Raw genomic sequence first — 576716 nt, 5'->3', positions numbered from 1 at the left:
AGAGAGCAGGCAGAGAGAGAGAGCAGGCAGGGGTGGGGCGGGGGGAGCAGGCTCCCCACTGAGCAGAGAGCCCAATGTGGAGCTCGATCCCAGGACCCTGGGATCATGACCTGAGCCGAAGGCAGAGGCTTTAACCCACTGAGCCACCCAGGCACCCCTGAACCATGAATTCTATATACTATTTTCCCCTAGCACTGGAGTTCTGCAGTTTTCATTGATTGGTAAACTTGGCCTTGGCTAAATGTTCTTGCTGATCTGGGGGAAGGGCTTGTTGTATTGATTCTCAAGTGGCTTTGCTCAAGGTGGAGTCACACTGCCCTTGCCAGGGGCCAGGCTAAGTAAGCTGTTCCCAATTGCTCTCTGTAGGTTTCATTCCCTGAAGGATTTTCTGCACAGCTTTAGAAGATGAGAATGAAAATGGTGGTCTCCCAATCCTCAGCCCCAGAGCCAAAAGCTCAGGACCCCTCTCTTCAGTGTGTCCTCAGGGAAAAAGCAGTCAATCACTTCTATCTCCCTAGCCTCCATCCCCACTCCAGGGCTCACCCAGACTATAACCAACCATTTCTATCTCAGGTACATGACCTCGTTTCAAGTCTCTAAACCCACCAGAGCCCGGCAGTACATACCCATGCTATTCCTCCCAGGGAAGGAAGAGGGGTCTCAAGGAGGATCAGCCACTTGGTGGGCCCTTGCTTGGAAAGAAATCACCCAACTAAGCCATAGTTCATGGTTTATGGCAACCCCAAGCTGAGAGCCCACTCCTGGACTATCTGATGGCAGTCAACTTCCCAGCTCAGATGCCTGGAAGCTCTGCTATGCTCAGGCACCCCTGTTCTTCCTGTGACAGTGGGGATTCTGAGACCACACCATCCCAGCTAGGATTCTACCCCAATTAGCCACCTGAGTGCCTTCCAGGAAGGGACATCCCTCACCTGAGCAGACTTCTAAAAGTTCTGATTTTGCCTTCCACCTCTGTATCACTTTCTGGTAGCCTGCTTATGGAGGCTCCCTCCTCTTATGGAGGCTCCCTCCCCTTATGGTTTATCTTCCAATATAGCACCTCGGATTCCTTTCTCCATACCTCTTAACTTCTGGAAAGTGGTCACTTTCCTATTTGTGAGTTACAGTTATTGTTTTCTTAGATCTTCTATTGAGTTCACAGGTGTACAGAATGATTTAATAGCTATATTTGAATTCCTGGGACCAGACAAAACTGAGGTCTCCAAGTCCTCTGCCATCTTGGACTAGTTCTTGGAGAAAGAGAATCTTAAGTAGACTCCCCGCTATGCTTAGAGTTCTTGTTTTGTTTTGTTTTTTGATAGAGAGCATAAGTAGGCAGAGCGGCAAGCAGAGCGGAAGGTTGAGGGAGAGGGAGAAATAGGCTCCCCACTGAGCAGGAAGTCCAATCCCAGGACTCCAGGATCATGACCTGAGCCAAAGGCAGACGCTTAACTGACTGAGCCACTGAGGCTCCCCAGTAACTAGTGAAACTTCAAAGATGTCTAATGAAAACCCAGAAACTTGTCAAGGAACTTTCAAATGTTAATCAGAAAGGAAAAATCACAGTATTATGGAAAGAATTAAAAAATATGTATCGTTCGATTACACCATGACTCCAGTTTTCACATTTCCTTTTACCAGTTTATATTTTTCATTGTTAAAATTATAATAGATGTTAAAAGCATTTTTATAAATTAGTATTTGCTATCTTTTCTCAACACTTAGCCAGACATTTTCTGTAATTTTATGAAATGTTTATAATTACTTATAATATTTTTAATAATATTCCATTGTGTCAATGTAGCTGCCTTTATCCCCCTTAATATGAGACCTCTGGGGTTCCCCCCTGATGTTTTCTTATATTTGATTATAAATAAAGATAGACTGGATATCTCCATGGATATAGTTTTTTGCTTTTCCTAAATAATTTTATTGGGATAAATTCCTCGTAGTTTTATTGTTGTGTGAACTTATGTAAACAGTCATGAAATTGGCTGGAGAAATTCAAGAGTAAGAAGAATAAACCATTTAAGTGGATTCTCTTATTTATGTACAAATGAAGCAATATTTCCTACTCTTAGATAGTGGCTGACTGAAAGAAGACATCCAGCTGTTAACGTTAGCTGTTCTAGGCTTCTCTCAATTGTGAACCCTTAAACAAAATGTTCACTGTAAAAATGGTCTTGACAGAGCAGTTAATTATCTCCAGGAGAAAATAATAGCAATTTTTTTAATGTTTACTTCCTCCTTAATGAATGAATAGTATTTTGAGTGAAATAGATGCATTGTTCCTTGATTAAATCCATTTACAGACAGTAGAAGGCAACATTCTGTGATTATCAAGTAATATGATCATATTATTCACATGGAGGGAGCCCAGTTCAGTGACTAAGGCATACATTCTGGAGTTATACTGGCTGGGTTTGAATGCAAGCTCCACCATTTTCATACATTGTAAATTTACATGCATACATATATACAGTTAATATATTTTTCCTAATCTATAATATATAGATATGAAATCTTACTTCATATGTAAATACACACACACACAAATACACACACACACAAGAGGTATAACAAATTTTATGCTTTCCATCTACCTAAGGCCCTAAGAAACATTTGGTCTGACTCCTATTACCACAAGGAAAGCTTTTAACTCATTTATAACTAACAACCATATTCAGCAAGGTATCTTATCCAGTTACAGAGGAGTACACTTTGCAAGCAATTTATATTAGCCTGTTGTTCCAGGAAATTGCTTTGCTTAAAGCCGGACAACCTTTGGGTGATTAATTCAACTTCTCTTTTCTAATGTTCATGATAAGCTTTTGGCTACACCTGCTTTTAAAATGTTCACGTTAAACTTTTTAACATACTATGTGAAGTTACTTTTTAAATTTTATTTGAAACACACCCCAAATTATTTTCTGTAAACATTTTTATCTTACCTAAAGAATATACCCTGGGCTCATCTCTCAGCATATATGAAGTAGGTTTCTCACCAATTAGTTCTAAATCAGTACCTCAACTTTAATGAGAGGAAGTCATGCCTCCCATGGTGAGCTGACCCAGGGCATACATTTTCTTTCTTTAATGGACAGAGAGAATGTTTTCATGCTGTGAAGTGGATAGAGAGCATAACCCCAAAACTCATTATCATATATATTTTCAGAAAGCTCATTAAGAAAAAGATATTCATAATGGAAGACAGTCTCTTCATTTCTATGAATCAGCAGTTCTCAATTTTTTCTGAAGCAAATATTCTTCTGATAAAAAAATACAAATCCTGTCCTCAGAAAAATGCATCCATGTTCACAAATGTCTGTTAATCTATACAATTTGCAACATTCTTGGAACTCCTCCTTCAAAGTTTATCTGTCAACCCCCTTTGGGTTCTTGAAACTGGTTAACAAGGTCTGTTCAAAATACGTCAAAAATCTACACCCAGGCCTATGGAAGTGTTGTTTACCTTGAAGATACTGTGGCATTTGCCCCAGTATGTTTATTTCCATTAATTTTCTTTTGTCATGATGACAACTGCCTGAATTAAAACACATCCTCATAAAACCCCTTGCTTTAGCTATCCTAAGGCAATTACTTCAAGTTTTGTTCATTACATCATATAGGATCCTCTTCAGGATAAACTTCAAATGAATGGTTATTAGGAGTTAAAACCAGAAATTGCTTTGCTTCGCCTGGATGACTGATTTGCCTTTATCTTAGAAGCACTCTGAATAATACACCCATTCATGTTCCTTTTTAAAAATTTACAGCTTGAAAGCTGAGAGTCAGATCTGTGGCCCTTAGCTCTTCTGTGTTTGGACTGTAAGACTGTGTTTTTGAGCATTAATGTAATTACTGGATTCACTTTATTTCTTCTTAGTTTTATCATCTATTTCTTATTTTCATTTTCTTGTTTAGAAGTCCTTTAATAAGTACTAGATAACAATGCAAAGAGGGAGAACATAAAAGATAGGAAAAAGAAGGGAAAAAAAGTCTTTTAACTGTTATATTTCTATATATTCAAGTTCTTCCAAAGCAAGCAATTAATTCACTCTGATTTATAGTTTAAAGTTTTATAAGACTTTGGAAAATTTAGAATAAAACAGAAGCAAGTAAAAATACTTTTGTTAATCCACGTGTTCCATTGGTGTTGCTAAAGCTGAATGACCAAAACTTTATTTTCTTTTTTTTAGCTCCAAAACATTTTCAACATATTTGTTATTAAAACTTCCAAACAGGGACACTTGGGGTGGCTCAGTTGGTTAAACATTGAACACTTGGTTTCAGTTCAGGTCATGATCTCTTGGTTGTGGGATCAAGTCCGGCATCAAGCTCTGTACTGATCATAGAATCTACCTCAGATTCTCCTTCCCTCTTCCTTCTGCTCTCTTTCTCTCTCTCTCCCAAATAAATAAATAAACAAAATATTTTTAAAAAGAAAAAACGAAAGCAAAAAACAAAACAAAACAAAAACTTGCAAATATACAGACAGAGGTTGAGAAAATAACATCATGAACATTCATATGCTTATCACCTAGATTTTAAAGTTGTTAATATTGTGCTGTATTTGCTTCTTTAAATTTTTTTCTGCTAAAATATTTTAGAGTAAATAACAATTAACAATATCTCACCTCTATAGATTTTAACATGTGTCTCTGAAAAGTAAGGACCTATTTCTACATAATCACATAGTATTTTCACATCTAACAGAAGTAATAATCTCCCAATATCACCTAATACCTTATCTAGATTCAAATTCCCCAGTTATCCTCTTCCCAAAAACACTTTTTATAACTGCCAAAACTTCTTACCCACAGAAGGTGTGATGGAAACATACTCAAAGCTCCTCTTTCATCTGTGTTTAGCCACTTCCTTTACCTCTAAACACCAAGAAGCAAATGACAAATAGAAATGAAGTGATGGGATTGATCCCGCTGGGATTCCATTCAGTGTCAAAGGTTAACTCTATTTAGGTCATTAATAAAAATTACTTTCTAGGAAAATTTCAACTTTTGATCTTACTATAAATTAAGATACCACTTAATATAAAGTATTCAAAAATTCTATTAATTAAAATCAATAGAGAGGGAGAGAGAGCAAGCACAGGCAGAAAGAATGGCAGGCAGAGGCAGAGGGAGAAGCAGGCTCCCCAATGAGTAAGGAGCCCGATGCGGGACTCGATCCCAGGATGCTGGGATCATGACCTGAGCCGAAGGCAGCTGCTTAACCAACTGAGCCACCCAGGCATCCCAATAGACATTGATTTTTAATATAGGTTCACTCTATCACAAAGCTTACTTATTTACAATATTTATAACTTTGGGGAAAAAAAGCTTTTCTTCCAGTTCTTTTCAGCCATGTTAGACATTGTCACTCTTTTAACATTTGATTATTCTCTTGGTCTCCCTTAAAAAACAAATAAACAAAAAAAAACAAATACCACACTGGATCCTATCCTAATAATTTACACTATTCCTTGTATATTCCACTATTGAAGGTAGTATAATCCTGTTATGTGCTTTAGAAATAATTGATATAAATTTCTTTTTAAAAATTTTCTTTTGGGTGTATTACCTCATCATAAACATTGCCTAATTTTATAAAGCATCTGTAGATCAGGGATCTGGCATATGTTGTTTTATTTTTAAAAACAAATTTCCAGTAAATGTAGTTTTCAGTTTACACTTATGAAGTCAAAATGTCAAGATGACTCAAAACAATACATTAAATTACAAGTGAACTTTACAGATTTGATTTGGTAAAGATAGCACAAGATTCAATGAGACCGTGTGTCTCTGATAGGCCTGAGTGAGCAATCAGAGATCATTCAGGAAGATAACGTCAAAGGCCAGACCCACACCACTTATGTAAATACCTTAGGGTGAAATTAATCTAATAGGATGAAACATTTTCCTCCAAAGAAAAAAATGTCAAAGCATGTGGGAAATGTTACTGAAGTGTCTCCTCTAATGAAAATTTTAGTGAGGAACAAACTGTGGAAATGAATGCACTTAGGGGTAAGGCAGAGGCAAGTCAGTCAGTACACACAGGTCCCATTGCTTATTTCTACTGGGTTTCTTCCTGGCCAGGTGATTGGAAGTGTCTAAACACAAAGACTGAAATTACCTCAAGCAATATATTTGATCTTAATATTTACCACACACGAGCATCTCCTCATTGCAAGACCTTTCTAGAAGGGATTGGATCAATAAATTCTAAACTGTCCAGAAGGCATCGATTTAATAAAGGTGGAGATTTATTCTGGAGAATTCTGGAGGACGGAAAGCCTTGGAATGAGTGGTGCAGATTTTGAAATTGAGATATGATGTGGCAGTCTTCTGGCCATCAGTAGGCATCCCACATTTTGTTCCCCTTTACAAGAGATTCATGGTTGAAGGAAGGTATGCCATTAAAATCTATCAACTCCTTACAAAGGCTGGTCTTCATTCCCACCTGCTATTTCATTTCATAAGAAAAGCAGATCCTGGAGAAACCACTACAGTACTCTGGTGAAGGACTGGTGGGATCTGTTTCTCATTGTTAAGACCTAAGCCCTTGATACCAGTAGACTTTTATAAGAAGATGGTCTAAATACCAAGACGTTGATGAGCAGATGCCCTTCTGCAGTGCTAAGGGCCTCTGAAAATTTCCTCCTTTATAAAAACAGTGATAAAGCAGGCAAAAAATATAAATACATAAAACTTTTTCAGTCCTCTGGAAATTAAGCCAAGACTTGCGACAACTCAAGGAGCACTTATTCAAGATAAGCTGAATCTCGGTAAAACCTGTGTGGGCTGTGTGGCATTTTAACTTGCTTCTTCCCAGCTTGTTCTCTCCAGCTCCGTGGCAGTCTTGAGAATCAGCAGCCTTGCAGCCACAGTTTCTGTGAAAACCAACAGCCTAACTGTCACTGAAGAAGTCAAAACAGGTTTTGTCAAAGAAAAAATAGAGTGGGACAGCAGAGTGGTAAATCCACATACTGGGCAACAGGCAGCCCGTGAGTTTGCTTTGTGAAAGAAGAAAAACAAATGGGGGAGTCCTATAATCAAATTTTGGGGGAGGACACATTCCAGAGCAGAAAGAGGGATCCCAAGTAAAGCATACTCTTGGTAGGGAGTTAAGGAGAGTTCAGAGCTCAGAGTTCAGGGGGTTGATGTAACTACCCATTGCTATAGTTATAACACAGCAAGAACCAACCAGTTTCAAACATTTCTGACTTTGAGGAGAATTAAAATCAGAAAACATTACATGTTGATAAAACTGATTTCATAAAAATTAAGAACTTGTGTTCTTCAAAATACACGCTAAGAAGTGAAAAGGCAAGCCAAAGTTGGGAGAAAGCGTTTTCCAATATATGCATCTGATGAATGACTTTTGTCTAGATTACATGAAGAACTCCTAAATATTTATAATAGGAAGACAACCCAGCTTTTTTTAAAGTGACAAAATATTTGAGAAGATATGTCACAAAAAAAATAATGTGAGTAGCTAATAAGCACAAAGAAAGTTGCTCAGAGTCTTTAGCCTCAGAAAAATGTAAATTAAAACTATAATGAGATGCACTGTACACCTACTAGAATCAACAAAATGTTAAAAACCGTAGAAAATAACAAATATTGGTGAGGTATAGAATAAGAGAAAGTCTCATCCATTGCTAATGGAATTTTTTTTTTTTTACATCATAAAAAGAAAAAGAGATGCATAACATCTAGAACAAAGCAAACATAAGAGTGAGAGGGAAAGAGACTTGGCATTGGAATCCATGATTGCAGTTCATTTCCTTTGCTTTTAAAGCCTGGCTTTTTTCTGTTGGAGTTTCCTTGAGACAGTCCTGTAATCAATTCCTACAATCATATTCGAGAGCTGGCTCGAATGGATTACTGTTGAGAGCTAATATAGGGAAAGCTCTATCCAAATCTGCTATGTGCCCAGTTACCCTGTGTTAGGATCTCATGTGTCCCTTACTTCTCTACGTGGGGCCCCTTGACCTTTGCTGAGCACCTGAGACACAGAACAGAAGAGGCTGGTTTGAATATTCAGTATGCCAAGTAGATAAAGCAGCGGGATTCTGCAATCTTGAGTTTTGACTCTTCCGTTTCTCCCTTAATTTGTGAAATTTCCATCAACAGGGACTACTTCTATCATCTTAGAAGAGTCTCCTGCATTCTGAAGTAGACATACCTTGGATTTCAACTTAGTTCACTGCCTAATGTTTATCCATCTACTTAGTGACAAGACATTCATATTACAGGAAGATCCCTTAATTTCTGAAAGTTTTGATATGTGCGCATGTGTGTATGTGTGTTTGCGGTTTTGCTGTGTTTGTCCCCCCGCCAACAAAAGAAGCCTGGATTCTACAAAATCAAGCACTACAGATAATACTGCTTATAAATTAGATAAGATTGGGGACAAATCACTCGAAAGCCTCAAAGACCTGTGGAACTTTGTACCTAGAGCACTAGCATAAGCAATAATAACCCTTATAATATTATTATGGCAGTTTAATCTCTAAACAGTATTGGCACCTAGGATTAAAGTCAACCCATTATAGCCTTAAGCCTAAAGTTTACGCTTCTTCATTCAAGATATCATCTTGGAGGGCATTTAATTCTCTATTAAGAGACTATTTTCATATAAACTTAAAATCTGATCCAGGCAATAGTTGTCTCCCTTAACCATTGTTTTAGTATGGAGAAATATCTTTGCTTCTCCACCTAGAATCACAGAGTTGCCAGATACTTAACGTAGAAAACCCAGGGCTTTGTGATGCCAGTAAGTCAGCCACCACCCGCATTATATTTAGTGCACTTGTGTAGATTTTCAGTGTCTTTCTTATGGTTTTCAGGTGTTGCTAGAGCTCTTTTCCAAAAATTGAGAGTTTATTACTATTATGTCAAACCATGAACGTGTTGGGGAACAAGATCCCAAATGATCTTGTAGAACTTTCTACCAATATCATTCCACCTACCGATCATGTATGAGGTAATCACGTCAAAGTAGTAGAACAAATTTTATATAGATTTCTCTGAGGTTACAAAGAGTTTGTCTTTAGACTTCGAGAGTTCCTGATGGAAAGCCTGCTTAGAAAAAAACCAAAACCACAACCAAAACCAAAACAAGTACCCTGCTGGGTAGAGTCATTCCCTTGAGCTCTGTCCAATCACTTGACTGGCGCCGTTTGGAGCAAGGTGTGGTTCATCTTTCCAACCCCCCATTCACATCTCCAGTCATTGTCCGTCCAGACTCGGAGTCACACTTCCTGTTAGAATTCCCTCCATTTAGCTGATTCTCTATCATATCACACTGTGTCCCCGAGCTGGGAAGTGTGTCTTGTTCTTGGTATTCCTTGTCAATCTCAACTGACGTTTATTGTATCTTGTTGCTATTCTTTGCAGATTCTTTTTTTTTTTCTTAAGATTTTTTTATTTATTTGACAGAGATCACAAGTAGGCAGAGAGGCAGGCACAGAGAGAGGAGGAAGCAGGCTCCTTGAGGAGCAGAGAGCCCGATGCGGGGCTCGATCCCATGATCCCTGAGATCATGACCTGAGCTGAAGGCAGAGGCTTTCACCCACTGAGCCACCCAGGCGCCCCATTCTTTGCAGATTCTTAATAGGAGATTTTAGTTTCCCTTACTAGGGATGGAGTTTTGTTTTGTTTTGTTTTTAAGATTTTATTTATTCATTTTATCAGAGGGAGAGAGAGAGAACAAGCAGGGGGAGCCGCAGGCAGAGCGGGCAGAAGGAGAAGCAAGATCCCCACTGAGCAGGAAGCCCAATACAGGAATTTATCACAGGAGCCAGGGATCCTGACCTGAGCTGAAAGCAAATATTTAACTCACAGAGCCACCCGGGTGCCTCTGGAGTTTTTGTTTTCTATTCAGAATTTTTTATTTTCATTTTCACCCATGAATTTTCTAATTTTATCTCTTGTAGAGTTTTCCCATTGATCATATGAGTGCTTTATGTAAAGAGCATTAACTCATTGTTATGCATTTTGTCAATATTGTCTCTCAATTCGCTCTCTATTTTTGAACAAACATGTACCCTGGACACCTTTACTCTGGGATTCCCATCACCATTTGATTATTTGGCTTCTGCTGCTTACTAGCTGCCAGCCCTAGTTCCTCCTATTCTAATTGTAGCCAGTAACACAATTTAAGTTTCACCCTTTCCACTGCCTGCCTTTAGCTAAGCCAGGGCATACTTATAAGCCTGACTTTTTTTTTTTTTTAAAGATTTTATTTATTTATTTGACAGAGAGAGATCACAAGTAGATGGAGAGGCAGGCAGAGAGAGAGAGAAGGAAGCAGGATCTCTGCCGAGCAGAGAACCCGATGCGGGACTCGATCCCAGGACCCTGAGATCATGACCTGAGCCGAAGGCAGCGGCTTAACCCACTGAGCCACCCAGGCGCCCCCTGACTTTTTATTAGTAAAAACCCTCTTTAATCATAGAGTCTCCAGCATTCTGAAGTTCCCACAATTCGTAAACAGATCTATCTCTGCAGCTAGCTTTTAGTAGTCTCAAACTGAAGGCTGCGGGCAGCGGGGACTTTTGGCTGCCGAGATTCAGAGCATCCCTGGAGTCCTCTCTCCTCCTGGTCAATCACTTTGGAATGAGGAACTATGTTTTTCCACAACATAGCTTGCAAGGGCCACCATGTATGCTAGTGAACTTAAATGGCTCCTTTCTATTTTACCTAGACCATAAGACAGGCAGAGATCCGTTTTTCCTGCCTGACTTTACCCCTTGGAATCACTCTAAAGTTACAAGACTCAAAGCCCTTTAGTAACTATAATGTCTGAACCACAAGAGTCAGAAATGGTAGCCATATATCACCTGAAAGCTTGAACTGTTTACTTTCCAAATCAGATTAGGCAAATGTCTTATGTCGCCCTACATCATCTCAGCACAGGGATACATCTAGGATATATGAGGCTCTGGTTAATATTTTTCATGGGGTCCTACCCTATTTAAAAAAATTGATTTAAAATGTTGGCAGGAGCTCCCCTCTACTTGCTAGATAGAATGCCACCCCATTCATGAATTGCTTAATAAATCCAATTAGAAAAATATAAAAAGTGAAATGTTTTACAAAATTCATGGCCACATGTGAGGTATAGTGATCTTCCTATAAATATTTTAAATGTGTGTAGAAATAGCACTTAAATAGTAGTTTATTATCCTGTCGGTGCACATAGAAATTTTTCATTCTGAGTGAGTTACCCCAAATTAGCATGTTAGTACCATTCAGGTTATCCAATTTGAGATTCTACAAAAGAAACATGCCCCATTCAGCAGAAGTGATCTGGTTGCCAGGCTGCCTCCTGGAACTGGTACCCAACCGTAGGGACCCCTGAAGCCCCATAAATAAAAGCTGAGGAGCAGGGAGCATGTTTCTTTTATGTACTTATATATTTTTATATAAATAGTTGAGGGGCTCCTGGGACATCTGATCAACCCTACAATAAGCCAGAGAATCAAAGAACACTCCCAAAAAGAAGAAACAAGGGCCAAGATCCACATGGGTTCTAATGGAGGCTCAGGGCATCTTACCCAGGATAACATTGCCGGTAGGGGCCAGTCCTACGTGTGACTTAGAAAATTTCAAGAAGAGCAAGCCAAAGTGCGGAGTCTTATAAGACACATGGTCCAGAGTGATCTACCTGCCTGGGCCAAGGCAGAATTATCTCAGTAAAGACACGCTAAGGGTCTATTTCTCCTTGAACTGGTTTAGAGGTTAATATCTTTCAAGTTTGGGAATCATAAAAAACATATAAGTAACTTTAAGTAACAGGAGTTTATCAAAGGATGCTGCTGTGTTTTTGCCCCAGGTTTTTGCTATTCTAGTATCTCCTTCCCTTTTGAGGTGTTGCTGTTAGCAATTCTCCCACGCTCTCCCTTTATCCCAACCTTCTCAGCCCAAAGCGGGAAAGATCTAATTTGTTCAGTTACTCACCATCTGCTACAAGACGTTCTGGTTGAGTCACACGTGTCCAGAATGGCAAGACTGGTCTCCCTACAAGACCAGTGCCATCTTTCTCAAAGGAAACTGTGTACCTAGCAGACACTATGAGACTTCATGACCTGTCCAGTACAAGGTTTTAGATACATTTTACCAGACTGTCTTTTAAAAGAGTGTTCCCAATCTTCCTTGCTATCAGAAATGTGTGAGACCGCTTATTTCTTAGATTATCTGTCAACAGCGAGGAGATCCACTTTTATGAATGATTAGCTAAGATGGTAGACAAAAGGCTAGAATATCGTTTAAATATACAAAAGCAATTTCTTAGTAGTAATATTGGCTATTTCACCATATACTTGTTAATCAACTATATTTTCTTGATGAATAATCTCTCTGTTCCTTTACTCCTTTATCAATTTAGAACCGAATGTTTTCCATATCCATTTGTATGAGCTAATCATAACTTAAAGATAGTGACCATTTGTTTGCTATATGTAAGATGAATCTATCTTTCTCCTCTTTCTTATCCTTCTTCTTTTCCTCCTCCTCCTCCTCTTCCTCCTTCTTGCTTTTAAACTTTGGATAAATTTATCTTTTGATAAATACATAATTACAGAATTTTTCAGATAATCAAAGCTATTAATATTTTTCTTTGTAATTCATTCCATCCCTTTTGCGCATAAAAAGCATTCCTTTTCTGTTTCATGGATTTGCTAAACATTTTAAATTCCTCTTATTATAATATTCTCTGTATTTAAAATGTTTATTTAAAGTCATAGATACAGAGAGCATATTCGTGATTGCCAGAAGTGAAGGGATGGTGAAATGGGTGGTGGTCAAAAGATACAAACTTCCAGTTATAAAACAATGAGTTCTAGGGGTGTAGTGTACAGCATGGTGACTATGGTTGATAATACTGAATTTTATATTTGAAAATATACAATCTAAATTGATGTTTTCAACAAAAGCATACTCATCATCTATCTGCATTATTAATTAAAACATCTTATTCTATTTATTTATGGTGTTACTTGTTTTTAGTTACACATTTTTATATAAAATAAAATTTGTGTCTCAAGAGTAGATAAAGAATGGTCTAGGTTAGGCTAAAATACCAGAGTAAATATAAGATATTCACAGGTCACTCAATATATAAACTGTGAATCAAAACTGACATCAGTTTAATTTTATTTCATAATCAACTAAACATTTCAAATTAAACAGATACAACTTTAAAAGTCCCTAGTTTTTGTTTTAATTTTACATTTCATGAATTGCACAATATTTATAAGATATTCATTTTGACTGTTCCATAACTGGGGGAGAGGGGTGGCAACAATTCTGCCAGATGGTTAAATTCACCAGAAGATACTCCCATTTTCCTAATTTGAGAGATAGAAAGCAATTTTTATTCCCAGTATAAATTCTAGACAAAAACCATACATTTGGCTTACTTCTCATATTAAACATTAAGGATGACATGCAAGCAAAAGATAGCCTTGTTACTAAGTTAATGCTCTCCTGAAATCTTACATGGCTATATGACAATTGCTGAATTTGTTAAAAACCAACTTACAACAAATTGGTTATCTTGTAAACTGTTCTTTCTTTCTTTCTTTCTTTCTGTTACATTAGAGAGCATCAATCTATAGGCATCATTAGGAATACTTGTCCTTGAGGAACAATGGAAAATATATGCTAAATACAAATATTAAAGAAAATGCTATACACAATCTCTCACTACGTAGAAATTATTACATTCTTGAGCCATATATAGATGCAAGATCTGTGAGCACTGCATTACAGAAACCAAAATGAGAGTACATTTTTCTTCACTAGAAATTCCAATGTTCAGAGAAATAAACGAACAGCAAAATAAGCTAGCTAGTCACTACATCAGCTATGAACCACAGGCCTTTTGAATAATACTGCAGTGAATGCATGTCCTTAAGTGAAAAGGGGTAGCCACAGGCATTTGCCACTGAAGCTCTCTGGTACCCATATTTGGGAATGTACCTTTCTTTATGAGGGTGGCTTTCTGTGGAAGCAGACTCATTAAGTAACTGTCTGCACCAAGGACCATATGACATGATGTAATCATTGTACAAAGACTGTTCATAGGATCTGAGGTTGAAATTCATAAGAATGCACACAAGGGATGATGCCTGATGAGTCGATCCAGGAAGGAGAATTCTTCATGGCTATAACATGTATTTCATGACAGACTCTCTCCCTACAGACCATTATTTGTTTGCTTGTAAAGTTCCAGGAGAAAGTCCCTAGATAAAGTGCTTTCCCAATTGCTAGATTTAGATCTAAGAAATACAGTTTATCCCTTAGGAAAAATGTGAGCTCAGTGTTGAAGTTTGTTTTTAGGTCAATGAATTGGATTTGCTATTGTTTTCCTAACAACATAACTGCAACAGTGAAGAAAAGTTAACACCTTTCAGTAAACCCATGGATTTTGCCTCAGTGATGTAGGTAGCAATTCTTGGGAAAGGCACGAAGAGTCTGGGGGGAAAATAAGTGTCAAAACTGAAGTGTTCTGGGGCACCTGAGTGGCTCAGCAGGTTAAGCCTCTGCCTTCGGCTCAGGTCATGATCTCAGGGTCCTGGGACTGAGTCCCGCATCAGGCTCTCTGCTCAGCAGGGAGCCTGCTTCTCCCTCTCTCTGCCTGCCTCTCTGCCTGCTTGTGATCTCTCTCTCTCTGTCAAATTAAAAAACAAACAAACAAACAAGTGTTCTGTAACAGCCACAGAGATTCCCTTTCTTTGCTTGGTCCCCACACCTCTCAAAAACGAGTGCCATGAAGGAACTTTAAAATCTCTGTTTTGTCATTTTTATGCTCATATAATCCATTAAAAATCCAGGTTTGTCAGATGATTCATGTCATTCTAAAGACAGTAAAATTAGAATTCCTTAGGATAGGTTTATTTTTAAAAAGTGACATAGTGATTTTTTTCCCTTTATAGTCACATCGGGCAGTGAATGAGGATTGTAAACCACAAATATCTGGAAGTTTTAATTATTTTAGTCTAAAATATATATATGTGTGTGTATACACACATATATTCTGTATCACAGCTGAGTCTTAGGTAGGAATCACTGTCTTTAATAACCTTCGCGTTGAGTACAAAATACATAAATAGATAACTATTTGGAAAATATTACTATTTTGTGAGTCACAAGGAAGGAAAACACGTATTCAAAGAAACTATGATTTACATCGTAATGTCCAACTTATGGAGCATTAACTCAGCTTGGCAACTCCTTAGCTGTTTGGGCCACGCCCTCAAAATCCCGTTGAGCCTGGTTGTAATTTTGTGTCTGTAAAAGGCGAGTAAAGGAAGAAACAAACAAAAGCACGGTCCTCAGGAATCTGGGAACGCCTTTATAATTGACTCATAGGCAGGTGGAGGCGGGGTGGAAAAGCCCATCCGAAGACTGTGACTGGACCAGTGGAAATCAGGGCGGCCCAGACTGTGCGACGTGCTGAGGGCGGGAACCGTGCTGCGGGAGGGCAGAGTCATCAGCTGACTGTCCGTTTCCACTGGAAGTGGGGGACTTTGCAGAAAGGGATGGAAAGTGGAAGCCCGGAAGCTTGATTTTCTTGGAAAGGAATTTGCTTGTTCCAGGGAAGCTTGTCGCTGGAAGGTGAGACTGGCCAGGCTGAGGTTACTCCGCCGTTCACAGCCACTGTGACGGTAAAATCCGGTTCTGCTGAGGCCGTGGTGGTACGAAGACCTCGATCGCCGACTGGAGCTCCACTGTGAGATGGGGGCGCTGGCTCTTCTTCGAGACAAACAAACAAACAGAGCCCAGATAAATCCTGCGATGACGAGCACAATTGCAATGGACACTGTGAAGGACGTTATGACATCCTCTGAAACAAACAAGCAAAAAAAAAAAAAAATCAAATAGGTAATTTAATTTGTAAATAGGCATTCAATGAAAAACACAAGGCAAAACACAAATAGTAACTTTGGAACGTGTCATCAATGGAAACATTCTGAATTAGGGAAATAAAAGACAGTACTAGATGCATATGAATATCAGCTGATATGTTTTCATTTTTTAAAGCAAAATGATATAAAATGACATGTTTAGTAGTAGCATTCCCGTTGCTTATGCTATTTTCTCACCTAAAGAAATAAATAATAAAAATAGTCTTTTCTTTAAAGGCTGTTCTTTAGTTCATACATTTTTATAAGGCTGCAAATACAGTCCAAAGATTATTTCCTTTTGAGTTACAGCGGTAACAATGCGGCAGAAATTGATAAAGGATTTTGTAGTCAAATTGGACTTTGCTTTTTCCTGTCTGCTTTCATCGACCCCAGTGATGTCTTCCACCTGCGGGCTTCATGATGTCTCACTTCCTGTCCTCCTTCTGAGAAGGAAGTGATGAGCTAGAACCATCTGGTTGGCTGACTGATTTATGTTTGATTTCCTGAGCTCCGGGACTGTACCCTGTATCTCTGACTCACTGATGACATGTCCTATGCAGACTCCTGTGCTCTTTCTTGGACCACCAGTTCCAGGTCATGCTGCTGTCATGCTCTCATTGTGCTAACGAAATTTTTATCTCCTGAATCCATAGAATCTCTGGTATACATCAGTATCCTTCAATTCACAGAACTTGTACTTGTCCAGATTTCCTGTTCAGGGGCAGGGGAGTTGTTTTTCCAAAATGGAAATTCTACCTTACTGCTTCTTGTGAACTAAAAGCATATTTTTGAGAAAAGCTTCATAGCAGAGCCACTGCTCTGAATGTAAAGAAACTCTGGATGTTAGAAAACCCCTTCAGCCTTATCATTCACCACATTTCCCTACCCTCCACTCCATGATCTAACCCACTATCCCAAAGCCTGCCTTTTTCTCTGAAGTGCTGTCCTTTTCCACCTATTTTTCTTTCTACCTAGACACGAGTTTTAAATTTCTTTCTGAAGGGGTGACTGGGTGGCTCAGTAGGTTAAGCCTCTGCCATCAGCTCAGGTCATGATCCCAGGGTCCTGGGATCGAGTCCCGCATCGGGCTCTCTGCTCAGCAGGGAGCCTGTTTCCCCCTCTCTCTCCGCCTGCTTCTCTGCCTACTCGTGATCTCTCTCTCTCTCTTTCTGTCAAATAAATAAATAAAATCTTTAAAAATAAATAAATAAATAAATAAATAAATTTCTGAAAAACCTATTTTTCAAGATTCATTTCAAGTACTGCTTTTTGGATAAAGACTCAAGTTTCTGTCTTCTGTCTTCTAGTTACTGTTAAGAGGGAAGCTGTCTTATCTAATTGCTCATCTAGGGATTCTGCACGGAGATGACCATGGACTGGAAATTAGCTAAGCCGGGTTTTGAGAGTGTGAAAACAAGAGAAGGGATACAAGTGCTTTGAAGTTCCTCCCATCAGGAGGTAGAGTCTATTTCCTACCCCTCAAAGCTGGGCCAGCTTCACCTCTTGCTTTGGCCAGTAGGATGGGATGGACATGAAACTGCAAAATGAAGACTAAGCTTCAAGGGGTCTTTCAGCTTCTGTCCTTGATGCTCTTGGAAGCCCTGTAACTGCCAGACATCTGAACAAGCCCAGCCTACTGATGACGAGAGACACATTGGACCAGTTACCACTATTGCCCTGGCCAAGAGCCTGCTACCTCCAAACACATGAAGGGGTCATCCTAGATAACTCAGTTGTTAGTTAACCAAACAACTGACTGTGACCCATGAGGGAAAACCAGTAGAAAACCTATTAAGCTGATCCCAGTCCAAACTCCTGACCCACAGAATTGTGAACTAAATAAATGATATTTTTAAGCTACTATGTTTTGGGGTACATGGTTACCCAGAAAAAGCTAACAAATTCAGAGTTCTCAAGTCAGCTTTATCGCTAACATATAGTGTGATTTTAGGAAATTTGTTTGGACTCCTTAGTTTTTAAATGAGAAAGTTAGATTTTATGAGTACAAAGGGTTTTTTTTTTCAGTTTTTTGTTGTAATCTAGGGTAATATATAGAAAATCTGTAATACAGAAATAGCAAAACCAACCAATGTTAATAAATACATATCTTAGGGGAGGAAAAGTGAGCCATAATTTTACTTCATATAATTAGAGTATAATGTAATTTATGAGGCCAAACAATCATACATAAGAAAAATCATTGCTCCTTAATATTAGTATATATTTGGTGTTCTTACACTTTATATTGTCATGTTTATCTCCTGTGTCCAGACTATGTATGTTTTGTTCTACTTTCACAAATACTTATATCAAATTCCTCTGAAAAAGTTGGTTATATCAAATCTAAACAATAAATTTTTTACAATAGGGAGATGACTTCCTAATTACAAGATGACTTATAACAGCTCTCCTAAACCAATTACTGTCCTTCCAAAATGTGTCTCATAAAAATAATATTGACTCAGCCTTCAAATGCAACCTCTTGCAACAGGCTTTATCTGGAAAAAGCAAATAAAGAATAAATACAGTCAGAAACTAAAATCAGACTTATTGGTTACATAGTAACATTCAAATTTAACTTGTAACTGTCAGTGCTCCAAATATTTGGAAACTAAAAAGGAAGTTGTAGGAATTTTGGATTGCCAAGACAATGTCAACCATGTAAATCAGGATTTCCCAAAATTTCTTCTGAAAACAAGATGCACGAATAGAACTATACAAAACTCAGGTCTTCAGCATAATTAGAAGACAAAGAACATCCAAATTTCAAGTTACCTAGAAAGTAAACTGATAAAACAGGTACCAGTATATTCTCCCCCATGCTTCTACCTCAAGTATTCACTGAGAGGAATGACAATTTCAGAAAAAGTGTGAATATAATGAAAACATATTCTGTTCTCTGAAGGCAACAACTATAGTAAAGTGACTTATAGATGTACACAGGAACATGAGGAAGCAGGCTTGGAAAGTAATCCTTCCCTGAGGAAGAAGAGGATAAAGTGTGCAGTCAAAAGATTACATCATGTAGGATTCCATTTACAGGAAATGTCCAGAATGAGGAAAACTATGGCAAAAGCAGATTAGTGATTGCCTAGGGCAGGTGGGTGGGATGGAAGGGAATGGGAGGGGTTGCTAACAGCCAGAGGTTTCCTTTTGAAGGATAGAATGTTCTCAAATTAGATGGGTGTGATGGTCACATAACTCTGTGACTATAAAAAAAACATTTAATCATACCCTTTAAATGGGTGAATTACATAAGATGCGTGAATTATGTCTCAATAAAGGCGAATTATAATGTCTCAATAAAAATAAATTGTTTTTCTGTTAAAAACAGAAAAAGAAAAGGAGAGGTGCTTTTTGAAAACCACATAATGAAGAAGAGAAGAGGGGAACATGAAGGGAAAATTTAGGATCTTTCAAGATAAAAAAAAAAATTAGGAAAAAAGGACACATAATTCCTCCCCACCTCCATCCTTTAAAAATAAAAGTCCACTAATAAAAACATACCCTGCTGCACTGAGGAAAGAAGGAACCTGAATGATTCCTGGGACTTTGACATGGGCAGGCGAGAGTGGATACTAGTATCATTCATCCAAACCGGGAAGAAATGTCAGGTTATGGAACAAGGCGAAGTTGGTATTGGAAGATGCTAAACTTGAATGCCCTTGAGATACTCATTTGGAATTGGGGTTACATAAATATGGAGCTTAAAGAGAAGCAGAATTGGGACTCTCCGTGCTGCAGGAGACTTGCTGCCATCCATGGAAAGCACTTTGATGAGAAGTAAGAGTGCATTTATAGAAGTGAATTGAGAATAGACTTCCAGGAAAATCACAGTTTAACAGGTGGCAGAAGTAAAAAAGGAAACAAAGAAGGACAAATTTGGGAGGTTTGAGGACACAAAAAAATATACTAGCGCTGAATCAAAGAAGAGAATTTTAGGTCTAAGTAATTACTGGCTACATGCCCCGGAGACATTTATCTATTCATTTGTTTAACATATAAAGCACCCACTAGATACCAAGTAATGCTAAGTTTATAGGCAAGTCTTAGCTTTGGTGGAGTTTTCTACATTCTATAAGACTTCTGTATAGTCTTATATAGACTTATATAGATTAATCTGTAAGATAAGAAAAATGTCCTTGAAGCCTGAAGTGAGGGCGCTGTGGGCCACAATGCCCAGAGCAGATTGAGGTCAGATGATGGAAAGTCATGAGTGCCTCTCCAGAAAGTTCAGTCTCTCTACTCAGGCAAGACAAGCAAAAAAGAGGGTTAAATAAAGTGACCCATTAGGAAGGATAGAATATAGAGCTAGTAGCAATAAATGAGATAGACCCAGGCCCAGGGCAGGGTGAAAACAAGTCTGGACATGCCTGCCATGATTCAGATAGGCAATAGTGGTAATGACTTAGTCTGGGAAATGAGAGTAAGAATAGGAAGGGAAAAACTTGGTCATGAGAGACCCAAAGTCAAAAGAATCTAAAAATTATTCCAAAGTATTATACCCTCTAATGCACTAGAAATAAGACATGGTCGGGGGGAGTGGGGTTGTAAACTGAGGTATAGAGGATTTTGCTCCTAAGATCTCAATTATGATGTTATATTCTAGCAGTAATTTGATAATCAGATTAAATCATAATGTTTTAGGAAGGGTTAAGTATCTGCTCACTTTATGATATTTATATGCCTTTACTACTTTATGTAAGTTTATGAGAGAATAGATTTGCTCAAATTTTATTTGTATTGTGATCATTAACATTAAATTTCCATTAAGATTTGGTCACTTGTAATGGCTACAAAAATTCTATACTTCACTGAAAAATGTTTTAATTGCTATAGAAAATAAATAAAAATCATGAACTACTCAAATATTTCATAGAACTAAGTCCTTCGTCTTCTTTTCAAATGAGTCCAGGCAATTTACAAAATTTGGCACTTTGGTTTAAGAAAAGAAACTAATTTTACCTGACTTCGGTGAGTTTTTGGCAATCTTTGTTTCTGTGAGATATATTGCATATAATTTGAATAATTCCTCATTGTGTGTTTTTAAGTGATGAGTCATTCTTGGAAAAGTTTATTTATAATTTATACCTCAGAGAAACCATGAGTTAATGATGAGAAACACTTGAATCAAAGAGTCTGAACAAAATCACTCAGAAATGTTATCTTCCTATTTAGAATAATGAATGAATAATAAACTCCGGTTCATCTAGACGTTGTACTTTTGAATAGGAAAATAATGCATTAGGTAGAGACCTAGTAGGTAAACTACAAGTTCCTTCTAAATTTGGACCAAATTTAAAACTCCAGAAAGTTTGAATCAAAGCTTTAGGAAAATTTTGATATTTGGAAGAATATAATTTATATAAATATATATATAGTTATATATAATTTATATAAATATATATTATATATAACTATATAAATTATATAATTTATATAAATTATATATGGAGTTTTCTATATTCTATAAGAATTTAGAATTTAGAATTCTATATAATTTATATAAAAAATGCAGCCCCATTTTTATTTCATTATTTTGTAAAACACTGTAGTATGTTTGGGGTACCTGGGTGGCTCAGTGGGTTAAAGCCTCTGCCTTCAGGTCATGATCCCAGGGTCCTAGTAGGATCAAGCCCCCGCATCAGGCTTTCTGCTCAGCAGGGAGCCTGCTTCCTCCTCTCTAGCTGCCTACCTCTCTACCTACTTGTGATCTCTGTCTGTCAAATAAATAAATAAATTATCTTAATAAAAAATTTTAAAAAAACACTATAGTAGGTTTCTAATTTAATTAATTTATAGGTCCCAGGCACTATTTTTCATGTATTATGTCACATAATTCCCACGCAACCACATAATAGAAGTACTTTATTTCTTAAGCTCATTGTCAGAAATGTTCTAAAATGTTCTAAAATGAAAGTGAAGAATTTAAAATGCATTAAAAATATATCAATTTATACCAGTTTTTTTTTTTAAAGATTTTATTTATTTATTTATTTGAGAGAGAGCGAGCATGAGCAGGGGGAGGGACAGAGAGACAAACCCGTCCCTGCTGAGAGGGGACCCCAGCACAGGGCTTAATCCCAGGATCCTGAGATCGTGACCTGAGCCAGAAGTCTGAGGCTTAACTGACAGAGCCACCTAGGCACCCCAATTCAATACTAGATTTGGTAACCCGTTATAAACAGAAATATATGGGGAAATTGTGCTAAAGCAGTATTATGCATTCTATACATATATTCTCCAGGATCAACAGCCTCTACTGGAGAATTTTAAATATAAACTTCAGATACAGAATTACAGGTAAAGGTTTGCAACAAAAACTAACTCTTAGAAATGTCTTCGCTCTGAATCCCAATTTTAATGATATTGAAATAGTGTATAAGGTTTATGTGGTAGAACTAAGTTAGTTTATTTTAATAACTGAATACTGACAACTAGCACTGATCAGGGGACTATTGCTTTTACTTATGTATGTCGTAAAATAAGAAGACAAATACTCGTTTGCAAAGTATATGCCGCTGCTTTTATGTATAAAGCAATGTAAACACTAGAGTCTGATTGAGACTTCTAAATATCTCAGGATATAAGCAGACATAACATATGATATTAAAGAGATACATTCACTTCATTTCAACTAAATGGAAATAAAACTAGAATCTTGAAAGAGAAAATAGATTTAGTTATCCAGTAAAGAAGCATTTAAGGGTTCCAGGAGTTTCTATGCAAGGTCTCAGTGTTTGTACCCTTTGAGATTCTCTCTGTCTCTCTTAACAAATAAAATGTTCCTAACAGTTTCTCTTTACTGAAAAATAGCATAAGTTTCTGTTTCAAGAAAAAAAATTAGAAACTTTTAAAATGTAGATTCAAAGTAAAATAATGTCTTCTCTATTAAATTGAGAAAATTAGCAAAGACAACCAAAAAACATGGAGTAAGAAATAGATTTACGTGCCAGGTGACTGTTTGATTTCCAAAATACATTATTCTGACATAAGAAAACAAGAGTAACATTTAAACTCCAGTATACCAGTGGCTAAAGAATTTGTTCAACCATCAAAACCTTCTTAAGTGAAAAATTTCAGTTTTGTGAGTAAAAGGCTTATTTTGGTGACACACTAGAACTAGAACAGTATTTCTAAGAGAGCAATTTGACAAGAAATCTATTTTAAATGATGATTCTTTACGGCTTCATAATATTTATATATAGTATTATAATATTTATGATATTATAATACTAAATATAATATTTAACATGCTAGAGCTATCATCTGTGCCATCATATAGAGTATCACTAAATATATTTAATAAAATATTAAATATAGTATTTGACATGGTAGAGCTATATTATCTATAACATTCAAGATACTATAATATTAGATATAAGAAAGCAATCTAAATTTGGGGAAATGGTAGGCAGGATAGGTAATAATGACTCAAAATACCATATTGCTATTTTAAGTAGACTATCTAGAGTTATACAGATATCTGAAAAAGATTAAATAATAAATTTTAAATATACATGACAATCATGAGAACACTACATATACATCAATAATAAATGAGTTACATTTTCAATGAATATAAAATAAGATAAGATAGAGCTTACAGAACTTATAAAAATAACATTAAAAAAACCATACTCCTTTTGATATGGATTTGCTTAATTTTCATTGTTCAGTTGAGCGCATGTACTTCCTAAACCATAAAGTCGGTCAGATCTCTGTTTAGAAATTATCGTACTAATTCTCATGCCATTGCTCTATGTGCAGAATTTTTTAATAGTTACAAATGTTAATAATGACGTGAGTCTCTAAGACTTGCTGAACTACCGGTAAAAAGCTTGTCTTGTTAAGCTCCTTTAAATATCAAAACTGCAAAAACAAGTGTAGAAATACAGAAAAGCCATCAGAAAGAAATGGCAAGTCATGTGTTTTTTAAATTTTTTATTAACTTTAATTAACATACAGTGTTATATTAGTTTCAGGTGTACAGTGTAATGATTGAACAATTCTATACATTTCTCGGTCCTCATCAAGGTAAGTATCTTCTTAATACCTTTATCTATTCGAACCATAATTTTAGTATAGCCTGTTTCAGAACGGTCTTTCATAGGCATTTTTTAAAATTTAACTGGAGTTAATAATTTTTCTGAATAGAACTAGAATCCAGAAAATATATAATGAAAACAATCTATTGGCCCTCAGCTTTAAATTTTCATATATATAATTCCATTCTGGCAGATTTTGGTAATAAATTTTGGAAGTCTTTTTTTCTTTTTTTTTTTTAAGATTTTATTTATTTATCTGACAGACGGAGATCACAAGTAGGCAGAAAGGCAGGCAGAGAAAGAGAAAGGGAAGCAGGCTCCCTGATGAGCAGAGAGCCCAATGTGGGGCTTGATCCCAGGACCCTGAGATCATTATCTGAGCCCCAGGACCCTGAGATCATGATCTGAGCAGAAGGCAGAGGCTTTAACCCACTGAGCCACCCAGGCGCCCCTGGAAGACTTTTTTTCTAAAGGTACTATTAAAAAAATGTACCTGAAAAATACAATGGCTCAGATATTTTTCTTAAAGCACATTTTGTTTTCTTATTTATCAATAATCTTAGGGGAGGAAAAGTGAGCCATAATTTTACTTCTTATAACTACAATATAATGCAATTTATGAGACCAAAACAATTATGCTTAAAAATTCAGGTCTAAAAATTCAGGTCTTCCTTTGAAGGCAAAAGGAACAAATTTTAACATCAGTAAGGTAAGTCATATAAATTAGGTATCCTTATCCTGATTTGTAACGTGTGTCTATAGAAATAACAAAGGGCTGGTCCCTAAATCCTCAATGAATAATAACTCTTTCTACTAATAGTTGTATAACGTACTCAAGTCATTTGACCCTTCCTGACCTAATAATAATGGCCACTATAGCATCTTTCAATTCCAAGATTCTAATATTGAATCTGGCTTTCAGGACGTCAAACCAATGCTTCAGAGGCTGTTCATAGTATTAAAATTTAGTAGAGGTCACCATCTAGTGGTCTTTTATTGAACTGTTCCAGTATCTGAAAAGTGATTTTATCAGTATCAACAGAATGGAACACTGATCAGTTCATAAAACCTTTTGCAATTGTAAGAATTAGAAGCTCTGTTAATACTAAAGCAAGCTCTCCTGTTCTTGGTACTGTAGAGTAATAGGAGGATGGTTCATGCAATAAGAAGAATTTTACAAAAATATTTTAAAAGAGAATTACAATTTGACAATAATATTTTAGAGAATAACATAATAGAAAACTCAATTAATTATAATAAAGTAAACAAAGACTAAGTATTTTCTATGTGTAGCTTATCTGCCAGTAAATCCCATTTGGTTTTTTCCTACAAAATATGCAGTATTCAACTCCTCTTATCTACTCTGTTATCTCCCTAGTTCAAGTGACCACCACCTCTGAACTGAAATATTCAGACCGTCTATCTGGTCTTCCTGCTTTTATAATAGCCTTCAGCCCCCAGCAACACTCTATTCTTAATACAGTAGCCAGACTGAACCTTTGAAAATGTAAGTCAAATCACATCAGTTTTTTCTCCACTTCCAGGGCAAAAGCAAACTTCTAAAAATGTTCTTTAAGTTTGATTTGGACCTTTTCTCAATTATCTGTGCTCATTTTTTACTCTTCCTCTGTCTTTGCCCCATCCACACCATTCCTTAAATACACTGGATGTGTTCCTGACCTAAGGCTTTGACCAGTAGTAATCTATTCCTGAAATTCCCTGGCTATCTCCATGGCTAACTTCAAGTTTTCATTCAGGAGTTGCTTTCTTATTTAGGCCTACCCTGATCACCCTATTTAAAATTTCATCTTGTCCCACCTCTGATGCCTAATGTGCACTCTTGGCTTTCCTTTTCCTTCAAGATTAATAGAAACTAGACTCATATACTCTTTTTTAGAAGTAAATAAGATAGGTAAGTGTCATGGGCTATAAAAGTGTCATTACAAATGAAAGATAACATAACTTACATCGAGAATGGTTAGAAAAAGCTTGACGAAAGAAATGAGATTTGAGTTGTTTTTTGTGCATGACTGTGGGTCAAATAAACAAAAGAAGATTTGTAAGTGGTTTGATTAAGGGCATAGAGTATAAGCCATATTCGGAATATAATTAGTCAACACTGTTTATTAGAGTACAAAGTAAATTCAAAAGGAAGACTGTAGCATACCTTTTTTTATATATGATTTATATGATTAATTAATCTATAGAAAACACTGAGAATAGTTCAAAGATAAATATTAAAAATATATATTTTTAAAATCTGTTTGAAGCCCTCAAAGACCTGCCAAAACTGCTAACTCAAAAGAACAAATTCCAGGAGGAAAAAAAACTCATGTGACAATAATCTATAAAGAGAGGCAAAAAATCTAAGTAGAATTCTATGCAATTTAAGTAGATTTGGAAAACAAAAATTGAAGTTAAGAACTGCCAAGGAAGATGGACTCTGGGAACATTCCAGACACTGGATAGGGCCCCTGCAAAGCTACTCCCTAAGAGTGATAGCAAATAGGAGGAAGAGCAGACCTCACCAAGGTAGAAATGCAAGTACATATCAGATCAGATTAGAATAAAATGAAATGACCCCAACTAACTCCAGAAGAAAAATTAATTCCTTCTAGAAAAAGATAGTCTTATTCAGGGCCTTAAGTTGTTTCTACAATGCCCAAAACAATACTGAGCATAAATAACAAATTACAAGCATTCCAAGAGACCAGATCAAATAAACAAAAACTAAGAGAACAAGTATACTATAGAAAAATAACTATAAATTATCAAGATATTACAGTTATCAGACACAAATATTAAGATAACTGTGAGATAATATGTTAAAGAAAATATATAACAAGTTGAAAATTTTCAACAAATAATGGGAACCTATAAAAATAATCAAATAAAAATATCTGATGAAAGTCAGAAGATATTTTAACTGAATTATATTAAAAATATGAAATGTCAAAACATGTGAAATACACCAAAAGCTGTGTGTAGAGGAAAATGTGTAGCTTTAGAGGCATACACTTAAAAAGAAGAAAGGCTGAAAAATCAATGATATAAGCTTCTATACCAAGAAGCTAACAAAAACAGCTAAATCAAACACAAGTAAAATGGAATACAGTAAATAATTAAAAGAAAGCAGAATGTAATGACATAGAACAAAGGAAAAAGGAAAGAGACAAAGAGGCAGAATTATCAAAACCAAATGTGGTTTCCATGAAAAAGAAAATCTAATAAAAAATTGATTAACTGCTGGTAGGAATGATCAAGATAGGAAGCGGGGAGAAGGAGGGAGGGAGAGTGAATTACCAATATCAGAAATTAAGAAGATGGTATTAGAACAGATTATGTAGACAGTGAAAACACATGAAGAGAGGATTCCAAGTTGGCTTTTATGGACTGATTTTCCAGGTACAAGGACTAAGCACTGGAAACAACAATGTTTTCCTCCCCCTCAAAAAAAATTCTACCTAAAGGCAATGAATAACATAAGTAGCTTATAGAGAGAAGTTGACGCTTGAAAGACAAGAATACCAAGCAGTAGGCGAATTTCCTAGTTTTCAAAACTTCTAACTAAGGACGGTTTCCAATCTTAATTATGTCAGCAGGTAAAATACCAGTTGAAAACCTACAGTATTTCCAGTTTGGAGAAACAGAAGACAGAGATTGTGGCAACCAGAGCTGCTTAAATATGAGAGAGAAAAATCTTAGAAAAGAGAATGCCAAGCAGAGGATCTCAAAAGTTTATTGATAAACATTTCCCGTATTTACAGTTGACTCCAGAACCACATTGCATGTTTCAAATAGCACAGCTAGAGAACATAAAAAAATTAACTGTCCTAAACTGATACCTGAGTGGCTCTCTAAGAGACAGGCTTTATAGGTTTTTGTAGTTTGAGTTCTCAACAAAGTTATTTGCCTGTGAGAACAAACTGGGGGGGACAAAAAAACTCTTCAAGGTAATACAGCAGAATCCAAAGGCCCATTCAAAATGTCCATGATACAGTATAAAAGTACTTAACATATGGGGAAACAAGGAAATGTGACCCATTCTTGGGAGAGAAAGTAGTCAACAAAGACATAGCCTAAAAAGACCAGATGTTGGAGTTAACAGATAAAAATTCTAAACTTGTATATTTAGGATCAATGATATGAAGGAAAGCATTCATAATGAATGAAAAGTGGGAAATATTAGCAGAAAATACAAACTCTATAAATGAACCAATTGGAGATATTTGGGTGGCTCGGTTCATTAGGTATCGGCCTTTGGCTTGGGTCATGATCCCAGGGTTCTGGTATGGAGCTCCACATCAGGCTCCCTCTTCAATGGGGAGCCTGTTTCTCCCTCTCTATCTGCCTGCTGCTCTCCCTGCTTGCTCTCTCTCTCTCCCTCTTTCTCTGAAACAAATAATAAAATCTTTAAAAAAGACAAGAACTAAATGGAACTAAGAATATCAAAACTAAAAAAATTCACTCAATGAATCTAACATTGAATTTAAGATGACAGCGAGAAGAGGAGCACCTGGGTGGCTCAGTCAATCAAACGTCCAACTCTTGATTTCAGTTTGGGTCATGTTCTCAGGGTTATGATATAGAGCCCCAAGTTGGGCTCTGTGCTCAGCAGGGAATCTATCTACTTGAGATTCTCTCTGTCCCTCTCCTTCTGCCCCTCCCTCAATCATGTGTGCACGCATGAGTGCGCCCACTCTTTCTCTCAAAATAAATAAATAAAATCTTTTTAAAAAGATAACAGTGAAATGAGTCAGTAAACTTAAAGATAAAATAATAGAAATTATACAATTTGAAAAATAGAGAAAAAATAATTGGTGGGGGGAACAGAGTCTCAAAGAATTATGAAACAATATAAAAATATTTAATATATGTGTAATTATAGTACCAAAAGCAAAGAAAAGAGAGAATGAAGATAAAAACTATTCAAAGAAATAAGGCTGAATTTTTTCAAAATTAGTGAAAGAAATTAATTTATAGATTCAAGAGTCTTAGAAATACCAAGCAAGAAAAATATATATATATATACATTTATATATAGAACCATACATAGTCACGTCATAATCAAATAGCTGAAGATCAAAGGTAAACTGAAAGCACCCAAATTAAAAACAACAATGTAATAATGAAATATTACATTCATAAAAACTAATTATTGGCTAACTACTAATCTCTAGTAAGATACAATCATAATTCAAAAGAATTAAAAACTAATCAACCCAGAATTGTGTATTATGGAAATTATCCTTTAAGAATACTGGTGAAATAAAGAATCTTCCAGGTGTAGGAGAAAAATTCATCCTTAGCAGCTCTACATTAAAAGCTTTGTTCAAGGAAATCTTTAGCTTGAAGGGAAATAATACTAATAAAATAGTATCAGTGTAAATAGAAAAGACAATTTTCTTTTATTTTCTTTAAAATACACACACACACACACACACACACACACACACAGTAGATAGGTGACATCTAGGTAGATAGATTGGACTTGAAAAATTTTAAATCTGCTCAGCAAAAGACATGTAAGAAAATAAATAAGCAAGCCACAGACAGGTAGAAAACATTTATAAATATATATCTGACAACTGACTCGTAACCAGAATATGTGAAGGACTTTCACAGTCAGTAATAAAAAGACAAAAAACAAAACAAAATAAAACAAAACAAAAAAACAAAGAAAAGGTAAAGAAAGTAAAAATGGGTCAAAGAAACGAACAGACACTTCTTCAAAATAGATATTCAAAGATGAATAAGCACAAGAGAAGATGTTAAATGTCAAGAATCAACTTTTTTTTTTTCTGTGAAGACCCATGTAGCAAATATTTTAGGCTTTTCAGGTCATACATTATTGAAATTACTCAACTCTGTTGTAGCACAAAACAGCATAAACACATAAACAGATGTCCCAATAAAACTTTATTTATAAAATCAGACAATACATCATATTTGCCTGTAAGTCATACTTTGCCACCCCCTGCTCATCATCATTAGCCATCAGGGAAATACAAACTGAAACCACAGTAAGGTAAAACAAAATACTGACCAGAAAAGCTATAACCTAAAGGGTTAAGAATAAAGAAGAGCTATTGGAAAAGATATGAAAAACTGGAATCTTCATTCATTGTTGTAAAAAGTAAATTGCATAACCACTTTGGAAAAAAGGCTTGACAATTTCTTGTAAAATCAAACATACAGCAATGCAATGACCAGCATTTCCACTTCTAGGAAGTTATCAAGAATAATGAAAACATATATCAACAAGCAACTTTTACAGGAATATCTCTGTTACAGCTTTATTCTTAGTAGCCAAAAGGTTAAATACTGTATGATTTCATTTATATGAAGTTCTAGAAGAACACGCAAAACTAATCTGTTCTAAAAAAAAAACCCAAAATAATGGTTTCCTCTGGGGATGGTGTAGACAGGACTTGACCAGGATGTGAAATTAGGGAATTTTGGGGGTTGGTGATAATATTTACTATGATTGGGGTTTGGGTTACTCAGGTATGTACATGTTTGTCAAAATTCAGCAAATGTTCATTTATGATCTGTGCACTTCATTATTATTTATTTTATACATTTCATTGTAGGTAAATTTGACCTTAAAGAGAAAAAAAAACATAAAAGTATTGAATTCTGATAAATGATATACATGCTGATGTAATTAAGAGGAAATATATGGACATCTCCAATCTGCTTTGAAATATAAACTAATAGATTGGTGAATTAAAAAAGCATTGTAAAAATGCCAGTGATGGAACCTAAGTGGTAGACTTATGGGTATTCACTGCAAAAATCCCTTATGTGTTTCTATATATTTTAACATTTTCATAAGGAAATATTGGAAAAACATATGAGAGAATATCCTGAACAACTTTAAGGCAATATATTTGGAAATGTAAGTGGGAAAATTTTTTTTTAACATTAAAAAACCTTAATTTATTATTTATTTATTTATTTTTTAATCTATAAACATATATTTTTATCCCCAGGGGTACAGGTCTGCGAATCGCCAGGTTTACACACTTCACAGCACTCACCATAGCACATACCCTCCCCAATATCCATAACCCCACCCCCCCTCTCCCAACCCCCTCCCCCCATCAACCCTCAGTTTGTTTTGTGAGATTAAGAGTCACTTGTGGTTTGTCTCCCTCCCAATCCCATCTTGTTTCATTTACTCTTCTCCTACCCCCTTAACCCCCCATGTTGCATCTCCTCTCCCTCATATCAGGGAGATCATATGATAGTTGAGTAAATTTTTAGAAAATACAAATTCCACACCAAATAGAAGAATCAATAGAAAATCTGAGTAATCCACTATTGTTAAAGACAGTGACTCCATCATTTAAAATTTTCCTATTAAAAATGCTATGGATAATTACAATGGTGACTTTTCTAAAGCATTTAAACAAAAAACAATGCCAATCTTGCACAACCTATTCCAGATAATAGAAATATAGGAAACACTTCCTAACTTGTCTTTTGAGACCTGCATAGCTTTAATACCAAAATGTAACAAAGCTACCAAAAGAAAAGACTATTACAGACAAATTTCTCTTATGAATGTAGATGCAGGAACTCCAAAATCAGTGTCCTGTTACAGGCTTCTAGGCTCATCCTTACTGAATCATTAGCTCTGAGCATGAAGCCCAGTGAGAGATGCATTTTCAATTTTTTCTACATAACTCAGATGCACCAGTTTTATAGAGAAGCATTTATAAACACTTGTTTTTCAAGCTTTCTAGGTAACTGAGTTAAGGGAAATAATTGGTAGGCTGTTAATATGCAATGATGCATACATGTCCAAGAGTTTTAAAAACACAAATTAAAGGTATATATATGAAATATAATAGTATAGTAATATGCAATGATGCATACACATCCAAGAGTTTTAAAAACACAAATTAAAGGTATACATATGAAATATAATAGTAAATAATATGTTTAGGAGGAGGGAATAGAGAGGACACCATTGGGGTGTGTATGTCCAGTTCGTAAGCTCACTCTGTCCCCTGTTTCTCTGGAAACATCCTGCTCTCATCTGCTGGGGGTAGACTTTTAAAAGCCAGATTTTTATAGGCTAAGGAATAGAATTTTCAGCTACTAACCAAGGTTTTCTCCCCTTGACACTTGATTCCCCAAGAAATCAATTCACAACCTTTCATCTCTTTGATTACCTTGGAGAGGATCAGTACTGTTAGCAAGCATACAGAGAAAAAGAGAAAAACTAATGCTTAGAATTTCTAACTGGATTATTAAATATATAGAATAGAGGAATGTTGTTTTCCTGTAATTCACTAGATATTTTGAGAGAGATTAAGAGTGTTTTGTTTTGTTTGTTGGTTGGAGTTTGAAAATGTTGAGTCTAAAGGACTCAAAAATATATCTTTTTTTTTTTTAAATTGTAAAACTATTTATTTTTTGTGGAGCATAACAAAAATATATCTTTTTACCACAAAGTACAGTATTGGGAAAAATGAACCACAGTCTATGAGTCATGTCCTTGTCAGTACGGGCTGCCATACAAAATACCATAGTCTACATAGCTCAAGCAATAGACACTTGTTTCTCATTGTCCTGGGGACTTGGAAGTCCAAGATCAAGGTGCCAGCATGGTCTGGGGGCTGGTGAGAGCTTCCTAGCTTGCAGGTGACCCTCTCCTCAATTACCTTTTCCTCAGTGCACAATCGCAGAGACTGGGAGAGACAGCAATCTCTCTTCCTTTTTTTCCTCAGGCCACTAAACATATCAGGCAGCTCCCATGCTCATGACCTAATTTAAATCTAATTACCTCCCCATCTCCAAATACCATCTGTTGCACTGTCAGGGCTTCAACGTATGGATTTGAAGGGGAATGACACAAACATTCAGTGCATAACAAGCCAATTATCAGAAGCAGTGCAAAAAACTTCTGGAGAGACAAGGAGAAGGGCTATAAAGTATGTGACTAGTAAGGGTTTTGGAGAAGCCATCATCACTCTGTCTCTGCCCGTGATGGGTTACAGATTGATTTAGAGAATCGCAGAGAAGCTGGTATCCATTCTTAGCTTTCTGGGGTCCAAATGGGGAAGGTGACAGGCTCCTCTGAGAAACCCTGGGTATCTGATGCGCAAAGTAGAAGTGGGGATGGTAGACATCGGTACATCTGAGTCTAGGGCACCTGATAAACAGCCCAACCTCAAGAGGCTTTTACAACTTGAGGATTATGGGAGAGCATCCAATATTGTTCTGAACCATTGAGACAGATGGACAATTACCTGAATGAAAGGCAGTAGACCAGAGGGGACATAAAGAAAGGAAAAACCATTCCATTAACAAATGTTGCATGGACCACATGAGCCAGATTTTTATGGTAAGAGCCCTCAGCAGTGGAGACAAGGAGGGGAAGGGGGATGTCCTAAAAAAAGATGAGAACTATGCATCAGCAGATGTCAGCAAAGACCAGAACTTGATCAAGAATCAGAGGCCCTCTTCTTCCAATACCCTCCTTAGTATATAACCCCCATCCCCACCCTATGCCCTTTCCAACCTTAGAGAAAAGTCCTAAGGAAAAGGAAAACAGGGAGATCTGAAGTCACAAAATTTAAAATTATTTTGTCAAATCAGGTTAAACTTTTACACTGACATTCAAAACTTTACACAAATCTGCCTCAAGTCATCACCACCAGGAAGATGGTCTGTTTTTGCTTCTGCATATTGGCTGATAATATTTCTTCCGAAATCCCTGAAATTGTCCAACTATGCCTTACTTGTATCACTAACACCTAACCCACTGACTAATATATAGTGGGGGGGTCAGTCAGTGCTTCTGAGTAAACCGATGAGCTGGATCCATAGATAAGTGAATGAGTTAGTAAGTTAATGTAGGGAACATGAATGACTAAAATGCCCTTCCAAGGATTATCTCTCTCTTTCAACCTTATCTGACTTATAGGAACAGGTAAAGCCTCATTTTTTCTTCTAAGAAAGATTTTGGGACCATCTCAGCCATTTTTTTAAACACTCATAACAATTGTTGCCATTTTTGCATATATTGTCTTGCGTTACTCCATAATAAAGTAGGCATATATTTGTATACATATGGAGATAGAATCTCTAGGAGTGTGATATTCTTGAAGACAGACATAGTTTTGGTAAGAATTAAGTGAGGTGAATGAAGGCAAGCCCCTGAACCAATAATTCCCCCAATTTTTCACAGTGCAAGCCAAGAGAAAAAAAAAAAAAAAAAACAAACACATGGTGAGGCAGGAAATTCGACCAAAACTATGTTTTCTTTAGGACTCTAAGTATCAAAAAGATAACCAAGGTTAAGGATACATGTGTATCCTTATTATCTTGTTTCATGAAGGCAAGATGCAGCAAACTTTTATAGGTTTTGGTTCTTGCTGTTTCAGTGGCGAATGTTTATAGCGAAGGGAAATGCATTACAGAAAGCAAAAGTGGGAAACACAAGTGGTCTTCGGCTGGGTTGTCAGTCTCAAATCAATTTTTTTGCTCCCTCTTGCACTGATTACTCTAATGCTTGCACACCATTAAGTAAGTTTTAGTGGGTGATTACCGTGAAAATGCAAGCTATTATTATTGGTAATAACCTGGTATCATTATCTTATTTTTCAGCATTTATTAAAGTAAACCAAAAAAATGATCTTATCTGGAAAACTTTTTATACATCTTAAGTGTGTTAAGTTTGAGAAATTTATATGATTCAATGCACAAGTCTTACTTTTCTCAACTACTCTATCATTTTTCTCTAAAATTGAAATGTCAGTCAGACAATTGACTTGGGGTGCAATAAATAGCACATTGTACTCTATAAGGTTTTCAAAATAATGTATTTGTGGAGTCAGTGATCACAACAGATATCCATTTAGATACAAAAAATAAAAATATAAAAAGTCAGCATTTATAGCTTAGGAAATTTTTACATGTGGTATATTTACATTCAGATTTTTACATTTTACCCTTAATATTTTTTACCCCAGAAGAAATAATTAAATCTTTCATATTTTTCCCTAAATCATACCCAATATATCTGCTCAACATATTTGTATTGGTTTTGTTAATGCTTATCAATGTAACACTCCCCTTCCTGGTTTTCAGTATTTCCATCTATTTTCCATTGTATTCACATACTAAGACAAAGAAACAGTAGCAACTGTCTTTGGAACAGTGAGTTTTAATTCCTTCTCCAGCACAAATTTTTATATTTAAAAAGAATCTGTTTTCTAGGATTGGCAAATAGACTTCAATTAAGCATTCTCTTATTAATTCAGGTTCATTTTGTAATTATTACCCGTGTTTCAGTCAGTGGCTAATAATTCCTTTTACTCAAGTAAACTTGAAATTTAACCTCAAATGGTCTGAAAAAAAAACATATCTGGCTTTAACAGGTTAATTTCTACAGTAAGAACTACTTTACTTCTGACTAATTTATACAGTAAAATTTGTAATGATGAATATAGTGTAAACAGACTCTAGCTATGTTCAGTGTGTGTCTGATACATTCACTTTCTCTATAAATGAAGATGTATATGTATATCATATATATAAGGAAGACATACATATATATATATATGTATGTATCTATATATAAAACAAATATATAAGGAAGACTTCCATAATTCTAAGGCATATTGTGTGTTGGTATCTACCTGGAATTACTTATCACCAAAGCTATTCTTTACAATATGCAAACATAACTTACTTTCTTCCTATTTTTTTTAATAATTAGATTAGGATATTCACTAATATCCCTCCTTTCCAGGCCTGAAGCAAACACAAAGAGTTGATGGTTTAAAAAAAAAAAATGAATTCATTCCCTTCATGCACATTTGTATGATGGCGGACAGCTAGGTGGGGTTGTTAGGGACGGTCAACACTGCTGTTCACTTTCACTGATAGTTTCCAAAGCATCCTCACAAATCACAAAAGAAAGTATGAAATAGTTCCCTGAGGGAACTAAAAACTTGTTCTGGACTAATAACTAGGACTATCGATCTCTTCAGAAACTCCATTGTCTCCTTTAAAAAAATTTTTTTCCTAATTTAACTGAAATTTCTCCCTTTATTTTTAAAATTTCCCTGAATCCAAGGATAGTTACCAATTTTACATCTTAGCCCTTCTTCCCTAGCCTTTCCCTTCTTTAGCCTTGAAAAACTAGTTATTTCAACCTCAGCTTTACCTTGCTGTTGTTGATGCCTAACTAACTAGTAGCTGTGTCTGAACTCAGCCAAAAAAATACTTTTATATTGCTTCTTTTTCCCCCTATGATAGTTTTCCTTTTAATATTATACGTGATGTTGTTTCCAGTGAACTTTTTGAACTAAACTTTTTTCTTCGTCTAATTTTATAAGATTCCTTATTTTATCTGTGTCATCACACTCCTGAAGTATAGATTTTGCTATTTTGATTCACTTTGGAAATTAAAGAGTATAACATTGACAGTGTAAGCTAAAGTAACCTCTATTCTTGATTTCATTAATATAATACATATAATTTATAACCTTAAGACAAATAAAAATTAATTTTCCAGCAAAACCCGCATTATCATATTCTAAACAATTACTTCCATCTTTTATTTTTCTCATTTTTATTCTCAGTATTTCCTAATTATATTTTTAACACCAGCCAAAATCTGTACTTGTTGCCCAGATTCTTCTTGAGTGACTTCTTAACCCACTTTAAAGATATTTTACATGAATATACTTATTATAATAAACCTATGAAAACTTAAATAATCAGTTTATGGTAAACAAAATGTCTCAGAGATTTTCAATGTTTTAATAAATTATGCAGTATATTTTCTGCATCCTAACTTTAAATTAAAAACAGTTAAAGAAAATATCTTACCCCAAAAGTTTTCTGGCCATGGACTCCCTAAACTTGTTGTGTTATTAGCCATAATATCCACAAGAAATAGAAGAGACAGAAGAAAAAAAGAAAGAAAGAAAAGCCAGTATGTCCAAAAGAAGCGCTTTGATTCTATGTCTTTGTGGTTCAGCAAGAGAAAAATAATTTTCACACAACCCCTCATATACTTGTGTTTGCATAAAAGGAAACAAGTGTATCATGTTTCCTGCTTTTATACTCAAATTAGCAACTGTTTTTCTTATCTTGGAATTCCACATGGTTCCTGAAACAATTTCCTTCTCGTCATTTCCTCAACTAAATTACTAAGTTTCTTCCTCTGGGCCACCTCCAAACTGCTTTTGGGGTAAGAGGCTCCTTTTCTTGTTCCTTTTCTAACTCCCACTGACATACATAGGAAGATTCCAAACTCTTAGCTGCAGCACTCTGGGCTAAATTTATGTAGGATAGAGAAAGAGACCACTTCTAACACTTGACAAGTAGATTTGTACAGTAAGTTGAGAAGGGTGGGGTGGGATGTTCTGGAAATCCATATTCTATTCAAGTACAATTAATTAATTTAACTTAATACCCATTTTTATAAATCTCAGTTATTTATTAAAATTCTTAACATGCCTCTTTTTTTCCATTTGGCATGTTAATTTTGAAAAGTTATTCATGTCGTTTCTTAATATCTATCTAAAATGCAATTTATGTTTAATTTTTTTATGTTCAATTTTTAATAAAAATTAAATATGACAAAATACTCTTTCATTGGTATGTAAGTGTGAAAAGGATGATTTCCACACTGAAAGAGCCTGTTTAAAACCAAGCAAGGGAAACATGAATACCAACATTGATTGCAACAGAATGTTCAGTGCTGTAGGGAGAAGTACAAAGATCACAGTAATGGTTTTCATGGAGGTGTCTGAGAAAAGTGATGACTTTTGTCCTCCATGGAAAATTATGAAAATAATTATACCAAGGGGAGAGAAAAAAAGGTAGGACAGTCAATACGAATGAACATTGAATCAATAAGTCAATATGAATGAATCATTGCAATTCACACATGGAATATTGTGGGCGTGACTGTAGGAAAGAATGACATGAGACTTTTCAGAAGATGCAGATAAGTTAAAATTTCATGAGTCTTTCTTAGTTTTAGCTTTCTTAGTTTACACCAGATCCTCTGAGCACTGGGAATCCTTTGGAAGTACACGTAGCAATGGCAGGCTGCGCTTAACTGCACTAACCTACGTTCAGACCTGATTTGCTTTTCAACATTTGTTGAAAAATTTATAAAAATAGAAAATTAAAAGACCATCTTATTTCAAAAAATATGATCTCATGAAATTATATTGAAATACTTCTAAAATCTTACAAAAACAGAGCGGGATCCTTCAATTATTAGTTCTATTTTTCAGGACACATTTTATGTTAATATAGGGTGTCAGACTCAATAAATACTAATTTTAAAAAGGCATGCACTTTTATAAAGAGTTCTATAGAGCACATTTGCCCTAAAACAACAAGCCCTGTGAGTGGAACAGAGGAGTCTGGGTTTGTCGAAACTGCCTTGTGTGCAAGAAGCCGAGCTCACTCCATTTCAGGGCCAGGAGACAGGCTGAGACTTCCTTTCATTGTTTTGTGCTTAATCACCTAGATTTTCTTCTAGAAGTTTTCACTTTTGCAGATGGTCAGAAGCCAGTCAAAACCCTGAAGAAAATTTGATCTCTAGCAACTTATGACCTAGGCATATTTTTCTTCTCTGTTAACAGCTTGTTGGAAGCATGAGTTTTTATCTGTGTGTCTAACATGCTTGGTAAGGATTTGTACCTTGGCAGAGGTCCATATAAATGAGTGTTTACGTCTACAGGATTTTGGAGTCCATGACTTGTAATGCCAAAACAGGAAGTTGATTTTTATCTCTACAAAAATGTTAGGTCTGCTTTTCTACTGTTCATTATTTAACAAGTTGAGTCTTTAGTTCTGGATTCTCCAGTAGTCATAAAATACATTGGAGGTTTGCGCCTGGGTCAGATAATCACAGGACTTCTATCCCCCATTCAGGTGTCTGCTCAGGTCACCTCTTTGCAGGCGTTCATTAGTCACCTTGCTTTAAACGTCCCTATTCCAATGACTGTCCCCTGAGGCTGCATTATCATTTCCTTCAGAACACTTATCTCTCCCTGATATTATACTATACCTTCTTTAGCTTTTCTTTTCTTTTTGTCACCAGAAGTTGAATCCTAGAGGATATTGATTTGCTCCTATCTGTTTCTCCTGTGGCTAATAGAGTGCTCTTAATAACATTTATGAACATTATTAATAAACGATAAAATAACACAACAGGCTCTTAATAACAGGCTCTTAATAAATATTTATTAAATAAAGCAAAGAAATAATTCCAAGGGATCTGGAGATGAAAGTATTCTGGACATTCCAAGTCTGGTTAATAAAAAATGTCACCTACACTTAAAAGCAAAAGTTTAAAAACTTCTAGTAATAGGCATTTCAACAGTTTAAAAACTCGATAGATAACTTGAGACAGTCAAATGACACAAAAGAACATTGTCACACTTAAGGGAAGATGCATATTTGACTATTAACCTCCTTTTTTAGCTTTCTCTTTTAAAATTTTCATGGGTTTTGTCTTCCCCATGTGAAATTAATCCAAACAATTTAGTTAAACTGAGAGGATTCCCAGACCAGGTAAGAACTACCCACCAAAAAAAAAAAAAAAAAAAAAAAAAAAAAAAAAAAAAAAAAATTAAATCTATTAAAAAAAATCAAGTTTTTAAAAAGTCACATGGAGGATAAATTTAAGTGTAAACATATTATCTTAACATATTTATGCCCCCTTTTTTTCTTCTTGTTTACATGGCATGAAAGTTGGTCTTCTTTTTCCTTTCTCCTTAAATGCATTCTTGGGGCGCCTGGGTGGCTCAGTGGGTTAAGCCTCTGCCTTTGGCTCAGGTCATGATCTCAGGGTCCTGGGATTGAGCCCTGCATCAGGCTTTCTGCTCATCAGGGAGCCTGCTTCCTCCTTTCTCTCTGCCTGCCTCTCTGCCTACTTGTGATCTCTGTCAAATAAATAAATAAAATCTTAAAAAAAAAAAAAGCATTCCCTTTGGGAGAGGGATGACAATACAGCAAAAGACAAAAGTAGAGGTCAGGTTATGTGTCTGAAAATCTCACTGCTGGTGTTAGGGTTTTACAAATTACAGTGTAAATAAAGATAATTTTCTGGGACTGGGATAGGTTGGTATTTTTTCCTACATAAATATGTCTTCCTGAATGTCTGAGTGAAGTTACAGTAAGTGATGGTTGGAGAGAGGGAGGAGCTGATCCAGATGAACAGTGAGAAGCGGAGCTAGAGCCACAGGGTGGGACCCAGAGTTGATGTCCAGCCTGAGGAAGCTGTCAGCCCCTGCTGGTCAATGTAATGCAAATCAGAGAAGAAAAAAGAATTGTCCTGTAAAAAGATGCCCTTACCTTGCCTTGACTCAGGGAAATGGGAGGAGAAAATAAGGCTCCTCTGAAAATTCCTAATGAAAATCCTGTGCTTATAGGTGTTAAGGCCTAAATTCATAGTATGCTAAGACATCACATTGGAAATTTAAATTGTTTAGCTGTATTAGCAGTAACCTGCATGCTTTGAGAAGCACATTTTCTAAAGAAACACAGTTTAAACCAAAGTTTCAAAGGATGCCCAGAGATAAAGTTGTAAGAAGCAAGGGCTTATCATTTTAAAAAATATACATCAATAAGTCCATCTGGAAGACAGAACCCCCTTTCCTCCAAGATATCCATACCCCAATCCCTGGTATGTCATATCACATGGCATAAGGACTTTGCCCATGTAAGTAAGGGAGATTATCTTGGATCAATTTAGTGGGCCCAGTGTAATCACATAAAATCTTAAAAAAAGAACTTTCTCTGCTTGGAGTCAGAGAGATGTAGTAGAAGAGACACAAGAAGGACACAGCTAAGAATTCAGAGAGACCCCACTTGAAGCAGAATTAACATGCTTTTGCTGGCTCTGAGATATGGGGTCCATGTTCAAGGAGCAGTGGGAAGCTTCCAGGAGCCAAGGACAGCCCTCAGCTGGTTAATAGCCAGCAATGAAATGGGGATTCAGTCCTACAATTGCAAAGAACTGAATTTAATCAACAACTTGAACAAACTTGAAGCAGATTCTCCCTTACAGCCTCAAGCATTAAGGGATCCAGTTCTGCTAATGTCTTGATTCCAGTTTTAGGAGACCTGGAACAGAGAAATCAGCTGAACCGCACTGTGGCCAGACTGCTGGCCCACAGAAATAGATTATTTCCAAAGGAACTGAATTCCTCTAAGTGATGACTTGTAATGGTAACAATGGGAACCAGGAGAAAATGGAATAGTATCTTCAAAGTGCTGAGAAAAAAAAAATCGCCTAGGTAACTGAGTATTCAGTGAATTCTACTTTTTAAAGATAAAAGTGAAATACACTTTTGGGAAAACAAAAATTGAGTGAGTTTGTTATCCTAAGTTAATTACTAAAGAATTTCGTTAAGAAAGAAGGAAAATTATTCTAGAGAGAAAATGCAGTGTAAAAAAAACCCCAATAAAACCCTGATAAATATGCAAATAAATCCAAATGTTTATATTATGAAAATGGTAACAATAAATTCTAAGTTGTTAGAATAAAAAAAAAAAATCAAAACACAGCCAAAATCCTACAGGAGAATATGGATTATAAGTGAAAGGCACAAAAGACCTAAGGCATTCAGGGGCCTTCATTCTTTGGTGAGACAATAAAAATGCTGATGATTAATTACAGTCTGAAGAAAAGAATGGAACTTGCTTAACCTGAAATATATTATGCGTTAAAAACACTCAACAAGGGGCACCTGGGTGGCTCAGTGGGTTAAAGCCTCTGCCTTCAGCTCAGGTCATATCCCAGGGTCCTGGGATTGAGCCCCATATCCGGCTCTCTGCTCAGCAGGGAGCCTGCTTCCTCCTCTCTCTCTCTGCCTGCCTCTCTGCCTACTTGTGATTTCTGTCTGTCAAATAAATAAATAAAATCTTTAAAAAAAATACTCAACAAATATCATAATCACCAAAGAAATACTAAAATATTCCCTTGAAAGTTATTTTCAAATATTTCCTTTAGAAACAAGACAAATATGACCACTATCACTATTACTATTCAACATCAGACCAAACTATCTTGCTAGTACAATAAGAAAAATAAATAAATATATAATATAAAAGGATAGGAAAGATAGAAATAAAATGATAATTTGTTGTGTATTACATGATTATCTCCATTACCACAAAACCAAAAGTATAAAAGAAAGAAATCATTAATAGTAACAAATAAACAAACAAGAAAAAGACAATAAAAATTTGTAAGATTTATATGGAAAATTATTATATGTTATTGAAGGACATAAAAGGAAACTTTTATTTTATTTTTTTTAAAGATTTTATTTATTTATTTAACACAAAGAGAGAGAGAAAGAGATCACAAGTAGGCACAGAGGCAGGCAGAGAGAGAGGGGGAAGCAGGCTCCCTGCTGAGCAGAGAGCCTGATGCAGGGCTCTACCCCAGGACCCTGAGACCATGACCTGAGCCAAAGGCAGAGGCTTAACCCACTGAGCCACCCAGGCACCCTGAAAGGAAACTTTTAAAATGTAATGGTGTAATATGTTCACAGATGGGAACACTTGGTACAAAAAAGATATCAATACTCAACATACAAATTTCCTTTAATTCAAAAAAAAAAAATCCTACAAGCTTTCTTCAAGAAATTTGGCAAGCTGATTCTAAAATATATATGGAGGATTAAAGGGCCAAAAATAGCTAAGACACTTAAGAAAGAAAACTAAAGGGACTTAAAATATCATGACTTATTATACTGCTATAGTATTCAGTACAGTGTAGTTTTAATTCAGGGGTAGATAAGCAGATCAGTGATGCAGAACAAAGAATCCAGAAATGGATCCAGAATAAATGGAACCTTGATATACAACAGAGTAACAGGCTAATCTACGTAGAAAGATGATCTGTTCAGAAAACCACGCTGTTGTACAGCTGATTATCCAAATGGGACAAAAATAGGTCCCTAAATAGTACCATACAAAAATAAGAGTTCCAGATAGATACTTTTAGAAAGCAAAGTAGGGAAGGACCTGATAAACAAACACACCAAAAACATAGACCTAAAAGAAAAGATTGATTAAGGTAAATATATTAGAATAAAGAACTGATATCTCTCAAGAAACTTCAGAAAGAAAGTTAAAATACAAGCTGCAAACTGGTATAGAAATTTAATTGGCTTGGGGCGCCTGGGTGGCTCAGTGGGTTAAAGCCTCTGCCTTCGGCTCAATTCATGATCTCAGGGTCCTGAGATCGAGCCCCGCATCAGGTTCTCTGCTCAGCGGAGAGCCTGCTTCCCTCTCTCTCTCTCTCTGCCTGTCTCTCTGCCTACTTGTGATCTCTGTCTGTCAAATAAATAAATAAAATCTTTAAAAAAAAAAAAAGAAAAGAAATTTAATTGGCTTTGTATATTTATTTTACCTGCAACAAACTTTTGTAAGGCCCTTCTTATTTCTAATAATTAGCCAATAGATTCTTTGGAATTTGCATGTAGACAATTATTCCATCTGCAAATAACTATAGTTTATTTTTAGATTTCCAAAGACATTGTAGTATACAATGAAATGTCATAGGTCAGGCACAAAATGCAGTAACTCTTCCTTTACCTTGGAAGTCATAGGTCACTATGTGTGAAAATTAATGAAATTCCTGCTATGTACAGCTACTACGGAATTACACATTAAAATCCTCAAGGGGACCTGGACTCTGCTTTATTTGATAGACTCTGGGACTAAGACTAGGTCAAGTGTGGAAACCAGAGGAGGGATAATGATTTTTCAGTGGTAGATATCATCCAAGAGGTTTTAATGTTAAACCCTAGAAACAATAAGAGTGTTTGGTAATTTTACAAATAAAACACCAAAATCCTAAAAATCAGCAGTTTTCTTATATATCATAAATAACAAATAAAAAATGTAATAGAACATAGTCATCTTAATGAAAAAACAATATAAAAGAACACACTAGGATATACTAACAAGAATTCTACAATATCTTATGAAAATTCTAAAATTGAAGTTATTGATTAAAGAAAGAACAAATATTAGAAAGAAACATCACACTCCTAGAATAGGAAGACCATATAATATTAAAGATATCAGTTTCTCTTGATATATTCTACGTAATGTCAAAGATCAATGTATAATATCTATTTTAAAGGATCTTTAACAAGATTTATATTATTGGAGTTGATCAGCTGGTTGTAAAATTTTCAAGGAAGAACAAGTGTGCAAAAATGTATAAAGGAGTATATATTTAGACACATAAGCTTCTCCCTGAGGATTCATTTCATAGAAATATATCCATATTTCACTGCAGCATAGGTCATGATCACAAAATACAGTATTTTTGTGGAAAAACTGTTTGAATTAACATAAAAGTTGGGAACAGCCTAAATATCTTTAATAAGATCAATTAAAAATGTTCATGCATTGACTTATTAGATTTGGATAAATGTATATGAAATGAAATAAAACAATGTCTAAGAGAGAGAGCTGGATGAAAAAAATCAAACTACAAAAAAGGGTGGTAATATTTCAGTTTGGTTAACAAAAGAGGGCTAGATATAAATATGTGTAGCATATATTTAATTTACCTGGTAACGCATAGGAGAAAGAATCAATTGTTGGCAATGATTAAGTTTGTGGAGGGAAAGGGATATAGAGAAGAATGTTGAAGGACTTTTACTTTGCTCTATACTCAAGATTTTTATAAATAGATTTTAATGTGTGGGTTTTATAATTATCTCCAAAGGGAAAATGTAATGCACTAGTTAGAATTGCTTGCTGTCTCTCCAGTAAATATTCTCTTTTTCCTCAGAAAATGAATTTTTAACTCTCACATAGTGACCTAGCTAAAGCCTAAAAGCCCCAGTATCCTACTAACCGGTGTCCACAGGCAATCAAGTCCTGACCAATTAGATGTGAACAGAAGCAGAAGTGCCACTTCCTGACCCTGCCTTAGACTTAGGTTGAAGTGTTCTCTCTCCCCATTTCCCTGTCTTCTCAATGGCAAGCAGACAATGTGGAAGTTGCTAGAGCACCCACCTAGGATCAGGAGATAAAGGCTACAGTCAAGAGTGGTAGAACCTAAAAAGTATGAAATCTCGCCATTTGCAACATGCATGCACCTTGAGGGCATTATGCTAAGTGAATAAGTCAGACAGAGGAAGACATGATCTCACTTATATGTGGAAATAAATAAATGAAACCAAGATTATAAGTACAAAGAACAGATTGGTCATTGAACGGGGAGTAGGTGAAATGAGTGGAGGTTAAAATGTATAAACTTCCAGTTCTAAAATAAGTCATGAGGATGTAATTGGTGAGTATAGTTAGTAATACTGTATTGCTTATTTGAAGGTTGCTAAGAGAGAAGATTTTAAAAGTTATTATCATACACACAAATTTTGTTACTATATATGGTGATGGATGTTAGCTAGACTTATTGTGGTGATCATCTTGAAATGCATACAAATATTGAATCATTATGTTGTATACTTGATACTGGAAGTTATGTGTCAGCTATATCTCAATTTAAAAGAAAAAAGGAAGAATGGTAGGACCCCCAAAAAGGGCTTGAGTCCCTGATGATTGTAGCTACCATAAAGCTTGGATTGCCTACCAGCATTTTCACATAAACAACACATTAATTCTATTTATGCCTTCACATTCAGAACCAACCCAAAGGGGCCTGAATGATTCAGTCAGTACTCCTGAGAAGTCGGTGAAGTTTCACTGATTTTATGTCACCCATGAGAATAATTCACTGAGGTTGATATAACTTTTGTTTATAGTAAATGTCCTAAGGCCTCAGCATTTTTTTTTTATTTTTTTTAAAGATTTTATTTATTTATTTGACAGAGAGAGATCACAAGTAGATGGAAAGGCAGGCAGAGAGAGAGAGAGAGGGAAGCAGGCTCCCTGCTGAGCAGAGAGCCCGATGCGGGACTCCATCCCAGGACCCCGAGATCATGACCTGAGCCGAAGGCAGAGGTTTTTTTCCTATCATGATGCATGGTGTTTACCTCCTTCATTTTTTAAAATCTTATGCTATCTCTTTGGGTGTATTATAGTTACTTAATAACTGTTATATTTTCACAGAGTATTCAATGATCAATATGATGTATGACTTATTAACTATTTTAATATTAGATATTAGTTAACCTAATAAAATCCAGTTTCTATTTTAAAATAACACTAGTATTTTGCTATTATGAATTATCATAAATGTAACAAAATATTTCATGCATATTTAATAATGCACGATAAATGATGATTCTTAGGTATATTGATTTTATCCTTATTGATCATTTGAAGGCTTTTGAGTGAGATATTAGGGCAAACTTTGAAAATGTCTTGAACTTATAAACAAAAAATTTGTTAAAAATCATTTTATTTCACAATTTACTATATATATACTCCATACTTCCATAAATGGAATCCATCAGCTAAGAATTGTTTCTCTAGGTAATCACACATCTGTCAGGGAATGAGAACCAATAAAATAGTGGGTTGGTCTGATCATTCTAGGGATGTTGTTGTATTTTATTGCTTGGTGGGAAGGGTAGGGCTTAGGGGCAAAGGACTGTGTTGGCCATAGTCATCCATTCATGATACTCTTTCATCATTGGTCTACGCTTCATAACTTCATGTTGTGTTGCCCAGCCATTGTTTATTTGGATGGATCACAGTAAAACATATATTGTTTAAATATAAACATTTTTAATAAGAAGCATTGCGGTCTAGACCTCATTCTGTTTCTTATATTTTCATATGTAACACTTTTTTTTAAGTCCTATCCATCTTGCTGTGTGGACATCTGGTTTATTGTAAGTAGTCTGCATTTTCATGCTCTGTGGGGAGCACCGTTTTATACTCATTCATAAGAAACACATTTTAAAAATCTCCTTCATAGACACCCACTAGGTCATGTTTACAGTCATTTGTTCTTTCATTACTTAATATTTTGAATTGAATTGTATTAAGTCCAAGTTCTTAGGATGCAAATGTGGTTTTTTTCTTGTCTTAACTGGGGAGCAGTCATAGCTGTTTGTTTGCTCAAATTTGTTAATTTTTTTTAAAGATTTTATTTATTTATTTGTCAGAGAGAGAGGGAGAGAGAGCGAGCACAGGCAGACAGAATGGCAGGCAGAGGCAGAGGGAGAAGCAGGCTTCCTGATGAGCATGGAGCCCGATGTGGGACTCAATCCCAGGACGCTGGGATCATGACCTGAGCCGAAGGCAGCTGCTTAACCAACTGAGCCACCCAGGCGTCCCAAATTTGTTAATTTTTTTTTATTGTGAGTTTAAATTTGTCAGAAGATAATATATGGGAATTTTAAGAGGTGAGATTAAGCCTGCTTTCTTCTAGAATGTATTTGGGACTTTTGTTTTTGGGGGTGTTTTGTTTGTTTGTTTGTTGCTGGTCACTGGAGATAGGTCTAACCTAGGACTACATAAATTATCGCTGTATGCATTTCCCTTCAGGTACTGTAAATTTCAAACCCATACATACAGGAAGGTAGTCAGTGATTACAAATTCTCAGAAGAAACAATTCTCTCTCTTGAAATGTGGGAGCTTTGGTAAGGCAGACATTTTTCCTTCTTAATTCTCTTTGCCCATAGGCAGATTTCTTTTTTAACTAATGCTTTCATTAAAATGCAATCCTTTTTTAGAGTGGCAGTTTTATGCAAAGGTTTCAAGCTTATCTCCTCCTGTTAAATGGGCCCTAGGCTTAGTTTTCTTTTCTCTCCTTAGATCCCAAATTGGGAATTCCTGTTCAACCCTAACTTTATAGTTTTGGCCTCCATTCCCACTCACAATTCCATGGCGTTTATTTATTATGTTTGTGATTGCTACTTGTTTTTGTTTTTGCCTCTAGACATGTCTCTTACTTTCCAGTGAGCTCAGAAATTCATCTAAAAGTATTGATCTTTTTTTATGTGAAGAGAAATGTCTATTGATTTGGAGAAGTAAGGGAGTGAAAACAGTATGTGTGAGGAGAGAGGAAATAATTTCAGAGGAAAGAAAACCAGAAGAATATACTGTTATAAAAGCTAAGGAGAAAGTGTGTTTTCAAAAGAAACGGAAACTCAATATAATAAGAATGTCATTTCTCTCTAAAGTGAGCTATTAAGTTTCATAAAATTCTTATCAAAATCCCACAAGGTTTTTGATAAACATGGACAAGCTTATTTTACAAATTTAGAAAGTCAGACTATAGAAGAGCTCAAACAATCTTGGAAAAGAATAGAGTGGAAGGAAAGACTCTACTCATTTTTAAGGTTTACTGTACAGCTATAAGAATCAAGCTAATGTGGTATCAGTGAGGGACAGACACATAGATCAATAGAAAAGAAGTGAAAACCCAGAAATAGAAGCACAGAAATAAGCCCAACTAATTTTTCACAAAGATGCAAAAGCAATTCAGTAGAGGAAATACAGCTTTTTGAACAAAAGATACAGGAGCAATTCAATACTATAAACAAAATGAAACAAAAGAAGAAAGGAACTCAAATGAAATCCACACTTTATATGAAAAGAAACTGAAACTTATAGACCTTAATGTAAAATTATAAAAATGTAAAATTGATTGCTATAAAATGTAAAATTTTTGAAAAAAAACATAGGAAAAAACCTTGGGAATCTAGATGAGATGAGGAATTCTTTTTTTTTTTTTAAACATTTTATTTATTTATTTGAGAGAAGAGAGATACAGTGAGAGAGAGCATGAGCGAGGAGAAGGTCAGAGGGAGAAGCAGACTCCCCGTGGAGCTGGGAGCCTGATGTGGGACTCGATCCCGGGACTCCAGGATCATGACCTGAGCTGAAGGCAGTCGCTTAACCAACTGAGCCACCCAGGCGCCCGAGATGAGGAATTCTTAGATTAGACAACAAAAGCACAATACATAAAAGGAAAAGTTTGGAGGTGCTTTGGTGGCTCAGTCAGTTAAATGTCTTCCTTTGGCTCAGGTCATGATCTCAGGGTCCTGGGATGGAGTCCCTGACAATCAGGAAGCCTGCTTCTCCCTCTGCCACTGCCCCTTCTCACACACTGTCTCTCTCTCTTTCTCTCAAATAAATAAATGGGTGAGCCTAGTGGTGAGTATTAAGGAGGGCATGTATTGCATGAGCACTGGGTGTGGTGCATAAACAGTGAATCTTGGAACACTGAAAAAAAATAAAATAACATTAAAACAATGAAAAATAGTGACAGCACCAAGTGAATGTGAAAAAAAAAAAACTGGATTGCTGATATATGACTAGAAGAGATGTTTAATGGTACAGCTCTCTGGAACACAATTTGGCAATTTCTTACAAACTAAACATGTACTACTATATAACCCCACTCTTGTGTCTTTATCCCAGGTTATAAAAACATATGTCCACACAAAAAAACCTATATTAGAGTGTTTATAGCAGCTTTATCTATAATAGCCCCAAATGGAAACAACTCAAATGTTCTTCAACAGATAAATGATCAAACTGCGGTATCTCTATACTGTGGAATAGTATCCAGGAAAAAAAAGAAGAAGAAGAAGAACAAATCATTGTTACATGCAACAACTTAGATGAATCTCAACGGAATTATAGTGAGTGAAAAAGCCAATCCTAAAAGGTTGCATACGGTATGATTCCATTTGTAAAACCATTTTGAGATGACGAAATTCTAAATAGAACAGATTAGTGGTTGTCATGGGGTTAGGGATGGGGTTGGGAGTGGGTGGAAGTAGGTGTGTCTCTCTAAGTATGATAGGAGGTCTTTTTGTGGTGATGAAATTGTTCTGTTTCTTGACTGGTAGTAGATGAATGAATCTACATTTGTGATAAAATTGCAAAGAAATAAGCACACATACACACACACCCAAATTCATTAAAAGTGGAGCAATCAAAATAAAACCAATAGGTATACCAGTGTCATTATCCTGGGTGTGATGTTGTGCTATACTTTGGCAAGATGTTATAAAGGGAGATACCGGATAAAGCATACAAGAGATTCCTCTAAGGGAATGAGTAGGAAAAAAAGACATAGGAGATGGTCTCTAGGAACTGAGTCTCTCTGCCTTGACAAATTTCAGAGAATGTCTAGTTTGAGTGAAAGCCTAATTTGAACATGAAAATGCCTAGTTTGAATGAAAACACAAGAGATGTGGGAATAAAAATACAGAAATTAATGGTAAGTGTGTACATCATGCTGTTCACTGCCCTTTTCCCCCACAAGTCTCCAACCCAAGAACATCTGACAGATAGATAACCAGGCATTCCCCACACTACCTCCCACTCCCCATCTTCCATCACCACTCCTCACTCCTCCCTCCTGCAAATGGTGGTTTCCTTTTTGCAGAGGTGCATGAACTTTCTGGGGAAATGTAGGGCACTCTGGGGCCCTCGTTCCAAAACAAAGCTCCTGGACTCCTGCCTTTACAGGATTTCACAGAGCAAGATCCATCACCTCAACTACTTCTAGTCAAGCAAAAGCCTTATCTGAAAACTGGGAGCTCTAATATCTGATATGTAGGGTTGTAAACATAACTTTACAATATGTGATAGGCCATGCAAGGTTTGGTTAATAAATATCCAACAATAGTAATAGTGAGAAATCTGTTGAATTAATTAAACAAAGAGGCCTTTGGACTGCAGTGACTTTAATGTCATGATAATCCAAGCAAGCATACCAAAGTCTAAGCTCAAAATTCATAAGGTTAAGAAATCAAAACCCAAGGACAACCGGTCACAGAAAGCTAGCAAACATTTCCAAACAAGGCAAATACTTAAAATATTTGGTATAACCCATCGAATAATTTCCTTGCTTTGCTTCCAACCTTTTCCATAGAAAGAAGCTTTCCCTAGCTCCTGTAGGTGGGGCAGAGCTCTCTAACCATTTCCTGTTTGGTGCTGCCCCCATTGAAATTGGTTTTTGCTCAAATAAACTCCTAAGGTTTTCAATAGGAATGTGTGTGTGTGTGTTGGGAAGTGGGGGGGGGCTTGCTTTTGCAAATCTAAGGAGGAAAGAACAAAGGGGGGTTAGGGTTAAGGGTTGTGGGTGGGCAGGGTGGTGTCATGGCATAGTGATGAAGGCACTGCATACTGGACACTTCTCTTCTCAGCAAAGCACCCTGTGCTCTGCCTGCCCCTCTGCCTCGGTGCAGGTTTTCATTTGGCCTCATGGCACACCATAGTCTCACTTTCCACTGGGACTCACAGTCAGAACATCACTTGCTCAAGTTCTTTTGGTTCTCTGCCAAGACAGCAAGGCAATTGTTAAAATTTGAACCAGGAAGCTCATTCCTGCTCTCAAATAATTGGGGCATTGAAAATGACTCTAGGAGAGTCAGGAGGAAAGCATTCTCTTTGCTTTTCGCTTCCAAAATCTTCTCCTTTCAGACTTTTCTTGTCAACATTCAGGCACTAAAAAAGGTCTCTTTGTGACCTTGGGCAAGTCATCTAGCCACAATGATTTTTTTTCCTCACCTGTATCATGAAGTTCAACAACTTAACCTAGAGCCGGTATACCTAAACTCTGTTTGCCTTCAAAACTTATTTTACATGATGATCAGGTGACCAATGTCAAAAAGGTCCTACACAATGACATGTCTCTGGGAAACACAAGAGCTTCATTTTTATCTTTCAAATCATTTCTAATTTGATAGATTAGAAACTGTATTTCCTTTTAAATATCACAATTTGGTTATTAACTACAAGTTTGCATTCTTTCTTTAATATGTTTTCCAGTAGCCTGTAACTGTTTATTAATTTCCTGTTTGTATTCCTATCCCACTCACTGAGAGAGTTCTTTCCTGTGTTAGGACCTGGCATATGCCTTGCTCATCATTTCTTGTAGGTATTTACCTTGTTGGCTGTTTGCCAATTGGTTTCCTTCTTCCATTCATTCCACTCCGTCCTGTCTTTCTCTCTCTGAACTTAAACTTCTTCATGTGCTGGGGTGATAATAATATTCACCCCACCTAGCTGAGAAGTGATTTAATGGAAAGACTCCTGTAAAGCATTTAGACCCTGAGGTCAATATATAGTAACCATAATTACTCCCCACCTCTAGAAAGCCCTCTTACTAATGTCTTATGAAATGACTTGGATTAGGAAATCTCTAAGGGCTGTTCTACCTATTATTTTAATCTAATTTTATGGTGATTATTTCCTAATTATAATGAGTTCTTACATCATAGTGAGTTCTTATTTTTTTTAATGTCAGTTTATTAATCTGAGGCAATAATGAAATCAACTTAAAATGAAACAGTGGTAGTGGGCTTCAAAAGGGATGCAAATGGTTTTATTAAGGACCCAAACACAAATTTTGGTAGAAATTATATTTATATAAAATAACTTCAAAATTAAATGACTAATAGAAACAGAAAAAAGAAACAGCAAAACAAAGGTAGAAAATATTATTCAGTGAATATTAAATCTTGAACATAATGCTATTTCTTACACTGTGACAGTGGCATGCTTTTATAATTTTGAATAATTTAAAATAAATTTTACCTTGAAGAAATGTACTTAAACAATAAAAGGAGAAAGATAGTTTGTATTTTCCTATAGGTGGAAAAAAAATTTCTATCCCATCTACCTGTGTCGAGGCCATTCATGACTCATGGGAGCTTATGGCTAAGCTGTTCAAATAAACTGTCCAGAGAGAAAATATGCTTCGTTCTCTACCAAATGTACTTGTTGGTCACAAATAAAATGCCGTCTAAGATTTTAAATGCTCTTATTATACTAGGGGAAATAATAATACTCTAAGTAATTTTTTTTCTCCAACTTTTTCTTCCATTAACCTCTTACCCTGTCTCTTAAAGGTCGTTGGAATTTTGAAAACAAAAAGCAAGCTAATGCTGGAGTGGTTGTTTTTAAGCATTATTAAAGACTCATTTCCTCTTACTTGGTTCACACCCTAAGAGAAGAATTCCATGGGAGGAGACAGTAGAGAAATGTCCTTGAAAATCTACGTATAATCAGTAGAATTGTACTCCCTTGGGAGTAACTTTTTTTTTTATCATCACAGTTTACTTTAGTGAATAACAAAAGTCCATACACCCAAAACTCAATGTCCAAATGTTTCATCTTGTAGCTAAGATTGTGTTATAAACTTTAAAGTACAAACTTTTGCTTGAAACAACTCTTTTGTTACTATTGTAACCTGAATTTGATCTTATCAAAATAATTTTATATTTATCATCATTAGTCAATAGATGCATTTCTCAAAAGATAATTATAATATCTTTTTAATAAAACATTTGTGTTCATTATTTAAAGGAACCTTTAAGGGGTGCCTTGGTGGCTCGGTGGGTTAAGCCTTTGCCTTTGGCTCAGGTCATGATCCCAGGGTCCTGGGATTGAGCCCTGCACCGGGCTCTCTGCTCAGCGGGGAGCCTGCTTCCCCACCCGCCCCCCTCTCTCTGCCTACTTGTGATCTCTGTCTGTCAAATAAATTTAAAAATATTTTAAAAATAAATAAATAAATAAAGGAACCTCTAAGGTATTATTTTTGTTAAAGTAGTGATTCACTTTCTACTATAAAAAATCAAGTAAGTCATATTTTAAAAACAAGATAGACATTATTATATGGGTTCATATTATATCTTTACAAAATTGTAAGACTTTAGTTACTTTAAACAGATTTTATTGTATGTTTTAGCTTGGTTTGTTTGTTTGTTTGTTTAAAGATTTTATTTATTTATTTGACAGACAGAGATCACAAGTAGGCAGAGAGGCAGGCAGAGAGAGAGGAAGGGAAGCAGGCTCCCTGCTGAGCAGAGAGCCCAACACGGGGCTGGATCCCAGGACTCTGGGATGGTGACCTGAGCCGAAGGCAGAGGCTTAACCCACTGAGCCACCAAGGTGCCCCTGTATGTTTTAGCTTGTTAAACATACTTTATGAAGAACATCTTTTTATTATTATTTTTTAAAGATTTTATTTATTTATTTGAAAGAGAGAGTGAGAGAGCACAAGAGCAAGGTGAAGGGCAGGGGGAGAAGCAGGCTTCCCGCGGAGCAGGGAGCCTGATGTGGGACTCGATCCCAGGACCCTGAGATCACAACCTGAGCCAAAGGCAGATGCCCAACTGACTGAGCCACCCAGGTGTCTCGAGAACATATTTTTATTATTTTTTAATTTGTTTTATTTTTTAAAAATTTTTACATTTATTTTTTTTTACTTTAGTTTTTTACTTTAATTCCAGTATAACTAACATACAGTGAGTGATATATTATTTGCAGGGGTACAATATAATGATTCGTCACTTGCATACATCACCTAGTCCTCATCACAAGTGCAGTCCCTAATCTCCATCACCTATTTCAGCCATTCCCTCACCCTCCTCTCTTCTGGTAACCACCAGTTTGTTCTCTACAGTTAGAGTCTGTTTTTTGGTAAGTTTCTCTCTTTTTTTTCCTTTGCTTGTTTGTTGTTTCTTAAACTCCACATATGAGTGAAATCATATGGTATTTGTCTTTCTCTGACATTTTGCTTAGGATAATACTCCCTAGCTCCACCCACAACATCATTGCAAATGGTTTGGCTATTGTTGATAATGCTGCTATAAACACTAAGATGCGTGGAACCCTTCCAAACTATATTTCTGTATCCTTTGGGTAAATACCTAGTAGTACATATGCTGGATCATAGGGTAGTTGCATTTTTAAATTTTTGAGGAACATCCATACTCTTTTCCAGAATGGTTGCCCCACTCTGCATTCTTACCCATAGTGCATCATGGTTCCCCTTTCTCTATCCTCCCCAACATCTGTTGTTTGCTGTGTTGTTAATTTTAGCCATTCTGACTGGTGTGAGGTGGTATCACATTGTGGTTTTAATTTGTATTTCCCTGATGATAAGTGAAGTCGAGCATCTTTTCATGTGTCTGGTAGCCATCTGTATGTATTCTTTGAAAAAATGTCTATTCATGTCTTTTGCCCATTTCTTAACTGGATTATTTGTTTTGGGGGCATTGAGTTTGACAAGTTCTTTATAGATTTTGGATACTAACCATTTATCGGACTCGTCAGTTGCAAATATCTTCTCCCATTCTGTAGGCTGCCCTTCATTTCTGTTGATTGTTTCCTTCACTGTGCAGAAGCTTTTATCTTGATGAAGTCCCAATAGTTCATTTTTTATTTTGTTTCTCTTGCCTCTCATGACGTGTATAGTGAGAAGTTGCTACAGCCAAGGTCATAGAGGTTATTGCTTGTTTTCTCTTCTAGGATTTTGATTGTTTCCTGTCTCACATTTAAGTCTTTCATCCATTTTGAACTTATTTTTGTGTATGGTGTAAGAAAGTGGGCCAGTTCCACTCCTTAGCATGTCACTGTCCAGTTTTCCCAACACCATTTTTTGGAGAAACTGTCTTTTTTCCACTGGATGTTCTTTCCTGCTTTGTTGCAGATTAGTTGACCACAGAGTTGAGGGTCCATTTCTGGGTTCTCTTAAAGAACACCTCTTTAAAAATGTATATGAATAACAGCTTATCCTGAATTCATTTTGAGAGGTTATTTTTTATGTTTTGGTACATAAATTGTATATGATATAGAGATGATACCCCATAGTATAGCAGATATAACCTCAGCCTTTTTGCACCATGAACACTAAATACATGAGTACAGAGTATGAGGACAAAGGGCAAGAAATGAAGCCACGGAGCACAGATAAGAAGCTGTGAATTAGCAGTGTTAAATGAAAACATTTACATTACACATTAAAGATAATTAAGTCCTAATTAAGGACAAAACTGTTAAGTTTTTAACATTCATTGAAAAGAAGCTAAGCAAGAGTGAGGATATAATGTGATGTCATAATTCTTTTCTTAGAATTTAATATTTAAGAGTAATTTTCATGAATACCCATTACCAAAATTATAGTCGAGAACTCAAATTATTTCTTTTGCCCTTCTCACAGTGATTTCCAAGGGGCCAAATAATACAGAGGATTTAAAAGTGGGGGAAGGGGTGCTGTAGTGCTGGTACATTAGTGAACAATTGCAAGAAAGCTTGTATATTCTATAGCTTCTCTATCCAATATTGTAGCCTGTTTGGGCTACTTAAAATTAAATTTAAATTAATTAAGATTAAATTAAATTAGAAGTTCATTTTATCAGTCACACCAGACACATTTTATGTGCTCAATAGCTACTTGTGACTAGTGGCTGCCATACTGGGGCAATAGGCACAATTTCCATCACCATAGGAAGCTTTATTAGACAGTACTGTCCTATAATTGCCAGATTTGGAAAAGCATCCATGAAAATATGGATTATTTTTACATGCCTTTGGAGTTATTCAAATTTTATAGATTAGTGATGAGATAGTAGAGACATGCTTCTACAGTATTAAAAGGCTGTATAGTCTTAAGAACACAAAATTTGGCCTCAGATAATTCTGGATTCAAATCTTACCTCTGTTAAGTGACGTTGGACCTAGTACTTTTAGTTTCTGAGTAGTTCTCCCTTTATTTGCAAAATAGGGTAACATGATGCTTGCCTTGTAAGTTTATAAGTATTAGAAATTATGTGAGGAAGTACTTCTTATAGCAGAAGACACATAGTTATGGTAGTTATTGTTTTTATTAACAAATGGAAAACGAGCAATGTTATTGATCATACACAAAAATCATACTTTAGAACAAAGAGAGTCTATTTGCTAGGAATAGTATCTTATAAGGCCTCAGTTTCTTTCAGAAGATTTACACCAAAAATGTTTGTGACTGTGGTAATCACAGGAGAGGGAGGAACTAGCTAAGCCAGCACAAGACAATATACAACCTCAAAGACAAACAAATAAACAAACAAAAAACAGTGAATAAACTGGTATGAAAAGGAGAAGTGGGAGATGATTAAAAAAAAAAAAGAAGAAGTAGGTATAATCCAAGGGTAGAAAGGGGACAAGCTAATCTCAAATGAAGTTTCTCCTAGAAACATACCAGAAAAAAAGTATGAAGCATAATCACATAATCAAAGAGGGAAGGAAAAATCATTTCTCACTACAAGACTATGAGGATCCAGTTTTCTTTTTTTTCCTATTATTTATTTATTTTTTTCTCAACATACCACATACCCTCCCCAATGTCCATGACCCAGCTACTCATGCCTCTTACCCTCCTCCCCTCCAGCAACCCTCAGTTTGTTTCCTGAGCTTAAGAGTCTCTTATGGGGGCACCTGGGTGGCTCAGTCATTAAGGGTCTGCCTTCGGCTCAGGTCATGATCCTGGGGTCATGGGATAAAGCCCCACATCGGGCTCCCTGCTCAGTGAGAAGTCTGCTTCTGCCTCTCCACACCCCCCCCGCCCCCGATTGTGTTGCCTGTCTCCCTGTCTTTCTCTCTCTGCCAAATAAATAAATAAAATCTTAAAAAAAAAAAAGAAAAAGAGCCTCTTGTAGTTTGTCTTCCTTTCTGGTTTCATCTTGTTTCATTTTTCTCTCCCTTCCCCATGATCCTCTGTCTTTTTCCCAAATTCCTCATATCAGTGAGATCATAGGATAATTATCTTTCTCTGATCGACTTATTTCGCTCAGCATAATACCCTCTAATTCCATCCACATCGTTGCAAATGGCAAGATTTCATTTCTTTTGATGGCTGCATATTATTCCATTGTATATATATACCACATCTTCTCTATCCATTCATCTGTTGATGGACATCTAGTTTCTTTCCATAGTTTGGCTATTGTAGACATTGCTGCTATAAACATTTGGGTGCACGTGCCCCTTCAGATCACTACATTTGTATCTTTAGGATAAATATCCAGTAGTGCAATTGCTGGGTCATAGGGCAGCTCTATTTTCAACTTTTTGAGGAACCTCCATGCTGTTTTCCAAAGTGGCTGCACCAGCTTGCATTCCCACCAATAGGTAGGAGGAAGAACAAGTTTTTATAAAACTATTTTTCCGGTGCTAAAGAAGCAAATATATCTAAAAGATCCAGGAGAAAAAAGATGGCGGGGCGCCTGGGTGGCTCAGTGGGTTAAGCCTCTGCCTTCGGCTCGGGTCATGATCTCAGGGTCGTGGGATCGAGCCCCGCATCGGGCTATCTGCTCAGCAGTGAGCCTGCTTCCTCCTCTCTCTGCCTGCCTCTGCCTACTTGTGATCTCTCTCTCTCTGTCAAATAAATAAATAAAATCTTAAAAAAAAAAAAAAAGAAAAGAAAAAAGATGGCAAGACTGTTAAAAACATCTACCCATGGCATGCATTATAACTTTAAGCAAGTCACTCTAAATTGATGTGCCACTCTTTGTGATACACAAAATGCATGGGTTGAACCAGATGATGTTTAATCCCTCCAGATTCAGAAGTAAAACTTACAATAAGTAATTTGTATCTGAAATTAAAATTTGCATTTTCTGAGATCATTCCTCAGAAAGAGGCATCCCATGAAAGGCATTTGGCCCAGTTTCTAGGGGAACATACATAAAAGATAACACAAGACACATGTCACTATGGCCCAATCTTCCATAATTGAGAATAAAGGAGTCAAAGAGATAAAATTTCAGAGCTAGGGAGGGATCTCAGGTGTTGTCTGTATATTCCATGAAGAAAGCATCAGATGCCTGAAATTAACCTGGACACTGGAAAAGACAGGATGTTTGGAAGAAGAAGAAACTCACTCCTTTAGCAGGAGACTGGGGCTCTTTAACACCCAAAAGTAGCAGAAATATGTCGGATGAAACAAGAAACAAGGTGAAGAACTTAGAAAACTGCTGGGAGAGCCCAGAGACCTCAGACTCAGGAATCAATTTCCATTTAATTCTGAAAAATAAAGTCATGAACCATCCATGTCTGAAATCAAGTCACAATTTATATTGTTAGTTTAATAAACACAGACATTTGTTCTGATAAAAACATTAGTTTGGAAATCTTGGCCGTGTTAAGGGTCTGTTATTAAACCTCATCCCCCTTCCCCACCCTATGAGGCACTGGGGGGACGCTGATGAACTGACCAGAAGATGGCAATATGCAACTCCTTACTTCCTGCTGTCCAGGCTCCTGCAGCCAAAAAGTGACAGTGTATGTAGCCTGCAGCACAATACCTCCATTACAAGTGTGCATCATGCTTTCCATTGTCGTCCTTTGTAATAGGCATGCTGTGTATATTTTAATCACCAGGCAGTATAGGCATTGCCAGATTTATAGGTTTTATTGATGATGGCGTAGTTTAAAAGTGCAATGTTATAAAAATCTCAGATCTCCAGACCCATAGGAAGATATCCTTGGAATCTACTCAATTCTTCATCCTTTTCCTATTTTCAACAATGTGCATAGCAAATGTTAGGAACATGAAGTAGAATTCTCCTAAATCAGTTGCTTTTATTAACTAGAATTGCTAGCCTTAAAATAGATGTGTTTATTTATGTATTATAAAAATTCTCAATTATATTTTATTTTTCCTGGAAAAAAATTCAGGTTTTAACCATCATTAGTTACGCGAAATACTTCTCTAGTTGAAATTCAAGATAAAAATATTTCAAAATTGTTTGCTCTACTTTATTTTTTTTTAATAGATACAGCTAAACATTCAACTGCTCACTTTCAAATCAGTTGGGTTTACTTGACATAGATATAACACCAGTAATTTAAAATTATGAGTTGGTCAGTTACCTTCATAAAAATGTGGGAGAAACTTGTTATCTATTTAAGCAGAATAAGTACTACTTACTACTCGAATATTCTAAAAGCAATTGAAAAATAAAGATTTATGGATTTTTTAAAAGATTTTTTTAAAGACTTTATTTTTTTATTTGAGAGAAAGAGTAGGAGCAGGGGAAAGGGGCAGAGGGAGAGAGAGAAACGGGCTCCCCACTGAGCAGGGAGCCTGATGTGGGACTCAATCCCAGGATTCTGGGATCATGACCTGAACCAAAGGCAGATGCTTAACTGACTGAGCCACCCAGGCATCCCATGATTTATGTTTAATTCCAGTTGGTGCTGTGGTTGCTTAGAGTTAAAACTCCGGTAAAAAGAAAGACATAATAAAAAACTGTGGATGTTTGCTCTTTGTAGAAATGAAAAACACATTATACCTCCCAGGAGTAATAGGTCAAACACGGTGTTTGTCAAAGATCAATGCATTAATAATGTTCAGGTTTAAGAACTGAGAAAGGACCAGATAGTTAAGCAGAACCTGTTGTATTTTTTCCAAACTTAGCACTAAAAAAAATCAAAAGACTAAAAAAAGATAAAATTGTGAGACTGAAATTTAAGCAATTTCCAAAATCTAGGAGGAATTTCACTAACAGTAAAGGTGATGGAACTGGATAAGAAACGGAATCAGTGGTAAGCCTTGTTCTGCCACACTAAGTAAGAATAGAAAAAAACTTGTTCTTCCTCCTCTGCTAGCTCTCTCTCCCTTTGTGGAGAACCCAGAAATCCATCCATGCATTGATAATGGGAGTAGTAATAATAATGGGAAGAGAATTTTACAGGTTTGAAAAAAACTGGTATATCTAAAGTGTATATTTTTACAATTGTAGCCCAGATGTCCTGATTTTTAATAATGTTGTATATATTGTTGGTTCCTTAAGACTAGTATTCCATATCTTGAAGGTCTGCCAACACCACCTCTAATCAGCAAAAATCCCTAACTTTTTTTTTTTTTAAGATCTATTTATTTGTAGGGGGAGAGGCAGAGGATAGAAAAGAGGCAGACTTTCTGCTAAGCAAGGAGCCAGTGTCACGGCTCAGTTTCAGGACCCTGAGATCACGAACTGAGCCATCCTGAGATCATAACCTGAGCAGAAGGCAGATGCTTAACCAAATGAGCCACCCAGGTCCCCCTCCCTGACTCTTCCATGGTTTTCCCCACCACAAATATTTCTAGGAATTCTTTAAAACATTTTCAGTTATAATCTGAATTCATAAATCTTGGTGACTTTGATAAGCAGTCTCTATCAGCCTTTAAATAAGAGCTAATAATTCAAGAAATATAAGTTAATTAAATACATAAATATAAGCACTAAGAAAAAAAATACAGTTAAATAATGTTGATGATAGTAGGAAAAGTAAGGCAAGGAAGAAAGAGGAAGTATAGGATATATTAATTGCTCATATTTAAATGTCAATAAATACTGCCTAAATATATAGAAGAAGTGGAGACACTGAATTGAGTTAGAAATAGATATTGGTATGAAGGCAACCACTAAAATAAAAATACAAAACTGTCAAATTAGCAATTAATCACACATACATAAAAAATAAAAGAAAACCAAGCTGCATAATGAAATATATTAAAACACACACACAGAAAACAAGGAGCATAAGAAACTATGATGACAGAACTAACACTAAACATATCTATCATATTGAGAAACACAAATGGGCTAAACTCACCCATTAAGAAAAAAACACTTTCTGGGGCACCTGGGTGGCTCAGTGGGTTAAAGCCACTGCCTTCAGCTCAGGTCATGATCCCAGGGTCCTGGGATCGAGCCCTGCATCAGGATCTCTGCTCAGTGGGGAGCCTGCCTCCCCTTCTCTCTCTCTCTGCCTGCCTCTCTGCCTACTTGTGATCTCTGTCTGTTGAATAAATAAATAAAATCTTAAAAAAAAAGAAAGAAAAAAACACTTTCTGATTGTACCTCAAAGCTAACTGAAATCTCTGCTATGTACAAGAAATACATCTACAGTACCGATGGCTCTGAAAGTTTGAAATATTTTTAAATAGGATCTAAAAGTACCAAGCAAATAGCAAAAACCACAAAAGTAATAGGTCTCAGTCTCAGTATCAGATAAAAGCAAAAGAAGTCAAAAGCAAAAAAAGAGAAAGCATTTGAAAAGCATTAAACCGGGGCGCCTGGGTGGCTCAGTGGGTTAAGCCGCTGCCTTCGGCTCAGGTCATGATCTCAGGGTCCTGGGATCGAGTCCCGCATCGGGCTCTCTGCTCGACAGGGAGCCTGCTTCTCTCTCTCTCTCTCTCTCTCCGCCTGCCTGCCTCTCTGTCTACTTGTGATCTCTCTCTGTCAAAATAAATAATAAATAAAATCTTTAAAAAAAAAAGAAAAGCATTAAACCATTTAAAAATTATAGAGAATAAAATGCACAAGGACACTTTAAGAACTTGATACTTATCAACTCTCGTAACATAAAAATTCATTTACCAAAATGTAAATGAAAGGACATCCACTCTAATTTGCTTCAAATGTCAAGGCTATTGATACCCCCCACATACCAAAAAGGTATGAAAGCTTTATTACTTAAATAATGAGGTCTTCTAGATAGAGCAAAGATTCCAGGCATGTCTGAAAAAGGCTGTAGAGAGCAGACAAGAGACAGGCTTGGGGGCTTCACTGTGGCTAGAGGATGGAGTGGAACCAAGCTGTGGGTTCCCCGTAGGGGGATCTTGTGTGGTTTAAACTTCCCGCCAGAACCAAAGGAGGGAGCACTGACTCTCTTATCCGCTTGTCCAGATTCAAGCAGAAGGAGGAGAAATGACAAATATCAAAATGTACGGAGTCAAGCTCTTTACTGCAGTATTAAAGAACTGAACAGCCAAACGGAGCATCAGGGAATTATAAAAACAGTGATTTCAGGAAGCAGCTACCACCTCTACAGCCGGACACTGGAAAGGAAGAGGTTGTAATTATTAAACTTAGATGCTTCCAAGAAGAGCTCCATGGAGCTGAAACTCAAACTCTGAGTTGGGGCCTCTGCTTGACTGGTGCTGGTATTTCTCAGCTTGGAGATGCATCATGGGGATAGGACCAAGACCTCTAAAAAAGTAAAGAGGAATTTCTAGCTTTCAGCACCCTTGAATTTCTCTATTCTGATGGCATAATCCAAAGACGTATGGGGCTTACTATTGGAACAGCAAAAGGAAGTTGCAGTGGTTTCCACTTGAGTCCTTCTTCCATTTATCATCTGACCATGGCCCTCTTGCTGAAAGGTGAAGGAAAGTATTATTTTGAATTCTTAGATATTAACAATTTAGAGTTACTGTCTGATCATCCTTGACAGGCCAGAATATTTCCTTCTTCCCCAATACACAGTCACTCTAGCAAACGACTTGGGAAGAATCTACACTATAATCTTCTGTCACTTGTGCAGAATCCTTCCTTAGAAGGGTCCGATTTCCCCTTCTCAAAAGACTCTGAGTATGGTCATGGGCTAAGAACCAGATTTGAGGGCACCTGGGTGGCTCAGTGGGTTAAGCCACTGCCTTCGGCTCAGGGTCCGTGATCTCAGGGTCCTGGGATCGAGTCCCGCATCGGGCTCTCTGCTCGGCAGGGAGCCTGCTTCCCTCTCTCTCTCTCTCTCTCTCTGCCTGCCTCTCTGTCTACTTGTGATCTCTCTCTGTCAAATAAATAAATAAAATCTTAAAAAAAAAAAAAGAACCAGATTTGAAAATATTTTTCTGTTATTCAGATCCAAAATATTTAAGTAGACTGTCAGTCAATGTCAATCTCAAGGGCACTATGACCAAAAATCTACACCGAAGATCCCTTCGGGACAAAATATGCTGGAACTTTGAATCTATTAAGGTAAATGTGTCCATCCTATCTTTGGTGATTAGGAGCTGCCACAGCCTCTGCTACTCCATTGCCCACAGTGAAATGGATGAGCCAGCCTCTCGCCATCATATTCAGGTGGCAGAGAAGAGCTATCAGGCTTCTCAAGGCTGCTCCTGCTCCCCTCACCAATGTATTTCTCAATGCCTTAGTGAAGGTCCTCTTATATTATATCAGCGGCATTCGGGCAGCTCAACCTCCCTAATGTAAGCCACCGTTGAATCTAAATTTTAGTCAACCAACCAACTAAATCATTAGAGAAAAGTGGGTTACAGAGTTCATATGTTAAGCACTTCAAGGAACATTTAAGAACTTTCCAAATGCCTTCTTTAAAACACCACTAGGAGTTCAACTAGATCATTACCTGCCACAAAATATTTTGAAGATCTTATTTTTCCCCTTGTTCTGGTAATATGTTGAAGTCAAAGAGGAAATACTACACTTTGCTCACACATGATTACCTTCTTAATAATGAGTAACAACAACAAAACGTAGGCACTATCACAGAAACAATGTTCCTATGTTGCCTAAGATGTCCTAGATCGCAAATCTGAGAAGGGAATGGTATATGTGAAACTCAAATAGCTTATTAACTGGCAAGCCTATTGCAGTCCATGATAGATTATGTGGAAAAAACATAGTAAAGTATATTAGTTTCTTGGGGCTACTGTAACAAATTACCACGATCTGGGTGGCTTAAAACATGAAGAATTCCTTCATTTTCTCAAAGTTTTGGGGTCCAAAAGACCAAAATCAAGGTATCAGCAGTGTTACTTTCTTTCTTTTTTAAAATTTAAATTCAATTAGTCAACATACAGTACATCATTAGTTCTTGATGTAGTATTCAAAGTTTCATTAGTTGCATATAACAACCAATGCTCATCAGATCACATGCCCTCCTTAATACCCATCACCGAGTTACCCCTCATGCCCCTCCCTTCTGCAACCCTCAGTTTGTTTCCTGGAATCCAGAGTCTCTCATGGTTTGTCTCCCTCTCTGATAACTTCCCATTCAGTTTTCCCTCTCTTCCCCTAGGTCCTCTGTGCTATTCCTTATATTTCACATATAAGAGAAACCATATGACATTGTTGACATTGTCTTTCTCTGATTGACTTATTTCACTTAGTATCATACCCTTCAGTTCCAACCATGTCAATGTAAATGGTAGGTATTCATACTTTCTGATGGCTGAGTAATATTCCATTGTTTTTATGAATCACATCTTCTTTATCCATTCATCTGTTGAAGGACAGTTTGGCTATTGTGGACATTGTTGCTATGAACACTGGGGTGCATGTGCACCTTCTTTTCACTATGTCTATATCTTTGGGGTAAACACCCAGTAGTGCAATTGCTAGGTCATAGGGTAGCTCTATTTTTAAGTTCTTGAGGAACGTCCATACTGTTCAGAGTGTCTGCACTAGCTTTTATTCCCACCAACAGTGTAAGAGGGTTCCCCTTTCTCCATATCCTCGCAAACATTTGTTGTTCTCTGTCTTGTTAATTTTAGCCATTCTAAGCAGTGTTAGTTTCTTCTGAGATCTCTGAGGAAGAATCCATTCCATGCTTTTCTCTCAGTTTCCTGTAGCTGCCAGCAATCTGGCATTTTTGGCCTGCAGACACATTCCTCCAATCTCTGCCTCCATCTTCAATTACCTTCTTTTCAGTATCTCTGTGTGTCTTTTCCCCTTCTTCTTTTTTTAAGATTTTATTTATTTATTTGAGAGGGAGAGACAGAGATAGCAACAGAGATAGTGAGAGATGAGCAGAGAGGAGACCGAGAAGCAGGCTCCCCGCTGAACAGGGAGCCAGTCACAGGACTCAATCCCAGGCAGGGCTAGATCCCAGGACCCTGGGATCATGACCTAAGATGAAGGCAGACATTTAACTGAGCCACCCAGTCACCCCTCTTTTCCCTTTCTTATAAGAATTCTTGTCATTGGATTTAGGGCCCAAGTGGATACAGGATGATCTCATCCCCAGATCCTAATCTGTTACATCTGCAAACAAACTCACCCCCCCCCTTTTTTTTTCCAAATAAGGTCACATTCATAGGTGGAAGTAACATATTTTGGAGGAGGTTGAGGGTTACCATTCAACCATTACATAAGGAAAGTAGAGTTCTATATTTGGTCAAGTAAGTAACTCAGTAAGTTAAAGTAACTAGAAGTAGAACTAGTAATAGCCTCTTCTTAAATGAAATCATGCTAGTGTCACTACTGTTATGGAGATGTAGACTCTGCAGCCCATGCCTTCTGCTAATTACAATGAAAACTTTGGGTAAAACGCCTGTGCACTGCCCTCCCAAGCCAAAGCAACCTTCTAAGGACCATGAAAAATACTGAACAGAGAAATAAGAAACAGAGAGGAACAAGTAGAAAACAACAAAATAGCAGACTTAAATCCACCCATATAATTACATCAATTTAATCAATGTAAAAATTATAAATGAAATATATCACATTCTGTTTTGGGACTGTTTTTGAAATCCAGTATGTATTTTACACTGAAAGCTCCTGTCAATTCAGACGAGGCTCAGGAACTCCAGTGCTACAGGTAGCTAGCAGCTACTGTATGGGACAGCAAAGCTCTGAACCTATACACCAGTTAAAACTGAGATCTACAAAGGGGATTAAAAAAATACCTCATTGGTCTTTCAAAAGTTAAAAATATACCTACAATATGACCAAAAAAATCCCACTCCTAGGTGTTTACCAAGAGAAAAGGAAACATAAATCCACCCAGTCTCACACAAGAATAATCACAGCAGCTTTATTTGTAATTGCTCAAACTGGAAGCAACCCAAATGTCTATCAACTGGCGAAAGGATAAACAAGTTTTGATGTATTCATATAATAACATGCTGCTCAGCAATAAAGAAGAACAAACTATTGGTATGAACAATGTGAATGAATCTCAAAATCTCTACGCTATGTGAAAGAAGCCAGGCAATAAAGGGTATGTATCATATGATTAAATTCCTATCAAATTCTAGAAAATACAAACGAACTCCTAATGACTAAAAGTAGAGCAGTGATAGCTTGGGGAGGGAAGAGTGGATTACAAAGGTGCACTTGAAGAATCTTTTGGAAGTAATGGAGCTATTTTTTATTTTGATTGTTGTGAAGGTTTTACATATGCATTAGGCAAAAATGATCAAAAGGAACCCTATGATTATGTGACCTTTATCACATTTCAATTATACCCCAATGAAAATTATAAAAAATTAATCAATAGGAAATAAAACTGGAAATAAACAACACACCAGATAACGAAATACCCTACCATCTGACAATTTTATTACACTTTCAAACAATGATTGTGGGGCGCCTGGGTGGCCTGGTTGGTTAAGAGTTTAAGCCTCTGCCTTCAGCTCAGGTCATGATTTCAGGGTCCTGGGATCAAGCCTATTGCTTCCTGCTCAGCAAGGAGTCTGCTTCTTCTTCCTCTGTTCCTCCCCCTTTCTCATGCTTTCTCTCTCCCTCTCAAATAAATAAATAACTTTAAAAACAAAACAAAACAAACAAACAAAAAACAATGATTGTATCAGAGAAAAAAATCTACAGCGCAATTGAAGAAAGCTAAAGAATAATAATTGTTACAGAAACAATGACTACCACTGGACACTACTTACTCAGAACATTGGAAACTAAGAGGAAAGAAAAGTATTTATTTGGTTTTTCCTAAACAAACTATTTCTGGGTAAGTCTAGCTGAGGAAGCAAAGTTTTTTTTTACAGAATATTCCCACCTACTAAATGTAAAAGAAATGATAAAGTTTTTTTTTTAATCACCATTTCACAAAACCCAAAGAAATAATTAAGCAAAGGTCATCACAGAGTAGAACCATCCAAACATAGGTTAAAAGGGAACATTACAATAGAGTTATTGAGCTGTTAACACCCCAACCCACCAAGCAATTTTAGCATCACAGAAAGAACCACCAAACATGTGCCTCCTGATATATGGTATAATGTCAACCTCCCTACAGCACTAAGAACTCGTTTTTTTTCTTTATTTTTTTAAAAATTTTTTAAATTTATTTTCAGCGTAACAGTATTCATTGTTTTTGCACCACACCCAGTGCTCCATGCAATCTGTGCCCTCTCTAATACCCACCACCTGGTTCCCCCAATCTCCCACCCCCTGCTCCTTCAAAACCCTCAGATTGTTTTTCAGAGTCCATAGTCTCTCATGGTTCACCTCCCCTTCCAATTTCCCTCAACTCCCTTCTCCTCTCCATCTCCCCTTGTCCTCTATGCTATTTGTTATGCTCCACAAATCAGTGAAACCATATGATAATTGACTCTCTCTGCTTGACTTATTTCACTCAGCATAATATCTTCCAGTCCCGTCCATGTTGCTACAAAAGTTGGGTATTCATCATTTCTGATGGAGGCATAATACTCCATAGTGTATATGGACCACATCTTCCTTATCCATTCGTCCATTGAAAGGCATCTTGGTTCTTTCCACAGTTTGGCGACCGTGGCCATTGCTGCTATAAACATTGGGGTACAGATGGCCCTTCTTTTACTACATCTGTATCTTTGGGGTAAATACCCAGTAGTGCAATTACAGGATCATAGGGAAGCTCTCTTTTTAATTTCTTTAATTTCTTTAATTTCTATTTTAATCTCCACACTGTTCTCCAAAGTGGCTGCACCAACTTGCATTCCCACCAACAGTGTAAGAGGGTTCCCCTTTCTCCATATCCTCTCCAACACATGTTGTTTCCTGTCTTGCTAATTTTGGCCATTCTAACTGGTGTAAGGTGATATCTCAATGTGGTTTTTATTTGAATCTCCCTGATGGCTAGTGATGGTGAACATTTTTTCATGTGTCTGATAGCCATTTGTATGTCTTCATTGGAGAAGTGTCTGTTCATATCTTCTGCCCATTTTTTTATATGATTGTCTGTTTTGTGTGTGTTGAGTTTGAGGAGTTCTTTATAGATCCTGGATATCAACCTTTTGTCTGTAGTGTCATTTGCAAATATCTTCTCCCATTCTGTAGGTTGCCTCTTTGTTTTATCGGCTGTTTCCTTTGCTGTGCAGAAGCTTTTGATTTTGATGAAGTCCCAAAAGTTTATTTTCGCTTTTGTTTCCTTTGCCTTTGGAGACATATCTTGAAAGAAGTTGCTGTGGCTGATATCGAAGAGGTTACTGCCTATATTCTCCTCTAGGATTCTGATTGATTCCTGTCTCACATTGAGGTCTTTTATCCATTTTGAGTTTATTTTTGTGTACGGTGTACGAGAATGGTGGAGTTTCATTCTTCTACATATAGGTGTCCAGTTTTCCCAGCACCATTTATTGAAGAGACTGTCTTTTTTCTATTGTATATTTTTTCCTGTTTTGTCGAAGATTATTTGACCATAGAGTTGAGGGTCCATATCTGGGCTCTCTACTCTGTTCCACTGGTCTGTGTGTCTGTTTTTATGCCAGTACCATGCTGTCTTGGTGATCACAGCTTTGTAGTAAAGCTTGAAATCAGGTAATGTGATGCCGCCAGTTTTATTTTTGTTTTTCAATATTTCCTTAGCGATTCGGGGTCTCTTCTGATTCCATACAAATTTTAGGATTATTTGCTCCAGCTCTTTGAAAAATACTGGTGGAATTTTGATCGGAAAGGCATTAAAAGTATAGATTGCTCTAGGCAGTATAGACATCTTAACAATGTTTATTCTTCCAATCCAAGAGCATGGAATGGTCTTCCATCTTTTTGTGTCTTCTTCAATTTCTTTCATGAGTGTTCTGTAGTTCCTCGAGTACAGATCCTTTACCTCTTTGGTTAGGTTTATTCCCAGGTATCTTATGGTTCTTGGTGCTATAGTAAATGGAATCGATTCTCTAATTTCCCTTTCTGTATTTTCATTGTTAGTGTATAAGAAAGCCACTGATTTCTGTACATTGACTTTGTATCCTGCCACGTTGCTGAATTGTGGTATGAGTTCTAGTAGTTTGAGGGTGGAGTCTTTTGGGTTTTCCATATAAAGAATCATGTCATCCGTGAAGAGAGAGAGTTTGACTTCTTCATTGCCAATTTGGATACCTTTTATTTCTCTTTGTTGTCTGATTGCTGTTGCTAGGACTTCTAATACTATGTTGAACAAGATTGGTGAGAGTGGGCATCCTTGTTGTGTTCCTGATCTCAGTGGGAAGGCTGCAAGCTTTTTCCCATTGAGGATGATATTTGCTATGGGTCTTTCATAGATAGATTTTATGAAGTTCAGGAATGTTCCCTCTATCCCTATACTTATGTTCCCTCTATCCCTATACTTTGAAGCGTTTTAATCAGGAACGGATGCTGGATTTTGTCAAATGCTTTTTCTGCATCAATTGAGAGGACCATGTGGTTCTTCTCTCTTCTCTTATTAATTTGTTCTATCACATTGATTGATTTGCAAATGTTGAACCATCCTTGTAGCCCAGGAATGAATCCCACCTGGTCATGGTGGATAATCTTTTTAATGTGCTGTTGGATCCTGTTTGCTAGGATCTTGTTGAGAATCTTAGCATCTATATTCATCAGTGATATTGGTCTGAAATTCTCCTTTTTGGTAGGGTCTTTGCCTGGCTTGGGGACCAAGGTAATGCTGGCTTCATAGAAAGAGTCTAGAAATTTTCCTTCTGCTTCAATTTTTTGAAACAGCTTCAGGAGAATAGGTGTTATTTCTTCTTTGAAAGTTTGGTAGAATTCCCCAGGGAATCCATCAGGTCCTGGGCTCTTGTTTTTTGGGAGGTTTTTGATAACTGCTTCAATCTCGTTACTAGATATCAATCTATTCAGGTTGTCAGTTTCTTCCTGGTTCAATTTGGGAGTTTATAGTTTTCCAGGAATGCATCCATTTCATCTAGGTTGCTTAGCTTATTGGCATATAACTGTTGATAATAACTTCTGATGATTGTTTCTACTTCCTTGGTTTTAGTTGTGATCTCTCCCTTTTCATTCATAATTTTATTAATTTGGGCTTTCTCTCTTTTCTTTTGGATTAGTGTGGCCAATGGTTTATCGATCTTATTGATTCTTTCAAAAAAAGAGCTTCTAGTTTCATTGATACATTCTACTGTATCTCTGGTTTCTACCTCATTGATCTCAGCTCTAATCTTGATTATTTCCCTTCTTATGTGTGGAGTTGGTTTGATTTGTTGTTGATTCTCCTGTTCTTTAAGGTGTAGAGACAGCTGGTGTGTTCTGGATTTTTCAATTTTTTTGAGGGAGGCTTGGATGGCTATGTATTTCCCCCTTAGGACCGCCTTTGCTATATCCCATAGGTTTTGGACAGAAGTGTCTTCATTCTCATTGGTTTCCATGAATTGTTTCAGTTCTTCTTTGATCTCCTGATTGATCCAAGCATTCTTAAGCAAGGTGGTCTTTAGCTTCCAGATGTTTGAGTTCCTTCCGAACTTTTCCTTGTGATTGAGCTCCAGTTTCAAAGCATTGTGATCTGAGAATGTGCAAGGAATAATCTCAGTCTTTTGGTATCGGTTGAGTCCTGATTTGTGACCCAGTATGTGGTCTATTCTTGAGAAGGTTCCATGTGCACTTGAGAAGAATGAGTATTCTGTTGTTTTAGGGTAGAATGTTCTGTATATATCTATGAGGTCCATCTGGTCCAATGTGTCATTCAATGCTCTTGTTTCTTTATTGATTTTCTGCTTCGATGATCTGTCTATTTCTGAGAGAGGCGTGTTAAGATCTCCTACTATTAATGTATTCATATCAATATGACTCTTTATCTTGATTAACAGTTTTCTTATGTAATTGGCTGCTCCCATATTGGGGGCATAGATATTTACAATTGTTAGATCATCTTGGTGGATAGTCCCTTTAAGAATGATGTAGTGTAAGACAGCATGGTACTGGCACAAAAACAGACACATAGATCAATGGAACAGAATAGAGAGCCCAGAAATAGACCCTCAACTCTATGGTCAACTCATCTTCGACAAAGCAGGAAAGAATGTCCAATGGAACAAAGACAGCCTCTTCAATAAATGGTGTTGGGAAAATTGGACAGCCACATGCAGAAAAATGAAATTGGATCATTTCCTTACACCACACATGAAAATAGACTCAAAATGGATGAAGGATCTCAATGTGAGAAAGGAATCCATCAAAATCCTCGAGGAGAACACAGGCAGCAACCTCTTCGACGTCAGCCGCAGCAACATCTTCCTAGGAACATCACCAAAGGCAAGGGAAGCAAGGGCAAAAATGAACTTTTGGGATTTTATCAAGATCAAAAGCTTTTGCACAGCAAAGGAAACAGTGAACAAAACCAAAAGACAACTGACAGAATGGGAGAAGATATTTGCAAATGACATATCAGATAAAGGGCTAGTGTCCAAAATCTATAAAGAACTTAGCAAACTCAACACCCAAAGAACAAATAATCCGATCAAGAAATGGGCAGAGGACATGAACGGACATTTCTGCAAAGAAGACATCCAGATGGCCAACAGACACAAGAAAAAGTGCTCCATATCACTCGGCATCAGGGAAATACAAATCAAAACCACCATGAGATATCACCTCACACCAGTCAGAATGGCTCAAATTAACAAGTCAGGAAATGACAGATGCTGGCGAGGATGCGGAGAAAGGGGAACCCTCCTACACTGTTGGTGGGAATGCAAGCTGGTGCAACCACTCTGGAAAACAGCATGGAGGTTCCTCAAAATGTTGACAATAGAACTACCCTATGACCCAGCAATTGCACTGCTGGGTATTTACCCTAAAGATACAAACGTAGTGATCCGAAGGGGCACATGACCCGAATGTTTATAGCAGCAATGTCTACAATAGCCAAACTATGGAAAGAACCTAGATGTCCATCTACAGACGAATGGATAAAGAAGATGTGGTATATATACACAATGGAATACTATGTAGCCATCAAAAGAAATGAAATCTTGCCATTTGCGACGACGTGGATGGAACTAGAGGGTATCATGCTTAGCGAAATAAGTCAATCGGAGAAAGGCAACTATCATATGATCTCCCTGATATGAGGGAGAGGAGATGCAACATGGGGGGTTGAGGGGGTAGGAGAAGAGTAAATGAAACAAGATGGGATTGGGAGGGAGACAAACCATAAGTGACTCTTAATCTCACAAAACAAACTGAGGGTTGATGGGGGGAGGGGGTTGGGAGAGGGGGGTGGGGTTATGGATATTGGGGAGGGTATGTGCTATGGTGAGTGCGTGAAGTGTGTAAACCTGGCGATTCGCAGACCTGTACCCCTGGGGATAAAAATATATGTTTATAAAGCTGTAAAAAAAAAAAAAAAAAAAAAAAACAAAGAATGATGTAGTGTCCTTCTGTATCTCTGACTACAGTCTTTCGTTTAAAATCTAATTTGTCTGATATGAGAATCGCTACCCTGGCCTTCTTTTGAGGCCCATTGGCATGAAAGATGCTTCTCCATCCCTTCACTTTCAGTCTGGGTGTATCTTTAGGTTCAAAATGGGTCTCTTGTAGACAACATATGGATGGGTTCTGTTGTTTTATCCAATCTGCAACCCTGTGCATTTTATGGGCACATTTAGGCCATTCACATTGAGAGTGATTATTGATAGATACGTTTTTATTGACATCGTGTTACCTTTGAAGTCTTTCTTTCTGTAGATTGTCTCTATATTTCTGTTCAATGCTATTCTTAGGATTTTTCCTCTTTTATAGAACCCCCCTTAATATTTCCTGCAGTGTTGGCTTGGTGGTTGCATAGTCTTTTATGCCTTGCTGGTCTTGGAAACTCTTTATCTCTCCATCCATTTTGAATGTCAGTCTTGCTGGATAAAGTATTCTTGGCTGCATGTTCTTCTCATTTAGTGCCCTGAATATATCTTGCCAGCCCTTTTTGGCTTGCCAGGTCTCTGTGGAGAGGTCTGACGTTATTCTGATGAGCTTTCCTCTGTAAGTAAGGAGCCTCTTTGTCCTAGCGGCTTTCAAGAGATTATATCTACAATTATGATTCCTCAATTTGACTATCAGGTGCCTTGATGTTTTTCTGGAATCTATAATCTTGGGTGGAGACCGTTCGGCCTCTAGTACATGAACGCTGGTTCCATTAGTGAGATTGGGAAAATTTTCATGAAGAACTTGTTCCACTATATCTTCTAGAATTCTTTCTTTCTCCTCCCCTTCAGAGATTCCAATAATTCTGACGTTGGAACGTTTCATGGCATCATATATTTCCCTGATTCTGTTTTCATGGCTTCTAAGCTGTTTATTCCAGGCTTCCTCCTAATCCTTTCTCTCTATCTGTTTGTCTTTCAGATCACTAATTCTATCTTCTGTCTCAGTTACCCTAGCTTTGAGAGAATTTAGATTAGATTTGAACTCATTAAGAGCATTGTGAACCTCATCCCTGGTAGCTTTCAGCTCTGCCCTAACATTGTGAATATCAACTCTGGTCGCTTTCAGTTCAGCCCTAATCAATTCTGTTTGGTCATCCACGGCTTTCTCCAACCTAGCTATTGCCTGGATAATTGTTAGCCTGAATTCTCTTTCCAACATATTGTCTATGTTGATAGCCGTTAGCTCTGTTGCAGAAGGCCCATCCTCTGTATTTTTCTTCTGCTGGGCATTCCTCCTTCTAGTCATTTTGGTAAGAGATGGCTGAACGGATGTAGCTGGATGTATTGACCATGGTGCAGTCAAGGTGCACCCTGGAACGCTTCTGAGCAATCAGGATTCCCCACCCAAATGAGAGAAAAAAGAAAAGAAAAAGAAAAAGAGAGAGAGAGAAAGACAGGAAAGAAAGGGAAGATAAAAGAGAAGGTTCAGCCCAAATGGGCCCCAAGGTAAAGTTTATGAAGTATACAAACAAAAACAGACAAACAAAAAGACTGATAAAATATATGACAAGAGAAAAAAATATATATATATAAGCAAATAAAGGAAGAACCTTGTCAAAAAGAACCCCAAGTGTAAGATTTATATACTATCAGGACAAACACAAAAACACAGAAACACTGGTAGAAGAAAAAGATGGGAGAGTGGTTATAAATTCTCTGTGTGGGCGAGGAAGGTTGTTTTGATTCTTCCTGCATGTATCTTGATATCTTTGTTAAAGGACTCAACTTTCCTAAGATAAAGGGGGATTAAAAATTGGTTTACCTACAGGGGTAGCATTGATTGGGGAAAGGGGATTACCTTGAAGTTTAACTCTATATGAATATTAAAAAATAAAAGTAAAAAAGGAATAAACTAGATTAAACTAAACTAAAATTAAAAAAAAAGACATTTAAAAAATAGAAATGCAAAAGAAAATCACAGGTGTATGTATCAAAAACTTCAGGTTAGACAGTTATTATGGAATTTGATGTACTGGACATCTCATTGTGATGGCAAATAGGTTAAAAAATTATCTATATAAAAAAAATGAGCCAGAATAGTGGGAACGAATTAAAAATAAAAGTTGTCCTATGAAGTAGTGGTGGTTGTTCTCTTGTCGTCTCTCTCTCTTTTTTTTTTTTTTTTTCTTCCCTGGTTGGTTTTCTGGGGGAGAGGCCTGCCACGTGGGTTTTCAGTCAATGATGTTCCCTGAGTTAAGTCCTCCTGCCCCCCTCAAAGGGGTGGGCTCTGAGGAAACCGGTTTTTTCAGGCTTTTGTTCTCTGGAGGTTTTTATGTTTGTTCACTTTTTTTTTTCTCTCTCACCTTGACAGCTTTTGATGGTTTTTGTAGGTTTAGAGGAAAGCAAACTGCACCCTGACCTCCCTCTCAGAGAGAAGCCTCAGTTTGGCTGCAGGGCCCAAATAAATTCCCCCTTGGCCACTGGCAGAGCAGGTTCCAAGTCGCGGTCCCTGGGGACGCAGGGTTTTTTGCTTGTACCCAAAATCACGGCAGCGGCGGCCGTCTGGGCAGCTCCAGACTGCCAGAGAGGTCCCAAGCAGCGATCACACACTGAGATTTTTCCGCTGGCCCGGGCTGGGAGTGCCTGGTCTTTCGGGATCGAGAGCACTGGGCTGTCACCTGTGCGCACCTGTCTCAGGGGAGGGCGTGGGGCGCGACTCGGACTCTGATAGCACGGCAGGGCACTCTCGTGGGGAGTGCAAAAAGGAGGTGCTTCTGCCGGCTGGCGAGGCTCCCAGCCCCTCATGGGAGCCGGACCCCACGAGCTCTCAGGGAGAGCGGACCCCACGTGCTGGTGGCTCAGGGACCAAGACCTGGTTTCTCCGCTGCACTCTCTCTGGCTCTGTGCCAGGAGTGGCTGGGGACTTAAGCCCCTGTCCCTAGCCGCCCTGATTCCCACAATTGCCCCCCCACCCCCCACGATCCTTTGCTCTTTTTGAGTGCTTTCTACCAGACTGCAAATTAATGCTGGTCCCCAGACGCAGGGGACTCTTGTATTGGGATTTTAATTTCCAATGGATCTCCTCTGGTGGCTCCCTCCCCCTGTTGTTTATCTTCAGATATCAGTCCAACGTTCCCACTCTGCTTTACCTGCCCACTGGCGTCTTTTGCTCCTGTAGAGATCAAGATGTGTATAATTCTGATCTCAGGCTGATTTCGTGGGTGATCAGAGTTCTTTGGAAGGCAATCAGCTCACTTTAGGGTACAGGTTGAAAGGGCGCCTCCTCCTACTTCCCCATCTTGTCAGCACTAAGAATTCTTAACAAGAAAGTGTGCCTGAATTTAATCAAAACTTTAGGATGAATTCCCATTTATATGAAGTATGACACTGAAAAAGTGGAGAGATAAATCTGGAATGTCCGGTGTCTGTAAGACAGCTGGTTCCATTTCCGTAAGAAATCAATGGCAGGAGAAATGGGGGGGGGGGGGGTGGAGGAGGGCAACTGGTTTGGATATAAATATACTTAATAGATTTAACAATGAAATGCCAACTGTGGACCATGTTTGAATGCTCAGTTCAAGAAAGAAAGAAAGAAAGAGAGGGAGGGAGGGAGGCTGGGAGGGAAGATGGGAGGAGGGTAGGAGGGGAGAGGGAAAAACAGATAGAAAGAAAAAATATTGGGTGCCTAGGTGGTTCAGTCAGTAAAGCACTTGCCTTGGGTTCAAGTCATGATCCTGGAGTCCTGGGATACAACTCTGCATCAAGCTCCCTGGTCAGCGGGGAGTCTGCTGCTCCCTCTCCGCCTCCCCCTGCTCCCCCTGTTCATACTGTCTCTCTCTCTCTCTCTCTCAAAAATAAATTTTAAAAATGTCTTTGAAAAATACTGTAAGAAATCATTTTGAGGACAGTAGTAAACAGGTAAGTACAGATTGAATATAGATGCATCAAGGAACTATTATTGATTTTGTCACTGATAATGATATACTAGTTACGTAAGAAAATGTCATTTTTTTTAAAGTCTACTGAAGTTTGTAAGGATGAATTAACTTGACATCTAAGATTCGTTTTACAATACTTTATCAAAAAAATGTTTAAAATATTGGATAAAACAAATATAGCAAAATCTTAAAAGTAGATAAGATCACTTGATGGATATAAAATTAAGTGATGCATTTTATCTTCTGTATTTGTTTAAACTTTTTTCCATATGAAATGTAGAGTCCCAAATAATATCTCGATAATATAACAGAAAGTATCTAGTTCAAAGCAGCAAACAGTGCACTCATTTGTCTCCTACCCATGCTGACCCAGAGTGAAATAAAAGAATAAAATAAGCACAAAAGAAAGAACAGCTATAAAATGAGACAGATAATAGGAGGCAGTATCTTTAGTACAGGAAAGACTCCGACAGATTTCTGGAAGACTGAAGGATGTGTGTTGATGGATGAAACCAGCAAGGAAAACCACACCAAGAACACCCCATGTAGTTTCTGTAGAGCAAACGGGGTACTCCATGGGAATTCCTGCCTCCCAGTCAGAAAGGGAAGCAGAGTAGGAAAGAGGAGTAGTGCTGACAAGAAGAGGTTAATTAAAGATCTATATGAAAATGAAGACATCAGGTTACACTCCTTTGCCTTCTTCTCACCCCACTGAGCTCACATAGGTAGACTAACAAGCGTGACTATCTGTCCCAGTTTGCCTAGGACTGAAGGGAGGTGAGGAGAGGAGAGAAGAGAAACAAATTTTATGACTCTTCCTAAAGAATTTTAATTAAACTTCTGGAGGAAGCTATGGTTTCTGGTGTAAATGTTAGTGCCCAAGAGCAAAATTCTCCTCCATCTGGTGATTGAGGAACCTGCCCCTGGACAATCACTCAAAACAATGTGTGTTGAGTGACACACAGCCCACCCTTCTTCGCACACAGCTCTCAGTAAAAATTACTATTCAGGAAAAAGAGTAGCAAGAAAAAGGAGATTTATAACCAAAACCCACAGCAACTCTCCAGTCCTTTTTCTTCAATGTAAAGAAATACTTGAGAATTTCCAGCTGTAAGAATTGGCAGCATAAAGTAGAAATCCATCATAAGGACATAAACAAGCAAAAACTGGGCTCAGAGGTAACCAAGGTAATTCAGAAGGCCAGGTCAATATTCTGAGAGGGATTTAAGAAGTTACTAGAATATTACAAAAAGCATACTATAAGAAAGAAAACTTAAAACTTAAAATTATGATTGCTGAAATGAAAATTAAAGACCAAAAATAGTGTCAGGTAATCTTGTAGAATGTCTATTAAAGATATTAGAGAGAGAGAGAGAGAAAGGTAAGAGACACAGAGAACCAAGCAGAGGGTCCAACATTCAATAAATATTCTCCCAGAAAAGGAATAGAGATAAGGTAGATATGAGAGTTTTAAGTAAAAGGTAGATAAGAATGTCTCAGTAATAAGAAAGACACAGTTAATTAAAAAAGAAAAAAACCTAACCATAACTAGATATGTCATCCTATTGAACTTTCAAAAGGTTGAAGAAAAAAAAAAGATTTTAAATGTTATTTGAAAGAGGAAATAACTCCCACAAAGAGAAGAGGCTCAAACTAAGACTGGAGCCTTATCAGATTTTTCTTTTATGATACCAAAAATTTTAAAACAAGTGATTTTTCAAAATTTCATGGAAAAATTACACATGGAAGGAAAATTTTAGGTGTATTTGGCAGAAGCATAATGCAGTTGTCAAAGCGGGGATTCAGAGCTACTTAACTAATTCTCAAGTCTAAACCATTTTGCCAACTCCAAGTTTTTAAACTGAGAGAAAATGTGCGTTTCTTTGAATAAGGGCCTTATAAGTGAAAACTAGAATCTGAGGCTATTTACCCAGATTACTAGAGAAAGAGGGCGAGCCAGTCCTTCTAAAAGAGATTTGATTCTGTCCTGAATCTGCGGACCCCAAGACACCTGTCCATTATCACAGCAGGGATTTATGGAGTCAGTGACAGTCTTGTCCACGTCTGTCTTCTGGGGCATGATGGATATACGGCAATTTGCTCTATTTCTGTATATGTTCAAAAGTTTTCCTAATAATATATTTAAATATTATCCCAGTTCCAAAATGTCCATTCTGGGCAAAAAGGCAGATTGGAAACCCCTGGAGTTGAATTGCTCCCCCTACCCCCCATCCTTCTCCAAGATTGTGAACAATAAGCAATGACACATACCTGGAGAATTATCGAGGTCAGCACCACAATCAAAGACTTAAAGGGGGCAAAGCTAGAGATCCTACCATAACCTCTTCTAACAAATCTGATTTCGCTGAGCAAAAGCAAAATGGGTTACACAGAGTATCAGTAGGTTACGGCTATTTTAACTGAGTAGCAAAACCAATCACTGCTGCATTTCCAGATGTGGTATCTGCTAGAGCAAATAAAAACAACCCTTGGTATGAAGCTTCTGGCTTGGCAATTCTTCTCGTTCTCAACAGTAAGGATAATTAGAAGCAATTTGCATTTATACAGCAAAGGTCAAGTATACTTCAAATGGGTTTTATCTATTATTCTGCTATCACAATATATAGCTCAGGGGAAACTTGATTGTTTAGATATATAGAATACCACACTGATCCATTACATTGATGATGTTATTCTAATTGTACCTGGTGAACGGGAAGTAGCAAGCACCTTAAATTCCTTAGTAATACCTTTTTATTACCCTGAGATGGGAGATGAATGTTACTATAAGGTCCAGAGCCTCTCTTACTGGTTAAGATTCTATGGGTCCAGTGATATGAGGCATATCTTCTAGGGTGAGACAAATCATTCCTTGGTAAGAAGGCTGTACATTACACAGCCCACCATGAAGCAAGGAGTATAATATGGGTTAAGCCTTGGATTTTGGAGGTAGTATACATCACATTTGGTCAAGCCACTCCAGCCCATTTACTGTAAACTATAAAGTTGCTTGTTTGAGTAGGACTCAGAGGAAAAGAGAGTCTGCACAAAGTCCAGACCATGACAGATGCCCTGACCTGTGGGCTTCATGATAATAGAAGTATACAGGGTTGACGGAGATGCTATGTAGAGCCTCTGAAAAGTCCCAGTGAGGGACAGTGCAGACCCTTAGGATTTGGGAGTAAGATCATGCCTTCTTCTACCAACCACATTTCTTTTTTTTTTTTTTTAAGATTTTATGTATTTATTTGACAGAAAGAGATCACAAGTAGGCAAAGAGGCAGGCAGAGAGGAAGGGAAGCATGCTCTCTGCTAAGCAGAGAGCCCAATGCGGGGCTCGATCCCAGGACCCTGGGATCATGACCTGAGCCAAAGGCAGAGGCTTAACCCACTGAGCCCCCAACCACCATTCTTGATGGGAAAAGAGGGGTTTTATTGTTGTTGTTGTTATTGTTGTTTTAGCTCTGATAGAAACTGAACATCGTTACATGGGGCCAGATATGTACAGTGTTGAATAGTGTCCCCCCAAATCTATGTCCATCCTGAAACCTCAGAATATGACTTTATTTGGAAATAGAGTCATTGCTGATGTAATGTGTTAAGATGAGTTATACCGGAGCATGGTGGACCCCTAACCCAATATGACTGGTGTCCTTGTAAAAGGAAAAGAGACACAAGGACTGATGCATGGGGAGAATGTGACAACAGAGATAGAAACTAGATCATGCGTTTACAAGCCAAGGATTGTCGGCAACACCAGACACTAAGAAAAAGGCATAGAATACATTCTTCCTTAGTTTTCAGAGAGAACATGGCCCTACCAGCACCTCGATTTAGAACTGCTGACCTCCGGGCTCTGAGACAATAAATTTCTGTTGTAACTAGACCACCTAGTGTGTGGTGGTTTTTTTGTTTTGTTTTGTCTTGTTTTTACCACAGCTCTAAAAAACCAATACTACAGGCAACCGCACAATCTGTTACATACCTTGAACTGGGTATTATACGATCACCAAACCATAAACCTGAGCGTGAACAGCAACACGTCACTGTAAAATGGAACTGTTACCCGTGAGACACATCTGGCTCCGGCAGGTCTGGAGGACACCATAGAATGCATGTGTCTCAGGCTCTCATTCTATCGGCTCTCTGTGTGGTCTTTTCCTCGTCCTATACCTGCGACTTCATGGGAAATTTTCTGACTCATTAGAGGAAATACTTGAGCCTGGTGCAAAGATCAATTCCTGCTATGCCCACACACTTGGAAGGAACAGCTACTGTACTAAAGCCCACTCAGCAGTGAAGGAAAACCTTCCACTCTGCAGACTTTGGAGTGGTATATATGATTATTTGCTTTGTGTCAAAGGTCTGGGCTGCCGATCTAAGGTGATTTATGGACAAATAAACGGGTGGGTCAGTGGGAGCAAGACTGGCACAGAACAAAATTGGAAAATTGATTACAAGAAAATCTGGAGGAGCGCAACATAGATGGATTCTTTGGAAAAAGCAAGAGAGTGCAAATGTATTTGTTTTCCACCAAATGCCTACCAGAGGTCATAGCTGGTAGAGAAGGTTCTCAGTAGCCAAGTGGATAGGATTAGTTTTCCTGTGGAGCTAGTGAACCTCTTTCCCTTGCCATATGCTTGCTTAGTGATCTCTGTACAAAGTGATCAGGTTGCAGGAATGGAGGCTATGCAGGAATGTAACAGTGCGGGCTCCCCCCACTGAGGCTGGCCTTGTTGACCACAGCACTGAGTACCCAACCTGGAAACAGCAGCAGCCATCTCTGAGGTCCCGGATAGTTCTGCCGTAGCATCTCTGATTAGGGGACACAATTTTTAGCAAAGGAAATTGATAATCACTTCATACCCATGAAATCTGTTAGTCTTAAATGTGCTTCATAGCTGTCCCGACCAAACAGTGAGATGTAATGCTGAAGTCCCAGTACCCCATGAACTGGGAGACAACATCCTGAGACTGAAGGGTTGTCCTACAGAATGCGGTCTAAGCCTTAAGCCAGACAGAGACCAACAGATACTAATCTGTCCCCCAAGCACAACCATGATGCACAGGTCTGGGAATCATGGTTCATGATAGCAGCAGTTCTCCTTACTATCACGTCTAATTGCCAGTGAATGAATTTCTGCTGAAAGTCCTTACAGCCTTGGTCTCTGCAGGTTCAAAGGTCCATAGAAGAGGAGTGTGTCTACCACGTTGTGATACAATGAACTGGAAACTGATACTGGCCATTGTGGGCTCCTCATGCTTCTGTAAAAAAGGGGCAAAAAAGAGGGTTTCTCTAACTGAGTGTTGTGACTGTCCCAATTCCAGAGGGCATCTGCATTGTTATTATTCAATGGGTTGAGAAAAGTTATAATTGGAACCTAGGAGAGGCTATACTGGAATTCTTTAATATGTCCCCATTCAGTAGTCCTAAGTTGAGTACTACAGAAGGACAAGACAAGACCAAGTCCTCAGGTTCTTCAGGAATGAGGGTTTGGGTCACCTACCGGGAAAAATCCATTCAGCTGAGATGCTAGCAGAGGGAAAGAACTTAGGGCTTATGGCTATAGCAGTTGTGCGTCCTAAGATTTCTTCCCCCACTTGTGTCCTCCAGGTACTTTTTATGAAGAACACAAGCCTAGCTAACATTTTAGGTCTCAGAAGAGTCTTACTGAATGGACATCACCCCACATGCTCACAGTAGCTTGTGGGATACCGGATTCATTTGTCCATATTGAAAGGAGATTTAGACTACTGGGCAGGGAAATCTGCACGTTGAGGTTGTAAAATTCTCATTAAAAAACAAGCTAACATAATAACAAGGAAACCGCTAATTTCTGAGAAACCAAGGAATTGTATGGGGAATGATGGGCAATCACAGCGTAATCTATGTATGTTCCATTCACCTGGTTACAATAATGTAAATACTGGTATTGTCCAAACTAGAATTGGGACTATACTCCATTAGGAATAGGAGGTATATGTGAGTGTAAGAGAGGTGGAGAGAAGAACGAGAATAAAATTCAATGCTCATCGTCCATGGTGCCAAGTCTATAGACAATGCCCAAGATGGTGAAATCAGGAAATGTATTATTTAAAGATATGAAGGTAAATGTAAATTAAACATAGCTATATGTATTCCAGCTTGATACCTTTGGGGAGGAAGAATAACAAGAAATAATATTTCTGGAGATTTGAGTTTTCTTTTCATATTGCTTTAAAAAAACAAAGGACATCAAGGAGGAAATAAAGGTATCTTCAGATTGCAAGGTGATTTGGGTGGTTACCTGCATGTTCAATGAATCAGACATCCTGGATAAATCACACACAGTTGGAGCAACAGAGTGCATTTCATAGTAATCCTTTGGCTTACTCTTTACCAATTCCTGACACTTGCAAATTTTCAAGTTAGCCTAACAGTATTCATTTCCAAGATATCATTTTTAATTTGCTAAGTGTTAGTAGGTTGGCTTATATTTTCATATAATAATATAAGAGAAGTTAAAATTAATGGTAAGATATATTATCAATATTAATTTCTAACTGTAAATCCTTTTCAAATAAAGATCCAAGTGGTTAGATTATCTCAGACTTGAAGTTAAGACTTATTTATTAATTTTTATCTATAGTTTCTGACAAACAGTAGGTAAGCAAATAAGTATTTTTGTATGTCTACGGGGATCAGGATTTTCAGAATATAATGAGTAAGTATTTTTACTGATGTCCAGCAGTTTTAAATTTTTTGTTGTTTTATTTCTTTGGGGGTCTGGGTCTTGTCTTTAACTATTAGCATGACTTTTTTCCCCCTAAAACTACCTATAGATTGTCCCATTTCATCAACTTTGAGTAGCAAAATCAATAGAACATGTCATCTGCACTTTTTAAAAAAAAGATCTTTATTTATTTACTTGAGAGAGATAGAGAACCCGTGAGTTGGGGGAAGGACAAAGGGAGAAGGAGAGAGAGAGAATCTCTAGGAGACTCTGTGCTGAGCACTGAGCCCCATGTGGGGCTCAATCTCATGACCTTGAGATCATGACCTGAGCTGAAATTAAGAGTCAGACACTTAATTGACTGAGCCATCCAAGTGCCCCAATCTATTTATATTTTAGCATCATTTTAGGGAACTGTGTTCCAAAAGCTGCAGTTTTTAAAGTAGAACTTTTTAATTTCTGTTTCCCTCCTTCAAAATAAATGGTCTTTACAATGATTTCTTTACATGCAAGTTGTGATCAAGTAGTAACTCAGACACAATGATTCTCAATGGCAATAATTGAGACCCTATGTGAAAAGACACCAAAAATGAGAGAGGAGCAAGCTAACCAAGAAAAACAGACAAATAAACAAACAGATAAAAGCAATCAAAGCGAACCATTGCAATGCCCGAAAATACAGGAAGAGGGACAGAAAAGGGCTCAGTGGGAGTGACATGAGAGATTTGTTTCCTGGAATTGTCTTACAGAAGATTAACTTAGTGAAGAATGTCAGACTTTCTGCTGCAGTGGCAAATTGGAGGAGACGGGAAACAGAGAAAGAAATAGGAGTGGAGCCAGTGTCTGGACAAAATGAATGAAGGACAAAGTGAAAGAAATAAATACACATAGAAAAAGGTCCTATTTTTGTTTAAAGACAATATTGCTCTCCTTGTCACTCGGGCTGGATACTTGTGATTTATTGATTCCTCTCTCTCAGCCTCTGCATTCAATCAATTGCTTCGTCATTGTGGCTTTTACTTATAAAATGTCTTTCTTAATCCACTTCTTTTCCTTGCCCCTAAGATCATCTTAATGCAGATCTCAATTTCTTCGTACCTAGATCCTTACAATGATATTCTTGCTTTTGATTTCATACCCCTCTGCTATGGATAGACTAGTGTTTCCTCAAAATTCCTATGACGAAGCCCTAACTCCTGTGACCATATTTTGGAAATAAGACGTTTGAAGAGCAAATGAAGGTTAAATGAGATCATAAGGGGGGTGGGTCCCTAATCCAATAGGATTGGTGTCCTTATAAGAAGAGGAGGAAGGGCACCTGGGTGGACCTGTGTCTCCGTTTGTTCGGTTGAAGGTCTGCCTTTGGCTCAGGTCATGATCTCAAGGTCTGGGGATGGAGTCCTGCATGCAGGACCCCTTGCTCAGCGGGGTGTCTGCTTCTCCTCCTCCCTCTGCCCCTCCTTCCCCACTCATGCGCTCTCTCTCCAAATAATAAAATCTTAAAAAAAAAGAAGAAGAAGAAGAGGGGGAGGAGATGCCCAGCAGAGATGAGTGTGCATGTGAGGGTGCCCTGAGAAAGTAGCAGTTTGCGGGGTGAGGAAAGAGGTGTCAGTAGAAATCAATCTTGATCTTAGACTCCCAGACTCTAGAATTATGAGAAAATACATGTCTGTCATGTAAGGCACCCAGTCTGTGTTGTTTTGTTATGGCAGTTTTAGCAGACTAATATGTCCTCACAGTGAAGGTGGGAAAAAACCTTTTAAAATGCTACACTTACTGTTACTCTCCTCCTTGCAAATTGTTAATGACTCCCCATAAGGATGTCTCACCCTGGTCTTTAAGGGTATCCTTTTCGGATTTGTCTTTTGCCATTCCCAGGTATCCAAAAAAAATAAAAAGGACTCTTCATCATTTCTACACATCCCAAATAATGTCCTGTTTCTGTGACTTTCCTACTCGGTGCTTCTCTCTGGGAATGCACACCCTTTCTCTGACCTCAGTAACCATCAGGAGTAGCAGGAGCCTCATTGGAAGAAGTCCCAGGGAGCCACCTCCAGTATATTGACCCGAAAGAATACATCATCAGAAAGTCACTGGGACAGCCACATAAGCCACAGAAGCTGTGGAAGACACAGAAAGAAAAAAAATAACCTCTAATCTCTATTATTGACCTTCAGGTCCTGTTAGCATTTGAGTCTGTGAGAGAGATAAGGCTTTAGGTGCATTGTTTCAGGGTCTTAGCTGGATTCCAGCCACGTAAACTGCTCTACCCATCACTTGGGTTTCATGCAGCTTCCATCTCTGAGATCAGCTCTAACTTAAGAGAGGTTTTATGTCTCCCCAGCTTCAGTTTGGATATTTTAGTGATGTGTCAGTGCCTTGATTCTCTGTAACTAGATCCCTCTCCAAACCAGTAAGTTGCTGCCTTCTTCCACAATTATCAAATTACTGCCCCATACCAAACCCCACCAGAGTCCATATTGTCGTGATACATGCTTCTAGGTATCCCTAACGCCACTCTGCCTAGATCCGTGCTGATCATCTATTAGAGATCTGCTAGTCTTTGTTTCTCTGTCATCTTGCATCACCTTGGTTGACTCTGGATCTTATCCTGAGTTTAGGAACATTATTCTATCCAACTGGATTGGTCCATAATTTCACTTGTTATTTGTCCTGTGAGAATGACCCAGTTCCACTTTTAGACCTGTTGGAACTTGAATGCTGTTTTCATGGAATCCTTGAGAAACAACTCAGCCAATCTTCATGTCCTAATGATTTTTCTCTTTCTTATGTGTCCTATTCAGTCTGTCAATAAATCCTATAATCTTTCACTTCCAAATATATTCAGAATCTAATTACTCACTTCCAATTATATTCAGAATCCAAACCACTCACAGTCATTTCCCACTGGTGTTATTGCAATGACCTCCTGCTTTTCTTATTTCTGTCTTTGATAGTCAAGGCTACTATCAATGTATTAGTCAGAGTTTTCTTAAAATTCAAGTTATGTTGTATCATTTTTGTGCTCAGCACTCTCCAGTAGATTCCCATATCACCCAGATTAAGAGCAAAGTCGCTGCAGTGACCTGCTAAGACTAAAGGATCTGTCTTCCCCTACTAACGGCTGTTTTTCTGACCTCATCTCTTATGGTTATCCCCATCACTCACTGAGCTCTGGTTGCTCTAGCTTCCAGCTTCCTTCCTAGTTCTCAGATGAAACAGCAAGTTTTCAACCTCAGGGCCTTTGCATTTGCTCTTTGCTTTCCCCACAATACTTTCTCCCGATATGCTTACTGCTTCCTTATTTACTTCCTTCAGTACTTTTTGCAAAAGTTACGGTCTCAGTGCTATCTTCTCTGGCCACAGGATCTAATATTTCAGCCATTTACTGCACATATTTTTTGTCTTTTCTCCATTTAATTTTTTTTTCTCCTTAGCAGCTCTCAGTATCCACTGTAGTATATATTTGTAGGTGTATTATTTATTGTCTGCTTTCCTTTCTAGAAGATAAACTTCATGAATGCAAGAATGTTTTCTGTTTTGCTCACTGTTCTAATCAACACAAAGAATATTGTGTGGAGTAGGTATGCAGTAAACACCGAATAAATGAATAAATGAATGAATGTCTGCCCGGATTTTGAGTCCTGCCTTTTCTGATCTAGCCTGTCATTCCATGCTTGTGTCCTTGTCCTGACGTATGAAGGCTGGAGAAGACTCTGAGGACCTGGATGTTCAGTACGAGGCCTTGGTGATCTGAACCACTCTAAGCTCGCTCTAGATGAAGATGGAAACAGAGTTCACTGGCTCTATAACCACAACAGCAGTCACACTGCTAGTCATTCTAGGATACATTGCATCTCTGTGGTTGAAGAGGCAAAATCCATTTTTTATATCCACTTCAGGATCTGTTGGCTTCCATATTTATCTTAGAACATAGAAGAATCCCAAATCTGTGCTCCAAAACATTCAGCAGGGAAAATACTTGGGAGTTTAACATATCCTACTATCAAGAAATTCTTCTAGGGGCACTTGGGTGGCTCAGTCTGTTAAGCATCTGCCTTCTGCTCAGGTCATGATCCCAGGCTCCTGGGATAAGGCTATGAGTCAGGCTCCCTGCTCGGTGGGGAGCCTGCTTCTCCCTCTCCTACCTAATGGTGTTCTTTCTCACTATCTCTCTCTCAAATAAGTAAATAAGTAAAAAAATAAAACCTTAAAAAAATAAATTCTTCAAGTTAATCTAAATATCTTGTGTTAATAGTAAATTCATTTTCTCTTATTCTATGCTCAGGAAAATAGGAATAGGGAATAAGAGGTCTCTGTCATCCACATGATAAGTTTTTATGTGAAAAATATTTTTGTCTAGGGAGCATTCCTAGAAGTCAAGCAATTTGTCCCACCAATTAGCTAATACCCTATCTGTAGCTGTTAATATAGGTGATGACAACAAAGCTGGTTAATTAAAATAAAGGGTTGGTTCTTGCTTCTAGTCTTGGGGTAAGAAAATACTCATATATATCTATATAATGTGATATTGTAAGTATTTTTAAGAAGTTTTGTCTGCTTTTTGGAATACAAGGGGCTGCCCTAAGTATCTTAAGGATCCTTAGTAAAATTCATGAGTAAAATAATCCTGGTCTGTAGGAAACATTGACTGACTGTCTTCTCAGCATTTATTAGCCCTCTCCCATCTTCCTCACAGCACCCAAATTTTGATTCTGATACTGCGTCATTTGTATATGCCATTTGTCTTCACAGTTCTCTTCTCGGCCCTCTGCCCTGGAATGCTGACCAGTATGGACCATATCAACAGAGCTCTGGCATCTTCAGGTTTCTGGTTTGGTTTGAACAATGAGGAGCCACAATAAAACAGGAAAAAAGCAAGAACATATGATTATTGCCTCCACTAGCTCCTTCCCAATCTCCTCTGAAATTACTTGTGTTCCTAATGGGTCACTGCTCCTTTTAACATGCTATCCCCCACAGGAACTCCTCTTCCAGGTTTTAGTAATCTCTTCCTCCCCTTTCCCTTTGGGGCTGGGATTAGAATGCAAGTTGGTGCAGCCACTTTGGAAAACAGTGTGGAGATTCCTTAAGAAATTAAATATATGACCCTGCAGTTGACCTACTATGACCCTGCAACTGCACTACTGGGTGTTTACCCCAAAGATACAGATGTTGTGAAAAGAAGGGCCATCTGTACCCCAATGTTTATAGCAGCAATGGCCACAGTTGCCAAACTGTGGAAAAAACCAAGATGCCCTTCAACGGACGAATGGATAAGGAAGATGTGGTCCATATACACTATGGAGTATTATGCCTCCATCAGAAAGGATGAATACCCAACTTTTGTAGCAACATGGACGGGACTGAAAGAGATTATGCTGAGTGAAATAAGTCAAGCAGAAAGAGTCAATTATCATATGGTTTCACTTATTTGTGGAGCATAAGGAATAACATTGGGAGATGGAGAGGAGAAGCGATTTGGGGGAAATTGGAGGGGAAGATGAACAATGAGAGACTGTGGACTCTGAGAAACAAACTGAGGGTTTTGGAGGGGAGGAGGGTGGGAGGTTTGGTGAGCCTGGTGGTGGGTATTATGGAGGGCACGTATTGCATGGAGCACTTGGGTGTGGTGCATAAACAATGAATTCTGAAACACTGAAAAGAAATTTTTAAAAATAAATAAAAATTAAAAAAAAATTAAGAATATGACCTCACCAAGAAAAAAAAAAAAGGAAAGAAAGAAAGAAAAAAGAAAGATATGGCTCTGCTATTGCTTTCTCCAAGTTCCCATGCTACGCCTTATAATCCTACTATACCCCATTCACAACTTTGCAGTTTGGCCCTTTAAATAAAACAAAAACAAAGGCAAATACATCTCACCTCAAAGTATCCTAATTTAGTGTGTATGATTTCTGATTCTTTTGGGACTCTGACAAATACAGACATCTATAACTTGTTCATGTAGACTTATTTGCTTCGGGAAAATATTGTGTCAAATGTCATGCCAAGGATGGGTCCTGATTAGCTAAGGCCAATGAGAACATTTTATTCCACTTGGCATGGTTGGAAGAAGGGTATTAGGCACATAACCTAAGCTGATTCAATTGGAATAAATATTATAAATTTTGCCTGGAACTTTTAGACACAAGTACCTTCTTTCCCAATGGATAAACCAAGAAGTATGTAGACTATTATCTGCTAGCTATCCTACAACCATAGGGCAATCAACCTTAGAATAAAGCCAACATGTGGACTGCATAACGGTGAGTAGAAGATGAGAACCTTAACTGAAGGTTAAGGTTAACCTTAACTGAAGGTTAATGAAGATCCTTAACTGAAACTTTTGATACATCCTGAAATCTGTCCTTTCATACTTTCATTTGCTAATAAATCTTCTGTATTGTTTTTGCCAATTTCAGCTGGCTTTTCTGCAGCTTGCATCATAATGAGTCTGAACAAACACATGTTCACACAGAAACTTGATTCTGATGATTTACCACAAATTTTCCAGCTGGAAATAGGTATAGGTAGCAAAATAAACCAGCAGGAAGTAAGGATTTCTTTTCCTTTCTCAAGGGCTCCTTGAAGTATTTCCAAGTGTCTAATAAAACTGTGTGCACCAGTGAGCTCATCTAGCTACTCTGGAACACTCTTTGTAGGAATCCAATTAAGACATTCTTCAATCCACATGATCTTTTCCCATTGCAAACTCATCCACAACCTGATGTAATCACTGGCACAGTTATCTTGTCAACAAAAGCTCCGTTCGAAACAGTATTTAGCAAAATCGTTATACACAAGTAAGGCAGAATGGTAGTGGCCAAGGAAATTAATTTTTAAAGTAACCAGAAAATGTTAATGTCCTTTGAAAAAGAGAAATAAGAACAGAGAAAGTGTATATGATATTAATATATGATGAAGAACAAAGAAAAGACTCCAATATGCCTAGACTGTGACACAAACCCAAGGGAACTATGAAAAGAGCACAAAATCTCAGAAGTGAATTTATTAGGAGATTTCAGAGATCAGAAACTATTTCACGCCCCCCCAAAATTGTTTTCTACCACTTTACATCATGAAATGTGGGATTATCCTGTGCTGGTGACCCATTGAGAATCCAGATATCCGGGACACTTGGGTAACCAATTTCCACTGGCTTTGATTACAACATAACAGGTGTCATTGATGGTATGTAGCAATCCACAAGGTATAGTAAGACTGGTATATTATTCATTTATCTATTCAACAAATATTTATTTTGTACCTTTATGTGTCTGTTTTTATTTATTTTTTAAATATTTTTAAAATTTATTTATTATCTTAGAGGGAAAGAGAGAGAGAGCAGGGGGAGGGGCAGAGGAAGAGGGAGAATCTCCAGAAGACTCCCCACTGAGCAGGGATCCTGACACAGGACTTGATGTCTGGACCCTGAGTTCATGACCCTGAGACCATGACCTGAGCCAAAGTCAAGAGTTGGATGCTGGGGGCGCCTGGGTGGCTCAGTGGGTTAAGCCTCTGCCTTCGACTCAGGTCATGATCCCAGGGTCCTGGGATCAAGCCCCGCATCGGGCTCTCTGCTCAGCAGGAAGCCTGCTTCCCCTCCTCTCTCTCTCTCTCTGCCTGCCTCTCTGCCTACTTGTGATCTCTCTCTCTGTCGAATAAATAAATAAAATGTTAAAAAAAAAAAAAAGAGTTGGATGCTGAACTGAGCCACCCAGGCGACCCTATATGTCTGTTATTTTTATTAAAAAAAAGATTTTATTCATTTATTTGAGAGAGAGAGAGTAGAGTGTGTGTGAGAGAGAGAGAGCATGAGCAGGGGGGAGAGGCAGAGGAAGAGGGAGAAGCTGACTCTCTACTGAGTAGGGAACCCAATGCAGGGCTTGATCCAGGACCCTGAGATCATGACCTGAGCCGAGGGAAGATGCTTACCACTGAGCCACCTAGTCACTCCCGTGTGTTTGTTTTAAATGTTGAGAATATAAGAGTTAAGAAACACAAAACTATCTGCCCTCATGGAGCTTACATTCTGAGAGTAGACAGACAATAAACTAGAGAAGTAAGGAAAATATATACAATGTTGGTGCCAAATGTTCAAGAGAAAAAAATGGAGAAGGATAGAAAGCTCAAGGTAGAGTGGAGGTTATTTTAAAATTTTACATAGGGCATCCAAGAAAGATTTAGAAGAAGGTGACATTTAATAAAAGACCTGAAAGTGTTTAGGGAATAAACCCTCTGAATAATTTTCTGAGTTGTATTTCTTGGCAGAAGGGGTATAGCATGGTGAGGCCCTGCGGCAGGTGCTTGCGTGCTAGGTAGCATTCAGGAACTGTAAGAAGTAAATGTGGCCGACAGTACAGTGACTGAGGAAAGTATTGTAGTTGAGACTAGGCATCCAATGGGGAGGTAGGGGCAAATCATGTAGGCCCCTGAAGATCATAAAAGGACTAGAGTCTTCACGCTAAATAAGATGGCATACTTTTGAAAGGTTTTGAGCAAAGGGGGACAGCTGATTTGTGCTGTTGTAAAATTTATCAGGTCATTATATTAAGAATAGCCTGAAGTCAAGAGATGATGATCCATGGTGACGGTAGTAGAGCTAATGAGTAATGGATTTTAAATATGTTTTTAGTAATCAAGGGGAAAGTTTTAAGACTATAACATAGAACACCCATATAACTTTCAGCCAGGTACATCAATTGTTTGCCCCATTTACTTCCTCTAAATCTCCTCTTTCACCACACTTTATTCTGCATCACTTGAGAATATGTTGGGTCTACCAAGTATTACTACTAGTAAGTATTTCAGAGTTTGTTTCCTAAGAACAAGTATGTTCTATAGATTTTAAATTTTAATATTTTTAGAGATGGAATCGACATGATTTGCTGATTGACCAAAGGTGAGAAATGAAAAAAAGAACCGTTAAGTGTGACACTAAAGCTTTAGTTTTAGAGAAGGATGGCATTATCACTGACTGCTGTGAGGAAGGAAAAACAGGAGCAGGTCTGGAAGAGAAGGTTACAAATTTAGTTTTGGACATATTTCACTTGGGATACCTTTTTAAACTTCCCAGTGGAAATCCCAAGTAGAGGATTGGATATTCAAGTCTGGAATTCAGGACTGAGGTCTGGGCTAGTGACTTACATTTAGGAATTCATAACATATGCATGATATTTTAAAAATATAAGAAATAGGAGTTTCTTATGAAATTGCATAAACACCTTTAGGATTTAGTGTATCTGGAAGACAGAAAAGATCCAAAGATGGAGCTCTTGATCATTCAGAGTCTAGACATGGGGCGGATAAGAAGGAAGTAGCAAAGGAGACCAAGAAGAAGTAGCCAGAAGAAGCAATACAATGAGGACAGTGTGTGGTAGGTTCAGAAGGCAAGTGAGGAAAAACATTTTAAGGAGGAAAGAGGAAATAAGTCAAATGGTTCTGATAGGTCAAGATAGGGACAGAGACAAGAGCATTTAATTTAGCAAAGGAGTCAGTGGTAACTAGAAAAGGGGGTGCTGTGAGTTCAAGAGCAAGGGGCATGAGAGAAATGCCAACAGTGATTATAGACAACTCTGTCAGAGCTGGCTTAAAAATAAGAGGTGATATTTGGAATTCAGGTCAAGATCAAGGTTTGTTTTCTTTTTCATATGAGATGAATAACAGTATGTTTACATGCTTGTGAGAATAAACTAATAAGAGAGAAGAAATTAAAGGTTCTGAGAAGAAAGACAATATCATTGGCAGGAAGGATAGATTGAATATATAAGGGAGGAGTTCGTCTTAGCTGGGAGCTTGAGGAGTTCATTAGCGGCAATAAAAGACAAGTTTGCATATTATATATAGCACTGATGCAGATAGTGCAGATGGTGGTGGGAGAGTCTCAAAATCCTCTTTTGATTACTTAAAATGTTCAAGGAAAATAGAAAGAAAAATTAGCAGTTGAAAATTTAGAGGCAGGAAAGATGTTAGAAGTTTGAAGAAAAAAGAAAAAGTATGAAATTTGCTTAGGGAAGCGAAAGGGTGTATTAAAGTATTCCAGGGCATTGGATGGAGGGATTGTGAATGGGAAGTGCAGTTAGGGTGATGGGGTTTTTCTCCAGTCATGTTCAGCAGCGTGAACACAGGCACAACGTAGGTAGAGTTGAATTTAACAAGGTATGCGGTTTACCCAAGTGAGTAGGACAAAGTGAGAGGAAAAGTAGTTGAAGATAAATGCAAGGACATGAAGATAATGATTAAACATGGACTTTAAACCAGTTTAAGGGGGATAAACATAAAAGGGATGATGGGAATGAAAAACAATGGTAGGACCAATAGTCCCCGAGCTGCCATAGATGGTTAATGTAGGTTATGCACTATTTTCACCATAGATACCCCTTTCAAGTGGACTCCATTCATACCTGAAATTTCTGATTTGTATATTTATCATAATAATTTTCTGGAAGATGACACTCAAATGTCTTGTTTTATCCAAACGTGGTATTATATCAGTTTCCAAAAGATCGAAGTGAAGTGTATTGAAGACGAATTCTAAGCCATCATAGGGGCCAGCAGTGGCCCTAACAACGGATACGAGGTCCTGCTCAGTTGAAGGATTATTGGAAGTGGAGCACTAGAAGGCATGGACTGGAATCCAAAACGGAAGTGGTCAGAGAGTGGGGTGTTAACAGCTGAGATTATCGTTATGGAATAGTTGTCAGTATTGGTAATGACAAGGTCAAGACTATGATCATGGGAGTGGATGGCTAAAGGAGGGAATGACAACAGCAGTCTAAGAAGGACAACAGCTTCTGAAGGAACCATGGGGAGAAGGTGACAGTATCACACTGGAGAGTTAATGACTTATCTTAAAATGTATCAACAGATTAAATGTTTTTTTTTTAATAGTCTTAAAATCCTAACTTTTAGAATTCCTGAACAATATTAAATATGAGTTGAAATAGATGTAAAAATTCAATGTCTTAAGCTGCAATTTCTCTGAGTTTGATTTAAGTAAATATCTGCAAGATCCTGTTTACCCTAATTCTGTGCTCGTATTGAATCCTGTTTTGTTGGCAAATAACTTTCGTTCACAATCCATTCTATGTTCAGGGACTGGAAGTTTGGGAATTATATTTCTCAGGCTCTCTTTCCTCGGGGTTTTGGGTTAAATTTGCATTGGGCCAATGCTCTCACAAGAGATCTGAAAGCAAAGGGGACACAGAAAAATTCTCCCTCAGACCTCAACCGCATTATTTCTACAGTGGCCGATGGAATGCCAAGCTCCACCACCAGGGGAAGCCTCTGAACAGGGGCACTGTGGTACTGCTGGCCATTTGTTGCAGCATCTTGACCTCTAGGTGTCAGCAGTTAGCCGCTGAGTTCTGAAATTGGCCCTCCAATAGGGTTACCTGGAAGTTAAAGGCAGCCACACTAATGGTCACTTCCCTAGCTTTACCGACAACTTTTGAGCCCCTAAATCCCTGTATCAACTCTTGATATTGTTTTGATTTTTCATTAATGAATCCTGATTGGCACAATATTTCATGCTAAGACTATTCCAGAAAGATGGGAATCTCGTATTGGTTGGTTGATCTGATCGGGTTTGTATACAGTGATGATTTCATTCCAATGTAAAATAGAATTCTAAGGAGACAGGGCATGCAGTGGCTAGCATTTGCTTAAAGTAATACCTATGGATGCCTAAAATTAAGGGACTACTGAAGTCAAGAATTCAGGAACCCACATTGCCTATTGCTGTGGGATAGGAAAGAGAACTAGACAACTATGCGGCATGTCAGCTCCTTCAGACTATAATAGAGACCATACAAAAGAACATGATAAACCCAATAACTTTACAATTTTGGATCAAGGCATGGCCAAAGACCCAGAAATCTTCTAAGACCCTTATGCTTGCTGTATTGTTGATATATTGTTGATATAACCAAAAATCAGACCCAAGGTCTGTTGCTACAGCCTACAACTTTATAATGCAAGATGAATTCAAAGCCTTGCTAGGTCTCTTATGTGAAAGTCAGGCTTGTTACAGTAAAAAGTGGGCCCTGTGAATTGGGAAAAAGGACTTTTGGAGGATTTGGGTGAGCTTAGTACTTTGAACCCCAAATCTTTCTGAGGCTTCCTTGCTGGCAGAAGTGAGCCTTTCCTCCCTGGTTTGTCCTTTATCTCTTGTTAGCAGACTCCACCAGCAGAAATTACCTAGTAAGGGGCTGCCAATCTCTTAAAATACAACCAGACAGAACTGACTGCATTAAGACCTTGATTTGTTAAGTCTCTTGAACTTTAAGAAATAAGAGAGGTTTTTTTTTTTTGTTTTTTTTTTTGTATAGAGTTTCCCTGCTCTGTGAATAGAAGCGTGTTTTGAAGAAGCTGAAGACTAAAGGAGGGAGGTGGAAATGAAAATCCAGTTTTGGGTTGCACATGTGCTCTAGCCATAAGGATACACCTCTAGTAAGACCCTAAGGCTGATGCTTTTGATAAAGAACATATTTTAATTATGGCAAGTTTTTGCCTTAGTATTAATACGATTACATAAAAGAGAAAAGATAGAAAAAAATGATTATTTGCTGATTTTGAATGGGCACTAGAACTCTAAATTTACAAATCCTTAAGAGTACGGTGACGCAGGCATTGGGGTAAAGCTAAACTGAAACCAGTGTGGGAGTTTTTGCTGTTTGTTAGCCCTTCTGTTAATGGAGAAAGCTGCCATGCTGGATGAGAATGGGTCTCTATGTAAACTGAAAGAGTACGAAGAGAGGACAGATGAGAAGGACTGACCTTCGGCTTGGTGGAGGAGGAAAGTGGAAATTGCTACCCCAACAGTCTCTCAGCCCGTGATGGTCCTGTGGATATATTTTTCTGCTCTTAGGAACTGGTATCCTAACCCAATCAGCCTGTTGCAAAGTGGAGAGACTGTTTTCCCTTTATTTGCCAACTTCAGTATAGTTACTGTAACTATAATAGTGATGCATTATAATTACATTGCATTTTGTGGCCACATGCCAGGCACTGAAGTATGAAGTGCTTTCCAGGTGTCAGCCCATTTAGTCCTCACAATGGCCCTGTGAATGAGATATACGGTTATAACCCCCATTATAGGTTTATAAAATCTGAACTTGTGAGAGGTTAAATTTCTAGCTAAAAATCACATGAGTAGCTAATGATGGAGATTGATCCAGGCCCAGGGCTTTCTTGTACCAAATCCGAGACTGACCATTATACTATTCTGACTTCCTTCGGCCACACATGGCCTTATGTCCTGTAGATGTTATCCACTGACCTCCCCTCAAATCCATCCACCATTTCCACCACCATCTCTCTAATTATGAACACTATAATCCTCCTAAAGGATTACTGTAGTCGCTTCCTAAATGATCCACCTGTACCCATTTTGGTCCCATCTCTGATCTGTTTTCATATTGTAGCCAAAGGGAACATTTCAAAACATGAATCTGATCATGTTGCACCACCTACTAAAAATGCTTTCATGGCTTCATGTGAAGACTCATCGATTCAGGCTGGTCTTTGAGGCCTGCCTACTCTGTCCCTCATCCCTCTTGAGCCTCATGGGGCCCAATGTCCCCGACGCTGCATCCCTTCCCTTGCTGTCTCTTCTGCAGACGGACCTTCTTCCTTCCTCCAATGCACCATGTACTTTTCTTCCGTAGAGCCTTTGCTTATGCCCTTCCCTCTGTCTCGAGTGCTCGTCCACACTGCACCTTACATCTCCTGCCCTGCCTAGCAGTCTTTCTGGTCATTAAACTAGATTAATTTTATTAACTAATTCACCAAAGGCTCTCATAACATGTGTCTCTTCTTGGAGGTTGGGGTTTTATAATTATTTGTGTGGTTCTCTGATGAATGGCTATTCCCAATCATGAAGGCAGGAACTGGGGCAGGTTTTGCCTGCCCCTGTAGACACAGTACGTCTGGCATAGGGTGGGTGTTCAAACAACAGTTGTTGAATAATAGAGGCTACAACAAACCTCCCCTGAGATGGGGGATATGAGAAAGACAAGCCTTTTCCCAAAGTCTGTAACATGCTTAGGCCTTGTGCAGGGGATGGAGACGAGCTGAGAGTGGAAGGTCAGCTCTTCAGAGAACCAGGACTAGCATGACAGCCCAGCCTCCAGGCTCCTTCTGAGCCTAGGAGGACTGTGGCTAGGTCTCATAAGGGAGTTTCACTTGGTGGGAACAATGTTTCAGTCCTAGAATTTATAAGTATGGCCACTAAGAAAGCAACTGCTTGACACACAGAGCATTGAGTTTGTAAAATACCTTATTCTGTCTTCAAAAGCCTTCGGGGTGAATTGGCTTTATAAAGATGGAGACTGAGAGGGGGAATGGAGTCTGACTGATCCTTTCCTCTTGAGTGGCAGGCCTGGAAGTCTGGAACCCAGTTTCATGACCACACAGGAAGAGGGTGCTATCTGGAATGACTGGGATCTTCTCAGTTTTCTCCACAAAAAGCTCTGGGTATCCATTAAGTGTCACCCTGAGGCAGATGGAGGGTATAATACATTGAGAGTGAGTCCCCCAAACAGCGCCCTCTCCAGGCTCAACTTCCTGGTGTAACAAATTCAGCCATTAGAAAGTCATTCTTTGGTCTACAAAAAATGAAAATACAAGGAAAAAGAGCACATCGGATTGGTTTACCGGATTCCTTTCAGATATTGTTGTTTTGATGAGATCTGGAAGAAAAAGGAGTTTGAAGAAAATGCACAGCTAAATCATGGACTGTTGGCAGCAAGTGAGGGAAAGGCAGGAAGCAAAGACGGCGCCTACATTTAGCAAATTTAGAGAATAGAAAACTGTTTCGTCAGATTAAAAATTTGATTCTTGCATCACAGCTTTCATTATTTTGGTTGCCATAATCCTGTTCGACTTGCGCTGCTTTGTTGGGGAAGGGAGACTGTGTTTGACTTTGCTTGGAGACCATAAAACCACAACAAAATAGCTTCTGCTGAACGCTACTAGGCAACACCAGGATCTCCTCTCCACAAGGCGAAGGACTTGTGATAAAAGACAAACGGCCCCCAATGTGTTGCATGCGTACAGGGCGTCTTAAGAAACCGAAGGTGGTTCTAAAGCATCATCTTCATGAATAACTAGGAATAAATAGAACTAAGATGTCAAGTGACTTCTCAGGAAATCTGAGCTTTATAAACAACAACAAAGCCTATAGTCTGACCACTTTCCCCAAAATTGTTTGCAACTGATCTGACAGCCCAAAGGTCAGCTGTTAGGATCTTTTTGGAAGTTGATTTGAAAGGAGTGTGCTCAATGTCCTCGCTGAACTGCATCACTTCCTTCCTGGGACCATCAGGGAACCTCCCCAGCCTTTCAAGATAGGTTCTGCTTAGAAAGGTCAATCCGGCAGTGGGAACCCCGGTCAAAAGTTGGCGGCTAGCGCAGCGCATCTCTTCCCCCGCGTTCTCTGCCGTTCCTTCTCCTCCTCTCCCCACGGAGCTGGACCCCGTAGAAAGGTTGCGCCAGAGGGTGGGTCAGGGCTCAGGTTTGCAGCTGTGGAGAAGCGCCGGAGGCCGTGCATCTCCAAGAGGTAGGGAAAGCCTCCGAGAGAGCCTCCAGGCCCCCGCCCCCGGCTCTTCTAGGGACCCACGCGGGGCTCCCGAAGCGGGGCCGGGGAGGGGTGTGGCGGCGCAGGGGGTAGGACCCGCAGGCTGCCGGTGGGGGGGACGGGGGGGCTGAACCCGCCTGGCCGACCTCCGCAAAGAGCTTCAGTGCAGGGGGCGGGGGAGAGTGGAGGGAGGAGGCCTAAAACCTCAGGGTGCACACGAGGGGAGGACTGGATTGCAGAGGGAGGGCAGAGTCGCCGAGCAGCTGGGCGCAGGAGTGAGCGAGCGCGCGAGCGGCCCGGGGGAGCGCGGCTGCGGCTCTGCCGCGGGCAGGGAGCCGGCCGGCGCGTCGTACTCCGTAACCAGGGCGGCCCGGCTCCCCGCAGCCCTGCAAGTCGAGCCAGAGCTCCCGGAGCCCGCCGCCGGCCGTGCGCTCGCTTCGCTGCCGGGAACCTGGACGAGCCCGGGAGAGTGAAGGTAAAAGGAAAGAAGGAAGAGAGAGAGAGAGAGAGAGAGAGAGAGAGATGGAAGGAAGGAAGGAGGGAGAGAGCGAGAGCGAGAATATGAGTGTGGGTGCAAGCCGAACAAATTGCAAATTGTAAGCAAGTTTGTACTTGCATGTTGGGGTTGTGCGTGCTTAATGGAAGGGAGAGGGCGGTGATGGTGGTGGTGGTGGTGTGTGTACGTGTCTGATACTCAGGGATGAGGAGATAAGGAGGTGGAGAGCGTCCTCCCCGCATCTCGTACGTAGATATCCCTATTAATATCCCCCTCTCGGATTGTCATTTCCGCTTGTGGCACTTCTTTTGGGCTCCCGTGATGCAGAAGCAAAAGGCAGCCACCCTCTTGTGATGGTCGGTACTGTTGCTACTATCAGATGGGAGATACACGGCGTTGGACAAATTCTAGGAGCCTCCCTTCCTCCACTCTCGACTATTTTAGGAAGGGCTGTGGGGGAGGGGAAGCGGGTAGCACGGCCCAGGGCTTGACGACGGTGCGGAGGCCGGGGCTTCAGACTGCTGGGGTGTCGCCCTGCAATTGCTTCCAGGCGGAGCCTTCGCTAGAGGGCAAGATAACTTTGATCTCCTCTCTGGAAAGACAGGTTTCAGGCGGAGATTTTGCAGGGCTGCCTGAGGAGTTCTGTGAAATGGTGGTTCACAGGGCGGCAGGTGCATGGCAAAGGGCAGAAAAACAGTGAGAAATAAAGCAGTTCTCAGCCGCTAAGCAAAGAAAGCCCTTCTGGAAACCGGGTTGGGTGTGCTGCCCGGGGTGACAGAGCTTGGAGGCTGCAAGTTCAGGCCCAGCCTGCGGAGAAACATCAGCCTGAAACCAGGATTAGCATCCTGGAATGTTCATCTTTGAGCTTTTCAGTTTGGGGTGGAAAACCTGTATGTATCCGACAGTCTTCCGTGAATGTTCCAAGAAAGTTCTAAGCGAATTATTTCTCTCTTCTTGAGTGTCTATATTTTTGTCTCCATCTGAGCAAGCTTTTACTGAAGGAAGCACTTGTTTACAAAAGCCAGACTTGTGCAAGAGACAGTGTAGTAATTTTCACTTAAACAACAATTATTAATATGACCCACATCTGTACAAAATGCTGATCTAATTCTTAGTCATGAAGATTGTTCTTTCAGATGCTTGATGAAAAAGAAATAGTATGGCTAAAAAGTTCCTGATATTGCCTGAACAGGGTGATAAATACACATAGCTATTTCTGTTTCTTGTGTATTTGAGCCTGTTCCTTACTTTGTGGCAAATTTAGAACAAAATGTTCTAAATGCTAACTTAATCAATGCTAACTTAATACGTTTCAGTTGAAGATAAAGGCACAGCTTCAGACTGACTCAGATAGTCATATTGCTAGTTTTTGATAATATTCGCTATTATCATTATAGACTCATTTTTATCTCTCTTACCTAATGATTTTTTCAGAAACTGGCTTTTTCCTGTTCTCGCTGTCCCCATATAAAAATTCTTGTCACTTGATTCCTTCCTCTTGCAGGGGAGCAAGGGGTGGGAAAAGGCAGTTTATCGTTCAGACTCTTTCAAGAATGGCTTGTAGTTCAATGTGTAGGACAGGCTCTCTGAGAAGTCTGCAGCACACACAGCTTCTTGGAAATGAAAGGAGGTGTAACTGAACAGGATGTAGGAAGCCCTCGGCTAGGCAAGGTTGGTAACGTTTTCTCAGTTCTAGATGCTGCAGCCACACCCGTGGCCTGACTGTGACTGTCATGGGGGCCCGAGGGTCCCCTGGAAGGGAATCTGCACTTCTCCTCCTCTTAGATGTGTTGTAGGTGCCCTTCCTTGTGATCTAATCCAGACAGAGCTAGTGTTTGGCAGGCGGATATATATACTCTAGCGAAGTAGGGGAGGAAGGTAGCTGATACCTTGGGGTTTGATTTATCCTCCAGGCTTACCAAAAAGTGTTCAACCATGACACATCGTATCCATCACATTGATCAGCTCTGTACTTTATCTTTTGATTACTTGTTTACATTTTTGTTCTCCCAGAAAAAGGGCTGATTCTTACTTGTTACCTTGTACAGCTCATAATAATGAATAATTCACAGTACTGCTCACTGATAACCCATACACGTACCTTAGTCGTGTATTTATATAACTCCAAATGTCCATCTCCTTCCCTACTGCTTAGCCGTCTTAGTGTTTATTAATTAGTACCATTGCTAAAGGATGAATGCAGGAAAACAATAATTAAATTTAAAATTAGACACTTCATGTGACTCACTCTAGCAAAGAACTTAGATGTAAGGGGGTGGAGGTATATTTGTTGGCTTTTTAATTTTTGTTTAATAACGATTTTTAATAGGGGTCTTATCCTTATACATATTTAGACATCTATTTTAGTAATATTTATATTCTGTGCTGCTCTGAATCGGTTTGTGTTTTATGCTCTCAGCCCGTTGTTTTCAGGTAGAAATGAACCACATCATCTCTGGTGGTCACAGGATGTGCAATTTTCTGCTCTAGTTTCCCAATACCTAAAATTGTAGTTGCATTACTTTACCACGTGTTCTTGGGGCCTCACAGTGTTCTTCCCAGGGTTTTCTTCGCGCATTTCTTTTTAGGAACACAAACAAGAAACTGTTTTGGCGGCCTGTTGTCCATTTTGCTTAGAGACTAGAGACTGGAGTTGAGTTTTGATGATTTGCTGATTTGAGATCAGCAAATTTGATGATTTGAGATTTGATGATTTGCTCCTGTGCTTTCCACAGGTGCTGCTAGAAGAGCGTATGGTTCCGATAGGAGAACCCCCCGCCCCCAGCAGACAGCATCCATTCCCTCTGCTTTCTGCACAATCAGTGCAGCAGCAGTGGTCATCGATCGGGCATTCAGTTGGCTCACACAGTTCCATGGACAGAACTCACCCTACTTTGTTGTAGTATTATTGATAACATCTCCCCCTCTGATAGGTAAGCTGGAAGAAGGGCTTATCTATCTTGTTCATTGCTATTTCCTCAGTACCATTGTCCTTTATGAATAGTTTCTCCATACATTTTTGATGTGTGAAATAAGCATTGGGCTCTTAATTCTCTGCTAGCTGTCGTGGATGTACTTAGCTGCAGTGGGATCCTAGTTCCTTCTCCTGGAAGGATTTGGAGATCGTGCTGGGGACTGTTCATTGGTCACAATCTATCAATGTCTACCTGATCTTCCCTTTATGTCCCAGTAGAGGACCCGTCCCCACCTCACCACTGCCCACAATCTCCTGCACCTATGAAACACCTTTTAAATTTCCCTGAGAACGGTGAGCTCGTTGATGGTGCTGGGCCTTCCTCTGATGTTCTGGCTCTGTAGGTCCTGCCCACAACCAGAACACTTCTAGGTAATCTGTCACTTCCAGGAGTGAATTTCAAGCTCTTGTGACCTTGTACCAGTCATTATTTCAGCTGTCACCTATGCTGCCATTGGCTTTGCAACTGACAAGCACACTGGAGAGCGCCTCTCCATGTTGGACCCACTTCACATATTGCATATTGGAGAAACTGAGGCCAGGAGAAGGAAAATGGAAACCATATATTTGCTGGAACTCTGTTACAGGCCGAGTGATCTGCTAAGAATATTACATATTGATCTTTTTAAATCTAACTATACATGGTGCCTGGGTGGCTCGGTTGGTTAAGCAGCTGCCTTTGGCTCAGGTCACGATCCCAGCATCTTGGGATCGAGTCCTATATCAACGAGCTCCCTGCTTAGCAGGGAGTCTGCTTCTCCCTCTGCCCCCCTCCACCCCCCTCACCCCACTTGTGCTGGAGTATGTGCACTCTCTCTCTCATTCTTAAAAATAAATAAATAAAATCTTTAAAAAATTAAAAAATATATAACTTATGCAGGATAAAATCAAACTGAATTGGCAATAAAATAGCTCCACTTTACAGATTAAGAAACAAGTGTTCAGGAAAGTTAACTTTCCTTAAGATCATATGGACAAAATTTAGACTCTGTTCCAGATCTTTCTTAGTCCATAGTATGTGCATGTCCCATAGGTACCACATCACCTGTGATAGGCCATTGTTGAGGACCTCCACACACAGAATAAGCTCAAACTCACCCAGCTGATTGGAACAAAGCTAAACCCAGAACTCATATCTTCTAATCCCCAGTCTCCTTTTATATTTGTTTTATTAATTTGAAATTTCGTATATCATATGTCCCTGTAAGTGAAAGTATCAGTAAAAAACAAGATATCGTAATTTCACAATGGAGGAAATGTGTGTATACATGAATGATGAAAGCAAAATATTTTATCTATGTCTGAAAAAGGAAGGATATTGCATTAACTTCTTTTGCAGTGAGGAGGAAGAAGTTTCCTGGGGGTTCTCTCATCGAGGGAAAGTATTATGAAGTTGACTCTAAGACAAACGTATAGATCGAGGGCCTAGCACGTTCTCAGGGATGTACTTGGTATTGATGGGTGGGATGTTAAAACAAAGCGAGTTATAGACTCTATGCCTGCAGAATGCTCGCTGTCTACTTAGAGTTGAGGCTAACCACAGCGATAAGTAAAAGACAAATCATATTTATAATCGTATAGATTGTTAGTGCTGAGTCTATACTGGAGTGTTTAGGGACAGCTTCAAGCTGAGTGTGGGTCCTGGGTCAGGTGTTTAGGGATCCTTTGGGTCTGCTCAGCTGACAGTACCCCACACAGGGGTGGGGGAAAGTTGTTTAGCAAGGATAGGAATGTATAAGGTGAAGAGTGTTGGAAGTGAAACCCGCATAACCCTCCAGGCTGCTAAGCTCAGTTGATGGCACCATCGCCCACAGACCCTCAAGTCAGAATCCCAAGAGTCATCTAAAACACTTGGAGAACCCTACCAACTGCTTCCTAGCTGCCTTCCCTGATCAGTCACCAAGTCCTGCACATTTTGCCTCCTAAAGATTTTTAAGATTTTATCTTCTACTCACTCACTGTCTTGTTCCAGTCTGTCATCATCTCCTATCTTAACTCCTCAGATACTTTTCTAACTGAACTTTCTGAATTTTTCAGTCTTGTCTTCTTCAAACACAGCCTTAAAAACTGTATCTAGAATAATCTAAATTATACTTGGGTACTTTCAGCTTAAAATCCCTCAGTGGTTTGCTGTTGCCTTCCAGAGAATCAGGACCAAGCTTTTGAGCATAGCACATAGGGCCCTCAACCATCGGTGCTACCTCCTTCTCCAGCCTCAGCTCCAGAATGTCACCTGGTAGAGACCTTCATGATCTCACTATTGGTACTCCCACATAGAATCATGCCGTTTCTTGTGTCCATGACTTGGCTTGAGCTATTCACTCTGACTGGCCTGTACTTTCATATTTTTCTCCTGACTAGCTCCAACTTGTTTACCAGGACCCTCCCAAGACACTTTCCAGAATCTTCTTATTGGTTTAATGCCCATCCTTTGCATTTTTCACCTCTATATTTGCACTTGCTCATCACATTGTTCTATTGTTTTGTTCTATGTTGTATCTTCCACTATGTTCGAAGCTCCTCAAAAAATAGAATCCATGTCATACTCATCTTGGGACCACCAGCATTGAGCTCTGACATTCAGAATGCATTTGTTATACTGTAGAAGTAAGACTGGATACGTAACCTGCATTTGGAAATAAGCAAAGAAATTCTGAGTTCAAAAGATAGGTATATATATGATATATATATATCAAATATGTTTCAAATACTTGATATATGTATCTCATATATATGTACGAAAGAGGGGGAGAAAGAGAGTTAAAAATTAATCTATTGTGTAGTATGATTGTGAACTAGAAGAAGGAAGAAACATGGTGATCTGTAATACAGTGACTTAGAGAAATCCTTTTTAATTCCATAATTCTTGATTGATGGTAGGAGCCACATCTTTCATGAACTCCAGTGCTGGGCAGGAGCTGGCTTGGGATAGCTGAGTTAAAATGAATTTCTTCCCTCATCACTACTTAGTATATATATGTAGTTAGCTAGCTAGCTAGAGTTCAGAAAGTTATATTCTTGCATTTGGAGAACTTAACTTTCTATTAGTTTAAAGGAGCCATTTGTAAGATTTTAGGCACTTCCCACTATTTACTAGTCTCCAAATTATGGTGGATTTTGCATGGGGGCAAGTGGAATATTTTCCCCCAGGAGATGAAGGAGGCTAATGGGCACATAATTCCAGCAGGGCTAAAGGCCTTGATACATGATAGGCTAGCCATAAGTTATTATTTATCCTCTGAGAATCCCTTAGAAAGCTACCCCCTGTGAGGCACCTCTCTAGCCCAGAAACTCACAGGTCCTGGGTCCTCCTTCTACCAAATATCTTTTCAAGGAACCTAGAGAAGTCGGTCTGGGTCTTCTCGCCCATTAGGGCTGTTCACTACACCACTTCACCCTAACTTGCTCCGAGACCAGTACATTCTTTCTTGCTCCACTATACCTCTCTGATGGTTTTGCACACAAGGAAGCCGCCATATGCAATGTTTTGCATCCTTTTGGATATAGTATTCTAAAACAGGTAGTATCAGCTTTGCCTTCATGCATTCGAACCAGATGCCAATGTATACCAGTTTTAATCGTGCCATTTTAAAATCAATTATAGTTTGTAATTACATTTTGTTAGTAACCAATCTCTCATAAATAACATTGCTTGTATGACCATATGGTCAGGTTACAATATCGTTTTTGGTAACACTCCTAGACTCCTTTTGGTCTCTTTTTTTCCTTCTGGCAGGTGGATCATCCCACGTGTATGTGTTTTCTTTACAGATCTGCCTTTACCATCCTCCCCTGCCTCTGCCCCATCTTTTTTCTTTACCTTCATCCTCATAAAGCAGAGATGCAGTGTGAGTTGCATAAAGTGTCATCTCACATGGGCCACCTTAGTGTGGCCTCTTGGTTAAGCTTCTTTCCCTGGTCCCTATTTACCCTCCTCTCCTTTTTTCATTATTTATCCTCTCCATAGCAAAACCTTCTCTTCAACTAACACTAGGGTTAGGAAATCCTTATTAAGAGTAAATGTCTCTTAAACCATAAGAGACTCTTAATCTCACAAAACAAACTGAGGGTTGCCAGGGGGAGGGGAGGTATGGAGAGGGTGGTTGGATTATGGACATTGGGGAGGGTATGTGCTATGGTGAGTGCTGTGTAAGCCTGATGATTTATAGACCTGTACCCCTGGGGCAAATAATACATTATATGTTAATTTAAAAAAATTAAAAAAGAAAAAAAAGTAAATGTCTCTCAGTATGAAGTTTTCATCAACTACTCTCCTGTTTCTATTTCTCCTTGCTCAATCCAGAATGATGACTTAAACTTGACCAAAATAGGGAATTCAGGAAGTGGGTAGAAGGGATATGGCTTCTCTGTCTAGGCCACACCCACCCCCCAAAACCTTAGCCTTCAACCTACTTTAGAGTCTTTCTGTATAGGAAGAAAAGTAGCTAAATCAAATCCATTTTGACTCCTAAAAACAGAATATTTGAAACTGATGTTGTTAGAATGGTATGCTTTTACATTTTTACTCTTTTAATTCATCAAATTGTTATTAGAAGTTAAGATTTTCATGTTATTTTTATTTTTAAATTTTAATTCTAGGGTAGTTAACATACAGTGTTACATTGGTTTCAGGAGTGCAATATAATGATTCAGCAATTCTGTGCCTTACTCAGTGCTCACCTAGAAGCTAAGATTTAATCTCATTCCTGGAAAGTGTACAAATGAAACAGCAAAATAAATGTACAAAGCAGGCTGAAATAGCATCGATGAGAGAACTTGGGAATATTGAGAAACAGGACTCGCTGTTTTGACTTCATAATACATTCACTTTCATAGATCGATGGAGAAATTATAGTTTAAAAAGAAAACATGGAAGGGGCGCCTGCATGGCTCAGTCAGTTAAGCATTTGCCTTTGGCTCATGTCAGATCAGGTCATGATCTCAGAGTCCTGGGATCCAGCCCAAGGTCATGCTCCCAGCTCAGGAGGGAGTCTGCTTCTCCCTCTTCCTCTGCCATTCCCCCTACTCCTGCCCTCTGTCTCTCCTCAAATAAATAAATAAATAAATAAATAAATAAAATCTTAAAAAAAAAACATGTAATAAGGGAACATTTCTTTGTCAGTAACCATCTTTTTATATATGTCTCGTGTATTTTGTCAGGTCTAAAGACTCCTAGCATTTGCCAAGTACTTTATACATGTTTCACTTGGTAATAAATCATCTATTAAAACTGAAGAGAAATAGTTTTCTTTTTAACATTGGGGGATCTATGTAGATTTTTAATAAAATATCGTACCTTTTCTGTTTGTTTTCCAGGTACCTGAGTTCACTTAACAGAACAGTCTAAAAATAAAAGAAGGAAAAGAAAAGGGGGTCCAGTCTTTGGAAGTGCTGACCCCTCGCTCGCTGCTGCAAGTGCGTGGGATTCACGTGCAACCCTATAGATCCAGGGAGGCCGGGCATGTTTCCCTGAGTGGTGTGCTGCGCCTGCGCCCTGGGGGAAGAGTCTCTGGTCAGGGTTTCATGCTGCAGGAAGCACCATGGCAGCTTCTAGGACGGCCTCACGGTCTCCTCGGGACATTGCCAACGTGATGCAAAGACTGCAAGGTAAGGGGCAGAGCTGCCGAGACTGGTTTTGTATTTTTAAGTACATCTTAAAGTTTAAATACCAGCTTCACTCAAGGTCTTTTCAATTTGCTTGCACTTTATTTCCATTTTAGGAGACTGCAAGGAATCACAAGGTGATGTCTCTTTTCCTAGTGTTTTCAGACTAGTTCCTGCTCTTTTCAGGTGCTGTCTTTTTCATGTTGCAAAAAGACAAAAATCGAGCTCTCTGTTTAGCTTGGCGTCTGCATTAGTGTGACCTTGATGGTTAGTCAGTGCCCTGCTGGGAATTCAGTGATGGTCAAACTGCCCTTCAGTCACCAAGGACGATTCCACACTGTGACCATGCACAAGGTTATGATGATGGTGACAAAGATTGTACACTCTGGTCAAATAAGTCAACCAGTAGTTTACTTATCCCAGCTAGAAAGCCCTACGAGATCTAGAAAGTCTTTAAGGAAAATCAGGCAATGAGGCCCAGAGGGTTTATGACATGACAAGACTAACAGTGAGGGGCAGTGTGTGGATGGGAACCACCTTCCCCACCACTGTTTTTTCTCTAACAGCAAATGATGTTCTAGAAGAGAATTAGCCCTGAAATGTTCTGGCAGCTTATGGATTAATTCTGTAATGAATAAATTATGCAATTAATGACATCATTATGAATTAAACATGCATTTAAACATGTATATTCCTTAAACCATGGAAATAATCATCTGTCAGAGTATGAAAATATCGCTTCCTTGTTACCACCCTAATGCTGTCTCTCCCCAGCTTCAGAAGTATATTTTTAGAGGCAAAAATAGCCAGATTTAACAGGGTTCTTTTCTAGTCTTTGTCAAGAGAGCTTAAAAGTAATGCTACACTTGGCTTGTTGTTTTTCTAGTCTTTCCAGCAAGTGATCATTGTGGTTTGGCACCACAGCCATCATATTAATCTCTAACAGTCCCACTTTCTCGGCTTTACAATGTATTTGATGTGCATAGCGGTCATTTCCAGTGAAGGACTCTTGACTTTCAAATACAGATGAGACTGTGGATAGTCACAGCCCAGGGCGCGCTCTCAGCTATAGAAAGCCAGGGAATTTCTTCATGTCTGACCAGGGACCACTAATTTCACTGAAACTTCTGTAATCACAAGGATCCTGCTCATTTTGGTTGATTGTCTTGGGCTGATTTTTGATGCTTTAGTCCCAGTGGTGCTGTTTTCACATTTATTGTTGGAAGACCTCATTGTCATGCCAGAAAGAGCCTGGTGGGACGAAAGATCAGATCCTTGCTGAATATGTGGGCACAGACCTCCTCAGTAGGCTAAAAAACAAAAACAAAAGCAAAACAAAACAAAAAAACCCCTCTGATTGGGTCTACACAATGCCAAGGGTCTCCAACTGAAGTTGTACATCTTTATTTGGGGAGATCGAATGAATTCAGAACGTAGAGTTCCATTTTTCTGTCTGTGTCTATCTTTGCTGCTTCCTGGGCACAAACTCCTGAACCATTTTGTGCCTCAGTGACCTCATTTATGAAATGATAAGAAGGAGCCTAGCAAGTCCCTTACAAAACTGTGGGGGAGATAATTAGGTAATAAAACAGATTTTCCTTTGAGTCTATTAAATGTGAAAATTCTCTGGGTGACATATATATATAACACACACATACACACACAATAAAACAAAATTGTAGAGACTAAATTTGAAAAAATTCAGAATCAGATTATGATTCTATGAATAGCTTACTCTTCTTATTTTGATTTGAATGAAATTTTTTTTACTAAGGTAGTGGTTGGCATAAGAGGAGCGGGAAGAGGACTGATGCCTTAGTGTTTTATTATTTTCTGTAATGTATAGATAAGTGGTTTTTCTTGAAAGGTATGTGGAGTGGGGGAAAACACTGGAGCCCCACTCCCCTCCCAAATCTGGACTGTGACAGTGGATGTCCTATGTAACATCTGGGCATTTTGGGACCCTATTTTTAAAATGTGCTCTATTCTCACTCTGGATTGTTTCAAGATCAGTGAGATGATGATAAAAGGTCCTTTAAAAATCATAAATAGTGTCATCTGGTGAGGTGTTCAAATGGTCATGGAAGAAAAGCGGATTAGGAGGCATAAGCTTGATAATTTGTTGCAATTTTTTCTAGCCATGCAGACTTGAGAACAAATGTTAATGGTTTTATATATTACATGCCAACTAAAACTAGTAATTTTATTATATAATAAAGTGACTATACGCACTGTATTACTTTCCCCTTTCTAGTAAAAGAAAGAATTATAACATGTCAAAGGCTATCTGACTAACTAGAACAATAAACTTTAATCATTCAATAGAAGACAAAATTAATGAGCACTAGATATTTATCATTAGTTTTTAGCATCAGTTATTTTATATGTATATATATATGTTATATATATGTGTTATATATATAAGGCAACAGAGTATAAGGTCTGCACTGCCCTAAGATGCAATGGGTCTAGCCTACAGCGGTGGAAACACATCGTAGAAGTGAAAGAGATCTGGTGGCTCTATCTGTCGGCATATAGATCCGCTGGGTTGCTTGTGATGATTCAGCTGGCTAGGTCTGTGTCTCCCGTGCATCTCACTCCTCATTGTGTATCCTACTGATGCTTGGAGTCCAAACAAGAGTCAACCTCCCTGGACAGAAGAGACCTGTTTTCTGTCGAAAGTATTTAGTGATTCTTCTTGCCTGCTAGAACCTCCAAACCAGTGACCGTGGTGCTAATAAATGGAGGGCTGGCATTATTGCCCAGATAATTGTGACAAATGAGGGAATGTGTTTGAGGAAAAATCTGTTACCTTAAATAGAATCAGAGTTGCTGTTTGCAAAGTTCAAATCCATAAGAACATTCTTCTAGAATCCCCTTTTCTTTGCTTAGAGTGATAATCCAAGCAACTAATGTCCCCCCCACCCGCCTTGGGTTTTCTTGTCATAGCAGATCTGTGTATAATTAATAAAAATCATGTAGCTTTGAATAGCGGCAGCTTGGCTTTGCTCTCTTGCTTATTTGGTTTACAACCATAATTGTTGACTGTTTTTCTGCTTTTAATTTTTATTTCTGCTGCTAGGGAATTGAAGCACACACAGATTGCTTCATGATTTAGCTGCTACTGTAGCAGTTCAATATTTCACCTTTGCCAATATTTGTGCTTGTTTGAGCATAATGTTTTAGGCTGGGATTCTGAATTATGGATGAGCAGGCCGACTGCAATGCAGAGTTTCATTTGCTCTTAAGAATAATGAATGTTTCTGTAACTTTCATCAATTTAAATATAACCTTAAAAGCAAATACAAGGCAATAGAATAATACAGGGGTATTAAAATTTTAAATGCTCTTAAAGGCTACGAGGACCCATTTCATGGTGGCTTATGGAGTGCCTTTAGTTTTTAGTCATATCAGAAAAAAAATGAATGTCTGAACTCCTAAGATTATAAATTTCTTTAGGATACTGACAATAACTTTGTAAATTTTATCATGTTGCTGCATAACATCTGCTTATAAAATATTTGTTGAGTAGGTTTTGTCAAATAAATTTTCTTCATTTTTTTATTTGAAGATAATCTGTCAAAGTTTAAGGATTTTTAAATTAACATATTTAAATGTTTGTAAGATAGAGCAGTATCCATGCAGTCTTATAGAGTGAAAAGGTTCAAAATGGGCATACAACTGTGTCATATAGAGATTACTTGGATTAAAAAGGATTATTGACTATAAGTCGAGTTTTTATTTTTAAATCTGTGAATCAATTCAAAGAAAAAGAAATGAGAAAAGGGATGAATATGTACTGTTGGAGATATATCCAAGAAGTTTGCTAACTGCTCAGTAAAAGATAATCAGGGGCTCCTGGGTGGCTCAGTGGCTTAAAGCCACTGCCTTCAGCTCGGGTCATGATCCCAGGGTCCTGGGATTGAGCCCCGCATTGGGCTCTCTGCTCAGCAGGGAGCCTGATTCCTCCTCTCTCTCTCTCTGCCTGCCTCTCTGCCTACTTGTGATCTCTGTCTGTCAAATGAATAAATAAAATCTTTAAAAAAAAAAAAAAGTAAAAGATAATCATGGCCTCCCTCTAAAATTGCTTTTGTGACCAACTTTAAATTCTTTTGGTTAAATATAATATTTCCTATAAATCCATTATACTGTAAAAGAAAACCTCAGACTAACAGAAAGGCTAACTGAAAAGTAGAATCAGTAATAATAAATAGTGAGATATTTTTGGTATTTTAAATTTTTTAAATTTTAATTCAGTTTAGTTAACATATAGTGTAGTATTGGTTTTAGGAGTAGAATTTAATGACTCATCACTTACATACAACACCCAGTACTCATCCCACTAAGTACCCTCCTTAAAGCCCATCAACCATTTAGTGTATTCCCTACCTGCCTCCCCTCTCGCAGTCCTGTTTGTTCTTAATAATTAGGATCTTTTATGGTTTGCCTCCTTCTCTGTTTTTATCTAATTTTAATATTTTTCCTTCCCTTCCACTATGTTCCTCTGTTTTGTTTCTTAAATTCCACATATGAGTGAAATCATATGGTATTTGTCTTTCTCTGGCTGACTTAATTCACTTAGCATAATACTCTCTGTTCTGTCCAAATTGTCGCAAATGGAAAGATCTCATTCTTTTTTTGATGGCTGAGTAATATTCCACTATATCTGTCTGTCTATCTATCTGTCTATACTACATTTTCTTTATACATTCATCAGTCAATGGACATTTGATCTCTTTCCATAATTTGGCTGTGTTTGATAGTGCTGCTGTAAACACTGGGATGCATGTGTCCCTTTGAATCAGCATTTTTGTATGCTTTGGGTAATTATCTAGTAATGCATTTGCTGGGTCATAGGGTAGTTAAATTTTTAACTTTTTGAGGAAACTCTATACTGTTTTCCAGAGTGGTTGCACCAGTTTATGTTCCCAACAACAGAGCATGATGGTTTCCTTACCCCTGCATCCTTGCCAACATCTGTTGTTTCCTGACTTGTTAATTTTTGCCATTTTGATAGGTGAGAGGTGGTATCTCATTGTGGTTTTGATTTATATTTCCTGAATGCTGAGCGATGCTGAGCATATTTTCATATGTCTGTTGGCCATTTTTAAGTCTTCTTTGGAGAAATACCCGTTCATGTCTTTTGCCCATTTCTTAATTGGATTGTTTATTTTCAGTGTGTTGATTTTGACTAGTTCCTTATAGATTCTGGATATTAGCCCTTATTCAATATGTCATTTGCAAATATCTTCTTCCATTCCATAGGTTCCCTTTTAGTTCTGTTGATTGTTTCCTTCACTGTGCAGAAGCTTTTTATCTTGATGAGGTCCCAATAGTTCATTTTGCTTTTGTTTCCCCTGCCTCTAGAGACATGTCTGGTAATCAATCCCTGTGGCCAAGGTCAAAGAGGTTGCTCCCTGTGTTCTGCTCTAGTATTTTAATGGTTTCCTATCTTACATTTAGGTCTTTCATCCATTTTGAATTTATTTTTGTGTATGATGTAATACAGTGAGCCAGTTTTATTCTTTTGCATGTCACTGTCCAGTTTTTCTAACACCATTTGTTGGAGAAACTGTATTTTTTCCACTGGATGTTCTTTCCTGCTTTGTTGCAAATTAGTTGGTAATACAGTTGAGAGTCCATTTCTGAGTTCTCTGTCCTGTTCCATTGACCAATGTGTCTGTTTTTGGGCCAGTACCATACTATCTTGATGATTACAGCTTTGTAATACAGCTTGAAGTCTGGGACTGTGATGCCTCCCAGTTTGATTTTCTTTTTCAACATTACCTTGGCTATTCAGGGTCTTTTCTGGCTCCATACAAATTTTATGATTGTTCCAGTTCTGTGAAAAATGCTGGTGTTATTTTGACCAAGATTGCATTGAATGTGCAGATTGCTTTGGCCAGTTAGACATTTTAATAATATTTGCTCTTCAAATCTATGAGCATGGAATATTTTTCCATTTCCTTGTATCTTCTTCAGTTTCTTTCATAAGTGTTCTATTGTTTTCAGCATACAGAACTTTTACCTCTTTGTTAGGTTTATTCCTAGTTATCTTATGTTTTTTGGTGCAATTATAAATGAGATTGATTCCTTGATATCTCTTTCTGCTGCTTCATGATTAATGTATAGAAATGCAACAAATTTATTTATATTTATTTTGTATCTTGCAGTTTTTTTGAATTCATGTATGAGTTCTAGCAATTTTCTGGTGGAGTCTTTGGGTTTTCTACATAGAATGTCATTAATCTTCAAATAATGAAAGTTTGATTTCTTCCTTGCTGATTTGGATGACTTTATTTCTTTTCATTGTCTGATTTCTGAGGCTAGGACTTCCAGTACTATATTGAACAACAGTGGTGAGAGTGGACATCCCTGATATGTTCCTGACCTTAGGGGAAAACTGTGTTTTTCCCCTGTTGAGAATGATATTTACTATGGGATTTTCATATATAGCTTTTATGATATTGAGATATGTTTCCTCTATCCCTAACTTCTTTAGGGTGTTTACCAAGAGCGGATGCTGTATTTTGTCAAATGCTTTTTCTGCATCTACTGAGAGGATCATGTGGTTCTTTTCCTTTCTTTTATTAATGTGTTGTATCATGTTGATTTTCAGATAGTGAAAACCCCCTGCAACCCAGAAATGAATCCCACTTGATCGTGGTGAATAATCCTTTTAATGCACTGTTGGATTTGATTAACTAGTTAGTATCTTGTTGAGAATTTTTGCCTCCATGTTCATCAGGGATTTTAGCCCATAATTCTCCTTTTTAGTGGGGTCTTTGTCTGGTTTTGTAATCAAGGTAATGATGGGCACATAGAATAAGTTTAGAAGTTTTCTTTCCACTTCTATTTTTTTTGGAAGAGCTTCAGAAGAATACGTATTAATTCTTCTTTATATGTTTGGTAGAATTCCTCTGGGAAGCCATCCAGTGCTGGACTCTTGTTTGTTGGGAGACCATGATTACTGATTCAGTTTCTTTACTGGTTAGGGGGCTGCTCAAATTTTCTATTTCTTTGTGTTTTAGTTTTGGTGGTTTATATGCTCCTATATATGCATTTCTTCCAGATTACCCAATTTGTTGGCATGTAATTGCTCATAAAATTCTAATTGTTTGTATTTCTGCTGTGTTGATTACAATCTCTCCTCTTTCATTTGTGATTTTTATCTACTTGAGTCCTTTCTTTTTTCTTTTTGATAAGTCTGGCTGGGAGTATATCAGTTTTTTTAATTCTTTCAAAGAGCCAACTTTTAGTTTTGTTGATTTGTTCTACTGGGTTTTTTAAATCCCTGTCATTTATTTCTGCTCTAATCTTAATTATTTCTCTTCTTCTGATAGCTTTAGGCTTATTTGCTGTTCTTTTTCTAGTTTCTTTAGGTGTAACATTAAGTTGTGTATTTGAGACTTCTTCTTGAGGAAGGCCTATATTGTTATATACTTCCCTTAGGACCACCTTTACTGTGTCCCAAAGGTTTTGGACTATGGTGTGTTCATTTTCATTTGCTTTCATGTATTTTTTTAATTTTATCTTTAATTTTCTGGTTAACCCATTCATTTTTTATTGAATGTTCCTTTTTTTAAAAGATTTTATGTATTTATTTTACAGAGAGAGAGTGAGAGAGCACAAGCAGGGGGAGCATCAGAGGAGGAAAGAGAAGCAGACTCCCCACTGAGTAGGGACCCCCACAATGTGGGGATTGATCCCAGAACTCTGGGATCATGACCCGAGCTGAAGGCAGATACATAACTGGCTGAGCCACCCAGGTGCCCCTTTAGTAGGATATTCTTAAATCTCCATGTATTTGTGGTCTTTCCAAATTTTTTCTTGTGATTGACTTCACGTTTCATAGTGCTATGGTCTGAAAATATGCATGATATAGACTCAGTCTTTTTGTATTGGTTGTCCTGGTTTGTGACCCAGTGTGTGATGTATTCTGGACAGTGTTCCATGTGCACTTAAAAAGAATGTGTATTCTGCTGCTTTAGGATGTCCATCTGGTCCAGTGTGCCATTCAAAGCCATTATTTCTTTGTCAATCTTCTGCTTAGATGATCTGTACATTGCTGTGAGTGGGGTTGTTAAAGTCCCCCCCCCCATTATCATATAATCAATGAGTTTCTTTATGTTTGTTTTAATTGATTTATATATTTGGCTGCTCCAAGTTGGAGACATAAAAACTTACAATTGTTAAGATCTATTGGATAAACTCCTTTATTATCATATAGTGCTTATCTTCATCTCTTATTACAGTCTTTGGTTTAAAATCTAGTTTGTCTAATATAAGTATTGCTGCTCTAGCTTTCTTTTGATGTCCATTAGCATGATAGATAGTTCTCCACTCACTGAATTTCAATATGGAGTTGTCTTTGGGTCTAAAATGAGTCTCTTATAAGCATCATATTGCTGGGTCTTTTTTTTTTTTTAAACCCATTCTGATAACCCTGTGTCTTTTGATTGGAGTATTTAGTCCATTTACATTCAGAGTAATAATTGACAGATAGGAATTTAGTGCCATTATATTACCTGTAAAGTTGCTATTCCTATAGGTTGTCTCTGTTCCCTTCTCGTCTTTGTTGCTTTTGGTCTCTCCTGCTCAAAGGGTATCTTTTAATAAATCTTGCAGATCTGGTTTAGTGTTCACGAACTCCTTTAGTTTTTGCTTGTCTTGGAACCTCTTTATCTCTCCTTCTATTCTGAATCACATCTTTGTTGAATATAGTATTTTTGGCTGCATATTTTTCCAGTTCAACAAGTTGAATATATCATGCCACTCTCTTCCAGCCTGTAAGTTTCTGTGGACAGGTCTTTTGTCAACCTATGTGTCTAGCCTTGTAGATTAAGGGCTATGTGTCCCTACGTGTTTTGAGAATTTTCTCTTTATCTTTGTATTTTGTGAATTTTGCTATGCTGTGTCTTGGTGTTGATCTGTTTTTGTTGATTTTGAGGGGAATTCTCTGTGTCGTTTGGACTCGAATGACTGTTTCTTTCCCCATATTAGGGAAGTTTTCAGCTGTAATTTGTTCAAATAAACTTTTTGACTTTTTTTCCTGCTCTTCTTCTGGGACTCCTATGATACAGATATTATTGTGTTTTGTGGAATCACTGAGTCCCCTCAGTCTATATTTGTGATCTGAGTTTTCTTTCCCTCTTCTTTTCAGCTTTATTATTTTCCATAATTCTATCTTCTGTTTTACCTATTTGTTCCTCTGCTTCTTCCATCCTTGTTGTGATTACATCCAGTCAGTTTTGCATCTCAGTCATAGCATTTTTTTATTTTGGCCTGATTAGTTTTTAGGTCTTTTATCTCTGTAGCTAGGGTTTCTCTGGTGTCTTCTATTCTTCTTTCAAGCCTTGCTAGTATTCTTATGAATCTTGTTCTAAATTCCTGTTCATATATATTGCTTATATCTGTTTTATGCAAATCCCTAGCTGTGATTTCTTCTAGATCTTTCTTTTGTGGAGAATTCCTCCATCTTGTCATTATGTCTAGGTTTCTGTCTTTTGCATGTTATGGAAGCTTGTTATGTTTCCTGCTCCTGAGAATAATGCTATATTAAGGAGTCATACACTATCTAGGGCCTGGTGCTTCAGAAAGTGTTTCTGGTGGGTGCTGTGTGCTCACTGTTAATGTATTTTCACTGCTGTTTCCCAGAGGCAGTCCTCTGCAGAGTTCCTCCTTACTTACAATGGGGAACGTTTGGATCTTTAACTAGGTGTGCTTTGATTTGTTTGTTAAGGTAAGCCTGGAGGGAGAAAAAACCCAATCCAAGAGAGAAAAGGAACAGAAAAGCAAACAAACAGGCAAAACAGATAAACAAAAAACTGTAAGCCTGATTCCAAAGAAAAAAGAAATAAAATTAAATTTAAAAAATAATTACAAAAACAACAACAACAAAAAGCCTGGTCCTATTTCCACCAGAACCGAAGCTACTGGTTTGGAATACTCTGTGATCAGTAGACTTGGTACCTGTGGTGGGGCCTGTGATGGTCTTCTGAGGGAGAGGCCTGATGTGCTGGCTCACAGTCAGACCTGCCCTAGTAAAGATGCCCCTGCAGTGTGGAAGGAGGTGGAGTTTGGTGTAAAGGACCCCAGCCTCCACTGGAGGCACTGTGTTTCTCTCCGAAGTCTGACTATGCTGGTGGGCTTGGTGGAGGAAGGGGTGGAAGATGGTGTCACCTGGCATTCTCGTCCCAGTGGAGGGAAACTCACCCTGATGTTCAGGAGGCCCTCACAGAAAACCAAACATTCTCCCCTGCTGTGTCTCAGGCTTTCATTAGATCCATGCCCTCAACTTGTCTGTGCCCAGGCCATCTGGGGCCCAACTGGGGCCTGGTGTCACAGTTCTCCTGTGTTTTATCTCTGGCCAACCGCTGGGTTCAAAACTCCGAATCTTAAATAACCCAGGAAGGCATGGACCTTATTCCTTCCTTGAGAGAAGAGCCTCACAACACTGCGCCTGGCACCATTCTATCTCAGAAAAACAGTTGCATGACTGCGCAGGTACCTGAGGTCTACAGTGAAACATAGCAAAAAACTATAACCACGTTATCTGCCCTGTGCATGTACCTCTGTCCCCTTCTATTCTAGGGCTACACACTGGTGCCCAGTGGGCCTCTTGTCCTTAGAGAGGCAATACACCCTCTTCCAAGTGTGCTCCAGGATGGGGAGCATTCTCTCTCAGTACAACCCAGGGTAGCCCCACACTGTGGCATCTTGCTTGAACCCTACATGCTGATCTCTCTCCTGCTTCCTTTCTCTCTCCCTGACTTCTTTCCGTGAGAAGGGCTCCCTCTCCTCTGTGGCACCACAGCTTTTCTTGCCCCCAGTTTACATTTCTGAACCTCACATCTGTTATGTTCTTTTCCTCCAATTGTGCAGATTGCTTCCTTAATCCTCAGATCGATTTCTTCATTGTTCAAAATGATCTGATGTTCATCGAGTTATGTTTGAAGGGTGAGGCAGCGTCAGGGCCCCCAGCTGCTCTGGCATCTTAACTCCTCCCCTTTAATTTAACATGAAATAAGCATTGGGAAAAGAAAGGCTCACCCTTTATGATGATTCTGGGATTTTTTAAGAGTGCTTTGAGAGATTAAGTTCTAAATTTTATTGCTCTGACTTAATGACTCTTCTTATTAAACCTCAAAATATTGTAAAAAATCCATCTATTGTATTTAGACTGAAATTCTCTTTTTGCTTTAATCTTTCTTCCTGTAATGAATGTTGTATGCTAGTCCCTCAGGTTTAAATATTAAGCAAAACTCAGCACAAGACAATGATCATTTATTTATATTTTGGAATATCATGGTTAAATAATTATTTAATGAATAAATAGATAATTCATAATCCCTAAATTAATGAGTTGAAAATGAAATTAGTCAGGACACATGTAAAAGCAAAGGAAAAAAAAAAAACAAACTGAGTCCTACTTTACTTGCCCTCTTTAAAAGAAATTTTTTATCTGAGTTTTATTTTTAATTAAACTTGATTTCTGACCATAAAATCAGTGTAAGGACACATATAAAACCTGAACAGTTTCCCATGTTGACCTTTCAGATGTGTGTGTTTTTTTGCTTTGCTTTTTTCCTCATTTAATTTTATTAACATTTAAATAACATTTTTACCTTGTGGCTCCTGGGTAGCTCATCAGTTAAGTGTCTGACTCTTGATTTTGGCTCAAGTCATGATCTCAGGATCATGAGATCAAGCTTGGTGTTGAGCTCCGTGCTCAGTGGGGAGTCTACTTCAGATTCTATGTTTCCATCTTCTTCTCCCCCTCCTCCTGCTCACACACACTCTCTCTCTAAAAAATAAATTAAATAAGTCTTAAAAAAAAAAACAAAAAAAACTTTTTTATCTTACGTCTTCCATTTTTCGCTTATGTCAGTTCTAGGTTCCCATACCCTCCACTCATTTATCTGTTGTATTCCCTTTTTTCCCCTAGTTTTTGTTTAAATTCTAGTTAGTTGACATTTATGGTAAAATTGGTTTCAGGTATAGAATTTAGTGATTCATCACTTACATATAACAACTAGCTCTTATGGGGTGCCTGAGTGGCTCAGTCAGTTAAATGTCCGACTTTTGATTTTGGCTCAGGTCATGATCTCAGGGTTCTGGGATTAAGCCCTGCCTCAATGCAAAGTGGGGAGTTGGCTTGAGGATTTTCTCTCTCCCTGTCTCTTTGCCCCTCCCTTGGCTGAAATGTTCTCTCTCTCGCTAATAAATTAATTAATTAAAAGCAAAACAACCAGTGCTTATTATGTGTTGCTTTTTAATTTGAATGCTTTAAAAATATTTTTTCCTTCCTAATGGCATATTACATGTTCATATTACTTTTAAATGCATTGAAGTATTCACATTTGAATAATACCCTGTCCTTCAAGCCTTTCTATTTGCAGAGCCAGTTTATCTATCGCACATCATGGAGAAAGTGCCAGAGGCTTTCGGGATTTTCAAAGGCCTGCACAAGTATTAGCTCTCAGAAAAAGAAAACTGCTAAATCAAAATTAACAGAGGTTTACAAATTCTAAATTTATGTCAACTAGTCAAATGTAAATCAAGTTAATTCAAAAATTATGTATTATATGTGTAAATATATTTAAATATGCAGTGTGGGTGTACTTCATTGCTCTTGATATAGTGTGTAGCAGACGCCTAAATATAAGAGCATCTGAGGCCTACAGGTAGAACATAAAGCATTCCTACACATTGCTTTCAAATTAATTCTTCTTAAAATACCACTTAATTTTATTACTTCTGTGATGAAAATCTTCCTTCACTTCTTGACCTCCCTATTAATGTCCCAATTTCTTGACTTGGCTTCCTTATTCAAACTTCATCTTAACTGCACAACATTTGTCTCCCCTAGCTCCCCTACTTATCCCTAGATTGATGCCAAATTCCGTGACGTGAAATGCTCTCAAGATGCCCTGACTCTTCTCTGTCCTTCTGGGGCACTTCCAGAAATGAGCTCTGTTGATTGCTCCTAAAACTTGACTTACCTGCAAGGGTTGACTTAAATTCAGCCTCCAGGAAGGCTCTATTGCTGATATAATCAGAATTTCTGTCTAAATCCCTTTTGCACTTTGTAGCATTATTACTGAAATTATCTGGTATTGCTTCGCATTATGTTACATGTATGTGGCTAACCCACCCACTCAGAATATAATCACCTTGAAGGCAGAAATTGGGTCAAATTCAGATCAGTGCCCTACACATTGACTAGGCAGTGCATTTCAATGTGGATACTCCATAAGTACTTGTTGAGTGAATACAGTATAAATACGTAATCATATTGTTTTTCCGTGGTGGAGGCAGGGCGACCAGGAGGGGGATAATTTGGGTAAGTCACAAGAGAGATTAGAGTGGCGTGGACTAGATGTTAAACAGTGGATGGGGAGAGAAGCAGTAAAAATCTAGATATATTTTGAAAGTAAATCTGAAATAATGTGCTCCTGGATTGGAGGTGGTGTATGAGAGAGAGGAAAAAAGTTGGCCCCCTCATTTTTCATTTTGAAATGAGATGACAAATGACTGTTGGGAATAGGGTTGAGGAAAATCGAAAGCTTTTTTGGGGTGTGTTACATTTTAAAAGGCTGTCAGATAGCCCAGAAAGTAGCTGGGTATATATGACTGTAGAGATCAAGGGAGAGGACACAGCTGGAGAAAACATTTGGAGATCCTAAGCACACAGGCAGAATTTAAAGCTGTGCAGTTGATTGACACCACCCAGAGAACAAGGATGTGGGAAAAAAAGGTTTGGAAAACAAAGCATCAACCATTAGTGGTAAGGGAAGGAGGAGAGTCCCACATAAGAGACCAAGAAGCTGCAGCCTATGTGGTAAGAAAAAGAGGAGAGAAGGAAGATCTGGAAGCCAAGAGAAGAGTTCAAGGAGGGAGTGATCAAGTGTGTGTTAATGCTGTTAACATTCTTGATATGTTCCTGCTTCCAAATGTTTATGGTCTAAAAAAAGATTATGTGCTTATATATATAAATATCAGGGCTGAGTGAGCCAAGTACTTGTGCATATAGTTTCAAATTCATTTCTGAAGGAGTAAAATAATAGTCCTGTGCATTTCCCAGAAAGACTTGCAAAATTCTTGGAAGTTAATTGGATAGGAGCAATTCCTTAAGAATTTATTAAATAGAAGTCTGTACTTCATGTAGAGCCCAATCAGAAATGCATCCTAAGAATAAAATGTCTCTCCCTATGACCCTAATAAGTCCTCCATTCATATGGAGCAGGGGCCCTGCTGTGAACTGACAGATGGTCCTCATGAGAACAGTGCTTCCACTGATGCCATTTTATGTGTGAGTGTTGCATCTCAACGCCTTCCTTCCTTGTGTACTTCCTCCCCTCACAAATTTCCACCTGCACCCCTTGACATATTTTTCAAGGTTCTTTCCACATAATAAAATTAATAACATTCTTCTCGTGTTTTGGAGAAAATCTCTTGGAGTCAGTGTCATGTATTTTCATTGTTTTTGTTATTGTTTAATTAGTTTCTCCAGGGCATACTTTCTTGAAAAGAAACGAGAAAGCATGGCATTATAAGTGTTTGGATTTTCTGAAACATACTGAGGACTCAGATTTTCTCTCCATCAAGAGTAGAATGCTACCCTTCCCCAAAGTACTGTACCTGAATTTGGGAAAATTACATTTGTGTTGAGGGAAACTTGCAATACTGGTAGTTCTTTAACCCCACTTTTGTTGGATCCGACTGGGGCCTTGGGGTAACCTCTGGCAAGGATGAAGACCACACTGGTGCCCATGAACTTTAGTTCCATTAGTGTATATTTAGGGCGATAGTTACCCATAAAGGGAGAAAAATACTAGACTCTAAATTTCATGTGATGGGGCACCTGGGTGCCTCAGTTGGTTAAGCAGCTCCTCTAGCTCAGGTCCTGATCGAGCCTAGGATCAAGCCCCATATCAGGCTCCCTGCTCAACTGGAGTCTGCTTCTCCCTCTTCCTCTGCCCCTCCCCATGCTCACTCTCACCATCTCAACTAACTAAATAAAATCTTAAAAAAAATTTTCATGTGATAAATCCCTCCTATATCTTAAGAGCCTTACAAAAAACAGTTCATGTTCTAATTATTTTTTTCTTTTATTTTCTTTCTAATTGGTGCTGATGAGACTATTGATGCATTCTTTACATGGTATTCACCCTAAATACAGAGTTCCTGTTCAATGCATGACACTCTCTCATTTAATTAAGCAATTATTACTCACAGGTAGTCAGGAAACATGCACTTATTTGAACAAGTAAGAAGACACCATATAAGAATAGATGCAACTTTGTCATAATGCTGAGAATAAGCAAATCGTAACTTTTTGTTTGTTTCTATTTAAATAAATGAATGGAAATATCTGGGAGAAGGAAAATTTGGTGACTGCCTCAAATAGGGTCTAGTCCAAATGATTTATGTAAGATTTTGAATTCCTTAGATATAGTGAAGTTTGCTTCAGTATTTTTAAAATGGTTTCTATGGTAACTTATGTCTTTTTTTTTTCATTGTTCAGAATGACCTTTTGCATCAAAAACAAACAATTCCTTCCTTTACTGATATTAATCTTTCATGTTTAGTAAACTCTAGTCTCCACCCATGTTTAAAAAAATTATTTACCTTGAATTTCACAATTGTTCTCCATTCTTTTGCTTACTTTCTCCTCATGTGTCACCAACATTATTCACATGGCACTTTGAATCCCTTTTATCTGTTTATTCTTTATTGTACTACTGAGTTGTTTACTAATTTGGGAAGACGCTTTAGATTTCCAGGACCGATCTTGTGTCTTTGTTTTTGTTACTGTTATTATTATTTTATGAGCCACAGTGTTCATTTTGCCAAGAATTAAAATAGTTACATACTCACGGCCAATGTTTTCAGCTCCTTCACCTTTCTCAGAGTTCTCATAGGTTATCTTGTTTTACCCCGCCATGGTTGATAGGAGCATTCATTGCCTCAATAGTAAACAGCAAATGTAGACTTCTTACCCAGAAACTGTGTATTAAATTAGACTGTACCCTTGATATTGTAACAAGAGAGATCTTTCAAAATGTAACTCCGATTGTGTTCTTTTCCCTGTTTTTTTTTTTTTTTTAAGATTTTATTTATTTGACAGAGACCACAAGTAGGCAGAGAGGCAGGCAGAGAGAGAGGAGGAAGCAGGCTCCCCACGGAGCAGAGAGCCCGATGCGGGGCTTGATCCCAAGACCCGGGGATCATGATCTGAGCTGAAGGCAGAGGATTAACCCACTGAGCCACCCAGGCGGCCCCTTTTCCCTGTTTAAAAGCCTACAATGATTCATCAAAACCTTCAAGATAAATTCATCACTCAAAAAGGATCTCTATCATCTGGCTCCTTTTAGTCTTCTGTCTTCAGGATCATCCTCCACTGATAAAATCGTGGTGTCTCAGTCACTCTGAACCACTTCTAGTTCTGCTCAAGCTGACTCTGATTTCACTTCCATGTCTTTTCATGTCCTCCACAACAGCCTCTCTTTTCCTTTTTTACTTACCTGGGCTTTTACTCGGGCTTAAGACCCAGCTCAAACATTGCCACTGTGAAGCCTGCCCCAGCACCACCAGTCATATTAAAAGGATTTCTTCTTTGTGCTCTGAACATGCTTTTATAAAAGTATTGATTACATCAGCTGATGTTTTTTTTTTCTTTCTGTGTCCCATTTGATTATTAGAATCTTGAGGTAGAGGCTCTTGTCTTACTCGACTTTGGATACCCAGTACTGAACATGAAACCTTAACATTTAGTAGGTACTCCGTTCATTCAAGTGTACATTCGTGCATTTAACAAATGTGTTTTGAGTGTCTACTGTGTCCAAGTCCTCTGCCTACTGATGTGAGCATGTACAAAGTTCTTATCTTCATGGGGCTGTAGTCTTACTGGAGTGATGTGATAGTTAATGAAAAATTTATACACTAGGTGATAGATATGATGATAGTAAGTACATGTTTGATGAATAAATTAAATTTCCCCAAAAACATGGAGTTGGAATTAATTGACCAGGGTGGCAGACTGTTGAGTGGCCCAAATTATTTTCTTTTTTTCTTAAAGATTTTATTTATTTATTTGACAGACAGAGATCACAAGTAGGCAGAGAGGCAGAGAGGTGGTGGGGGGGGGGCGGGGCGGGGAGTGGATCCCTGCTGAGCAGAGGGCCTGATGTGGGGCTCCATTCCAGGACCCTGAGATCATGACCTGAGCCGAAGGCAGAGGCTTTAACCCACTGAGCCACCCAGATGCCCCATATTTTCATGTAATCTTTGACTCTGCCTTTGTTGAAAACACTTAGTTGTTTTTTTGTTTTGTTTTGTTTTGTTTTGTTTTGTGTTATATAGGGGAGTGTGGTTTAGATTGGAAAGGGACTTAGAGTGCATCATTTGATGTTCTTTATTTTGTAGATGAAGTAACAGAGTTCTAGAGCAGTAAAGTGACAAGCAAAAGTCATAAGTAGGTTTTTGAGGAATTCCGGTCTCTAACAGAATTGAGGGCTGACTCGACATTCATACATTACTGCATATTCCTTCAAGGTTATTCTTTTGCACAGTTGCTGGTGGTCACTGGATCATTGTGGAGAGGAGGCAAAAATGGCTACGTGATTTTTTTAAATTTTGGCCCAGCTTAAAATCTTAAAATAAAACTGTGTGGCCCCTTGTTCCACAGTTGTTAAGAATAATTAATAAGCAGCAGATCATTAAGCCATGTGTAGGGCCCATCTTAGCGCAGAGCCCTGTGCAGTAGTCAAGTCACACGCCAGTGAGGCTGGCACGAACAGATGAGACTTCGGAAACCTTGAGGCCCCAAGGATTTAGGGCTATCATGAAAGGGAAATTAAGAGGTGGAAAAGGATGAAGAGAGGAAGCAAATATCAGACAGCCCTCAGCTATCTCAAAATTGTATCAGGGATCAGTCATGTATAAAAGGCAGGAGGAAAGAAGAGGACTGTCTTTCATCCTCAGCTCAACACAAAGCTAGTCCTCAGGCACTACTGGTACTACCAGTCAACTGCTCCCTGGGTTAACACATTGGGGACCAGGGGACCTTTCTATCACTTACAACCTTATCTTTCTGGGTTCAAAATAACTTCTCACAAAAACAAATCCATGGCCTCTTAGTGAATTGAATTTGCTAATACATTGCACCAAAGAAAAGACCACTTTGAATATTAATTATTTTCATAGCCAGTTTTCTACCAAAAACACTTAGGTCATACTAAATAATCATCATGAGAAACTAGTAGTTATTTTTCTTATTTCTAGAAATATTCAAGCTAATTATATCTCTTTAATTTCTCTATCCTTATAAATAATAACACTATAGTCAAATTCATGAGAAATGTGATATATGGTATACAAAAAGATTTGGGGGAAATTTTTTGTCTTGACTTCATCTTATTCAGTGAAGTTGTGGAAAATCCTTAAAGAGGGCATTGCTCTTGTGTTTACAAGTCAAAAGGTGTTAAAACACTTGGCCGTGAAAGCATTGCCAAGTTCCTGGGTCTCCTACAGGAAGAGTCAGATATTTTGAGGTCATTTTGCATTCTAGTGTTATAATACTTTATGTAATTCTGGTACCTACACCAATGCATAATTAATGACTTAAGTAAATTAATACAAAGCATCTTTAAATTTGACTAGAAACCTGTATACAGCTAGCACCCTTTAACAGTTTCTGTTTGGTTTTATACTTGTTTTCTGTGAAATACATGTGTCTCACCTTTGAGATAAAATGGCTCCTTTTCAAAATAATAACTCTCACAAGCACAACAGTAATCAGATAAAAAAAGAAAGCTATTTCCGATGTATTTTTTTTTAAGATTTTATTTATTTACTTGACAGAAAGAGAAAACACAAGTGGGCAGAGAGGCAGAGAGAAAGGGGGAAGCAGGCTCTCTGCTGAGCAGACAGCCCGATGGAGGGGTTGGTCCCAGGACCCTGAGACCATGACCCGAGCTGAAGACAGAGGCTTAACCCACTGAGCCACCCAGGCAACCCCCACCGGCCCCGCTGATGTATTTTAAAGCTCTGTATAGTCTCTCCTTTTGATACTTTTTACTTTCAAAAAGAATAGTTTTATAAGAATATTGAGTCTTAAAGATACTTGTATGGGGATGCCTGGGTGGTTCAGTTGGTTAAGCATATGCTTTTGGCTCAGTCATGATCCCAGGGTCCAGGAATGGAGCCCTGCCTCAGCTCCCCACTAAGTGGAGAGTCTGCTTCTCCCTCTCCTCCCTGCTCATGCTCTTTCTCGCTATCTCTGTCACTCTCTCTGTCTCTCTCTCAAATAAAATCTTTAAAAAATATATACTTGTATGAGTTCAATATAATGATAGCAATGGTTGCATAAAACTTTATTAAATACCTATAAATATTTGGAAGATGGCAGTTATAGTAAAAATCCAACTTTGGCTATTTAACTATTGCCCATAAAAATATCTGTATTTTTTTAGATTTCCTAATTGATACTTAATGGTCAAAATCTAAGTGTTCTGGAAGACTTACAGAATCTCATAATTTTTGAGGAAAAAATCCCAAATGATCAACTTGTTTAATTCTAATTTTAAGGATAAATAATTGAGATTCCTAAAAATTAAATGACCTATGCAAAGTTGTGCATTTAGTTGAGGTAAAATAGGACCAGAACCTAGACTAACTGAATCTCTCCAGAGTTACGAAATTTTATGGAATTTTTCCCCTTGTGATAAAATTATATGGGTTTATTATTAAATATTGCCTTTTTGGCTCTGTTTTAAGTTGAAAAGCAAGATTTGTACTTAGTGTGTGCTTAGTTTATATAAAGTTATGTACTTTGTATTCACCTCTAATTAGAGCACTTATTACAAAGAGTTGGAGCTGTTGAGGGCATCGCCAATATCTTTTCAACTTTGCAAAATATGGTGAATGTTCACTAAATATTGTTGAATGGTGTTAGTCAATTCAGAGAGAAGGAGATTTGTGGGGAGGAAAAGAGGGATCTTTAGCTCATCAGTTTGTTTTTCAACTGCTTCAATGGGCTGTTGCAAAGATTTCTCTATAGGTACAACTTACTTGCTGTGGTCACTTCAACTAATCAATATTAACTGTTAGGCTGTAGATTAAAATATAATGCTGTTCTCAAGGATACTTTTTCTTCTAAAAAGCTGTTATGTGATTGATTCCTTTATTTGCATTTATGTCATCTTTTGTTGTGAAATGTGTTAATGGGTGACAATCTGGCAGATATTCCATTCCTACAGCAAATATAAATTGAACGCCTCCTGTGTTCTAGATACTGAGCTAAACATAAGGGATCTAACTCTAACAATGGTATTCTGGTCCTTTGGGACTTCCAAAACGAGTGACTAGGTTGTAGCCATGATTGAATTTTGCAGTGAGTCACCCTGGACAGGGCCAGAGGACCCGATGGAGGTTGGTTGAGGTGCCTCCCGCGCTAGTTCCAGACAGTCCCAGGAGCCTCCCTGGCTACCGCTGTGCTTGGGCTCCAGCTTGGGCACTGGCCCTTCCTCATGTTAATTCCCATGCCAGGTTTTCAGAACTAGGCCACATTCTGACAGAACTGCCAATGAGCTCCCCTTCTTGTCACACTCCAGATGGGCCATTAGGTCTTAGACAACAAACTGTGGTTCCTTCTCTCCAAGCACTGCCAAGCCACAGACTGTGAAGATGGAGGGTTAAAGGAGGTTCACTTTCTTCCCCACAGTGCATCCGTAATCTTAACCTATTCTTCATTATACCAAGGCAAGTGGGCTTTTGTTCCATGTCCAAGACACTTAGTAATAATAATTATCATTATTACTTTCCTGAACTTCATGTTTTAACTTTGGTTTGGGGAAGGTATGGACTGGTTGAATAGCACATGCTACCATGGCTTTATTTACAACAGGGCACTACTGTATGAATACACATAGCTCTAACAATAATTAAAACAAAGAACAACAACAACAAAAAAAAAACCTTTTTGAATTAGTAAAAGCCCTAAGCCTTAATCCCAACCATAAAAATATTTTCAAACATCTGCTTTTAGAAAAGTAAAATTGTTCCTGTGTTCAAACTATTTGGAGAGCCTTTCTTCCCAGAAAGCTCTGTGCAGTTTCAACCTAGAGCTGGTTTTAATTCGCTCAGTTACTGATGCCTCAAAAAGTGGGGTTTTAAAAGAGAAAAGTTGAATCAGACTTAAGTGTAGACCACTGAAATGAAGTGCTGTAATGCATTTGTTCTTGGCAAACTTGCTTTATATGTTTGATAAAGAAAACTATTTCCTGTTGTCCAAAATAGCTTCTAATGTGGGTCAGATTATTGATGCAGAACATTAGACACTCCCTTTACATTTCAAGGACAATCAGTGCTTTGAAGTACCAAGTGGCCTTTGTTTCTGGTTTAAGGAAGGAAACATGAGTCCAGTTCTTCATTGCTAGTAAGCTATTTAATAATTTAACATAGAAAATGTGATGCCTAGGAAATAGATTTTATCATTACTTTTTAGCCACATAGGCTAAAAGAGATGAATCCAATGGAAAACTAGTAAGATGTCTGTATTTAAGCGAAAATATTCTTCATGAACTGTAGTGATTGTTTTTCAGCATTCCGTGACATTAACCAAAGAATGTATTAGATAGGTTTCTGAATTTTTTTCCAAAGTTTAAATAGCTTCATTGTCCCAAATTATACAAATATATGTTTATTCAAATTCAACCAACATAGAAAAGTATAAAGAATAAAGTGGTAGTCTTTCCAATACCACTACATAGATGGAGAGACAGAGAGAGAAGAGATAATACATAGACAAATAGATGATAGGAAGGAAGGAAGGAAGGAAGGAAGGAAGGGAGGAAAAGAGGGAGGGAGGAAGGAATAAATATTTTGGTGGACATCCCCCCAAGTGTATGTTTTTCAGTGTATACACATACAAATGAAAGAAAGTGTTTTCACTATGAATGCTGTTCTATTCTGCTTTTTTTTTAATGGAGTGATATAAATGTGCACATCTTCACACATTAATAAATACAAATCTACATTGACATCGAATGGTTAAGTACCATTCTATTTTAGGTAAGCCCTGCTGTTGGTTTAACTAATCTACTGTATCTAGTTTTTCACTATTTTAGATAAGACTGAAAACCCCTTAAAACAGGATACTTTCTGCATTGAATTTTACTTTAAGAAACATTGACTGAATATGAGATAGTTTATGACCTTTAAGAATCAGGTTTATAATAATTTTCAACGAACAAGTTTCCCAAAAAAATGAGATTGTGAGACTCTAATAATCATTATCAGGGACTTAAAAGTTTGAACATAAGTTAGGATAAATTTCCCATTCCTTATGGAGTATTTTTTAAAAGATTTTATTTATTTATTTGATAGAGATTATAAGCAGGCAGAGAAGCAGGCGGGGCGGGGGGCGGGGGCGTGAGCAGGCTTCCCGCTGAGCAGAGAGCCCGATGCGGGGCTCGATCCCAGGACCCTGAGATCATGACCTGAGCCGAAGGCAGAGGCTTTAACCCACTGAGCCACCTAGGTGCCCCCCCCGCTTTTTAACTTATGGAGTATTTTTTTAATGAAGTCCCCAAACATTTTCTTCAGGTATAGTCAAACTACCTAACCTGGACCAAGTAGTGCTGCCATCTGCATCCCCTTTAAACAGGAACTTCTGAGAGGACATTTCTGTCAGGAGCTGATCCTTTCCTTCTATCGGACTGATTCGCATGTAGCTAAGGGCAGAGCCTTCAGCAGTGTGTCATTTAAAAGGGCGCAAACGCTTTTGCAAAAGAACACGACCTGTGTTGTAATAAAACTGAAGTCCGTCCTCATATGCCGAATGGCACGTTGAAATCAAGGATGGCCAAAAAAGTCTCCAACTCCAATGCAATCCATAGGCCATTGAGGTATTGGAGTTTTATTTTCTGTTTCCTTGAATCACCCAGACAACTGTCTGAGCTCTCCGTTTTAGGCTGTGAGTGGGAGTGAGAAGTTGTGAGAAGTCATGAAAATAGGCGCCAAGATGCTAACGTCTCGCCTCATCTTCCTGGCAATGATTGCTTCACCTGCAGGGTAGTTGCTCTGGTCTGAAACCCATGGCTCATCTTCCCTGTGGGCCCTGCTGCAGCACCACTGCATTCAGACCTGTGTCATATTTACTTGGATTTTGTTCCTGGGCTGCTGGTTAATGGCTGCAAAGGAGCGCCTCTCTCTCCAAGTGAGCTCCTACAGTAAGACTCTGTCCTCCCTCCCTCCCTCCCTTCCAAATATTACCTACTTCACACAGGACAGGTATTCACAAAAGAATAAAACAGCTCTAGGTCTAGTTTCAGATCATGAGGGATCTTTATTTATATCCTACTTGTTCCAGAAAGGATGGAAAATAACAAACATGCATATGACCAGATGTGATTTGTTTTTAAATGAGAAAGTGAGCAACTTGGGCCCATGGAAAGTACTAATTAACAGTGCCTTCATTCTTCGCTTAGTACAGATATGTCCGCATTTTTCTCAAGCTGAGGGTTGAGGGCGTTGGGCTGGTGGAGGAATGGAAAGTGGAGGCGAACCACTGAGTATCTTATTTCCAAGCTGCTGGCTGCCAACTTCGGCGTTGACTAAAATGAGTAGGAGTCAAAGGATAAGACAATCCAGGACAAATGCAAGTGGCCAGTGAGCCCTGGAGATGAATTTCCAAGGTATGAGTAGCTTGCTGCACACAGCCGGTGACTGATTATAAAGGGGCCAGTATGGAATCAGTAACCACACATGCACACTCCATTTTGAGATGTCCTCGCATTGCTTACTGCTTAGATCTCACTACATAGAACCATTTCTCTTAGCACTGTTTAAATTCCATTCCTACTGGAACTACTGCTAAGTTTAGTGACTCTCAAGTCATTTCAGGTCATGACTTCGGGTTAGTGTCCAAGGTGCCCCTCTGCTCATGGTTTGCAATTCATCTTCACTCTGGAGCTATTCAGCTGGACTGTATCTCTGGGTTCTTTGTGCTTTGGCAAAGGAAAGCATTTGTATCCTTACCCTGCTGTGGTTTTCCTACCTAGCTTAGGCTGCTGTCTTTCATTTCCTTTGGTTGCCCCTTCCAGAGATCTCAATGGCATTGGTTATGGAAATTCCATCTCAACCTATTCTCTTTTCTTTGGCTTGTCTAACCTGTGTTGACTAGCTCATGGTTAAGGATGAATACCCAGTTTGGTGAACCTGTTTCTTCAGTTAAGTTAAGCCTGTGCCTGGCTAGGTCTGCTGCTATTCATGGTCTTGAATGGGCACCATTATCCATAAATCCTGTCTCGTCATAATCAGCAAAGGCTTGTCTTCTTTCTATTTTTAGGCATTTAACTCTCTGTTGAACTTCTACCAACGTTCCTGTTTTTGGTATAAGTGAGAGCCCCCTAGCTTGGTATAAATTATTAGAATATACTCTATATATTAAATGAACAGTCAGGTGAACCACGCTTCCTCACCTTGGACAATCTCATACCAACAATATCATTCTAATTCACAAGTTCTCTTTGGTGTTTTAGATTTGGTAGGTGATCTTACCTTCCCAAATTATTTGGGTTTATGCTTGCAATTGTAAGACAACATAAATACATGGGAAGATTCATAGTAAGGTTTCTCTTAGGAGGGAAACTGTTCATACTCTCCCTGGGCATTGCATTCCTTACTGAATTATCATTTTTGCTTTACCATGGCTATATTTAAGTAAGAGCTTTTAGTTCATGGTGCATAAATTCTTACTCAGAATTTCTGAGAACTCTACAGATTACATTTTTTTTTCTTATGAAATAAAGAGCCATTTAGAGGAAAACTTTCCTCCAGTGATTCCAACCCCTTCCCCTCTCAATTTCTTAAAACATCAAGGAAAATTTAGACTGCCAGAGGGCAAAGCCAAGAAGAAAGAGGAAACTAATTATAAAGAATAGAGCTAAAAGATTGTCATTAGTTAAAAGAAAAATACAGTGGCAAACTTTCAGTAGATTCACTTGCTTCCTTTTTTTTTCAATCATTTGCCAGCCAGCAAGCACATCTCCCACAGGGGAGAAAGGTTACTTACTATAGCTTCTACTTGGTCATGTCTGATCCTAAAATTTTGCATTCAATTTTCCATGTAAGATAAAGGAGACACTAAAAAAAGATTTTTAGTTGTTTTTATTTTTGTGTTTTTAATTAGGAAACTTTTTTTTTTTTACACAATTATCCCCACTTACTAGCCATTGAAATAAAAGTTACTGCTTAGACGGTACGTTTTGTACTCTTGAGTCTTAAAGCTCTGCAAAGGTGAGGTTTGTTTGGACTATCCGTTCCTCCTCACATAGGTGGTAGCAGCTGTTCCTTGTTGCCTCTCGCCATCTGTTGTCTTGTTTTGTCACCTCTTCTAAGGTTTTTGCCACAACACATCTCTCCTGTTACTGTTGAACTGTTCGTCTTTGTTACTGTATGTGACATTTTGGGGCTTGTCAACTGCTACTACATTTAATATCTTGGTCAGTGCTGTCTAATACTACTGGCCTTTGCTGCTACTCAAGGAGAGACATTTCAAATCAATTTCTCAAGCCCCCAGTATTTTGGGATTCAACCCAACTAATACTTCCCATTATCCTATTGGTTCTTATGTCTGTACTTAATCTTCTGCTTTTTACCTACCAGTTATCATTCCCTGTGTTTAATGCTGATCTGTTGACCTATAATAGCTTATCAGAGTGCAAAATACACACTTGAATGCTTGCCATTGCTGTTTTGGGATAAGCAGACAATGGAAGACAGGGTAGTGTAAATAAAATAATAACCCTAAACACACTTGACTCAAATGAATCTGACCCATGGGTTTTAATTCTTGTCAGAGACAGGCAGTAGCAATTTAGTTATGTAAATTATCAGTATTGTGTTAAAGAATTTGGAGATTTTTACCAAAGCAAGTGACCAAGTCTTATGAAACATTTGTAGTTTATTCATCCTATCTGCAATTTGAAAGAAAAACACTGATTTATCTGGTTGTGGTACATAATGTCCAGAGCACTAATTCCAAGATGCATGTCTATGTGATGTTTAAAAATAAACTTGCCTCCAGGTGCTTAAAGGGAAAACATCACATTGTTTCCAAACTTAAATGTCTGTTGGTTTATTAAAACATCTAGAATTCCCAAGCATCCATTTCACATTCATTTTAATAAAAATCCTCCACATCTTATTCCTTTAGGAACCAAAGGTATTTTTAGTTCTTTGATCTGAAAGTGTCACCTGTGCAGAACTGCTCTAGAGAGGGAAGTGAGGGGAATTCTGGAAAGCATGTGGGTGTGTGATAACCTAATGCCATCAGATAAGTAGATCCAAATAAGACTGCGAAAACAAAACAAAACAAAAAACACCATCATTACTACCAACCCCTGCCCACCCCAAAATCCATTCTTCTTCTGTATTCCAAGCACTTACTAGAGTAAACCACAGTGATGTTTTCCTTGGCAGGCTTACAGAGCATTTATTAGCCCATGGGTTCTCCAGCCTAAAATTTATGGCAATTTGAGAGACTCACAAGGGTGTGGACTTAGTGCTTTAAAAAAATTCAGAGTGATAATTTTTGTCTCCTATGAATTTTCATTATTGAAATTATTAAACAAACAGTAAGCTTTCCTAGACTGCTTTGCTTATATATCTTATGTGAAGCTTGCAAATCAAATCCCTGTGTTTGTTCTCTTTTTATTTTTTGAATGTTGTGGAAGACTTGGAACACTCAGAAGAGACCTCTGATCTCTTACAAAAGAGTATGATATCACTTGAAATTACTAATTATTCTGCTTCTCTCTGTGACACAGATGAAACAACAGTAAAACATCTGGCTTAGTAGAGAACAGCTACATGAACAAAACCACTATTAATAATGTTGTAAAAGCTCTTGTTGGTCAGTGTATTATTTGTCAATATAGATCAGTTATTAAATATATATGTATCTATTACTGATGCTAGGTCTACCTGATTCTCTTATGCATGAAACAGCAAATTTACCCAGACTCTTACAAGCTGTTATTAGCTATCAACAGTGATGAGTAATTTACCACTTTGTCCCTTCCTCTTTTGTTCTATGAAGGATGAGCTTTCTTTTACCCTTATAAATTAAGAGTATACCATGTCCACATGATGCTATTTTGAAAATCTTCAATCTGAAACCATGTTTATTTTGGGAGATATTGCTAAGACACCATTGAGCTTGTGGAAAATTGATCAAAGTGATTAAATTATTTAAAGAAGAATAATCTTAATATTTTGATTCAGTTCCTGAATCTGAGCTCCCAACCTGAGCTTTTTCCTCCTCTCAGCCCCAGGAGATATCTTCTCTTTCTTACTTTGCTATATACTTTGTATAATAAAAGGACAGTGCATTTGTTACTACTTCATCAACTCAGTGATTCTACCGAGTTAGAGGGAGCTCATGGATTAAGTCTTAAGTCTCAGAAAAAAGAGAAGAAGAAATATGCACATAAAAGAATCATCTCCATATAAAGAGTAAATGATACCCAATACCATAGTTGCCATAGGAACTACGAAAGAAAAGAGAGGTTTTCTAATGGAGAAAACCTTTCCATTTAACTGTAAAGTATATTACATATTCAAGCATGTATTTTACTTTTTTCCCTTTGAATATATTCATAATAATTACAACAAAAGAAAGAATTCCTCACATGTGGCTACTTTCTCATTAGACATGTCCTGTACAATAGGATAATAGTGGACGTTGTGCCTCGAGCTTATATGCACTCATTCCGAGCAGAACAGCTATCTGAGCTACTGAGTTGAATGCAACTGAGGTATGTATCTTGTGCTCATTAAACCATATAAATTTCATAAGGGAGAAAATTTGAGGCAAAGAGGAAGATACTTCAGTGAGCTTGAGTTAATGTAAGATGAGTATCTGTTTGATGTTTAAAGATAAATTTGCCTACATATGCTTAATGGAAAAACATCATGTTGCTCAAAACTCTAATGTCTGTTCTTTATTAAAATATCTGAAGCTCTCCAGAGCAGTGCATGAAAATAAAATCCACCATTTCACATTTAATTTAAGAAAAAAATCATCATGTTGCTAAGATTTAATGAAAATGGTAAGAGTGGTTTTATTGAACATTATCTACCAATATGATATCTACATTTTCCGTAGACATATGGAAGCCCTCATGTTCCTGGCACAGAGGTCAGGCAGTTTTTGCCTGCGCCTTTGTCTGCACTTCTATAGAGAACTAGTTCTTTGTGCAATAAATCAGTGCTCCATTGAGTTAGAAAGCATATAATGCCAGATTTACTTAAGGCTGTCAAAGTCAACAGGAAGGAAAAATAATAGGAAGGGAGATCTCTTTTCAGTTAATTTTTTAAAAGCTTTGTCTTATGAGTTCCATAGTTAAGAAGATCTAAGTGAAACAGTCGTATAAAAATCATGCTTCTGTACCCTTTCCTTTCCCTCTTCTTGTATCTGACACTTACCATAAGCATAACCCAACTGTTAACATTTCAGGCACCATATGCAGTGAAGGCTTAAATTAATAAGAATATTAAGGGAGAATCAAGTTAAAAGTATAAATTATAACATTTTCAAATAAGAAAATAATCAAAAAATATCTCTGCACAAAGTTGGTCTTTAGGTATATATCGACAATTCTTTGTTTTTATTTTTTATTGAGATATAATTGACATACGTTATATCAGTTTCAGGTAACAGTATAAAGATCTGGTGTTTGTATATATTGTGAAATGATCACCACGATAAGCTTAGTTAATATCTGTTGTCATACAGAATTACAGAACTTTTTTCTTGTGATGAGAACTTTTAAGATATATATGCAAGTTTCATGTACACAATACAGTGTTATTAACTGTAGTCACGGTGCTGTACATTATATTCCCTGGACTTATTTATTTTATAACTGGCAGTGTACCTTTTGACTCCCTTTATCTATTTTGCTCACATCCCGACCCCTGCTTCTGTTCACTGCAACTACCAGTGTGGTTTTTTTTGGGGGGGGGGTATTTTTTAGATTTAACATGTAAGTGAAATCCTGTGGTATTTGTCTTTCTTTGTCTGACTTATTTCACTTAGCACAATATCCTTAAGTTCCATCTATGCTGTTGCAAAGGGCAAGATTTCTTTCTTTTTTATGGCTGAATAATATTCCATGATACGTATACCACATTTTTATTATCCATTTATCCATTGATGGATACTTACGTTATTTTTTTTTTAAGATTTTATTTATTTATTTGACAGAGATCACAAGTAGGCAGAGAATCAGACAGAGAGAGAGAGGGGGAAAGCAGACTCCCCGCTGAGCAGAGAGCCCGATGCAGGGGCTTGATCCCAGGACTCGGGGATCATGACCTGAGCCGAAGGCAGAGGCCTTAACCCACTGAGCCACCCAGGCGCCCCTACTTAGGTTATTCTTACCCTTTATTCTTACCTTGTCCTGGCTATTGCAAATAATCGATAATTATTTCTTCTCTATGGAAGGTCCAGCCAAGGCACACAGATCAGAGGGGCTTTTTAAATTTTTTTTTAAAGCTCTCCTTTTGCTCCATGTATACTTGGAAGAGAAGCACAAGAAATACTGAAGGAGCCTGTTGAATCAACCTCAACTCTTTACTTCTTTTGGCCATGAATAGACCAGCCAGCTCTGCCCCTCATCTCATACATATGGCAAAGTCCCCAGTTAATTACTTGGGATATAAAATACTTGAAACATAAAAGCATGGAGTTTCAGAACTAGATGGGACTGTAGAGGTCATCGCCCCAACAGTGGCATCTTACAGGTGAGGCAATTAGAGCCTTGAAGTTTCATGCGTTGTCAAAGCCTGAACTTTGGGTTAGCTGCTGATACCACATCCCCTTTATAAAGTTTCCAAAGTTCCCACTAGGGGCAGACGCAGAGCCAAGTACATTTTTCTGTAACAGCTCTGTTAACAGATTTCTGTTCTAGTGATTCCAAATTCAGGAAAGAATATATAGTTTCTGGCAAGGCAGTTTGGAATAGCTCATAGCAGCATTTTTAAGTATTATGATAAAAAGAGACCCATGATTGCTCATTTATTCATTCACTAACCATTTAATAAACTTCTGCAGTACTACTTGAGTTAAGGTTGTCGACAAAGGCTTGTGTCAGAGTTTGCATTTAATCAGAGAGCTGAACAAGAAGGATGGTCCTTGAAATGGTGTAGGACATTCCAACCTGTGTGAAAAACAAACATAAAGCTTTGTGGAACAAATTTTGCCAATATATCCGGGGGATGAGGCATGGGATTAACTGTTGTGCTTTAGAAATGTTCATGTTGAGATGTTAAGTATCCAGTGGCGATGTTGAAAAGCTATTTCATCAAACAGGCTGGAGTTCAGGGAAGAATTCAAGACTGGGGATAGATGTTCGTGGTTCAGGAGCCTAAAGATGACATTTCTCGGGATGAGATCTCCTGAAGAAAAATGGTTAGCAGAGAAAGAAGTGATCCTTGTTTACTTGGTCCTCACCAGTATTTGCAGTTTAGCAGAAGGACAAGAGGCAACAATGGAAACCAGAAAGGAGGTTAAGGAAAACAAAACAAAACAAAACAGGAGGAGAGATGGCTTGGATTCCATGTCAGTAGAGTTTCAAGAATGAGGGCATAACTAGCAACATTAGTGTGCTGAGAGGTCCTGTGACACAATACCTGTGAATTAAGCTTGAGATTTGGGAAGGTGTAGGTGTGGCCCTGACAAGAATGTTTCATGGTTCCTAGTGGGGATGAAAGTCTGACTGCTGTAGGGCTTAAGAGAGACTGGGAAGTAAGGAAATGTGAGTTGGTGTATTAGAAATTCCTTGGGATGTTTTTTTTATTACAAGAGAGTAGGGAAATTGATGGTAGCTGGAAGGAGACATGGGATCATGTCATGGGAGATATTTACTTAATGAACTAATTTTTGTTATTTTTAGAATAAATTTAATGCATGATTCAATAATTTAAAATAATTACTCTGTTTGCTATAACTGAGTCCCATGTATCCCGAAACACACACACACACAAAAAGTTTCGTGAAGATTGCATAGATTATATCAAGTTCAGAATAAATCCTGAAGGCAAGACAGTCTGACCTCTTCTTAGACCAACACGTCTGTCAGTGAGGCAGTGCTTCTATCTTTGGAGAGACTAAACAGTCAAAACCAAGTTCTTCATGTCTCCCCAGCAGAAATATCTTCTTGCAACTGCATTTAGGTGTCATTTTATCTCATTAGGCTGCACAGACATTGTTGGGCTCCTACTGCTCGTGAGGTGACCCTGGTCTCCTTGGTATTTCTTTTTTCCAGGCTGATGCTTCCATTCTCCCATCCGCTCCTTGTATGATATGGTTTCACATCCCTTTACCAGCAATTCCTTTCTAGAGGCCCATGTCCCACATAAGACAGTATCTCCTTTGTGACTTCAGCTCCTAAAAATGACTCCCTTATGTAGCCGCTTATGCCTCTCCAGCATTCAAGTGAATAGGAATTGAGCAGAATAGGGAAAAAAATGAGTATTTCCCTGATCTAAAATGTTCATAAAAAGAAGTTAATGAGAAGGTGGGTGGGTGCTTGTCAGTGATGAGTTTGGTACAAAAGAGCAGTCATTGTCTTCCCCTGACCCGACGGATTAAAGGACACCTTCATGAAATCCCACTTTACGTATATGCTGAGAGTACATTTAGATGCTCTGCTAAGTGATCTTATAAAACTTTCACATCATTTTAAGCAGATGTGTCTATCCTTATTTAGTAAATGAGAAAATATAGGTCCCCAGAACTCTAAATAAATAGTCCAAAGTCACATTGTTCGCAAATGGCCCCTTTGACATTAAACCCCAAACCTGTCTGACCTCAGAGGGTTTTTTTAGGCATGACCTGGGTACTTGTCAGTGTACTCAGATCACAGGCTGGGAGCACCTTGGGTGTTTTCCATGCTCTGTAGTTCTTTAAGATGTGTCATTTCTTAACACATTGCATTATATTATACTTTCCATTGTAGCATGATTTTTATTGTACTATACTCTTCAGATGTTTTGTTTTGTAAAATATTTTGTTATATTCTTCTATTGAGTATCTTCTCTGGTCTGGTACTATTCAAGGCTCTTTAGGAGAAACTAAGAGGGAAAAACTCAATCCCCGCCCCTAAGAACTTGATATTTCTGTAGAAAAGATAAACACAAAAATAATTACCAAATGTGAAATATGATGGATGATCTTGGAGAGAGGCACTAATAAATTCTCTGGCCTCTAGATCCACCATATGATGACTGGGAGGACATGATCAAGTGGATGATCTTGATATTCTCCACAAAAAAGTTAAATGTCAGATGAATTTTAAAGGATCAGTGACTAAGGCTGTCCACAGGCGGATATATTATACATGTAGTAAACAGCATAAACAGTGGGTTGAGGTAGGAAACCCTGAGATACTTCAGAGGACAGCTTGTTATTTAATTCAGCTGGAGGAAAGGATGCATATGGGACAGATCAATGGGAGAAAAGTGAGGAAAGTCAGGAGCATATTGACAAAAGTATGACTATTATTTTGTACCTGGCAACAGAGAGACATACTTTTTTTTTTAAAGAAATGTAATAATTTTGCTACACATAGGAGGCTCATTTTTTGGTGTGGGGGGTGGTTTTATTTTGGTAATTAAGAGAAATTACATTTGTAATTTTTTTTTAAAGATCTATTTATTTAAGAAAGAGAGAGAGCATGAACGGGGGTGGGGGAAGGGGGAGGAGGGGCAGAGGGAGAGGGAGAGAGAATCCCAAGCAAACTCCGTGCAGAGCATGGAGCCTGACTAGGGCTTGATCTCACCAACCTGAGATCATGACCTTAGCCGAAACCAAGAGTTGGTGGCTTAACCAACTGTGTCACCCAGGCATCCCTTGTAATTATTTTAAGAATAATTGTTTTTGCCTTTTCGACACTATGTAACATATAACAACCTATTTGGAATATGACCTATTTGTATTTGATGGATTTGTCCCATCACTTACTTTTAACAGTTTTTTTGTAAGTTGAGACATTGTTATATCTTCAGGGGATATTCCATAAGGTGAACACAATTTAAAAAATTCTTGGTAATAACAAATAAGTGAGATTTTAGAGGAAGTTAGTTCTAATTCCCCTATTGAGTGACATATGTTTTTATATATTGAGACTATAGAATGAAACCAACAAATAAATGAATTGGTGAAATATGAAAGACTGTATATAAGAAAAAATAATTGATTTAACAAAGATTTGCTAAATCCTTTATTTCATTTTGAATTAATATTCCAAGTGAATAATTATAATTTATATTTAGTTTAAAAAGCTCACAGTAGGTTGTCATACTGGTCCTTTGCTCTCCCCCCCGATGTCCCTCATGATTCTTGCTTGACTCAAAGCTGTCAAATAGTAATATTGATATAAATTGATGGATAAAATGCTGACTATAGACTTAGATGGAAAAGCCCCCATTCGGTTCTATTTCTGTACCTTTCAGATATCTGTTTAGATCCATTTATTACCCAGACTCATTTTTGTGATTGATTTTCTGGTAAGAGGATGAAATTTTTTTCAAGTTAATGGGTTTTTTACTTAAAGCCCATAAAAAATAAAAAATTAAAGTAAAACTAGATTTAATGTTAAATTTCCTAGTAGGAAATGGCTTTATGAGATTACTAGTAGCCTTTACTATGTAACCAAAACTATTAAAAGAATATTTCTTTATTACATATTTCTTCAATAAGCCCATGCTTACAAATGTCTAATAAATGCTCATGATTTTTTTAAAAGGAAAAATTGAAATATAAGCATTTAAAACTACTCTGAGCGTTTCGGGCACCTGGGTGATTTGGTTAAGCAACTGACTTTTGGTTCCCACTCAGGTCATGATTTCAGGGTCTGGGATTAAGCCCTTCCTGGAGCCCTGTGCTGGGCTCTCCGCTTGGCTCAGAGTCTGCTCCTACATTTCCCTGTGCTCCTCCCTACTCTTTCTCTCTCTCTCTCTCTCTCTCTCGGGTAGATAAATAAATAAAATCTAAAAAAAAAAAAAAAAGGAAACTCTGAGCTTTTCCCAGTTTTGCTTTCACAATCTACTAGCTGAGCGTCTCTTTTCCTATGTAGCTGTAAAGGGGTAAGCTGGCTGTCTCAGGCAAGTGCTGTTAGCTCTAGGTGCCCTTCCAAGGACCAGGCTGCATGAGTCCTTCCAGGACAGTTGTTCGCCCAGACCTCTGTGGATGCAGAATGGGGGGGGGGGGGGTTACCTAGGAAGCTTTTATAAAATGTGTGTGCACGTCTCCTCTTGTCCTTCCTTGAACTGCAAGGGGTGGAAGACAAGGCATGTGTGTTTCAAAAGAGCTTCTTCTTTTTTTTTTTTTTTTTTTAAGATTTTATTTATTTATTTGACAGACAGAGATCACAAGTAAGCAGAGAGACAGGGGAAACAGGCTCCCTGCTGAGCAGAGAGCCCGATGAGGGGCTGGATCCCAGGATGCTGGGATCATGACCTGAGCAGAAGGCAGAGGCTTTAACCCACTGAGCCACCCATACCCCCAAAAGAGCTTCTTTGATAGGTCTGATATAACTCATTTCTCCATCCTCCCCAGTCACTAGTATCCATAATGTAGGGGCAGCTTAGCCTTCTGGGAGGATTGTTTTTTCTTCTCCCAGTTCAACCTTGACCTTGCTTGTCTTAGAACCAAGTCAAACACTGGTCAGAGCTCTCCAATTTGTATCTATTCAGGGAATGAAACCATAAAACAAATGCAGCAAAAGAACATGAACAGTTCTTCCCTTTCTATATGATTCCATAATCACTGATCGTTTCAATCGTAGGATATTTTATACACTGAGTGGTGAACTGTACATAAATGACCTATTTAATACAGGACAGTGTGGGACTCTCCTAGGCATAGATTATATAATAAACTTATTTGTCCTTACTGCCTAGCACAAAGCCTCAAATTGGAATTTTTTTAAAAAGTTTCTGTGGTTCTTTTGTTGGCATCGATCTTATTTTAGTCCCTACTGTCTGCCTTTGTGCTCAGTCTAATTTGGGGAATCTATATCTGATGAGGTAGATGGGTGGTCTGTGTTGAAAAGTCTTGAGAGCCAACTGCACTGTTGAAGTCTATAGGTTCTTTCGGAAAAGGATAAATATGAAGACTTTTAAAAATATTGTGGCATCTATGTCTAAGACAGGTGGCCAATAAAATTCTGGTATCATTATTCTTAAACAAAACAACGTATACAAGCCTAAGATAGGAGCTTGCCTCTTTTATTCAGAGTGTCTGTCCATCTGACTGTATGTTGATGTACTATCTTCATAACCATAATTTATGCTAGCTGAATTCCATGTCATAAAATGAATTCCCTCCAGACAAGTCTGACCTAAAACACATGACTAATGACAGCCTTAGTATCTTAGCATCTCACATCTTGAGTGACAGAGGTGTTCTAATTTCCCACAACCGTATTGGCACAAGAGATTCTGTATGACAGAGGATGTGGGAAAGAAAAAGAGAAGAAGGTACAAAAGAAGAGGAACTTGCTAAACAGATTAAGTTCCCGTTATACTCCTTTCTGCCTGAGCAACTCACCCCATCAAAGTAGCACACCTTTTTCATTATTCTGCTACTCATTATTTTGTGCGATTGAACTGGATTTTCTCCAGTCCTGGTCTTTTTAAAAGTCTCTTCTTTTCAGTGATATTTATCACAGTGAAAATTTGGGGCAACCTAAGTATCTACAAGTAAGGAGATTGGTTAGGCAACCGACCACAGCCATACAGTGGGACAATAGACACAGCCGTTAAGAGTGATGGTGTAGGAGTTATGGTAAAAGATTGGGAGAAAGGTTATTTTTATTTCATATGTCTCCCTGAGATTTATCAAAAACAACAACAACAACAACAACAACAACAACAACAACAACAAAAAACCCACAGGAAAAATGGTGAGAAAAAAAATAGACTCTAGTAAACGTGAAAACAGTCATAGTCTAACTTCGCTCAACATCTCTGACAAATAATACCGACATTTGGATCAGCTCAAGTGGAGGGCATTGAGAATGGGTGCACACTTCTCCAAAGCTCAGGCAGAGCTGGGGACCCTCTGTTTTCACTTCCCTTGGGTGCCCCCAGGGCGCGGGGGTGGGGTCCGTGGCCTGCGCCGGTGCAGGGCGTCCTGGGAGCTTCCCGTGGCCGCCGTAGGCCGCTGGTGCTGCAGGCTCCTCTGTGGCCTCGGTGGCTTGTCCAAGTCCTACACAGGCTTTGGTGTTGCTTGGGAGCTCGTGTTTCCCCTAAAAACATGCGAGGGAACCAAAGCTCATGCGTCTGTGTAAAACGGCGCCCCCTTGGAAACCGCCAGGGTCCCCCTGGCTGGCTGGGCGGCCACCGTGCTCCCACACCCGCGTGCAAGCCGCCACACTGACACCCCGCCCTGTCGTGTTGTGGGGACCACGAGGCGCCAGCTCTGAAAGGGGGAGGGGTATGCCTCCCTTATCGACGGCACCCCGCTGCTTGGACAGCCACTGGAAGCGGTGACCCGAGGGGCTGCTGGGAATTGGAAAGGATGCCACTGCTCGGCCTCGGGCGCCTGAGGGACAACCTGGAGGCTCCAGGGGCACCATGGATGGCGGGCCAAGGCGCTGGCGCCAAAGCAGAGAAAGCTCAGCACCATGGTCCACCCCAACGTTGGGACACAGCCGACAGCTCAGTGACAGTGCGGCCTCAGAGGACCCCCAGTGGCCCACCCAGGAGGCCAAGGCCCTTGGGGCAAGTGGGGCCAGTCTGCAGCCGCACCTTCCATACACCGCCAGCTGGCCTGGACGAGGGACAGGCGGAGAGGAGCAGTCCCCTTGGCATGAATGTCCATCCCTGGTCTGTTTTAGCTTAGATCCCCCTGGAGAGACTGAAGTCACCACATTAAGGGCACAGGTCTCTCTAAAAGTAAGCATCACGGTCCAAAACGACCCTTTTCAAAGATTCCATGACTGAGGCTGTAACGAGTCATTGCAGACAGGTTTATACAGATGTGGTTTCCTCACTGAAGCACATTAGATCATCAGGACTGAAGAAAGAAACAGAGAGGTATGTTTAGTCTCTCTGATCTTGAATGGATAGAATGTAGCATTTATTAGAATAATAATACACCACCAAATGGGGTTTCTTTCATTAATGTGGGAATGATTCAATATCATGAATATTCTTAATATAGTAACTCAATGGAGAAAAACCATATAGTCACCCAAATGCAAATTAAGTTCTATGAACTTTACATTTAATTCTATTAAAATATCTTCTCAGCCAACATCAGGCTTAAGAAGTTTTAGAAACATCTCTACTGAAGTTAATAGTTACACACCAGCCAATGTAATCAGACAAGGATAAAAAAATATAAAGTTTTGAAGTGGTATGACAAAGATTATTAGTTACATTAATATGAATGCATGACTGGAAAACACAAAAGAATCACTTGAAAAATTGTTAAAAACAGAGAATTTAGTAAAGTGGCAGATTTCAAATGCGGAAGAATTATGTAAAGAAAAATTTGAACGCCCTTTTGAGGAATATACAAAGAGGATTTGATTAAATTGGAAGATATATGCTTTCTTAGGAAAACTCACTGTAAAGATGTCATATCTCCTTAAACTAATATTGCACTCTCAATCAAGATATTAGCAAGATTTTTTTAAAATTTAGATTAACCAAAATGATTATGTTGATTTAGAAAAATATGCATCATGTAATACACAGAAAAAGAAATCTGCAGAAGAATTATGAGAGAACATTGATTCCAGCAGACACTGGAATATATTTAACAACCACAGTGATTTAGACAGATCCATCCTTACAGCAGAATATGCAGTCCAAAATAGGCCCATAGATGTGGGAGAGGGATATTCACTAAATCATTTGGAGACAATTGGATGACCATGGGAACCCAGAGGGAACCCACTGATTTATTGCTGCATGTCCTTACATGTCACACATGCATAATTACACATTCTCTCTCTCTCTTTTACCCTTCTTCCTCTCTGTCCCTCTCCCTCCTCCCCCCTCCTCTCTCTCACCTAAGTTCAGCTGGACCAAGAATTAAATGTTTGTTTGAAGTTGACTTTTTGTAAGCTAATACCACTTGGTTATTAGTGATTTTACATAGTTTAATGCAAATTTTAAAACACAAAACCACAGAATTAAAAGAAATTACAGAGATCATTTTTTTCTCTTTTATAATCTGGTAGTGGAGAAATCCTTTCTTAGCATGTCAAAAACACAGAATTAAAAAGGAATTGATTTGTACATTTCAGTATGTAAAAATATCTGCACAACAAAATGTATAACTAAACAAAAAGCAAATGAAAAATTAGAGAAAAATATCTGTCACACATGTTACATTACATATGTAATGGACAAAGATCTTCATAAATCAGTAAGAAAAAGAAAATCGAACAGTAGAAAATGGGCAAAGGACATAAGAAAACATCTGCAGTTAGGCGACATTCCTCCAAGTGAAGATACATATAAATGTTCAGTCAACTACTTTGTATGTAGATTTTATCCTATGATCTATTTGTACTTGTATGCAAAACTAGATTACAAAGTTATTGATTGCAGCATTTTGGTAAAAAAAAAAAAAAATATATATATATATATACACACACATACACACACACACATATATATATATACATATATATATTTATATTTTAAACCTAGAAACATCCTAAGTTTCACAAATAGTAAAATGCATCCATATAGTGAAATATTATGGATCTATTTTAAAAAGTGAAGATTTATATGCAGTGTAATGTGAAGATGTGGAAGGATATGTAAATACTTCATCCTACAAGCAGTGTCTCTATATGTAAGAGTGTGTGATCATATGTAATATTAGCTCATTATATTAAACACTATATAGTAAAAACGTAAGGATAACCAAGAAGCTATTAAAATTTATTGACATCAAGAAAAATTAAGTAGAAAAAGTTAGATATAATATGACCCTGTCTGTGGTCTCATTTTTCTTCTTTCTCGCTTGCTTGCTTGCTATATTTATTAAAAATGTGTCAGGCACTATTGAAAGTGGTTTACATGGATCATCTAATTTATACCTCACAATAACCTTATAACTTCTATTATTATGTCCCCAGTTTAGCCAATGTGTATATTGACACGTAGAGCTTCATATTTTGCCAAAGATCACAGAGCTAGTGAATTCAAGAGCCAGGATTGGAAGCCAGGCAGTCTGTCCTCGGAGCTTATGTTCATAATCTTTAGTCAATAATGCTTTCCTGTACATAAATGCATAAAAATCCATCACAGAGTCACATAGAAAAAGAGTCTGGAAGATAAAGCTTTATAGTCACGGGGTAGGATAGTGTAAGCAATTGTTTTTCCTTATGATTTTTCTCTATATATTGTTCTATAACACAGGTGCATTTTTTACGTGACATTTTTTTTTTTTTAAAGATTTTATTTATTTATTTGTCATAGAGAGAGAAGCGAGAGTGAGCACAGGCAGACAGAGTGGCAGGCAGAGGCAGAGGGAGAAGCAGGCTCCCTGACAAGCAAGGAGCCCGATGTGGGACTCGATCCCAGGACGCTGGGATCATGACCTGAGCCGAAGGCAGCTGCTTAACCAACTGAGCCACCCAGGCGCCCCTTTACGTGACATTTTTAATAGGGTGTTTTTATTTAAATCATACTTCTGTATATAAATTATATATTCTGTGGCCAGGGTACAGTTTTACTATGCTACTACAGTTTTGTTTTGTAAATCAGGCAGGATATTCTAATATGTCCTGTAAAAAAAGCTCTAACACACCCAGGCCTGCCTTGTCCTCTAGTGGTGAAATCTAGCATGTTACCCAGCAGCTAGTTGTGGTATTTTAAATTTATACTTTCCACTGAGAAAGCAATCAGATCACCGCTTCCTTATGTTGGCATTCCCACGTACCTTTTATCAGTTTCTGTCTTGGAGAAAAGTTGCATAAAAGGCAACTATCTCTCTATTAAGAGTATCTGGGAACGTTTTTGTTGTTTCAGGCTGATTTTTATCCTTACTGAGTGTTTAAACAGTCTATGCCAGGGCGCCTGGGTGGCTCAGTTGTTAAGCGTCTGCCTTTGGCTCAGGTCATGATCCCAGAATCCTGGGATCAAGCCCCACATGGGGCTCCCTGCTCTGCGGGAAGCCTGCTTCTCCCTCTCCCACTCCTCCTGCTTATGTGCTCTCTCAGCTGTCTCTCTCTCTCTCTCTGTCAAATAAAATCTTTAAAAAAAAAAAGACTTTATAAACAGTCTATGCTAAGTGCAGTTTTCTCAATCAAGGTTTCTGCCTATAATCCATTTTTTTCTTTGCTTACTATTCCTGATTTGTCTAAAAATATTGATTTTAATTTTGAGACTCAGTGGAATAGTAGCATCTTGTCTTTGTTTCGTGTTCATACTGCGCTTTTCAAGGCTTGACGGCTGACCTATCTTGGTTCATCATTGTCAAAAATACGTTTATTGTGATTTGCTGTGACGATGTGTAGAATGTTATCTGAGGTAGCTGTATTTCATCATTTTGAAGTTACATTTCCAAGTTTCCTGGACTGTTTTACAGATGAACCACTGACTGTTTCTTGGGTACTCCTTACAGCCAAGCTGCTCCTTGGTTTTGCTCACACAGATCCTATGCAGAAGTCTTTCAAAATTTCTAAGCTTACAGGAAGTATTGTAGGAATTCATTAGCACGTAAAGTTCTTTTTTTATTCCAATGTGACTATTATGTAGTTATTTTTAGATGAATTTTTGACCTTTAAGTTGGTGCAGAGAGAGATGCTGAGTTTTTGCTTGTCATGGAATAAGTAAAGCTACTTTTTATCTGCCTCAAGTAACTTTCTTTTTCAAAATCTTATGCTTATGCCATAAAAGTTACTTGAAGGTGTGACTACATGGTTACAATCTAAAAGTCTTGTCCTGGCTACATACACATCGATAATGCTAACTCAGTGTTTGAGACAAAATCATTTTGCAACATAGGGCTAAAACAAAGTGTTTATTTACTTGGTTGACTGGTTGTGGGAATGGTCTAGCTAGCCAGAGCCATATATCCATAATAACATAATGTGTTTAATGTGTTTACTTTTTAAAAGCTTTCATGAATTCTTATATAGTTATATTACATTTTTGTTTATACCCCAGGAGGAACGAGAGGGAATCATAAATAGTATGCCACTGGTTGACAAAAATACACAAATACAGTAGTCTCTTTTCCACAATTTTGCTTTTTACAGTTACCCATAGTCAGCCACAGTCTAGAGCAGATGACCTACCTCCTGACATGGTCAGAGGCTCAATAATAGCCTAAAGCTTGATAACAGTGTCTCTGTTGTTCACTTCACTTCATCCCATCATGAAGGCCATTATCGTCTCACACCATCAGATGAGTGACTATAGTACAACAAGATATTTTGAGTGAGAGATAGAGACCACAATTACATAATTTTTATTACAGTATATTGTTATAATTCTTCTATTTTGTTATTAATTATTAATCCCTTACTGAGCCTAACTTATAAATTAAACTTTATTGTACATATGTGTGTATAATAAAAAACACAAGGTTTGGTTATATATAGTTTCGGTCATCCACTAGAGGTCTTGGAACATATCTCCCTTGGATAAGGAGAGGAACTACTATGGGTATTCTACTCCAGTCCCAAGAAAGGTTTTTTTTTTTTTTAATTAATTTTTAAAAATATTTTATTTATTTATTTGACAGAGAGAGCAAGAGAGTACAAGCAGGCAGAGTAGCAGAGGGAAAGGGAGAAGTAGGCTCCCCGCTGAGCAGTGACCTCAGTGTGAGACTCAATCCCAGGCCCCTGGGATCATGACCTGAGCAGAAGGCAGTCGCTTAACCCACTGAGCTACCCAGGCGCCCCCAAGGAAAATAAGTTTTAGATACAAAGTAACTAAATAGAGAAAAATAGGCAGCATACTTAGAGGGACACTTTATATCAATTTTAGTGAGTGAGAGAAGCTTAATAGGAAAATAAAATAAGTAACATGGATCAAATATACTAATATATCATTACTGTTTTGTTTTGGAATTTCTGTATTTCCTCAGAATTTGCAAGCCATGCTTCCATACTTTTCCTCCTGCCTTCTCTGTCTCCCCAGTATTATGGGGGTGGGATTAAGAATATAGGCTCTGTGGCCATCCTGCTGGATTATGACTCTCTCCTTTGCTACTTAGTTGCACAACTTTGGAGGAGTTGCTTATCCTCTCTCTACCTTTGTTTGGACATACATAACATGGGGGCTATGAAAAAGATAGACTTCCTGATTTGTTGTGAGGATTAAATGTTTATTCACATCCAGTGCCCAGAACCCATAAGCAGTGTGTTCCATAACTGATGCCAGTTTCATTATATTGATGTGAGTAAATTCAGCTGTATCCATTGAACAGGCAGTGATTGGAAGAAAGAGAAAAGACATTTATCCAGATGGTACAGTGTTCTGCATCTTCCTCTGATCCTGGAGCAAATTAGACAAGAATTTAGGTGGTAGTCTAGAGCCTACTCTTCCCTCAGTTGGTCTTAACACCTACCTGTCTCTCAACGCATGCGCCTCCCCTGCCTAAGTATGATTGATTCTAGGCTTAAAGTTAAGATTTTTGGGGTGGGGGGTTGGGTGAGCCTGGTGGCTGGTATTAAGGAGGTCACTGATTGCATGGAGCACTGGGTGTGGTGCATACACAATGAATCTTAGAACACCGAAAAAACAAAATAAAATTTAAAAAAAAGAAAAAAAAGATTTTCCTATGACGTGGCTAACACAAGCTAAGTATGTCATTCTATGAGATTGCCTTCATGTGACGGCTTTTGACCTACAAATTTCATGTGGTTCAACCTAGTACGTTATCGAGTGCTCAGGTGGTAGATTCTTGGGTTTCATTTGCCTTGTTTCAGAATTTAATTATTGAAAAAGATAAGATAGTATGTGCATTTTTTCCTTACTCCCATCCCGCCCCCAACCAGGGAGTATGTTTTCTGTTTTTCTCCTTCATTGTGTGGAATGTCTGTTTTTGAGGCAATTTTGAGTAGTAGAAATGTGTTTTTGACAACTCACTACCTCCAATCCATACCTGTTTCTTTCTGCTCTGCCTCAGGGCTCATGCATCACCCACTTCTGCTCTCTTAGGAAAACACCTAATAAATTCAGTCATGCAGAGGAACAAATGGCAATTAAGGCAAAGTGTTCTCCAAGAGGCATGCAGATTTCTATAACCATCATTCTCTTTAAGGAGGGCATGAACCACAAATTATGGACCGAAAGGCTTTACTTAGTCATTGGGAATTTTCATGGGGCTGGAGGCAGGCAGCAGGGATTTGATGTAGGAGAGTTCCTGAAACCTATAAAAACACATATAGCCCATTTCCCAGCTTCTGGAGGTACGAGCTTCCTTGTTTCTCCTTTTTTTTTTTTTTTTTTTTTTTTTTTTGATAAAGGCTTTAAGACCACACATTGAGATTGTGTAATAGATAACATTTATAGATTTCTTAATATCTTCTGTAAACCTCACAATATCCTTTGGTAGCTGGTAGACATTATCATGATCCCCATTTTAGAAATGAGGACATGGAGACTTATAGCAGTGAGGTAACCCGCTCAAGGCCAGTAAGCTAGTGACGAGATGTCACGCAAAGTGTAAAACTATGGGCTGGAGGTGTGAGAAAGAGAATGTTGATGGTGTTCCTTGATTTGAGGATGGGACCTTTGAGGCCAGTGTGTTCCAGAAGTCCCAGCTTGTAGCTGTCTTTAATGGCGGTCATTATTTAGAATCTGAATAAAGATAATTAATAACATATTTTCATATTATTTCATATTATTCATATATTCATATATCATATTATTCATATATTATTCATATATTACTATTCCCTTTAGTAAAAAATAACTTTTAGTTTGGCTAATACATTACCAGAGAGTAGCTCTGATAAGCTTTTTTCTGACCTGTAATATTTGTAGTAATTCAGAAGCTCTCTAATAAAAGCATTTATTTAGTTATAAGAGCACTCCACGATTTTATCCATATTTATAAACAAACAAATGCTTCATAAAATAATTTGATAAAAAACAATTTAAAGTACTGACTGAGTACAAGAAACTCGTGTAACACAATTGTGCTTAAAGGAAAGTATACACTCTGTGTGTGAGGCTATAAATAAATACTGATCCATTTATTTTGCCAAAAATAGAAGTATATTTTCTAGAAATTAATAAATAAAAGCCAGTTTCTTATTAGAGTGAGTGCAACCCTAAATTATATTTTGTGTTATATCATTTGTGAATTGAGATAGCCATTTACATTTCAAAAGCCTTTTGAAACTAGACATTAGTAGAATAAATTATCACAAGGTGATACAACATGATTTGTTTCTGAATTTCCTGCTGAGATTACTTCATGTTTGTAGCTGTCCAGGACTGCCACCATAAATTATACATTTGCTCTTTCTTTTTAAAGTTAACTCTGTGTGTATATGTGTCACACACACACACACATCCTTAAGCACTTTTAGGGCATGAAAGGGGAATAGAATTGACATTATTACTACAAGGAAGGATGTACTACTTGGTGCTGCTCTACATAGTAGGAGAACTACTTCAGAAGTGTTTAAAACAAGGTGCTACTAATTTTGAGAGGAGGAAAGGAGAACTTCCAGGTATGATGGTATCTTGGGAGAACTTGCTTTTGTACTAGGTGCTAAGGAGGAGGAGGATTTTTACCAGAAGCAATAGGAAAGCTGGAGGTGTCCAAGATGGGGCAGAGGCAGCTGGAGAGAGGAGCCCAGGCTGAGTTTACGAAGTGTGCAGAGGCTGTCGTTTGGTAAAAGCAAGCTGCAGTGCAATAGAACTCTCTATGTGGGTTATTGGTGACAGAACTAGAAAGTAGGTTGAGGCCAGGCTGGAAAAAGTTTTGAGTCCTGGGATCTGGAAAAAGAACCCTGCTAGGCAGTGGTAACCCATTTTAAGGTGGCAAGGGAATGATGTTATCAGAGTTATGCTCTGAAAAATTAATCTAGTGTTAGTGAGTCGTATGAACCAGGTGGCAGAGACTGGAGTCAGGGGAGGCTAGACAGATGCAGAACAATCAGCTGGAGCATTTACAAAAGTACCAAGCCCGGGGCCTACCAGTAGTGATTCTGCAGTCAAATGCTCTACCACCGAGCTATACCCCCATGCCCCAGGAGTGATTCTGATTCAGTGAGTCTGGAGCGGCCCAGAGGTCTGAAGTATCAACAAGGACCCCAGTGATTCTCTGGCTGGTAGAGCGCTGTATAGTCTTTAAGGACCACCGAGGAAGAGTTAAGAGTATTTAAATCGAAACTGGAGTGGGAGAGGCCTGGGGGTGACAGGCCTGACAACAATCAGCAATGACTTGACGTTGAGACTTGATGCAGGAGAGAGGCCCACCTGTGCTGAAGGGAACTGTTTACATGGCCATTTCCCTACCCAGAAGTCCCTGCTCAACAAGGACACAGTGGGCGCTTGGTGAATATTTGTGGAATGACACCACACTTTGCAGGCTCAGAAGCACCTGTACAAGATCTGGGCTCTTTCTCAGGAAACAGGTTGGTTGCTCAGTTTCAGGTTCTGGTTGCCTTTGTGGCTGAGAGAGCAGTCTGGAGCTCTCCCCTGTCCCTGTCCCTGCAGGCGTCACCTCACACCTAAGCGCAGGAAAATACTAGCCCACATCGGCCGTACATGGTTGAGCGTACTCTGGTTGGCCCAGAATTCAATTAGTTGCCGGTGCCATGTGGAGCGCAATTCTTTGCACACATCAGTTTACCCATCAGCGGTTCCTGAGGCCTCCTAGGAAAACTCTTGAAAAACTTTCATTGGCCATAGCCAGCTCTGCAAGGGTAGACTTTAGTAGAGTTTACCAAGTGGAGAAAAAACTGGTCAGTAGAGAAAGTAAGAAATTGTTTAAAAAGTCAGGAGAAGAGCAGTGCTGTAAGATGTTGGTGAATGTTCCCCGTAAGTGTCAAATAGGCCTTGTGTCCGTCCTCAAGTCTAAGTGCACATGTGTTCTGGTTAGCCACGTCTCTGTAACAAACTTGGTAGCCAAAAGCAATCTCTTAGATTATGCTCACACATTTAATGGATCAGGAATTTGGACCGGTGACAGGAGAGATTGCTTATCTCTGCTCCGTCATGTGTGGGTCCTCAGCTCAAAGACTGGCTTGCTGGGGGCAGGAATCATCTCTGAGCTCTCTTACCACATGTGGCAGTGGATGCAGGCTCTTGGCTGAGGCTTTTAGCTGGAGAACCTACATGTGGCTTCTGTGTGGCCTGATTGTCCTCCAGACATAGTGGCTGGGTTCCCAGGGCAAGTGACCCGAGAGAGCAAGGCAGAAGTCTTTTTGCCTGTAAGACCTAGCCTCAGAAGTCACCTAGCATCACTCTGACATGTTCTGCTTATCACAGCAGTGCGCAAAGCCCACCCAGTTTCAAGAGGACAGAAAACACTCTCCCCTCATGGAAAAGGTAGCAAGGTTCTAAAAGAGCATGTAGGACCAGAAATGGTGTGACTGTCTTTTTCAGAAAATGCAATCCTCCACAATATGATTTTAAAAAGTAAACCTCTCAATGTTACAAAATTTAAACCAGTGGAGTCTATTTAGTGAAATGCAGCTGGTAAAGTATTATTGTAATTATAAATTTATTTGGCTTGGTTATAGGCATATGAAGTCAAATCTCTTCTGAAACAAATTAGAATTTAAATTAGTATCTGTTACCAAAGACTTAATAGATTTTTTGGTGGATAACATGGAAATAAAATGTGACTCTTACTGTTAAAAAATGTTAATGAAATAAACAGAGAAGTGACAGTGATGTAAAAAAATTTTTAGATGAATTCATGGAAGAGATATATGCATAGTACTTAGAGGTCAAAATTCTTAATTACTAAAGTTAACAGGAAAGCAAGGCTATCACTGTCACTGGGTTAACTAGCCTGAGAGCCTCCAAAGTTGGGAAACTTAGAATCAAAGAATATTAGAATTAAAGAATATGAAATTTTAAGACTATACTTTCAGGATCATTTCTATATCCCATTGTTACTAGAGAAGTTTCTCTGAATGTGTAGAGTACCTAAAGAATATGAAATTTTGTATCTCATGAGTTTAACTCAAGAAAAATAGTTTGCTATTGTTTGGGGGCTGATAATTGGAAAAAAAACCGTTTCTTCTATCTAGATTTTAATGATTTAATAGATTTAATAGAATCAATAAAAAATTTAATGTTTTAATAGAAAAAATAGAAAAATAATAATACAGACATACACGCACACACCTATACACCCACACCCATGCAAATACTGTGTCACATTATAATATATGTACGACAGGGAAATGCAGGAAGTAAAGAAGATGTGGGGCTTGTTCCAAGAACCGTGTGTTTCTGATGTTTAGTTTCTGAGTGAGGCATATTAGATGCAGTAAGTCTTCTCATAAGTAGGTATGTTACAGTGTAATAAATAAGTAAATTATTTTATTGCCATATTGCTTGAAAAGCTAAAACAAAACAAAACAAAACAAAACCCAGTCAAGGCTACAATAGTGAGACCAGTAACTATAGCTCTTTACCCCAAATCTGATATGAAAAATTATCGTAATGATTAGAAACATGTCAAAGATTTTATTTATTTATTTGACAGACAGAGATCACAAGTAGGCAGAGAAGCAGGCAGAGAGAGAGGAGGAAGCAGGCTCCCTGCTGAACAGAGAGCCCAGTGTGGGGCTCCATCCCAGGACTCCGGGATCATGACCTGAGCCAAAGGCAAAGGCTTAACCCACCGAGCCACCAAGGCACCCCTAGAAACATTTCAGTGCTAGAAAATGTTTTTGATTTAAAATACCACAAATAGGTCAGTTTTAGATTCAGTTTTTTCCTAGGCTCTTAGTGAATTTTCTTTACCAGCAGCAGGATACACAGCCTCTTGCAAAGTATGTGTCAATATGTCTGTATTTCTGCCTATTAATATGGGCTTTGGCTTAGCTGGGTAACTTCTAAAGACCCTACATTAATTGTAGCTCCTAGTAAAATTCTTTCTATTACTGAACCATTTATAACAGGTTTTATTCTTGTTAAAGAAAAAAAAAAAAGAAACTTCATTAGCCCCAGTGATTGTAAGTAGCTTGATTTAATTTAAAGAAAAGACAAGAAGAATATCCCTTTTTAATGTAAGAACAATTATTATTGTCTAACATTTGAAAGCTGGCATGTTATGTATTCCTCCATTTCTTTTTTAAAAGCCCTTCTTGCATAAAATGATCAGTGTATTAACACATTTTTTCTTTGGCTCCCAATCTGTTTTCCGTAGATCTTTTGTTAATGTTCAATCACTAAGTTAAATCGTATCTCCATTTCCTCTGCTTGCTTTGAGGGTTATTTACTCTTCTTTAATCTAATAGGATTAGATTTGGGAAACACAGAGAAAAAGCTGGATTTTTCCACTGATTTTTGATAGCCAGATTTGGAATAATGTAAAATGGTTTCTGTACTTCCTCTAGCGAATTTTAATAGGAAGGTCAAGAATCTGGCTATTTATTCTTATACCTGCTGTGACCCAAAGTCTCCTGCCAAGGTTTTGAAATCCTTTTGGTCTATGTGTCATTGTCTCACTTGGAAATACCTGTGTCTTTTGGGGTGAGTCACCATTTCGTAGTAATGCTTCTTTAGCTACCTCTGACAAATTTAAAATAATAGTACTTAATATCTACTATTGTGTACTTTAGAAGTTTTTTTTGATGGAAAAAGGACTAGGTTTAGAGAAGTGAACACACCAAGTTGCAAATGATTAGTCATTCATCAAGAACCTGGAGTATAATGTACTCTCAAACACTGATGTATTGAAACAAAAATAACACTGTATAGGAGAGTGTTGTGAAGTTGGCATAGCAGGACTCAAAAATCAAGACTAGGGGCACCTGGGTGGCTCAGTGGGTTAAGCCTCTGCCTTCAGCTCAGGTCATGATCTCAGGGTCCTGGCATCGAGTCTCACATCCGGCTCTCTGCTCCGCAGGGAGCCTATTTCCTCCTCTCTCTCTCTCTGCTTGCCTCTCTGTCCACTTGTGATCTCTCTCTGTCAAATAAATAAAATCTTAAAAAAAAAAAAATCAAGACTAAACATGGGCTAGTATTTCTTCCCTATTTGCCTCCTAATCAGTTATCCCCAGTCTGTGCTGGTGAGCTGTGGCACAGTAATATCTTGCTTGCTCTGGACCACTTGAGAATCTGCTTATGCAGAACAGCCTTTATTTTCGATATATCCTATAGCTACTGAATGTGAATACATCCCAGTAACTGCCCGGGGCACACAGCTAATGCAGATTAGATTTAACATTAGTAAGCAAAGATGGCTTGCACATGTGAAAAAGGAAAAGAAAAGAAACCTCAGCAGGAACAATGTAATAGCTGGCTGCATGGCTACAAGAAAGGCATGCACAGGCACGTCTGAGGATTAGTCAAACTCCACTTTGTTTTAGTGGGCAGATTATGCAACAGTTGTTTCCCAGAACATTGCTGATAAGGCCGAGGAATTACAGGAGAAACTTTGTTTAAACTGAGCATTGTTAAAGAGAGTATATGTACATCAGGTTGCTAGAATGGAAGATAAGAAAGTTTACCATAGATTAAGTGCCTGTCATGTTCTGGGCATGTGCTCTGTGTTTTATACATACATTGCCCATTTAGCTTCCCAGCAGACCTGTGAGATAGTTGTTAATTTCTCCACTTTAGATTAGAGGAAATTGATGCTCAGATAGGTTAAGGCACTCGCTCAGTTTGGGAACTAGCTAGTAAGTGGTGGCGAACTTAGGTTATTCTGACTACAAGGATCACGTTTATTCTCATGATACCACGCTCTAAAAACAGAAAGACATCTTAGATGATTACCGAGCTATATATTGAAGTGTGGTATCACTGCTCCCTTGAATGTTACGGTAATTAACATAACTACATTATCATGCAGATATTTCAAAGATCTGGAGCACTGGTTTTTAAGCCTTAGTTTGGACAAGAAGTATATGAGGAGTGTGTCCAAAGAAGACCTCTAAGCCTTGTCTGAGATCCTCATTCAGAAGATCTGGTGCAGAACCCAGGAATCTCTAGCAAGCACCACATTCTGATGCCAGTGTCCATGAACAGCATTTGACAATAAAAATCTAAGGAGATGTAATTCAGCCCAAAGCATCAAGAAAAGCTTCTTTTAAAATTGTTCTGCTCAAAATAGTATTTCATTAGGAAAAACTTTAGCAAGTGGGTCTTCTTGAAATAGTGCTTCAGGAAGTTTATTACATTCCCAAATTGAAGACTACAATCTCGTACCCTGGGGCCAGAAATAACCTCATCATCTGGATATACTACCAGGTGTTTTTCAGAGATATAATTTATGCCTCAAATATAGGAACTCTTACATTTAAGGTTTTATATGTTCACTTATATTTATTTTTCTTAGAAGGGCATGATTCCAAGGGTTATTCTCTTGAAGCACTTACATGGTGGCTTAAAAGAACCTAAAACCATAGAGAAACAGAACAAAACAAAACAGAACAAACAGAAACCAGCTCTCAAAGTGAACTGAACTTCAACGCCCTCCCCTATAAGGACTTGAACAGGTGGAACCCAGCCAGAGTAATGCCCGGAATGCTGTCTTCTCAAGGAAACTGAAAGCATTTGTATTCCTGACAAAACCAGCAGTTGTGGGAGTGGGCGCCTGGGTGGTTCAGTGGGTTAAAACCTCTGCCTTAGGCTCAGGTCATGATCTCGGGGTCCTGGGATGGAGCCCTGCATCGGGCTCTCTGCTTAGCAGGAATCCTGCTTCCTCCCCTCTCTCTCTCTGCCTACTTGTGATCTGTCAAATAAAAAAAAAAAAAAAAGCAACAAAACAAAACAGCAGTTGGCTTACACATTGGGGCAAGTCACTTTGCCTCAAATATCTTGAATAATTGTTTAGCAACACAGTTAAACATCATACCTTCAGGTGATGTCCCGCTTGTACCACCTAAGAAACAACTTTGTGGCCGTTAAACAGCTTCAGTGTGGACTCCTCACCTGTCAAATTCATCCCCTTCTCTGCCCTCAAAGCTTCATTTAGTGCAGTTAATGAGAGGAGATTGGGACCAATGACCAGACCGTTCAAGCTAAATCAACTAACCAAGACTGGAAGAGAGAGCCTGGACAGCAGTGAGCGTGAGGGGAGGTAAAGGGCATCTGACTCTTTTGTCCAATTCAAGCAATTAGCAGCCAAAAGAGGAAGGACAGTTATAAAAACAAAGAGGAGATACCCATGCAGTATTGAGGGGGGGGGCTTTGCTAATACAAAGGTGTAGGCGCATATGGTAGACAGCTCTCCAAGAGTCCTCTGCAAGTATACACGTATACATATCTCCACACAGTAGGTTTTGTCTCTCTTTGTTCTTACCCCTGTTCTGAGGTTCAAGTTGTCATTACAGAACATTATCAGTGCCCATTTTCACAGGTTGGAATGAGGAGATTCTTGTTTGCCCAGGCCCTGTCATTTGTTTTTGAGAAGCTGTCACTGGTGAAGAGATGACTCAGAACTTGGATGAATGTCACTAAATTTTTTTTTTCTTTTTGGTAAAGTTAAAATATATTCTACGGTTCCAGCAGGTGGAATAGAGCTTGGGTGATAGTCTGCCCTGTTTGAAAATGAACCCATTCTGTTTCTTTGTCCTGGAAGTTTGCCTTCTCAGATAAATGTTATTCTAGGACAAGTTGATGATATTATCACAATTACTTTGATAATCAGTTTTTTAAAAAATGATTGACCTGATTTTTGAACATATATATGAGAGTACCCAAGTAGTGGACTTTTATACGGGAAATCTTGAGCAAATTCATAAGGAGGTTATAATTTGTGAGAGTCCTAAGGTTATGTGCTTAGCATTTCCTGAGGATGAGTTTTCTAAAAGTTTCTTGAGCATTTTTTCCTATATTCAAAATTGGAGAATAACAATTTGGGGCCATTGAAGGGAGGGGACAGTCGTGAGAAATGGAATTCAATCTACTTTTTCAGCCTTTCTCTCCAGTTTTTCTCTATGGAGACCTAAACCACCTCTCAGTGCCTCACCCTTAGAAAACTATTCCTTTCTCTTTTTTCACGTCTTAATTTTCATTGCCTGAGGCTATTCAGCGAGCAGTCCTCTAATTAGAGCAGTTGACAGTGAGGTGTGAATGACAAAAAGACCTACACTTCCCAGCAGGTGTTGACATTCCTGAAATGTTTATCGGACCAAAAGCAACTCCCTGCTTCAGAATTCACTCCTGGCTGAGATATTTTTTTATTCTGGGGTACTTTCCCCGCCTACCCTAGTAAGCCAAATGGCCAGGAAAACACATCAACACACATGAAAACACCAATGAACAAAATTCATGGGATCCATTTTATATTATAGTTTTTTGGCATTACATGACTTAATTTTCTTTACTTCTGTTCCCTCCCCTTCGAGGTGACTCCTCATCCCCTAGCAGCAAGTGAATCACCCTTAGAGAAAGACTTTTTCTGTAGCTCATCTTTCCAATTTCAGAAAAAAAAAAAAAAGAGCTTTTGGGTGTCTGACAGCAATAAGCATTGTTTCTGGCTTTCTGTGGCTAACTGATTTTATGACACTGGGCACATCACAGATTTGAACTACAGGTTTTTCTAACCTGTACAAAGTACTCTAATTCTAGAGTTCTGCTATCCTGCGAGTTCCCTTATTCTGTTTGTTTTGAAGCGCTTCCAATCTGAATAATTTCTCCATAAGGCATGTGAAAGGTGCAGTTTTACAAAAGCAAGACATCGACAGCTCAAGTGAATTGTTCCAACAGCTAACTTGATTTTGTGCATTTTGAATGTGTGTAATTAATGGACACCACCTTTAACAGGGGGTTGAGAAGAACTGAACATTAACAGAATTGGCAAAATATGAAAATACTTTGTAGAAACCTCAGTTTATGCAGATTGTAGTAAAAATTACCTTGCTTTGACTATAAAATGCTAAGTATTATGTAATGACAAAAGAAATATCACCCGGGCATTAAAGAATGTCATTAAAGATGTAGACATTTTATTTTTAAAAATATCGATTTCTGCTCACTTTCTAAAATGCTTAAGGCAAAAGGCCAGTCCAAGATTGTGGCTTTGAAGCTGCCGTGCCCATCCCTGCCTTATTCAGGAAGTGACAGAAAAGAAAATTGCCATTGCACCTAGAAACATGATAATCTCTTCTCAAGGGCATTGTGAAAATTTGTGATGATGCACAAACTACCATTACATTTTTTAAAAACCCATTAAAAATAACAATTTAGTTGCTCATAACAAGTGAGCAAGAAGCAATTTAAAAGTTGAGCCCCATGTTACTCTAAATATTTGAGAAAATAAAATTGTTTCTGATATTCTGATATAGAAACTGATATTGTTTCTAGCAAAGAAAATGCCCCTTCTGTCATAGTAATTGGTCCAATAAAAATATAGCTATAATTAGACAGTTTTGTTTCCATGACCAGTTTCTCTTCTTCCCTTCTTGTGGGCACTTTACAGTCACAGATTTGCAAACAAGTTAAATTGCACCATTTTTCATAAAAAGGTAGCATGCGTGCTCCCACCCCCACTCCCCGTTTTGGTTAGGGTAAAAAAGTGTGTGTGTGTGTGTGTGTGTGTGTGTATACATATATATTTTTAATTTTTATGTATATATATTTATATGTATGTTAAATATATATTCTCCCCTTCATCCTGCAGCTGTTACGAAATGCGTCCAAAGGACGGTACTTATGTAGTTCTAACTTCAGTGTGTACACACATACATATATGCTCCATTTTTTAAGGAATCTTTTGGATCTTTTTTGTTTCTAAACATTGTTTTTCTTTCTTCTCTTGATTTTCTTTTTTCTGAATACTCAGATTCAACAGAAGTGCCAGTTCTCACTTAGAACTCATTGCCAAGGCTGTTGTTTAAAAGAGCAAGTCTAGTCATGGGTACTTTGTTTCCTATTCTTAAGCATTCTCAAGACAAAAACAAAAACAAAACAAACGTCAAAACAGCATTGCCATTACATTGGGTGAAGAGGAATTTCAGAAGTTAACACATTGTAAGATAAAGTTTACTGGTTAAATTTATTGAAACTAGGTCACTGAGATAAATTGTTGTTTGAAAAATATCTGTGTATTCTTACCTCTGTCAAAAAGACCAGATTAACAATCAGATTGAAGAGGCAGTTTCATTTCTGACTCCAGTCCCTTCCCTTCTAGTTTTTCAACCAAAGGGATGAATCACCCCATGTCTATCCCTTCTTGAGACTGGGCAGAGGGGTGTCACTCAAATCCCTCCAGACCGGGGAGAGTCTTGGCAGATGCTCACCTACTGACAGTCTCCATACTGCTGTGAGTAGGAGTTTGGTTTTTCCCTTGTTGGTGATGTAGGCAACAAAGAAAAGATTTCTTGCCATGGTCCTAAGGTGTGAACCTTCCTAGATAGCACTTTATGAATTTGTAGGAGGAAAGGAATCCAGTCATGTCAATTACCTCTACTCGTGGGAGGTGGGAACAGATGGAGGACCACCCATCCTGTATTTGTTAAGGGTAAAGGATAGGAGGAACCCTGCATCATTCCTTGTACTGTGAGGAGACTAAAGATTCAAGATAGTCTCAGTGAGTCATGTCCCTAATGATGACAAGGCTGGGACTCACCAAAAGGTTAAAGTTGACTGCTTTGTTCTTCAATAACCTCTGTTCTTCGTGAGCCTCAGCGAATTCCCCATCTACCTGACCCCAAAGGCACAGGGAGCTCCCTCGTTACTCTGTTCACATGAGAGAAGCTGAAAATTATACAGAGATGGAAGGGCACATATTTGGAATGTGATAGAGCAAATGTTTTATGGACAGATATTCAAAAGATTTTAGAAAACATGACAAAAGATACCGTAATGTTTTAGACGATCAAATATCTACATGATATAGGGTAAGTGTTAGTACTTTTTAAGTTTTGTATTATCTTAGTCTTGAGCAAGAATGTTGATTGTGTTTTTCATTTATTTTGCTGTGACTTCATGATGATTTAGTTATTATTAACAGCTAAATAATTGAAGAATTCAGTGGAGTTGTCAGATAGGGTCTAGACAACACTGAAATAATTACTAGACTTGTACTTTTTGTTTTGAAATTATGTCAGTATTAAACTGTAAATCAGAGAAGTAACTATTAATAGACTGAAACCCCTGAGATCACATCTCCTTGACAGGCTAAGATCATACTTGGATCACTTATGAATTAATAAAGGGTTATTTATTATATCAAAATATGGGCTCAAGCCATGTTTCTACAACCAATTTATTAGCATAGAAAATCAAACAAACACATTTTTATCATCAAAGAGAGAAGTTTTAAATTCCCAAATTGTTTGAGACAGCGTAAGAATTCACACTTCAGGGTTCTCTCTCTGAATTACTTTTATGTGACTCTTGTCAGAGTACTTGGAATTATTTCGGATGCAACCTGTATATATTCCTTTGTCTTTCTCTCTCCTGTTCATCTCATCGTTCATGAGCTGTTTACTTATCTAGGATCCTATTTCAGATATGCAACTTGATTTATCATTTTAATAGTGTAATTATTGACTACTTAAAAACAACTTTTAATGTCGTCTTTTCCCTTTTTAAATAGAAAATTATTTGTTTTTTTATTTGTATTTAACAACAGGACTAAACTATATACTATGTACTATTTTGTATGCTTTCCAGATATTAGCTCAAGCTGTCTTCCTAACACCCTTGTGCGGGGTATGTGATTATTATCACCATTTTACAGATGAGGCAACTGAAAGACAGAGTCTGAATAATTTGCCCAAGAGTTGAAGCTGGAACTTAAACCAGGCATTTTGGACGCATGCTGTTTTACCACTGTGCTACAGCGTTTTATACAGTTTATGATTTGCACAGTGATCCCCATACTTGATTGTGCCTGAGAATCACCTGTCTTGTTAAAACAGATTACTGGTCTGATTCTGTAGGTGTGGGTTAGGCCTGGGGAATTGACATTTCTGGTACGTTCCTGGTGATGCTGATCCAGACATTCTGAGAACCATTGATCTCCCATAATATTGAGGTTATGGGAAATACATAGCTAACCTACCCATGTTGTTTAATCTTCATTATAATAATTGAAAATAAGAGCTTTTTGTGGCTCAGAATGTCTTTTTTTTTTTTTAATAAACATATAATGTATTTTTATCCCCAGGGGTACAGGTCTGTGAATTGCCAGGTTTACACATTTCACAGTACTCATCATAGCATATACCCTCCCCAATGTCCATATCCCCACCACCCTCTTCCGTCCCCCCTCCCCACAGCAACCCTCAGTCTGTTTTTTGAGATTGAGTCTTTTATGGTTTGTCTCCCTCCTGATCCCATCTTCTTTCATTTTTTCTTTTCCTACCCCCAATTTTTTTTTTTAATTACCCCTGGATTGGGGCCCCTAGATAGCTCAGCGCTGGTCATGATCTCAGGAGACTGAGTCCTATACCAGGTTCTATGCTAGACAGGGGGCCTGCTTAAGATTCTCTCTTTCCCTCTCTGCCTTTTCCCACCCTCTCTCTCTTTCAAAAGAAAAAAACAGTACCCCCAGATTTTATGCTTATCTTATTGTTTTAATATCCATTTTTATTGAAATAATTCCAAAACTTATCTCACATATTTTAAAAGCCCATTTTGTGAGTTGCTTGTTCATACCTTTGTTTAACAATGCAATATATCTTGAAGTTTTTATCATTGATTTTATTTAAAATTTTAACTCTATTATATTATTGGCAAATATTTTACCCATATCCTCTTTGTCTTTAATTATGTTTAAAATTTGCCGGGTGTGCACTTTTTATTATTTATTTATTTTAATTTTTAAAAATTTTTTATTTTTTCAGTGTAATAGTATTCATTATTTTTTGCACCACACCCAGGGCTCCATGCTTTCCTTGCCCTCTACAATACCCACCACCTTTTTATTTTTATGCAATGAAATCTATGTATCTTCTGTTACTTTTAGGCCATGATTGTGCTTCTTCATTCAGTAAACATAGGTATTTACATTATTTTCAAGTACTTGTTACAGTTACTTTAATTCCTTAAACTGTTTGGAATGTATTTCGGTGTGAAGTGAGTCTCTAAACTGATTTTTCTATCGTAATTTGCCTTCTAGTTTTGCCTAAGCCATTCACTAGATAATCTTTTTCATTTAAAAAAAATTATTTATTTGAGAGAGAGAGAGAGCGTGTGATCCCAACTGAGCATAAGTAGGGGACTGGGCAGTGGGAGAGGGAGAGAGGGGCAAAGAAGCAGACTCCGTGCTGAACATGGAGCCCCACATGGGTCTCAGTTCCGGGACCCTGACATCATGACCTGAGTCCAGACCAAGAGTCAGAGGTTTAAACTACTGAGCCACCCAGGTGTCCTTCTTTCTCATTTTTATTTTCATAGACTGGGGTTTCTTTCTGAACTATGTTTTCCATTCCACTCTTGGCTTGTTGCTTACCCGTTACCACACTGCTCAACTCACTTAGCCTTTCCTTGTATTTGAATGTTTGGTAGAGTAGGGTACAAATATTTGCTGTATTTGAATATTTTGTTATATTTGAATCTGCTCCCCTCATTGTTATGTTTCTTTTATAGAACTAAGATTATCTTCATAAAGAATCAGACCTCTCTCATTTTTTTTTTAAAGAAAGCATTTAAGAAACTTTTTTGGACAACTTAACAAAGGTCACTATTTTCTTGGATTTTTTCAGAAAAATCTATAAATTCAAAGTTACTCTTAACAATAATTCTTTGGCACTGGGACAGCTGGAGAATTTCAGACTAAAGGCATCATGATAAAAGAAAAGTTTCCGAGAATGGTATAAGGACTCATTGTCTCCAAAAAATGGAGACAAATAATTTAATAGAGGCATCAGAATAATTATAGATATATATTAGATTATATAAATATACATATATTTGCAAATATATATATATATATTTCAATATAATCTTGCAGTACCATCCACCGATAAAGACCTTTCTAAAGTAAGGAAAATGTTTCATTGTTGAGTGCTACCATGATTTGGTTAATGTTTAAAATAATATGTCAGCAACCAAAGGCTGCTTTACAGGCCACAAAAACACGAGTTTGTGGGTTGTGTTTCTCCAGCCTTGAGATGACACCCTGAAATGGTGAGAGTCCCTCTTGTCACTGCACTTGTTTGTGAAATTAAAATTGGAGTCAGGCCAAGCTCTCCATGGAGTGATCCTGTAAGGACACCTTGCTGAAAGCGAACCTTTGGTTTCTCTTCCTGCCTGGTGTCCATCTGGCAGCCACACTCTCGATAATTCCACTGAGCCTTATCCTAGAGTACCATGAACTTGAGATTTACTGACAAAGGGCTATTTTAACCGTGCTCTTAGTACAACTTGAACAGCGGTGGGTTGGACTAAAATTGTCTCTAATGAGACATTTTACTGCTCTTGCTTCTTCCTGTACTTCTTTTGCACATCCTTCCTATCACTATCCCTTCTTTGTTGTTGCTATTTTTTAAGCCAGATTTTTTTTTTCTTTATGTTGGTATTATTGTCTCTTCCTGAAAAGAAACAAGATTGCCCTGGACAAAACTGGAAAGGGAAGGTCATGCTGTCTCCATGCTCTAGCTTGAGAAGAGAGAACATATTATTGGTAAACAAGCCAACATCTTCTTGCCCAAGTCAGTGCTTCCTTGTTGACCATTTTCTCTGATCTGAACACGATGAGGTGCTTCACTCTGGGCTCCCACATGCACCACAGGCTCAAATTTTGGGAGCAATAAAATCAAAATGAGGCTATTATATTTGCTTCTTCGCCTGACACACACATAGTGCTGTGCTCTTGTAGGGAGAAAAAAATACAGAGATATGGAGGTACCAAGTTCTCAAAGAGGCTAGGTTTAGGATCTGTATCTTCTTTTTTTTAACCCTTGTCCACTTTGACCTCCCCCCAAATCATCAGTATACCCAGTTTGTATCTTGCACATAATTTGTGTGCAGTAAATCTTGCTTAAAGCCAGTTAAGAAATTTGGTCTTCCTGGAGGACTACAAACCCTCTTTAACTTGTCGTCTCCACATTTCCTTGCCCTTAGTGATTAATAGCTGCTTAGCGAGTAGAAATAAGACTGAAATGAGAAATTTGAGAAATAAGGCATCATATTTGTAAATCCATGGTAAACCATTTCTGTCTTCTTTTCCTCTGTGTTTCTTAAAAATAATGCCCTTTTTTAGAGGACCCTTTTAAATTTTCCCCTTTTTCAGCAACAGAATTATCTGAATAAGTGGAAAATTTGAAGTGGTAAGTTTAGTAAACTTTGACTCTTTTGGTCTTGAGTGAATACGAGTGAAAATTTCAAGAATAATAAGGGTGAAAATTCAGTGTTGAATATATTGGGATTGGGTGAGAAGGGATAGCCTCCCCACCCAGTAAATGATAAAACAAAAGCGCCAGTAAACACAAAGAATACTGTTAAGTCCACACCTTCTGTTGACTTTTCATTATAGCACTTGCCATATACTGGAGGACAAACCCTTATAGGAGGAGTGGTAAGCCCTGATCTCAAGGCTGGAGGATTACTTTATTCCTAGTAGTTAAATAAATTAATCACTAGCCCTAAACATATCAAGATAAATCAGACTTCATGGCTCAGATTTGTTCAGTAAACCTATGTTGGAATGTCTTGCCCTTCACATGAAGCTCTGATTCTTAGTATTTGGAAGCAAATAAAGATAAAAGACATAAAAAAAAATCAAGTTTCTCCTGTCTTATAGAAATTTCTTAATTTTCCTGCTTTTGTTAAATATATTCTAGTAGTAAAACCAAAGCAAGCAATAGTCAGTTCTTTTTGCTTAACACAAACTTTTATTATCATATTTAAATTAATGAGCGAAAACAAATGTAACAAAACCCAACCTTTATTGATGATAAATACTATGTGGAAAGCTTTGGACCAAACATTTATGTAAGTTACCAAATTTAACCTTTACAGAAATTTTGTGGGGATTGTGTTATTTGCATCTGCCTTGTGCAAATGAGTCAACTGAGGCATAAAATGGCTGAGTCACCCCTTTAAGGTCTCACAGTAAATGCTAACGCTGGGGATCCCAAATTAGGTCTCTTGCCTTCCCAGAGCTAAACATTTACTTCTGAGGAAATTAATCATTCCATTTCTGCCTCTACTAAGTGGTAGTTTTGTGGTTGTTTTCTGTAAGTCATGGTAATAGCTAACATTTTTCATAAACATACTTTATAATCAAATTTGGTATCACAGTAAACATCCCTTACTCTAAATGGGACAGAGAAATGAAAACAGTTCCATTACTAATTTCATTATAGTGTCATTTTAACAGGCATGAATATGGCTAAAACTGATTTCTATTTTACCCTGAAATCCCAGGTCAAGAAATTATTGTATTCTAGCCTGGAGAGACACACAAATCTCAACCCACCAAAAAAAGTAAGCATTTTTACTTGGGGATCTAGTCTTAAGTTGTTTTAGGAAGCGTTAACAGGGAATTTTTAAAATAGTCTTTGTGGATTCTTTTTTTTTTTTTAAAGATTTTATTTATTTATTTGACAAAGAGAGATCACAAGTAGGCAGAGAGGCAGGCAGAGAGAGAGGAGGAAGCAGGCTCCCCGCTGAGCAGAAAGCCCGATGCGGGGCTCGAACCCAGGACCTGGGATCATGACCTGAGCCGAAGGCAGCGGCCCAACCCACTGAGCCACCCAGGCGCCCCGTCTTTGTGGATTCTTGTGCCTATTTTTTTTCTTTTGTATAGCTTTTTCTTTAATACTTTATGTATTTAAATAATGTAAAAACTCTTTAATATTGTTTATACACACATACAAACTATGTGTGTGTGTCTGTGTGATTCCCTTGGTAACTTGCTATAATTATAATGTATATCTCTAATGTGGTAATTATAATTCTTAACTTGATGTGTCACAATATTAGATATTTGGATAAAATTCCAGCAAGTTCAAAGAACAAACTAGAAATAAGTAAGATTAAGAGAAGATAAAGAAATTAAGTAAGAAAATAAGAAAATTAAGAAATAAGATGATCTTTTATATAAAAATCAACATGAGAAATTAAATGTTAATGTAATATTTCCTATAAAGGATTCATTTCGTTCTTTCTCCAGGATTCTAAAAACTTTACATATACATCTAAGGTTATAATTTGGGACTTTTAATAATTTGAGTGATTTCTTTTTAAGCAAAAAAAAAAAAATCTTATAAACTTTTAAGACTTTGACATAATAAGCCTGAATTCCTAAGTATAGGCAGAAAAAGGTGTTATTTTTTTCCCCTGAAATGCATCTGAAGCACTTTTTATAAATCGATAGAAAAACCGTCTTTGTAGAAATGCTGGCATTGGAGAGTGGTGCATTTGGTCAGTAAGCAGGGGGTAAGGCTAAAGAATGAGAGAATAATATGCTATTATAGAGGCGTTGCTATAGGGATACTTTAGGGAGAACGCTGCTAGCTGAGTTGGAAGTTCCCTTGGTGAAAGCTGTGTTTGATGTTGATACTGACTGAATTAGGACAAGTTCCAAAAGTAACTATAATAGGTGGGATATGATAAAAACAAACTTCAAGACTCCTGGTGCGATAAAAGGTACTTTTGTTATTGTTGTCTGTGTGTGTGTGTATCTGTGTGCATGTGTGTTTGTGCACTTTTTCTTTTAATATAATTGTATGTGTTACTTTTTCTTTTAATATAATTCCAGTCTGAATCCCTGGCACAGAAACATTAAGATTGTATAAAATAAATTTTAAAGCAGCTCTAAGTTGAAAATTTTATCTTCTTATTTTATCTGAGTTGAACACTAATAGGAGTGAAATGAATAGTTCTGGTCTATGTTTGTGATTCTGGAAAACCTAAAACCAGTATTTACAGTGTAAGCCTGAACAGTAAAAGTTTACCAGGAGTGCTAAGATAAGATAAGAGCCAACTTTCAGTGTAAGAATTTATATGATTGATACTTATATGTTCTAAAGAAGAGGTCTCTGAAACCTAAGACTTATCCATGCATCAGCGTCTACCATTTATAACAGAACTTAGTATCTCCTCAAGCTAATAAACAAAAATACTCTTGAAACCCAAATCTCCAGTCAAGAATTTGTCATAGTCTGTTAATGGCTTAATTTTCTTTTTACTTCCAGTACTATTGTTTTAAAATTCTAATTTTTAAAGTACATTTACTTATTTCATATCCTCATCTGAATGTAATGAAATTATTTCATCTAATTTTCAGACCTTTATAAAATGTAAGGATGAAAAGAAAAATAAAATAAAATAGAATAAAATAAAATAAAATGTGAGGATGACTTACTTCTATGCTTACATAGAAGATGGTACCCAAATACATTCCAGTTTGCCTGTGGGGTCACGACAACTTTTTTTTTTTAGTGATGAGATCTCCAAACATAATTGGCTAAGAAATTTTTCTTACTAAGAAGCAATCATAGATACAATAGCAAGTCTTATGCTAATGTTTGGCTGCATGGAATATCCTGATGACAACAAGTTTGTTCTTAACCTAGACTCCGTGATTCCCAAAGTTTTATATAAAGGGTACCATGTATTCTTATAGCTCATTGGTATTTGGAATCTGGTGTTTGGTTATATATGAAAACACCAAAATCTTATGTTTATTTATATACATTTATCAAACTGTGTTTCCTTGATTTAAATCTTTACATAATTACAAGTAATGTTTAAGTAATTCTGATTTTTCTGAGTTTCCATGAAATATTTTAGTAGAAATAATGTACTTACCTACATTTACACCAATTTAAAATACTGGGAGGTGGGGGTAGAGAAAGGGAACAGAAAACCTCTTCTACTCTTCTCAAGGATATAACAGAAAAAACCATATAACAACCATATAATATAATATTTTGTAATTAATATAATTATTATAACATATATTAATGTAACATATTACATAGTATATTATACATTATTATATATGATATAATCTATATAGTTTATGTATTATATATTCTTTCTCTAAGGATATGATTAAAATAGTTATGTTAATATTTAGAATAGCTTCTTTTTAAATTAGGAGAGTCTTTATTCTGCTTATTACCACTTCCTAAGATTTCTCATCATATTGTCCCCTTACTTGCTTCCAACCTGGGCATATATGGAAGTCAAGTCTTCCTTTTTTTTCTATGTCTTAAAGTCAGTTACCTTCAGGTAATCCGAGAAGTAACTGGTCTAAGAAAATTGAGTAAAACTGAGAAATGTTAAGTCTCACTGAAAAACATGCTAGTTAAAACATTTTCTTAGAACATTGGTTAAAGAGAACACATTTTGGGCCCAGGTCCTGCCTATAGGTCAGTGTTGGACCCTCCATTTCTTATTTGCATAGGCTCCTGGTCCTGCCTACAGGTCAGTGTTGGACACTCCATTGCTTATTTGCATAGTTTCCTGGCTGAGCTGGGAGGAGCTAGAAGAGCAGCATCACCTACGGGGGAAAGAATCTGACAGGATGGATGGTAATATGGAGGCCAGACAGAGGGTAGGACTAGCCGGTGGTTGCTGGAGATGTCTGGTTGGAGAAGTAGAAGGGTACCTCAGATAGGAAGGCCCAGAAGGCCAAAAGGCAGGGCCAAGCTCAGTTGGCTGGATTGAGAAAGTATATGAATTAGTGAGAAAGCATTCAAACTGGTAGGACTAGATCATCTGGATGATTTGGAGAACCTGTCTAATGACTTTCTCATCAGAGGTGTGACCCTGCCCCTTTCTTTGCAACATCCTCTTTGTGGTGGATGTAGCTCAAGCTGTGGGGTACAGTGCAAGTCCCGTCCTTCAGTCCTGGGGCTTTCATTCTCCCAGCCACCCAGATTGTTGCCTGCTGGAGGCTCACCACTAAACACTCCCAGGATATGTCCTCAGCTCAAGGGATCTGCCTCATCCTAGTTATACCCCTCCCCAGGTCAGCCCATATCCAGTGAGGGGTCAGTGCCTAGGTATAAAGCCCTGGCTCCTTGCCTTGATTTAGGACATCTCTGAAGAGATCCCAGCTTCAGAGACATAACTGCATCTCAGTTCAACATCTCTGTCTGCCCAATGCTGCTTCCCTCACACCCTTAAAAATATTGTTTCTGAGAGCACATGCCCGAACAACCTCCTGCTAACAGAATTTCTTCACTTGATCTTAGCCAAAAGGCCGAGAAGTAGTGTTAACAAAATTTCTTCTAGAGTTGGTTTCCCTGTTGGCCTGACCTGTGACACCTGATAATACCAAGGCAGATACAAATATAAAGATGAAGAATAAAGGGGTGGGAAAGGTTGGAGAACTGAAGATAACAGGTCATGGTATCACTGGGGAGAAGCAGCCCTTATAGCTTGTAGCTCAGGAAGATGGTATATGACCTAGCTTGGAGGCGCTCTATTGTCTAGATTCTAGTGAATTAGTTGCTAATATGGTGCAGGGGGACAAGGATTCAGACTAACTTGTTTGGCTTAGACACTCATTTGCTGAGACAATTTATTTATGAAACTTGGTTGTTTTATCTTGAGTTGGGTAGAGTATCACTGTTGAGTATCTCTAGGGTTTGGTAACTATCAGGTGGTATAAATAAAACTATTCTAGAAACCCCAATGGGCAATTGGAGGTGCAAATAGAGTGAAGTGATTGAAGCCACAGGCTTTGGAAAGACATAGAGCCATGCTATGCCACTGAGTGTCTTTGTCACTGGAAGCAAGTTGATGAACCTTGTTAGCCCATTTTTTGCAGGTAAAATCCAGGTGAGGGGATATTTTCTCTCAGGGTTGTTGCCAAGTTTAAATTAGATAATATATATAATAAACATACATACCATTATGCCTGCCACGTGATACTTTCTAAATAGATGATAGCTGTTATTATTATTATTTTAAAAGCTTAAGATACTATATTACGTATAAGTGCGTGCACATACATTACACATAAGCTTGACCACGTGAGGAAGTTCCTTTGTGACACTCACAGCTATTTTCTCATGTGGAAGCCTCTGCAGTTGGCACAGTGGTCATAGCTTCTATGATCCAGCAGATTGTCGTTTATGACCAAGGTCACTGCTGTCACTCCACTCCTGAAGCAACCAAAAACCGAATACCGTCTGGGACTCTGTTTGAGACTGCACACAGAATGCAGGTTTTCCAAGTGGCTAACTGAACATTATGAGCCAGGGTTGACTATGTTTGAGACTGGAATTTCCAGCATCTCCTCCTCAAACTTTGTGATCTGATTTTTTTTTCACTTTTACTGTTTTCAGCTTTTATTATTTTTTTAAGATTTTATTTATTTATTTGACAGAGAGAGGGATCACAAATAGGCAGAGAGGCAGGGAAGGATGGGGAAGCAGGCCCCCACTGAGCAGAAAGCCCAATGCGGGGCTCGATCTCGGGACCCTGAGATCATGACCTGAGCCAAAGGCAGAGGCTTAACCTACTGAGCCACCCAGGCACCCCTCAGCTTTTATTATTTTGCCTTCTTTTCAAATTCAGGAATTTCTCTGTTAGAACTATAGCTCTCTTTCCTTCTGAAGAGGACATACAGTATAAAACAGAAGTGAAATTGTGTCAAATTATTGTATTTTGTGTTCAGATATTGATCAAAGTAATGAAGAGGGAGAAAAAGAAATCACAGGTCGAGACTAAGAAATAATATTAGCAGTAATTTAAAATACAAAATCCCCAAAGGTGGGATTGTAATTCTAAACCTGCTTAAGACAAAGGGTAGTAATTTAGTGAGAAAAACAAAACACCACAACTGAACTCTGAAGGTCATAGCTAGAAAAAGTCATATTTATTTGAAAGAACTATATGTTTGTCGGGTATTTTTGTTTTTGTTTTTATTTATTTGTCAGAGAGAAAGAGAGAATAGGCAAGAGGAGCAGTAGGCAAAGGAAGAAGCAGGCTTCCTGTTCATGGGAGCCCTATGCAGGACTGTGATCCCAGGACCGGGACTCAATTCCAGCACCATGGGATCATGACCTGAGCCAAAGACAGATGGTTAGCCGACTGAGCCACCCAGGTACCCCTGAAAGAGCTATTTTTTAAAAAAATTGCATCTAAATATCAAACATAAAATATGTGAACACTGTGATCAACTACTCTCTGCTCTCCCTCCCTACCCAAAATAAAACACTGTATTTTGATTGATTGAAATTCTAGTGTTGAAGTTAACAATTGTTAACAAACTTCAAAAAAGTTAACAATTGTTGAAGAAACAATTTAATGTTTAAATAAAATGGTTGTATGAAGATGGTATTTTACGACATTTTCTAATACTTACTTTCCTTCTGCTGCACTCGTATTGCTAAGCACTCACAACAGGAAAAGATTTCCACATTGTGGTCCTTTCCTTGCAAAATCAGGAGATGTGCCACTTTTTACAATTATGGAGCTATGTGTGGCTAAGTACATCCAGCACCAGTTTGAAACTTTTCTAAAGGTTTCTGTGCTAATTCGAAGTAATCCTTTTAGGAGATCAGGTCTTCTCACTTTTTTATATATCAAGTGACTTTATTAAAAAAAAAATTAGTTGCAAAAGCAGCATTTTCCACATAGCTCCTATGCAAGCAAACAGTAGGGGTTCACTTTCACTTTTTCTACTGTTCAAGTTGCTTTTAATTTCATAGCTGTGGTCTCTTTTTCTTTATTCCACTCACATATTCCAAGTTATTGTCCTTTGTGCTGCATGCACAGAACCTGGGCCGTGGTGCTTCTTAATGAGTCCTGTTCTCCCTTCTGGAGTGTAAGAAGCCACACCAGCCTCTCAGAGTGTGTCCACAGCCAGCCAGAGTAGGGCGTCCTCTCACAGTAGGGACACAATGGTATTCATTAAATAAGTGATTCAAATAGCAAGTGAATTTGGTGGTAATTAGGTTAGACTAAGACTCAGATTCTTAGTGAGATGTTACTAAATTTTGCAAGAGTAACTTTAATGAAACAGGGCTTTTTAAATCTGGTCATTGGTTTCACTTAATAAAGAAATGCAATTCCAGTTCTAAAAATCTTAAAAGCAATATGTCTTTACTGACATTTGCTTACAAAAAATTGAAGCAATGATCAGAGCACTCAACAGAGGCAAACTCCCTAAAAATTCTCTTTACTCCATCTTTTTCCTCAAGCCAACTCCTCTGATAGCTGTTGATCTTCTCCTCTCCTCTTCCCCTTTGTCCTCCCCAGTTAATCTATGCTTAAACATATGGAGAATAACTTTGGGTGTCCTTGTTCCTTAACACACTTTTCTCCTTGACTCATCTGATCAGAACATCAAAGGTCCAGGAAATGGACCCAACCAAGCAAGCCAAGAAACCTATTGCAGAAGACAGGGTAATGGGGAAGGAAAAGAAGGATTACTTGTGCGTCTATCATAAAAGTAAATGCATTTGTTGTAGTTAGCTATCGCTGTGTAACAAACCACTCCAAACTTAAAATAATCATAATTCATCATTTTTCATAATCTGTGGGTTAGTTCACTAGTTCACAGTTAAATATGGATGGTTTCCTAAGGACATATATATAAGACAATGTGCCAGGCAGTGACTTAGTCTCTAGGGATAGAATGATGGAGAAAGTGCTTTCTTGCCATGAGGCATTTGTGATTATGTATGTATGGGGGTGTGGGAGAGAAGAGGTAAGAGATGCATCAACCCTGAATCCTTAGGTCTCAGTTTTCAGGCTTCATCTGGGATGAGTTTATTTGCAGGCTTGGCTGAACTAGGTCCTAAATAACCTCACCCATGTATCTGGCAGTTGGCTCTGGCTATATGATAAGGCATCTCAGCTCTTCTCCACATGGACTCTTGTCCTCCCATATAGACTGCTTTCCTTACATGATAGTTTTAAGACAGAAATCCAAAACAGCCAAAATAGAAAGTACAAAACTTCTTAAGGCCTAGAATCAGATGCCATAAAGTCATTTCTGCTGTGTTGTTGATCAAAGCAAGGATAATACAAGATCAGATTCAAGGAGGGGGGAATCAGTTCTACCCTTTGGTGAGAGAAAGAACAAAGTCACATTGCAAAAGAGGATGGGACCAGAGAATTTTGTGGCCATAATTTAAAATCTGTCCTCTGGTCACTAATATTTCTATTCTTTCTACATCCAAATACATTTACCTCCTCACAAGACATTGGAAATCTCATCCAATAATGTCGACAAGCTCCAAATCCAGTGTCATGTGATCTACATTTGGTCCACATACAAATGAGCCTCCTCAGGTATAATTCTTCCTAATATGCAGGCCTATAAACTAAAAAGAGAAGTGGGTGCATCCTCTTCATCCAATATGCAATGATGACATGGGCCAGCACCATTGCACTAGATGCCTCTGTTCAAAGGATGGAAAAGAGATAATAGACACCGTCTGAAATAGTTCTGAAATCCAGCTAGGCACATGTGGCTAGTCCTTTTAATCTGGGGGCCAGAGGTATTCCTGTCTTTTTGATAAGAAGTGGCTTGTGTTATGGCTGATAGTTTTCTCAGCCATCTTCCTAATCATATAAAGTTGTGGTTCCAAAGTCTTGTCTTCATTTTGAACTGTCCTCTCCCCTTAGTGCAAAGTGGTGGTGTTTTACTTAAAAGATTTGTTGATGTGGGGTGCCTGGGTCACTCAGTTGGTTGAACATTTGACTCTTTATTTCGGCTCAGGTCATGATCTCAGCGTTGTGAGATGGAGCCTGCATTGTGCCCTGTGCTTAGCATGGAGCCTGCCTGTCTCTCCCCCTCCCTCCTCTTACACTCGCTTTCTCTCTGTCTCTCAAATATGTGAAGTCTAACAGATTTGTTGACTTTCTAAAAACTTGCTTAAAGCTCATTCTGCATCACTCAAATCCAAAATTCATTTAAAAAAAAAAAGATTTGTTTATGTATTTATTTGAGAGAGAGCGTGTGTGTGCAATCAGGAGAGAGCTAGGCAGAAGGAGAGGGAGCTGAAATCAAGAGTCTAGCGCTTAACTGACCCAGCCACCCAAGAGCCCCTCAAATCCAAAATTTAAAAAACATTTTGGATCACAGGTGAGGCTGCTGTGGGCAGTGCCCTATGATTCTTGGAAGTTGGCTTATCTAGTTGAGAAGGTCAAGTCCATGCTACCTTTAATCTTTCTGAGTTCTTAAAAATGGGTCTTACATTAAAACCTGATTGATAAGAATGTGAATTGATTTAACCTCTGAGAAAGGTAATTTAGTAAAGTTGGTCAAAATTTAAAATGTACATATTTTTTAACTCAACAATTAACGTTCTAGTGATTTATCCTGAAAAAAAAAAAATGGGTCTTAACAGTCGCACTCTTGATTTATTGTTACGCTGAAGCTACTTTTTACTTTGCATATATTTTTCCAGGAAAGACTGGGGATGGCAATTTTGTAATCCAACACAAATGAGAAAATGCCTTCTCTGGTTCATCTTTCTATCTTCCAGTACCTCATAAGAAGGCAGTTGATGCTTTCAGCCTCCTCTCTAGCCAAATGCACAAGGTCAAGTTACTGCAGATGACAGGATATATAATACATAAAATATTTGTGGCTCTCCTGATCTCCCAGAGCAGTGTGCCACCATCCTTTTGGTCTCTACCAACAGTCTGTGTCCTTCCAGCCTCCTTCCTACCTCTTTCCAAAGCAATACCACATGTTGTAGATTTTTGCTAAAGCACCACTATATTCCCAATAGCAGTTTCTGTTTCCCTTAGTTTTTGCTAAACCACCACTAAAACTTAGTGGCTTAAAGCAGTAACACATTATGATTTCTCATGTTCTGTGGGTGGGCTGGGTGTTTCCTCTGTTGGCTATGCCTGATCTCATTTACAGGATCAGCAGGACTATTAGGTCCACTGACTTGGAGGTCTGACAGTTGGTGCTGGCTGTCACCTGCCTCAGTTCTCTTCAATGTGTCTTTTTCCCTCTAGGATGCTGGCTTAGCTTCCTTGTGTGAAGTCTCAGGGAAGAGTTCTGAGAGAGCCAAAATGGAGCCTCAAGGCTTTTCAAGGACCAGCCTCAGAAGTCATATAAAATCATGTCAGTCACATTATTGGTCAAAGCAAATCTTAAGGCCAATGTAGATTCAAGGGGTGGGGATCCATTCTAGGTGTTGATAGGAGGCTCAACAAAATCAGATTGCAAAGGGTGTCATGACCAGTATAAGAGGAATTTCTGTACATTATTTCAAAACCAGCCACAGCCAGGTTTTGAAATTTTTTTTATTTACATTTTTAACTTATAGATTTAAACATTGGATAATTATAAACTCTATTTCATTATGTTGAAATAGTCAATATACTGTAGACCCTACCCATGTATGACAAAGTTAGTGATGATTTTAGTAACCATAGATCTACAATTGCAACCATATAATTCTGAACCCAAAACCAATAATTTGATGGAGCCCATCTCATCTCATTGTGGCTGTTATTCAGTTAATAATGATTACATTGTCACCCTATGTTTTTGTTGTCTTTTCCTTCGTAGCCATGTTATTTGGTTGTGTCAAAAAGTTCAATTTATGTTGTACATTAAAATTTCTTTCCAACTTTTTACTGAGGTGAATTCATCTGCTTTGGAAATAATGAGGAAAATTTATTAAATATAACTAGGAAATTATGATCTTAAACCTTGGTTTTAAATTAGCATTTATATTTCAGGTAACTAAAATCTGTAAGACTTTTATTTAAACCATCATTGTCATTAAAGCACCTAAAGAATAAAATGATAATCTGCACACACAAAACATGTTAATCATAACCTATTGCAAGTTACCAATGTATCAATATGTGATACACAAATATTTTTATAAAAGAGAGCAATTTCAGACTTAACAATTATATTTACTTATTTAAACAATCTTTCTTGTTAGTATTTTTATATTAATGTGACATTGATTAAGGATGGGTATACCCAGGAATTCAGTATTTTGATCTTTATGATTATTCATGACTCTGAAAAAAACATACAACTTTATGTGCATACCCATTTGTGAAGTGCTCTAGCTCTCAGAAATAAGTTCTTATAGAAGATTTGTTAAATATATTGAAATATGTCAACTTCAATTATTGTTAGTATTTTTAAAAACACCATCTGTTATGGGGCACCTGGGTGGCTCCATTTGTTAAGCTTTTGCCTTCAGCTCAGGTCATGATCCTGGGGCTGGGGCCCTACGTTGGCCTCCTTGCTCTCCTTCTGCCCTCCCCCAACACTTGTGCTCGCTCGCTCTCTCTCTCTCTCTCTCTCAAATAAATAAATGAAATCTTTGACACAAACAAACAAAAACCCACCATCTGTGAGAAGGACATTGGCATGTATTTTAACTTTTTAAAATTTAGTAATGCTATTTAAAAGCTAATGAACATAGGGCTCACTTTCACAGTTTTATGTATTACATATGGTAAAATGAAAATACAGTTAACACGTTTGTAGGCAGCAAAATTTTCATGATTGATTGCAAAGGCTCAAAATAATCTGGGCTGCTTTTTACTGGTCTCTTTGCTTGCAGGTATATATGTAAGTCACTTGGGCAAAATCAGCAAGTCACTGTTACATGACTCATCAGGAGGAAAACTGTTGACTCTAGTCAGGTGTGACAGCTTGTTAATGGTCAGATTTAATCACTGTTGCTAATAAACTGGGCTTCATTTTTGCATGTGTCGTGATCTTATCCTGAAATAGCAAAATACTTTAAAAATATATACCAGGACAAAGAAATAAAGAAATTGAATGTCAGAGCCAGCTCCCTTCATCTTTCACTCATTTCTAGAGAGGGATAGTGCCTAGGAATTTGGGGATTATTTCTTAAGACAACATTACCCAGGGCCGTGCTTGTACAATAGCCTTCCTATATAGACCTCTCTTAAGACTTAATGACTTCCAGCTCCTGAGGTCTGTTGGACCAACTGTCTTTGAGATGGAACCAGTGATGGAGACAAGGGTGAAGGACTTAATTTCCATGACTAGTTTTGTTGTTTCTTGTTGTTTTTGTTATTGTTGTTGTTTGCTTTTTTGTTTCTTGTTTTTTACTCACACAGTCTGGCCTTTAGAAAGAAATCAAGATTCAAGTTTAGAGGGGAGGAGAGTTTGAGCTGCTTATGCCTGGTAATAACTGGATCAAAACCTGGCCTTAAGTTGGAGTCTATTACAGGTTCTTATCTGTGGAGCACCCACCTCCTAATCCAGCTTCTGAATTCTCAGCTCTCCTCTGCGCTGACGCTACCGTCTTACCCAGAAGTTTCATGATGCATCTGCAATGCATCTGGAGCCTGTTGCTTTTCTTTCCTTCTTTGATGAGTGACATAATTATGCAGTTACCTGTGATAAAAATCTAGAAGGCACCCTTAGCTCTTGTCTGTCTACTTCTAATAGTTACTGTGCAGCCATCTCATGCACCTCGTCCCTCTTGGCACATTTCGAGAACAGAATACATCACCTTTAACATGTGTTCTGCTAGTGAATTCCCAAATATCCTACCTGCTCCCAGCTTCCTCTCCCTTCAGTTAAGCCTCTACACTGCCATTGTAGTATGTATTTCTGTGTCTCACGTCTCATATGATCATTTCCAAAACTGTTGATGGCTTCCCATTATCCATAGATAAAGACCAAACTCTGGCATGCTATTCAAAGACTTTAATAACCCGATTGTTACCTGTTTTCCAGGCTTACTTACTTGTTTACTCTTCTTAAACCCACTCCACTTTATAATCCAGCTGTAATAGATTTTTACTGTCACTTAATGTATAATGCCATACTTTTAAAAGACTCCCTCTTTCTCCTAAAAGTTTCTCTACCTGCAAATTTCCACTTATCTGCTGATGTGTGATGTAATGGCATCTCTTTTTTTAGCTTCTCTGAATCTTCCAGCCTGTTCCATTGCCCTATAAAAATTACTTGCTTGTGTATTTATAGTCCCTCAACATTTTATATGTTCCTCTGTTACAGTAGCTGACACATTGCTTTGAGACATTGTTTACATACTTGTCCCTTCCGTATAGTACCAGTTCCTTAGAACAGCACTTGTTTTCTAGTCTTTAGCACTTCCTTAGCAAATGCATCCATTCATTTCTTCAGTAAGCATTTCCTAAGCAATAATGACTAAGGCGGTGATGGTAAGTCAGAAGCTGTCCATGCCGTCTCATCTAAAACAGATTCTAGTGGGGGAAATGAACAGGCATCCAAAAGATGATGGTTTCTTCACTAGATATGATCTTGAATGAGATGAGATATTTGGGAAATAAACCCAACAACAATTCCTTATGAATTTGTTGTGCAGGATGAGGATAAGTAAAGATCCAAGAACGACTTCCATCTGACTGGCTTAAGAAGTAGGTGGATTTTAGTTTGCATTAATAGAAATTACAGATTAAGATTTATAAACAGGATTAACTTCTTATTCTCTGTGATTCCTAGACCTGGGGATTTAAATTTACGTGTATGATGTAGACAGACCTCTGTGTTTACAACTAACATATATGTTCAGCTAAATGTCTTAATAAATTATTTTTTTTATAATTTTAGTGGAACTATTTAGCATGCATACGTATGAACACTTGATAAGAACATATCATGTTGTTCTGAAAAGTGGAAGATAGAAAAATCATAAGATTAACAGTTAGATACACTTACTAATGCTTCATCAAGTATAACTCTGTATTCACAAGAACTGTAAACCTATATTATGGAGGTTAGGTTAGTTCTTCATCAACAGCTTTATAAGGCAGTGCTATTTATTGTTCATAATGATTTAATGCAATGTGGTAGACATTCATTTCATGTTTTATATTACTTCCATGACTTAAACATTTTATGTCATTGAAATCAGATTTAATTTTCAAATTCCTGGCTAAATTATTTAGAATTTTGTATCAAAAAATAAATATTTGCTGACACGATGTTTTAGGAATTTTTCTTTATTGGGAGAATATAGTAAGTAAAATAAGAAAGTGTTTACTTAAAATTCCGTTGGCTGTGTCTAATTATATAAAAAGTAGATTGCTAGGATTTATAAACTCTGCTTTTGTAGAGTGAAAGGAAACATGTAGAAAATTTGACACTTAGATATATACAATGAACACTACAAAAAAAATCCATAATTTGAACTTTTTAAAAAAATGCCTTTAACAAAGTTTAAATATAAACTCAAAGAGGGAAGAGGAGTCAAGATGGTAGAGAAGTAGCAGGCTGAGACTACTTCAGGTAGCGGGAGATCAGCTAGACAGCTTATCTAAAGATTGCAAACACCTACAAATCCAACGGGAGATTGAAGAGAAGAAGAACAGCAATTCTAGAAACAGAAAATCAACCACTATCTGAAAGGTAGGACCGGCGGAGAAGTGAATCCAAAGCGACTGGAAGACAGACCGCAGGGGGAGGGACCGGCTCCTGGCGAGCGGCGGAGCAATGGAGCACAAAATCGGGACTTTTGAAAGTCTGTTCCGCTGAGGGACATCGCTCCAGAGGCTTAACTGGGGTGAAGCCCAGGCGGGGTCAGCACGGCCTCAGGTCCCGCAGGGTCGCAGAAGGATCAGGGGTGTCTGAGTGTCGCAGAGCTCACAGGTATTAGAACGGGGAAGCCGGCTACAGAGACAGAGCCGAGGAGTAAGCTCTAAGCTCGGGGTTACCTTGAACCGGTCGCAGGCTCTGTCAGCTCAGAGCGCGGCCGGAGGCCAGGGTGACGGGAGTCATTGGGCGCTGTTTTCTGAGGGTGCACTGAGGAGTGGGGCCCCGGGCTCTCGGCTCCTCCGGGCCGGAGACCGGGAGGCCGCCATCTTCATTCCCGTCTTCCAGAACTCTATGGAAAGCGCTCAGGGAACAAAAGCTCCCGAAAGCAAACCCAGCAAACCAAGCAAACCAGAGCGGATTACTCAGCCCGGCCCCGGGTAAGGGCGGTGCAACTCCGCCTGGGGCAAAGACGCTTGAGAATCACTATAACAGGCCCCTCCCCCAGAAGATCAACGGGAAACCCAGCCAGGACCAAGTTCACCTACCAAGGAGTTCAGTTTCAATACCAAGGAGAGCAGCGGAATTCCAGAGGAGAAGAAAGCAAAGCATGGAACTCATGGCTTTCTCCCCATGATTCTTTAGCCTTGCAGTTAATTTAATTTTTTTTTCTTTTTAAATTTTTTTTTCTCTTCTTCTGCTAAATTTTTTTAACTTTTACCGTTTTCTTTTTTAATGCTTTTTAAATAGTTTATCTAATATATATATATTTTTTCCTTTTTATATTTTTTATCGGCTTTCTTGTTTTAATAGTTTCTTTTTTTTTTTTCTTTCTGAACCCCTTTTTATCCCCTTTCTCCCCCCTCACGATTTGGGATCTCTTCTGATTTGGCTAAAGCATATTTTCCTGGGGTTGTTGCCACCCTTTTAGTATTTTACTTGCTCCTTCATATACTCTTATCTGGACAAAATGACAAGACGGAAAAATTCACAACAAAAAAAAGAACAAGAAGCAGTACCAAAGGCTAGGGACCTAATCAATACAGACATTGGTAATATGTCAGATATCGAGTTCAGAATGACGATTCTCAAGGTTCTAGCCGGGCTTGAAAAAGGCATGGAAGATATTAAAGCAACCCTCTCGGGAGATATAAAAGCCCTTTCTGGAGAAATAAAAGAACTAAAATCTAACCAAGTTGAAATCAAAAAAGCTATTAATGAGGTGCAATCAAAAATGGAGGCTCTCACTGCTAGGATAAATGAGGCAGAAGAAAGAATTAGCGATATAGAAGACCAAATGACAGAGAATAAAGAAGCTGAGCAAAAGAGGGACAAACAGCTACTGGATCATGAGGGGAGAATTCGAGAGATAAGTGACACCATAAGACCAAACAACATTAGAATAATTGGGATTCCAGAAGAAGAGGAAACAGAGAGGGGAGCAGAAGGTATGTTGGAGAGAATTATTGGAGAGAATTTCCCCAATATGGCAAAGGGAACAAGCATCAAAATCCAGGAGGTTCAGAGAACCCCCCTCAAAATCAATAAGAATAGGTCCACACCCCATCACCTAATAGTAAAATTTACAAGTCTTAGTGACAAAGAAAAGATCCTGAATGCAGCCCGGGAAAAGAAGTCTGTAACGTACAATGGTAAAAATATTAGATTGGCAGCAGACTTATCCACAGAGACCTGGCAGGCCAGAAAGAGCTGGCATGATATATTCAGAGCACTAAACGAGAAAAACATGCAGCCAAGAATGCTATATCCAGCTAGGCTATCATTGAAAATAGAAGGAGAGATTAAAAGCTTCCAGGACAAACAAAAACTGAAAGAATTTGCAAATACCAAACCAGCTCTACAGGAAATATTGAAAGGGGTCCTCTAAGCAAAGAGAGACCCTAAAAGTAGTAGATCAGAAAGAAACAGAGACAATATACAATAACAGTCACCTTACAGGCAATACAATGGCACTAAATTCATATCTCTCAATACTTACTCTGAATGTTAATGGGCTAAATGCCCCAATCAAAAGACACAGGGTATCAGAATGGATAAAAACACAAAACCCATCTATATGTTGCCTACAAGAAACTCATCTTAAACCCGAAGACACCTCCAGGTTTAAAGTGAGGGGGTGGAAAAGAATTTACCATGCTAATGGACATCAGAAGAAAGCAGGAGTGGCAATCCTTATATCAGATCAATTAGATTTTAAGCCAAAGACTATAATAAGAGATGAGGAAGGACACTATATCATACTCAAAGGAACTGTCCAACAAGAAGATCTAACAATTTTAAATATCTATGCCCCTATTGTGGGAGCAGCCAACTATATAAACCAATTAATAACAAAATCAAAAAAACACATAGACAATAATACAATAATAGTAGGGGATTTTAACACTCCCCTCACTGAAATGGACAGATCATCCAAGCAAAAGATCAACAAGGAAATCAAGGCCTTAAATGACACACTGGACCAGATGAACATCACAGATATATTCAGAACATTCCATCCCAAAGCAACAGAATACACATTCTTCTCTAGTGCACATGGAACATTCTCCAGAATAGATCACATTCTTGGTCCTAAATCAAGTCTCAACCGGTATCAAAAGATTGGAATCATTCCCTGCATATTTTCAGACCACAATGCTCTAAAGCTAGAACTCAATCACAAGAGGAAATTTGGAAAGAACCCAAATACATGGAGACTAAACAACATCCTTCTAAAGAATGAATGGGTCAACCAGGAAATTAAAGAAGAATTGAAAAAATTTATGGAAACAAATGATAATGAAAACACAACGGTTCAGAATCTGTGGGACACAACAAAGGCAGTCCTGAGAGGAAAATATATAGCGGTACAAGCCTTTCTCAAGAAACAAGAAAGGTCTCAGGTACACAACCTAACCCTACACCTAAAGGAGCTGGAGAAAGAACAAGAAAGAAACCCTAAACCCAGCAGGAGAAGAGAAATCATAAAGATCAGAGCAGAAATCAATGAAATAGAAACCAAAAAAACAATAGAACAAATCAACGAAACTAGGAGCTGGTTCTTTGAAAGAATTAATAAGATTGATAAACCCCTGGCCAGACTTATCAAAAAGAAAAGAGAAAGGACCCAAATCAATAAAATCATGAATGAAAGAGGAGAGATCACAACGAACACCAAAGAAATACAGACAATTATAAGAACATACTATGAGCAACTCTACGCCAACAAATTTGACAATCTGGAAGAAATGGATGCATTCCTAGAGACATATAAACTACCACAACTGAACCAGGAAGAAATGGAAAGCCTGAACAGACCCATAACCAGTAAGGAGATTGAAACAGTCATCAAAAATCTCCAAACAAACAAAAGCCCAGGGCCAGATGGCTTCCCAGGGGAATTCTACCAAATATTTAAAGAAGAACTAATTCCTATTCTCCTGAAACTGTTCCAAAAAATAGAAATAGAAGGAAAACTTCCAAACTCATTTTATGAGGCCAGCATCACCTTGATCCCAAAACCAGACAAGGATCCCATCAAAAAAGAGAACTACAGACCAATATCCTTGATGAACACAGATGCAAAAATTCTCGCCAAAATACTAGCCAATAGGATTCAACAGTACATTAAAAGGATTATTCATCACGACCAAGTGGGATTTATTCCAGGGCTGCAAGGTTGGTTCAACATCCGCAAATCAATCAATGTGATACAACACATTAATAAAAGAAAGAACAAGAATCATATGATACTCTCCATAGATGCTGAAAAAGCATTTGACAAAGTACAGCATCCCTTCCTGATCAAAACTCTTCAAAGTGTAGCGATAGATGGCACATACCTCGATATTATCAAAGCCATCTATGAAAAACCCACGGCAAATATCATTCTCAATGGAGAAAAACTGAAAGCTTTTCCGCTAAGGTCAGGAACATGGCAAGGATGTCCGTTATCACCACTGCTATTCAACATAGTACTAGAAGTCCTAGCCTCAGCAATCAGACAACAAAAGGAAATTAAAGGCATCCAAATCGGCAAAGAAGAAGTCAAACTATCACTCTTTGCAGATGATATGATACTATATGTGGAAAACCCAAAAGACTCCACTCCAAAACTGCTAGAACTTGTACAGGAATTCAGTAAAGTGTCAGGATATAAAATCAGTGCACAGAAATCAGTTGCATTTCTCTACACCAACAAGACAGAAGAAAGAGAATTTAAGGAGTCCATCCCATTTACAATTGCACCCAAAACTATAAGATACCTAGGAATAAACCTAACCAAAGAGACTAAGAATCTATACACAGAAAACTATAAAGTACTCATGAAAGAAATGGAGGAAGACACAAAGAAATGGAAAAATGTTCCATGCTCCTGGATTGGAAGAATAAATATTGTGAAAATGTCTATGCTACCTAAAGCAATCTACACATTTAATGCAATTCCTATCAAAGTACCATCCATTTTTTTCAAAGAAATGGAACACATAATCCTACAATTTATATGGAACCAGAAAAGACCTCGAATAGCCAAAGGAATATTGAAAAAGAAAGCCAAAGTTGGTGGCATCACAATTCCGGACTTCAAGCTCTATTACAAAGCTGTCATCATCAAGACAGCATGGTACTGGCACAAAAACAGACACATAGATCAATGGAACAGAATAGAGAGCCCAGAAATAGACCCTCGACTCTATGGTCAACTCATCTTCGACAAAGCAGGAAAGAATGTCCAATGGAACAAAGACAGCCTCTTCAATAAATGGTGTTGGGAAAATTGGACAGCCACGTGCAGAAAAATGAAATTGGATCATTTCCTTACACCACACACAAAAATAGACTCAAAATGGATGAAGGATCTCAATGTGAGAAAGGAATCCATCAAAATCCTTGAGGAGAACACAGGTAGCAACCTCTTGGACCTCAGCCGCAGCAACATCTTCCTAGGAACATCACCAAAGGCAAGGGAAGCAAGGGCAAAAATGAACTATTGGGATTTTATCAAGATCAAAAGCTTTTGCACAGCAAAGGAAACAGTGAACAAAACCAAAAGACAACTGACAGAATGGGAGAAGATATTTGCAAATGACATATCAGATAAAGGGCTAGTGTCCAAAATCTATAAAGAACTTAGCAAACTCAACACCCAAAGAACAAATAATCCAATCAAGAAATGGGCAGAGGACATGAACAGACATTTCTGCAAAGAAGACATCCAGATGGCCAACAGACACATGAAAAAGTGCTCCATATCACTCGGCATCAGGGAAATACAAATCAAAACCACCATGAGATATCACCTCACACCAGTCAGAATGGCTAAAATTAACAAGTCAGGAAATGACAGATGCTGGCGAGGATGCGGAGAAAGGGGAACCCTCCTACACTGTTGGTGGGAATGCAAGCTGGTGCAACCACTCTGGAAAACAGCATGGAGGTTCCTCAAAATGTTGAAAATAGAACTACCCTATGACTCAGCAATTGCACTGCTGGGTATTTACCCTAAAGATACAAACGTAATGATCCGAAGGGGCACGTGCACCAGAATGTGTATAGCAGCAATGTCTACAATAGCCAAACTATGGAAAGAACCTAGATGTCCATCAACAGACAAATGGATAAAGAAGAGGTGGTATATATACACAATGGAATACTATGCAGCCATCAAAAGAAATGAAATCTTGCCATTTGCGACGACGTGGATGGAACTAGAGGGTTATCATGCTTAGCGAAATAAGTCAATCGGAGAAAGACAACTATCATATGATCTCCCTGATATGAGGGAGATGAGATGCAACATGGGGGGGTTAAGGGGATAGGAGAAGAGTAAATGAAACAAGATGGGATTGGGAGGGAGACAAACCATAAGTGACTCTTAATCTCACAAAACAAACTGAGGGTTGATGGGGGGAGGAGGGTTGGGAGACGGGGGGTGGGGTTATGGATATTGGGGAGGGTATGTGCTATGGTGAGAGCTGTGAAGTGTGTAAACCTGGCGATTCGCAGACCTGTACCCCTGGGGATAAAAATATATGTTTATAAAAAATAAAATTAAAAAAAAAACTCAAAGATTTGCCATCAGATAAAACTTTTATAATAGCAGTATTATTCCTTTAAAGGTGGGAGTAGTAAAAATATCACAATCTGATATCAGGAAGTAATATCAATATAGATTATTACCTAAATTTATGACTTCTACACTAACACTATGCTAATTTAAAATTTTAAAACATTGATATCTTATAGCATTAATAAAACTTGCATGATCTCAACTTGAGTTTAAGCTTTTATATATATTCTAGCTGTACCTATAGTCTATTTTAAGTTTAAAATTGGACTTTATATTTTATAGAAGTTCCGAATTCTCTCAAATCTAGCTTGACTAGTGAAGATTATTCTGCTGCTAAATGACTTTATTTATAGAACCTAAGGATTTTAAGGTCAAACTCCAATTGATTTAACTATGAATTTATCAATTTAACATGATTAATATTTGATATGACTAATTTAGTAATTTCTGTGCATCCTCGGGCAGTAGTATAATGGTGTAAGAACCTGACTTGTGGAGGTAAACTTGTGGGTTTGGTAAAAATGCTTAACTTCTATGTATGTGCCTTGGTTTTCTTATTTGTAAAATGGCATAATAGTTTGGGGCACCTGGGTGGCTCAGTGGGTCAAAGCCTCTGCCTTCGGCTCAGGTCATGATCTCAGGGTCCTGGATTCGAGCCCCACATCAGGCTCTCTGCTCAGTGGGGAGCCTGCTTCCCTGCCTCTCTGCCTACTTGTGATCTGTCTGTCAAATACATAAATAAAATCTTTTAAAAAAAATGGCATAATATTTATTGCTTGAAGATTTGTTACAAGAAGTATATGAGTTTATAAGTATATATTACATATGATAGGTAATAATTGGTTTAATTAAAATATAATAGGATCTATATGGAGACATAGAGATAGACATATCCATGCCTGAGTATACCTGAAGCTAATATAACACTATATGTTAATTATACTAGAACTAGAATTAAATAAATAAATAAATAAATAAATAAATAAATAAAATAAGATAAAGAATGGTTCAGAAGAACAAACAGAAACAGAACCCTGAATGCGCTTGTGCCTTAGGCAGTTAAATGTCTACCTTCTGCTCAGGTCATGATCCCAGGATCCTGGGATTGAGTCCCACACTGGGCTCCCTGCTCAGTGGGGAGTCTGCTTCTCCCTCTACCCCTCCCTCCACCCCTCCCTCCTGTCTGTGATCTCTCCCTCTCTCAAATAAGTAAATAAATCTTAAAAAAAAAAAAAAAGAGAAAAGAATAAAGAATACATTTACTTTGCCAGGAATATTTCTGTAGGGAAGGAAGACAGTAATAATTTTGATGAGGGATGATTGCATACACATAGATTCATCCAGAGTATTTGTTTGCTGAGTCATTTCAAACTGACCAGTCAATAATTACTTTGATTCGCTGGGGAAATAACACTACTAGAAATAATTAAATGCATTTGGAACCAGAAGTTAAATGTGCATTATCACTTCCCCGTACTGCAATACTGCAAATAAAAAGGCTTGAAAACATTATGAGTCATATTATGTGAGACCACAGAATTTCTATATTATAGGTGACGGTAAGCTGCTTTGTGCTTAATTGTTTCACTTAGCATTTGCCAAAATGATCACATTTTTGATATAATAAATTTTTTCTTCATTTTTCTCCTTTATAGCCTTCTTTGGTCATAAAAACATACAAAATGGAGTGATATTTTTAAAATTTGTAACCAAAGCATATCATTTTAGTATTTTAAAACTTATTGTCTGTAATTTCTAATAAACTACATATTTTCCTCTATATTTAGTTGTCATCTAATCCTCAATGTAACAGGGCATTCATATCATGAAAGGTCTAAAAATAAATATTTTGGTTACTGTCAGTCATATCAGATAACTCAAAGGAAGATATGTAATCCAAAAAAATTAATAGAACAAATTAAATTATTAGAATTTAGCTTTCAACAAAGTTTGACACAACATTGTCAGGCGTCTATCCCATTCCATTACCTATTTTCTTTTTCTGAGAACACACAAAGGGTATATTTCCAGCTTCTTTTGTAGTTCAATTTGGTATTTTATCTGGGTTTTCCAAAAAGATATACATAGAAATCTATCTGCTTTCAAACTCAGCCCTTCACACATCCCATATAATTCTTAAATTCTTTGAAAATAAAAAAAAAAGAACAAAATAAATATCTGTGCCTAGTACATTGCCTTTTAGTATACTGGTTTGTTTTTGTATGTACTTGAAAGTTTAAAAGCATATGCTTAAAGTAGATTAGAAGTAATGGCATTCTGTAAATTCTATGGGTATATCCAAAATTTCTCTAAATTAAAATGTTTTGTTATTAAGTTTCCTAATTCCTTCATTGAACAGTATTTTTTTGGTCATAATTGTAGGCGTTGGGAAAAAGGTACTGTCCTCATAGGGCTCATATTGTCACAGGCAGTCAGATGTTCTCCGCTGAAGCCCAGAGGTCAGCTCTGGGGATGTAGATCTGAGCACCATCCCTGAAAGGGTGAGGAATTGAAATGATGTCTTCATTCAACTGTGGTCCTCACAGCATCTGGTCTTGTGTTTTACAGACAGTTGATACTTGGTATATGCTGGTAGAATTAACAGAACTCATCTTTTCTTCAAAGATGTTAAACTGTCCCCTTGCTCTCTGGACTTCCTTTCTTTAATGCCTCTGATTAAAGCCTTTCTGGACCCTATCTCCTCCCTCCCCACCATATTAGTTTTCTCTTGTTTCATAAGAAATTACAACAAACTTAACAAGTTAAAATAATTTTCAGGGGTGCCTGGGTGGCTCAGTTGGTTAAGCAGCAAACTCTTGCTTTCAGCTCAGCTCATGATCTCAGGGTTGTAAGATTGAGCCCCGAGTTGGGCACCACGTTGGGTGTGGAGCCTGCTTAAAGATTCTCTCTCCCTATCTGCACCGCCCTACCACGTTATCTCCCCATCTCAAAAAAAAAAAAAAAGAAACCAACCAAAACACAAAACAAAACAAAAAAAACCCCAAACCCCCAAAAAACAAAAAAACAGTTTTCATTGTTATCCTCACACTTTTGTGGGTCAGGAGACAATGTTTAACTTAGATGGATTCTCTGCTCAGGGTCACACAAGTCTGCAATTAAGTAGACAAGCCCATAATATCAGCTGCATTACATTTTTATCCAGAGGCTGAAACAGGGAAGAATGCACTTTCGAACTCCTTTGGGTTGTTCACAGATTTCGTTTCCTTGTGGTTTTATGACTAAGGGCCCCAGCTTCTTTCTGGCTTTTGGCTGGAGACCACCCTACTCTAAAAGCATCTCCTCTTCCTTGCCATGTGACCCACTCCATGGGCAGTTTACAACATGGCTATTTGTTTCTTCAAAGCCGGAAGGAGAATCTCTCACTCTGGTCAGCTAAGATGGAATCTAATGTAAAGTTAACACCGTTATAGGTAGGACATCCCATCCTCTTTGCCAGTCTGTTGATCAGAAACAAATCACAGGTACTACCGGTAGTCTGCTTACACAAAGGTGTGGACTTCAAGAGGTGGTGGGATCTTTGGAGGTCATGCAATCTGGGTGAAGTCCCTGTAATGCCTCACATACACAGCTCTATCTTATTACATTACTGTATAATCCTCTACTATACATATGCCCTTGCTTGTCTGTCTCTACTTCTAGATTTTTCATGGCAAAGACATAGCCCTATTGTTTTCTATCTATTTCTGCACCTAACGTAAAACTTGGCACTTAGTTGGTCTCAGTGAACTTTTTCCAAACAGCTTTATTGAGGTATAATTGTATATGCACTTTTAATAAGTGAGTGAAGGTTAACATACGGCTAATATATTGAAAATTTTGAAGCATTTTCTGATAATGTTTAAAGAAGTAGTCAAATTGGAGTTTGTACTGGCACTTCCTTTAAGACAACAATTGGCAAAATGGTTTCGAAGATAAAATAATATTATGATTACTTCTAGACTGTGTAACCCAATGTTTCTTAGGATACAACTTTATGATATACTGTGTCATCTAACTACATTCTTTTTTTTTTTTCCTTCTAGATGAGCAAGAGATAGTACAAAAACGTACTTTCACAAAATGGATCAATTCTCATCTGGCCAAGGTAAAGGAAACTACCTAGCCTTCTATATTTTCTTCTTTGGAGCCAATAAATCATTAAATGCCAAGTGTAATAAAGGAACACTGTTGGCACTCTTGTCACTAATACTAATCAATGATATTGGAAGTTCTATCAGTTTAACCGTTGCCTGTCTGTGACATTTGCTAACAATGTCTTTGAGAGGAAATGAATGGATAGCTAGAGTCAAGAGCAGTGACTTCATGTCAATTCTGTGAATTCTGATCAAAATAGTTTGTTCAGTCATTTCTTCTGTACTAATGTGTATGTCAAGTGGAAAGGAGAAATCGTGCTCAATTTTTTTTTAATGCACTTGTTTCTATTTGGGACAGAAAGAAGCAAGGAGTGATCTGTTTTGAGCAAAGAATTCAGTCTGAGTAGATCATGACAGCATCTGGGCTCCCCTCTTACATGCTTTGATAGCAAAGTGACCATGGTGGCAGGACACTAAAGAGATTAATCATTCCAAGATTATCCACACTGACATTAGGTTGTATCAGGTGACTGTGTATTTGTACATTGTAATGACTTTGAATATAAATGCTTCAATAAAACAAATCCCAGTATGGCAATATTACAATCAAATTAGTCTCATAAATATGCAGATGAAAAAAATATGTGAACCAAAAACCATTGCATTTGTAAAAATAAAAATAGACAACAGGACAGTTGTCTGAATTCAGTTAACGGATCTTTTTGCTGGGAGTGGTGCTTACAGTGTGCCAGACATAACCCTATGAGCAGTTTTTTATCAGGGACTTCCCCAAAGCCTCTTTTATAGTTCAGAAGCAAACAAAGCATGGCGATTTATTACAGTCCCATTGTATGAATTAACTGCTCACTGCATGTCTAAGTGAAGCTTTGGAGACAGGAAAATGTTGGTAAGACACTTTCCCAGGCTTGAGAAGCTCACAGTCCAGTAAAGACAGCAGACTAAAAGATGCGTCTAGATACAGGATAAACTGGGATTATCTCCTCTATAATCTCTTTCCAAAAGCCCCTTGATGAGAAGGGAATTCTCTCATACAGTGGTTGTCCCCAGAATCTGCCCTGTGACAAGGCAGTAAATGCCCCTGGGGCCTCATTTTTTCTGGTCTTGGCTGGTGCCAGCCAGCCATTACTTTACTACGGAATTGTCATTAATTGGGAAAGATTTTTTTTTTTCCAAAATGAAAATAGAGTTACTGTTTTTTCATATTGTTAAAAAGATTACATGTTAATTATAAGTAATATTAATGAAAAGCCTCTTACACAGTGTAAAGAAAGTAGAAATCACCTTTAAATCTCATGATACTGATACAACCATCACTAACATATTGATCACCATTTTTCTATACACAGACACATGCAATTTCACAAAAACGGTTTTGTAGGATATTGTTGTATATGCCTCTGTTTTACTCACTATATATTTCCATGTTAATTCAGAAGTATGTAATAGTTTTATTGGCTGAATTATATTTTATTATAGATATAATTACTTATAAATTATGAATCATAAATTAGCCAGTTTCCTCTTGATGGTCATTTATGGGTTTCCAACTAGTTAATATTATATAAAATACTACTTTGAAAATCCTTGGGCATATTTCTACTTAGGATAAATTTCTAGAAGTAGGTCAATAGTCAACAGATTTGCATGTTTATAATTTTAATATGTACCAAAAGTTTCTGTGAATGCCCATTTCCTTACACTATTAACACTCTGAGGTTAACTATGTTTTCTAATCTGATTGGAAAAAATAACTTATAATTAATTTTTTCAGGTTTTTAAAATCAGGAGTTGAATATCTTTGTGAAGTCTTTAAAGTAGAATTATTGGGATACGCTCATCTGTGTACTGAATACTTAAAAAGATGGGAAAATTTGACTGTAAGCCACGGCAGACAGTATATGAAAGACCTTTGTGAAGGGATTATATGACAAGAACTTACTTTCAAAAATATTTTTGTCATCATTTTAGCTTTGCTCCAAGTTACTTTACATGCTTATGTAATAACTGATTATTAGACTAGGCTTTACCAGTGTGAATCCTTTCCTGTTCTCTTTTCTAGCCCTGCTTTGTAAACTCACCCTGTGATTTCCCATCTAAAATCTAAGTCCTACCATTAATGTGTGCTGCTAGGCCCTCCCACTCAAGAAGTCTTTTCTGACGACCTGGGAAGCAGTGAGCCTGCCCCCTAGTGGATGCTCTCAGGACGGTAGTGGTCGCCCCTGCACCCCTTCTCCAGTGCCATCCCTCTGTCTGCTTTGGTTTTCCTGGTCTGGTGAAGCAGAATCCAAAATGTAGCACTTCTCCAGAACCTGCAGCATAGGTGGAGAAGTTTAGCATCACTTAAATTGTTTTGCACTGTGTATCTCTGCTTCCCAACAACCATGTAAAGTCTTCAAGGCCCATGCTGATTCTTAGAATTTCTTCATAGATCTTACAGCTCTAAGCACAGTGCTAAGTACCACGGGGAGGTGCATTTTAATACAACAAGAGCAGCAAAGAGTCTTTATCTTTTCTTACTTTGTTAGGATAGTAAAGATATCACATGGGGAAAAATGATTAGTTTCTCGTACTGTGCCAAGTGTTTTATACAGGTTATTTTGGCATTTTTATTTTTTTTAAAGATTTTATTTTATTTTTTTGACAGACAGAGATCGCAAGTAGGCAGAAAGCCAGACAGAGAGAGGGGGAAGCAGGCTTCCCACCAAGCAGGGAGCCCAATGCAGGCCTTGATCCCAGGACTCTGGGATCATGACCTGAGCCAAAGGCAGAGGCTTTAACCCACTGAGCCACCCAGGTGCCCCTATTTTGGCATTTTTAAAAAAGATTCTATTTATCTGAGAGAGAGAGAGAGAAGAGAGAGCGCAGAAGCAGGGGGAGGGGCAGAGGGAGAAGCAGGCTCCCCGCTAAGCAAAGAGCCCTGTATTGGACTCGATCCTGGGACCCTGGGATCACGACCCTAGCCAAAGGCAGTCGCACAACCAACTGTGCCTCCCAGGTGCCCTACACAGGCTATTCTGTAGCGCACATCTTCATATGCCTGGTAAGGGGCACTGCTGAAATTTTAATCCAGAAATGAATCTAAAGTCCATCTGTTTTCCCTACTTCACACACTTTTGTGTCAAGGGTACTATTTTAAAAAAACCCAGAAACTTATTACCTCCATAGCCACTCCATTATAACCTTAATGTCATAGAGATTTTTTGTTTTGTTTTGTTTTGTTTTGTTTTGTTTTCCTCCTCCGTATTTTGATTTCTTTCTTTCTTGGGTCATCTTAAAACCTAAAAACTGAAGCAGAACAATGATACCTATAGTTGTTCTCCTGAACTTACTTACACGGACGTTGTAGTATCTTGGAAACATAGCTAAAACCCTCAAATTTCTTTGAGAATATGTTTCTTTTCTGACTCACTTACATCTGGAAAACATTTAAAAAATCCAGTCTGACCTCATGGCCCACCTTGGCAGAGTTTTAGGATAGCTGTGGAGTCAGTGTTTGTCTGCATTTCTCTCAGCAGCTAATCACAATTCCCCTCTTCCTCTCTCTTTCCCATCCTTTGCCCACCTTCACCCCTACCTGAGTTTTCATTTCTAACCCTCTGTCTCTCATTGTTCCTCCCATCTCTTTCCTATTTCTATTTCTCCCCGCCTGTCTCCTATCCATTATTACTCCACGCCGTCTTGTCTCTATCTTAATTTCCCCATCCCCGTCCTTATCTACCTCTTTCTGTCTGTATGCCACCCCTACAAAAACACATGCAACCTGCACATCCTGGGCTTCACAGTCTCACTGAGCTCACATTTACAGGCACACCCAAACTGAAATGGAAACACACACTTCCCGCACCATGGCAAAGTGCACCCTTACTTCTGAGATGAGAATGATAATATTTCACTTGCAATAGAAAAAAAAGGCCAACCTCATATTTTTGATCTGGCCTCTGGATCGGGACACTGTGTCACTTTTCCAGCTGCCTCCATTGGAAGGCCTGTTTCCAAAGCCATTCTGTTGCTTGAGTGTGCTTGGTCCCATCACTCTAGCACCTTATGGACATGGACAGCAGGCATGCATGTGCACACACGTGCACGCAGATGTGCGTGTACACCCATAGTCAGCTAAGCTTCACAGAAGTATATTTTAGGCCCAGGATTTTACTAAGTCCTTTCTGAAAGGAGCTTCTATAATTTTTGGTCTTCAGCTCCCAATCACTTATCAGCAACATCCAGGCTTTCAGTGACAGAGAAGTCCTAAGTACTCAGGATGAAAACATTTCTCACTAGAAGAAGTAACCCACGAATAAGCAGTTTGACCTGTCTCAACATTTTCTCTTTATCCCCCAAAGCTTTTGAAACCAACTTTCCCTCTTTCTTCTTGCTGATTAAATAACCAAAGCAGTGGTTTATCTTGTAACTAAGAGATAGTCTGCCCCCAGGAAGGAGACATAATTGCTGTCAGCTTTGAAAGGATGAGGTACCCTATAATTTGTTGGATCAGATTGAATCTGGTTTGATGGGTTGTTTGTATGTTAGGTTGTTTACTTTGTCCAGCAAATACTCAACAAATTTGGACCCTGTGTTAGTCAACTTAGGCTGTTTTAACACAATACTGCTGATTAGGGACTTAGAGAATAAACATTTATTCCTCATAGTTGTGAAAGCCCAAGAAGTCCTAAAATCAAGGTGGTCAAGGTGCTGACAGATTCGATTCCTGGCGAGAACCCTCTTCCTGGCTGGGTCCTCACATGGCAGAGAGGGAGAGAGAGAGAATTCTCTCTTCCTCTTCTCTAAGGACACTAGTCCCATCATGGGGCATCACCTCTTGACCTCATATACATCTAATTACTTTCCAAAGTCCCCACTTCAAAATACTATCACAATGGTCAGTTAAGGCTGCAACATGGATTTGGGGGACATATAAACATTCAGTCTGTAACTGGCCCCAAGTTCATTCTGAGGTCTGGCTTGAAGAACATGAGAATTTCTTCCAAACTTATAATATAAGGATGAAAACTCAATCCTGACCTGAGGATTTCATTTTATTGTTGGTAATCCCTATAGTACATAGCTCTGTGCTCTGGAATCGCTCAGATAATCTCAGAACCAAACCATTTAAGGAGTTAAAATGCATTTTATTCCTTGGTTGTCTTCTTTTTCCCCTATAATTTTCTGTTGACATCTACCAATAAAGGTAAGGGAATGACCCATGTCAAAAATATTTTTATGCTAGTAGCCAAGGTATTAGTCTTAATTCACTTATTTCTTATGCTACAGAATGTGTCAAGTTATTTTATCTCTAAGAACAAGAAAAGGAAAAAGTGCTAATAAGTTGGCAGAGAAAATAAAGAGTTTCAACTTTTTTCTAGAATGTAAGTTGTAAATATTTGGCAGGATCTTAGTTGTCTGAGAGCTTTTGCAGAGTAGTCATGGGAATGTTTGGGATTTAAACTGGAATGGTAAACCATTTCACCCTAAGTTCCATGATAATATCTTGCTACTACAATGTTGTCTTTAAAATTTTTAAGAAAATTTAAAGAATAAAACTTTTATTTCAAAGGACAATTTAAAAGACTCATTATTTAGATAGAAAATTTGTATCTATCTTCTACAAATTTTCTTTGGAAATTGAGTATATCTGGAAATAGCTTTAATGCTAGGTTGTATCAGGTTTTAAGAGTGAATTGAGAAGTAGAGAAATCGATTGTTCTCTCCTAAGATCATTCAATCTTGGATGCATTAGGAGATGTTTAAAAGATATTTAACGGAGATGGATTTAGGGGAGTGTTTTTAATGGGAAAATTTTAATTTTGTTCTTGGCTGCTCTGCTCAGTTGCAAATTAACAAACTATTTACTTCTAATTAAATAAAATAACAAGCTCTTTTACTGATGGCGTTCCATTCTATTATTATAATTCTTTATAAATATTATGACAGCTGTGTGAAGAGATTGGGTGCAAATAAGAGAGCAATCTGTTTAAAAAAATACTTTCTTTAAAACAAAAATGTTACTGAAGCAGGGAAAAAAACCAAGAATCTTCTGTGTATATGTGTTTTATGCCATGTTTAGTACACAGATGTAGATTTTCTGAACTTGTGGATGTAATTAGCAGTTCATTTTTTTTTAATGTTTGCTTTGTTTTCAAATTGAAGCCTTTATGGTTCTGCAATTATGTAAAACATTACACATCACAAATTATCAATGTAATGGAATGTAAGTAACAAAAATTAGTGAGTTACATTTATTTTATACACCTGATAATTCCTTTCGGGGATAGGGTTTCTTCAGACATGGACTCTATCATTTTCTTTTCAGGAAGATATCTGAATCTTTCTTTTCTGTTTGCCCTATTAGTGAAAGAAGGTATTTGTTTTTTTTAATTAGCCTGAATTTGATTTCAAGTAATGTTTTTTTCAAAGTTAGATCCTGATTCAGTTCTAGCTTCTCATCACTCATTGCTAAAAATATTTTTTAAATTGCATTCATCTTTTACCATGTGCAGTTACTCTGCCCTTTCAACTCTGTCTTTTATTTAATTTAATCTTTACTACAAGAATCAAAATAAAAGTATTATTTTCACCATTTCACAGATGATGACCCTGAAGCTTAGTGTTAATTAATAAATTCAAGGTCACATAGCAAGTAGATAAAAAACCAGATTTCAACCCCAAGCCTCTTAAGTTTGGGCATTAACCATTGTGTTACCTACTTTCATGCTGCATTTGTTTCTTTAGCTATTTAGGCAGCTAATACTTTTCAAGGATCTAGTATGCATTAGAGGTTGTGGACACAGTGGTGAACAGACCTGTTGTCCATGCCATCCTGGAACTGATATCTCACAGGAGAAACAAACAATTATAACAAGGTGTGTGGTAGATGCCATGAGAGGGAAGTACAGGGTGTCAGGGAGCCCAGGGCAAGCACAGCCAACCACAGGGGAAATCCGAAGGAAAACATCAGAATAGGCTTTCAGAGAAGAGACATTTTAGCTAAGGCTTGAGCAATGCCTGTGGGATTTGATACATGAAGGAACCAATGTTTTTAAAAGTTGAGAGATGAGAAAAAACATGGTACACTAAAGGAAATGGAGGAAGTTCAGACTACCTGAATATATGATTCCAGGATTGGGTTGACAACATTTGTCAAAGACCAGTCATTAGAAGGATTTCAACTGTGTTATGGGCAGTGGGAGACATTAAAGAATCTTAGGCAAGAGAATTAAAATTATCACCCTGGCCCTAAACATCTCTGTCTTTCTCTGTCATAAATTAGAATAGGAACAAGTAACATTAATGGTGAAGAAGGAGAAAAGTAGACACACTGAAAGATACGTAGGAGTGGACTCAGTAATTAATCAGAATCTTGGAGAAGAGCCAAGGATGGTATCTAGACTTCTGACATAAGCAAATGATTGAGATCATTCACAGACATAGAGAATACAACAGGCTTGGGGAAACCTCGTAGTTCAGTTTTAGACAGAAATTACTCAGAGATAAGCCCATTTAATTTGGCAGTGAGAAAATCATTGACCACCACAGGGAGTAGCCACATTGTAACAGAAATCAGATTCTAGAAAACTAATGAGTAGATGAGAGGTAAGGATGTTAGGGCAATGAATGTACCTTACATGTTCGTGAGATAGAGTATTAGCTAAAACATAACACAGGATGTGGTATGAGCTGTTTAAAAAAGGGTAATTTTAAGTGTGTGTCTCCTGAAAGGAATGATCCAGAACTAGTAGAGGGGAAGAGACTTCAAAAGAAGGGGAGAAAAGTTGTTTCGTGAACACAGGCTCTTAAGGAGGCAAGATGGGAGAGAAAATCAAGAGCATGGGTGGAACATGTAGATTTGTACCAAGAGAGAGATGTCCCCTTCTCGAGACCAAAGGAAATAAGAAGGATGAATGTGGATGTGCCTGAATTTGGGATGCAGTGAGAGAAGGCGGCGAGATGAGGTGGACTTGAATGTGAGGGAATTCCTACCCTATGGTTGTTATTTTTTAGATCTCACAGAATAGCCTTCATTTTTGAGTAAATTTAGGTTGGGGGCACCTGGGTGACTCAGTGGGTTTAGCCTTTGCCTTTGGCTCAGGTCATGATCTCAGGGTCCTGGGATCGAGCCCTGCATGGGGCTCTCTGCTCAGCAGGGAGCCTGCTCCCCCCCCACCCCAACCCCTGCCTCTCTGCCTGCCTCTCTGCCTACTTGTGATCTCTGTCTGTCAAATAAATAAATAAAATCTTTAAAATAAAAGAATTCAGGTTGGGATAAATATTTTAAACATTGATAGTTATAAAGATGTTAGTTCTTTCACATTTTAAAATTTATCTATCTTAGCAAATTCCTGAATTTCATGCGCAATTCGTAAGCAATGGTAATTGTATCGTGCCACTGTGGCCCCCAAAGGAAACAACTTAAAGATGTGTTTTTCAAAAAACTTTCACAAGAAGTTAGATTTTTTAAAAAGATTTTATTTATTTATTTGAGAGAGAGAGAGAGAGAGAGAGAGAGAGAGAGAGCACACATGTGAGCACACCAGTAGGGGGAGGACCAGAGGGAGAGGAAAAAGCAGACTCCCCACCGGACCTAGGCTTCCTAGGTCCTAGACTTTCTAGGACCTTGGGATCAGGACCTGAAACAAAGGCAGCTGCTTAACTGACTGAAACACCCAGGTGTCCCAGAAGTTAGATTTTTTTTTTTAAGATTTTATTTATTTGACAGAGATCACAAGTAGGCAGAGAGGCAGGCAGAGAGAGGAGGAAGCAGGCCCCTGGCTAAGCAGAGAGCCCCATGCGGGGCTTGATCCCAGGACCCTGGGATCATGACTGAGCCGAAGGCAGAGGCTTTAACCTACTGAGCCACCCAGGGGCCCCCAGAAGTTAGATTTGTATTAGAAAAAGATGATGTAAGTATTCTTGACATTACCATTGGTTTCAAAATTTTGTAATTTCACATTTTCTCTCATTTCATCAAATGAGATAGAGTGTTGTATTCGTATGTAAATCCCCTGATTCAATCTTTATGTTATTTGCTGTGAAATAAATCTGTGGTTTGACATTAAGTCCTTAGGGAAAAACAAACAGGTCTCAAATAGTCATTGTTTAGTGTTTCTATAAATGGAGCTGCTTTTTAGTAAGATAAAAACAGGTCTTTCTCCATCTGCCGAACTTAGATCTATGGGGCTATTAAGGATTGGCACTAAATATTCTAAATACGGTCTTTTGGATGACCCCAGGCATGATATGAGCATCTCCTCACTTTTTAGAAGAATTTTTGAAAAGCATTATAAAATGTTATTTAGATCCTGTTCATTTGCCAAAGCTACCATAACAAAGTACACATACTGGGCGGCTTAACATGGGAAATTTATTATCTCAGTGATCTCTAGTCTAGACAGCCATGCTCCCTCTGTTACCCTGGGTAGAATCCATCCTTGCCTCTTTCTAGATTTTGGTGGTGGCCTGACGTACCTTCTTGGAAAACGCTGCTCTTAGCAATTTTCATGCATCACAAAATTATTTTCAGTACATAGCATAAAAGAATCACTCTCCCCAAGTTATTTTATCCCATACAAAGTTGGGGTTATCCATTCCTCTTTTCCTTTGCTCATACACCATATCTTCCCCATCAACAAACATCGGTGACTTTATCCTTCAGAATTCATTGAGAATCCAACCACTGCTCACCACCTCCGCTGCTTACTACCTTGGTTTAAGCCACCGAGTCTGTTGCCTGGATGACTCAAACAGCCTCCCAACTTAAATCCCTCCTTGTGGCCTAGCCCCTCGTCAGTCTGTTCTCAACGAAACAGCTTATTTGCCCCCTTTACTGTCCATGTCCCTCATTAGGATATAACCATCATAACGCAGGGATTATTTCTTCTGGTTTGTTCACTGCTACATTCTTAGTACCTAGATCAACAAGTAGATCTTTTATGCTATGTACTGAAAATAATCTTATTACACCTAAAAATTGTTAAGAGCAGAGTTTTCCAAGCAGATTTAATGTTGGGCTGAAACAGTAGTCATTGCCTTTGGTATTTGGAATTAGACGTATTTGGAATTAAACTAAGTAATTAAGGAAGTGGAAATGATTATGCTGTCATAGGAAATAAAAAAGAATGGGAACTGTCTTCTCACCTTTGACAAGTAGAGATGGAAAATAATCATAGTAGTGTTTTTATGAAGGCAGTGAAAGAGAAACAGATTACACATAAAATTGTAATTACTTTACCTTCTTTCTGGAGATACTGTAACATCTAATTAGATTTTCTGAATATGATGGCAAAAGTTTTAGATATTGAGTTAATTTTATGTGGCTACCACCAGTGGTTATGATCATGATTTTACTGCTCTGGTCCAGGGTACTTTGGCATTTTTAAACAATTTCGTGTGGTGGGCTCTTAGCCAGTCTTTAGGGAGGTAACTCACTCCACATCTGCTGGTCAACCCCTCTTCCCTTCCCACTCTCCTCTCTGTTCCTGTTGTTCAGCTGTTGCTCCCGCCCAGCAGATAACCATCAGGGAGTGAGCACACTATAGACTGGTCCTGCGGTGGGGTTCTTCTCTGTACACTTGCTGTTCTTCAGCCTGCGAAGTAGTTCCTACCTGAAACTTAGGGAAACCAGAGGTAGTTTGTCTGGCTCTAGAAGTAATGGCTCATTGTGTACACAAAGATTTCCAGAGCGCACGGAGCACACTGTAAGAACCTGCCTTTGCCTTGGGTCCCCTCTACACTCTGTGCAGAAGGCCATTTTGAGAACATTTTAGGCTGTGATTATGTGTAATTTTCAGCAACCCTGACAGTGCTCAACAGTGTGTGTGTGTGTGTGTGTGTGTGTGTGTGTGTGTGTGTCTCAGTTGGAGTAAAGAGTCATCTGTGCCCTGTGCTTTTACTTTAGGCCTTTTCTAGTTCATTTTTATTGGTATCAATAGGTATCCAGCAATCACAAATTTTAAACACTAGGGTATTTAAAGTAAAATGCCATAGCTTTTTTTGTGTGTCATAAAATGTTTTGAGAGCTCTTTCCCCACGTGGGAAAGCATTCAGTAAAAGACTGTCCAACGGTTCTGAGATTCAAGGTCATGATCATAAATGAAGACCTGGGTTGGTCCTGGCATGAAACAGGAGATTTTACCCTTTTATTTGCTCAAGACCAAATTCTTCACACTGTAAATCTCTTCGATAGCTGTGTGATACTTGAGGCTAAGGGACTCTTAAGATTCTAGCAGATGTGTAGGTATATCTGTTGATAAAGTAATGATATGCTAGTAGTGTTTTGAGGTAGATTGTATCCTTCTACATTTCTGAATGCAGTCTCATACCCAATGCTTCTTTTACCTTAACTGTTGTGCATAAGATTGTCCTCTTACTGCAAAGTTAAAAATGGTAAAAATATTTTTAGTCTATTGGCATAAAAATGTGTTATTTTTGGATATAGGCATATAGTGGTCCATGTGAAATGGCTCTATTTATGCATGAATGTATGCATGCATGTATGTTTAATTGTTTATCAGCAACATTCAGCTGTGTCTACCTTTGTCGTTCACCAGTATCAGTTGGTCAAAGGTTATAAAACATCTTTTTGCATCAAATACAGTTAGGTCCCCTGAAAAGGCACACTTTCATCAATAAAGTATGAATTTATTTTTGGTCACTCATGTGGGTCTTATCAAGGGGTAACAGTGGAAGGGCACTGAACCGTAAGCTGTTACCCTCAAGACGGTGTTTACAAAGTAATAACAAAATGGATCCACATGTCGGTTGTGCTTTATTTTGTTGCAAGTAAATGAAATGATCTTAAATTATTTAACTAAGAAGTGAAATCTATTGAAAATATACACTCTGACTGGGCAGGAAAAGGTTAGCTCAGCAGGCTTGGGTTGCTCAGACTCTGTACCTTGCAAATAAAGACCTATCTTTAGGAACTGTCCTTAACTGGCTCCTGGGAGATCACCTCTGAGCCCTTGGGAAATTCTATCTTACAGGAGTGTTTTGTATGCCTGGACCTTGGGCCATGCTGTTCTACTTTGATGAGATCAGTTTAACAATGTGTTTCATGGTGAAAACCTACCTGTTGGGAAGTGCGGGAGTTTGAGTAGCTAAGGCCAGTTATGTAAGTCAGCACTGTATGCCTAAGTGACAGAGTCCAAATAAAAACCCAAGCAATGGGGCTAGAGCGTGCTTTTCTGGTCTGTGACACTTCACATATTATCGCACACCATTCTGGGAAAAATTAGGCATGCCCTATGTACTTTCCTGGAAGGTCATTCATCCGTGGAAACTCATACATGATTTCTCTGGGACCCTACTTTATGAGCTTTGTCCCTTTGTTGATTGTAACGTGTCCATTCACTGTAATTAATTGTAATCATAAGTATATTAGCTCTTCTGAGTCCTGTGGGTCCTTCTAGTAGAGTCATTGAGCTTAGGATGGTCCCGAGGAGCCTTGATGTACTGAGTGACCCAATCTTGAGAAAGACTGAGGCAAGTGGTTCTTGGGGCCTCAACAGCAGGACCTGGTGATAATCGTATTTAGGTCACTGCCATGTGGCAGCTTGCTTCCAGCCAACTTCTGGATCCAAGCAGAGAACGTGGTGGTGCAGCTCAAGTCACTCATGTAACAAAAGATGGGGCTTTAGCACAAACATGACCACGAGGGGACATGGTGTGAATTAGGCCAACTATTTTCTATGCCAGTATGTATTTATATACGTAATACTTCCATTATTACTATTTAGTCTTTTTTTATATCCATTCACATTTAAAAGTGGCCTTTTGTTAATAAATTTTTTTTCTAGTAGAATGACAGGCACTTCAGCTGATTAGGTATTAATTTTCATATTAGTATTAGACAAAAATCACATTTACAGGTTTACATATTATTCTGGAAACATTATGTTAATACCTGTATATTTTATACTAAGCTTCCTGTCTAGCAGGTGGCTCAAAGTGTAATAAACCTGGGCTCAAATGTAATCACTTATGAGGGGTGTGATCTAAGCCAAAATTTTTTATTTCATGCCAAATAGTTATGTCCAATATATTTTTTTGGGCAAAATTATTCTCTTATTCCTTTTCCTCTAAGTAACATCATTGTTTCTAGAGGCATAAAACCAACATGTGGCAGAGCAAACATGGCCATCCTTTCTGAACAAAAGTATGAAAATAGATGGTAGATAGGGCTTAAATATGTGCTGATGCTAATAGACTAGTAAAGTGACTCAAGATATTCACACACACACACACACACAATGTGAGAGAGTGGGTTGTCTTCCCCAAATAGAGGAAATGGATGGTCAGGAGAAATTATGTCAAAGATACCTGTACTTTTATATTCCATAAAGATCAGGGATGGCTTTGAATTTCATCATGTGTCATTAAAGGAGCTGCATTGCAAAAATAAAGGAGGTGGAGAAGAAATAGAGAAAAAAGCTCCATGATGTCTGTCTCAGTCATGAGTTAGCTCCCAAGGGTATAGCCAGGCACAGAGCCATGCTCAACTTCCCTATGTTTCCAGGGACTTTTAGACCCAGGCAGTCCTCTTAGAGCCAGAATTTTAGGTTTAAACCTAGTTTTAGGAGAGCTGAGAGAAGGGAGTAGCTGCAGAAGTGAAGTGCCTCTTTCTCCATTCTCTTTCCCATCTCTGTCTCCCTCTCCTCCTGACCCAATTAGCAATTCTGTTCTTTGAATAGCCTCAGATTCAGCATGAATATATTTTGGTTCCACTATAGAACATCCAAGTGTGACTGTCAAGTCTAAGAAGAATATAATGTTTAAAAATATTGCACCAAAGAAAGATAAATGATAAAAAAGATAAATGATTAAAGATAATGATAAAAAATGATCATTGTAGTTTTGAAACGTGCCTGATAAGATTTCTGCCTAGTGCTTAAAACTGAAAATTGGTAGGCAATAGGAGCAAAAGCACATTATTTTTGTTACTCCATTAAGTCAGGCTCCAATTAGTTATTTTCATTCCAACCCTTTCTTTTGGCTGCCAATACCATGACCTGAATCCTGCCGAAGTATTCAGATTGGTGCTGTAAATATTTATATATGTGACAAGAAAGACTTTTTACCTAAAGGTTCCTTATTAAAACATTGTTCCAAAAATAACTGTGATATAGTCAAAATAGTAAAGGTCTCCTCTATTTGATCATTTGCTATATGTAAACAATTCTTTATGCAAAATGGAACACCGAAACTTGTCCAATAATCCCTAGAATGTTTTTATTCTGATGTAATTTTTGCTAAGTGTTTTGTTAATTTTGCACAATATTTACATTATATGCAATTGGATAGAGCTTATAAAAATATGAAGATCATTCTCTATTGTTCATTTTTGCCCTCTCTTTACAGTAAGTCTGGCCAGAAGTTTATTATTCCCCCTCTTTTACTAGTTAAGTAAAAAATCGATTACATCATGCTTGGTCCTATAATTTGGTGTGTTGAAAATATGTTACCTATGCATTACAAATTAAATTGATACAAACATTTTTATTTTAAGGAGAAATATTTTCTCCCAATTTCTATTTGGACTGGTAATAGCCATCAGTCTACATGTCTTTACTTTGTGCAGGAAGACACTGGTGGAAAAATTTCCAGAAGCAACTCATATTTCCTATAAAAAGAGAAATTCTGCATCATGATCTTATTTCTGTGTATCTCTAAGATTCCCAAAGATATTTGCAAATAAGCATCACATATATCTGTTGAGTGTGATTCACTCACCATTTACATGATTATTGCCAACTAGTGCCAAGCACTGTGCCTGGTATTAGGTATATAATGATATATCCATCTTCTTTATCTTCCAGAAGCTGCCCCATGATCTGAATTCCTGGAGACACAGATTTGTAAATAACCAATTATAATGCAACATGATAATTTTACTCTGAACAATATATTTAGGGCAAAAGAGGTGATTTAATTCTAGTTGGAAAACTGAAAAAGATTACGTATGGTGAGCTGAGTCATGAAAATTGAGCAGGAATTTACGAAGCAGAGAAAGAGGGAAGTGAGGGGATTTTAGGTATCTGTTCTTGAAATAAAAACCATCTTCCCTTCTTTATCATGCAGACTGGAAACTTTGGTCATTCCTTCAGCAAATACTTGATGAGTTCTTACTGAGAATAAGATACTCAAAAACAAGATATTCTGTGTTGAGTTGCAGTCTGATTGCCTGGAAACGAGAGCTTTTTCTTTACCCATTATATATGTACCACATTTTAAGAGCCATTAATATGTACATAGGGGCTACAAAGATATATTTTTTTAAATTGCATTTATTCATTTATTCAGTGAGTCATTCCACCAACATTATATATTGAGTGCCTGTCATTTACCTGGACAGAAGGATTCAAGAGTTATGGGTACCCAGATAACATTCTGTGGAGCACAGAGGAGTCAATATTGATCTTGGTGATGGCCACAGTCAAAAAGAAAGGAGAGAGAAAAGGAAAAGAGGCTGGTGTACAAGGCAGACTCATCAAAGAGGTTTGGGGAAGAATAGATGAAGGAGAGGTTGGTCCCAGAAGTCAACACAGAGAGGCTGATGAGCTGAGTTACTCAGTGGTCACTACTGACCCGTTGGTTGTGTCCATAAGCCTGTGCAGAAGCAACTGGTGGTGGGGGAAGGAAGACTGTGGGACAGCTGTCGATTTGACAGGAGAAACGTGAGTGGCAGAAGGGGTTCACAAGAAAATGGTCTTCAAAGTGGCAGAGAAGAGTTTGTGTTTAAAGGCAGAATGGGAGCTGCCTGGGGGTGGCTCAGTCCATTGAGCATCCAACTCTTGGTTTTGGTTCAGGTCATGATCTCAGGGTTGTGAGAGCAAGCCCCAGGCTCAGTGTGGAGTCAGCTTGGGACTCTCTCTCTCCTTCTGCCCCTCTCCCTACTCCCTACTGTCTCTCTCTCTCTCATGCACAATCTCAAATAAATAAGTAAATCTTAAAAACAAAAGTAAACAAAGGCAGAATGAATGAATGGATGTGACTTGTTTTTTTTGTTTCAAATTTCTTGGAATTTTTATCATTTCAAGAAAATTCCCTGCTCTGTTTCATTTTCTTTATATATTTTCAGGTTAACACAGTATAAGAAAAACTTCATTTGCATTTGTTCACTGAATATATCACATATTTATTAACTTTTCTCTCATTGTTATGCTGCATTTGTATTACTAGGATACAAATGGACATTTTGCATGATAAACAGGCCACATTTTTAATGATTACATATAACCAATACAATAATTTTGATTCTTATCACACTGAATAGTTTTCATTGTAGCTCAGTAATAATTTTATTTACATGCTTAAAATATAAAGTCATTATTACATTTTTGCTATATTAATAATAAGCAATGTGAATAGTGGAATATAAAAGAGAATGCCTGACAAATGAAAACTGTTATTTTTGAACATGTATTTCACAACATGAGAACAAAATTTATTCAGCTGTTCATTTTATAAAGAGAGAAAATGCATTTAAAATTAGAATTGTGCCATTCAGAGACCGTAATTCATGCGGTTATAGGAGAAATATAAATCCTCCCTATCAGTGGGTGGAGAAAAAAAGTCTCATTTCAATAAAACATTTGGTGATTAAATATCTCTACATAGAACTTTTCCTGTCTTTTTTCTTTTTTAGAAAGAAAGACAGTTGGATAAAGTCAGAAATATAGCATTAGGCTTTTAACATGATTCAGTGAGAACCAGAAAACTGTAGAGCCTGACCCCAGGTAATGAATGGAAAAACTCTCATTCTGTGAGAAATCTGAAGACATCAATCCTCCACTGACCATGAACCATAGCATCGTTACTTCTTTCCTTCCTCCCTCCCTCCCTCCCTCTCTTTCTTTCTTTCTTTTAAGAGAAAGTGAGCACAAGCAGGGAGAGCAACCAGCAGAGGGAGAAGTAGAACCCATGTGGGGCTCAATCCCAGAACCCTGGGATCATGACCTGAGCCAAAGTCAGACACTTAACCCTCTGAGCCACCCAGGTGCCCCTCTTCCCTTTCTTCTGAGCCAAACCTTAATTCAAGGTTTGACAAAGCCTAGTACATAGGTATTTTAGTGATCTTTATTAAAAAAAAAAAAAACCCTCCATGAATGGAGAATGGGCTTTGACTTATTTTTCCAGTAGTGGTGATGGATTTGTACTGATCAGTCTGTAATCCTGCACTTGTGATCCTCTGGGTTCAATTCCACATTCTGAGAGCAGCTGAGCTGGATTGTCAGGCTGTGAAACAGGACATGGCCATCTAACCCACAGGAGATTCAAACTGCAGCCCTAGTTGTGCTAGCAATGCTTCCACAGCTGGCCACAGAGCTAAGGAGGTTGCTGTGGTGAGAACGGGCTCCGGTAAGCCGTGATAACGTACTCGCCCACAGTGAGGTTGGGAGGTTGATAGTTTATCTGGGGCATCTCCTCTTCTGTGTTTAGGCCCTGCATTAATGTCTCTCTCATCTTTTATGTTGATAGTGACTTCTTTTCCTTCTCTTACCCCATGACATCTTTTGACCCTTGCAAAAATTCCTTTATAGAAAGAAGCTGGTATGTATACGAAAGCCCAAGCATTAAGTATGCTGAGGTTTTTGAGTAAGTTTCTCTCCAAAGGGTTGTTTTTCTGCTATAATTGGTAATTGCCAATCATATCCAAAACAATTTATGTATTTAGAAATTGTTCCTACAGAGTTCACAAAAATGAGTGGCAAAAGTATGACAGAGAGAGAGAAGCATTTTTTGCATTTATTCTTTTTTGTTTGTTTTTTTAATCTTACAGCGGAAACCCCCACTGGCGGTAGATGATCTTTTTGAAGACATGAAAGATGGTGTTAAGCTGCTTGCTCTTCTGGAGGTTCTCTCTGGGCAGAAACTGGTAAGGACTTTTCCTGTGACCACACTTGTCAAATTGTTGCCCTTTGGAATTTGGGGGTATGGAGTTGGGAGTAGAAAGGGTGCTGTCCCTGTAAGACAAAGTTCTCTTCTTGTAGTTGGTAATACCCTGGAAACACTAGCCTATCAGCCACTTCTGGGAGCCGAGAATACATTCCCTTTCGCATTCTGATACACCTTTAGAGGTTCTGAAATGTTCTATATCATAGTGGCTACCTGAGAATGCAGAGTAAAAGAATTTCATCACTAATCTGTCATGTTCGTTTTTTGGCTCTCTGTGGCATCCAGGACGATGATTTGCAGATTAACACTACCTCAGCTCATAGTGTTTGCTTTCCATTTGGGAAGGATTGTTGGTGCATAATTGTGCAGTATTTATGTAGCTGTTTGTTGAAAATTAAGTTGGAAATCAGCATAACATTCTCCGTACGCTTGTGGACATCCTCCATTGTCAATCACGTGTCACAGAAACAGCTTGTTTTTAGGTGTGGTGGAACCAGCAGAGTGAAAAAAAGCACATTGACAGTGAACTAAGAATGTCTTTTTCTACATTACTTAATAATAAAGTACAGACAGCCCCTAACTTACAGTGGTTCAATGTCATGACTTTTTGACTTCATGGTGGTGCGAAAGCAGGACACATTCAGTAAAAATCATACTTGTAATTTTGAATTTGGATCTTTTCTTGGGCTAGTGACATACAGGATGGTCCTCTCTTGGGATGCTGAGCAGTGGTAGGGGCCACAGCTCCCGTGAACCATGTGATCATGAGGGTAAAGAGCCAATACACTTGCAACCATTCTGTACCCACACAGACATTCCTGTTTTTCACTTTCAGTACAGTATTGAATAAATTACGTGAAATATTGAACACTCCATTATAAGGTATGTTATATGAGATGATTTTGCCCAAATGCAATTGAATGTAAGTGGTCTGACCATGTTTCAGGTGAGCTAGGAGAAGCTGTGATGTCCGGTAGGTTAGAGGTACTAAATGCATTTTTGGTTTGCAGTACGTCCAATGTAAAATAAGCTTATTGGGATATAACCCCAATGTAAGTAGAGGAAGATCTGTATTTCATTTTTCTGGCTTATCTTTTATTATTTCAGAGTAGTAGAGAGGTAAGTAGTTTGCAAAGATGAACTACTTATAAATGCTGTCTGTCATAATTACAAAAAGGTACCTAGGAAATAATCTTCAAAACATCTTCTAACATCTTCTAAATAATCTTCTAACATGTTAGACACAGAGTCCAAAATTGGGAGTACTCATCTTTTCTTTATCTACTGATTCTTGGCAATAGCTGCACTATCATTATTACTTGGGTAATTGAGTTTTTTAAGTGTTTTTGCCTAAACATCAATTTCCAGTTAATTTTGTGCAGAGTCCTCAGAATAGCTTTTGTAAAAGAGTTTGTTGGAAAATTACAAACTGATGATAACTTTGTGTAAATCATTTATCTAATAGGATGCATATTGTGGTGGTTGCTTTCAGCTCCTCTTGTGACATCTCAGCTTGCCTCCCTCTTCAGTGAGTGAGATTTCAGACGGTAGAGGACATTGCCCACACACTGTAGCAGCACCGTGCCTCAGGTCCTGTTAACAGGTCTCCAGGATTCCATTCTCTTGGCTTTTATCAAAGGCACAAGTTGCTTAAGGCAGCCCTGAACTATGGAAGGGTTAGTGATCCCTAAGGACCCTCAACCAATGGAGATGGGAGTCCATGAATAAATGCTCAGCCTGCAATTTGTAGGAGGGACAATTCTGTGACATATTTTACACATATTTTATAGAGTGCTTGGATCCCCAGCAGGACTGAGGCCCAGTTGCTCGCAGTGGGAACCCTCAAAAGCACTTTCCTTCTTCCCTGTCTCACTCTCCATACATCTCCTCACTCTCAAACCTAGAGTCACCTCCCCAACAAACTACATGTGCCCAAGACCTTGTCTCAGACTCTGCTGTGGGGGAATCAAACCAAACCCGTACAAAAAGCTAATTTGCAATATACAAGTATATGCATGAGCTAAATAAACTGGATTAGCATCCAGATGTGGGAGTCATTGAACAGAAATATGTACAGCCTTGGTTTCCAGATATAATTGGCCATCTTTATATATCTTCCTGAATTAAGCTATTTACTAGAAGGTTAAAGGAATCTTTGTTATAATTCAGTTGGGTATTAAAGAGGTATAACCTTCCGTATCAGTATAATTTTGCCAGGGTACTTGACCAACAAAGTACAGAAATCTTTTTTTTTTTTTAAAGATTTTATTTATCTATTTGACAGACAGAGATCACAAGTAGGCAGAGAGGCAGGCAGAGAGAGAGGAGGAAGCAGGCTCCCCGCTGAGCAGAGAGCCCGATGCGGGCCTCAATCCCAGTACCTTGGGATCATGACCTGAGCCAAAGGCAGAGGCTTTAACCCACTGAGCCACCCAGGTGCCCCCAAAGTACAGAAATCTTGATGGGCATTTAATTGCCAATCTAGATGATTCTAGAAAAAGTAAATATTTTTACATAAGAGTCTTACTTCTGTTTAAGTGCCATATGCATTCAGACATAGAATTATAAGACCTTGAAGCTAGAGGAAATTTCAAAAAGAATCTCAGCATTCTTACTTAGTGGGTAAGAAAACTGAGACATGCAATGGCAATTTCCAATTTAACCTTTCTTATTTATTTATGGGAGCCCTTCAAGATTCTGAATTACATGAAATGAGATTACTCTGAAATTATAAATAAACCTTGGAAATGGTTTTTTTAATTTTCTGCATGTCATTATGGTCCAGGACCACATTAACATGAGAAGTATCATTTGAAGGAATGAGTATCCCACACATCTTTTTAGAGCTTTCAAAGGGAGAATGTGGGTAAGACCATTTCTCTCAGGAGCGTTAATACTATTCAGGAATTCTATAATATCTCATAAATAGAACTCTATTAAGAACACTATGCTTGGGGCGCCTGGGTGGCTCAGTGGGTTAAGCCGCTGCCTTCGGCTCAGGTCATGATCTCAGAGTCCTGGAATCGAGCCCCGCATCGGGCTCTCTGCTCAGCAGGGAGCCTGCTTCCTCCTCTCTCTCTGCCTGCCTCTCTGCCTGCTTGTGATCTCTCTGTCAAATAAATAAATAAAATCTTTAAAAAAAAAAAAAGAACACTATGCTTAACATCAGGGTTCACGTAGCCTGGGACTCTGACTCTGACCGCTATCATCTGGGAAATGTAGCCAAATGGGTTAGTGTCCTTGAACTGCCAGCATCTCTTGAGAAATCTCTATGATTTTATTTAAAGTCTTAGGGTATTTTTAATTTTTTAATTACTGTTCTTAGATTTCTCTACATTCTTTGATTATTATTAGTGGAACATTTACTCTTTAAATGAATCAGGGATTATATATCTTTAAATGCCCATAAATATAGGAACACTAAATTTAATCTGCACTTAGAATTTTTTTTTAAAGAATGTGATGAATTGTCATTGCAAAATTAGAATAAGAGTAGCAATAGGAAATATGAAAGAGTTAAGGACTTCAGAGAAATTTACTTATTACCCATTTGGTTAACCCTCTCCTTAAAAAACTGCTTAACACTTTGCATTCAGCAGAAGCCTAACAATCCACTTGAGAGTACACAATAAAAGAAACAAAACACCAGTTCAAAAAGATATATGCAACCCCATGCTCATTGCAGCTTGATTTACAATAACCACATGCACACATGCACCAAGAGCACTTTTCATATAAGTGTTTACTCACATATAGGAGGGACAGTCTCAGTAGGCAACATGGGAATTTTGCAAATTTCTGCTCTTGGCATACAGAAACCTGACAGGCAGGTATATCAACAGATGAGCTGGAAATGAGTCTTTGTTGAGTAAATTAGTGTACCTTCCAGCTGCTGTGGCGATAATGCTCCTTTGTGTTTCTACTAAACTTTATAGAAATTGATGTTGTTTTTGAATATTCTTCAAGTCTATTTTTAATCCATTTAAATTCATCTTATATTTTTAGTGTGTGCATTTTTTAAAATTCCTATTCCTTCCTGTTTATAGCCTTGTGAACAAGGACGCCGTATGAAGCGAATCCATGCTGTGGCCAATATTGGCACGGCACTCAAGTTCCTTGAAGGAAGGAAGGTAAGAGACAAAACAAAACACCTTTTTAAACAAGAAGGTATGGGCATACTGATGTTTTTCAAGTTGGCTGTGCAGTAAAAACACTGCATGTAAATTATACAGTGAGACATTCCATATTATTGTAAAATAATTCTAGATTTACAGAAAAGTGGCAAAAAATGGCAGAGATTTCCTGTCTATACTTTGGGCAGCTTCCTGTAATGTGAGGAACTTACATACCTAGTACGTGTTTGTGTGTGTGTGTGTACACACACACATATACATATATATAATTGTGCTATACACATAGCACAATTATTAAAGAAGGAATTTAAAATTGGTGTGATACCATTCATTAAAGCATAGACATTAGTCTAATTTCATCCGTTTTTCCACTAATGTCTTACTTCTCTCCAGGATCCAATCCAGTAACACACCTTGCATTTAATTGTTGTGGCTCCTTGGTCTCTTCCACTCTATGACTTTGTCTTTCCTTGTCCTCCATGACCTTGATAATAGCTGTTGGTCAGTTGTTTTTGCAGAATGTCTCTCAATTTGGTTTTGCTTGATGTTTCCTCAAGATGAGACTGAGATTATTTATACATTTGTGGCAAGAATTCCAAGGAAGTGATATTGTATTCTTCTCAGTGCATCATGTCAGCAGATCTAGGATTGCCAAGTCTCTTGTTGCTGGTGATGTTAACCTCAATCACTTGGCAAGGTTTTCTGCTGTGTTTTTTTATGATAAAGTTACTATTTTTTCCTCTATAATTGAGAACTAATTTAGGGGAGATAACTGATACTAGGTTGATATTCTGCTTCTTGGCAAACTTTGCTTACTGATTTTAGCATTGATTGGCTTCAGTAATTATTTCTGTGGTGTTTGCCTAATGGTGATTTTGTGTTTCCCTCAGTCCTTTCATATGTATTACTTGAAATTGTTCTGTGAGTAAGGTTGTCCTTCCCCCCCGCCGTTTGTGTATTTATTCAGCTATTTATTTTGGCATGGGCTTATTCTATAATTATAATCCAATTATTATTATTATCCATTAATAATAATAATACTCAAATTGTTCTAGCTTTGACCATTGAGAGTTCTTTCAAGCTGGCTCCTATACTCTTTTAATATGGCCCCATCCTTTTTTTTTTTAAGATTTTATTTATTTATTTGACAGACAGAGATCACAAGTAGGCAGAGAGGCAGGCAGAGAGAGAGGGGGAAGCCAGGCTCCCTGCTGAGCAGAGAGCCCCATTCGGGTCTAGATCCCAGGACCCTGGGATCACGACCCGAGCTGAAGACAGAGGCCTTAACCCACTGAGCCACCCAGGTGCCCCGGCCCCATCCTTTTTCAGGCATTTCCTCATTTTCTGGAACTACAGCCTTTCCACATTTAGATTTATCCTGCTCCAGTTCTGGAATCAACCACTTCCCTAAGCAAGCTTTGTTCTTTTTATTCGTGAGTGACATTTGGGTGCTAGGTGTGCTCATTGCTACTGAAGTTTCATTGCTCCCAGGCCCTCTCAACAGACAGATCTAGAAAACATGAATGTTTATTAATCTAGGTATATGCATATATGTTTTCTCTGTCTCCCCCAGCCTCCCTTCTGTGTGTGTGTGTGTGTGTGTGTGTGTGTGTGTGTGTGTGTAAACCATGAGTTTAAACTGATGCTTCTGATTATAGTCCAATACCGCAAGGTTTGTTAATGGTCTTCCATGCTTATTTGTTTCAGTTTTCTCTGACAATGAGATACCTGGGTCTCATCTCTAATGCATTCACCCATTTTTTAATATGAGTATAGACATAAAACTATTTAAGACTTGCTCGCCACACCCCTGTGAGAAACAGATTTACTCATGGGAGAACAGTGTGTATGTGTAGGTCTTTTGGTCTTAAGTATTATAGCATTCAGTCAAAAAGACTATTCCAAATTTACTTGTTACTTTTGTTCTTTTTCACTCCCTTCAGTGTGATTATGTTAGTCTTTTGTAATAGAGTTAGGTAACCAAGGTATATTCAGTTTTGAGTAATGCCTTCTCTCACACACATACATTCTAGTTGGTATTGATTATTATTCTTATTTTTATTTTGGGGAGACATTATTATGATTCCAAGAGTAAACGTTATGCTTAGAGCAGGCACCCCCTCGTTATCCTTACTATTCCATTCTCATCTTTCTTCCTTCCATTCCCTATCTCATCTTAGGGAACCAATCTCTAGCTTCTAATTTATTCTGCCAACTTTTTTTTGCATAAATTAGCAGATGTATTTCCATACACCCTCCCTTTTTTTTTTTTTTTTACATGAAGGATAACATCCTATAATATATTCCTGCACTTTGCTTTTTTCATTTAATAGTACATCCTGGAAATCTTTCAGATCGGTTCATGGAGATCCTCCTCATTCATTTTCACAACTGCATTCATTATCTGGATGTGCCAGAGTTCATGCAACCACTCTCTTATGAGTGGGCATTTAGGTTGTTTCTAGTATTTTTCAAACACAGTGATGCAATTAATGGCTTTCCGACCATACTTTCACACTATTAGAAGGGTATTTTCTGGGTGAATTCCTAAAAGTGTGATTGCAGGGTCAAAAGTGTGTATGTGATTTGTTAGGTGTTGCCATGTTTCCTTGCAAACCAGTTGCACCAATTCACTTATATTTAGCCTTTGCCCAACTTGTGGGAATTCAGGTGTTTGTGGCTGTACCAAAACCACCTTTACAAATGGATCTCTAGATACCCCTAGGAAGTAGAATGATTCAACTATTTCCTTCAAAATCTATATATACTAAATTCATTTATTTACTACCCAAATGCATATGTGAATTCTTTCCATACAACAGGAACTCTAGAAAATACAAAAATACTTGATTCTGTTCATTAAATAATTTATATGTCGATCAGTTGGTAGTACAATGAAACGATGTAAAGTCCAGTCAGTTGTGCAGACTCTGTGCCAAAGGGAGATTCTGAACATTATGATGGTGTAGAAAAATGATATTAGCTTCTTATAGAATATTGGATATTGTTTCCAGATCACTAATATCATTATTAAGGGAGTGTTCCTCTTCTTCCAGATTCCTCTGTGAGTTTTTCATAGAAAGCTGAAAAAGCCATGTCGAACAAGATATTTATAGTCTTCCAAGTCACTGGGTCTCCAATTTTTACCTATATAACTATAGTGTCCTACTTTGTTCTGAACTACCCTTCATTGGCTAGAATATAAAAATAAAATTCCTCTTGCTAATGTCCTGGGGAAAATTTAAGGACTTAACCTATAAAGGCATTGTTTGCAAAAAAGACCAAAGAATCTTCTTTTCACAGAGGACTTGTTTTACACAAGATCATTTTCACAGAACAGCCCTAAGTAATAAAATTTGACTGTGGGGGAATGAGTTTTTTTAAGGCTCTTTAGTGCCCACCTTACCGTTTATTTTATTTTATTTTTATCAACTAAGAACTTTTATCTCAAACAAATTTTCGGGAATTTATTTTTGACCTTTGGACTTAATTTGCCCTCCTTTGGATTTTTTTCCTTTAGGTAATAGAAAATCAATTTAGTCCTTGAATTCTGGCTTGATTTAAGGAATAATGAGGGCACTTTTTAAATTTCACCAGAGAAAACCCTACCATTGTGTTTGTTTTCCACTTGTTTACAGGCAACTGAAAAAAGCATACATTAGTACCTGGTAGGAACCATGTAAATGTGATTCTAATGAGTAGATCCATACCATTTCTACCAGTTCCTTTCCCCAGGGAGGTATCAAATAGTAACACAATGAGCCAACCACTGACCACCTTTCCTAAAACTTCCCTTAGTCTAGACAAGCAACATAAATTCAGGTTCCTGTAAAGTCAGATAGGTAATCTTAAAGATGAAGTGAGTTAGAGGCTAATTATGGAAACAGGAGAATTGAGCAGGTTTTGTGCCCTGTCTGGAATGGAAGCGAACATTCAGTTCCAGCTATAGTTACCTCAGTGAAATGCAAGCACAGCGATCCCAGATTTTCCAATTAAACAAGAGAAGTCAGCAATCTGGATTTTTATTTAAGTAATTTATTAAATAATGCAGGTAGTTAGCTGCCTGTATCACTGGCTAGAATGACTTACTCTACACTTCATTGTAGAGAGCAACTAGTATAAAGTGGCAATGCATCCATTCGTTAAGCTTTCCAATTTCTAATTTCCAGCTAGGAATCTGAAGTTTTAATTTAAATTTATTCCCAAATAATTGGAATATTTTTTGGAAGTATCTGTGGGCCTTGTATTAGTCTGTTATGGCTACCCTAGCATTACCACAGACTGGACGGCTTCAATAACAGACATTTATTTTTTCACAATTCTGGAGGCTGGAGGTTTAAGATCAAGGTACCAGCAGAGTTGGTTTCTTTGTCTCTTCCTGCTTGTAGATAGGCACTTACTCACTGTGTCCTCTTACAGCCTTTCCTCCGTGTGGGTGTGGAGAGAGAGAGAAAGAGCTCTGGTATCTCTTCTTCTCATAAGGACACAGTTCTAGTGGATTAGGGCCCACTCTTAGTACCTCATTTGACTTTAATTACCTCCTTAAAGGTCCTGTCTCTAAATATGGTCACACTAGGGGTTAGGGCCTCAACATGTGAATTTGGGGGAAATACACATCTGTCCATATGGGCCTCTAGCTTGCAAAATCAAATTTCCCCAGATTCCCTGGGCCATACACAGTTGTCTGGTACAGGATTCTCGAATATTGACATGCATCAGAATCAACAAAACCTAGAGCTTTTGTTAAAGCAGATTCTTGAGCTATACCCCCAAGGTCAGCAGGTCAAAGGTGAGGTTGATCAATGTGATCCCATTCTCTTTCTGGTGCCTGGGAATTCTTCATTCTCTTTGAATGTCTCTATTGCCCATCACACACTCCTAAGCTATTAAGAATTTAATAGGATAAGTTCCATAAGCCCAATAAGAATAAATTCCATAATCCCATTATGGAACACACAGTTTTTAAGAGAAAAAATAATTATGAAAAGCATTTTTTCTTCAGAAGTTGAGCAAAATAGTTTCAGGTTCTAGCAAAAGTTCAATATGTTAACTTCATAGTGCATTTGGAGCTGGATTGAGGTAGAAAATTCAACTTATCATTTTTAAAAAGAAAGATGTATAAGGAAAGATAAATAACCTGCCATTTATGAAATGCATTAATCTTCTGGTTATTAGCATGTATTATATATCTGTGCCCTGTGGATACTAAATTGGATGTGGAGAAAATTCTGGAGAAGCTGCAAACCAGAGTAATCTAAATGATTTTGGACATTGCAATAGGTTCTGTCATAAAAGGTTAAAAAAAATGTGATGTTCTTTGTTTTCCACAAACATGCATTATTTGTCTCATGTTGTGCTAGTTTTTTTTTTTTTTTAAGATTTTATTTATTTATTTGACAGAGAGAGAGATCACAAGCAGGCAGAGAGGCAGGCAGAGAGAGAGGGAGAAGCAGGCCCCCCGCCGAGCAGAGAGCCTGACACGGGGCTCGATCCCAGGACCCTGAGATCATGACCTGAGCCGAAGGCAGAGGCTTTAACCCACTGAGCCACCCGGGCGCCCCATGTTGTGCTAGGTTTAAAAGAAAGAGGCACATAAGCTTGTAATCTATGAATTTCTCTATTTTTTCCCCCTGTCTCTAAACCTCATGAATGAATTTCATTCATAAGTATATTTCAAATTATTTCTAGTGATTTTTGTGCTAATTTTTAATCTACTCATAAATTTAAACTGATTATTCCAGAGTAAAGTATTTGTGGGATGATTTTGCACCTGATTTAACCATTTACAAACTTCTGAACTTTATTATTAATAACACAAGGTATTAAGTCTTGTCTGAGAACTATTGAGCTAGAAATCTAAGGAGTACTTTTTTTTTTCTAATTTGTTTAGGGATTATTGAAAGGATGATGAGTAGTTGTTAATCATATTCTTTTGAGAATGGCTAAGATAGACGTCCATTTTGCTGTAACTTAGGAAATAACAGTTTTAATAGTTAGGAAGGCATTAAAATAAATAATTAGATACAACTGTAGACAGGTTAACATCTATCCTGAATGCTCAAAAGTCAGAAACTAAACCCTAATGGTCTCTTCTACTTTATTATTTCTTGCTTTCTTTTGTCTTTACAAGGTATTCCCCAAATCTTGTTCTAAATTTGCTACCTACATTATTATTCCCTTTGAACAAATAACTCTGATTTTGAAAAAATATTTATGTATGTATATCATCTTTTCCCTTTGTTTTTCATGTCAGTCCATGTACAGAGGATCACCGGTTAGTACAAATTTTAGAATTTTTAACTCCTGACTTTTATAGGTAAAAGAGAACATAAGTTTCATGCTATTTGGTAACAAACTTCAAAGTAAGTGCATTTTCTTAAACTACTCATCACAGTTTCTTTTAAGTTCCAGTCAACTTCTAAGTGTAAAAAAAATAACCTTTTTTTTTCCCTGTGTGGTGTTTTGTTGGTAATTCCCTGCATGATGTCGTATTTTTTCAACTTTAAACATTTTTTTGAAATTCATTCTATGGATGTTTTTATTGTGTGCACCTAATGAATGCTCCTGAAATTTCCACTGAAACCATGTACTTGTTTGTTTTGATGGCTCACCCAACTTACTCTTGTGTATCACTATAGAGGCATGACCAAATTGTCCAACTGATGTCTAATAAAGTGCTAATAATTGCATAATTAGGTGGTCTATAATCTTCTAGTACATTACTAGTACAGTTTTTCTTTTTAAACAGATTAAATTAGTCAACATTAACTCCACTGATATAGCTGACGGCCGACCATCAATAGTTCTCGGATTGATGTGGACCATTATTCTATATTTCCAGGTATTGTACTATATAGCTCCCTTTTCAGTTGATATAATGTCATGGATTTAGGTAGTGGTGGAAATTTTAGTAGTACTCTCATTTGCCCTACCTTTGGGGTTGATTCTCAAGTGAGCAGAAACTTCACTTTCCCATGTACATTGTTTTTTGTTAGCAGAAAAATTTCCTCTTCTTCCCTGCAAAGATGTTATATAGGGAACTCTGCCAGAGAACTGTGACATCGATACTCAATCTGAAAAGTGAGCAGGGCACAATGGAGATGAAATATTGGTGTAGAAAGAGTTGAGGAAATTGTTGTTGTTGTTGTCTAGAAGGACCAGTTTTATGTTCCTATTAGAATTAAGAGGAGCCTGAGAAAATTCTCTCCACTTTCTTTTCCTTCCTTTTCCCAACCAACTTATCTTATCAACTCCTTTTTTAGAATTTTTAAAAAATTTTCATCTTTACAGTCATATCCAACCCTTCATCATGTTTACCCTTATTTTAGTGTGTGTGTGTGTGTGTGTGTGTGTGTATATATATATACATATATATATAAGTTTTTCTTTCTTTAAAATTTTGGGAAGTAGTTTCTTCAAAGAGACCAAAATACACCCAGAATCAAGTGGGTGGCTCTGTTCTATTCACCAGTCTAATATATATTTTTTTATTTTTTTTTGAACTTCTTTTTACCCCCTTTCTTCTCTCTACAATTTGCGGTCTCTTCTGATTTGGTTAATGCACATTTTCTTGAGGTCTTTGCCATCCTTTCAGTATTTTATTCTCTTGTTCATATATTGTTATTTGGATAAAATGACAAGGGGGAAAAACTCACCACAAAAAAAAGAACAAGAGGCAGTACCAAAGGCTAGGGACCTAATCAATATGGATATTGGTAACATATCAGATCTAGAGTTCAGAATGATGATTCTCAAGGTGCTAGCTGGGCTCAAGAAAGGCATGGAAGATATTAGAGAAACACTGGAGAAATAAAAGCCCCTTCTGGAGGAATAAAAGAACTAAAATCTAACTAAGATGAAATCAAAAAAGCTATTAATGAGGTGTGTAATAAATAATGGGGGCTCTTACTGCTAGGATAAATGCGGCAGAAGAGAGAATTAGTGATATAGAAGACCAAATGACAGAGAATAAAGAAGGTGAGCAAAAGAGAGACAAAAAACTACTGGGCAACGAAGGGAGAATTTGAGAGATAAGTGATACCATAAAATGAAACAATATTAGAATAATTGGGATTCCAGAAGAAGAAGAAAGAGGGGAGTGGAAGGTATATTGGAGCAAATTATTGTAGAGAATTTCCCTAGTATGGGAAAGGGAACAAACATCAAAATCAAAGAGGTGCAGAGAATCCCCCTCAAAATCAATAAGAATAGGCCCACACCCCATCATCTAGTAGTAAAACTTACAAGTCTTAGGGACAAAGAGAAAATCCTGAAAGCAGCCCAGGAAAAGAAGTCTGTAACATACAGTGGTAAAAATATTAGACTGACGGCAGATTTATTCACAGAGACCTGGCTGGACAGAAAGAGCTGGCATGATATATTCAGAGCACTAAACAAGAAAAACATGCAGCCAAGAATACTATATCCAGCTAGAATATCATTGAAAATAGAAGGAGAGATTAAAAGCTTCCAGGACAAACAAAAACAAAAACAAAAAAATTAAAAACACCAAACCAGCCCTACAGAAAATATTGAAAGACCAAAAGGAACAGAGACAATATACAGTAACAGTCACCTTACAGGCAATACAATGGCACTAAATTCATATCTCTCAATATTTACCCTGAATGTAAATGAGCTAAATGCCACAATCAAAAGACACAGGGGATCACAATGGATAAAAAACAAAACCCATCAATATGCTGTCTATAAGAAACTCATTTTAGACCCAAAGCCACCTCCGGATTTAAAGTGAGGGGGTGGAAAACAATTTACCATGTTAATGGACATCAAAAGAAAGCTGGGGTGGCAATCCTTATATCAGATCAATTAGATTTTAAGCCATAGACTATAATAAGAGATGAGGAAGGACACTATATCATACTCAAAGGGTCGGTCCAACAAGCAGACCTAACAATTTTAAATATCTATGTCCCTAACGTGGGAGAAGCAAACTGTAAACCAGTTAATAACAAAATCAAATTAACAAATCAACCATAATACAATAATAGTAGGGGACTTTAACACTCCTTCACTGAAATGGACAGATCATCCAAGAAAAGATCAACAAGGAAATCAAGGCCTTAAATGACACACTGAACCAGATGGACATCACAGATATATTCAGAACATTCCATCCCAAAGCAACAGAATACACATTCTTCTCTAGTGCACATGGAACATTCTCCAGAATAGATCACATCCTGGGTCACAAATCAGGTCACAACCAGTACCAAAATATTGGGATCATCCCCTGCATATTTTCAGACCACAATGCTTGGAAGCTAGAACTCACTCACAAGAGGAAAGTTGGAAAGAACCCAAATACCTGGAGGCCAAAGAGCATCCTACGAAAGAATGAATGGGTCAACCTGGAAATTAAAGAAAAATTGAAAAAATTCATGGAAACAAACGATAATGGAAACACAACGGTTCAAAATCTGTGGGACACAGCAAAGGCAGTCCTGAGCGGAAAATATGTGATACAAGCCTTTCTCAAGAAACAAGAAATGTCTCAAAATACAACCTAACCCTATACCTAAAGGAACTGGAGAAAGAACAGCAAAAAGAGCCAAAGTCCAGCAGGAGAAGAGAAATAATAAAGATGAGAACAGAAATCAATGAAATTGAAACAACAACAACAAAAAAAAAAACAAAAACAGTAGAACAGATCAACGAAACTAGGAGCTGGTTCTTTGAAAGAATTAATAAGATTGATAAACCCCTGGCCAGACTTATCAAAAAGAAAAGAGAAAGGACCCAAATAAATAAAATCATGAATGAAAGAGGAGAGATCACAACCAACACCAAAGAAATACAATTATAAGAACATATTATAAGTAACTATACGCCAGCAAATTTGACAATCTGAAAGAAATGGATGCATTCCTAGAGCTGTATAAACAACCAAAACTGAACCAGGAAGAAATAGAAAACCTGAACAGACCCATAACCAGTAAGGAGATTGAAGCAGTCATCAAAAATCTCCTAACAAACAAGAGCCCAGGGCCAGAATTCCCAGGGGCATTCTACCAAACATTTAAAGAAGAATCAATACCTATTCTCCTGAAATTGTTCCAAAAAATAGAAATGGAAGGAAAACTTCCAAACTCATTTTATGAGGCCAGCTTTACCTTCATCCCCAAACCAGACAAAGACCCCATCAATAAAGAGAATTATAGACCAATATCCTTGATGAACACAGGTGTGAAAATTCTCACCAAAATACTAGCCAATAGGATCCAACAGTACATTAAAAAGATTATTCACCACAACCAAGTGGGATTTATTCCTGGGCTGCAAGTTTGGCTTAATGTCCATAAATCAATCAATGTGATATAATACATTAATAAAAGAAAGAACAAGAACCATATGATACTCTCAATAGTTGCTGAAAAAGCATTTGACAACATACAGCATCCTTTCTTGATCAAAACTCTTCAAAGTGTAGGGATGGAGGGTACATACCTCAATATCATCAAAACCATCTATGAAAAACCCACAGAGAATATAATTCTCAATGGAGAAAAACTGAGACCTTTTCCACTAAGGTCAGGAACACGGCAGGGATGTCCATTATCACCACTGCTATTCAACATAGTACTAGAAGTCCTAGCCTCAGCAATCAGACAGCAAAAAGAAATTAAAGGCATCCAAATTGGCAAAGAAAAAGTCAAACCAGCACTCTTCGCAGATGATATGACACTACATGTGGAAAACCCAAAAGACTCCACCTCGAATCTGCTAGAACTTGTACCAGAATTCAGTAAGGTGTCAGGATATAAAATCAATGCACAGAAATCAGTTGCATTTCTGTACACCAACAGCAAGACAGAAGACAGAGAAATTAAGGAGTCAGTCCCATTTACAATTGTACCCAAAACCATAAGATACCTAGGAATAAACCTAACCAAAGAGGTAAAGAATCTGTACTCAGAAAACTATAAAGTACCCATGAAAGAAATTGAGGAAGACAAAAAGAAATGGAAAAATGTTTCATGCTCATGGATTGGAAGAACAAATATTGTGAAAATATCTATGCTCCTAAAGTAATCTACACGTTTAATGCAATCCTTATCAAAATACCATCAATTTTTTTCAAAGAAATGGAACAAATAATCCTAAAATTTATATGGAACCAGAAAAGACCTTGAATAGCCAGAGGAATGTTGAAAAAGAAAGCCAAAGTTTGTGGCATCACAATTCCAGGCTTCGAGTTCTATTCCAAAGCTGTCATCATCAAGACAGTATGGTACTGACACAAAAACAGACACATAGATCAATGTAACAGAATAGAAAACCCAGAAATAGACCCTCAACTCTACGGTCAACTAATCTTCCACAAAGCAGGAAAGAATGTCTGAAGGAAAAAAAGACAGTCTCTTCAACAAATGATGTTGGGAAAATTGGACAGCCACATGCAGAAAAATGAAACTGGACCATTTCCATATACCACACATGAGAATAGACTCAAAATGGATGAAGGACCTCAATGTGAGAAAGGAATCCATCAAAATCCTTGAGGAAAACACAGGCAGCAACCTCTTCAACCTCATCTGCAGCAACTTCTTCCTAGAAACATCACCAAAGGCAAGGGAAGCAAGGGCAAAAATGAACTATTGGGACTTCATCAAGATCAAAAGCTTTTGCATAGCAAAGGAAGCAGTCAACAAGACCAAAAGACAACCGACTGAATGGGAGTAGATATTTGCAAATGACATATCAGATAAAGGGCTAGTATCCAAAATCTATAGCGAGCTTAGCAAACTCAACACCCAAGGAACAAATAATCCAATTAAGAAATGGGCAGAGGACATGAACAGACATTTCTGCAAAGAAGACATCCAGATGGCCAACAGACACATGAAAAAGTACTCCACATCACTCAGCATCAGGGAAATACAAATCAAAATCACAATGAGATACCACCTCACACCAGTCAGAATGGCTAAAATTAACAAGTCAGGAAAGGACAGATGCTGGTGAGGATGCAGAGAAAGGGGAACCTTCCTACACTGTTGGTGGGAATGCAACCTGGTGCAGCCACTCTGGAAAATAGCATGGAGGTTCCTCAAAAAGTTGAAAATAGAGCTACCCTATGACCCAGCAATTGCACTACTGGGTATTTACCCTAAAGATACAAATGTACCCGAGTGTTTATAGCAGCAATGTCCACAATAGCCAAACTATGGAAAGAACCTAGATGTCCATCAACAGATGAATGGATAAAGAAGAGGTGGTATGGATATACAATGGAATACTACGCAGCCATCAAAAGAAATGAAATCTTGCCATTTGCAACAACATGGATGGAACTAGAGGGTATTATGCTGAGTGAAATAAGTCAACCAGAGAAAGGTAATTATCATATGATTTCCCAGATATGAAGAATTTGAGAGGCAGTGTGGGGCATTTTGGGGGTAGGGTAGGAAAAAATGAGAAAAGATGGGATTGGGAGGGAGACAAACCATAAGAGACTCTTAATCTCACAAAACAAACTGAGAGTTGCTGGGGGAGGGCGATAGGGAGCGGGTGGTTGGTTTTTGGACATTGTGGAGGGTTTGTGCTATGGTTAGTGCTGTGAAGTGTGTAAACCTGGTGACTCACAGACCTGTACCCCTGGGGCTAATAATACATTATATGTTTATAAAAAATAAAAAAATTTAAAAAAAGAATTAAGGGGAGAAATGAACTTGCCATTCTGTCAAGAATAATTGTTCTAGCCATTCAGTTGTTTGTTTATTTATTTTTTTTGAGATTTTACATATTTATTTGAGAGAGAAGAGAAATAGGAGTAAAGGGCAGAGAGAGAGGGAGAAGCTGACTCCCCACTGTGCAGGAAGCCTGACACCTGGTTTGATCCTAGGACCTCAAGGCAGACAGTTAGGTTTTTTTTGTTGTTGTTGTTTTTAAGACTTTATTTTTTAGAGCAGTTTTAGTTCACAGCAAAACTAAACAAAAAGTCCAAAGATTTCCCATATACCCTAGTTCGGCTCGTCCCATGACCCACTCCTCCACTGGAGTGATACATTTGTTACAATTACTGAACCTCTATTGAGACATCATTATCATTCAGAGTCAGTAGTTTACATTAATGTTCCCTTTTGGTGTTGTATGCTCTGTGAGTTTGTATAACCATTAGGTTTTACTTTATTCATTCATTCATGTGTTTAACAAGTGTTTATTGCTGTGTACAAGGTAGTTTTAGATGCAGTGGGAAGTTGGAAGAAGAGTACAATGTCAATCACGTCCTTAAGAACTTACCTTGTCAATGGTGTTAAGGGTGTGAATCTAAATTACTTTTAGTTGGAACAGTAACATCCAAGGAAAGAAGAATAAGATAATTCTTACGTTTTTGCCACATGTTAACTCATGAACAGATTGAGGAGTTGACCAGCAACCTGCCGCAGCTGCAGTCTTTGTCAGGAAGCACATCCTCTGTGGACAGCATGGTTAGTGCTGAGACCGCCAGCCCCCCAAGTAAACGGAAAGTGGCCACCCAGATCCAAGGAAATGCCAAGAAGGCTCTCTTAAAGTGGGTTCAGTACACAGTAGCCAAGTAAGTACCAAGAATTTGTTTAAATTTGAAACCCTTGAGTAATTTGAGTTACCAATTTATTACTGAGTGCACCTGCTAATGTTGCAAAATTTGAACAGACATTTGAATGAACGGTGTTGCTTCGGGCTGCTCTGTTCTTTCCTTGAATTAAAATATAAACAGAGATCATCACTAATACTCATAGAAAATGCTGTAATCGACCTACTTCCTTCATTATTCATTGATTGGGCCCAATTAAGTTTTCTTAAACACACACTTGGATTGGTAATCTGTGGAGTAATTCTGTTTAGGTCATTGTTTGGACTTCCTGCCTTTATTAAATAATCTTTACACAAAAAATTAGAGGTTTAAATGTGATTATCTCTTCATAATACTATTGAGTTCTATTTAATAATAATGTGAACTAAGGTGCACATTTTGAAGTAATTCTATTTGCTTTTGTTTCCCAAAACTTTCTAGAAATTTTATTTTAAAATTCTTTTTCCTTGGGTCTCCTCTTTTATTGGGAATATACATTCCTTTGTCAACTTCAGTTTTGCATACTGTGGATTTGATTTTGGGCATATTAAATTTATGTGTGTGTACATTCATGTGATAATCTAGATAGAAAATTACTACTCTCAGTGAATATCTTTTCATAGCAATTTCAATAGCGTTTTCAGTTGAGCATACCATTGTTTTGTGGTCAGATGTGGTCAGTGATAAGATCTCTTCACAAAGAAGTTGTGCTTTTGTGTGACTTCCGGGATGACATGTCAAGTTAACTCACTTTCTGTTTTGTTTTTGCATGCCTAAATCTAATCTGAATCTTATTCCCTACTTCTGGAAAATAGTTTTAAACACGTACTTATCATTATAAAATATTGAAGCACTAAATGTAGGGAGTTCTATTTTTAAAGTGTTTGAAGAGCAAAAATAAAGAGAAAAACTAAACATAGAGAAGTTGTGATTAGTGTTACTATTTTACATCATTTTGTTTAACTTTTAAAGTGTCTTGGTGGTTTTCTAATTTGGGATATATTTTTATGATTCAACTTGTATTCAGAAATATTTCTGAAAGCAAAGCTTTGTGGCTTTTTAGAATCTGGAGTAGAAATGAAATGTTAAAAGCCTGACCACATTGCTGGTACACTGTTTGCATTCCATCCAAAGTGGCAATTACTAATCTCTTCTGTAGCTTAATTGGGCAGAAAGAAGAAATGTGCTAGGTAGGAAGAGACAGGTGACCACATGCTGCAACATTTGTCATGATGTTATTCAATAAAATTTTGTAATAATATCAATGGATACTCTCTTTCCCATTGTGCCACAAAGCATTAAATTAACCAAAAATAAACTGGTTTCCACTTAATATTATAGTAGCTTAAAGTAAACTCAAATTTAATGCTGCTGGAGTTTTTTGCATTGGTTTTGTTTTACATATGGTGTGCTAGCTTTCAAAGATGTGCAGGGCTCTAATGGTACCTAAATGTCATTCCTGCAACTTGTATATTTGTAACATCAGTGGAAGTTGTATTTTGCTTATCTGTATAAATGTCCAGATTTATGGATCTAGAGCTTTTCCATCATCAGCTTATGAGTGAGATCCATTTATTTTATAGCTGCATCAAGTGAGGAGATTTGGGGAGCTGACTCTCTAAAATAAAAATTCTGTGATGAGTACATGATTCCATTATACCTGCCAAATTGTTGATAATTTTTCTAAAACCTGTTTTTTTTTTTTTTTAAATACTATCCCACTGTGTACTCTTCAAGCAACTTTTTGCCTGATATGGATAATAGTCTTCAGAATCTGTACTCATTTCAGTTTATGACATGTTTTTTAAATTATAATCTGTGAGAATCTGTGGTCTGAATATTCATCAGCCTCACAATCCTGACCATGACAAGAAAGGACAAAAACATCCAGTAAACACCAAACATATTGTCAGAATGTATTCACTGTTTTCATGTAAAATTTCAGATTACATGAGAAATAAATAAGACCTGTCTCAGTAATGTGACATAATAAAGCCTTCTCTGTTTTTTTAACCAATTTTCTGTCCTATCACTATTACTCTCAGACATGAAAGCAGTCAATTGTAGCATATCTTATATTTGCATACTTTATTTTGAGATGTCTAGGAAGAACAACTGTATTTTAAGACAAAAATTAATAAGATAACAAGACAAATGAAAACATGCATATCCAGGTCCATTCAAAATAACTTGAAGTAAATACGTATTAGAGATCACATCTGCCTGTAAACTGGGTATACTTCGTCACTTCTTTAAGTGATGTGTCCAAGTTTCTTTAAGTTAATGTATCGTTTTTTTAAGTGACATATCCAAGTTTTCCTAGATTTTGTATCTCAGATTCCCAAATGAGGGGTTTGGACTAAAACTAAAACTTTTAAGGAATATCACCTATTGCTTTGATATAATATGAAAGATAATAGGTGTGTATGTGTGTGTCTGTGTATGTTCAACAAATATAGAAAAAGATGTAATGAAACTTGAAAAATTATTCCAACATAGTAATATTTTGGGAAATATTTTAGATATTTATTGTTGAAATTTTCTGAAACAATAAACAAGTTGGGGAAAATCAGAAAATATCTAATACGTGATGAATATTTGCTAGCTAATTGTTTGGCTATTTTCACCCGCCTTATTGCATTAAAAAATAATTTGAGGTATCTGTGAATATGAAAACATTTTCAAATGAGGAAATGTGAGCAAAAGGAAAATGTAAGTGGAAAAATAAGATGAAGCCGGGGTAAATGTACAAAGCGAAGAATTGACAGGAGCACACTGAACTGTCCCATCCGTGTGGGTTTTGCCTGTGTGTCAGACACTGGCTGAAGATTTTACATGCATACTACCAGAGACAGAAACTCGCAAAGAACTAAGAGCAGATACAGGATTACTTTATAATTGCTGGCATTTTACAAAATTGTTTTGAAAATATGTATTTATGAAGGCAGTGATGAGATCCAGTGATGCTATTTTCAGCACAAGCTGTTTAATCCAAACTGAATGTACATTGTTAGAAGAGGATTTAAATTGACTCTTAAGTTTGCAGAGATAAAATTTAAGGGCACTTACCAACTTTGTATATTAGTCAACGTATCAGTCAAATATACCTTATAGTCCCTGGGAATCTTGAGAATATAGTAAAAAAGAGAGTTTGGTGATATTAAGTCTGCTTCATTTACAAAGAATGATAATGGGACTATTTTTTTTTTTTAAGGGAACTACCAAGATATTCATCCATTGAATGTCACCTAATTCATCACCCTCAAAGGCTCTATACTTAACCAAGGGATGCTGTTCAAAGACATTTTTGCAATCTCCTTTTTGGAGCTGCCTTTATATATAGTTGATAAGTTACATGGAAAAAAATAATTGTGAGCTTGTATCACTTTTATTTTTAACAACAAAGTATTACTACCAATTTGAATGAATTCTTAATTATCATAACTGGCTTTGAATTAATCACATCCACCACAAAAGAGCAGAGATTTGCCACCAAGGCATTGCTCTCAAGGCAATTCCAAAAACAGAGTTTAAAAAACAATTTGATCAGTAGGGTAAATGGAAACTTGTCTGAACTTATGTGACGTGTGGGTTCCTGTGTGACTGGTTTAGAGATATGATCACATGCATTTGCATTTGTTCATTCTAAAGCATTTGATAAAATTCATCCATATAATCTTAGTAGTTAATACCTGTGCACATAGAACACATTGTTTTTTTTATCATTGTCATTAGAAATGTGCTAGACACTTCTTCAGAAATATACAGTGATGAATTACCATCAGTTTTGATGTTTTTAGAATTTCTTTTTTTATTTTTCCAGATATGTTTTCTCTGTATTGGTTTCCTTTAAAAATGTGCTTTACATTGAATATCTCAATGACTAAAAAGTCTGATATAGAAAACTCAAGTATGGAACCAAAACTTCTCCCGCTTCTCTTGTTACCCTCCAAAACTTTTGTTTTGCCTAATTTTTTTTCAAGCAGCTACCTACTATGACTAACTTCGGTCATTTCTGAGGATTAGATTTTGCATTAGTCCTTGAGGACAGTACACATTATCTCTTCAGAATGTGACATTATTGTAATTTTTTATCACACTAAGGCAGACAGGAATCGAAGTAAAAGACTTTGGGCGGAGCTGGAGGAGTGGGGTTGCCTTTCATTCCATCATCCACGCCATTCGACCGGAATTAGTGGACTTGGAGAGAGTGAAAGGGAGACCTAACCGGGAAAACCTGGCGGAGGCTTTCACTATTGCTGAAACAGAACTAGGAATCCCGAGACTGCTGGATCCTGAAGGTAAGAAGAGTCATTGCTGGTTCTTACACACACACTTCGAATCAGTAATTTTCTGTCTTAAAGTCAGAAATCACAGATGATTTCCAAGACCTTATCAGACCTTATCCAGAAAACTGTAGGAAAGCTGGAAGAAATAGTACCTTCCTGCACTGATTTTCTTTTGGAAAAAATATTTACTACTAGATATGGGAGCAAAATATAGTTCTGTTGCCCCAAACAGCATTTTGACATTGGTGGTGTCAGCCAGGTGAAGTGTAGCAACTCCATAGAGTAAGGGCAGAATGAAAGCTTTAGAAGTGTGCGTGTCAGCGCAAGGAGGGATGTTCAGGGTGACAGAATCACTCTGTTTACATAACAAAGAATCTGGAAGAAGCAAGAGGTTATTAATAATCTAAGATCATATCTTTAAAATGTCAGTCATTACGAACTTAGAAATGTTGGTCACCATCCAGTGTTCCCGTGTCAGTTGGGAAAACCATACAAATGGTTGACTTCTCTTTTTCATTAGAATTGTCTGGCACCTTTTTGGTAAGATTGTGAATTTTAAGACGTTAAGGAGGGGTGCCTGGGTGGCTCAGTGGGTTAAAGCCTCTGCCTTCGGCTCAGGTCATGATCCCAGGGTCCTGGGATCGAGCCCCGCATCGGGCTCTCTGCTCAGCGGGGAGCCTACTTCCTCCTCTCTCTCTCTCTGCCTGCTTCTTTGCCTACGTGTGATCTCTGTCTGTCAAATACATAAAATCTTTAAAAAAAATTTTTTAAGACGTTATGGAAATGGATTAAGCTTTTCTAAGCCTGCAAAAGACAATTTTGATGTCTTTAATAAACTTTAGTAAATGGAATAAATTGTTTGTTATATTGAAATAAAAGGATTAAAAGTGAATTTTCCAGGGGCATCTGGGTGGCTCAGTTAAACATCCAACACTTGATTTTCGCCGAGATCTGATCTCAGGGTCCTGGGATTGAACCCTGCTTCTCACTCTGCTCTCAGCAGGGAGTCTACTTCTTTCTCTCTCCCTCTCTGTCCCTCTACCCCTTCACTGCCTGCTCTCGCTCTCTCTCTCGCTCTCAAATAAATAAATCATTTTTAAAAAGTGAATAATCCAGGGGCACCTGGGTGGCTCAGTTGGTTAAGTGACTGCCTTCAGCTCAGGTCATGATCCTGGAGTCCTGGGATTGAGTCCCGCATCGGGCTCCTGGCTCCACAGGGAGTCTGCTTCTCCCTCTGACCTTTTCCTCACTCATGCTCTCTCTCACTGTCTCTCTCTCTCAAATAAATAAATAATATTTTTAAAAAAAGTGAATTATCCAGATGTCACAAACAACTTCTTATTTGGGTTGACGGTTATGGATATTTCTGTTAATGGATGAGCAGGAGTAAATACAGAGGTGCCTGGGTGGCTCAGTTAGTTAAGCGTCTAACTCTTGATTTCAGCTTAGGTCATGATCTCAGGGTCATGAGAGCAAGCCCCAGATCAGGCTCCATGCTGTGTGTGGAACCTGGTTAAGATTTTCTCTCTCTCTCTTTCCCTCTGCCCCTCCCCTCCAATTAAAAAAAAAAAAAGCAAAGTAAATACAATGAAAGCAAGTTCTTTTCAAAGATGAGATTTCACGATGAGCATGTCTGACTCTAAAAGAATGTCTAAGTGGAGACAGTTGTACCTCCAGGAGTAGGTTATAAATACCTACAAACCCCTGGTTGACTTCCCCTGAGATGAGAGCAGCACCGAGATCCCTTGCCACTTCAAGATCCTGCTGGGGACTCCCCAGATTCACTAGGATAGCCAAGGTCTTTCTAGCTTATTTCTGTGGACACACACAGACACATACACACATCAATAGTGTTTAGCTCAAGGAGAAAGCCATATGCACAACCCAGCCCTCAATTTTTTTGAGTAGGATGACAGGAGGGTATAAATGATTCTTTCATATCCACTAGACTAATGAAGCTTAATGTTCCCTTTGATGATAGAACTGAGGTTGCCCAGATACAAGGCTAGCCCGGATATAAGGTGATCTTTTGTTTTCCTCATATGAAGTCCCCCCTCAAAAAGTTATTGATCTTAAACTTTTTAATTTAAAAAATTAAACATAAAAATTAATTGATTTTATTTTTTTTAATTTTTAAAGATTTTTATTTATTTATTTGTCAGAGAGAGAGAGAGCGAGCGAGCACAAGCACACAAGCAGGCAGAGGCAGACAAACAGGCTTCCGCTGAGCAGAGGGCCTGATGTGGGACTCGATCCCAGGACCCTGAGATCATGACCTGAGCTGAAGGCAGTGGCTTAACCAACTGAGCCACCCAGGCAGGCATCCCAAATTAATTAATTTTAAAAAAGAAATTTTAAAAAGGTTATTTAGCTAACCAGGATGTATAAACTTTGAGGAATACGGATTAAATAGATCAATATCTATTACAACAATTAGTTTATGATTTAGTGACACATATGTTTAAATGCTGAATGACTGTATTAAATCATGTGTTAAGTGTTTTTTTCCACATTCATATCTCACGAAAGTTTTACTTGTTCTTTACATGCATCTTCTACATCGTGATCTTATCATTTCTACAACCTCCTCTGAGACATCCAGTGCTTTCAGAATGCATGACCACGGTTTCCTTTGAAGTCTTTTGAGCCGTAGCACTTTTTCAATCCTGCCTTGATAGTCCATAGAAATGATGTCTCAAATCACAAGGCACGTTCCAAAATATTAGAGTAGTTTATATTTTGGTTTCCATGGCTTTTGTTTGTTTTGTTAGATATTTGTAAACTCCAAATGTAGTCACCTTTTCATTGCCTTTAAAAGGGATAATTAAAAGGTGATTTAAAACATTCAACATGTTGAATCATGTTGCAGTCTTAGCCCCTCTCATTCTATAATGATGAGTAAACCTCTAATTAAAAATATCTTTTCAGGCTCTGTGTTTTCCCTCAGAGTACTTCACTGTTCAAACTGTAGTAATTTAGAGAATATGCACAAGGGAGAGGTTATCCAAAGAACTGAGCATAAGGCATCTCCCTCTTTTCTAAAATAAAACTTGTGGAGGCAAGAGGGAGCTTATCTATATTTGTCCAGATACAGTATACAGGCTTTATGGGCATGGCATTTGGTGCCACACCTGTAACATTCTTTTTACTACCTGCTCACCCCAGTTCTGAAATTTACATAGTATTTGTATTTTATTAATGACACAGAATATCTGAATTACCATATCGTGTCTCAGATTTCTGGTGAATTATCATTGAAATTATTTATTTATTTATTTATTAAAGATTTTATTTATTTATTTGACAGACAGAGATCACAAGTAGGCAGAGAGGTAGGCAGAGAGGCAGGCAGAGAGAGGGGAGGAAGCAGGTTCCCCGCTGAGCAGAGAGCCAGATGTGGGGTTAGATCCCAGGACCCTGACATCATGACCTGAGCCGAAGGCAGAGGCTTCAACCCACGGAGCCACCCAGGCACCCCCATTGAAATTATTTAAATGAAACATGTATTACTTTCCCAAAGACTAGTAATTAAAATGTGTCATCTTTCTGCATCATAATATTCTTATCATGTATCATCCAAACTAAATTGGTTTGCCCTCCCTTACCATCTCAAAATATTAATTTTATTTTTCTTTTGCTTTGGTATACTAGCTCGATTCCAAAGTGTGTGTTATTAAAATGTAAAGAAGGCTAATAACCTATTCATATTTGGTTTTGGTTGTTCCAGATGTTGATGTGGATAAACCAGATGAGAAGTCTATTATGACATATGTAGCCCAGTTTCTGAAACATTACCCTGACATCCACAATACTGGCACTGATGGGCAAGAGAATGATGTAAGTATTTTTTTCTTCAAGCACTGATAGCACACTCAGTGATAGTGACATAGATGTTTAAGCATGGTGCTTTCTAAAAATTAAATTTGAATGCATTATTTTATTTATTTATTTATTTGTTTTATTTTATTTTAGAATGTGTTTCAAAAAGTAAGGATGAGGTATTACCAACTGGGGAGGAGATTATAGGGAAATATTTTTCTGATGTATATGTTGGATATGTGAGAGAAAGCATTATTAATGGTAAATGCTGGACGTATAACACTGATGAATTAAAAGTGAGAAAGGTAGACATGTTGGGAGATTCATTTAGTAATCTGAGGATTGAAGTAATTTTATATTCATCATGTCATTTGTGCCTGTGGAGCTTGAGACCCCATATTCTGTTGAGAAAATCTGATTTTGACTTTCAGATTTATTATATAAGTCACTACTCACAACAGACATACAGAAGTAAGGCAGACGTGTAAAAATCCTAATTATCCACTGTGATTAGATTTTTTTCAACCTCTCAGTATTTTAAATAACATATTTTTATACTACTCCAATGACTTATATTCATTGTCATAAAAAAGAAAAAGTGAAAAAAAGGAAAAAGAAAATGATCTGTAATTAGATTTCTTCTAGAGAGACCCTATCCTAGAAAAAAATTAATATGTTGGTCTAAGTTTCCAACATTTTTCTCTATGTATATAGAGATGTATAATATTTTAACAGAAATGGAATTATAGTACACATACAATTTCATCATTTTTTCTGTTAACATAAAAAACTCTTCCTATGCCATTCTCTCCAGGACATCATATAGTATACAATAATTTATTCAGTCTTACTTGTTGAAAATTTCTGAATTTTTGCCATTATAAAAAAATGCTTCTATGAACAATTTTATAATAAAACACTCTTTTACTATTCTGTCTTAAAAGTGGAATCTCTAGGCTAAAGTGCATATAGATTTTTAATGCTTTTTGAATTTTTTTTTTCAAATTTTCCTGTAGAAAGTTTGTCCCATTTTACAGTCCAGCCAGCACATTAGAATGCCTATTTTCACAGTTTATAACAATGGATATTACCATTCTTCTAATTTTTAAGTATTATTATTATTTTTTCATTATAAGGAGGTGGATTTACTACTGAATTTAAAATTAATTACAAGGCAAAATGACATCAGGGAAAGAAAGAAATGGAATTTTCAAGCTATGTTAAAAAAAATATCTGTCTGACTTCACTGCTCAGGTCTCTAACTAGAGTTTTTAAAGCAATTTGAGATTATAATGAAGAGAAACACACCCACCCCCACACACACAAAACCCTGAAAAACTTAACTTGGCTTCCAAACAAGACTTAGAAACAGGTCTACGAAAGGAAAAAGCCAAGGGTTCATAACCCCAGATTTTCAAATAGGCAAAGGTATTGCACTAATAGAAATCCGTGACTTCATAGAAACTAAGCAAAACTGGTGTTTCCTAGTTTGCTTGGATGATGTTAATTTGGCATTTGATAGAACCATGTTTATTTTTTTTAAACTATCATTCAGGAAACCTGTTTTGTTCCTTGACAAGAATCAGGTGCAAACGTTGACCACCCGAGTAACTTCTCCGTAGTCAGCAAAGCAAATGTTTCTAAGAAGCATCACAGGAGGCAAAAGCAGACTTTCTATACAAATGCTGGCATAGATTGATGCAGGTGCTTTGGTGTCATTCGGGGCTTTCTGGGTTTTGAGAATATAATCCGGTGTGGATACTGCTGTGTGAATAAGAAACTCTATTAGAAAGCATATTAGACTTACCCCACACAGCCTAGACAAAGTCAGCTTTCCATGTGATTTTCATATCTAAGTCCTTTTGTTTCCCAGTTGGGTTTATTTCTGATCAAGCTTCTGCGTTTGTACTGTTTTAATTTCTCTGACATTAATCGTCTCCCCAGATGAGTAAACTCTGTGACTGGCAGTGTCTGAGAAACAAAAGGAGGTGCTTTTGTTAATGTTCATGAGCAAGAATCAAATGCCAAAACTCCTCAGGATTTGAAAGACACACATTCCTGGCATAAGCTTGTTAATATGCTTTACTAAAGAGGCTTTATTATGAAGAGATTAATTTCATTATCTAGAAAATAAATTCTGATTATTCCTTTAAAACGTTCCCTCTATCCCTTCCTGAAAAAAGAGTACATATAATTTCTTCAGGGTTATTTCAAAAATTAATTTTAAGAAAACATAAGCTTTGCCCCTTTTTGTTTGGCATTTATAACATAGGGCATATGCATCTAAAAATGAATATTTTCAATAAGAAAAAAGGAATTTTATGTATTTTATATACTTTCATTTGCTTAATGCAGCTAAATGGCCATCTAATTTTATCTAGTGAAACTTTTTAAGATTTTATAGACTACACCCCTTAGGGCTATTGATGCCATCATTTCAAAATACTTAATATTTGTCTAATCAAGTCTCAGGGAATAGTTCTTTTAATTCACTTTTTAAAAAGCTAGGCAACAATGTGTCTCCTAGGCTTCCATTTTTGGTGAGTTTGATTGCTGTGTCCTCATTATGAGTATTTAAATTAGATACTTTATAGATAAAATTTTTAAATCTGATTTTCCTATTGGAAATAGACATTGCTATGCCTTTCTTACTCCAACTGATAAAACTGATCAACTTTTTCCCTAAAGGTGTTCTAGCACTCAATCATAAATAAATAAAATATACACATTAGTTCATCTCTCTGAGCTATTCAACTTTGTTATTTATTCACTCATTCCTTCTCCTGCAACAAATACTGCTGACTGCTCTCAGCACTGCACCATCTTGATTGGTAAAGGGGTAAGAGATGCATATTAGGAGTATATTTAAGAGAAAAGAACCTCCTCTCTACGTAGTTCACCATTTAAAATGGTTACTATTTCAATCTATAAATATTTGTGAAATGTAAATATTGCCAAAAATTAAAACAAAACATCAAATGCTAGAGTATTACATTGCCTTATTGGATTTGCACATTTTGATGCTTTCAAAAGTTCCAAAAAGCTCTTAAAGTTACCATACCCGTAAAATTACCATCTATTTAGTTATGGACAGTTGTCTCTCCATTGTTTTTTTTTTCTTGTTTCCTGTATAACTTTTGTCCCTGATTTATATTATTTTTCTATATATTATCTTTTCATATTGTTAGGAAATACTTCCAGGTTTTCCATCTTTTGCAAATTCTATCCAAATTGTTAAGGTAAGATTTAAATAATCTTGAATCAGTGACCTCTTTCAAGCATCCTATGTTCCATAGCTTATTAGCCATTCCTTTGCATGTATTTTTCTTTATCTATACATTTCTTTTAATGTATTAATTCTGTCATTTCCTTTTCCTTTCTAATGGAATAAATAACATACATGTTATTGAATGTTAGTTATAGTCTAAGCCACTCCCGTGGGCTAACCTTTAATTATAAGATAGCATCAATTAATTTCTTTTGAATAACACAATAATACTAATAAAAGGAAAAATTTATAATAACTATGGTTTCTTTGTATGTGACAGTAGAAATAAAAATAAAGCTAAAGATTTATTTTTATATGTTAAAATATTAAGCAGGAAATAGTTATTTGGAAAAAGGTAAGTATTCATCTAGCTTGTATTCTGAGTTTTATCACGTCTCCTGCTCAATATTTGGTCATATAGTTTATTTAGTAAAGTTCATGACATGTGGTAAGTGCTCAGTATACTTGTGAAATTAATGATTATGAGCTCTTTCCCAATTCCATGTTATCCTGTACTTTTTCCATCTTTCTTTATGTTCCATCTAGGCCTGAGGTTAATGGTCTCTCAACAGAGTAGGCTTTATGCCAACATTGGAATAACAATTAAAAGTAATTTTATATCAAATATTAAATTAATTTTTATTTCATGCTCCATGAATCATGAGTTGATGTACATGTAAACCTACTACAGAACATGTAAGGATGCCTGTGTGTATGTTTGCATGAAAAAGAGAGAAAGAGAAAAAAGTCATGAGAATATTGGCCATTTAGCTGCCTGGAGTTTAGGTGGTCTTCTGTAGGCAAATAGACCCCCAGGTCTTTGAATGCATATGAAAGTTAACAGTTGAAGAAAAACCACAGACTAAATGCTCTCTGGGAATCTAAATATTGTTTGTACAGTATCTCCTCTTAAAAGGAGAATGTTGAGTGTGTAAATAGCTATATGCTTCTTACCTTATTGCAATTTGCCTGACACAGCCCTACCAGTGGAAAAGTCATTTACTAGATGAACTCTGTTGAAGTTATTTTAAGAACATAATTCTTTCTCTCAGATGACTTTTGTGAAATAATTTCAATTGGTGAGAAACAGGTCCCTGGAGGCTCATAGTGAGGTCCCATGCTCACGTTGTTGGTGTTTCCCCCACTTAGTGGTCACATTAGCTTCCGATACCTTGGAGGTAAACCAAGAGCATTTAGTTCCTCTGAGCGCCTAAGAATGTGTCATTTGTGCTTTTATGGGCATGATGGTCAACCAATGAACCTTTATCACATTTATCTGCTCATGCAGAGGAGCCATCTTAGAAAAAGCTAAAGCTTTGGAGTTTTGGGCTCCTGTTCCATTTCTTTCTCTACTTATCTATATTACCAATCATTTATTCTACCATTATATATTGAGTGAGACTGGGCAGACAAAACTGAGAGAAGGCGTGCATCATGACAGCCCTGTGGGCCAGTCTCTGTGCTTGGTGTGCTGCCCAGGTTATAATGAATTTTCTCCCAAACCGGGGAAGCAGTGTGTGATGTCTACTCAGATGACAGCACAACAGTAGAGAGGATTTAAAAAAAAAAAAAAAAAAGAAGAAGAAGAAGATGTGTCCAAAGTCACAGAGTTGATATTTGTCAGAACCAGAATTTGGACCAGCTTTGCCCACCTTCATGGCCAGCACTCTATCTCCTCTGCCACTTAACCTGTCATCAGTCACCTCATCTGTGTCACAGGGCTGTGATTGAGTGAGATGCTGTAGTTGGAAGCTATTTGTAAGTGCCAAGAACCATGTTAAATGTGTTTTTGATTACTTTGACTTTCTTACCAGATAAGAAATCTTGTGAAAAATTAAGGTATTTTCGCTAAATCAGTGCTAGAATGGCTTGTTATTATTTGTGGAAATAATGATATAAATCTCTGAGGAGGTTTTTTTTTTTTTCACGTTTGAGATGTGTGTGGTAGCCTGGATGCATTCATTCAGGAAATATTTTGGCAAATATTCTTTAGGTGCTGTGTTACCAGGGTCGTAGTAGCATATTGAACAAAATAAATATTTTCTGTCATTGTAGAGCTTAAAATACTGAATAGCATTTTAAAATAATACGAGTCCACAGTGTTACTCTGACTTTAATTCCTTGGGTTCTGTCAAAATTTTTCTCATCTGAAATGGTCCTCTGGGGTACAAATGACCTTGGGTTGAGAAGCACCCTTGGCCTATGTTTTCATAGGCCATTGCTCTTTCTGAGTACTTTTGTATTTAGGACATTTCCTCTTGAGCACATTTTCTTAATTAAATACTGTTTCTTGAAAAAAAAATGGAGGTAGATCATTTCAGTATTTAGCAAGATAATTAAGCCATTTTTCTAGAATTAACTTTTGCCTTTTACTCTCCAAAAGAGGTGAGGGAGAGGAGAGAGAATATTTTTCAGAGACACTTGGAAGTTATTAAATACTCAGTGCATTCTAGAATCAGCCAGGTATTAAGTAATTAAATCAGTACATAGTTACTAATGAAATTGTGACGTCTCCTGGTTTCTAGAGAGAAGACAGGCCAATTTTGAAGGAAACAAAAGTTTGGATAGAACAATTTGAAAGAGATTTGACAAGGGCACAGATGATGGAATCAAATTTGCAAGATAAATATCAGGTAATTTATGAAAAAGATTTCAATTTCTTAAATTCCTTTTTATGAGTAATATTAACATATTCATTCATCAACATATGTCATTTAATCCATGTCCAATCTTTCAAATGATATTAATGAGAAAAACCTTTAAAGAAATATTATGTGTTATCTTAAGTTTGCATGTAATTTAATAATTGTGTTTCTGTGTAAATAGGTAGTTTTAAAAAATTTAAGACATTCTATTATAATATGATTGCCATCGTAGAGATAATTAGCACCTCTGTCACATTGCTTAAGTATTTCTTCTTTGTGGTTGGGATAATTAAATTCTAGTCTTTTAGCAAGTTTGATGAATATAATACAGTATTGTTATCTACATTCACTTAATTACTAATTACTTAATTACTACTCGTTGCAAGTTTGTACACTTAAATAACATCCTTCCTACCTCCCCACCACCCTGGGTAATCACCATTTTCTTTGTTTTTATGAGTTTGGTTTTTTTCACATGTAAGTGATATCACAAATTATTGTCTTTCTTTGTCTGCTTTATCTCACTTAGCATAATGTCCTCAAGGTCCATCTGTGTTGTTACAAATAGCAGGATGTCCTTCTTTCTCATGACATTTATAGATCGATCAATCGGTCTATCACATCTCCTATCACTCATCCATTAATGGGCACTCAGGTTCCTTCCATGGCTTGGCTATTGTGATTAATGCTGCAGTAGACAAGGGAGTGCAGGTGTCTCTTCAGTATCTTCTTTTCATTTCCTCTGGGTATATCCCGGGAGGTATAATTCGTAGTTTTATTTTATTTTATTTTTTTAAAGATTTTTTATTTATTTATTCGACAGAGAGAGATCACAAGCAGGCGGAGAGGCAGGCAGAGAGAGAGGAGGAAGCAGGTTCTCCACTGAGCAGAGAGCCCGATGCGGGGCTCGATCCCAGGACCCCGAGATCACGACCTGAGCCGAAGGCAGCGGCTTAACCCGCTGAGCCACCCAGGCGCCCCTAATTCATAGTTTTAAATTGTGTGCGTCCATCCTGTACTTAGAGTTCTGAGGGCTCATGACTTTTCTGGAACTCAGAGTCTTATAGATGACCCCAAATATAAACATCTAGTCATTGCTTTTCTACAGCTCATGATCTTGTAGATGTCACATAACAAAAAATTCCACCAAAAAATGACTTCAGTGCAAACAGAAAACTACTATAGAATAAGCCGTGTTTAATAAGGTCTCGCAACATGACTGTTTGGGGTGGGCCCATTATGGGATCCGTTTCTGTTGCCACCTGCCTGGTTCAACACTGTTGCTCTCAAATTGAGGCCAGGGTTGTTGCTGCTGTAGTTCCCCCAGTTTCCTTACACCTCCATTACTTGGATTTCGGCTTTCAATTTTCACTTCTCACACACAAAATCTTAGGTTTTCCCATGAAATTGTGATTTATTGCATGCAGCATTGATGTTTTCCTTCTATTTAAAATGGCATTGCATTGCAGCGGCCAAACTGTAATATATTCTAGTCTACATTATATTTTAATCGGTCTTGCTACATAAAAGCGGGTGGTGATATGAGACTCAGCATGGCAGATGAGAAAGGATTTAGCTGTTGGCATTAATGTGTGGATTTTATGTAACAATATCTGTAAAGTGGCCCAAATTTAGGTGGATGATGCCACCAATATTATATTTGTTGAACATGACAAAGCAATGTGTACGTGCGTACATAATTGCTTTGACACTCAGTGTAATCTTTTTTTCTCAAATATAATATTTTCTGGATGAGCTTCATGAAAAAATGATTAAACCAGTAAATGGAGAATAGAAATACAAGAACAAATGTGACTATATTTATTAGACCATTGGTGAGTTTTAGTTTGGGCATAAATTATTAAAAAAATCAAGTCCAAATTATGAAGTTACCTGTTATACAGATGTTTGTATAAAGGGAAAACAGAGGATTAGAAAAGTATGAAACAGAAACACTCCTTTCAGGCCAAAGATGATTAGCTGTCTTTTAAAAAAGATTTAGGGACCATCTGAAATCTGAATACAGGGAACATTTTCCTCATTGGTATGTTTCTTACATAATCAGCATTTTCTGTTTCCATTTATCAATCAATAGTTCATTATCCTGTTTTTTCATGTATAGAATTCTGTGGAACAAAACTGAAGATCGATTTTATGTTTTTGGTATTTTTAAATTACATTAAGTTAGAGGCAATGGAAGAAAAGTTGTGGTAGAATATTTACTCACCGTCTCCCCCCAGTGTTCTTCTTGTGGACTTACATGTTTGTTTATTCAGAAATTCTTTCAAATGTGTTACCTGCTAGATTCTGTAGGGACATTCTCATGTTCTTTAACATAATTGCACGTTTTAGTGACATTTTCAATTCATATTTGGACTTGGAGACTTATTTTAGGATGTGTTAATTTAATAGGAAATGTAGAACTTTAATTAAAGTCAGTACTTGTTAAGGTTAGTATCAGACATATGGTTAAGTCTACATATTACAGATTTATGTTTAACATAGTGATAAAAGGAATGATACAATAATTAATATTTTAATGCCATAAAGTTAAATCAAAATATTATTATATAATTGAGGTCCCTTAAGTAAACCTCTTTACCCCGGCTTACTTAAACACAAATTTAGTTATCTTTAAACCAGCATAATTTGGATATACATAATTTCTAACCTAAATTATTTGGTACTTAGAAGTAAAGCAACATTTTGATTCTTATCATAGGTTTATATTCCTATTTACTATTATTTCTTGATGTACATGGACTGGCACATAGATTATTTAACTAGAAATGAAAAATGTTAGGTTTTAGTCCTGCCTCTGCTACTCGTTCTTCCCAAGTTACCTCTGGGCTTCCTGTGGTAATAAAAATAGAGTACGTCAGTGTTGTACGGTTATGGAGAGAGCCTGAGGAATGATGTGTAGAGAGGAGTTAGCATGGGACCAAGCTCATCATTGGACTTGGGGAACAGTAGCTGCTATCAGTATCATGACTGTCATCATTATGTCAACAACATATATTGAGTGTTTTCCCACTATAAAGGACTGTTATTTAGGAAATGTGGTTTCCTTTGCATTTGCTGTTTTTGACTCATTTCCATGTTGTTGCTCTTTTTCCTCTTTTAGTCATTTAAGCACTTCAGAGTTCAATATGAATTAAAAAGGAAACAGATTGAACATTTAATACAACCTGTACATAGAGACGGTAAACTGTCACTTGACCAAGCATTGGTAAAACAATCCTGGGACAGAGTGTCCTCCAGGGTAAGTTCTCTCGAGATTAATTTCATGAAGGCTGATATAACAGTCAAGAACATTTTCCATCATGTTTTTCTACAGAGCAATATTTCACCTGGTCCTACAGCCTCTATCCAAGACAGGAAAGGCTTACCTATGGGAGTTTTCCTCTAAGTTAGTGGAAGTACTCGGCTTAACAACTCTTCTGCTTTGCCTGCCTTGTACATAGTTTTCCCGTTGAGTAGATGATGGATGGAAATCCTGAAAGACTCAATTCTGGGTCATTTAGAAGAGATGATTCTCCCGAGAATGGAGCCTCGACAATTTCTCTAAAGTCTGTAACCAGGTTTCACCAACAGTCGGTCATCCGCTTATATGCACAGTCATTTTTACAGCCTTTAATTTAAGCAAATCTTCTTATCCAGTCCTTCATGAACCTGAAGAAGAACTGCTCAATAACGTTCATGTTAATATTCAGCAAACTTAAAGGCCAAGATTTCGAAACCTCTGAAACTCCTATCACTAATCAGAATATTTGCCTTGAACTTACCCTGTTATCTTTTAATTTTATAATCTAATCCTTTTCCCACAAACTCTACCAGAGACTAGGTTAGTTCTAACTAAGCACCTCAACCTCTCCCACCTGACATTCCAATAAGTCAGGAAACGCTGCTTAAGAATTGTATAAAGTGGTAGAAATTAAGAAATAGTTAGAAATTATACTATTATAGAAGCAATCCTGAATATTCTACTTCCTCCAGAGATGACCAGATGACCCTGACTTTTCTGGACCTGTGTGTTTTCTGGACCTCATGTGGCAGATTTTAAAGGATACGCATCAGCTAGTGTATAATAGCTACATCCTTGAGCATTTCAGCAAACCCAGTCCCTTCCCTTTCAGTGAAAGCCAAATTGAAACTCAGCAGGGGTTCCATGCTCTTTCTCTAAGAAGAAAATTGTTTAAGCTCTCAATAATGTCCTTCCATGTCTCAGATGTATTTTAAGTTTCCTCAAAACTTTCTCGTAACTATGATTTTCTCCTCATTCTCAAAGTATCAAATTCAGAACACAAATATCGTCTTCCTTGATTTTTATGAAGTTAACCTGAAATTATTAACTCAAACCCTTAGGTGGGCCTTGGGAATTATTTGGGTGAGTTTTAGGAATTGTCTTCTGTATTAAAGATAATTATGTGTTTCTCCTTTTGTATTTCAGCTCTTTGATTGGCATATACAGCTTGATAAATCTCTCCCTGCACCTCTGGGCACCATAGGTGCTTGGTTATACAGAGCAGAGGTGGCCTTGAGAGAGGAAATTACCATTCAGCAGGTCCATGAGGAAACGGCCAACACAATACAACGGAAACGTGAGCAACACAAGGTAAAAATTCTGGTGGGGAAATCTTCTGGCACAGCAGTCCTAGTGTGATCTGGGGATGTGGCTCTTTAGACCTTCCATGGACACGGGTCTCTCAAGCATCGCTCATACCATTTCAGAGATGCAGAACTTGCCTCACCCATGCTTGTGGCTGACAGTCCCTGTAGATTCATTTTCTGAGGTATTTTCCAGTAGCTCCGTGGTATTTGTTCAACTGTGGTTATCTTTGTTATTGCTATTGCTGTATGTTATTTTTCAAAAGATAAGCCCACAGGCCATACACATTTATAACATAATGTGGTTGGCCTTCAGCTGTAGACCTCATTCCTGTCTCCATTCTCAAAGAAAGGCAAGCCAAGTTGACAAGTTCTTAGGTCCTGTGCTGTAGTGGGGCAGGGGGTTGAAGGACAGTGGTGATTTAAGGAAGTGGTGGGATGAGGCCTTGATGACTTTTTAGTTATTTATAAATGTTTCAGCTTACTGCCAAGTCAGTGTGCTTAGTGTAAATTCTAACATCCTTCCTCTTTGTGTTCTGTCATAGTACAGACCTAACTTAAAAATGCTATTTTTCATCAACCTCAAATTAAACTCAGTCCTGCATTTTGTGCAATTGAATTTGTGAACCACATTTACTGTGTCATGGTGGGAATTACTATATAGGTGGAAAACAGCCAAGCAGAGATGACCACATAGGGGCAATTTATAGCTCGTTTATATTCTCTGCCAAAATATTAACATTTTTAACACTGCTTCAAGGGAATAGACTGTTATATATTCTAGACCAAACTGTAAAGCAAATTCATGACAGGTTTTGTCCCATGCCCCTCTCGGACCTTATTTTTGGAACCAGAAATGTAGAGGTACATTGGTGTCCTGCAGTTTCAACTCCTGGCCCTCTCAACTCGGTTCACTCAACCCAGACTCGGCCACCAAACAAGAGGGACACAGGAAGATTTTGTTCCTGCACAATTGGGGCCCTTCCTGTGTGGATTCTTGGCCTCTCTTCAGTTATAATCAGTACCTCCAGACACTTTAAGTTTTGCTGATTATCTCTTAGCCTTTCCCTTTCCTGCCACCATCAACACACAGAAAACTCCTTAGAATCCACTTCTCGGGTAAGAACACCATTTGGGATCTGTTCCATGGGTAGAGATACACACACGTAAAATCCAGGCCTGCTAGTCTGTACTGTCTGTGGAGAAGGAAGATAAGAGATCAAGTCCCAAGAGTTTTTCTGGGACTGAACCAGGGTTGAGGTTTCTTACAATCAGAAAAGCCTAGGCTATGTCCATATTGAGGTTCCCAGGATATTAAAAATAGAGGGAAATTCTGAAACAGCGTTACACAAATGATACCACTTACAAATTACAATTCATCCTAAATACCATGTAATGCATCATGTATCAACTGAAATGATGTTTAACCAATATGAATATTTCACACAAAAGAAGTCACCTTAGGATTTAAAATCAAATGTAGAGTATGCTTCGATTATGGGTTAAATGTGTTAATTTAGCAAATATACACTAAGGGTTTACTATATGCTGGTTTTATGCTCCAGAGGAACTGGGGGTGGGGGGGGTGGGGGGGTGCCTCCAATCTAGAAGTTTGAGACACAGCATGTATTTGTTGTTTGCATAACGTGTGTAAGTCTGACTTGAATGCTCCACCTTCGAGAAAATGCCCAACGATATTAGCTGTGCTATTTACTAGGTGATAAGAGTCAGCAGAAATGTTAATTCGCCACGCACTCTGGGCTGCACAATCCCTGCTCAGGAGTGAGTTTTAAGTTGGATGCATACATGCTGCCAGTGTATCTCTCAGTGATTCTATGACTCCAGGCTCCTCACGACCCTTCTGGCTCCCTTGAGAGAGAAACCCTGTGCCAACCACCAAGTGTGCAGCGAGAACCATCCTTTTGCCAAAGTGCAGTAAACAACCATAAAAACAAGAAAAGAAATGGAGTAGAGAAAAGGGGAGTGGGAGGAGTTGGAGGAGATGCTTATCTGAGACTAAAAATCAGAAGCTGGGGAATGCAGCAAAGAGACAACAGGAAGCAAGCAGAGGCAGGTAAGGACGAAGACTAGGTTCTGGGCAGAGCTCCAGAATGATCTTCTTACTGAGGGAGGGACTTGTACTAGGTCTGAACACAGGTCCTTAAAGTCGTAGAGTCATAAAACAATGTCATTGTCAGTTAGAACATCAATTCTCTCTCACTTAAAATATATTTATTAGGTACCTAGAGTAAGATCAGCTTTGCTGATGTGGGAAATTTGAATCATTGTTGAAATAACTAGAATTCTAGGCCCCTTCAATAGTAGAAAAATCAGCCCATCAGTTTGGTATTACTACTTTTTGCTGGTATATTGAGCTCATTTGGAAATGCAATATGTACATCAAAAAGAGCACAATATAGGACGCATCAATACATAGCAAGAAGGTTTTAGAATATTATCTTCCTATCGCGGTCTATAAGCAATGATGGCTTTGCCACGAAAACTTAGATATGCTATCAGGATCTAGAATTTTTGGTTTTCTGCATTACTCACATCTTTTAAATATATATATATATATATATATATATATATATATATATATATATATACCACAGGACAGTTGTTCATTGCTGAACACATAATAACTGTTGGAAAACTGGATTCAGCTAATTTTTAAAATATGTTTTTTGCAAAGAGGTCATTTTATAAATGGTTTTACCAAAGTTATTTTTTTAATAACTTGCATGTATATAGAGTCATATTATTCTGAAAAGCAAGATACACCTTTGCTAGCTTTTCTATTTTCCAGATGCCCTTAGGCTTAGTTATCTAGGAAGGTAAGAAATAGAGTTATAGCTAACTATGATTGAGCATTTAGCCACATTTCTGTCTTAAGTACTTAATTTTGCTAAGCACTTGACATGTAAGATATGAGACAGGTAGTATTATCCTTATTTTGCAAATGATTAATTGTTAGGCAGAGAGAGGTTAAGTGCCTTGCCCAAAGCCACATAGCTGATAATCGAGATTGTTTTATTTATTTATTTTAAAGGTTTTGTTAATTTGTTTATTTGTCAGAGAGAGAGAGAGAGAGAGCAAAAGCAGGGGGAATGGCAGGCAGAAGAGAAGTAGGCTCCCTGCTGAGCAGGGAAGCTGATGTGGGACTTGGTTCCTGTACCTGGACAGGACTCTGGGATCATGACCTGAGCCAAAGACAGATACTTAACCGACTGAGCCACCTCGACATCCCTAATCCAGATTCTTTTAAACACTAAACTTAAACCGTGTCCACAAAACTATCGCATAATACATGTAGAGCAATTAAAATTCCTAATTTTTACTAGTAGTATTGCTTTGGACAAGGCTTTCAGTCGTAAGGAATCATAAAAATAGCCATCAAACTCTACCACCTACTACCCATCCCTACTGTAGTCATCAGCCCTACCTAGATCACTTCTCCTCCTGTTTTGAAGATTTTATTTCTTGCACGATGATGCATGCCATAATTCTTAATAACTTCAGTAACCCACAGATGATCCTACCAATAACCTGGCCTTTTAGTTTCTTGGTCTCTTGTCTTCCAGGGATCCCATCCTACACGCTATTCTAGCCCTTCAAGATATAGGCATAGTCCGCAGCTTGTCATCACCAGTAACTGAAACCACCCCCCGACACACAAGCTCTTTTTCTAGCACCTGTCTCACTGTCTAACCAACTTTGCCCCAAACTCTAAATTGCATGGACTCTATGCCCTATAATCCATGATTTTTACTGCCTCTCCCCCTCTTCATGTCATCCTTTCCCTTGGTCTTCTACTTAAATTCAGTGCTGAATCAGTAAAGGCCATCACTTATACATATACTAGTTGTCTTGACCAAGTTTCCTTTGTCCTGTGGGCCTGGTTAAAACACAACCCTGGTTATAGCCCACTCACTGCCTAGTGCCCCCCACACCATATGTAGCTGCGTGTGGCTGCTGCAGAGAAACACACCCCCAGGCACGATGACTAACCCAGCTGGGTCCCTAATGCTGCCTGGCACTCCAGAGGCATTTCCCGACTCCATCGCCTCTTTATTTTGGGGACAACTGTTCCACCTTTCCTCTTCAAATCTCCCACACCTCCTCCCATATCCTTACTCTCTGCTGGTGACACTGCTTCCTATTTCTCTGAGAAAATAGAAACAATCAAAAAAGAATTTCCGCAGGCTCCCACGACCACATCAACCCACCTACGTGCATCTGTGCCCGAATACTCAGTCTTCACTTCTGTTACTAGGGATGAACCATCTGTGCTCCAAACTGAGACCAGCCCCTCCACGTGTGTATGAGCTCCCATCCTCCCTGCTTTCCTTCAGTAAACAATTCCTGCAGTCCTTGCCTTTTTTAAAATTTTTTCCCTCTCTCCGATGGATTTTTTTTCCCACCCACATAAAGTATATGCTGTTAATCCTCTTATCTTAAAGATTCCTTTAAAAAGAATCAACAAAATTTGAAAAATAGAACCTGTCTTTCTTAACCCTCCCTTCCCCTCTGGTTACTGTACATTCTCCCTCCTCCTTTTTTCAGTGAGGCTCTTTGAAAGAATTACCTGTGCTCATTTAGGTTTCATAATTCTCTTCTCCAGTTCTTTTGAGAACCCATTCCAGTCGAGCTTTCTCTTGCCTGCTGTTCAGGCCAGGTTCATGAGAGTCATCCTTCTTCCTCACTCAGTGCTCAATTCTCAGTTCTCATCCTACCTCGCCTATCAAAAGCATTTCACATAGTTATTTCCTTATCCTTGAACCACTTTTTTTTTTCAGATTTTATTTATTTATTTGACAGAGAGAGAGATCACAAGTAGGCAGAGAGGCAGGCAGAGAGAGGGGGAAGCAGGCTCCCTGCTGAGCAGAGAGCCCCTTGTGGGACTCGATCCCAGGACCCTGGGATCAATACCTGAGCTGAAGGCAGAGGCTTAACCCACTGAGCCACCCAGGCACCCCAACTTGAACCACTTTCTTCATTTGGTTTCCTCATTTTCTTTCTACCCTTCTGGCTATGCTTCTAATGTTTCGTGGTCTTTCCACAATATTTACTGCATATTCTCTATCTGCAGAGTTATGTTCTCGGCATTTGTGATGCACCCGAAGAAAAACAGAAAAATTCCTACGTAGACTCATGTAATTTCCCTTCTAATGGGAGGAGGTGGATAAGAAATACTAAATGTAACTAAGTAATAAATAAATTATGTATTAGGTTAGAAAGTCAAAGGACAAAGAGTATTAAGGGTATTGCAGCTTTAACTAAGGTTGTCACTGAAACCTTGCTGAAAAGATGTTATGAAACAGGCAAGCACACTCCCATCTGAACCCCTTTGCCCTTGCCATTGTTCTGGAATGTTCTCTGTCCTCAGCCTGAAACATTCTCGCATTGCTTAATCTCAGTACATTCTTCCTCATTTCCTTTGGGCCTTTACTGAAAAGTCAACTCTTAGCATTTTTTCATCCACCCCTTTGAAACTACCACTCCTTTTCCCTCTTCCCTGCTTGATTATTCTCTTTGGCATTTATCTGCATTCTCAACCACTATTTTAATTATGTATCTCATTTACTGCTTGATTTCCTATCCTCTAGTATCAACTCCATAAGGGCAAGAATTATTGTTTGTTTTTTTTCCTGTTGTATTCTCAGCCCCTAAAAATGATGAGAAATATTCAGAATTTTAAGTGGGTCAGTAATACATATTCATACTTACTGGGAAATTGATGAGAAATATTCAGAATTTTAAGTGGGTCAGTAATACATATTCATACTTACTGGGAAATTGTCCATTTGACTAAGTTTTCAAAATCATTGGCATAAAATTCTTCAAAATATTCTTTGGTAATCTTTTCCATGTAGTTAAGCCCCTATTTTCTCCTCAATATTGTTTCTTTGCACTTCCTTACTTTCCTTAATTGTGCTTTTGGCACTGTTGATTTTCCCTGTCATAACTGTCTTTTCCCATCTACTTTCTTACAGAAGAATGATGGTATCACTCTGTCTGTTATGTGAGAATAGAGACTGGGTTAGTAATAGAGGGTAGAAGCCAGGGAGCCAGTCTCAATAATCCATGTAGGATGGCTTGAGCCAGATTGTAGTTGTAGAGATGGTGAGAAATGGTCAGATTCTGAATATTGTTAAGGCAGAGCAATTTTTGGCATTGGATACTGATTATGAAAAAAAGGAGAGTCATATGAGACACTATTTTTTTCAACTGAGCATTTAGAAGAATGGGGTCTCCATCAGTTGAGATGGAGAGACAGTAAAGCAGGTTTGGGGAAGGTCAGGAGTTCAGCCTGGGGCACAGTATATAGGTGGCATATATGTATATGTATATTATATTATATTATATTATAATTATATTTTATATATATATTATATATATATATATATGGCACAGGATATGTGGCATAGATAATAAGAGATAAGAGACAGGAGCTCAAGACACAGGTGTAGGATGGAGATAAATATTCAGATTCATTGGTATATAGAAGGATGTCAGAAACTCTGAGACTAAAGAAATTAAGGAAGTATACACAGAGAAAAAAACCTGTCAAGAACTGAGCCCTGAAGGGAATCTAACATCAAGAGATCAAAGAGTAGAAGATGAACCAGCAGAAGAGTATGAGAAAGAGTGCTCAATGAGGTGGAAGGGAATCCAGCTCCTGTGCTCTTTTAGAAGCTATGGGAAGCGGTGCCTCATGGGTGGGGCATTACCCTCATGGGTAACATGGCCACAGCAGTGCTTTTAAAATACAAGTCAGGGGGCGCCTGGGTGGCTCAGTGGGTTAAGCCGCTGCCTTCGGCTCAGGTCATGATCTCAGGGTCCTGGGATCGAGCCCCGCATCGGGCTCTCTGCTCAGCAGGGAGCCTGCTTCCTCCTCTCTCTCTGCCTGCCTCTCTGCCTGCTTGTGCTCTCTCTCTGTCAAATAAATAAATAAAAAATCTTTAAAAAAAAATAAAGTAAAATAAAATAAAATACAAGTCAGTTCATTTCAGCCCTCTCAAAACTTCCCACTGGCTCCCACCTGTTCAAAATAAGCATTCCCAAAGTCTTACAAAAGCCCATGAGGCCCACAGATCTGCAACCATCTCCCTTTGCTTTCCCTCCTCTCTCCACCACCTGCTACCCCAATTGTTCCTTTGCTTCATCTCAGTTGCTGAGAGAGGGGCTTTGGTAGCTCCCACAGCCACGTGGTGTTGTCAGTCTCCCTATAGTTCTATCAGTTTTTACTCTATGTATTTTGAGGCTTACTAGACATGTTCAAGTTCAGAATTAAGATAGTCACTAGTAAATTAAAAGGCTTATCCTTAAACGATTAATTACATATAATTATTTTATTCTCAAATCTATTTTGCCCGATATTGTTACACTCCTACCAGTTTCCTTTTGTTAGTATTTAAGGGTTCTGGCTCATTAGAACTCTGAGTTTCATTGTTTTCGCCTTCTCCAAGTTCCAAGACCCAAACTCCTACAGCAGTGGGTATAGATATTTGCCTCAAACAGTCAGCTTTTTCCATTTATTTTTGCTCACAGGTCTATGATCCAGTTTTGGGGTCATATTTTAATGGGAGTTGGAGACCTAAAAGATTTTCCTTACTTCCTGTGAGCCCACCAATGAGTGAAAGTCGCATGCTGTGCTCAGCAACTAGCTGATTTTTAGTGCGATGGCCAGTGGCATCACACCAGCTATAGTTCCTTTATCATATTTTTGAAAACATTTTTGTTTGTTCTGATATCTTGTCAAGATTCTTTTTTTTTTTAAAGATTTTATTTATTTATTTGACAGGCAGAGATCACAAGTCGGTAGAGAGGCAGGAAGCAGGCTCCCTGCCGAGCAGAGAGCCTGATGCGGGGCTCGATCCCAGAACCCCAGGATCATGACCTGAGCTGAAGGCAGAGGCTTTAACCCACTGGACCACCCAGGCACCCCTCTTGTCAAGATTCTTTCCATTAGCTAGATACTGACTATAGTAAGGAAAGCTGTTTAGAAAACAACTGGGCATAGGAGTGTTCCAATAGAGTCCCAGAACCCTGCTCATATATTAACATGTAGTCGTATATAATACATCAGAGCTATGTGGGGGTAATGGCTCTAAATTTGCTCTGCACTCACTTGTAGGAGTCTCAGCCAAGATCATAAGCCACAGAAGTGTGTCTAGATGTTATAAAGGAGGCAAGGAGTGACTAAAATACTCCCAGTCATTAGCTGTTTTAGGTTGGTCTCCTGTCCCCTGTGATCAGCTCCTGCACACAGTGGTCTCCCTCTGGGCATGAGTGACTTGTGAATATCTGTACAGTTACCCATGCAGATCAATAGGTGATCATAGCAATATACCAGGATAGAAATACTATGGCCCTAGATTTTTCTACAGTGTTTAAGTAATGCCCTCAAGTTAAAAGGCGCAAACACATATGTCTTTACGTGAGCAAGCACATATAACCTTAACATTTTTAAATTATTATTTTCAGTTAGTCAACATATAGTATAATCTTAACATTTTAATTTATATATGGGAGCCTTCATTTTTTCCCCCTTCCATCAGTGTTTCTCTTAAGGCTTTAGGATGTTTTTTTGCTTCGCTTTTCTCCAATTAATCCACTAAATCTCAATGTGAGCTAAACACTGTTAATCTTAATGGATCATTCTGGTGGTCTAATGGGTCTTACTTTTCAGTGAGTGACAAGCTATTGGGTATTTATTCTCATATTGAGAAACAAACTAAACTGTAGAGAATATGGCATGAACCACGTTTCATCTTTGCTTCTGGGTGAGAAGTTGGCTAGGAACCGTGACATACCTGTAAGTCTTTATACAACTAAGTCTACCGACAGTGAAAAACTCAGAAAACAAATCTAGATAAGCTATTAAAATTTGTGTGGTTCTATATAGCGTACAAAGAATATTTGTAAAGATCACATTTGATCTTTCCACTCTGATATCTATGGGACATTCCCTGTGCTTGTTTGAAATCTTCTAAACCATAAGAGTATTTTCATAATATTGTGATATTATTGACTTAAATGGTGAACAAGTAGTACTGTATAGTAGTCCACATGCATTCAAAATAAAATAACAGGAGAGTAATATATACATGTGTGAATGTGTGTGTATTACCATTAAAGGGTTAAGCCAGTTGCCTTTAGTTTACAGCTTCTAAAAACCAGTATATTCAAAATCAAGGAAGGAGGAAAATCCTGACAAATCTTTGTTTATAGAAGTAACTACATTTTCCTTTGGACCATGTGCCTTTAAAATGTCTGAATGCATTGCCGTGCAAGTGTCATGTGTGTTTAAAAGATGCCATAATTATTAGATACAGCTCTAGCACAGGCCTTCTAGACCAGCACCAGGGCTCCTGGACCAGGTAAAAACCTACAAGAGGCACCAAGCCGCATATGGATGTTGATGCACGATCGGATTGTTGAGTACATTGACTCATCGGCACAGACTGAAAATTATGCTTCTTAGCCTCCTGTGAACATGTTTTCTCATTTTTTTTTATTTTTTTAAATTGTATCTTAGGATCTGCTTCAAAACACAGATGCTCACAAAAGAGCATTCCATGATATCTACCGGACCAGGTCTGTTAACGGGATCCCAGTGCCGCCTGATCAGTTAGAGGACATGGCCGAGAGGTAAGAGGACGGCTGATTATAAATGAAGTGTCTTTTTTTAAATGCTTGGTGGGTGTTTTTTCCATTTCTTTTCTTTTCAATGAATTGATTTTTTTTCTTTACAGAGATGCTTTCGTTTGGTACATAAAAATTGAGTTCCCATAACATATGCTAAGAATGCCAATGTTCTAATGTATTATTGTTTGAAAAGAGTAGACCTGAATATACCCACAGCCTGGAAATCACAGAAATGGTTTCTTCAGAGACTGTATTTTTATTCAGTACTGTGAGGAACATTATGTAATATTACAAAAACAGCTTATAAAAGAAACAGAGAGAGTTGCCTTGGCAGGGGAAAGAACTAAATTAAATACTTCACTCAATCATGATTTGCCTTTAAATCCAGAGCTAGAAAAGGAGTCAGATCTCCTGATACTGATTGATCAGCCAGAGTTTAGAAGACCTTGTACCTGCTATTATATTTAGCACTGACGTGTAACAGGTTAAGTAAGCACCGTTCCGTTACTATTAGTTACATTCTGTAAATTCTCGGTGTTTTATTTCTAGGTTTCATTTTGTTTCCTCCACATCAGAGCTGCACTTAATGAAAATGGAATTTCTAGAATTAAAGTACCGTCTGCTCTCACTGCTGGTTCTTGCAGAGTCAAAGCTGAAATCTTGGATCATCAAGTATGGGAGGAGAGAGTCAGTGGAGCTGCTTCTGCAAAACTACATCGTAAGTCTCCCTGGTGCTTTGAAAAAGAAATCAGAGGACACATGGGTTTAGCATTTCGTACCTACCAGTTTATTTGATGCTATTATTTTTATCTTGAGTTTAAAGGTACAAGGGTGTTAAATGGGCTTGATATAAGTTAGCTCTTTGCAATAATCTGAAATATTCACCTATGTCCTTTGGAAAAATAGAAAGATTTTGCTGTATTAACCATACTAAACCCTTGTGACTGGCTTTATTGCTTAAAAAAAAAAAAAGTTTTTACATTGCATACCCATGACTTTGATTGTGAGCTCACCATTGAAACTGAGTTAAAAATACTTATGTCATGTCTCTAAAAAACAATCATTCTGTTATTCATATGGGAACTATAATATGTATGTCTCCGAGTTTCATTGTTTCTCGTGTGCATGCAGGAAAAGTAAAATTCTTGTCTCTGAGTCTCTGTACCAATTTAATTTTTATGGATCATCATATATTTTGGGCTATCAGTATGAATAATTCCATATCTACATAGAATAGTAGCCCTCCGTTAATGAAGATATTAGGTTGTTCTCTAACTAGCAATTTCTATTTACATGTAATTAGAGAATTATTTATTAAAGGTAGTTTATTTCTGTTAAACAACCCTCCCACAAATTTATTAGCAATACAAACTTGCTTTCAAAGTTATTGTGCGTAACTCATCTCAGTCCTGTACTACTCCATTTGTGTTTAATCACATATTCTAAATGAGAAATTACTAAATTTAAAATCTAAGCCCATTTCTAATATGACTAGTCAGAGCAGCTCTGTAACTGGTATGACTGAATATTTGTTGAAACCATATCATTATTGAAGCATTCTAGAATCAGAATATATTTTGCTACATTTTAATTAGATTTTTAAGGTGATGAATGAACAAGATGCATTTGGGAAAAGATACATTTACAGTAGAATCTTTCTTTAGGGTTACTACAATTGTCTTGGAAATATGTGTCAAAAATGTGAAATCTGTTATGATGTGTTCCCTTATTCTGAATTATTTTGGAAAATAATGAAAAATCTTATTTTTTAAGTTTGAGCAATTACTTTAGTCTTTTAAGCATTAAGCACAGATAAGCATTTGTATTTTTGGGTTTAGTCATGTCAGTGGTACACAATGAGCTCAGCAGGTAATTATGCAGGATCCATCTTTGTTCTCCCTATTTAAGGACAATCAGATTGAATGCCTAATGGGAGTGTTCCACCAGGTTAATGTTCTAATAAAAGGTTGTTAGTAATTCTCTTTGAACTTCTCAAGTAAAAGATATGTAAGTAGAGAGTTATATATTAATGATTAAAAGAAATAATGTTAATTAAAAAAAAACCTAGTTCTGCTTTCTTCATAAAGTAAAGAGAAGTTCACTAAGCTGCTGGTTTTAAACTGCTTCATAACTTTTAACTTCTGGTAAACTTGCCAATGTCACAACAAATGTAGCACATTTGAATGAACATTTCTTAATATTTTTATTCCATGGTGAAAAACACCTATTTATTGCTAACCCTTCTTTTCTATGAAGGGCCTTACAGTATTTTTTGCTTAATAGTTTTAGTAAGTGTGGGATATTGAGTGACCCCCATGAACTCATTGTTTTCCATGTGTCATCTTGTATCCTAATGACAACTCTAGGGGATGGGCATTTCCATGTAGTTTCACTGAGAAAAATAGAGCCTTTCAGTGCTCAACCCACATGTTCCAGGTGGCACAGTTGATAAGAAGTAGACTCTTGGTAAGAAGTTGGTTAAGAAGAAGACTCAAATCCTGACTCTTCAGGATTTGAAGTCACATCATTCCAAACCAAAAGTTTCAGCACTGAACCTGACTAACAAAATGGGCTGGGAAAGTTTTGTTGTTGTTGTTGTTGTTGAACTTAAAAGATCAAATAATTAAAACGATCTCCTGTAGCTTGGTGAATTAAGGAATGCAGCTCACATAAATATTAGTTACATTTGATGTTAGTTCATATTTAACAATATTTTACACTTACATACTATAGCCTGATAGTGACAGTGACAGAAATAATAATTTCTTTTTTTTTTAAGTTTTATTTATTTATTTATTTGACAGAGAGAAAGATCACAAGTAGGCAGAGAGGCAGGCAGGGGTGGGGTGAAGCAGGCTCCCCACTGAGCAGAGAGCCCAATGCGAGGCTCGATCCCAGGACCCTGAGATAATGACCTGAGCTGAAGGCAGAGGCTCTAACCTACTGAGCCACCCAGGCGCCCCAGAAATAATAATTTCTGTTTAGGCATGATATTGGGGCAGAGTGGGGCGAAGTAGGGGAGATATTACAGTCTGGCCACTAGTCACATGGAAATGTGTTGAATGAATCAACTACTTACAACCCATGTGACTTCATAAATAATTTAATTTCTAGGAGACTTAGTCTTTCCCAATTTTTTAGTAATATTGGTGATGATGATGACGATGATGATGATGATAGAATTATAGGGACTTTTGTAGGGAAGAAAGATGGACACATATTACTTTCCTTTTATCTCACACCCCCGATAGCTTCTCTCATCCCTTTGGAATTTGTGAGAAAATAATTTTCTTTAGGATGGACTATTTCAAAGAGTGAAGACTTCCAAATAAAATAATAAAGTCAGGTTCTTAAATCTAATCCTTTTCTTAGTTTCTAAAAAAATTTATTGTAATGAGCCATATGCTGTTCTATATCATCTATTAACCAAAGTAATATGCAGGATGTAAAAGTTCCATAATTATCTTTTCCTTAGTTTGAATTCCCATTTCAATCTTATTCATATGCAAAAAACCCACCATGTTTTAAAGGGTTAGAGAATCAGAAAATGTGCTTCCTACTTACCTCTGTACTAGGTGCTCAAGTGTGCAGCTGCCGTGTGCTTAAGAAACTCTTGGAAAATACTCCACAAATGCTTGCTAATTAAACTTTCACCACATGCTATTCATGAGATTACATACTATAATATAAATCGGAGATCATCAGTTTGGTTCTTGCTGTCATACTTGTTCTTGATATGACCATGCTTGTTAACACATGCTCCAGTTTTACTATGGAAGAAATAGGATAATTCATTCTTTTCCATAGAAGGAGAGATCTTGGAATTGTGGCCTGTGTGAATGCCACATAAGTAATGTGAACACTTATTTTATTATTTGTGATTATTTTATTAATGTTAAGTAGGCAAGTCTGATAAAACCTCTTCTCAAAGATGATCTTTTAAATCTTAAATTACCTGGCTTAGCTCTGTTCAAGTGAAATCAATGAATGAAATTTATGTATCTTATATTTATCTTGTGAGAGAAGTTTGGTTATCTTCCACTAATACTTTGGATTTAGCAGGATAAAGAGAGATCTTCTTTTTCTTGAAGTGCCATCAGCTTTAACGTGGCTTATTTATTGAACTTGATAGCCAAATGTAAGCCTTATTTTTATTTTATTTTTTTAATAATTATATAGTTCTTTGTTTTTAAGATTTTATTTATTTGAGAAAGAGAGAGAGAAATGGCAGGAGCAGGGAGGAGAGGGAGAAACAGACTCCCTGCTGAGCAGGGAGCCCTAAGCAGGCTCTGTCCCAGGACTCTGCGATCATGATCTGAGCTGAAGGCAGACACTTAACAGACTGAGCCACCCAAGTGCCCTGTAAGCCTTATTTTTAAAGGAATAAATTAATCCTATTATTATTTTAAATATACATTTGCATTTTCTTTTGCACCCTTCTGAGAGACTGTCTAGTTAGCTCATGGTAAAAAGGAGATTTAGCAGTCCTCCTGCTAAAATTATATTAATATGCAAAATAATTCATGCTATGAAATGGGTTTACTCTGTGTTCAGAAAGAAAAAAGTATCAAAATAAATGAAACAGTTAAAAGGTAAAATAACAAATAAGGTATATTCCTTCAAAAATTAATCGCCTTGTCTTTCTAATAGAAAGGCTCAAAAACACTTTAATGAGTTCCTACAACATTTATAATATTCTTTAAAAATATCCTGTTTTTCCCCTTGGAAATAAAACTGGAAATCAACTTTTCTCTTGTTCATTTGTAATTAATTTGTAAACAATTCAAGCAAAAGCATATTTAATGAAGTTTTTCTGTCCAATACAGCCACTATATTCCCATTCCTCGCACACTTAGAACAATTATTTTCTCATTAGCTTCTTGAAATTTCTTCCAAAAATAAACAGAGAATATTTTTTAAACATTGCCAAATATATTTATCTCTTCAATTGTCTGCAATGTCTTGCACATTAGGTGTAACTTTCCTTTTTTGATCAAATTATGATATATTCATTTGTTTTAATTATTCCAAAATTAAATTGCCATAAATTACTCTTTCCCTAGTTGGGGAACAAGGAGGTTAAGGGAGTTGAACATGAGGCTGAATAATCACTTAACCAATTAATTGCTTTACTTACCAAAGTAATACAGCCTGTTAAAATATTGCAATAAGTGTTCCTCATGGAACCCTTCATTCCAGGTAACTCGCAGCTTTTCCTGGTCACTATATTCCTGAAAAGTAACTTATATATAGGTAAAGTGCTTTATAAACATAAAATGCTATGAAATATATTATGCATGGAATGTTTTTAAGTGTTATCTTGAAATATAAAAATTTATCAGTAAAATTGAGGGAAGTCTATGACATTATGAAGTTTTATATCTGCACTCAAATATTTTACATCTCCGTATTAAAAGTATTCATGAACATATCACACTGGACTTCAGCTGGTTTTTAAAAGCAAATTAGCTTTTATAATAGAGCATTTTATAATAGAGACACTTATCAAGTATTTTACTGGGTTCAAATCATAGGAACTAGTTGTACTATTAAAATGTTGATAACTATATTTGCATTTTTTTTTTTTTACTACAACAGGACTAATCTTCGAAACAGGGGTTATTTCATATTTCCTAGAGTTAACAATAAAATTTACCTAAGGATTTCTTGTGTGTTCTAAATTGTATAGTGCCCATTTGCTGATGGTGGCTCTGTTACATATGTAAATTATATACAGCTATAGACATGGCTTATCTGTAATTTTTACACTTGTGGATGGGCTATGTGATTATTTAAAATTTTTCGACTTGTAAACATTTTTTGTACTTTTTGTTTTAAAGGAAGTGTGCACTGTGCCATTTATTTATAATCAAAGTTCCTCAGAGCCATCATTCACCAGAATTAATGTTCAAAGAGCAACAAAATCCCACAGCTCAAACACAGTTGGACAAGAAAATGTTCTTCCAAATTTAGTGCTTTCTAAATGTTAGCCCCAGGTTGTCTGGAGAGACTTCAGTCTCTTCTAAAAACAAACCCTTGTGTGGAGAAATAGAATACTTTCTCAATAGTGCTGAATTAGAATTAAAAGTGTGGAATCAATTTATAGTCTCAGAATAACCAGGTTATTTTATAGCAGTTGAATTAATTTGCTGTTTTTTTTTTTTTTTACAAGCGTGAGGTTGGCAAATTTGGGCAAAATACCCTTATTCCTCTCTTGAAGAAATGGACTTTGGTATTTCTTCTGGTGCCTAGGGTTTGCCATCTTCTAACCACTCCCCCTTTCTAGTCTTTTATAGAAAATACCAAGTTCTTTGAACAGTATGAAGTGACATACCAGATCTTGAAACAGACAGCAGAGATGTACATCCAAGCTGACGGGTCAGGTAAAACACATGATAGAACTGGCTGAACTATTGAATGCAGTATAATTTAGAACCTACAGGTTTCTGTGATCAGATTTTTTTTTTCCCCTGCTGAATCTTTCTGTGACCATGCCATGGGCCCGGAGAGCACATATTGGCTTCAGTCCCCTTGACTTTGTGCAACACCTGTCTGACCCATATAATCGTACTGTGTGTGTGTGTGCATTTCTCTATGTGTAATCTTCTGAGAAGAGGCAGAAAAAAAAAAAAAGAAAGAAAAAACAAAGCATTCATTTTCTTAATTGCTGTTTTCTAAACTATTTTCAATTCTGAGGATTAGATAAAAAAGAGGTAACTTGAATATTATCAAGTGAATGAAAAGTTAGTGTGAAGACACACATTGTAAAATATGTTTGCTTTGTTTTGTAAATATGTCTGTCATGTTTGTCAAAAATGAATTACTGCTTTTGTGACCAATACTATATATATGACCATGTATTTGAGTGCATATAAAATGTGAAAAAATACATGTCATTCATTGCATTCCCATTTATCAAAAATTTTAAATGTATTATCACTTTTAACCTTTATAAATGCCTGTGAATATGGTATAACATATTCCCAGCATTAGCTGAAAGAAATTGTAACATTTCATCCTTTAACTTTATGAACTAAAGAAGAATTATAATTGCACACTAGTGTATAGCCCATAGGAAAAAAAAAAACTTGGTGGATTTGAAATATAAAGTAAGGGTTATAATTTGTTGTATCTGTCTTAGTGGAAGAAGCCGAGAATGTGATGAAATTCATGAACGAAACCACGGCCCAGTGGCGGAACCTTTCAGTAGAAGTCAGGAGCGTGCGGAGCATGCTGGAGGAAGTAATTGCTAACTGGGATCGATATGGCAACACGGTGGCCAGTCTTCAGGCCTGGCTAGAGGATGCAGAGAAAATGCTAAATCAGTCAGAGCATGCCAAAAAGGTAAGATTGCTTCTTACCAAAGGAAAGGAATACACCCAAATTTAACAATGAGACAGCAGAGTTCTCTAGGGAGTGTTACATATTCGCAAATGTGACTCAAGATTCTTGACTTTGCCTGCTCTCAGGTTGATAAATTATTTTAGGCCAAGAAATACTCTGCTTTATAGAAGTTACGTTAAAACAGTTCCCTCTCTGATCAGTTCAGTGTTTTGCTTTTGCATTCAGAAAAGCGGGAACCTATGGAGGGACAGCCAAACCCCCAGGAAGCCCAGGGGGCAACAGAGGTCAGTATACTTACCATTAGGTCTGTACGTGAAGGGCGCTGACCTCTGTGGATTTCCTCATTTTAGAGAGGACAACATAATATTGATTCTGTGTAATGACACACACCAACTGGACGTCTGGGTCATCAGATTTTTTTTCCTCTTTGGATATTCTTTTTTTGGATTTTATCAGCCCTCAGACAAGGGTTCAGAGTGGCCAGGGTGGGCAGGAGTGATATTTTTTGTTCAATTACAGGTGTATGTGTGGGTTTAAGAGGTACCATTTTACTTTAATGTCACTTACATTAAAATCTTGTATAAAATGGATTGATTTCTGTATATGTACTTCTTAATGGGAACTGATATTTTCTCATGAAAAATTAATTTATATGTAAAAGATATTAAAATACCAGGCTTCCATTAAAAAGTATAGTAAATACATTAGAATTAGTGCTTGCTATCCAAGATTGGTTCTTCTATTTATTGTGTTATGCAAGTAGATGCATAATTTTTAAATGTTTACACTCTTTATTTCACATAGATTAAATATTCTTGTGTAGTTGAGGTTGATAAGAACTGTATGCCCATATAGCTTTTGGCTTTTCTGATTAGACTGGCAGTGCCCTAGTAGATGTCATATGTGTTAATTTCATCCAAGGGATTATAACCACCAGAAACAGAAGTGTTCTCTTCTATTTATGTGGGAAGTCCTCCCACATACAGCTTATAAAATAGATTTTGAATTATCTTTGGTATCCTTGGTTTTTACTGTGGTGTGTGTGTATATGTATGCACAAGCACATATATATTAACTTGAAATCAGCAGAAAACTACTTCATTGCCAAGTGAGTAACCTTAAACAAATAAGAAACCATATTACTGTATTAAGTCTTCTTTGGCCCAGATTTTTAATTTTTAAAAAATTTCCTTCAATGATTTATATCCGTGATTGTTAATTATCTTCATGTACTATATTCAGATTTTAAAACCAAAAATAATAGGTCAAAGTTTGTTTATAAATTTTAAACAAAACTATACATTACTGTAAAATATCATACCTTTTATATGACCCTGGCTCTGGTATTTACCAGCCCGAAGACTATGTACAAGTCCTTTATTTACACTTACAGAAATTCAGTTTTTTTCATCTGTAAAATAGGAACAACAGAAAATGTCTATCATGTTTTGTTTTGTCTTCAGCAAAAGTTATGGCAAAAAATAAAATTTTTTCTTGTAGTAAGACACAGCATTTTTAGTTCCTATTTTTGAACCTCTTTATTGAAAATTGCATTTGGAAAAAGAGCTAACATTTACCTTAAAATTTGTGCAAATTTAGAACAAAGATACTTCTCATAGTTTGTTTACTTCCATATCCTTTATTAATTTTTGGTCTGTGGTTTACAATAGTGCGCATTGTTTATTTTATAGGATTTTTTCCGAAATTTGCCTCACTGGATACAGCAGCATGCTGCCATGAATGATGCGGGCAATTTCCTAATTGAAACATGCGATGAGATGGTTTCCCGTGATCTTAAACAGCAGTTACTATTGCTGAATGGGAGATGGAGGGAGTTGTTCATGGAAGTCAAGCAAGTACGTCTTTCAGTCTCTATATGCTCAGAACATGCACGTGTTATAAATGTGGAGGTGAACAGTCTGTTTAGAGACTGTTTTATTGTTGTAGCATGGGCTTATTTAGGCAGATTATAGATGTGTTTAGAACCTTTATGTTTATTTTGGGCCCTTTATTCTTTCCCATTTATAATAGAGGAACATTACAGAAATGTATGGTTTATTGAAGGATTCTCTTGACAATATGGAGCCTACAGACATGGAACGACTCATGTTTGAAATCATAATTCTTTGCTTCTATGCTAGTTCCTTTTTTCTTTTCACAGCAATTGGACTTACTTCAAGTGTATCTAAAATAAGATTCAGAAATTAGCATCTTTCTTAACATATAACAATTCCAGAGAGTATGTGGATGTGAAGGTTACAGGCTCCCAGAGGTTTGACTTACTGATTTTTCATGTTGTGCTCCTCCCTTTTCTTAACAGTATGCTCGGGCTGATGAAATGGACAGAATGAAGAAGGAGTACACAGACTGTGTGACCGCCCTGTCCGATTTTGCAACTGAAGCCCTTAAGAAAATGTCTGAACCCTTAGAAGTCTCTTTTCTTAATGTCAAGTTATTAATTCAAGACTTGGAGGTGAGGGGGGGTTTCTGGACAACAAAGTGAAAACCTGTTCTGTTGTGAGAAGGAAGATCACCGAAGTTAACCCAGACCATTGCCACATTGTCCTATGTCTCTTGGGCACCATTTTGATGTGTGTGCATAACCTGATTGGCACTTCGAAATTGAAAAAAGTGCACTTAAATAAAATCTATTTGGATTTTTTTTAAGGGTATGTTTTGACATAGATTAACTTCAAAATAGTTTTTTAATTCAGAGATTTTTTTTTTTCTACAACTGAATTACAAAGGACTAGGTGAAAACAGGAATTATACCTCTACATAAATGCCTCTTCTACAAAGTATTGCCTAAATGAATTGTGCTCTTTACATATTTTGAATACCTTGCAGCTCTCAAAAATGAAGTAGTAAAAGAATATTTAATGACATGGAAAGCTTTTCTAATACACTATGAAGTGAGAAAAGCAAAAAATAGTATGTTTTTTTGGTAAATATGAAAAAATGGGTATAAGAATGCACAGGGGAAAACATAATGATGTGTAGTGATGGGGTGTTGGGCCTGGTTATCACTGTGTGAGAAGACTACGTAATTAACATTTTTTAATTATATCTGATTTATAAATTTTCTTTGATGACAATATGTTACTTTTTTTTAAGAAAAAGTAAGTTGTATAATTGTTAAGGTCAGAGGAGTTGGCCCAAATTAACATGCATTTAGTTTACATAATGTTTATATACTACATTAGCACACATATTTTGAAAGTGTACGGATTACTTCAGCTTGTCCGTATGTTAATTTAAGGATTTACAGTGACTTCTGAAGGAAAGGTTTTATCTATTCACATGATATTACCGATATATCATAAATTAGCAGTAAAAGAAAGCAATAAGTGGAATCTCCAAAAATTTATTATAAGTGTAGGATTTTATACAGTACATATTGATTTTTGTCCAACCTTCTGTGGAATCCTGAAATGAAAAGGAAATGTACCATGTATTACTTTGACTGTTTCAATGATTCATGCAGGACATTGAGCAGAGGGTACCTGTAATGGATGCTCAGTACAAGATGAGTACCAAGACTGCACACCTCATTACCAAAGAGAGCTCCCAAGAAGAAGCTAATGAAATGTTTGCAACCATGTCTAGGCTCAAGGAACAGCTAACCAAGGTGGGAACATACTTAAATGCATGACACACAGTGCGGGACCAACGCTGCCTTCAGTGTGCTTTACGCCTCCTCAGTCACACCCATGGGCAAATCCTTTACCTGTTAAGAGATCATGCTTCTGTTTTTTCCTGGGATTCTTGATTTAGTAACTCTGTCATTTAGTAACTTTGTCATGAGTTTTAAAACTGAAACTATGGAGCTGATGTCATGTATTACCCCTGTTAATTTAGAAATACTAGGAGCTCTATTTAGAAAGATAGGTCTGTTCTGGAGGAATAAGGGGCCAGTTAAACGTGATAAAACAAAGGAGGGGGGAGAAAAAGAAGGGGAAGGAGGAGGAAGAAATCAGATATTTAAATAAGAAAGAATTTCCAAATGCCCTTTTATTGGGTTTTATCTGATATCCCCTGGCTCTAAAACTATTTATGCTATTTTCTGCTGGCATGGCCATGAAGCAGTGAAAAATTCTGCCCTTTTTAGCTCATGGAGCTAACTTTAAACTTAAGATCTATACATTTGTACCACTTGTGTACAGGGAACCCTGTGGATACCAAGCACTAGCCATAAGACTTTTCTGTTCTATTGAGGGACTTTCCTTAAGAACTTTGGAAGTTCCATTGGGATTCTTTTATCTATCTGAAGTTGAAGATTTTATGAGGATGGTATTGTTTGTGATGGGGCAATTAATTTCTGACAGAAGAAAGGAGTGACTATATAAATGAAGAAGAAAATCTTGTAATGAAGAATTGAGAAACAGAGAAAAAGAAAGTAGAGAAACCTGTTATTTAGGAGAGAGAAAAAGCAGAAAGAGAATAACCTACATGAAGTCAGTAGTGGAAAATTAATGAGGAATAAATGAGACAGGTGAAAATACGAAGAATATGGTCTTGAAAAAATGAGAAAACTTCATTTGCCAAACTGAATAATTAATTAGAATGTTAATTTCTAATTCGTTTTATTTTAACATTCAAGTTAAGATTATTTATAGAGATTGGGTACAATTCAAGGTCGATGTTGTCGATTTGATAACCTTCAAGCTTTTAGAGCCATATCTTGGGCTTGTACATCTTAGCCTAGGCCACGTTAATGATTTAGAGCAACCTCAGAGAAAGCAAATTCCACCTGTACACCCATCTAAGTTGTTCAGCTTTTTAAAACTGCTCCTTCAGTTGTGGCATCTTAGTTAAGTTTCTGACTGTATCCAGGGAAGATTTCTAAAGCATACTTGATTTTTATGCGTATTGGCAGATTGTCTTCATTTTGTTCAGAGTCATTTCAGCAGAGCCTTGTTGCAGTAGCTTTCTCTTGATGAGTTTATCCTTCAGACAGGGTATCCTACAGCATGAGAATGTTTATAATTTTAAGAAAAAAGAGAATGGCGGGGCACCTGGGTGGCTCAGTGGGTTAAGCCTCTGCCTTTGGCTCAGGCCATGATGTCAGAGTCCTGGGATCGAGCCCTGCATCGGGCTCTCTGCTCAGTGGGGAACCTGCTTCCCCTCTCTCTCTGCCTGCTTCTCTGTCTACTTGTGATCTCTCTCTGTCAAATAAATAAAATCTTTAAAAAAAAAAAAAAGGAGAATGGTGGACTAACAAGTACTTAGTTTCCTTTCCTTGGTTCCCAAAAGTATGAATAATATTTAGGGAGCAATTCTAAGTAAAATAAATGGGGACAGGGAGTTCTTGGAGAATGACCTGGTCCTGGATTCTAACATAAAGGTGATCAGGCAGAAACTTAATGGATCTCTTGATCCTCAGGAGTGTATGGCCTCAGTATTAAGATTAAAGAATGCAAGTGCATGAAGCAATAAGAATTTTTTCAAAGACAAATAACAAGAGGGCTGAGTCAGTTCAGACTAGAGAGATATCCCCTGGCATGTGGACCTTGTAAATAAGTTGGTACACGACTTGTTCACTTGCGATGAGTTAGATGACGGGCAGAGAGTAGGGAAGCATGGAGCTGGGGGAAGTGGAAAAGCAGAAGGTCTGCCTGGGAAGAATGAGTCAGCAAAGTTACAGTTTTGTCTAGAGTTAAGGATTCAAGTAGTAGAGACCCGGAAAATGAAGTTGGAAGGTCAGTCTAGAGAATGTAACTCACGGTCTCTGGTCAAATTCTGAGGCCAAAGCGAAGAGGAGCTGCGTAGCTTAAGAGGTGGAATTGGATGCCATCTGCCTCACCAACAGCATCGTTTAGATGGGAAAATGCCATCCAGATGGACCGTTTAGAGGAATCTTCATGGGGAAACTCTAGCATTTATTTGTCTCCGTGATACAGTGGTATTGTTTTTTATATAAAAATGTAACAATACATAGGAAATATCATTCAATAAGTGTCTTTGGAGATCTGTAAGCACCAGATGACAATGTCACTGAAGACGATGTTTCTCAGAACTGTGAACAGTGCCCTGAGTTTGTGGTAATTAGTGGCCTTTAATAGAATTTTTGTCTCTGTATTTTTAAAGGTCAAAGAAGGTCACTCTCCACTCCTTTATGAGTCTCGACAGCTGTCGATCCCATTGGAAGAATTAGAAAAGCAGATGACATTCTTTTATGAATCACTTGGGAAAATCAATGAAATCTTAACAGTTCTTGAGCATGAGGCACAATCTAGTGCTCTTTTTAAACAGAAACAACAGGTAAGGAGAAATCCCCTTGAGGAGGCAAAGTTATTTTACAGCGTGTGTAGCAAGACTGAAATGGTGCTTATAGTGGTAGAAATTCAGTCAGGACAGGAAACATTTTTCTAGAATAGCATCCCTGAGTGGCTGATGGCTCAGTCAGTTAAGTTAATCATGCCTTTGGCTCAGGTCATGATTCCAAGGTCCTATGACTAAGTCCCGCATCACTGGGCTCCCTGCTCAGCGGGAAGTCTGCTTCTCACTCTCCCTCTGCCCCCCCACCCCTGCTTATGTACTCTCTCTCTCTCAAATAAATAAATACAATCTTTTTAAAAAAATAGAATAGCACTGGCATCTCAAAACAAAAATATACATCTGTCCAAAGATGAAACCCCTTTCCACTAATAATAGAACAGAAGTTTTATCTATTAAATTTATATAGAGTTAACTTTTTATAAGTAAATTTTAATTTAGATATTTAGATATATATAAAAGCAAATAGTTGCATTCCATTTCTATCCAGTGTCTGTAATCTGTGTCTTATGAGATCTTTTCTTTGCATCTAAGATTAAGTCTGATTATACAGCCACAAAATTCTGGAAATGTGTGTCGAGTGATAATCCTTTTTCTTTATGTCTCATTTTTAGTAAGCAGATCTCTATGCAGAACAGCTTTGCACTCTTGCAGTTAATTGACTTATTTATTTTGGCTTATTATAAATGACCCTACCCATCAGAGGAGTGTGAAATTTAATGGGCAAACGGTCTACCATGCATTCACTGAAACAGATTCCTGGAGGAAGGGCAGCATCACTTAGAAAGGGCAGACAGTATCTGAAATGAGTCAGACAAGTATTCAGATCTTAGATCTGATACAACAAATTACAAAGCCTTGATTAGCTTTTATTTCCTCTCCTTAGTTGAGAGCTTATTATGGAGATTACATTATATATTCCACAATGTAACTGACACATAGTGGCACGTAGTATGCACTCTATAACTGGTAACAATTATTATTATTTTTTTATTATTATCTTATTATTGTTCATAGTAAAGCCATAATGCTTATACCACCAAACCCTATTCTAGTGGGTTCTCGTCATATTAGATAAAGATTGTCTTTCACTCTGAGTCACAGTGCCATTTCTTGTATTCTCAAATTGCTGTCAATTGCCATCAAAGAGGTAAGTGCAGTGAATTGCGTAAGACTGAGGAATCACAAACCTATACCCCTGAAACAAATAATACATTATATGTTAATAAAAAAATTACCATCAAAGAATCCTTCCACAACTAAAATAACATTTGATATTTTAGTAATGATAGTATTGATAATATTTAATAATATCGTTCTAACATATGTTACTCTTTTGTATCCTAAATCTTCAAACGGAAAAATATGTCCTGACTTCCTTTTGCCAAAACAAATAAAACCTTGGTCTTAGTACTTGCCTCTGGTTACCAAAACTGATATCCAAATGAGCAGTTTGAAATACTTTTCCAAAGCTGTTGAGGATGTCGAAATGCAGATAGTGTGGCTTCAAGTTAGAAAATGACTATTGGCCTTGGGTTAGGCTGGATGATCTCCATGCTGCCAGTTGCAGAAATCACTATGATGTCAGGTTACTAAGCAGAGGTGGAAGCATGGGTCACCATGGTTTCTCATCCTGTGAACATAGGACAACTGCTGGTCCTCCCACACCCACCTGCCTTTTGTGGTTAGGATATGAGGTCCACCGTTTTGTTAATGAGGTTGAGAACTGATGAACCTTAGGAATTCAAATGTACATTTGGGGTTACACAAATAATACATAATTTGCGGCAGCTCTGTCAGTGAAGTATGTGTGCTGGCATTAAATTTATTTAGTCAGACTAAAACCTAATATGTTGATTGATTTTGTGATTGTTCTCTCATTAAATCTTAGGCCTGTGAGTTGGACACATTGCAGGCAAATAACAATTTTGATGGCCTTTTGGTTTCTTAATGTTAGTAAAACAGGCATGAAATTAAAAAAAAAAAACTCAAAAAAACTCAACGTGACATTTAAATGCCTTATATAAAAAGCACTGACTTTAGTGATTGCTTAAAATTCAGCTCTTCTCAATGAAATGAAACACTTCCCTGTACTTTTGGTTTTACTTACAGCTGACTAAAAGCCTAAAAGCTATATAATGTTGTTCTCATTGTGTTGTAATGGTTATTCTCTTTCCTCCTCTTCCTCACCCTTTTCTACTGCTGTTGTGGGTTTCGTTTCCCTGTAGGAGCTGTCAGCTTGTCAAGAAAGCTGTAAGAAAACCATGACACACATTGAGAAAGGCAGTCAAAATGTTCAAAAATTTGTGACCTTGAGCAGCGTGCTAAAGCATTTTGATCAGACAAAGCTACACAGACAGATCGCAGACGCCCATGGTGCTTTCCAGGTAAGCTTGCTCCCTGCTAGGGAGATCTGAGCCAGGGAAAATACAAAGAGGATATGTCGTCCTCATGTTTCATGCTTTCCCTCTTGCTAAATGTCTCTCCTCCTGAAGTTTGGAAGCAATCATTTACTCCTTCTTTTGCTAATATTCATTAGTGTCAAAAGAGGTTCATTACTCTCATAATAATGAAATGTATTCCTTCCAAGTGTTGTTTTTTTTTTTAAAAGAAACAGTACTCTTTAACAAAATAATGCTTTCAGTAATGAGAAAGCAGCATCACGTTGGCATTATTTTTTAAATCAAGAATATGGTGAAGAAAATTGGAGACTGGAAGAAACATGTGGAAACCAATAGTCGCTTGATGAAGAAATTTGAGGAGTCTCGAGCAGAGCTGGAGAAGGTGCTCCGGATGGCACAGGAAGGTCTGGAGGAGAAGGGAAACCCGGAGGACCTCCTGAAGAGACATACCGTGAGTTTGTCCCTCATGGGGCACTTGACCTGAGGACACGGACAAGTGGTTTTGAGTGAGAAATTTAAAAAAAAAAAAAGACTCTTTGTTCTAGTATTAAGTTTTTGAGGCAGGGGTAAAGAAGAGTTGAGTTAGGAAGGCAGAGGCATTTTAGGTTATTAGACCCAAAAACATGGCAGCAGCAAAAAACAAGGCAAAACAAAACAAAAACAAACAAACAACAAACACACAAAAACCTTAGGAGCAATTGATGAGCCACATTATAATTGGCCATTCCAAAGCCCCTGAAGTGGTAGAGAGTTACTAGATGTATAATGAGGCTCTCCTGAATTATTTAGCTGAGAAATTCTGAGAAATAACCAACATATTCTTTTTAAGAGATCATTTTAGGTGGATGGCTAAGTCTTTGTGCTCATTTCATGAATCCGCCGTATCAAAGTGTGAGTACCACATCCCTTGAAGCTTGGTAGCTGATCCACAACTTGTCCTGTTGTGAAGTCATCTTCCTGTTAATCATACTCGTTTCAAACATATGGGTTTTGAAAATGTTAGCAATCTCTTAAAAGCTCTGTAGAGATTAGGGGCCCTCTGAGATCATGTATTTTGAGCTACGTTTCCTGAAATTCCAGTGGGTACTGATATAAACCACGCTGTCATATGATGAACGCAATATATTTGTGCCGTAGCTGACTGAAGTTCTGGTTGATGTCTCTGGCCACTCAGCATCTCCTTCAGTTGATACCTGGTCATGCACATAGGTACACATGTGCTGTATGGGTCTGTTTGATCTGCCATTAAAATATACACAGGCTTGGAGCGCCTGGGTGGCTCAGTGGGTTAAGCCGCTGCCTTCGGCTCAGGTCATGATCCCAGGTCCTGGGTTCGAGCCCCACATCGGGCTTTCTGCTCAGCAGGGAGCCTGCTTCCTCCTCTCTCTCTGCCTGCCTCTCTGCTTACTTGTGATTTCTCTCTGTCAAATAAATAAATAAAATCTTAAAAAAAATATATACACAGGTTAGGTGGCTTAAGCAACAGGCATTTATTTTCTCACAGTTCTGGAGACTGTAGGTCTGAGATCAGAGTACTCGCATGGTTGGGTTTGGCAAGGACTCTCTTCCTGGCTTGTGGTTGGTCACCTTCTCACTGTGCTCTCATAAGGCAGAGATACATAGGGAACAAGACCTTTGATGTCTCTTCTTATAAGGGCACTGATTCCATCATAAGGGTCCCACCCTCATGACCTCATCTAACCTAATTACTCCAACAGCTTCATCTCCAAATATCATCACATTGGGGGGTTATGGATTCAATATATAAATTTGGGCAGATAGTTGGGGGGCACAGTTCTGCCCATAGCATGTGGGGTCATGTTGTACTTGTCTGAATGTAGAAATGGCTCATAATGAATCAGCACGGCCTGAAACACATTAAATTAGGGTATGAGGAATTGTGAGGCTAAACGCTGGCTTCTATTCTGCTCTTCTGACTTTACCAAAGAGGAAATGAAAACTCTAGTCCTATGGAATCAAGGTTTTAGACCCCTTGGCCATCCAGAATAGTCTACCAAATTTGAAAACTGAAAAGATTTTTTTTTTCTAAAAAAATTAAAAGCACTAGTTGAATTTCTGATGTGGTGGCTTCTGACTCATAACTATAGATAATTATAGTTCATTCCTGAAAAAAAAAAAAAAGAGTAGTTGACAGGAAGGTTTGAAGAGGGCAGCAGCTGGCTGAGGGGCTCCCATAGAGGCACGACTGCTTAACTGTGTAGTGTCTGATGCTGCCTTTTATCCTGCCCGACACTCTTACCCACTTCCTCCTCTCCATGCCAGGAATTTTTCAGTCAGCTGGATCAGAGAGTGCTCAATGCTTTCCTGAAAGCTTGTGACGAGCTCACCGACATTCTCCCTGAGCAGGAGCAGCAGGGTCTGCAGGAAGCCATTAGAAAGCTCCATAAACAGTGGAAGGTGAGTCAGGACATATGGGACACACACATAAGTAGGTGTCACGTGTGGTGGGAGAGAGCCTGAGAGTGTTAAGATTCAATTGTAAGAGAAATGTGGAAATTCATGGAAAACCACCACAGCTACTTCTCCCATTTAAAAAAACTGAACTTGAAAAAAAAACAATGAAAAAATGTGATAGGATTTTGTTTTTCTTATTTGTTAATAGCATTGATTTTCTGATATTACTCAGTAGTGCTCTCTTTTCCTGAGTATTTTTGGGGACAAGAATGGCAAGGGCATTTTACTTACTCAGTAACATTTGGTAAACTCTTATCATCTAAGTAACTAAGGTATACTAACATTTTATATACTAAGTATATACTATACTAAGGTATACTAACATTTTGTTGTTTTTACGGATTTTACCATCTGGTTTAGATTATTATGATCTAAAAAATATAAATATGAACATTTATTGTTTAAGGGCTCAGTGACAAACACAAAAGCACAATCAATTTCTCCAAAGAGCTTAGAGTTAATTATCTCCAGTAGGAGTTAATTATCTCCAGTAGGAGATAATTAGTTGCAGATAATGAAAGTATAATATATAATAAGTCCCCCAAAATATAGGTAATACTTATGAAAGCTTTGGAAGAGAGAAGTGGCCCCACTTGGAGAGTAGAAAGGAATGAATCACGTAACTAGTTGTGAGCTAGGATTTTATTTATTTATTTTTATTTTTTTTATTATGGCCAGTTAGCCACTGTATAGTACATAATTAGTCCTTGTTGCAGTGTTCAGTGATTCATTAGTTAAGTATAACACCCAGTGCTCATCATAGCACGTGCCTTCCTCAGTACCCATCACCCTGTTACCCCCTCCCCACACCCTCCTTCCCTTTGAAACCCCCAGATTGTTTCTTGGGTTCTATAGTTTCTCATGGTTCATCTCCCTCTCTGATTTCTCCCCCCTTTGGATTTCCCTCCCTTCCCCTGTGGTCCTCTGTGCTATTGCTTATGTTCCATATATGAGTGAAACCATATGATAATTGTCTTTCTCTGTTTAACTTACTTCACTTAACATAATCCCCTCCAGTTCCATCCATGTTGATGCGAACAATGGGTATTCATTGTTTCTGATGGCTGAATAATATTCTCTTGTGTATATGGACCATATCTTCTTTATCCATTCATCCATTGAAGGGCATCTCGGTTCCTTTCACAGTTTGGCTATTGTGGACATTGCTGCTGTAAACATTGGGGTGCATGTGCTCCTTCTTTTCATTATATCTCTGTATCTTTGGGGGTAAATACAGACATAGTGAGCTAGGATTTTAAAAAAAGCAGCAGAGATCTGGGGATGGGTGGGAGGAGGAAATAGCCAGCCCCTGGAAGAGAGACAGCAGGAGAGCACGTGAGTGGGGGATGTAGGGATTCACTTGACTTGTCTAACTTGAGAGCCCCACATTGGGTTTGTCACAAGGAAGCCGACTCTAGAAGCTGCATGCCAGAGGAGAGCTGCAGTGTAATGGAGACCCACCCAAGGCTGTCTTCTTCTAGCTAGGCTGGAAGAAGCCTGCCCTAGCAGCAGATTAATGAGTGCTATCACAAGGGAATAGCAAGTGACGAACTTCATGTGCATTACGTGAAGTGCTCACAGGGTCTGGAAGATAGGCAGCTAAAATATTCTCCATCAGTTCTTGATTTTTTTTTTTTTTTCATCTCAGTAACATAGGCTAAAAAACAACTCCAAGCACAGAAAAAACACAGTTAAGGACACATTTTGTTTACTTGCTAAATTTGAAAATTAAAAAAAGATTCTTAAAGAAACCCAAGCTTTTTGAGATGTCTTTAAAGCCTAACATATCATAAATGTATTATGGAATGGAGATTCTAATGGAAAGCTGTATTTATTTAACATATACATGTTACATTACATATACACACTAACATTAAGCTCTCTAGGACATAATCTGTTCTACTCTTTCCAGAGTCCCCAATCATTTTCTCATCAGTTATCTTAGTATTTTATAAAAGTAACCTTTTAAATGCCATAGGATACAAGCTGGATAAAATTAATTAATTGTAGGACTGAAGATAATGATGTAGTTTATGCTTATATCAAAAAAGAACATAAAACATTTCATGTTTGATGAGGCTGGCTTGTTTTCTCAAGGAATGCTCTAAGGAAGAAGGACAAGGCAGGTGGTCAAAAGTGTGGCCTGTTTGATCCTGGCTTCTTACTAGTAAAGTTTTCTCTTTGCCCTTTGTGTAGTGAGTATACATATGTTCTTCCTACCTCACAAGGTTGTTGACAAAATTAAGAAGGACATATGCCAGGGAGAGGGTATATGGAATCAGTGCATGGTTTACATTTAGATTCAAATCTAGCTTTTCCACTTACCCCTGAGCCTCAATGGTCTAACGTATAAAATAGAAATAGTAATACTGTGTGGGGCTATAGTAAAAATTAAATAGAATAATTACTGTGAAAAATCCGACTGTGCAGGTTAAAAGAATTCATTGCGGTCCCAGTCTTTGGAAAAGTACAAATCACAGCAGCCAGGTGCAGTCGATAGTGATTAAATCACATTGGCCCCAAAGGGAATAATTTTGGATTTATGTCACTCCAATTGAAAATGTGTATGATTGGAATGGCATCATATTTTTTTAATCTTCCTATGGAATGTAGGATCTTCAAGGAGAAGCCCCATATCATTTGCTTCATCTGAAGATTGGTGTGGAGAAGAATAGGTTCTTAGCTTCTATAGAAGAATGCAGAACTGAGCTGGATCGGGAGACCAAGCTGGTGCCCCAGGAAGGCAGTGAAAAGATCATTAAAGAACACAGGGTACGTCTGACACACCCCAAGTGCAGGCATGTGAGGTCACATTGTTACTTAAAAGATTTATACATGATACTTTTGTTTGGGTCTGAAAACACTAAATAGCTTGATTACTGTATACTAGTAGACTAAAGGGGAATCATCTATGAAAATATGGAAGTATTGTATGGATTCTCACAGGCAGTATATCAATGGTTTTTGCTCATTAGATTTTCTTCAGTGACAAAGGTCCTCATCATCTTTGTGAGAAAAGGCTACAGCTTATTGAAGAACTGTGTCTGAAACTCCCAGTCCGGGACCCGGTAAGGAACACACCTGAAACCTGTCATGCAACTCTCAGAGAGCTCAGAGCTGCCATCGATGTCACCTACATGAAGCTCGTGGAAGACCCAGACAAGTGGAAGGACTACACTAGCAGGTAGTTGGGGAACCGAGATGGACATGGTCTGTCCTAATACTTGTGAATTCAGAGATCATCGCACAACAAGAAGTGACATGTGTTTCCTCCAAAGCAATAAAGAAAATCAGATTGTGTGACCTTGCCCGTGCTCTTATATAAAAATGCTTCATTTAATAAAAAAAAAATGGGTTTCAGTCAGAAACAGGGTCAAACCCTTTATTTCTAAGGGACCCAGATGTTATCTCTCTGAAGCACGTTTGGCAGTTCCTTTCTCCAGGATATCCTCATATCCCCAGAGAGCGACTTCTGCCTCTGGGTTCTCTCGGTCTGGGGGAGATAGATGAGGCCAGACCCCAGGTGGTGCCTTCCAAACTCCCAGGTGCTCAGGCCCCGGGAACACACCTTTTTCCTTAGCTGAACTCCCATCTGCTTTGCTTTCTCTTTCCTCCAAGTAACAGCTCAGGGGAGCCACCCCTGCCCTGAGCTTCATGCTAAAGGGGCAGTTTCCAGAAAATGTGTTCATTGACTTGCTAATCAGTTCATTGTTAAATTTCCATGAATAAATTCCAAATAGAAAATGTATTTTATCCACTGAGATATTGTCTCCCTTTAATAAGAGAATATTTTTGATGTTTCAGAATTTCTGAGTTCTCATCTTGGATAACTGCAAAGGAGACACAGTTGAAAGCGTTTAAGAGTAAACCCTTAGATACTGCCAACCACGGAGAGGTTAAACGTGCTGTAGAGGTTAGTTCTGGGCCATACTTTTCATAATAAAAAAATTAATGGTAGACAGTCTGACTAACTGATGTATTCTTTTCTATCTGTAAAAAAATTAAATTGCTGAAAAAACAATCCTAAGAATAAGTCTCCTCATGTTACTGTGGAGAAGAATAGGGGACTTCCCCAATGAATCATTGTTAGCTTTGAGATTTAGTCCTGCTTAGTCGTACCTCTCATACGTCTTTAGCTAATGGAAAATCCCGAGAAGAAAATTGCATGCATGGGTATATAACACAGCAGAGATTTAAGAATTGTTATGGAAAACAAGAACACTGGAGGTTTTTATACATTTTCAGCCACAGATCACAGAATTGGGCAAAGTTTCTAAGTTTCATTTCTATGTCACAGTCAGTCTGGATTGATCAGCTCTTTGAGCCTGGGCACAGCCTCAGAAACCGAGCCAGGTGACAGAACCCCAAGCCTGAACCCAGTTCACGTTCTGTGAATGACGTACAGCAACCCTCTCATTCTTAGCGTGGCTCTGCTCTGTTTTGTAGACACACACCATTGTGAAAATCCTTATCTTTCAGCATTTTGAACTCTTGTAAGTCACATAGCTGCTGTTAATGAGGATATATTTCCTTTCTATTCCTATCCTCTGAGTTACATGTTTTTCTCTTAAATTTATAATACCATTAGATACTGGAGATGCTCAATAATATCATGTTATACCTATAGAAGGATTCTATTATTGGCTTTTGGTTGCTGTTATATTAAAAAAAAAATGTACAGCTTCAAATGAAGAGACCACTTGGTTCTAGAAGTGGTCATTTTCTGTGGGTGTGAATTTACCCTGTGTGGTCCTCTGTAGCAACTTGCATGGTTTCCTCATGCTTCCCAGAGCTGTGTAGGAGGAAGAGGTTGTCCCAGTCAGCATTCCCACAGTTCCCAGACCTCACAAGGGCTGAGGCCCCAGAATCTTTCCAGCATTGTCCTGGTCAGTGTGCCCTCCCTTCCCGGACTGGAGTTGTGCTCCTTTCTGCACCTCTTACTAAATGGGTTATTGACTTCCAAGCTAACAAAAGCGAGGCATAAAATATAAGTTCATGAAGTGAAGATCAATTTTTAGGGCATCCATAATAGTATTCATCAACTAAACTCTTCGAATAAAAAGAAATCTGCTCACTAAAAAAGGGATTATTTCAACCTTTTTTTTTTTCTAAAAATACAATGTTCCTACCAACTAACAGAAAATAATATGTGTTATAGTTCCCAATTTTGGTATCTCATTTTCTTCTACAGTACTTTTAGAGGCATCTTTATTTGTACTCAAGGGAATATCTGTAAATATCTAACTGTCTAATTGTGAACTAACCATCTAGTTAACTTTTTGATACAGAGTATTGATTTTACATATTAGGTATTGGCATTGGGGAAATATTATTTTTCTAGCACTTGTGAACTTTTGTTAAAGATGTGAACAAAAAGCAAAATAAGCAGGCATTCCTGGTGAGCGACGGGCTCTCCTGCCTCCACTGGATCAACTTTCTCAGTCTGCGTCCATTCTGGATTCACAGTGTATTCTCTTCATTCCAGGAGATCAGGAATGGTGTTACCACAAAGGGCGAGACTCTCAACTGGCTGAAATCCAGGCTTAAAATTTTAATTGAAGTTTCTTCTGAGAATGAAGCCCAAAAGCAAGGAGACGAGCTGGCAAAATTATCTGGTTCTTTCAAGGCTCTCACAGCTTTGTTGTCGGAGGTAGATCATTTGCTCACACTTTAACTAGATAGTTTTGGGTGAGGAATCTGGAGGGTTCTTTGCTTTGGGTTGGGATTACACTGTAATTATATGAAGGAAGTATAGTTCAAACACAATAGTTAAAATACTTATTCATATGAAGATTGGTGGGGAAGATATTTGAACTATGGTGTGTGCCATTATCGGATATGTTAGTTCAGAGTAACAACCTGTATTTAAAGTATGAAGCTTACCAGATCTACACTTTTTACTCTTACTAAAAGCATTGTTTCATGGTCAGTTGAAGGTATATTATGGAGGTTAAGAACCTAGGCTTGGGAGTCAAATGAACCCAGAGTTACAGTTTAACTCTGATAATAATAAAGTAAATAACTCTGATATAAAAATAAAATACAGTTTAACTCTGGTAATAATAAAATATTCAATGTTCACAGACCACATAAAATCACAGATTTTATGCAAGACTTACCCATTTTAAACTTCTTGATATATATTTCAGTGTTTATATTCCTATATGAATTAAAATAGACAAACCTATTTACTTCATTTCTAGTAGGCCCCTTCTACCCTTGGTGAGAAAATTTTTACCGACCAGGTTGTCATGCATGTCTAATGAGTCTGTGCATGAGAAGATAACTAAGAATGGAAAGTTGAAGAGATAGCTACCATTATTTCTTGAAGTCATTTATGAACTTGCATGGAAAAATGATCATCTAGGTGACTTAAAGTTCCCTGATTCTGAAGATTTGGAATTCTCTGGAGAATTCCTTAATCTAACAATTTGGTCAATTAACCTTTTTTATATTTTGAATGCATGTAGATCTGCTTACGACCCTAGCAGTGAATTTACATAAGCCAAAAATACTCTAAACTGCATGTGATTTTAGTTTTATTTGTGAATTTTGATATTATATATCATTTTTTCTTAATAGTTCTTGACAAAATGAAAATAGTGATAGGATTAATCAAATTTTGGGATGAGTTATCTCAGTCCTTCCATATCCATCTTTCACAGCACTAGTCCAGGAAGCGTAGCCACTACCATACTTTAAGTAAAATTCTGACATTATTCTTCTCTACTCTTTCTTTGATCAAGAAGGTAAGGAGAAAAGGAAGGATTGCAGCTTTAAAAAGTAAATATGCGGGGCGTCTGGGTGGCTCAGTGGGTTAAAGCCTCTGCCTTTGGCTCAGGTCATGATCCCAGGATCGAGCCCGCATCAAGCTCTCTGCTCAGTGGGGAGCCTGCTTCCTCCTCTCTCTGCCTGCCTCTCTGCCTATTTGTGATCTCTCTCTCTGTCAAATAAATAAATAAAATCTTAAAAAAAAAAAAAAAAGTAAATATGCATGCAGGTAAGCTTTGATCCAAGACTTAACAAATAGTTTTAGTCACACTGATAGATGAGTTTATATTTTGTTCCACGCCCCCCCACACACATAAAACACTTTGTTAGCCTTTAAAATTAGAAATTACTAGTCTCCCTAACATTTTACCAAGGCTCTTCATTTACTGTATCTTCCAAGTACTCTCATGACACTGCCCATGGGACTTATAGCAAGAATCTGCCCCTAACAAATACAGACATTAATTCTTAGCATACCTATGTACCTTTTTTTTTTGTTTTATAGTTTTTTAAGTTTTTATTTGAATTTGAGTTAGTCAGTATACAGTGTAATGTGAGTTTCAGGAGTACAGTATAGTGACTCAGTAACATCGCAGGATACAAAATCAAGGTAGAGAAATCTGTTACATTTATATACAACAATAAGGAAGCAGCAGAAAGAGAAATCAAAGAGTCTATACATTTATAGTTGCACCAGTAACATGAGATATCCAAGAATATTATTTTTGTATGTCCCTTTATAAGGAACATAAGATTTTTGTTCTCAATAAATCCACTCTATTCTTTTTCTTTTTTCTTTCTTTCTTTTTTTTTTTTTTTAGAGAGAGAGCGCACAATCACAGGGGAGAGGCAGAGGGAGAGGGAGGGTCTCAAGCAGACTTAATGCTGAGCTTAGAACCTCACCACCGTGAGCTCAGAACCTGAGCCCTAGCTACCTTAAAGGTCAAAGTTTATATTCATAGCCTTGTATGCTACTCAGTCATTAGTAAAACCAGAGAAAGAGGAAGGGAAACATTCATTTTGTTCATGTAGGGAATTTATATTAAAGGATGAATTTGACATCTTCAGTCCATACTTTGATTATAATCCATTTAATATTTAAATTAGTGTTGAACACAAAGTGTTTGCCGTTGTCCATTCTAAGAAAAGGCCGTGGTTAGACGGGCAGTATGTAAGGAGGAGTCGCTTCTTTCAACGAAAGCTGTGATTTACTGAGATGTGGAGTCTGTGGTTTTCATCGTGTTTTCTTGCTGTTAGTTTGGAGCATAGCACATTCACGTCGCCGGGGACAAACTCAGAGGAGAAGAGGATCAAAGAAAAAGATGGGATAAGAGTAGGAGAAATGAAAAGGCTTCCATGGAACGCAAAGGACAAGCAGTGTGAAAATGACAATCTTAATGAAAAGGGAGAGCAGTAGACTTTGAATACAAAAGAGGCTAGTGACCCTGAAATAGTGGAAGCAGAAATGAGACAGAAAATTCAGGGAAAAGAATTTACTAAAGAACCACAGAATTAGCCATTGTATTGTGTTTTATGCAAAAATATTGGAAGTGCATTTTCAACAGATGCTCTTCATTCTTTTCATTTTGTTCCCCTCCACAGTTTTTCTCCTTACTTAAACATGAGGGACTCAGCTTTATTATACTTTATTTTTAAAGATTTTATTTATTTATTTGACAGAGAGATCACAAGTAGGCAGAGAGGCAGGCAGAGAGAGAGGAAGGGAAGCAGGCTTCCTGCCGTGCAGACAGCCCGATGCGGGGCTCGATCCCAGGACCCTGGGATCACGACCTGAGCTGAAGGCAGCGGCTTAACCCACTGAGCCACCCAGGCGCCCCTATACTTTATTTTTAAAATTTATGATTAGATTTTAGTTGTGGACTGTCATTAAAGGGATCAGGAAATAAGGTACACAGCATACCCACTTCCATCACCCTGCTTTGACTGTCAGGTTGAGTGGGCACAGAGCGCTGTATCCCTTGAGGCTTGCAATCCCCATAAATGGCTGTGCAGTTAATAATAACTAAATAAACCTCAAAAATATAAAAAAATAAAAGAGATCCGTGTATATATTTCAGAGTTACTGAGATGGACTTTATACATATTCTTTAGAATATTTAAGATTCCAAGAGCATCATATGAGTTGTAATTTTTTCATGAAAATCCAGGTTGAAAAGATGTTAAACAACTTTGGGGACTGTGTCCAGTACAAAGAAATGGTGCAAAGTTCCCTTGAAGACTTAATTTCTGGCTCTAAAGAAGTCCAGGAGCAGGCGGAGAAGATCCTGGACACGGAAAACCTGTTTGAAGCACAGCAGTTACTTCTCCATCACCAGGTAGGAGGCCCGTTCCCCGGGGCACTCGTGCAAAGCTCGTTAGCCACTGGCAGAGCCAGAGTGGCGACGGGAACTGTATGTCCAAGAGTAAGGACAAAGGGAAGGGGGGTGCAGGGGGGAGTCCATGCGAATGGTTAAAAAAAATCTTGGCACCTCTGTTCTCTGTTAAATATTAGGTATTTCAGAAGAGCCTGCAAGGTAAATTCTCAGCCTGAGTGATTTGAGGACATCAAAAAGTTCAAGGAATAATTTAGCTATGAAAACCTTCATAAAACTTGCTCAGTTGTCCTTTTCATAACAGAGAAGGAAAGCGTAGAGTTAAAATGACCCATATTTGAGATCACTCTTCTTTGCCATTATGTTAACAGCCTGCCCTTCAGTTTACAACTTTGAATACATCTCAGTTGGGAAAAGGATAACTTATATGAAGTACGAGACCTTTCAGGATAATACGCTTTTATAAAGGATTAGAACTGAGAGTAAAGAAATTCTGGTACATGTATTGATAATAAACAATTTTAACAAACTTACTTGCCAAACTCAATGTAATTAGAAGTATGACTCAAGTATTTTAATGGCAAAACCCTAGCTAACGTAATGTATAGCAAAATGCTAGCTAATTTTATATATAATAATATACTAAATGGAAGTGACATTAAAAGCGTGTATAAAACAGCAGCCTCTAGGCATTACAGATTTATTTAATAATTATAAAAAGACTGAGTACAGAAAAATAATGCTTGGCATTACATTGTTCTCAGTCATTTTAAAAGTTGTGTTAGGGTTCAATTTAAGTCAGAGAAATATGTAATTATAGATATTTACATTAATGTTTTAAAACTCTTACATTTCTTGGAACAGTGCTTGGTTTTACGTGTGCTTACTTCATGTAAATTCGTATGTATACACCTGAGATCTGTCTACCATTATTTGTACATTATACCTCGATAAAAAGTTTATTTTAAAAGATAACTTTCCCTATGTGTCTCAACAGGTTTATCAGTCTGACTATACCCAGGAATTAAATTCTCTTAGTATCAGCATTTTTACAGCATAAACTATTTAAAAAAAAATTAGAGTTAGGAATTCATGTTTTTAGGCAGAAATAGTTCTTTAAGGAGAATCATGTCAAATGAACGCTTTTGTTGGATTCCTTCCAGAATATTCCATAAAATGCCAAGTGCCTAAATTTGCACACAGTTAAAACACCAATATCAAATTATGTTGTTTACCATTAAAAACATAAAATATTCTTAAATAATGCCCATTTTGACTAACATAGAGTCCCCATTGCCATTTTAACTGTTCACATTTAACTTTTTTAAAAAGATTTTATTTATTTATTTATTTATTTATTTGAGAGAGAGCATAAGCAGGGGTGGGGGGAAAGGGAGAGTAAGAGGGACAAGCAGACTCCACTGAGCTCGGAGCCTGAAGGGTAGCTTGATCCCAAGACCCTGAGATCATGACCTGAGCTGAAGGTGGACATTTAACCAACTGAGCCACCCAGGCGCCCCTGTTCACATTAACTGTTAAAAGACAGTTGGGGCCCATGCTGCAGCGAGGTTGTACCTCTCTGTGCCTCTATTAGACTGTAGGTGTTTCTATCCTGCTTAGTCGCTCACAGACTAACTTTTATCCACCTGCTCTCCAGCAAAAGACAAAGAGGATTTCTGCAAAGAAGAGAGATGTGCAGCAGCAGATAGCGCAGGCTCAGCAGGGAGAAGGTGGGCTGCCCGGCCAGGCCCGGGAGGAGCTGCGGAAGCTGGAGAGCACCCTGGACAACATGGAGCACAGCAGGGAGAAGCAGGAGCGCCGCATCCAGGTGGGAGACTGGACGTCTAGGGCCCTGTTAACCTCCAGGTCACGGCTGGCATCTCCTCATGGGAGCAAGCGTTGGTTCCCGCCTCTGATGCTCCAGCACTGTGCTAAGTATTGACACGAGTTATCTCTTTTAATCATCTCGTCAAGCTTAGCAGATAGGCACTATAATTAGCACATCTTTCCAGAGTGGAAGCTTAAACAGAAACAGTTTGAGGACTTTACCCAAAGTCACAGAGCAGTGATCAGTAATAAAGCCAGAATATTAATGCACACTTGTCTGAGTCCGGGAATTAACACTGGACCGTTTCACTCTTCTGGGTGGTCCAAACAGTCACATGTTTTTTTTTTTTTTTTAAAGATTTTATTTATTTATTTGACAGACAGATCACAAGTAGGCAGAGATGCAGGCAGAGAAAGAGGAGGAAGCAGGCTCCCTGCTGAGCAGAGAGCCCGATATGGGGCTCCATCCCAGGATTCTGGGATCATGACCTGAGCTGAAGACAGGGGCTTTAACCCACTGAGCCACCCAGGCACCCCCACATGTTTATGTTTTATTTTTATTGTGATCTTGACAGTCTTAAAAAGTTTTCATTTCTTGCCACCTATCCTATCACTCCCTACTCTCCTCCTTTCTCTTTCTCCCTTTTATTTTTTCTTTTTTTGAAAGAGACTGGGAGGTTCTTTTTTCCTTTATCCCTTATCCACATTTTAAGTAATATCCTTAGACTCATAGGACTTTATAGTGGATAGAAAACTCTGAGAATGCTAGTCTACACATCTTCTTTTTTGTAGGTGAATTGAAACACAGAGTGAAATTCTTACAGGAGACATTTGCACCATCTTTGTTCAGCATAACTATGTGAAATTGGGACAGAGTTAACTGGAGGTTGACAGCCCAACAAATGAATGGAAATGTGAACAATATTTTGTGATACATGTTGATAATTCATAACATGATATGTTCATTTTTTTTTTTCAAATTTAGGTCACATTAAGAAAATGGGAGCGATTTGAAACAAACAAAGAGACAGTGGTCAGATACCTTTTTCAAACAGGTTCCAGCCATGAGCGCTTTTTGAGTTTTAGCAGTTTGGAAAGTTTATCTTCAGAACTGGAACAGACAAAGGTATATCAGTCTGACCATACAATCCCTTGGTGCTCATTATTCAGAAGCAAAACTGTTTTTCTTTTTTTCTTCTTCTTTTTTTTTTTTTGGTTTTGAACCTGTTTTCATCCCTTATTACAATCAATTATTATAATTATTCATGTAATTAGTACTTCTTGTTTATTGATCATCCACTCTTCAACACACTGGTCAAGTTGCTCTGAGGAATGAAATAAATAAGATTTAAATATCAAAAAAAAAAAAACAAAAACAACAAAAAAAAAGATTTAAATATCAAGAACTAAGAAAATTTTTTATTAAAGTGTGAAATGGTTAGTTCGCTCATAGATGAATACTTTAAAAAAAATCTTTCTGAAGGCATTAATATTTTTAACTGAACCTCGAAGGACAGGTAAGACATAGAAAAGCAGAATGTGGGACAAAACATGAGCATTTCTATAATGGGAAATGGCATGAAGTATGAGACTGTATGGAGATTCTGTTTTAAAGCAGAAAAATGGAAGTACAGCTGTAAAGGAAAGTTGGGCCATATTACAAAGATACTTAAGGTCTCGGCCACATGGAACCCTTAAAGGTTTTTAAGAAAAAGAATCACATGGTCAGAGCTATACTTTACAGAGATGCATTTTTTTAAAAACATTGATTTAAGAGAGAGAGCATGCGTGCATGTATGTGCAAGAGGGGGGAGGGGCAGAGGCAGAGGAAGAGAGAGAATCCTCTAGCTGACTCGGCCCTGAGCATGGAGCCTGATGCAGGGCTTCATTCCAGGACCCTGAGTTCATGACTTTAGTCAAAATCAAGAAACACCACTCAACCAACAGACCCACCCATGTGCTCCTAGGGAGAGAGATTTTTAAGCAGTGTAGAAAATTGAAAGGGTGCAGGGCTTGCGTCACGGGATCCAATTAGAAATTTATTGCATGTCGGTATTAATATGGACATGAATTAGGGCAATAGGGATGTCAGTGGGAACAGATGCAAGAGATAGAGAGTAAAGGAAAGGAAGATATCCCAGGTTCTGAGCCCAGCAGACACCCTGGGAGTGGGACAGGAACTTGAAGGAATGGCTGTTAGTTGAGGAAGATGACAGACTCGGTTTGGGACAAATTGAGGTTGAGGCTCCGGTGGGACATCCAACAGATAGTACTTAGTAGGCGTGTTTCACGAGCCCAACCCTATGAGCCCAAACAGCTCAGAGAGTCAGAGCAGACCAATACATTGTCTGAAGCATTTAGAGAGTTGTACAGGTTCTTCTGGTTCCCTTTGTACATATTTTGGGTTTATCGAATGACTGAGTTAGTATAGAAATGTGTTAGCCAATGAATAAGAAAGAAGACTCCTATCCATGAGGTAGTAACCTTCAGCAAGTATACCCTGTGCTGCTCTTTTCTTACCAGTAAAAGGCTTAAAAGGTTTCTGTCTCTCATACTGCCAATTTTGTATTCTCTCTCCTATTATTAACTCACTGGGGAGTTTGAAGTCTTATAAAGCCATAGAATTTTTCAATTCTGTATGATTTTCATCAGCCATTTAAATAAACATCATTTTAATTTTAATTTCAATTACTTTATGTATTAAAACTATATCAGATGTCTTTTATAAATACAAACAAATCTATTGAGTTAATTACTATGTGGGTGTTCCTCCAGGTTACATCCAGATACCTTGTGGTTCTGATCCCTTTGAATAGGTTTATCAGCTGTAGATGAAGCAAATGTAATGTTTTTAGTCTTACTATGAAATTTTTCTTTAGCTAATAATCTTGCATACTTTGCGATTGGTTTAATAATGAGAGCTAACATTTACTGAACATATATACCTATATATATAGATACATATATAGGTATAGACATATGCTGGTCTATTCATATGATATTTATCATCTTTAATCTCTAAAACAATCCTAAGAAATAGGTGTCACGATGAATCCTATCGTGTAAGGAGGAAATATAAGGTACAAAGGTTTTTTTAATGTTTTTATCCAAGATCTCAGGATGACTCACTGGTGAGGTTGGGATTCAAACCTACGAGAGCTGAGCCCAGAGCACACACATTCAGCCATTAGGTTTTTCATTGAAAAACTGAGCTACTTTACTGTTTCTGTATACTGTCGCACAAGCACATGCCATCTAGAATAATTGTTCTCTACTTTTTTGCTCCCTCCACATTGTTAATACAGCCTTCATTCCATTTGTAGCCCTCGTGTGGTTGTGCTCAAGAACTTGAGTGCACGTCCATAGCAATATCATGTTTATTCTTTACAGCAAGCCTTGACTGATGAGGAAATGAAAATTCAGAGATCACACTCAAGGTCACACAGCTAGTGCAGGACAGAGCCTCGTTCAACTCTAGACCTACCTGATGCCAGAGTCCGTCTTTTCCTGCCGCGTTCTATTGCCACTCATGGGTCTTCTTATTGGGACTTAGAGATAAAGCCTTATAATATTATTCAGTTTGGGTTCAATTTGGTTTTTATCAATATCACTCTGTCCTTTGAATTCCTCTGCTTTGTGCTTTCCCCATACTTAGCTCTGACAGAAAGCTCTTAGAGTGAAGGTATATAAGCATTTTCAGATTTAACACCACTTTCTCCATGATTTTCTTGGGCTCTGGGAAACAGTAGTGGGGGGGAAATACTATTTTATGCTTCTGATTCTGTTCATAGGGTTTGGAGAGATTATGCTGTGAATCAGGCTTCACAAATGAGTCCACCATGACTCTAAGCCCATCACACCAACAGAGGATATTTATAACCACAGAATTTAATGTGACATTGGCAAATACCGATTCTTGGGATATTATAAATCTACCATGAAAAGGAAGCTGTACTTACCCATTTTTATTCTATCAAATTGTTGGGTCCTTCTCTGAAGTAATGTTGATATTTCTATGTGGACTTTAAGTCTTTCAAACATGAAGATACAATAGTATTATGTAGTAACTATCTTACATGGAATTATGTAATAATTCTGGGAGATACTCTGTGGGAAGAGGTGGCTGTCAGAAGTCTCACCTTTGAAAATACTTACTTTGGATTTCTTCATTACCTATTTTGGAAAGAGGAGTTTCTGATCAAAATTTAAACCTCCCATGAATGTCTCTTACGTGAGAAGAAATGAGACACTAAGGTACTTTTTTTTCACAAAAGATTATCTCTGCAATTAGCTTTTTTAATTCAGTTTTCAATACATTTACCTGACAAAATTCAGGTAACAGCTAAAATTAAAATTTACCAGTGCCTCACCCATATTAAATTCATTTTTGAATTGAAGTAATTCACTATTAATGAAAATCAATGTGTAAATTTTATAAACCCTTTTGTCCTCAATTTTATGAGAGATATTTAAAAAAAAGCAATAATAGGCACCTGCTAGAGTGCCAGGCACTTAAAAATGAAATTGCTGATGAGCTGCTAATAGCAACCTTACAAGAAACCATTACTACCTGCATTTTATATGAAAGTCTGAAAAATAATTCACCAAAGTCAAAGAACTAGTAATTAGCAAATCTAGAGCCTCAGTCCAGGTTCAACTGGTTAAGAACTTACCTTCTTTTCATCATATAGTATAGGTATACAGTGAATAAGATTTAACAGCATTAAGATCAGATGATCTCTCTTTTCAGGGAACTAGTTAACAATATGTTTATTTATAGGTAAATATCAGTGATACACTGTATTGACTAAAATATCCTTCAATTAAATAAAATATGTTTATATTAATTGGCCTAGAAATCTCTTATCTATGTGACTGAAAAAAAAAATCAATCACCATTAATCATTGCCTGAATGGGGGCTGTAATAAACTAACATATTGTAGAGAAGCTAGTTAGTTATAATGCAGCTGAGAATTCAAAGCAGTAAACCCAAACTAGGGAACCATGGAAAAAGATTTTTGTGAGAATTGTTGGATAACTATGAAGGTAGATAGGATAGAAGATAGAATAGGTAGATAGGATAGAAGGTAGATAGGATAGAAGATAGGATAGAAGGATAACTATTCTTCCTAACAATGATAATCTTTTTTTCTAGGAGTTTTCTAAACGAACAGAAGGTATTACAGTCCAGGCTGAAAATCTTGTGAAAGAAGCTTCTGAGATACCCCTTGGGCCCAAGAATAAGCAGCTGCTTCAGCAGCAGGCTAAGTCAATCAAAGAGCAAGTCAAAAAATTAGAAGACACACTTGAAGAAGAGTATGTGCTTGACAAGTCCTAAACTTTCTTCTCTGAGATAAAGTTTCATACAGTCTTTCCTGTATATTGTATTCAAAGCATTCCTTTAAAATCTCAAAGTGTCTGTGTATTTCAGCATGTTTTGAGGAAGCACTCACAGTTCAAAAGAAAGTATCACCAAGACAGAAAACATCGTCTATATAACAGAGCAGAAAAATAGAAAAGATGTGGTTTTTGCATTGTAAACTGACTTTGTTCATGAGAAAGCCATATCTATTAAATTCTGTGGCCTTCATACAATCTGAGAAAGAATCAATATTTACAATATTTTTTTTTACTGTACTGTTCTGCTGTCACCAGTTAGACGGAAGAAGAGATATTTTGGTTGTGTAGATGCTGGGCCTAAATATGTGTGACATAGACCAAGTGTCTCCATCTCCAAGAAGCTCACAGAGCTTGTTTATAGTGCCTCCATATTTGAATTGTCACTGATTGATATACTGTTTCCAAAAATTAACTTCAAAATTTATTTTACTTTTTAACATCTAATATTTGTTTATTGAAAATGAAAGAAAAAATAGTTTAGCCTGTGGTATGCTATTATGTGCAAAATGAACACACAAAAGAATTGTAGGGGATAAATATATGAAGATATGGCCAGTGTTCCTCAACATAATATGGCCACACATTTTTATTAAAGTAGATTTACTGGCAAATCACCAATACGTATTATTCTTAAGATATAGAACGTAATTTCTAAGGTGGATTTTTTAAACTGTAAAATTTGTTTTTAATACTAGTAACACCTTAAAATTAACATTGTACCTTTGCCTAAACCTTAAAATTTGTTAAATAATTTAAAGGAAATTATGACTCAAAACTTTGTGAACTTTCTATTAAATATTATCCATCAAGTTCTGGAAATAATGAAACTCAGAGTTTATTAGAAAAGAAGCTGCTTTTATTAGAAATATCCATTTGAATCTATTTCATTGGAAAACTTGCAATATAATTTAGCTTGTATTACCTGTACTGATAGGAGCATTAGGCACATCCAGGGTATACATTTGAGACTACAATATTATTTAATTTAATATTCAGTGATGCCATTGCATTCTTCTTGATGTCTTCAAGTGCCTTTTGGTAAACAGGGAAATTGTTTCATTTTTTTTTAACCCAAGGATGTATCAGTTCAATGATATACTATTAGTTTCTTAGTCTTTTTCTAACTGAAAGCCATAATCACCTGGTTATATACACATAGCTAAAACAAACTGGACATCTATAACTTATATTTTGTTCACTAGATTTATAACAAATAAAGCCCAGATTTTCTAAAAGCAGTTAGGGTGCTCATGTACAAGACTGTATATAGAGTCTTTTGGAATCAAGACTGGACCAACATGGGAGAACAGCTGAAATTGTTACAGATCGTAAGTTGCAGGCTTAGCTCTAATGATAGAAACAGTTCCTGTAAGGCAGCGTGGGATTCAGAGTATAAGCTCTGTCTTGACTCATAAAGGTACATTCTATAAAGATCTTTGAGTCTAGAGCATCCCTGCAGTATCTCTGCTCTGAGAGCAAAAGGACCTTGTCCATGAAAGCCGGACTGCTAAAAGTTTCCGTGCGCTGGAATCTATGTAGGCAGCCTTATTCAAAGTCCTGACAACTACTGGCCACATGCAGAGTTTACCTAGATTATACCTGGATTCAAACCCCTTTGGACCCAGCTATATTTTTTTCAAAGCACAGTTCCATTCATAACATAGTGTAGATACTACCTCGTTAAATGCTCATTCTCAAAGGAGATAGAGAGGAAGACTTGAGGACTCAATACTCAGATCGAATGTGCATTTTTTTCCTGTTCCAGTAGTTTCAACTTTGACATCGTCACAAATGCCTTTGCTCTCTTTTCATCTGGTGATTTAAAGGAAAATGTGTTGTTGTTTTCTATTCAAGTGCTGCATTTTATTTACTTAATTTGGTTAATTTTAGTATTAAAACCATGGAAATGGTGAAAAACAAGTGGGATCATTTTGGCAATAATTTTGAGACCCTGTCCGTCTGGATAACTGAGAAAGAAAAAGAACTCAATGCCTTGGAAACTTCGTCATCTACCATGGACATGCAAATCCACCAGATCAAGGTGACCGGCTCACACGTTACATTTATAATCCATGTCTAGCTTTTAAGAACTCGTTTCTTACATATCATCCAGTGCTAGTTGGCCCCACAATAAATCTTTCACTGCTATGTGACTCTATTAAAATTCAATTCACACAAAATGTTGAGTTGAGAGGTCTTGATTGATACTGGGCAACACTTTATAGCTGGAATTATGTATTAATATTTTCTGACTTATGCATTCAAAGTCAGTATTGTGTGCAATATCATTAAAATGTTTTTATGGTTACATTATTCTTTTCCTTGATTCTGAATTAACCCCATTGGAGTGTTCTGTTGATTCATCTATACCACCCGAAATGGATTCATCACCTACAGCTTTACTTTGTAAGTGTCATGCAAATGTCTGGCTCCAGTATTAGTGGCATTTACCCTCACAAACCACAGGGGGGAGCAATTACTTTCTTTAGGGGAAGACCTCAGCCTCCACTGCTCAAACGCACAGACTGCATTTGGGCACAGACTGAGACGCTCTGATACTTACTGCTATCCCAGCTCCAACATGACCACATGCGTAGACTGTCATTGTTCAGTTCATTCAAATAGTTTAAGAAAAAATGGACTGAAAGAAATGAATTCTTTCATTTATAGTTTTTATGCAACACACTTTCAAAATGCAGCCACTTTCCTATCTAATCTTTTTTTTTTTTTTTTGAATGGGAAAACCCTCTTCCATTTCATGCAGTTAAAACCGGTAAAATAAATACCAGGTAGTTCACATTATTGCTCAGAACAAGTCATTACCATGTTCACAGTGGAAGGGTGCTATGTCACTTAGCTACGATTACATTGCTGGGCAGATTATCCTGGTTTATTGTGCATCTTTTGCAATCAAGGTTACATGGAATCTGGTATATATGGAGTCTGCTTATGTCTTGTGTGGTGTACTAGGGAAAATAGATGTCAACCCACTGAGGAATATTCATGAAGTATGTTTAATCTCTAAAACTGTTTTTAAAAGTTGTCATTTGATCATTTCACTACATCCTAAGTAAACAAAGAATAGCACCTTTAAATGACTTTATCAAAAAATTTCTTCCAAAAAATTTTGGCATACACTTTTTAATGTGTTTATTCTTGCTACAATTCATCTTATTAATTAAACCTTAATTCAATTCCAGGACTTCTGAAATATATCAGTGATCAATTGTCATCGCCTCTTTACTCTTTAGGAAACAAAATGATTACACGTTTTATTTTTAAATATATAAACATTCAGTTATAGATTTCCATGCCAGTAGACTAGAAATACATTTTAATATTCCAATATAGTATTTTGAAAACATCTAAAATGTATTAAATGAATATGAGTAGTAGGAAAAAAAGTATTTGCTAGAAATAAGCAAAGATGGTGTGGAATACACTGGTGCTGTGAAATTTAGGCAAATAATTCATATTCTGTTTCCACTCAGAAGACCACACTATAGGAAACATTAAGAAATAAGGTAACAATTGTCATGGTGTTTCACTTTAAAACAACCTTTGGATTAAAATGAATGAAGCATTTGCCTTGTCATGAAGACATTTTTCTATAAGCCCACTTTTAATTCTTCATTGCATGCTATTCCAAATTGACCGGTTTTCTTATTCTTAATTGATAATTTACAAATGATAAGAACATACACTGAGTACCTCTTCCATCTTCCCTTTTTGGATTAGAATCCAACAATATGATTACATAGTTTACATCTATGAATTTGTTGGTAACATGTATTAATTACTATAAAAACTAAGAAATTTTGTCTTATTTTAGATTGCTTCACTGAGCTAGTGCAAACACCTAGAACAATTTTGGCTCATAGGAGACACCAAGTATATATTTGTTGAATTGATGAGTAATTTTTCTAAAAAAAAAAAAACCATCTTGAAAAACAAAAAAGAAAGGTTGTATTCATGTTCAAATAACAAATATCTATTAGCTATACCACTGTAGTCCTGCCTATGAAAAATAAAAATAAAGTAACGAACACCTGGCACTAATCTAAATTATTCCTGATAGTCTCATCTAGACCGAATTTATTTTTGACTATGTTGTCTCATGTAGACAGAAGTCACATTTTTTTTTTTTCCCTGTGGGGTAACTGAGACTTGTCTGAATTTTTGGCTTTATTGGATTGGAAGATTTGGCTCTTTTTCTCAGAGAAATCATTTTCATTCTCTTATGCATAAATAAGCCTCTGTGTTTATGACAGACTTGCCTCCTTGCGCCCACACACATCCTTGGTGTCTTTCAGTAATTCTCGTGTGTTGGCTGATACATATAGTGTCCTCCTGCTCCAAACGGAAATGATACTATGTAGCTTCTTCACTGTGCGCCCACAGCTAATGAGGAAGCAGTGGTTAAGAGCAGCTTCGGCAGGATTAGCATCGCCTGGATATTTTCTAGAAATGCAAAATCCTGGCCTCACCTTAGACCTGCTGAGCCTGACTCCCTGAGGATGGGGGGCCAGGTGATCCTAACGTATTCCAAATTTGGCATAAAGACAATACATTTGAAAAGACTGGTTTTGCAAGAGTGGAAATCAGACAAGCTTTTAGTTTGGTGAAGATGAAATACTCAGCTACATTTGAGGAAAGTTAAACGAATGTCGACATTAGCATTTCTATGAGTCACTGGAACACACTGCTTCCCAGATCAGCTGGTACAAGGCATGACTCGGAGGATAAGCAAGGAATTCTCTCTACCTTTAGAGATACTTCTTGTTTGGTAAAACATGAAATACAAAAATGAAAAATATGAAACACAGGGACATCTCCCTGTTTACTTCTCTGCAACAGGGGTAGGTCTTTCTCTGATTCTTTATGCACAGAACACGACCACCATCACTTCATATTTTCCGACATTATCTGCATATCTCTCCTCCCCAAATGAGGTCAGGAAACTTATTGTGTTTGTTCCTAGCTGGTCTCCAATGGTCCAAGTGTGTTGAAATGTCAGCTAAGAAGCCCTCTCCTGATTTTCTCTCTGTATAGAGAATCTATTATTTCAGAAAGACAAGCTTACTCAGCCTATATTGTCATTTTTCTTGTTTTAACTATTAGGTCACAATTCAGGAAATAGAAAGCAAGATCAGCAGCATTACAGAACTAGAAGAAGCAGCTCAGTCTTTTGCTCAGTTTGTGACCACTGGAGAATCTGCTCGAATCAAAGCGAAGCTGACACAAATAAGAAGGTACTGGGAGGAGCTCCGGGAGCATGCACAGTGTTTGGAAGGAACAATCCTGGGACATTTATCTCAGCAGCAAAAGTTTGAAGAGAATCTTAGAAAGGTAAGAATGGGTCCATGAGTGCAAAAGATATTATTTCCTATTGCATTTATAATTAAATGCAGAAATAGTGAACTAAGGGAAGACACAATTTGCTAATCATTTACCCAGTTGTCAATGATGACTAAGCTTTTAATTATTCATGTGATACCTTTTTTGAGGGAATATAAAAATGTCATTATCCATTGTGTTCAGATAGGCATTAAGGCTTATCTATTCCTTTCAAATAATAGGACACACTGATTTTAGATTTTTAAAAAATATGTGTATTTAATAATTTTATTGGAAGTTATCAAAAGAGATAAGCATGCTGCTTCCTTGGTAACTTTTTCTGCCTCGATGTACATTTTCCCCACCATTATCTTTATATTTCACTGATGTTTTAGATCCAGAAGTCTGTGTCTGAATTTGAAGATAAACTTGCTGATCCACTAAAAATATGTTCTTCAGCCACAGAAACATACAAAGTCCTCCAAGAACATATGGTAAGAGCAATTTGATAATTCCTGCTTGAAAACATAGTAAATGTTTTTATGATGGTTAACATTGAAAGGATCTTTATGTTACTTGAGGAATGACATATATCAAACATGTTCGCCTAACACAAGAAGTGTAAGTTTACAAATAAGTTTTTATTAAAAATGCATATTAAAGGAATATTCATTTACAGCATTTCTTCCTCATACTTAAGATATGATTTTTTTCTGATTTTAGCTCTAGTAAATTCTGTTACTTGTTGCGAGCATTATAAAAAATTAAATGTGCATAAAAACATGCACGCGCAATGACGGATTTTAGATTTTTAACCCACAACAGTCAGATGTGCAAAGAATATGTCCTCACTAGCCTTTTACCAATGGCTACCTTTTTTGGTCTGCTGCCTGAACTAGTGACTATTGATGGGTGTTCACAGAGTAACAGATGCCTTTGGTGTAATTTAGGGAAAGAAGCAAAGAGGGAGAATCAGGAGCAGAGAAAAACCCAGAAGAAATGTGTTAATTTAAAAAAACATATCTGTTACCCCTATCTATGTGTACGTACGCCGAGGGAAGGGGCTGCAGTGATAGAAAGCAAAGGGTTGACAAAAGCACATCTAGAAAGGGGAGTGGAATTTATAGGTTTGAATACTTACAACAGGAATGGGGGGGGCGGTGCTGGGTGGCTCAGTCGGTTAAGCTTCTGCCTTTGGCTCAGGTCATGATCTCAGGGTCCTGGGATCGAGCCCTGCATTGGGCTCCCTGGTCAGTGGGCAGTGGGGAGTCTACTTCTCCCTCTCCCTCTCCAACTCCCCCCGCTTGTGTTCTTTCTCTTCCTCTCTCTCCCTCTGTCTTAAATAAATAAATAAAATCTTCTAAAAAATGTGTTTTTGTGCTACTTAGGTAATTTTTTTTAAATACCCAAAACAGGAAAGGTGGGAAAACTGAATTTCATGGAATTATTTTAATAGTTTACTAAGTTAATAATTGAGTACCAGAGAGGATACTATTCTATTTTTTCTAGTATTTAGATTTTGTAAAGCAAATTATTTTTCTCTGCCTTGATTGTCTGATCTCTAAAATGAGAATAATGAAAGAACATAACTGTTAAGATTCTTGTGAAGATTAAATGAGTTACTATATGAAATGGACGTAACATAGAACCTGCCACATCCTGAGATAGGATGATAGGATTATCACTGATTCCTGATAGCAGCTATGCCAGCCATAACTGATATATATATATATATCATATATATATGTATGTGTATATATATATATATGAGATATATATTTATTTATTTATTTTTAAGATTTTATTTATTTATTCAACAGAGAGAGATCACAAGTAGACAGAGAGGCAGGCAGAGAGAGAGAGAAAGAGGAGAAAGCAGGCTCCCCGCCGAGCAGAGAGCCCAATGCGGGACTCGATCTCAGGACCCTGAGATTATGACCTGAGCCGAAGGCAGAGGCTTTAACCCACTGAGCCACCCAGGCACCCCCCCCCCATATATTTTTTATAGAGGTTATGGCATGTTACATATAACTCTTGTAAATTAAACAGAGGTTTTTTAAAAGGTCATATTTGGCATAGAAGGAATAATAATTTTCACAAATTATCTGAATCATTAAGGGGAAATTGAAATTATTCAGATATACAAGAGTAAATTCTTATTTGGGGAAGATCCTTTCCATTTCGTTTTTGATTTTTGCATTCATAAAGTAACTCTCCTCACTTTGACTACGTCTCTCAGATCATGGACTGAGGGAAAATTTTGAGTGATGATGGGTCTCAAAAAAAACCGTCGGCCTTGTTTCTTGATGTTGTGCTTTCTTGGCCTCCCGTTAGGATCTCTGCCAAGCCCTGGAGGCACTGAGTAGTGTGGTGGCCACTACCTCAGCCAGCGCCCAGAAGGTGGCTAACAGAGGTTCCTCCGTCCAGGAGGCAGTGGCCCTGCAGCGGAGGTATGAGGAGACATGGACTCAGGCCAAGGAGAGGCAGACAGTGCTGGAGACCCTGCTGGCCCACTGGCAGAGGTGAGCAGCCTTCCTTCCCGAGTTGGCAGTATGGATTTCAACTGGTACTCTTAAGTAGGAAATTCTGGACCAGCTTTTGGGAAATAATCATCCCAGATGTAAAACACATCAACGTACGTGTCTAATATGAGAAGATCTTGGTCTGTGTCAGAAGGTGAAGATCCCTAAAATGGAGAGGATGTATGCATACCTTCCCTATGACATAGATATAAACACTGGTAACAAATACATATGAATGTGAAGGGAATGTTCTTTTTACCTTCATATCTAGGAATAAGAACCAACACTGTATTATTTGCAATGGTTAGTGTTGGACCTTCATATTTGGAAAGGTTTCATTTTCTGGCATAATAATTTTGATAGATTTGTCTCTCATCTCTGCTTTCTTTAGGCTGGAAAAAGAATTATCAACCTTTTTAACTTGGTTAGAGCGGTGTGAAGAAATAGCCAGTTCCCCAGAAATGGACATTTCTGCAGACAGAGTCAAGGTGGAGAGTGAACTTCAGTCAATACAGGCAAGTTCAAGTTCAAATTTCTTCCTTCTTTGACTTTGAGGGTTTCCCACATTCTTGCTTCTCAATGACTTTCTAGTTCATTGCACACTGACGTTCTGCAGTATTCTCCCCAAAAGTTGCTCCTCAGAAACCCCCAGTGACTGTTTCATGCCCTGAGGATAAAAAGCCATCCTTAGTCCACACTGAGGAAAAAAAGTTCTTATCTTTTTTTAAAATATTATTTATTTATTTGGCAGAAAGAGGAGACACAGCCAGAGAGGGAACACAAGCAGGGAGAGTGGGAGAGGGAGAAGCAGACTCCCCACAGGCCAGGGAGCCCAATGTGGGACTCGATCCCAGGACCTCGGGATCATGACCCGATGCTTAACAACTGAGCCACCAGCCACTTTCCAAAAAAAGTTCTTATCTTTTTTTTTTTTTAAAAGATTTTATTTATTATTTATTTTGACAGAGAGAGATCACAAGTAGACAGAGAGGCAGGCAGGCGGAGAGAGAGAGAGAGAAGCAGGCTCCCTGTCGAGCAGAGAGCCCGATGCGGGACTCGATCCCAGGACCCTGAGATCATGACCTGAGCCGAAAGCAGCGGCTTAACCCACTGAGCCACCCAGGCGCCCCAAAAGTTCTTATCTTTTTATAAATACACTGTGAAGTGTTCTAAGAGGGGAAGTCACAGCTCCTTTTCTGAAAAATGGCACAAAGCTATCTGGCCATGTAAAACTAGTCCTACACATCTCTACACAGAGAGTAGTTGCTCTACAGGTTAGGGGACCTGGAGGAGGCTGAAGCCTCTGTGACATCTACATCTGGGCCCAGTGTCTACCAAGCTGCCTCCCACTGTGTTCTGAACATTCCTTGTCCATCCCCATATTCTGGCTTTGTGTGTTTTATCCTGCTTGGTTTAAGTCCCTGTCTTGGAGCTCTTCCTGCCATCCATAGGTTGTGTGACCCTTCTTCAGAAACCTTCAGCAGCTTTGCTTGTATCACACATGTGGCCTCTTTAAGAAGGGGGAGAAAGCACCCTGACAAGCATCTACTGTGCGCCATGCTACACTATCATCCCATTTGATACCATGTTATGCTGTTAGCTCTCTATATGTGTTTATCTTTTATATCTTATTAGATAGGGACTGAAAATTTTATGTAGCACTCACAGCACCTTACAGTTCATTGCCTGATTAAAAATAAGTCATTCTGTTGTGTGAAAGCAAAATGAAGAGCCCTTAAGTTCTCCAGTTTGGCCTAATATAGTCTCTAAATAAAGAAGGAGACCACATTTCTGGTACCCAGAATTGCATCTCTATTATTGTTAGATATGCACTGTTTCTCTTTAGCAATAGCTTTTCTTTGATTCTCTTTACCTACACAGTTTTTTCATCTTGAAAGAAATTCTACAGCTTCTAAAGTTGCGTACCTTAATAGAACTCAGATTCTGGAACCCTAATTCAGGTTTCAGTAGTACTTTAAATGTTTCATTAGAGGTTAAGCAGATCCATTCTAAATCAAGTAATAAAAACTCTCTTTAAGCCTGGTCCCAATGACTTCTGTGTTGTAAGAATGCAAAGTCTTTGGAGAGCAAACACCTGTGTCACATGGTCCTTCCTAGTCAGTCATGCTGGGATGAGATCTAGAATGTATTCTGTTTTTCTTAGGCACTGCAAAATGAAGTTGTATCCCGGGCCTCGATCTATAGCAGCCTTTTGCAACTGAAGGAATCACTATTCTCAGTGGCCTCCAAAGATGATGTGAAAACAATGAAAGTACATTTGGAACAGTTGGATGAGAGATGGAGAGATTTGCCACAGATAATTAACAAAAGGTTGGGTTTTTTAAAAAGAATATTTTTATATCATTCATTTTTTAAATGGTAAGCATATAAATTAAGAAAGCAGAGATTTTTTTGCTTTTACTTAATTGAGCTATTCAAAAAGTATGGAAGGGAAAGAAATTACTTTGTTGTTTGTGGTGGGTATTAAGGAGGGCACGTATTGCATGGAGACACTCAGTGTTGTATATAAACAATGAATCTTGGAACACTGCATCAAAAACTAATGATGTATTTTATGGTGACTAACATAACACAATATAAATAAATAAATAAATAAATAAATAAATAAGCTCCAGCAAAAGAAACAAGCAACAGAACTAAAACCTACTGAATGGCAGAAGATATTTGCAAATGACATATCCAATAAAGGGTCAGTATTCAATTAAAAAAGGAGTTAGTATTCAAAATATATAAAGAAATTCTACAAACCCATCACCCAAAAAACAAATAATCCAATTTAAAAATGGGCAGATGACATGAATAGACATTTCTCCAAAGAACATGGCTAACAGACACTTGAGAAGATGCTCAACATCACTCATCATCGGGGAAATGCAAATCGAAACCACAATGAGATGTTGTCTCACACCTGTCAGAACAGCTAAAACAACACGGGGAAAAAAAACAGGTGTTGGCGAGGATGCAGAGAAAGGGGAAGCCTCTTACACTGTTGGTGGGAATGCAAACTGGTACAGCCAATGTGGATAACAGTATGCAGGTTCCTCAAGAAATTAAGAATAGAATTATCATATGATCTAATAATTCCACCACTGGGTATGTACCCAAAGAATGAGAAAACATTAATTTGAAAAGATATATTGCCCCCATGTTCATTGCAGCATTATTTACAATAGCCAAGGTATAGGTGCCTCCTTAGCGCAGTAGGCAGCGCGTCAGTCTCATACAATAGCCAAGCTATGAGAGCAGCCCATATGTCCATCAACAGATGAACGGATAAAGAAGAGGTAGGGTGTACACACACACACACACACACACACACACACACACACACAGTGGAATATTACTACTCAGCCGTAAAAAAGAATGAACTCTTGCCATTGGGAGCAACCCAATTGAATCTAGAGAGTATCATGCTTAGCAAAATAAGTCAGAGAAAGACAAATGCCATATGATTTCACTCATATGTGGAATTTAAGAAGAAAAACAAACAAGCAAAGAAAAAAGAGACAAACTAAAAAACAGACTCTTAACCAAAGGGGGGTGAGTAGGGGGAAGGGTGGAATAGATGAAAAGGATTAAGATGTGCGTACTGTGCTGAGCGTTGGATAAGGTACGGAGTTGTTGAATTGCTGTATTGTACACCTGAAACTAACATAACACTGTTATGTTAACCATACTGGAATTAAAATTTTTTAAAAAACCCTCAAGTGCTCAAAAATCAGCATTTCTGATGAACCTCAGTCCCAAATTTTTGTCTCACAATTAGGGAAAATGATCAAACTAATTGAAAAATATTGAAGAGGGTAGGGTTGCTCGTGTTTGTATTATTTTTGCCCAAGCTGTTTGTATACTGGAGAAAAATGGTAATTAAAATTTTGCCTCCCATGGTATTCTCCACTGAGGCAGTGGTGGTATGGAACAGGGCTGCGTCACATGAGGTCAGAGGAGTGGATTATGTGGGGTCCCTCATGGGCCACAATAAGAACTTTTGGAGTTTGCCTTCCTATGTGCAACAAGTGGCCTCTGTGTTAAGCTTGGCGGACAATGTTCTGATTACATTAAAGCCATTCCTAGCTGTTACCTAGAGAGTGAACTGTGGAGACACAATGGTTCCCACTAGTCTCTCTAGTGGTCTCTCGTAGTCCACTAGAGAGTGGACTATGGAGACAATGGCAGGAAGGAGGCCACTGAGGAGTCCAGGAAGAGATGAAGCAATTTAGACCCAGGTAGGCTTGTGGAAATGGGGAGGAGAGCACAGACTCTACTGTGTATGTGTTACAGGGGTGGTATATACAGATTAGATGTGATGATAAAGAACCAGGGGCATGAAAGATGGCTCAGAGGACCACCTTGGGGACAGTGGTAATGCTAAGTGAGATGCGGGAAATTGAGAATAAAGGGTTTGAGAAGTAGAAGACATCAGAGATTTCGGTGTGCCCACGTATGACAACATCTTTTTGCCTTCAGTTAAGGTTATTGCAACAACGAACACATCATGAACTTTTTCTGTTAACTTGTGGGACATTTTCACTTTAACAACTTTCTCTCCGTAGGATTACTTTTCTTCAGTCCGCGGTTGCTGAGCACCAGCAATTTGATGAACTGCTGCTTTCCTTTTCTGTCTGGATTAAGCTGTTTCTCAGTGAATTACAAACTACTTCAGAGATAAGCATAACGGACCATCAAGCAGCATTTACTCGGCACAAGGTAAAGGGCATACTTTAAGATCAAAAGAAGAATTTATTCATAAAACAGCTCTGAAATTTTAAAGAAAAGCATTTTTTTTTAACCCAGCCATTCTGCCCTAGTTTAACCTTGCATCCGTATGCAGATGTTTTAATAATGGAACATATGGGTCCTAGCAGTGTGTTACACAGATAAATTAAGCCGATAAAACCGTTTCACATGAACTAGACAACCACATTAAGACACTATTTTTTCAAAATGGAGTAAGTGATTTCTAGGGTAAAGTGATGAGACTGTTTGTTTTCAAGCTTCTTGGTTTGTTTTGTTCCAATGCTGAAAACTAACAGGGAATTCCAACGCTTTAATGATGCAATTTTACTAAATTACTGTTTAGCTCAGAAGTTATTTAAAATTCATGATTTATTTTCCTTATCTGTAGATCATGCATAATATCTATCCTGGCATTAAAAAAATAACATTTAAATCAAGTGTTGGGGTAGTTGGACATAAGCTACATAATAAACTTAACACAATATTTAATGATAAAACATTTAATATTTATAGAGTGCTCATTCTGCCCTGGGCTTGCTGATTGGTTTTACCAAAAGGAATAGTACTTTCTTGTATCTTTATGATCTCAAGTAATTTGTGTCTTGTCATGGGACACACTTTCATTAAATGGCAGTGTAAGCATGATGAGCTGGGGGAGCCTCTCGGGTGTCATCACAGTGTCACTCTCGTTCACTTTTGGTCCTTTCTGCACGACTGCAAAGGTTCTTCCCGGCTTGCTCTCCTCTTAGTTTATTAGTACTCGCTGAACGTCTATAAGACAAGCTCATAAATCAGGTCAACCAGAGTATTCTTAGGGTAAATCGGTCAAGCATTTGTTAACTCAGTGTGTTGGTTTCAAAAGGTTGACCCCCCTGTCCTTTACAAACTTATTCTTGGGTTGTAACTGTAGAGAAGCTTTTAAAGAGATTTGTGTCTCAAAAGGGCAGAGAATGAATTGTAAATTTTCTGAAGTAAATGCTCAAAGCTTCTTTCCAAAGTTTAATGGTCAAACTAAGGGGCATTTAAGGCCCTTGTGTTCAAGATTAAGTGGGGTGATAATTTCTCTTTAATGGGAAGCATGCTGAGATTGTTAGCAATGCTCTAAGAGATTTCGAACATGATTTATTGTGAGCAAGTCAAATTGCCCACACAACAGTCTCAAAGAGTTCATTTTTGTTTCTTTACAGGAGGCAGCTGAAACCTGTTTTCATCTGCCTCACCCGCTGCCTCTAAAGAGAGGCTGATGCCCATCTATTCCTAGGCTCCTTCCCTACAAGCTGTTAAAATGAACATTATTGCATATATATTTAAAATTTCCAAACTTCAGTATCTTTTATATAGATAGATAGTAATATAATATATAGTATTGTTATAATATAGGTATATATATTTGTATATATACGGTATTGTTAAAAAACAAACATTTACTGAGTAAATTTGAAGATTTAATTGGCTTTATGAAGTGATTTGTGAATCAGGCAGTATCTTATCCAGCAAATAGAAAGGAGCTCAGGGGGCTGTAAAAAATGGAAAGTTTTCATTAAAGGAGAGTGGGGCACGGAAGTTATTAGTGAAAGAAAAGAAAGGATCATTTTAGGCAAGGCCACTTTCCCTTGGGGGTAAGAATGGGGGTCTTATCTTGGGTGGTGCGGGGGAGGAGAGGGCCCCTGTGACAGATTACCTTATCAGTACTGACCAGAAAATTCCTGACTGACAAGCTAACGCTGTATTTCTGGAGGATTCTGAAGCCGCAATTGGGTTAGGTATGAAGGACCAGTTTGGTGACATGACCTACCATAAGTAACTCCATTTGGGGCCTGTGATTTGCTTTTTGATGAGATATATAGATAGATGGATAGAGATAGAGATAATATTTTGTTGATATATATATATAATATTGTTGTATATAATATAGTATTTAGGTATGACATATTATTTATACTAGAATAACAAACTTTATGTATACATATGTATTTTAAATCTTCCAAATTATACATATATATATATGTATTTATATAAGATTTCCTTCTACAATTTCTATTCATGAAGACATTCTTTTCCATGCAATGAATTAGTTCCAAATCAGAGTTGTGTTTTATGTGAAACATATAGACAAGAAAACAGGAAACTCTAAGACCGTTTCTTAAAAAAGATTCACCACTGATGACCTTTAAAGCCTACAGCATCCATTGCACTGAAAATGGATCTCAACATGACAGATTGTGAACGCGTGTGTCCTTAGCCACGGTGTAGCCGAGGACTCAGTGACCTGCTCTTCCCTTCCAGGACCACACGGCAGAAGTCGAGAGTAAGAAGGGAGAACTGCACAGTCTACGGGATCACCTAGTCAAGCTGGGTGCCCTGGGTCGAGCCGAGAACCTCCCCCTCCTCCAGGGCAAGGCAGAGGACTGCTTCCAGCTGTTCGAGGAGGCCAGCCAGGTCGTAGAAAGGCGACAGCTTGCCCTGTCCCAGTTGGCGGAATTCCTGCAGAGCCACGCCTCGCTGTCCGGGGTTCTCCACCGGCTGAGACACACGGTGGAAACAACCCAAAGTATGAATAGGAAACAGACTGATTTATTAGAAAAGGACTTAAATCATGCGATTCAAGATGCTAAAGCGCTGGAATCCGCGGCCATCAGCCTTGACAGCGTTCTGGCCAAAGCTCAGTACCATCTTAAAAGCGGAAATTCTGAGCAAAGGACTTCCTGCCGGACGACAACTGATCACCTCTGTTCTGAATTAGAGCGAATCCAGAACCTTCTGGGAATGAAGCAGAGCGAAGCAGATGCCCTGGCAGTACTGAAGAAAGCATTCCAAGACCAGAAAGAGGAGTTGCTGAGAAGCATCGAGGACATTGAAGAAAGGACAGACAAAGAGAGACTGAAGGAGCTTACCCGGCAGGCTCTTCAGCAGAGGTAAAAGAAACGACTGGAACCCCTTGTTCCGTCGACTTTTTATTTGTTCTAGAGTTACCAGCAATGCTTTGATGGTGTCATATTTAGCAACTTCTTTTAATATTTTGAGGATAAAATTAATGACTAACTGGACACTTAAGAAGTACTAATATGGGGCGCCTGGGTGGCTCAGTGGGTTAAAGCCTCTGCCTTCGGCTCAGGTCATGATCCCAGGGTCCTGGGATCGAGCCCCACATGGGGCTCTCTGCCCAGCAGGGAGCCTGCTTCCATTCCTCTCTCTCTGCCTGCCTCTCTGCCTACTTGTGATCTCTGTCTGTCAAATAAATAAATAAAATCTTAAAAAAAAAAAAAAAAAGAAGTACTAATATTTTTTTGGTTTCCTGAAGGATTTTCCTAAGGGCTTTATCTATATAAGCCATGCTAAGATCTTATCTATAACAGACAATAGAGATCATATTATCTATGTTTAAACAGTGTTTCGCTGTTAGTAGAAGGGCCTCGTCGTCTGTAGTACGAATGAAAGCAGAGGCGAGAGGGGGTGATCCGAGTAGCTTTGTAGTCCTGGTGGTGAAAATAGGAGGGAATTCCTTCCTGGTGGCTGCCAGACCCTCAGAAAGACCGAGCAGGCTCCTCAGATGAGAGTGAATGACAGGATTTTGGCAGAGAGAAAATGGCAGAAAATGGTTCTTTTGCAGACAGGAAATGGAAATGATATCCCTGGAGCTTGATAAGGTGATAAAGCTGCCATTTGAGATTCCCATTCCTTCACTTGAAGTGAAATCAGTCAGTTGCCGGAGTCGTTTTCAGCCGCTGCCTTCAGCTGTTTGCTCAGAGGTGTGGAAAAGGCAGACGAGTGGGTTTCAGCAAAGTTGGGGTTTTGTCAGTGCGTTTTATAGAGAAGCTAAGAGGTGAGGGGTATTTTCCTGCAGTACATTTGGAAGTGATTTTTTTTCCTCTAATACTATAGCCTTCTTCCCAATCTTGTTTTTCCTCCTTAATAGAACTTTCTCCCCATTTGTGTTCTCAGGGATGTTTGTCTTCCATTTTTTCAGGGGGCAAAGAAGCAGCTGAAATGCTGTCATACCAAAGTGTCCATAATTGAGAAGGATTTTATTGACATGCAAGACCATTGCCATTTGCCTCCTTTTAATTGGAATTAAGCACTTAGCAAAGGCTTACAGTCAGATCGTAATGGCTCTTGAGGTTTCGTGCCTTGTGAGCATTAGGCCAACCAGCTTAACAGTAAACTAACAAAAAGGAGTAAGATTTGAGGAGGAAAAGTAGCCTCCAGAGTAAAGACAAAAGGAGGAGCCAATCAGCTTTGCTGGCCCGCATCAACGAAGCAGGCAGGAGATCCTGAAATTGCTGAAGAGGAAGGTCCAGGTTGGGCTCAAGAGCCACATCCACACACCTAACACTGAACTCACCAAAGCCACGCAGAGGTGATGGAAAATGTTGCATTCAGTTGATGGATTTATTAAAGCCCCCCGTACTTATACATCACTGTGTGCCTTTGGGCAAATCACTTGTTTTCTTATAAGGTACAGATCATGCTAATGTATGCTCCTAACCACTTTGTTTTGGAATTCAATGGAATTATGCATGGATATTCACTTTATAAACTCTACACCACTATATACCCAAAAGCAAGAATGCATGAGTCCATGGCCGCCTCTATGGGACCACTTTTTATGAGTACTCAAATATTAGTATATTAGGGACCAAAAAAAATAGTTATTTTTATTTTATTTTAATTTTAAAGATTTTAATTTATTTATTTATTTATTTATTTATCAAAGAGAGAGAGAGAGCAAGAGAGTGCACAAGCAGGCAGAGTGGCAGGCAGAGGCAGAAAGAGAAGCAGGCTCCCTTCAGAGGAACGAGCCCAGTGCAGGACTTGATCCCAGGACCCTGGGATAATGACCTGAGCTGAAGGCAGCTGCTTAACCGACTGAGCCACCCAGGCATCCCAATTATTTTTATTTTTATTTTTATTTTTTTTTAAATTTTATTTATTTATTTGACAGACAGAGATCACAAGTAGGCAGAGAGGCAGGCAGAGAGAGAGAGGGGGAAGCAGGCTCCCTGCTGAGCAGAGAGCCCGATGCGGGGCTCGATGCCAGGACCCTGGGATCATGACCTGAGCTGAAGGCAGAGGCTTAACCCACTGAGCCACCCAGGCGCCCCCCCAATTATTTTTATTTTAAATGAAACAGCTGTACCCTTAAATATTATTATTTTACATGAATTGGACTTTGGGACACAGAAGGACTTTTTACTAAAGATAAATAAATACTCACCTGCTTTGCCTACAAGCTCAGCCCTCGTCTTAAAAGTCTTATAACCTGAAATGAAAATAGAAAAAGAGTACAAACTTAATGGAAAGTTGAAGATGAATGGTTAGAATGACTTTAAATTTTCCCAAGGTATAGTCTGTAGTTCTGAAAAGTTAATTTTTAAAGTGTCTTTCACAGTTGCTATACATTAATTCAATTGTTGTGTTGAAAGTTTAGATACCTATAGGCATGCTTTAAGGAGAAGAAATATTAGCCCTTACCTTTGGTAAATTAATAATAAAATGTTTTAATTCACAGATTGAGAGTCTTTAATCAGTTAGAAGATGAATTGAATTCTCATGAGCATGAACTATGTTGGCTGAAAGACAAAGCTAAACAAATTGCCCAGAAAGATGTAGCCTTTGCATCTGAAGTCGATAGGGAGGTAAACCGCTTAGAGGTTACCTGGGATGATACCAAAAAACTAATTCATGAAAAGTAAGTAAAAAAAAAAAAAGTTTTAACTTTCTATCTTGTGGCACTAGGCAGGCTGTTGTCTGTCGATTTGCATTGGTGTGATCAAGATTTGAATACCTTTTGCCACTTCTGTATTCTGTGTCTCTTTAGTACCATTAGAGAGTTAGTCGTGCAGAATTTTGTTGTGGAAGTTGTTGAGATGGCAGTGACAGGTGAAATTCACCAGGTGAAAGCAGGAGCTCTCAACAGTTATAAGGTGCTACCAATGAGACTTAAAACTTTTGAGTTTCTTTTTTTTTGTTTTGTTTTACTTATTTGTAATTAAGGTATGATTTGCATATAGTAAAATTCATCCTGTTTAGTGTATGCCCTTAAACTGTATGAGTTTAATGCACATCTAGTTAATGAGTACACACACATAGTTAATGAGTAACTATTACAACTATCAAATCTCATATAGTCATTCCACCTCCTGAAAAAGATCATTTCATTGTATTCAGCGCCTCCTCCGCTCCTAGCCCCTGGCAACCTTTGATCAGTTTTCTGTCTCTGTAGTATTGTCTTTCCAGAATCACATACAAATGGATTTTTTCCAGTTTGGATATTATAAATAAAGCATCTATAAATGTTCAGTTTTTTGTGTATACATAAGTTTTTACTGCATTTGGGTAAACAACTTCTTTTAGTCAACACACCAGACATTGTTATATGTGTTAATAAAGCCCATTTTTTATAGTCAAATTGTATTCCATTTAATAGGCATACCGCAGTTTGTTCATTCACCGGTTGATAGATATTCGAGTTCTTTCCAGTTTGGATGACTATAAAAAGAAGCACCTATAAACATTCACGTTCCCTTTTTCATGTGTACAGTTTTTATGACACACTGTAGATTATTAATGTAAGCTTCTAAAAATTTAACCATGTTGTAAAATTTTACCCCATGTTATTGAACATTCTCCTAAATTGTGATTTGTTAGAGATTGTACAGTATTCAGTTATAAGAAGGTATCAGAGTTTATTCGATTATTAGCCTATTTTTTTTAACATTTAGGCTATTTCTATTTTTTTTCCTCCTATTATAAATATTGGTGTAAAGAGTATAATTTTACATAAATCTTGTGCACATCTTTTTCTTTGGAAAAATTCTTATGCGTGGAATTGCTTGTGCCCATGGGCATTTTATGCTTATAAACAGAAACCATCTTCTTTGACAGTTTTCAGGGGATTCATCTTCAATGAAAATTTGTGTCATTGAAATGGGAAAAAAAAATCCTCATATGTATTTTACTTATTGAGCAGTGGTTTTTTGTTTGTTGGTTTGGTTTGTTTGTTTGTTTGCTTCCCCTTAATATACACCATTATGATGTAGTTAAATAGTGAAAAAATTGAAAAGCAAAAATTTGTTGGCGTCTACATAAGTTTAAGTTGTGAAGAACATATATTTTTTCTTGTCACTGAGGTCACAGATTTTGTTTTAATGGCTGTGTGCATTCTTTTCTTTTGGAGAGCAATTTGGACGTTAGAATTAAGTTGACTTGACCGCACTCTTCATCTCAGTAGGTAGAAATATGGCTTCCTCTTGATTCCAGCATCCATCTAAGAATAAATTTACGTAGTTACATATCAGGTCCAGTCATAGGGAACACTTACCTTTCATACATGATAATAAATGATACCTTTTCTTTAATTACTATAGCCAGGGTCAGTGCTGTGGACTTATTGACTTAATGAGGGAATATCAGAACTTGAAGTCGGCTGTATCTAAAGTCCTAGAAAATGCCAGCAATGTGATTGCAACCAGAAATACTATAAAAGATCAGGAGGATCTTAGATGGGCTTTATCCAAGGTAATAATTCAAAATGTATTTATTTTAGTAGACTACTTAGTAGATCTGATTTTCACATATAATGTTGTTTTTTTTTTTTTTTTTTTTTTTTAGGAATACTGATATCCTAGGATTCTAGCAATCCAAAAAAATGTATAGTTCATTAATATCACTGGTTTCTGCATAAGGTCAACCATGAATTAAATTTCTTAGAGGCAAATGGTTTTGAATGACTGACTTATCACTGATTATTTTATTAATTAAGGAAACATTTATGTCCACAGCATGAAACCGTCAAGAATGAAATGTGTAATAAACAGAAAGAATTGGATAATTTTACCAGTAAAGGAAAACAGTTGTTATCCGAGCTGAAAAAAATTCACAGTAGTGATTTCATCTTGGTGAAAACAGACATGGAGAGCACTGTGGACAGATGGCTGGATGTAAGATAATCCACCTGAATTGTATGAACAGTTTAAATATTCACATTTGTCAGTCACTATTTTTGGGTAAAGGATTATTTAAGGATGTGAATTCCATTTTTAGCTTTTTGAAATGTTTTTTTTTAAGGATTTTATTTATTTGAGAGAGAGAATCAGCACAAGCAGGGGGAGAGTGAGTGGGGAGCCTGACTGCAGGGGCTTGATCCCAGGACTCTGGGATCATGACCTGAGCCGAAAGCAGACGCTTAACTGAAGGCAGACGCTTAACCGACTGAGCCACCAAGGTGCCCCTCATTTTTAACTTTTAATGCTAATGTACAAAATTATATTTTGAAGAAAAACTATATTCACATAAAGTTTAGAATTAATAAAAAAAAAGTTGTTTGCTTTATTTTCTTAAAATTTTGTGGCAGATTTTCAGGGGTGCCTGGATGGCTCAATCAGTTAAGCATTAGACTCTTGATTTCTACTCAGGTCATGATCTCAGGGTCCTGTGATCAAGGCTGGGTTGGGCTCTGCACTGGGCATGGTAAAGCCTGGTTAAGACTCTCTCTTCCCCACGCCTTCCTCCCCCACCTCTTGAAACAAAACAAAGCAAAACAAAACAAAAACTTAGTGACAGATTTTCTAGAATTTCACTTGGTAGCTTCAATTACAACAAATTTATAACTCTAAATATTTTTTCCCAAAACTCTAGGATTATGGATAAAAATTAAAGAATAACTTTATAAGTATCCTACAGAATATGAAACTACAATGTGTAATAATTTGGGGCTATAAGACTATAATTTTGCATTGAAAAACATGAGACTTGTAGCTTACATCCTTGGGTTTTAGTTCTTGCTCTGTTATTTTCTAGCTATGGGACAGAAGAACAAGTCACTCGATCTCTCTGGAGCTCCACGTCTCAATCCATACATATTTTATGTAGTATCCAGCTCAAAAATCCAGTGATTCTGTTGCCCTCCTGTTAACCTGCGCTGTATTACTGGAGGTTAAGCTACATAAGCTGAATTACTGAAGTTAGACATTGATAATTATGTACTGTAATCAAATAATTTGGGGACTGCAGAAAACCTTACCTGCTTCCACTTTTAAAAGAACATTCTTATTACAGGAAGACTATTAAATACTAATGCTTTACTTTAAACCTACAAAGTTGGTTGATATCCTATGTATTTATTTATTCTATAAATATATTCAGGTCTAATTAATGTCCATTTTTATGTTTCAGCCTTACAAATAAAAGTGCTTACCGTGTTACTTTTATTTTTTTTTATTTTTTTATTTTTTTTAAAGATTTTATTTATTTATTTGACAGAGAGAGATCACAAGTAGACAGAGAGGCAGGCAGAGAGAGAGAGAGAGAGGGAAGCAGGCTCCCTGCTGAGCAGAGAGCCTGATGTGGGACTCGATTCCAGGACCCTGAGATCATGACCTGAGCTGAAGGCAGCGGCTTAACCCACTGAGCCACCCAGGCGCCCCATTTACCGTGTTACTTTTAAAAATAAACCCAACACTCCCCTTGGTGGGTGCCTATCCTATACAACTCAACCTAAGAGTATGTTATAGTTGACTCCAACAGACCTGCTCTTATTTTCCCAATTTACAAATGAAAATCAAATGTCTCAGAAATTTGGTCAATTCTCCCAATGACAGAAACAATTTAGTAACGGTTAGCATTTGCTTGAGTCAAATGCACTAATTCCCTTACAATCATTTTTGTAAAACTTTGTTTTTCAATGAGAAATATAATTTTTTGATTAAGGCAGCATCAACATTGTTAGTACTTTGGTGAGGAAAGAAGCACCTTAAAGCCTCAGATGAATAATGGTGTGGCTTCTGTTTTTCCATCCCAGATGTCAGAGAAAATTGAGGAAAACATGGATAGGCTGAGGGTAAGCCTGACCATTTGGGCTGATGTACTTTCAAGTAAAGAGGAAATCGATGGATGGTCCAATAGTTCCGTTCCACAGTTGGCTGAAAGCATCAGCCACCTGAATAACAGCGTCAGAGCAGAAGAAGTCCTTAAGGAATTTGAGGTAAACTGACTACAACTACTTTTGTGAGCTGGTGAGCTCATTAACCAGAATATGAGAAAGTTGTGTCCTTTTTGTTAAAGTTCTTTCTTTCAGAGACACATATGAATGCTACCAAAGTCTTAACTATCTTTGGCTATTTACCTGAGAGTTGAATAGGCAATGGTTAAGACTTTTTCCCCCCATTTTTATCACTTCTTAGTTGGGGCTCTGTACTTAAAATATTAGTAGAAAAGTGAAAGCCCATAAAATCTGTATTCTTCCCACTTTCCATTCAGCTAAGACTATTATGCCTTCCTACTGTAAAACCAAGTTGAAGGTGTTTGTCATTTAGTAATATTTAGAGGAGTTTCGGTTTTTTTTTTTTTTCATTCAAACAAGAAGTTTAGTGAGTACTTACCATGTGCCAAACACTTAACCCTAGGTGCTAGGTTCTTCCACTTCCTCTTCGGAAATGGGAGAAAACTGGAGACCAGAGTGTGACAGGTTTCCCCAGAAACTGGCCTTTTAAAGCTCTAGTCATCAGTTTATTTTAAACTTTTTATTTCCATTTCTTGCATTCATGTATTTATTCACTCATCAGATTCTTAATAAGCACCTAAAGTATGTCAGGCACTGTGGTAGACCCTGAGAATAAACCGTAAAACAGATAAAGTCCCTGTACTTGTGGCATTTACTTTATTTACATTTACACTATGCATGCAAAATGTGCAGTCGTAGTTAGGCTGGGATGAAAAATGAAGTGGATAAGAGGAAACGGTGACAAGAGATAACTTGTTTCATAAAGCATATAATCACTACTCTCCATGAGGGCACAGATTAGTCACCATTGCATGCCTGGGTGTTCAGGACTGTGCCCAGCACTCAAATGGAACAAGACAGATATGTGACTGCAAGACACGTATCAGGACAGATTTCAGAGTGTAGTCTGAAAAAATGTAGGGGAATCAACTCTATGCCTACATTATCTACCTTTGATCCAAAAAACTTTCTAGAGATTTTTAAATCAAACACCTATTTCTAAGGGCAAACAGAAGTCGAGGAAATTAGCCAGACTGAAAATGCAATCAGGAGAGGATACTGTGGTCTCTTAAGTTCTCTTTGATGTTAAATTAACATTACAGCTCAAAACAGCGGTACCTGCCAGAATAGGGCTCCTACCCGCTCTCAAAAGTCAATTATTCAATTTTAAAGACATTTGCAAGCCAGTGTTAAACATAGCCATTATTGAAAATAACTTACAATTAAATGATATTAAAAATCAAGCTAATGGTCCATATACACTATGGAGTATTATGCCTCCATCAGAAAGGATGAATACACAACTTTTGTAGCAACATGGACGGGACTGGAAGAGATGATGCTGAGTGAAATAAGTCAAGCAGAGAGAATCAATCATCATATGGTTTCACTTATTTGTGGAGCATAACAAATAGCATGGAGGACAAGGGGAGTTAGAGAGGAGGAGGGAGTTGGGGGAAATTGGAAGGGGAGGTGAACCATGAGAGACTATGGACTCTGAAAAACAATCTGAGGGGTTTGAAGCGGCGGGGGGTGGGAGGTTGGGGGAACCAGGCGGTGGGTATTAGAGAGGGCACCGATTGCATGGAGCACTGGGTGTGGGACAAATACAAGGAATACTGTTACGCTGAAAATAAAAAAAGTAAATTAATTAATTAAAAAAATCAAGCTAATAGATACTTAAAACTTACCACTTTCAATTTCTACTCTACACACAGCTATTATCTAGGCTCTTGAGTTGTAGGTATCCACTTGATCTGCATGGTGGGAATGCAAAGGCCCTGGGGCACAGCAGTGCTTCCCACCCTGTGGGCGGTGACATCATGTGTAGCTCAGAAAGCTGGTCAATGCTGCAAGGCAGGGTCTTTTTTTTTTTTTTTTTTGGCAAGCTGGTTGTTTAATCGGCACACAATATCCACCTACTGCTGATCTTTGGGATCCAGAAAGCCAGTGGGCATCAACCCCACATTCACATCCAGGTTTAGTCACTCACAGAGGTGGGTTGCTTTATAGTAACTACCACCTCTGTGGTGCAGCAGCCAGTAGCATGAGCAGCCCGGGTTCGGCCCGGGCCCTGACGGAGCGCTGCTCCTGCAACTCAAAAATAAAATGTGTACATGTGCAGGTGTAAACCTTCAGTTGTTCATCCCGCTCCTGGAGGAAGCCAGGGGCCCCAGCAGTTAGCTCATCACGTCTCACCCGGTAAGTAAATCACTTTCTGGAATGAGGCTCAGGACGTTTGTTAGTGTCCGCCAAGAACCAAGATGCTGTATTTAAGTTAAGAGAGATACTTTAGCAAGTGGTGCTTTGTGGCCGAAGTAAATAAAGAGTGAAGTTTACAATCATATAATTTGTTCAGTAATGATTCTTTGTTCTACTTTTCTTTGTTTTGTGTTAGTGTTGGTGAAATCAATCAATCAATAGCCAAAAATAAAAAAATAAATAAATGTAAAGGTTTTTATTTACAATAAAAATATTTCAAATTTTTATTTGAAACATTTCTGATGTATTACATATAGTCTACAGTAATGAGGCATTCCAAATGTGTATTTGCTTTGAAATGCTTCCTCAGAAGTGTAATGCTGCCATGGTAGCCAGTGATATTAATGCTAATGTATAAATGACGGTTACTGAAAATCCCCACTGACTCAAGACTTTTTTAGTTAGTGTTTAATTTTTTCCAGGAGCTTCCCCCCCCGAATAAAGGAGGGTGGGAAGAAAGTTCCGCATACTCCCTCATGTTCGAAGTGAAAGTTAATGATGACATTTTTCCACATGCATAAATAATGAGTCCTCAGAAAATCAGAGATTTTTTTTTTAAAGCTCTGGCTTGAAGTTGGGTTAACTCTTGGAATTATTAAGTGCCAAATGTAATATGTCAGTGTTTGCACAAGTTGTGCTTTTTCTCTTTGTCTTTTATTTTGGCAGTCTGAAGTTAAAAACAAAGCCTTGAGACTGGAAGAACTTCACTGCAAAGTTAATGATCTTAAAGAATTAACTAAAAATCCAGAAACTCCACCAGATCTTCAGGTAAGTACTCAGTCAGGTTTGTAATAAGTACTGCATACTAGACTCTATCTCAAATATAATCTCTAATATAATTGATACATAATAACAATAAGTAAATGTTATATATTATATATAATACCTATGCATATATTCTCATTATTATTATCATCATAATTTTGAGCAAACATGTGGATCTTACCATATAGGGGGTTAAAACATTAACATCTTTAGAACTCCTTGTGCTAGTATTAATAGCATATTTCTAAGACAAGTATAATAAGATTAGTTCCCCTTTTCCTTACTAAATTTTGGAAGTACTATCATCCAGCTTGCCTCACGGACCGTTTTCTGTCTGTACCAGAACAGAAACCACACTTATGAACACTGATATTTTTCTAATTCATTTAGTCAGTGATTGGGTTTGGCAAGATCACTATTGCAAACCTCATTCAAGGACTCGCGGATGGCACAGACCCACGGGGGGCACGGGGCAGGCAGGCTAGACCCACTCGGACCAGCAAGCCTGGACTACAGTGGGGGAGCTCTGGGAGTGGCCACTGTGGGGGGGGGCTCTTTGGGCAGCCAGCACCTCAAGCTCCAGGCTAAGTGTCCGCTGCCTTACCTTAACCCATGCATTTCTTGCTGCCCTCATGGATTTTCTCTACCTTTTCCTTCTTCCTGTTGGGCCTTTGTCCTTTACTCACTGCTTCTGCTAACCCCTGTATCTTGCATGTTTATACATTCTCTCTGACCTGAGACTGTGCATCTGTCACGTAGTATCGTCGGTGGACGATACACACATCCCAGAATGTTAGAATTTCACCTGAAGCAAGAAGAAGCTAAGGGTGCTAATCATACAGGAAACGAAAAAGGAGTGCTTGTGCCTGTCGCCGGTGTCATGGATATAAATGGGCAACAGGTGGCCTCTCGCAGAGTAAAGATGGCTGCAGGGTTTGGGGAGAGAGCTACTGTTGTACTGTGCTCTCTCACAACCCCCTGCCCCCAACACGTACTCAATGAAGAGGTGTTGGGGCACCTGTTCCTTACCTCAAAATCAGGAGAAGAGTTTCAGTGGCACCATCTGGAGAGAATGATGTGCCCCTGCAGCTGGTTGACCCCGGAGTCTCCTCTCTGACTCCCCTGAGAGACTTCATGGGTGAAAGATGGGCTGACTCACTGTTGTTGCTTTTGCCAAAAGAATTGATTGTTTTGGGTGGCGTGCATCTTAGAAACATCTGATGTGAATGCCAGAGTGTGCCCCTGGCCCAGAAGCGAATTATCAGAGGAAAGAGGAGAAGGCTTTGGTGTGTGGGTATCTCAGGTCCTCTAGGAAGGCTTTCTGGGGGGGAACAGGCCTCAGCAGCGAGAAGCAGAGCTGCCTACAGGCTGTGGAAGGAGAAACAGGAGAGCACTGCTCGCATGCTGGCAATGCCAGTGGGAGGTCCCCCGCGGTGAGGGGAGTCTCAGAAAACCCTGCAGTCTAAGGCCTGTGACAGGAGAGAATGCAAAATGTCACCCGGCCTAGGAGCACAGATGCCAGCTCATAATAGTCATCAAAAATTTCAGAGCCCCTCACCCACCTCCCGCTGGTCCAGGCCTTTACGGGTCAGAAGCCATAGGACGTGTGGGAATAGAAATAAAGAAAGACAAAGAGGCACTTGGCTCTTTTCTTCATATGGGCTTCCTTTTTGTAGCAGATCTGAGCTGGGGATAAGAAAAAAGCCTTAACTTTAAGTTCAGAGTTTTGATTATTAAATGGGCCTAGATGTTTTAATTGTGGAATTGAAACCATTTTGCAATTTATCATGATTTTATAAGTCCTTTTGTTATCTGCAGGGCCAGAGAAGTCAGGAGCCCACCCAGAACAAATCATGTGGGAGGAGAGAAGCAGCCTCACTAAACACACTAAAGTGGGAGGCAGAAATAAAATTGCTTTAGGATAAAATCCTGCCGTGATGTTTGTTCAAAGTAGTGGTTACATCAGGGGATAAAATGTGTCCATGTTTCCCAGGAAGAAGTAAGAGCAGGGTTTTGGTAACCACCGTGGTAACTGTGGAGGTTGAACTCTGCTTTTGAGAAAACTGATCTTACGTATTCCTTGGCTCCCCAGTCCGAGCTGCCGCTCTAGCATCCAGTGTCAACTGGCATCCTTACTGTTTCCATGTTCCCATCACTTACAATGTTTGGCCACTTGTACCCACTGATTTCCTTTCTTAGAAGAGTTGAATTAGCATCCCAGGTTAGGCTTATGTGCTTTTTACAATTAAGCTGCACACGAACAGAGTTCCCACAGAATGAGTGTTCTGGTCTTCACAGATTTTAATGAAATCTTACTTTATGTTTAGTTTATAGAAGCAGACCTAAGGCAGAAACTGGAGCATGCCAAAGAAATCACTGAAGAAGCCAAAGGAACCTTGAAAGATTTCACTGCTCAGAGTACCCAGGTGGAGAAATTTATTAATGACTTGACGAGCTGGCTAGCAAAAGTAGAGGAGTCACTGATGAACTGTGCCCAGACTAAGACATGGGAAGGGCTGAGAAAAGTAAAGGTGGGTAATCACCTATCATTAAGCCTGCACACTTCCAAAGGTAATATTGTTTTTCCTGTTTTGTGGTGACTGGAATAAAAATATAACCTTTGCTCTCAGTTATACCTATATTAGCACCAGGCCAACTAATTCACGATGTTGGACACAGCAAGTAAGTTGTCGTTGGAGAAATGAATGCAGGTAGTAGGAAGTTGAAGATGAATAATCTAAAAATAGAAAGCACGCATTACTGTGGGACCTGCTCATAAGCTGCGCTTGTTAATATCTTTTTCAGTAAATTGGTAAAGCCTATAAAAGACCTATTTGAATTTCCATGACTTTTCAAATTTGAATGCCAAATAGTTTTTCATTTCTTAATTTTTATTGGTTGGTATGACTGCTTTTATCTAGGGAAGAATATTAAAAAAAAAAAAAAGAGAGAGAGAGAGATAGCATTCAACTTCCATGTCATCTGTCCATAGAGATACTGTTCCTGACCGACTGTCTGTCAAGCTTATGAATTGAGTGTTCAGCATGTGTGATCTGTTTTCTTTAGCATTTTTTCTTACTGTACTTAAGAATAAGGACATATATTTTAGAAGTACTGGTACTTTTGGTGTGGCCTGTGACCCTGAAACAAAGCCCTACTGGCCCATCAAAAAATGTGAACTTGGGTTGTGACTCCGCTGATAGTTTCTAGTCAACTGACTAAATCCAAGGTCATGGGTTGGCATCTCTGAGAACCTCTTCCGTTTGCTCGGACTCCTAGACTGTAACACACAATCTAGTACCTTTCAACAGCCATTTGCAGTTGGTCCCAAGGAGAGCTGGGCAAAATTTTGCAAGTCAACAGATCTATCACGAACACTTTAAAAAAAGAAAGAAAAAAAAAAAGAAAAGAAAAAAGAAAATCTCACAACAATGTGTACATTACTAAGTAAATTTCAAGAGCATCAGTTTTGAAAAAGTGCCATAGTGGAGTAGAGGGGATATTTCCCTTGAATATCCTTCATGGCATTCTTTCATTGTGTAGGAGATACAAAAGGAACTTCAAAGTCAGCAAAGCAACATCAGCTCTACCCAAGAAAATCTCAACAGTTTGTGCCGCAAATACCATTCTGTTGAGTTGGAGAGCCTGGGCAGTGCTCTGACGGGACTCATAAAGAACCACGAAGCTGTGAGCCAGTTGTGCTCCAAGACACAGGCCAGCCTGCAGGATTCTCTGGAGAAGCACTTCAGTGGTGAGCTCTGACGGGGCTTAGCATGAATTGTTTGTTTAACAGAAAGAATCCAAACCAAATGCTGCTTAGAAACTGCCAGCACTAGTTGGAGAAAACTTTCCAGAAGAAGATCCTTTAAATTCATTTGTGTGTCGAGACTGGAGCAGTGTTAAGTGTTGTGCTCAGGCTCTCACCATAAGCTGAGTTCTTCCTCTTTCTCTCCAAGAAAGTAGGAATCCACCATTTTGAGGATTCCAAATTTCATCTGGATTTTCTACATGTAGCTCAGTAGTGTGGATAATTACTTCCACTGCTGTGATGAAGTAACACAGTGAACTTGGAAATTAGGAGAGGCCATGAAACAGCAGTAGCCGTATAGTTTAGGAAATTGCCAGTCATATGTCCCCAACTGGGCTCTGTGCCTCTGCCATAATGACAAGCCGAATGATGCTCTAAGTCCGCGTGGCCGGAAGAGGAGATGGCTCTTTCCTTTGCCATAAAAATGGCCAGAGCCTTTCTCCCTTCACTGTCTTCCATATTCATTCAATTATCTTTCTTTACCAAGAGGAAGACAGTGGGAAATCTGGTATTTCAGGAATACAAATTTCTTTTCAGTCTTTCCCCTGAGGTAATTTCTCAGTCCTGCCATGAACAGTCATGTTGTAGTCTATTCTATATTATTATTATTTTATTTCTGAAATATTTTGTATGGCAAGATGCAGTGAACTGAAGGGCAGAATTAATTCATTGAGCCTAGAGGCTCATTCAATGTTTTGGATGTATTTCTCATTTTTGTTACTTTTTTTTTTTTCATGTTTGTTACTTTTGACAGAGTCTATGCAGGAATTCCAAGAGTGGTTTTCTGGAATAAAAGCAGCAGCAAAGGAATCATCTGATCGAACTGGCGATAGCAAAGTTCTAGAGGCAAAGCTCCATGATCTTCAGGTACGAAAGCTGGCAGTGCGCCGTCGTCTTCTCTGAGCTGCACTCCCGGGCCTTGCGGTCAGACCTAAATCATCTCTTTCCACAGATCTTCTTATTTTATTCGAACTTTTCTTCTTCCCTAAAAGAACGAGATTTCTTGAGTCAATAGGAGTTTAGCAATATGAAAAGTAAGTTGAGAGAGTAAGTCAGAGCTACAGAATTTCTAGATTCTGTTCTCTTTTAACGAATTGAACATGTTTTGGAATTCATTCAAAACTAAACCTAGTTTTAATTTTTCTGGCAGTAAAAATATAAATAATTCCATCTATTTCATATCACTGTCGTGGAAGAGGGTTGTTTTGTTTTTAAGACTTTATTTATTTGAGAGAGTGAGAGAGAATGAGAGAGAGCATGAGCAGTGGAAAAAGCAGGCTTTCCCCTGAGCAGAGAGAGTCAGATGCAGGGTCAGTCCCAGGGCCCTGGGGTCATGAACTGAACCCAAGTCAGACGGTGAACAGACTTAGCCACCACTGGGTGCCTCATATTGTGGAAGAGTTTTAAAAAGAAGACGTGACTTGTGCTTTTTAATAACCTATAGTCCAAATCTGGAGCTAGGGCACACTGAAAGCTATAGATAATACAGGTTTTACAGGTTTTACTGACTATGAAAAATATATGAATTCAGGAAGGAAAAAGCCATTGCGAAGTAGAGTTCAGAAGTGATGGACTCAACTTGAGTTTGGGACAGCTTTTCTAAGTAGCTCATCTGAACAAAACACTGAGTTAAGTATTATTTAAAAACATTTTTTAGGGGCACCTGGGTGGCTCAGTTGGTTAAGCATCTGCCTTTGGCTCAGGTTATGATCCCGGGGTCCTGGGATCGAGCCCCGCATCAGGCTCCTGGCTCAGCAGGAAGCCTGCTTCTCCCTCTGCCTGACAAATACATAAATAAAATATTTTAAAATAAAATAAAATAAATAATTTTTTTTAATGAATGAGGAATATGAGGATCTTTGCAGCCTAATCAGTGAGGACAGTTATGTAGGTAACTCATGAAAAGCCAGAGTAGCAAGATCATTATAATAAAGGAAGTTGGTTTTCCAGGAGGCATGGTGAATTGAAATGTGCAGTTGTCCCCTTTAAGCTTGTGTCCACGCATGTGATCTTTCAAGGAAGAGGTGCACACCAAGAAAAGAAGGGACCTGAGGGGAGGACTTTGTGTACAAGGTGGACCAGAAGTGGGGGAGGGGTGCAGGCAGCTCTGCAGTGAGAGGGCATCACGTGAACCTGTGAAGAAGTAGAACCAGGGCTGGGTTGGGTCAGTGAGAGTGGGGAGAAGCTGAGAGCAAGGCCTGGATGAGGACAACCTCCTTTGCAGGCTGGCCTTGTCACAGCTTATTCTTCAGGGGTTCCAGTCCTGGCTGGCACCGTCCTCGGTCATGAGCCTTGAGTCTACCTAGTTGTACCTTCTCCCTCTGACCTAAAGACTTTCTGTCCTCAGGCTCTGAGCTGTCTTCTCTTGCTTTTCTATCTCAACTCAGAATTGTAGTCAGTGCTCACACGCCCCAGGGTCCTTGAATAACAGCAAATATTTTCTATTACCTTTATTTCTTGAAACAGAACATTCTGGACTCGATCAGTGATGGACAGAGCAAGCTTGATGCTGTGACTCAAGAAGGACAAACTTTGTACGCACATGTGTCTAAACAAATCGTCAGCAGCATTCAGGAGCAAATTACAAAGGCTAATGAAGAATTCCAGGCATTTCTGAAGCAATGTCTGAGGGACAAGCAGGCTCTTCAAGACTGTGCTTTAGAACTTGGGAGGTAGGTTGTTTTGACAACATCATCACACACAGAATGTGTTTTCAAAGACTTTGAGAAAATAAATAATAATATTTATAAATTTTTTATTTATAAATATAAATATTTATTTATAAATATAAATAAACAAATAATATTTGAAAGTACAGGTTCATACTAGGGTAATAATTAATTGCTTGAACTTTGATGGGACTGTGGCTTTATTTTCTATATAGAAAAAGTAAGGAATTATATTCACTAGTTATTGTACATGGCCTACATGCATGTGTTTTTGTCCATTTGATTAACTCAAAGTCTGAGAGGTTTGACACACAGGTTTTAGATTATCCAAGTCCTTTCTTTGCTTCCACTTTTTTTTTTTTTTTGAAGATTTTATTTATTAGAGAGAGACTGCGAGAGAGGGAACACCAGCAAGAGGACTGAGAAAGGGAGAAGCAGGCTCCCTGATGAGCAAGGAGCCCGATTCAGGGTTTGATCCCAGGACCCTGGGACCATGACCTAAGCCGAAGGCAGACGCTTAACAACCGAGCCACCCAGGCACCCCTTTGCTTCCACTTCTGTTGGATTTGAGTAATGACAGAAAACACTGGCCTAATTTCTATGAATGAAGATTCTAATCAGGAAGCTATGTCAGCAGGGATGAATATAAAATTAGAAGGAAAAAAAAGTAGGGGGGATAAAAATGTCAGTATAATCAAAATACCTTTCTGGTCACAGAGTAATTTATTCTTGTCCAGATTTCTTAGAAAACTTATGTTGTTTTCAAAACTTCTAGTCCCTGTGCTCTTAGGCCTATTCAAATCTCCATAAGATACAAAGACATAGAGATGACTTTCCCTTCCTTTCCTGGGCTTTCACTGCTGTCCTTAACCCATTGGTCCCAATTCAGAGTCCCTGTTGTAAGACACAAAGTCAAGTGCACATTGACATGGGAATGCAGTCTTGCTGATAACTACCAGCTGATTACCAGGAAATCAATTCAAGATAGGATCTCAAGAGAAAGAGTGAAATAAGCCAAGCAGAGAGAGTCAGTTATCATATGGTTTCGCTTATTTGTGGAGCATAAGGAATAACAGAGGACATGGGGGGATGGAAAGGAGAAGGGAGTTGGGGGGAAATTGGAGGGGGAGATGAACCATGAGAGACTGTGGACTCTGAGAAACAAACTGAGGATTTTGGAGGGGCAGGGGGTGAGAGGTTGGGTGAGCCTGGTGGTGGGTATTATGGAGGGCACGTATTGCATGGAGCACTGGGTGTGGTGCATAGACAATAAATTCTGGAACACTGATAAGAAATTTAAAAAATAAATAAAAATAAAAATACATACATACATACATACCCACCCAGGTGGGAATCAATAAAGTTTTTGTTTGTGTTTAAAAAAAAAGTGTACATAGCTTTAAAAAAAAAAAAAAGGAGAGAAAGTTCCATGATTTTTCATTTTGTTACTGAAATAAGTGGTAATATGGATGGGCTTATTGTTGAGTTTTCTTCCATACTTGGGAAATTCATGAGATTTTAATGGCCATAGACACCATGACCTCAGATACTAGATGTTACTTATCATAATGAGTGCAGAAGAATTTCTACAAAGTATTTTCTTTTCTGTAGCTTTGAGGATCAGCATAGAAAACTGAACTTATGGATCCATGAGATGGATGAAAGGCTAAGTACAGAAAACTTAGGAGAGAGTAAACAGCACATTCCTGAGAAGAAGAATGAAGTCCATAAAGTTGAAATGTTTCTAGGAGAGCTACTGGCTGCAAGGTATGGTGCTGAAATGGAGCAGGTCCTTTCCCTACTAACAAGTGTTTTTTGTCTGGTTGGTTGGTTGTTAATTGGTTGGTTGGTTGGTTAATTAGTGGTGGTTGTATATGTTTCTGTCCCTAAATGTCTAGAATACAGATGATTGTGCAGTGTTCTCTACAGCAGAGTAGTATTCTAGAGAGAACATAGGGATGGCATTGTGGATCTATCTGCATCTACCTCCCTTTGCTCAACAAATTGGACAGGCCACCCATTTCCTGAACTTCTTGATATTAGCCTGTAAGTATTATGCTGCTAAGGAATACCATACTTTTTTCTCTGAGGTTGTTAGGATGGAAGGTCCTTATAAAGGCACTCTACACTTACAGAAATAAGGCTGTGGAACCCATTTCCATATATATTCTTCACACACTTCAACATCTACTTCCATTTTTTTCTTAAATGTATTTGTCAGAGTGAGAGATAACGAGAGAGGAAAGCAGTAGGAACAGCAGGCAGAAGGAGAAGCAGGCTCCCTGCATGTCCAGCCTGGTGCTGGACTCGATCCCAGGATCCCAGGATCATGACCTGAGCTGAAGGCAGGCACTTAACTGACAGAGCCACCCAGGCGCCCCTCTAGTTCCATTTTCTTTTTTTTTTTTTTTAAGATTTTTTATTTATTTATTTGACAGACAGTGATCACAAGTAGGCAGAGAGAGAGGAAGGGAAGCAGGCTCCCTGCTGAGTGGAGAGCCCGACGTGGGGCTTGATCCCAGGACCCTGAGATCATGACCTGAGCCGAAGGCAGAGGCTTTAACCCACTGAGCCACCCAGGTGCCCCTCTAGTTCCATTTTCAATGCCCACCATCATCCTCACAATGTCCTTAGTAAAGCAAAAGGTATGGTTCTTAAGTCTGACTGTCCTGGAGGTTCCTCTTCTCCTCCGCAGTATTCGTCTCTTCATTGTTTCCTGACTAAGCCAACATTTGTGGCTCCTGGCCCACTCGGAGTCATCTGGACCGTGCTTTTGACTCCACTAGCTTCAGGAACTTGATCCCTAAATTCATAATCCGACTGGCATTATCAGTTGCTTTGTTGGTACCCGGGGTACAGCTAGACCCAAAGCATCTGATCTGTCTTCTTCAAGAGCAGATTCACTTGTCTGTGAAGCAGCAGAGGCCAGCACCCAGCCTTGACCAGACACATCAGGAGCACCGATCAGTTCCAGTCTAATTCTGATCATATCCATTCCTTGTTTCTGCTGAGTCACCTTCTGGGACAAACATACCTAATATGCCTTACCTTAAAAAACAGGCATTCAAACAAATACACAAACATGACCCATAATGACAGCTCTTATTGGTGTTTGAGTTTAATGAGTGTTACAAAATTTTGCTGGAATGCTCTGGTCCCATGTCTGTGAGCCCTTCCCATGGGGTAAACTCTTTGTTGACTCTATACATGCCAGTCCCGGACAGTGAGTTCCTCAAGGCCAGAGACCTTTAGGTCTTCATCACTATTACAGTCGCAATGTCTGATATCATGCCAGAAAAAGAACGTATTTGCTGAATTAATAGGATGACAGTATCATTTTAACTATATAGCTTTATGAAAATTACAGTGCATTTTATTGCTTTTTAAATCTTAACTCAGGTCTGGATACAATGTAGCATGACCAGACTACTTCTCTCTTCCAAACTTCTAAAATGACTTTACATATTCTTCTGGAATATTCTTCTGTGATATTCCAGGATCGAAGGGTAAGAGTCCTTCAGTGTGCTGGCTGCCAGGCTCTTTGTAACTGGTTACTTCTCCAGAGAATCTTAACGTACTCTGATGCTTCCCAGCTTCTCCAGCTGAGTTACTTCTCACTTGCTGGCTGCTTAATCCTACCAGCCCTCTGGACTTTCCATCATAATATTTAAAGTACTCAACTATCTTGGGGGATGCCTTTTTTTTAAAGTACCCTTTGAGATTTATTGAACTTTTATCGTCCATTAAGCAGTCCTTCTTGTAGTAACAAGTGATACACATTGTCCTGAATTATTTAACTGACATCATTGCTTAAGCCAAGTTCTTGTCTTACCAGATTATAAGAAATGCAATTTAGAGTGGGTGCAATATTATATGAACAATATACCTCCCAGAGGGCCACAGGATGCTATATCCTTGGTAGCTGATCCAAAAAAAAAAAAAAAAAAAAATGATAGACCTTGCAGGAGATAAAGTTTGTGTTCTTTTTCTCCTACTCACAAGAGTTCGTGTTCACACATCTGTACTCTTTCTTCTGGTATCCTGGGAAGTTCCGACATACAAGCTAAACTCTGTCAAACAAGATGAAGCCAGTCCAGACACATAGGACTGCACTTTCCCTGCACCTAATTAACATAACTCCAAACTGAGATGAGCCAAGTACGCAAGAGGCAACAAGGAAACCCATCAGCAGTCATATAATAGCCTTTTGATACAAACTGGGTTTTTGCATTTTATCTTCCTGTGTTGGGTCCTGGGGATACAAGATGAATGTGATAACCCTGGTTTCTAGAAGTTGAAAGCCTGTGGATTGAGACAGACAGGGTGTTTGAGGAGATAGAACAAGATAGGGGCAGAGGGCACACAGGGGAGGAACCCTATACTCTCCTTCTCTTGGGGTATCGGGGAGGTAATGCCTGCCTAGGCTTTGAAGGGCCAACTGGGAAGGCAGCAGGGGAGAATCATTGGGTTTTCCCAAAGGAGGAATCCCCACATAGACCCCAAAAAGCAGAGGGTTTGGGGACATTTCAGGATTAGAACATTCAGCCTGAACAGAGATGTTAGATGAGGCTGGAGAAGCAGTCTTGGGCCATTTTCTGCAGTGAATTCCTCATAATACAGGGGCCAGGATCTAAGCACAGCATAGATGGAGTGAAATTCCCTGATGTATACGGATTACATTCACAGACGTATAGAGAAGGCAGAGCCAGCCCTGTGAGAGTCCCCGGCATCTTCATTTCAAAGGCATGTCAGCTATGAGCTCTTGTCTGGCGACTTCTCCAGGATCAACAATCACTCCTCACTCTGCTGCATTCTAGAATGTCAGAATTCAATTTCTTTCTTTCTTTCTTTCTTTCTTTCTTTCTTTCTTTTTTTTTTTTTTTTTAACTGTTTTCTTTAGAGAATCTCTGGATAAGCTTTCCCAGAGAGGGCAGCTTCTCAGTGAAGAAGGCCACGGCGCTGGGAAGGAAGGACGCCTCTGCTCCCAGCTCCTCACAAACTACCAGAACTTACTCAGAATGACCAAGGAGAGACTGCGGAGCTGCCAGATGGCCCTGCAGGAGCACGAGGCCTTGGAGGAAGCCCTGCAGAGCATGTGGTCCTGGGTGAAGGGCATTCAGGACAGACTGGCCGCGGCAGAAAGCACCGTTGGGAGCAAAGACACCCTGGAAAAGCGGCTGCTACAGATACAGGTAAGCAGGACACCGGCCACATGCTGACAATTTGTGAAGATTTGTTTGCTGAATTCACATATGTTCGAGTTGGGTCCCCGTTGCTCTGTGAGCCTCTAAGTGAAGATTTGAGGACACAATGGAGAGAAGATGATGTTGGCCAAAGGGATAATGGAGGGAGCCTGTTTCCCCTTTGTAAAGGAACATTTTTGTTTCAATAGCTTTAAGATCATTTTTAATGTCACTTAGTAAGTATTCAGCAAACATGGAACCAAGCACTGTGCAAGCTGTTGGAAACATCAAGGTGAAAATTTCTGCTGGCTTTCTAGGTGTTCCCAGACCAGAGGGAGAGACTAACCTGGAAACTGTAACTTGCAATACCCCATGTAGTCAGGGGTAGTGACTGAAGCAGACAAGGGTATCCTCCGAACATAGGGAGGCCACCAGCCCGGACTGCAGTCAGTGAAGGCAACCTTGGAAGACAGAAATTAGCCAGACGGTGATGGTAAAGCTTTAGACAAGTGTGTCTTCATTTTCAAAACAATTTATTTTTACTTTGAATCCAACATTCAGTAAGTGTACAGTTTCAAGGTTAGCAGCCCCAAGTTTCCCAAGAATTTAAATGGGAGTTAATCCTCGACTCCCAGACTCTTGATATCTAATATTTAAATAAAGTATCATATTGCAGTAGGGTGCAGAATTTGTTGTTGTATTTTCATTTTGTTGTTGTTGCTGAGTTTCCATTTTAAAGGTAGGGGCACCTGGGTGACTCAGTGGGTTAAAGCACCTGCCATCGGTTCAGGTCACGACCTCAGGGTCCTGGGATCAAACCCCGTGCGGGCTTCCCCGCTCAGCAGGGAGTCTGCTTCTTTCTCTCCCTTGCTCACCTTTTCTCTAAAATAAATAAATAAAATCTTTATGAATAAATACATAAATAAATAAAAATAACATGAGTAAGGTATTCCCTACCTTGATTCTCATGGGAAACCACAGTTCCTAAAAACACGAGAAGGTTCTAGTGTTCCTACTGACCTGTGTTCACTGTTCCTTCATAGGATATTCTCCTGATGAAAGGTGAAGGAGAAGTGAAGTTGAATATGGCCATTGGCAAAGGGGAACAGGCCTTGAGAAGTAGCAACAGACAAGGTCAGAAGGTGATTCAGACCCAGCTACAGACTCTGAAAGACGTGTGGGCTGACATCATGAGCTCCTCCGTCCACGCTCAGAGGTAACAGAGCCTATTTTCAGTGTTTATTCGCCTAAATAAAACCCAGTGGCTTGGTAAAATGATGAAACAGTGCAGTATCCTGCGTAGAGTTACCAAGCGTCTTATTTTAGCTAGCTGTATGCCCGCTTGTCTTTGCCTAGATTGTGTTTTCCGTGATGGCAGACAGTTGTGTTTGCTTCCTTGTTGTGTGCCTGTGTGTGGGTGGGTGTGTAATATTTTCATCTCCCATAAATTTCTCATGGCATCTTGTACACAACATGGGCTCAATAAGATCCCTCCTTTCAGTTCATCAAAGCAAGTGTTTAAGAACTTTTCCCTTTTTAGGGGAACATACAAGAAATTAATTTGTTAGCCACTGTTGAGCTTAAGGATGAATCTTTTTCTCAGCTAGAAGTCCTGTCACCCACAATGGGGCTGTGGAAATGTGCACAGGGTTTTTGATTGTCGTAGTGATGGGTGCATCCCTGGCATTTTGAGACGGCGGCCAGGAGAGCTTATGTCTCACAGTGCGCGGGGGCGTTCTCACACAGCCAGCAATCAGCCGGCCCAGGGTTCCCTAGTGCCCTTGTGGAGAAGCCCTGCACCAGCCGCTCCTGAGCAGTTAGAGAAGAGACTGAGTGTTACACCAGGTGGCGTTGTTGCTGTTACATTTATGAGTGGGAGACTCCTACCTTCCTCTCTTTTCCAAGTATCCACAAATAATCTGGCCGGCTGGTTGGACAAATGACCGGCAGTCAGAATTATAACAAAGTACCTTCCAGAAGCCATATCCTGAAAGTTATATATAGTGTTTGGTTACTGAAGAAGTGTGTGCTTAATAAAAATAAAGAAACGGCATAATAAAGAAGTGGAGAAAAGATGAAAGTTCATCACAAAACTAAACAAAGCAACACTGCAATTACCCATTCCAAAGGAAGCAGTGAAACATGGTTGTAAATAAAATTTTGGAAGCTTTGTTTTGTTTTGTTTCCTTTAAATATGGAACATAAGTGGTGACTCCCAATGCCAGCAGGACTTTAAATCTCAGTAATAACTCATGGTGGTCTGCAAAGAAAGAAAACTCCGATGCAGTAGTTCTAGTGGCGTGGACCACTAGAGCACGAACGAACTCTCCCAGTGCTTGGCAATGGGCCAGCTCCAGAAAAGTGAGTAACAGTGAATGTTTTTCAGATGTTGGAATAAAAGAAGCAGATTCAAATCCTTGATTCTTCCTCTTCAGCAAGAAATTAAATTTGACAACCACATATTCAGCAATTGCAGTGCTGCAATTAATTGAGCTAAAATGACAAATCAAAACAAAGTAGTGTTTGCTCCCTAAGCGCTCCGAGGCTAGGGTAGGTAGTGTGCATCCGAAAACACTGACTCAGACTGCGTTAGTTACTAAGACACCCGGCACTGTGGGGTGGTGCAGGGCCTGGGGTTGCTTCTGGAGAGGTGAGATTGATTTGTACCTTCTGGAAAATTCTTTGAGGAAAGAATAACACTTTAAAGCACTTATGTTGAGGATCCTATTGATGCAAAAGGAACAGTTTGAGAAGATGCTGGAGGTGTATTTATCACAGATTTAACTCCTAGATCAAAGGATTCTATGCAGGGGATGCTCGGAATGGTCACCGAGTGTGAGTTTAGAATAGTTTGTAAAGATAAATAACGGAAGTTTTTTAAAAATGCCAGTCTGGAGAGCCTTTTACTTGACAATCTAGAGAGCTGTTTACTTGACTATTACTTGTATGATTATGTTCCTTATATTATAAATAAATGAAGCCTTTGTTCCTTCACATGTTCAACTCCGAAGCACTAAACATTGTGATATCCTTAATTGAAAATCAATCTAAGTATTATTTATTTAGAAAGATACCTTAGGGGCACCTGGGTGGCTCGGTCATTAAGCGGCTGCCTTCAGCTCAGGTCATGATCCTAGGGTCCTGGGATCGAGCCCTGTGTCGGGCTCCCTGCTCATTGGGGAGCCTGCTTCTCCCTCTCCCACTGCCCCCGCTTGTGTTCCCTCTCTCGCTGTCTCTCTTTGTCATAAATAAAATCTTTAAAAAAAAAAGAATACCTTAAATGCTGAATTCTAGTTAATAGTTATCAACTGATTTGAATAAGGTAAACTGGGTCCAAGAAAATTGAGAATTGATAGATATTAAATAAAATTTAATCGTTACCCCAGGGCTGATATTTTTAACAACAAAACACATAACTCTGTCTGTTTATTTAAGTCAATTGGCATTTGAAAGACAAACCTCTAGAAGCCTATTTGACCACAACATCTTACTTCAAATTCAACATAGATTTGTTTTCATTTGAAGAAACTGTTTTCGTGGGTTGGAGAAGTAGTGTTTCTCCCTGCACTTAAAAGCAGTGTTTTCATCACAGAAGAGCGTTCAGTCAGACAGCTGACGTGGATGCAGTGCCCTCCTCCTTGGTTTCAGTCGAGATGTCAAGATAACTTGTTTTTGTGACGTGTGACGTTAATTCTAGCACTTTGGAGGCTGTGATTGGCAAATGGAATGACTACCTAGAGTGGAAACACCAGCTGGAGCAGTGGCTGGAATCGGTGGATCAGAAAGTAGAGCAGCCCTTGCAGCTGCAGCCCGGCCTGAAGGAGAAGTTTTCCCTCCTGGACCACTTCCAGTCCATCGTGTCTGAGGCGGAGGAGCACGCCGGAGCCCTGCAGAGTCTTGCCTCAAAATCCAGGGAGCTCTACCAGAAGACAGAGGATGAGTCTTTCAAGGAAGCAGCTCAAGAGGACCTGAAAACACAGTTTAATGATATAATCACTGTTTCCAAGGTTAGTGTTGTATATGGAAGAAAAATCTTCAAGGTTCAGGTAAGGAATATATGAAAGATTCAGGGTATCTGGGTGGCTCAGGACGTAAGCGTCTGACTCTTGATTTTGGGCTCAGGTCTTGATCTCAGGATTGTGAGATGGAGCCCCATGTTGGGTTCTGCACTGGGCATGGAGACTACTTAAGATTCTCTCTCTCCCTCTGCCCTTCCTCTCTGTGTCTCTCTAATTTAAAAAATACAGGGACGCCTGGGTGGCTCAGTTGGTTGGACGACTGCCTTCAGCTCAGGTCATGATCCTGGAGTCCCGCATTGGGCTCCCAGCTCCATGGGGAGTCTGCTTCTCCCTTTGACCTTCTCCTTGCTCATGCTCTCTCTCACTGTCTCTCTCTCAAATAAATAAATAAAATCTTTAAAAAAAAATAAAAAAAAATACACACACACACACAAGCACACGCACACACACAAACACATACATACACATACACACATACATACACTACGGGTTAAATTATAGGGGACCCGGCTGCTCTTGAAGTATTTGTACATTTAGTGAGCGGTTACTACAAGAAGATCATACTTGCTTCTGGATGCCCAGAAATCCTTCTCTTTCTGCAGTCTTGGGATTATTTTTTACTCTTTGTTTTTTATCTTTCTCCCACTTAGGGTGTTGGTCAGTCCATTTCTTTTCTCTGTAAGATTGAGCCCCAAATGTCAGTATTTGTGGTTCTTTTTCTTTGTTGCCAATTGTATTTGTTGTATTAAGTGCAAGTCTGTTTACTTCCCAGATTTCAATCATGTACAGTGTACTTCATGCATTTCTCATTGTAGTATAAACTGCCCTTTCCTATTCTTATTCTCCAGGTATAGGCTCCTTTATGTAATATCAAAATTGGTCTTAATTCCCTCTCTGAGTTGTTACTTTCCCTCATGATTTTTCTTTTGTGTATTTGTGACTATGTCTTTTTCTTGGGTTTCCATTTGGGAACTCTCTTTGTATTAATAATATAATATAATTTTTAACATATGTATTAGTTTATCTTAATTTTTATTTTGATAATGGTTAAGCTCTATGACTCTGGAGTCAAAAAGACCTAAATTTGAATTCTGGCTTTGTCCCTCTTCTTTTTTTTGGGAGGGGGGTGTTCTCTAATGTAAAAGCAGCTTTATTTTAGGGATGCCTGGGTGGCTCAGTTGGTTAAGCGGCTGCCTTTGGCTCAGGTCATGGTCCCAGCGTCCTGGGATCGAGTCCCACATCGGGCTCCTTGCTCAGCAGGGAGCCTGCTTCTCCCTCTGCTTCTGCCTGCCACTCTGTCTGCCTGTGCTCGCTCTCTCTAATTTAAAACAAAAAACAAAACAAAACAAAAAAATAGCTTTATTTTAAAAGAAAAAAAGAACCAGTAGGTTGCTGTACAGATTTTGATTCATTACTTCTGGAGTCAGAGCCCAGAAGGCTGCATTAAAAAAAATTTTTTTTATTAACATATAATGTATTACTTGCCCCAGGGGTACAGGTTGTGAATCGTCAGGCTTACACACTTCACAGCACTAACCATAGCACATACCCTCCCCAATGTCCATAACTCAACAACCCTCTCCCTATAACCCCCACCCGCAACCCTCAGTTTGTTTTGTGAGATTAAGAGTCTCTTATGGTTTGTCTCCCTCCCAATCCCATCTTGTTTCATTTTTTCCTTCCTTACTCCCAAACCCCCGACTTTGCCTCTCAAATTCCTCATATCAGGGAGATCATATGATAATTATCTTTCTCTGATTCACTTATTTTCACTTATAACGAGTCTCTTATGGTTTGTCTCCCTCCCGATCCCATCTTGTTTCATTTTTTCCTTCCTTACTCCCCCAAACCCCCCACTTTGCCTCTCAAAGCGAATCAGGGAGATCATGTGATAATTATCTTTCTCTGATTCACTTATTTAGCTCAGCAAAATACCCTCTTGTTCCATCCATTGTTGTTGCAAATAGCAAGATTCCATTTCTTTTGATGCCTGCACAGTATTCCATTGTATATCTATACTACATCTTCTTTATCCATTCGTCTGTAGATGGACATCTAGGTTCTTTCCATAGTTTGGCTATTGTGGACATTGCTGCTATAAACATTCGGGTGCACGTGCCCCTTCAGATTACTCCATTTGTATCTTTATGGTAAATACCCAGTAGTGCAATTGCTGGGTCATAGGGTAGCTCTATTTTCAACTTTTTGAGGAACCTCCATGCTGTTTTCCAGAGTGGTTGCACCAGCTTGCATTCCCACCAACAGTGTAGGAGGGTTCCCCTTTCTCCGCATCCTCGCCAGCATCTGTCGCTTCCTGACTTGTTAATTTTAGCCATTCTGACTGGTGTGAGGTGATATTTCATTGTGGTTTTGATTTGTATTTCCCTGATGCTGAGTGATGTGGAGCACTTTTTCATGTGTCTGTTGGCCATCTGGATGTCTTCTTTGCAGAAATGTCTGTTCATGTCCTCTGCCCATTTCTTGATTGGATTTTTGTTCTTTGGGTGTTGAGTTGTTAAGATCTTTATATATTTTGAATACTAGCCCTTTATCTGATATGTCATTTGCAAATATCTTCTCCCATTCTGTCGGTTGTCTTTTATTATGTCTGGCTTTGGACATGTTACTTGATCTCTATAACCACTGTAAATGCCCTTTCCTACATATAGTGGTGATCCTAGCATCTACATCACAAGGATGTTGTGAGGAGTAAGTGAGCAAATGCATTTAATGTGCTGAGCAGACTACTGTACATAGTAATTACATTATACTAAATAGTAATAACATGCTGTATTATTGCCTGAATAATAAAACTAGTTATTACAATAATTTTTATTAAGTCAGTTATCAATGAGGGATGTTAGTAAGCATTCATTCAGCATAAATTTTTGTTCTAACCCAGACTAAAGTAAATTTAAAGGAAAATGGTTGCTTCCTCAAAGCCTTTTAGTCTAAGCTTTTCATGTTAAGAATGCAAACGGTTCAATAATAGGAACGACATCTTCTGAAATCATTAATAGATGCTGTTTGTCTGATTTCATATTCTCACTAATGCCTGCTAAAATAGCCTCTTCTGTGTCTACTAGGAGAAGATGAGGAAAGTGGAGGAGATTGTGAAAGATCACCTCATGTATTTAGACGCAGTCCAGGAATTCACGGATTGGCTCCACTCGGCAAAGGAAGAACTTCACCGGTGGTCGGATATGTCTGGAGACTCATCAGCCACCCAGAAGAAATTATCTAAAATCAAGGTCAGAAGATGCACAGATATTATAACTTCATTGTTTCATTCGTTCTTAAGTATGACATTCCTGTGGTGAAGATTCCGTGGAGAGGATTGTTATTTAAAATGTTTCCCATTTTCTATTTGTTGATCTTTGTTACCTTGTACCTCATAAATTATAAACATAAGCAAGGGGAAAAAAAGGAATTCAAACACTTTACACTTGTGAGCAAAATGGAACATCGTCTGTGTATCCTTCAACATGCAAATGTGCTTATGGCCATAGTCAGGGAGACTCTGAAATATATGCCAGCTTGGTGGGCTGATGGAGCCAGACACTGTTTCCCAGCACCGTGATAGGAAAGTTTATAACATAACTTTGTTAAAGGCATTTGAGCAGTAACTTGGAAATGTTACTGTTTCCTAGCCAACAGTACAAGAACCTAAGGGGAGGCAGTGCTTTAAAAGACATTTAAAAAGGGGTGCCTGGGTGGCTCAGTGGGTTAAGCCTCTGCCTTCAGCTCAGGTCATGATCCCAGGGTCCTGGGATCGAGCCCCACAACAGGCTCTCTGCTCTGCAGGGAGCCTGCTTCCTCTTCCCTCTCTCTCTCTCTCTGTCTCTCTGCCTACTTGTGATCTCTGTCTGTCAAATAAATAAATAAAATCTTTAAAAAAAAAGACATTAAAATTATCACCTAGTTTACTCCTCACAAGGATATCTTAGAAAATAGAAATTCACATATCTGAGGGAGCTGCAACAAATATGTTTCTAGTTATTTGAATAATAAATTGCAATAATCCCCCCATGAAAATAATAGGCTTTAATTTAAAAAGTAAGCAATAATGAAATCCTAAATGATTTAGTAGTAGATGAAGAAATGTTGGGAATAAATAGTGTAATTGTGGTCAGGACTTTAAGATTCACACTATGTTCTGATCCCTGGACATCAGAATATAAAAGTCTTAAAAATACTAGTTGATGATAATAGTAATAACTATGTTTTGAGAATTTATTTTATTATTATTATTATTACATTATTCTAAGTGCTTATTATTATTAGATTTTTCTAAGTGCTTAGAAATCTTATAGTGACCATGTGGGTTTTAAAGGAGGTAATCACATAAACGACCCGTTGAAATTCTTATTTTTCTGTGTGATTCTTTAAAATATTTCTTTGGTACATTTTTCTCTCACTCATATTTTATTCATCCATCCATTTATCATTATTTCAGCCAGCGTTGTGCATTCCCTCAAGGAACCTGCAGTAGAGTTGAGAACAATGATGTAAAAACTGATGTTTATAAAATAATACATTACATGTAATGACAGCCCACTATACTTTTAGAGCTTAGGATCTAGAATCAGACCCTGATTGCTGTATTCTCCCTCTACTGCTTTTCTTTTTCTTTTTATTATTCTTACTCTTTATTATGTTATGTTAGTCACATACAGTATGTCATCAGTTTTTAATGTTGTGTTCGAAGATTCATTATTTACATATAACACCGAGTGCTCCATGCAATCCGTGCCCTCCTTAATACCCATCACTGGGCCAACCCGGTGGCCCAACTCGTTTTTGTCCACCATCCTCCTTTCTAAAACCCTCAGTTTGTTTCTTGTTTCCACAGCTTCTACGGCTTTTCTAGCTGTGTGGGGTAAGTCACTTGAGGTCCTGAAGCTTCAGCCACTTAATTGGTAAATTAATAGTCCCTGCCTCACTGAGAGGTTTCGAGAACTAAATTAGATCATACACATAAAACTTTTAGCATTATGCTTGACCCATGGGACACACTCAATAAGAAAATAAGAAAATTCAGTAGATTTGGTAAATGAGTGATTTTAATTGGCTATGGAATGACAGTGTAGGAAAAGTCCAGAGTGATTGTCTAGCCTTTATACTCTTTTTCTTGAAATACTTTATAAAATACTTCCACAAATATGGGAAGCATAGGAGAAGGAGCTGGCAAGAAGAAATTGAAATTAGGGAAGGAAAACGTGAAGTCCACGTCAGGCTCTACTGGAGGCTGGTGCATGGGTGAGGATGAACCTTGGAGGAAGTAAATGAGTACCTCCTCTGTCTTTCAGTGTCATCCCTCCTCACCCCCAAGAGTAAACACCAAGGACAGGCAACTTTGAAGCCAAATATATGTGTGTATAAGGGTGTGTATGTGCATTTGATATTTTTAAATAGCTAAGTCCAAAACAAGGAAATACGTATACAAATCATTTCAAAACACTTTAAAGTGATGACATTCTTGGGGTGTGTGGCTGGCTCAGTCAGTTAAGTGACTGACTCTTGGTTTCGGCTCAATTCATGATCTCATGGGTCATGAGATTGAGCCCCACATCGGGCTCTGTGCTCAGTGTGGACTCTGCTGGAGACTCTCTCTCTCTTTCTCCCTTTACCCCTCTAACCCCCACCCTGTGTGCATGCACATGCTCTCTCTCTCAAATAAATAAATAAATTCTTTTCTTAAAAAAATGATGGCATTTTTTACAGGTTTTATTTATTTGACACAGAGACACAGAGTACAAGTAGGCAGAGTAGCAGGCAGAAGGAGAGGGAGAAGCAGGCTCCCCACGGAACAGGAAGCCCCACGTGGGGCTTGATCCCAGGACCCTGACATCATGACCTGAGCCGAAAGCAGCTGCTTAACCCACTGAGCCACCCAGGTGCCCCATGATGGCATTCTTATTCAAAATCTGGATGACTGGAATTAGTGGTTGCAAATATTGTAATGTCCCATTTTCATGTGAATGAAAACTGAGATAATGCATTAGAGGGTATTTTGGGAAAATGTTTTTTCACTATTGATACCCTCTTAACTCCAAATTTGAAATCAGTCATAAAGGCAAATTATAAGTGTTTAAATCCAATAATTAGACATAGCTCTTTTAAAAAATCTATCTGTATATTTTTTCTACCAAATAACTACTTACTATATACACTGATAAACAAGGCAGGTTTTTAGAATCTTGATGCTGAGGAAACGATGGGTGTGTGTATATTAAATGCTAATTGTGTGTAAGATTCATGTGATTGCCTCTTGGACTACAATATAACAATACTTTTAAATGATCTTTACTAAAATGGGGCTCTTACATATAATTATAAGAAGGTATATTTATTTCAAGCAAATCTAATGAGATATGAACAGTATTTGTAGATTAGTTAAGACACATTATGTTTGATGTAATATGCTTCATACTTAATGTTACTATTTTTTGTACACTCGTTAATTTGTAATTTTCTTTTTATTTATTTATTTATTTATTTATTTTTATTTTTTTTATTTTTTTATTTTTTTATTTTTTTTTTATTTTTTTATTTTTTTTATAATTTGTAATTTTCATCTTGAAATTTTTTTCCCTAATAACCATCTTTTCCTTCTATGTAATTGAGGACAGAAGTCATAATTTTGTATTAATACTAATAAAACCCTAACTTGAGTGATAGATATGTAAATCTATAAACACCAGTGAGAGAAATTTCAGTGGAAGAGTCTGTTCTCAGAAAGAAATGCCACTATTTTACATAATTTGTAATGCATATTTGAATTTTATCTTGTCCTTTAGAGCCCTGGTGTGCTTTGAGTCCAAAAGCTATATCTAAATTGTTAAATTTCTGGCAAGTTTCTTAAAAGTAAAAATAATAGCAATAAATAAACGTAGTCTGAAAGTTACTTGGAACTTTCGACTAAGGAGGTCTGTGATTTATTCATATTGATTTCTTTTTTTTTTTTAATTTAAAGATTTTATTTATTTATTTGTCAGAGAGAGAGAGGGAGAGAGAGCGAGCACAGGCAGACAGAGTGGCAGACAGAGGGAGAGCAGGTTCCCTGCTGAGCAAGGAGCCCGATGTGGGACTCGATCCCAGGACGCTGGGATCATGACCTGAGCCGAAGGCAGCTGCTTAACCAACTGAGCCACCCAGGCGTCCCTATTCATATTGATTTCTATAAAAATGTTTATTTAAGGTTCTGAAGTGTTTGTAGTTGAGGAGGGCTCATTCTTCGGTTGCGGTGGCTCGGCCTGATTCCTCAGAGCATGGAACCGACTTAGGCCACCATCTTCTGGAAGAAAATGAAATGGAGCCCAGACCCAGAGCACAATTCTGCAGCAGTCCTTGGTCACTGTCTGTCAACTTAGGGAGAAACATGGATTTGCATAATTGTAGGAGAAACACACCACAGGCGGATGCTTCTGTCACTATCCAAACAATTCCACATATTCAAACCATGCCCGACTCCAGGGTCCCCGTCTAGTCTGTTCCAGGAGGTTGTGGGACTCCGCAGCTCATTTTGCCACAAACCTCAGCACCGAGGAGGATCACGCTCTGCCCCTCCAACTCAGGGGTGGGCGGATGAGTTGATTCCGGTCCTTGGAGCACACTCGCTAAAACTTCCTCGCAGGACAGGGTCCCCCTCTGCACACATTTGTAAACTCGCCGCCCTCGTGACTCACAGCCTCCTTGGTTGTCATGACGATATTCCATTACAGGAGCTGATGGATTCCAGAGAGATCGGTGCAGGCCGCCTAAGCAGAGTGGAGTCGCTGGCTCCGGCAGTGAAACAGAACACAAGTGCCAGTGGGTGTGAGCTCGTGGACACGGAGATGCAGGCCCTGCGCGCCGACTGGAAGCAGTGGGAAGACAGCGTGCTCGGGACGCAGACCAGCCTGGAGAACCTGGTGAGCCAAATGGCCCTTTCGGAGCAGGAGTTCTCGGGCCAGGTGGCTCACCTGGAGCAGGCGCTGGGGCAGTTCAGTGCCCTTCTGACAACGTGGGCCCAGCAGTTAGCCCTCCTGGAAGGCAAGAACACGGATCAGGAGATAGTGGAATGCTGGCAGAAAGGACAAGTAAGTTGGCTTCCCGTTGTCTGTTGGTGGTTGTGCGAGCAATTTTGTTTGGTTCTCGCTGTTGCTAAAAAATAAATGAAGACACAAAATCCTGGCTAACTAAAACCATGCACCACTCAGACCTAGAAAGAAGTAAGTGTGTACCTACCTAAATTTTTGAATCGGATTTGTTTCCTCCTCCTAAGTCAAACTACTGTAATACAAGCTGTGGAATGAAGGAGTTTTGATTTACTGCAGGAGACACGGAGTGTTTGTGCAGACATTTTACTTTCATTCTTATGCTACAAGAGTCTGGGAGACTGTGTTCAGCCATTCAGCCCAATCACTCGCCTGTGGGCAGAGGCATAAGTAGACGGAGAGTCATAGCTGGTTGTCTGCCAGTGAATTATTTCCAACAATTAAATGCTTGAAGTTATAGCTTAAAAGAAGCATTTGGTAATCTCCTAAAGCACAACCGTTAGTTTTCACCCTGATTAGCTCTCCTAGGGCTGGTTTTGACAGCCGTGCTCGAATTAACCCGTCAACAGAACTCCTGTATCATGCTCACGGGTTTTCGTCCAGACTTTTTTTTTTTTTTTAAACTAATGGCAGCTCTTTCAGAATATGACTGTAACAAAGCATAGAGGGGATCATGAAGAAAGAGCAGGAGCTTGAAATCCTTCCTCTTGCTGTTAAATGGAATCTTCAAAACACTGTTATTTGCAGCTTTATAACAGTTGGAACCGTGGATGTCCTTAAAAGGAAGTTTCAGTGAAGTAAACTTCTCTGTTTCTATTTATGTTATAATCATTTCAAAATAGTTTCAGCCAGTGAGAAAGTCATGTAGTATTTCCAGCATTGTCTTGTTCTAAATCAAGGATTTCAAACAAATACGGCACACCATGAAATGAAACTTTATTATTATCTCTTTGAGCTACCTTATTTATAATGCTTCTAGCTTTTTTTTTTTTTTCCTGGTGCCTGTCCCATCTTATAGATTTAAGCACCAGAATAAAGTATAGAAAGCAATTCTGTAAAAGGGAGACAAGGAAGTTGGTCATTGTTCCATGCGGTCAGTATTATTCACTCTGATAGAAAAAAAGAAATCAGTTATAATTTTTAAATTCTATTTTGTTTCTCTTCCTTTCCCTACCATTAATGTGAGGGACATTTTTAAAAAGAAAGATTTGGTGGTATTTAAGTTATATTACTATTTTGTGCTATCATGGTTTTTTGGATAGATACTATTAGTAAAACTAGTTAGTGAGACCTATAAAACATCCACATGATAATGCAAAAGTCAATGTGGGTTTTTAGTTTTACTGACAGTTCAAAGACGACAGCGCTCTGCTCAGATCTACTTCCAGGTCTGGCTCCAGAGCTCATTCTTTTGATGACAGTAGTGCATTACCTCTCAATGCTCAGCTTTTCTCTTATTTTTGTTAATACTATAAGAAAGAAATGATAATTATGTGATGGGGTTGAGGTGTTAGCTAATGCTGGGGGGGAGGTAATCATCTTGGAATATATAAATGTATCAAATTAGCACACTGTATACCTTAAACTTATTACAATATTATATGTCAATTATATCTCAATCAAAGCTGGTAAAAAAAAATTAATGTTTAAATGGAGATAATTTACAATGGAAGTTCCACTGTAACTTCCATTACAGTGAACACATAGAGAAAGTTTTACAAAAGAATGAATTTGTTAGGATCCTTATAGCATCGGGCTTGACATTGTTGACAATTGTTGACATTGTTGACAATCATAGTAATAGTCACAAACCTTCACGAGTGTTTACTTTCTCTTTTGCAATTAAGTGATGATACCCAAGAAATATTTCAAAATGTTAAAATGGATCATCTATAAACTATATAAAGTCATGATACAAAAAATCATGTTTGCAAAAGTCATCTCTTAATATCTATTGGGTTATTAGTGTTTGAAATTTAGCCAGTTTCTTAACCTTTATAACTTCTAAGGGGAAAAATGAGTTCTAGGACTTAACTGAAACAGAAATATATAACCTGATGTTATATATAATGAGACTACTAAAATGCTTTAATTTGTGATAAAGTTATGGAAGTTTATTTAGTGTAAAATTTTGGTCCAAAGCTTTTTTCTTTTGGTATCATCTACCTTATAAATGACTAACTTGATTCTCTGATTTTTTTATTTGTTCGCTTGCTTGCTTTTTTTACTTTTTTGGTATGTGGTTAAGTTTCTACAGTTCTAAGTTCTTTCTTAAATAAAAGATACAATGTAGTATAAAATAATAGCTACTAGTTTAGTGTTTGGAGTTTCAGAAAGAAATTTTATAGTTATTATGAATTTTATGAATAAAAATATCTTAGATTCCCCTAGCCCAGACACTAGGATAAGTAATTTTAAAACCAAGAGAGCACCACCCCTCTCTCAGAATCTCAGTCTAGGTGGAAAGGCACAGTGAGTTCACAGTCCATGGGGATGTTCGATTGTGATGAGCTGACGAGGTGTGTGTGTCCTCAAGCAAGGAGCCCTCATGAAGAAGTGGGAAAGAAGGCAGAGTCCTTAGAGAAGTTGCTGGTTGAGCTGAGTCTCGAAGTCTGTTACAAACGGACCAGGTAGGTAAGGTGGAGGGACAGTCCCAGGATCCAAAATTAGCAAGGAACAAGAAAACACAGAAGAGAAAACTGGAGAATAGGTTTCAAATTGAGAGGACATCGTGCCATTCCAGAAAGAAATGACAGATGTCCAAATGGGAGACTGAGTCGAGTGCAGAGGGAAAGTCGCTGAAAGAGAGCTAACACAGAACAGACTGAACCTTGTTGTCTCTTGTTTCTTGGCAAGGCCAACATGGAGCTTGGTTTTCTGATGTAGATTAGTGGGAGGACGGTGGAGCCATTTACTGGGATGAGGAATGCAACACAGACTTGGCTTGTTGAGAGGTGTGGTTTTCCTACAAATCTAGGCCATGTCTAGATAAAAATCTGAGAACATGAATAGTAACATCAACACCCATCTGAGTATTCACTCATCTTCTTGGCTCACCTCAATTAATTTTTTTTTCCCTGTGGCGATACCATTATTTATACAGTTCCACTTAAACATTTGGGCGCTGTTGACCTGCTATTTTCACTAGGCAGGCATTTATCTGTGTGCCGGGAATTGTGTGAGCACTTGACATTTGTGATCTCATTTTCTCCTTGTGACAGTCCCATAAGAGCACCATGTCCAACTCAGGGGATCACGGCCTTGGTTTTAGAGATGTACTTGTCAAGTCTCAAGACTTTATGTTGGGTTAGATAGTGTCGGTATTGTGATTATTCATGTGTCTCTCTCATCTGTTAAACTGTGAGCTCTTCAGCGTTCTTATCTTCATTCATTTTGGGGAGTCCTGAAATTCAGAAAATTCAGAAATTCAGAAAAATGCTTGGCTCATGGCAGACATTTAGCAAATATTTGATGCCTGTGTGAATAAAACTATGAAATGGATGGATTACTAGTTAAATCAGACCTGTGAGCTAGAAGCCATTTTTAGTGCGTAATACTGTAATATAATGTAATACTACATAATAATCAATGGCTATATATATTTTTTAATCCAAAATGAGTATCGCTTTGCTTGGAAATGATTTCTCTCTGCCTTTAAACAATATCCCTATTTTCCAATGGCCTAGTCAAACTGGTATGAAGCAATTTAAGTTATTTTCCCTCTCCTTTTTCTTGTCCCACTTTGACTTATTTGACCACATGAGCATTTGATTACTTGGTGACATTGATGCCAGAGGTGCCTGTCCGTGCCTAGAAAAAAGATACAAATAAGCCAGGAGGTCCCCTGAAAATAGGATGCATTTATTTACTGAATCTATTATGTTGGTTCTTCCCTCACTAATAATTTATAATATGATTTATGCACGTGTAGTGTGAGGCTATGGGAACTACCCAATTTAGGTGTTTGTTCCCCTGTCTTGTTATTTCCTAATAGGAGATACTGGATGCCCTACAAAAGTCAGAGCCTAAACAGAGATCTTAAATCTCAGCTGAATGAACTTTGTCGATTTTCCAGAGATCTGAGTACATACAGTGGAAGAGTTTCTGGCTTGATTAAAGAATATAACTGGTGAGCATGAACCTTATTGATCTGCAAAAGATTTTTATACAAATAGGCAGCCAGAAGTGTGTTTATTTTAAGATAAATTTAATTTAAGATAAATTAATCATTAACTACGTTGCTAAATGTGACTGCATACTCTAAGAACTGTTGATTCTATCAAACTTTATTTTAATATATATTTATCATTTTTTTTTCCCATCCCTTAAACATTTCAAATCCTGGTGTTAGTCTTTGTTTGCAAGCATCCAAGGGCTGTCAGAATAGAGAACAGATTTTACAGCAGCGATTTCGAAGAGCCTTCAAGGATTTCCAGCAGTGGTTGGTGAATGCAAAAATCACTACCGCCAAATGTTTTGATATACCTCAAAGTATTAGTGAAGTGTCAGCAAGTCTTCAGAAATACAGGTGAGAGTACCAACAATTAATTCTAATAACAGAGCTTAGTGCATTAAAAAGGTTCCTCTAGATCTTTCTATAAGCATATTAATTCGTGCTTAAGAACTCAAATTTCAAATAAATCCCTGCTTGACACATTAATTTTTGCATGTGAAGAGAAAGTAGTCCATTTGCCGAAAAGCATGCTATTTTTATATATTAATAGGGATGTAGGAACTAATAAAAGTTCCTAAACTAAACTAAAAATAAAATCTCCCTAAGCAGATTTTTCTCATTTAATTTTCACAATAACCATATCAGGTCCATAAGATTATTATCCCCAATATCTTAGTCATTTAATATACGCAATACAATGGTTTTCTTTCTTCTCTTTGTATCAAGAAATAAGTAGACAATCGGAAAGCATAGAACATTTTATTATGTCTAATCTTAACCTTTTTCTTTATAGGAATTTTTGTCAGAAAGTGAAAATGGACAACACAAGCTAAACACGATGCTGTCGAAAGGAGAACTTTTGAGTACTGTGTTGCCCCAAAGAGAAAGCTGAGGGCCATCCAGTCCAAAATTGCATCTGCAAAAGAAGATTGGAAAAATTTTCATTCAAATCTCCACCAGAAGGAATCTGCCTTAGAGGTATAATATAGCCAGGCACCTGGATAAGTTCTCTGTGGTTTGTTGTTGTAGTCATTGTTGTCAGTTAAAACCACACTTCATGTCCAAATATGGTTGCCAATGATTTTGGTCATCTCCTCTATGAATATTTATGGTAACCGGACAACTGTAAGAACCAGCTCGATTTTGAAGTAGGAACCTCACTGAGGAATTTGAGAGCCTCTTGCATGGTAGGGGCTGGCATCCTAGGCTTGCAGTATCCCACCAGAAATAATTGGTTTTTGCTCTTAAACGATAATCACTTAGTCATTCAATTTGAATCCCTCAAGTCTGGAAGTCGTTCTAGGAGAATGAACAGAAATATCCATGTGAGACTACAAAATGCTATGGATGATAAAATATATGGCAGCTAATGTTGATATCAAACAGTAGGCTCTTAGAAGTTAAGTATGCAAAGAGCCAATGATTATGCAAATTTCTTTTATCCGGAGACAACATAAGTTGAACTTATTATAATCATAATTACCGCCATGATGGAACTGTTTGTTTTTTCTTGTGAGATCACCTGTTTTGTGTATCAGCTCTTCTCTTAGAGGAAAATTTAGAGGCATGGAGAGTAATTGTTTCCCTTTCACCCAACACTTCCTGGCAGAATAGATCCTTTATTTGATAATGATCATAATTAATCCAGAATGGGAAAGAATAATAATAGAGAATTAATATCTGGAGAGAGAAAATGTATGTTCCCTCAATACTTCCCTAGCCCAAGACTGTTGTAATTCTTGTCTGTCATGGCCGCTGTTCTCTCATGGAGGGCATCGTCCATTTACTAGAGAGTGATAACCATTGTGCATTGCCTAGAAATTTACTCATAATCTTAAAGAAATCTAAGTTACTGTAATGTGGCCTGAGCGCTGAAGCATTTATTGTTGAAGGTAGTACATCTAGCATCAATTGCATGATTACCTGGTCCAAGAGATGTCCAGGAGTAAACGGGCAGGTGAGGATTCACCTGCCTTTCTGCCTCCCTTCCCTTCCTTCCCTTTTTTCTCTCTCCTTCCTTCCCTCCCCCTTTCCCTCCCTTCCTTCCTTCCTTCCTTCATTTCTATTAGGAATAAAATAGAAAACAATACGTGCCAGCCACTATGTTAGGAATACAAAACGGTTAGTCTCTTCCCTTTCCTCAGGGAGTTTACTTTCTAGAGAGTATAGTATATAAAGAGATGATTGCAATGTAATATAGATACATTGAGGTTATGGGAGTCATTCAGAGAATGATGCAAGTAACTCCACTTAGAGAAATTGAGGGACGGTATAAGAAAGATGGCATTTTAATTAATCCTTGAAGGCCTAACATTCTTTGAATTTGCCAGGGCTGACCTGTGTTTCAGGCAGAAGCATCTGGATGTACAAGGCCAGGTGTTGTGAGTGTCAACAATGGAGGACTTTGAGAAATTTGACATCCACGTGGAGTTTTGTGGGAGGAATAAAAAAAATAAGATTGGAAAAGAGGATTAGGGAAAAATAGGAAATGTCTTGTGTACTAAGCAATTTGATCTTGACTTTTATCAGGGTTTTTTATCTGAACCCCTGAACAACGTTTATGTTCTCAATTTCCCCACGGATGTCACATAACCCGTACTGTAATACATGCATAGGAATGAGGTTAATTCATTACATAGAATGGATGCTTTAGAACACTAGGGCTTAATTCTCTCTCAAAGCCCTACTTGAAAAAGGCTGAGTGAGGAACCTGCTGGTCTTCAAGCTGGAGATAAACTTGCTGGAGTGTCAACTGTGAACATAGTGTGGATGAGAATGGGGAAGCTGTGAGACTAGAGAAAGCCTCTCATGATGGTTGAGATGAGAGAGTTGAGGGCCTGAATTAAGGAAATGATAATGGATAGAGAATTTATCCCTAAGGTAAGACACAACAGGATTTGGTAGTTAATTCATTGAGGGGCATGAGGGAGAAGGAAAAGCTAAGTTTGAATCTAGTTTCTAGTTTGGAAGATGGCATGAATGGTGATGCTGTTATCCGAGATGTGAATATGGTAGAAAAGGTAGTTTTGGAGGGGATAACAAAAATTAATTCCATATAATAGATGTTCAGTTAAATGGGCCTGAAAGATATTAAGTAGGTAATGCCAGGAAAGTAGCAGCGACCAGGAGTACCGGTCCAACAGAGAGGGTAACCGTCCAGCAGCAGGGCCAGTGAACATTAAGCGGAGCAGCACCAGCGTAAGCACTGAACGTGCATCAGTGCCTGTAACCCTCATAACCCTTCTCCGAGGTATGAACTCCCTTATTTCTCTGTCGAGGACGAGGAAACTAAGGCAAAAGGTGATTACATAATCTGTCAAGTTCTCAGTGCTAGTCAGTGATGGAGACGGGTTCGAACCCAGGCTCTCTGACTTAAAGTGCTGCATAAATACAGTTCTGTAAATGTGGGGTTTTATAAGAGTTAGAGGTGGTCATTGAAACCTTGGGAGAAATAATTGGAAACACATGCAGAATGAACATTTAATAGGAAGTCTCTACAGCCCTATAGATTGGAAGCGCAGGAGAAATGTTAGGCATCGTTTGACTTAGTATTAGGCTCTTCTTCCTGCTCCCGGCGCCCACTGCTCACACCCGTTGACTTCAGTCCTTACCTAAGGAAGCCAACTATCTAATGATCCAACTATCTTGGATCTCTAATGCTCTGCTCCTTACTCTATTTCTTTGTAGAACTGAATTCCTTAAAATGGTCTCCAGTGTGTCCTTGAGGGCCCCATGAGAATCTACTAGCAGAATGATGGAAACACCTTGAATTTATGAATTTATTTGATTATTCAACAAATATTTATTAAGCATCTTCCATCTGCCAAGGACTAATCTAAGGTCTGGAGATAATAGCAGATAATACAACAGAGGAGAACCCCTGCCCTCATGAAGGTTAAATTTTATTAGAATGCTCTAGGAATTATCCTGGTGTCTTATATTTATGAAACACTCTAAGTTTTCCAAAGCATTCCTACAGCTACCCATGTCCCTAAGAGGGGACCATGGCAGGTGTGACTCTCCCACATTATAGATAGTCTGGATCAGATACCGATGGAACCGTGAGCCGTTCTCCCACAGGCTCCTGTAGCCCTTGTCACTTAGCTTTTCAGCTAACCTTTGTGGATTATTTCTTTGATAATCCATAAAGCTCTGATTTAAATTTAAGTTTAAATTTAAGTTTAAAAGCCTTTAGTCTGTTCACATGGTAAAATAAATTTCAAATTCGCTTCAGTTTAGCATTTTTATAAGTAATAGTGGATATGGACACCTTTGCCAAAGTTAAATGGCTCTGTATAAAACCTTATCAAATACATTTTACAGCTATTAATGTCTACAAAGTATCTGTGAAAGTAATCACAGATTCTTACGTAACAAACAAGAACACTATTTGGGTTTTTTTTGGGGGGTATCATTATAAATTAAAATAAAGAAATTAATGATTAAATCCTAATAAGCATATAAAAACCATATGCTAGTTCTTGTCCCATAAATTAATCAAAATTGACAAAATGTTAATATTTATTTACATTTCTACAAGGTACCAGTGGTATGCCATGGGCCCTCCCCTCATGGAGCTTGGAAGCTAGTGTGGAGACAGGGCCTGCCTGCATGAGACGAAAACTCACAAGCCTGCCCAGTCTGTGAAAAAGCACATACTGACTGATATAAACTACAAATGTGACAGAAGTTGAGGAGTGGGTGTGAACTCTGGTGTGGGCTGGGTAACGAGGCCAAAACTCCTTGTTGAAAAACTTGTGCCTAAAAGGATGTTCAAAAATTACACGGGTGCTAGGGTGAAAATTAGAACGTCCTACACATCGGGAACAAGGAAAGAGGGGAAAGGGCAAAGGGGCCGGACTGTGTGTGCTGGGCTTTCGTTGCCAAGTGAAGCTCTTTGCACTTGCTATTAATTTTTTTTTTAATCCCTAACGTAATCTAAACTTCGTAGAATCTAAAGATCCAAATGAAGGACTTTGAAGTAAGTGCTGAGCCTGTGCAGGACTGGCTGAGCAAAACTGAGAAGCTGGTGCAGGAAAGCAGCAATCGCCTGTATGATCTTCCGGCAAAGAGGAGGGAACAGCAGAAGCTCCAGGTAATGACACCCTCCGCCTTCTGGCCACGTCTTCACCCCCATCCTCTGTTCCCCTTGCATTCAGGAGGGCCCCTGGAGTCACGTTCTGCTGTCTGGAGACGGAGTGTACCCCTTCCCGATTTCTGAACAGATTTTAATGTTTTCTGGCTTTCCTTTGAGGTGTGATCTGTTTCCGTCCTGTAGTCTAAACCGCATGTAGCCTGGAAATAACAAAGCCTTCGGGGCACACCCGTCGCTCACCGTGTTTATTTCCGTGTTGTTTGGACCAAAGCTTCGTCCGCGATGTGCTTTTCCCCAGCCTCTTAATAGTAACTTGCTTGTGCTTTTCAGTCTGTCCTTGAGGAAATAAACTGCTACGAGCCTCAGCTCAACAGGCTAAGAGAGAAGGCTCAGCAGCTGTGGGAAGGACAAGCTGCCAGCAAGAGCTTTATGCACAGAGTGTCGCAGCTGTCTGCTCAGTATCTAGCTCTAAGCAATTTAACAAAGGTAACGCCCGCCATGTGCTGCGTGTGTGTGTGTGTGTGCGTGCGTGCGTGCGTGCATGTGTGTGTGGGCATGTGCGTGTGTGTGTGTGTGTAGCAACGAGGCCACAGATCTGGAGTCTTGGTAGGGTTGTGCAAAGGTGTGCGCAGGGTCAGGAATAAGGCGTATTAAGCATCCTTCCCAACCTTCCATTCTAGTCGTGCTTTTGTGCTGCATCACGGTAGTGTGGTTGTCTGAAAAGAAGCAGGGGTGGTTTCAAAGACTGAAGAGACTTCCAATCTCTATTAATGGAAATATCTTCTTCAATTCTGAGTGGGGTGTTCCCCAAGGCTTTTAGCTTGAAGACTCAAAGTGCAAACATAAGGCAAAATTCAGAGTTTGGGATCTAAACAATCTCAGATTAAATGATTTTAGAAAAACGTGAATTCAAAGCAGTTTAAAATTATTGGATTGAATATAATGAGTTTGGGATCATTTTTTAAATCATAGCTGTCAAGGATGTGTTGATTGAGAGTTTCATTTTGGATTCCAGAGTAGAGCTCAAAATCACCAATGATTCATATCACTGATGAAGTATCTTTTCTAGCAGCTTAGGAAAAAGTAAATGGGGCACCCTGGTGAGCTAACTTAGCACATTCAGCAGGCAGAAGGCAGGCTCATCTCGAACTTCTTGGGGCAGGTCTACCTTGAGCTTTATGTGGCTTCTAACATTTGTTCCCTAGATTTCTCTTCAGCATTTCAGATCATAGAAAGTAGGGAACCTGCCGTAACACAGCTTCACCTGTTTTGCTGTGGACTTGCTTCTTGTCTGCTGATTTGGGTCCTCAAATAGTCTATGTTTATAAATAGTCTATGCTCACACCCATTTTTTTCCTGTGAATAAATTACTTCTTATTTGTCTTCAGAAAAAATGGCATATATCTGAAATTAGAAAGAATTAAGGACATCTTCCTATTCCTTTGTATTTATCTAGATGTCAAAATCAGTAGATATATGAATACTTTAAGAGCTGGAAACATAGTCATAAAATCCTCACTAGAGTCAGATATAACCTTTAACTACTAAGTAAAATCATATCTCTGGTCCCAATTTTTTAAATTTAGAGCTATTAAGAAATCTCTGATAGTTTTAGAACTGGCTACAAGGTAGGTCATACGGATACAGGGTATCAGTTGAGCCAAATGTGGTATGGGAAAGGTAGAAACTACTCTGATTCTCTTCCAAATGAGGCATTAGGAAGAAATTTTGCTGATTCCAAAAAAATATCACAGTTGCCATAAAAAAGAGCAGTGGTTAAAGTGGGGGGCAGTGAATTATCGTTGTAATTGTTCTGCTTTTGATGCAGTTATTCCAAAGATACTTTCCACATCTCCGATCAATGCAGACGTGCATCGTATTTGTGCAGTTCAGGAACCTACGCCTGATGGCTGTTATTTGAAACCAGTGGTTAGCTTTGCGACTGGGGCATCTGTAGGCAGTAGAGTGGTCATGCACAGCTGGAAAACGATTTCTGTCTTTTCCAGGAGAAAGTGTCAAGATTGGATAGAATTGTTGCAGAACACAGTCAGTTCTCCCTCGGGATTAAAGAGCTACAAGACTGGCTGACGGATGCCGTTCACATGCTGGACTCCTACTGTCACCCAACATCCGACAAGAGTGTGCTGGACAGCAGGATGCTTAAGCTGGAGGTGTGCACTTTACAGAGAAATGTCTCTAATTTCCAGAAGTTGTTTTTCTCACAATGTCTCAAAGCTCTGTCTATCTCATGTGATTAAGTCATGCTCTTTCCGCAACAACTCTGAGATGGCTCTGGGGGTGGACCCTGTTTGCAGAGCATCCCTGAGTCATCTGACCCCAGACATCCACTCATAAATGCTTTACAGAAGTTAAACTGCAACCCAGGGTCATTACTTGTTTGATATAGTTAAGAGGTGAGTTTCAAATTATATCATAGATAACATTTATTCTTGGAAAATATTTTGATGAAATATTTTTAGAGCAAGATATTTTCCATCTTGGTCAAACTCACTGGTCTGCCTGTATCCTTTGGTCAATTCTTCTCTTATCCCAGCATATTAGTTCTCTTCCACATTTGTGATAAAATTCTGCAGTCATTCGCCTGACAGTCGTATGCTGGGCGTCTTGTAGGAGATTAGCCCTCTGTCTTGATTTCAAGGATTCAAAAATGAGTGAAATGTGGTTGTTGTGCTTGAGGATTTCATGGTCTGGGGCTGGAGGCTGACCCGGAGATGACAATAATAGCAGAGAGGGGAGTGCTCACAGTGCTGCAGATAAACGGGAGGAAGAGTGGGATGTGTGGGAGGGGCTTGGTGGGGATTCCGCAGAGCTTTCTCAGAAAGCCTCATACCCAAACTGAGATTTGAGAATGGTACCAGCAGAAGCAAAAGCCAAAGAAAACAAAACAGCATGGCGTGGGAGCAACTGCTAGCAGTTACTTCTTGCCGCAGCACAAAGTGATGGTAGTGCGGGGCTGACAGTGACTCTAGATGCAGATTAGGGACGGGGATGAACTTTGCTTTTTAAGCGGTAATACCAGCTTTATAACTTTGAATTCAAACTTCTTCTGTAGAAAAACAAGAGTGCCTGGGAAGACCTTGAAATGTCTAGATTAATATACAATGTCAATTGACCTATTTCTTTAGGCTTGTTGTGCTAGAGACCTTAATATAAAGCTCTTCATCCTGTGACCTTTGAAAATCCGTGAATTCTGTTGTAGTCGATTTTTCTCTTATCAAAAACCAGTAGCTATGGTGAGCACTGGGTGTTGTATGCAACCGACGAACCACTAAACTCTACCCCTGAAACTAAAAAAAAAAAAAAAAGATTGTTGAGCAGACAAAAAAAGAAAACTCATGGATTAAAATTTCAGTGGAAAGAAGGGATTATACAGAGAAAAATTGAGATCTGAAAAGCCCAGTCCACTCTGAGACCGGCGGGTGACTGGGGATTGGTTACTGACACCAGCAAATGACTCTCCCAGCTGCCACCCAGGGAGCCCGAGAGATTCATGGCTCAATGCAATCGTATGTCATTCTACTATCTTCAGGAGCTGGGAAAGTTAAAGCCAGATGCACTAAACATGCAAATGACAAAGGACTTCCGTATTGGCTCTTACAGGCTCTATTATCAGTGAAACAGGAAAAAGAGATCCAGATGAAAATGATAGTGACCAGAGGGGAGTCTGTCCTGCAGAATACCTCTCTGGAAGGCATTCCCGCTCTCCAGCAGCAGCTGCAGAGTGTGAAGGATATGTGGGCTTCCCTTTCGTCCGCAGCAATTCGCTGTAAGAGGTAAGTGAAAATAAAGCATGCTCCTGCCAAGCCATTACCAAAAGATCAATATGATAGCACGGTAGAAGACTGCTCCTGGAGTTTTCTTCCCTTCTTTCTTTTCCTTCCTTCTCTTTCTCCCCTCCTTCCTTTCTCTCTCTCTCTCTTTTTATTAGAACAAAAGAAACTTACAGGTATAATCTTACATTCAGGTTGGCCTGCCATACCATGCCTATGTTTTAATATAACTCCATGTTTCTTTTTGTTAGTGTTCATTTCTTTAAAAGTCACAAGATAAAGGTTTCATCACTTAAAGATACATTATTTAAACCAAGCAGTTTACTTGGGAGGTAACCCCAGGAAAATACCAGTAGGGGCTGGGGGAGAGAGACGAGGAAGGAAGGGCTGTTGATCAAGAGAATGTTCTTGACCAGGTTAGCCAGCGGACAGCTGGAACTGAATCCGGCTGTGCTGTGCTGGGAGCCTGTGAAGAACAGGGTCTCAGAGTACCCCAGCGAGGACTGGGGTACTAGAATGTCTGTAAACAAGCTCCCCCGAGTGTCTGGAGGGCAGTGGAGAGCTGCTCCCAGGGAGGGCCGCCATCCCTGGCACTTCTCACCTATGTTGCCCTCAAGCTCGGCAGGCACCAGGGAGCAGAGAATGCCCTCGGGCCAGGGGGGCACGGGGCTGGCAGTGGGCAGTGTGCTGCGGGGGTGTGCTTGGAGCGGGAATGTGGGTGGAGCGTCTGCCACCAAACAGCCCAAACTCTGGCAGTGAAATTAGGCATATGTGATTAATGGGGTTGGAAACCTAACGTCCATGTTGAGAGAAGGAGGGTGTGATTTATCTGGAAGAGAAGTAATCAGATTAGACCAGTTCCGAAAACGTTACCCTATTTTTCCATTGTGATTTTCTGAGTTTTAAATCTCATGCAAGGTAGTTATGTACTTGTTCTTGCTTGGTTCTTCCGTCTTTTATTTATTCCTTTTTGCTCTCCTTTGGATGTCCTGCTCAACTTGATGGAGTCAAGTGTTGATTCGCTTCCTCTGTAGGGTCTTGGCTCCAGAAAAGCCTCAGACAGTGGGTCTCTCCCAGTTTTGCCTTCACGCCTCTCCCAGGGTCTCGGGTGACCTGCTTATGGCTTCTGAGTTTTATGTCCAGTCCCACTATTCCCCCTGCCAGTCTCGGCTTCACTGTCCTTTGCTTCTGGGGGTCATGTTTGCCCGGGACCCAGACTCAGATTCGATAAGCGCTGGCCATTACGCCCCTCCCAGCCGGCCCCCGTCCTCATCTGCGGGCTCGCTGCTGGCGCCGTGGACAGAGCAGGTGCATGATAGAGATTAGACAGACTGGACTTTTATGGCTTCTCAATGTAGATTATTGCCCTTTTGCATGCCTTTCAGTCAACTCGAAGGAGCTCTTTCTAAGTGGACAAGTTATCAGGATGACGTTCGGCAGTTTTCCAGCTGGATGGACAGTGTGGAAGCCGGCCTCAATGAATCTGAAAGGCAGTACGCGGAGCTGCACGAGAAAACCACCGCTCTGGGGAAAGCCAAGGTGGGAGCTGGGTTTCAGATGCCCTTTGTCCTCTGGCAGGCTTCTTCAGAATGCCCGGGTTACATAAAAGTGGGACTACCTGGATGCTAGGGCTGTACACGTCGGTAAACTGTATTTGGGGCTTTTACTGTAATTTCTAATGGCTTCTTAAACCTGACTTATGTTTGTGACTATTTTATTAGTGAGCAAAAATTTTCTCTTCCAGGAAAACTGCATAGATGTTCTGTGATATGTTTAAAATTTGTCAACTTGTATTATCTTTCAATATCTTTATGCTGATCATCATTAGGAAGTAAAAATGCTTTTGTTTTTATGACATCTTTTGTACTTTTGTACATTTTCTTAATGCTTATGTTAGTATAGTGCTACATATATTTTTTAAATAGATGATAGGTAGGTAGATAGAAAGATGATAGATAGATAGATAGATGGATATTGGGGATATGTTACTGAGTTCTTTTATTCATAGTGGTGATCAAACAAAAAATTCTGGAGACCTTTGATTTATGTCCTTACTCCTGTGCATATTTTTTGGAGGACCTGTTCTACCTCCGCCTCATCACACCCTAAGCAGTGCGTACTACTTCTACCCCTTCAAATTCTGATATTCTCATTCTGAGTTCATCTGTGTCATCCCGTGCTGAATATCCTAAATTAGAAACTTCATTATCTGCAGCTCCTTCTCTCTCTTCCCCACTTCAAATGAGGTATTAGGTCCAGCTGATTTCATCTCAGAAATGTCTCCTGACGATAATCCATCCTTCTTTTCCTGATTTGCAGCAGACTCCGAACAGCTCGTTTGTCTCTTGTCTCCATCTACTGTTATCTTCATATAAAGGTGAATGCCTCACTCTCCTGCCTCAGGGATTGTCTATGGTATCCAAACAGTCTTCCCCATCTAGTTTGTAAGAATTTTAACCATCTCCTTTGCCACCTTCATTTCCTTCACTCTCCTGCCCTCCTTCCACCCATGGCTTCAGCCTTACTGTGTTTCCTGAAAATGCCACTTGCGATGGAACAAAGAGTCCGTGCCTCTGCGGTAATGATCTAGCTCTGCTTCTGCAGCCGGCAACCTTGCACTCACCTTTCTGAACGGACAGAAGTCTTTGCTACGATACCACCACCCTAAGCTAACTTAGTTCTTCTGTTCTCTGTTCTCCATATCTCTTTATCCATTATATTGAATATATGCTTACATCTCTCTCTCCCCTAGCAGATAAAGGTGCTTAATTTTTTTTTTTTGGACCCTACCATTTGGCTCTCTGACACAGAGAAAATGCTGAATAAAAGTTACTTGAATGACTAAATTGCCGTATGGGACCTATGCCAAGTCTCTTAACGTTTTAGGGTTTCATTTATGCATCTGAAAATTAATTTAATCATAGTTATCTACCTTGTAATTGTATTGTGGTAATGATTTATTGCCTAATTAATTAAATTATTCATCTATTCAATAAATACTGATTGACGGCTTGCTGTGTGCGGGCATCATGCTCAATTCTAGGTAAATAAAACAGAGGGCTGTGTTCTGGTGGGGAATTAAACATTCTTCCGAGTGCATGAACAGATCAATAATTATAACTGGGGATAGGTGCTCTGAAGAAAGAAAGCTGTGAAAGGGGAATGTGCACAGAGCTAATGCAGAGCTATGCAGAGCTCATGCAGATTGCCTGGGGTCGAGGAAGGGACAGAAAAGTCTCTCTGAAACAGCAGAGTTTAGACCATGCCCAAAGGAATGTCATGCAGAGAAATTAGTCTGGGGAGGTGGTGGGAAAAGAGCAGTCCAGATGCAGTAATCAGCGTGTCCTCAGGCCCTGAGGAGGGAGAGAGTCTGGCTCAAGAAGGGAACTAAAAGAAGGGCCACATGTTGCTGGAACAGAGAATAAAGAGGTGCGTTGGCTGAGCGGCAGGACCCTGGCCACGCGTCGCCACGTGGGCTAGCCGGAGGAGCTCCCCTCGCTCCTGACAGCACTGGGAAGACGGTGCTTTGAGCTGAGGAGTGACAGGATTCTGTTAACAATTTTACAGTGTTTTATCACTCAGGCTGCTGTGTGCAGTAGGGAAAAGGAACAGAGTGAGAATGGGTAGCAGGGAATCTGACCAGCAGTATATTGCAGAAGTCCAGTAAGAGACAGCAGCAGCGTGGGCTAGAGAGTGTACAGGACGCATGAGGACAAGTGTCAGGACACAGTGAAGAAGTAGAACTAACACGGTTTCATTGTGGCTGGAATGACAGAGAGCAGGGAGAAAGGGCGACTTCCAGTGTTCTAAGATGGCCATCGGGGTGGCATGTCGTGGCATTTACTGCTTGATAAAAAAGACTGGAGGAGAAGGTGGGCCTGGGGAGGTATGGGAGTGGAAAGGAGCCCATTTTTGGACCAATTAAGTCTCCAAACTTTGATTCTGAAGTTATTTGGAATCAGTATCTCAGACAAAGTTCTGAGCCAGATACCAAATACATGTGCGTGCGCGCACACACACGCTCTCTCTCACACTTATATATATGTATAGACGGATGGGTCTGTTGATCTACTTGTCTATAGGTAGATAACCTAAGATCACTTGTCAGCTAAACAGCTAAAATCTCTTAATTTTAGCAGTATTACTGATACGATGGTGTTTCTTTTAAATGTTCTCTAGTTACTAAGTGAAGAAGTGCTGAGTTACAGCAGCTTGCTGGAGACCATTGAACTCAAAGGGGCTGGCATGACTGAACACTATGTCACCCAGTTAGAATTCCAGGACCTTCAGGAGCGATACAGAGCAATCAAAGAAAGAGCCAAGGTATGGCTGAACAGGTTCGCCGCAGACTCACTGAAATAGGAGGGGTTAGACCCATGCTTATTTAAAGACTAATTTATTTTCAGGAATGATGATTTGTGAAAGCACAGAAGAACAAATGAATTTTAATACTTTCAACGGCAGCAAACCCAAACAAAAACCTTCAAATACTGTTATAACATACATGAGAGTTACTAAAGGAAAATAATTCTCAATAAAAATTCCCGGAAATTACCCAATTTAAGAAAAAAATCGGACAGCTTCATAATGAAGACTCATAAATATTTTTAAATGTCTGTCGATGAGAGTTTTATAAAGCAATAAATAATCACAGATAACATAATTCTTATTTAGGCCTCACAATGAAACTGAAAATAACTTTCAAGCACATCCCGTTTTATTAGACAAGTACATGGAAGATTAAATCCACAGAGAGTCCCAATCCTCACTTACAGCACATTATGAGAATTTCAGTTTCCTTCATTAGTAAAACTGTGTTATTATAACACATAAAGTTAATTCATTTTTTGGCATATCCAGGTTACATTTCATAAGGAATTCCAAGATCAGGTAATTATCTTGAAAAAATAATCTTCAAGGCCCCTTTTCATCTTGCTAATTTGTTTTTATATTTTTTTATGTAAGCCTTGACACTTTATTCTTCTAGGAAATCATACTTCAGTGATTTGATAATCATGTTTTCTTAAAATCCCAACATTACATTCTTATAGTACATCACCACTGCATGTAGTAATGTTTTCCTATCTTAATCATCTTAAATGCTGATAATAGGAAGCAGTAACCAGGTCTGAAAAGCTAGTTCGCCTGCACCAAGAGTACCAGAGAGACCTAAAAGCATTTGAAGTTTGGCTGGGGCAAGAACAAGACAAGCTTGACCAACATTCCGTCCTTGAAGGCGATGCTGACAGTCACGAGACAACATTGCGGGATCTTCAGGTAAAGTCTACTTCATCTTTTTTTTTTTTTTTTAAAGATTTTATTTATTTATTTGACAGAGAGAGATCACAAGTAGGCAGAGAGGCAGGCAGAGAGAGAGAGAGGAAAGCAGGCTCCCTGCTGAGCAGAGAACCCGACGCGGGGCTCGATCCCAGGACCCTGAGATCATGACCTGAGCCGAAGGCAGTGGCTTAACCCCTGAGCCACCCAGGCGCCCCAAGTCTACTTCATCTTAAAGAAATTTTCATTCTGAACATGCAGTTATTATTTTAATCAATGGGAAGTTAATATAACCTTGAATTGTATAAAGAGCTGAGAGTTATCAAGGGAGATCCTGATTCACAGCATTCTGGGATCTCTGTAGTATACTCGTGGAGATCTTTGGTGGGCAATTTAGACGGAGCAGGACTGGGACTTGAGGAATTTGTTCGGCTGTGAAGGCAGCCTCTGACAGCAATGGCTAATGGTCTAATTTATGGTCTTGACTGGCCCGCCTGCCTGTGACTCCCTAAAGGATGAATTGGCAGTGGAACTTAGCAGCAGGAGGCAACCGAACACGACATTCCTGAAAGTGAAACTGATGACACCATCTAGTTTAACCAAAAGCTCCCACACTGCTGAAGAAGGAATTAGAAGAGCTAAAAAAAAGTGCCAGCATGCGGGGCAAGATGGCAGACCTAGTGGGTAAAGTGGTCCTAACCCTTTCACGTATTTACCCATTCTGCATTTCTCGAAGACCTAATGTTGTGCAGAGACTGCACATAATGATGATTAAAATATATACCTGACTTCAAGGAACTTACCATTTAGTGAGGAATGCAGACCTGGAGGCAGATCATTATGTATAATGTGATAAGGAATAGACTGGTTCAAGGGATCTTATGGGAACATCCGAGAGAGCCCCCCACCTTACCTAGAGAGATAGGGAGGGGTTCGGAGGTGTCCTTAGAAGACACCACCAGGCACACACAGTAGAGAACAGAGAAAGGCCAATGAGACAACTGTGGCACCAGCTGTGCATTGGAATTTACTGACAAGAGTATCAGCCCTGATGAGAATTGGTTCAGGATTGAGCAGGATGTACCTATAGCTTGCACAAAGCAGAAACAAGGACTGGGATGGTTACAACCAGCATATAGAATTTCTGGCTATTTGAGAAATGTGGCTTTTGGGGAATGTATAATGGCAGGAGCACAAGTTTGGGATTAGGAAGTTTGGACTCGAATCCTTGGTGGGAGCGGACACTGGATGACTTTGGGCAAGAGGGAACCTCTCTCACACAGTGTCCTCCACAGAGTTGTCATGAGGAAGGATTAAATGAGATGGGAGAAAGATGCTCCATTCATGAAATATATATGAAGTGGAAGTTAAAAGCGTCCTAATTTCATTAGCTTATGTAAGGATCTAACCCATCCTGTTTCAAAATAATAGGTACCCCAGTCGTCCATGTGTGGTTGTTGTAATTTATTTTACTAGATTTGGCTTTGTTTTTGCTAAATAACCCGTCTCAGCACTTCACTTCAAAATCTTGGCAAGCAGATACCAAGCTCTCTCGCCTTCTGGGTGGGAGCCGAGCCAATAAGTTACTCGTCACCAGGAGATGTTTCTCTTGTTCTGGTCAGAAGAAAGTATTTCCCTTCAGTCAGTAGTAGTGTGGCCCAAACTGATACCCACCTCTCATTTCGCCGTGCATTAGTTCTTACATTGTCTTATTTTGAGACACCACAGATCTTAAAAAGGAGGGAAGATGCTAGTGGTGGGAAAAGGTGGTGGGGAATCGTGATGTTCTACCCACCCAGCAGAACTTCTTCAGCCTCCTACAGCTCGCCTCGTGGGGATCGGCCAGCTCTGTGGAGCACATTCCCAAGTTATTTTGTGTAAACTGAAGGCCTAATCTGGCTCATAGAACATATACATTATAAAAATATTGAGCCATATTTTTCCTTCAGACCAAATACTTGAAGCATGGGATATATAAGAATTTACCTAATACAGTGATGATTTGTGTAATAGAGAAAACCTATAAAATAAAGAAAGAATGATATATTGGGAAGATTAATAAATTAGGGTGAGGGCCAGTAAGCCACAGCCAATGGCCACATGCTTACATTTTCAATAAAGTTTTATTGAGTCACAGCCATACCCATTCACTTATATATCATCTCTGGGTACTTTTGTGCTGAAATGGCAGAGTTCTAAATAGTTGCAGCAGAGAGTGTGTGACCTTCAACACCCAAAAAGTTTCCTATTATGTTTGTATTACAAAAAAGTTTGCCAATCCTGAATTAAGAGAAAATACTGTATAAACTTAACTTTAAAATAACTAAGAATATTGGAACAAAATTTCTGTTTGTGGACATTTTGGTTCATATTTTACCCCATATCTTGTTCTTTTTCCATTTTATAAAACATTCACATTACAACATTCTAGGAGTGGCTTCACAGCTAAGGAAAAACATATCCATTAGTTTGAACCATAAGAGATCGCTATTTTTGTAGATTAAAGAAATTGTCAGATATCCGCAATTTCAAATGGCACGAACTGATATTGAAGATTTTTAAAATGATACCATATGCTAATACTTTTAACATTTTTGGTGAGACTTGACTTGGTTCCTTTCAACTTTAGATGATCAGATGGAGTAACACTATGGATTCTTTAAATAGTAGAAAAACAAGTATATACCATAGTTTTGCCAGCATCCCTGAGGATGGAACAGTTTTCCTTCCTATAAAAACTAGTTTATGTTCTTCAAGACTTGATTCATACCACATCAGCAGGGTAAATCTTTGGGGCTTATGCATTGATGGAAGAAAAGGTACTTGTACCTGGAAGCCCCTCGTGGGCAGGTGTGATGATCCGCCTCCCAGGTTTGGATGCCATGTACTCTCCAGGACCAACTTTTCTTGACCATCACATTCACTAGAACAGCTTTGACAAAGGATCCCTCTTAGCAAAAACAAGGGCCCATGGTTCCTTTTTCAGGTACAAGCATAGCACTGATGCCATTCAGTGTCAAAACAAGAAGCCTGGGACTGAGTAGTTTATGAGCCATAACAAGCCTAGGTTATTCTTTTAAATAAAACCCCTTTAATCACAGGTGTTTTTGTCTGTAAGCTGAAAGTCAGATTTCAGAAACTGTTTCTAATACGGGGTGTGTGTGTGTGTGTTTACCTTTGTGTATGTGTGCATTATGATTATTTTACTGGAAATATTTCTGAGTCTTTCCTCTTACTTGGGAAACGATGTTCAGTGTTTGATACCTGTTTTGTTTTTTTTTTTTGTATAAGACAGAATAAAATAATTCTTGTCTAAGGTGGAGCTCAGGCTGGCACAGGTGACTTGGGTGAGACATGATAACTCGTGCAGGTGTGAACTACGAATGCGGTGTGACAGCCGTACCTTTCCCCTTTCCCTTGCAGGAGCTGCAGGTGTGTTGTGCAGAGGGGCAGGCCCTGTTGAATTCGGCGCTGCACGCCAGAGAGGAGGTGATACCGTCGGGCATTCCCCAGACCGAGGACCGGGCTTTAGAGTCTCTCCGGCAGGACTGGCAGGCCTACCAGCAGAGACTGTCGGAGACCCGGACTCAGTTCAATAATGTAGTCAACAAATTGAGGCTCATGGAACAAAAGTATCAGCAAGTAGATAAGGGGCTCAAAGTGCTGGAGAGCAAAATAAGTGTCAGGACAGGACGTCAGTCCAGCCGGGCGGCCAAGGAGATGCAGTTACATCAGATGAAGGTACAACTCCCGCAAATTCTCCATCTTTGTTAAAGCAACAGTGACCTTGCAGTTTGTTTCATTGAAATATTTAGTAACTTTTTGTCTAAGATTTACATTTTGCAAAATCTCTTTCTGCTTCTAACAAAGAATTACTGTATAGAACGTTCTTTGACAGCAAGTACTAAATAGAATCTTAAATTAGTCTTTAATAAGATGTAATTTAATGAAGTACTTTGTATTTTTTGTATTTTGCATTTCCCATACCCTATTACCTTGTTTTGTAAAGATGCATGAATGCTAGTATTGAAATCATTTAAGTTTATTGTTCTGATATGAAATGGATCTAATGTAGTACATTGAAATAATACTTGATAATTAGTTTTTTACTAACTTTTATGCAAATTCAGTAGGCATGATAAAAATAATGCTTAGGCCTTTACAATTTTTTTTTAAAGATTTTATTTATTTGAGAGAGAAAACGTATACATGAGCAGGGGGAGGGGCAGAGGGAGAGGGAAAAGGAGACTCCGCACTACGGCGCAGGGAGCCTGATGCAGGGCTCAGTCCCAGAACTCTGGGATCATGACCTGAGGTGAAGGAAGACACTTAACCAACTGAGCCACCCAGGTGCCCCAGGCTTTTGGAATTTCTTATCCATATTCATCTACTTTAAGATTTATCTAACAGAAAATACAACAATGTATGCCACTCTTTTTTTTTTTTATCATTTTTTAAATTTATTTTCAGCATAACAGTGTTCGTTGTTTTTGTACCACACACAGTGCTCCTATGCCACTCTTTTTTTTTCAAGTTTTAAACCAGTGTAATATATATAGAAAAATATTCAAACTCATAAACAATACTTTTTATCATGTTATTATAATACAATTTTTCATAAAGGTTATACAAGACACATTTTCAAAATTATATCTCAAATATATTCTAAACATACACTGACATCATTTCCTATTAGGGTGATTTTATATATTTTTTATTTTTTTTCTAAATTTTATTTATTTATTTGACAAAGATCACAAGTAGGCAGAGAGGCAGGCAGAGAGAGAGGGGGAAGCAGACTCCCCGCTGAGCAGAGATCTGGGATCATGACCTGAGCTGAAGGCAGAGGCTTAACCCACTGAGCCACCCAGGAGCCACTGATTTTATATATTTTTACACTTTTTTCTTGTAATAAGTTCAGTATATACAGAATAGTGCCCAAATAAGAAGTGTACAGTTTTTATCATAGTGCTATAATTTTTCATGAAGGTTATATATGGTATGTTTTCCAGAATTGTATCTCAGAATAAATAAATTCTGAACCTACAGTAAAAATCATTTCCTATTAAGAAGATATATATATATATCTATATGTATAGATATATATATATATCTTTGCCCAACACAGTTAGGCCTAAGATTGATCCTGTTCCTGTCACGTTTCTGTCATTTCAGAAGTGCCATGAAGAAGTCACCGCATACAAAGACGAAGTTGAGGAAGTGGGAGCCAGAGCTCAGGAGATGCTGGATGAGAGCCACGGGAGCAGCCGAGTGGGCTGCCAGGCCACCCAGCTGACTTCCAGATACCAGGCCCTTCTTCTTCAAGTGCTGGTGAGTGGGCTACAGGCCAGCAAATTTCACCAGCGAATGTTCTCCCTCGCATTAACTTCTGGTGAAGACACACATTTATCAAGAAACGCACTGCTATAGGTCTGTAATTTACTGTCTGATTCTTTTTTTCCTTTTAAAGGAACAAATAAAATTCTTGGAGGAAGAGATTCAGAGTTTGGAGGAATCAGAATTATCCCTTAGTTCCTATTCTGAGTGGTACAGCTCTACTCATAAAAACTTCAAGAATGTAGCCACCAAAATTGACAGGGTAGATAAAGCGATGATGGGGAAAAAAATGAAGATGTTGGAGGTAGGTGTGCAAACATGGGACTTGTCTCTCAGCCTTTTTTCCACACTGCTGTTCCATTCCTTCATGCAGGCGTTGTGGGCATGAATGTTTATCCCTGCCCCCGGATGAGTGATGGTCTGTGGCTCATGCTTCACTCCAAATACTAAGTCATAATCTCTGTAAGGCTAAAAGCTGGCTTTCAGTTACTTATGATGTGATGTCATCTGAATAACTTAGACTTGGTTGCTTATGTCTGAATTCCAGTCTGACACTTAAATATTAGGAGAAAAAAAATTATCTCTGATTCCTGGCACCACGTATTAACAAAAGAGTTTTTACTCAGATCTTTAGGAATACTAAATGAGAATTTAGTCATGAGATGAGATGAGAATGAGTATGAGATGAAAAGAACATCATGTTCTCTGATTTGGAAATGACATATTGATGAAGACTTGTTCAAACCTATCTTAAATAAAGAAAAGAAGATTCTGCTTCCTGGCAGATAACCTCTTCATAAAACTCCAAGAACATGTCTTAAGGGGAAACTCGAGAATGGGGACTTGAAAGCCTTTTTTTAAAAAGGAGAGAAATGCTAACTCCCCTTTTGCTTCCTGCTCACTCTCTTCCTCAGGGTTTGCTAAAAGACATGGAGAAAGGCCATGGTTTGCTGAAGTCAGCCCGAGAGAAAGGAGAGAGGGCTCTCAAATACTTGGAGGACGGCGAGGCAGAGACATTAAGGAAAGAGATCCAGGAGCACATGGAGCAGTTGAAGGAACTGACCAGTGCTGTCCGGAAAGAGCACCTGACTCTGGAGAAAGGCCTTCTCTTGGGAAAGGAGTTCTCAGATAAATACAAAGCACTAACTCAGTGGATATCAGAATATCAAGAGATCCTACACGCTCCCGAAGAACCCAAAATGGAATTATATGAGAAAAAAGCTCAGTTATCAAAATATAAGGTAGTGTGCTGTTACTCGTTGACGCATGGGTGGGAAGTTCCCGCACAAAGGCAGCACTCGGGAGGAACGTGACTTCTGGTGGGTGTCTACCCGGAGTGGGTGTTAGAAAATATCCTTAACTTGTCCATCCTACTGGTGTGTGTGATGTAGATTTATTTGTCTAGGTATGCTACGTCAGACTTAGTTTTCCATTCGGGAATCATATTTGCCTGATATTCAAAGATTGTATCAATAAATGGAGATCTGTTCTACACTCTGACTCAGGCACAGGGCTGCTGCAGATACGTCTTCCCAGCATCAGGATCTCACTCCTGTCCATTCTTTGCCTTTCACGTAGAGTCTTTCCTTCATCTTTTGGTACCAATGCCTATAAGCTGACCTATGGTGAATTGAAAATGAGATACTATATTTTTAAGAAAAGAAACTCTAATTAACCAGCTGTAGCTAAACATCTTAGAAATTAATTTTGGGGGCGCCTGGGTGGCTCAGTGGGTTACGGCCTCTGCCTTCGGCTCAGGTCATGATCTCAGGGTCGTGGGATCGAGCCCCGCATTGGGCTCTCTGCTCAGCAGGGAGCCTGCTTTCCCCTCTCTCTGTGCCTGCCTCCCTGCCTACCTGTGATCTCTGTCTGTCAAATAGATAACAAAATCTTTAAAAAAATAAATTTTTGAAAGAATAAATGGTGACATGATTGTAGATATATATGTGTGTAGAGAGAGAGATTTTACCTGCTCAAATCTTTGAAAGAATTTGTGGAATTATTAGCAATATTTTTTTAAGACTTTATTTATTTATTTGACAGAGAAAGAGAGAGATCACAAGTAGGCAGAGAGACAGGCAGAGAGAGGTGGGGAAGCAGGCTCCCTGCTAAGCAGGGAGCCCGATGCGGGTCTCGATCCCAGGACCCTGAGATCATGACCTGAGCCGAAGGCAGAGCCTTAACCCACTGAGCCATCCAGGTGCCCCTAGCAATATTTTTTAAGAATTAAAGTGTGATGGTTTACCTTGGAGCTTTTCATGTTGGAAGCTTTTCCCTCCTCTAGCCAATATGTCTATTCCTATCCCTCATTGTTTTGGGGTTTTTTGCTTATTTGTTTGTTTGTTTTCACCAAGGGTAGCAGTATATACGTCTTTGATGGTGCCACATAAGATCACAACTACTTTGCCCGCTTTCCCCACCGACTGAGTTTTTGTTATATTTAAATAGCACTTTTAACCTATCACAGCGATGTTGCAGCTGGAACCTGTCTCTCTAACTTCACATCCGTTTCAAGCTGCTATTAACTTCATGAACTCGGCATCAAACGACATCACCTCACTCCCTTTTGTGTTGAGTTTTCTTTCCCGGGTGGAAGAAATGAGGTGGAAGCCAGAAACATGAGCTAGGTTAAATTTAGCCAAAGGTTATTCTTTCCCGTGCATCCCTCTCCACACGAGAAGGGGGCTGTTCGATGCGTTGCTCTTACTCTGTATTTTAAAACTTTAGTAGCCATAAAAATTAGTCTCTAATACCTATTTATAAAATATACATCGGAGCTGAGGTAGGTCGTCTCGCACGTGGCACGGACATAGGCATATATTCACCTCGATCGCGCAGATGAATGAACTGGCTCTTTTTTTTTTTCCTCTTCGTACTTCAAGTCACTTCAGCAAGTGGTGCTGTCCCATGAGCCCTCCGTCAGATCAGTGAGAGAGAAGGGGGAGGCTCTCCTGGAGCTCGTGCAGGACGTCACTTTAAAGGATGAAATAGATAAGCTTCAAGGTGATTACAAGGACCTCTGTGGTGCAGGGAAGGTAAGGAGAGAACAGATATTCAGTAAAAATGTGCTTTTTTTTTTTTTTTTTTGTCAGAAAGGGGTCTTGCCTTTTTTTTTTTTTTTTTTAATCAGAAAATTAAGGGCTGGTATGAGTCAGTCTTTTTCCTTTTATTCAGATCATCATTTTAAATGGCATGATGATTCCTTATGTTTTTCCTGTTCCTAGTAATTTTTTGAAATACATGGCTGTACCTACCCTATGAGTTGCATGGAGTTTTTAAAAATATAAAACAGTTCTGAGTAGATTTTTGGCTTGAAATTCATCTGTAATGGGTACCTGGCTTCACAGGAGCACGTCTGCAGCCTCGAGGCGAAAGTCAGAGACCACGAAGATTATAACAGTGAGCTCCAAGAAGTAGAGAAGTGGCTGCTGCAGATGTCGGGCAGACTGGTGGCGCCTGACCTCATGGAGACGAGCAGTCTTGAGACAATTACCCAGCAACTGGCCCACCACAAGGTACGCCTCCTCTCTAAAGAGCTGAAGAATGCAGTGTGGTTTTAGTAGCTATGCCCGTGTGTGTGTGTGTGTGTGTGTGTGTGTGTGTGTGTGTGTGTGTGTGTGAGAGAGAGAGAGAGAGAGAGAGAGAGGGAGCCCATCTCTCATTCACAATGACTGTACTTAAAGAATCAGGTCACAGTCTCAAGAACATCTGATAACTGAGAATTGCTGAATTCCACATTTCAGTGAAGGAACAAGAGTTAAATCCTGGCATTCAACTTCTGAACACATTGTGGCATTTTTCCCAGCTAACAGTTTTTTCTTTTCCCCCACAGAATTTAATCTCTATAAAGTAATTTATCAGAGGAAGAGATTATCTGTATTTTAGAAAAGTGTAGCCAAAGATAAGATACAGGGAGAGTAATCGGAAAGGCGGATTCTAGACAGACTCTGTGGTTCCTAGCTAAGGGAACATCACCTCTCTGAGTCTCCTCCTTTTTCTGTTCTGTAAAGAGCAATGATGAGAGCAGCCCCGTCACACAGCTGTTGTGGTGATCACAGGTGATGATGTGCATGAAAGCATTTTGTAAGCCACAAAGTATGATGCTGATATGCAGAGTTCTTTGCTTTGTTAACATATATTTGTAGTAATTATATGTGCCAGATGACAGAGGTCATATGGTGATAATTTTTTGGAGTAGTTTTGGTTACCTTAATGGGAAACTGAATTGTAGTCCTGATGTGGTGACACTCTAGTGTATCTTAGGACAGCCAGGCTTTCTAAGCTTTCTCTAGGCTTCAGGAATCCTTACATGTAGGAGGAAATTTTATTTAGCAAATACGAATAGAAAAGTTAACTATACAGTGTATTCTATTAGGCATTAAGGAAATGCCCTCAGTCCCCTTGTGATGTGGTAGTTCTGTAACAGCTCAAAGACAAATGGTTCTTTTCCATATGGTGGATATATGATAACTGTTATCCCAGCACCATCGCAAAAAGTGACGGACCGTGAGCTGCTGGGGACCACTAGAGTTTCTCTTAAATGTACTGATCTATCAACCCAAGAAATCTTATGTTGGAATGTGCCACTTATATTAGTATTGTATAGCATTAAGAAATTAAAGCTTGATTTAAAAAGTCGATTCCCCACTCTAAGGGGTCTGTGAGAGTGCTCACTAGAGATCGTGTGAGGAGTTAGTGGTATGTACGAGCTGGAGTCAGACAGCCCCGGGTCCAGAGGCTGGGGCTCTGACATTTTCTAGTTGTATGACTTTGAGCATGTTATATAACCTCTCTCTGCTTCCGTTTCCTTATCTGTAAAATGAAGATAATAATATACATTTATCAGGGATGTATATAATTCCCGGACTATACCAGGTGCTTAAAAAATGTTGCATGGTAAATATTATTTTTATTAGTATAAATACTATTCAATGTAAGTTAGGTATGATATAAATTACTAATTAGATATTAGATTAATATATCAGTGAGATATTGTATTATTAGATAAATTAAATATTATTAAATTAGGTTAAATAGTAATTAGATTATTTTAGGTATAAATTATACCAGAATTATAATTTATAGAGCTAAAAAATATATGAACATCCTTTTTGCTGTTAATAATACCATGGAACAGATATCTCTGTAACTATATCTGAGATCAGTCATGAATTCACTCTGGTCTTAATGGTAACTACATTACCCCTATATAAGCTCATCCATTAAACTCAATAATTCTTCCCATTAGAGTATCCCTGAATACATACATTTTTTTGTTTGTTAATATGGTAATCAAGACAAATTACAAAATTCTTTAAACACATCATTAAACAGTGAAAGTACTGATTTTAAACTTTGATAAATTTGTTACTTAAAAAAACTTTGATAAATTTGTTACTTAAAAATTTGTTACTGAAAATGGAATTTTGAAGACTCTGTATTTCTTTCATTTCTGCAGGCAATGATGGAAGACATTGCTGGCTTTGAAGACCGTTTGAACAACCTTAAAATTAAAGGTGACAATTTGATCAGCCAGTGTGCAGACCACCTTCAAGCAAAACTAAAACAAAATGTGCATGGTCATCTGCAGGGCACAAGGGACAGTTACTCAGCTATCTGCAGTACAGCTCAGAGGGTGAGCACCCCTGGAACATTCTGCAACAATGATGAATTAAGGAGGAATTCTGTACAATGTGGAGGTTTTTAAATATACCTTTGATTTTCAGTTTTTCGGTTAGTTTTATTGTTTGTCCAGACAGGAAATAAGAGGATAGGTTTCATAGTTTCCCTGTGGACATGAGAACTATCATACATTTGGTGGATATGATGAAGTGTTGAGTTTCAGATACTCAGTTTTACCTAATCCCTTTATTTCATAGATTGGGTATGAAAATTTTTTAAAATTTTGTTTTGTTTTTATTCGCACACTATTAGTATTTCTAATTTGCCATTTATTCTCCAACACCCAAGTAAGTTTATTCTGTAGTGTTTTTTACAATAATTAGTTTCTGTTTAACTCTGTGCTGCCTAAGTGCTACTCAAATTTAGTATTTTTATGAATTCACATAGCAACTGGATGGAATTAGTACCAAATTTGAGTTATAATGTAATGGGTGTACTTCCACAAAAATGGAATTCCTAATGTTACAGAAATAAGTCTAAGATGAATAAGAATTACACTTCTAACAAAAATTGGGTAAAATATGTGAATCGTTTTTTATTATTTTAGAATTTTTAAGTGGCTCTGTAAAAAGTCCCTGTATTTTTATTGTTGGGCTAACCAGTAAGAAGTAGAGATGTACATGTGACATGGGAAAAATTCTCTGTTCTTCATCATGATTTGAAAAAAAAAAAAAAAAAAAAAAAAGCTGGGTGACGCTAGTTGACTTCCCAGACTTGAAAAATTCACTTTTGAAAAGTTAAGAAAAAAGAGCAGTGGAGAGGGGTGGGGAATGGGGTTACTGGGTGATGGGCATTAAGGAGGGCACATGACATAATGAGCACTGGGTGTTACATAAGACTGATGGGTCACTGACCGCTACCTCTGAAGCCAATAATATGCTATATGTTAATTAATTGAATTTGAATTTTTAAAAAAGGAGAAGGAAGGAGGGACAAAGTAAATCTAACAGATAATTGAAAATGATGACACAGAGGCGAAGAGCTACTTAGTGCTCTCCTCCAACAGAGACGATTTTGAACACTTTGTAGTAAGCATTTTCTGCATATTAAGGATTTTGTAAATTTTTTAAAAAATGAGTCAATGTTCAAAAGACAAACACGTAGCTTAAAAATAAATTTTTAAAAAACAGATGAAATTCTAAGAACATAATCAGAACCTCATAATTAAAGTGAGTAAAAATGATGAAGAGAACAAAACACCTTACTTTATTTTTATTTCTGCTAGAATAAGAATAAATAAGAGACAGTACCAATTATCAGATGAAGATGATGAGTTTCATAGAAGACAGAAGCAGAATCGATTACTGTTTCACTTGTCTTAATAAAAACCCAGGCTAACTTAATTTCCTTCTTTTTTCTTTCTTTCTTCCTCTTTTATAAAATAAAATAGTTTGCTCAGAAAAACATTATAGGTAAATTTCACATTGATTTCAAGGAGACACAAAATAGTTTCACATATGTCTATGGATAAAATGGAAATTGATTGGCTGATTGAGGATTAATTAATTGAATAGACATACTAGAAAATATTTCGATTATTCTGGATCATTGTTATTCTGGAACACAGCTTTAAAATGAAACGAGGGCATTCAACTATCCTTTTCCCTGTGGGATAGTTTAGTTCCAATTTGACCATATTCTTAAAGCAGAAGCATTTCAGTTAGGGAAGTATCAGTTACCTTTTCAGGATATGGTATTTTATCCTTATGTTTAGTTTCTAGGTTTGATAAAAAGTGCAATAATTATACCATGGGGGTTGGGGACTGAAAAACCTCTGATTTATGTCTGATAATTTACTTCAAAGATGTCATTATTCTAACACATTTCTACAGTAACATTAACCCTGCCCATATTCTCTTCCCCTAATCAGGCTATTACATTATAACATGTGGGTTGAGAAATTATACATTGTAGATGGTCACTGAGCTTCGCAACATTTTGGAACTTATGCAAACTCCTTAGATAGGTATATGGTACCGGGGAGTCCTGCGGGGGAAATTCATGTACTCGACCGCGTGTTTCACTGGCATCTGGTGATCTTTATAGAGATCAGCAGAGATTTTTTTTTTTTTTAACACTCTCATAACGACAGCATGATTGTTTTGTCTCAGGTGTACCAGAGTTTGGAACATGAACTTCAGAAGCACGTTAGCCGACAGGACACGGTGCAGCAGTGCCAGGCCTGGCTGTCTGCCATCCAGCCAGATCTACAGCCAAGCCAGCATCCACCTCTTAGCAGGGCAGAAGCCGTGAAGCAGGTAGTAGACTCCTGAAATTTATATTATACTGTAATTCATTCATTCAGTGAAATTGTCTTGAGTACTTATTAGTGCCACATGTGTGCTGGCTCCTGAGGGCATAAAAGTATACATAAGGTTCTTCCTAGCTAGAACATGCACTTGATTAGAGCCAAGCACCTGAGGGCATAAAAGTATACAAAAGTATACATATATATACATATACATACATGTGAGGACAGAAAAGCTGCTTTAATGTCTTTTCGGGGAAGGCAGTGCTTGTCCTGGGAACCCAGTCTGCATCTGAGCTGTGGAATGTTGGTTCCCAGAGAAGAGAACCCTCTGTTTCAAGTACAGCACATTTACTTTTTTTTTTTTTTTTAAAGGAGCCAGATAGTAAATAATTTGAGGCTTTATGGGCCTTGGGGTCTCTGCTTTAGATAATACAGAAACAGATGAGCATGGCTATGTTCCAGTAAGACATCTTATGGACACTGAAATTCGACAATCTTCACCTGTTAGGGAATTTGATTTTTTTCTCTATTTAAAAATGTGCAAACTATGCTGAGCTGGTAGGCCATGCAGAAACAGTGCATGTTCTGAGCTTGACTCTAGTCAAGTGCATGTTCTAGCTCGGAAGATGGACCCAATACCGATGGTCAGCCTGTAGAAAGAGCATGGGCTCTATGACCGAGACTTCAACTCTAATAAGTACTCAGCGGGTGACCATGGGTACGTCACTTAATTTCTCTGAGCCTCAGTGGTTTCATGTGTAAAGTGATGATTCCAAGTATGCTTATTTCTGAAAGTTATGAAGAAATTCAAATGTCATACCGCAATGCGCATGATTTGTAAACAGAAAGGAAGGGTGGTCAATGTCGGAAAACAGTTTTGTTTGTCACCCCTGGGAGGGGTGGGCATGCTCTTAGTATCAGCCAGGGAAACAGCTGAGCACCCTGCAGTGATCAGGACAGCACCCCCAGCAAAGATTTATTTGGCTTCAAATGTCAGGAGTTCTGAGGTCAAAAAGGCGTAGATGAATGAACCCAACAAACTCAGATGTATGGTCAACTCCCCTGTAAGGTAGTCCATGGATTCCCCCCCACCTCTTTGACCTTTGCTCCTACTGGGTCACTCTGCCCCAGCCTCAGGTCTTTGCACCGGCTGTCCCCTTCTCACCCCATGGTATGATTTGCTCCCTCCCAGATTCAGTCCTGTTCCTCAGAGAGGTCTTGGAGGCACATTCTTTCCAAAGTAACAGTGCCTTTTCATCATAGTTACTTCCCTTTATTCTGCTACATGGTATTTCTCACTGCCAAACATTGCACTGCATGTTTATGTGTTCGCATATTATTTGTCTCTCTCATAAGAATCCAAGCTCCATGGAAACAAGGGATTCGTTTGGGGTACTCCTTTGTGCCAGTGTCTACCATAGAGCTTGCATACACCGAGAGCGTCTTCACAGAAACACACCTCTCTGTGTTTCTGTGTGTGAAGATCCACCTGTACCAGCCTTTCTTGGGGTTATGGAAAGGGAAGAGCACTACGCGAACTTTCTGCAGAGAAAAAGAGCCCAGCCATCTGCGTTTTTCCCAAACTCCAGTGAAGTCTACAAATGCACAATGACCTTTTCCCTTCTGTCTCCAGAATGTGCAAAACCATGTGAAGAAGCAGGCCAGGGCAGGCTACTGAGCCTTTCTCTGAAATGGAAAAATACGCTAGAATGGGAGCAGGGAATCTGGAAAGGTTATAGAAGTTCCTTGGGTGTTCCCCTTCCTGGACCCCACAGACTAACTACACTGAGAAGCAGCTGCAGGACAAATGGGTCCCTGCCGGTGTGTTTCTAATGCCTTCCTGCAAGTCACTAATGTGTGTCATTTATAACAAGGGTGAAAATATGGAGCATGACAAGGTTATCTTTGAAATGTCAACTGAATACTACAAATGGTGCAAATATTTGCTATCTAAAAATAGCATGTTTCTCTTTCACTCTGACAAGTTTGTTTGGTTTTGGTTTGTTTGTTTGTTTTTTTTTTTTTTCCAGGTCAAACACTTCAGAGCTTTGCAGGAACAGGCAAGGACTTACTTGGATCTCCTTTGCTCCATGTGTGACTTGTCAAACTCTTCAGTGAAAGCCACAGCAAAAGACATTCAACAAACAGAGCAAATGGTAAAAAGTTTAAAACATCACATTGGATTTGTCTGTATTATTATGTCCTCTTGCCTGATGCTAGATGGGACAGAAAATATCTCCTTGGATTATTCTTTCCGTGCTGCTCCCACAGCCATTATAGTAAATAGATATTTGAGTTTCAAGTAAGTCACAGAAAGTAAGCACACTGATGGTACTGATGCCACCGAACTGGTACTTTGAGTTCCACGGAGCTGCCAATCATCACCTCCTGTTTTCTCCTTGATTACCATTCTCTCTTCCTCTTTTCTGATTTTTCCACTCATGTTTTAATTCTTTTTTATTCCAACTTTTTCTTTAGGTAATACTTTATATAAATATGGTTCCTAATTCTTGCTTTATATTAGGGATGGCAGAGAGCATGCCATCCGTCAGGACCTTCCTAATCCACCGGCAGTGCCTAAGGGTGGTGTTGAGAAAGATCCTGAAGCTGTATCTGGGCTCAGTGGAAGAAGGTTGTGAGGAGTTCACAGCACTTACCCACAGCAGATGGCAGCATCCGGCTCAAGTGTTGGCCCGTGCTGCCTTCAGCTTGTCAAGGCAACACGTTCAGGTTTAGAAAAAAAAACAAACAAAAACCTTGGTTTTGATATTTAATTGACTGAGTATTCACCAAATAGTAAAAGAACATAAAGGGAAAAAGTATTGAAGAAATTAAATAATTCAATAATGTAAATATTAAAATAATATAGGGTTGTTTTTTTTTCTACTTTTATATTACTAAAGCAAATCTCTCTTTAAATCCTTATGAAAGATGATATAATTCATTTATTTTTTTAGAGAAATTATTTATTGAAATAAATTATATGGTTTTGAAAACCAATGAAGCTGATCTAAAAATATACCCAGAGCATTCATTATTCGGTGTTTTGTAAGTATTGACTAATGCACACTAGAGAACAATATTAGTCTTTTCTAATTAAGCCCAAAACCAGATTCATGAGTCAGCCAAGCAGATGTGTCTCCTAAAATGCCCAATATAAAAAACGGGTAAGGCAGCTCTGACTTAATAAATTGTTAAAACTTCTAGAGCTTCCCAACTAATTCAAATCACATGGCCTAAGTCTTCGACATTTAAAGTCTTCAGAAAATATAATACTGAAAAAAATAAAATAAAATGCAAAAAAATAAAGTCTTTAGAAAATATAAATAGAAAAAGAAAATCTGCTTTTCTTCAAGCAAACAAAGAACTCATTTTGGATTATTACAGAGTATGTGTGTATGTGATGTGTGCATATACGTCACACGTGCACAGGTATGTTGGCCTGTGTGCATGGACGGCCTGAAGGATGACACATATGATTCATTAAACCTAATGTTTCTGTCTATTGCCGCTAAGTCTTGCCTCTGTGTTCTCTTAAGATTGAACAAAGACTTGCCCAGGCACAGAACTTGACTCAGGGCTGGGGAGAGATCAAGCACATGAAGGCTGAGCTTTGGATTTACCTCCAGGATGCAGATCAGCAACTACAGAATATGAAGAGGAGACACTCAGAACTGGAGCTCAACATTGCACAGAACATGGTTTCCCAAGTGAAGGTAGGAATTAACGGGTCTCCAGGGGAGATGAAGGAGACTACAACCGGTATGTGACCGCCGATCCTTCCACATCAGTATAGCTATTTAAGGAATGAGAATCAGAGCAACCTTCACTGGGTGCCAGGAAAGGACAGATGAGAAAGTAAACATTCAAGTATTTTCTTGGAGCTCCAAGTAGCTGCTTTGATCAAAGGACATTCACTCTGTAGTTTGTTTCTGAACAAAGGGATTGTGGTTTAAGCCTACAGAGCAAGAAGACGTTTCCATTAAACAAACACGAAGCCTTATTATTTACTAAGTTTTCATCACAATATTGCTAAAGCTGTAGAGCTATAAATACCAATTAATTAAATCTACCTAAGCTGTCAAATTGTATTGATATATCATTTTAAATGTAAAAAAATAGAATTTATATTATATATTTACACACAGCTTAAATGTAATAGAAAATTATTTAAATTATATTAACTTGATTGGAAGTTGTACCAGATATCTAACAAACTTCAAGATTTGTTTTTCCCGTGATAGCCAGTATATTTTCTACGGGAATATAGTTCACATATCCAGAAAAAAGAATAGAGATAAATTAGATTTTTTTTCTCAAAAGAGAAATAAACTTTAAACATTTTTAGAAAACTAGGGCAATATTTTTTTTCTACCTTTTTTTTTCTTAATGACTATAGTATTGTTTCACATTTATCAGTTTTCTTTATACTTTTCAAAGTATAGGAAGTAAAGGAAAATATCATAGTTACCCTTTGATTCTTAGATGCCTGAAAATATGTATTCATAAAGAGGTATGATTTTTAGACTTTCTCTTTGTCCCTCATGACCCATTCATTATACAGTCTTCAGATACTTGAAGTATTTGGAAGTATTATGTCTATGTCTCTGTTATTTATTGGATGGAGGGGTGGTTATTACACATCATTTATGTTGTTGTTGTTTTCCTTCAGGATTTTGTTAAGAAGCTACAGTGCAAACAGGCATCCGTGACCGCTATTACAGAAAGGGTGAATAAGTTAACCAAGAATCAGGAGTCTCCTGAACACAAGGAAATAAGTCACTTAAATGACCAGTGGTTAGATCTGTGTCATCAGTCGAACAATCTGTGCTTGCAAAGGGAAGAGGATCTTCAGAGAACGAGAAATTACCATGACTGTATGAATGTTGTCGAAGTGTTCTTAGAAAAATTTACTACAGAATGGGATAACTTAGCCAGGTAACAGCAATTCTCCAGTGGCTCACCAAAATGCTAAGCCAGAAATTTCCTCATTTTTGTAAAAACCAAAAATGTCATACATTTTAAACATCTTACTGTCTATCATGACAAATACTGATAAAACATTACTAAGAATCTAATGTCATATGGATACAGAGTCATGGGTTCTTTTGCTCACTATTAACTTAACCAGTGAGTAGAAGGAAAATGTTTGAAAACAGCACCATTTTCCCCTATGACCTTAAGGGATATTCCAAAGACTGTTACACTGTAACCTCAAAGAATATCCCAACAGTATTTCTAGTTTTGTTTAATTATCAGTTATAAGACTATCATCTAATCAACTCATGAAATGAATCCTTCTCGAGTCTGTGTATACTATAGGTTTCTTGGCAATTCTGTAATGTAGTATATTCTGTATAATTCAGTCAAATTGTCTTGTACTTGTGGAATTCTAGAAATTAGTGAACAATCCAAATTCAATTAATGTGCGTCATTTGTGATTTTGTGGTAATTGAACCCCTCAGCTTGTTGTTTGGAAAGGATTTCTTCTCCACCACATATACTGGGTCATTATATGGAAATCTTTTCTATATCTCTGGTCACTAAAATTGTTAAAATCTATACTTCTTCTGCCTAGATTTACCAATTTATAAAAATTAAAACTGAAAATACTATTCTAGATGTAATTAAACAATAGTGGTGTTTTTGAAGGAGGTGCTCTAGTTTCTGATTTGTTTCCTTTTCTTTGTTGCTCAGCATTCTACTAGTCTTTGGAATAAATCCAATCAATACCAGCAAAAACCTGTATTTTGGGTTTACAGGAGGGACCTCCATCCGGTTGGTCCACAGACATCCGAGAATAAGGTTTAAACAGATCTCATCACACTACCTCCCAAGCCTGTTCCTCACATTTCAGAACTGATCATTTTGTAATTAAAAGAGACTTATAGGATTCCTTTTTCTCATGTGTGTTTTATAGTCAAAGGGTTGAGAATTCTTTGCATTTTACACTTACTTTTAAAGATTTCTGATGATACGCAAAAAAATACCTCAGTATACAGATGAGTGGCTGTTAAAGTCATCAGCTATATCTCACAGATAAACTAGTGCTCTATGGTTTATTGGAACTTCCTCTCATAGGAGAGCGCATAGCTCACAGATAACTTAAGAATTTCTTTAAGAATGCAGTAGATCAGTGCTTGTCAAAATTTAGTGTTTATACGAATCAGCCGAGGATGTTGTTAATACACAGGTTGTGCTCAGTTGATAAGAGCCAGAGGAGGAGGCTAGACGTTCATGTCAGATCTGATGGGAGGGCAGCATTAGCCAGAAGAAAAAGCACAGAGAAGTATCAAGGCATCTTATTTTGGTTCAGCTTCGATACAGAAATATATGGGTCCATAATGATCACAGAACCTCTTCAGTAAACCATGAATTAAGCTACCGAAAGCTGAGAGCATCCACTTTGAGAAAATGTTGAAGTGTAATTTTAACAGGGCATGAACAGACATAGATATTAACTAAAGCTAATTTATTTTTATATCTTTCGATATATTTATAGATCCGATGCAGAGAGTACAGCTGTCCATCTAGAAGCTTTGAAAAAGTTAGCCCTAGCACTGCAGGAGAGAAAGCAGGCTATCGAGGATCTGAAAGATCAAAAGCAAAAAATGATAGAACACCTGAACTTAGATGACAAAGAATTAGTCAAAGAGCAGACCAGTCACCTTGAACAACGTTGGTTTCAGCTCGAGGACCTTGTGAAAAGGAAAATCCAAGTGTCAGTCACCAACCTGGAGGAGTTAAATGTGGTGCGGTCCAGGTTTCAGGAGCTGATGGAGTGGGCAGAAAAACAACAGCCCAACATTGCGGAGGCCCTGAAGCAGAGCCCCCCGCCGGATACGGCTCAGCACCTCCTCATGGATCACCTCAGCATTTGCAGTGAACTTGAGGCCAAACAGATGCTCCTGAAATCTCTCATAAAGGACGCTGACAGGGTGATGACCGATCTTGGCCTAAATGAGCGGCAGATAATCCAGAAGGCACTCTCTGAGGCACAGAGACACGTGAATTGTCTTAGCGACTTAGTGGGCCAGCGACGAAAGTACTTAAACAAGGCCTTGTCCGAAAAAACCCAGTTCCTCATGGCGGTGTTCCAGGCGACCAGCCAAATTCAGCAACATGAGCGAAAGATAATGTTCCGTGAGCACATATGCTTGTTACCCGACGATGTGAGCAAACAAGTTAAGACCTGTAAGAGCGCGCAAGCCAGCCTCAAGACTTACCAGAACGAAGTCACCGGACTTTGGGCTCAGGGTCGTGAATTAATGAAAGGAGCCCCAGAGCAGGAAAAGAGTGAAGTACTAGGTAAGCTTCAGGAGTTGCAGAGCGTCTACGACACTGTTTTACAAAAGTGTAGCCATCGGCTACAAGAATTAGAGAAAAATTTAGTTTCTAGGAAGCATTTTAAGGAAGATTTTGATAAGGCTTGTCACTGGCTAAAACAAGCAGATATTGTCACGTTTCCTGAAATCAACCTAATGAATGAGAGTCCTGAGCTTCATACACAGCTGGCCAAATACCAACACATTCTTGAACAGTCTCCAGAGTATGAGACTCTCCTGCTTACCCTACAGAGAACTGGGCAGGCCATGTTGCCATCGCTGAATGAAGTCGATCATTCCTACCTCAATGAAAAGCTAAATGCTCTGCCCCTGCAATTTAATGTAGTTGTCGCCTTGGCTAAAGACAAGTTCTATAAAGTCCAAGAAGCAATTCTTGCTCGGAAAGAGTACGGCTCCTTGATCGAGTTGACGACCCAGTCTCTGAGCGAACTTGAAGACCAGTTCTTAAAGATGAGCAAAGTCCCCACGGACCTGAGGGCCGAAGAGGCTCTGTCTCTTCAGGACGGTTACAGAGCCCTTCTGGGAGAGGTGGCAGGCCTCGGGGAAGCCATGGATGAACTGAACCAGAAGAAAGAAAGTTTTAGAAGCACAGGTCAGCCTTGGCAGCCAGACAAGATGCTGCATCTTGTCACCTTGTACCACAGGCTGAAACGACAAACAGAGCAAAGGGTCAGCTTCCTGGAAGATACCACCAGTGCTTACCAAGAGCATGAAAAGATGTGCCACCAGCTAGAAAAACAACTAGAGGCTGTGAAAACGGAGCAGTCAAGAGTGAACGAGGAGACCCTTCCTGCAGAGGAGAAGCTCAAAAAGTACCACTCCCTGGCAGGAAATCTTCAGGATCTGGGAATTGTCCTAAAACGAGTGACCGTGCATCTTGAAGATCTGGTCCCACACCTTGATCCCTTGGCTCATGAGAAAGCCAAGCAGCAGATCCAGTCCTGGCAAGAGGAGTTGAAACGGTTGACTTCTGCCATCGGTGCAACGGTGACAGAGTGTGAGAGCCGCATGGTGCAGAGCATAGACTTCCAGACGGAGCTGAGCCGCTCCCTGGACTGGCTGAGGAGCGTGAAGGCAGAGCTACGTGGGCCGGTGTGCCTGGACCTGCGCCTGCAGGACATCCAAGAGGAGATCAGAAAGATCCAGATTCATCAGGAGGAGGTACAGTCCAGCCTGAGAATACTGAATGCCCTGAGTAACAAGGAGAAGGAGAAATTCACGAAAGCCAAAGAGCTGATTTCTGCCGATTTACAGCACACCCTTGCTGAGCTCTCAGAGCTAGATGGAGATGTTCAGGAAGCTTTACGCACCAGACAGGTCGGTATGCTAGGGCTTCTCTTTTCTTTTTTCCACTCTGCATATTTGTAAACGGTTGTGAGAAATTTCTTAGGTTTTCTTTTTGGTTACAGTTGCTTCATTCAGTATTTTTTTTTTCTTTTTCTTTTACTTTTTCTTTTTTTCTTTCTTTCTTTCTTTTTTTTTTTTTTTCAGAAAGAGAGAGAGGAGATAGGGAGGGAGGAGTTGCAGCAGGGGAGGGAGGGCGAGAATCTCAAGCAGATTCCACGCCCAGCGCAGAGCCTGATGCAGGGCTCAATCTCACAACTCTGGGATCATGACCTGAGTGGAAAGCAAAAATTGAACCTTGAGCCACTCAGGCGCCCCTATATTTCTTTCTTTTTTTTTTTTTTTAAGATTTTATTTATTTATTTGACAGACAGAGATCCCAAGTAGGCAGAGAGGCAGGCAGAGAGAGAGGAGGAAGCAGGCCCCCTGATGAGCAGAAAGCCCGATGCGGGGCTCGATCAGAGGACCCTGGGATCATGACCTGAGCTGAAGGCAGGGGCTTTAACCCACTGAGCCACCCAGGCACCCCCCTATGTTTCTTTTTTGATGCTACATGGAATCATCTTTAGTATCTTTATTGCATGATGCGTGGCATTAATCTCATACAGTCCACATTTTGATTTTTCCTTAGTTGGAACACAGTAATACCTCAGATCTCTCCCACCTTCAGGACAGATAATACATGATAGCACTAATATAGTCAATACCCCACATGAATACATGAATACTAAAATTGATTAATTAGCGATGTATAATTAGTGGTACCCTTTTTAAACCAAGTGAAGCCTGGCATTTCTTAGATTAGCACTGGAGGAAGAGCCTGTAAAGGAGGCCTTGTGGACAGGATGCTGTCCTGACCCGATGCTGAGCCACATTTCCCGTGGGAACTCTCATCAGTTGCCCCTCCTCTTTGTCCTCTCCTCCTCTTCTCTTGCTCCCCCGCAGCATGGCAGAAGCAAGACTGTAAGATTCGTTCATGCCTTGACCTGGGGAGAACTTCCCAGTTTGACGACCTAATCGCAGCCTGTTCTGAGGCTTGCAAGTACTGCGTATTCAAAAATAAGAGATATAATAGCGCCCAGGGGTTCACTTACTTATCCTTTGGGCTCTTTTTTTCCACATCTCTCCTCCGTCCCCGGTTCTATGGGATTTCAACCAGCCATTTAAGTGACAGTTATCCTAAGGATAACATCACAGCTAAAGCTTTGGAGTAAGGCACACGGGGGTTTTAATCTCAGTTATTTGATCTGGGGCAAATGACTTTCCTCCTTTAAATCTCCGCTTCTGCTCTATGGAAGAAAGATAGTAATATTTCTTTCTCAGATTTGTGTTCTCAGTGTAGGGCCTGATGGAGATAGAAGTAGCGCCTGATGAATCCTAGCTATCATTTAATCTTATTTTCCACAGAGATTAAGGTTAACACCAAATAATAAATCTTTTTTTAGTCTTAACATTTGGGAAAAATCTTGGGAAACTTCATAGCTAAAGTTCTGACTTCTCAGACTATACTCTATTTAGTATACTTTTACATTTGCCGGTTGATTCAAGGTCACTGTTAAAAGTGTTTTTTGTTGTTGTTTTTGTTTTTTGGTTTTTTTTTAATTTCCCTGTAACCATCAAGTATTTACCCTAGAGTGAAGAATCAGGACAGAAGTTACCTGGAACTGTCATTCCGGAGAAACATCTGTCCTGTTAGCTTGTTTCTATTGATTTTTTTATTTTAGAACCAAAATCTTGCATCTGTTAAGGTGTCCCTACTTCTGGCATCTTGTGATTGATGGTCTTATTGATTGTCTTGGCCCCAGTGACTGAAGGTTGTGGTTCCTGGGGCGTCACTCATCTCAACCGCTGATTCTGCACCTGGCCACCCATATTCTTTCCTTATTAAGTACCAGTCTTGCCTGTACTTTCTACATGTGCTCGCACAGTGATGGCTTGTCTTGTCCAGTCCCTGCTGCCCAGTTACACTCTTCCCTTTCCTTCTGGATTTGAATGGATTTTACTTTATGGGGTCATCTTTCCATTCTTAAACTTTTCTGTTTTAGTCTCTGCTCAAGACTTAGGGACTGCTAGTTCACTTCCAGAAATTGCTATTTACTCTGGTGAATGCCAGTTCAGAAGTTTGGGGTTGTTATACTTCCTACCTCCCACCCCCATCTTTATTGAGGGTTAACTGACAAACAAAATTCTAAGATATTTAAAGCATACAATGTAATGGTTTGATATATGTAAACACTGTGAAAGGATTTCTCCCATTGAGTGAATTAATACACCCATCACTTCACATTTTTTGTTTTGGTGAGAACATTTAATTTCTCATGTCTTAGCAAATTTCAATTATACAATACAGTGTTATTAACAATAGTCATCATGTTGCACATTAGATCCTCAGACTTTATTCAACTTAAAACTAAAAATTTGTACCATTTTACCAACCTCCCCCATCCCCCCAGCAACCACTAGTCTGCTTAGTTTCTGTGATTTCACTTTTTTTTTTTTCATTAGATTCCATATGTAAGTGAGACCATGTGGTATTTGTCTCTCTCTGGCTTATTTTACTTAGCATCATATCCTCCAGGTTTGGGGCACCTGGGTGGCTTAGTGGGTTAAGCCTCTGCCTTCGGCTCAGGTCATGATCTCAGGGTCCTGAGATCGAGCCCCGCATCGGGCTCTCTGCTCAGCAGGGAGCCTGCTTCCCCCACCCTCTCTGCCTGCATCTCTGCCTACTTGTGATCTCTCTGTCATATCCTCCAGGTTCATTCACGTTTTCTCAAATGACAGGACTTACTTCTTTATTAAGGCTGAACAGTATTCATATTTACAGTAGTTTCTTTTCTTTTTTTTAATTGAAGTATTGTTGATACACATCACATTAGTTTCAGGTGTGTGACGAAGTGATTTGACGACACTCTACATCACGCTATGCTCACCATAAGTGTAGCTACCATCTGTCAACATACAACACTATTACAGTACCACTGACTGTATTCCACAAGCTGTACCTTTCATCCCCCTGACTTATTCATTCCATAACTCGAAGTTCGGACCTCCTACTCCCCTTCATTCATTTACCCATCCCGCCACCCACCTTGCCTCTGGCAACCATCAGTTTTTCTCTGTGTTCTGGGGTCTGTTTCTGCGTTTGGTTTTTATATCCCACACATATGAGTGAAATTATATGGTATTTGCCTTTGTTGGACTGATTTCGCCCAGCATAATAACCTCTGGGTCCATCCCGCTTGTCGCAAATGGCAAGATCTCCTTCGTTTTTATGGCTGAGTAGTATTCCATTGTGTATATATACCACAGCTTCCTTATCCATTCATCTTTTGATGGACACTTGGGTTGCTTCCGTATCTTGGCTATTGTAAATAATGCTGCTAGAAACATAGGAGTGCATATATCTTTTGAATTAGCGTTTTCATTTTCTCTGGGTAAATATCCAGTAGTAGAGATCCTGGATCATTTGGTATTTCTATTTTTAAACTTTTTGAGGAACCTCCATACCATTTTCCACAGTGGCACCAGTTTACATTCTCACCAACAGGCATGAGAGTTCCTTTTTCTCTGCATCCTCACCAACACTTGTCTTATTTCCTGTCTTTTTGATGCTCTCCATTCTGACAGGTGTAAGGTGATGGCTCCTTATGGTTTTTTTTTTTTGTTTTTTTTTTTTTTCCTTATGGTTTTGATTTCTATTGCCCTGGTGATGAGTGATGTTGAGCATCCTTTCATGTGTCTTTTTGCCATCTCTCTGTGTTTTTTGGGGAAAATGTCTATTCAGATCCTCTGCCCATTTTAATTGGATTGTTTGTGGGATTTCTGGTATTGAGTTATATAGGTTTTTTTATGTATTTTGGATATTAATCCCTAATTGGATATATCATTTGTGACTATCTTCCTTTCAGTAGGTTACCTTTTTGTTGATGCTTTCCTTTGTTCTGCAAAAGATTTTCTTGCTGGTGCCGTTCCAATAGTTCATTTTTGGTTTTGTGTCCTTTGCCTGAGGAGACATATCTAGAAAAATGTTGCTAAGGCCAATGTCAAAGAAATTACTGCCTATGTTTTTTTCTAGGACTTAATGGTTTTAGGTCTCACATTTAGGTCTCTAATGCATTCTGAGTTTATTTTTGTAGACTGTATTTTCTTTAACCATTCAACTGTGGATAAACGCTTAGGTTGTTTTCATACGTTGGCTAGTGAAAAATGCTGCTATAACCATGGGAGTACAGATATCCTTTCAAAATAATGATTTATTTATCCTTTGGACTAATACCCAGAAGTGGGATTGCTATATTCTATGGTGGTTCTATTTTTAATTTCTTTAGGAACTTCCATCCTGCTTTCCATGGTGGCTATGCCAGTTTGCATTCCCACTGGCGTTATACTTCAACCCACTAAGACATTATTTCGCATTGGTAAATATTCAGCCTCTCCTATTTGCAAAGCATTACATATTTATTTTTAAAAGGGAGAGAGCAAAGCTTCAGAAATAGTGAAGATCCCACCAAAAGATTTCTATTCTCTTTCTATTTCCGTATAGGTTTATTTATTTTAATGCCATAATAAAATCATAATAAGAATAGCTGAAGGAAAAATAAAAGATAATGGTGAATTGTGCCTCAAAAAATTCCACCGACTTATCAGTTCCCTTATACACATATATCCACATGACTAAGGACTGGAAAAGAAGCGGAAAAAAAAATTATACTATTCTAGTAAATACATTGCAATTGAGAGTTGATTGTGTTTGCAATTACTGTTTTTCAGGCTGTCTTAACTCAAATATATAGTCAATGTCAAAGGTATTATCAGGTATCTCAAGCAGCTAACGACTGGCTTGAGGACGCTCACGAAATGCTACAACTAGCAGGCAATGGCCTAGATGTGGAGAGTGCAGAGGAGAATCTCAAAAGCCACATGGAATTTTTTAGCACAGAAGATCAGTTCCACAGCCATCTGGAGGAGCTCCAAGGCCTGGTAGCCAGCTTGGACCCACTCATCAAGCCGACTGGAAAGGAGGACCTAGCACAGAAAATGGCTTCCCTGGAAGAGAAGAGCCGGAGGATAATACGGGACTCGCATGTGCAGTTAGATCACTTGCAGAGGTATTAGAGTTGTTTTAGTTTTTCTATTTCAGGGAAATGAATTTTCACATGGAAAAGAGGAATATGCCAATGATGTACATTAGCACGTGAATTCATTCTTCTCTCTTAAGTATCGTTAGTCATATTGACATCAGAGCTCTGCACAGAAATGTGTGATTTTGTGTTGCTTATTGGCTTTTATTTTACTTTTTCAAGATGTTCAGCCCAGTGGCAAGATTATCAAAAAGCAAGGGAAGAGGTTATCGAACTGATGAATGATGCAGAAAAGAAATTGTCTGAGTTTTCTTTATCGAAGACTTCTTCCAGTCATGAAGCAGAAGGAAAATTGTCAGAACACAAGGTTAGTTTTTGGTTGTTGTTTTAAATATACTTTCATTGTAATTGTAATGGGTCTTTGTCATCTGAGAGTTCCAGACAGGTTAGTAAGTCTTCATTTCCACCTAGATGCGTTTATTTTTTATTTATTTATTTTTTAAGATTGTATTTATTTATTTGTCAGAGAGAGAGAGAGTGCGCACAAGTAGCCAGAGAGGCAGGCAGAGGCAGAAAGAGAAGCAGGCTCTCTGCTGAGCAAGGCGCCCAATACAGGACTTGATCCCAGGACACTAAGATCATGAGCTGAGCTGAAGGCAGATACTTAACCAACTGAGCCGACCAGGCATCCCACACCTGGATGCATTTAAATACGAAAAGGATATTAAATGTGAAACGGATACATTTAGTCACATTTCGCAGTAGTGTGAACTTAATTAAATGCTATCACCTTTTTTGGATTCCTGTTGAAATGCATAGCTAGTTTCACAAAAAGACCAGAGAAATTTGCTTCTGATAAGATATGACACTTAATAAATTTCAGTAAAAGTGTTCTGGTAATAACTTCAATAAATTCAAATAATATTCAAATAACTGAGTCTCACTCATACATCACAGCAATATATGGTAGAATGTAACATATTTAAATATCAAATTCAGTGCACTTATACTTTCTGCCCTTTGAAATTGGGAAAACATTATCTCAAGTCACAAATAAACATTTCTTTTTAATAAATAAAATATTTTAATAAATAAATTTTCAGTAAAGACATAAATTTACCTTACCTCCTTTAAAAATTCAAGCCCAAGTCAATTAAAAATTAAGTGTAAAAGTAAGAGTTACCAGAGGAAAATAAAAATATGTAGGAACATTTCTTTTTGCAGGTTATTTTGGGCTTTATTGAAATCCATAGTACTTTTGAAAAATCAGTCTCTCCTCATAACCTTTTTTGTCCTCTTTCTATCTCAGTCTTTAGTGTCACTAGTTAACTCTTTCCACGAGAAAGTTGTGGCCCTTGAGGATAAAACTTCACAACTGGAAAAAACTGGAAATGATGCAAGCAAAGCAGCCATAAGCAGGTCGATGACTACTGTCTGGCAGCGCTGGACACGTCTCCGTGCGGTGGCTCAGGACCAGGAGAAGATACTGGAAGATGCTGTAGAGGAGTGGAAGAGCTTTAACACTAAGGTAATTTCCACGAGTGATGGGCTCAAAGAACTGTTTCCTTGCTGAAAACAATGTATTTTGAAAAGCACTTTTTGTTCCCTTTTAGAAATTGGCTTCCTGTAAAGCAACAAACCTTTCTTTTTTTAAGTCTCTATTTCAGTGACATGAAAGCCAAATTATGAAATGCAATGTGCAATTTAATCCCAAATCAGGGTCTGACTATTTTTTTTAAGATTCATTTTTTTAAGATTTATTTATTTTTAGAGAGAGAGAGAAAGAGAGAGAATGAGAACAGAGGGAAGGACAGAGGGAAAAGGAGAGACTCCCCACTGAGCACAGAGCCTGGCTCAGGGGCTCAATCCCACAACACTGAGATCATGACCTGAGCCAAAATCAAGAGTCAGACACTCAATGGACTGAGCCACCGAGTCTCCTCAGGGCCTGATTTATTTTATTTTATTTTATTTTATTTTATTTTATTTTATTTTATTTTATTCTTAAAGATTTTATTTATTTATTTGACAGAGAGAGATCACAAGCAGGCAGAGAGGCAGGCAGAGAGAGAGGAGGAAGCGGGCTCCCTGCTGAGCAGAGAGCCCAATGCGGGGCTCGATCCCAGGACTCTGAGATCATGACCTGAGCCGAAGGCAGCGGCTTAACCTACTGAGCCACCCAGGCACCCCAGGGTCTGATTATTTTAATGAGAAAACCGAGCAATTAAATTTTGAAAGGAATCCAAGCCCACTTTGCCCCATTTGCTATGCTCTTCATGAAATCATCTTACCCCCCTCCCCAAATAAATAAATAAGTCTTAAAGAAAAATAGGGCTGCTGGGTGGCTTAATCAGTTAAGCACCTGACTCTTGGTTTTGGCTGAGGTCATGATCTCATGGGTCCTGAGACTGAGCTCCCAGTGGGGCTCCTCCACTCAGTGGGGAGTCTGAGATTCTCTCCCTCTGCTCCTTCCTCCACTCTCACACACTCTTTCTCCAATAAACAAATAAATCATTTTTTTAAAATTTCTTACCTGGCCTTGAAAAAGTATAAAATAATTTCTTTTTAAAAAAAATTTTTAATACTTTGTTTGCCATGAAAATGAGTGGGAATTTAACTCATTTCCAAAATCCCATTTTTTAAAAATATTATTTATTTATTTGACAGAGAGAGAAATCACAAGTAGGCAGAAGTAGGCGGATAGAAAGGGAGAAGCAGCTCCCTGCTGAGCAGAGAGCCTGATGTAGGGCTCAATCCCAGGACCCTGGGATCATAACCTGAGCTGAAGGCAGAGGCTTAACCCACTGAGCCACCCAGGCGCCCCCAAAATCCTATATTTAATTCCTTTTCTGTTTTAAGTAGGCTTCAGTGTTTTAAACCATAACTTCCTTAATGACTCAAAGGCACACATTTATGTTAACATAAATTTTGGAAAGAGTTTTTCTTTTATCTTTTAAGTTAAAAAAAAAAAAGCAACCATTTCTATGCTATGCCATCTGCAATTGCCCCATTATTTTGAGATTAAGTCTTAAAACGCAAAGATCTCTCCTTTCATGTTAAGGAGATAGTTCATGTCTAGTCCCTGAAATTTAGAGTTCATGCCATCAACTTTAACGTGCTTCAATGCCTTAATGTCAAGTATGGGATTTATTGGAATTGCTCTCTTTTCAGTTTATTTTTGAGCTTCATAGTATATACATTTGTCATCAGGTTACAAAAGCCAGTGAAATGATTGATCAGCTGCAAGGTAAATTCCCAGACAGTTCAGCAGAGAAAGCCTCCAAAGCAGAGCTCTTCACTCTTCTTGACCATCATGACACGCTCGTTCTGGAGCTGGAACAGCAGCACTTGGCCTTGGGCCTCCTGCGGCAGCAAGCCCTGAGCATGCTCCAGGACGGAGCCATGCCATCCCCCCGAGGAGAGCCATCCATCGTCCAGGAAATCACGGCCATGCAAGATCGGTGCCTGAAGTAAGCATACACTTGCTTTCATTCTCTGTTACTAACCTTGGCCATGGCCCAAAGGGATAAGCATTGTAGTAGAGTCTGGGGAAGCTCCCATCGTGCCGTCTTAAAAACGTAGGGAACTGTTCCCTTCATCCCTACTTTTCATTTTTCTTAACTCTTCAAGTATTGATCTGGCAAATACATACCGGTAGTATTTAGGAATACAGTAACGAGCCACACCGATTCAGTCTCTACCTTCATGAGGTTTACAGTCAAGCAGCAGAGACTGACAGCTACGGAAGCATTTTGGCAGAGCATGGCAGTAAGGGCATAGGCAGCAGAGGCAGCTACACTAGGAGAGGAATCAAGGAAGGCTTCCCTTCAGGATGGGTGCTTATGCTGAAGACTAGGCAGGACTGAGCTAGGCTGTGAAGAGGGAGGAGAGGTTAGCTGAGAGGGGAGTAGAGTGTAAGAGAGCTTGGATGTGATCCTGTCACTTTCAAGGAGCTGTTGGGTGACAGGGCGATTCCTGAGAAATGAAGCTTGAAAGGTAAACATGTGAGAGCTATTGAGAACTTCGTTTTGATGAAGTTTGAGAACTCATTGTTGAAACTGGAGGATGGGGAGATCAGAGCAAGGGTAATATCAAAGTCCAGATAAATAATAGCTATTTCCTGATAGTGAACTTAGCTGAAAGAGAATGGTAATCTTAACGATGTATAACCAGCCCGGTTCACTTCCTGAGCCAGAGGGAAAAATGTCAGTAGATAATTTTATCCTGTATTAACTAATAGTACTCATCCATAGCCTGTACTTACCACTTGTACCTATAAACAAATTCAGGATAATCTGACTTCACTTACTTACACTCTTTTACCAAACCTTTGCCAATTCCAATAAAAACTTACAATCTGGGTGTTGAACGTTATTAATTGCCAGATTTCCAAAACTTTATACTTTATTTAGAGACTGACCTCTAATAGCCACAAATATTCCAATTACACATTACCTTTAAATGCTGATGATTCCGCGCCATTTGAGTCAATTTCCAAAGAAGAAGTGAATAAGCAAATGATCTCCAGTTACTTAAGAGAGGAGAATTCATTGTAATTTACGGCTTCAGAGTGTGTGAACTCTCAGTTTTCTGGGGATCAGTCATTAACTTCACATTCTTCTGCTGTGCTTGGCCTAAGTGTTACTGAACATTCTCTCACTGGGAAGCATCTTTACTTCCAGAAAAAAGATAGGAGGCTTTACTCTCCTGTCTGTTTTTGATAGGAGGATGTCATGGGTAGGGACTTCCTTTCATTTCAAATCCTCTTCTGGTTTCTCCCGTTGCTGCTTCTGAAGCATACAGGACAAGGTGAAGCATCACGGGAAGGCTGTAAAGCAGGAGCTCGAGGAGCGAGATGTTGTGGAGACTCAGATCAACGCGGTGAAATCCTGGATTCAGGAAACAAAGGAATATTTGGGGAACCCAACCATAGAAATAGAGGCTCAGCTTGAAGAACTTCAGGTACCACCCTCTCCTAATTCCCTATACCCATCATTTAAAAATGTCATCTTGATTTTAATGAGATATGTTTGTTTATTTTCAGTGAGTATTGAATGAAAATTTTTCAGAAATGCAATATATAAAAGGATTTTATTATTTTATATTATATTATATTATATATAAATATATATTTTAATTTTCTATTTTATATTTACTATATATTTTTATATTATTATTTTATGTTATTATTTTATTATATATTTATATTATATATTATTTATTTATATTAATATTTTATATTATGTTATTGAAATATTTTATTATTATAGTATATATTTTATTAATATTAAAATATTTTATATTTTACATATCATTTTATTTATTATATATATTTTATATTATTATTATATTTATATTTAAATATTTTATATTATTATTTTATTGTTATTTTATATATTTTTATATTATTATTTTATATTATTATATATTATTACTTTATATATTATATATTATATTATTATTTATGTATTATTATTTTATTATACAAAACAACTTTATTATTATTTCAAGGTACTTTCTTTTGTCCTGTATAAAGGGACCTGCTTCTCCCCAGAGACTAAAGAAAGGCTTGAGTTTGTTTTTTTTAAAGATATTTCTCTAAATCCAAACTCATATGTTGATGAACGATACATAGTCTTGTCTCTGCACCCATAAAAATGAATTTCCTTATCAGGTTCCCGGAAGTTTCTAATTTTTTATCTTTTTTTTTTTAGATTCTCCTAACAGAAGCCACAAATCACCGACAGAACATTGAGAAAATGACTGAAGAGCAGAAGAATAAGTACCTAGGTCTCTACTCCATCTTACCTTCTGAACTGTCCCTCCAGTTAGCCGAGGTGGCACTGGAATTAGGAACTATCTATGATCAGGTAAACCGAGGGGCACAAAGGATGCCTTTCCATTCTTTCAGAGGCTCAAGGCTCTTGTATGAGGGTTCTTGATTTTCACAGTCATGTCTTCATGAAAACAGTTAAAAACACATCAGTATAAAACAATAATATTATATTAGAGGTCTTATTTGTTGGCAAAAAATATATCAGATGATCGCAGATATGAACAGTAATGTCATACAATTAAAAAGTAACTTATCTACTTAGACTTTCTCTAAAATAAATGACTTAAAAAATTTTTATAGCTATATTTCACGTATTCAAGAAAAATGGTTTGAGTCTCAGGACCTGCCAGGTACTCTTCTAGCTCTTATTTCAGTTCAGCAAAATATGAGTTAAGTAGGTGAAGATATTTGAAAAAAGAAGGAAAATCAAAGTAAAAAAAAAAAAAAAGAAAAAGAAAAAGGAGGTAAAGCCAGGGAAGAAGTTATCCAAAATGCACATTGGTGGGTCCTATAAGATTTCTAGAGGAAGGCCCTTCGAGTAAACCCTAGCTTTCAAATGACCAAAGAAGGAAGTGACATATGAGCCAATTCATGTCTATAAATTTAAAATAAATCTTTTTTTTTTAAACAAAGTGTTGCATAATCAGTATTAGCACTGAGATCAGAGGGAGAGTTCTATCTTAGGTCCCAAAAAGAGAACATGCTTTCATATAGTGAAAATAGCTTTAGTAGCATCTGTAAGGAATCATAATAGCTTTTTAAGACCTCCCCGGTGACATAATGCTAAAGTACAGTTAAGTTGAAAACAGTCCATAGGGGACAAAGACAATATATACCATTAATTCTAAAGTGCTACATGAAACGGAAAATAGTGTCACATTGTAGCAATTATAAAATTCACACAAGTGCACTGCATTTTTTGGACCCTCCAATGTATAGTGCAGTGTTTTAAAAATGTCTTCAAAATCCAATGCTACTACATCATGACATTGACCTAAACTAAAATGTTATTTTCTATTTTAAATATTTAATTGGCCTCTTTGGTTTTTCTTCTTAGACATTGGAAGGTCTACTGGGAAGGATGATTTGGCAAGTTCAGATCTTAAAAAATTTTTGTTTTTCTCTGGATAAATTTCTCTGTTAGAGTTACTCTCATGCATCCCACTTATGTTGGCACTCAACTCAAAATAATGAAGGTCAAAGAAGTATTCTTTTTTTTTTTTAAGTTTATTTATTTATGTGAGAGAGAGAGAGCAAGTGTGAGCAGGGGGAGGGGAGGAGGAACACAGGGAGAGAGAGAGAGAATCTCAAGCAGACTCCCCACTGAACAAGTGAGGGCCCCATCTCACAACTCTGAGATCATGACCTGAGCTGAAACCAAGAGTTGGACACTCAACCAAGCCCCCCAGGGTCCCCTGAAAAGTATTCTTAAGGCATGTTTCCTCTATACTTAGGTACTTCTCACTTATGTAAAGACAATATTTCTTTATTGTTTTCTCTTAAGCATTTTATTATAAGCAAAAATATCACTGTTATCAAATCAAACCAAAGCTATTTGAAACTTATAATTGTTAACTGTACTTTTTAAACTTTTCTTTTTATTGGCTCTGCTTAACACTTTTTTGATATGGGGATGTACTTGGGAAGTTGGCAAAAGGGTTAAGAGATCACCAACAGCTAACTTATAAAAAGATGCTTGGGAACAAATCCAGATGCTTCCAGTGATCTAGCAGTGTTTTTCATATTGTGGAGAAAAAGGGTTAAAGGAATTTGTATTCCAAAGTTGGTGAATGGAGAAGCTAGGATTCAAACTCAGCTGTATACATACTGCGATTTATGAGTATTTTATAAATATTTGGTGCATAGATCACTGTACATGCATTGCTTGTTCCTTTGCTGAAACAGCAGCACAAAGAAAGAGTGGAGGCATAAAGGTTGGGGAAGGCAAAGCTGCGTGGAAAGCCATGAGAGCTAGCAACGACACGTGGCTGGTCTGACAAGGAGCATCAACGCCAAAATAGTGTTAACCACGTCAAGTGTCTCTTGTCAACATCTGAAGATTGAGGTCTTTAGCGGCAATTACGCAATTTTTAAATCATGGTTGATTTTGCTATTCTCATTGATTATTTAGATCCAGGACAAAGTAAGAGAAGTTGAACAGAGCAAAGCCATGAGCCAGGAATTCAGCCGTCAAATTCAGAACATAGCCAAAGATCTCACAACTATTCTAAGTAAGCTGAGAACGAAGACAGATAATTTAGCACAAGCTAAAACTGACCAAAAGGTAAGGAAAAAGTGGAAACATAGAGGTGTTATTGAATGAATTTACTGTTTTTTGGAGTTAGTTTATCTTGGGGATATAGAGGGGAAAAAAAAAGTTTTCTTGATTAGCAAGCTTCCTTAAAAACAAATAGTAAATGCAGGCAGTAAGACATTTTAGAAACATAACATAGATTACTTACAGCATTACTTTGGAAGTGTATTAATATAACTACTTACTCATGTGTGTAAGAGGGAAGAGCGTCAAAGGAACAAATAATGATTTGGGAATATAAGTATAAAAATTCCAAAATGAATGGTCTTGGTGGTTAAATCTGTGTTCTCGCTCTTCTGCTGAGGTAAGTGACGAATCCTTTTTGGGTGGGGCAGAAGGAAAACATTAGCCTTCTCTCTCAGCCTCATAGGAAATAAACACCAGGATTACAAAACATCCTGCCTACTCTGCCTTTCTAACTGGAGAAAGAGAAATGACCTGATCGGAGTTGAAGTATTCTTTATAATAGTTGGCATTTACAAAAATCATTTAAAATATCACCCTTGATCTTGGAAAATCTGGAGAAGTTTACTTTCTGTAGTTTAATGTCCTTTTGTGTTGATTTCCATTTAGGTGCTAGGAGAAGAATTGGATGGCTGTAATTTAAAATTAGTGGAACTAGATGCAGCGGTACAGAAATTCTCAGAACAGAATGGCCAACTGGGTAAACCACTGGCTAAGAAGATAGGAAAACTGATTGAACTTCATCAGCAGACTCTTAGGCAGGCTGAGAACCGGCTCTCCAAGCTCGGTCAGGTATGTCTTCCGGGCCAGGAATCAAACTCTTCTTTTTTTTTTTTTTTTTTTTAAAGATATTATTCATTTACTTGACAGATCACAAGTAGGCAGAGAGGCAGGCAGAGATAGAGAGAGGAGGAAGCAGGCTCCCTGGTGAGCAGAGAGCCCGATGTGGGGCTCGATCCCAGGACCCTGAGATCATGACCCGAGCCGAAGGCAGAGGCCTAACCCACTGAGCCACCCAGGCGCCCCGGAATCAAACTCTTCTAAGGCAGAAATTCAGTGGTCGCTTTTTCTTTTGAAAATTAATCAAAAGATAATATGGACAATGATGAGGGTAGTTAATGGTAGCTCATTTCATACCACACCTGTGTTCCTAAAATTTACATGTAAGCTTGCCTTTATTTTATATCAAACCATATTGTCAGTACATTGACAAACATGGTCATATAATGGACTTTAGGAATGAATATTTTGTCAACTGGAGAAGTAGTTTGTGAAATGAATACTCATCCAGTAACATGTTTTACAAAATCAGTATGGGGTGAATTCAAATATCTTAAAATAATATATATATGTAGGTATACATATATATATAAGTATATCTATATATAAAAATATATTTAAAGGCATGAGACATAAGGTATATATATATAATATATGTAAGACATAAGATATATATGTAAAAATGCACATATATATACTCGGCATTTACCATTGAATAGGTTCAGGTCACACATCCATCATAATTGTTGACTGTAAATTCACCTTCATAAATTGATTATGTGTTTTTTTCTATAATCAGGGACAAACTAAGTCACAATTTGGCAGTTAATGAATTACAGTACCAAGCCTCCTTACTCAGTGAGGGTAGAGTATGGGAGAAGGGATAGAGAGGTCCTAGACAGATGACTAAGACATGAGAATAGGGAATAATTTTAGAAGACAGTTATTCAAGCGTATTAAGTACTTGGACTTGATCCTAAAGTCACTAGAAAGTCCTTGACAGGTTTTCAACAAGGAAATGATTATTCATGTTACCTTTAGATATTACGGATGTTATAACAATCATCCCCTAGGATTACTGTATCTAAAGAGAAGTAGAAGACTGATTTCTAGCTCATGAAGCAGAGTTGACATTGCTATGTGAATGGTAATGATTTTTCAGGCGGCATCCCATTTAGAAGAATACAGTGAAATGCTTGATTTCATTCTGAAGTGGATTGAAAAAGCAAAAGTGTTGCTACATGGAAAGATTACATGGAATTCAGCACATCAGCTTCGAGAACAATACATTTTACATCAGGTAACTTTGGGAAAAAAGTCATTTTCAAAGAGTAACTAAGAGAGCAATTTGATGTAACTGGCTAGACTGATAGAAAATTTAAAGGACCATGATGTAGAGTTAATGCAGGTGCCAGAGAAAAAGAAAAGTAAGGTAGCCCTAATGACTCATCCATGGAAGAAAGTGGTTACCCATAAGATTTCATTAGTATAATGATATAATATATATCATTATATATATTATATATTTATATAATATATATATATATATAGTATAAATAATAGTATCCTCTATCTCTCCTAGACTTTTCTTTCTCTGAGACCCCAAATAATCAGCTCTATGTAGGTCTCTCTTTTTTTGCAGCTTCTTTGAAACAATCACATGTTGGGGGGATATGGTGGAAAATTCTTCCCCAGGAAGATATGTGGTATGTGGAAAGATGATAAGCTCCAGTCCCAGACAGATGGGAAAACCAAACTCTGCTCTTTAGGGCTGTGTGATTTGGAGCAAACTGCTTTGCCTCTCTGAATTCAGTTTTCTCATCAATAAGGTAGAGCTGTAAATGATATTTATATTGCAGAATTATTAGGAGAATCAAATGGTTTAACATATGTGCAGATATCAGGCTCAGTGGGTGTCACGTGGGTGCCTCCTCTCAGCATTCAGCCTGGTCTCAGTTGTCCGGCTTTCCAGAGGAAGCAGGGTCAGCTGGAAAGGAGCAAAGAGTCCGTATCACATGGTGGCTGCATTACTTCATTTCTGGAAGTTTTCTTCTGGTCATATCATCCAGGAAATTATTTCATCCTTTTATTATCTTTAGCTTGAATTAGATACAAATATCTAATAGCCCAGTTAGCTTACAATACAATACATAATGGTTTTTACTTAGTTATATGGATATCCTGAGGTATTTTAGATTTTCTTTTATTCTGATTTATATATACTCATATCTTTTAAATCATTCACTTTTCCATTCCTGTGGACAGGTTTCTAGATCAAACCCCCATTTTCTCCTTGGAATGCTTTTACAGATGCTAACCAATTTCCCTATGTACGTGATTGTTCTTCTCTAATTAATCTTGTATACTCTTCTGGAATCTTTCTTATACTACACAAGACAAGACTTAAGTTACAGTTGGTTGTAAACAATGAAAAAATATTCAAACTCATTAAAAATCTAGAAATGAAAAATTTAGAAGAGAGAGAGAGAGCACTCTATCAAATTAACAGAGTTTAAAAGTTATTTGAGGTTCATATTTAAAGAAGTGAGAGCTCTCAACTCTGAAGATTACTTGTTAAAATCTTTTGAAAAACAATTGGCAAAATGTATCATGATCATCAAAATGTTACTACTTCATAATCCAAAATGTATAAAATATGTGGTTTAATAACTATACTGGAATCTTATTTTTTTAAGATTTTATTTGAGAGAGAGAAAGAGCATGTGAGCCGGGGTGGGGGAGTGGTGGGTGGGTTAGAGGGGGATGGGCAGGGGAGAGGGAAGAAGAAGGGGGAAAAGTATCTCAAGTGGACTCCACGGTGAGTGTGGAGCCTGACACAGGGCTTGATCTCATGACCCTGAGGTTTTGAATTGAGCTGAAACCAGGAGTCAGATGCTTAAGCCACCCAGGCACCTCACTAGAGTAAAATTTCTTTTTTAAGATTTTATTTATTTACTTTTTAGAGAGAGAGAGAGTGAGCAGAAACAGAGGGGAGAGGCAGAGGGAGACAGAGAAGCAGGCTCCCCCCTGAGCAGGGAGTCCAACATGGCGCTCGTTCCTAGAACCTGAGATCATGATCTGAGCCAAAGTCAGATGCTTCACTGACTGACTCACCCAGGCACCCCTATAGTGGAATTTTAAAGAAAAATGTCAAGTCACTTTTCCGAATGACATTTTGGACATATAATAGAGTATAAATGTAGTCTTTAAAACAACCATCAGGTGTTTTTGTTTTGTCTTGTTTTGTTTTAAGTAGGTCCTGTACTCATTTATTTATTCAACAAACATTTATAGAATAATTCCTTTCCAAAGCTAGAAATTTATTTATTTTTTAAAGATTTTATTTATTTATTTTGACAGACAGAGATCACAAGTAGGCAGAGAGACAGGCAGAGGAAGAAGCAGGCTCCCCACTGAGCAGGGAGCCCGATGCTGGGCTCGATCCCCGGACCCTGAAATCATGACCTGAGCCAAAGGCAAAGGCTTAACCCTCTGAGCCACCCAGGCACCTCCAAAGCTGGGAATTTAAAATACAAAGAATATTCCTTGTTCTTGCCCCAGGGAGTTGATAAAGGGAGGTAGACCATTACAGAGTGTGTTAAGTACAGGAGATGAGGGATCAAGGTGCTGAGGGAGCCCACAGGAGTGTGCTCTACCCACACTGCCCGGGGTCTCGGGGAAGCTGAAGGAGGCCGTCTTAGGAAAAGGTGATTCTGGGCTGAGGCCTGAATGACAGGCTGCCTACTCGTGTGAAATGCATTGTAGACAAAAATGCATGTTGAAATCCCAATAATAAGAGTGAGGGGTGCTTTGGTGCAGTGGTGGGGGCGCTCCAGGGAGGAGGTGTGGAGGAGAGCTGGTAGAGAGAGTCATAAGAGGTAAAATTAGAGAAGAAAAAAGATCCAAAGTCCTGTAAGAAGAACTTGGGCTTTAACCTACAATCACTCTGAGGTCTTTGACAGTCTTGAGGCAAACAGCAAATTCAGGCTTGTATTTTAAGAAAGATCATTTAGCAGACTGTGGAAAACAGACCGATGAAGGTAAGAGAGAAAGGAAGGTGGCTTCAGTCCTAGCCAGAGAGTGACAGGGTCCCTCTTTGGAGGCTGAGAGAAGACAGAGTCGAGGGCTATTACTGAGCTAGAGTTCTGGACTCTAGAGACTCTTGGATGTGGATGAAAGAGAGGGGGGAGGCCTGGACAGTTCCCAGGTGTTTTGACCTGGGCAGGTGGTGGGTTGAGTGCCTCCGAGACATGGGACACCGCCTGTCCGTGGTTCTGTCAGATGCTCAGGAGAGAACTCAGCCTGTAGACACTCTCAAGGAGGTCTCGCTTACCTGCCCTAGGTCAGGCTGCCCAAGTTTAGCCAAAAACAGTACACCGGCAGAATGCACGTGTTCTGATGCTAGGTGGAAAAGAAAGATGGAAAATTATACATATATTATGATCTCAGTTACCTAAAAATATGCCCACATGTAACAGCAGTTATCCCTATTTAAAATTATCTCTGATGTATTACAGAATATTTTATCTTCTTCTTTGTATTTTCAATATTTTCTAAGCTTTAATATATATATATATAGAGAGAGAGAGAAAGCATTCCTCATGGGGAAAAAATACTGTACTTTATTATTTAAAATTATTATTATTGTAATTGTACATATTATATATAATTACATAGTTTAAAATTATATAATTATTAAAATTATTATTTTATTAATATTATTTATTTTTTCCTCATGAGAGAAAAATACTATACTTTATTATTAAAAAATAAAGATTTATTGCTAAGAATAATGTCCCAGCTCCCATTTCTCTTCACACATCCCATATCCCAGTCACTGCGCATTTTGTGCTCTCTCATCTCTATTCCCTTGCTGGTGCTCTCCCTTCTCCCAGTCTTCCTGCAAGCAGGAGCACATCTCATTTCTGTCATCTTTAACCTTTTCTCTCTTTCACTGTCCTCATAGAATGTGTATTATGTGGTTAACAATCCATTTGTATCATCAGTCCCACTAGGTGATACCATCCTGAGTGACAAGCGCTGTGTTTTATTCCTCCTGGTATCTCAAGTTGCTTCGACCCCCTTTGTCTCACTAAAGCAAGTGTTGAAAGGTTTTTGTTTGTAATGCTCTTGTGTTATTTTCATTTCTTAGACTAATAAGCATCTCAGATCTTAGACTTAGAATAGGAGAGCTGAAAGGCATCTCTCGAGTTTAAATATGAGTAAAAAGTAGGCTCAGCAACCTGACAAGATGCCCAACCTGTCAGAGCATTGGCGTTCCTGGGATACTTATGTCCTGACCCTCACCAGGGAGCAGCTTGGGGTGGAGGATAGAGCATGAGCCTTAGTTTCCAACACTTAATAACATGTGGCCTCAGCTAATGGTTGACATTTCCTAAACTTTGATTTCTTTTCCTGTGAAATGGGGAGAAGAGTAGGTGGGGAGTAGGCACAGGGGTATGAAGGTTAAACACAGTAAGACACACACTCCGCAGTGCACGTGAGAACTCTGCAAACGTCTCACTCCCTTCTGGGCTGACAGTCTTACACCACACCAGACTGATTACCTACGCGTCTATCTCTGCCTACCTGTCACTGTCATGATTATTGATAACTCACTCTAGAGCATGCTAGAAGAATCTGAAGAAATCCACAGCAATCTGGAAGCAATGATTGAGAAATTACAGTACCTCGCTAGCGTGTACTCCACAGAAAAAATGTCTCAGCAAGTGGCAGAACTGGGACGGGAGTCTGAGGAGCTGCGACAGATGATCCAAATTCGTATGCAGAATCTCCATGATGCTGCCAAGGTAAATAAATAATAATAATAATAACAATAACAGTAATAATAATGTTAGTGATTCTAATTGGAAAGTCTATCATTTTTAAAAAATGACGGTTTTATAGTGAGGATATTGTACTCACCTCTGATAATGCCATCTTGACTGCGATGTTACTCTTCTATGACTTTGAACTTCAGGTGCGTATATACTGACAATTATATTGCTTATACTCTGTAGGATATGAGAAAATTTGAAACCGAGCTTAAAAACTTACAAGTTGCTTTGGAGCAAGCCCAGACAACCTTGACTTCTCCAGAAGTCGGACGTCTTAGTCTCAAGGAGCAACTTTCTCATCGACAGGTAAGCAAGATAATTCAGAGGAAATGAGTTAAGGAGCTATATTTAAAAAAAAAAAAAAAAAGGAAAATAATGAAGAAAAATGATTTTTTGAAATCAGTTATAGTCTTAGTACTCTATACATTAAAGAAAAATTCCTTGGAAAATATTTATGACATGTGACAGACCTGTTATTTAGTAAACAGCTCTTATGAAATAAGCTATTAAAATACACATTTTTTTCCATGCTTTCCACGATGTAAAATGTGAACTCGCACTTTCAGCATTTGTTATCTGAGATGGAGTCACTCAAGCCAAAGGTCCACACGGTGCAGATCTGCCAGAGCGCCCTCCGGATCCCCGAGGATGTGGTCACCAGCTTGCCGCTCTGCCACGCGGCCCTGCACCTGCAGGAGGAGGCCAGCCGGCTGCAGCACACGGCCATCCAGCAGTACAACATCATGCAGGCATGTGCTGCCGTCCCAGGTCCCAGCTGGGGACTCTTGCTGTCCCCAGGCCAGCAGAGCAACAGCAAATGAGTCATGGGCTTCTTTTCTTAGCGTTGTGTGGGCTCAGCCATCAAAACACATCCAGAGTGTTAAATCTGACAGATTGTTGTGGTTACATAAAATAAGGAGATGAAATGCTATCGTTTGGATCACCCACAAAAGCCTGGGGAAAGCTCTATAAAAAATATCCTTTGGTGAAAACTATCTTTGAGCAATATATTTTAGTAAAGAACAACTTATAAAGGTTAATTTTATCTTCAGTCATACATTTTTACCTCTTATTATTCATCTGAGAATCCTCTAAAGCCTTGTAAAATGCCTTTACTGCTAGTATATGTTACAGAATTTTTTTTTCATATTTCAGCTTACTGATGCACCAAATGCATTTTCTTGCCTGAAAAGTACACCCAAGTGTAACTCTTAATCTCTTTAGCTAATAAGAGAAAAATCATTTACTAGGAAGGAATGACATTCTCCACGTCTTCTCTCCTTTCAACTAATACCTTTCCTGCTTTACCCAAAAACTGCACACATATGTGCTCATTAAGTAGCCAATGGCCACCTTGGTCCACTCTCCCTGCTCCTTGGATTATCTCTTAATTTGTAGCATAGTGAATTCCTGAGGATAGAAGTCATGGTTACTTCATTTTTTTGTCTTCCACCCAGCATTTCGACAAGTGCCTTACATATATATATGTGTAATATAAATACTAAATGTATACATATATTTAGTATTTCTTAGACAAAAAAAAATGAAACAATCATGTTTTTCATACTGCTTCCCACCATGCCATTGTTCTGACCAAGACACAGCCATTTTCAGGACAACATGAATGGGGAGAACAGAGAGGATCTAGCCACTTAGCCATTCTGATTGGGTCAGTAATCTTAGCAAACTCTTTCAGAGAGAAATCTTTAAACTATCTGCATAAACTTGAGGACTTGAATCACCCAGGGATTTTCCCCATCATTTCTTTGCTCCCTAGACACACAGGAAAATACCAGTTAACACTATAGATGGCCGCACAGAATGAGTCCCATAGTTATTGACACCGAAAGATAATCATGCAGGTGTTTTCTTTTTTTTCTCTTCAAAGGAGGCTGTGGTACAATATGAACAGTATGAGCAAGAAATGCAGCACCTCCAGGAGCTCATAGAAGGAGCCCACAGAGAAATTGAGGACAAACCTGTGGCTACCAGTAACATCCAGGAGCTGCAGGCCCAGATTTCTCGACATGAGGTAAGACGGGAATGCAGGCACTTGCTGAGAACATGTACTCGGTTTCTAGTGAATCACAGAGGAAAGTTTGCCCTGTCCCATGCACGGTGTGTTCAGTCCTTGAGGAGCATCTCTGACTGTCTTTGCATTTTCAGCCCTGTTTTTGCTGATCCTCTCCAAGACCCAAGAGCCTGAGTCTTCCCCTTTGAGGCCAAAACCTCTTTCTATGTTGCTGATGACATATCTCCACAGGGACCCACCAATTGTCTCCTGCACCCAAAATTCTCACAGTCAGTTACACCAAAACATAGTCCACTCTGTACTCAGAGCCTGCTAGAAACAGCAGTGCTTAAAGCTTTGCTGCTTTGATCACGCTCTTTAAAAAGAAGAGACACTTCATATCAAAAAATCATTTGCTCTTTCAAACATAGATTATTTCAGTTCCTTCCACCAAAATCAGAGTATGGTCCATGTTGTTTTGCTGATTTCCAGATTGTGTCTGTCAGCATCTTCCCCATTTTCAAATATGCCTTCTTTTTTGTATTTATAACTTCATTATAAACTCGACTTGAATACCGCTTATGCAGACTTGGTCTCAGGGATCATAGACCTTGAGTGTCTTGGCCCATTGATACCTGCCAATGAATTTCTTCTGACCTGTCAATTCCTGTATGGCTCACATTTACTCTTTCCCTTGGGGACTGGCTCACAGCATCATGAATTGGGGTAAGCAACAGGGTGGAAGAGTGTGTCTTATCTGCCAAGGGTAGATACTTAGTTTATTCTTCATCTGCTCTATTTTAACTTTGTTGTCATAAGAGCAACAAACCATTTTTCCAAACCAAGTTATCATATGAGTTTCTCAGAAGATTCAGTTGTTGCCTTTGAAGGATTCAGTATCTCACTACCTACTCTCCAAATGCAATTCTTTAATATCTTGACATGGCCAATGCATCAGTAACTTACATTTATATATGATTTACAAAATAACATTGATAAACCTCTCACCTACATTTACTTCTACACTGTACATGTCATCTATGTTAACTATTGATTTCTCTTATGCCATTGGTTAAGTGAAAATATGTTATGCAAATATTTGAAACGACTGTTTATACAATTCATACATTAGGCTATATATTAAATTAATTTACTATTGAATGATTTTTTAATGTCATTTTATAAGATCCAGAATTTTGTTCTAACAACTTTTGTATCATAGTACAGAAAGTATATATTTTAAAAATCTTGTCTGAAATAACAATAATTATCATTACTACAGTTTTTTGAGGTTTTTAAATAGTTTACAAGGTTGTTACATTATCTTTTATAACATCACTGTGAGGTAAGGATTTTTTTTTTAATCATCTCCATTATACTGATAAGAAAACAGAAACTTATTTTTGTAAGTGACTTCCCAAGCTCCCAAATCTAGTAACTGGCAGAAACCAGATTCTAAACCAATATCTGTGGCTCCAAATTCCATGATTTTTTCCCCTGCAGCAGAAACTATCTGGGCTACCTTATTGCACAGAAGAGAAGAATGATGGTCCAGGAAAATAAATGACTTGGCCAGCATCCCAGAGTTGGTGCTGAGCACAGTCAACTGTAGACTGTCCTCCAGGGTCCTGTTCAGTGAGCCACTCATTCTGTCCCATTTTCTCTTTCCAGTTCTAAACATGAGTGTAGATATTTATAAGTTTTGTCATGTGATTTAGAATGCATTTTCATAATAATAATGGCATTGTCCTATGTGAGACTCGTGGTATGTATAAAACAAACACAGGAAGGAAAGTGCTGAATGGAGAAAGCCTGATTTATGATAACATAAGAACGGGGAAGGCTGCTTTTTCCTGTATTTTCAGTCTGCCTTTAATGAAATTTCAATTTTGAGGTGGATCTATTGTATAGAAGGATAACTTTCACTCCTAAAAATAATTGATAATTTATTCACTTCTAAGAAATTCACATTTTTTCTGTAATTTTTTTAAGTGTTGCCTTTAAGTTGAAAAAAAAAAATTATCCTGCCACTTTTCGATCATAGGAGATCGAGAAAAACTCAGGCTCTTTGCTTCTTACCTTACATACAAGGTCTCCTGGGTGCAGGAGATCGCCCAGGAGAGGGGTAGCCCCCGAACTTAGAACAAACACAGTGTCTGCAATTCCTGCCTCTTTATACTCATCCTTTGTAGTCATTTTCAGAAATATTCAGTAAAAATTAAAAATACATATGCTCCCTGAGAACAGAGAATACTTTAGGCCAGAGGGGCTCCATTTTAATTGAGTAGATTTAATCACCAGCCCACCAAGTTATTATGATGATATAGACAGGTTTTATTCTTACAGAAGAAAGTCCTAAACAGCTATTTCTCCAAGGGAGTCATATGGGATAAGCATAAAATGCTTGGTAAATCAAAATCCTTTGTGGAGACCAGAATTTCATTGTTAACAAACAGCCCAAATGAGTTTTATACACAAGAAAGTTGAGAACTCTAGGTTAGGAGGTGGGTGTCTGTTGTCAGCGTGGGCACACAGCCTTGCGGGATACAGCAGTAGGGGGCACAGCCATCCACATAGGCAGAAAAGGGAAGGGACTAAAACTAATGCTACTTCACAAAGATTCTTCAAATCTACCCCTGTGGAGCAAGCCATTGTAAGGCTTAGTGATTTGTCCTATGAAAACAGAATTCAAGGAGTCCACTGAATTGGTAGATGTTTTCCATATGTGCATGCTAATTATAATAGAGTAACCATGTAGTAGGCACTAGGCCAGATGTAGTAAAGAGCTGTTTAATCACTATTTTAAGAAAAACAAACCCCTGTTAAGTTTAATTAAGTACCTGCAGCTCTAAAAGAAGTGATAATTTCTACTTTTTAAAATTTTTGCTTTAAAAATTATTGTGCTATAGAAGAAGTTAGGAAGACAGGCTACTGGCTGAGTTTTGCTGGGTTGTTTTTCCTTCCATTTAGTCAGTTTTGGCTAGCAGGGGTGTGTGTGTGTGTGTGTGTGTATGTACCTATATATACAGACACACACGTATATACACATATATACATACACACACACACTCATACACACATATGTACACGTATATACATAAACACACATTATATATAAACCTTTTTGTTATTTCGTTTGTGAACTTCTGAGTTGAAAGCTGTGGTTTGAATGTCAACATGTTTAAAATGATAGGATGTGCCTACATATATACATACAGGCATAGTGCGTATATATGCCTTGTGATTTATGTGTATACATACTATTGCTTTAAAGGCATTTAATGTTTTTGTCACAAAATGTGTTACATGCAAGCACTAAATGGAAGCTTTTCAGGAAACACATATAAAAGGAACAGAAAAAAGTGATGGTTTGGTACTTTTAGGATTCATGTTTTGATACACATCTTCATTTTTGTTAAACATGTATACATCTTCTAAGTAAAATATAAATTTAATATTTTAAAATTACCATCTTAGATAATTTTTACTTAATATTTTGGATTTTAGAGAGCTACGTACTGTCCAGAATCTATTTTCAGTAAGCTCTTGGTAAAAGCTTTAACACCTCTATCTCTTAAACAATTTTCAACAATCAATGAATTTAAAAGCCATTGAATTTGAAGTGAACTTCAAGTTCAAAGCTCTGGTTTGAAACATCAGCAACATGTGAGGCATGGTGGAGCCCATGAGGGAGAATTTGGTGAATGTACAAAACTTTATTGCAGGAATGATCTGCATAAAAATTTCGGATTTCATATGTAATAGCTTATCTACAAAAAAACCCCTCCGTGGGTCACAGGAATTGATACGCAAGTTACTTTTGTGACGGGGTCCGTAATAGATGACTGCTCAGTTTGCTGCATTAAGTATGGTGAGAGCTGAGCATTGCATTTTTTGTAGTTTCAGTCATCACATGACCTAATTTCCATGGCATGAACCATCTGGCAGTTTCAGATTCTTTAGGCGTTTTAAAGAAAGTTGTGAGCGCTTCACGTTACATAAGTCCCCGATTGCACACGGACTTCTCCCGGGCGTGGACTCTCCCACCGCGGGGCACTGAGTGTCCGGCGCTGGCCATGCAGCGCTCTTGCAGGCCGGCGGCGCGGTGGTCGGGCTGCGGGTGCGCTGCAAACAGGCTCCTCCGCTGCTCGCACGTCCACATCCTGCCTCTCGGCCTCGGCCGCTGCTGTCGGCTGGCGCAGCTCTGCGATTTCATTGGCCCGCGCTGGAGGAAGATGAACGCTACTAGTTGTGTTTCCTTTTGATGCTGCTCTGACACACGGGGTGGGGGGGGATGTTTCCCCAGGAGCTGGCTCAGAAAATCAAGGGCTACCAGGAGCAGATCGCCTCTTTGAACTCCAAGTGCAAGATGCTGACGATGAAAGCCAAGCACGCCACCATGCTGCTGACGGTGACGGAGGTGGAGGGGCTGGCGGAGGGGACGGAGGACCTGGACAGGGAGCTCCTCCCCGCGACCTCGGCCCACCCCTCGGTGGTCATGGTAAGTCAGGGCGAAGGCCGGGGCGCGCTGGGAGCCGCGCGCTCCCTTCTGACTGCACCCTGGCTAGGGGCTCCAGTTTCCCTCTTCGGGGCTTGTTTTAGGGATCAGTGCTAGCTCTTGCAGACTCGGACTGAGGAACAGTCTCCTTAACTCCCTGACTACATTTGGGCCAAGGCCAGTTTTTGATACTGTACACAGTGACAGTTAAAATGATGTGATTTGCTTGAGGTGGCTGAATTATTTAAGGTGCCAAAGGTTGGCCCTTCATTTGTTTATAATTTAGCAATAATACTGAGAGGCTCTGTCCTTTAAAAAATAAATTAATAAATAAAATAACATTCCTTTGCACGGTTGTCTACTGTTCTGGGGGATAGGAGAATCATGCTACACATATTTTTGTGTGTATGTTTTCCAAACTAAAGCTCTGGCCGACTTAGATATACTTGTGTATTCTGTTATACAGACGTTTAATAAAATATAGAAGAAAAGGTACTATTAGGAAAATAAGAAAACTGAAAATCCAAAGTTTAGCTTTGAATTAAAATAGTTTCCATTAATTTCTGTTCTGCAACATCACTTACCTATCACTCTGTATCTAAAATGCATTACTTATTTTGGTAACTATAACATTTTCCAGTGCTATATATTTTTTCCACACATATGTGCTGTGCCTCAGGTGGTGTGTAACCGTACCTGGACTCATTTGGCAAAATATTACCTCGAGTGCATTTATTTCCCTAGAATATTTAGAATTTGAGATGGCCACAAAAGACACAAGGTTTATTTTGTAGACTGTTCCCTTACTTGGATGATTCATGATTTTTCTACTTGTTTATAGGGACACAGACATCAAAGAAAGGAAAATAATAATCAACACCACAAGTCTTTATTGTGATATGCACTCTCTTTTACAAATGGGCCCTAGGGTCACAGTCACTTGGGGACAGAACTCTTAAATATTAACGTAATTTGTATGTAGATTTGGGTCTTGGGGTCTCTAACCTTTGTTATATTATTATTTTTGTTTTGACCAGTGCCTGACCAGGTCTTTTGTTAACATAGCTAACCGATGTTCATGTCCTTTGGGCTACATTTTATGTGATAGATGACTGCAGGTCGCTGTCACACTCTGCTGTCACCTGTCACTGAGGAGTCTGGGGAGGAGGGAACCAGCAGTGAAATTTCCTCTCCACCTGCCTGTCGCTCCCCTTCACCTGTGGCTAATACAGATGCTTCTGTTAACCAGGTACCACCCATTTGGAATTCCTCCATCTCTGATCTCTGGATGGTTGCAGGACTCCATTCTCTGTTCTTAATAGACTGTGGGCATGAATCTTGGACTTTGAGGGACACACCATTAGGTGTGAAATTGCACAATCAGTGATTGTCGTGTGACACCACTACTGGCTCAGCACATCAGCTCCTCTTCTGGGCTGCTAGCAGTGAGATGAGCAAAAATTAGGTCACAGAAATTATAGATGGAGAAAGCCCTGTTTTAAGGTATTACAGCGTTAGTTTCTAACAGCTGTCTGTCATGGAGTACTGCATCCTAACAGAAAATGAAGTGTTTGTGTCACCATTGTAAAATCATATGATCTCTTTGTACTTTAACATTCATTAAACATGGTTTTGCCGGTTACCAGCTCAGATTTTGAAGTTGAAAAGCTTCTGTTCACCATATTATACTTTTTTTTAAATTTGCTGTTGACCAATTTATGGGGTGTCTGCCAGTGTATATATTGGAATGCCTCAGTAGACGTGTGCTTTTTGCTTATCTTAATAATCTTAGTAATTAATAGTCTTAAATTTGATTTCCTATAAAATAGAGGTAATACCTTGTGGTTATGTGGTGCACTTCACATGTATTATATTAAATTTAGCTTGTACTAAATTAAATATGTCAAAGAGTTTTCATGAAAACTATTGGATAGAAACAAAAAAATATGCTTTTACAATAGCCAAAATTTTTTAATGCACATTAAGTAATACCTTTTCTTCCTTTAGCCAGAATAACTTTTAAAAAGTTTAATTACATTACTATGAAATTATTTAAGTGTTCAAAAGAGTTGAGATTTATTATTAGGAAAGAAGCATTACACAGAGCAAATGTTCTATAAGCTATATTACAAATCAATTACAATTATTTTTATTTTAAAGCAGAAGCATTTGAAATAGTATTTATGTGATTAAAAAAAAAAAAAAAACCCTCCTGCCCGAAAGGAGGAAAGTAAAATTGATGAAAATTTTAGATAAAACAATTCTCTTGGTAAAAATGTATATAGCTCTAGGACGTTACCAATTTATTTATTCAGCAGACATATTCTGAGCACCTGCTTTGCATGAAGTCTTGTGCTGGGTCCCAGGTAGGTAATAAAGGAGAAGACAACAGTCCCTCTGCCCTCAAAGACCTTATAATCTAGAAAGAAAGATGGTTGTGGGATGAATAATAACAGAAGTGTTGAGAGGAAATTAAAAACAACAAAAAAGGAGAAGTTCAGGGCACTCTGGGGGAAACTGTTCTTCAAATTCTGATTTTAAAATACATATTACTCATTTTTTGATGTTGTGTTCTTCTCTGTGGTCACAGATGTTATTAGAATCAGAGAAATGTGGCTATAGTCAGCTGTTTATTGTATAGGAAAAAAATTACCCTATATAATATACTTAATGTCCTTAAAATTTTCAAATTGAGCAGTAAACACTGACCTTGAGATTAGCACTGTGGGAAGAATAGCCCTTTTCTAAGATTGTCAGTCTCAGTGATACTTCGTGTAAAGTGTCTTTCAATGTACATGTAAAAAGGCCTTATGAATGATAAAATATGCAAACGTTTTATTATGGTTACTTTAACTGTCAAACTCAATCAGATCCTAAAACTATGAGATTTTTGCTTTAAGTCAGTTTGACACCCCCTGCATCAAAGAAAAACAGCAGTTAAATCCCATTGTTAACGTACTTTTATGTGATCCTGCAGACAAGCAAAAACTGACCTTATGTCACAGGCGGCTTAACTCAGAGGGGGCTGTTAAAAAGCAAATGTGTTCTGCTTGGTGTTGTTCAAACACATCAACCCTATCATACGGCCACATGTTATTCTTCTCGTACAGTCATAGAAGTCAGAGGAAAATGAGCAAATACCCCAACATGGCCAACAAGCTTTCTCTGGAAGCCGAGGAGGACATTTAGAATCCCCTTAAGTTCTACTTTTCAGACTCAAAATACTGTACAGAATGTGCACAACTGTTTCGAGGGCAGCCAAATATAACTGCTTTATAAAATTGCAGCTGTTAAGAAAAGGTTTGGGGCTTGCTGCTTCTGCAAGTAGATCTTCATTATATAACTGATTCCTTCCCACCCCACCCCACAGGCAGTGTGTTCCGCCTCTGACAGTAGCTATTAGCTGAAATGTGGTAATGGTGTAGCTTCCCGGAGAGTGGAAATAACCAGGCACCCCCCAGGTCCCCCTGCCCCTGTCCCACTGGCTGCAGAAGGAAAGCAGGAGTCAGGCTCCTCAGTAGGATCAACGGAAGTCAAAGTTTGAAAAGCGCCGTCTTGTACCAGGTAGAGTGCCAGACCCCCGGATAAAGGCTTAGGACGGGGGCCAGGTCTCCTGCCTGTTAGCTGAAAGGGCCCACAAAGCCCCTTGGCGGCCCCCTCTGTGATGGGAAGCAGTGCTTCTCAGTTCACAAAACTGTGGAAATTCAGTGTGACGTGAAGCCTGAAAGTACTCTTTAACCCGGACCATGTTAATGAAATAGTAGCTATAGCTTTCCAGATATAGGCCCCCAGGAATCTGCGGGATAATGACTCTCCTAACGTAGGCACAAAGTGACAAGAGACATGTGTCTTAAGGATGATTCCTCCCTGCCAGCTCTATGGGACTGATTCTATTTATTGAATCTATGTAGCCCTCAAATAGATACAAATTATTCATCTACAAAAGGTGATAGATATTTTCAAATGCTTTAAGAAACCAGGAATTGTCAGTCCTGTTAAATCTGCCTGAGTGATACCCATACACACCTACAATCTCTCTCTCTCTCTCACACACACACACACACACACACACCAAAGAACCAGGAAAAAAAAAAAAAGAATTTTTTAAAATAACATATTTGTTTTATTCTGGCTCTTTTGAGGGGCTTCTTTTTTTATAATAGACTATTTAAAATTTTTACATTTAAAGCAACTTCTTGCTTTTCTTTGTGGACAGTAATAGTATTACCTTCTGTGTATGTAAGATGATAAATTTTATAAAAGCGATTTTATAGGTATGATTCATTAGGGATGCATATGCCTGCCTGTTATTTGCCAGACTCCCTAAGACATGCTCGGAGTCAAAGACAAAAGGCTCAGGATCAGAGAAAAGACAACAAGCTCACTCCGGTCTTAAGAGAGCTCACAGTGTGTGGGAGCAGGCGAGTTATCACAGTAGCAGGGTACAAGAGCCATGACAGTGGGAAAACTGCATGGCGAGGGTGTTCTTGGACCCGGAAGTTCAGGGGGGGTCAAAGATGGCACCCAGAACTTTCGGAAAAGAGTGCAAGTTAGGCAGCTGGTGTGCACTAGAGTGACATGAAGTTTTTCAGACAGAGGGAAGGACCTATAGAAGGAGTGCTGATTGGACGGAGGATAGCCCATCAAGACAACTGCAAATAGTATCAGTATAATTAGAGAACAAGATTTGGAGGAGGAGAGAGAGGGAAAAAAGAGACTGGGGTTACTGAAGGAAACACATCATGAAGGACAGGACCGTGAAGGCTGCACACCAAAAATTGAACTTTATCCAGAAGCTCATAGTTAACCGCAGAGGGAATTTAACTAGGAGCTATGTGCAGAAGTCGGTTTTAGAACAGATCATCCTGGATCAGTGTGGACAATAGAATAGAGCCAGAGAAGCTGGTGAGGGACAGGAGTTGCAGGCTCTGATGCCTGCCCAGGAATGGTGATGTTCATGAGAGAAACAGGTCGGGGGGTCAAGGGGACCTGAACAGCATCTCCGTTCATGCACCAAGCAGCCTCTCCTCTGTTAGAACTGCTGTAACCACCTGGAAAGAGCTGTGAATCTTGATTCTTATAAAGTCTCCCTAATTTGATGACATTTTCAACAATTTAATACACTGCATAAGCCAAGCTAAATGTCTGTAGGCCCAAGGTAGCCTGCGGGCTGCCAGTTTGTGCCTGAGAATTAGGAAGTTGTTGCTCTAATGAGAACTTAAACCAGTGCCATGGCAAGGGTATGTGTCAACAGAGTTCATCCTAAATAAGCAGTGGATGGAAAAGGAAAGAAGAAATAGAGAATCCCAAGTTCAGAGCTTTGGTGAGTAGAAGTTCCATTTATTGAAAGGTGGATAAAATGTTATTTTTTTCCCCTAAATTCAGTTCTCATCCTGGATTTTTTTTTTTTTTTGGAAATGTCTAGTTTGAAGAGCATGTGGGATATAAATGTACAAATGAATTTGTGAGTATGGAGCTTATAAATAGCCAATATTTCAGAGTGAGGCAAACTACACGAGAGAAAGCCTGAGTGACCAGAGCTAGAAGGAGGACAGATTCAAGGGAAAGTGTTTCCAGAAGGGGACGGGCAGAAGTGTTGAATGCTTCTGAAAGGTCAGGCAGAGGAAGGGCTGAAAATAATCAGTTGGTTTCATAGTAAAAGAGTCATTAGGACTGAAGCTCAGCTGGGTTTTTGGAAGTGGATTGAGGGTGAGAAAGTGAACATTATCAAATGTAAACTGCTATTCTACCACTACTAGAAGCTGAATTATCAAGGGAAAGGGAGAAAAGGAAGAAATGTATCGTGACTCTGTGTTCACGTGTGATGACCCATAATGTTACGACTTATGGACTTTTCTATTATGTGGTATCCTGTAAGAAAAATACCCCAAAAAAGATATTTTTAGACTGAAAATATTGACTCTATTTATATACTGGAGAAAATGTCAAGAGAGAGAGAGAGAGAGAGAAGAGGAAGGTATTAATGGACGAAGGTCCTTGAAAAAGCGAAGGTGGCTGGGATTCTGGAAGTAGGTGGGAAGATTATCCTTAAGCAAGGAAACTGGCAAGTGTAAGATAATGGTGAGTCTGAAAATAGACAGGTTTTTGGAAATTTGAGAAGTTTCGGGATGATCTCAGCGGTTTCAGCTATGTGTCTGTGCTTGTGTGTGGAGTGTGTGTGTATGGGTGTGAGCATGCGCACACATGCACTCTGGAAAGTAAAATTGGATCGAGTCCTGCTTGGGATTTTCCAGGTGGGTAAAGCAGAGTTTAAGAGGAGAAGGAAGCAAAGGTGTTGGTGAGAGAAGAGCTTAAGTAATTTTAGACGTAGCTGTAAGTGCACATGGGGTGAACCAATTCAGTGATGACAGGCTATCATGTTCAAGAGTGCAGAGGGAGGAAGTTGGGTGAGAGTAGGGGAGCATGAACGGGGATGAGCCGAGCAAAGACTTGAGAATAGCAAGGTAGTCTACTCAGGTTGGTGACCGGATGACAAATGAAGAGGAACCAGTCTCCACATTCCAATGTCATCAGTTAAGTTTGGGGACTTACCCAAAAGTCTCAACAACACCACCAACAAAATAGATAGATCTCATGGCCTCTCTAATATGGCTTCATTCAATCCTCTGAACTCCCCAGTCATACAGATGAGGGAACCAATTCATGAGATGTGAATTTCTCCAATTACAGAGCCGCTTAGTAGGAGAATTTCCACTGGAATCTTGGTTGTCCTGATTCCTCGGGTGTCAGACTCCTGTCAGAACTCCTCCTACTACACAATCCTGCTTTTGTCCTTGTACAGACCACCAAGCGCCAGGCCCCTTCCTGCTATTACTTTGGTTTTTCTAGTGGCTGGGACCTCCTTAAGACATTATTATCCATAAGGCTCAGGTATTTTAAGTTCATATGCATAGTTTTTCTTCAGTATAATTGTAAAAGTAGTGAACTTTATAATACAAATTCCCAGAATATAAACATTACTCCCCAATTCAATTTTTATTAATATGCAAGCATAAAAACAATTGAGAACAGATGAATTTACATGCCTTGATAGTGTAGATTCCATTATGAGTACTATAAAATATGTAATGTTATTTATATCCCAAGAAACTAATAAAAAATGCAGAAGTTTGTTTTCATCATTTAAGTTGATTATTTCTAATGTACTTCCAGGAATTGCTTAGAAGGAATCCCTTACATTATTTGTTTCTTAGAGTAGTTTTAACTTCTAAGCCATTACATTTTCCTTTATTTAATATTAAAATATTTTAATTAATTTCTGTGACTAATAGATTCACAAATACTGAAGGTCTGGCTGTATCTTAAAAATGATGTACAGATTTATTTAAATCAAGTGCTTCTTAAATTCAATGAACATATAATGTATTATTGGTTTCACAGGTGGAGGTCAGTGATTCATCAGTCTTCTATATTGAATTTAAATAAAAATTAATTTTAAAAAATAAATAAATAAAGTACTTTTTAAAATTAGGTAGAATTTTCATCAATACATGAAACAACATTTTGGGAAATAAGATAATTTACATCCTCTTTTTTTGCCCTACTAGTTAATCAAGCTTTAAACATGTGTTCCACTCAAATCATTTGTATCTTCATTTTACCAAATAAAAACTAAGAATGAGTTTTGCCAACTTGAAATACTGGCAAATGTGTTCATTTTTTAATAGAAGCCAAAATTCAAAAGAAACTGTAATGTGCTTCGATATGATCTTTAAATTTTTCTTGTCACAAGAATTCTACTAGCTTCTATAGTTTACAGCCCCTTGGGACAGAGGGGGGTCCTGAACCTTTCCTCCACGTGACAGAGAGTGTCCAGAGCATGTGAGCTCTGTCTTTCTCTGGAGTCCAACCCTGGGCTTTGTCCCCACAGGACATTGCTTATTACCAAGCGCTGTCCCCCGAGAGGTTGCAGACCGACGCCGCGAGGATCCACCCCAGCTCGCTGCCCCCTCAGGAGTTCTATGAACCAGGGCTGGAGCCCTCTGCTACTGCTAAATTAGATGATTTGCAGCGTTCTTGGGAAACCTTAAAAAATGTGGTAAGTCTCTGAAACGTGGCATTAAGTCAGCCAGACACGGATTACCTTAGCGACTCTCTTATGCAACACGTGCAGCGAGTTTACACACTGGGTACACCGTTGAATACCCTCTGTTGGGCCACAGAGGTAAGAAAGTCTTATGAGGAAAGAAATGTCATAATCACGGAGATAAGGGGCTAGGAAACATTTGGTAACATCCTGTTCTTCTCCAGATCAGTGAAAAGCAGCGCAGTCTCTATGAGGCCTTGGAACGTCAGCAGAAGTACCAGGACTCCCTCCAGTCCATCTCCACAAAGATGGAGGCCATCGAGATGAAACTCAGTGAGAGTCTGGAGCCCGGCAGGAGCCCAGAGAGCCAGATGGCTGAACATCAGGTAATAATAGCAATGACTTCAGCTTCCTGCATGATTAAGGAGGTGCACTCTTGTGACTGACTGATCAGCCGGCCAAGCGGCCAAGCATGTGTTTGGGAGAGCAGACTGACTTATTTATTTATTTATATTTTAAATATCAGTTCTTACAGAGTAAGCAAGATTCCAAGTGGTGGTTGTTTCCACCACTGCTTCAGGGAGGGATCTAAGAGGGGAAGATAGAAATTCAGACCTCGAACTTAATTAAAGAAAGCTGCCTGCATTAGTATTGCTTCTTTACTTCCATCACACCGAGGCGCCTTTCCTACTAGGGGCCAAATTCTTTTATTGTTGTTGTGAGCTCTTGTTGTAGGAATAGAATGTACCCCATGTCCCCCTTCTCTGGTTATTGTTGTTTTTAAGAAATTCAGCCGGTGCATGCCTAGCAGCTTCCCAGTATCACTAGAGAATAATTCTCAGGCTTAAGTGAACAAAGAAGCAGTTGAAGAATAGGGTTATACCTATATTCAAAGTTATACCCTTAGGGTTGTCCCTGACTTGAATCATTATTTAAAAGTTATATAAACTAGGCAAAACTTCGGCTTTACATGAGAAACCGAGATGATTACATTAACCTAATTCCGAAAGAAGTTAAAAATGCATCCGTTTAAAATGCATGCAAAGAAAGTGCATATATTAAAATCTGGTTAATGCTTCAGCAACATGATCGAGTGTGCTGTTAATGCACAGTCAGGTGTGATGGGAGCCGAGGGTGCTGAGGTGGTCACCTAAATATGCAGTCACCCTGATAGGGGGAAGCACTACCGACCCCAAGCACAAAGAAGGAGCATGTGATGACCCTATAAAAGGCAGAGGAAAAGAAAGGTATTTTTAGATGCAAATGAAGTGTTGTAAAAGCATGGCATGATACCTGTATCTGTCAAGTATGGGGACATTTATGAGCTTTAAGAGTGAAACTCTGTACTTTGTTTTTGGAATCCAGGATATGCTTGTAATATAATAGTTGTTCATATGTATAATCTACAACAAGATTTCATTCTTTTACAGTATAGGACTTTACAGTAGAACACAAAAATGAGAACATTTCACCTAGAGACAACCTATAGAGAAATAGTAGTTTCAGGTTTTTGACCCTCTGATAACTTCTTACGATAGAGACCAAAGTGTATACCACCCAATTTTAAGCCTTATTTTGATAAAACTGCCTTCTTTGGTGCTTTCTGCTGTCCCAAGGTCATCCATAGTTGGTCTGGTTTGGGGAGGGTGTTTTAAAAATAGAAAATTAAAGGCCATCTTTGTTTACCTGGATAAACCAAACATGAGGATAACCAGGGACTTAGGTGACGATTATAGTGAAATTAGGTGACGATTACAGAGAAATTTTCTCCCAAGTGCCACTGTAGCTGCCACCACCTCACTGTTATCTGAGGTGTTGTTTGTGTCACACCAGGGTGCTCACTAGGATTCTGTCTGCTCCCCTGCACCCCCATGCCTGGAGGGGGAAAACAAACCACCTCCATTTGGTTACAGTTTTCTCTAAGCATTCAAAAGGAATTTGGCATAAATTATCCCAAGGGTGCATTGGAGTGAATTTAAGCATTGCCGCTCAGATTATCAGGACCAGGGGTTCCAGGGAGGGTTGACATGGTTCGACTCTCTTAACGCTCAGGGTCATCTCTGCCTTTGTTCAAAACCCATCAGGCTAGTGTCCCAGGTGACTGACCACAGCTCGCCAAGACCCTTCACTAGATCCCCCCAGGATTTAGGAACTGTGTGAGAATAGGATCCTGCTAGTCTGCCCTGACATTTCATAGTTCCTAATGGGAAATGCACATTAGCTCCCAATCAGGGCTACCGCCCCCTGTGTGGCTGGCATTGGTGTGAAAACATGCATGAACAGTGTAGAACACAATTATTATTTTGTTCAAGGGATTTAATGGAGAAAACTCAAAATTGCATGTTAATGCTAAGTATTAAATATTAGAAATGAATCTGGGTTTTCTTGTAATTAATGCCAAGCACTTGACTTTCTGTATCTTTCTAAATTGGGAATGGTAATGTGAACAATGTTAACAGTGAGGAGATGTAGCTAGTTTCATGATGATTACACACCATTTGAACTTAATAACTATATTAATGCTCTAATGAGAGACAAAGAAAATATAAATAATGTAATGTTTTTCATATGATCACAAATCTAAAATTTTCCATCTGACCTACTTTTGCCATCTGTACCTATGTTCTACAAATTCTGGGACAGAGCTGCCCACATGAAAAGCTAATGGTATCACAAAATCTAAATTAGTTCTTAGCTTCTGGAAGGCATTTTAAAAATTTCAAGAACTGTTGTAGAATTACTATTTCTAAGTTCCAGCTGAATGTGGATGAGGAAGTCAGGTATGCTTTTTATATTTTCTAAAAATTAATAGAAACACTTAACTTATTTCTTTCCCAACTCTCTCTTGGAAGTATTGATGTTTCTTTAAAGAATTCCTATGTTTTTCCTCTAAACATTTGTCTAAATCTGCTGAATTTGGGGGGAGTGCTGTGTCTTTCCTGTTATCTTCTCTAAATTGTATGGTAGATCTAATTTTAAGACATCCCTACAGTTCATAAGCTGACTTGTGACTGTTCTAAGTGATAAGGCTTTCTTTGATAGGGATCTTCATGGTCATGGACAGTTCATGCTTTGTGGGTGTGTGTTGTCTTTGCCACATTAAGCTCTGAGATGGGTAATAAGCAGAGCTCTGAGGTCATTTTCTTTTTGTTTTTGCTTTTTCAGTATACATGACAACTCAAAGTTTGAAATGAGCTGTGCATAGTTCTGAAAGTCATAATAAAATGCATGTTTACCTTTGGTGTTAAACCAAACATGAACTTCATGTTCTCCCCAAAGTGAGTCATTTTAGAGAAGCCCAAGGTACTTATCTAAAGCACAGAAGTGTCATGCACATATCCTCCTCGTAAAAACAAGTCCGAAACCCAAAGATGTGCATTTCTTCTCCTTCTCTTAGTCTTAAGTCGGATGTTGAAAGGGAACAGCTGGCCACCAGCTGAGACAGAGTTATGGGGTGAAGACATATTTGACTGCTGGATCTTTTTGTTGAAATTCTCAAATCACATAAAATTAACCACTTTTTAGTGTGCAGTCAGTAGCATTTAATCATTTCACAATGTCATTCAACCACCCCCTCTATTTGATTTCAAAACATTTTACCTCAGAAGAAAACCCCATCTCCAATAAGCTTGGCTGCTGGACCTCAAAGTTTAAAACGTTTAAAAAGTTTCTAAAAACATTCACTCCCCCTTGAGAGTAAACTGAAACATTAATGGGGAGGCTTGACCCTAACAGGATGAAAACCAGCCATTCCAGGATTCCTAAATCACTTATTCCTTACTACAGACCATCCAGAGAGCTGTTTTAGAACATTGTGAGCCTGAAACAGAAGCTGGTGACCTCACTGCACACTGGCTGTTCAACTCCGCTGAGATTCAAGGAGGTGGCTCTTTTTCTTTCTGGTTGCTTCGTGATTCAGATACCTCTTTTATCTGTTGTGAGTTAGAATTAAGTCAGCTAGATGTGTGGCGCACCTACTATGTGCACAGCTGAAAAAACACACTTTCTCATGAATATATGATTTAAAAATATGCTTTTCGGGGTGAATCACCAACACATTGTACAAAAAAAGCAGTGAGATTGTGGGTTACAGTGATGGGAAGTAGATAAAAGGAAATTCGGGTCTTTTGGGAAAGACAGATCTTAAAAATTTATAGTGGCAACAGGAGTGGGTAGGGGGCACTATAAATATAAACACATGTGAAGAAAGGCACAGAGTAGAGAATAGGAATGAACATAGTAATAAGATAGTGAGGGGCTCTCCTTGCTCGTACAGAGGTTCAGTGCAAAAAAAAAAAAAAAGACATAATGGGGTCAGTCTAGTTATGGAGAAGCCTTTGAAAGAGACCAAATAATATGAATTTTATGTATTTGACAATAACCAAAATGGTTATGAATTAGTGGAAAATAATTTACTGAAGAAAAGGCATTTCAAAGTATAACAAACAAGGTCAGTCTTTAAATTCATTACAATCTCATTAAAACATTTCAGCAAGTTCTTTGGTGGAGATTGTCAAGCTAATTCTAAAATATTTTGCAAGGGGCACCTGGGTGGCTCAGTTGGTTAAGTGTCTGCCTTTGGCTCAGGTCATGCAACGGGGCTCTGGGATCAGCCCTGTGTTGGATTCCCTGCTGAGCAATTCAGTCTGCTTCTCCTTCTGGCTCTCCTGCTCACTCTCGCTTGCTCTCTCTGTCTCTCAAATAAATCAATAAATAAAATCTTTTTAAAATTTTTAAAATAAAATATTTTGCACATGTATAAAAATATATATTGCAAATGAAAAGGGCCAAAAATAGCCAAGACAACTGAAAAGAAAATGAATAAGGTTGATGGATGGATCCTACCAGAGAGCAGGACTTACAAAGCAATAATAGTTAAAATAGTGTGGCATTGGTACAAAAACCCCAACTGAGTCAATGGAACAGAATTAGAAGCCATAAGTGCACAGACACCTACAGAGACACTTGGTTTATGTCAAATATTACACTGAAAAACAGTGGGTGAAAAACATATTTTCTTTTTTTTTAAAATATTTTATTTATTTATTTGACAGAGAGAGAGAGAGAGAGAGAGATCACAAGGAGGCAGGGAGGCAGGCAGAGAGAGACAGGGGAAGCAGGCGCCCCGCTGAGCAGAGAGCCCGACACGGGACTTGATCCCAGGACCCTGAGATCATGACCTGAGCTGAAGGCAGAGGCTTAACCCACTGAGCCACCCAGGCGCCCGAAAAACATATTTTCAATAAGTCATCCAGGGTCAATTGGATATCTATATAAAAAAAAAAATTTTGACCCCTGCTTACCCTGGACACAAAGATTAAGTTTGGGTATATTGTAGATCTAAATATGAAGGTTAAAAAAAAAGTTTTGAAACAAATCTTCTCAAACTATCTGTAATACTTAATTTTTGAAACTTCTGACCCATCAGACCAGTATTTTAGCAAAATAAAGTAAGATACTGCTTGAGCATGTCAATGTCAAGTTGCTTTAAAAATTTCTTGACACCTACATTCTCTCAATCTTGTCATGAACTGGTAATAAGCATTTTGCGAACTGATATATTTGATGGGCCGTATTTTATTTAAAGTATCTTCTTCTAGAGGAGGACATGGAGAAATAATTCATGAGCTTGGGTAGGCAAAGATCTCTTAAATAGGACACCAAGTCTAACCCTAGCTTTTCTGGTGAAGGAAAATGCTGTTATATTAGACTATGATAAAATTAAGAACTTTATTTTATTGAAAGGCAGCAGGAGGGACGTCATTCCCATTAAGGGACAACTATGTCACAAAGTGGGAGCAGATATTTGAAATACACAGAACCGAAAGGGACATTCCTAGGACTCCACAAGCCCTTTTGACCTCCTCTCTGTTAGGACCTACCTCCTCCCCAAAGATCACCACCGTGTGACCTGTAAACATCACAGACTACTTTTGCCTGTTTTTGAGCTTTATAAAAATGGAATCATGCCTGAGGTCCTGTTCTGTGTCTGGCTTCTTTCCCTCCCTGTCACGATGATGGAAGTTGCTTATGCTGCGTGTGCAAAGGGCTGGTTACTGTCACCTCTGTATGGTACGCCACTGTAACCTGCTTTGCGGATCTTCTCCACCTAAGCCTTTCAGAGGGTTCAGAGCAGTATCTCACTGTAGTTGTAATTTGCATTTCCCTGATGACTAACAAGATTGAGCACTCTTCCCTATGCTTCTTGGCCATCTGGATATCCTCTTTTGGGACTGCCTGCTAAAAATCTTTGGTCCGCTGGAGTCCTTCCTTTTCTTTTCTTACTGATGTGTAAAGTGGTTTCTATATTTTGGATAGGAGTGCCTGTGTTCTTTTTGGTTTCTTGATCTGAGTGGGTTGTGAAAATGTATAGACCGATACTTAGGAGTCTGTACACTTCTCCAGATGTATAGAATAACTTCAGTGTAAATATTTAAAAATCAATTGAGCGTGATGACACTTGATAGTAGGAGAAGAGAAGGTTTTTTCGTTGTTTGGCTTTTTAGTATTTGTTGAGAACCCACTCTGAGGAGGCACTGGGCTTACCCTGAAGCCTGCAGTCGGTGGCAGAGCTGTGAACCATCCAAGTACGGGGACGTTAGCAACTATGAAATATTAGTAAATAGGAAGGCTGGGGTAGCACCTGTTTTTCTTTGTTTGTTTGTTTTTTAAAATTTTATTTATTTATTTGACAGAGAGAGAGAGATCACAAGTAGGCAGAGAGGCAGGCAGAGAGAGGGGGAGGCAGGCTCACTGCTGAGCAGAGAGCCCGATGCGGGGCTCGATCCCAGGATCCTGAGATCATGACCTGAGCCGAAGGCAGAAGCTTAACCCACTGAGCCACCCAGGCGCCCCAGCACCTGTTTTTTTCTAACACACCATTCAAGTCCTAAATAAGAATTTCTCCTGTCAAGATCCCAGTCAAAGAGCAAGTCATAACATACCAAAAGCCAAGAAATAAAAACCGTGTATAGAATCGTGATGGATGTGACTAAAGAAATCAGCGTGCTATTTCCCCAAAAGAGCTGGAGGTCCTAGAGTGAGTCCAGGAGGCAGGGACGTCATGAGCAGGTACCTGGATGGTACTGGGACGGGCATGGCGAGATGTACAAGTAGGGCAAGGAGTCTGGCTCTTCCTTTACAGGCAAGAAGCCACTAAGTATTCTAAAGCAGGGGAGTGAGAGGCTCTGATTACCTTTTTAAAAGCTCACTCCGACTACTTTGTGCAGAGTCGACGGGAGAGGCCAGGTAAGCCCGTAAGCAGGAAAGCCAACCCGTAGAGCATTAGAGCAATTCAGTAAGAGAGCTGGCTCGGACTCGGGGTGCGGCAGAGGCGACCTGCAGGATACATCCGGGAGGAACTGGTGTTGCACTGCCTGTGGCGAGTGAAGGAGGAGGGCTGTGAAGAGAGACTTCTAGGTCCTGAGCTTGAACAATGACAGAATGTTACCTTCCACCGAGATGAGGAAGACCGAGGAGGAAGCAGGCTTTGTATGGTTCACACTGGAGATACCAGGAAACGTGTACGTTGAGTATAAAGCCTAAAATTTAGGAGAGATGTCTGAGCATTCAGTATGAGAAAGCATTTGAAGCCTCAGGAATGGACAGGAGACAACCAGGAAAGGGTGAGGACATAGAGACAGGGGACGGATCTCCCTGGTCTAGTGTCATGTGAGCTTTGGGTTAAACCGCGGTGTTGTGTCAGACTTGGGGAAAATTGGAGTGGGTGAAAAATCATGTAGAGGAAGAAAATAGTGAATCCTGTTTTCAACACGGAATCATAGACTCAGACTGAGCATGACCCCTCTCCTTGGACTGCAGCTGAGCCTAACCGAACGTCAGGAGGACTAATTAACTGGTTCAGATCGGTTTTGAAGTCAGAACCGTCCTGGCATTCATTCTGGTACTTTCATTTCAGAGTTTTAGTTAGGGGGACCCGCTTGCTGGTTAAACGATTTGCCTGTGAACTACCTTCGCTCATCTCAGGGTGAGATTCCGCTAGGGATGTGATTCCTCAAACCCCAAAACATATATACAGCCATGTGATTGCACAGTCTTCTCCACAGGCCTTGATGGATGAGATCCTCATGCTTCAAGATGAGATCAGCGCGCTCCAGTCATCGCTCGCGGAGGAGCTGGTGTCCGAGTCCCCCGAGTCTGACCCCGCAGAACAGCTGGCCCTGCAGTCCACGCTCACCGTCCTGGCCGAGCGCATGTCCACCATCAAGATGAAGGCCTCAGGGAAGCGACAGCTTTTGGAGGTAACGAGTGACTCGGAAGGTGCCACTCACGTCCACGTTCACTCCCCAACTTGTGTTGACAAGCGTGCGGGTTGTTTACGTGATCTACGTTTTTATGGTTTCCCACTCAGAAGAAGCTGGTATTGTGTGTGTCTCAAGGAGGGTCCCGTGAATAGAGCACTGAGTCAGTGTGGAGCCATGAATGTGTCTTTTCACCACTTTCTGACTCATTTCAGCATGAAAAATTGAGAATGTGGAAAAGCAAAACTTGGTAGACATGAGCCTTGGGAAGGATAATTGTGAAAGGTTTGCATAATGGGTTGTTCTGTTTAAATAAGGGCATTTTATGACTAGTATTACTAATACTCTGAAGAGTAAATCTTTAGTCATCCTTAACCAATTTGAGCACATTAGTTTGTGAAAATAGTTTTGCAATTTTGGTTCTCATGTTCCTTAACGTTAACATTATTTAATAGATAAATTTTGGTGACAGTAACATAGGTTACAAAATAAGTTATTTTGCTTTTTCTTCGTTTTCTTATAATTCCTGGCCCTAAACATAAATGATGTTCATATTGTTGCTTCTATAAATTTGATTAGACTGGAGACCTTTTTTTTTTTTTTTGAAGACTTTATTTATTTGACAGAGAGTCAAATAAATAAAGCAAGAGAGGGAACACAAGCAGGGGGAAAGGGAAAGGGAGAAGCAGGCTTCCTGCTGAGCAGAAAGCCCGACACAGGGCTCGACCCCAGGACCCTGGGATGATGACCTGAACCAAAGGCTTAACCCACTGAGCCACCCAGGCGGCCGTAGACTGGGGACCTCTTAAGGATCTTTCCATTGTCTCTCTCCTGGTGTCTCTAGGGTGAAACACCTTCTCTGGCACATAATCAGTTCTCAATACATTTCTTATTATATGAATGTAAGAGTATTTATTTAGCTGCTGGTAATGCTGTAATTCAGTTGAACATAGACCTGTTGTGTGTAGGCTCTTTCCAGTTTTACCTATTGTAAGATTAGTCAAATCATATATTCATGTATTTTTTGTTTGAGAGAAATTTAAAATAATGTGTCTGCTCTATTTAATCTCTGTTTTCAACAAGCTTCTCTGATGATTCTAAGGTGACCCCAGAAATTTTAAAAATAATGACAATAATAAGTTATTAATGAAATAATTTTTAAAATAAGGTATTTACAGTCCTTGTCTTAAGAATTAATTTTTGAATTCACTAATACTGTTCCTAATCACACTATGAAATCCTTACGGAGTTTTAAAATGACATGATTAGCTTGGATTTTTTTTTAATATGAATTATTTGCCATCATTGAGAAAATCCAAAGATATAACCAAAAAATTTGATTTCTGCTTTCACTCAAGAAACTCGTACCACTGAGCCCATGCTTCCTGTGGGGAATCACATGCCTGAAAGCTTATGGTGGCGCTTTGTCCCCACCACTCCTTACACTTTCCCAGACATTGAGGTAAAGTATCTATTGCTGTTTACCACCTTCTGCCATTGTTTTGTTCTAATCCTTGGTCAATTTCCGTTATTTACATTATCTGCCTAGCCCCATAGGCATATTATGTAAGAAGCTTAAACTCTGGGTTCACATTAGAATCATCAGAGAAGCATTTAAAAAATACTGATTTTTTTTTTTTAAGGTGACCTGCAAAGTTAAGGCAGCGATTTTCTTTCTTTCTTTTTTTGTTTTTTTTTTCTTTTTTGGTATTTTTTTGTTGTTGTTTTTAGGTTAGGTTTTTTTGTTTGTTTGTTTGTTTGTTTTTGACAGAGAGAGAGAGCACAAGTAGGCAGAGTAGCAGGCAGAGGGAGAGGAAGAAGCAGGCTCCCTGGGAGCCTGACGTGGGGCTCAATCCCAGGACCCTGGGATCATGACCTGAGCTGAAGGCAGTTGCTTAGCCAACTGAGCCATCCAGGGGCCCCTAAAAAATACTGATCTTGAGACTCATTTCCAGAAACTCTCATTTATTGCTCTGGGATGTGGCTAAAGTATGGGTATTTTTTTTTTTTTCTTTATAAGTTGCAGTGATTCTGATGCACAACCAGGACCAAGAAGAACCCGGTTCTTTTGTGTTGAATCCTCATGACTTTACCTGGTGGTGATCTATGTTACATTTTACTTAATTCATTAGGAGAAGTTAAGTGAGCAGCTTGAGGAACAGAGACAGGAACAGGCTCTGCAGAGGTACCGCTGTGAGGCCGACGAGCTGGACCACTGGCTCTTGAGCACGAAGGCTACTCTGGACACGGCACTGGGCACAGCCACGGAGCCTATGGACATGGAGACCCAGCTGGTGGATTGCCAGGTATAAAAATGGTCTTGAAGGAAAATGGAAACATCAGAAAGTATATTGTTCAACTACAGAAAACAAAATAGTAAAAAGACTTGGTATGGATATATGAGTTTTCACAATCCATATGTTTTATATAGTTAGAAAGTAGAAAAGCAACACCTTATGAAAGCCTAAATGATATCCAAAATTGGATTTAATCTTTTGAAAAATTTTACTGGTGGTATCTACTCTTTAGAAAATCTTCAGCTTCCTAAAAAGGACATTTTTTAAAGACCATAAATACCAAAAACACTTATGGTATCGATATTTAGTGGCTAGTAAGGACTACAAACCCAACAAACAGAATTACTGTCAGTGAATCAGACTGTGGATAAACACAACAGGAGGTGTCTCTAGGTGCTCTGTTGTAATTTTGGTTCTAACTCTGACACATTGTTTGGACAACTTGGAAAAACTGTCAGTTACAAAGAGATAGACTAAACATAGGAAGGTTGTCTTTTGGAGCAGAAAATTACCTTCCTCTGATGTGAAGCCGCTCGGAATTAATGTAAGGACTAATGATATTAAGGTTTTATTGTAATATTTTTTATCTCTTCATTATGGAAACTTTAAGACACATGTATTAGTATAGAGAATAGATAATGAACTCCCAGGTACCAGTCACCGAATTTCAGTGATTAGCAACATAATAGACTTCACACGTTGGTGAAGTATATCTAGAAGCTCTTTCATTTAACAAACTAACACATATCTAGAAAGATTTACCTAATCCGCAGCAGTAGGTATCAGTATGCATGACTTCATATGGCTCCTATTTAGAATCAGGAAATGTGCAAAAACCATTAATGAAGGAACACTTTTTTTCTTAATATGTAGTATGCTATTTTGATTGTTCTTTTTATGATTTGGGATTTATTGTAATAGTGATCATTGTAACTTAGATTTGTAATCTCTCTAGCCAACTTATCTATGTGTACTCAAAGCTTTGTTATTCTCTGCCTGGATGGTAGAGAGTAGAGAGCCATGTGTGAATGTTTTCTGTTCTTTATATCATCCTTTCTTGCTGGAAAGCAGTGTCTATTTTTTGCGTTGCCTGCTAGTGCTTAAAATTAGCACATGTACTAACTAGCGTTCCCAAATTCTGTTTTACCATTACTCCCACCTCTCCCTTTTGGATGTCTCTATTTTTATAGCTATACATAAATTCCACAATTCAGATAATACATTTCAGGGTTTTTATGAAGTATTGAAATGGTATTTTGACAACATTTTTAGAAACTAGAAGCATATGGAATCACACAAATGTACAGCAATTCCTCAGTCCATTCAAATGTGGTATTTAAGCCAGTCATGTAATTAGAACTGTGGCTATTACTAGGGTCTTGTTGTAACTCTTGGGGCCCTGGACACTTGGCCTCTATGGGTGTCTTCCTCTATAAAGCAACAAAAATTATATTTTTATTTTATAACTGCTTTGGTACAAGAGTAATATAATCCAGGGTGGATTTATTAATACATTTTCATTATTATATTCATTTTTTTCTTCTGATTTTAGAAGAAATTAAAATTAAGATGTTTATTGGCCCTCTGAAAGTACTATGAGCTCTCAGCACTGTGCCAGCTGTGCCTAATGGAAAAGTCTGTTCGGCACAGAATTATATTAGTTTCTCAGAAATAATCTTCAGAAAATCATCCGTTAAGCCCCGTTTCGCTAAACATTTCACGCTTCCATTTAGTTCAAGTTTTTTGGTTCCAACATATATTCTTACAAGTTGATGGTAGTTTTTCTGATTTAAAATATCTTTTCTCATTAATAAATTACTTTGACTGAATATAAGTTAGAGAGCACATTTTAAAAAGTTCAGAGTTAAGGAATATAAGAACAGAGTGACTTCTGCAGAAAATAAAATGGTTATTATTTGTTTAGCTGTGATGTTTTTATTTTGTAATTTTTTAGTTTTTGTTTTAAATCTTACCTTGGAAGAAGGAAGACTAGTTTGCTCCTTCTCTAAATTTAGCCTCTATTTCAGAAGAAAAGGTACCTAAAGTGTTGTCACAGAAAGTGAGAGTAAAAGTCTTAGGAAAACTTTTGGAAATGCAAGGTTAAAAATGTATTATATATAAAAAAAAATTAAAATCAAGAAATGAGAGCAGCAATCTGAAGAAAAAAAAAAAAAGCAGTGTCTTGAAAGAGAGAATCAGCTTTAAGTTGACACTTAAGGGTTGATCTTATGATGTCTTTACTCTTACCAGTCATAAGCATTACAATCTAACACTAAAATGATAAAACAATCATAATAATGGGATACCACAAAGGCATGGTCTTTTCCCCTTATCCATTGACTAGAAGAAATGTGCTTTCCGTGTGCTTTTCCAGTATGTTTTCCATTATATAATATTATATAATATCTAATCTTAAAGAAGAGAAAAAAATTAGGAAGCTCAAGGAATTTTTAAAAATGTAAAACCTCTCTTCAGGTCTGTCAGAGAAGTAGGAAAAAACCCCAAAGGCATACTCTTCCAGTGAAAGACTAAGGAAGTGTTGTGTTTCTATGTGAGAAAGGATCTTTGCGGAGACCTGCAGGGCGTGTGAATGTCATCCTCATTTCTGTTGCTCCAGAACATGCTGGTGGAAATCGAGCAGAAGGTGGTGGCCTTATCGGAACTCTCAGTCCACAATGAGAACCTGCTCCTGGAGGGCAAGGCTCACACGAAGGAGGAGGCTGAGCAACTGGCTGTAAAGCTGAGGACCCTCAAGGCGAGCCTCCTGGAGCTGCAGAGAGCGCTGCACGACAAACAGCTCAACATCCAGGTGAGGGCTCCAGCCACCACAGCAGGCCAGCCCGGCAACGCTGCTCAATCCTAGGGCATTACTGCCAGGCCTTTTCTGTGCCTGGTGTCCCTAAAGGAAGATTTGGGGAAGGATACATACTTCCACTTGGATCTGCTTTACACACACGTTGGCACTGATTTTCAGATAGGTTTTGTAAGGACTGTGTGAATCCATAGACCTGAAGACTGCGATATAGAAAAAGGAAAGAAAATGAAAATAAATACTCACATTTAGCAAATATACTATTTTAAGGTATTTAAACATAGGTCATAGGTTAAGATATTCTATAACATTTTAATATTTTTCTTGTATTCTCCTGTATTCTGTTTTTCAGATATACTCAGGCTTTTTAATTTAGGGTTCATACCATACATTGTCATATATTCTAGGTGAATTGAACCTTTTTACTCTCACATGATGACCTTACAGTTCCCAAATAGTGATTTTCTGTTTTATGTTTTTGGAGCTTTTGATTTCAAGAGCTTTGGGGGGGTAATATTTGCTTGATGGATCCTTTAACTTTCCTTGGTTTTACCCTTTCTGTGTCCTTCTGTTTTAGATTTGCTTCTTAAAAAAAAAAATTAGCTGTACTTTGTTGGTTTTAAACATTTATCTAATCAGAAAATCTGACTTTGAAAGGACGGGGTTAGTCCATTTAAGTTTACTGGGGATTACTGATCTGTGTAGACTTCTGTTATCTCACTTTTTGTTTTTTATTTTTTTGTTCTCCTTCAATTCCTTTTTCTCCTTTTTAACCTTTATTTTTAAGTGGTTGAACGCTTTTTCCCCCAATATCTATTCTTTACCACTCATACCTAACAAATTCTAAGTTTATTTCTTAATCTTCTCCTAGGTCAGTATAAGAACCTCAGAACACATTCACCCAGACTTCTCCTCATGTAACTTTCATTCTGATACTGTCCAGTATTTTAATATTGTTCTTTTTTAATCTATAAAAATTAGAATTTACTATTATTATCCTATACAATAATTAAGGGGACATTTATTGAGATGCAACTAAGTGTCAGCTGCTTTTTTATATAACAGAGTGAAGAAGAGTGGAAAATAACTATATTTGTATCTGTATGCCTGTGTTTATGTCTATACATCCCTAACCTCAGAGGATTATGGTTGGGGGAAACAGACAATAAATAAAATTAAAAACCATTATTGTATATTAAGTTAGGAGATGATAAGAGCTATAGGTGAGATACTATAAGGTGAGTAGATGGAGAAAGGCCATCTGGGTAGATTGGCGGTTCTAAACAGGGTGTCCAAGGAAGCCTCCCTAAGATCACATTTGAAGGAGAAAACTTTGCTGATATGAAGGAGAGAGTTCTACACAAAGGGGAAAGCAAGTGCAAAGGCCCCCAGCTAGGATCATCCCCAGTCTCTTCAAGAAGGACACTATAGCTAGAGTGGAGTGAGCAAGGAGAGAGTGGTGTCCGTTAAAGCCTGACACAGGTAACAGGACATGGTGCAAAGGATCTTACAGGCATTGTAGGTACTTTGGTTTTTACCCTGAGGGAAGTAAGAAACCACTGGACTATCTGGGAATGACAAGATCAAAAGGAGTGACAAGATCAGCCTTTATCCACTATGGGAACCAGGGTGGAAGCTCAGACACCAGTTAAGAGGGCAGAGTGTAGAGGTTGAGGTGATGAGAACTTCCTAGATTCTGTAAAGGTGAAAACTATCTGAGGAACAGATATCAGAGGAACAGAAAGAGTAGTTAAGTCAATAGTCTAATTTCGTAAAGGTGAAGTCTGAGATGCCTATTCAGTGTCACTTCATGGCTGGAATTCAGGGGCAAGACCTAGACTGGAGTCCTCATCCTCTAGATGGTCCTTGAGGCGTGAGGTTTGATAAGATCCCAAAGGGATTGAGGAGGGACGAAGACCCAGGTCCCAGAATCAAGTGCTGGTACACTCCAGTGTTAAGGATTTGGAAGATGTGGAGGATCCCTCAAAATAGAATGAAAAGGAGAAACCAGGGAGATGGGAGAAGGATGAAGAGTTTGTTTCCTGGAAGCTACCTGCAGGTCAGTGGGGCAAGAAAAGGACTGGGAGCTGACCACTAGATCTCACGACATGAAGGTCTTTGGTGATGTCAGCAGCAGCTGTTCCAGCTGAGTAGGGAAGGCTGAGGTACTCGGAATGAAAAGTGAGGACAAGGGGAGACAGGTTGGAGAGGAGAGTATGAGTGACTCGGGAATTTCCCTATGAAGAGTGGCAGAAAATTGATAAGCTTAAGAAACATTTTAAGATCAGAAGAGTAATGGCATGCCTACATGGGGATGAAAGTATGTAGTAGAAAGTAGAAGAAAGAATGATGAAAAAGAAGCTGATGAAAAATGTGTAGGAGGGAGAAGATAGGGCCAAAGGGCAGGGTGTGGTCTTCAAACTCCAATACCAGGGAAACCTCTTATTTGAGTCAGATGCTGGCGCGGCACAGGACCACCAATATTGTGGTGGAAACTTGACGGACATACACTCTGACTGCTTCTGTGTTCTTGGTGTAATGACGATTCTTTTCAGACTAAACTATGTATTTTCAGTTCTTTTTGCTAATCATGTAATTATGTGGTCTGGAACATCAAACCTGATCAACAGAAAACTGTTAGAAGAAATGGAAGAATTTAGTAAGATGACTGGCTTATTAAAAATAAATAAAGTGGAGAATCCAGGGACACCTGGGTGGGCTCAGTTGGCTAAGCATCAAACTCTTGATTTTAGCTCAGGTCATAATCTCAGGGTGCTGGAATCCAGCTCCATGTTGGGCTCTTTGCTTGGTGGGGAGTCCATTTGGGGATTCTTTCTCTCCTCCCTCCCTCTGCTCGCTCTTTGTCTCTCTCTCTCAAATAAATAAATGAATCTTTTTTTTAAAAATGGAGAATCCATAACTTTGCCATGTACAAACAAAAAACAACTTAGAGAAATAAGAATTTTCCATCCGTAATACCAATAAAATATGAAATATTTGGATTCCCAACAAATAACACTTTAAAACCTGGGTAGAAAAAAAATGTGAAATGGACAGATAAACTTTATTCTTAGGGAGAAATACAACATTTTAAATAAAAGATGATTTTTTTCTGTACTAACATATAAATTTAAGTTATTTGGAATGTAACACAATAATGTAAAATGTGACAAAATTATTCCAGGTTTATCTGGAACAAAATAAATGTGAAAAAAACATAATATTCTGAAAGTGAAGAGTTATGAGGGGCTAATTTAATTTTAACATATATTAAAATACAATATTACAATAATTAGAATAGTTTGGCATTGGCACAATAAATGAATGAACAAAAAAATTTACAGAATAAATATTCCAGAAAAAGACTCCAATATTTAAGGGAAATTGATTAATGGTTGAGGTAGTATTTCAAATCAGTGGATAAAACAATAATAAAGCATTAGGCAAACCACTTGAAATATGATAAGCTAGATTTCCTGTTGCATTCTTTATAGTAACAAAAGCATCACAGATGAACCAAATATTTAAATATAAAAACTTAAACCTGAAAAGTTCTGGATATATGAGTATTAAAAAAAAAAAAATCTTAAGATGGGAAGGATCTTTGTCAGTAAGCTCCACACCCAGAATTTTAGCTTCTTTAAAACTACTACACAAAAATGAAAAAGTTCTATATGACCAAAAAACAACTACACAAAAATGAAAAAGTTCTTTTTTAAAAATTTTTAAAAATTTTTAATTAACATATAATGTATTATTAGCCCCAGGGGTACAGGTCTGTGAATCTCCAGGTTTACATACTTCACAGCACTCACCGTAACACATACCCTCCCCAATGTCCATAACCCCACCACCCCTTTTTTTTTTTTTAAGATTTTATTTATTTATTTGACAGAGAGAGATCACAAGTAGGCAGAGAGGCATGCAGAGAAAGAGAGACAGGGGGAGGGGGGAGGCAGCAGGCTCCCTGCTGAACAGAGAACCCGATGCGGGGATCTATCCCGGGACCCTGAGATCATGACCTGAGCCAAAGGCAGAGCTTAACCCACTGAGCCACCCAGGCGCCCCAAAAATGAAAAAGTTCTATATGACCAAAAACATAGTAACCAAATGAAAAGACAGAGAAATAGGGAAGAAACTGTATAATTCACATAACAAGGAATTAATTCCCATAATTTCCACACATCTTTTATAAATCAATATGAAAAGGTCACCTAATAGAGGTATAGACAAAAGATGAAGAGATGATTCAAATGAAGAGACTATTTTAACTCACTATTGGTTAAATAAATGCAAACAAAGGCAAAATACTGTTTTTTATTTTTTTTTAAAGATTTTATTTATTTATTTGATAGAGAGAGATCACAAGTAGACAGAGAGGCAGGCAGAGAGAGAGAGAGAGGGGGAAGCAGGCTCCCTGCCGAGCAGAGAGCCCGATGCGGGGCTCGATCCCAGGACCCTGAGATCATGACCTGAGCCGAAGGCAGAGGCTTAACCCACTGAGCCACCCAGGCACCCAAAATACTGTTTTTTAAATTTAAATGTACATACTTTAAAATGTACATGGAATCTGACTTTACGAATTAAAGCAAAAAGGAAAATGTTAAAAATATTAAAATTAGGGAGCAGGGAATATAATTGGACAAATGAAGATGATTTTCTGAGACGAAAAGTTGATAGTAATTTACTTGGTTTTACAAAAAAAGTATTATCAATCTAATATAGAATGCTTTTTTTTTTTTTTTTTTCCTAATGGTGATATGCGAATGAACCTTATTTCTAAAACCAGATCAAAGGGAAAGACTTCAAGGTTCCACATCTGGAATACTTATTGAGAGAGCTGCAGTTGTTGAAAATTACATCAAAAACGGATGATGTACTATATACTGGCTAATTGAACATCATTATCATCATCATCATCATATAAAGGAAAGCTGCACTTGTGCCCTACCTCTTAGAGCAGATAGGAAGCAAGGGGGAAGCCTGATACATTCTCAGGTGACACATGTCAGGATTAAAAGGAGGTTTGAAGGGTGGGAGTGAAGGGGGGAGGGCACAACTTCCAGGGCTTCAGGCCTACTACAGGCATATAAATGAGCGAAGCAGGACCAGTCAGGACCTTGGTCGGCTGGTCTCATGTCAAGCAGCTGTTCCTCAGCTTGAGCTATTGTCATATGAGAGCTTAGAGGCAGCATTGCTAGATCTTCCAGAGAAGGGACATTCAGATTTATATCTAAAAATTTCCCAGTTTTAAAACACTGCCATTTGATTCTAGAACTTTAGAATAATCTGTGTGCCAAACAGAAGTCAGACTGGGTTCTTGGACCGTCACTTTGCAACTGCTGTCCTAAAGTGTCCCCATCCTGGTGTACCTCGAGTTGTTCACTAGGTGACTTGGGGCAAGATCCTGGAACTTGAGGCCAAATAACCCGTTTTCTCATCTGTAAAATAAGGATATTAGTAGTATTCGACTTTCAAAAATTCTGAGGATTTTAATGCAAGTAATGATCACAGGAAGTGCTCAAATAGCAATGACTCTAATAACAACACCACCAGCTGTTTGCAAACCACATTCTCTGGGGGGAAAGGAACTCCTGACATGTTGGAAGGTTAGGTCTGGGATGGGTCAGGGCTGGTTGGGCTGAGCTCTGCAGCCGCTTGCAGAGCTCACACCCGGTCTACTGCCCATGGCCACAGAAATTCTTCAGATAGAGTAAAATCCTGACCCTGCCCACAAATGGAAGGACTTCCTGAGCATACTGTTGTAAAAAGTGTAAATACTGGAAAATATAGTGTTTCACTGAATTGAAATTGAACGTTGTTTATTTTTAAAGTACCTATAAATTTCCTCATCTTTTGTCTAATGAGTTTCCAACATATAAACTATTGATTTTCTTTTTTTTATAATTCAAGTTATTTGAAGAGATTATTTTTCCAACTGTAGGAATGAAAGAGCATTATTGTTACCATAAAAAGGGTCATTTGCCTTCATGTAAAAAAATTCATAGTTGATCTGAAATTAACTAATGTTGATTGGGGAAAAAACTGAATGTAGATGACAGTGAGGTTGTACCTTTCGTTTGGGGTTTGCGTGATTCAGGAGATCTGAAGCCCCTTCCTCAGTCTTGTATGGCCATAAGCACACCATTTCTCAGTGCTGCGTGCTCATATCTATCATGGCCATCTTTTTTAACTAATTGGACTTCTGTATGTATCAAAGAATAACCAGTCCCTTTAGGCCCCCGCCGCCCCAAGAAATTTCTTCTCTTTGTGAAGGGACATAGACATATGGGCATGTAATACTATCTCTTGAATTACATGGGATCTTTCCTCATAAAAAGTTTAGGTCATTTTCACACATTATCATCCTTTGAAGGAGCAGAGTTTGCTCTATATAAACAATGAAATGCTTTATAAAGTAATGTTTTATTTAATGTTTAGCATTTCCAATCCTCACTAATCTTCCAAAGAATGTTCCTGGCAAAAGTGGTTACTGTTCTATTATTTCCAAAATAAACAGCTAATGTAGCCCCACCCTTGGGGAACTCGGGACCAAAACTGCCTTACTTCCTGTTTCCTAGGTAGGAGAGAAAACAGTAACCAGACCTACAAGAAGAGAATGTAATTATCATTATTCTATTTCTTCAATCAGTGCCTTCTCATCCCCTGAGGAAAGGGAAAGAAATTTGAACTGGGTTCTTAATCATTTTTTGTTTCCTGTGGTCCAAGTCTTATGTTTCGAAATGACTAAATCAGTCAAAGAAAAATTTACTAGCTGAAAAATGGAACCTAACCACATAGAAAATACGTACTAAACATCTGCTTTTGATGCTACTTAATTTTTGTTTCTCTAAAGCTGTGGATTCAATTAGTAAAATATGACTCCCCTTAGATTTTAGGTCTTCGATTCTGAATAAGTGTCTGGCGTGTAAAAGTAGTTAGCTGTTCTTAAGATCTAACATTATTTTTCCAACGTTATTTTTCTAAGCACAAATTCAGTATGAGGAATTTGGGGTGGGGGTAGCTCTCAATCGAACAGTAGTAACCTATGTAGAAGGGTGAGGTGCTGTCCCTGAGTAGTCACCACGTGAGTCTCTAGGCTGGGCTCTGAAAACAAACCCTTACTGAAGAATAAAGCAGAGGGGAAGTGACCTGATCCCACATGAAGTGGCAGGTCATGGCCATGGCCACCGTTTTGTCAGCGGGGCAGCTCTCACTGGGAACAACTTTCAGCCTTGTATGCTGACTTCCTTGGTGTCATTCTCTGTAGGTCCCTTTTGACCTGCTGTCTTATCCTTATCAGAAAAGCCAGGATCTTTCAGAGTTTATGTTGAGTAGATGGTGCATTCTCAGATGGGAGAGAATCTGTTTCATGCAGAAATGTGTGGGCTTCGTGCTGAAGAGTGGCCACTCACCCCATACCTCCTACCCTCAGGAGAATCACGGCTTATCTGTAAGCAGCATTCCTGGAGGAATGGGGAGTATACTGAACTGGTGTCACTGGTCCCCCAGTCCCCCAGTGACCCCATTGGGAAGGTCCTGTGAAATGCAAATGGCACACTTTAAACCAATGGCGTCCCCATTGTCCTCTATAAGCCATATTCTCTTGCTGGGAAGCTGGATCATCTTAAAGGAAGGGAAGTCACCTGTGAGCTAAGGTGGCTCTGAATCTGGGAGAGGATTACATATAATATTACCTCTGGGTTTCACGGTTTCCTTCAGTTCACTATACTTCAAGCATTGATACCAACACGGCAAAGTCCACGATCTCTACGTTATCTCAGACATTTTGCAACTTAATCATGAGACTCTAATGAGTGAGACAGAAGGTTCAATAGACCCCATTTATCTCCCAGAATAGTTAGTGTAAAAATCTGAAAATGAGAGGAAGAGAAAGGTCTTCATGGGCGATCAGGCTGGATGACCAGCAGCGGCGGGCTCTCATTCCATCGTCAGATTTAGCGATGCCAAAGGACTGGAGAGGAGCAGCCTTGGGGCTCGGGAGCAGGACCCCTCCTCCATGAAAGCTACCTGTAAACTGGCCCTCTCCTCTGCCCCGGGGCACAGCCACACTGGTCCCATCACTGCTGCTGCTCTCTCTGAGATGCCCGATTTCTCTTCCTTCACGGTCTTTGGTCCAGCTCTTCCCTCTGCCTGGGCAGGGGAGCCCTACACCTACAGCTGTGCCAGGCAGGTGGTTTCTCATCACCCGGTGCTCAGTGCACTTTGTCTGCTCTCAAGAGACTTTCTCTGACCAGCCTGGGAAAACTTTCCATCCCATTATCTAGTTTACAGTCTTTGTAGCTCTTAGCTCATCTTCTTGGTTTACGGTCTGCCTCCCCAGCAGGGCCCCTCTGGCTTCTTGGCCAAATATGCCTAGAACAGTGGCTGACACACAATGCATTCTTATTTAATAAGTATTTAGTGAATTAGTTGTCATAAGATTGTAGAATTTATCTTTTTGACATATATACACACACATATGAGTAGAAGGGCTCTCATTCTGAGTTAATTGCATTCCGATATGCAGTATCAAATTCCATCAGAATAATCGAATTCCATCAGAATAATCATGCAGGATGGATAAACTCCTGCCTGGGTAACAAGTAATCTCTCTTTTCTTTCTCCTTTACCCAAACAGCATCCACGCCAGCAGTGGCAAGGGATGACAGTGGGGTCTGATCTGGGTGGCGATGGTAAGGGAAGTGAGATCTAGAGTTATATTCCCATGGAAAAAGTTCTGGAATATCTGGTGACCACATCAGTTAGCTAAAAAAGCCCAACCTCTGAGTAGAGAGTTTCCCCCTCAAATATTTGAGTATAATCATCTATTTATTGTTCTCATTTCTGCAAATACCATAAATTTGATGGGTTTGTGTTACCTTTTTTTTTTTTTTTAAGTCTAGTTTCATGTCCAAATGGATCTACTTTGGTATCATTCTACAGACCACACCAAAGTCGCCTTCACTCCATTTGGTTAAGGTTTCTCTGTGGAATAAGACTCTTGATTTCTGCCTCATTAAAAGCAGGGCACAGCGCAAGAGAAGGAGGAGAGCCATGCCGACCTAACTGCCAGCCAGAGCCCTGGGGTCCAGGACTGGCTGGCCCAAGCCCGGACCACGTGGGCCCACCAGCGACAGAGCAGCCTCCAGCAACAAAAGGTAAACCACTTCTGACCTCTCCGTCGCCTGCAGACCTGCCGCACAAACACCTCAAGAGACGTGTTTTAGGTGGACAAGTGACTTCTGTACTAAATACAGAGTGCCCCTTTATCTTCCCTTTGGACAGACACAAGGCCTGGCTAACTGCTTCAGTGTACTTCTGACCCCTGGAATGACTGGTCATTTTAAAGCCCGATCTTTAAGAAAAGGTGGTGTTCAGGTTTACAAATAGCATCACTCAATTTTAATCTGACTGATGAAGGTTACCAACTCTGTTCCCAGATTTGCCCCAATTTGAGCCTATTTTAGAGAATGAGTAATCTCAGAAAGGCCTTTGAGAATTGGTAAAAATAAATAAATAAATAAATAAAATAAACCTGAGTTACATGTTTTTTAAAAAAAAAACTTATTAAAAATGCAATTTATTTCTCACTTTTCAGTAGGTACCATCATAAGATAGGATTAAAAATTATTGCCTAGTGAAACAAATGAGCTTTGATGAGTAAGAATGATTTCTCATTGACACCGTAGCATTATGTATGGGGCATTTTTCACAAGTAGTGAAGAAGTAAAACCAAATCTGTTGATTGTCCAATTTACAAAGCAAGTGGGAGATTCAAGGGAGCTGTTGCCCTCAAGGATTTCTCTCAGCGGCAAGAGGCAGTATTGATTTTGAAAAGTGAAAGTGCGTTGTGTACCACTTGAGGGCACCATTGCCCAGCAGAACTCTTTCCTTTTTCCATTAATTTTTTCCAAGATTTTTCAGAGATACCTTTTATAAAAGCCAAAGAAAGGTATAGAGTACTTTGGAGACATGATTGTGCATTTACCTAAATCACACCTGATACGCAAAATCTGAATTTAGGAACTTACTATAGGCATTCTCCGAGAATTTTCTAGACATAAAACCATGATTGTAGGTAATAAGCAAAGTAACACATGTTTTCATTTCTTCTTTTCCTTGAGCAGGAGTTGGAACAGGAATTAGCCGAGCAGAAGAGCCTCCTGCGGTCAGTAGCCAGTCGTGGGGAGGAAATCCTCACCCAACACTCAGCTGCAGAGACCTCTGGCAGTGCTGGGTATGTTTCAAAAACACTTTCTCCCAGCTTGTCCAGATTTGAAGAAATGTAAACATCTCACTCGAAATTTTATTTTAAACATCTGCAAGAACTTAATAATTTTGTTTTCACTTTGTGATATTAAATTTACTTGCATTTTGAACATTTGTTGTGCAACATGAGTATAGCTAGTAATTATGAAGGCTGGTGGCTGACTTGTTTGCCCTCTTTCCAGTATGCTGAGCATATCTGTCCAAAGAAGATGCTTCTGAGTCCATTTTTTAGAATCAAATAAGAAATACATTCTAAACACATTCCTGTGTGTTTCTGAGTGATTATATCTAACTGCAAAGTATTTTCCCTGCAAAATGAGCTTATCTATCTCTAACATCACTCAGAAAAATAAATGTGTGTGCCCACTAAACGTCTTCGTTTGTCTTGATGATGTCTGTCTATGATTTCTACATGTAAAGTCATTGAGTTTCAAGAGCTGATTTGGAATGGAAACGGAAAGTCTTGTACACAGCTGAGCACAAGTGTTAAAAATGAAGGAAGTTGGAGAATTTTCAGGCTGGAGATTCTGACTTAAAAGGCAGGACAGAAGAGAAACCACAGCAGGGTTGCAGTATTTTGAGTCAGGTCTGGGTATTATTCCATTTCTCCAGCAGTCGTCGTGGGAAAGGAACTCAGCCCTGAGCCTCCATGTGCTCACCTCTATGATGACAGAGATAATCAACCGCCTCCATCTCAGAAGGGTTTGAAAGCGGAGGATGCAGCTAGCTGAGAGGCTATGGAGGAAAACCTTAAATTCCAAAATATTTTTTTAAAAAAAGTTTCAGTGAAACCGCTTGTGCCTTGTAAAGATTTTGATTTCGTGGTATCCTTCGGCAACCGGGATTCGGCAAGTAGCTCGAATGCCGCTGACTCCAGCGTTGTCCATGCTGAACATTTACTGGAGGAAATAACCAAAGGAGGAAATAGATGCTATGGAGATGACTTTTGAAATATTATTTATAATACCAAGTAATAGAAAAGAAGGCAATGCCTGCTAGTATAAAAAAGCCTAAGGAAAATTTTATGCATGTATAATCTTAACAAAAAATTATATAACAATATCAGAAAATGTGTATGTGGTACTAAGTAAAAGTGTGATATAAAATTGTAGGTATAGTATATGCGTGGATAAGAACCATTTTCGCTATTAGATTATATATCAAAGCTAACTTTTGGGGCATCTGGGTGGCTCAGTCAATTAAGTGTCTTGTCCTCAGCTCAGGTCATGATCTCAGGATCCTGGGATCGAACCCCTCATCAGGCTCCCTGCTCAGCCAGGCAGGCTGCTTCTCCCTCTCCCTGCTAGTGCTCTTTCTCGCTCACTCTCTCTCAAATAAATAAACAAAATCTTTAAAAAGAAAAAAAAAGCTGACTTTGGAGAGGATAGATTTGGAGACTTTTATTTTTTGCATTTTAATCAAAGCTTCTGAAATGCTGCTGACATATAACGTCAGTGTTGACTATATGTATATATGTCTACATTTAAGAATTGCAAGTGCAAAATGATAGAAACCAAACCATGACATAATTGAAATAGACATATTATGATAACATATATAGGAATTAGGATGTCATTCAAGAAAAGAAAAATGAAACAAAAAGACAGTAGAAATATTGATAAGATTAAATAACTATCAATTTAAAAGGATACAAATGAAAACTATTGTGACATGGGTAGTCAGGAATTCCATTAAAATAATCTTGAAACTGTAAAAATTGTGTTAAAATGTAAAAGAGTTTTCAAAATCCTGATGGTCCATCATGCTTACAAATACAGATAAGGCCATAAATACGTGTTTCTATATAAAGGCAACATGAGAAACACTGTGCCTTCCACGCTGACTCTGAATCAAGACCTGCCTTCGCTTTTCATTTTCTATTCTGTCTCTAATTCTTCTAGAACATTTATTCATCCTTCACAATTTTCTGAATATTTTTGCCAAACTCTATTTTTACAAAGAACCCATTCACACATTGCCTTCTCATCAGATGAATAGTTACAAAAAGCAACAGTAGGAATCTTCTGCAACTTTCTTGCCATGATATTTTTCTTTCCTTGGCCTTTAGCTTTGGAAAGGACCCAAATGAAAGACAAACAACTATAAATTGCTGTTTCAAATACAAAAATATTTTAAAGAGAAATTCACAGCGCGGTGCTGCCTTTCTACACAGTATTCACTTTAAAGACTACTTGATAAATTTCACAAATTTTTAAATTTTTATACAAAATCTTCAGAAAAGTCACCTGTAAATCAGTTTGATTACGGTTCAGTCATTTCTTTCAAGCATCTGCATAAATAAGCCAAACAAAAAAACATAAAATAAGCAATATCTAGAAACCAAATGAATATCATATTATTTTAAAAGAACAGAATAACATTGCTAGGGGAAAGAAGTCCTTGTATTCATATTTTAACTTATTAGCTGATTTCTAAGACTATCAAATATATGAAGTAGTTTGTGTAAGAAAACCTCTGTGGAAGGAGCATGATTTGTTTCCAGCGTACAAATTTAAAAAGAATAAGTACTATGTGATGCATAGAACTGTTGAAGGATAGATAAGGAAACTCAGCTGGACATTAATTGATATAAACATCAAAGGGAATGAATATTTTTCATGGGATATAAAAGGTTTTGTTCTCATTTAAGATTGATTTGCTGCTGGCATTTTATATGTGTCAGTGATTAAGTTTATCCCCTGGTTATATACTAGATTGTTAAACAAACATAAATGAATTAAAAATGATGTGCTGCCATCCACCATTACAAAGGACATCACAATAAAGAAATTTAATTTCATTAAGACTTTAAAACTTTTTATTTAAAACTATTTTTTAAAAACACACAGAAAACGCCAGAGACTACCATGACAAATGAAATTAGAAGTCCCAACATGATTTTAGCACTCTTTCACCCAATGTTACTTTTTTTTAAAATTAAATTTAATTTTATTTTATTTTCAGTGATCCAAAATTCATTGTTTATGCACCATACCCAGGGCTCCATGCAATACATGCCCTCCTTAATACCCACTACCAGGGTCACCTAACCCCCTACCCCCTCCCCTCCAAAACCCTCAGTTTGTTTCTCAGAGTCCACAGTCTCTCATGGTTTTTCTCCCCCTCCGATTTCCCTCAACTCACTTCTCCTCTCCATCTCCCAATGTCCTCTGTGTTATTCCTTATGCTCCACAAATAAGTGAAACCATATAATAATTGACTCTCTCTCCTTGACTTATTTCACGCAGCATAATCTCTTCTAGTCCTGTCCATGTTGATACAAAAGTTGGGTATTCATCCTTTCTGATGGAGGCATAACATTCCCATTGTATATATGGACCACATCTTCTTTATCCATTCGTCTGTTGAAGGGCATCTTGATTTTTTCCACAGTTGGATGACTGTGGCCATTGCTGCTATGAACATTGGGGTACAGATGGTCCTTCTTTCCACTACATCTGTATCTTTGGGGTAAATACCCAGTAGAGCAATCACAGGGTCATAGGGTAGCTCTATTTTTAATTTCTTAAGGAATCTCCACACTGTTTTCCAAAGTGGCTACACCAACTTGCATTCCCACCAACAGTGTAAGAGGTTCCCCTTTCTCCACATCCTCTCCAACACTTGTTTGCTGTCTTGTTGATTTTGGCCATTCTAACTGGTGTAAGGTGTTATCTCAGTGTGGTTTTGATTTGAATCTCCCTGATAGCTAATGATGATGAACATTTTTTTCATCTTTGGAGAAGTGTCTGTTCATGTCTTCTGCCCATTTTTTGGTGTAATTATCTGTTTTGTGTGTGTTGAGTTTGAGGAGTTTTTACAGATCTTGGGTATCATCAGCCCTTTGTCTCTAGTGTCACTTGCGAATATCTTCTTCCATTCCATAGGTTGCCTCTTTGTTTTGTTGACTGTTTCCTTTGCTGTGCAGAAGCTTTTGATCTTGATGAAGCCCCAAAAGCCCTTTTACTTTGGGGACATGTCTTGAAAAAAGTTGCTGTGGCCAATGTCGAAGAGGTTACTGCCTATGTTCTCCTCTAGGATTTTGATAGATTCCTTCCCCACTTTAAGGTCTTTTATCCATTTCTAGTTTATCTTTGTGTATGGTGTAAGAGAATGGTCGAGTTTCATTCTTCTACATATAGCTGTCCAATTTTCCCAGCACCATTTATTGAAGAGACTGTCTTTTTTCCACTGGATATATTTTCCTGTTGTCAAAGATTATTTGACCATAGAGTTGAGGGTCCATATCTGGGCTCTCTACTCTGTTCCACTGGTCTGTGTGTCTGTTTTTGTGCCAGTACCATGCTGTCTTGGTGATCACAGCTTTTTAGTAAAGCTTGAAATCAGGCAAAGTGATGCCCCCAGTTTTGTTTTTCTTTTTCAACATTTCCTTAGCAATTCGGGGTCTTTTCTGGTTCCATACAAATTTTAGGATTGTTGTTCCAGCTCTTTGAAATATGCCAGTAGAATTTTGATCAGGATGGCATTGAAAGTCCATTGCTCTAGGCCGTATAGACATTTTAACAATGTTTATTCTTCCTATCCATGAGCGTGGAATGCTCTTTCATCCTTTGTTGTCTTTTTCAGTTTCTTTCTTGAGCGTTCTGTAGTACTTTGAGTACAGGTCCTTTACCTCTTTGGTTAGGTTTATTCCAAGGTATTTTATGGTTCTTGGTGCTATAGTAAGTAGAACTGATTCTCTAATTTCCCTCTCTATATTTGCATTGTTGGTGTATAAGAAAGCAACTGATTTCTGTACATTGACCGCTATTACTTTTTAAAACCAATCCATGTTAATACATATAGATCGAGTTCTTTCATTTTAACTGCTTAATTGTATTTTATCTTGTGACAATAACTTGTTCACCCATTTTTTTTTAATTGATGGGCATTAACCTTGCTCCACTTTTTCTCTTTTTTTGCTATTACCAGCGTTGCTGACATTAACCTTCCTGCTTCTCTCTAACTGAGCAGGTTGGGGAGATTATCTAAGTTGTATCCTAGAAGTAGCATATCCTGCATTATAGCCTTATAGATAATTTTTAAAGACTTACTTCAGCAGGCTTACCTGAGGAAACTATTGTATTCAATATTTCTGAGATGAGTAGACTTCAGGGTAGTGTATACATTATTCTGCTAATGAACTTGGTTTTTTTTTTTCACTTAAGCAAAAGTTCTGTCGAAATATTAATTACAATGTGGTATGTCTTTCAGATGACATAGTTCTAGTTAGGTCTTTTTTTTTAGATTTTTTAAAAGATTTTGTTTAAATCTTTAAATTTTATTATTACTTTTTAAGATTTTATTTATTTATTTATATGAGAGAGAGAGCATAAACAGGCTGGGGCAGGGAAGGTGGTAGAGGGAGAGAGGCAGACTCCCCCTGAGCAGGGAGTCCTATATGCCAGTGCTCTATCCCAGGACCCATGAGATCATGACCTGAGCTGAAGGAAGATGCTTAACTGACCGAGCCTCCCAGGCATCCCTCTAGTTAGCCCTTTAAAAGTCTTTACTAATTGGAACTTGGGTCCCCCAGACTCTTACCATTAGACCCCATTTATCAATTGGCTATTATGTTCCTGGTAGGGTTCTAGGCATTGTGCATATCTTCTCTGAATTCTTATACTTCTGCAAGATAGGTACTATCTTTATCGTGAAGATGAGATAATTGAGGGTCAGAGAATTGAAGCAAATTACTCAAAGTCATAGATCTAATATGCTGGGGCAGAGATTCCAACCCAGATCTGTCTCACCCACAAAGCCATAATCTTTGATGCCACCCTGCTGCCTTAATAAGGATGATACTCAGTGCCTTCCTTTCTCCCTCTGTACTTCTGTTCCACGTCCTGACCTTGTCTGTAACATTTTCTCTGGACTCAGGATAAAAGCTCTCAGTAACTAAGTGGAATTTTTAAGGTTTTTTTAATTATTCTGTGGGCTGTTTGTTGAAGGACTCTAGTCTAATTGTACATTTTCTGATTGTAAATGTTAAAATTACCTTATATCTTTAATACTGAGCTATTTTCAATAAATTGTTAAATCATTATTGTCCTCATAGTTCAGTTACGGTATAAGTTAAGAATATATTTGTTTATGGTTGGTCTCAAATTTTCTATTTAATTGATAGTTTGAAAGTGTAAGCTAATGACTAAAATAATCTAGTTCCAATCTTAGAGGTCAGATCTAGTACATACAGTAAGTTACCTAGAACTTAATGCCTTTTTGCACACATTGTAAACTTAGATTATTTATTCTTCTAATAGCGAAAAACCTGATGTGTTATCCCAGGAGTTGGGGATGAAAGGGGAGAAATCAGCTGCTGAAGACCAGATGAGAATGAAATGGGAAAGCCTACATCAAGAATTTAGTACCAAGCAGAAGCTACTACAGAATGTTCTGGAACAGGAACGGGAGCAAGTGGTATCCAAACATTTTGATTTTATATACTAACTAATATAAAAGGTGTATAGCTTATGCTAATGGAATATATCTGTGCAGTAATCTATAATTTCATTATCAATTCAAGTATAAGACATTAAAGAAATCATTCATCTTATATTTTTCTTAGCAAGCATGTTTCGTGTTTCCCTTAATAATTATATATTTATATGTGTAAATTCATTTGATTTCTAGATACTCTTTTCCTCAGAGATGATTACTATCTGATGACTCATTAGCATAAATCATTAACGGCTCCCCTTTTTTTTTCACAATCTTGAAAATAAAGGTTAGAAGTCAAGAATATACACATCTAGGACAAGAGAAACGCAACAGATTTGATTACTTTACTAGAAGTAAATTGTCAAGTTACCTTATTTCCCATTGCTATTTCCAGTACCTAATAGCTTCAGAAGATCTTAATGAGAAACATGTTGGGACATCAGTGGATCTAAAAGGAAGGGGAAGTCAGTGGCCAGCTAGAATAGTTACTGGCCCATCTGTAAGCTTGTTCCTGAGATGGGCAAGTACTGTGTGATGTTGGACTTGTTTCCACAAAGCAAGCCAAATCCAATGGAAATGAATATAGCAACAGAAGGTTCTAGGTAGATAATAACTATTAGCTCACTATAAGCAGAAGCCAGAGAATATTTGAGGGTCGGAGGAATCAACCCCATAGAGAGCTACTGCATGAGGTGGGAACCCAGCTGGCCTGCGATGTTTACCACAGTTGTGACCCAGCAGGATTTTGAAGATAGAAGTCTAGTCCTGGGTCATGGCCCCAAAGTGCTCATCTCAGTGATTCTGTGATAGTCGTGTTATCAGAGTAAAGTTGAGGTCCTTTACTGTGGATCTGAGGCAGCTGCTGTTCTCTCACTGATCTGACTAGGGCTAGCTTTGGTGCTGAGAGAGGCGGAACCCAGGAGTGGAAGGATGTCAGTGACTGGAGTGCATCTGAGGCGTGAAAGGCAGGAACTGGCAGAGCAGGCTCTATAAAGAAAGCAGATACAGCTTGCCAGGACTACCTGAAAAGGAGACAGTCCTCAGGTTACAATGTGTCCCCTTATCTGTGGGGAGCCATGCATGCGTGTCTGTCTCATTTTACAGAATCTTGTGCATACCACCCTTTCTCACTCCTCTCCTGCTCTGACCAGGTTCCTTCTTTGTCACCGTCCACATGCATAGCCACCAGCAGTGGCCCTGGGCAGCACAGAGCACTCCATTCTTGGAGGTAGTTATTCCAGAATCCTCTACCACCGTGGCACGTGGTGCCTTGTAGCTTCCGCATGGACTTCCTAACTGTTTGAATTAATCTTTCTCCACATTCCGAGCAAACATTTAGACTCATAGTCTGAATTCTTGATTTCCGAGGTGGGTCTCCCAGACTTGGCCACTAGCTCACCTTCATGTTCTAGTATTCCTCATTCCTTTGACTATAAGGGATATTTACCGTCCTACATCAGGAACTGCGGTCTTCTCTGACTATCCTAGGTCAGATAAATCCAAGGCATTTCTAGTAATAATCAGCAAATATTCTCTATCAGCTAAATGCTCATCCCCTGGAGTCCACCTGTTGTCCTCCGGCCTAGAGCATCTGAGTGGTTCATGCAGCACTGCAGACTTCCTGGGTGTCTCATCCATGATCACCCTCATCTCAGAGAGCTATGTCTTCTGTCAATGCTGTGCTGTAACCCCGGCATCCTCCGTGGGAGCCTACCACAAGAGCCCTGCCTGCTGCCACTGACAAGCTTCTGTGAACCCCGGACTATTAAAATTTAGGTTCAGGTCCATAGCTCATTGCCCTTTGGAATTGGAAATGGAAAACATCAAATGTTCTTTATTTTATGGCCTTTTTTTGCATTTGAGTGCTTCCTTTCCATAATCACTAGTCATTTGTACAAAGTGCCTCTGAGGTGGTTTTCTTCTCTTTGGCGTGATGAGGTGAGACAAAAGGTGAGGAAGAAGCAATTTGGCTGTGAGAGTTTCCAAGAAGAAAGGGTGATGATCATTTAGTGAACATAATTTGTGTTCTAGGTGTTATTTCTAACAACACTGTGGCGAGGGTGACATTACCTCTGCTTTGTAGATCTGTAAACTAAGGCTTGGAGAAATTAGATGATTTCTCAGGGTCTTGTGTCTAAGAAGAGGCAAAACTGGGATTTGGACGCGGGTCTGTCCAACTCCACAGTCCCTCCTTTTTCATACTACTTTCCTGACAGTTTTGTTTACTGGTAGTAGGTGTGGAATTTAAGGAAATGGATTTTAAAGAGGTGTTATGTTGTGGGTGTTCTAGTTATAGTGGGAAATGAGTTGGGCATGTTTAGAGGATAATGAGTAATCAGCCTGAAAGGCAAAGTGAGAATGAGACATTTTATAAATTATAGGAACTGAGTTTGATGGGAAACATCTTTCAAAAGTCAGAGGGCTAAGCAACACCATGGTCTTTATCAGGCATTGTATGTGCCTATAAGAGTGTAGGGGAGGTTGAGTGAATGAAGAAAGCATAGGGATCAGTCTACATCTGGTATCTAGGATGGATGATTTCATCATGGATAGTCTAAAACCAAGAAAACAAGTTGAGAGGAAGACCGTGATAGAGTTCAAGCATTTTCCCTACCACTTTGATTTTTTAAGTCCATCAGTGGAAACATTACCATCGCTGAATTTGGTCACCATGTTTAATGGACATGGTATATCAAAGAGGTCATATTTCTCTAGAAGAGCTTTTTATAAGGACACTTTCTCCAGCATGTGCTTCAATATGTAATCCTAGATGATGAAACCGAAACAGAGTACATATGCTGTTACATAAGTGTGCCTGTTTGCCTACAGCTCTACAGCAGGCCGAATCGACTCCTGTCTGGTGTGCCACTATACAAAGGAGATGGACAGACCCAAGACAGATCTGCAGTGACATCTTTGCTGGATGGATTGAACCAGGCCTTTGAGGAGGTTTCATCTCAGGTAAGGCTGCACTCTTGGCTTCCTTATGGATCTTGGTCTCCATGAAGCTGTTCCACGTCTGGGCATGACTGGTCGAGACCCAGCACTCGTGATTAGCCCTGAAGGGCAGAGCCACTGGACCCTCACATCTCATCCTGGTATTTTTCTTCGAGTCCTCAAAGCACTATAATTAATTCTATGCTCTCCCTTTTTCTCAGGGTGGGGGGACGAAAAGGCAGAACATTCACTTGGAACAGAAGTTGTATGATGGGGTCTCAGCTACCTCTACATGGTTGGATGATGTTGAGGAACATTTATTTGTTGCCACAGCACTTTTACCAGAAGAAACGGAAGCTTGCCTCTTCAACCAAGAGGTAAGATTGGCAGCTGGTGTCTGTGAGTATGTGATATTACAAAGCACTTGAAATTTTGGTGTTGGATAATTAATGTATAAGGAAGGTCAACATAAAACAGTTCTAATAAAGTACAAATTAGGTATATTTCTAAGCTGCATAATACAAAAATGAACTGCCTGATATAAAAAGCTCCCAGAGATACTCATGTTTTGCATTTTTATCCTCTATCTTGTGTATGTAAGAGGAAGAAAAAAATGGAGGATTCTTTGTAGAAACTTGTTGTGTATTGCAAATTTTCTTCACATGAAACACAGGCTAAAAATTAGACTTTCTAAATAGCCCATTACAAATCTTACCTTTCACCAAATACATATCATTATTAGCTAATGATGTAAAATTTCTGAGAAAAATCTCTCCAGCAGCAACTTGCCTAATATTTGTGGAAGTGGGTCAACTTACCTTAGATATAGTTACCACTGAGTAGTAAGAGAGATATGGTGGGCTTTCTCTGAGGAAATGACTTGATGTGTATATAGATTCATAGATCCAAGCACTGAAATGTGCTTTCTCTTTTATCAACCCTAGACTCTTGCCAAAGATATTAAAGAAATGTCTGAAGAAATGGATAAGAACAGGAACTTGTTTTCTCAAGCATTTCCAGAGAATGGTGATAACCGGGATGTCATTGAAGACACTTTGGGTTGTCTTTTGGGCAGGTTGTCCTTGCTAGACTCAGTAGTAAATCAGCGCTGTCATCAGATGAAGGAAAGACTTCAGCAAATACTGAATTTCCAGGTAAGACATCATCAAGAGATGGTTGATAACCCTCTAGCTATATTCAGTAACAAGCAGGGTATCTTACTGAGGTATGACATAGACCTATTTTTTTTTTCAAACATACAATGAAGAGCAAGAACATTATAGAAAAAGAAGGGACTAGAACCCTAGGATGAGGAAACTAAGAGGCTTATGTTCCTAGAAATGAAGGGTTGAGAAAACAAACCAAGTAAACTAAGGGCTGAATACAACGTTAAATTCAACCAGTAAGTTATATGACTATAATTATAACTTTCAATTGATAATTGGAATTTAAAACATATGACCAAAATTTATTAAAAACATACGACCAAAGAAATATGTGGGAAGTGCCACAATACAGGACCCTAGACTCTAGTGCCCATGGGCCACTGAGAGTGACTATGGCCTGCTTCTGCCTGCATTAGAAACATATACGATTGGGACACCTGGGTGGCTCAGTCAGTTAACCATCCGGCTCTTGATTTCAGCTTGGGTCATGATCTCAGGGTCATGAGATGGAGCCCCACTTCAGGCTCTGTACTCTTGGCAGAGTCTACTTGGAATTCTCTCTCTCCCTCTGCCTCCCCCCATATTTTCTCTCTCTCTCTCTCTCTCTCTCTCTCTCTCTATATATATATATATATATATATATATATAATAAATCTTTAAAAAAATATTTACAGTGCTACTTCCTAATCCTAACTCCTCAGATTTATTGCCTGTAAGCCCTAGACTCGTGTTCCATTGCCAGCTAACTAATTGTCCGCTTATGAAACTTTTCCTCTGACTATAAACTTCAGCAAATGCCAAAGCCACTGATAAACTTTTATTAAAAGAATTATTTATTTGACAGAGAGAGCACAAGTAGAGAGGCAGGCAGAGAGAGGGAGAGAAGCAGGCTCCCCGCTGAGCAGGGAGGGAGCCCAATGTGGGGCTCGATCCCAGGACCCTGAGATTATGACATGAACTGAAGGCAGAGGCTTAACCCACTGAGCCACCCAGGCACCTGCTACTGATAAACTTTGAGTTGATTTACATTCCTAATAAAAGTCATCTTTTGGGAATACTTAAGTTTTAATTGAGATTTATTTATTTATTTATTTGTTTACTTATAGAGAGAGGGAAGAGAGAGAGATGAGGGGAGGGGCAGAAGAAGAGGGAGAATCCCAAGCAGGCTCCACGCCCAGCACAGAGCCCGATGCAGGGCTCAATTTCACAACCCTGAGATCATGACCTGAGCTGAAATCAAGAGTCAGACGCTTAAGCAACTAAGCCACCCAGGAGCTCCTAATTGAGTTTTATTTTTAACAAATGTATAAGATTTATAAAATAGATAACATGTAATTTGGACCGAGTTTGATATAAATTTTTGATTTGTAAAAAATACTGTTAAAGTGTCAGATGTAGCATCAGCCAAGAAATGTGGAATTCCCTAGATATTCGTCTAAAGGGACAAATCATCACTGCCATTCAGTAATTTGTGTTCTTAAAACTACAAAGTAGAATTAGAATAATTTGTGTAGCATTTTTTTATTCACAAAGAATTTTCACCTGTATTATTGTCTTTAATCTTCACGACATACCTCTTAGCTAAGCATTGTTCTGATATTCATTTTGCAAAAATTAAGAGCAGCCTCCAAAACCATCCCTCCTGGGTTCAAATTCTGGCTTTGTCCCCTGCTACCTTATACCCTTAGCTGTGTCTCTAAGGCTTATTAGAGTAACACTCATGCTGTGGTCTCCAGGGGTTCTGAGGGGATAAAATTCGTTAAAATGTGTAAAATAGTTCGAACGATGTCTGAAACATAGTAAGTACTCAGTCAGTTTTGTTATCGTTGTCACTATTAATAGGAGTATTCATTATAACATACAGAATCTGAAACCAATATAAAAGTTAAATTAATTCTAAGATTATTTAGCCATCAAGAACTAGGGCCGGGATTCGACTCAAAGAATATTTTTATATTTTATGTCATTAGGGTGCTACCAGGGGTGATGAAGAATAGTAGACCTCTTCACGATGTATTTTGGAAGTAAAATCAACAAGAGCAGATTTGTGTGGGGGTTGGATATGGGGAATGAGAGAAAAGGACACTGCTGAGGAAGTCCAGAGACCCCAGCTGACAGGCCTGGTGCAGAGCAGTGCCATTGACCCATGGGCTAGGCTGGATGAACAAAGATACGCTGTAGAGTTAAGATACTCAGCTGACTACTCAGAGTAGACATTTGGATATGCATGACTATGGCTTCAGGGAATGACCTAGACCAGGTATTTGCATTTGTAGAGGTTAGGTTGTAGAGCTCATAGAGAGGAAAGCACATTTCATTTGGAATCAGAGAAGCTGGGGTTCTTATTTGGGTATTTTGTTTTGGATGCAAGATCTGATCGCATGCCCACATATACACCATCTGTCTAAAATCAGCAACACTTGTACAATTGATGGAAATGTGTGTCATTACTCTAAAATCCACCTTTCATAAAATAATGTGCTTTAACAGCATTAAATAAATGCTTTAACAGCATTCTAGTTGGTCTATCAGCCATGAATGGGGCGGGGGGGTTAAAGGTACAAATGTTTGTATCACTTAGAAGCGTATTTCCCTTTACAAATTGCATTTACTATGCTAGTGTCTTCAGCCCTTTTAAATTTTTATTAGTAATTATAACCAGTCAGAGTAAAATATGAACAAAGCATGAATACTCTGGAACTGATTTTCTGTAGAGGACCAAGAGAAGAACATACAATCATGAAATTGTCTTTAAATCACGTTCTTTATTTTTCTTCTGCCAACAAGTTTCTACTTGTTGGTGGCCAGCTCACGGACAGCAACTGACATTTCAAATGTTTGTGTTCCAATTTAGTTGAAAGAAATAGTTCCAATGTTAATATAATTAAAGGTCAAGTCGTAAACCATTTTATTTTACTTTGCACCAAGCACCTGGTATGCTGTCCATGCTCAGTAGTTAATGGAGTGGTATGCCTTTGTCTTCCACTTAACTTTGGAGTGTTAGCTTTTCCCAGACTGTTAACATTAACCTCTACCCAGCAGAGAATCTTGAAGAACATGTTGATGTTATCTAAATGTATATTATCTCCATGGAATCAAAAGAAGTTAATCATTAGTTATTCTATTTAAAAAGTTTTTACCTAGAGACTTAATCCCAAATAAATTTACTGGACATTTTTATGATTGGGCACTTTAAGTTATTTAAAAACTGAAAAAAAAAAAGAAAGAATTCTTTTTAAATGAGTGAGACAGCACACATGATTCAAAAACTTGAAACCTTTGATGTACCTGTTTCTCAAAAAGCAAGAATCCTGCCTCTTTATGCCCTACAAGCAGTGCCAGTGACCATATGATAAAATTTGTGATTTCTGATATTTGTGTAATATGGAGACACCTTAATTATCCTGCTGTGTCATATGCATAGTAACAAAAAACAGTTAAAGCCTTTGAATTTTCATTTTTAAGAAAATACCAACATCCATGGGGTGCCTTGGTGGCTCAGTTCATTAAGCATCTGACTTAAGTTCAGGTCATGATCTCAGGGTCCTGGAATGAGGCCTCACCTCAGGCTCCCCACACAGTGGGCAGTCTGTTTGTGCCTCTCCCTCTCCATCTGCCCCTCCCCCCATTTGTGCTTGTACACATGCATGTCCTCTCTCTCTCAAATAAATATATAAAATCTTTTTAAAAAAAGTACTAACATTGGGGTGCCTGGGTGGCTCAGTTGTTAAGCATCTGCCTTCGGCTCAGATCATCATCCCAGGGTCCTGGGATGGAGTCCCACATCGGGCTTCCTTCTCAGCAGGAAGCCTGCTTCTCCCTCTCCCACTCCCTCTTCTTGTGTTCCCTCTCTTGCTGTCTCTGTCTGCCAAATAAATAAATAAAATCTTTAAAAAAAATAAAGTACCAACATCCATGTGGTTATTAACACCTCTCAAATCTCTTGTTTAGTAATTTTTAAATTAGTTGTATTCTTGGCTTTAGTGTCTTCTTGACTGGTCCTTTCCAATAATGAGTGAGACCTCCAGAAATGTGAACTCTGTTTTCTATTACCTTGAGTAGAATATAATTAAGACAGAAAATATGTTTTTAAAAAAATAAAGATGATGTACAGGAAAAATATCTACAATCTTTCTTCTTTCTTTCTTTTTTAGTTTATTTATTTGTATATGTAATTTCTATACCCATCATCGGGCTTGAACTCATGACCGCAATATTAGGGGTCACGTGCTCTTCCAACCAAGTCAGCCAGGCGCCCCCACAATCTTCATTTCTAACCCATGATATATTATTTAGAATTATCTACTCATTTAGATGAACTGAATTAATGTTCTAAATATATGTCTCTAGTAGAGACTTTTTCTTTTGAATTTGTTCAAATGAATGGAAACATCTTTTCCTAGGCATACAAACAGATAAATATATCATCATTCTAATGGCCCACATGGCCTCACTGTGAGCACAGTTGAATAATACAAACATTGCTATAATTCATAAGCAAAAACCTTGCTTCTGGCAGCATTTTTCCAGGACTGTTACAACAGTTTCCTAGTGAATCTGCTGCAAGGCTTACAGACTGGTTTGCATTTGGTTAATGACAGTTATTGCCCCGTTGGATCATGTGCTTTTCTCTAATGTTCATGTGCAATTTTTTTCTTTTCCTTTTTTCTTATTTTACTGCATAATTCACCCAGTGTTTTGTTTTCTAGACTTGCATTTTGTGTTAAAAGGCTGGCATACATCCTTAAAGATGCTTTCTTCTTCTTGGGTGTGATTATCCTTCTCCTTGTAGGTAGACAGATTTTTGCATCTTGATGATGTGTCCTTGTGTATATATCAGCAGCCCCCAGCGAAGAGGATGTGATGAGTCAAATTTCAGCTTCCACTGAACAGCCAGCCCGTCATATATGTTTACTGACATTTCAGGGGGAAAAACTGGGAATTATATCATTCAAATTTTGCTCTAGTTCATTATTTCCTGTAGAACTGAGGACCAAAATTCTGATAGTTAACTTTTTTTTTTGTATAGACATAACTCAATGTAAATATATTTGGACTTTTAAGTGAGAGATCTTTATGAACAAAAGGCTTTGCTAGGTCTTTTTGTGTTGTCTCTTCATATGTCTTTGGTCATCATGGATAAAATTTATTTTCTGTTCTTCTGGGTGGCTTTTTATAAGCTTGGGCAAATTCTCTGAAAATAGAGAAAAGGAAGTATGAGAGAGAGGGAATGAGGGGAGAGAAAAAAGGAATTATATTCTTCTTCTTAAGAATCACATTTTTTGTTAAATTTAAGATAGTTTTAAATAATATTCGGACTTACATGCAAAGTAAAAAATACAAAATAACTTGAAATGAAATAAAAGAATCCTATTTTTTCCCAAGTAAGGGTAGCAGCTGTAGGTTGTTTGATTAAATAGAAGTCATTAGTGTAGTATTTCCAGTGCAGTGTTTAAATGTGTGCATTGATTTCAAACATATCAACAAGATTAGGGTGACTAGCATTGCTTTCTATTTGTATACTTCGTCACCATTTGTATTGTGTTAAAAAACGCTTTCTGTAACAAATTCTTCAAAAGTCAGTTTTAACACTTAAATTGTCACCACTTCCTTTCTCCTTTTCCCAGGACAGTATTGTTTCTTCTGGACATTAAATTCCTACAACAATATATTATTTCTCAGGATGTGTGTTATACTTACAACCATTCTGAATTCCCAGTTACTCATATTAAGTCTTCTTCTTTTTTTCCTCTTTAGAATGATCTGAAGGTGCTGTGCACATCGCTGGCTGACAACAAGTTCATCATTCTGCAGAAACTGGCAAATGTGTTTGAACAGCCTGTGGCAGAGCAAATAGAGGTATTTACAGCCCGCTTTTTCTAGAAGAGCAAATGCATCGAGTTGTTCTGATTTGGTAGGAGATTTCAGATACTCTATAAAAGATTAGTGGCTTGCTCTAACATTGTTTTTAAAGAATTTATTTTTTTGACAGAGAGTGAGAAAAGGAGAAAGAGCATGAGCAGGGTGAGCAGCAGAGGGAGAAGGGGATGCAGGCTTTCTGCTGAGCAGGGAGCCCAATGCGGTACTCCATCCCAGAACCTTGAGATCATGACCTGAGCCAAAGGCAGAGGCTTAACCCACTGAGCCACCCAGGCACCCCTTGCTATAACATTTTTGTTTGTCATACATTTTGTCTCTAAGTGTCATGTTTGAGTGACGGGCCAGGCGACATGGAATCTGTCACTTCTCTCTGTACAGAACTAGGAGATAGGTAAAGGTGTCAGTGGCAGATGATGACATGAAGAAGTTTGCCACCTAACACTGAGATTAGACAGGAGCCTCAGGGACGCAGGGCAGACAGTCAGACTGTCCTGGGGTGATCCAGATAAAGCCCTATGGACATTCAGAAGAAGGGCCAACTGCCCCCAGCAGAGGTAGGATCTGGGGAAATTTTGTAAAAGAAAATTGGAACCAGACTGAGAAGTTTGGACACACAGAGACTGGGAAGAAAGATATCCAAGTCAAGAGGACAGCATGAACAAAGGCTTAAGTGATAGGCAATTCAGAGCACTTCCAGAGAAAAGCAAGGCATCCTTAGATGATACAGGAGCTATATCTACAAATATATCTTAGAAAAGCAAGTTATCCTTATTCAGCTAAATGCTGAGTTTATGATGAATGAAAACAATTGAGGGGAAGTAAGTTTGGATGAGTACATTTGAGTCAACTTGTGGGGCCTTTTGAATGTCAGAGAAATTTAGACTTTATTCCACAAACCAGTGGTTTCTAAACTTTATTGATGGCATATCTCATTAGTTTAAAAGAATAAGCACATCCCACAAGTATATGTATATTTGCTTATTTATGAATTATAAGCAGGTACTTTGTTATAAAGCATATACACAAATGAAAATTCAGAAGAATGTGGTTGAATATAAAGGAAAAATGTAGTGTTTCATCCTCACCAGTCATCTCATACACGCGGGTCCTTGCACTCACCTTGGAGACCACTGGCAGTGCAGAGTCCGTGGGGTTTGAAGGTGAGAATGAGTGTCAGTGCCCGGCCCTGCTTCCCGGACAAGACCGTGCCAGGTCAGGAAGCAGGATATGCCTCTAGAGGCTTCATGTAGCTGCACTGAAGAGAAGGAAAAAGAATTCTAACTCCAGTGATGTCGTTGAAAACAGGGGGGAGAGATGAAATGGGAAGGATGTTACACATAATATCTCCTGTTTCCCAAGCTAAGTAATTATGTGTTTTAATAGAATTTCCTAATTTCAGTAGACCTCTAAGGGTTCTATGAGTAGGCTATAGAGAATCATCTGTGATAGAAATCCCCTGATATATTCCTCTAGATAGAAATAGAGATCATTCTGTCTATCCATCCATCTGTAAAATTACCTAAAATAATTTGCATAATTATGTGAATATTTATTTTTCTTGACCATAATTTCATCTGCTTTTTAAAACAAATCTCTCATTTCCCCCAAATTAAAAAAACATTCTTCTATGTTGAAAATTAAACTTGAAAGGAACTTTTTAAGAAATTTTTACTTTTTTATTCTTGGATTTTTTTATTCTTGGATTTTAATATCCAAGATTTTAACATGCCTGATTCCAAAAAAGACTTCAGCAGCTGTAGCGATGATTTACCTTGAATTTCTGAGGTGGAATATAGAATATGTATGTATGATCACAAGTAACATTTTTATTAATTATTGACCAGGATCACTAAAATGATTCCCACAGATAAAAATAAATAGCTAGACTGTTTCTCTGAATAAATAGAAAGCGCCAAAAAAAAAAAAAAAAAAAAAACCCACCAAAGAAAAGTGCTAATTTCACCCCTACCCTTATTGGGTTAAAAAGGTAATAATAGCAGGAGACACAAGGATGATACTTCTCAATATATTCATCTTTTGAGCGATGTCATTCTGATCTAGAACAGACTTGTCCCCATGAGCCTGGTGCTGAGCTGACTTCCAGGGATCTCTCTCTTTTCCACTATTCTGAGAATTTCTATCACTTCTCTCTGTTGGATCTTCTCTTTTCTGAGTCTCAAGTCCATCTTTATTATATTGCCTCCTTGTTTTGTTACATATCCTTACTAAGAAAGGATGCATGCTAGATGTATTTTTTAGTATTTTGCCTATCTGAAAATGATCTTATACTGTGTTCGCTCTTTCTTGGTAACTTGGCTCACTGTAAAATTCCTGCCTGGAAATCAGTTTTCTATGGAGGTTTGAGGCACGGCATTGTTTTCTAGCTTCTGGTGTTGGCTTGAGGAATCTAAAATCATTCTAATTCCCACAGCGGTATGAAATGTCACAGTGATATACCTTGGGAAGGGTCAGTTTTATCCACTGGGCTGGAGGTTCGGTAAGCTGTTCTTTTGATTTGGTAGCTCTCCTCTTTCCATTTCGGAAAATTGTCTAATGATTTAATATTTTTCAGTCCTCCATTTTATCTTTCTCTCTTTCTGGAACTCTTTTTAGGCAGATGTTGGATATTCTGGTCCAGTCTTCTAATTCTTTTATCAAGAGACAGTCTGCTCTATTTTTTGGAAGACTTCCTTGATTTCAACTCTCAACTTTCCTACTGAGTTTTATATTTCTGCTGTCATGAGTTTCATTTTCCCTGAGCTCATTCTGGTTCTCTGAATGATCCTTTTTTTGTAGCATTCTGTTCTTTTTCTAATAGATGCATTATCTTTTGTAATCTATCTGCATATGTTAATGATTTTTTTGGCCAAAGTTTTATTTTTCCCATATAGTCTGTTTCCCTTCAGCCTGCTTTTAGTTGTTTGTTTCCGTCTCCATCTTTTCATGTTACTGGCTTTTCTGAGATTATGGAACTTCTTTGGCTGTCTGTTCACGTTTAGGATCGAGAACTAAACAGCTAAATGGGAACTTTGTGTATGGATGTGGCTTGATGGTTTTGAGATTTACTGAATGTTGGGCTCTGTGGGCTATTTGTTGGAGAATCTTTGTGTCCAGCTTTTAGATTTTTCTATTGGTCTTTCTACATTTCCTCTCCTCTCCTGTCTGGAGACCGGAGGTCACGCTCCAATACCTTAGAATATGTGAGGGCTCCTCATTTAGCATTCTGTGGGCATTCAGTCACGTATCCTCTGTTTTCAGTCAAGTACTCAACCCTGCAATTCTGTCTGGTGCCCCTCAGTCCAGAGTCCGCTTTACCTTCTCTAGAAAATAAACTCCCCATCTTTCCCAGAGAAGGAAAAGGGTAATGTGGAGTGAGAAAGAGGCTCTGGAAATTTCGCTGCTCTTTAAGAAGCTTTTTGCCAACTGTCCTTACTTGGCACCCACCCTACCCACCCAGAGTGCCAGACTACTGTTCCTGTAAGTCTGGTGATGGAGATCTCCCGTGAGCTTAGGATTCAGCTTTCTCAGATTTCTTAAGTCAGTTATCCCATATCCTTCTGAATTCCAACTTTCAAAATGTTGTTGGTATTGCTTTCTTTCCTGTTTCTTTGTCCTTGTAGATTTATGGGCGGGAGGGACACCAAAAAAAAACAAGCAAACAGAATTTCTGCTGTGGTGTAGAGGTGATTCGGGAAGGAGAAAATAAGACACATGTGTTTCATCTGCCATCTGGTGTCCATGTTCTTTTCCTCCTTCAGGGCAGCTGAGATTGTGTTTCTTCCAAAAGTCTACTTGGACGACCCCAGAATCCACTCCTGTATTTCTTGTCCAGGCTCCTCTAACAGAGATAAATTGCAGCGAGCTGAATACCTGATTGGTATTCCTGATTGGTATACCTGATTGGATTCACCCCTGTTTTGTTTTGCTGTGTTTACTCGGGCTTCCTAACCAGACTTTAGGCTCCTTGAAAGCCGGGAGAAGACCTTGTTCTCCTCCTACGGAACTCACACTGGGAAGACGAGGCCTAGTGCCAGCAGCCACTTCAATAATTGTTGATCACTGCTTTTTCTTTTTTTTTTTCCTTGAAGATTTTGTTAATTTATTTGACAGACAAATCACAAGTAGGCAGAGAGGCAGGCAGAGAGAGAGAGAGAGGGGAGGAAGCAGGCTTCCTGCTGAGCAGAGAGCCCGATGCGGGGCTCCATCCCAGGACCCTGAGATCATGACCTGAGCCGAAGGCAGAGGCTTAACCCACTGAGCCACCCAGGCACCCCGATCACTTGCTTTTCTACTAAAGGAAGAGTGAGATTTAGGGAAAGGACCATGCTGTGACATATTTTCCTCTTGCCTCACTGAATCTCTCTCCCAGGATGCTCGAAATGCATCTCAGGAAACCAGAACATGTTCCCCTAGAAAAATCCTAAGCCAGTGCCTTTTCTAACCATGTCCTAAGTCACGCTTCTTTTTCAGGTGTTTCTATTTACTAATTCCCATATTTGGTTAAGGAAGCCATTGTTCTCCCAGCCCTGCATGTGAAGTCCTTCCTACTTCCTTACCCGTGAGGTAGCCGACTGCGGTATAATAAAAGGCCTCCTTCTCTTTCCTGTATACTAGATGGCCATGTTTTTTTTTTTTTTTTAAAGATTTTTATTTATTTATTTGTCAGAGAGACACAGTGAGAGAGGGAACTCAAGCAGGGAGAGTGAGAGAGGGAGAAGCAGGCTTCCTGCTAAGCAGGGAGCCTGATGTAGGGCTCGATCCCAGGACCCTAGGATCAGGACCCGAGCCGAAGGCAGATGCGTAACACCTGAGCCACCGTGGCGCCCCGATGGCCATGGTTTTTATGCTGTATTAAAATGACTCCTTTTGTAGACATTGAAAATGTTTAATGTGGAGAGAAGAACAAATAGTATAGAAGTATAATAATAGAAGTAATAGAACAAACAGTAATCACATTTCGTGAGGGAAATTGCTTATGGAAGTTCTAATAAAGTATCATAAATCTTACATAGGCGATACAAGAGGCTGAAGATGGGCTAAAAGAATTGGATGCAGGAATCATTGAATTAAAAAAGCGTGGGGACAAGTTGCAGATTGAGCAGCCGTCCATGCAGGAACTATCCAAACTTCAGGTATGGTTTTCTACCAGCAACATTTTAGCTTCAATGATGCATCCTAACTAGAAGTCAAGAAAAAATTATTTTCTGTATTCCTTGGTTGTTCTCTATACAATTCATGTCTCTTAGGTCCTAATCTTTATTTTAAGCAACACTTAGAAAATTTTCTGAAACTTTTACCAGGTTTAATGTGATAAAATAAATTGTGTTCTCAAACTTCTAAGATTTTTTTCCCTGACATTTACTTAATTATTCCAATGGTTAAGCATTGTGGTATATATACTTTAGTTGTGGCATATTATTTTCTACTCTAGAAAATATAATAATTATCATTCCTACCTGGAAAAGTTAAAAAAAAAACAACAGATAGCTACCCTGCATTGTAGTGTACCTCAAAAAAACTATTTGTTTGTTTGTTTATTTGATAGAGAGATAGAGAGCACAAGTAGGCAGTGGGGCATGCAGAGGGAAAGGGAGAAGCAGGCTCCCTGCTGAGCAGAGAGCCCCATGCAGGGCTCGATCCCAGGACCTTGGGATCATGATCTGAATCGGAGGCAGCTGCTTAACTGACTGAGCCACCCAAGTGGCCCATCAAAAATCTAATTTAAAGAAAATGCTCAAGCTAATACTTTTAGGAAGGTAGTTTTTCTCTGGTATTCAAAACTATGGTTAATCTTTCATACATGTCTGAATGGAAGATAGACACGGTTTCAAAACCAGGCGAACAGAAAAAAATAAACTAGAAGGTAGGTGAAGTCTAAACGATTTCCCAACGTCCTCCAGGAGTAGGAAATAATTGGGGGTTAATTTGCTCTCTTAGATCAGGCTGCAAGGCAAAAATCCAACTTGGGTTATTAGAACTGGGATATTAGACCAGCAAAATTTAGCAGTTGATAAGCAACATAGTTAAATTACATTAAGAGAGAATGGTGTACAGTGACACACATGTGTTAAGGTTTCTCTGCATTACTGAGAACCGTTGAGGGATTAATAGCGTAAGTCCAGCGCAGGGTCACAAGTTCTTCCTTTTGAGAAAATAAAATGTCTCTTATTTTAAAAAGAACATTTTTATGTTAACTGTCTCATTCCATTATCTAACATTTCACAATGTCATAAGCCCAGTGCCCCCACTTTGCACTTAGACAGTTTTCCAACAGTGCTTAAATGTCAGGTGGAAGAGTCAAACATCATAGTTGTAAATGGGCATTAAAGTTGAACTTTTCCAGATTGAGCCATTTTGGCCTGCTAAACCTTAATATGATACATTAATCAGGTCCATATGGCTCAAATAAATTTTGTGTTTGGTGGATCATCATCTCCTAAAATGTCTTTCCAGTTTAAATAGTTATTTATTTACTCCACCACATTTGGCAAAAACATTGCCTTTTTAAGTCTTAAAGCATTTCGCTCACATTAAACTCCTCTGTTTCTCTAGCTCTTTATTTAGTCCAAAATCTGATCATTATTTAGCAGATAAAATGTGGAAGATACTTTATTCAATTACTCTAAAATTATGTAAATGTTAAGAACACTATAAAAATTAGAATTATATTAGAAAATTAGAATTTACACTTAACATTTCCCTCAGCCACATGAATAACTTTTCAACATTTTAACCCCACTTCCTACCATAAACTTTTGATACCCTGAGAAGAGAGCTGTCAAATCGACCTCATGTCATCTGTAGCCAATATTTTTGCATATTCTTTGAAATTTGTAAATATTCAGCTTATCTTTTCTGAAGGAAGTTTCAAAGAGAATCATGAGAAAGATAGGCAGTGCTCTGCATAGAGAGTATCACCACTGGTCAGATACCTGAGGGACTGTTCTTGGCTGGGTTGTGGACTTCATAGGTAGTGTGCCTTTCAGCAAAGAGTCAACACATGAGATGATGCTGAATGAAATAAGTCAAGCAGAGAGAGTCAATTATCATATGGTTTCACTTATTTGTGGAGCATAAGGAATAACATGGAGGACATGGGGAGATGGAGAGGAGAGGGGAGTTGAGGGAAATTGGAAGGGGAGATGAACCATGAGAGACTGTGGACTCTGAAAAACAATCTGAGGGTTTTTGCTGACAAGGATGCGGAGAAAGGGGAACCCTCCTACACTGTGGGTGGGAATGCAAGCTGGTGCAACCACTCTGGAAAACAGCATGGAGGTTCCTCAAAAAGTTGAAAATAGAGCTACCGTATGACCCAGCAATTGCACTACTGGGTATTTACCCTAAAGATACAAACGTAGTGATCTGAAGGGGCACGTGTACCTGAATGTTTATAGCAGCAATGTCTACAATAGCTAAACTATGGAAAGAACCTAGATGTCCATCAACAGATGAGTGGATAAAGAAGATGTGGTATATATACACAATGGAATACTATGCAGCCATCAAAAGAAATGAAATCTTGCCATTTGCAACGACATGGCTGGAACTAGAGGATATTATGCTTAGCAAAATAAGTCAATCGGAGAAAGAGAACTATCATATAATCTCCCTGATATGAGGAAGTGGAGATGCAACATGGGGGGTTTGGGGGGTAGGAAAAGGATAAATGAAACAAGATGGAATCGGGAGGAAAACAAACCATAAGATACTCTTAATGTCACAAAACAAACTGAGGGTTGCCAGGGGGAGGGGGATAGGGAGATGGTGGTGGGGTTATAGACATTGGGGAGGGTATGTGTTATTGTGAGTGCTGTGAAGGGTGTAAACCTGGCGATTCACAGACCTGTACCCTGGGGCTAATGATACATTATATGTTTATAAAAAAATTAAAAAATTATTAAAAAAAGAAAAGAAAAACAATTTGAGGGTTTTGAAGAGGCATGGGGTGGGAGGTTGGGCCAGCCTGGTGGTGGGTGTTGTGGAGGGCACGTATTGCTTGGAGCACTGGGTGTGGTGCATAAACAATGAATTCTAGTACACTGAAAAGTAATAAAAAAAATTTAAAAAATTAAAAAGTCAACACATGAATTGAGAGTGAGTATCACTGTTTCTATTTTGTAGGACATGTATGATGAACTGATGATGACCATTGGCTCTCGGCGGAGTGGGCTGAACCAGAATCTTGCACTTAAGAGTCAGTATGAAAGGGCCCTACAAGATCTGGCTGATCTGCTGGAGACTGGACAGGAGAAGATGGCAGGTGACCAGAAAATCATCGTGTCCTCCAAAGAGGAAATTCAACAACTACTTGATAAACATAAGGTAAAGAAAATGAGAGAGAGAGAGAGAATGTAGTTGTGAAAGCATATTCTTGCTCACTGATATGTATCTACCTAGTAAAACCTATTATTAATCTTTTATGAGTTCCTCCTTGAATAAAACACTCTTTAAAATAGTCAACAAATGTATATTCAAACCTGTGGACACTAAATAGCACAGAAAAATTATGGAGGATACGGTCCTATAACTTTGCGAGTTAAAAAAGAATGCAGAGGCACTTGGGTAACTCAGTTGGTTAAGCGTCTAACTCTTGATCTTGGCTTTGTTCTTGATCTCAGGGTCATGAGTTCAAGCCCTGTGTTGGATTTGATGCTGGGTACGGAGCTTAAACTTAATTAACAAAAAAAAAAAGAAAAAAGAAAAAGAATACCAGCATTCCTAGTAATTTTAATTATCACTTCCTCATTAGTATAAACCAGGCTTTTCCCCTTCATTTACTGCAACCAGTGGGAAACTTGACTTTCTTCAAAGTTCGTAGCTTCCTTCTTAACTCTTTTGATTTGTCCTTGTGTCTTATATGCCCATTTATTCATCTAGCCCTAAGTATTCTGGAGAGAATGCTTCTCTTGTCCTGGCCAAAGGCTCCTCATCGTGCTCTGGGAAAGCAGAGCTACCTACCCAGCTGTGGGACTGGGTATCTGTATCTGTGCATCACTCGGCCACTTCTGGCCAATAAGCACATGTTCCTCTGGTTGCTGTGGGCCTCAAAGAGTTTATTCCTGGGGACAATGAGTCCTTTTACTATGTGATCAAACATGGTATGCCTGAGGCTGCCCTCAGTATGTCCCATTGCCAAGCTCAAGTTAGACACTGCTCCTTAGGAAAGGAATGCCTGTTTAATGTGCATACAAATAACTCTTGCATTTTTGGAATGACTACAGAAGGAGTAGTTTTACCAGTCCAGAAACCCAAATTCTCAGACTGTAGGAATGTCATATATGGAAATTTTGAAAAGCCCACTGGGATATAGATAGTTAACATTCTACCATTATGTAGCTCTGGTGGCTTATAAAGGTGAATTTTGGTGGGGAGGGGGGTGGGGTGTACTTCTTGCTATTTTTCCCAGAGATTTTTGTCCAAAACTTTGTGATTTATTAAAGCCTTATCATTTGGCTTTGAAAACATTGCTTTAAAGTTCACAGCTGGTTTTCTTCAAATCTCTGACAACAGTAATAAAATATCATCCTGAGTTATTCCAGAGAGGAAGCTAGGATCAATGAGTATAAATAACAGAGATGTAGGCCCAATAGGTAAAGAACTCTAAAAGGAACACTGCCATTGAGCAGACAACCCTTCTGGCCATGGGAAGACCATCCAAGGCCATTAGGGGGAGATCGGGTTATAAAAGGAATATCAGTTTTTGGTGAATGTTGGGCTGAATGACCTCCAAGTTCTCGTCCAGCTTTAAGATTCTCTGATATAATAATTGTGAGTTAAAAAATGAAGATTCTGGCTTCTTTTGACCTAGACTATTTCTGACAGAGAGCTCTGCAGTGTCCTTGAACATAGCATGTTCTATAGCCTGGGCGGTTCAGTGTCCTCACCCACCAAATGGGAAATAGAATTCCATACCTCGGAGAGGTGTTATAAGGGTTAACTGAGTTGGTCAGTAAAGCATTGGTGGAGTTTCAGCATATAGTAAGCACTAAACACTGTTATCAGTTTGCAGGTCTTCAACTTCACCCACAGTGGAGGGAACAGAAAATGGGATAAGCCCTGTTTACCTCCTCTAGGGCCTTTTACAGTTCTTAAAAGTAACAGTTCGAAACACGTTTGTAGGACTGCCCAAGGCCTATCATTCTGTTGTGTGTGGGTATAATATAAGGGAAATTTAAAACTGTATAATACTAATAGGTACTTGTCGAGCTGTGCTTGGCAGTGAGTATCGGAGCACAACGAATGCTCTGGGAATTTGGAAAGTAGAGCTCCAGCCTAGACACAGAGGAAGGAAAGTCATGAATGTGTAGAGTGAGGACATCTTGGAAGTACAGAGTAAAGACAGAGACCGAAGACAGGGGCCTGCGAGCTAATGTGTCCCGGGATAAGGAAGGCCAGTGAGTGTGGTGGGAGTAGTGAGAGTCTCCCAGATTGTACAGGGATGAGGCCTTGAGAGGGCAGAGGAACTGTGTTAGCAGCCGGTCACGCCTGAAGAGCTCTGTCCGGGGGTGGGGGGCAGAGTGTCTGCAGCCCGGTGTGTATAGGTGTCCTTGAGTGAAGGGATGGGAGGCCGGTGAGGGGACTGAAGCCCCCTTCTCTGCTGGAAGCAGTGAGTGCCTGCATGAAGGGGGGGCAGCGGGCTGGAGAGACACTGCTCGGATACTGAGTTCCGCCAGCTTTCACGTCTGAGGCAGCTTTTGTTGTCGGGTGGGATACGTATGAGTCGCTGACCTCTTTCGCTGTCCCCGAAAACTTGCAGGAATACTTTCAGGGCCTGGAATCTCATATGATCTTGACTGAAACGCTCTTCAGAAAGATCATCAGCTTTGCAGTCCCCCAGGAGACAAGGTTCCACACGGAACTGATGGCACAGGCTTCCGCTGTACTGAAGCAGGCTCACAAGAGGGGCGTGGAGTTGGAGTACATTCTGGAGGTGAGACTGTCCACGGACTCCCTTCCCCCCAGCAGACTCAACTGCAGAACGTGCCATTAAGGCAAGACCTGTTTACCCACACCATGCTCCTCATAGAACTTTGGAACTCCCTCAGACTCAGCATTGCGTTCTGCCCTGTCCCTCTTGTCCTTCTATTTCTATTTGGATAAGGGCTCTGCTGCACCTTGAGTCGGCTAGCTTCCCTCCGTACTGACTGTAGTTAGAGCACGAAGACACCTGGGGTTTCGACAGTCAGATTAAAAAACCTCCGACCTTGCTGTACATGATTGAAAAAGCCTGCAAATGATTTTTTAAAAGATTTTCCAGTTTCGGCTAAAGTATAAATCAGAATTTAGGAGTGGTGTGGGATTTGTCCTTAGTAGAATGTCTACACTGTATATTTCTGTTTCTCAAATGTCTGTGGTGGCTTTTTCTATTTGTGAATGTCATGTATTCACTTTACTATTGAAGTAAGCACCCTCTTCCCTTTTGCTTAAATCATACGCGCATCGTCACTATGATAAAGAATGAATCCGTGCATATCAGAGGCCTGCTGTGTTCCAGGTGCCCTGGGTACAATCATTCCATTTAATCCTCATGATGGACAAGAGAGTTATATTAGCCCCATTTTTTTAACGTTATAAATGAGGGTCAGAGAGGTTTAGTAACTTGCCCGTGTTCACACAGCGGATTAGTTGCAGATCGAAATCCTGTTCACAGTGTTTTTGGGGGTCGCCATCTGATTCACGTGCTTCAGAGCCGTCATTTGCTTCTCAGAGCAAACCTCCAATATAAACAGCTCCCACATAGCTTTAAAGAGAATCTGTTGAAAGCCTATTTTGCACGCAAAAGAGGATCCTGTTCCTGAACTGCGATTCTTTAGCTCACAGACCAATACTATGTTTCTAGACATGGTCTCGTTTGGATGAAGACCACCAGGAGCTCAGCAGACAGCTGGAGGCTGTGGAAAGCAGCATCCCGAGTGTGGGGCTGGTGGAAGAGAGCGAGGACAGGCTCATCGACCGGATAACACTCTACCAGGTCAGCGTCCGATGGCATCTTGGTGTGCGAAAAGTGGCCATGTCTTCTTTCGAAACTTTCCCATGGTTTTAATGGAATCTAAGCAAACTTGAAATCAAATATTTCATTAAGTATTTTTACTTTTATTTCAAGCTGTTGACATTGTTGAAAGCAGATGGATTTTAAGTGTTTGCTTTATAATAGAACATAAGAAAGAGCTTTCTTCTTCTTCTTTTTTTTTTTTTTTTAAACGAGAGCTCTTTGAAAATTCAGCCGCCACCAAGCATTTTCTGTGGTGTTATGCTGGTGTCGTGGTATTCTTACAGCTTCATAGTTTTAAATGCACCTGAAGTTACTACAAAAAGAAGAAAGGAAAGGAGAGGAGGGGAGGGGAGAGGATGGGGGTAGGAAAGGAGTGGGGAGGGGAGGAGAAGAGAGGAGAGAAAGAAAAGAAAGAAAAGAAAAAAAAGAAAGGAAAGGAAAAAAGAAAAGAAAGAAGAAAGAGTAACATCTATACTTAGATATGGATGAGCCATTTCAAAGTTTCTAATCTTACTTGGGGGCAAATAGTTGAAGTCTGACTAACAGGGCGTGGGAACATTATGGGGCACCAGAGATACTGTAATTCTTAAAGAGAAAAATTGCATCATCCAAACTTTTAACCCAGTATTTTCAATCAATTTTAGCATTTGAAATCCAGCCTTAATGAATACCAGCCCAAATTATATCAGGTATTAGACGACGGGAAACGACTGCTCATATCCATTAGCTGCTCAGATCTAGAAAGCCAGCTAAACCAACTTGGAGAACACTGGTTAAGTAATACCAACAAAGTGTCTAAGGAGCTTCACAGATTGGAAACAGTGTTGAAACACTGGACCAGGTAACACGGTGACTATTATATATCACTGTAGGTTAGTGCTGAAGAGTCTTTATAGGGCATTTAATATTTAATATAGGCATTTAAGATCAGTGGGCATGAGACTTGAAAAAGATGATCTCTTATCTGGGCACTTATTTTGTATTTTGGAAAATAAAGGCAAAAACAAAACCCCCACTTGGATTCTTATGTAATTGTATAAACAAGGAATTAGAAGTGGGCAGGGAAGCAAGTGCCTAATGCACTTTCTCTTGGACATTTGCCTATGGACTACACATGGTGGTCAAAGTAAAACCTTAGAAGGAGAGGTAGAAGGAAAGTGTTGTTTGAGAAAGTAAAGTTTCTCAAGGGCAGACTGATTTTACATAGTGAAACACTATTTCTATACCACCTTTATTTTTAAGAACTTTAATATTTTCTAAATAGCCTCAATGTGAAGGAGTAAGTATGTGTATATAGTAGGTATAAAAAGGTGTGTGTGTATGTATATACATATATATATGTGTGTGTGTTTATATATACATGTATATATATTTACATTCAGCTTAGAAATGGGAAAACTGAAACTTGCTTACAGTATAAATTTGAAGGGAAGTTGAGAGTGTGAATGCAAGACATTATTCTCCCAAACCTGTCATGTCTCTTGTTTTAAAATTGACATTGCTGTATAAGATGGGTTAGCAGAAGAGATATATTGGATGTTTACTTAGTAGGCTCATTAATATAATTACAGATATCAAAGTGAATCTGCAGAACTTACTCACTGGTTACAATCTGCAAAAGACAGGCTAGAATTTTGGACTCAACAATCTGTGACAGTCCCACAAGAACTGGAAATGGTCCGTGATCATCTAAATGCTTTCCTGGTAAGCCTAAGGTTCTAAATCATTTGATTAAATTTTCTATACTTAGTAAGCCAACCTGAAGAGAATTTGTCAATGTTAACTATGTGTGGTCAATCCTTGTGCAAAATAATAGGCTTCAGCATTGCCTCATTAGAGCAGTTTTCAAGGAATGGCTATGTTGTTGGCTTTCGTTCAAGGCAATGGTGTGCTTTTTTTGTTTTTCTCTGGAGTGCTTACTGTAACTCCCCTTCAAGATGTAAAGAAAAATTGTTTACATAGTAAATGGTTCTCTCTCCTTAAATTAAAGGTCAGACTATTTACTCCCAGTTTGAACATTGCTACTTCTTTTAGGAGTTTTCCAAAGAAGTGGATGCCAAATCTTCCCTGAAATCATCTGTTCTGAGCACTGGAAATCAGCTTCTTCGATTAAAGAAAGTGGACACAGCTGCCCTACGTTCAGAGCTGTCACACATTGATAGCCAGTGGACTGACCTGCTGACAAATATTCCCGCTGTACAGGAGAAGCTCCACCAGGTATAGAAATAATCAGAAGTTTAAATCATAATAGTTGATTTAAGCAGTATTAAATGGAAAGAGAGCTAACCTGCTTATACTTAGAAATTTAAATCAGCTTTGTCACGGACATCTTGCCTTTTCTCTCTTTCATTGTTCTGCATACTAAAAGTGAACTGTTCTGTAAAGCCATATGTACAAATGTCATATCTTCCAAGGACTTCTTTATTGTCAGTGTGTGTGGGATGTAGAACAGAACCTTCATCTGGCCTTGTTTAAACTCTCTGTTTTCTCATGAGTAAAATGTGGGAGATTACACTTCCCTCATAAAGTGAGTAGTTCTGAGGATTCAATCACAACATGCATAAAAGACCTATAATCTCACCTACAATAGAACAATTGACATTCAATAAGTATGCACTTTCCTTATCTGGAAATACACCTCCCTTCCCTGGATCCCAGACAATGTATGTTTCTCTCTCTTTGATATTCATCCCTCTACCAGGTATGATAGCTGTGTTTGATGTCTGTCTTACCCTCCTAAGCAGCAGCTACACATTTCTAGGGGCAGGAAACATCTCACATTCATCCCTGTATCTTCCCACACCACATAGAAGTCCATAAATATTTTAAATGATGGCTTTTGTTTCTCCAAATCATTATAATAAGTATCTACAAAAATGTATGATAGATCAAGTAAGAGTCAGAATTCTAAGTATATTTTAAAGAGTAAAGAAATTGGCCATGCTCTTAGGAATAAATATTAGAGTGCCAAAAAATCTAGAAAATGATAGTTTGTATTGTGGTATTTTTCTTTCTTCCTTTAACATTCCTGAGTCATAATACACAGAAATTTTTTACAAGATAATTAATAAAATACATCTGTTGAATGTTTTGTAGTTAAGTTTTTTTTTAACTCATAAAACTAGCTATAAAATAAGAATAATATTTTCTTCTCACTGGTATTTTGATTAATTAGCTAATGTTTATACAATGTTTATAGTATTGGATGTCAAGTGAACATAAGAGGACTATTATTGTTCCGTGTTTGCCTGATATTTAATTTGAGGCTTCTAATGAGGTTAAGATCCAAAGATGTCATTAAGAATGGTTATCTCTGTTGGTACACTGGCAAGTATTAATGGGGGGTTTTTAGGTTGGCAGGATTCTGGTTTGAATTTTAACACTTGTGTCTTGTTTTGTCTCTTATTGGTCAGCTCCAAATGGATAAGCTGCCTTCCCGCCATGCCATTTCTGAAGTTATGACTTGGATTTCTCTCATGGAAAATGTTATTCAAAAGGATGAAGAGAATATAAAAAATTCAATAGGTTACAAGGCAATTCATGAATACCTTCAGAAATATAAGGTAATGGGACATTTTTTTTTCTTTTAATTTTTTATATTTTAGGACTATTTTGTTAAAAGAATTCAAAAAGCTCAAATTATAGACATCAGATTTTGGAGTATATGTTTCATATATAGTGACCAGATAGGGGAACAAGGGTAAGAAAACTGCCTCCCTAGTTGTAGACATGGAAAAGTTGTCCGGGATTAGAAATAGTTTTGAATATGAATTTGTGTCATTTAAAAAATGATAAAACAAACCATGAGAGACTCTTAATTCTGGGAAACAAACTAAGGGTTGCTGAAGGGGAAGAGGGTGAGAGCGTGGGGTAACTGGGTGATGGGGGTTAAGGACAACCTATAATGATGAGCACTCAGTGTTATAAGCAAATGCTGAATAACTGAATTCTACATCTGAAACAAAAAAGATAATTCTAAAGAAGAAGATGGTAAAATTTATAAATATGTTATAGTGAGATTATACAATTCATCCAATTCTATATCCCCTACCCAAAATATATCCATGTATTCATATTCAACATATTAATAAATTCAAAATTTCACAAATTCTTATAAGTTCAAATTCAGTGTAATTTTAAATTCAAAATTTATAAATTCAGGATGGTTATATGTGATATATAATGAATTTCTGATAATAATGCATTATGTAAATATATACAGATTTTGCCATTTGGACTAAATCATGGAAATGATAATAATCTTAAGGTTACTTAAGGCTTCCCAATTCCTGATGAAATATAAGATATTTATATGCATAACCTTGTTTTCTTATTTTCTCCCTTCCCTTTTCAGGGTTTTAAGATAGATATTAACTGTAAACAGTTGACAGTTGATTTTGTGAATCAGTCCGTGCTACAAATCAGTAGTCAGGATGTGGAAAGTAAACGCAGTGATAAGACTGATTTTGCTGAGCAACTAGGAGCCATGAACAAAAGTTGGCAAATCCTGCAGGGTCTCGTAACTGAGAAGGTAAGCCTCTCCTGTCCATAATTACCTGAAAATGCCAAGAACAGGCACACTGTGTAAAGAAAATTCATTTCACAAGTAGCTTAGCTACACATAGCATGCAAACATTACTACAGGGGACACCACTGAATCCCATTGCTCTAAACACTCTTTACTCTTGTTAATTATTTTCTCTTACACATCCCCTATTCTTCACCTACTACATGTTGTTTTACTTTTTCTAAAGATGCCTCTTAACTTTGCCTTCCCTTTAAGTTGACTTCTTTACTTTCTTACCAACACTAGCCACTGATTCACACTTGGTAAGATTTATTTCTTAATCATATATACAATAAACTGTATTTGAAGAATTCTTAATTTAAAGCTAATAGTGTCTTGAGTTTAAAATGAAATTGCACATTTCATTTTGTTATTTTTTTTTTCAGATCCAGATGTTGGAAGGCTTATTGGAATCTTGGTCAGAATATGAAAATGATGTACAAAGTCTGAAAACTTGGTATGAAACCCAGGAAAACAGACTAAAGCAACAGCATCGCATTGGAGATCAGGCTTCAGTTCAGAACGCAATGAAAGACTGTCAGGTAACTTGTCCAGGTGGCTGACAGGCGAATGTCACGGTTTCATGGCATATGTCAAAGGAAGACTCAGGCCCTGGCGTTGAGATTAAATACTGAAAAAAGTTTTGCTCAGTAATGAATTTCTTGGATTATGTGAGTTTATAGGGTTGTTGTTTTTTTTTTAACCATTATGTACTTTCACCTATTTGAAATTATGAGAATTTCGAGACATACTCCTAAGTAGAGAGAATGCTTCTAACCCTTCTATACTGATCATCAGATTTAATAGTTAAGATTTTGATGTCTTTGCCTGAATTATTTCTTTTCTTAAATATTTTCCAGTGAACCCCAGATATCATGTTATTTTCTTCCTGCCTACCACAATACACATCTCTAAGAAACTGATGTTTTCTTATATATCCATAACATCATTATCACCACAAAAACTTTAACAATAATCCTTTAATATCATTCAATGCTCAATTCATAATATTGTTTCTTCAGTTTTCTTTATTTATTTTTTTTTAAGATTTTATTTATTTATTTGTCAGAGAGAGAGAGAGCGAGCACAGGCAGACAGAGTGGCAGGCAGAGGCAGAGGGAGAAGCAGGCTCCCTACAGAACAAGGAGCCCGATGCGGGACTCGATCCCAGGACGCTGGGATCATGACCTGAGCCGAAGGCAGCGGCTTAACCCACTGAGCCACCCAGGCGTCCCATCTTCAGTTTTCTTTAAAATGTCTTTTTTTTTTTCCAGTTAATCTATCACATAAGGGTACAAAAATGTCCACATGCCACATTTGTTATCAGATCTCTAAAGCCTCTTTAGTATTTTTTTTAAATACAATTAACTTGTAGACTGGTCCCCGTAGACTGGTCCCCAGTTTGGGATTAGCCTGTGGACTTCCTTTAAGATGTCATTGACATTGGTTTTCTCTCGTCTGTATCTCCTGTAAAGGGAAGTTAATGCTAGAGACTTGAAGGAATTCGGTTATCAGCTCTAAGGAGCCGAGTGCTTCACAGGTGACCTTGGTGCCTTCTCCCATGTCCCACAGGAAGCATTCAACAGCTTCTGCTTGTTCTGTTGTTAGTGATAAGAATCTCCAGTGCAGATGGAGTGAGTGTACTCTAAATGTCTTCCAGTGACTTTGGAACACTTAACATATGACCAGGTGTTCTTGTTTATACAAAAGAAATGTGAGTTATTACAGGTAGTGCTATAGTAAAATTTTAAAATAATACAATAATTTTTAATGTACAGATTAGCTGTGATGGTTCTCTGTAGTGTTTCCAAAGACCAGTTGAAGACTCAGCTGTGAAGTAGTTTTACAGAAACACTCCTTTCCCCAAATCTTGAGAGACCTTTCATAATGATCTTCCTTCCAACTAGCATTTTTTTCTGAGGACAAATGTAAAGAGAGATATATTTAAGCTCTCGGTGAAAGCTTTTCCATTCAGAAAAGGAAAAGCAGATGCCCTTGTGCTGGGCTGACAATCTAATGGATTGTCATTTCTAGAATGTATAAAAGTGACAAAACCATCATATAGAGAAATACCTAGAAATTTTTAAAAAATGCTTCACATCAGAAGATGGGTGTGTAGAACACTGAAGACTGAAACTATGTATCAACGATTCTCACTGCATTTCCTGTTTTCCAGGGACCAGTAGTGTTTCTAATTTTGGCCACCAATTTTATATATCAAAATGTACCAAAAAATCCAGAATTTCACAATTTTACTTTGAGGGAGAAGTCAGACCTCTTAAGTTCCTAAATTAAAAGGTTTCCATTCAAGTTAAAAGATCATTTAAGTGTGAAGATCAGTAAGATTAGTGCTTCTTTGTTATGTCCTTGTGATAAAATTCTACTGTTAAAACTGAAATAATACTTTAACTTTTCCTTTCTTTCTTCTTTCTCTCCTACTTTTTCTCACTATTTTTCTCTTCTCTTTCATATACTTTTTTCCTGCCATTTTTCCATTTTGTTTCTTTTCATGGCTGTGTCTTCTATTTAACAGAGACGTTACTATCAGAAAATGTCGTGGAAGCTTGGCCAAGTTGTACTCTTTTCCAGACCCAAATTTTAGTCTCATAGAAGGTCACACCAGGCAGTGTCAGGAGGAAAAGCTTAAAATGTGGTTTAAAGACCTTCACACACAATGCCAATTAATGATTTCAAATGTAGCCATTTTTCTTTTTAAACGAAGAACGGAATGAAAGTAACCCACACAGTTATTTTGGGCATCACATAAAAATCACAACAGCTTAATGGCAGGTTCTATTTGGCAGTACCACAAACCTTGATAAAAATTTATTGTTATTTTTGAGAAATTGTTCCTCTGGACCGAAGTGTGAAATTCAAGCCAGCAGACTTAAATCGGTGACTGGATTTAAGGTTTATTTTGTTTAAAACAACTTGAATATTTTCCCACTCCTTCAGAGGTGATTTATTAATTTAAACCAACATAAAAAATAATATTTATGAATTAACTTAGGTTAAGAATGATTTATTGTAGCAAAAAATGTTAGGTTTGGCTTTTTTCTTCATTGATCAGAAACAAAATCGTCTTTTAATTATTATTGAAAGGAAAGGAAAACACATTTTCATTTTGTACAAAATATATATTTCAGTCTTGTTTCCTTCCTGGGATTTGCTTTGATGCCAACATAAGCAGGCAGGCCATTTTAGAGCCGTGTTTTTAAGCAACGGATCATTCGTTTAATATTGTTCCTTAAAAAAGTTAACATCTATGGATAAATAGGATAAATTTAATTCCAGTGGCTGGATTTTAGAATCATATTAAAGACATGTTGGGAGGATTGTTTATGGTTACCCTTTCAAAGAAGTAGAGAGAGAAATCCTTAAATAGTAAAATTAATGTTGTTTTCCACACTGTATAAAGGACCCATAACTCTAGTAATCACTATATTCCATTCTCTGGTTAATTATCAAAGCTGTCAAAATATTGACAGAATTATGAAGTGGAAGTGAAAGCACAATATTAAAAACAAAAATTATTTCCTCAGGCTGCTAATTGCATGAATTTCTAATTAATACATCAAGAAAAAAATAGCCTCATGATAATTAAAGAAAGAAAAATAAGTAAATCAGTACTGACTCACAGCTGATTACCAAATAACTGAATAGACAAATACTATCCTACATTTGCCAAGTTTTTAACAGCTTAAAGATGTTTTTCATGTATATTATTTTGGGATTTTCTTCACTTTACCCTCCAAGGCCTACATATCTACATCTCGAGTTCCGGAGATACACTTCTGAATATAAGAATGCGCCCATGCTTTAATATTTGGCCTCTCACATCGCCCAGACTTGGGATTTACATCCTTTCCACAAGTCCCATCTGGGGACTCGCCTGGGAGTCAGTAGGCTCAGGAGGCTTGAGGTCTGATCCCATCTCCTGGCCTCCCCAGCTCTGTAACCCAAGACAGGTTGTGTGACTTGATCTCCCATTTATTCATCCATAAAATGTTAATAGGAGGCTCAGCCTGCTATACTGAGCTTTCCAAAGTTTCCAATGGCATTAAAATATAAGTGGGATTATAATGTATGATTAAGAATGATCTCTAGAACGTTGCCTCGTTGTATTTTCTTTCTTGAAGATTTTATACTGTTGTAAATGCACATCCCAAAGAAAGTAAGAGTTTGACTCATTAAAAAAAAAAAAAGCCCATAATCTTTCAGAATCACATAGAATCAGGGAGAAAGAAAGGCTAAAAGAGATTCTGATTTTCTGTCTGAAGAAACAGACCCAGTGGCAGTTTCTAACTTAAAAGTGGCACAGCTTAATCGTAGCAGAAATGTAACTAAACTCAGATACCAAGAATATCATCCTATTGCATTTTATCCTTTGGCCTAGGACTATGTAACTTTTCCAACATGAATTTAAGAATATAAATCATATTACCATTTCCCACATATATTTCTTTTCTTCTAACTCTTTGAAAAAAATTACATGTTATCATGTCTCTATCTATTAAGTAATCAAATTTTACTTAAACTTGGGGGGATATCAGGCTGTAGTGCACCACAGAGTTCCATAATAGAACAATTTAAAATGACTATTTTAATCTTTCAGGATCTAGAAGATTTGATTAAAGCAAAAGAAAAAGAGGTGGAGAAAATTGAGCAGAATGGACTTGCTTTGATTCAGAACAAGAAAGAAGAAGTCTCTGGTGTTGTCATGAGCACGCTGCGGGAGCTCAGCCAAACATGGGCAAATTTAGACCACATGGTAATATTGCTTGAGGAGACCTGACTCCAAACATGTCATGGTGTTTTACTTTTCCTAAAATAACTGAGTAAATAGTTACGGAACCTCTACATTATCTTTTTGTCTTAAGTATACTTCATTAACTAGATTTTTTATTTATGTGTGTGAGAGAAAGGGAGAGTACGCATGCATGCACAGGGGGAGAAGCGGAGGGGAAGCAGACTCCTCACTGAGTGTGAAACCCAACACAGGTTTCATCCCATCTCCCAACCTGGAAGATCTGACCTGAGCCAAAACCAAGTCAGATGCTTACTGACTGAGCCACCCAGGCACCCCTATTAACCTCTTTTTTTTTTTTTTAAGATTTTATTTATTTGAAACACAGAGAGAGAAATCACAAGCAGGCAGAGAGGCAGGCAGAGAGAGAGAGAGAGGAGGAAACAGGCTCCCTGCTCAGCAGAGAGCCCGATGTGGGGCTCGATCCCAGGATCCTGAGATCATGACCTGAGCCGAAGGCAGAGGCTTTAACCCACTGAGCCACCCAGGCGCCCCTATTAACCTCTTTTTTAAGATAAAATCTAGCTTTGGATATTTCCTATAATAAACCATTATTATGATATACATTATTATGAATTATTATGAACATTACTCTTTTAATAACCCCAGGATTACATTTAGAAGATTAAGGGTGACATTTGGGAAATCCAAAGTAGATGTTTTTCCAAATAACACAGACCAAACTCAGAGCCTGAATTTTCTGTTGCAGATAAGTCTCAGGAAAGAATGTTCTTAGATGTTTTGTCTTAAGATATAAATTTGAGTGTGTGTGTGTGTGTGTGTGTGTGTGTGTGTGTGAGAACGTGCCTATGTGAGATAAAAAGAGATAGAGGAGAATGAGGGAGGAGATAGCTAGCTAGCTAGATAGACAAATTTTTATTTCATTTCCTGAGACCAGACTGCCTAGATCTCTCTTAGTCCAAAAGTATGATCTTAGGTGATTTTCATAACCTCATTGTGCCTCTGGTTTTTTATCTATAGGGTGGGAATTATAATTACACCCATCTCATAAGGCTGTTACAAGGACTAAATGAGTTAATGCATTTAAAATAATAATATATTTCCAAATTAAATATATTGATCTTTTATCATTTTTATATTTCATAGGTATATAGCATATATATTACATATATTTACATACAAAGGTTGTAAGTTACCTTTTAAAGCATTTTAATTTAGATTGAGTGGTCAAAATTCACAAAAAGACATACATTTCATTGTGGCTGTCTCTCTTTTCAAGTCTTTTTTTTTTTTTTCTCATTTCTTTATAATGCCTGAAACCCTGATGAAGTTCTTAAATATTAATGTTTCCATCAGTTAAATATGTATTCTATCATTTTAAATATTTAAAATTTTAAATATGCAATTCTAAGAAACACCTATCTCTTTCAAAAGGTTGGACAATTAAATATACTGCTGAAGTCCGTGTTTGACCAATGGAATAATCACAAGGTGGCCTTTGACGAGATCAACAGTTACCTCATGGAGGCTAGATACTCTCTGTCCCGTTTCCGTCTGCTGACTGGTTCTTTAGAAGCTGTACAAGTTCAGGTAGACAATCTTCAGGTAAGGAATGAATGTAACCCATCTTGATACTCTTTTGAATTTGAGAAAATAAAAAAAAAGCAAACTTGAACAGCACCCTGGAATGTTGCTGTAGATTGTTGGCATTTAATTATTTTTAAATATTTAAAATTAATCCTACCTGCTTTGTTTGTAACTTTTCCCGTGGGCACCAAATTTCTGGATTGCTGTATAACTAAATGGTTTTTAGTTGCTATATAACTAAATGATTTTTAAAATTCTGTGATATAAATATCCCCATGAATACATTTTATAAAATGATTTTACCTCAAGCCAACCTCCTTGATCGATTGCCGCACCTTTATGTCTTCCCTTTCTCTCTTTATCCTGCTTCTCCAAACATATTCTAAGGGAATAAAAAGAAAGCAAAGAGAAAGATAGCCAAAATGGTAAACGTGTACACTATTAACTTGTTTTCTTTTCATTCGGTATAGTATCAGTAGTCTGTCCGATGCGTGCACATAAGCCTCTTTTGCTAACACTTCCTGCTTAGTTTCCTGGGTGCCCGTCATCACTGAACTCGTACAGAATTGAGGCTGCTGTCGGACTGTGCAGAGCACTGTCTCCTACCTCGGGCCCCTGCCTTCGAATCAGCCGCTGCCCTCACTGCCCTGCACACCATTCACTGATGGGGCACTCTCTCTCACCTGTGGCCGCTCTTTCTCCCTGGCTAAGTCATGCAGACTGGGATACGAGATGGGCAGGAGAGGCCCTCAAGGGATGGGATGCCAGCAAGAGCCCAGCATGTACCCTCCTGACGTCTGTCCACTTCCCTGGCTTGGCTATGAAAGTTTCCATGTTGCTGACCTCACACACACATGCTCTGATCAGGGAATGCCTTTTCTTGAGGGTGGGGTAGGAGGGAGGAGAGATCAAAGGTGTATATCCACCATTTCTTTAAACCTTAAATAGTTGTTGTAGATACTGAGAATCATTAAAACTTGCTTTGAGAATAGTAAGTCTGAAAGCAGATTTTATGATTTTGAGGCGATTAGAAGTACTTTTTAATTTAGCCTGTTCCGTATTTAACACCAGCACAGGCTGTCTTAAGATATGAAAGGGTTTTGATTTGATGGCAATCAGATACTGGTCTTAAATAGAACTGGTTTTTGTAGCCTCCGTCACCTATGGGGTTTTATTAAGAACTGAGTCCAGCCCTCCAGCAGTATTTGCAGGAAAGTGCCTTTCTTCAAGATCCTTCGCTAGTCCTTGGTAGAAGACTGTGCCAAGTCTGTAGCCTGTCTAATAAATATTCTTTGCAAGGAAGAACACCCAGAGATAGAACTTACAAGTGGTACTCAGAAAAGTCAGGACTTCTTAAGGTCTGATTATCTGGAGTTTCCTGTAGAAGAACTCTAGATATGTAATAAAATGGGGACCAGGGTTTTGACTTTGAATAGCAAAGAGAATCAGTGTGACAGACTGCATCCATATCATGACCCTAGCTTCCTACTAGGAGACGGACAAGGGCACTCATGTGAGCTTTCCCAGCAGAATTCCAGATGCCACTGTAAGAACGTTTAGCTATTAGGAATCCTTTTTCACACCTACAAGAACCAAATTATAAAAGAAGAAATGATGATCAAAAGAAAATTTACAAAGCATCAGAACAAAATCATGGTTTATGTATTTATATGTACATATTTATAGAAACAGCTATAAGTTACTTTTAAATGATTATTAGAATTTACATCCTGTCATGTCATCTGTGGCACTTTTTTTTTTTTCAATTTTGGGGCAGAATCTTCAAGATGATCTGGAAAAACAGGAAAAGAACTTACAGAGGTTTGGCTCTGTCACCAACCAACTGTTAAAAGAGTGTCACCCACCTGTGACAGAAACTCTTACCAATACATTAAAAGATGTCAATATGAGGTATGGAACATGCTAATTTTGCACTGTTATGCATTATTTATATCATAGCCTTATGACAAATAGCAATAGAATTAAAACTTGCCGGCATTTTGAATTTGAGCTTTAGACATTCTATTCTGCTCATGTTTCAATTTTCACAAATGAATTGAAGGTAACTAAATGTAGTGAAGAGACTTAGAAATAGATGAAAACTGCTGTATACCCAAAGATTACCTCATTTCTATTATCTGCCCTTGAACTGTGAGTGGGCATTGTGTCAAATAGAAATGAGACCTCTCTGAATTATTCCCATATTCACATGAAGCAGGATCGTGAAAAATAAAAGAGCAAATAACAGCATTTGGTAAGAGGTGCTAATCTGCCCGTGAGTGTTGGCTATTGTTTCCAGATGGAATAACTTGCTGGAAGAGATCGCTGAGCAGCTACACGCCAGCAAAGCCCTACTTCAGCTTTGGCAGAGGTACAAGGACTACTCCAAGCAGTGTGCCTCGGCGGTGCAGCAGCAGGACGACCGAACCAATGAGCTCCTGAAGGCGGCCACCAACAAGGACATTGCTGATGACGAGGTTGCGACGTGGATTGAAGATTGCAATGTATGTTAGACGACACTGGTGTTCTCCCCCGATGCCATGCTCAGCCATCTCAAGTTTAGCAAGGCCAGGGCTGATGTGTGCAAGCTTCTGGTATGCCTCAGTATGTGGGACAGCTATCCAAAAACGGTTTTAAGTACCAAAGAGCCTGCTGGGGCTTCAGAACCCAGTTGCACATGTATGTGATTTAAGAGGTCCCTCCCCCCGTTTCATTTTCACAGATGAGCTGTTTTCCCATCTTTCCTAATGGCACGCCATCCTTGTGAAGATTTAGGTTGGTTGTTTTTACACATTTGCCAGTTAAGGCATAAGAGCGTTTGGAGAGTAATGTTTTATCTTTTAAAAATCCACCATGAAAGGTATTACCTAGTTAGGTCCATTATTTCTTATGTAAGCATCGACATAATTATTTCTTCTAAGAATTTAATGGTGGAAAGAAGTCTTTCTCTCCTGATTTACTGGTATGCCTCTTTTTAATAGCTTTTTCATATTTCTTTTTTTTCACTGAAGTTGCCAATAACCTACTTTAGGTTTTCAGAAAGTTTCTTATTTCACCCATTACGTGGTTCTTCTGCTTGTCCTTATTTGTCTTTATTTTAATGAACTCGTTCCAAAGAGCTTCTTGTAAACTTTCCCAAATCAGTTTATTAGAATTAAGCAGGTTATAAAAAGCACATAAATTTCAACCTATTTGGGGCGCCCGGGTGGCTCAGTGGTTAAGTCTCTGCCTGCAGCTCAGGTCATGACCCAGGGGTCCTGGGATCGAGCCCCGTATCAGGCTCTCTGCTCAGCAGGGAGCCTGCTTCCCCCTCTCTCTCTCTCTGCCTGCCTCTCTGCCTACTTGCCATCTCTCCCACTCTGTCAAATAAATAAATAAAGTCTTTAAAAAAAAATTTCGACCTATTCTAATACCTTCACACAAGTCCTAAATAATCACTTTAAGGCTAATGTTTAATACTAAAGATAACTAAAGGCTTTTTTCTCCTCCTTCCACATAGTTTATCCTTACAGTGTTTGTCATTTTTAATTTTCACTCCTCCTGAGTTGATACATCACACCTATTTTAGGGGGTAGTACTCCAAATTATTTCTCTAAATTGTTCTAAGATCTGTGTCAAGGTCAAAGCTTCCTTCTGTTTGTTTTTCTCCCTGTCATAGGCGTCGCTGTCTAGCTAGAGCAGGCTCCACTCTTTCCACCATGTCTGGTGGAGCACCAGCAACAGGTAGAAGAACCAGTCATTTGTCATCTCTTAGTGGTAGATGGAAACCAGAAGCAGAATTTCCACTGGCTTAAATTTTGAGCATTTAAGAGTGTCCCACTAAAAGTGGAGGCAAGAGAAGCCAGGGAAAAGGGTGGAGATGCCGTCTGCTTCTGTCCCTGCCCACCAGGGCCATCGCTGGGGTTCCAGGCTCCCCTGAGACAAGAGGGTCTGTTGTAACCATTATAATGCAACCATGCATGTGGAAGATGCTATTGGCAAACTCAGCCACTGTGTGTGCAGAATCCGACAGGAGAAGGCAAAATGTAGCGCTGTGTTTTTGATTTTGATTTGATATCAACTACATGAAAAGAGAGGAAAAACATGCCCAAATGCTTCCGGTTATTGGCTCTTCTTATGGATGTGTCTTCTTATGTATGTTTCCCTGCGCTTCCCCCAACCCCCGTGTCCTAGTGTCCTACAATGAACCTATGTGGCTTTTATTATAGAATAGTCCGTGTATGTCTAAAAATGTTAACACACATCCATTTTGAAAAATCAGATTTAATCCCTCATTATTTTTTGCAGGTGAAGTGTATTTAGTGTAATAATTTGACAAGTAAGAATTGAGTGTTTCCAGATGCGTGGCCCTTTGCTGATTATCAGTTTAAGGAGTGCCCTTACCACGTTGTTTCATAATGGGCCTATTTTCATCATCTGTAGGATCTCCTCAAAGAACTGGGGGTAGTGAAGGATTCCCTATTTGTTCTGCATGAGCTAGGAGAGCAGCTCAAGCAGCAAGTGGATGCTTCAGCGGCATCAGCCATTCAGTCCGATCAGCTGTCTTTGAGTCAACATCTGTGTGCCCTAGAGCAGGCTCTTTGCAAGCAGCAGACTATGTTACAGGTATGTTACCGACCTCATATTCCACATGTGTTGTCAATTGGCTTTCTGTAACATCTGAGCCTAACCACAGGACAAGAAAGTTTTCTCATCATTGAGACAATGCCTTATTCAAGACCAAAGAATTAAAAAGCAAACGAACTTGGAAGTTCCAGTGGGGAAAAGGGAAGGTGTGAGTCTTGCACTGTTCTTGACAATGTAATTTTGCCCCTAAAAGCAATGCTTCTTTCTATGGTACTGGGTAAAATACGTCCAACGAATAAATACCAAGTGGCTTTAGTGTTGACATTCATATTTATATAACAAGTTTTTGCCAAGAATAAGAGTATTTTTCTGTTTGGTAGTATATTTTAAAAATAATTGATCAATTCATAAACAGTATGTAGGAGTAATTCTAAGTTTTCAAAAAATTACATGAATGAAGAGAAGAAAAGTTAAATCATGTAGCCTTATGGCATCTTGAGGATGGAAACGACACAAAAATATGAAAAATAATTTCAATATCCAATTGCCCTTTCATTAGATATCTAAATACCAATTTTCTTTTGTGGAAAAAATAAAGACTGGAGTTCTTGACTATGAAACCTTTACCAAGAGCTTAGAAGTGTTGGAGGCCTGGATAGTAGAAGCTGAAGAAATATTACAGGGGCAGGACCCTAGCCACTCATCTGATCTCTCAACCATCCAGGAAAGGATGGAAGAACTTAAGGTAAGTACCTTCAAATCCTAGGCCCCGATCTTCTGTCTCTTGTCCTCAAAGTCTTAAGGAATACTCACAACTCCTCACATTAGACCTCCTTTTTTTTTTTTTGAGCTCACAAAGAACCCCTTGCCAGCTCTGTTTTCCTGCAGTGTGCACACACTGATTTCATGCTCCGTGATGAGAGCCAGCCAGGGGCAATCCTAGCTCACTCCTCCCTCCCACCTCTCGTCCCTTCCCCGGCCCAGTGGATCCCCTCGAACTTCCCATTTCCATCTCTACCCTCATCCATTCCTAGACAAGCCCCCAATGTCTCGGACCCTGGCAACAGCCTCTAGGGTCCTCTCTGTGGCGACCCCAACGCCTCCAACCCACAGCTGCCAGAATGATCTTTTTCTTTTAAAGGGTTTTACTTAATTATGAACTGTTTTAAACATTCAGTAAGTAAAATGATAACAATAGACACCAGTTTTATCGTATCATTCCTCTGCTTCAGACCTTCCACAGTTTCCCACTGCTCTCAGGGTAGAGACCAGTGTGGATCCTCACCCCCCAGTAGACCTGGCTTCCATCTTCCAAAGGGTCTCGTCTTCCCCACTGGTCATCTCAGTGTCTGCCACCGCACTTCCTAGCCTTTGCGCGCATAACGTCACCTCTTTCTGGAATTTGTCAGCTCCCTTCCCACCAAAAGCAATGAATTTTTGTTCATTTTGTTCAATGTCATTCTCTGAAGAAAGCTTCCTCTTTTCTTGAAGCTCCCCCATGTAACACTTTGATAGCACACTATTTTTTTTCTTCAAAATTTTTTACATACCATTTTAATGACATTCATATGATTAGGAGACGACTCTCATGGATTAGTATTAGCGGCATAGTATCTTCTGTCTGTAAGCCCCATGAGAAGGACCACTGCCTGTCAGTTTCATTCACTGCTGATATCTACCCATGACAATTCTGCCATCTAATTGTTATGCTTTTGACTTCAACAGTTGGAAAGATTTATTCTGTCTTTAGGGGAATGAGCCTGTTTCAGAGCATGTGAAGAGAAAATGCATACAGCCAAGGGTGTCCTCCCATTTACCTCTTCCTGTATTCCTAGATGGAGTTACAGGTGCTCACACATATACCAGAAAAGACCGTTTTGTCCTGTGTTTGAGGAGAGGGAGGAGCCCTGAGAGCATAGAATGCTTTGTTAGTTGCGTCTCACCAACTTCAGGGTTGGGGCCAACGACCTAAAACTGAAGCTGTTAGGATATTGGGTGTGCCTTCAAAGCTCAAAGGGGATCTCAGTCCATCTAGCAAGTACTCAGTGGCTCTTACTTACCCAGCTCTACCATGTACTGGCTGGGTGGCTGTGAGCAATTTATGAACCATTTCTGAGCCTCATCATTAAGTCAGAATAAGTCAGAATACTCATGGTACTTACCTTAGGGGATTATTTTGCAAATAAAATGAGTTATTACCTGTAAAGCTCTCATGCTATTATTTGATTCATGGTAAGTGCTCAAGAAATGTTAGCTGTTACTCTCATAATGGTTACCATTATAAATATTCTTATTGGTAATAGATAATAAAGGAGCAGAATAGCCTAGACAGATGGAATATAAAGGGTCAGAAATATGCCTTTTCAGTCATCAGCATAATTTTCATCCATCAGCAAGTAAGTGATTCATGCGAACTACTAAACGTTCAGTGGGAGGGCATGAGGAGCTGTAGCAGCAGGGGAAATGGGTCAGGAGACGCCACTCTTCTTTACTGGCAGTTCTGGAGATGACAAGTCAATGGCCCAGAAATGCAGGGAGACCAAAGACCTGCTTCTTCCTGAAATCAGTAGGTCACTGTGAAGTTTGAATGAACTCTGCCTTTTCTGACCATAGTGCTAAACTGGCTTTTAAATCTTGTTTCCAGGGGCAGATGCTACAATTCAGCAGCCTGGCCCCTGACCTAGACCGTCTGAATGAGCTTGGGTACAGGCTACCGCTGAATGATAAAGAAATCAAAAGGATGCAGAGTCTGAACCGACACTGGTCTCTGATCTCCTCTCAGACCACGGAAAGATTCAGGTGGAGTAACCAAGAGATGTTTGGGCCACTCTGATATACCAGTAGATAGAAGTGCGTGGCTTGTGCGTACTGATAAATTCCAGGTCTTTCCAATGACCCTCACAAAATTTGAACTAGAAATGGTGAACTCAGATTGTGAAGTGGTTTCCCATGCTTGACGCATGAAATATTGTTTTAGCAAAAAAGAAGTAACTCTTTTTTACATAAGACTATATTAAAGGTACATACATAATTTTATCAAACTGAAAACCTACCATTTTATTTTGGGGGGGGTTGTTGTTGTTTTTTGTGCCGAAACTCAGGAGAAAACCTATCATTTTAAACTTTTATTCTTTTTTAAACATTTGCTACCTGACATTGAAATCTTTGTGGTGGTCCAGTTAGAATCGGAGACAGAGGATATTTTCTAATCTAATTTTATATATTGACAGGGTAAGAACTAACAAATAACACCATAATCGTGTTCTTTTTCCTTCGTTTTATCAGTAAGTTGCAGTCATTTTTGCTGCAACACCAGACTTTCCTGGAAAAATGTGAAACATGGATGGAATTCCTGGTTCAAACAGAACAAAAGTTAGCAGTGGAGATTTCAGGCAACTATCAGCATCTTTTGGAGCAGCAGAGAGCGCATGAGGTAAGGTATGCCGGTAGGGTTTTGGGTAATGAAACAGTCTTAGGGAAAGTCCGGCACTGCCACGTGGAGGAGTTCGGGCACTGTTTCTTGTGCTGAGTCTCCTCTGTTGCAGGCACTGTTTTGCCTTCTTTCTTAAGTTTGAGGTTTCCATATCTTAACTATAAAAATGTGGTGCAGTTCTTTGCTTCCATAGTTGGTTTTCCAAATGTGTTAGGCTTCAATATCCTGCAATGTATACTACTAGAATTGTGGTAAAAGTCTATATATGGGGGCATCGGGGGGAATCAGGGGTGTGTGCGGAAGGAATACAGAAAGTTAGACAATTTTCAAATTCAGTTACATACTACGTTAATATTGCCAAAGCTAGTTGCTTAAGAGATTTTGCTTTGATCACAGGTCTTTGATAAATGAAAATTGAGCGTTCTGTTAAAAAAAAAAATCCATATTTTATACTTGGAAATCGAGCTATCAAATGTATCTGAGAGTACCTCTTGATCAAATGGCATTATAATTATTTCTTAAGAAACACCAGCGAGAGAACTAGATACAAAAAGCAAATTAATTAATTTGCTGTTTGTCTCAATTTTGTTGTTTACTGGTGTAAGCACATCGGCCCATGTGTTTCTGAAATGCACACAAATGGAGAAATAGGATTTACCTAAAAGCAGAGAAAAGCTTAAACGAGCTTAAAAAAGAATGATATTAAAAGCATTTTGCTTAAATTTTAACAATAAAGACTTTAAATATGTATAAGGTATTTTAAAATCCAGTGTTATCAGTTTGACTAAAGATGGAATAAAAGAAAATGAATTAAAACTACAATGAGTGCAGAGGAAGGGAAATCTTCTTACACTGTTGGTGGGAATGCAAGCTGGTGCAGCCACTCTGGAAAACAATATGGAAGCTCCTTAAAAAGTTGAAAATAAAACTACCCTATGACCCAGGAATTGCACTACTGGGGATTTAACCCAAAGATGCAAATGTAGTGATCCGAAGGGTCATCGCACCCCAGTATCTATGGCAGCAATGTCCACAATAGACAAACTATGGAAAGAGCCCAGATGTCCGTCAACAGATGAATGGATAAAGAAGATGTGGAATCTATTATATACAATGGAATACTACTCAGCCATCAAAAAAATGAAATCTTGCCATTTGCAACAAGGATGGAACTAGAGGGTATTATGCTAAGCGAATAAGTCAATCAGAGAAAGACAATTATCATACGATCTCACTGATATGTGGAATTTGAGAAACAAGGCAGAGGGTCATAGGGGAAGAGAGGAAAAAAATGAAACAAGACAAAACCAGAGAGGGAGACAAACTATAAGAGACTCTTAATCTCAGGAAACAAACTGAGGATTGTTGGAGGGGAGGAAGGGGGTGAGAGGGAAGGGGTGGCTGGGTGATGGACACTGGGGAGGGTATGTGCTATGGTGAGCACTATGAATTGTGTAAGACTGATGAATCACTGACCTGTATGGCAGAAACAAATAATATATTATATGTTAATTTAAAAAACTTAAAGGACAAAAATTAAAAAGAGACAAGGGTAAAAAAAAATGCATTTTCCTATACTACAGGATTTCTCATGTATCCAGATACAACTGGAAATATCTTTCAAAGCCTTGCTAAAGCCAGAATTTTTGTGGAAGTTACTAGGAAACTGGTCCCTAAAACTGGGAACTCTAAAAACATGTTTTTCTGTTTTTTTCAAATAATAGTTGTTTCAAGCAGAGATGTTCAGTCGCCAGCAGATTTTGCACTCGATCATTATTGACGGGCAGCATCTTCTAGAACAAGGTCAAGTTGATGACAGGTAGGATCTTTGATATTATGAAGAAAGGTTTCAGTGAATTAGTCATTTTCTTTTTAATGAGCAAATTAGAAGGCATATGTCTAATCTTCCTAAGGCAATTGTACTGCAATGGAGCCTCAGTAATTGGAGAAAAGGCTCGTTGAAACGACTGAGTATTGAATCTTTTTAAAGAACTGCTATTATATTACATGAAGGACATAAAGTAATTGGAAATCTCCTAGTCAGCCTTCTCCAGACCTCTGCAGGAGACTGGAATTAATGAATAGATCAGAACAAATTGTATCAATGATGTATCAATGGTTTGTAAACAGATGCTTCTAATCCTCTCATACAGTTACAGAAATTATATTCCTCAAAGGAGCATAGAGATCACTAGATCATCATTATTACTTAAAGATGAAAACTTGAGGCCCGGAAATGCAAACTGATGGGACCAAGGTCACTCGGGGTTTTAGTCAGGACCAGCCAGCTGGGTTTCCACACCAGGGTAATTCCAGTTTGGGAATGGTTGCTACCTTAAATCAGCTGACACTCTGACACACTGAAATCCTGCTTCCTCTTCATTTACTTAGAAGATGTCCTCTTTATTTAAAAATGAAGAGGTAATCTAGCTCCTCTTTTGACTTCCAGTATGTGAATTACTGATCTTGTACTATATTTACATTTCCTAGGAACAAAATCTAGTCTATCCCATCTACTTTATGTAGTGATATTTGGGGTATAAACCTCATTGATACTTATATATTTACATAAGGACATCTTTCCCATATTAAAGACCAGTAACTGTGATTATAATTAACTTACTTACTATTTAAAAAAAAAAAAAGAAAAAAGAACATAAATCACTGTTTTCACTAACAGGGTTTTTTTAAATGTTTTGAAGCAATTTCAGTTTTAAGCGATATTTCTTTGGAGGTAACATGAAAGATTTTCACGGTTAAGCTTGGAACAACAAAATGTGGTACCATATTTATTCTATTCAAAGTAAGCCAAACTTAAATGTGAGCTTTACTAAGAATTTAAGACCTTCAAAATAAAACAAATTCAAATGCAATTAATGTATTCTTTGCTTTATCCTCCTTTGGTCAACTCTGTACAGTATTATAAAAGCCAGTAGGCAAAACGAAATTCAAAATCCATGCACAAACCAACATCTATTAAATCGTAAATGTTAACAGTTAAGGAGAAACTCCAAAGAGGGAAAATGGGAGGTTTGGACCGAGGATAATTCTGAAAGTTGCAGAAGAAAAAAAAATTCAGATTAGAGCATGAAGGCCCCAGATTACAAATGTATTGTGTCTTAAAAGTTTTGTAAGTTTTGTGTGTTAGTGTTCAAGTTCAGCCATGAGAACAGTGTCATGTGTTGAGTACTTCCTCACCTGAGCCGGCAGGTGGCTTAGGACAGTTGGACTCTCCAGAAAGTGAGGACAAGAGCTCCTAAGAGATCTTGGATAGTGGCCTGATGGGAAGAGCAGTCTGTGGGGCACTTTTCCTGTTGTCAGACAGTCTCAAGTCCTGTAGTGAAAGGTCTTCAGAGACGATAGATGCTTGAAACTTCTAGGGGAATTTCATGAACCTAATTCATCACATTAATTCTACTGCAATTAGATTATTAACATCAGAATTTCCTTTCAAAAACGGAAGCACCAATAACACATTTAGTTACAAAAACCAAGGATTTAGAGTGGGCCTAGGTGATAGGAAGTGTCAGCAGTATAGCTGTCCAGAAGAGTAATTTCAGCTCAGATTTGAAGCCACCCTCAAGAGGAGAGAATAGTGTATCTAGGGAAGAAAAGCAAAACTCACACAATAGAGAAAAAACAAGTAATGTTACACTTTAATATTAAAATGTGAATAACATCGTAATTTACGAAGAAACTCATTCTATTTGATACTGGACAAATCAGTTCTAGAGCTACAAACTACACATTAGTTCTAGAGCTACGTACTACACATCAGTTCTAGAGCTACAAAACTTCCTAAAGAACTACTGACATTTTTTACAAGTAGAAAACACAGAGGTAGAAAGGACAAACTAAAAGACCTGAGATTATTTAGCCTGAAATTGAGAACACTTAAGTACAATTTCCTATCTCTAAGTATGCAGACAACCTTCATACAGACAGTGATGACTAAATAGTTTTCATTTTCCTAAGAACAAAATGAAGTGGGTTTAAAATGTAAAAGGGATGATTTAGATTAACATGTGGAGTAATTTGCTAAAGATTAGGGCTGTTTATTGTGACGGAATATGGAGCTTATGAATATAGTTTTAAAAAACATTTTTAGGGATACCTGGGTGGCTCAGTTGATGAAGTGTCCGCCTTCCACTCAGGTCATGATCCTAGGGTCCTGGAATTGAGTCCTTCGTCTGGCTCCCAGCTCAGTGGGTGGTCTGCTTCTCCCTAGCCCTCTGCTCCTCTGCCTTCCCTCCCCCACCCCTCAGCTTGTGATCACTCTCTCAAATAAGTAAATAAAAATCTAAAAAAAAAAAGTTTTTAAATAACAGGATTTTATTTGAATGGCTTATGATTCTAGCTGAAAAAATCCACTGTTGTTCATCCAAACTGGTTTATAATTGTGGTTGAAGAGAGAGGTTTATAAATAAGTTTGGTCCTCGTTTTCTTTTTTTTTTAATATTTTATTTATTTGTTTATTTTAATTTTATTTACTTATTTGACCGAGACTGAGAGCACAAGAAGGGGGAGAGAGCAGGTGGAAAAGCAGACTCCACACTGAGCAGGGAGCCCAACGCAGGGCTCTGGGATCATGATCTGAGCCAAAGGCACATGCTTAACTGCCCGAGCCACCCAGGGCCGTGGTCCTCATTTTCTCCCTCCCCCTGTAGCACTCGCAAGATGCTGTCACCCGCTGCATACACTACTTAGGGTTTGGACCCATTCCCACAGCATCTGCTCCCCTATGCTCCCTCCCCTCTCGCATTCAGGGAGGGTATAATTAGTGAGCTTGCAGATACGCCTTTAACCTGTGCTGAGACATGAAACTGTTTGCAAAAACTAATAGTTATTAATTTAAAAAATTACTGGAAATAGACCTGGTAAAAGATCATGGCATGACATTTGAAAGCCTCTGCCTTAAGTCACGTCTCAGGGCTTATTAGCATCATCAAGTGTATGTACACTGGACGCATCCATGGCTGATATGTAAATGCATCCAGGGTAAAGCATTTCCTCCCTGTGTCATTATTTCTGCACCAGGGATGAATTCAACCTGAAATTGACACTTCTCAGCAGTCAGTGGCAGGGAGTGATTCGCAGGGCCCAGCAGAGGAGGGGTATCATCGACAGCCAGATTCGCCAGTGGCAGCGCTACAGGGAGATGGCCGAGAAGCTGCGTAAATGGTTGGTTGAAGTGTCCTATCTTCCTGTGAGTGCTCTCGGAAGCGTCCCAATACCACTGCAACAGGCAAGGACCCTCTTTGATGAAGTGCAGGTAAGGTGCGAAACACACGCTTCTGAAACCTCTTGTCTGTTTCCACTGTACACCTTACTCTCGCTTCAGTTCTTCACAAGGATCCTGGAGTGACATTGGAATGAGGACGATCACTGTTCCAAAGTATCAGCAGGAACATACAATCTGATTGCATTACAAAGGCCTTATTTAATGATGATAGTCTGGTGGGCCCAGCCTCTCACAGACCCCGTCCATGGTCCACACCAGTGCCTCTCAGCAGTTCACTAACCAGCATGGAGGGAAGGGCAATGTCCAGGAAGGGAGCACTTTGCATTGATTATAACCAGGAGCAATTTAATTGTGTAACTTGGGTATTCCAGAAAGGATAAAAAGTCTCCATCCTGTCTGAGCTCCTGGTTCCTTCCTGGTTTGGCCCCTTCCTTCTATCTGCCTAGGAACTGGGGCCTCCAGTCCCGTAGATAGCTCCCTCCCAGCACTCCGATCAGTCGTCCCCGATGTATTTCATGTCGCCTCTTGCTTTCAAGGTCATTGTTTGCTGCTGCTTTCTCCTAGAAGACCTCATTCACCTGTAGCTCCATCTGCCTCCTACCAGCATGGAAGGGCCTACGTGCTATCTTCCAGCCACCTCTACCTCCCAAGCTTTTAACTTATTATATTCAGCTGCGTTTTAGACTTATAAATATATATGTGCAACACAGGCATAATATACTCCATGAGTTCCCATGGAGCCTGTGAGGTCCAGAGGAGCCATCTGGCAGTCCCATGTCCCATGTCCCCGATTCGAGGAAACGTCATTACCAGCTATCTGGTCTATCAGTTAGGAACCTCAGAGTTGCTCTAGAGCCTTATTCTTGTTCTCTCCCTCCCCATTTCTAATAACTCCCAGTTTCCATCCCCACTGCCACTATGTTAGATGAGGGGCTCTTGGTTTCTTACCTGCAGAGACAACAGCTCTCTAACCTATTTCAGTATATCCAATATATGCCCTTTTCCATTCCATTTTCTACCCTACTGCAGAGGGTTTTAATCCAAACACATCACTTCTCTGCTTGATATTCTCCGTGAATCTCAGTCACTTTCACTATTAAAAAAAATTCCTGTGCAAGGTGTGATATTGTATCATTCTCTGCTACTCTTTCGCATGCCCAGCCCCTGAAAACTACACCAGGGTCCTGAATTCATCCTAATGCTCTCATATAGTAACTTTGCCCGTCTTCTGCATGGAAGGACTCTTCTCTGACTTTTGGTCTTCGTCATGCCAGGTCCTTCTTAGTCTTGCTGTATTCATAGGTGCTCCAAGACTCATGAAGCCTTTTCCCTTTGAGGAAACCTGTCTTACGTCCATGTGGGTTAGATATTTGGGCACTAGTCTTTCCTGGAAGAGGGTTGTTTGTATGAAATGAACATCACAAACATTTTTTTGCAGAAGAAATGAAAAGATCCTAATAAAACTTAAAACATGGGGCAGTGTGTTCCCTATGCATCCGTCTCCTCGAGCGGTTCCCATATTGAACTGTGATTGTATTTAACTTGGGGACAGAAATTAAGCCTCTCCCTGTTGAATTCTCATTCGTTCATACAGTGCTGCACTCACGCACCAAGTGCTAGCTCCATGAATGTTGGATAAAGAGGGTAGGCAATGTATGGAAAACTGTACGGTCACTTAAAAACATTGTAATGGAGACCTGGTAAAGAAAAGAATGAGAAAGTAAAAAGCTGTGGTTCCTTTCAGTTCAAAGAAAAAGTGTTCCTGCGGCAGCAAGGCAGCTACATCCTTACAGTGGAGGCGGGGAAGCAGCTCCTGCTCTCAGCCGACAGTGGGGCTGAGGCCGCCTTGCAGGCAGAGCTCACTGAGATCCAGGAGAAGTGGAGATCAGCCAGCACGCATCTGGAGGAACAGAAGAAAAAACTGGCCTTCTTGCTGAAAGTAAGTTCTGCTCCTTCCTCCTATAGACGTGATGCAATTTCAAAAGCTGCCTAAGTAGTGTGCTGCTCCCTCCTATTAGCTTTCCAGACAAGGCGAAGATGGTTAAGTCCTACCCCGAAGTGTTTTGATCCCCTGCCCTGTGTCTTATTTAAGACTTTGTCTTGTCTTGCACGAACTGGAGAAGTTTCCCAATTTTCAGCAATTTGTCTTTCAGAAAAATCCCCCAACGAGGTAGTTTTAAGTCTAATAAGGCTGTCCAAGTGATGGATTCTGATTAATGGTCGGTCGGTGCCGAGCCAAGAGCCATGTGATGATTTTATAAATCCAAACAGGAATGCAAAGAGTAGATTCCACTCCCTGATCTAAGACTCTAAAGTGGTTTTTAAGATTGGTATCTCTTATTTTATAGCAGGGAAAAACCTATCCAAGAGGACACTCTTGATTTCATCCTAGTTTCTCCAAGCACATCGCTATGAGATAAAATTCAGGAGGTATATATAAGCCTTTAGTTGGAAACAGAGAGCATACCGAATCACACCGCAGTCTAGAGAGATGTAGCTTTATCCAACCGCTCCCCCAACAGGATGCTTTCTCCCTCACTTTCCGTAACCATACTCAATACATAATCAGAAGGCATTGGAAAAAGGGCATGGTTTCTGAAGTCAGATCTATCCAAGTTAAAATCATAATAAACCAAATAACCTGGTTAACTCAACCTATCTGAGCCTCCGTTTCTGCCCCTCTAGAGTGGGCACGATTATCCCTCCTTTGGCCATCATCTTGAGGATCTAATGAAATCATGAAAGCAAACAGATGGCACAGGACCTACGCAGATTGAGCATGCAATAAATGATGGTCATTATCACTGTTGATATTATTATCAGATTAAAGAGTGAACAGAGCTAAATGGTGAAGTTTTATATACATTGGTAGTCTCTAACTCTTCAACAGAATTATCTATTAAATTTGACCTGCCATGTTTTTGGATCACAGGTCCTAACTAAAGGTGATGGAATACATTTTGCTTTTATAATGCTTCAAGTACACACCCTTTGGGTTTATTCTGCTGAATTTTATTTAATAACATATTACCTTCTGTGTAGGAAATAATCAGTCAAAAATGCCACTGAATATTTGTTAAAGAACTATTATTTGCGTGCAGCACAATTCATCAGTAATACAGGATGTCTGATTCTTTTTTTCTTCTTTTTATGCTTTCAGGAAAGGATTAAAAATGCTGTGACTCATTCTGTAGAGATCATTTTAATCATATATTTTTCTTTACTTGTGATGCGACTTTTGGACACGTTCCCAAAACTTTAATTAGGTGAAATGGCTGAGTCACTGCATTTGCTTTTCTTGCCAATCCCTTCACTGGTGTGTAAAACATACACGTTGATAGATGTTTGCAGACCATGACATTTTGTTATTTCCTTGTAACTCATGTAATAAAAAGACTGGGTTATGGCTTTGGAACCTAAGCCATCCTTGGAAAGGGGAATCCTTCTTCTTCTCTTGTTAAAGTTTGTTATATTTTAAAATCATACACTAGAACCCATTTGTCTAAGAAGGAATTTCTGAAGCTAAACTCTAATGTGAATGTCATCTCTCTTTATTTTAGTGTATCTTTACATCATAGCTATAATGCTTATCTAATTTTACCCCTGATTTACTGCTCTAAATCCATGTGCCAAAATACAGTGATTCTCATTCTGTGACTTTCATGTTCACCTGCTTCACTATGGCCTCTTAACTTTGTTGTGGAAAATAAGAAACTGACCTTTTCTGTTTTATATCAATGAACATTCACTGATGACATGTTGATAGGTTTCAGAATGTGTGATGATTTCATTGAGAATGCTGTTCTGTTTAGTAAGAGGACCTCACTGTGCTTAGCATTGATGAATTACTTGTAGCCTGGGAACACAGAGATACTTTAACAAAGGGGAATGGGAGCACATCTGACCAAGACAGACAGTTTGTGTTTTTTCTGGTACACGGAAACAGGGAATGTGGTTATGCACTCTAGGAAGTTCCCTGAAGGAATTTAAAGAGAAATGAGACTCTTGGGCCAAAGGCTCAGTTCCGTTAGAAACCAGAAGACCTTTTGAGTAGGGAGGCACTTCAGTCAGCACTTCTGACAGAAGAAAGTTTTGGTCATAGCACCTATGGGTGGCTTGTGCTAAAAATAAAACATCAGGAAAGAAGACAGAAAGAGCCCAGACAAGAAAGGACTGGTGACAACGGAAGAGATAATGTGAAGGAAAACGCGGCATGATTTGGCACCAGGCTCACTACTAAAAGCAGTTCTAGTTGTCTGCCTTTGGAGCTCATTCATTTAAGTGGTGGGGAGCGGCCACTGCGAAGGGTTACTGGGAAGGTGGGGAGAGAGGAATGGGAGGTCATAGGCAAAATTAAGGAGATTTGTTGAGATGAATTTGATTTGAATTGTCACTGAGACACTAGATAAGAGTTAATTTGTAGATCTAATGCTAAAATTAGATGGTTCCTATCATTTTTTTCTTTTATTTAAAAAAGAAATACATGTGTCTGATTAAAAAAAAATCAGGTAGTAATTAAACTATGAAGAGTGAAAAACAAAATTTCCCCTCTACCACCACCAAATCCTCTAATTTTCCACAGGGGTAAACACAGTTACGAGTTTGGTGCGTCATTGTCCAAAACACAACCACATGATGTATGTGTTCTCTGTCAGTCTGTGGAGATCTACCAGTCCACACCGCCATGCTCTCCACGATTAATCTGCTATAGCCTTCCTCAGAACTCTCATTACTATTTGACATACTTGATGTCTGTTTTTAAAATTTTGCCTTATCTCTCTGCTTCCATTTATTGATTGTTCCGGGTTTTGTGTGCTGTATACTCAACCCTGTGTGATGCACGTGTCCCTGCTTTCAAGATGAGACCCACCTGGTACCAGCCTTTGGTACTTGGGATTCTGCTTCAGTAACAAATCAAATGTATGTGCCACATACTGTTCATATAATGAATTGAATTGGAGTCAGGGTTATATTATTTCTACTCTTCATCCTGAAAGAGATTCTGTATCCTCTTTTTTTTTAAATCTCTTACAGAGCATTTGAGGTTGGGTAGACACCTTATGGATGGGGTTAGGAAAGAGGCAAAACATTGTGATTACTTCTTACCTCTGCAGATTGATCCAAATGCAGATAACATTTTTGAGTACCGATGATATTCTGGGCCTTGTGTTTGAGTGTTCACACCCATTGCTTCCTCCAGCCCTCTAGCCTTTATAGAGTTTGTGGTACGCCCATTTTCGCAGGGAAAACTGAGGCGTAGCGTATTACCTGCTAAAAGTCACATAGAGGGAGCAGAGAACTCAGCTCTCCTATTGCTGCCTACATGACGATGGATGTGGACTCCCCAGTGAATCTTAACTGTTTCTCTTGGATTAAAGAGAGGGTTTTTCTTTTGTTCCAGTTTCCTACCAAAGTTAAAAAAAAAAAAAAAAAAAGTGGGGACGCCTGGGTGGCTCAGTTGGTTAGACAACTGCCTTCGGCTCAGGTCATGATGCCTGAGTTCCCGGATCGAGTCCTGCATCGGGTTCCCAGCTCCATGGGGAGTCTGCTTCTTCCTCTGACCTTCTCCTTGCTCATGGTCTCTCTCATTGTCTCTTTCTCAAATAAATAAATAAATAAAATCTTTAAAAAAAAAATGTGAATTTCTTTCTTCTCCCATTGCAGGACTGGGAAAGATGTGAGAACGGAATAGCTAATTCTCTGGAGAAGCTACGAACATTCAAAAAGAAGCTTTCTCAGCCTCTGCCGGATCACCATGAAGAGCTGCACACAGAGCAAATGCGCTGCAAGGTAAACTACGCCTGCGCTGAGCCTTTAGCCGTCCCTTGCCTGTGAACTTGGTTGTCCTGTTGCCTTTGAAAGCATCGCGCAGTCAGACCGCTCCAGCTGCAAACGGGAGGGTGCAGGTTCCCGGCTGTCGCGTTCGGGCCGACAACTCTGGTGAGACCCAGTTGTTGCAATTGATGAAATTGTATACCAGTTTATGGAATATCTTGAGAAATATAAACACAGCATTAAAAGATATTTAAAAGCTGGGTCCAAAGCAATAAACACTATCTCTTTAAAGCATCTACACTGGAGAGTTGTTCTAGCGGACTAGTCTAGTTCACAGAGAGAAGAGCGAGGCTCGGCAGCCTGGAAATCCCAGGCCCCTGAACGCCCTGTCCTCCGCACTCTTCGGTAAGGAAATCGGGAACTTTAAATAGCCAGTCTCAGGTACTGCACGGAGACACGTAGTCCTTCAGGGACTCAGGGCCCTGACTGCTTGAAAGTCATGATCCACACCTCAAGTCACAGCTGGAAGCCAATCAGGGGCGAATACAGACCCCTCCCTGCGTCGTGAGCTTGCTGAGACCGACGCGATGTGGGGGCTGTAGGATTTGTTCCATTCATTCCTATATTGTCAAGTGGAGTATCCGCTTAGCCATTCTCTGCTGAGCGATAGGCAGATCTTGTCAAAATGACCTTAGTGAGTGTTTTTTTTCTCCCCCAAATAATACATGTCCATGTGTTTCCCAGTTGTTTGCAAATTATTGCTGTGGAGTAATGCTGTGAAAACTTCACAGATACTGGGGTGCCTGGGTGGCTCTGTCGGTTAAGCCTCTGACTCTTGGTTTCTGTCTGCTCAGGTCATGATCTTGTAAGTTGTGACGTCAGGCTCCATGCTCAGTGCTCCCCAGAGTCTGCCTGAAGATTTTCCCCCTCTGCCCCTCCCCCAACTCTCTCTAAAATAAATAAATAAATCTTTTAAAGAGAAACTTCAAATTATTAAATGATTTGGATTTTAATCAGAAGGTCTCTGCTAGGGGCACCTGGGTGGCTCAGTGGGTTAAGCCTCTGCCTTCAGCTCAGGTCATGATCTCAGGGTCCTGGAATTAAGCCCCACATTGGACTCTCTGCTCAGCAGGGAATCTTCTTCTCGCTCTCTCTCTGCCTACTTGTGATCTCTCTCTCTCTCTGTCAAAAAAAAAAAAAAAAAAAAAAAAAAAAGGTCTCTGCCTCATGCTGGCTATGAAGTCATAAACATTAAAGAAAAACTAATTTTTTAAGGAAGTCTTGAAATCACAAAAAACATGGATGTAAGAATTTTTCTTCAGTATCAGAATTTAAGGATATCCTTTGAAACTCAAACGAGGCAGATTTATGGGGCACCTGGGTGGCTCAGTCAGTTAGGTGTCTGCCTTTGGCGCAGGTCATGATGCCAGAGTCCTGGGATCGAGTCCCGCCTCGGGTGTCTGCTTCTCCCCCTCCCACTCCCACTGCTTGTGCTCACTCTCTTTCTCTCTTTCTCTCTCTCTCTGTGTCAAATAAATAAATAAAATCCTTTTTTAATCACATTTTATTTTTTTTTAAGATTTTATTCATTTATTCGACAGAGAGAGAGAGAGAGCTCAAGTAGGCAGAGAGGCAGGCAGAGAGAGAGGGGGAAGCAGGCTCGCCACTGAGCAGAGAGCCCATTGTGGGGCTCAATCCCAGGACCCCAAGATCATGACCTGAGCTGAAGGCAGAGGCCCAACCCACTAAGCCACTCAGGCACCCCAATAAATAAAATCTTTAAAAAGAAGAGGCACATTTGGGAAAAATAAATCTTAGATGGCACCACGGATGATGGCAAGTGAAGAACATATTATCTTGAGATGTAAATTCAGAAGTATGCAAAGATTAAAAAGTTTGTTTTAAGTCTGTGATAGTAAATTTCTAACAAATGGTTAAAGAAAACCGTGACAAACAGAAATAGGCATTTATTAGTCTTCTCTTACGTGGCAGTGACTATACCAGCATTATCTCAGTGGACATAAACACAAGCTCATGTGGACAGTCTGTTATTTCCCTTTTACAGATATGAAAACTGAGGCTTCCAGAAGTTTAATAACATTTCCAAGTTAGTAAATATTAAGGCTCCCTGAGTCCAGAGGCTGTATTTTTAAACATGGACTCTTCTAAAGGAGTCTGTGAGTCTGAAACTGTTCTTGTGGTGGTATTGTTTCTTTTATAATCCTTATACCATGGACTATGTCTGATATTTGAGTTAGGGGCTAGAAATTGGCATAAACAGTGAGAAATCTTTACACTGGTACGACAGCTTGATATGTGTACAAATATAAGCAGAAATTCTGCGTATTTACTCCACCTGGACGGTTCATTTTTTCAGCCAAATGCTGTTACCATGGGACCTCATCTCCCAAAATATAACAGTTACAATCATACCCGGCTATTAAATTTGGAGATTAAAAGGATGCATTTTGGTCCAGCTCTCTGCTACTCTTCCCCAAACCACCCTTAGCAGCAAAACAAAGCAATTACCTAGAAAATTCAGACTAAAACCTTGTTTGCCTAAATTGCCTGAGAAGTTAGCCTAAAACGGTACCGTTAATTGCCTTTGCCTTTGGAAACTTGTCTCCTGTGTGAAGAGACAAAAAGAGAGGGGGAAAAAGCCATGTGAAATACTCTATTTATACACAAAATTAGCTGGAATCTAAACGCATCAACAGCTGGCAAAAAGCAAAGAGTTGTACAAATTGCAAAATTGGTCAGCAGTTCGAAGCGTTGCAGAAACCAATGTCAACTCGTTCAAATGGTGTCGTGTGGATTTTTTCTTAAATTATTTCCCAAAAGGACAGAGTATGTAATACTTTTCTTCAGTAACCTGAAGAGATCTGTGTTCCTGCTGGAAATGAAGTTTTTCAATTATTTTCAATTGAGTAATAACAGCAACACATCTTTTCGGTGATGACATTATTAAGTTTATATCACAGAATGTAAACTTACAGTGTTTGAGGATGAAAGTTAACCTAGGAGTTTGTTTTTTTAAAATATTTTATTAACATGATCAGTTAATTTGGGACAAAAATCAAGGCTGGATTAGCAGTTTATGAAATGAGTTTAAAAGTAAAGAAGATCATGCAGTGATGAAACTTCAGTTTAGAAAAGATGAGCCAGGAGGTGCTTGGGTGGCTATCAGTTAAGCGCCTGCCTTCAGCTCAGGTCATGATCCCAGGGTCCTGGGATCCCCTGGCATCTAGCTTCCTGCTCAGTGGGGATCTTGCTTCTCCCTCTGCCCCTCTCCCCACTGTGTATGCTCTCGCTCTCTATCTCCAACAAATAAATAAAATCTTAAAAAAAAAAAGAGAGAGAGAGAGAGAAAAGGTGAGCCAAAATGATTTGTTAAATGGTAAATAGATCATAGGAAGATTCTTCAAGCAGCCTGGGTTGTTTTATTTTTTAAGATATTTGAGAGAGAGCGCATATACAAGAGAGAGAGCATGATGGTTGGAGGTGAGGAACAGAGGGAGAGAGAGAAGTGGATTCCCTGCCAAGCAGGGACCTAGGCTAGGCTCAATTTCAGGACCCTGAGATCATGACCTGAGCCGAAGGCAGACCCTTAACCAACTGAGCCACCCAGGTGCCCTGCAATCTGAGGTTTTATCAGAAGAATTTGGTGAAGTATCACACAACACCAGAACAAATAAAGCAGACCAAGTGAGATGTTGAAATAGGATGGTGTAGAAAGATAATTGTATCAAGAGGGGATTCCTTGGGTGGCTCAGTCATTAAGCATCTGCCTTCGGCCCAGGTCATGATCCCAGGGCCCTGGGATTGAGCCCCACAATGGGCTCCTTGCTCAGTGGGAAACCTGCTTCTCCCTCTCCCTCTGCCTGCTGCTCCCCCTGCTTGTGCGCTCTCTCTCTCTCTCTCAAATGAATAAATAGAATCTTTAAAAAAAATTTTTTTAAATTTTTAAAAGAGGATTCCTAGAACACTTCAGGATTATTGATGATAGATATCCATGGGCATTCACATATTTGTTTTTTTAATCTAGGAGTTGGAAAATGCAGCTGGGAGCTGGACAGATGACTTGGCTCAGCTGACCCTCTTGAAGGACACCCTCTGTGCCTACATTAGTGCTGATGACATCTCCATCCTAAACGAGCGCATGGAGCTTCTGCAAAGGCAGTGGGAAGAACTCTGCCACCAGGTAAGACAAACTCTGCGTGGAGCATTAGCTCAGAAAGGTGGAAAACTAGAAGACGACTCGGAATGTCAAATGGCTTGATCCATGCTTAGACCTATCCTATAATTCAGAGTATACATGGAGGAAGAACTCTGGTTTTTGTGGAAAATATTTCAGATTAAGACAATTACATCTTAACATTATATTTGAGATGCATCTCAGTTGGATTCTCTTGCTGTCCCTTTCACTGGCTGGCATAATATTGTAAAAGGAAAAACTTTTTTTTTTTTTTTTTTTTTTTTTTTGGTTCATGAATGTGGTCTTGCTAGGGACTGGTGCTCTTTTTCTTACTTTAAACATGTGAAAAACCTTTGTTTTATTTGCAGTTTTTGCTAAATACTGTGGAAATGGTTTTGTATTTGGAAATATTGTGTCTGTTGATTTACCATCATTGTTTCCTAGTAATTCATGTGTTTGGCCTTCTTAGTAATATGTGATTCATTTATTAAGTATTTTCCTTGGACGTAATACTATAAAATTGAGATCCCAGGTTGGATTTTGATTTTGGAATGAAAGGCAGAGATTGGTGGAAAGGCGATGAGAAGGCATCAGAGGCAAAGAAGAACATAGATTAAAGGCCCACAAGTGAAGAACAGGTTTTCACTGATGGCCTGGAGACCATCGCCTCCAGGAAGCTGGGAGTGTGTCAGTAGTGTCCCTTGCTGTACCTGATTGCTCTGCTTGGCCCTTAATAGCCTGTGGTCTGTATTTGTTCAGTGAATCAGTCATATTAATTGTAGACTTCACAAGCTATAGTAGATGTTCCTACATTGAGTTCACAACAGAGCTGAGACGAAAATCAGTCCAGAGGAACCTGTGCAGTGAAGAAGGAGATTGGTATCAACAAGTTAAAACAGTGTCTAGTGATATAAGCAAACTAATGACGGTGTGCTTTGCAGAGAATAAAGGAAATGCTTGTTGTAGTGGATAAATCTTGAGCTGACTATTGAGAAGGGGAGCAGAAGAGCCAGGTGTGGAGGGAGTAAGTGGATGGGTTGGACGAGGTTGCAGCTTGGGTAACGGCACAGGAGTGGATTAGACAGAGACCTGGCTGGGGAGAAACAAGTGCTACAAGGTTGAGGAATGGACTTTTGAGAAGGAGTCTCTTCCTACCTCCCCAGTTTCCAACTCTGCCATCCTAGAAATCTCTTCTCCATCCTCCTCACTTTTTCTGACTTTAGAGGTGCTTCCCTTCATGCTTCAGAAAACATTAAACAGAGTTTAAGAGGCTCATAGCCTCCTGATTCATTTGACATCAACAAGAAATTTGTTATTAGGTAAATTTCTCTCAATGTTTAGATGAAAAGCAAGAATTTCTCAGACCATTAGCCAAAGGGAAACTCTGGAGCACACTTCCTAAATGGGTGAACAGTTTTCTATGAATCTATATTTTTAAAAGGAAAGAGTGTAAGAGGTGATTTTTATAAACATGCCAGTGATTTGAGCTCAAAATTAATTTAGCCATTTTTCACTGAGCTTCATATTCTTAGTGAACACAATGAGAAGCTCACATTGAACGTGCTATTGCTAATCAGAGTACGTTATTCTTCTCTGAATTATTCAACCCAGAATCAATACATAACTATCCAGTAAATTATCATACGATTTTCTCATCCAAGGACTTCATCATGACATCGTGTATAAGTGCAAGAAAACTTGATGTGTACAAGTTATGGAAAATGATCACAGCCGTGTTCGGTTACTTTTATGAGCCTTATTCATTTGTCTTTCTTCAAACTGAGAAAAATCTAGCACTACTTGCTGACTCAATACTTTTCAGCATATTCTGTGAAATTAATTATACTATATCCATTTCTCTGGCTAATTGATGTCTTAAAAGCTGTCAGGGTGGGGCACCTGGGTAGCTCAGTGGGTTAAGGCCTTTGCCTTCGGCTCAGGTCATGGTCTCAGGGTCCTGGGATCGAGCCCCACATCGGGCTCTCTGCTCAGTGGGGAGCCTGCTTCTCCCTCTCTCTGCCTGCCTCTCTGCCTACTTGCAATCTCTATCAAATAAATAAATAAATAATCTTAAAAAAAAAAAAAAAAGCTGTCAGGGAGGTAACAATTTAGATAATGGCTTCCACTCCCTTTCCAAACCTGCCAGGAATTGCCCTACCCCAAGACCTTGTCAGACCACTCTTCCTGCCTACACTGACTGTTCCTTCCCTTATGATTTTAACCCATCTTTTTTCAAATACCACGACCCCTATGATGCCATTATTTGAGATGCTCAAACCTCAATATTTTCCTGTTCCTCTGAATGCCCATTTCCCTTTTGGCCTGTACCATCATTTGACAATACATTGTTCCTGTTGTCATCGTTGTCGTCTTCTTCTTCTTTTAATGGCTTTGACTTTATTTCAAGACTACAAGGCCCTTGAGAATGAAGACCATTTCTTTTTATCTCCAGTGCCTCGAACAACTAACTGTTCATATATACTGTTAATAATTTAAAGAAGACTTTAGGGCATTTGTTTTATGTCATGGTACTTACGTTCCTTTAAATGTAAAATAATGATAGGGTCTTTGAATATTTTGGAAAGTTAAGAAGATTACGATTATGCAGTATTTTTTGATTTAGGAAAACACGCACTGTATAAAAATGCCATGACGTAGAAAGGACACAAATTTCCAGTTATAAGATGAATTAGTTCTGGGGATCTAATGTATAGCATGGTGACTATGGTTAAGAAGATTTATTAGATTTTTGAAAGTCACTAAGAGAGTAGATACTTGATTTTTTAAATTAATTTATTTGAAGTTTTATTTGTTTTTAAAATTTCAAAATCATGAACATACAGTGTTATATTAGTTTCAGGTATACAACAGAGTGATTGAATATATCACTCACTGCTCGTCAGAATAAGTGTATCCTTAATCCCCTTTACCTGGTCACCCTTCCCCCCGCCTTCCTCCCCTCTGGCAACCACCAGTTTGTCCTCTATAGTTAAGAGCCTTTTTTTTTTTTTTGCTTGTCTCTTTTTCTTTGCTCATTTGTTTTGTTTCTTAAGTTCTACATATTGAGTGAAATCATATGATATTTATCTTTCTCTGACTGACTTATTTCACTTAACATTATACCCTTTAGCTCCATCCATGTTGTTTCAAATGGCAAGATTTCATTCCTTTTTTATGACTAATATCTTAAATGCTCTCACAGTACACACAGAAATTGTAATTGTGTGACATGATGGATGTGTTACCTAATCTTGTGGTAATCATTTCACAGTATAAATGTGTATCAGATCACCACATTGCACACCTTAAACTTACACCATGTTATACATCAATTATATCTCAAAAAGCTGGAAAAAGAAAAAAGGGGGGGAAAAAGTGTCTATGTTTAAAGTTGCTCCCCAGACTTAGATATATCTAGGCAACAGTCTGTTTGGAAATACATTGTGAAGGCTGCTGTGGATCACGTGATATGCTGTGACAAGTCTAATACCTTGCACCTGTGAGTGGACTAAGACTCAAGTAAAGAAAGAGGAAATACATTGAATACAGAGTGTTTCTAGAAACTTTCTAAATTGAATGTCTTAGGCATGAAGCTAAAGCATGCTGATCTCCCATTACTTCAGTCTAAAAAAAATTATTGACTCCGGTGAGATTTTAGTCATGGGTAGTCCTACCAAATGTACCAGGACATAGCTGCAAGTAAGAATATAAATTAGTTACTAGTCCTTGAGCTAGTGTTTCCGGAGTACCTCCGTCGAGTCTAAAACCACAAAAGGAAATGAGCTTGAGCCTATGGTCTCATTCTAAAAGCTGAAAACTATAGTTAAACCTGGTGTTATCCCACGGTCAAAGAGCAAGTAGCCTGGTCACAGTACGATCGAAGCAGTGGGTGAGAAGGCAGGAGTTGTCGGGACTGCGGAGAAGGAGGAAAACCTGCCGTGAGTAAGTGTTTCAGAGGAGAGTTAATGTAGGAAAGTACACCGCTCACCCATAGACTCCCCAAATGGTTTGTTGTGTCTGCCTACAGACAGAGCTTCTCTCCGTTTTTATTCCCATTGGGTTTGTAGATCTGTGTGTAATTCTAGTTGAGATATAAATATATCATCATTGTAATTGCTTGGTGTTTTTCAAATTGTCATGGTAAAAATATGTGAAGTCGAAAGGATGTATTTCCTGTTCAGCTGCCTCACGCTCTGGAGGTTTGAGCCAGTACTTGCCAGCTATTGGCAATGCAGAGTGCTTGTAACCTTGAGAAAAAAACAGATATACGCTGAGCTAATAAATAATTCGAGGGTTTCAGCTGACCCCAAAGAAAGAGAGAGTAACGTTCACTTACCATTTGGCCTCAATGTCAGTTTTACAAACCCAAAGGAAAATGCCGCCCCCATTATGAACTGCCATCTCTTGAGAAGCTCTTGGTGCTGTTTTGCATCCAGCGCTTGCGGTCTCCCTGTGTCTTCTTTCAGTGGTTGCTTTACGGTGAGCAGATGAAGGCAACACTTCCGTGCCCCGTGGTAAGCACCAGAGACACATAGTCAAGCTGCTCAGTGGAGGTACTGAATACCTGAGTGTCAAGGGGGAAAAATATCAAAAAGGGGAAAAATATCAAAAACTCAAATGAACCCCTGTACTACTACTAGTAATAGTCGTAGTAGTAGTACTCATAGTAGTCATCGCCACCCATTAATGGCCAACTTCCTTTACAACTTTAGTATGTACTGGCTACTTTCTTATTTTGTTGTTTGTATTCTACTATGAGCCTATTATTCCTAGACATACGTCAGTGCTTGGCACAGAGCAGACACCTATTTATTGCAAACAGTAAACATTTGTTTAATAAAATTTGGAACAGATGAAAAATTCATTCACAAATGAAGTAAGGTGTAGAGAAGATGAGTGCCCCTGCCCTGCTCATATCGTTAGCAAGTGATAGAGACTGTTTTTGAATCTCAGCTGTCTCTGGGTATGCGGTCATAATGTTACACTGCAGCCTGTGTCAAAGACTCAAGCTTTGCTGGTTCTGTCTCATACTGACTACAGACAAATGCCTCAAATTTATCTAACCTTCTTTCTTCTTCACTCTGGAATGGGGATAATAAAACCTACCTCTCAAGGAAATAGGTAGTATTTTTCTTTTATGTGCTCCTCTTCCCTGCGGATGTTGTGGGGGAAAGCCTTAGAATTCGTCCTTGCTCACGGCCAAGATTTGGGGGAGAGGAAAAGAGGAACCACACATAGCAAGACCTAGTTAATCCTAATTAAATCTGAAGGGCGAGGGCTTTTACTCTGGTCTTAAAAAGCAGTTGCTTTTGGATCATGAAAAAAGAAAGATACAAGCGTGTGTGTGACTCTAGCTGTGTAAAATGAAATGTTTAAAGAATAAAATCTGAAAAGACACATACTAAAAAACAAAACCAAAAACAAACAAACAAAAAAACAAAAAACAGTTGTTTTGGGAGGTCCCAATTATGAAAACATAGTTTCGGTTTGGACATCAGTTGAACCAGAATTTTTTTTTTTTTTTTTTTTTTTAGTAATCTAATATTTATTTATTTGTTTGTTTTTTTTTTTAATTTTTTAATTTTTTTCAGCATAACAGTATTCATTATTTTTGCACCACACCCAGTGCTCCATGCAATCCGTGGCCTCTACAATACCCACCACCTGGTGCCCCCAACCTCCCACCCCCCACCCCTTCAAAATTCTCAGATCGTTTTTCAGAGTCCATAGTCTCTCATGTGAACCAGAATTTTAATGACCAACCACACTTTTGACTCTGATGCTGTGTGAATGAAAGGGAAAAAAAAATCATATCCATCAAAAAATTCCACAATTTAGCATTCCTGCCGAAGATCAGAATCCACTCTTCTATCACAGTTCGAGAGGAAAGGGGGTGCTGGAAGAATCATGCTCTTAGCTGCATCTCTGTCTTGGTAGAGCTTATTGTAAGTGAACTTTGTCTCCAAAACTCTTTAACCTGTGTTTTCTTAGCCTTTTCCATTCCTACCAGTATCCACCCTGAGTAAGTTCACTGCTTTTGGGCTATTCTGTATTTTTTTGCCTCAATGAAAACTTCATGATAAGCTGACTTGTACTAATACGGAAATACTTAATGGATTCATCAGTGTCACCCTACCCAGAGAAATTTTTATTTTAAAAGATTGTAATTAATTCAAGAGAATGCATTTGTACTGTTGACATTCAGAAACTGTTAGGTTATGGGGCCCACTATCTAAGTGACCCATATGACTAGGGCTAGCCCCAGCATAGGGAACCTGGTCTCAAAGCCCAATTACCAGGTGTTTTCTTAGGCGTAGAATCATAGACATTTTGCGAAGTGTGGGACCTTGACTATTAATTACCCAGTCATCAACAGAGCCAACCCCTAGCCAGAACTGCTAACTAGGAAGCATATAGTACCTTAGAAATATTTTCATTTTGATTTTTAAAAGGAAATTGGTTTGAAGTGCATCACAAAGTAAAATGGATAAATGGATTGATGGATAAAGGAATACATGTATTAAAGCAAAATGAGGCAAAATGTTCACAATTTTAGAGTCTACTAAGTGTTTTATGGGTGCTTACCCTTATAGTTCTTTCAACTTTTCTGTATGTCTAATGTTTTTCATGATAAAATGTTAGTAGGGGGAAAATAAAATTAAGAGATAGGTGTTTAATGCGATGGGATGACTGGTGGAATGTCTAGCATTATCAACGTGAGTGTGTAGAACATCTATAAAAAAGGTCATCTTCATGCCACTCAAATCCCATTATATTTTGCTAACATGTAGCTTAACTCAACTAAAAATATTCCTTAGGATCTATGCCAGCACTGCAAGAACAAGAGTACTTTGAAGTCATACAATTTTAAAATACCGGAAGGGATCACTCTAGACTTAGAGATAAGAAACAGGCCCCTTGTGTCTCTAATGCATAAAGAACTATTACAACTCAGTGCTAAAACAAACAAACAAAAAACCCAATTCAAAAATGGGCAAAGGATTTGACCAGATAGTTGTCCAAAAAATATATACAGGTGGCCAAGAAACATGAGAAGATTTTCAGCATCATTAGCCATCAGAGAAACGTGAATCAAAACCATGGTGAGATACCACTTCGTGTCACTAGGACAACTAAAATCAAAAAGACAGATAATAGCAAATGTTGGTGAGGAGGTGGAGAAATGAGAACCCTACTGCTGGTGGGAATGTGACTGGTGCAGCCACTTTGGCAGACACTCTGTAGTGTCACCAGGTAACCCAGCAATTCTGCTTGTGGGTATGTACCCCAAAGGCAACTGAACGTGTGTCTCCCTGCACAACAGCAGCATTATTCATAACATACAGAAACACCCAAAACACCCACCCACAGATGAACTTTTAACTTTTTAACTTTCCTTTTAACTGCTGAATATAGTCTATCAGATGTCTATCTGTATGATAGACTATATTCAGCAGTTGAATGAAGTAGAGACACATGGGACAACATAAATAACTTTGAAAACTTTAATCGGAGCGAAATTATATGGTATGTGAATTATGTCTCAGGAAACCCTTATGCACAAGGAAGAAGGAAAGGAAAAAGACACAAAGGGAAATAAATTAAAAAAGAAAGCGGGCAGGCAAGTGAGAGAACTTGCGTAAAGTAAAAGGGTCGGTACAGAGCTGAGCCACAGGGACCCGTCTTCCACTTCTGACTTCTTAGCACCGCGTCCCTCTGCTTCGCTCGCTCCAGACACCTGCGACTCAGCTCATTCTTCCTTATCTCTTTCCTTCCCTTCTTTTCTTCCTTTTCACTATTCTTCCTTATTTTTCTTTCTTTCCTTTTCCCTTTTTTCCTCCTTTCCTTCCTTCTTTCTCTATCCCTTCCTCTTTCCTATTTCTCCCTTCTCTTTTAGTACATGTGCATTCAGCGATGCTGTAGAAGTCTCCGCAGAACCGATTGCCGAGTGAGGCTGTTCAGAACCTTGATTGAGTGAAGGTGCACGCGGCCCTTCAAGAGGGAAGCAGAGGGCTGGCTGCCTCCCACTGGCGTTTCATAGCGGGTCCTTGTGCAACTTCCTAGATCCCTCCTAGGACCATACAGTGACCTAAAAAGATGCACAACTATTGCTTATTCCAGTCCACCCAACTCCGTTTATTGGCTTTTTTCCTCAGGTTACATGTTCTGCTCTGATGATCCTTTTATGTGTTCTCCCATTTAAACATTCAGCTCTCCCTGAGGCGGCAGCAAGTAAGTGAGAGATTGAATGAATGGGCGGTCTTCAGTGAAAAGAACAAGGAGCTTTGTGAATGGTTGACCCAGATGGAAAGTAAAGTTTCTCAGAATGGAGACATCCTCATTGAAGAAATGATAGAGAAGCTCAAGAAGGTACAGAATGCGAGGCTATGTATGTTTTCCCCGTTCGTAACACATAGGCATACTTTTAACAGTTATAAAAGATGGCTTTACTTATTATTAAACTATTAAATTCCTGTCCTGTAAAAGCACTGTTTTCTCTTTTTAATATGAAATAAACTTGCATGCAAAGGCCTCCTTTGCACACAATATACATGGATATGCTGAAGTAAATTATCCACTGATAGAGAAAGGTTCGGTGTGTACCGGTTTTAGCTACCTGTCCAGAAGGAATTGTTTATGTGTATTAGTTTTCTTTTGTGTCTTTTGTTTTCGGTTTTAGAGAAGTAAAATCACTAGAGTGGGACTAAAAGAAAGAATTCTTAGGATTAATTAAGCTGACATTTTCTCTGTAAAACAGAATGCATGGACAGTTACAAGAATGAATACTTTTCCGAGGCTCCTGGATAGCTCAGTCGGTGGAGTGGTTGAATGTCAGACTCTAGATTTCAGCTTGGGTCGGGATCCCAGGGTCATGGGATGAGCCCTGCATTGGGCTTTTTCTCGGGGTGGAGTCTGCTTGTCCCTCTCCCTCCCACTCTTTCCCTCTGCCCATCTACCCACTCATGCTCTCTCTCTAATAAATCTTTGAAAAAAGGAAAATTTCCTGAGAATTTTGCTTCATATTTTTTTCAAGTTACGTATGACTGTTAAATTGCTTCTTATATTCATATGGTTACAGAAAATTTTTCATGTCTGTGTAGGGCTTGTGACCAAATTTATTAGCATTTAAAAATATTTTTGATGGGGCACCTGGGTGGCTCAGTTGGTAAGCTTCTGCCTTTGGCTCAGGTCGTGATCCCAGTGTTCTGGAATCAGGTTTCTTGCTCGGCGGGAAACCTGCTTCTTCCTCTGCCGGCCGTTCCCCTTGCTTGTGCTCTCTCTCTCTTTCTCTGACAAATAAGTAAAATCTTTTTAAAAATGAAATAAAAATAAATTAAAATGTTTTGAAAAAAAAGAAAAAAATGTTTTGGATAGTATCAGTGATGCTTCCACATTATTTTTGAATAATTATTGATCATATTGATTTATTTCAGTTTGTGTTCCATGTTAGCACACATCACTATCTGGTTCACAACGTACTTTCCCTATTTACTTGTTGGTTCTTTGTCTACAGTGGAAGCCCCACTGGATTGTCAGCTTTTCTAGAAATGTCTTTGTCTGTTTTATTCATTGCTGTGTCTCCTGTGCCCAGAGCAATGCCTGTCTTCTCATAAGTACTAAGTCATTCCTGAATACTGAATAAACAAATTATAGCCTCATTCACTCTAAAATAAATGCAAATAATTATTAGGAAGAATCGTCCATGCATATACATAAAGGAAAAAAACTCCAGTGTAAACATGCAATATTAATAGCTTTAAGGCTTTCTACTTAAAATGTCAAATTCTAGCAATGAGCATTTTTATATTTTATATTGTAAACCTTTGAAATGTGAACTAAGAGAAAACATTTCATTTTAATATCTGCCAATAGCTTTTCACTTTGATAGTTTCTGGATATCAGATAATGCTCCACTGGACATGATTAATGGACTGTAGGTATTATAGTGAAGCTTGCTATAGAATCAGTCTTTCTTAAGTGTATCTATATTCTCATTGATTTTCTTCATGAAATTTAGGATGCACATTTTGGGGTGTGGAAAAAACTGTCTCTTGGACAAAATACAATCACAACTGAAAATTTAGAAAAATTTTAGTTTTTCATATAATTTTGTTATACGATTTGGCACAATGTCAGAAATAATCTTTAAAGTATTAGCTATGCTATTTTGTATATAAAATGAGTTATGAGATTTCAGAAGAAGTGTTTATGAGCTTGACTCTGTGGGGTCAGGACATCTAGTGTATCGGTCATACAACCCCTCTGTGTTGAAATAACATAAAATGAGAGTAGATGGGGTGGGGTTGCTTGGGCTGAAAGAGAGCACTCGACACTGAGATAGGATAGAACTGCACTGGCTTCTCCCATTTCGGGGGCAGGAATGGGGGGGGGTCCTTCTTGCTTTGATAACTGACTTGAGAGGATATCCCTGTTGCCACACTAACTTTAGAGCAGGGGAGGGTTAAAATATCCATGACCCTGTAACCTGTTTTTGTATTATTTTGTTGAGATAATATTGGCTGCATGACAGGAGTTAAGCCCAAAAAATGAAGGAAAGGCAATTCTAAAGATTGGCTTCTGTCACTGTGGCGGGAGTGAGAGGATCATTGGTCAGGCGGTGAGGGTTGGGGAAGATAGATGTCCATTCATCATCACTTAAACCATGCCGTTCAGTGGCATTTCTCTTGCATATGGAGCCAGTGTTTCCTTGTCCAAAACAATCTTTAAGGGAAGTGAGTATAGCAACTGGGTAAATGAAAAAGGTTGAGACCTGTTAGTCCCCAAGACTAATGGTTAATATTCTTGCGAGTTAGTTCGCCATTAATCTGTTATAAAATATTGACACTGCATAGAGGATAGCTCATTAAAATGAAGGTATTCGTTTCTAAAGCATTCTGCACAAGTGATTGACAGAAGCACATCTATACATTTACATATAAATACACATATATGTCAGTTGCACATACGTAATTGTGCACACACACGCGCACACATACACACAACTTCTAAGCCTCTTAGCAACTATTTGTATGAGGATTGATTCTAAATATAACACCCAGGTTGGTGATTATAACAATAAGGTGTAATTTCTCAGTATTAAAACCCTTCAAGTTTCGTCTTTCTATCTGTGTATACACTGTTATTGATTTCTTAATGCCCATTTTAAGTAAATAAAAATATTCCCATTCTCTTTAAGAAAAGTTCTATGAAAATTCAATCTAGAGTCTGTGCACATCCTGAAAATAATAGGTACCCCTAATTCTTGTGTACATGGACTGATACTCACACAGCATTCCTCATGCCCAAACTATTCTAAGCAATACAAAATGGTAATAATCATGTTTCTAGTGGAGTCAGGCTGAATGCATTAAAAATATGATTTCTGATCTCTGTGATTGCTATTTATTATGCAGGATTATCAAGAGGAAATTGCTGTTGCCCAAGAGAACAAAATACAGCTCCAGCAAATGGGAGAACGACTTGCTCGAGCCAGCCATGAAAGCAAAGCCTCTGAGATTGAATACAAGCTCGGAAAGGTCAACGACCGGTGGCAGCATCTCTTGGATCTCATGGCAGCCAGGTAAAAAGGTTCCTGTTCAACAGGACACGTGTGTGCAGAATTTTAAAGCATTCAGTCCACCTTTCATTGCAGCTGAAGATAATCCAATGAATCTCTGTCTGTGCTCGTCATCCCACCATTTTAGTTTATGCTTTTCTCGTAAATGTCACCTTCATTAACTTTGAAATTCTCCTTCTTGATTAATAAACTCGGTGGTGTTTGCATTTAGCTGAAAGAGAGAAAGTCATATCCAAACAAAACCCATTCCCAAAAGAGAATTCTTGATTTCAGGGCTGCATGGGTATTCAGGGTTCTATGAGGAAGGAGGTAAAACTGCTGACTAGTATCCAGGGAGGGCATTTTTATCCACGGTAGGGAAAAAAAAAAGTATATATAGAAAATCACATTCCTACTGTATTTCTGGCTAGCCGAGTGTGGGAATAAAGCTAATTATTACCACTCGGCATAGTTGTAGAAATAATCTGTATTACTGCAATTTTGTTTTTAACTTTAATAACTAAGTGTCTGCCTTGTATTTGAGAGGAATATTATATTCGGTTTCTGTTGTAGAAGGTCAGGTTGAGGAAAAGAGGTAAAAGTAAAGAAAGAAAAAATATATAAGGGTCTTTATGAGCATTACACAAGTCTGATAGAATGAATGAAACACTTTGTTATTTGATATAAAGGGAATGCCGACGTAAATGCTTTATTTTAGGTGAACTTAGTTTCACATAGTAATGTAGTCTCCACAAGGGCAGTGGACATCCTTGTGCATTCTAGTCACCATATATCATGAGCACCAAGAGCGGTGCCTGAATGCAGTTTGGGCTCAAAAAATATTTGAATGAATGAATGAATACTTGAATATCTGAACGCACATTCTTTTGTATGGCAGTTAGAACAGTTCAAATGTTTTGAATGCTTCTGATTCATAGCTGTTTGGAGCTAACTGACAATACACTTTTAAAGTCTGGGTTCTTTTCCTTAGCACAAATGAAATAGTGCCCTTTGAATACCATGTGCCCACAATAATTGCATATGGGCATGGCAATTGCATGTGTTGATGTTGAAAATACCTAGCATATTTTTTGTTCTCTAAGGGAGTTTCAGAGAGGAGCTGATTTAGGAAGAAGATGAGATTTTTTTTTATTATTTTAAAAATAATGAAATATTTTAAAAATAATGAAACAAAAATGGAGTAAATGTTTACCAATTTTTAAAATGTTTATCAAACAGCACTGTGTTAGCTGACACTTACTGAGCCCTTGGTTTGTGCCACTGACCATGCCACAAGCTTCATATGCATCTTCTCCTATGATGTTCATAACACCATTTGAGGTGGGCATTATTGTTATACCCATTTTCCAGATGCAGAGGCTGAGGCTCAGGTTTGCCCATGGTTACACATGTGCTGAGTGGCAGATGTGCACTCTATGCTTCTAGAAGCCATGCTTGGGAGCACTACATTCTCCTGTCTGCCAAGTCTATGAATTCCTTGTCCCTGATCTAAAGGAAACTAGGTTCTGTAATTATCTAATACTAATTTCCCCATCCTTTGTAAAGGGCTCATAGCAGCTCGGAGATATTTTGAGGCTACAAAGACAGAAGCCCCTTTCCTTGAGGAGTTCATGGTGGATATCTAGACATGCAAAGACATCAAGTAAAGTGACAAGCTAAATGCCATGGTAAAAGTACTACAAAGCAATGGTAACATACGGTTGAGCTCAACTACTCCAAGGCTTCCAGCATATGTAGATTTTAGAACCCCATTTGCTATGTGTAGCCTCACTTCTCAGTCTGTGATAACCAAATCTTATTTCAGAAAGACAAATCGAAGCTCTTTGTGCTATAAATACCCTTCTTAGGGAAGCCGCCCAGTTGGTAAACATCCTTGGATTTTTTTGGTTAGATTATGACTCACGGGTTGGCTTGCATTGGCATGTACAATCCAGCTAAACTAGTTAGTGTTCTTTTCTAATCTTTAGTGGCTCAGGGGTATGGAATATGGGGGATACACTGTGTCAAAGATGTTTTTAATTTAATAGAGTCTATTTGTAAGATGCTAGCTTAAGTGTCATGTCCAGTCATTAGCCAACTTCACATCAAATGAGTTAGGTGCTTTCTCCTCGAAGTCATGTTTATTTATAACTTTTCTGCTGTCCAAGTGAGGATTTTCTAGATGTTATTTATCTTTCCAAAGATACATTAGTAAAGTTTGAATCAATTAAATGTTTTTGGATGCCTACTTTGCACTGTAGTCACTAAAATGCTCATATGTTTCTACTCTAGTGGAGTCTCATCATACACAGATGTAGATTTTTATAGATGTGCTGTCCATTTTTGATTGCCTTGTTCCAAAGTAAACCAGATGGCTGGTTCTAGAGTTTAATCTGGCTGGTGCCAGATTAATAAATTCATAGTCTCTCTGAGGCCTCTCCTAAATGACACTCAACCATCACATTTATCTTCCATTTCCTTGTTTATCAGCTCTTCAAGGGTACACACACCAGGTGACTGTCCCCCACATCCATCTTCAACTATGAGCTGCCTGCTCAAGCATCAGATTTCTGTGGGTCAGTCCCATTAACCCCTCTTCCCTCTTCCTACATTTTCTCACACTGATATACTAAAGCAGAACACAACTTAGTTGTGCCTTTCGATATTTCTAAATGTTATTTTGGTGCTCTTGTGGGAAGGGAAAGGTTATTTTTGAAGATCGTATTTTCAGGTGAACAGTTTCCCAGCTAACAGAGACAGGAGAAAGAAAAGAAAGATTTACTGATAATAAACCTATTGCATACAAATAGAATGCATAACTTTGAGCCACCTTCCTGTCACTAGTGAATTAGCTTGGACCATTCTGAATACAAAATAAATGTGTTTTGTGTTGAATTTTTAAACTGACTGTTACTAGGAATTGTCAGCTTTTTAGGGCAAAAAGATCTGTTTAGTTTTTCTTAGGTCTCCACAGTGGATAATGCTCTAGTACCCTGCCTGTGCTTTCTACACCTTCTCAGTTTAATATAGCAGTCATTAGCTACCCGTAGCTATTTAAATTAACTGAAATAGGATGCAATTAAATTACAGTTGAATTTTGATTACAGTCAGTTGTGCTAGTCCCATTTCTAGGGCTTAATAACCATATGAGGATAATAGCTACTTTATTGGGCACTGTGGATACAGAACATTTTCTTTATCCCCGAAGATCCTTTCGGTCAATAATGGCCAAGACAATTGGCCAAGGCATTTCTGACCTGTTGGCTTTTCCTTAAGAGTAAACATAAGAAACAGTAATTGCTGTACTTATAGTTTCTATAAAACTGTCTGCTAGGATTCTGGCTCTCATTTTGTCTCTGAACCCTATGAAAAAACCCACATAGTAGTTTTTCTAGCTCTGGATAACAGGAGCTCTGTCATTTAGCATTAGTTGTTTGGTGCCTTTTTTTTTTTTTAATAATTCACATACCATGCAACTCATCTATCACAAGTATAAATCATTTAGTGATTTTTAGCATATTTACAGATCTGTGTCTCCATCACCACAATCAATTTTAAAACATTGTCATCACTCCCAAATAAAAGCCTTAGTCATCTTTTTCCCTCCACCCTCTCTCCTTCCACTGGTCCCAGGCCAGCACAGATCTGAATGTACATGGAATCATACAATATGTGGTCCTTTGTGGCTGTTTTTCAACCACCTATTTACTATAATTCCCTTAAACACTTCATAGAAGTAGAGTGAAAACAATTATAATTTTAAAAAATGCCTGAATGTCTCCTGTGTATGAAGTACTGTGGATGTTGCTACAGGGCTGGGATTGGCAAACCCTTTGCACAATACTATCTAGTTAATAATTTCGGCTTTCTGGGCCAATGGTCCCTGCCGAAACGCCTCCGCCATATTCCAAAAGCAGCCTTAGACAGTATGGAAACAGAAAAATGCAGCTGAGTTGCAGTAACATTTTATTATCAAAACAGGTGGCCGACCATAGTTTGCTGACCCCAGATCTAGTGAATGTAGAAGACGAAAGAGAAAATGGTGCCTAACCAAGTAAGGGTACGGAGCAAGTGTACACATGACTCAGCTCCGGCCTTCCTCCTTCCATCACATCTGCCTGCTCATATCCTGTCCCCATCCGGCCTGGCCTCTCGTAATTGTTCTTCATGTGCTTCCTATTCTTTGGATTAAGTGAGATTCTTCTTACCTTCTCAGCAAGCTTTCCGACCTCTCCTTCATAGGATTTTCCTCTGCTGTAATAAGCATCTTGTGTGATCGGTTGTTTACAATTTTATCTCTCAGCTACACTGTAAGCATGACCGTAGCATGACCATAGTGAAGCCGGAACCCAATGTGTAGCTCTTTGCACGTAATGGTGACTCCAGTATTCATTGCATTTCTCCAATCTAAGACATAGGATGCAAAGTGCTACCCCTACAGATAAGAATAAAGCAGGGGCACCGGGGTGGCTCCATGGGTTAAAGCCTCTGACTTCGGCTCAGGTCATGATCTCAGGGTCCTGGGATCGAGCCCCGCATCAAGCTCTCTGCTTAGCGAGGAGCCTGCTTCCCCCTCTCTCTGCCTGCCTCTCTGCCTACTTGTGGTCTCTCTCTCTCCGTCAGATGAATAAAATCTTAAAAAAAAAAAAAAAAAAAAGAATAAAGCAGAGCACAGGCCTCCGGCCTCACCTGCCCGAGTCACCACGTTGTTCTGCTTCGCCGGCCCTGTGACGCTAGACAAGTTCCTTCCCCTCTCAGTACCTCAGCTACCACCAGTGTAAAAGGTTTTAGGCGGCCTAAATGAGATAGTACCAGTAAACCACCTAGCAGAGCCCTCAGCAAGTGGCAGTTCTCGACCCAGAGGGAGCTTTGAGGCTGTGTAGGTAAACCGCGGGTGCAGTGCAAGGAAGGCGTTGTGAAGTTGGAGCAGCTGCCCTTAGAAGGGGTTTCAGTCTAACAGCAGTTCCACTAGAGGAGGAAGAAAACTTGACTCTTGGAGTGGTCAATTCGGAGGTCTCTGGCCAGGATCAGGAATGCACTGATGCAGCACGCATGGAAACAGCACAGAACCAATCAGGAGCCCTGAGTTTAGTCCACCGTGTTTGTGCTGTGTGACCTAGGGCTCACTGCATCACTTCTCTGAGTCCTAGCTTCCTCATTTTCAAAGTATTCATTAAAATAACTGCTGTAGCTCCAAAGAGACAATGCAGGGGGAAGGACCATGTATACCATAGAATGCCACATGTGGCCATCTTGTTCTTTTAGAGAGCTACGGAGTATTCCATAGTTTTAATACACCATGATGTATTCAATATTTTCCCCAGTGATGGACATTGATATCGTTACCATATTTTGCTATTACAGTAACTGTGAGTTTAGAACTTTGCTTTATTTTTAATTTGTTGCAATAAATATATTGTCCTCATGATAATGAGCATGGGAAAAAAATTTGAACCCATGAGAAAAATTTAAAACAAAAATTAAACTAGGAAAATAATGGCAGTACAAGGTTTTAAAGATCTCAAGTTTCTGGAAGTGTTAGTCATAATCAAGAAAAAGTAAATTTGCCTGCTGTTACGGAATCATGACTAATATATTCCTTTAACCAAAGCTTATATATTTTTCTTCCTGATTGTTAAAAATAATATATTAGAGGACTGATTGTTTTATAAAGAATTCACAATAGGATAGCTTTAAGTAGCACGATTTGAAAAATGCTTTTATTTATAAGTTTTCCAGAGTGTATTTCTTATGTAAAAAGTAGGTTTGTTGCTTTTAAAAAGGAAATGTGTTTCTGTTTTAAAAGCCATTACCTCACACGATCAGACCCAAATGCTTTGTTTTATTTTGCAGCTGATCATATAGGGCTTTTAAAAAGAACTTAGCAAATGTTCATCATTTATTTATTTTTTTGTAATCTATTTGTGCATTGTATCTATAACTTCATCCAAAAAGGACTTAAAGCAGCTAGCATTCACCACATTTTATTAAATTACCAGTAATTAATAATTTGAGAGCTTACTTTTTTAGAGCCTAGATTGTGAAATTCATATAGATTCAGGACAGAAAATTTGAAACTCTTGAAATCCACAAAAGAAAGTTATCTGAATCCCACCAAGCAAATGAACAGATAACCTTATTTTTTAACCTTTATTATAATTATATATTATATTATAATATAATAACCTTTATTATTATCTTAACATGAACATGTTACTTTTGTCACTTTATATTGTTATTTTTAAAAGGACAAAGGTTTTGAATATGTAAGAGAAGAATATTTCCTTAATTACTTTAATTTTGTAAATAATCCTTTCAAAAGTGAAGACCAACCACTGTTGTACAGAATATTTTTTCTATCCCACCTTCCCAAAGAACCTCTAAAACTCCTACTTACACCATTTAGCTGGCATTTCAAACAGAAGGAAAAAAAAAGTTGCTTTTTTTGCTACACAACTTGCTGTATTTGTGGGGGGTTTGTTTGTTTGCATTTGGTTGATTTATCTTTATCAAAAATCCTTTCCAACTTAACGAGAAGAGTTGCCCGTCCTTCCAGAATGGCAGAGTGTCTGCAGCCAGCCTTATTTTTGATATCCTCCTTTCTTTAGAAAGCCTCCCCCTCCTTGCAGATTACACTGAGCCTTTCCCCTTCTTATACTCGTGGCCTACATTCCAGGAGATCAGGCTTGGCACATGTTAATGAATGTAGGTTTTATTTAGAAACATGACCACTTGTCACTGCGCAGTGTCATATTATCAGGCAGAGACCTCGCAACATTTGTTTAGAGTGAACATTTTCATACTTCCATACGCAGACAAGGGGAAACTTTCATCCCCACGCAGGATTTAGCTTTTTGCTCTGCAGACCTAACTTTTGCAAGTTGGAAGCTTCATGGTGGTGGCAGATCTGTGTGCCCCGAGGATGGCAGAGGACGGCTGTGTGGACGCAGATCTTCCGGAATGTAACTGCGATGTCACAAGGCAGGCATCTCCTTGAGGTTCTTCCGTTGTGCATAGCTGTCATGTTACGTGGGCTTCGTGGGATAGATGCTGGATCTTTAATCCAAGATAGCTTTGGCCAGCGTGAAGTGGAGATGGTTTGGTGCTGGGAGCTCGTTGGCCATGGACTCCCAAGAGTTCTTTGTTGGTTTGTTTTCTTGTCCCCCCCTACTGGGCATGCGGAGCTGGAGGGGAAGGTTAATGGACTTGGTTATGGCTTGGTATTCCAGTTGTCTCTGGACTGTATGCGTCATGTCCGGGGAATGCTACCTTAGCCTGAGACACAGGAAAGAGACCCAGTGAGAAGACCCAGTTGGTCCATCATCTGCTATTTAAAGGATGGGGCTCCTGATGAAACTGGAATTCAGCCTTAGCCAGTTTTCAGCTTTGTAGCGGGAAGCTCTCCCTTTATTAAATAAAAATCTGCTCGTAGTGCGGGGGCCTGGAGGGTTTTGTGTATGAGAAAGAGTTGTTTCTGTTTAGGTTCGTCAGGAAGTCACATGACTAGCATAAAGGTTTTAAAACATGTACAGAATGTAAAAATTTATGTCTAAAGTCGTAATTTTGTGCATTATACAAATGTTTATTTCATGATTTTTTTCAGTTATTTTCAGTTATAACAACATTAGATTAGGAATTTTAACTTCATTTTTAAAAATATTATTCTTATACCATAACATTCCCCCCAGATAAACTCCTGCTGGTAAATAGGATTTCCTGATGGTACTTTTAGTCCTATTACATTTAGAATGTGACCTTTTTTTTTTTTTTTTTTGGTTTATAGATTTACTAAATTAGTTTGAAGGAAAGTAGTGATAAATATATACATGTAGTGTATATGTGTGTATATAAAGCTGTTCGTGCAACTGGATTTAGTAGTGATTCCTTCTCAGGAAGGTGAAGTCCCAGGAGGCACCCTGGACGGTGAGAAGACTAATCGGCTATAGGAACTTTCAGATGCACAAGATTTGCTAAACTTACCCAGACTTGTGACATCTGCAAACATCCATTTTGAATTACAGTCCTGGATGCTACCAAAAAGAATGTTGCTCAAACTTCTTACAATGATAGATAAATGAAAATATTGTGACACTTCACACAAAGATTTCCTTTAAAGAAATAATGGGAAAAAGATGGGACATTGTTCTTAAAAAAAAAAAAAAAAGGATGATATATGTCCTGCAAATATCAAGTTTCATAAGTTCAAGGAAGCTGTTTGGGGCTTTTCTACCCATTTCCCTCATCTCACATCTGCTCCCCCCAATACACACACATAATGCATTTTGCTATTTGTACTCAAAAACATGTTTAAAAAAATGAGAAAGGAAAACCACTTAAATGTTCACCCCCATTGACTTTACAAAGATTTACTCACTCATTTGAAAGAGGAACTTGTCCCTAATGGACTATATGAACAAGCATTTCCATGTCACGATGCCCTTGACATATTACCCACTAACTGCTCTGACTATTGGAACCCATTCAATATCATACAAGATTACTAATCTTGTAAATTATTTGACTAGTGTAGACAATATCCAGTGGAGGAGTGTTCACACACATTCTTTTGTGCCTTAGCTCTTTTGGTCATTTTTGTACGTGAAATCTGAACCAAGAACATGAATAAATTTTAGTACTTGACAGACCATTTGCAAATGTTGGTGTAAGGGAAAAAGTTAAGTGTACATTTAATATCAACTAAATTACGAATAAAATATGCTAGCTAAATAAAGATATTTTACTTAGAATACTAATTATTTGTGTTTATCTGGCATTTAAGTAGTGCCGAACTTTGTGCCAAGCGCTGAGGGTAGCATTGCGGGGGAAGGCGAAAACCAAAAGCAGAAATTCACAGTTCTAGTTTCCCAAGGAATTTAACATGGGAAGAGGAACTTGTGCATAAATAATACCAGGGAGTTAAAATAAGGGAAAGCAGGAAGCAAGCTGAATGAAGTGTTCTTCCAACCTCTAGCTCCACACCAAACCCTGATGATATTATGAGCTTGCTATAAAACCCCATCCCAGAGCACTGTCAGCATCCAGATTCTACCAGATCCGAAGACAGGAAGCTGGTCAAGTGGGAGAGGTTCCCAAAAGGACTTTCTTACAGAGGTAAAACCAGGACAGACGTCTCAGTGCAATGAGCCACTCTATAGTCCTATTCCCATGTGTTTATTGACTGGGGACTGTCCTTTCAGCCTGGTCCACTAAAGCAGGATGGCCAGGGCCACATCGAATTCTAAGCCCATGGCGTGGTCATTGATAAAATGTGCACCCAGGGCTTTGCACCCAGTAGCTGTTCTAAAACTGCTATTCACTGACCGATGCTCAAGTGAATTTTGTTTTATTTATGAGAAAAATGTGAGTAGGTTGTATTTAAGTGTTCTTGGAATTACTGTTCAAGGCCAGTGCCTTGAACTGCCCTGGGGGCAGGGTACAACTTGTACTTACAAAGCTAATTAGAGAAGTCTCACCTTGAATGGAATTATGAGTCATGATAAAGAGCGACACGTTTTCGGTTTCCTATTAATAGAATATGTTGTGGAGTATGAACATAATTTTTTTAAACACAGATTTTTTTTTTTGTCAAAACAACGTAAGTTAGTGCATCTAAGAGTGTCTTTACAAACAGAAAATGTTATTCAAACGTCGGTATTCTTATACCTGAATGGACTTCCACATGAGCCTCCCTTCAGACTTACTCACTCAGAATCAGTCCTGATCTTATCATTCCTTGGCGGACACGTCTAGGCAGAGTTCCTATTTATCTTTGAACTGCACACAATGCCATTGTCATGTCACTGCAGGACCTGTGTAATCCCACTCCAATCTGTCCGTCCAGCTTGCCTCAGCACAACCGCAGCCCTCTTTGCTTCCCTTCCCCACCCTCCGCACCCCCATCCCCCCTGACATTACCACGTGATGCCTTCACATCTGCTTCTCTTCCCTACGTTTCCTAGGCTAGAAATATTTAGCTTGGCTTGTATCTACCTTTCAAGATGCGGCTCTAATGTTACTTCTTCATTTCCCCACTTTCAGCAGAGCCAAAGCTGCTCAGTGACAGGGTCAGTCATCGCTGTATTTCTGTTTCCTAGCACCATGCCTACTTAGGATCACAGAAGTTTGTAGAAGGAATACAGACATGAGCAAATGGGGAATGAATGAGTGACTGATTACTGAAGTGGCCAGACAGAATTGATCACTCCTTATTTACTAGCCAGGGACTTGGCCCATTTCTTTAGTTTTGTTCTTACCACCCTGTGTTACACATTTCATTGTGTACATGTCCAGAGTTCCAGTCTGATTGTACATTTCATCAGGAAAATAATCAAGTTTTATTTATTTTTTCTTCTCAGCATCTGACATATAGGATGTCCACACATGATTGTTAGACGAGTGGCAATCTTAACCAATTTGGTTTTTACTCCTTCCTGGAAAGAATGGGAAAACATTTTTTTTAAAAACGTGCTGTGTAACAAATACGGCACCAAACTAGGCTTTGTAGCTGATGACTGGCTGGAGGCCGGCCTTGCATCTGCCCTCTGCCACTGGCGGCCCAGTGGACCCTCAGTCACCTTTAACGTGATCTGGCATGAAAGCGCAAATCATCACTCACTGATAGTTCATCTCAAGTGTGCTTTCTTCTATTAACTGTGTTTCTGCCACAAGGGTGCTGAAATTGACCCCGTCTGGGCTGGAGTAATCAGAACTATAAATTCATAATCTGGTGACAATCCATTAGAAATGTTCCTTTTTTCCTCTTAGGTATTCTTCATATGAGTATAAATTACATAATGGGTGGAAATAACAATCTTTATGACGTCATGAGGCTTCTGTCACTGTTACGTAATTGTCGCCATGTTGAACATCATCACAGCTGACACTTATTGAATGTGTTCCATGGACCCTGCATTATTCAACCCATTCAAATCTCACAGATACTTCTCCTCTACTTTTATGTTATAGATGAGGCAACAGAGACACAGGAAGGGTGTACAGTTTCCCAAAATCACCTAGCCGCTAAGTGGCTGAGCTAGGCTGGACTTCGGCACTAGGCAACTTGGCTTTAAACCCAGTGTTCACTTCACCCACAAGGGAAACTCGAGTAAAGTCTCTCCTCTGCCCATAGGGTGAAGAAGCTGAAGGAGACCCTGGTGGCCGTGCAGCAGCTAGACAAGAACATGAGCAGCCTGAGGACATGGTTGGCTCACATCGAGTCAGAGCTGGCCAAGCCCATAGTCTACGATTCCTGTGACTCGGATGAGATACAGAAAAAGCTCACTGAGCAGCAGGTAAAACTCAGAACGACTAGAGGAACCAAGTAGGCTCTTGAACCTCTGTGCTCCTGGCCAGGATACAGAGGCAGATGTGAGATGGTGAATCGAAAATTAGGAGGAAGCTAGACAGGATTGCTGAGAAAGGGAAGGCTTGGGCAGGGCTGGTGTTTGGGGCAAATAGGTCCCATGTCACCAAGGAGTTGAGTCTAGAAGATAGATACGCTCTCATAGGTTTAATGTCGTTGGTCCACCAAGAAGACATCCTAAGCTCCCTGAGCCTCAGTGATGGGCCCAGAAGAGAGCTGGCATTTTGTTGACTTCTTTGTGGGTCATGAGCCCACTACTACCTACACGGAGTAGAGCCTTTGTTTCCCTGCATATAGTGTTTGAAGAAAGATTACAGTATATTCTTAGAGTTTTTGCAGTCCAAAACAGTTTTGTTTTATAAGAAGTGTTACATGATCTGCAGAGCACACACTGCAATTCTACCTTCGTTTCTGTAGCAAAGACAGCACCTTACACTGGCATACAAAAAAAAAAAAAAAAAAAGCAAAAAAGAGTGACCATGAAAAATGCATACAGCAAGGATTTTTTTTTTATCTCCTATTCCCCTTCCTTATTTTTACTAAGCATATCAGACTCCAGTAGTTAGTGGTAAATACCACAAATGCCCCATAAGAAGTATTGCTATTCCATGCCCTTAGATTATCCTTGAAAATTCTGCCCATACTCCGTTACTTCCATTGCATTTAGGCCATGATAGCCAAGTTACTTAACTTAAAAATACTACAAAATATAAACAGACCTGTTTTATGAAATCTTAGGAAATAGTTTATGTACTTACTTTATTTTACAAACTACTTAAACCAATGCAAATAGATATTAAAATATAGTTATTAGATATTGGGATTATTTTAAGAGCATTTCTTCTTTAAAAAATTGTTAGCAGGACATTTTTTCTGTTTTTGTAAGATTAAAGCACTGTGACGGATTCTCTCACGTTTGAAATTCTGATAATTGAGCTGTTGGGGTTATGGTCGGCCCCCATCTCCCTGAATCCTCCTGGAGAACATGGTAATGGTGTCTACCAGTGACAAATGTTAAAAACAGTTAAAATCCTAATAGCCAGTATTGTAATTTAGCAAATGTTAGAGAATCAAATTAGTACCTAATTCAATAGGGTAAATTGATCCATGCATCTATAGCCTACCTACTTCTAAACCCCAGTAAAATGATAGGAAAGGGGGAAAGGTCAAAATTCACAATGGCAGAGACCAGGAAAGAAGACGTTAGAGATGACAGACATCCTTCACAAATTTGGAAGGCAGAAGTAGATAAATGAATAGTTACTTGTGTTTGCAGAATGGAGGATAGAAAGCTGACTCATGCCACAGAATTCCAAGGCGGCTCAGGGAGAAGAGAGCAAGTTGTTAGGGCCTCACAATGGAAGACTGCTTAAAAGTCTAAAGAAGTGGTTGGACTGGCAGATTCTCCCTAATCCCAGCTAGCCAGACTACTCTGCCTCATCCACTCCAACAGAAGACCCAGGGTTTACACTCTGGAGGAAGCAAACCCAGAGGGACTTCGGTTGGGGGGCTATAGGGCACCATTGAGGCTGGAGCCACTATCTTAAAAATAGAGAGATTAAATGAAATGCTCTGTACCAGATAGTATGACTTCCACCCCACCACCCCAGCTCCCACCATGTCACTAGCCAGCATTATATCTCACCCAGGATTCGTGCAAGAGTTTTAAAATCCAGTTCAGTTATTCCATAAAAGTCCCCCACAAAAAATAAAGAAAATAGGAAGAGATTATCAATGTAGTAATGTTAAAAAAAAAAAATCCCCAAACTTAAAGATGTGTAGAGTTGACCCTTGAACAATACAGGTTTGAACTGTGTGGGTCCATTTATTTGTGGATTTTTTATGCAAGAAAATATGAGTACTGTAGATTATTTCCCCTTCTTATGATTTTCTTTTCTCTAGCTTGCTTTATTTTAAGAACACAGTATATAATACATATAACCTACAAAATATTTGTTATTGGATTATGTATGTTTTTGGTAAGGCTTCTTCAGGTCAGCAGTTGGCTGTTAGTCATTTGGGGGGAGTCAGATGTTACATGCCAATATTCAACCGTGTGTTCATGGGTCAGTTGTACTTCCAGAGCACAAGTCCTACAAAGGCCCAGGAAAATTAAAAACAAAACACATCACTATAAAATTTCAGAACATGGGAGACAAAGAGAAGATCTTGAAGGTTTCCAAGATGAAAAAGTCTGATTTTTCCAAAATAATGGTTGAAGCTAAAAGATAATGAGACAGTGCTTTTAAAAAGCTGAGAAGATTATTTAATTTAGGACGTTGTACCTGCCATTTACTATATAAAATACTTACCTCCTGTGCATACATGCTAATCAAAGGTAGATTGCATATACTAAAATGAGAAGAAAAATAATACTCAACATGAGAGAGAGAAGAAAATTCCCAGGGTAGATGGTAAGGGAACGCCCAGATGCCAGCCGCCCCACAGCCTAGAGCATCCCTGTTCAGACTGGAGTAGGGAACTGGGTGCTGTGGGAGGGATGTCTCCAAGGAATAAGACAGTCAAACTTGATTACCTGATGGGCTTAACCATACTGGAAGGAGCTTTATTAGCTCCATAGAGAGAGGATAGAAGCTAGGGATATTCATGGTTTAAAGAGAGGGAGAAAGCTACTGATTCCATATAACACAGAAAGTTATATAAGAAGAGAAATAAAACCATAGCATAGTTTGCTGCTCAGATGTGAAAAATATTAAGGAACCGTATTAAATGACCAAAATCATCCAAACAATCATTATTGCTCCAGCTATAAGATGTGCTGAAACAGCAGCTGAAACCACTTAAGTCAGGAAAAAGTTCATTCCGTCTCTACTAGAGAAGCATACATAATGTCTAAGATTTAAAAATCAAGAACCAGCAACATAAACGTGCCACTTAGAAATACAGAAGTTAAAACCAGAAGACAGAGCAACAAGAGATGAAAATGAGAATCAGGAGGGAAAAGGGAACTACTTCACTGGAAGCTTAGCAATAATTTTTGACCTGTTAATATATTAATATATGTTCATACTGCCTTTTAATTCAATTTTAAGTTAAAGTTGAAAACAAAACAAAACAAAAAACCCAACAACAAACCAAAAGTAAGGACTCGCGGGGACAAATTTGCAATTCACCACTTTTCTGCATGACCTGAATAACAAACTGTTGGGTGGCTCAGTCGGTTAAGTGTCTGCCTTCGGCTCAGGTCATGATCCCAGGTCCTGGGATCGAGTCCCGCATCAGGCTCCCTGCTTCACAGGGAGTCTGCTTCTCCCTCTGCCTCATCCCCCAGTCATGCTCTTAGTCTCTCTCCCTCTTGTGCTCACTCTCAAATAAATAAAATCTTTAAAAAAAAAAGAACTTTAAAAGAAATTTAAAAAATTTTAAAAACCCTTCATGTATATAGAATGCTGATGCTCACAGTGTTATAAAAATTAATGTGAAAAACACTTAGCACAGCACCCAGCACAAAGTGGGTGCTTAGTAAATTTTATTTCAATCCTATCATATTTACCACAGCTTCCTTTGTGGCAAATGTTTAACCATGATTCTGTAAAAATTATAGCATTTAGAATCCATGTTGTAAAAGACAGATAAATATTAATCTATCTCCAAAGGGGAAAATTCTCTTAAATATTTAAAAAGAGATTAAACTCATAAGAAGTACATTTTCCTCTATTCCTCTCTGTGGAGTTTCTATATGTTTCTCTTGCCAATGTACTTAATCTTCACATACTTCATTGAGCAGAAATATATGTAGACTTGAGATGGCTTCAGAGGACATCTTGTCAAATTTCTCTGTGTTATGGATGAAGAAGTATAAATTCAGAGACACTATGTGTCAATTCAGGACCCTTACTGATGGAGGTTAAAGCTGAGACTAAAATCTTTGTCTGTAATAGAGCACTTACCCATAATTATAACCCCCTCAAGCTTATTTCATATAGTTGATTTTAACAAAAACTTTTGAGAAGATGTACAAGGGGTCTTTACTTTGATATTTACTGTGGGAACCTGGTTGAGCTCCTGGAGGTAAATTTCACAAAATTGTGCAGCCCCCTCCAATGACTGGAGCCTCTGGAATTTTTAACTCAGTTGTCTACACTGAGCCTCCAGCAACCCATCAGTTACAGTTCTGGTTTTCATACCTGGCCCCAAATCTCCTCACTGGGGTAAATCCAAAAGTATGTGGAAGAAAGAATCACATCATCCAGTTGGCCACATAGGTTATTTCTGACTTAAGTCCCCCTCCAAAAAAGACCAACGAGCAACTCTCTATAGGCAAAGCACCATTGTAAAACTCCCCCAACCCAAGGATAAGCATGAAGCACCAGTCTGGACCCCAGAGACCAGGAAGGACCACATTAAAAGGGTAAGAAGTATGGTCACACTGTGACCACATCATCCTTCCTGGCTGGCATGGAGCTGCACGAAGAGGGCACCACTTGGCCAAGATAGGTATCTAGCTCCCCCAGCTTCCCCATCCTTCCCACGAGGCCCACTTGGCTCTCAACTCATGGGAACCACTAAGGGAACGTCTGTAGCTTGATTACTGGGGATCAAGTAGTGAGGGAGAAGGGGGCTGAGGCTCACTGCCACCAGGACTCACATCTTAGCAAATTGCATTCCCATTTGCAGCTGGACCCAAGCAGAGATCCCAGCCTGCATCTGTGCCCATCAGCAGAGCCCAGCCAGTGGCCCTATCTGACCTGGGAGTTCACTTGGCAGTTCTGCTTGATTTTGGTCTCCAGACAATGGACCAAACTGACCTTGGAGCCCTTTCTACCATCTGACCTGGGCAGGGAAGCCAATTCCCAGCCCTGCCCAACAGCTGAGCATAGCCTTCATCCTTCCCCACCAGAAGCCTTGGCTAGAGAACCCAAGCAACCACGGAACCCATCCAACAACCCTGCTTGACCAAGGAGCCAAGCCAGCAGCCCTCCCAACTGCTGAGCGTAGCCTCTGGCACTGCATAATCAGGGAGTCTGGACAGTGACTCTGGACAACCTCAGAGCTCAACCTACAGCCTAGGCCAGCCACAGAACCCAGCCTACGACCCTAGCTAGCCAGGGAGCCCAGATGACAAACCTACTAAGCAAGGGAATCCAGCCTATGGTCTTGTCCGTTTGCTGAACACAGCCTGCAACCTTATTCAGACAATGACCCCCACCAATCACCAAGCATATCCTGTGACTCCACATGACAAGAAAGCCTGGATGGAGACCCAGCTTGACCATGGAGCATAGTCTCTAGCTCCACACCCTTTAGGATACAGCTGGAGGCACCTCCCTAGCAGAGAACCCAACCAGTGACCTTGTCCAATAGGGTAGCACAGTCCGTGGCCCACCTGATGGCAAAGTCCAGACAATCACCTCACCCAATTGCAGGGCACAGCCGGCAGCCCTGCATAATCAAAGAGCCAGCCTGAGATCCGGTCCAGCTGCAAAGCCCTGCCTATGGCTCTATGAACAAAAAGTCCAGCCAGTAGCACTGTCTGGTCTAAGATCACAGCCTGCTATCCCACCCAACCAGAAGTGGTTGCAGAGCTCAGCCTGTAGCCCTACCCAATCAGAGTCCAGCCAGTAACCCTACCCTGACAGGGAGCATAGCCTGTGACCTCATCCAGCCAGAGCGGAGCCCAGTCAGTGGCACCCCAACCCCTACCTCAGAGCATGGAGCATTTTCCAGGATAGATTATATGTTAGGCCACAAATCAAGTCTCAACAAATTCAAGAATATGTAAATTATATCAAGGATCTCTTCTTATTACAGTGAGGTGAAACTAAAAATCAATAACAGGAAGAAAGCTAGAAAATTCACAAACACATGAAAATTAAATTAAACAACATGCTTCTGATCAAAGAAGAAAACAAAAGGAAAATAAAAAATATCTTGAGACAAACAAAAAAAGAAACACAACATACCAAAACTTAAGGGGCATAGCAAAAGCAGTGCTAAGAGGGGAACTTACAGTGATAAATGCATACATGAAGAAAAAGAATCTCAAATAAACAATAAAGCTTTCCACCTCAAGGAACTAGAAAAGAAGAACAAACTAAACCCAAAATCAACGGAAGGAAATAATAACGATTAGAGCAAAAATAAATGAAATAGAGTATAGGAAAACAATATAAAAGATTAGCAACACTGAGCTGGTTCTATGAAATGATAAACAAAATTGACAAACCTTTAGCTAGACTAACCAAGAAAAACAAAAAAGGGTGTCTGGATGGCTCTGTCAGTTAAGCATCTGACTCTTGATTTTGGCCCAGGTCCTGATCTTAGGTTTATGAGATCAAGGCCTGTGTCAGGCTCTGTGCTCAGCATGGAGTTTGCTTGAAATTTTCTCTCCTTCTCCCTCTGTCCCTCCCACTTGTGCATGCACTCCCACACTCTCGCTCTCAAATAAATGAATCTTAAAAAAAAAAAAAAGGCGAGCCCAAATTAATAAAAATTATAAATGAAAGTGGAGACATTACAAGAAATACAAAGGATCATAATAGCATACTATAAAGAAAAGGATAAATGTCTAGAAACATGCAACCTACGTAGACTGAATTATGAAGAAACAGAAAATATGAACAGACCAGTAACGAGTAAGGAGGCAGAATCAGTTATCAAAACCCTCCCAACAAAGAAAAGTCTAGGACCAGATGGTTTCACAGGTGAAATGTACCAAACATTTGAAGCCAATTCTTTTCTCACTCTCCCAAAAATATGAGAAGAAGGAAGTACTCTCAAACTCATTTTATAAGGCGAGAAATACCAAAGCTAGATAAGGACACCACTAGAGGAGAAAACTATAGGCCAACGCTCATGATCAACAGAGATGCAAAAATTCTCAATAGAGTACTAGCAAACCAAATTCAACAGCACATTAAAGGGATCATACACCATGATTTAGTTTGATTCATCCCTGGCATGCAAGAATGATTAAACATATGCACATAAAAATAAATATGATACATTACTAGAATGAAATATAAAAATAATATCATCTCAATAGATATAGAAAAAAACATTTCACAAAATTCAAAGGAGAAAAACTCTCAACCAAGGGTATGTATAAAAGAAATGTACCTCAACATAATAAAGACTATATGATATCATACCCAATGGTGAAAGGCTGAAAGCTTCTCCTCTAAGATTTAAAACAAGACAGGGATGCCCATTCTCACCAGCCCTATTGAGATAATACTGAAAATCCTAGAGAGACTAATCAGGCAAGAAAAAAATAGAAGGCAAATATATATACATACATACATACATATATATATATATATATATATGTACATATATATATATATATCGTCAGAAATGATGATATAAAGTTCTTTGTTGTAGATGACATAATCTTACATATAGAAAATCCTAAAAATCCCACCAAAAAACTGTTAGAACTAATAAATTCAGTAAAGTTGTAGGAAAACAATTTAACATGCAAAAACCAGTTGCATTTCTATACACTAACCATGAATTTTCTGGAAAAAAAAATTTCCTTTAGAATAACATCAAAAACAACAAAATATTTAGGAATAAGCTTAACCAAGGAGCTGAAAGATCTCTACATTGAAAACTGTAAGACTCGGGTGAAAGACATTGAAGAAGACACAAATAAATGGAATGCCATCCCACAGTTATAGATTGGAATAATGAATATTGTTAAAATGAGCATACAACCAAAGCTATCCATAGATTCAATACAATCCCTATCAAGATCCAATGGCACTTTCTATAGATAGAGAAAAAACAATTCTAAAATTTGTAAGGAACCACAAAAGACCCCAAATAGCTGAAACAATCCTGAGAGAGAACAAAGCTGAGGGTATCACACTTCTTGATTTCAGACAATGACACAAATCTTCAGTGATCAAAACCATATGATGCTGGCATAAAAACAGACACATAGACTAATGGGACAGAGTGAGAGCCCAGAAATACACCCATGCTTATGTGGCTAACTAGTGTTTGACAGGGGAGCCAAGAATACCCACTGGGGAGAGGATAGTCTCCTCAAAAAGCAATGTTGGAAAAACTGGATATTCATTCACATGCAAAAGAGTGAAACTAGTCCCCTATTTTACACCACTTACAAAAAATTAACTCAAAATAATGTATTAAAGACTTAAATGTAAGACCTGAAACCATAAAGTTCCTAGAAGAAAATGTAGGGAAAATCTTTTTGACATTGATCTTGGTGATGATTTTTTAGATATAACACCAAAAGTACAACCACCAAAACCAAAAATAAACAAGTTGGAACAAATAAAACTAAAAAGTTTCTGCAAAGCAAAAGTAATCAACCAAATGAAAAGGCAAGTCTCTGTAATGGGAAGAAATATTTGCAAACCACGTATCTGATAGGGTTAATAGCCAAAATATATAGGTAATATGTAGGTAACTCCTACAACTCAACAGCAAAAAAAAAAAAAAAAAAAAAAAAAAAAAAACCCAAATAATCCAACTTTAAAAATGGGCAAGAAACCTGAATAGACATTTTTCCAGAGGAGATATTGAAGTTGCCAAGAAGTACATGAAAAGATGTTCAATATTACCAGTCATTATGGAGATGCAAATCAAAACCATGATGAGCTATGTCCTCACACCTGTTAGAATGGCTATTATCAAAAAAGACAAAAGTTAACAAGTACTGGCAAGGATGTAGAGAAAGAAGAACCCTCATGAACTACTGGTGAGAATATAAATTGGTATCATCGCTATGGAAAATATTATGGATGTTTCTCAAAAAATTAAAAATAGAACAACCATGTGATCCAGGAATTCCACTTCTGGGTAGGTTTCAGAAAGAAATGAAATCACTATCTTGAAGAGAAATCTCCACTCCCCACGTTCACTGAAATGTTATTCACAACAGTGAATGCATGGAAGCAACCGAAATACCATCAGTAGATAAATGGATAAAGAAAATGGGGTATATATACACAATGGAATATTATTCAGCCATAAGAAAGGAAATACTGCCATTTCCAACAACATGGTTGAACCTTAAAGTCATTATGCGAAGTAAAATAAGTCAGTTAGACAAAAACAAATGTTGTATGACCTCACTTATATGTGGACTCTAAAAATCTGAACTCACAGAAACAGAGTAGATGAGTGGTTGCCAGAGGTGGGATGATGGTGAGGGAAATGGATGAAGGTGGTCAAAGGGTACAAACTTCTGATTATAGGTGAACATGTCCTAGAAATGTGACGTTCAGCATGGTGACTGTAGTTAACAATATTTTGTTGCATATTTGAAAATTGCTAAGAGAGTAGATGTTAAAAGTTCTCAACACATGCACACACACACACATATTGTCACCATGTGAGGTGATAGATATTAGTTAAACTTACTGTGGTGATCATTTCACAATATATACATATATCAAATCGTCACATTGTGCATCTTAAACTTACCCACTGTTGTTCTAAGTCAATTATATCTCAATAAAGCTAGAAAAAACAGTTTTGAGTACTTGGGGAAAAGTACATCAAAATGCTATAACTTTTTAGAATGCATTGATTATGTTCCTACACCTAACACTACTTCCAAATGTATATCCTTGTACGTAAGGCACTTTAAGACCTAGAATTTACTTAGTGTCTCATTCACAGATGTGTCTGTCTTTATCTTTGAGCAAATACTGAGTTCAGTTTTATATTTTTTAGACCAGCAGTTCTTGTGATAACTCCCACATAGCTGAAAGAGGTTACACGAGAGATCTGAAAGACTGTTTAGTGAAATAGAGATATTTTTTATAGAATCTATCTTCTGTCTAGGTCATAGAATCTCCAGATATTAATCAAAGGCACGATTACTGCATTTGACAATAATGTTTGCATGGAAGACATTGAAATGTGGTGTTAAAGAGAAGAACAAGAAGAGTACACACACACAAACATAAATTTCAGCTATTTGAATAACTTGAGGATTTATCTTTAGAACAAGGGAAAAGCTAGGCACATCCAGGAATTGTCTTAAAGACAAGGAAAATACATTAAGAACCTTGATGAATATGGCAAGAAAAATACCAGTAGCCTCACTTTTAATAATGAAATTCCTTGAACTAATTGAGTTAAAAGCTCAATGAAAAAAATAATGTACATTTTGCATTTACATTTACATGCAGTTAATGACATTGTGGTTAATGTGAAGACTGTACATGGTGGGATACTGGGGAAATTCAGTGCCTCACTTATTATCATCTTCTCTCTATTTCTGTCCTACCTTTAAATGGCTCACTGGGGAAGCTGTTGATGTTATGATGTCCTATAGGATAGAGAACTTCAGTCTTTTAAACCTGGTACTTTTTAATGATGGTGGAATTAACTGTTTAAAGAGTTTGCAGAACTTTGGAGATGAAATCCCAGTTCTTAAGTGCCAGCTCCTAACAAGAACACATATTCCTTTGACTGACTGATTGATCAATGCATTGAAATGGAAGTGATATATCTGTAGAGTCTGGGGCAAGATTTCTTGCTCAACCACTACAAAAGCCAGTATTATCCTTCATGTAGTCTATTTCATTTTTCTGTTTATATCTTGGCATTGCTCACAGGGCCAATATATCTCTAGCTTCATTTTCTCCCATCTTTGAGCTCGCCATTTTTCATAAACGACGTTGGAGAAACCTCGTGCATCCAAGGAAAGGAGATACTTGTCAAGGGTTGGCCTCATCACGTTTTAGTGAATCCAATTGCAGTTTCTCTCATCTGCATCCAAGTATTTGAATAAAGCATGTCTCGTTCCCCACAGGAGCTTCAGAGAGACATCGAGAAACACAGCACAGGCGTGGCCTCCGTGCTCAACCTGTGTGAGGTCCTGCTGCATGACTGTGACGCCTGTGCCACAGACGCAGAGTGTGACTCCATCCAGCAGGCGACGCGAAACCTGGACCGGCGGTGGAGGAACATCTGTGCCATGTCCATGGAAAGAAGGCTCAAGTAAGGGGCACAGCTCAAAGAGCTGGGAAAGAGAAAGGACCCAAAAGAGGGGCAAAAAAAAAAATACCCAGACTATCCCATTTACCATTTCCTTTTAGTTGCAGCGTCTAAAAGGAGCACTGGTGTCCCAAACTTGCCATCATCTACATTTAGTTGGGAAAATAAGTAGGCATAAAGGTCCTACAGCAGTTCCCCCAACCCCACCCCACCAACCTTATCCATGGTTTCTCTTCCCATGGCGTCAGTTACGCAGGGTCAAGCAGGATCCAGAAGCAGAGGATCCTCCTGATGTACGGTCAGAAGGTCCACAGTAGCCCAACACTAACCACAATGCCTACATCATTTGCATAACTTCATCTATCACATAGGCATTTTATCATCTCTCATCATCTCAAGGGAGGTGAATACAGGGGTGCCTGGGTGGCTTAGTCAGTTAAGTGTCTGCCTTGGGCTCAGGTCATGACCACAGGGTTCTGGGATGGAGCTCTGTGGCCTACCTTCAAGCTCCCTGCTCAGTGGGGAGTCTGCTTCTCCCTCTCCCTCTGCCCCTCACCCCTACTTATGCCTTATCTCACGTGCTCTCTCTCTCAAATAACTAAAATCTTAAAAAAAAAAAAGGATGAATGCAGTACAGTAAGATACAAGAGACTACATTCACACAAGTTTTATTACAGTATGATTGTTCTATTTTATTATTGGTTATTGTTGCTAATCTCTTACTGTACCTAATCTATAAATTAAACTTTAACATAAGTATGTCTAGGATGAAACATAGTATATATAGGGGTTCAGTACTACCCACAGCTTCACCCATCAACCGGGAGTCTTGGAACAGATCTCTCACAGATGGGGGCAGGGCACTACTATATATAAATATACTGTATACAAATACAATATACTATAATGTCTAAAACAGTTATGCCTGACCCTAACAGTTTAAATATAATTCAGAAAAGTAAAACTACAACCTTGCTGGATAAGTCTATTGTTCTAGAACTGGTGGAGTGAAAAGTAATACTCTTTTATTAAAAATGAAATAAAAACACAAAGACTTTATCCTTGTTTAGAAAAACCCTTTGAAATTCAAGGCATAAGCAATAGTGATGGGTTAGAAAATAATCATAATGATGGACAACATATAATCTTTTTTGATTATATGTTTGGAGAACTCTGGAAAGATTATTATTTGTCTTGCTATGATAGGTTAACTTTGAGGAGGGTGAATTTGATGTCAGAACTTACATGCATTTTGAGACCTTTGTTTTATTTCAGTGGAACCATGACACGAGTATGCCCTGCACACCCGGCCTTAGCCTTCTGAGCTGCCCTGCACGTAGACAGAACAGTTCACATTACGTGCTTGTAAAGCACAATTTGACTAATTCCAAATCCAGAACTCCAGGATGTGTATTTAAAAAAAAACAAAAAACCAAAAGCAAACAAACAAAAAAAGCCCCAAACTCTCACAGCTGTTCCATTTTCGCTCAGACAGTTGTCTCTTTCTCAGTGTGCTCGCATTTGGCTGACGGCACAATGATTGCTTGGCACAACCCTCGCTCGTTTGGGCACTCTTAATCCCACGGCAGGCATCAGGGTTCTGGAGCAGTAACAGCCCCAAACAATCAGAGCCTGTTTTTTTTTGTTTTGTTTTGTTTTGTTTTCATTTTCTGTCTCAGAATCGAAGAGACGTGGCGATTGTGGCAGAAGTTTCTGGATGATTATTCTCGTTTTGAAGATTGGCTCAAGATTTCAGAAAGGACAGCTGCCTTCCCCAGCTCTTCCGGGGTCCTCTATACAGTTGCCAAGGAGGAACTAAAGAAATTTGAGGTGACTTATCATCCCAAATATTTGATCCTTATTTTGCTATGAGCATATCCAGTTAGTGGTTCGTGTCTCAAGACACAAACTGACTGTTCACCTGCACGGTATCTGTTCAGACAGTTGGGTGGGGACTTTGCGGTGATCTTTCTTACCGCCTGACAGGTAGGCAAAGAAGGGGGAAAAAGAGGTTTTTCTGTTAGGAGTCTCAAGAATTACAAACAAAGTCATACTGGCAAGAAATTCTATTACAAAGCACAAATCATGATTCCCAAAAGAAGATCTTCGCATTTTTTTTTCATTTCATAGTCCTTTACTATCAGATATCTGAGATGAAAATATGATGTTTCATACTATGAAAATCTCTCTTCCAAATTTATTTTCTTGATTTTCATTTTATCTAATTAGAGAACAGGTATATATAGATATATATATATTTTTAATCATTGATACAGTAGAGTTGGCTCCAAAATTAAATAAAACACTTTAATTATAAGCCACTTCTAATTAGTAATGAAAAACAGTGCCATTCTTGAGTCCGCAGGACTTTTCTGTTACAGAGACAAAAATAGCAGCAGTATAATCATATTCGCAGAGGGTCTGCCCAGTAACTGCCTCTTGCCTGCCTGTGCGATCTTGCGTCCGCTCTCCCCGTGAGATGATACGGCCCAAGCAGCTGCCTCCCGTTTTCATGGAGGACCGGACATCGCCTAAAGATCAGCATGTTTTAATTTGAAGTTTGTTTTCCATCAGTTCCCACTGACAGGCGGATATGTACCCATAGATACCGACAGCAAAGTCCTGATGCATGTATCTTACCAAAAGCATTCTTGGTTGCTAATTCTGCTGCAAGCTCCCTGAGATGCTTAAAAGTAAGACTAAAAATCCAGCCAAATCCAGCCGAATTTATTTTTACCTTGTAATGTCAGTTTACCTGGCATTTCCTGAGGCCTATTAGAGTAAATATGAAGTTTGGTTTCTGTGCTTGTGGGATTTAAAATCAAAGAGTCTTAGGTGAGCAGCTATAGGAATCTTAAAAAAAAAAAAAGCCCCAATATTATGTAAAGTAAATAAGAGTTAGTCTGATGTCAGAATATGGGCTTATGCATAACTATACCACCAAATTCCAGGAAAATAATTTCATATCTAAAACGTTTTCCCATAGAAAATTTCTCATGAAAAGCCACAGTGGGCATACAGTCAAGTTCAAGTCGTCCTGGTGTGAGCCAGAGCCAGGGAGGCATTCATGTACTCTGTCTCGCCACACTCTGCTTCATAAAGGTTAAACCTTCTATAATTGGCTTATACTACAAAGCAGATTATGCTTGGTTGTTTTTGATGCTATTTTAGACTCTCAGATTTTATGGCAAAAGTTAGCCATATGGTTAGCTTCTATAATAAATGATTTTATCATTTATCTTTTAATGTTCTTTCTTAAGAGAAAAATAAATTTAATAATTTAAAAAAATGTTGTTTGAGGACAGTCTTTTCCTGTTCAAATGTGTAAAATTTGGGATGGATCTGAGTACCCCTGTGTGGCGCCTACCATCACTCCAGTGGGAAAACATATTCTATGACTCCCAGTAATGGCAAAAGCTGAATTTTTCTTATTGCTTCCTTTTCTGGGGAAGTAATTGAAATTGTTTTATAGAATAGGGGGTTAGACTTACTAAGACAAAGTCTCTTAAAGCAGCTCTCGGAAAGCCATATCAGAGGCACAGATGTGGTAGCAAGTAAACAGTGTATGAATGAAAGGAAGCGGAATTTTGTGATTTAGATGAGTACAGATCACTTGATTGTCCAGTTTTCTGCCCAATGTCAAGATCAATGTCAGTCATAAATCATACACATGAATTTGGAAAAAAAAACATTTTATTTTGGTCAAATGATTCTTTTTTTTTTTTTTTTTTTTTTTTTTGGTCAAATGATTCTTATGGTAGGACTGTGTTACACTGCAGAGAGAAAGAAGAAAGAGTATTTTACTTCAAAAATTCCAAAATGTACATAGGGTAACCATAAAAATAAATAGACACAAGTGGATTTGACTATGTTTTAATCATTTAAAAACTAACTTTTCATCATTAAAAGTGATGGTGTAGCTATGAAATTTGCCCAAGATATGCGAACTGGGCCAGGAATGGAGTACAATTGCTAGAACATGGTAGAAATAAGTGATTGTAAAAGAAAATTAAATAAATAAACAAATAGACACTGCCATGTAAGCTGGTACATATCAGCTCTAAAATGTTTTATTAAAACTGAGTAATTCATGGGAATGATAAAAAAGAAACAGAGCATGTTCCAAATTTTCCTCTATTTAAGGTTACTTGTGTTTTACTAAACTGCTCTTCTTAAAAGTTAATAAAAGCTTGCCTTTAGACATCTTCTTAAAAAGTGGGTTTAATTATTTTAATGGACATCAGAATTAAAGATGTTTCTGGATTTTTAGGAGGTTACATCTTTCGCAGATAGAGCATTCTTTTGCGGATATCTTTTCTCTGTGTTGACATCAGAGATTTCTGAAACTTTCAGACGCACATTTCAGCACACATAGATATCTGGGTAATCAGTTTTATTCACGTGAGAATTTTTTCCGGAATGTTCAGTATTTTAAAAGCTGTAACATAGGAACATGTATACATCATACATATATATGTATTTGTATATATACGTATATAGTTATTCCTATTTACCAATTTCTTTCATATTTTTGTTCACTCTACGCCCTGTCCTTAAGCCACACGGATCCCGTTACTCTGCTTTAATAAGGGGAAATAAACTCTCCTTAGAAATTGTCCTTTCCCTCTCACTGCAGGATAAGGCCGGGTGCCCTTGCTGAGAGCCCTTCACTGACGCCCTCACTGACATGCTTCTCTGCGGTCCTAGGCTTTCCAGCGACAGGTGCACGAGAGCCTGACCCAGCTGGAGCTGATCAACAAGCAGTACCGTCGCCTGGCCAGAGAGAACCGCACCGATTCCTCCTGTAGCCTAAAGCAGATGGTTCACGAAGGCAACCAGCGATGGGACAACCTGCAAAAACGTGTCACCTCCATCTTGCGCAGACTCAAGGTCTTTCTCATGCCTCCCCTGTCGCTTAGAGACCCAGAGGGCCCTTCGAACATATTAAGACATAATCTCAGTGATTTTGCAAGATTGGGATGGCGAGAGTGGTTTGTATGGTAGTTTGTATGGTGAAGGATTACAGGGGTCTCATTGCTCATTGAGAAGGTGACTTTCCAGAAGAACATCGCAGTTGGCAGTGTCATCTCCATATGCACAACGTGGACTTCAGTTTTTTATCATTTTCTTTTCACGTCCAGCATTTCATTGGCCAGCGTGAGGAGTTTGAGACTGCGCGGGACAGCATTCTGGTGTGGCTGACGGAGATGGATCTACAGCTCACGAATATCGAGCATTTTTCTGAGTGTGATGTTCAAGCTAAAATAAAGCAACTCAAGGTAAGATAGTAGAGATTTTTCAAATTGGGAAGAAGATGGGAAGAGGAAGGGATTTATAGATCCTTTTGTAAAGAACATAGTAAAGAACTCTTTTTTTTTTTTTTTACTTTTTAAAAAATTTTTTATTTTTTGCAAAGTTTTATTTATATAAACTATTTTTGTTTTAATATTTCAACTGGATATATTTAATGTGAAGTATACATTATTAATTCTTCTCCACTAATATTAGCTTGCCTATAGTGCTGTACAAGATATAATACAAATTTTCTAAATTACAATGTATTAATACACTAATACATTAATTTTGATTTTTATAAGCAAATGTTTGTTGCGTGATAGAGAACACTTTTATCCTTGCTTTCACTAAGTATCCAATAGGTTTCTGAATTTTTAAAAGTTTATAATAATGTTATGGGATAGGCAATATTTCTGTTATCAATTTGTTATATGATAAAAGCCACAGAGAGGTTAATTTGTTTGATCAAAGTCACAGAGCTAAAAACTTCTTCAGTAACTGTATGGGTGCATTTCCAAGTTCAATTATTCCATTATTCCACTCTTCATTTATTTCAGTAAGTTTTACTTTGCAAAAATACAGTATGCTGACGGAATCATGTCAAATCCATGGTTTGTAATTTAAAATTATTACAAGCTTGTGCATGACTGCAGGGAATTCATTTGATGAACGTTAAGAAACTATTTATGTACTGGACACTTTTATACTTTGGAAGTTTGAAAAATAAAATATAAGACTACCTGGCTATTACTTTTTCCAGGAGAAAAATCTCATCTAAATCATTTGTTCAATAGAATCTGCACATACAATTTCCCAATTTTCTGTATTTTATTAAATTGAACTAGTTGGAAATTAAAATTTCAAATTATTACAAAAAAACCTAGGATTTTCCATTACAAAAAACCCCCAGTCATTTAAAGTAATAAATAATCAAGTAATTTAATGGAAAGGGCCATTATGAAAAATAATTTTTTTTTCATTTTAACATTCTAGCTGCAACTCAAATTATTAAGCTAAAATAGTTGAGTTTTATTTTAATTAGGTTAAGCATTTGTTTATAATTATGTTTGATTATAACGTAAATATTCTTAGCGGGCCTATTTCATATGAATTAAACCCTAATTGGCTTCAGGTCAAATTTTCAAAAGAATCTGAATTAGTTGATGCTAATCTATGTGTATATATTCTTTTTTTTTTTTAAAGATTTTATTTATTTATTTGACAGAGAGAGATCACAAGTAGACGGAGAGGCAGGCAGAGAGAGAGAGGGAAGCAGGCTTCTTGCTGAGCAGAGAGCCCAATGCGGGACTCGATCCCAGGACCCTGAGATCATGACCTGAGCCGAAGGCAGCGGCTTAACCCACTGAGCCACCCAGGCGCCCTATATATTCTTTTTAAAAATTTAATTTAATTTAATTTAATTTTTGTGTATGTGTTACAAAATTCACTGTCTATGCCCCACACCCAGTGCTCCATGCAATACATGCCCTCCTTAACACCCACCACCAGGCTCACCCAACTCTTGAAAAAAATTAGTTCTCGATTGAAAAAAAATTCAGAAAATACAAAATATATTAAAAATGAAATAAAAACATTACCCAGAAATAACTACCATTAGTCTATATATTTTTAATTATTAACTTCATTGCGAGGGTATTAGGAATCTTTTTGGGGGGGGTGTTGTTTTTGTTTTCATTTTCCTGCTTTGTTTCTAACACCTTCAAATAGTTTGACCTCCATGTTCCAACTTGTTCATGTTAGGGTTTCATTCCACATATTCTCCATCCTTAGATGCCAAGTTAATTTTTAAACATATTTGATATGTTTCACCCACAGTTCAAACACAGTGGCTAATTAAAAATTTAAATAGGAGTGATAACGCATTAGATATGAGGAGACCCTGGAAAGGAGAGTGTTTTAACAACTTGAGTATCGTGCAAGGATAAATACTCAGGATGAAAAAAATCATAGATTCTGATAGATTTTCAGGATGAAAAACAAAATGGTAAAATAACAAACCCTGAGAGTGTACCCGACCCCTCCCCCACTAACTCTTCGGAGTCCCAGTCGTTTAGCAGACAAATGGGAAACACAGGAAATTTCTACCAAGTGGTAGCTGAATCTTTTCTTTTTAGACCCTGGCGAGGTCGCAGAACTCCCTACCGTGCTCCCTTCCCCCCAGCAGCCTTTTCATTCGTAAATAATTGCAACTGTCCCAGAGTTTATTCTTGTATTGAATTAAAATTTATCCCCGAAATCTGACGCCACCAGCTTACCTCTTTTCAATTATAGAATGAGTCTAAATAATCTCCCAGAATTCGTTGTTTTTCACATCTTCATAATCTTTCCTGATTATGTCCTGAACCAATAAAAGAATCATCTGAGAAGAATTTGTGACACTATCATTTGAATGGTTTCTCTTAGTCATGTTTGACATATGATCAGAAAATCTAAAATTAAAGCATTTAATTAAGTCTCTAAAATAAATTTATTTCGGTGGCGCTCTATGGCTTGCCATGGCTTTTCATTAGGGATAACCAGTGCTATCAACTTTATGATGGGTTTAAATGTTTTTTCCTGTGATTCTTTACCCACACTGTCTGTGGCAGTAAATTTCATTAGCCAAAGGCGCCTTTCTGGTCATGGAATTCTGACGATTCTATTTCTGAGTCCTGTTCTGATTTAAAATTTTTGTGTTTGACTTCAGAAAGTAATAGCTTCTTGGCTTGTCACTGTATATGGTAAATTCAATATCCCCTGCATGGTTTTTCTAAATATATATCTTATTTATGTCATTGTGAACAATAAAATAAAAAAAAAATTACACGAGATTTGTGTTCCCTAGGCCTTTCAGCAGGAAATTTCACTGAACCACAATAAGATCGAGCAGATAATTGCCCAAGGAGAGCAGCTCATAGAGAAGAGTGAGCCGTTGGATGCCGCAGTCATCGAGGAGGAGCTGGACGAACTCCGGCGTTACTGTCAGGAGGTCTTCGGGCGCGTGGAGAGATACCATAAGAAACTGATTCGCCTGCCTGTATGTGATCTGTTTTTTGTTTTTTGGGTTTTTTTTCATTTTCACTAAGTCTAAAGAGAAGTAGTTGCATGGGGTTAGTTAGCACTGGACAGTGGCCAAAATCCCAGACTCAGGAGCTAGAATACCGGGGTTCCAGTCTGAGCTCTGACGCATGTTGGCTACGTAACCTTGGGCAAGTTACTCCCCATCTCTTGCCTTGGTGTCCTCAAATGTGACAGTGGGTTAATACTTCCTTGTAGACAGGATTGCTTCGGGTATGAAACAAGTTAATACATATGTAAAACCTTAAGGAGTACTTGGCACACATCTTCTGTGGAAGATAAAGACGCTTCTAGAAGAAATAGGGAGATGAAAGTGAGAAATGGAAACAGTTGCTCAATTGATGAAGTTGTTTAGTTGAATTTTTTTTCTCTTCCCCTTTCCTAACTGCTACCATAACCACACCACAAAATGTTATTAGAATATTTGGAATATTCTGTGATTAAAAAAAAATATTTTGCATCTGGGATATAAAGTAAAAAAGGACCAGGTAAAGTTTTATTAGTAATTTCCTTTTGTTCGTGAAATGTGCCATTGTGTAACTGTTGTGTTGCAGGCATGCTACTAGGCTGCCTTTATTTACATTATCTTATTTAATCTTAATTATTTGAAGTATGTTTTAATATTATTTCCATTTCAACAGGGATAAAAACTGGAGCTTTGGTAGGTTAATTTATAAGACATTTTTAAAAGTGATTGGAGCATTCTTACTTATTTGCTGATAGAAAGTTATAAATTATCCCCACTAAGGTAAGAATATGGCCCAGATAAGCTCGAACACTGAGATTGGGTGAAAGGCAGAACAGGAAGTGGTAAGGGCATCACCTGACCGCTGCGGTAATGGAGTTGGCTTGACTACATTTCTAGCTCCCAGATGATGAGCATGACCTCTCTGACCGGGAGCTGGAGCTGGATGACTCCGCAGCTCTCTCCGACCTCCACTGGCGTGACACCTCTGTGGACGGCGTGCTTTCCCCCCAGCCTTCCTCCAACCCCTCCCTCTCACTCGCCCAGCCCCTGCGGAGCGAGCGGTCGGGACGAGACACCCCTGCCAGTGTGGACTCCATCCCCCTGGAGTGGGACCATGACTATGACCTCAGTCGTGACCTGGAGTCTGCTGTGTCCAGAACGCTGCCCTCTGAGGACGAAGAGGGTCAGGATGATAAGGATTTCTACCTCAGGGGAGCTGTTGGCTTATCAGGTAAGACAGAGCTCTTCCGATAGGCCAGCTTGAAAGAAAATAAAAGGGACTGCGTATCGTATTTGAAATGTGTAAACGAAGCACAATCCTCTTCTTCCTTTCTCCATGAGAGTAAATTGCACGTCATAGAATAATCAGGTATTAATGTGATTACCAGAGACAAAAATTGGCATGGCCATTGGTTTATCCCAAATACACTTACGTTCTTACTGTGTGACAAGCACTGTGTACGTATTAAGGATACGTGGTTCCTTTTGTTCTCAAAGAGCTTACACTCTAGTGTGAAACACAGACAGGTAAGCAACACCTATGTGAAGTGTTGATGCTCAGACAGTAACGGACACAGACAGGGTGGTACAGAGACACTGCCAAGCGGTGACCAACCAGAGCTTTGAGGAAAGGCTTTAGGGAAAAGACTCTTGAGCTGAGACTTAGAGCTCACGACAGTTGGTCAGATAGACACAGCGAAGTTCAGAGGTAGAGAGGAGAGGTTGCCCACCTAGCTCTATGATCAGAGCTTTGGTCACCCAAAATTTGTCTGGAATGACAAGGCTGTAGCCTGCGAGACACAGAGCAAACAAAGAGGAGGTGGAAAGGCAAACGAAGACCTGGTTGGACAGCAGCCTACTTGCCGTGGAAGGGAATTCTCTCCCGAAGGCGCTGGAGCACCATTGCAGATCTCTAAGGAGGAGGTGACATGACCAGATACGTACTTCCACCAAACCTGTCTCAGTACGGTAGGGAAGGGATCGCATGGGAGAAGGGCTCAGGTGGAAACATTTTATGATCAAGGACAGAGAGACCATGGTGGCCTGAACTAAGGAACAACACTACTGGGGATGGAGAGAATAGAAGTGACAAATCCTGACAAGTCTCTTCCTTACGTCATGGTTGATTGAACTGGGATTGAGGCAACTTCCGGACTTGGGTATCTTGGGGAAAGGTGCAGGTCGCTCGGGGCCCTGAGGACCTCAAGAGGGAGAGAAGGTTGTGGGTGCCTGTGGGCTGGGCGCAGGGCAGCGAGAAAAGGGTGCTCATTCGGTTGTGCAAACCCTGAATTTGAGATACAGTAGAATAGACCAAAGGAATACCCAGCAATAGATGCATGGTCTGAAATTCCAGAACCGGAAATGCAGATTAGGTGACAGTCCATGTACACATGGTAATTGTTCGCGAGGGAAGGGAGAAAATCACCCAGGAAAAATGTATAAAGCAAAACAAGAAAGACAAAACCCCAGGAAGCACATATAGTGAAGGGGTGGGCAGAGAAAGAAGAACGTTATAAGGAAAATGGGTAAAAATAGAACAATCAGAGGCAAATCCACGGCACTTCTAGATGTGTCTCACACGTTCTCCAAAAGGCTGTATCTGCTTGTCTCTGGTGGTTCACATTTGGATTCCCCAGGGTATATCACTGTCTAAAAAGAAAATGATTTCCCTCATTTCTGTTTAGTTTTTACAGTAGCGCCTAATAAGCATTTCTTGTTTATAGCAGAGCTCTCCAGTATACAGCCATCAGCCACATGTGACTGAACATACTGAGCCCTGAAATGTGACTACGCAAAATGGAGATTTGCCATATCAAATGTACTTAGGTTTTACAAGTTTCAAAGACTCAGCACAAAGAAAGAATGTAAAATAATAACAATATTTATGGTAGTTACACATCATAATTCAGATATATTGGTTTAGCAAAGTAAAGCACCGAAATTATTTTCATCTGTTTCTTGTTACTTTTTTAAATGTGGCTCTTAGAACCTTTAAAATGACACGTGGCTCACCTTATTTCTACGAGACAGTGCTGCTCTAGAATCCGTCTGGATTGAAATCTCAGTTCCGCCAATTATTACCTGTTGATACTGGGATAGGTCGTTGAATTCCTCTGGATCTCAGCTTTCTCGGCAACAAAATGGGAATAAGACTTCCCTGAACCCTATAGGGTTTCTTCAAAGATAAATGCATGCTTAAAACAGTGCTTGGCTCCAGAAAGCACCCTCAAGTGGGAGCTCTGACGATTTTATTTTAGGAAACCTTTGGTGCGTGTGTTCACACTCCTCTGCATATTCAAGAGCTGTCTGTCTAGAGCGACTAACTTCCTTTTTTTCCCTAGGAAGGTTATTTCCCGCCACAAGGAATCTAGCTGTCAACTTAGACTGTGCTCTTTTTGCAGATGTAATGATCCCCGAAAGTCCTGAGGCCTATGTAAAACTCACAGAAAGTGCAATCAGAAATACCTCTGGTAGGCACCAAAAGCCAAAGCAAGCCCCCCTCCCTCACCCGTAACAAACCTCCTCTCCGAGCACATCTGCTGTCCCTCTCGCAGCTCTGTGGCACTGGCATGTTAAGGAACCACCTCCTCCTCTCACTGCTGCAGTAGAAACAAACAAAACCTAAAACTATTCTGTTGATCAACACCAAGAATAAGATTTTAGTAATCAAGTTGCAGTGAAATAACTTCTCAACTTGTTAAATGGGAATGAGTCCCATTAGGTACAGACCTCTGCTGCCCACGCACGGCAGAAAGTACTTGATGGAAGCACTAGTGTTCGGCATCTGTGCCCCGGCGCCCTGCTTCAGGGTAGCCACACTGACTTTATGACTTCTGGAGCTCAGGGCTCCCATCCCACACCCATCCAGCCTGCACATGTGACCTCAGGCCCCCCATTCATTCTCCTCATCTCAAGGGCCACATACAAAACGAGGGGTGAGACCAGATGTCTGGCTCTAAAAAAAAATTCTAATCGACCTTAATAAGTCAGACTGCATAAAATAAAGAAAGGAGAACTGAACCAATTTTGTTTCATGTTACACTAGATTAACTACAGTTCAGCATAGTTGAGCAGTTTGGGGGAAGGTAGAGAGAATAGGGTTCAACCACAACGACGAATATTGAATTGCAAAGGTGTTAGTTTACAATTAGTCTTTGAAGCAAAGTCGTGTTAGCGAAACAGTGACTTTCTGAGTGACCCCAGTGAGAGACCTCATCCAGGTGTATTTGGAAGCCTTTAAAAAAATAATTCATAAAGCTTACTAATACATGTTCTGCTCTCACCCTGCGTCAGCTTCACTCTGACCACCAACGTTCTTGTTCAGTTCGTTCAGAAATCCTAGCACACACACATTTTGCATACACACACCTCACACTTGGAAAGGCGATGAGCCCAGAGTTCCGGGCACTGACTAAAAGCATGCTTCGAGGCAAACGCTGACATCTTGGCTTTCTCCCGGTTTGGGTTTGGGTTTTAAACAAAAGCCAGCCCTTGGTTGTTTGGCATCTCCACCCATACGTAACCCAAGCCAGTCTTAAGTGAATGAGGCAGCCACGGGTGACTGTCTTCCACCGAGCACGCGGTCTTCTGTTGAGATGCAGAAAGAAAACGGAGGATTGTGCCTTTTTCTGCTTGATAAGTGCCTGCAGAGGGAATATGAGATATAACTGCCTCTTGGTTTGGGGGAGCAGAAGGCACCTTGTTAGGCTTCTGGAGAGGCCGTCCACAGCCTAGAGCATGTAGATTCTCAGGGAATCTGCTGGAAGCAGACAGGACACCCAGGCTGGTAGAGCCCGCTGCAGAACCTCTTTGCAGTATCGGGCCTGGTAGCCAACCACATTCATTGATCGGTCTGGTCTTTGAACGTCTAACTCACCAGCACGTTAGTACTAAATTTGCTTTGTAATGACGCACACATACGCCATTCCTGTACCGCCTTAGCCGAAGTAATTTCTCCCAACTGCTCCTTGACTGTCAAGCGTGTTAAAGGTTCTTGTGGTTAACACCGCAGGAGCTCCCAGTGCCTTAGAGTCACAGATCCGACAACTGGACCGAGCCTTGGATGAGAGCCGTTTTCAGATGCAGCAAACTGAAAATATTATCCGCAGCAAAACTCCCACAGGACCAGAGCTAGACTCCACCTACAGGGGCTACGTGAGTATCCTGACCCTTGTCATCCCCTCATATACCTGGGAATCATAGCTGTGTGACAGACAACGGTCTGTCTGCAGCACACGGCTTTCTGAGCTATCGAAGCACCACGCCGCCCTTGAACTCACGCGGTTGGGTGTAGAAAACAAAGCCATGCTAGCAGGTTACCTTTAGAGTAATACTGACCCGTGCTCAGACGCACTGACCTACTACAGTGACCAGCCTGTTCCTTTACATGGAGAACTGAGTGAGCCCCATTTACTTGAAAGCAACAAAATGCTTTGGCTCCCAAAAGTGATTAGGCTTTTTTCCAAACTCAGCTAATAATTTTGGGGCCAAGGTTATCCTTGGAACAACAGATTTAGCTAATAGATTACTAACATGAAATATACATACACACACACACACACACACATATGTATATATACACACACTTTTTTTCTGGGGTTTATTGGTTCACTTACTGGATTTAGGAATATTTTTATCCTCTGTTATATGTGCTTATTCTGGAGAAAATAAATTGGACTAACAAGAAGGATTTGGGGGAAAGATGGCAAAAGATTGTATATATTACTAACTTCTGTTTTCGAAGTTCCTACCTAGTAAAGTATATACTAAGTTTATTTGCTCTGCTCAAGTTACTGATCAAATAATTTTTCCTGGAGAACTACCCATTTTCCTACACATGCTTAAGCAAGAGAATGGACATTGGGGAGGGTATGTACTATGCTGAGTGCTGTGAAATGTGTAAGACTGATGATTCACAGACCTGTACCCCTGGGGCAAATAGCACAGTATATGTCAATAAAAATAAATAAATAAATAAGTAAATAAATCTCTTCCATGGCTCATACTTTCTTTTCACACCCTAAAAACTGCCTAGTAAAAGGAAAGAAAAATTAATTTCCCTAAATCTAATGATAACTCCAATGTACTGCTTTTTGAAACCAGGGAAGGTTTAATTGTGAGGAATTAATGCTGACATTAATACCCTCACAATTACAGAAGAGTAATCAATCATGAGTTTATTTCCTGTCCAGTTGGGCCAACTTCTATTATAGTGAAACTTCTTTTTTAAAAAATATGATAAGGTTCCCAGCACTGTTTATTGAAGAGACTGTCTTTTTTCCACTGGATATTTTTTCCTGCTTTGTTGAAGATTATTTGACCATAGAGTTGAGGGTCCATATCTGGGCTCTCTACTCTGTTCCACTGGTCTGTGTGTCTGTTTTTGTGCCGGTACCGTGCTGACTTGGTGATCACAGCTTTGTAGTAAAGCTTGAAATCAGGCCACGTGATGCCTCCAGCTTTGTTTTTCTTTTTCAACATTTCCTTAGCAATTCAGGGTCTCTTCTGGTTCCATACAAATTTTAGGATTGCTTGTTTCAACACTTTGAAAAATGCCAGTGGAATTTTGATCAGGATGGCATTGAAAGTATAGATGGCTCTAGGCAGTATAGACATTTTAACAATGTTTATTCTTCCGATCCAAGAGCATGGAATGTTTTTCCATCTTTTTGTGTCTTCTTCAATTTCTTTCATGAGTGTTCTGTAGTTCCTCAAGCACAGATCCTTTACCTCTTTGGTTAGGTTTATTCCCAGGTATCTATGGTTCTTGGTGCTATAGTAAATGGTATCAATTCTCTAATTTCCCTTTCTATAGTTTTATTGGTAGTGTATAAGGAAGCAACTGATGTCTCTGCACTGATTTTGTATTCTGCCACATTACTGAATTGCTGTATGAATTCTAGTAATTTGGTGGTGCATAAACAATGAATCTTGGAACACTGAAAAATAAAATTAAATTTAAAATAAATAAATACATACATACATACATACAAATACTTGAACCATTGAAAAAATATATATAGTAAGGGTTCATGGTGACCGTGCTGACATCACTGAGATTGTACTCAGTCTCAGTCAAATACAGTCAAATTTCATAGCAGTGTGATTTGTTAAAGGCTTTGACACAGAACTTTATGGTTAGTAGAGCAGGAGTTCTTTGAATGCTGTACATGATACTAAACTTGGAAAGTTTTCCTTTGATGTTAGAATTTACTCCCTTAACACCTATTAAACTTCTCTTAAATTTTCTTGTGAAATAGTTGGCTTTAATAGTACTTTCTGCTTCTAAGTATTTTAATTATTTAATGCAAAAAATGTTCCTTTGGGATTTGTGGTGATATTATTGTTCCCACATTTCAACTTAGGAAAGAAGAAGCAACTTGCCAAGAATTATATATTGTATTGCCAGCTGAAGGCTCTGAGTTTTAAATCCCAGATTGCTTTTTAGTCTGTTTTGTCTCAGAGATGTAAAAGAAATTTTGAGGGATTCTCATGCAAAACCTACTATGTGATGTGTATCTTCAAGGCACGGCCCTGCATGTGTATGAGTGTGACCTATGTTGCAGAAACATATTTTTTTTTAATTAACATGTAGTGTATTATTTGCCCCAGGGGTACAGGTCTGCGAATCATCAGGCTTACACATTGCACAGCACTCACCACAGCACATACCCTCCCCAATGTCCATAACCCAACCACCCTATCCCCACCCCCCACCCCCACCCGGCAACCCTCAGTTTGTTTCCTGAGATTGAGTCTCTTACAGTTTGTCTCCCTCCCAATCCCATCTTATTTCATTTTGAACTTGATTTTTTTGTTTTGTTTTGTTTTTAGCAGATTTTTTTTCCCCACAGAGCCGTAGAACACAGCCACTGTCCTTTTTAAAGAACTAGAAAGATATTTCCCCCCAGAAGCTCTTGCCCTTGTGACAATCTGAGAATTCTGTGACAGGGGCCCGTTTTCTGTGTCTCGACAGATGAAACTGCTGAGTGAATGCAGCGGCAGTATCGACTCCGTGAAGAGACTAGAACACAAACTGAAGGAGGAAGAAGAGAATTTCCCCGGCTTCGTTAACCTGAATACTACGGAAACCCAAACGGCTGGTGAGTGAGTGGTGCTCAGTCCAGGAAAGAGGGACATAGACGATCCTGAAATACCTTGCTGCCCCTGTGTGACCCTGTGTGGCTCATCTCGCTTTACACGATTCTCCCCTGAGAGCTTCTCTCCTTGTTACAATGGTCTCCTGGCAGAAGGGGTGGGGAACAGCACCACCGTGTTCTCTTCCACATCCCATTTTTTTTTTAAATGCATTCTCTGAAACATCTCTTGTCTGGCGTTTTATTTTATTTTATTTTATTTTTAAAGCTTTATTTATTTAATTGAGGAAGAAAGAGAGTGTGACTGGGGGAAGGGGGAGAGGAAGAGGAAGAGAGAATCCCAAGCAGACTCCACACTGAGCGCAGAGCCCGACACGGGTCTCGATCTCAGAACCCTGAGATCATGACCTGAGCTGAAATCAAGAGTCAGCGTTTAACTGACTGAGCCACCCAGACTCCCCTCGTCTGGCATTTTATTTGTGTGCTTTCTGAGTTTTGTTAACCAACTGAATATTATCTTCAGGCACATAACTGCTTACTACTTCATACAGGTCTTTATGGGATTAAATCCTATGTAGTTGTTTTTTTAACCCCATTATCATTAAAAATGCAGGTTAGGGGGGCGCCTGGGTGGCTCAGTGGGTTAAGCCGCTGCCTTCGGCTCAGGTCATGATCTCAGGGTCCTGGGATCGAGTCCCACATTGGGCTCTCTACTCAGCAAGAAGCCTGCTTCCCTCTCTCTCTCTGCCTTCCTCTCCGTCTACTTGTGATCTCTCTCTGTCAAATAAATAAATAAAATCTTTAAAAAAAAATGCAGGTAGGATAAACACAGCCATTATGCTGTTTTGTTTTGTTTTGTTTTGTTTTGTTTTGTTCTTACAGCTGACAACAACAGATGTGCCTGTTAGAATTACGTTTCCTCACATCTTCTCCAACATTTGTTATTTTGTGCCTTGTCACTTTTTGCCATCCTAACCAGGGTAAGGTGTCGGTGGGAAGGCAAGCGGAGGCAGCCACTTTGGGAAACAGTGTGGAGGTTCCTCAAAAAGTTAAAAATAGAGATACTCTGTGACCCAGCAATTGCACTACTGGGTATTTACCCCAAAGATACAGATGCCGGGAAAAGAAGGGCCATCTGTACCCCAGTGTTCATAGCAGCAATGGCTGCAGCCGCCAAACTGTGGAAGAGCTGAGGTGCCCTTCAAGAGATGAATGGATGAAGAAGATGTGGTCCATATGCACAATGGAATATTACTCAGCCGTCAGAAAGGATGAATGTCCACCATTTGGATGGACATAGGTGGAACTGGAGGGGCTTATGCTAGATGAAATAAGTCAAGCAGAGGGGCCCCTGGGTGGCTCAGTGGGTTATGCCTCTGCCTTCGGCTCAGGTCATGATCTCAGGGTCGTGGGATCGAGCCCCGCATCGGGCTCTCTGCTCAGCAGGGAACCTGCTTCCTCCCTCTCTCTCTGCCTGCCTCTCTGCCTACTTGTGATCTCTGTCTGTCAAATAAATAAAATCTTAAAAAAAAAAAAAGTCAAACAGAGAAAGACAGTTATCATATGGTTTCACTTACATGTGGAACGTAAGGAATGGCATGGAGGACATTAGGAGAAGGAAGGAAAAAATGAAGGGGGGATATCAGAGGGGGAGATGAGCCATGAGAGACTATGGGCTCCAGGACACAAACTGAGGGTTTCAGAGGGGAGGGGAGTCCATGGATGGGTTGGCTCAGTGATGGGTATTAACGAGGTGTGTATTGCATGGAGAACTGGGTGTTATACACAATGAATCATGGAACACTATAAAAAAAGAAAAAGAATTAGCTTTTTTTAAGATTTTTTTTTATTTATTTGACAGAGACACAGCAAGAGAGGGAACACGAGCTAAGTGAGTGGGAGCAAGAGAAGCAGGCTCCCTGCTGAACAGAGAGCCCGACGCAGGGCTGGGTCCCAGGACCCTCGGATCATGAGCTGAGCAGAATACAGACGCTTAACAACTGAGCCTCCCAGGCGCTCAGATTACTTTTCTTTTTGTTGTTACTTATCAGTAGCTACCGATGTGTGTTTAAGGCATTTCCCAGACATCCCGTGCTGAGAAATGCAGCTTACTAACCTGTGTGTGTCGGGTCCCGCCAGGTGTGATCGACCGGTGGGAACTCATCCAGGCCCAGGCCCTGAGCAAGGAGCTGAGAATGAAACAGAGCCTCCAGAAGTGGCAGCAGTTCCAGGCGGACCTGCACAGCATCTGGACGTGGCTGGGGGAGGCGGAGCAGGAGCTGGAGCAGCTGCGGCGCCTGGAGCTCAGCACCGACATCCAGGCTATCGAGCTCCAAATCAAAAAGCTCAAGGTAGCTGCCCTCACTGCCACGTGCACTGCCTGCTCCCACGAAACCACTAGCTCTAGCTGATCTGTTGTCACCCAGCCACAGGGAAGCTGTGGACAGAGACAGACACGAATGCCCTCCTCTCCGGCAACCGTCGCAAACCAGTACTTACAGAGCAGGCTGGGAAGGGCGAAAGATGGACCATGTCGTAGAACCAGCCCCCACGTAAATAAACAATCACGTATGATTTCATGACTTGGTTCTTTAGGAATGACTAATCGTAAAAGTTCATGAAACACCCAGGAACTTCTGGGACCTGATTAGCCTCTTTTAAAGGAAATGCAGAAACGACCTGGTTCCTGCAAGTCTGTATCTAGAGCTAGAGAGGTTTCCTCTCCAAGACTGCATCTCTGTGACTTTGTGGAGACGTAGTAAAATTGTGGGACACTCTGGAGGCAGCAGAACATCCAAAGTTGATTATAATAGTCACAGAAGCAATGTGCAGTGTAATGAATACAGCAAAACAAAACTGTGGAGTAATTAGGGCTAGAGCACCTGGCATGTGCACTTGAGTTTGACCTGGATGGCTGTCCGTCCACACAGGATCATGTCCTTTAGCTCCATCTCCGGGTCTTAACTCTCCTCCTTAGCACAGTTCTTGAAGTGCATTACTATGCAGAGACTTTGGGAAGCATACTCTGGACTGAGAGCCCAGTTTGTTTTTAGTAGCTCCTTCGGTCTTGTCTTTTCGTTTAGAGAACATCGAGATACACTCTTCCTCAGAATGGAACTACCTAGGCTCTCCAGGCTCAAGGGTCAAGTGTGCTGCTTTTGTGTCTCTCGGGTTTCATGTGTGTCATCTATTTTGGAGTGATGTTTTGGTGGCTTGTTTTGGTTGCTGTGTGTTTTAAATTTCCAGAGAAATGAGTCTTCCCCACTGTGGCTCTGATTTCTTCTTATAGAACTAGCCTCTGCACCAGCCCCATCGATTTCTGGATGAAGCATCAGATGGGAGATGTGACTTATATTATCTGGATTATAAAATACGGTTTTCTCTAGAATACTGAAGTTATTTTAGTTCCTCTCTGGGAAAATGTAAGGCAGTGTGTATGATGACAGACTCCTTAAAAAGCTGATAAAACGAATGTTGGCCAGAGTCTGAGACCTAAGTGAGATTAGGGTGGGAAAATGAGACCTTGAACGTCAGCCTGTGTGATAAGAAGCAGCCACCCTCCACGTGCCCTCCCAGTCCTTCCTGTCTGTTTCCTGAGGATAAGTCTGTGGAATAACCAAGTATCTTTCCAAAGTATACCTTGATCTTACAATATCTCTGTGGTCAAATCTACATTACAGCATTTTAAGAATCTTTTGGAAAGTGAAAAATTAAGACAAGCTGGCAACATAACAGAAACGTTGAGAACTTAGAAGAAAATGTAACATGGGCAGATGTGGTTTGCAGGATCACTGACCTGAAACTAATCTAGGGATGTTTCAACAATACCCAGATACTGAATCATTAATGTGTAATCATGTGCTACACAAGTTCTTGAGATAGTTCTAGATTTCTGGGAAAGGCATTGAGCAAAAATCAGTTGCCTAGTTTCTTGTGAAACCAAACTGAATTGGTGAGCTGTTGACATACCCGTCCATTCTCTCAGCCATCACAGGAATGTGGCCTGTGACACCAGCAGGGCTCTCCCCTTCTGGGCCACTAACTCTCTGTGCCTGTCAAGTCCAAACAGCTGGAGGCTGAGGCCTGGGAACCTGCCTACTTTCAAGTTTCCCATTTCATTTTTCTGCACACAACTTGGAGTCCCACTGGTCTAGTGATGAGATTCTTAGGCTAGAACATTTCCTCTTGCCCAGAACTCTTCGAGCCAGGTCTGGGTGTGTGTGGTTTTATCCCTGTTGGACTCCCATGCTGTGAGCTGAGTTCATCAACTCCTTAGTTCATTGCACAGGGTCATCAGCGTTTCCTGCAAAGTTCCTCTTAATTTTATTTATTTATCCTTTTCCCCCACTTTTTAAATTTCCATTCCTGAAGCCCATGGCAAGCCTTCTTAAATACTGAATGAGTATTCATTCATATATACATGAAAAATGTGGATTTGTGTGTGTGCGTGTGCCTTTTAAATCACATAAATACTGTTATATTGCATATACTGTTGTTTCTGACTCTCACTCTACACCATATTTTAAAACCCACTCAAGTTGTCCAGTGTATGTCTAATCCATTTCCTTTACCTATAGTGTGGCCCTCGGTGGTGTGCACCACTGTCTCTTAACTAGCCGTTCAGTTAAGGCCCGTTTTAATGAATGGATCTTTTAATTTGGGTGAAGCATTCCCTGAGGTCTTAAACCATGCTCTAAATGTTTTTATTGTTATTTTCTTTCTTTCGTGGTTCTCCTTTCTCTTTGTAGGAGCTCCAGAAAGCTGTGGACCACCGCAAAGCCATCATCCTCTCCATCAACCTGTGCAGCTCCGAGTTCACCCAGACCGGCAGTGAGAAGAGCCAGGATCTGCAAGACCGCTTGTACCAGATGAACGGGCGCTGGGACCGGGTGTGCTCGCTGCTGGAAGAGTGGCGGGGCCTGCTCCAGGACGCGCTGATGCAGTGTCAGGTTCGTGGGAGTCACACATTTCCAGGGTAGCTGAGTCTGGGACTTGATTTATCAAGGTCACTTCAAGAGATGCAATCATTCCCCAGTGCCAGGATTTGAACAAGATAACTTCGTGCCCAAACTACTCATTATACTGGAGAATCTGTACATCTGAACAGGAGTTCAAGCAGCTGGACCCTGCCTTGTATCCAGCTATCTGAACTAGTCCCACAAGTTTATCTCAGCCCCGACTCATTCATTCATTCATTTATTCATTCATTCATTTATTCAACTGATACTTACTGAGCATGTTGGCAGACATCTCCTGAACACGAAAGTGAGCATTACAAATATTGGCTCATCCATTTTACCATAGTTATTTGATGAGTGCCTACTCCCTGGCGGAGCAGTCAGGATACAACACAGCCTCTACTTCTGTTGGGGAAGACAAACAGTAAAATGCAAGTATTGCTGGGACGCCTGGGTGGCTCAGTTGGTTGGGTGTCTGTCTTCAGCTCGGGCTATGATCCCAGGGTTCTGGGATCAAGTCAGGCTCCTTCCTCAGCGGGGAGCCTGCTTCTCCCTCTTCCTGCTGCTCCCCCTGCTTATGCTCTCTCTCTCTCTCTCTCACACACACACACACACAAATAAATACATTTTTTAAAAATACAAGTAATTGCTTAACCAAAATGCTTGCAAGTGTCGATGATAAGATGAGAAAAGCCACTTTGGGATAGAGGTGAGGAAACTTCTAGGAATCTTGGAGCCGACACTGGAGGGATTTTGCCAGACAGAGCCAATGGGATGTCCCATAAACAGGAAAGGGCTTAGTGTCTTTAAGGTCAGAAAAGAGGCCAGTGGGATCAGAATGTCGTCAGAGAGGCAGGGAATGATCAGGAAGACCAGGGAGATGCTTCGCGACCGGATCACGCAGGGCCCTGTAGGTCCGAAGCAGGAGCGGAGGGCATCTGAGCACAGTGCAGACCTGCTTCCCGGGTCCGCATGTGCCCCAGGTATACCCTGAAAGCAGGCACACAGGCTGTTGTTTCACCCGTGGGCCCCCTCCCTGTCCTGTGCTTAAGAGATTTTCAGTGACTACGTGTTGAATAAATGAATGAACAAATGGATGAATGAAGGACATGGGGACCAGATTAAGGCCTTACAACATGGGAAGGTTTGAATAGAGGGGAAGAGCCGGGAGCAGAGTTGTTTCCTTCCAAACTGTATAGTAACCCTAGAAATTAAGTACCCGAGGCCAGTGTTTCCTTATGTCCAAATTGCCCCCTCAAATAGCGAACTAGATGCTCTTGGTGAGAATGTGAACTCAGATCATTGCCACAGCACCAGTGCCTTTCTCAGAAAGGAGTTGTGCCTCAGACCTTAAGTGCAACGTATCTTTGCCAGGGGTACCAACTATAAAGACTGGAAATTGAAGCTGTGAGGAAAAGAAAAATATATTATTCAAGATGATTTTATACTCCATTTTTTTTTTCTCCATAGGATTTCCATGAAATGAGTCATGGTTTGCTTCTTATGCTGGAGAACATTGACAGAAGGAAAAATGAAATTGTCCCTATTGATTCTAACCTGGATGCAGAGACACTTCAAGACCATCACAGGCAGCTCATGGTAAGATGTGTGAGCTCTGGCAGCCTGGCTCGTCACTGCAGTCATCCATTTCATGTACAGAAAAAGAATGTGGGTGATTATATATATATATATATATATATATATATATATATATATATATTTTACATTTTGCATACTGGTCTCTAACTTTCTCTTTTTTATTTGTTATAGTTTCTGATCTGGGGGAGGCAAACATGCTTATAGGAGACAATGTCTACCAGCTTTAGAATCTGGTTCTTTAGTCATTGCTCAGTTGTAGAAATCTTAGATGTTCTTCTTCTTAATGAGGTTGTTTTTTACTAAAGCAGATCTTTGGCAATTACACTTATTTTTAATTTAAACTGTATTTGTTACATCTATGCATAAAATAAGAGTATATTGGGTGGCTTAAATTTTATTTTTATGGACATTGAAACTATTATTTAGGAAGAGACCATTAAGACTTCTAAGAAGAAATTAAGTGTGGTTACCTGGGTGGCTCAGTCAGTTAAGTGTCTGCCTTCGGCTCAGGTCATGATCCCAGGGTCCTTCTCAGTGGGGAGTCTGCGTCTCCCTCTACCCCTGCTCATGCTCCTTCTCTCACTCACTCTCCCTCTTTCAAATAAATAAATAGAATCTTAAAAAAAAAAAAAGAAAAAGAAGAAGAAAAAATTTAGATTTAACAGTAACCTTGTCACCATGTTTTGTGAAAATGAAGACAAAAAGGAAAATGTGAAAAGTTATTTTCATTATCTGAGATGAAGAAAACATGCCAGTTCTCAAGGAGAAAGAAACTTTTTCTAGCACTGAATTCAAAAGGAAATTTGCAGAATCTTGGCGTAGATTCTTATACAAAGAACTTTAGACAATATAATGTACAGTGTACTTAGGAGATTTTATAGAAGATAAAACAGTATATTTAAGTTCCATTAGGAGAAAATGATTTACATTTTGTAGCTTTCTGTGTTTTCAAAATGTCATTTCTCAACATTTAATGCTTACTAACCTAACCAACAGAATTGATAGCTTTTGATTCAGTACCATAAAGGTCTTAGAAACCATGAGGGAATAGTTATGCAATGGCATTTTTACTGACTTTTGACCTCAGATATTAATTGTAAATAACGAATCACTACCATAGCCTTCAAAAAATGTTGAACAAAGATCAGCGTATACTTAGACATACCTGAGTTTTGCTATATTTATATGTTAATGTTTCTCTTTCTGTATAAAAGAATATCTTATGTCTCTTTTGCTAAGTACTTGATATTTTAAGCACTTTCATGTATAATCACCAATTTGAACCTTTTAATATACTTACTGTGAACCAGGCAGGAAAGAGTATTATCATTTTCCGAAATGAGAAAACTTGAGATCAGGAAGGTTCAGGGGACTTACAGACTATTTTTGGCAGAGGCAGGGTTAGAACCCAGACCCCGATTCCCAACTGCCACAGGCTGCTTCATTCTTCCCTATGTGAGCACAGCATTCAGATATTCGGGTTTAATTGCCCGCTACGTTAAACTGATGTCATTCTGCCTTTTTGGAATTTTCCCCAAATCTCAAAAGTTGTTAGTAAAGCATTTCTTATCGTGCACGTAGCAAATAAGGCATGAGCTCTTGGAATCCCAGCTCAGAGTGGCCTCACTGCAAGACATGTCTTGCCAACTCCTGGTGAACGCTGAAGGCACAGACTGTTTGGAAGCCAAAGAAAAAGTCCATGTAATTGGAAATCGGCTCAAACTTCTCTTGAAGGAGGTCAGTCGTCACATCAAGGAGCTGGAGAAGCTATTAGACATGTCAAGCAGTCAGCAGGTAAGCTCTAAGCAGACATCATTGTGTGGCATCTCTTAGAGGAAACCAAAGAAGCATCATCTTTATCCATTTTTAGAAGGACTTTGAATATAGTACTTGTCAGAATAAAGCGTCTGCTCTCAATCACTGCTCTCACAAGCCCTGTCTGAAAATTCAAAAAAGGGACTTATAAACTTTTATACCAGGACACTGCTTTTGATTCTATTACATCAAAAAAAAAAAAAACCTCTTGCAATCGTTACCACTAACCCTTTACCGTCTCTACTGTGGTATCGTATTTTACCCTGTTTATTTACAAATACACACGTTTTCACATTTTCATTCACATGGCTATGGTAGATCATAACCAGTCGTGGCGTCTGAGTTTTGTATTCAAACACCGGGAGGCATGAAATCTCCTGACACAGACAGCAATTCATTCATAGAGAATGTCTTCTGCTCATTTACTTTTTAGATTTTTTTTTTTAATCTAGATTTTTAAATCTAGATTTTTAGATTTTTTCTTAAATCTACTGCATCGTGGCCATATTATTAGTTTTGAGAAATGCATCTGTAGAGACACAGGGGCTTGGTAAGACTTCAAAGAATCAGTTGCTAAATCTTGTTTTGAGCACACAAACACCCGCCCCGTCGTAAGCCTGCAAAGGACCAGTCTCCTCTGAAAATCAGTAGCGCCAGACATACTACAAAAGCAGGCTCCTGGATGACTATATTTTGTTTCTGACTCAAATGAATTGGTCTCTCCCTGGCCCGAGAGACCTGGAGTGTAAGATGAGTTCCTTTCCCTCCTCCTCTTCCACTCATCCCCATCTGTGTCATCAAGAAATGAGAAAGCTGTAAGTGACATTGGAGCAGCAAAAGTGTGCCTGCATTTTCTAGCAGGACCAAATTTACAACCAGAAAAGTCCTGATACATTAGAAGAATTAGGTTCTGTTCCTACAGTTGTCTGATTCTATTTTGCCCAAAGAACGGTTTGATTTTACAGAGGATGGGTGGGGATGGGCTGGTAAATGCATTGGGGATAACCAAGCCATCATGGCCTTGGGACACGGAGTCATTGAAGGAATCTGTTTCCTACATAGGATTTGTCTTCCTGGTCTTCGGCTGATGAACTGGACACTTCGGGATCTGTGAGTCCTACTTCTGGAAGAAGCACCCCAAACAGACAAAGAACGGTAACTTTCCACTGGTCCTTCTCAGTTGGCCCATGGGAGGGAACACAGGGACGTGACACAATCTGTACCTACCTCAGGGTCCATAGGCTCCCCCTGGGGAGTGCAGGAGTCTCCCTACTGAAGAGGGTTGTCACACAGTAACCCAGCCAAGTGGTGTTTCCTCAGCCCTGAGGCATGCTCTCCCCACGTGCACTCAGGAATGGAAAAGAACATTCTGTTTTCCCAAAGAAGGAGGGCTCAAGGTGTGGTTGGTACAGGGAGACAAATTATTTCTCTTGCTCCAAGGGCCATCGATAGCATGGTGTTTCCTTATTTCTTTGGTGGCTCCTCCCTTCAAACCACTACCACCAGAGTCCACCTAAAAACATAGGTTCCAGGTAAAGGGGCGTCTCAGCCAGAAGCAGACAAAACTGAGAGCGTCTCATGAGACCCGTGTATGTATGAGACAAGTGGAGGTCCTTTTGAACTCTCAAGCGAAGAAGCTCCTGAAGGTGGTTCTGACGGTGTGGGGCGACTGTGCTGCCCACACAGAGGCAACAGCTCAAGAGGCCTCAGCCACAGAGCCTTCGGGAGGCTGCTTCACTGGCATTCTGTGAGGACGGAAAGACGAATCTGGCCCCTGCTACCCTCTATACTTTGATTTCTCTGTGTAATTAGAAGCTTGTTTTTGTTTTGTTATTTTTTTGTCCGGCTTTATGATTATATTCATTTTGATTACATCCCATTTTCCTTAGTTTTTAGAAGCATTGATTTTGTTTGTACTATTTTTGTTATAAACACTTAAGTTCTATGCTGATAAATGTTATTATCTTACTTAGGATTGTTTTTTACTACATTCACTAGTTTCCTATAGATCCTAGTTTAAGAATGTGAAGGAATACTGGCTTTTCAAGTCAAATTCTAGCCCTGATTTAACTTGTCGGGTCCTCAGCATTCTACAAAGAAAAATCTCATATTGCCGTTGTTATTTTTTATCTGCTGAGAATTTCAATACTGTTTCAATGTTCTAGAAACTAAGAAATAATGGTGTGCCAAGCCATATTGACCTTCATAGTTATTGTAAGTGAATCCTTGGCTGGTATAGTCACCTGTGTTTAGACCATGAAAAATGGGGGAAAATATACCCACTATAGTGGGGTCTCCAAACCCCGACTGTTTGTTTCCTCAGTGACGAATGCTAGAGATTTGAATTTGTTTCGTTTCTTCCACAAAAGAAAAGCCAGTTTCCTGAATTCATGGGTACTGATCATTTCATTTGATTTATTTTTCCTTTGCTGCACTTTTAGTTTATTTTTTTTTCAGTAGCTTGTCTTTATTTGCCTGGACTGAACATTCTTCTTTCTTTACCCCTGTTCATTGCAAACAGCCACGAGGCAAATGTAGTCTCTCACAGCCTGGACCCTCTGTCAGCAGTCCACATAGCAGGTACCTTATTCTCCTGGTTTCCACACTGTTCTAGAACTCCAAGAGGATGATGAAAATGGTCCATGATTTAGGTAGGCCTCTGTCTGGTCTGCCTCAGGGTAGTTGAGAAATTTCTTATTTCATCTGCACACCCTTTTTCTAGTAAATTGGAAGAGACTTTTCTAAGTGCAAAGTGTAAGTAAAGCCCGGAGTACAAAATATTTGGATCCCACCAGAATTTCATCTAACTATACATAGGCCATCTGGTACTTTCTGTCCCATTGTATTCTGTGTGTGTGGAAGGATTCGGTGCAGTGGATGGCACATTTGATTCATGGCAGACTTTCATCATCCTCTTTATTTCTAGATTTTACAATAAGACAGGTAATAGATCAATGAATTATTTTACCACTTACAGAACCCACAAATCTGAATAAAATATACTAACATCCCCAGCTTTTTATTTTATTTTCATGTTTTATCCAGATTGTGGGTTTTGAATTCTCAAAATGGCAAGTCCTAATTTGGTATTATTTAAAATTTATAAGCACCTTCTCTCTTTTGCTTATCCCAAAACTTCTCTTCTACCAGCACACTCAGTCACTCACCTTCCTGACACTTGGCAAGCTCTTTCACGCTAGAGACGAGAGAAGTCCGAGCCCCTGCCAGGGGGCACCCAGAGAGCCCACGCACAGCTGCCACTCGTGCTTCACGCCTGGCTTCCAACATCCCCTTGTTCCTGCCCTTACTGGTGCTTTGCCTTCTTCGTTGTTGGTGTGATGTCTGTGCTGCTCTGCCCTTTCACTAATCAGTTCGTGTTCCCCTGGTTGACTTTTTAGACATGAAAATACTGTCCCTGGAGCTAATTTTTCGTTCCAAGCCCAAGCAGACTGTTCAAGTAGTTTGCCCCTCTGGAAACTTACCATTCCTGAGCTGGAATCTCAAGAAGGGCCAGAAAGTGTAGAGCTGAAAGCGATCCCTGAGTAATAGTTTTCATTTTCCAGCTGTGTGCTGAAGGGTCTGGATGTTTGATTTGGTGATTCCTACTCAGCTGAAGCAATACAGAACGTACTTTGATGTGCTTTTTGGTTTTAAGCCTTTACTTGCACCTTTTTTTTCTTTCCCTTTGGTTTGGTTTGATGACAATTTTGTGGGTTTTTTTTTTTGTCTATAATAAATCAATAATGAAATATGAATGGAGAAAAACTCACAAGGATTTTTAAAGATAATGGTGGAGATCTGCAGCTGCTCTGATGTTCTCTTAGTCCCCTATAAGAAAAGCCAATCATGTACTAAAGACAGATTATTGTTTTGTCCATCTTGTCCACTACAAATTACTGATGGGCCATGAACAGAGATGGGCAATGTCCCCATAGCAGTCCTTTTAGGATACCAGAGATCAGTTCTTTGGTTGACATCAATGATGGTCTTTTACGTTACCATGCAACACCAAGAGCAACCACCTTTTGGTTCCTAAATATCACATCAGTCTGTAGCCCCAATTCTTTCAGTCGCATGGGTCTTCTGCAAATGTCCAAGGCATCATCTTCTAGGGCAGCAAGTGCTTCAGTGTGTCTCCTAATGGGGCTTTGCGGCTGGGACAGCCATCCTCTTACTGTGACATCCACAGGTGCCTTTCAGCTCTGCTCTGCCCAGCGCTATTTATTAACATCTTTCTGAGCACACAGCAGTGTTTACTTGGCTCCGTAGAGGGTCTGGAATACAAATGATCTACACCTGAAGGGCAGATGTCATCAAACACCTTGGCAGCCAGGTTGTGGTCGAACATTCTTGGACTTCTTAATTTCTTGGCACCTCTGTTTGGGGTGCACCCAACCCCGACAATGGAATGCGGAGTCCGCTGGGAAAGAATTAACTTCACTCATTATCCAAGCTGTCATGGTGTTCCTTTACGTTGAGACTTGAGAGTACCTTGTGTTTGATCTTGCACTGGTCCAGCAAATTTGAAAGCACAAACAGTTTAGAATGTTGACCCCAGCGATCTGCAATGGACAATGGTAGACACATATTCTTTCTAAGAGAGGAATGAGACTGAGCTGGAAGAAACCGTTTGAAGGAAGGGGGTTCTTACATTGTTTTTGTTGTTTAAGGTCTGGTGTTCATAATACAATTGCTTACCTGCTGTATATGATTTCAGGTTGATCTTATAGCCACAGTTCTATGTCCTCGTATCTAATATTCTAAGCCTACATATAACTTGATACCAGTATTTACTGTATTCCTCCTACGTTTACGTCCTGGGCTTACAAAATTACTACCACATGGTCCTTGCCATGTGTCAGAATCTGCAGATTCCCAAATCCATTACAAGGAGCTCTTCAAGACTCCCTGAAAATTATGAACATTTGAAAGACATTCATAGTAATCATTCATCATTTTTAGATTAAATAGATTTAAGGAGGAATGTTTATGGTGGTCCAGCTGCATTTTATTTTTCTGCTTTTGACTTAAAATCATCTAACTCAATCACCAGTAAGTCTTCCCAAACTCTACTGTCAATTATTTAAAGATGGCACACGGGAAGATTTTACTCCAGCTTCCAGCAAGGCAAAGGAGAAATTGCTCTATAGTGTGGATACAGTGAAGTGATGACTTCATTCCAAAAGTTAACCACAAATTCTAAAACATATTCTAAATATTCAAACATGCAAAGTTTCCTCAGACACCTCTGGTCTCTGGCACCTTCTACCCAGAGAACTAAGGTGGAAAGAGAAGCAGCAAATGAAGGGGGGAAAAAAACTGTGAGCACTTTACTGTAAACACTGTCCAGTTTCTTTTTTTTAAATAAGCATTTTTTTAAAAGATTTTATTTATTTATTTATTTGACAGAGATTTTAAGTAGGCAGAGAGGCAGGCAGGGAGAGGGGGAAGCAGGCTTCTCGCAGAGCAGAGAGCCCAATGTGGGGCTCCATCCCAGGACTCTGGGATCATGACCTGAGCTGAAGGCAGAGGCTTCAACCCACTGAGCCACCCAGGCGCCCCCACTGTCCAGTTTCTTATGGAATTTTTTTTCAAGGCTTTTGTCAGGCTCTGATGGGATCTACTTATCCGTAGGCATTCAGAGAGCCTCAGTCTATACAGGTGTACTACTAGGACAGGCTGGCCACCAAGGCTGAGAACAGTTATAGGGCAAAGCGCCAATGCTTCTTTTCTGATATTTTGAGGTATGCATTCCCAGTGTTTCCCAGGAAAAGGTCAACCACTTTGGCAAATGTATCACGTCTTTGAAAGAACTACTAAGAAATCAGGACCATTCTCCTGGAGACAAAGCTATATACAACCAGTCTCTCATGGTATGAGTTAGCACACCTTTGCTTTAACAATGATGATAAGATAATGATAAATTGTGACATTTATTTAGTGCTTAATGTATCCTAAGCACTATGCTAAGCATTGTATATCTGTCATCTTATTTAACTCTTACCACATCCCCGTGGTATCTCTGTATTTCCAAATTCACAGACAGGGACGCCGAGGATTAGAGGCATGAAGATTATAGATTTGAATCAGGCCAACCTGACTCTGGATCCTAGCTGGTAAATCACTTCCCTCTGCCAGAGAGGGGGAGGGCTCCTTTACAGAACAGTTCTAGACCTTGGGCTGCCCCAGGCTGCCTGATACTGCTTAGGACCAGCCAGGTCATTTTTTTTTAAAAAGAAGACTGAAATCCTAAATTGATTCTGGAAATTTGTCTTCTGAACCACAATCCAAGGAACAAAGGCCATCTGCACTAGAGCAGACAGCAAGATCATATACAACCTAGCTACTTTCTCACAATAAATTCCTGTTAGGACACTGCCACTGTTAGCAAACAAGGAACAAAATGCATTGAAAGTTTCTCTTCACTTGCCTTTAAATAACTGATGCCCAGAAGTGATTCATTTTATTCTCCTTGATTATATAAAATTTTTGAGATGAGTCATACTTTGTGCAAAGTCTTCAGGCTTTTGGCATCCCTGGATCATCCTTTCTTGTGTGTGGTGTGTTATTTTGTCCTGGTTCTTCCCCTACCATCTTCCTTCTCCCACAACTGTATGTATTTAGGGAAAGAGATGAAACAACTCCTGGGCAGCTACTTACCCAGAAGTTTGAGTGAGGGGAGAGAGAAAAACGATAAACTAAATATTTACTTGGAGAGAATAAGCACATTTTTGCTGGGCAGAATTGTCTGGAATAGCTCCATGGATTGAGTTTCTTGGATAAGTTCACACATTTCATTTTTCCTCTATAAACACAATCTCAATTCACATCTATTTATGTAATAAGGCCATCGGAGAGTGATGAGTGACTAGTTAATGAGTAGTCTTTGTTCTTTCCCTTGTCAGATTTCCCAAGACTCTTGAAACAGGTGCCCTTAGGTCAATAGATAAATATTAAAAGTACCCTTTTCCCTGGGCACCATTATCCTGCTGGTACTAAGAGCTCTAGTATAGGTTCGTCCTAGGAGAGGCAGTTTTGGGCATGTTGAAACCCTGATAATTGTCCCCAAGGGGGTGGCATTTATCTCCGTAGATAAAGTAGACATTTCCAAGAGCAGTTAACTGCACGGAAGCCCGCTCAGCACTGCGTGTTCTCTCTGTCCCTATCTCAGCCCATTACTTCTCCCTAGGCTAGCATTCTTCAACGTTAGAAGGCACATGGTAATTAAATTTTAATAAGAAATGCTCTGATGCTGTTAAATGTGCCATGTCCTTCAACAGACTCCGTAACACATGAGCCCATATTCCAAAGATGATGACCTTTCTAGTGTTTCTCAGGAGCGGACTTGTCAAAGTGCAGCCCCTGTTTTCATCTTGATCTCTGGCTTCCTTGCTCAGAGAAGGTAATAATTGACAAATGGTCTATTCACCTCTGTCAGTCAAATTGTACTGTTAAGTATAGGCACAGACTTGCCCGTAGCTAACGTCCTTAAATGTCTGTCTTCGAAAGAAAGAGACTGTTAGAAATCAACTGCATTTTATTTAAATATTGAATAAGGAGAAAATGTAGAGTTGGCTTTGGTGCTCCTGATATAACTCACCCAGGGACAGGTGATGAGTGGTGTTTGCCAGGGCATGTTTTCAGCTCAAAGGAAAAATACAGTGAAGGAATTCAATCCAGATTTCATGGGTGACTGTCCCATTCTTCTTGACACACTTTAAGGCAAACCATTGAATTCATACTCTGTCAGACCCAAAATGATTTGAGAAAATTAATGCACCCCTTGTCTTTGCAAATGAGAAAACTGAAGACAAGACAAAGTTACTTGCCCAAGATTGTACGATAGCCTCAAAGCAAAATGCTCTTATGTCCATAATACTGAGTTGATCTGTGTGATACTCTGAGGCTTTACAATTAGAAGCATTTATTTCAGACCCAAGGAAACCACTCACCTCCAAATATTTTAGGATATAAGCGTTGTCTTCTTTGCTTCTACATGTAAGATACATAAGTATGGCCTGGATGACCTTCATTTGTGTCATCAAACAACAAAATGTTGCAGAGAGGGTGGTAGGGCGTGACTTGGGAACCCTGCTTCCTGCTAGAGCTCTTCATTTCACTGTGTGATTTGGGGCAAGTGACTGGCCCTATCCAGAGAGTCCAAGTTCTGGGACTTCAAGATCTCAGGGTTGAAATCTTAATTCCGCTACTTGCTAACTGTATAACCTTGAGCCGGCTACTCTATCTGAGTCTCCTTTTCGTCATCTATAAGGTGAAGGTAATGATAATGAGCACATGGGGACTATCAAAGGGATTAAGTGAGAGAATAAGATAAATGCTTAGTGTGTTGCCCAGTGATTTGAAGAGTAAATGTTAACCCTCCTTAGCCACTTACATATGGAGTTAGAAGATGCTCTAGATATTCCCTAAGGTTTTATTTCAACATGAATGTTTTATAATCTGGAAGCTTGAGAAGTTTGTTTTCTCCTTCCACTAATAGATATGTGACATACTTCGTGTATGCTCTACTATATTTTCACAAAAATATACAACCTTTCCTACTCAGTTTATGAGGAGTAGCTCAGTGGCCTGAGCATAAGGGCAGTTAATCAGTTTGACCACTAGATGGTGATTAAACTCTTATGGCCTCCCAGTTGGTAGCCTATACTGACCAACTTGTAGAAGACATAAAATGTATAAAATATGGAACTTTCAGGTTGGAAGACCATCTAATCTAATTTGGAAGGTTTGAAGCTGTTGACACTCAGAAGTGAAGTGAGTTGTTCAAGGATACACAGATGTTAGTTGTAGACCTCAGACAAGAATACGACAATTTGGGCCAACAATTTGTTTTTGGGTTGTTTGGGTTTTTTGTTTGTTTGTTTGTTTGTTTGTTTCATGAAACTGCAAGAACCATTCTAGAAACACAGTGTGGTACGTGGCTGTTTGGAGCTCCTGCCGGAGTAGTCTGCTTGTCTCATGACAGTGTAATAAGAAAGCTTTGAGTACTCCCTCTGTTCTCTTTTAAGGGATTTGTGTCTGTTTTTTTGTCTTAACATTTATTTTCTTTGATGCCACCCCTTATCCCTCACTGATATGAATGTAATCTGTTTTCAGAAATTAATGGCTTATAGGATACCTGGAAACATAATGTTTTCTTACGAGAAAAATGTAGAGTAACCAATATAGTTTTTAAACCTTCTTATTTCCCCAGTGGCCTCATATTCAGTGTCTTTACCCTAAGTGATATTATAACACTTAGTGATATTATCCCCATTAGGAAATTCATAGTAGGTATGGGGGAATGTGTCTCATTGGTACATATATTCTTTTTGTTCTTGGAGTGTTTTGTGTGCATGTGTATGTGTGTACAAAATGCCTCTTGTAAATACCATTTCCTTCTACGGCTTTTCTACTCATAACCAAATAAGACATTAGTGGATACTCACAAAGAGAAAATAGTGTACCTCACCCAGGACTTCACTTCCATATTCAGAATTTTGCAGTCTTTCTTTTGAATGCTGAAATTCCTACTTAATCTCTAATGTACTATTTAAAATTAGAAGGGAAAATGGAAGTAGATAGGAAAACTTGGAACTGTGAGTCTAGAAGGAGCCTTCAAGAAGATCATCTATTCTCAGAAAATGGTGTCTGTTTCCCAAAGTCACAGAGCTAGCAATAGATAGGATTGGCCTAGAATCTACGCCATCCCACACAAGTGTTCTGTAGGCTAACTCTGCTGCCACCCTTTCCCATACAGCTTTGGGACCCACGTGGCTCAGGGTTAGATGCTGATTCAGTGCAAGAGAAACCAGGGTCCACTCTAAGACTCTTTGAACTTTGACTCTCTTCAAGATGGCTGCCACTGTTCTTAACCTTGCTGCATAGGTTTCGGCCCATCCAAGATGGCACGATGGGATACTTTGCATAATTCTGACAGCAACTAATTTTGCCTAATGGTGCTACTGATACCCTTAAACCAAAATGTCCTGCATCAAACATCCACATTTTAATTATCCTGGATCTGCTTGATCTATGCTGGTCGGATGTGTGTAGAGCAGTTATCTTTGTGGATGGAAAGTGTTTTACCACATTAAGGGATGGGATTTGAAACCAATTAGTTGCCTTTCATTGACTGACTAAATGTTTATTTTTTTCATCAGTGATGTGTCCAAAAAAAAAAACTCTTCATGTGGTGGTGGGGAGATCACCCGGGCATACTGCAGAAGGCTGCCCGCTCATTGCCAGGACGGGTTGGGTTTGGCATGGTCCTTTAGCTTTCAGGAAGGGGAGGAAGCAAAAAGCAGCATCCATCCAACACTGGAGATATTTGAGTTATTTATGTTGATTCTCCTCTCAGGTCCATAAAAGGTGGCTCCGATTCCTCCCTTTCTGAGCCTCGGCCAGCTCGGTCCGGCCGAGCCTTCTGGTTCAGAGTCCTCCGAGCGGCTCTTCCGCTTCAGCTTCTCCTGCTGCTCCTCATCGGGCTCACCTGCCTCGTGCCGATGTCAGAGGAGGACTACAGCTGTGCCCTCTCCAACAACTTTGCCCGATCATTCCACCCCATGCTCAGATACACAAACGGCCCTCCTCCGCTCTGAACCAAGCAGACGTCATCTGCAGCGGTGCTGGTAGCATAAGGAGGGTTTGGCCAAAAGTGATCCCAAGCTACCAAAAACGGGACCCGAATCTTGGCGAATGCCCTCGGTGCGGCAGCTTTAGCCCTCCTCTGTGTCCCATGGGTGAAAATCATGGCTCCAAAGGTGGATGGTAAACAAGGACAGGAGGAGAGCAGACAAACTCTGAACCTCAGCGATAAAGAGGTTGAGGACCTCCAACGTTCTCTGGACGCATGAATTCTGGGCCATTGGCTCATCCTATGCACACCCAAGACATCACTAGACCGAGCAGCTCTCCCACGGCGCTGCTCCGTCCATTCAATAAAGGACTCTCCTGGGAGCCATGTTTGCATCGAGCAACCTACCAACCAACCAACCTACCAACCAGTGCTGACGAGATTTTAGAACCTTGTAACATACAGTTTTTAAGAGCTTATATGGCACCTTTCTTTTTACCTTGTTTCCTTTGGGGCATGATATTCTAACCTTTGCTTTAGAAGCACAAGCTGTAAATCTAAAGGCACTTTTTTAAAGGTATAAAGAAAAACTGGATGTAATAAATAAGATCATGAAAGGCTTTATGTGGAAAAAAAAGTTGAATGTTACAGTCGAAGAAAAGTTATTTATGTATGTACAGTTTGCTAAAGCCAAGTTTTGTTTGTATTGATTTCTTTGCATTTATTATAGATACTATAAAATATCTTGTCTGTGCTTTTTTTTCTCCCCCCTGGAGAAATGACTCTAAATTTACATACTAAGCAGGCACTTACCATAGCACAACCTAAATGATCCTTTGTGGAGAATAAGAGAAGCTAAAACATAAGTATATATGAAAGAAAAAAAGATGGTTACAGGTAGCGCACATTTAGACGTAAATGACTCTGGATGATTTCTTTCCCCTTCCCTTCCCACAGCTAATCAAATCTCCTGATCTTTTACTCCCCAGCGTTTTTCACAGCCCCCTTTCTTCTCTATTCCCTTTGCCCAGTTGGAAGAAACCTCACATTAATCTTCTCACGGAGACCACATCTCCTCTCCATCCCAAGGATACGCAATAGCTATGTGGATTTTCTTAAAGCCCTCTTGTTCACATCCCTACTCTACTCCAAAACTTTCTGTTGCTTTTCATTATCTGCTAGAAGAAATAAAGTTTTCATCCACCATTCAAGTCCAAATATAAGAAAATTTTATTCTGCCCCTCCGATCTTGCCAGCCAGCAGTCATCGTGGAATTGCTTGGTGCATGGAGTTTTAATCCATCCTTTAATAACTGGAAGAGGAGGATTTATATAAAGCCCAGGTTTCAGCCTTCCCTTGAACATGGAAAGCTCTGGTGCCTTGCGTGCATACTCTTGCATGCCAGTCATGGCAGGGGTGACATGGTTGCTGTCACTTGAAGAGCACAAAGAGACAGTTTTTACATTTGCCTTTATATCCTATTAACTCCGCCCACTACCTGTCCCAGTCTAACTCCTGTGGGCATTTAGGGCACAAATCCTGCTCTACTTGGAGAATCTAAACCAAACTGAGGTACTCAACCTGAAGCTGCCTGCCGTGGTTTCCATGATGATGTAGCCTGAGTGACATCTCAACTAGGGTTCCTGAGGATTATTAGGTCTCCCAGTTCCTGGGGTCACTTCAGACCTTCTCATCCCATCTCTGGGGGGTACGACCTGGGAGCTTGCATTAGAAACAGACACCTGACGTGATTTTAGCCTGACCGTTGAAAAGAACTTCCCCAACCCCTCTTACCTTCACAGTTCTGTTCTTCCCATTCTTTCTGTCCTCTCCGAAAAGACTCAACTCACAAAGCCACTGTTAGACTACATTCAAGACTTCCCACTACTGAATTTTCCTCACATGAGCATTCTGTTTTCTTTTTTCTTTTTTTTTTAAGATTTTATTTATTTGACAGAGATCACAAGTAGGTGGAGAGGCAGGCAGAGAGAGAGGGAAGCAGGCTCCCCGCTGAGTAGAATGCCCGACGCGGGGCTCGATCCCAGGACCCTGAGACCACAACCTGAGCTGAAGGCAGAGGCTTTAACCTACTGGGGCTTTAACCCACTCAGCCACCCAGGTGCCCCGAGCATTCTGTTTTCTACTGTCAGATTATTCCTATCTCATTTCCCCAGAACCTCGCTCAGGGAACAGATCAGAGTTGAGTTGTTCTTATTTTAAAGAAGAGAAACCTGTTTAAGTTAAAGTTTCCCATCTTCCTGCTTCTGGAAAGGCTGTGAGCTGTGGCAGTGAATGGAGCTGCAGGTGCCCTCCCCTGAGATGGGGCCACGCTCTTACCTCACTTCCCTGCTACTCCTGCTCCCAAGTAGTGGGGTCGGGGCAGTCCAGCCCTACAACAGACAAATGTTGCCGCTCTCAGGAAAATCACCACACAGTGAGACATTACTCATGTTGACCAGCACCAAGAGACGGCAGGGCCCTTGCTTCTCCGCATTATGATTACGTGACTGACTAGGCATCTCCCATCACCGAAGAATCAAGTGTTAAATGTGGCTGAGGAAAAAGTTCGGTTTTGACTAAGAAAAATCTAATCTTTTTGTGCCTTTCTAAATAACCCTGTGAAGCACCCAGAGGGATGGGTGAGGTGCATTTCTATTTAATTTTTGAAGACTTCATCCAACGTTGGGACAGAACAGAAGTGGAAAGTCCTGGCGGGTGGAAACATTGAAGCCGTGAGGTCCTGGCTTTCCCCAGGGGGTGATACGACCAGTCTCTTGAGGACCAAGCCAGCCACCAGTGGGTCTGGTACATCTGCCTGGAGCCCTCACACTCTTACCTGCCTCTTGAGAAAGGGGACACAGGACAGCATCAGGAGAACCCTTACCTGCACCCCAGCCAACCCTGGTAAGAAAGAAAGGATGTTTGGGGACAAGATGAGGAGGTTTAAAAGAATATTGAGGGGGCAAAAGGGCCCTCATTTCTGGAGTAAAGACTGCCACGGGCCCTGCTGTGGCCTGGAGGTAGCCGGTGATCCCGAGAGTAGGGGATGAGGAGGGGCAAGGCACAGAGGCCACTGGCTGACCGTGAACATGGTGAGATTGGCGCAGGCAACCAGGAAATGTTGGAAGTGGTGAGGAAGGAGAAAATCCGTAGAGCTAACATGGAGAAATAAAGGCTTGGAGACCTGAAAGTAGTGACTTCACAAGAATTCCAAGGAAGAGTGAAAGACTTTTGGGAAAACCGCCCCTGGGGAGCAAGAGTGTTGCCTCCTGGAAAATGGGATGGCAGCAGCTTCCCTTGTTTTTGTACGAAGAGAGGAGAGACACCTTCAAAAGGCTTGGATGAGAAATTCAGCAAGCTGAGGTCTGGGATTTCCTGTTCAAAAAGGCAGGTTGTGGTCAGCTGTTTTACAGCCTATGCTCTGGGGCCAATTATTAAGAAACTAAAGCTAAAGAACTTTACTGACAAGCCACAGAAGATATCGTAAAGCAAAGAGAGGTGGAGCAGGTTGTTTTATGAAAGCTGATCATGGCCAAAAACACAGGGTCTCCAGGCGCTGGTGTGGGTGGGCCTGCGATCAGCCGTGCTGGGTTGGATTCCTTCCCCGCTGCCCACCGGTCTGGCATTACCAGATGTATCCTTGGGGAACTGTGGGGAAGGAAGAGGCCCGGAGGGCGCCCTGAATAGGTCCAGACACACCAGGCAGAGCACATTCCCTTCCCGTCACGGTGTTTATCAAATGCCCACTGTGGTGCGTGACCTGCGCCAGAGCTCAGGAGGCCGGTCTCAGCCAGGAGGTGTCCAGAGGGACACCATCACTTCTTGTGCAACCCTCACAGGTCCTTTGAATATGGAAGAATGTGTACTTGGCTCCACCAGTGATGTCCTGAAGCCGGGGTTCAAGGTCAATGAGACTAGAAGGGAACCAAACAGAAACAGTGTTTGATTTAGGGGAGAAAAGGGAGATTAAATGTATTGCATCTGTCTTTGTCATTTCCTAGCAGCAAATTTCTTCTTTTTGCTTCTTCGTCACCTGATCTATGTGATGGTGGTGTGTGTTTCTGAAGAGCGTGAGTGTTCATCTGCAGACGCAGGGACAGGTGAGGCGATGGATGAGCATGGAAGCCGTTTGTCGTGAGCAGCAAGCACCAAGTTCAAGTGACGCGAAGGGACATTTTACCAAGAGTGATCATTTCTATTTTAGATTTAATAATACACTGTGATAAGAGGCTGATTGTCAGACCTCCATTAATCCAGAGACAATGAAACTGAAAAGGAATGGCTTTTATTTTTCAGCTCCTGGCTTCTCACTGACGTCTCCCTCAGAGTTTAAAATCTCTTCCAGGAATCCATTTGGGAATGCCACAGAGGAGCCTGAATTTGGGGAAGAATCCTCATTCATATGAGTCAGTGAAAGGGCGGGTGAATCGGGGGCATTTTCTGCCACTGGGTAGGACATTGGGCAAGGGCAGGCTCCGGAGGAATTCACTGGAACTGCTGAGGAAGGAGAATCTTGGAAGGCTCGAAAAGTCAGACAGTTGAGAATTGCTAATAAAAAACACAGCGACATGCTGTAACCCCATACCATTTGCTGAACAACGAGGAACATTTAATCTGGGGAGCCGAGGAAGCCAGTTGGGACAGGGGTATAATCCTTCTAAAATATAAAGGTCACAGGAAAATAAATCAACCTTGCCATTTTTTTTTTTTAAACCTGTCACCTAATACAGGAGCAGGAACGTAACCGAATTTGAAAACTCCCATTTATCAGAAGACAGTCCTTGGTAGGCTGTGGTACCCATGACGGACTGCATCAGTGCCGCCGACGGTGGAGAAGAAATCCGGGTCCTCCTGCCCCACAGTAGGGTCGGCGCCTCACAGATGTGTTTTCCAAGCCCAGGCCCGAATCCTGCTGGACACATTCTTGAGGCAGTTGCTGAGCTCGGAAAGTGAGGCTACCAAGCAACTGTCAACACTGCCGAGCGTCCCCAGCGGTCCCCCCAACCCCAACCTGCCCAGCACAGCTCACCTCCCTCCCCTTCCCCACTTCCATGGGATTTGCAGGTTGACCGGAAACTGCAGGGGTGCGGTCTGTCCCGGCCAGGGCCCTCCAGGTGCGGTTCGGGTCCAGGACGTCTGTGCTACCTGAAAATTCATTAGCGAAGTACCACTCTGGGCTCTAGGCCACCACCTGCCCCAGATTTCTCCATCTTGGGACTGGTTCCCTCTCCCTCGCTGGCCACAGAGCCCATGTTCGTTATAAGCAATTTTCCCATCTTCCCCCACAGACTTATCCATTTCATCAAATAAGTATCCGCATAAATCTGGATTTTTGTTCTGGACTCTGGTGTGCTGTTGACCTGTCTTTCCACTGCTGTCTTAATTGTAGCAGTATATGGAATTATATGGAATAACTGATTACAAACATAATGTGTATATCTAAATTATATCCGACTACAAAGTTATAATGTATATATCTATATTATATCTAACTACATATTGATATAACATAGATATATAGTAAATAGTATAAATATGACCACTAATATACTGACTGGCACGGTATATCAGTTACTTTATTATAGATTTTATTTATTTATTTGACAGAGCGATTTAGAGAGAGCACAAGCGGGCAGAGTGGCAGCAGAGGAGGCAGAGAGAGAAGCAGGCTCCCCGCTGAGCGAGGAGCCCAATGCGGGACTCGATCCCAGGACTCTGGGATCATGACC

General features: G+C 38.8%; 2 protein-coding genes across 2 annotated transcripts; one reads left to right on the top strand and one right to left on the bottom strand.

Moving 5' to 3' along the window:
* Window positions 1-13143: 13143 nt before the first annotated feature.
* MYCT1 (MYC target 1) lies at window positions 13144-37004 on the bottom strand. Its single transcript, XM_047734875.1, has 2 exons — window positions 36820-37004; window positions 13144-15855 (listed from the first exon to the last, which is right to left on the bottom strand). Exons 1-2 carry the CDS (start codon window positions 37001-37003, stop codon window positions 15344-15346), a joined length of 696 nt encoding a protein of 231 aa, XP_047590831.1. The 5' UTR covers window position 37004; the 3' UTR covers window positions 13144-15343.
* A 62246-nt stretch (window positions 37005-99250) lies between these two features.
* Window positions 99251-571730, top strand: SYNE1 (spectrin repeat containing nuclear envelope protein 1). The gene is given in 149 exon segments (XM_047733936.1): window positions 99251-99473; window positions 107785-108075; window positions 192740-192801; window positions 210582-210677; window positions 214744-214827; window positions 221084-221104; window positions 221579-221671; window positions 228210-228388; window positions 232511-232707; window positions 236423-236532; window positions 239703-239753; window positions 242308-242415; window positions 245552-245689; window positions 246878-247042; window positions 256580-256692; window positions 257239-257407; window positions 262976-263072; window positions 263831-264033; window positions 265725-265889; window positions 266354-266506; window positions 267518-267661; window positions 270121-270294; window positions 272538-272696; window positions 272998-273162; window positions 274995-275129; window positions 277800-277958; window positions 278162-278370; window positions 278991-279099; window positions 280672-280836; window positions 284126-284293; window positions 285948-286118; window positions 287103-287243; window positions 291274-291434; window positions 293409-293559; window positions 296640-296867; window positions 297251-297349; window positions 299190-299377; window positions 299769-299892; window positions 301542-301708; window positions 303952-304105; window positions 306422-307050; window positions 309645-309824; window positions 311503-311653; window positions 311917-312075; window positions 313935-314117; window positions 317064-317165; window positions 319490-319693; window positions 320706-320913; window positions 321725-321837; window positions 323437-323642; window positions 325251-325406; window positions 328540-328831; window positions 329866-330038; window positions 332520-332829; window positions 335928-336092; window positions 340566-340922; window positions 344875-344909; window positions 344911-345009; window positions 345232-345407; window positions 345846-345928; window positions 345931-346032; window positions 350006-350149; window positions 350480-350635; window positions 352156-352320; window positions 353771-353943; window positions 355326-355479; window positions 358120-358263; window positions 359053-359217; window positions 362641-362958; window positions 364393-364548; window positions 364688-364858; window positions 365469-365795; window positions 367437-367589; window positions 367902-368069; window positions 370013-370189; window positions 372348-372494; window positions 374518-374643; window positions 376027-376203; window positions 377160-377425; window positions 378990-381150; window positions 385948-386285; window positions 386481-386625; window positions 387568-387786; window positions 389469-389728; window positions 391055-391220; window positions 391973-392128; window positions 394226-394378; window positions 394982-395164; window positions 396315-396452; window positions 400777-400962; window positions 401173-401295; window positions 401556-401738; window positions 402878-403021; window positions 407307-407501; window positions 408607-408747; window positions 415390-415557; window positions 415770-415931; window positions 423612-423806; window positions 425939-426112; window positions 428721-428912; window positions 437945-438076; window positions 439046-439155; window positions 445451-445607; window positions 448458-448589; window positions 448787-448942; window positions 449510-449719; window positions 455489-455590; window positions 460624-460743; window positions 463736-463936; window positions 466371-466544; window positions 467454-467585; window positions 468251-468447; window positions 469178-469310; window positions 469641-469823; window positions 471020-471169; window positions 471961-472137; window positions 472560-472715; window positions 476789-476944; window positions 478376-478546; window positions 480306-480439; window positions 480828-481032; window positions 482951-483133; window positions 483693-483839; window positions 485739-485893; window positions 486380-486527; window positions 488252-488346; window positions 491565-491799; window positions 493514-493708; window positions 497434-497559; window positions 501590-501745; window positions 509951-510109; window positions 513154-513320; window positions 524425-524587; window positions 535418-535605; window positions 537282-537432; window positions 540310-540492; window positions 540744-540881; window positions 543743-543934; window positions 544841-545174; window positions 547345-547413; window positions 548955-549097; window positions 551919-552045; window positions 554179-554390; window positions 556788-556988; window positions 558468-558596; window positions 560178-560390; window positions 561474-561566; window positions 562933-562991; window positions 570772-571730. Coding segments are annotated over 148 exon segments (26484 nt in total). The 5' UTR covers window positions 99251-99473; window positions 107785-108008; the 3' UTR covers window positions 571013-571730.
* The last annotated feature ends 4986 nt before the right edge of the window (window positions 571731-576716 follow it).

The sequence above is a fragment of the Lutra lutra genome, chromosome 6, assembly GCF_902655055.1.
Source record: "Lutra lutra chromosome 6, mLutLut1.2, whole genome shotgun sequence".
Classification (NCBI taxonomy): domain Eukaryota; kingdom Metazoa; phylum Chordata; class Mammalia; order Carnivora; family Mustelidae; genus Lutra; species Lutra lutra.
This window is presented reverse-complemented; position numbering and strand designations above follow the sequence as displayed.

What these genes read in the sequence shown, in the direction of transcription:
- MYCT1 (XM_047734875.1), bottom strand. Translation starts at nt 37,003, where the DNA reads ATGAGGGGTTGTGTGAAAATTATTTTTCTCTTGCTGAACCACAAAGAC. An exon ending in ATGGCCAGAAAACTTTTGGG is followed by an intron (nt 15,856 to 36,819) that starts GTAAGATATTTT and finishes TGTTTGTTTCAG; the next exon opens with AGGATGTCATAACGTCCTTC.